Source organism: Bombina bombina, chromosome 6 (genome assembly GCF_027579735.1).
Source record: "Bombina bombina isolate aBomBom1 chromosome 6, aBomBom1.pri, whole genome shotgun sequence".
NCBI classification, from domain to species: Eukaryota; Metazoa; Chordata; class Amphibia; order Anura; family Bombinatoridae; genus Bombina; species Bombina bombina.
Genome location: NC_069504.1, coordinates 772,560,473 through 773,137,188, shown reverse-complemented (window position 1 = coordinate 773,137,188; position 576,716 = coordinate 772,560,473). Strand labels below are relative to the sequence as shown.

The following is a 576,716-nucleotide window of genomic DNA, read 5'->3' as shown; positions in this document are numbered from 1 at the left end:
TAATTAAAATATTAACCCCTAAACCGCCAACCCCCACATCGCAATAAACCTAATTAACGTTTTAACCCCTAAACCGCCAACCCCCCACATCGCAATAAACCTAATTAACCTTTTAACCCCTAAACCACCAACCTCCACATCTCAAAAAACCTAATTAACCTATTAACCCCTAAACCACCAACCCCCCACATAGCAAAAAACGAATTAACCTTTTAACCCCTAAACCACCGACCCCCTACATCGCAATAAACCTAATTAAACTTTTAACCCCCAAACCACCAACGCCCCACATGGCAATAAACCTAATTAACCTATTAACCCCTAAACTGTCAAACCCCAACATCGCAATAAACCTAATTAACCTATTAACTCCTAAACCGCCAACCCCCCACAACTCAATAAACCTAATTAACCTATTAACTCCTAAACCATCAACCACCATAACACAAATAAGTAATTTAATTACTAAGCCTCCTAACCTAACACCCCCTAAATTAACCCCAATACTAAGTTACAATTAAAATTAAAAAACCTAACATTAATTTAAAAATAAAACCTAACATTAAATTACAAAAAAATATCTAAAATTACAAAAAATAAACTCTAAAATTACAGAAAAAAATAAAATGATCAAAAATAAAAAAAATTAAACCTAATACCTACGAAAATAAAAAAGCCCCCCCAAAATAAAAACACCTCCTAATCTAAACTAAACTACCAATAGCCCTTAAAAGGGCCTTTTGTGGGCCATTGCTTTAAGTTAAATAGCTTGTGGGCCATTGCTTTAAGTCCCCCCAACAGTAAAAAAACCCCACTCACCAAACTCGCAAAATAAAAAACTAACACTAAAAAAAACTAAACTACCCATTGCCTCCAAAGCGGCATTTGTATGGGCATTGCCCTTAAAAGGGCATTCAGCTCTTTTACAGCCCAAATAAAACCTAATCTAAAAAAAAAGAACAGAGGGGCGCCTCATGTGCAGGGTCATCAAACACAAATATGAACTGGATATAATATAGGCCAAATGGGTACTCACATATTAATAGAGCACACCAGTGTGCTAGTAGGTGCAGGTTGTAGAATTATCAGGTGTAACAGCTCACCCACAGCTGGGATTTTCAGTGTGCTGCAATGGATATAAAGCATAGATAGAAGGCACTACATGTGCAGATCAATCAGAGTATATCCATATATTTTGCTAATGTCAAATGGGTACTCACATATTCACCAAGCACACCAATGTGCTGGTCGATGCAGACTGACAGATTTATAGCAGGTGTGTCAGCTCACCCCACTGTGGTTCTCCCAATGAGCAGGATCCAGGTGCAGGGAAGTGCCAATAATGATACTACAATAGGAACTCAATAATCACAGGCCGGTAAGGTCTTTCCACTCAATTTGGATGTTTGTAAAATATGGTATTTATTAAAAAGAATTAAAAACAAATACAAAAGTGGAATAAGGGTATCCAAATGTCCCCTTTTACATGCAACACATTTTTTGGCGCTATAAGTGGAAAGACCTTACCTGCCTGTGATTATTGAGTTCCTATTGAAGTATCATTATTGGCACTTCCCTGCACCTGGATCCTGCTCATTGGGAGAACCACAGTGGGGTGAGCTGACACACCTGCTATAAATCTGTCAGTCTGCATCGACCAGCACATTGGTGTGCTTGGTGAATATGTGAGTACCCATTTGACATTAGCAAAATATATGGATATACTCTGATTTATCTGCACATGCAGTGCCTTCTATCTATGGGTTCAGAACTCCGGACAGCACTTTTTTTATTGGTGGATGAATGTATCTACCAATCAGCAAGGACAACCCAGGTTATTCACCAAAAATGGGCCGGCATCTAAACTTACATTCTTGCATTTCAAATAAAGATACTAAGAGAATGAAGAAAATTTGATAATAGGAGTAAATTAGAAAGTTGCTTAAAATTTCATGCTCAATCTGAATCACGAAAGAAATTTTTTGGGTACAGTGTCCCTTTAATATTTGAGTACCCATTTGGCCTATATTGAGTTCATATTTGTGTTTGATGACCCTGCACATGAGGCGCCCCTCTGTTCTTCTTTATATTCTACAGCTTTAACCCGGATCAATCGGTGAGGAGGAGGCAGCCAACATACGTAAATTTAATTTAAGGAGGATTCTCCTATATCCAAGAAGTATATTTTGTTCACTTGGAACATTTCTTTGTAAAATCTGTATGTATACTTAATATGGTTATTTGTATATTATACATTGTATCAGACATACTTTATACTGCCAACTATTAAGCAGTTTTACTCTTTTACAAGCGCCCCCTTAGATTGTATTATATTATAATCTAAAAAAAAGCCACCTCAAAAAGTAAAAAATAAAAGCCTAAGACTAAGCCTCAAATAGGTACTCACCGTTCCTGAAGTCCGGTGGAAAAGGTTTTCTTCCAGGCAGCTCCATCATCTTCTATCTTCATCCGGAGTGAAGGCGGCACGGAGTGGGGATGCGATGCACGGATCCTCAGCGGTGGTCTTCAGCTGTGGCGGTCCTCAGCGGCGTGGGTCTCCTCTTCATGCGATCGTCCGTTGCACACAGAAGATTGAATGCAAGGTCATACAACAACTAGATAAACTAGTTGTAACTGAAAGTACAACACAGTTTAAAGAGAGAGTAGGTCCACAAGTTTGTGGTAAGAGTTAACTCTACAGAGACAAAAACAGTTTCAATATTAAAAACGTTCCTTATCACTCATACATTAAACTTTATTATTGATAACTAGGAACATACACACATACAGTAGCAAAGGCTGTTATTTAAAAACACTTAAACTCAGTGAATTGCATAATAGCAATCGATTGTAAATATGTAATATTGAACAGTCCTCAGTCCGTTAGTAAATTAAGGTTAACTAAGCCCTTACAATCCGAGGGCTGTATTTATAATTATTCTGATAACATTAAGGAATAGAGGCTGTTAATCATACCATTATATTGACTAATTTTCCACAAGAGTAAGCACAATTAAAAGGACGAACAGGAGAGACAAAGCTACCCCTGACGGACCCCTGACGCGCGTTTCACGAACGCTTCCTCAGAAGCCACCCCCTCTGAGGAAGCGTTCGTGAAGAGGAGTATTGTCCTTGCCAAGTGAACAAAGGGGTTTCATGAGCAGAGCTTTGCTATAACCTTAAAGGTATATTAAACCCTAAAATTGTCTTTGATTCAGAAAGAGCACATCTTTCTAATTTACTTCTATTCTAATTTTCTCTTGTTAAGTGTATCCAGTCCACGGATCATCCATTACTTGTGGGGATATTCTCCTTCCCAACAGGAAGTTGCAAGAGGATCACCCACAGCAGAGCTGCTATATAGCTCCTCCCCTCACTGCCATATCCAGTCATTCTCTTGCAACTCTCAACTAAGATGGAGGTCGTAAGAGGACTGTGGTGTTTTATACTTAGTTTATTTCTTCAATCAAAAGTTTGTTATTTTTAAATGGTACCGGAGTGTACTGTTTATCTCAGGCAGTATTTAGAAGAAGAATCTGCCTGCGTTTTCTATGATCTTAGCAGAAGTAACTAAGATCCTTTGCTGTTCTCACATATTCTGAGGAGTGAGGTAACTTCAGAGGGGGAATAGCGTGCAGGTTTTCCTGTAATAAGGTATGTGCAGTTAAATATTTTTCTAGGGATGGAATTTGCTAGAAAATGCTGCTGATACCGAAGTAATGTAAGTAAAGCCTTAAATGCAGTGATAGCGACTGGTATCAGGCTTATTAATAGAGATACATACTCTTATAAAAGTGTATTTTAAAACGTTTGCTGGCATGTTTAATAGTTTTTTACATATGTTTGGTGATAAAACTTATTGGGGCCTAGTTTTTTCCACATGGCTGGCTTGAATTTTGCCTAGAAACAGTTCCCTGAGGCTTCCCACTGTTGTAATATGAGTGGGAGGGGTCTATTTTGGCGTTTTTTTGCACAGCAAAAATTACAGACACAGACATCCAGCTTCTTCCTGCATGATCCAGGACATCTCTGAAGGGCTCAAAAGGCTTCAAAAGTCGTATTGAGGGAGGTAAAAAGCCACAGTAGAGCTGTGGCAGTTGTTGTGACTGTTTAAAAAATGTTTTTGTCATTTGTTATTCCGTTTTTGGTATTAAGGGGTTAATCATCCATTTGCAAGTGGGTGCAATGCTCTGCTAACTTATTACATACACTGTAAAAAGTTCGTTAGTGTAACTGCATTTTTTCACTGTTATTTAAAAATTGGGGAAAATTTGTGTTTCTTAAAGGCGCAGTAACGTTTTTTATATTGCTTGTAAACTTGTTTTAAAGTGTTTTCCAAGCTTGCTAGTCTCATTGCTAGTCTGTTTAAACATGTCTGACACAGAGGAACATACTTGTTCATTATGTTTGAAAGCCATGGTGGAGCCCCATAGGAGAATGTGTACTAAATGTATTGATTTCACCTTAAACAGTAAAGATCAGTCTTTATCTATAAAAGAATTATCACCTGAGGGTTCTGTCGAGGGGGAAGTTATGCCGACTAACTCTCCCCACGTGTCAGACCCTTCGCCTCCCGCTCAGGGGACGCACGCTAATATGGCGCCAATAACATCAGGGACGCCCATAGCGATTACCTTGCAGGACATGGCTGCAATCATGAATAATACCCTATCAGAGGTATTATCTAGATTGCCTGAATTAAGAGGCAAGCGCGATAGCTCTGGGGTTAGGAGAGATACAGAGCACGCAAATGCTGTTAGAGCCATGTCTGATACTGCGTCACAGTATGCAGAACATGAGGACGGAGAGCTTCAGTCTGTGGGTGACATCTCTGACTCGGGGAAACCTGATTCAGAGATTTCTAATTTTAAATTTAAGCTTGAGAACCTCCGTGTATTGCTTGGGGAGGTATTAGCTGCTCTGAAGGACTGTAACACAGTTACAATTCCAGAGAAATTGTGTAGGCTGGATAGATACTATGCGTTGCCGGTGTGTACTGACATTTTTCCTATACCTAAAAGGCTTACAGAAATTATTAGCAAGGAGTGGGATAGACCTGGTGTGCCCTTTTCCCCACCTCCTATATTTAGAAAAAATGTTTCCAATAGACGCCACTACACGGGACTTATGGCAGACGGTCCCTAAGGTGGAGGGAGCAGTTTCTACTTTAGCAAAGCGTACCACTATCCCGGTTGAGGACAGTTGTGCTTTTTCAGATCCAATAGATAAAAAATTGGAGGGTTACCTTAAGAAAATGTTTATTCAACAAGGTTTTATTTTACAGCCCCTTGCATGCATTGCGCCTGTCACTGCTGCGGCGGCATTCTGGTTTGAGGCACTGGAAGAGGCCATCCAGACAGCTCCATTGAATGAAATTATTGACAAGCTTAGAAAGCTTAAGCTAGCTAACTCATTTGTTTCTGATGCCATTGTTCATTTGACTAAACTAACGGCTAAGAATTCCGGATTCGCCATCCAGGCGCGTAGGGCGCTATAGCTTAAATCCTGGTCAGCTGACGTGACTTCAAAGTCTAAATTACTCAACATTCCTTTCAAGGGGCAGACCTTATTCAGGCCTGGCTTGAAGGAAATTATTGCTGACATTACTGGAGGCAAGGGTCATACCCTTCCTCAGGACAGGGCCAAATCAAAGGCCAAACAGTCTAATTTTCGTGCCTTTCGAAATTTCAAGGCAGGAGCAGCATCAACTTCCTCCGCTTCAAAACAAGAGGGAACTGTTGCTCATTCCAGACAGGCCTGGAAACCTAACCAGTCCTGGAACTAGGGCAAGCAGGCCAGGAAGCCTGCTGCTGCCCCCAAGACAGCATGAAGGAACGGCCCCCTATCCGGAAACGGATCTAGTGGGGGGCAGACTTTCTCTCTTCGCCCAGGCGTGGGTAAGAGATGTTCAGGATCCCTGGGCGTTGGAGATCATATCTCAGGGATATCTTCTGGACTTCAAAGCTTCTCCTCCACAAGGGAGATTTCATCTTTCAAGGTTATCAGCAAACCAGATAAAGAAAGAGGCATTCCTAAGCTGTGTGCAAGACCTCCTAGTAATGGGAGTGATCCATCCAGTTCCGCGGACGGAACAAGGACAGGGATTTTATTCAAATCTGTTTGTGGTTCCCAAGAAAGAGGGAACCTTCAGACCAATCTTGGATCTAAAGATCTTAAACAAATTCCTCAGAGTTCCATCATTCAAAATGGAAACTATTCGGACCATCCTATCCATGATCCAAGAGGGTCAGTACATGACCACAGTGGACTTAAAGGATGCCTACCTTCACATACCGATTCACAAAGATCATCATCGGTTCCTAAGGTTTGCCTTTCTAGACAGGCATTACCAATTTGTAGCTCTTCCCTTCGGGTTGGCTACTGCCCCGAGAATTTTTACAAAGGTTCTGGGCTCACTTCTGGCGGTTTTAAGACCGCGAGGCATAGCGGTGGCTCCGTATCTAGACGACATCCTGATACAGGCGTCAAGCTTTCAAATTGCCAAGTCTCATACAGAGATAGTTCTGGCATTTCTGAGGTCGCATGGGTGGAAAGTGAACGTGGAAAAGAGTTCTCTATCTCCTTCCTAGGGACTCTTATAGATTCTGTAGAGATGAAAATTTACCTGACGGAGTCCAGGTTATCAAAACTTCTAAATGCTTGCCGTGTCCTTCATTCCATTCCACGCCCGTCATTGGCTCAGTGCATGGAAGTAATCGGCTTAATGGTAGCGGCAATGGACATAGTGCCATTTGCGCGCCTGCATCTCAGACCGCTGCAATTATGCATGCTAAGTCAGTGGAATGGGGATTACTCAGATTTGTCCCCTCTACTAAATCTGGATCAAGAGACCAGAGATTCTCTTCTCTGGTGGCTTTCTCGGGTCCATCTGTCCAAGGGTATGACCTTTCGCAGGCCAGATTGGACGATTGTAACAACAGATGCCAGCCTTCTAGTTTGGGGCGCAGTCTGGAACTCCCTGAAGGCTCAGGGATCGTGGACTCAGGAGGAGAAACTCCTCCCAATAAATATTCTGGAGTTAAGAGCAATATTCAATGCTCTTCTAGCTTGGCCTCAGTTAGCAACACTGAGGTTCATCAGATTTCAGTCGGACAACATCACGACTGTGGCTTACATCAACCATCAAGGGGGAACCAGGAGTTCCCTAGCGATGTTAGAAGTCTCAAAGATAATTCGCTGGGCAGAGTCTCAATCTTGCCACCTGTCAGCGATCCACATCCCAGGCGTAGAGAACTGGGAGGCGGATTTTCTAAGTCGTCAGACTTTTCATCCGGGGAGTGGGAACTCCATCCGGAGGTGTTTGCTCAACTGGTCCATCGTTGGGGCAAACCAGAACTAGATCTCATGGCGTCTCGCCAGAACGCCAAGCTTCCTTGTTACGGATCCAGGTCCAGGGACCCGGGAGCAACGCTGATAGATGCTCTAGCAGCTCCTTGGTTCTTCAACCTGGCCTATGTGTTTCCACCGTTTCCTCTGCTCCCTCGACTGATTGCCAAAATCAAACAGGAGAGAGCATCGATGATTCTGATAGCGCCTGCGTGGCCACGCAGGACCTGGTATGCAGACCTAGTGGACATGTCATCTCTTCCACCATGGACTCTGCCTCTGAGGCAGGACCTTCTAATACAAGGTCCTTTCAATCATCCAAATCTAATTTCTCTGAGACTGACTGCATGGAGATTGAACGCTTGATTCTATCAAGGCGTGGCTTCTCCGAGTCAGTCATTGATACCTTAATACAGGCTCGGAAGCCTGTCACCAGGAAAATCTAACATAAGATATGGCGTAAATATCTTTATTGGTGTGAATCCAAGAGTTACTCATGGAGTAAAGTTAGGATTCCTAGGATATTGTCCTTTCTCCAAGAGGGTTTGGACAAAGGCTTATCAGCTAGTTCTTTAAAAGGACAGATCTCTGCTCTGTCTATTCTTTTGCACAAGCGTCTGGCAGAAGTTCCAGACGTCCAGGCATTTTGTCAGGCTTTGGTTAGGATTAAGCCTGTGTTTAAAACTATTGCTCCCCCGTGGAGCTTAAACTTGGTTCTTAAAGTTCTTCAGGGAGTTCCGTTTGAACCCCTTCATTCCATTGATATTAAACTTTTATCTTGGAAAGTTCTGTTTTTGATGGCTATTTCCTCAGCTCGAAGAGTCTCTGAGTTATCTGCCTTACATTGTGATTCTCCTTATCTGATTTTTCATTCACATAAGGTAGTTCTGCGTACCAAACCTGGGTTTTTACCTAAGGTGGTTTCTAACAGGAATATCAATCAAGAGATTGTTGTTCCATCATTGTGTCCTAATCCTTCTTCAAAGAAGGAACGTCTTTTGCATAATCTGGACGTAGTCCGTGCCTTGAAGTTTTACTTACAGGCTACTAAAGATTTTCGTCAAACATCTGCCCTGTTTGTCGTTTACTCTGGACAGAGGAGAGGTCAAAAAGCTTCGACAACCTCTCTCTCCTTTTGGCTTCGGAGCATAATATGCTTAGCCTATGAGAATGCTGGACAGCAGCCCCCTGAAAGGATTACAGCTCATTCTACTAGAGCTGTGGCTTCCACCTGGGCCTTTAAAAATGAGGCCTCTGTTGAACAGATTTGCAAGGCTGCGACTTGGTCTTCGCTTCACACCTTTTCAAAATTTTACAAATTTGACACTTTTGCTTCTTCGGAGGCTGTTTTTGGGAGAAAGGTTCTACGGGCAGTTGTTCCTTCCGTTTAAGTTCCTGCCTTGTCCCTCCCATCATCCGTGTACTTTAGCTTTGGTATTGGTATCCCACAAGTAATGGATGATCCGTGGACTGGATACACTTAACAAGAGAAAACATAATTTATGCTTACCTGATAAATTTATTTCTCTTGTAGTGTATCCAGTCCACGGCCCGCCCTGTCCTTTTAAGGCAGGTCTAAATTTTAATTAAACTACAGTCACCACTGCACCCTATGGTTTCTCCTTTCTCGTCTTGTTTCGGTCGAATGACTGGATATGGCAGTGAGGGGAGGAGCTATATAGCAGCTCTGCTGTGGGTGATCCTCTTGCAACTTCCTGTTGGGAAGGAGAATATCCCCACAAGTAATGGATGATCCGTGGACTGGATACACTACAAGAGAAATAAATTTATCAGGTAAGCATAAATTATGTTTTTTCTTCATTCTCTTGATATCTTTAGTTGAAAAACAGGGACGAATGCTTAAGAGCTGGCCCATTTCTGGAGCACTATATAGCAGCAGTTTTGCAAGAATGTTATCCATTTACAAGAGCACTAGATGGGAGCACTATTTCCTGCCATGTAGTGTTCCAGATGCCTACCTAGGTGTCTTTTCAACACAGAATATCATGGGAAGGAAGAAAATTGGAAATATTTTTTGAAAATGGTATGCTCTGTCTGAATAACAAAAGGACATTTTTAGGTTTCATATCCCTTTAAGAGGTGTGAATAGGCTATTGTATGTGTCAGAAATCAGGCAGTTAACACTCGAAAAGCCATTTTCGAGAGCTTTTGTGTTAAAAACGGAATCGCAGCGACAGGTGTTTAACTACCAATACAATAAAACATTGTGATCACCAAGAAATTCAGCTCCTAATTCAGCTGATTTGAAAAATTCATTTTTGGGGGCCAATAGGCGATAGATTGTGATCAACCCCAAAATGTTTGTACCATACAAAGGGGTAAAACGCATAATTAAAGTCAGTCTCAGAGCAGCACTGCACTACTGGGGGCTAACTGAACACATCTAAAGAGCCAATGACAGGAGGCATATGCGTGTATCCACCAATCACCAGCTAGCATCCAGTAGTGCTTTGCTGTTACTGATAATAGAAGTAAATGTATAATAGAATTGCATGTGCTATCTGAGTCATGAATCTTTAACTTTGTATTTCATATCCCTTTAACAAACTCTTAAACACATATTCAAGTCAGGTCTATTTTTTTCTCTCTTTTTTTCTCTGTATTCATTAATGTTTTTGTTTACTTCACACCTCACAGATTATGTGCTCGGTGATTGCCGGCGCCCTCCACTTCCTCCTTCTCAGCGCATTTAGCTGGATGTCTCTTGAAAGTCTTCTGCTCTTCCTTACAGTCAAGAATCTAAATGCAGTAAATTACATTACATCTCAAAGGACTCACTATTCTTGCATATGTCTTGTTGGTTTTGGGGTTCCTGTTGTCATTGTCACTATCACAGCAACAATTTGGCCAAGTGGATATGGAACTGAGGACAAGTGAGTTCCAAAAAAATAATAATATATTTTATTTATTTGATATTTTTAAGTATCTGCCAGTTAGTATCATAAGTTATATTGTGTATCTCTTTACTTTTACATATTTGTAATTAGAATGCCCCTTGCATCTAGTATTAGTGTATTTCCCATTCATTTAGAAAAATGTTTTTTATGACAAAATTTTCTATCAAAGCAAGCCAAGTCAAACCAAGGTTTTTTCTTTTTTTTTGTCTTTTTTTTTTGGTAATTCAGATAGAGCATGTAATTTTAAACAACTTTCCAATTTACATTATTACCTAATTTGATTTGTTCTTCTGGTATTCTTTGTTGAAAAGCATATCTATACTGGAAGATAGCTGCTGATTGGTGGCTGCACATAAATGCCTTTTCTCATTAGTTCACCATTGTATTCATCTAGCTCCCTCTAGTGCATTGTTGCTCCTTCAAAAAAGGATACCAAGACAGTGAAGCAAATTTGCTAACAAAAGTAAATGGGAAGGTTGTTAAAAATAGTATGTTCTATCTAAATCATGAAAAAAATAGGTTTTGTGTCCCTTTTAAGGTCTATGACATAGTTGTAGATAAACGAGTTGATAAGCTTTAGACACTATTCAAATTCTTTCATCAATGACGTATGAAAATTAGACACATACAAAGAAATTGTTTTGGACAAAATTTGTTATTTTGAAAGTAGCCTCTCTGGAGCAAACAAGAGGTGTCTCAGTAACCTTGCAAAGATAATAAGGGTCTGATGACCATGGAAATTCAGGGAGGGTATAATTATGGGTTATAGTCAAGTATATAAAATTCATAAATATTCTATTGTCTGTGTGAAGTATCTCAGCTGATGGTTAAGACTCACTACTTCAAAGCTGATGAGATTTTCTTGTTTTTATTTTCCTTTAATTTTTCTTTATCAAAGTTTTTCTTTTGTACATTTGTTAGAGTGGACCAGGGTCGGCTCCAAGGGGGGGCATTGGGGGGCAATGCCCACCCAAATGGAATGCTGTGCCCCCTCCAAAAATATTCATATGATCATACACTTTAAAAATAATAAATAAAATAATGAATTGTTATGTAATGCTGCATGCTGGGGGTGGAGTTAGCTGCCAAAGTGTGAGGTCACATCACGCATCTGCAAGGAGCTCCTTGTCTTAACCTCTTATTTGGTATTGGAAGTTAATTAGAGACTTTTTGGACTTGTCTTTAACCCTATTAATTTTGCCTATTTATCGTGAGTTACTCATTTTCTTAAACAATAGACCATGATAAGAATATGATTGTATCATATAAATATAAGTCTATAAATTGCTACCGGCTTCTATCGACGCCTCAAAAGTGCACTGTGATCTTAAGCCGGGCCTAAGATCACAGTGTGCTTTTGAGGCGTCAATAGAAGCCGGTGGCTATTTATAGACTTATATTTATATGATACAATCATATTCTTATAGGTTGACAGTACATAGGTTGTATTAAAGGGACAGTATACTGTAAAATAGTTTTTCCCTTAATGTGTTTACAATTGCTTTTTTTACCAACTGCAGAGTAAAAAATGTATGAAAATGAGCTTTTTAAGGTTTTTTTCTGTATATTAAAGCTCTGATTTTGTGTTTTGAAGCCACAACCTAATAAAATGGGTTGAGCTTGTAGGTATAATCAGATCTCATTACTGTATCACATTGTGCACAAATACCTGCTTCTTTATCTTATATCTGTCCTTAAAACAATCACCAATACTTTGAGAGAACAATGGAAAATCAACATTTTATTACCTTATCTCTGCTTTATCAAACTGGCAGTGTAATTTCTTCTGCTGGCTGTGTTTACAAAGCTTATCTATAGCTGGTACGCGCGGCCACAAACTTTCAGAATAGGTGGGGATACCACATGCTAAATCAACAATTTCAAATGCCAATATAAGGGTAAAGGAGCTACTTGTAAACAGTTTAATACACTCCAGCAGGTAAAGTGGATCATGGGAACAAATTAAAGGGGAGACATTTTTTGAGTAAACTATCCCTTTAAGTAGCCTGATAGCCGTTAGTTATTGCGAAACAGTTATAGCTAAATCTAATCTACAAAATTACCAGTACCTAAAAACCTAGTATCCTCACTGCTATTGCAAACAAAGGGGTTAATTGCATTGGGGTTTTTTTGGTGCATGGCTGTTTAGGGGACATGATTGAGATTTGAGAATGAGTTTAATGGTTTTGGATCATGGTGATTAAGGGGTGAATTGTTTTTAAGGAGCTATTGCACTGGGGGTCTCAAGTTTAATGGCTCTGTTTTAATGCACTGCATAGGATTTAGACTTCATTCTTTTACCTAGTGATTTAGCACATATTCTCCAAATGTTAATAGTGGTGGATAAGCCAGCCAGAAGCTACACTTTCCTGCAGAATATGTAGGTCTGCTCTTATTTTGACTCTCATACATGCTTTGTAAATGCGTGCCCCCTTGTGAAAAAAAAATGCCCCCCCCCATTTCATTCATTCTGGAGCCAACACTGGAGTGGACTGTTTTATAAAGGGTGCATTTGTTTCCCATTTGAAATAGTTTGTTTTGTAAGGTTTTGAAAGACAGAGAGAGAGAGAAACAGAGTCCCCTGGGAACTTCCCTGTCCCTCCCACTTTCTGAAACTGTCAGTTGTATTATGCATACAAAAAAATACAAAGATAGACATAAATATTTATAGTATGATGCTAATACTGTAATCAGGAGAGACTATATAAAATGATAATCTAGGACTGTGAAATCCCTTACAAGATTATAGAAAAACACATTTTGCTGTATCTCTTCAAGGGGCATTCCCTGCATTGTTGGATGTGAAGAAGAGACAAGATCAGTACAATATAGTACTGCATGACATAGCAGTCTTGTTTCATTTACTTCATGTATTTTAATTACTTTAGACTTAAAGGGGCATTAAACACGTTGAGATGATAATATAAAATGATAAAATGCATATACAAAAGAAAAACTCTGCAATATACTTTTATTATTTATTTTGACCCCTTTTTCTGTAATTCCATTTTGAAATTGTGAGTTTTTTAGGTTTGTTAGAAATGGAAGGGCAGAACACTTATATTCCACACAGCCATTGGCTGCACACTCTAGTGACCTATTTATAACTGCCCCTAATTGGCCACAGCAGAGAAGGTAAACCTAAGTTACAACATGGCAGCTCCCATTGTTTTATGGACACTTAAGTGCTGAGCGGATATCATTTGCTATAGCATACACTGTCCTCATTTATCATTGCACAAGCATTTCTGATGAAATGCTTGTGCAATGCTGCCCCCTGCTCACTGGCAGCCAATTGGCCTTTAGCAGGGGCTGTCAATCATCCTGTATCGGATCAGGATGATTTCAATCGGCCACCTAAAAGGTGGCAGACGGATTAAGGAGCAGTAATTTTTTTTTATATAATTTTTTTTATTGAGGAAAAAGGATGCATACATATTATATAGTAAATTCAATACAGCAAATAATCATGTCACATCTGACTATAGTTGTACAATAGTATTGAAAGTCCTCCTTTTTCAGTCCCCTAAAACAGTAATACAGGTCTCTCTTGGACCTGTTCCGGTGCTTAAATAAGATCAAGGGTGTTAATATTCAAAACATAACAAACAGCATCATGTGTAAAGAAAATAATATGAAACTATTCGTTTCTAGAAAGTTGAAATAGATGCATGTGTCAGAACTGGTTACTTTGCCAACACACATCTCACAGAAGCAAACAGTTATTATCTATGATCATGTAAAAAAAAATAAAAAATTGTATAACTAGGTAAAACAAAGGCATAATTATTTCCCTGGTCATATTAACTATGTTGGATGTCCTAAATGACTATAATCATACCCTGTTAACAAGTTGTTATACATCATACTCTGGTCAGGAATATATGGTACATACCCTGATGTACAAAATATGTAACACACTATTTGAAACCTTCTGTTAAGGCTTAGTTCTTGTTATCACCTTTATATGGTTGATACTTGGCTCCCCAGCCACGGCCCCAGCCATAGACCACGGAGGGGGAACCAACATTATTAACACTTTTCTTTCAAGAACTGAGGCTACGTGCTTAGTATAAATCCATTTTTCAAGTGTAAAATTATGTCACCCTAGGGGCCACCCACTAAACCCCACGGGAAACATGCAAAATGATAAAAGGGCATTAATTCAGTTACTGTGCCTCTTTTAAGCTATTAGTATGTATACAATTATAGAACCTATTTGTACTTTATATAATGTTACAACAGGAGTGCTTGAAGCCAAGTGGTACAAAACTTAGAAAAGTAGGGAGGTGCTGATATATAAAATTACACTAGTATCGTTTAAACACACAGGCTCTTTATAAGAAAAACGCGTAATAGAAAAACAAATAAGCTAAAACATTTTTTTTTTTTCAAAAAAATAATTCAAACACGAGCAGAGAGTCAAAAACATTCACAATGTTTCTCCTTTGATGTACATTAAAGTTCTTACAATTCAGCAGGACTAGCCCAGTGGAGAACACTTATATGAAGCCCTAGGGTCAGTAGTTATTATAAGGCCGGCTGAAAGGGCAGCACTACATTGGCTGTCCATGCTGACTCAAGGAGAGTTGCCAACATTGTACTTGCAAGTTTTTAATAGAGAAGAGAAAAGAACTAACTCTGTGGTCTTGATTCCCATAAAAAAAGGATCTCACAATAGAAATCCAATTGATTAATAGAGAGGTAATGGTATTTCTCCAGCCTTATATTTAGTGAAAATTGGGCTAACCACTCATCTACCGTGGGGGCAGCCTCCTGTTTCCATTTCCGGGGAATAACTTGCTTAGCACTGTTTAATGCCATATGTAGTAGTTTAGTATGGGCTTTGGATTGCATTTTGGGGATATCATGGAATAGTAGGACTACTGGATCTAGAGGGATATTACATAGTACGTAGTAGGTCTTGTTTATCTTTATGGGTGTTGGTGAAATGAACCAGCTGTGTATATCTCAGCCATGTAGTGAAGAAACCATTCCCTATAGTTTGCATTTGTAACATTGGGTTTACTTTTGTTGGATCTGTCAGCAGGTATATTGGTAGTAGTCGGTTAATGTCTAATTTTGGTTTATGTTGTAGATGGCAGCCAATCATGAAGTCAGGATTCGAGAGTAATGGTGTAAGAGGGGAAGGTATACTGGATAGCGAGGTGTTTCTTTTTATCAATTTAGACCACACAGTGAAGGTTTCCTTTATAATAGGGTAATTTTGGGCCAGGGGGGGTCGGTGCCTTGGGGGAAGCCAGCAATAGCTCCCTAATTGGGGTGTCAACATCAGATCATGTTCTAGGGAGACCCAAGCTTTAGACGAAGTGGCCGACTGGTAGCACCAGTCCACCACCCTTTGAAGAGTAGTAGTGTCCTTATATGCTTGAAAATGTTGTACTCCCAGACCTCCGCTCGCTGGAGGTAAGTATAATGTGTTTTTGGATACCCTTGGTGGTCTTTTACGCCAGATGTATGAGTTAGCGATAGATTGCAGTGTGGGGATAAAGTGGTTTGGAAGTGGCATAGGTACTGTTTGGAATACATATAGGAGATTAGGTAATAAGGTCATTTTTATCACTTTAATCCTCCCAAACCAGGTAATCAACTTGGGAAGCCAGGATTCAATTAAAGAGTTAAATTTGTGTATACATTTTTCATAGTTATATTTAAACAGATGCAGCAAATTCGGGGTTAGGTGTATCCCCAGGTATTTTAGAGTTTCAGATTGGATTAGATATGGGTGTTCGGCCTCCAGTAATTTACAATCTGCAAGTGACATTTCCATGGGAAATAGTTCCGATTTGGATGAATTTATTGCGTAGTTGGATGCTTTACCATATTAATCTAATAGCATGCGTACCTCAGGTAGGGATTTTATTGGGTTTGTCAGAGACAACAACAGGTCATCTGCAAACAATGTTGCTTTATATTGTGTTTGGTTTATTTGCACACCACTCACTTCCGGGCTACCCCTTAGTTTAATCACGGAATGAGCCAGAGAGGGCGCCATTAACTTTAATTTTGGCTGTCTGGTCAGCGTAAAGTGCAAATATTTTGGATATGAATTCCCCTGGGATACCAAATTTCTGAAGGGTGAGTTTCAAAAAGGCCCAGTCCAACCTGTCAAACGCCTTTTCAGCGTCTGTTGACAGGAGGACTGAGGGGATTTTATGTAAAGAGACAAATTGCATAATTTGTAGTATGCGTGGGGTGTTGTCCCTGGCCTCTCAGCCAGGCATACAGCCCACCTCATCCATATGGATTAAAAAGGGGAGGACCGCATTAAGCCTATTTGCCAATACTTTAGCATAATTTTTTAAATTGACGTTTAGGAGGGAAATAGGCCGAAAATGGGCCGGCTGGTCTGGAGTTTTACCCGGCTTGGGCAGGACCGTTATGTAAGCTTCCAACATTTCCGGGGGCATGGGCGCATTTTGATCTATGGATTGGAAAATGGTAAGAAGGTGAGGGATTAATATTTGTTTGTATGTTTTGAAATAAAAGCCCGTAAACCCGTCCGGACCCGGGATTTTCCCTAATTTTAGAGTTTTAATTGCCTTTTCTATTTCTAGAGCATCTATGGGTCTTTGAAGGAATTCTATCATCTCTTGATGTAAGACTGGTGTTGTAATCTGTTGTAGGTATGAGGTGCATGCAATCTCATGTTCCGAAGCTTTCCTGTTGGGAAACAAATCATAAAGCTTTGCATAATATAATTTAAACAGTTCAGCTATAGAAGTTGTATCCTCTATCTTTTGGTTTGCACCATTTAACAAGTGGTATATATATGAAGAGTTTTGTTTTTGTCTGAGCGTTCTCGCTAGCATCCTGCCTGACCTGTTCCCCTCAGTGAAGAACTTTTGTTTTAAATAGAATGCTTGTTTCTGTGATTTAATATGTAGTATATCTTTTATCTTCGATCTAAGTTAAGATAATTCTCTCAAGATATCCTGATTTAGAAGATCAAGTTTGTGTGCATGTTCCATGTCAGAGAGTTCTGAGGTGAGCTGTGTGTACTGTTCCCGGTGTTTGGTTTTTGTCGCCTTGATTTTAATGAGTTCCCCCCCCTGAGGACACATATGTGTGTTTTCCACACTACTCTAATGTCTGTGTCAGGTGTTAAGTTCTCCTGAATTTTTTTTTTTGAGTACCTCTTCTATATGCTGGGTAGTTAACGGGTAAGATAGGATAGTGTTGTTCAGACGCCATATGAATGGTCTAATGGGTTTAGAAGGCCACCTAAATTGCTTATAACTGCGGAGTGTTCAGACCAAGCGGTTGATGAGATTCTGGAGGACTCTAGGTAGCTTAGGAGCATATGCTCCACTAGAATGTAGTCTAATCAGGAGTATGACCTGTTCGGGTTTGAGAAAAAAGTATAGTCTCTAACGTTTGGGTGTGAAAGTCTCCAAGTATCATGGAGTGTAAGAAGGTGTAGATTGGACCACACCGATTTCAATAATTTTTGGGGAATAAAAATGTTTAGATTAGAGCTATCCACCAATGGGTTAAGGGGTACATTAAAGTCCCCGGCTACCAGTAAGGAGCCTGTCATGAAAGGGATTATCATGTTAGTGATAGATTGGAAGAATTGCCTTTGTTTTGTGTTAGTGGCATAGAGTTTAATTAATGTAATTGGTCTCCCAAATAGGAGGCCTTTCGGACCGAGGTACCTCCCCTCCTTGTCTGCATCTACTGCAAAGCTGGAATGGCACAGAATTGTGGAAAAGGATGCTGACCCCATTTATTTATTTTTCAGGATGGCTGTTATGATAGTGTTGGGTATAGTATGGTGTGAAATACTTTAGGTTCTGATTTTTTTTTAAATGTGTTTCCTGCAAGAATAGGATGTCACTTTTTTTAGTTTCATATCACGTAGGGACATGGAGCGTTTATGTGGTATATTAAACCCCTTCACGTTTGGGGGGCGGAGCAAGCCTGGCAACTGAGCGGTTGCATACAGAGAGAGCTCTGCTCATACCATAAACTTTACTACCCACTAGACTGCTCAGTTTTGCCAAATATTATACAAAAGGGTACCTAACGACCCGGAGACCAGTATCTATGAATTTGAAGAGACAGTGAGAACTGCGGTGGAAGATTGGAGCGTTTCTATTCTCTCTGCAACCTCAACCCGCTAGCTGAAGCGGCCATTTTATAGCCCATGTGAAACAGTCGGCAAATGCAGAGTTGATAATTATATCTTAGTGGCGGACTTGAACACAGTGCAGCTGATCCCATGCAGCTCCTTGGAGCCTAATAGAGCCAGACTGAGCTTGAGAGAGCTCCGGAGGAAGCCCTATCTAAGCCAACATCAGATTGGATCTTAAACCCTAGTGTGAGGTACTCTTAAGGTCGGCAGCCTATGAGCCTACATAGATCGATATGGGCGATCAGATTATTACTGCTCTACGCACCTTGATTCACAGAATGGCCGCTCAATATGATATTCTGGCTGGGGAAATCAGATCTCTATGTTGCCCTACGCAGGATACCCTAGGAGATGGCTCAAAGACCTTGGGTGATAGCTTGCATAACCCAGATACCACTCAGCGACCAGAAGACGAGACCAAATGCATTAAGAACGCAACTACAAGAGCTCCTGATGAAACGGAGGATCAGTACAGCGTCCCTATGCTTCAGAGCCCTCTTGAGATCACGGTAGTGCCGAGATGGGTCGGTTCTCCATTTTTAAGCATCTCACTGACCTGGAAGGTACTTTGGCCTTTTGATCTGATGCCTCATCATTTTGCAGAGGAAGCGGTGTTTCCTGTTCAAAACCTGGCCCGGGACACAACTCCACAACAACCAACGGACTTAGCTTGTCCACAATCTAAGGCTGACACCGACAGCATTACATATCTAAGAGGTCTGCAGGTACCGCTTACAGCAGTGGCCGAAATGAGAGATGGAGCAGCGGTATTCTTACCTACTCTGTTAACCCTAAAAGGCCTAAACTTTATATTGCTCATACATACTGGGGTCCCAGTAATGGGAGTGGGCTGAAAGACTCAACTGCCATCCCTTTCCTGCTACAGACGCAGCTTATACATATTAGATTTGTTGATATAGGAGTGTGCCGCCATTTGTTTATTCTGCTTGGAAGTTAGTTTAGTTTATGGCATGATGTTAATTACTGTTTAAATTTCAGATATTCTGCAATATGTATACTAAGGTCTTAAGTTAAATGGATAATGGATCAGGATGTAGGTTAAGGGCTCTGAGTTTGTAGTATGTTATATATCTTTAATCCAACAACCCCTTATTTTCTTTTATTTATTTTTTTCTCTTTCTTTTTCTCTGTGCATGATCCACCTTGCCCCCTCTCAGCATTAACATAGGCTGTTGCTTTATAGAGACATGTTACAGGATAACATTATTTTTATACTAGGTCATGTAGCTATGTTTATACATCTGGGCTGATATCGCATAATACTAGTGATCCTGGCCAGGTCACAGATATTTAGCTATCTACCAAGAGACCCCCCTCCTTATGATTATATAGCTATATGATTTAGAAGTCATACACTATAGGAGATGTTGAGCTATAGGTCTGAAATTAAACAAATAGCCCTAGTCATTATTACTTGCAGGTATGTCAAGTTTGTGAATATTTGATTTGTGTACCTGGGTTTTGTATTCACTCAGCACCTCCTACATTTCTGCCTTAAGCTTTTACTGGCTCTCTAAAGGAGCATATGGGGTAATTCATGCCAGAGTATGTATCAACATAATACCTATAATTATTCTATCTCATTCATTTGAGCCATAACTACCCTGTACTATCCAATATTGAATGTTAGACCCCTTATACAAGTTGGATAGACCTCCCATTTTATCTTGATATAAACATCTGTCTATAATATTATGATATATACTCCCATTAAGGGTTATTCCTAGATCCCATAACCGCATGTTTACAACATCTCATTTCCAATACTAATGTGCCCACCTCAGATTATCCGCTCCCCCTCCCCCTCCTTCCCCCTTTTCTAACAAGAGCGGTTCTTGCCCGCTGCACTCTTTTTCCCCTCTTTATACCTTAGCCTCAGAAGAACTAATTAATAAGCCCCCCACTTTATATTTTATCCTCATTAGTTTAATTAGGTCCAAGAGTGACCCCTCTGATATCGGGGGGGGGGGGGCATTTTCACAGGTTTATACTTGAATACATATGTTCTTTGACTTAATATAAAACAGAGGTCCCATTTTCTCTTTCCGTCCAGACCGGTTTCCCAAACGATAGAGGAACTAATCTGAGTACTTTATATATTCTTCATTTATCGTTTTTGTATATTTATTAGGAGACTCAGACACCATTTAGCAACTAGCTATAACTGTACATGCTGATTCCGGAAGTATTAATACAGACTAATGTTCACTCAACTCAATCACCTTATTATAGCTGTATGTTATATTATGTAATGCTTATCTCCTTTTACTGTATACTTTCATTGTACATTTTGCTGGTCCATAGACGGACCTTATTTGTTTGTAATTCTGACTGGTGACCTTAATAGAAAATAAAATGGAAAAAAAAAAAAAACCTTCACGTTTTGGGTCATGAAAGACAACAAGTGAACCTTTGTGTTATCCATAACAAATTATAAAAAAATGTTGATGTGGTGCGCACTTATACAATACCAGTTTAGGACATTTATAAGACCAACACTTGGAGAAAGGAAAGAAAGTAGGAAAAAGAGAGAGAGGACAGAAATAGACATTTTGTACACTATTCATGTTGGAGCAGTAATCTCTATTTGCAGGATTCGAAAGAAGAATCCCATAATTGTTAAGTAACATTTTGTTTACAGAAAAAAAAAAAAGACTGGGGAAGTGTCCCCATCTGAGATAATTCAACAATGCAGGTAGACATTATTAGAGCATATCAAATTTGCATAATATAAGTAAACTGCTATATGGTTATCTTACTGCCTGGCGCTCTCCACCCAGCGACCTACAAGAGGACCGGAGGAGAGAAAAACATCCACCATACGATAACATCAAATTAACTGTGGGTTAGCATTGAAAAACAATTAACTAGGACACTCATTTCAGCATGAGCGTAACTTAAACTTTTAGTTAGGGTAAATTGGAACGATAGACCATTCATCAGTGTCCATATATCTCCCCAGGGGAGAAAGATAAAAAGAACCTACTTATACCAGTTATTACTCATAATCGGGAATATTCATGGAGGGTCATTTGGTACCTGAGGTATTCCAGATTTTGTAGATTTATATCTCTTAGCTGGGACTGTTTGCCATTTTGATCTTTGAGGTCGTGGGACGTTGTCATCCTTGAAATGCTCCCGTGCATCTGGGGCCTTTTCAGCGATTAGTGCAGATCTGCACAAAAATTCTCTATCTCCAGAATGTCATTACAGACAAATTTCTGTCCCTGTCTGATCACTTGGACCGAACATGGAAAGCCCCAATGATACGCTATGTTTTGATTCCTCAGGTGTGCTGTAAGACTATTAAATTCCTGCCGCCTCAGCAGAGTTCTTGGTGCCAAATCTGCAAAAAGTTGGATGCTGTTGTCTTGAAAGTTGATAGATCTCTGTTTGCGAGCTATCTGCAAAACTTCTTTCTGGGAATAATCCTTAAATTTCAGAATAATGTCTCTAGGCATCTTTGGATCTAGTGATTTAGGGCGCAGGGCCATATGGGTTCTGTCAAATTGGATAGGCTCATCGTATGGAGCTCCTTTAAGATGTGTAAAGAGCTCTTGCAAATATGCTGGTATAGAAGAGGTGAGGACCGATTCCGGGACTCCCCGGATCCTGATATTCTGACGTATTTCTCTATTTTCCAAGTCCTCAAGTTTATCATGAAGCTGTAGAATAGAAATTTCTTGACCTTTTAGGAGTTGCTGCATAGCTATGTCTTCCTGGTTGCTCTCCTGTACCTCTTCAAGGTATTCAACTTTGTTGCCTGTCTCGTTAATGTCCTTTCTGAGGCCTGAGATACAGCTGCATACTTGTGACAATAAGGTTGTAAAGTCTTGCTTAGACGGTATAGATGCTAACAAGGTTTGGGATATGGAAACCATATTGTCTAATCCATCTTCCCCTTCCACTGAATCTGAGTTTTCTTTTGGATTATGGGATGCAGCTGGTGTTTCTGCTTGTGTCCCATTTTCTTGCAGTTTAAAAAATGTATTTACTGAGGGTGTTTATGAGCTGAAGGTTTCTGCACTTTTTCTGGCCTGTTATTTTTTTGGGGCAACATGATCTCAGCTCCCTAGTCTGCTTCTTAAATATGTATATCACAACAAATACCTGAGACCAGGGTTCAGGCCTTATTTGTGGTAGCCCTATATTTGCTATAGTTTCCAGGCTTTGTGGTGACCAAGCAAACGCTATTAATCGTGGTATAGTGTGAAGTCTCACCACTTCAAATGGTTTATATGACTGTCAGAAATAGGTGATATGATCCTGCTATTAATACCCTTGCTGAGCGCCACTAGGTATCAGTAATCTGGTGTGCAAAAGTGTCAGTCTCGAATGAGGTTATGAGGAGGGTTAATTAAGTACTTTACTCATCTCTATGCTATGTACTTCCGTTTGGGACCCACCAAACTCATAGTTATTTAGTTTTTAAAGCTGTAGCGAAGGCCCCTATCCTCTTTGTTTAAAAGAAAATGTGCAGTGCATTTAATAGGTCGTAAGAAACATGTGGCTTAATACTTGCGGTTCACTGCGTCATCTTTTTATTTTTTGGCTGCATGGAGTAACAGATGGGAAGCCTCAATCCTCACTCTCTGTAATTCTCCCGTATAGTTTTGCCAGTTTCTATGCTACTGTGGGAGCAAGGAATTTGCGCTGATGATGTGGCTCATCTGGGCTCCGATATAGGAGCTTCTGCGTGGTGTCCGGTAGGTCTCAAGCCGCTTCACATATATCCGTGTGAGATCCGCTGTACAAATCAGCTATGCAGATTCCGGATTGTTAGGGCAGACTTTCCATGAAGTTTGATGCAACGAGGATTGAAGCATTGAGCTTCATAGAATATTTTCGAGCTATTGCGTGGCTTGTTCTGTCGACTTGCTTGTGCTTAGACAGCATATCAACATGCTGAGTCAAGTTGGCATTTTGATGCATTTCGATCGTTGGTGGACTGATCTTCATCCGAGGCGACTTCATTCGAGGTGAGACCTGTGAAGGTGTTGCTATGCCAGTATTGATCTCTTTGCTGCCCAGCAGGGTGGGAACCGCAGGAACGCCCTTTGCCACGACTCCGTCCTCCATAGATATCGCCTTTGCATCTTCTGGTTTGCTTCCTGTGTTAGGCTGTTGCATTTGCAGCTTCATTAGAAAGTCCCATGGGGCCCTTTGCATTAGGTTCTTAAAGCGATGATCTATCTTTTCCAAGATGTCGTCCAAGCGGGATAGATAGCTAGATTCTTTCTCGGCAGCCATATTTGTTGAACAGTGGAAAATATCTTAGTATCCTTAGATTTTCTATATCAAAAAGAGCCTGCTTACTTTGTAGATCTGTGAGATTGTGAAAAAACAACAACTTTCTGTTCTGATGTGTCCAGTCCTGACAGGTAAACCTCGGGAGAGTGGGGATGCACTGCCTGTCTTGAGCCGCCGCTCCAGGCCTTTACTGCCCAATCTTATGTTCCGGCTTCACAAATACAGTGACTGGCTTAGATTGTATTATTCTATCTGTAAGTCCAGTAGTACTGGTCACTTTATATGCTCATTCACTGTGCTAGTTATCCTACACCGGCGGATTGCTGTATATTCAGCAGGAACACTAAGAAGATGCGACTGTCCACAGTCGCTGCTCTGATACGCCCCCCAAGGAGCAGTCATTTTACAACCGATGCTTCTTAGCTTCCATTTCAGGCAAGCTTGAAACGATGGGCCTCTGAAGCAGCATCCGCTGCTTAATAAATGAAGCCTTAAATATTGTCAAAATAAGTGCAAAGTTTTAAACGGCAAATTAAACATTAAAAAATACATTTACATGTTATTCTCAGACAAATATTTTCTTTAAATGCATCATTCTATCTAGCATGTGTTTAGTGTTTAATGTCCCTTTAAAGGGACAGTCTATGTGAAAATCAGTGCTGTCTCATAAATAACTCCCCGGGAGTAAGCATGTTATCTATATGACATACATGAACATGTTATCTATATGACATACATCTAACTGTGAAAAACTGTCAAAATGCACTGAGATAAGAGGCAGCCTTCAACTGTTTAGAAATCAGTTTGAGCCTACCTAGGTTTAGCTTTAAAAAAAAGAATACCAATCTGACTGATTTTAATATTTGTGTGTAAATTTAAGAAATAAGGATTATACTAGGTATATTTACAAATTACATTACACTATGTATTTTTTTCTATGTCAGTTTCAAAAAGTGGGACAAATATGTAAGTTCTCTGGTTATGTGTGAAGCTCTCTCACAACTCTCATAAAAATCTCTAATCATTTTACACCTCCAGTTCTTAGTGATTTATTTTGCCTGCTGTATGTATGTGAAGTTTGTTCAAAGTTTACAATACACTTGTTAACTGATAAAAAGGTAATGTATACTAAACATTTCAGTTGAATTTGTATTTGCTGCAAGCAGAGAATGTACATCTCTTCTATATCCCAAGAGCTTCATTACATTATATAACAAGCAGCTCTGATCTCTGCTTGTGTCCTTTTTTTTAAAGAGAATAAAAGGGACCTGATACCTAAATTGTGAATCACTTTAAAGTGATGCAGCATATCTCTAAAAAAGCTGACTAGAAAATATCACCTGTACATCCCTACATAAAAAGGAAGATATTTCACTTCAGAATTTCCTCAGTAGCCACATTACATTGTAAAGGGAATTTAGGCATCAAATCAGTATACTGGTAACAAGTCTTGCAAAGGAGCATACATCTGGCACAGTCTCTTTATTTCCCTCCTCAGCTTTTTAAGAAAGTTACTATGAAATCTTGTGAGATTTCAGTGAAATTTCATGAGATCACAGTAAAGCAAAGTGGGAATTAAGCACTGATGAAGCTGATTTTCCTTTTTTTTCTTTTTCACCATGCAGCTAGTAAAAATAGTAGCTCTGAATACCAGAGCATTTACTCTGGTGAGCTGAAGGTTATAGATTTCAATCTACCAAAGGTCATTAGATCAAGTCAGAATTTAATTTTCATTAAAATAAATTCAGCCACATCAGCTGTATTACCTTCTTAAAATCCCAGTTATGGGCTAAGTTACGAGTGGAGTGGTATTTTGTGCTTCTGCTCGTGCGTTAATTGCGCTTGAAGTAAACGTATCCCTTCATAGAAGTCAATGAAGAAAGCAAAGTGGAAAAAACCTGATCTCATTTTCCTAAGCACGCTAACCCTAGATTAAAATATTAATATTTCACATTCCAATGTTCTTCACATAACAGAATATGTTCTATTTATTCATAAATGCATACATATATATATTTATATATATATATATATATATATATATATATATATATATATATATATATATATATATAATATATATATATATGATTTTTGTTGGTACAATATGTATTTATAGATATATATAGATAATTATATATAGGTATAGATTTACATAGATATGTATAGGTATAGCTATTTTTAAATACATAGAACATATTCTTCTATGTGCAGAACATTGGAATGTGATATATTTACAGTAAATACACAGTATAACACTTGAATATTGCATAAATATTCTAAATATTCTGTAAAGATTTTTAATTTACTTGACTGCAAAGGGTTCCAATGCAAATGTATACATATGTATGTATATGTATTTATGTGTTTATATGTGTTTATATGTGTACATATGTGTATATATGTTTGTAAATACATATATACACATTTAAATACATATGTACACACATATAAACACACACATATATATATATATATATATATATATATATATATATATATATATATATATATATATATATATATAAAATAACTTATTGTGTAGTTCATTAACACATCTAGACAGGCCCAGAGGCTTGTTTTCCCATAGAAAACCTCTGAATTACATTGTTTCCAATGCAGCAAAGGATTCTGGGTAAGATATGCAAATTAAGTACACAATGACACACCTTTTTACTTCAGTCTGCTTTTCAGCAGGTTCCCTTTACGCCAATGTATCGCTGTTCACACAGCTTATAAACTTAGCTAGGGTTAATGCAGTGATTCATAACCATCCCAGGACAGACTGTTTCGTGGTTTTTGCCACTCATCAGCTGGGAGAAGGTTAGAATCACTGCCTGGTGAAGTTGATTCCGGGCAGAATACAACAACATTTTAAATTAGGGGGAGATAAAAGGCAAGTTTAAAATCCTCCACTACGCACAAAATATAGAAAAAATAACTCATTGTGTAGTTCATTAACAAATCTAGACAGGCCCAGAGGCTTGTTTTCCCACAGAAAACCTCTGAATTACATTGTTTCCAATGCAGCAAAGGATTCTGGGTAAGATATGCAAATTAAGTGCACAATGACACACCTTTTTACTTCAGTCTGCTTTTCAGCAGGTTCCCTTTATGCCAAAGTATCGCTGTTCACACAGCTTATAAACTTAGCTAGGGTTAGTGCAGTGATTCATAACCATCCCAGGACAGACTGTTTCGTGGTTTTTGCCACTCATCAGCTGGGAGAAGGTTAGAATCACTGCCTGGTGAAGTTGATTCCGGGCAGAATACAACAACATTTTAAATTAGGGGGAGATAAAAGGCGAGTTTAAAATCCTCCACTACGCACAAAATATAGAAAAAATAACTCATTGTGTAGTTCATTAACAAATCTAGACAGGCCCAGAGGCTTGTTTTCCCACAGAAAACCTCTGAATTACATTGTTTCCAATGCAGCAAAGGATTCAGGGTAAGATATGCAAATTAATTACACAATGACACACCTTTTTACTTCAGTCTTCAGTTTTGATTCCAGTTTGCTTTTTTTAATTTTGCATAGGTTGTAACCTGGACAACTAACCATTGGTGGCGTTTAGCTTGATAAAGAGGACAATCAATTTTAATAGCTGATTTTGCCTCTGGTAAATGCCATCTAGACAGATCTTGTCAATACTGTAGCATTTGCTATAGAAAAGCTATCTAATCAAGATGTAGTTGCAGTGGAGGTAGAAGAAAATGTGTCCCTGTGGTTACTTAAAAGGGACAGTCTAAACCAGAATTTGTATTGTTTAAAAAGATAGATAATCCCTTTATTGCCCATTTCCTAGTTTTGCACAACCAACACAGTTATATAAATACACATTTTACCTCTGTGATTACCTTGTATGTAAGCCTCTGCAAACTGCCCCCTTATTTCCGTTTTTTTGACAGACATCCATTTTAGCCAATCAGAGCTGGCTCCCCTGAACTCCACGTGCGTGAGCACAGTGTTATCTATATGACACACATGAACTAACATCCTCTAGTGTTGAAAAACTGTCAAAATGCCCTGAGAGAAGAGGCAGCCTTCAAGGGCTTAGAAATTAGCATATGAACCTCCTAGGTTTAGCTTTTAACTAAGAATACCAAGAGAACAAAGCAAAATTGGTGATAAAAGTAAATTGTTTAAAATTACTATTCTCTATCTATCTCTATTCTAGACTGTCCCTTTAAGTACAAAAAGGCTGTTTGCCTGAGCATATTATACCTTTTAAGGAAATTATGTGCTTAATATTAACTGCTCTATGGGTGCAGAGCATTTCTTATTTCCCCACAATATTACTTTAAATTAATGTTTTAAGCACATTCCCCTACTTTGTAACGTGACGAGGATATTTACTCGCCTCAGTCCAATTTGTACTTTCCAATAGCTAGTGGGCGAGTGAAATTTTTGAGCCCTGTATATATTATAATATATATATATATATATATATATATACACATACATATTTTTGACATGTATGTATCTAGACCTCATATCTTTGAGCCATAATAACTTTTTTGTGTTGCACGTTCACATTTACTTTCAACTTGTAATACTAGAGCTTGTTTCGATATTGCTTGCACAAAACCATGTTAACCCGCTCCTCTTCTTCACAGAGCCCCAGACACTTTTTTTTTTTTTTTTTAACTATTTAAAGGAAACATAAATACTGCAGAATTCTGCATTATTCCTTCATTTTCTTTAAATGTAATGCTGCAATTTGTTCGGATATTACCAAAATGCACATTTCTACTAGTAATAGCTACAAAACTGGCAAATTTTATTTTTTGTTACAACGTTATGCAACTTTAAAATTGTAAATTTAAATAGAATCTTTGTTTAATATCACACTAAAGTTGCAGCAGAACAAATGCATATGTAACATAGAAACATAGAAACATAGATATTGACGGCAGATAAAAGCCATAGGCCCAGCAAGTCTGCCCGACCTTACCTAACAGTATAAACTTATCTAGTTCGTAGGATAGCCTTATGCTTGTCCCATGCATTTTTAAAGTCCCCCACAGTGTTTGTTGCTACTACCTCTTGAGGAAGTTTATTCCATAAATCAATCACTCTTTCTGTAAAGAAGTGCTTCCTCAAATTACTCCTCAATCTATTACCCTTCAGCTTGAGCTCATGACCCCTTGTTCTTGAATTTTCCATTTTATGTAAAATACCCACAGCCTCAGTTTTACTAAACCCTTTAATGTACTTGAAAGTTGCTATCATATCACCTCTTTCCCTTCTCTCCTCTAAGCTATACATATTTAGGTCATTGAGCCTATCCTGGTAAGTTTTATTTTTTAGACCATGTACCATTTTGGTAGCCCTCCTTTGCACAGATTCAAGTTTGTTAATATCCTTCTGAAGATATGGCCTCCAGAACTGCACACAATACTCAAGATGAGGCCTAACTAATGATCTATAAAGTGGCATAAGAACCTTACTATTTCTGCTGCAAATACCTCTACCAATACATCCAAGCATTCTGCTAGCCTTACTCACTGCATTACTACATTGTTTACTAAGTTTTAAATCATCTGAAATAATAATTCCCAAGTCCTGTTCCTCATCTGTAACAGTCAGTAAAGTGTCATTGAGTCTGTAATTAACATTTGGATTTTTCTTCCCTAAATGCATTATTGTACACTTTGCTGTGTTAAACTTTAGATCCCAGTCATTTGTCCAATCCTCCAATTGTTGTATATCACTTCTCATTTTGTCTACCCCCCTGGAACATCCACTCTGTTGCAAATTTTTGTATCATCTGCAAAGAGACATACTTTCCCTTGTAACTATTCAGTTAGTAATAAAAATGGCGCAGACCCTTTATAAAATATGATGAACACTTTGAAAGGAAGAGACAGTGCTACAAATGGCACTGCCCAAAAGAAAGGGAAATACGGCACTCTTTTTGTAATTCAAGAATTAATATTCATGTTTCTGCCAATGAGTCATAAAGAATTCTGATTACAAATATAATATCATAAGTTACTCATCACGGGTCAAGAACAGTGCCCCCCAAAAAGAAACAATCATAAACCATATAGACAAATCAAATACAACATTGTGCAAAATAAAAATATAATTACAAATTCATATAAGTGATGTCCAAGTAAGTACCACCCAAGTCAGATAGCTGTACAACACCCTGCTGCACAAGACCGTGAGGAGCAGGAAATGCCTGGGCAGGTTATCAATGGGATCTATGTATCTTTATGAAGCATAAATGTCTTGATCCTTACCTATATTTGCAATACACGTGGACTCTACGATGCCGTTGCTGGATCCAGCTGCTAAACTGCTGCTAACCAACTCTGCTTAGCTGTCCATTGATACTGCTATCATCTTGCCTATAATAATAAAGCTTTTATATGCTTAGCTACTACACACATGCTTTGCTGAGCTGAATTTTTTCTCCTGTACAGGTGGCATCCAGCTTCTATCTAGTGTTACTGCCATTTCCGTGTGATAGCCAAACAAATAAGCCAAGCAAAATCCACATTGTGGTGAAAGCATTCCAACAAATGATGCATTTAACACTCCACTTCCTCAATTAGTAGTCAACACAACTATTGTACTGAGAAACAGTCACAGGGCAAAATCCATGTAAAATGCATATTCTGTCATCCATATAAGGAATTCCCAACTATTCTCTTGTACTGCGTTAAGTCGTTGCAAAAGTACATTACCAACTGATTTTTGAAGAGTATCAGACACTATTAGCAATAAGACTAGAATCTATGCCAATGATATACTTAATTTTTCTTCTTTTTTTCCCCCCTCTTTTTCTCAGTTGTTGGCTAAGTTCCAGCATTATATGGAGTTTCCTTGGACCGGTTGGTGTATTCATTTTTGTGAGTTTATTAAGTTATGTCATATTTATCTTTGTATCTTTATTTCTATACCTAATATCTATTTATTATGGACCAGATTACAAGTGGCGGGCTAATGATAGTGTGCACGATAACTAAGTTCGCTTGACCGCGCTACCATTAGCTTTCCCTTTACAAGTAAGTAGTAAAGGGTTTTAACCAGAAAAAGCTTAGTGCACCTGACTCGCTCTAGCGCAGCATATATGTTCACTAGATATTGTGACCACGCTAATTTAAAAGTTATAGTTTGTGATTGAGCAAAAGACGAAACTGCGCTACAATATTTAGCGTGACTTCAGACCTGAAGTAAACTGTAAGAGTTAAAAAAAAAAAGTTGCACAAAACACATGTAAATCACATTAAAATAAAGTAGTACACACACATATATACACTTTTTAATACAAAATATCATATTAATTTCTCCTACATAGGTGTGTCCGGTCCACGGCTTCATCCTTACTTGTGGGAATATTCTCTTCCCTAACAGGAAATGGCAAAGAGTCACACAGCAAAAGCTGTCCATATAGCCCCTCCTCCGGCCCCGCCCCCCAGTCATTCTCTTTGCCGCTCTGAACAAGTAGCATCTCCACGGGGATGGTGAAGAGTTTGTGGTGTTTAGTTGTAGTTTTTATTTCTTCTATCAAGAGTTTGTTATTTTAAAATAGTGCTGGCTTGTACTATTTACTCTACAACAGAAAAGTGATGAAGATTTCTGTTTAAGAGGGCTATGATTTTAGCACAAGTAACTAAAATCCATTGCTGTTACCACGCAGGACTGTTAAAACCAGAGAACTTCAGTTGGGGGTAACAGTTTGCAGACTCATCTGCTTCAGGTATGACTAGTCTCCTTCTAACAACACAGGCTAATGCTAGATGACAGTCATTTTTCCCCTCAGGGAAAACGGTAAGCCATTTTTCTTTGAACTCAGCAAAAAAGATAACAGGCTTCCCCTTTTTGGTTTTTATGCTGGTAGACACTATTATGGGCCAAATCGATTGATTTTTATTACAATATCATGGCATTTGAAATGTTTTATAAGCTTATATACACTTGGGGACGTTTTTTATTTGATCTGGCTTGTTTTAGACGCCTAAATCTAGTCAGGAAGGCCCCTTCACTCTAGTATACTGAGGGAGGAGGCCTCATTTTGGCGCTTCAGCTGCGCAGTTGATTTCAAGGCAGTACATGCAGATTCATGTGAGAGGGTCCTGTGGCTCAGAAAGTGACTCCAGAAGGCTTATTTCTGTGGTGGTTGACCCCTAAGGAAGGTAAAAGCTACAGCAAAAGCTGTAGCAGGGATTGTAGTGTATAAAAACGGTTAAATCCAACAATTAGCTCCGGTTTGCTTATTTTAAGGGCTAGAGTCTCCATTTTTGAAGTGCAATACTTTCAAAGCATTAAGACACTGGGGTCCAAATTTCATAAAAATCGGATATTGCCTTCATAGTTTTTTGAACATTCAGAAATAAAGTGTGTCATTTTATTATTTAAAGAGACAGTAACGGTTTTGTTTAAAATCGTTTTTATTGCATTGTTTGCCTGCCTAAATCTGTTTAACATGTCTGTGCCATCAGATAACCTATGTTCTGTGTGTATAGAGACCAATGTGTTCCCCCCTTCGAGTGTTTGTGATAATTGTGCCATAGCGTCCAAACAAAGTAAGGACAGCTCTGTTACATTTAATAATGTTGCCCAAGATGATTCATCTAATGAAGGTAGTGGGGATAGTTCTACATCCTCTCCTTCTGTGTCTACACCAGCTTTGCCCGCGCAGGCGACACCTAGCGCGCCAGTACTTATTTCTATGCAACAATTAACAGCAGTAGTGGATAATTCTATAGCAAATCTTTTATCCAAACTGCCAGCATTTCAGAGAAAGCGTGATTGTTCAGTTTTAAATACAGATAAAAAGGATGAACAATTAGACGCTGACGATGCCTTATCTATTTTACCCTCACATCAATCGGAATTGGCTGTGAGGGAGGGGCTGTCTGAGGGAGAAATTTCTGACTCAGGAAAAATTTCTCAACAGGCAGAACCTGATATAGTAGCATTTAAGTTTAAGCTAGAACATCTCCGCGCCTTGCTTAAGGAGGTATTAGCTACTCTGGATGACTGTGATTCTATGGTAGTACCAGAGAAGTTGTGCAAATTGGACAAATTCTTAGAGGTCCCAGTGCACGATGACGCCTTTCCAATACCCAAGAGGGTAGCGGACATAGTGGATAAGGAGTGGGAGAAGCCGGGTACAGGTATACCCCGCTCATACAGCGGGTTAGGGACCGGAGCCCCGCTGTAAAGTGAAAACCGCCTTAAAGTGAAACAAGGCAGTTTTAGCTTTCTTTTCACTTGCCAGTGTGTCTAAAAACTTGAAAACATGTTTGAACTAACATATATTAGGGGTGCAATAGTGCTACATTTAATTTAACACTAGCACAGCACAGTATTCAATAAATACTGTCCCTGTAAAATAGTGACAATTACTGTAGTAAAATTTGCCAGACTATGACACTGAGACACAGATTGCACTGTAAAGCAGTAAGAGAAGTGAACTGTGCATAACAAAATGGTGCCAGTCACTTTTCTCGCAATCTCACGATAATTACAGCACTATTTCAAAATCCTTGGAGGTTGAACTTCAGCTCCACAAAGCGCTGTATTAGCGAAGCGCTGTAAAGTGAAGCGCTGTAAAGTGAGGTATACCTGTATACCCTTTGCCCCACCTCCTATATTTAAGAAAATGTTTCCCATTGTAGACCCTAGAAGGGACGCATGGCAGACGGTCCCGAAGGTTGAGGGAGCAGTTTCAACATTAGCGAAGCGCACAACTATTCCTATAGAGGACAGCTGTGCTTTCAAAGATCCTATGGATAAAAAATTGGAAGGATTGCTTAAAAAGATTTTTGTTCAGCAAGGTTTCATCCTTCAACCAGCTACGTGTATTATTACTGTCACCTCAGCGGCGTCTTTTTGGTTCGAGGAATTAGAAAGGTCGCTCCAGAAAGAGACTTCCTATGAAGAAGTCATGGACAGAATTCACGCACTAAAGTTAGCTAATTCCTTTATATTGGATGCCGCTTTTCAAATAACGAAATTGGCGGTGAAAAACTCAGGTTTTGCTATAGTAGCGCGGAGGGCGCTTTGGCTAAAATCCTGGTCGGCAGATGTGTCGTCCAAGACTAAGTTACTTAATATTCCTTTCAAGGGTAAGACCCTTTTTGGGCCGGAATTGAAGGAAATTATTTTAGACATCACTGGGGGTAAGGGCCATGCCCTCCCACAGGGATAGGCCTTTTAAGGCTAAGAACAAGTCTAATTTTCGTTCCTTTCGCAATTTCAGGAACGGACCGGCTAATAACTCCACTGCCGCTAGACAAGACAGTAACGCGGTCCAGCCCAAACCTGCCTGGAAGCCCGTGCAAGGCTGGAACAAGGGTAAACAGACCAAGAAACCTACTGCTGCTACCAAGACAGCATGAAGGGGTAGCCCCCGATCCGGGACCGGATCTAGTAGGGGGCAGGTTATCTCTCTTTGCTCAGGCTTGGGCAAGAGATGTTCCGGATCCCTGGGCACTAGAAATAGTCTCCAAGGGATACCTGCTAGAGTTCAAGGGACTTCCTCCAAAGGGAAGGTTCCACCTGTCTCGCTTATCTTCAGACCAGATAAAGAAACAGGCATTCTTACATTGTGTAAGAGACCTATTAAAGATGGGAGTGATAAACCCAGTCCCCTCAGGGGAACAAGGTCTAGGGTTTTACTCGAACCTGTTCGTAGTTCCCAAAAAAGAGGGAACTTTCAGGCCAATTCTGAATTTAAAGATATTAAACAAATTCCTCAGCGTTCCATCTTTCAAAATGAAAACCATTCGGACAATCTTGCCGACAATCCAGCAGGGTCAATATTTGACTACCGTGGACCTAAAGGATGCGTATCTGCATATCCCAATCCACAAAACTCATCATCAGTTCCTGAGGTTCGCCTTTCTGGACAAACATTACCAGTTCGTGGCTCTTCCATTCGGTTTAGCCACCGCTCCCAGAATTTTCACAAAGGTGCTAGGGTCCCTTCTAGCGGTCCTAAGGCCGAGGGGCATTGCTGTAGCACCTTACCTAGACGACATCCTAATCCAAGCGTCGTCTCTTTCCAAAGCAAGGGCTCATACAGACATTGTGTTGGCCTTTCTCAGATCTCACAGGTGGAAGGTGAACATAGAAAAGAGTTCACTGTCACCGTCCACAAGGGTTCCTTTTCTGGGAACAATAATAGATTCTGTGGAAATGAAGATCTTCCTGACAGAAGTCAGAAAGATAAAGCTTCTAAACGCTTGTCGAGTTCTTCATTCTATTCCTCAGCCCTCCATAGCTCAGTGCATGGAAGTAATAGGACTAATGGTTGCAGCAATGGACGTGGTTCCTTTTGCTCGAATTCATTTAAGACCATTACAGCTGTGCATGCTCAAACAGTGGAATGGGGACTATACAGACTTGTCTCCCCAAATTCAAGTAGACCAGGTAACCAGGGACTCACTTCTCTGGTGGTTGACCCAGGATCACCTGTCTCAGGGAATGAGTTTCCGCAGACCGGAGTGGGTCATTGTCACGACCGACGCCAGCCTCTTGGGTTGGGGCGCGGTGTGGGACTCTCTGAAAGCTCAGGGTCTATGGTCTCGGGAAGAGTCTCTTCTCCCGATAAACATTTTGGAACTAAGAGCAATATTCAATGCGCTCCTGGCTTGGCCTCAACTAGCGGAAGCCAGGTTCATAAGGTTTCAGTCGGACAACATAACGACTGTTGCGTACATCAATCATCAGGGGGGAACAAAGAGTTCCTTGGCGATGAGCGAGGTGTCCAAGATCATCAAATGGGCGAATCCTGCCATCTATCTGCAATTCACATCCCAGGAGTAGACAACTGGGAGGCGGATTACCTGAGTCGTCAGACTTTCCATCCGGGGGAGTGGGAACTCCACCCGGAGGTCTTTGCCCAGTTAACTCAACTATGGGGCAACCCGGATATGGATCTGATGGCGTCTCGTCAGAACTCCAAGGTTCCTCGATACGGCTCCAGATCCAGGGATCCCAAGGCGGCACTGGTGGATGCATTAGTGGCGCCCTGGTCGTTCAATCTGGCTTATGTGTTTCCACTGTTCCCTCTCCTTCCCAGGCTTGTAGCCAGGATCAAACAGGAGAAGGCCTCGGTGATTCTAATAGCTCCTGCGTGGCCACGCAGGACTTGGTATGCGGATCTGGTGAATATGTCATTGGTTCCACCATGGAAGCTACCTTTGAGACAGGATCTTCTTGATTCTATCTAAGCGTGGGTTTTCTGATTCGGTTATAAATACTCTGATTCAAGCCAGAAAACCAGTGACTAGGAAAATTTACCATAAAATATGGCGAAAATATATCTGTTGGTGCAAGTCCAAAGGTTTTGCTTGGAGTAAAGTCAAAATCCCTAGAATACTTTCCTTTCTCCAAGAGGGATTGGATAAAGGTTTGTCAGCTAGTTCTTTAAAAGGACAGATATCTGCTCTGTCAGTTTTGTTACACAAACGACTGGCAGTCGTGCCAGATGTACAGGTGTTTGTACAGGCATGAGTTAGAATTAAGCCTGTCTACAGACCTATAACTCCTCCATGGAGTCTAAACTTGGTTCTTTCAGTTCTTCTTCTTTTTGGTTGCTATTTCTTCTGCTAGAAGAGTTTCTGAATTATCTGCTCTGCAGTGTTCTACTCCCTATCTGGTTTTCCATTCAGATAAGGTAGTTTTACGTACCAAACCTGGTTTCCTTCCAAAGGTGGTTTCCAACAGGAATATTAACCAGGAAATAGTTGTTCCTTCCCTGTGTCCGAATCCAGTTTCAAAGAAGGAACGTTTGTTACACAACCTAGATGTGGTCCGTGCTCTAAAATTCTACTTAGAGGCAACTAAGGATTTCAGACAAACTTCATCCTTGTTTGTTGTTTATTCTGGTAAGAGGAGAGGGCAAAAAGCTACTGCTACCTCTCTTTCTTTTTGGCTGAAAAGCATCATCCGATTGGCTTATGAGACTGCCGGACGGCAGCCTCCTGAACGAATTACAGCTCACTCTACTAGGGCTGTGGCTTCCACATGGGCTTTCAAGAACGAGGCCTCTGTTGATCAGATTTGTAAGGCAGCGACTTGGTCTTCACTGCATACTTTTACGAAATTTTACAAATTCGATACTTTTGCTTCCTCGGAGGCTGTTTTTGGGAGAAAGGTTTTGCAAGCCGTGGTGCCTTCTGTTTAGGGCGCCTGACTTGTTCCCTCCCTTCATCCGTGTCCTAAAGCTTTGGTATTGGTTCCCACAAGTAAGGATGAAGCCGTGGACCGGACACACCTATGTAGGAGAAAACAGAATTTATATCTTACCTGATAAATTCCTTTCTCCTACGGTGTGTCCGGTCCACGGCCCGCCCTGGCTTTTTGTCAGGCTTAAATATTTTTTCTCTACACTACAGTCACCACGGCACCCTATAGTTTCTCCTTTTTCTCCTAACCGTCGGTCGAATGACTGGGGGGCGGGGCCGGAGGAGGGGCTATATGGACAGCTTTTGCTGTGTGCCTCTTTGCCATTTCCTGTTAGGGAAGAGAATATTCCCACAAGTAAGGATGAAGCCGTGGACCGGACACACCGTAGGAGAAAGGAATTTATCAGGTAAGATATAAATTCTGTTTTTAATGAAAAGGTTTTAAAAAAAATTAAAGGGAATGTAGCAAAGCGTTTGACTGTAAATTACTGTAAAGTGCTCCAATCTGTGTGTGTGTATATATATATATATATATATATACACTGTTTATACTGTGTATATATATATATATATATATATATATATATATATATATATATATATATAAAATGTGTGTGCACATGTGTGTGTGTGTATATATATATATATATATATATCTGTAGAATATATGTACATGTGTATATACTGTATATATGTCTGTGTCCATGTGTACATATGTATTTATGTATTTATATATATAATGCACTTCTATATGTCTATATATGTGTACATATATATTTATGTGTTTATATCTGTATATAGGTATGTACAGACATATATACAGATATAAACACATAAATATATAATTACACATATATAGACATATAGAAGTGCATTGTAGCCCTTTGCAGTTAAAGGGACACTGAACCCAATTTTTTTCTTTCGTGATTCAGATAGAGCATGCAATTTTAAGCAACTTTCTAATTTACTCCTATTATCAAATTTTCTTCATTCTCTTGGTATCTTTATTTGAAAAGTAAGAATATAATTTAGATGCCGGACCATTTTTGGTGAACAACCTGGGTTGTTCTTGCTGATTAGTGGATAAATTCTCCCACCAATAAACAAGTGCTGTCCAGGGTCTGAACCAAAAATCGGCTGGCTCCTTAGCTTAGATGCCTTCTTTTTTAAATAAAGATAAGCAAGAGAACGAAGAAAAATAGATAATAGGAGTAAATTAGAAAGTTGCTTAAAATTGCATGCTCTATCTGAATCACAAAAGAAAAAATTTGGGTTCAGTGTCCCTTTAAGTAGATGAAAATTTTCAGTGCCGACAGCTTTAGTCTCCAAAAACTGCTTTTTTTAAATGCTACTTTTTTTTTTATTTTTAAAAAAGGAAGCTAATAATAAATTCTATAGAAAAGGGAAAGACATTTTAGAAATTAGACAATAACTTCAGCCCTTCAGTGAAGATGCTTACTACCAGCAATTAGATAAAGAAAATAGAACAATCAGACTAGAAATGGGAACTATAAAAAAGAAGAAATTAGAGAGGGATATAGATAGCGAAACAATTTAAATTATTTGAGATCTTCACAAACATTGAGAACAATGAATTTATTGATCTAACAGAAACAACTAACTTTGAAGTATTTCCTAACACTAGTACAATTGTTTCCAAATGATAAAGTTCATAATAGACTTGTGCGCGGCGAAAAAAATTGGTTTCGGATTGATTCGGATGTTTTCTAATTTCGTTTTCGGATCGATTCAAATTCGGATACATTCAAATGCATTCGTTTTGGATTCGTTCGGATTCATTCGGATTTGAATAAATTCAGATGTATTCGGTTCGGATTCGATTCGTAAATTCGGAAGTTCGGTATGTCTTAGGTGGGATGTGCTGTGTATTAGACTAGTATTATGTACTGTAATATTAGGTGTAACCCATAGCAGAGTGATATAACCTAATATACAGTACAATACTAGTGTAATTGTGATTAGTCCATGGCCATCCGAATGTTACAAATAAATCCGAACTAATTTGGATTTATTCGTTAGATTCGGTGCTACGGAAATTCGGAAATTCTAATCGATCCAAATCTCCGAATTTGACAAATTCGTCCGAATTTAAATTCAGAACGAAACGAAACGCACATGTCTAGTTCATAACTCAATAAACAAAGTAGGTTCAAATAAAAAACAATACCATGAAGTTAACAACAGGAAGAAAAGGAATAATATTCATACCAATGTAAACGCCAATTTCAATAGAAATAGAAATCAAGATTTCAGAAATATAGTAAACAGGGATGTTTCGACCCCTCAAGCAGTCATAAATAGGAAACCAAGAGATTATATTAGGGAATATAATTATCTAAAATACAGGACAAACTCAAATTATCAACAATATAAAACAAATCAAAATCATTTTTAGAATTAAGGGAAAAAATTGAATTGTTTCTAAAACTTTATATCCTCCCCAATAAGAGAGGGGAGGGGGAACCATTTCAAAATCCATACACTACTCCCACAATTAAACCTAATTAATTTAATTAATTTAATTTAATTTTAAAAAAAACTTTATTTAAAAGTAAAAACTTAAAACTGTAAAACTTGGACTATTGGTAGTTTAGTGTTAGATTAGGGGGTGTTTTTATTTTGGGGTGGCTTTTTTGTTTTTATAGGTGTATTAGATTAGGTTTTATTCTAATTAATTTAATTCAGACCATTTCAAAATCCAAAGACTACTCCCGCAATAAGACCACAAAAGAGAAGAAAAGAAAATGAAAAAAAGGATGCAGATCAACGAGACGGAAGCAAGATAAGAAGGCAAAGCTGGCAAAAAAGGCAGCAATCATTTTAAATTTTGAAGAAAATGCTAAAGTTAAAATGTTTAATCTCTCCAATAGGGGTTTTAAAAGTTACAGGGCAAGAGATTCTAAAGAAAGGTCTATCATTTGCCTCTTACAAAAAACCTGATACATTCACATTATTAGTAGATACAAGCAAAAATGTAAGGAAACTCATTCTTCAAAGATTTTTTTTTTTAAATTCTAAGAAAGGGAGTCAGAATAAAGACATACAAACTAAAACCATTCCCATAAAAATTGGGGAAAACAGTCTGGTCACTCAAGGGGAGCAGGACACTTTAAGAATCTTGGAAGATTTACTGTAAATAGCAAATTCAATACTCAAAATGAATGTACAGAGATAGACAGGTTCCTACAAAGCTCTTTTAAGCCCCAGTCAGTGTTGTATCTTCTACAACTGATATATTACTATTTAAATACTTAGGGGCCTATCTATCAAGCTCCGAAAGGAGCTTGACGGCCCGTGTTTCTGGTAAGTCTTCAGACTCGCCAGAAACAGCAGTTATGAAGCAGCGGTCACAAAGACCGCTGCTCCATAACCCTGTCCGCTTGCTCTGAGCAGATGGACAGGAATCGCAACAATTCAACCCAATCAAGTACGATCGGGTTGATTGACACCCCCTGCTGGTGGCCCATTGGCCGCAAGTCTGCAGGGGGCGGCGTTGCACCAGCAGCTCTTGTGAGCTGCTGGTTCAATGTTAAATGCGGAGAGCGTATTGCTCTCCGCATTCAGCAATGTCTTGCAGACCTGATCCACACTGTCGGATCAGGTCCGCAAGACATTTCTTAAGTATGCCTCTTAGTATTAAACTATTTAGAAAGGTATTGCAACCAAACAAGAGAAATGTAACTAAAAACCAAGAGAGCATATTAAAGAACTTTAGTGAGAATGACAATATAGTTTTTAGAGAAGCAGACAAGGGGGGCTCCATTGTTATACAAAACAGACTAGATTTCATGGGAGAAGCTCTGAGAATCTTCTCAGACCTAGAAACATATGAACCCCTAAAAAAAGATCCTACACTAGAATATTTTAGGTACCAGAACTGATAAATGTAGCACACCAAAGAACCAACCTAATGGAAGCTGAATACAATTTTTTGTCAATAGAACAACCAAAGACAGCGACTTTCTATCACTTGCCTAAAATCCATAAGAGCACCCTAAACCCACCAGGTAGACCTATTTCAGGTATTCACGTTTAACTAGCTAACTGTCCAGATACAGTGATTATTTTCTACAGCGGATAATTCCATCCCTTAATTCATACATTAGGGACACCTCTTATCTTCTTTCACTATTTAATTAAATTAATTTGGAATATTAATTATATTTTATCTTTTATGCATTTGCTACGTTAGATGTAGATTTTAACAATAAACTATTTAGAATTTGAAAAAACAACATACCTTCAGAAAGGAGTTACTACAATGGGTATACAAATTGCACCTAGTTTTTCTAACCTTTACATGGGAAGATTTGTGGACCAATTAATATGGAATAACAATCTATATCTCCTCAACATAGTAGGATAGAAAAGATTCATTGATGATATCATAATAATTTGGAAAGGAGAAAAGGCAGTATTTAATGAGTTTGTCAATAAAATAAATTAAAATAATTGGAATCTCACTTTCACATCAGAATGGAATAAAATGGAGATAAACATTTTAGATGTCACCCTATTTGTTGAGGTAAATAATAAAATTCATACTAAACATTACACTAAGGATAGGGACACAAATGGATATCTTCATGCCAAGTAGCAAACATCATAAAAGATGGATACATAATATTCCATATGGACAGTTCCAAAGACTAAGAAGGAACTGCTCGAAAATGGAGGATTTTGAAAACCCAGCTAAACTTCACAAACAAAAACTTTATTAAAAAGAATTTGATCCAAAACTGGTGGATGAGGCTTATGAAAAAAGTAAAAACAATAGATGGGAAAACTTTACTAACAACTAAATAGAAATTAACAATTAGGGGCCTTATTTATCAACGGTCTTGCGGACCTGATCCGACAGTGCGGATCAGGTCCGCAAGACCTCGCTGAATGCTGAGAGCAATACGCTCTCCGTATTCAGCATTGCACCAACAGCTCACAAGAGCTGCTGGTGCAACGCCGCCCCCTGCAAACTCGCGGCCAATCGGCCGCCAGCAGGGGGGTGTCAATCAACCCGATCGTACTCGATCGGGATAAATTCCGGCGATTCCTGTCCGCCTGCTCAGAGCAGACGGACAGGGTTATGGAGCAGCGGTCTTTAGACCGCTGCTTCATAACTGGTGTTTCTGGCGAGTCTGAAGACTCGACAGAAACACAGGCCCACAAGCTCCGTTCGGAGCTTGATAAATGGGTCCCTTAGAATTAAAGAAAGGAGGACAGGTACCAGTTTTTATAACAATGCATCTACAGATGGAAAAATATTTTAAAAACACTGGGATATATTTAACAAAATAATAATCCTATCTTAGGGAAAGACTTACCCAAAAAGCCAAATCTTATGTATAAGAAAAATATCAATTTGAAAAGTATCAATTTGAATAATATGCTTGCCCCTACAAAATTGAAAACAAATACAAACCAAGAAAACATCACATTAGTAAAAAGTTTTGTTTTTTTAATGTGACAGAATAAACAGTTTATGCTGTAGCCCCAAAGTAAATGCAAAGAAAAGGATACGTGGATAACAGACAGAAACAAAATTCCTATAGACACATTTCTGAATGGCAAATCACAGTACGTGATCAATTTAATAGAATGCAGCTGTAATAAATTCTATATAGGGCGTAAAAACAGATTCCTAGAACACATAAACAACATACAGCCAATCGGAATTTAGGTAGGAAAAATCCTATTGGCTGATGCAATCAGCCAATAGGATTGAAGTTCAATCCTATTGGCTGATCCTATCAGCCAATAGGATTGAGTTTGCATTCTATTGTCTGTTCCAATCAGCCAATAGAATGTGACCTCAATCCTATTGGCTGATTGGATCAGCCAATAGTATTTTTCCTACCTTAATTCCGATTGGCTGATAGAATCCTATCAACCAATCGGAATTCAAGGGACGCCATCTTGGATGACGTCGTTTAAAGGAACCTTCATTCTTCGCCTGGACTTCTTTTGAAGAGGATGCTCCGCGTCGGCTGGATTGAAGATGGACCCGCTCCGCTCCGGAAGGATGAAGATAGAAGATGCCGTTTGGATGAAGACTTCTGCCGCTTGGAGGACCTCTTCTGCCCGGATTGGATGAAGACTTCTGCCCCTCTGGAGGTCCACTTGTGCCCAACTGGGTGAAGACGTCTCAAGGTAGGGTGATCTTCAAGGGGGTAGTGTTAGTTTTTTTTAAGGGGGGATTGGATGGGTTTTAGAGTAGGGTTGGGTGTGTGGGTGGTGGGTTTTAATGTTGGGGGGGTATTGTATTTTTTTTTACAGGTAAAAGAGCTGATTACTTTGGGGCAATGCCCCGCAAAAGGCGCTTTTAAGGGCTATTTGTAATTTAGTATAGGGTAGGAAATTTTATTATTTTGGGGGGCTTTTTTATTTTATTAGGGGGATTAGAGTAGGTGTAATTAGTTTTAAAAAATTATATGTTTATACTTATAAGAGAGATTCCATAGTAACCGCAATAAGGTTGCTACCTATATAGACAGGGATTTCAGCACATCTTTTTAATAAGCTGCTGAAACAAATGTCCAGCTCCGCTTAATAGCGGTAGGTGGATACTGCCTTCATTTACCACTCACCTGTTAGCCATCTCAAGAGTGTCTCTGATAAACAAAATAAAATATGATTAGAACTCATGAACCAATAAAGCAGAGAAGCGTTGGTTGGGAAATGTCTAAGCACAGATTTAGCTGTACAATTTTATTTAAATGAAAATCACATGAAGCAGCGTATTAAATATTCCAACTGTGAGCTAGCTGAACTGACAACACCTCCACTAGTGGGTGGTTACGTACAAAGCGTAAAATCTGCCACCATAGTGAACCGTGAGGATCTATGTCAGTAAAGTAGCCTGTATAAATAAGTCAAGAGCATAGACAAAGTCACATAAGCAATAAATCCATATGTGTGGGAATATCTCCCAGTATTGTGCACAATACTTAAACAACCAGTAAGTAACAGGTTAAATCCAATCTTAATAATTAGAGACTTTTTAGACTGTAAAGGGTAATGCCACAACTCCAGTAACAGCGGACACCACCAATATAATTAAAGGTATCAGGCGTCTTGTTATAGTGGATCTGGATCTATGTGTGTATAACCCAATTTTACAGGCTAATTGGATATCCCATAAAATTACAGGTATGTTAACAATGGTTGTGTTTTATCAGGCTATCAAATAGCAAGTAGAGGCTATGGGGAAGAGGATTAACAACTCCAGTATTCAGCGGGCACCACCAATATAAAAAGGTAACAGGTGTCATGAATGTTAGTTCCCTGGATCTATGTTAACGCTCCCCCAAAGCCATTTAGTGTTATTTGTCACAGTAAGATAGCAAATACATAAGACGGTTTGATACAAGTAAAATAATAAAGCAGTGTATATGTAACACCCATAGACAGAATTTCAATTTTCAAAATTCAAGAATGTCCTGCAAAGTGAATCCGTGTTTATACACAGTACATCCAAAACCTTCCGGTATATTAAAGAGTTGCGGACTGATGTGTTTAAGAATTTGTACTTGTAATACAACCGTATGTTCTGCTTTAGGTGGTAAGATATCCCAGCGTTGTTTTAGTGTAAACTGGATCAGCTTGCTTCATTCTCCGTGATCCAAGATTTTAAACAGCGTGGACGCTAACAGCGATCTGTCCAAAAGACACGTCCACCTCCGCTCCTCACGTCACTGCCGACGCGCGTTTCACCCCCCACGTGACTGTCAGTAGTCACAGGGGTTTCCTCAGGGCAAAAGCGGATGCTGATTCTAAAGGCAACCGTATTATAAACAGCGTTCTCTCAGCTCATAGGTGGATACAAACAGTAGTAATGGCCAGTAGGAATCCTTAGGTAAGCCGCAGCCCTCTTTTTTATTTAGAGTAGAAGAAAAGGTGAAATATATATACAGTGAATCAATTTGTTAGTAAACTAAAATAGATCAATATTTACAAGAAATAACAGTGTTGAGATCCAATGTTCTAGTATTTTTACAAAAAGTACTTACGAAATGTACTGAACATTAATCAATCAAGGCCTTCAGACTAAGTATCAACAGAAAAAATCTGTATCAGCCAATCGGAATTAAGGTAGAAATATTCTGATTGGCTGATGGAATCAGCCAATCAGAATCAAGTTCAATCCGATTGGCTGATTCGATCGGCCAATCAGATTGAGCTTGCATTCTATTGGCTGTTCCGATCAGCCAATAGAATGCGAGCTCAATCTGATTGGCTGATTTGATCAGCCAATCGGATTGATCTTGATTCTGATTGGCTGATTCCATCAGCCAATCAGAATATTCCTACCTTAATTCCGATTGACTGATAGAATCCTATCAGCCAATCGGAATTCGAGGGACGCCATCTTGGATGACGTCCCTTAAAGGAACCGTCATTCGGCTAGTAGGCGTCGGGAGAAGAGGATGTTCCGCGTCGGAGGTCTGCAAGATGGATCCGGAAGAAAGAAGATTGAAGATGCCGTTGATAGAAGACTTCATCCGGATCATGGACCTCTTCAGCTCCCGCTTGGATGAAGACTTCAGCCGGATCATGGACCTCTTCAGCCCCCCGCTTGGGCTTGGATCAGGACATCGGAGGAGCTCTTCAGGACGGATCGGTGAACCTGGTAGGGTGAAAACAAGGTAGGAAGATCTTCAGGGGCTTAGTGTTAGGTTTATTTAAGGGGGGTTTGGGTTAGATTAGGGGTATGTGGGTGGTGGGTTGTAATGTTGGGGGGGGGTATTGTATGTTTTTTTTTACAGGCAAAAGAGCTGAATTTCTTGGGGCATGCCCCGCAAAGGGCCCTGTTCAGGGCTGGTAAGGTAAAAGAGCTTTGAAATGTAGTAATTTAGAATAGGGTAGGGCATTTTGTTATTTTGGGGGTCTTTGTTATTTTATTAGGGGGCTTAGAGTAGGTGTAATTAGTTTTAAATTGTTGTAATATTTTTCTTATGTTTGTAAATATTTTTTTATTTTTTGTAACTTAGTTCTTTTTTATTTTTTGTACTTTAGTTAGTTTATTTCATTGTAGTTATTTGTAGGAATTTTATTTAATTTATTTATTGATAGTGTAGTGTTAGGTTTAATTGTAGGTAATTGTAGGTATTTTATTTAATTAATTTAATGATAGTATAGTGTTAGGTTTAATTGTAACTTAGGTTAGGATTTATTTTACAGGTAATTTTGTTATTATTTTAACTAGGTAACTATTAAATAGTTCTTAACTATTTAATAGCTATTGTACCTGGTTAAAATAATTACAAAGTTGCCTGTAAAATAAATATTAATCCTAAAATAGCTACAATGTAATTATAATTTATATTGTAGCTATATTAGGATTTATTTTACAGGTAAGTATTTAGCTTTAAATAGGAATAATTTTTTTAATAAGAGTTAATTAATTTCGTTAGATAAAAATTATATTTAACTTAGGGGGGTGTTAGTGTTAGGGTTAGACTTAGCTTTAGGGGTTAATACATTTATTATAGTAGCGGTGAGCTCCGGTCGGCAGATTAGGGGTTAATATTTGAAGTTAGGTGTCGGCGATGTTAGGGAGGGCAGATTAGGGGTTAATACTATTTATTATAGGGTTAGTGAGGCGGATTAGGGGTTAATAACTTTATTATAGTAGCGCTCAGGTCCGCTCGGCAGATTAGGGGTTAATAAGTGTAGGTAGGTGGAGGCGACGTTGTGGGGGGCAGATTAGGGGTTAATAAATATAATATACGGGTCGGCGGTGTTAGGGGCAGCAGATTAGGGGTACATAGCTATAATGTAGGTGGCGGCGCTTTGCGGTCGGCAGATTAGGGGTTAATTATTGTAGGTAGCTGGCGGCGACGTTGTGGGGGGCAGGTTAGGGGTTAATAAATATAATACAGGGGTCGGCGGTGTTAGGGGCAGCAGATTAGGGGTACATAAGTATAACGTAGGTGGCGGTCGGCAGATTAGGGGTTAAAAAAATTTAATCGAGTGGCGGCGATGTGGGGGGGCCTCAGTTTAGGGGTACATAGGTAGTTTATGGGTGTTAGTGTACTTTAGAGTACAGTAGTTAAGAGCTTTATGAACCGGCGTTAGCCCAGAAAGCTCTTAACTACTGACTTTTTTCCTGCGGCTGGAGTTTTGTCGTTAGATGTCTAACGCTCACTTCAGACACGACTCTAAATACCGGAGTTAGGAAGATCCCATTGAAAAGATAGGATACGCAATTGACGTAAGGGGATCTGCGGTATGGAAAAGTCGCGGCTGAAAAGTGAGCGTTAGACCCTATTTTGAGTGACTCCAAATACCGGAGTTAGCCTAAAAACAGCGTTAGGAGCCTCTAACGCTGGTTTTCACGGCTAACGCCAAACTCCGAATCTAGGCCTATTGTAACTATTGTACCTAGTTAAAATAAATACAAAGTTGACTGTAAAATAAATATAAACCCTAAGCTAGCTACAATGTTAGTTATATTGTAGCTATCTTAGGGTTTATTTTATCGGTAAGTATTTAGTTTTAAATGGGATTCATTTATTTAATTTTAGTAATTGTATTTAAATTATATTTAAGTTAGGGGGGTTAGACTTAGGGTTAGACTTAATAAATTTAATATAGTAGCGGCGACGTTGGGGGCGGCAGATTAGGGGTTAATAAATGTAGATAGGTGTCGGCGATGTTAGGGACGGCAGATTAGGGGTTAATAAAATTTAACTAGTGTTTGCGAGGTGGGAGTGTGGCGGTTTAGGGGTTAATATATTTATTACAGTGGTGGCGATGTCCAGGTCGGCAGATTAGGGGTTAAAAAATTTATTTAAGTGTTTGTGATGTGGGGGGGGCTCGGTTTAGGGGTTAATAGGTAGTTTATGGGTGTTAGTGTACTTTGTAGCACTTTAGTTAAGAGTTTTATGTTACGGCGTTAGCCCATAAAACTCTTAACTACTGACTTTTAAATGCGGTAGGAGTCTTGACCGGAGAGGGTCTACCGCTCACTTCTTCCAAGACTCGTAATACCGGCATTAGGCAAATCCCATTAAAAAGGATACGCAATTGACGTAAGGGGATTTGCTGTAAGCTCAATTCGCGGAAAAAAAGTGAGCAGTACACCTGTACCTGCCTGACTCGTAATACCAGCGGGCATTAAAAAGCAGCGTTGGGACCTCTCAACGCTGCTTTTTAAGGCTAAAGCAAGACTCGTAATCTAGCCGATTTACTTTAACTTTACTAGTTTGTGGGTTGTTTAGGAGTTTGAGTATTGCGTCAAATTTGGTGTGAAGTGGAGAGTGGGACTTGTATTACATGCATTAAACAGGGTGCAAAAAGATTTATCCAAAAAAAGAAAGTTATCTATATTATGTAATGTTTATTTTTTATTTTTATCCCTATATCTACTAGTGCACCAAATTTAAAGCAATACTATAGTCCCCTTGCTTTGTAATGAGAGACAAAGATGTAACATAATCCTTAAGTAGGGTAACATCTCCCTACTTGATATTATTTAGTAAAATGGACAGGAAACCCATATTTTGTCTTATGATTTAGAAAGAGTATACAATTCAAATAAAGTTTCTAATTTACTTTTATTATCTAACTAGTCGATAAGCCTGCCCAGGGCAGTCTAATTATTTTTTAAACTACAGATGTAGAAACAACGTATTTTGTAATTTGTTAACCCTGAAACCGCAAAACCCCCACATCGCAATAAACCTATTTACCCTATTAACCCCTAAACCGCAAAACCCCTACATCGCAATAAACCTATTTACCCTATTAACCCCTAAACCGCAAAACCCCTACATCGCAATAAACCTATTTACCTTATTAACCCCTAAACTGCAAAACCCCTACATCGCAATAAACCTAATTAACATATTAACCCCTAAACCGCAAAACTCCAACATCACAATAAACCTATTTAACTTATTAACCCTTTAAACCGCCAAAACCCACAACGCAAATAACTATTTAAATAACTAACGGCTAGATTTAGAGTTTTGTCGGTAAGGACCCGCGTAGCTAACGCCGGCTTTTTTCTGGCCGCACCTTTAAAATAACTCTGGTATTGAGAGTCCACAGAATCGCTGCGTTAGGCTCCAAAAAAGGAGCGTAGAGCATTTTTAACGCATCTGCAACTCTCGATACCAGAGTTGCTTACGGACGCGGCCAGCCTCAAAAACGTGCTCGTGCACGATTCCCCCATAGGAAACAATGGGGCTGTTTGAGCTGAAAAAAAACCTAACACCTGCAAAAAAGCCGCGTTCAGCTCCTAAAGCAGCCCCATTGTTTGCTATGGGTAAACACTTCCTACGTCTGCACCTAACACCCTAACATGTACCCCGAGTCTAAACACCCCTAACCTTACACTTATTAACCCCTATTCTGCCGCCCCCGCTATCGCTGACCCCTGCATATTATTTTTAACCCCTAATCTGCCGCTCCGTAAACCGCCGCTACTTACATTATCCCTATGTACCCCTAATCTGCTGCCCCTAACACCGCCGACCCCTATATTATATTTATTAACCCCTAATCTGCTCCCCACAACGTCGCCTCCACCTGCCTACACTTATTAACCCCTAATCTGCCGAGCGGACCGCACCGCTATTATAATAAAGTTATTAACCCCTAATCCGCCTCACTAACCCTATAATAAATAGTATTAACCCCTAATCTGCCCTCCCTAACATCGCCGACACCTAACTTCAATTATTAACCCCTAATCTGCCGACCGGAGCTCACCGCTATTCTAATAAATGTATTAACCCCTAAAGCTAAGTCTAACCCTAACACTAACACCCCCCTAAGTTAAATATAATTTTAATCTAACGAAATTAATTAACTCTTATTAAATAAATTATTCCTATTTAAAGCTAAATACTTACCTGTAAAATAAATCCTAATATAGCTACAATATAAATAATAATTACATTGTAGCTATTTTAGGATTAATATTTATTTTACAGGCAACTTTGTAATTATTTTAACCAGGTACAATAGCTATTAAATAGTTAAGAACTATTTAATAGTTACCTAGTTAAAATAATAACAAAATTACTTGTAAAATAAATCCTAACCTAAGTTACAATTAAACCTAACACTATACTATCATTAAATTAATTAAATAAAATACCTACAATTACCTACAATTAAACCTAACACTACACTATCAATAAATTAATTAAATACAATATGTACAAATAACTACAATGAAATAAACTAACTAAAGTACAAAAAATAAAAAAGAACTAAGTTACAAAAAATAAAAAAATATTTACAAACATAAGAAAAATATTACAACAATTTTAAACTAAATACACCTACTCTAAGCCCCCTAATAAAATAACAAAGACCCCCAAAATAAAAAATGCCCTACCCTATTCTAAATTACTAAAGTTCAAAGCTCTTTTACCTTGCCAGCCCTGAACAGGGCCCTTTGCGGGGCATGCCCCAAGAAGTTCAGCTCTTTTTCCTGTAAAAAAAAACATACAATACCCCCCCCAACATTACAACCCACCACCCACATACCCCTAATCTAACCCAAACCCCCCTTAAATAAACCTAACACTAAGCCCCTGAAGATCATCCTACCTTGTCTTCACCTCACCAGGTATCACCGATCCGTCCTGGCTCCAAAATCTTCATCCAACCCAAGCGGGGGCTGGCGATCCATCATCCGGTGGCTGAAGAGGTCCAGAAGAGGCTCCATAGTCTTCATCCTATCGGGGAAGAAGAGTAGATCCGGACCGGCAACCATCATCTTCCAAGCGGCATCTTCTATCTTCATCTGATGAGGACCGGCTCCATCCTGAAGACCTCCGACGCGGACCCATCTTCATCCGGCGACGTCCAACTGAAGAATGACGGTTCCTTTAAGGGATGTCATCCAAGATGGCGTCCCTCGAATTCCGATTGGCTGATAGGATTCTATCAGCCAATCGGAATTAAGGTAGGAATATTCTGATTGGCTGATGGAATCAGCCAATCAGAATCAAGATCAATCCGATTGGCTGATCCAATCAGCCAATCAGATTGAGCTCGCATTCTATTGGCTGATCGGAACAGCCAATAGAATGCGAGCTCAATCTGATTGGCTGATTGGATCAGCCAATCGGATTGAACTTGATTCTGATTGGCTGATTCCATCAGCCAATCAGAATATTCCTACCTTAATTCCGATTGGCTGATAGAATCCTATCAGCCAATCGGAATTTGAATCCAAGATGGCGTCCCTTAAAGGAACCGTCATTCTTCAGTTGGACGTCGCCCGATGAAGATGGGTCCGCGTCGGAGGTCTTCAGGATGGAGCCGGTCCTCATCGGATGAAGATAGAAGATGCCGCTTGGAAGATGATGGTTGCCGGTCCGGATCTACTCTTCTTCCCGGATAGGATGAAGACTTTGGAGCCTCTTCTGGACCTCTTCAGCCACCGGATGATGGATCGCCAGCCCCCGCTTGGGTTGGATGAAGATTTTGGAGCCAGGACGGATCGGTGATACCTGGTGAGGTGAAGACAAGGTAGGATGATCTTCAGGGGCTTAGTGTTAGGTTTATTTAAGGGGGGTTTGGGTTAGATTAGGGGTATGTGGGTGGTGGGTTGTAATGTTGGGGGGGGGGTATTGTATGTTTTTTTTTACAGGAAAAAGAGCTGAACTTCTTGGGGCATGCCCCGCAAAGGGCCCTGTTCAGGGCTGGTAAGGTAAAAGAGCTTTGAACTTTAGTAATTTAGAATAGGGTAGGGCATTTTTTATTTTGGGGGTCTTTGTTATTTTATTAGGGGGCTTAGAGTAGGTGTAATTAGTTTAAAATTGTTGTAATATTTTTCTTATGTTTGTAAATATTTTTTTATTTTTTGTAACTTAGTTCTTTTTTATTTTTTGTACTTTAGTTAGTTTATTTCATTGTAGTTATTTGTACATATTGTATTTAATTAATTTATTGATAGTGTAGTGTTAGGTTTAATTGTAACTTAGGTTAGGATTTATTTTACAGGTAAATTTGTAATTATTTTAACTAGGTAGCTATTAAATAGTTATTAACTATTTAATAGCTATTGTACCTGGTTAAAATAATTACAAAGTTGCCTGTAAAATAAATATTAATCCTAAAATAGCTACAATGTAATGATAATTTATATTGTAGCTATATTAGGATTTATTTTACAGGTAAGTATTTAGCTTTAAATAGGAATAATTTATTTAATAAGAGTTAATTAATTTCGTTAGATTTAAATTATATTTAATTTAGGGGGGTGTTAGTGTTAGGGTTAGACTTAGCTTTAGGGGTTAATACATTTATTAGAATAGCGGTGAGCTCCGGTCGGCAGATTAGGGGTTAATAATTGAAGTTAGGTGTCGGCGATGTTAGGGAGGGCAGATTAGGGGTTAATACTATTTATTATAGGGTTAGTGAGGCGGATTAGGGGTTAATAACTTTATTATAATAGCGGTGCGGTCCGGTCGGCAGATTAGGGGTTAATAAGTGTAGGCAGGTGGAGGCGACGTTGAGGGCGGCAGATTAGGGGTTAATAAATATAATATAGGGGTTGGCGGTGTTAGGGGCAGCAGATTAGGGGTACATAGCTATAATGTAGGTGGCGGCGCTTTGCGGTCGGCAGATTAGGGGTTAATTATTGTAGGTAGCTGGCGGCGACGTTGTGGGGGGCAGGTTAGGGGTTAATAAATATAATACAGGGGTCGGCGGTGTTAGGGGCAGCAGATTAGGGGTACATAAGTATAACGTAGGTGGCGGTCGGCAGATTAGTGGTTAAAAAAATGTAATCGAGTGGCGGCGATGTGGGGGGACCTCGGTTTAGGGGTACATAGGTAGTTTATGGGTGTTAGTGTACTTTAGAGCACAGTAGTTAAGAGCTTTATAAACCGGCGTTAGCCCAGAAAGCTCTTAACTACTGACTTTTTTCTGCGGCTGGAGTTTTGTCGTTAGAATTCTAACGCTCACTTCAGACACGACTCTAAATACTGGAGTTAGGAAGATCCCATTGAAAAGATAGGATACGCAAATGACGTAAGGGGATCTGCGTTATGGAAAAGTCGCGGCTGAAAAGTGAGCGTTAGACCCTTTTTTGAGTGACTCCAAATACCGGAGGTAGCCTAAAACCAGCGTTAGGAGCCTCTAACGCTGGTTTTCACGGCTACCGCCAAACTCCAAATCTAGGCCTAAGTACACTAACCTAACACCCCCTAACCTAACAACCCATTAAATAAACCGATATTACCTAAACTAATAAATTCTAAAGTTACAAAAAATTAAAAAAGGCTAAGATTACAGAAAAGAAAAAACAAATTACCAAATTTAACAAAATTATACCTAATCCTTATGAAAATAAAAAAGACCCTCCCAAATAAAAGCACCCCCTACTCTAAGAATAAACTACCAGTAGCCCTTAAAAGGGCTTTTTGCAGGGCATTGCCCCAAGATATTTAACTTTTTTACAAAAAATAGACAAAGTCCCAACTAACATTAAAAACCCCAACCCCCCAAAATAAAAGAACTTAACACTAAAAAACCTAAACTACCCACTGCCCTGAAAAGGGCATTTGTTTGGGCATTGACCTTAAAAGGGCATTTAGCTATTTTCTACTAGTTATTTTACCTAGTTAAAATAAATACAAACTTGCCTGTAAAATAAAAATAAACCCTAAGCTAGATACAATGTAACTATTAGTTATATAGTAGCTATCTTAGGGTTTATTTTATAGGTAAGTATTTAGTTTTAAATAGGAATAATTTAGTTAATTATAGTAATTTTATTTAGATTTATTTAAATTATATTTAAGTTAGGGGGGTTAGGGTTAGACTTAGATTTAGGGGTTAATAACTTTAGTATAGTGGCGGCTACGTTGGGGGCGGCAGATTAGGGGTTAATAAATGTAGTTAGGTGGCGGCGATGTTAGGGACGGCAGTTTAGGTGTTAATAATATTTAACTAATGTTTGCGAGGCGGGAGTGCAGCGGTTTAGGGGTTAATATATTTATTATAGTGGTGGCGATGTCCGGTTCGGCAGATTAGGGGTTAAAAATTGTATTTTAGTGTTTGCGATGTGGGAGGGCCTCGGTTTAGGGGTTAATAGGTAGTTTATGGGTGTTAGTGTACTTTTTAGCACTTTAGTTAAGAGTTTTATGCCACGGCGTTGTAGTGTAAAACTCTTAACTACTGACTTTAAAATGCGGTGCCAGTCTTGACAGAAGAGGGTCTACCGCTCACTTTTTAGCAGACTCGTAATACCGGCGCTATGCAAGTCCCATTGAAAAAATAGGATACGCAATTTACGTAAGTGGATTTGCGGTATTTCCAAGTCTGGCCAAAAAAGTGAGTGGTACACCTGTACCTGCAAGACTCGTAACACCAGCGGGCGTTAAAAAGCAGCGTTGGGACCGGCCAACCAGGGCCGCCACTAGAAATTTTGGGGCCCCTGACTTAACCATTGAACAGCCCCCCCCCCCCCCACCCCCTTTGACATGTGCAATTTTTGACCAGGTGACTAAAACGTATATGCACTTTATTCTTAAGTGTCTATTTAAACTTGGAAATGTTGTAAAGGTAGTAACATACACACACACACAGGCACACTCATACACTGAAACACACTCACACATAAGAATTCACATATAGACACTCTAGCAGACACGCAGACACTCAGACACAGACACCCAAACAGAAACTCAGCACTTGATTACATTGACCTGACAAGTAATGAGGTAGACTACAGTTTTGTAAAAAAAAAAAAAAAGGAGATTTAGAAAACAAAATATGGAGTTCTGATTATCTTTTTGTAAAGGAAGATGCCAACTAAATGATGACAACAGCATGCAGTGGCTGAAAGGAAGGGCCCTGAACTGCCTAAACAATAATTTAAAGATTAAATGGTGGATTGGTGACTTCCGTAAAGGTCTCATTAGTCTCAAAGTCTGTGGAAAGATGTGAATAACCAGTAGTAAGGTCAAAATGTCCTAAAAAGGAACAGACAATAGACACACACACACACAAACTCAAACCAAGGAAACACTGACAGAGACAGCCTCAGAAAACACATAAAGACATACACACACACAGAGACACACACAGAAAACACACAAAGATGTACAAACAGAGAGACAACCACATAAAACACAGAAAGACATACATACACACACTCTCACTGAGACATTCACAGAAAACACACAAAGACATAGACACACCTTCACATATACCCACAGAAAACACAAACCCTCACAGAGACATCCACAGAAAACACAGACATACATACATACACACACACACACCCTAACAGAGACATCTACAAAAAACACAGACATACACACCCACCCTCACAGAGGCATCCAGAGAAAATACAAAGGCAAACATACACACACCCTCGCAGAGACACCCATAGAAATAGCTCAAAGGCATATGCACACACCCTTACAGACATCAATAGAAAATGCACAAAGACATACACACCCACCCTCACAGAGAGACCCACAGAAAAAAAATATATACACACTCATAGAGACACAAACCAAAGCACAAAGACATAAATTCAGACACCCACAGAAACACTCACAGGAGGAAAGATTTATGCACCTAAATCAACAGTGCGTGACATGCATGATAAAAAAATTGCAGAAATTAAGAGAACACTTTTTAGAGAATCATATTTGTAAATGTGTAAACAAAAATAAATCTGTGAATTCAAAATTGTACATTAATGATCTGGCTAGATGGCTAGATGAAGAAAAGTACTTTTAAAAGGTTGACATATATTTGTTTGATTTTTTCCCCATTTTCCCCAACCAAGAGCACCACTTCAAATATAGTGTACAAATGTTCTCATCTGTTAGCTGTACTTATGTATTTTGAAAATGCTGTACTCTATATGGTGTTGGTGGAACTATAAGCTGTGGTACTCATACCATTAGATCTGGTTAAATGCATAATTTAGGCTTGTTGGTATGTATTTCAAAATTAAGTCAGCTGTAGTGTAAACTGAGCAGTGTTAAGTTAACCTGTCTCATTTCAAACACTGAGCAATCTTAGTCTGAGAGTAACATTTTATGCAGATGTAAAAATCTTAGATAAAATGCCTCCTTGCATCTGGAAAGTCCTTGCATAAAGGGGCAGTAAACTGGAATGTAATGAAAATATATATATATAATAAAAAAAACTGATATCGGCCAAAAGGGCACCTACCATTTGTGTATTGAGGAGGAAACATTTCTACATGGCTTTAAATATAGAATTTATACAGCATTGTCAAATAATCATAAATACACTGCTACATATTGCTAAAAAATGTGTTTTTATGGACCCCTGGCCCCACCATACAACTACTACAACACTGAAGTTACAATCCGAAATTGCACAAAGAAATAAAAAACATTTGCTAAGTAAGTCCTACCTCCTCTGCAAATGAAAGTGATCTGCTGTCTGACTCAGGCACAAACAAAGTGCCTAGTCTGTCTCACACTGTGCATAGTGGTATAGTGCACACTCAAAAATCCTCTCAAATACTAATACTTTACTCCTTGTAATAACATTGCCCATGCTCAATTAGCACTCTGCTTTAGTACCCACTGGTGGCTGCCAAAATTTAAAAAAAAAAAAAAAAATTTTTTTTTTTTTTTTTTAGTTCTTGTCTCATGGGGCCCCCCTGGCCCATTGGGCCCCTGACAGGAGTCACCCCTGTCACCCCCTGATGGCGGCCCTGCGGCCAACACTGCTTTTTAAGCCTAACGCAAGACTCATAATCTAGCCATTATTTTTTTTATTTTTTTGTAACTTTAGAATTTATTAGTTTAGGTAATATGGGTTTATTTAATGGGTTGTTAGGTTAGGGGGTGTTAGGTTAGGGGGTGTTAGGTTTGGGGATGTTAGGTTAGTGTACTTAGTTATTTAAATAGTTATTTGCATTGTGGGTTTTGGCGGTTTAAAGGGTTAATAGGGTAAATAGGTTTATTGCGATGTGGGCGTTTTGTGGTTTAGGGGTTAATAGGGTAGAGAACAAAGATATATGGAGAAGCGCTAAAAGAAGCTAAAGGTGTAGTAGTAAACACAATTTAAGAAATATAACTTGCTATGCAAAAAGGTTTAATCAGACATTTAAATAGAGTACAAATCCTGTACAGATAGAATACATAAACGTAAAGACATTAAAAATTGGACGTCTCTGATATAATAAAAAGCACACAACCGGATAAAAACAATTGACTGCTGTTGCCAATAAGATAGATTAAATCTCTGCGTTAATCAAATAGATCATTAAGGCCCCCAAAGGAACACATAAGGGGATCAGTTCCAGGTAAGATTCATACCTATTACCTTCTAAAGTTCCGTTTGTTTGTCCAGTAACACCTCCATGAGGCGTATGCGTGTCCAGTGACGTCACTGGTCAGGGGTGTTGTCTCCAAGAAAAGATCCTATTGGTCAGGATCACTGACAGGCTGAATATAGCGGCCGCTATAGTGTAGATAGATGAAAAGAGGAATCCCCGCTCTTAATAGGGTAAAATTGCGATGTAGGGGTTTTGCGGTTTAGGGGTTAATAGGGTAAATAGGTTTATTGCGATGTAGGGGTTTTACGGTTTAGGGGTTAATAGGGTAAATTGGTTTATTGCAATGTAGGGGTTTGCGGTTTAGGGGTTAATAAGGTAATTAGGTTTATTGCGATGTAGGGGTTTTGCGGTTTAGGGGTTAATAGGGTAAATAGGTTTATTGCGATGTAGGGGTTTTACGGTTTAGGGGTTAATAGGGTAAATAGGTTTATTGCGATGTAGGGGTATTGCGGTTTAGGGGTTAATAGGGTAAATAGGTTTATTGCGATGTGGGGGTTTTGTGGTTTAGGGGTTAATAGGGTAAATAGTTTTATTGCGATGTAGGAGTTTTGCAGTTTAGGAGTTAATACTTTGTGTAGGGTTTTTTTTTGAACAAAACACTGGTTGTGATTTTATGCGCTCATGTACTGAAACAAAAAAAAATTTTTAAATAGTTGTTGCCAACTTAATGTTATTTGTTATATGTTGTCGCCACTGTGATGGTGTATGAGTTGCTCATCCAAAAGTTAAAAGCTTTGAAAATATTTAAAAACTGTCTAGATACCAGTTAAAATACAATTAATAAAACAGAGTAAAAAATCAATAACAGATAATATGTTAAAAATACTCAAAAACCCCTTATTCCTAGAATGGATATAGGTTAAAGTGCCTATGATTAAAAAGCCTATGATTAAAAAAAGTCCACAGAAAAATATAATAATAGCAGCCAATAGATCTGGAATTTGATACTTTAGGATAGTGCTAAGTTTTGAGAAAATTGGTTTTTTACAGATCTATGTAACAGTACCTTAGGTGTTAATCACAGAAGATATTTGTAAGTTCCGTGAATAGTCCTGATTTTGTAGGAGATAATGTTCAAATGAACCGTAGAAAAGCAAAAAATTGTTTTGATTGTAGTGCCACTGTAGTGCCGCCTGGTCGCAGCCAGCAATCCCACTGGTCCCGGCTCAGAAATGATTACATGAAATGAGAGAAAAAGACAGGCGCACAAGGCACGATTCAAGTGTAGGATTTTATTGTACTAGTAAAACACACGGTTAAAAACACTTACTAGATAAAGGTTAAAAGTCAGCATTGAGAGCATATGCTCATTAGGATTATCGCAGCTCCTGCAGCACCAGGGAGATAGTTGGTCCTTTTCCTCTCCGTTTACGAAAAGACTAAGTGGGCGACGGTGTTCCGGATCCTGTCACCCCAGTCTTGGTAACGCTAGTGCTGAACAGTATTCTTTAACTGCTTTCCTGATAAGTCTTTTTTGTTGTTCGGATGCCTGACGCGTTTCCCCCGACTCCGGTCGGGCTTTATCAAAGGCTGGATAAATTAAACTTGGCGCCTCTTTGTTTTAAAGGTATGTCCGCCAATCAGATGGGAGGTGTGCGCTTTCTAGCCAATCATTACTAGAAGGTGTGAGCGCATATGTAAACCCGGATTTAAGATTGTATATCCTTAAAATAGCATGCAGTAACAATATTTTTACACATAGTTTCATACAGCGAACACGTGAGGGAAAGACAAAAAACAAAATATGAGTACAAAGATACTTCTAAGAACAAATAAAAGCAGTGCAATACATAACGTTCTCTCTTATTGCAAACAAAGTATATGTAATTAATAGACAACAAATGTGCATTGTATGTTTCTAGTGAGACCCATATTAGAACGTTTTACCCTTATTTGTATGTTAATGGTTATAAAATAATAATTATAAGGATTTTGAACGTTTTATATTGTTGATAGACCTAAAATATAACCCTAATATAATTTTCTACGTTAAAACAGAACACTTATGAAAAACTTGTGAAATATTCTTTTTAGTGATAAAACTTTGCTATGTAATAGCCATACAGGATTCTGTCCATATTCACTTTAAGTTTATAAATTTAATTTATTTGGTTAGCTTTTATCAAAAAATGCGAAATTTACTAATTTGAATAAGTTAAATGAATGAATAATTGTTAACAAAAATTAGTAAAAAACGTTATTGTTAAAAAAAAAAAAACGTTATTATTAAGAAATTCCTAATTAGTTTTTGTTTAAAAGCATAGTGTAGATGTGTTAAAGTTGATGTTGTAATAACAAGCTGCGCTATATATATATATTCTAGAAGATAACAATTATGTTGGGGAGAGTATCCTTGTGATCTTGATGATTAACAAAAGATGCCCTGAAAACAAGGTTCTTTAGGGGACATCATTTTGCCTTTAAAATGCAATATTTAAAATTCAATATTTTTGAAAAAATTTTAGTTGAGTTGATTGGTATATCTGAAACATTAAGATATGTTTTCGAAGGGATATCATGTGTTAGGAAAGGGGATATTATACACACTAAAATTTATAGCTGTTTAAAATTGGGATGTTAAGACTATAGATGAAGATGAGGATTGGAAATGACCTAGCTAAAACATGTGCAAGTATTATGGAAGTTCTGACCGCACAAAGGGAAATTATTGCATAATTTTATAAGAAGGCCGCCACATCTATATCAATGTTTAATCCTAAGGGCTGCAATGTTTTTAGCTTGTAGATCCACTTTGTTTCTAGTTTTCTTAGTTCAAGTAATCTATTTGGTTTTGTATATGGTACTTGATCAATTACTTGGATCTTTAAAGAACTTGGATTGCTCCCATGGCAGTCTAAAAAGTGTTTTGGGACACTATGGTTCTCCATTTTTTCTTTAATGTTGTACAGATGCTCATTTGTCCTACGCCTTATCTTTCTTTTCGTGCGACCCACATATAATAGGCCGCATCCACATTCTAATAGATATACAACGTATATTGAGTCACAGTTGCTTCTAAAGTCTATGCTATAGGTTTCTGTAGATAGGCTGTTATGGAATGTGGGCGATTTGTTTATGTGTTTGCACATGTTGCATCTGGTTTTTCCACACTTCATAGTACCTTTCCAATTCATTAGCCAGTTGTCTGTGTTTGGGTTAGTCTTATTTTTATGAATGGGTTTGATTCTACTGGGGGCTAATATGTTTTTTAAACTCCTTCCTTTCTTGTATGTGAAAATGGGTTTTTCTTCAAGCTGTGGACCCAAAAAGGGATCTGATTCTCAAGAATCAGGAGAAATTGCACACATAATTTAGATTACAATATGGAAGCGGATATCTTAGAGAAGAAATTTTTGGATAAAGGATACAATCCAGAGGCATTAAATAAAGTAAAGGCAAATACAGCTGCCATGGATAGAGAGACTTTCTTTCGAGAGAAGAATCTCACTGATGTTTCAATGGCAATAGGGACCAATTTGCATAATAACTTAATTAAATCTCAATCCAAAAATCAAAATCCCATAAGATTTATAACTACATATAATCAAGGTTCTAAAAAACTAGAAGACATAATCACTAGACATTGGCCAATTTTAAAATCAGATCCCTTTTTGGGTCCACAGCTTGAAGAAAAACCCATTTTCACATACAAGAAAGGAAGGAGTTTAAAAAACATATTAGCCCCCAGTAGAATCAAACCCATTCATAAAAATAAGACTAACCCAAACACAGACAACTGGCTAATGAATTGGAAAGGTACTATGAAGTGTGGAAAAACCAGATGCAACATGTGCAAACACATAAACAAATCGCCCACATTCCATAACAGCCTATCTACAGAAACCTATAGCATAGACTTTAGAAGCAACTGTGACTCAATATACGTTGTATATCTATTAGAATGTGGATGCGGCCTATTATATGTGGGTCGCACGAAAAGAAAGATAAGGCGTAGGACAAATGAGCATCTGTACAACATTAAAGAAAAAATGGAGAACCATAGTGTCCCAAAACACTTTTTAGACTGCCATGGGAGCAATCCAAGTTCTTTAAAGATCCAAGTAATTGATCAAGTACCATATACAAAACCAAATAGATTACTTGAACTAAGAAAACTAGAAACAAAGTGGATCTACAAGCTAAAAACATTGCAGCCCTTAGGATTAAACATTGATATAGATGTGGCGGCCTTCTTATAAAATTATGCAATCATTTCCCTTTGTGCGGTCAGAACTTCCATAATACTTGCACATGTTTTAGCTAGGTCATTTCCAATCCTCATCTTCATCTATAGTCTTAACATCCCAATTTTAAACAGCTATAAATTTTAGTGTGTATAATATCCCCTTTCCTAACACATGATATCCCTTCGAAAACATATCTTAATGTTTCAGATATACCAATCAACTCAACTAAAATTTTTTCAAAAATATTGAATTTTAAATATTGCATTTTAAAGGCAAAATGATGTCCCCTAAAGAACCTTGTTTTCAGGGCATCTTTTGTTAATCATCAAGATCACAAGGATACTCTCCCCAACATAATTGTTATCTTCTAGAATATATATATATAGCGCAGCTTGTTATTACAACATCAACTTTAACACATCTACACTATGCTTTTAAACAAAAACTAATTAGGAATTTCTTAATAATAACGTTTTTTTTTTTTAACAATAACGTTTTTTACTAATTTTTGTTAACAATTATTCATTCATTTAACTTATTCAAATTAGTAAATTTCGCATTTTTTGATAAAAGCTAACCAAATAAATTAAATTTATAAACTTAAAGTGAATATGGACAGAATCCTGTATGGCTATTACATAGCAAAGTTTTATCACTAAAAAGAATATTTCACAAGTTTTTCATAAGTGTTCTGTTTTAACGTAGAAAATTATATTAGGGTTATATTTTAGGTCTATCAACAATATAAAACGTTCAAAATCCTTATAATTATTATTTTATAACCATTAACATACAAATAAGGGTAAAACGTTCTAATATGGGTCTCACTAGAAACATACAATGCACATTTGTTGTCTATTAATTACATATACTTTGTTTGCAATAAGAGAGAACGTTATGTATTGCACTGCTTTTATTTGTTCTTAGAAGTATCTTTGTACTCATATTTTGTTTTTTGTCTTTCCCTCACGTGTTCGCTGTATGAAACTATGTGTAAAAATATTGTTACTGCATGCTATTTTAGGGATATACAATCTTAAATCCGGGTTTACATATGCGCTCACACCTTCTAGTAATGATTGGCTAGAAAGCGCACACCTCCCATCTGATTGGCGGACATACCTTTAAAACAAAGAGGCGCCAAGTTTAATTTATCCAGCCTTTGATAAAGCCCGACCGGAGTCGGGGGAAACGCGTCAGGCATCCGAACAACAAAAAAGACTTATCAGGAAAGCAGTTAAAGAATACTGTTCAGCACTAGCGTTACCAAGACTGGGGTGACAGGATCCGGAACACCGTCGCCCACTTAGTCTTTTCGTAAACGGAGAGGAAAAGGACCAACTATCTCCCTGGTGCTGCAGGAGCTGCGATAATCCTAATGAGCATATGCTCTCAATGCTGACTTTTAACCTTTATCTAGTAAGTGTTTTTAACCGTGTGTTTTACTAGTACAATAAAATCCTACACTTGAATCGTGCCTTGTGCGCCTGTCTTTTTCTCTCATTTCATGTAATCATTTCTGAGCCGGGACCAGTGGGATTGCTGGCTGCGACCAGGCGGCACTACAGTGGCACTACAATCAAAACAATTTTTTGCTTTTCTACGGTTCATTTGAACATTATCTCCTACAAAATCAGGACTATTCACGGAACTTACAAATATCTTCTGTGATTAACACCTAAGGTACTGTTACATAGATCTGTAAAAAACCAATTTTCTCAAAACTTAGCACTATCCTAAAGTATCAAATTCCAGATCTATTGGCTGCTATTATTATATTTTTCTGTGGACTTTTTTTAATCATAGGCTTTTTAATCATAGGCACTTTAACCTATATCCATTCTAGGAATAAGGGGTTTTTGAGTATTTTTAACATATTATCTGTTATTGATTTTTTACTCTGTTTTATTAATTGTATTTTAACTGGTATCTAGACAGTTTTTAAATATTTTCAAAGCTTTTAACTTTTGGATGAGCAACTCATACACCATCGCAGTGGCGACAACATATAACAAATAACATTAAGTTGGCAACAACTATTTAAAAAAAATTTTTTGTTTCAGTACATGAGCGCATAAAATCACAACCAGTGTTTTGTTCAAATCAAGTATTTCCCCTTTTTTTGCTGCTAAAATGTCTGAACCATTAGCCACTACATCAATAGAAATGAGACCAGAAAAATTGTCTAATGTCACACTTAAAGATTTTGGTAATAATCCTCATAGGGCAAATAGAAATAGAGCCATTGATCTTTTAGAGACTGAGGAGGATGTTATACACGTAGAAAAAGACCCAGAGGAATTATTCCAAACATTAGAAAAATTATTATGTCAAGATGCAAAAGACTGGCAAGACCTAATACTCCTAGAAAATTATATAAAACATAAAGTAGTACCGAGGGGTCTAAGAGTTTTTAAACAGCCAGCATTTGACCTGGATGAAGTTGAATTTACCACGGAGTGGGAGACAGCAAGTTTTGAATGTTCTAACAAGTATATTAACATTTTAATTAAATATAGAGAATCAAGATTAAATAAACTAAAAGTAGAAATTGAGGAGGTAGTCAATCAAATTCAACCATTTAAAAATATAGAAAAGTGGATAACTCGCAATAAAAGCATTCAGTATAGAGTGAGCCAATTAGATAGGGAGCTACAAAATAACAAACAGAAAAAGCTTAGAAGAGATCTAGAAGATTTCAAAAACAATCAAATATACACATATAAGAAAGAAAACAAGGTTCAAAATACAATATCCACCCTTATTGATAATACTGCAAACAATTCTAAACCAAGGTCCTCTATATCATTGGCCCCACCAAGAGACGAATATAAAAATACAACATTTCATCCTAGGGAACATATCAATAGAAACCAATATAACAATAATAATTACAATAGGGAATACATACAAAGGAAAGTACCATTTGAGCCACGCCATTACAGACAATCGAATACTGAGGAAAGTTTCCATTACCAGAATAGGAATTATGATAGCCCAAATGAATCTTATAACTACCATCATAATCATAATAATAACCACTATAATCAGCCCTTACAATGGAGACGTAGAAATAGTCATAGAGACAATGCCAATACAGCAAATAATTACAATAGACAAGGTTCAAATTTCAATAGATTTGCCCCCCTTGCACATAGAGATGGCTATAGGACAACATCAAATTGGGAAAGGAATGATGTAAGACAAGGGATGAATCATAGCAAAACTGATTCACCCTTTTATAATGAGAAAAGTACAACTACGTTTAATTGGGAAAGAAATGGGGCCAAACCTAAAAATATATATATGAGGAAAAACATTTTTTAGGCCCAGATCAGGCAAAAAATCACAATCCACTACAACAAGACAGAACAAAACAAAGAAAAAGGTCTTTAGAAAAAGAAGACGAGGAAATAGAGCAGGAAAATTCATACAGGCTAGCAGGAAAAATAAGGAAAGAATAGGGGAAGCCAAAAAAGATATTTTTAACCTAGCCCAAATTGATTTAGATCATAATGATATATCTCTATTACAAAAAGGACTAAATTTTGCCCCAAAATCAAAACCAAATAAATTTGAAATGTTTGTTGATATTCATAAGTACGTCAGAAAATTAACCTTAAAAAGATATTTTTTGAAAAATCCAGAAAATAGAGATAGACCCAACAAGGAATATTTGGAGGCAGGGGATCTAGGGACTCTAAACATTTTAAAAAATCTAGAAAACATTGATCAAATTTTACCTAATGAAGATTTTAATGATGATTTTTTAAACACATTAAATTTATCCACCCATGAGAATGAACCGATTATTCAGCATTCGAATTTTAAAGCAAAATCCACTTTTAATCCAGTAGGAGCACAAGGAGAGTATATATCAGCTTTCAATAAATTAATATTCAAAGAAATAGAGGAACAATTTAAAGATGAAAATAAATTTATTAATAAACACAATGATAACCTAAGTATTTTGGAAAGGAAATCCCTGAAAAAATTAGGTGACAACAGAGAAATTATTATCCGCCCGGCCGACAAGGGCGGGGGGATAGTAATTCAAAAGAGAGAAGATTACCTAAAAGAGGCTATGAAATTATTAGAGGATGAAGATACTTATCAAATTTTATCAACAGACCCAACTGAAAATTTTAATAAAGAGCTAAACAAATTACTAAGTAAAGCAAAATTGGAAGGGATATTAAATGATGATGAATATAAATATATATATACTCCACAACCAAATACACCAATCATATACCATCTTCCGAAAATACATAAGGACCAAAAAAACCCGCCCGGTAGACCAATTATCTCCGGGATTGGGTCCATCACAGATAAGCTCTCAAAATACGTCGATTTTTTCTTGCAACCCCTGGTAAAATCTACCAGAGCTTATTTAAAAGACACTACCGAAGTAATTACTAAATTTGAAGGGATCAACTGGGAGGAAGATATGATCTGGTTAACATGCGATGTTTCATCGCTATACACGTGTATACCACACTGTAATGGCATCCAAAAAGTGGAGTTAGAATTATTAAATTGGTCCTTTCCTTCTAACCAAATTGAATTTCTAATAGAAAGCATAAAATTTATTCTAAATAAAAATTATTTTACTTTTGAAAACAAATTTTATGTACAGAAAAGAGGAACGGCAATGGGCACCACCTTTGCCCCTTCATACGCGAATTTGTATGTAAATGCCTTTGAAAATAATTATGTATGGGGAAATAACCCTTTTTTAAGCAATATTTTAATCTATGCAAGATATATAGATGACATTATTATTTTATGGAAGGGCAATGAAGAACGAGTAAATGATTTTATGGACCATCTGAACAGTAATGATTTTAATTTAAAATTCACTAAAAATATATCAAAAGAAAAAATAGAATTTTTGGATTTGATTCTTTTTAAAGATCCCCATGGGAAAATTGCTGTAAAAAACTATAGGAAGACTACTGATTGCAATAGCTTTATACAAGCTAAAAGCGCACACAAAAAGAGTTGGATAAATAATGTTCCCAAAAGTCAGTTCTCAAGAATCAGGAGAAATTGCACACATAATTTAGATTACAATATGGAAGCGGATATCTTAGAGAAGAAATTTTTGGATAAAGGATACAATCCAGAGGCATTAAATAAAGTAAAGGCAAATACAGCTGCCATGGATAGAGAGTCTTTCTTTCGAGAGAAGAATCTCACTGATGTTTCAATGGCAATAGGGACCAATTTGCATAATAACTTAATTAAATCTCAATCCAAAAATCAAAATCCCATAAGATTTATAACTACATATAATCAAGGTTCTAAAAAACTAGAAGACATAATCACTAGACATTGGCCAATTTTAAAATCAGATCCCTTTTTGGGTCCACAGCTTGAAGAAAAACCCATTTTCACATACAAGAAAGGAAGGAGTTTAAAAAACATATTAGCCCCCAGTAGAATCAAACCCATTCATAAAAATAAGACTAACCCAAACACAGACAACTGGCTAATGAATTGGAAAGGTACTATGAAGTGTGGAAAAACCAGATGCAACATGTGCAAACACATAAACAAATCGCCCACATTCCATAACAGCCTATCTACAGAAACCTATAGCATAGACTTTAGAAGCAACTGTGACTCAATATACGTTGTATATCTATTAGAATGTGGATGCGGCCTATTATATGTGGGTCGCACGAAAAGAAAGATAAGGCGTAGGACAAATGAGCATCTGTACAACATTAAAGAAAAAATGGAGAACCATAGTGTCCCAAAACACTTTTTAGACTGCCATGGGAGCAATCCAAGTTCTTTAAAGATCCAAGTAATTGATCAAGTACCATATACAAAACCAAATAGATTACTTGAACTAAGAAAACTAGAAACAAAGTGGATCTACAAGCTAAAAACATTGCAGCCCTTAGGATTAAACATTGATATAGATGTGGCGGCCTTCTTATAAAATTATGCAATAATTTCCCTTTGTGCGGTCAGAACTTCCATAATACTTGCACATGTTTTAGCTAGGTCATTTCCAATCCTCATCTTCATCTATAGTCTTAACATCCCAATTTTAAACAGCTATAAATTTTAGTGTGTATAATATCCCCTTTCCTAACACATGATATCCCTTCGAAAACATATCTTAATGTTTCAGATATACCAATCAACTCAACTAAAATTTTTTCAAAAATATTGAATTTTAAATATTGCATTTTAAAGGCAAAATGATGTCCCCTAAAGAACCTTGTTTTCAGGGCATCTTTTGTTAATCATCAAGATCACAAGGATACTCTCCCCAACATAATTGTTATCTTCTAGAATATATATATATAGCGCAGCTTGTTATTACAACATCAACTTTAACACATCTACACTATGCTTTTAAACAAAAACTAATTAGGAATTTCTTAATAATAACGTTTTTTTTTTTTAACAATAACGTTTTTTACTAATTTTTGTTAACAATTATTCATTCATTTAACTTATTCAAATTAGTAAATTTCGCATTTTTTGATAAAAGCTAACCAAATAAATTAAATTTATAAACTTAAAGTGAATATGGACAGAATCCTGTATGGCTATTACATAGCAAAGTTTTATCACTAAAAAGAATATTTCACAAGTTTTTCATAAGTGTTCTGTTTTAACGTAGAAAATTATATTAGGGTTATATTTTAGGTCTATCAACAATATAAAACGTTCAAAATCCTTATAATTATTATTTTATAACCATTAACATACAAATAAGGGTAAAACGTTCTAATATGGGTCTCACTAGAAACATACAATGCACATTTGTTGTCTATTAATTACATATACTTTGTTTGCAATAAGAGAGAACGTTATGTATTGCACTGCTTATATTTGTTCTTAGAAGTATCTTTGTACTCATATTTTGTTTTTTGTCTTTCCCTCACGTGTTCGCTGTATGAAACTATGTGTAAAAATATTGTTACTGCATGCTATTTTAGGGATATACAATCTTAAATCCGGGTTTACATATGCGCTCACACCTTCTAGTAATGATTGGCTAGAAAGCGCACACCTCCCATCTGATTGGCGGACATACCTTTAAAACAAAGAGGCGCCAAGTTTAATTTATCCAGCCTTTGATAAAGCCCGACCGGAGTCGGGGGAAACGCGTCAGGCATCCGAACAACAAAAAAGACTTATCAGGAAAGCAGTTAAAGAATACTGTTCAGCACTAGCGTTACCAAGACTGGGGTGACAGGATCCGGAACACCGTCGCCCACTTAGTCTTTTCGTAAACAGAGAGGAAAAGGACCAACTATCTCCCTGGTGCTGCAGGAGCTGCGATAATCCTAATGAGCATATGCTCTCAATGCTGACTTTTAACCTTTATCTAGTAAGTGTTTTTAACCGTGTGTTTTACTAGTACAATAAAATCCTACACTTGAATCGTGCCTTGTGCGCCTGTCTTTTTCTCTCATAGGGTTTTTTTTTGTTACATTTCGTGCGGGCGGTATTTTTTTTTAATACTTGATGCGGGCAGTTAGTTTTTTTTTTTTTTAAATACTTTAATGTGGGCGATTAGTTGTTGCTTTTGTAATGCTCCGTTTGCCTTCAGTGAATCCACTGGGATGCAGCTTACACTGCATCCCGGTGGATTCTGAAAATGGCAGGGTGGTGAAAGAATCCACCCTGCTTCGCTGCATCCAGGTGAATTATTTTGTATTTGCGCTGCCAACATTCCATTGAGGATGCGTGCGCAACTGCCGGCGGCGACGGACATTACAAACGTAATTATAGTATAGATATGCTTCATTGTCTTGCAGCATCGAACATAACCTTTCTGTGTTTTCAGACTCCCATTGATTTCTATGGCATTCGTGGCCTCAAGGGTGGCGGTTTGAACGATAGGTACGCTGCGTCGAAATAGACGCAAGCGTACCTATTGAATGTTTTATAAATTGGCAAGAGGGTCAAATAGAGTCGAATGTGACGACGGATGATCAGTATTCCGCTTGAATAATAAAAGCATCGATCTGCATTGGATTAATATCGCAGGAGCATATATTACGTCACACATTTCAACATTTGAGGATCTTGACGCTTTAACTACAGCGGATCAACTTTGCGTCTAATTTGACACGAAATTCCAACGGATTATCAGTTGAAGCATTAATAAATCGCCCCCAATGTCTTCTTTGTCCAGTTTATAATGTTTCTAAAGGTTTCAAAAAAATGTTTTTCTTACCCAACTAAAAACATCTATTTTAAATGGATATTTTCTTGTTTAACCAGGAAGATTCTTCTAATTAAAGGGACAATATACACCAATTTTCATATAACTGCATGTAATAGACACTATAAAGAATAATATGCACATATACTGATATAAAAATCCAGTATAAAATCTTACTTAGAAGCTTCCAGTTTAGCTCTGTTGTAAAGGTTAGCTGGAACCACCCCCTGAAAGTGGTTGTATAGCAAGAACAGCAAACACTCCCCCCTTCCTCTACTCTTTACTCAAACAGGAGCAAGCTGGAGTAGGTATATATATATATATACCTATCTTATATCTCTTATATCTCAGAATTTATTTTATTCTTTAAATAAGAATATTTTTTTCAGAGCTACACAAAAGATTGTCATATATTAATTCCTTTATCTTATAGTGATTCTATATCAAAACTAGCTGCTGCTTCAGAGTTTCTCTCTGCCACCAATGTGAGAAGAATTCTATTATCCGGATGAGTAGTTTGAATAGTGCTCTGTTTGCGAACGGACATGATACGATGTAGTGTATCATGTGCGCTGCACATCGATAAATGCCGACAGCATACAATGTCGGCATCTATGTAGTGTATCATGTGCGCGGCACATCGATAAATGCCGACAGCATACAATGTCGGCATTTATCATTGCACAAGCAGTTCACCAGAGCTGCTTGTGCAATACCTCCCCCTACAGATTTGCGGCCAATTGGCCGCTAGAAGGGGGTGTCAATCAACCCGATCGTATTTGATTGGATTGATTTATGGCCGCCGATTCAGAGCAGCCAGACAAGTTATGCAGCAGCAAAAAAAAATGTCATCAGGGCTTGCATTCACCCTGGACACACACACACACACATATATATATATATATAAAGACATTATTTTGCAAGTCAGATGATTAAAGTGTTTATATCAGAAAAAAATATCCTTCACTGTATGATAGTTTGTCAGTAGGTAGTTGTTTAACCTTAAACATCTTCTTTGGTGATTGACAGTTATTTAAGCAAAATATCTGCTTGGATAAATATGTAATGAATATACAAACTGGCCTTTAAAAGTACTTAAAAAATACAACAGTAGTTATGATAGGTTTAGGAATTGTATCCTAGGGGATAAAGTCACATGATACAATCATAATAAAGTATATACTTGTATTGTTTCTGAATGTATTTAATGCATACAACATATTTTCAGTTGTGTTTTAAGTCACATAGTTGTATAGATTCAGCAATAAATACTTATTCTTTGCATGTATGACAGATAGACAAACAGTAAATGTACAAGTATTTAGTGACTAATTCGTTTAAGTATTTTAATGCCTAATGAAGATGTATTGAAGGGAGAAAGGCATATGCTGTTTCACAGTGGTCACGGTGTAGTGCACACTGTACTGTGTAGTCTGTGTGAGTCTCAATCACGCGGTGGAGCCAGGAAGAATACTGCATTCCCTCTCAGTCCAGGCCAGGCTGCGCAAGTGACCTCCGCCTCCACTGTCACCACGACATGTGCATCCACATACATTCCCATAGGACAGCAATAGCTGGGCCAGCCATTTAAGTAATTTGTAATTGGTTGATTTAGCCACCCGGCCCTGAGTTCAGTAGAGTGGCCCTAGGGACTCAAAATTCTGCTGCCCCTTAAAAATCTGCCTCCCTAGGCACCGGCCTCGTTGGCCTATGCCATAATACGCCCCTGATCCTACTAGGATAAAAATTCTAATTCAGCAAACCAAATCATTAAGGAATTTTTATCATATGAAACATTGTCCCTTTGTTTTTACCGATTTTATTAAAATAGTAAAGTGGAAAAAATTCTTCACAAAACAAAAACAGTATAGTCCCTCCTCCCAGTGAATGAATAAATGGCTGGGGAGGATAGCAATGGATTCTTCCTCTTAAGAAGTGAGCACATGAACTAGCGAAACGCATCAGAAACCTTGTGGCATCAACATTGACGTCACTTCTGGCTACCACCAGATCACTTATTATTTTTGAAGAATCCTTTACATTAACAAACTATATTTATAAATACAAGTAAATCCGAAACTTTTTAGAATTATACAGCGTAAATGTCATTCATATAGCAACTTTGTGAAAACAACCCTTAGCAACATTTATATCCAAGACACGTCTATATGACAAGAGGCTTACCGCATTGGTGGTGTTCAAGAGTAGTAGAAGTCTACCTCAGAGTTATATCTTCCATGTTGCGACAGTAAGCGCTTACCTTAATGCACTGGTGTGTATCACCTAGTCCACTTACAGCGTTTAGCCTCTCTTACACACCAGGTTAATAGCACTGGTGAGGGCTTCTTCGACACTGGAACAGTTAGGACTCTCCTAAACCCTCTCTTTCAAATATAAGCATGCAAACAAATTTCATGGTCCCAGTGAAATAAAGGCAGGGAGAGATTCTTTTGGTTAAAAGTACTTTATATACTCCACAGCTGACGCGTTTCCTGCCTCACGGGCAGTTCATCAGAGCTCTGATGAACTGCCCGTGAGGCAGGAAACGCGTCAGCTGTGGAGTCTGTCTGTGTGCTGTGCCGGTTATGCTTTTAATGCAAGAGATGAATATAAAGTACAAGGAATCTCTCCCTGCCTTTATTTCACTGGGACTGTGAGATTTGTTTGCATATATTTATAAATACACTTACTTGACAACTATCATCCTGCAAACAAACAGCTCGGGCTGTGCAATTCAATATAAGGATCAAAAGCACAAAATAATGTTGAGTAAGCAGCACAATGTATCTATGTGTGCTAGCTAAAACAATGTATCGCTTTATCCAATTGTGAAACAATTATGGTAAACCTGTGTTGAACTGTGGCAATTGATTACAAGAACCGTTAACCCCTTACATTCGCAAGACTCATCTTTGTAAACAAAACATAAGCCAGATAATTCTAGCAAATATGAAAACGTGTAACAAACTCACTTGATTCTGAGAATGATATCCGATGTCAGATGAGATCCAGGAAAACGGAACTGTTATATCCACTTTCAGTAGTGCAATTTGTTGCAGCAGTCACAGATACTGCCTGTGTTCATAGCAGCATCCCGGCTTGTTCCACAGGTGTTGGGAAGGGCTCCCCTGCTAAACCCTCGTTTGTAGTAATGAGTAAACAGAAATTTTTTTCCAACACTTCTGAGTGAAAAAATAAATTTATAAATACACTTACTTGACAACTATCATCCTGTGCTAGACTTTTAAACCTTCGTTTTCAGTGCTTTTTATGTGGAACGATTGTTTTTAATCACTTTTAACATTCTGAGACCATCAATATTTATTTATTCTTGTAAGTTTTTATATCAGTCACTGAAAAAGAATATGTTTTAATCTAACTTCACTTTTAGGGGCCTATTTATCAAGCTCCGTATGGAGCTTGAAGGCCCGTGTTTCTGGCGAGCCTTCAAGTTATCAAGCAGCGGTCTAAATACCGCTGCTCAATAACCTGTCCGCCTGCTCTGAGGCGGCAGACAGAAATCAACCCAATCGAATACGATCGGGTTGATTGACACCCCCTGCTAGTGGCCGATTGGCCGCGAATCTGCAGGGGGCGGCATTGCACCAGCTGTTCACAAGAACTGCTGGTGCAATGATAAGTGCCAACAGCGTATGCTGTCGGCATTTATCGATGTGCAGCGGACATGATACGCTACATCGTATCATGTCCGCACTGTCATAAATAGACCCCTGTCTATTAATATCAAACATTGTGAAAGAACTATTATTAGCTCTTTCCTCATTATAAGAGATTGTAGTTAAAGGGACATGAAACCCAAAAATTGTATTTCATGATTCAGATAGATTATAGATTTTTAAATAACTTTTCAATTTACTTCTGTTGTAAATATGGCTTCATTCGCTTGGTATCTTTTAAGAAGCAGCAATGCACTCCTGAGAGCTAGGGTAACACATTTTTAAGCTAATGAAAATGGGCATACAAGTTCAGTCACCAATCAGCAGCTAGCTCCAAGTTTTTCAACACAGGATACCAAGATAATAAAGCAAATTAGATAATATAAGTGAATTAGAAAGTTGTTTAAAATTGTATTCTCTAACTGAATCATGAAAGAAAATTATTGGGTTTAATGTCCCTTTAAATTGGTTTCTACAAACATTTCTTTACTACAGCTTTCTCAACATTACCACAGACAGGGATAATTTGTTCCTTCCAGGCACAATATATACCTTAGAACGATGGGGTATAACAAGGTAAGCATGTTTGAATAACAAAAACTAGAATTGGATAAGACTATTGCATTTCCCTTTTTATGCTTTTCCTATATGTTATGCTATTCAAACAACACATCTGGATAAAATAATTCTACTCACATTGGTGGCAGTGAGAAACTATGAAGCTACTTTGGGTATAGAATCACTTGGTGTAGCGCTAAAACAACCACTCTTTTGAGATAAATATATAAATAAATATATATATATATATATATATAAAAACATTTTCTTCTATGTGAAGAACATTGGAATTTAAAGTATTCATAACTACCATTGGGTTTAGCACAGTTGGTCTAATGCGGTGTCTGGTTAGTTGCGCAAGCGGTATGTCAGTTGTTTTTGTTAACATTGCACCCTATGGAAGTCTATGCAGTCCTGAAGTTAGTGTGCATCAGACTTTTGCTTGTGCACCTTTAACACTTTGCAATACGCACGCAAACCCAGCTGCATTAAAATTTTAATTTTAGTTAGCATGTTACTTGTAATCTGGTCTTATATGTTTTGACAAATTTCATTTTAGTTGCAACTGTCCAGACTGTAGTAGATTTATAGGATAGTAAGACATTGTACCAAACACACACAATATTACAGCTTTTTTCAGTTCTCTCTCTCCTTACTTTGGCTACATTTTGTCTCTTTTTCTCCCTTCAGATAAACACTCTTCTTTTGATCGTTACATTTAGTCTCCTGCAAATAAAGTTTTCCTCTTTGAATGCAGCTGTTTCAACTATAAAAGATACTAGGTAAGTGTGCAACATTCATTTATGGATACAGTAGTGGACCTACGCAACAGAGAGCCCTGGAACAATTTTTTTTGGGCCCTCCCCAAAGGTAACTTAGTAATAAGCAATAGTAATAATATAGATGCTGCTTTGTATAATATTTTTGAGTATAGGGAGATAAATAAATATATGACCCTGCAACCTGCACTAATTAAAGGTCACCTGCATTAGGATTGTACACATTATGCACATGCCTATATATAGACTGGCTGCTATGGGACCCCCCTACCAGCAGCTGGGCCCTGGTTAAACTGCACCTGCTGCCCGTGTATGAATGGTAAAAAATAAGTAATGGCAAAAATATTCAAGCAATTCCGTAACTGACTATTTTGTTTTACTATTCATACATTTGCAATCCTATTTTTCTGTCTGTGCACAAAATGCCTAATGTGAAGCATATATCTACCCCCAGTAAATTAAATTGGAAAGACATTTTCAAAGTTCTTTGTAAGTTTATGTTACGCAACCAAAAAGGGACCTTTACAGTGTGAAATGCAGAACAAAATTGATTAATATTTCCCAGTAACAATTGTAAGAAATAGAACGACTTTAAAAAATTTGGTTATAAAGATTTCTTATTCTCCAGGTTCAGCTCCAAGGCCGGATATGTCTACCGGGATACCAGGAGATTTCCCGGTGGGCTGCAATAGCTGGGGCTGCAAAACTACAATTTAAAGGAGTGATTAATGGATGCAATTGTGTTAGAGGGTGCCTATATATCCACAATTTTCTATTGCTGCTTTTTATTCCCAGTCTGGCCCTGTTCAGCTCTACTCAACAGCTAAAAATGCTACGTCAGCCATATTTTCCTGGATAGTTATGAGTTACACAGGGTGCAAGGTGCTCAGGGAGAAACATGAATAGTGTTGTCCAGCAGTGCTATGTGTTATCCACACCTTTTCCTCCCCTCACATCCTGCAACATAGCCAGGAAAACATGGTGGAGGTGGCAACCCTAACAGCTGGTCATTAAATCACCCCAATCTTTTTTAATAAAACAGCAGACTCCAATGTTTTTAAAAATTACTGTGCCATCAGCAGGCAGTTCCATTTTATTTAAATTGGGGTGCCCATACTTTGGTAGCTGTTTTTCATATGACAAACAAAATAAAATTGCTTTTTATTGTAATTACAAGATATGTCTGCAGTCTTGCATTAAAGGGACAGAAGTGTACTCCAAAATTTTGATTGTTTAGAAAGATAGATAATCCCTTTATTACCCATTCCCCAGTTTTGTATAACTAACACTGTTATATTAATACATTTTTTACCTCTGGGATTACCTTGTATCTACGCCTCTGCAGACGGCCCCCTCATTTCAGTTCTTTTGAAAGACTTGTATTTTAGTCAATCAGTGCTGACTCATAAATACCTCCACGGGAGTGAGCACAATGCTATCTATATGGTATACTTTAACTAGCACTGTCTAGCTTTGAAAAACTGTCAAAATGCAAAGCGATAAGAGGCGGCCTTCAAGGGCTTAGAAATTAGCATATGAGCTTACCTAGGTTTTGCTATTTTTTTAATTCTTTATAAATTATTTTTTTACAATTCTTTTTCAATAGCCAAACTCCCCCCACCACTGACCTTACAGGAGTCAATCAGCACTTATTACTTGAGTAGACAAAGCTAGCTACAGTTCATTATTTTAGCAAACTTTCCATTATTTGGCAGTTATTTTTACTGAATCTAGTGCAGATATGGCGCAGGGTTAGGCTTGTGAAGTCTTCCATGTCTACTATCAGTTCTCAGAAATCAAAAATGTAATTTTCAGATTTAAAGGGGCAGTAAATATTTTTTACACAATTGTGCAGTTTATGAGCAATTAATATGTACAATGAGACCTTTTTTATATTTAGACTTAAAAAACTACTGCCTAGTGCAGTTGTTTTTTTATTTAAAAAATGCTACTTTTTTAATAAAAAAAACTATTATAATGCCCTCAATTTTGGGGCATTTGGGGCACTTTTTAGAAAATGAACCAGAGATCAGATCTCTGGTTAATTTTCTGAGCATTAATTGCTACCACGAACTTGAAGTAGCAATAACCATCCACTTGTAATGGCAGGTTAATTATTGCATGCCCACAAACGAGTGATAATTTAGCGCTCCACTTGTAATCTAGCCCTTCATTTTTAAAACCACATATGAGAAAAGACAGTGGCCAAAAAAAATGTCCAATAAGGATGCAATGTTGGACACAGCATTTAATTAATCAATCTGTGTCAGAACTGACCAAAGGGTGAAGACTGACTAACCCCATCAACTTTCATCTTTGGTACTAAGGGAGACAATAAACAGAACAGAACACAGTATAAACAAGGAACTTGTATGCAGAGAATGTGGTGTCCAATAGGAAATGGTTAGATGAAGAAGAGGGATGATGATTAACAAAGATGTATTCTTTTATAGGAATAAAACAGAAGTAAATCCTGAACAATCTTGAAATGAACAATTATTGATTGTTGGAGCTGAAACATATAAAATACAGTACAGTAGCAATAGTATAATAAACAATAGATAATACAGTATAGTAAGGCGTGCTATACTGTATTATCTATTACTAAGTAAGCAATAATATTATGGGAGGGGAAAACTAAGGGAGGGAAATATTTGTCTCTGTGTCTTTGATAAACTTAGATTTGATCCTTCACAAAGCTAATCATAATTTTATTACAAGACCAAAAACTAATATTTTGCTAGAGTAAAGAAAACATAGACAAAGCTAAAGGAAGCATGTTGGATAGATTCAAAATAAAACTGTAGAAAGGTAAAATAGAATCTTAAGTCCAGTTCACTGCATTAAGAATAAATAAAAACAAACAAGTTAAAGGGAGAGTGTACTGTAATATTATCTTTACTTTAATGTGATTCCAATGACTTATACCAGCTGCAGAATGTGGTGACATTTTATCACTGGAATATCAAAATATAGCTCACAGATTTTATACCTGGCAATTCACATAGCTGTTTTTAAAATTGAATATACAAGTAGTTTTTTGGCCTAGTGTCTTTCTAAGTAGGACACTCCCAATAGCCTTTGAGTGGCATTTGATAAACCACTCCCTATTGAATTGGGGTATAAAAACTGGAACACTCTCTATCTCTTGCTCTCTTTCTTACTTATCCTGTTCCTGAAAGGATGGCTGATTTTGGACACACTGGAGAATGTGGCTAAGTATATTCCTTGGATAAAATACTGTGATTATTTTAGCAGTGTTGCAGAAATTGTAGTATTGTAGTAAATATGCCCTGTCTTCAATATTTGGACTGTTTTGCTGTAAAATAGATGTGTATATATACCTGTAAATATTTATCTTATTAACATATATTGATTCCAAATAAACTGTTTGGAAACAATGGAGACCCTCTCATAGAGTTTATTTCACAACTTACGTATTGGTTTAGTGGTTTTACCATAGAGATTTAGTACTAAATTAGAATTATATTTAGTAGAAAGTAAAAATATTTTAAATTAATTAATAACCACACAGAGTATAAAATATATGATAAATTGATCCTTTATGTTAATACTTGTATTTGAAATACCTAGTTTTGTTCTTTGAAACCACAGTCCAACAAAAAAATTAAGCTTGCAGGGAAATCAGATTTTCTTAGTTTTTCATTTTCTATACACCCTGTAAACCAAAAACCAATACTTAGAGCAATTGAAAAAGATTGCTTCCGAGAAAGCGATATTTGTGCTCGACTGAGTAATACCAGCGCATGCACTGTGCTCACGAGAGTGCGCTTCCATAGACTCCAAAGGGAGCCTCGCTCTCATGCTGTCAGACATGGCATGAGAACTCGCTCAGCCCAGGGAGTAAGTCGTGCAGCAATAGCAGCAAATTGTAAATATATATGTATATGATTATATACATATATATTTATGTGTTAATATGGGTATATACACATATTAACACATACAAATATATGTACATAAGCATATACATATATATTTACAGGGAATATACCGTTCCAATAGACCGCAATGTAAAGGCACTTTTCAGGGATGGTTTTTTTTTTCTAACTCCCCACACCGCCACTTTTAACCCCTTAAAACCTCCTAGTACAGTAGTTTTTAATGGAAATAAATGCTACTTTTTTCATAAAAAACTAAAACACTCTTTATTTTGGGGGAATTTGGGGGATCTTAAGAAGATTATCCAGAGCTTGCGGTAGCAATAACCAACCACTTGTTATAGCTGGTTACTTATCGTGCGCCTATAAATGGGCAGATTTACCCGTTTACAGGCGCACAATAAATTAGTTCTCCACTTGTAATCTAGCCCAATATTTTTAAACCTGTCTATCAATAGTTTAAGAGGAGACAGGAGCATGAGGAGGAACAAAATAATTTAAAAGTTGAGAAGTAACTACACAAAGTTGAGGCTCATTAGGAACTACTTGAAAAGTCCTGGAGATCATAGCCAAGGGAGCGAAGGCTTACACTCTCCTAGGAGGCCAGATCTGGAGAAAGGCATTGATTGCTTTGACTTTGCAATATGATTGCCAGCTGAAGAAGTCTGGAATTTGAAAATTCAGACAAGGTACAAATAAATCTATAAGATGGGGACCCCCTGAGTTTCGCTAACTGAATGGAAATCTGTCTGTTGAGTTTCCAGTCACTGACGTTGGCAATGTTAGCGGAAAAACCCCTAGTCAACTGCAATATTAAAAAAAACTTTCTGCATGGACTAATATATTTGTCTAACAATTAGAGAATAAGAGATGGAAGAATAAAGAGATCTTTGGATCTCAAACCCCTGAGATATTGTCCATTCAGAGAACTATGGAAATAGGATTACTTCATTTCACAAAGCTTTTAATAGCAAAATAACCTGCTAGAAGCTCTAAACAAAATGATGTGAAATTGTTTTCAGAAATAGACCATTTTCCACCTGCAATGGAATAATCACATTTTGCTCCTTAAACAGATCTTCTTGCATCTAATTTGGTAATAAGATCTGGAGTAGAGCCAAAAATAGCTCTACCATACCAGGTACCATGGAAATTTCTTGCTTGACTTCTAATAATACTTTGATTATGTAAGAGTATGACCTTATAGACCTTTCTGAAGATGAGTAGTTTTTAACCTCTGAAGAGCTTCTTGTGAAGAAGGTTTGGGAAGAAAGCTTGGATTGAGGAAGATAGCAGTCATTTAGAAACTAAATTCTTCTTTTGAGGGAAAGCAATTTCTTTTTTTTCTTTTGCTTTGCTCTTAGGAAGGCTTCATTGGGTGGGAGAAGAATCGATTTTTCTTTCTTTATGCAATGACTAACTAGTATTGAACAACTTAACTTGCCTCTTATAACAATCATAGTATAAGTTCGGAGATAGATATGTAATTTTAAGTTGTGTTGCTGAAATGTATGACAGCAACAATACATGAATTATAGCTGTAATTAACATATATCAGTGTACTGTAGTTTTAAATTTGCAGGAAGGAATAACTGCAAATCTAAAGCAGAATTAAATGCAACAACACAGTACAATGTACTAATGTCCCAGTAATTGTTAGAACATTATATGCCAGCAGAAAATATAATTAAATTTACAAGTAACAGACAGAAAAGCCAAAGAGTATCTACATTGGTCAAATATCCGAAAAAGAGTTATGCTGAAACCCTAACACTATAAGGCAGTTTATATACAAAGTTAGGAATTAAACGTTAGGCTTACCGAGTATGAGAGATATGGAGGATACGTTAGGCTTACCGAGTATGAGTGATTTGGAGGATAGAAGGTAGAGAATCCGGAACAACTTGTGATCACTGTAGATAGCAGATAGCATATTAACTTCATAGCGGCTTTCTTTTGGCATCCTCCCAATTACTCGGACCAGTCAGAGGTAATTTTGACAGACCGTGAATTGCAGAGCGTGAAAGAGACTGATACACGCTGATAGACACAGCCAGAAGACCTTAACTGCTCCACACTGAAACAGAAGATCCGGATGTCAGATAGGGGTCAGAGTACTCTGAACAGGAACCAAAAATAGAGCATGCAATTGAGTTGCGGACCAATATATAAATAAATAGATAAGTAACAGGCTGGATTTAAATCAGCATGGATTTAAATCAGGATGGAAGTCCTTATAAAGTGACAAATTCACAATCATAAGTATAAGAGCTGGATTAGCAGACAAGGTAGAAGCAGCAACCTAGAGGCTTACTTGCTAATAATCAAGCAAAGGTTGTTGCTAAGAGACAACTAGAGGCTTACTTTCTAATAATCAAGCAAAGGTTGTTGCTGGGAGACAGGTGATATATCCAGGTAATCTGGGGGAGGAGTCGGCTTAAAGGGAAAGAGTGGAAGTATGAGAGAATCCCCGAGGATTCAATCATGTGGTTTATGGTAAAGCGTCTATGAAAAGGCTGTTGAAGTATTGGGGCATAAAGATCAGTGGAGGGGATCCAATAATCCTCTTCAGGATAATATCCACACCAGTGGATCAGATACTGCAGATGTCGGTGTCTTAATCTAGAATCCAGGATTTGCTCAACCTTGTATTCTACTTGATTGTTTACAAGGATAGGAGGTCCTGAAGGATAAGTTCTACGAGGATCTTGATCCTTAATGTAGGGTTTCAACAGAGATACGTAGAAGGTTGGATGGATTATATAGTGGTCCGGTAAACGTAGAGTAACAGTATTCGGATTAAGAAATTCCAAAAGAAGTTAGTGGAGGTGTATGCAGGCAGCACAACTTAGTTAAAAATTAGTGAAGTTTATTAAATCATTTAAAACTGATACAAGCACAGAAACAATTGTTACCCAAACACACAGGGGGAAAGACTGCCTTCCGACGCGTTTCCTGCTCAGACTGAGCACTTCATCAGGGATGGCAGGTGTCTCCCTTCTAGACTATTTATTGGAGTCGAAAAATTTAACCCTTAGTGTGCTACACTTTGAAAAAACATGTTCAGTTCAGCTTTTCAACAAATGTTATTACTGAACAAGGGTCATGAGTCCTCAGCTCCAATAAATCTCACCTTTTCATAACATAAATGATACATAAGTTTATACAATATTTACATTAAACAATTGTAACATTTTAATTTGTTTGCAATTTGAAGGATGGATGTGATTACATTGATAGTGGAAAGTGCTTGATTTTACGTTAGGCATTTTCTAGATAGTCAAGGCACTTTTATATCTTTTTATATCTTTTTTAGTCCACATAGGTAGCATATGGAGTCTATATGGTAAATTTACAAAGTATACATGTGTACTTAATTTGTTCATGTGTTGTAAAATATACTGTGTGCAGATACACGAACCAACTTGGTTTCATTTGTGTATTTCGCACAATGTGTCTATTTTTACACATTATAAATTCAAATGGATTATGTTAAATCTTCAATGACAACTTATTAGTAGCAGTGAAACAGGTAATTTGTGTAATTATTACCCTATGAACTAACTTTATAGTCGCTAATAATATATTATACAGTTTTTTGAATTTTGAGTTAAAAGTGGTAAAGTTGTCACCCTTGAGTGTTACACTAGGAGCTTTTTCTACATATTATAGTAGTAACTTTGGTCTATTTAATTGGCAAACAAGTTTGGACCCAGGAATATATATAGTGATTATTTTACTGGGAGCTAGCTCTAAGTTTCAAAAACAGAAAACACAAGATATCACATTTAGTTTATGGAGACTGTAATAAATTTATGATAAGATTAATCCCATAGATATATTCGGCACCAAATATCTACTGATTCGAAGTATTACAAACAAGTTTTTAGTTATAGTAAAATTAATTTGAGCTATCAATGTAAAAAACTTTCTATTTGAATATGATTTCTCATTGTGGTCAATTAGTTGCCAGTATATAGCTGTAAGTCCCATATTTTGTTCATCCCATTGGGAAATCCTGTTCTTAACTTATGTATCCAGAAGGCCTCTTTTTTATTTAGTTTTGCTAACCTGTCTCCTCCAGAAATTCTATTTGGCACCCTATCTATAATTTGAAATTGAAACATTCTAAGTATCTCTTCTTGCATATTTTTATTATAATTGGTTCCATGTCTATGTGTTGCAAAGTGTTTAGCTACAGGAGTTTTGGGTTCCTTTGCCTCAATAGACAAAAGATGTTCACGTATTCGTTCCTTTACAGCCCTTATTGTACGACCTGTATATTGCTTGCTACATTTTATGCATGAAACCAAATACACTGCATAGTCTGACTGGCAGTTGAAGTGAGATTCAATTGAGAATTCTTGTGCAGTGGTATGTGATGTAAATTTTTCCCCCATTTTTACGTAATGACAGCTTTTACAGGGTCTTACACCGCATTTAAATGTGCCTATTTTTGGGTTTAACCAGGTTACTCTGTCTTTACTATTTGCGATAGAATCAGAGAAATTTCTATTTACATATTGGCCTATTGTCTTTGCTCTCCTTGAGACAAATTTTACACCATCTACAGAAATATTGTCAAGTGCTGATTCTTTTTCTAATATTGGTAAGTATTTCTTTACTATATTACAAATTTTGGGGTATTGATTACTGTATTGTGTGGAAAATATTATTTTATTTTCTGAGTTAGGACACTTACTTTTGTCTTTCAATAAATCTTCTCTGTCCATTAGGCGCACCTCTCTGAGTGTGTGTTCAAGTTGGTTTTTATTGTACCCTCTATTTATGAGTCGCTTTTTGAGTTGTTCTGCATGTATGTTATAGTCTCCTATGCTACTACAGTTTCTGCGTAAGCGCATGAACTGACCTCTGGGTATTGCTCCTTTTAGGTGTCTAGGATGATTGGATTCTGCCCTAAGGATTGTGTTACCTGCTATTTCTTTTCTGTAAGTTTCCATAATAACTGTCTTATTGATTTTATCAATTTTAATTTTGAGATCTAGGAAATTGATACTTTCTTTAGCATAGCTCCAGGTGAACTTAAGGTTCATGCTATTATGATTTAAGGTTTTAACAAAACTTTCTATCTGCTGGACACTACCACTCCATATAATGAGCACATCGTCAATAAATCTTGTGTAGAATTTAATATACTGTTTATGCTCATTTAGCTCTCCAAAGATTTTGAAGAATTCAAAGTAACTCAGATAGATATTTGCATATGAGGGGGCAAATTTTGCCCCCATGGCTGTCCCTCGCTTTTGTAAGTACATTTTGCCTTCAAATACAAAATAATTATGTGTCAGCAAATAGGTCACAACTTCTGTAAGGTAGCTTATGAAGATAGTGTCATAATTGGTGTATAGTTTTAGAATGTCTTCTAAGGCTAAGATTCCTTGTTGGTGTGGTATACATGAGTATAAAGATACTACATCTATTGTTAGAAGGATATCAGTATCATTTAATGCAAAGCCTTCTAATTTTCTAAGAAGTTGCTTGGTATCTCTAAGATAGCCTGGCATGTTGACTACCACCGGTTGTAAGTGGCTGTCCACCCATTCTCCTAATCTCTCTCCCAGGGTGCCTATGGTAGAAATTATTGGTCTTCCCGGGGGTCTAGTGGGGTGTTTATGTATTTTTGGCAGATGTTTGAATGTCGATATAACTGGGGGTTTTATAAGCAGTGAGTCAACTGTTTTTTCATCAAATATACCTAGTTTCCTGCCTTCTTCCAGCAACCGATCTAATTCTTCAATAAACTTAGCTGTTGGATTAAACGTAAGTGCCCTATATGTCTCTGTGTCACTTAGCTGTGACATTGCTTCATTTACATAAGCAGTCCTATCAAGGATTACAATCGAACCTCCTTTGTCAGAATTAGTAATCACTATTTGTTCATTTTTTTGGATGTTTTTTAAAGCTAGTCTCTCTTTAGCAGACAGATTATCTTTCTTTCTACTTTTGCTAAGTTCTAAATGATGTAATTTTGTGAGTTCCTGTTCCACTATGGTATGAAAGATATCTATATTTTCTCCTCGTGACTGTGAGGGATAAAAGTGTTTATTAGCGAATTTTACATCACTTTTTGGTATTACTAGATTTGTTTCACAATTACGTATGCTATCTCTCTGGAGTGTTACTAGATCTGTTACATCACATAGGTCATTAAAGCTTAAAGATTCAATATCATTAGGGAGAGAATTAATTTGTGTACTGATGGATTGTGTACTCTCATTGTTAGTATTTGGTAAATGACAGAAATGCTTTTTTAGTGTCACCTTTCTCATAAACTTATTTAAGTCTATCAATGTATCAAATAGATTAAAGTCACTGGTAGGCGCATAGCCAAGTCCCTTGGATAGAACCTTGTATTGGTCAGCATTTAGCTCTATTCTTGATAAATTAATTATGCTTTGTTCTTCTGTGACTTCCCGTTTTTTGGCCCCTTGGTCGATCTACTTGGGTATCTAGGTGTTGACATTTTCTGGTCCGGGGCTTGTTCCTTTCTGGGACCAGTGAACTTATCTTCTTTGACCATATCAGAGAAAGATCTTCGAGCCGCTATCTCTTTGGGTTTCGCACCTAGCTGTGTGCCTTCTGGATTATCACTGTTGATCACTTCATCAGCTCCCATTATATTTGGATTTTCTAATTGTTCCTGTTCGGCTGTGGATGACCATTCTCCAGTATCATTTGTTGAAGTGTCAGTAGCTATACTACTTTCACTAAATGTTACTTTTCTGCCTTCAGAATTTTTTCTTTTGTTATTTTTCTTTTGCCATTTATGTTTTCCTTTTTTTCCTTGGTTATCCTTGCTGTTGGTATTCCAGGTGTATACTATATTGAGTTCATAGTCCTTGCAATCTCGCTTGTATTTTTTTATTTTTCTCTCCATTATTTCTTTATCCAATTTTCCTAGTGTGTCATTGAATTGTGCTTCAAATGCTACGAATCTTGAATCTTCTTTCATGCCATCTATTTTTGCCTGTAAATCAGTGAGTTCCACTAGTATTGCTTCTCTTTCTATTTTCTTTTTATTCAGCAACTTTCCCATAAGTATCAGAGAACAATTGGTTAGGGTTTCGTTCCATTCTTCCATGAAAAGGACATCTTCTTTATCGTTAGCTGGATATTTCTTCATCCTGAGTCCTCTTGGAACTTTCTTTTCCTTTGTATAAAGTTGAAGGAACTCTACCTCCCACCAAAGTCTCAATTCTTTTATACTTAGTTTTTCCTTCTTTGCAAACAAATTAATTAGATCCTCCTGTGTGTTTTCAAGGGTGTCTGTGCTTTTCATTAGTGATTCTAAGTTTGTGCGCCTTTGTGCTATATTTCCATAGGCCATTTTGTCACTTTTAGACCTTTATTTTCAAAAAAACTTTTTCAAAAAAACTTTTAATGTCTTTTATTTTGTGCACTTCAGGTTAGAGTCTTGCAGGAAAATATCATTTAAAACAGCCAACATTCATACATTAGACTCTAAACACCGACTGCAATAGGTCCCATGAAATGTTGAATGACAGTGTTTACGTTATATTCCAAAGCAATATGAATCAACAAGCTTGATAATGTTTTATGCACTCTGGTGGAGCACTAAATGGTATGTTTGTATATTCAATTTTAATAACGTGTTTATTATTAATAAGCCAGCATCCACTTGTATAATTTTATCTCAGGTGTGTATATATCCTTTTCAATGGCGTGTGTGTGTTCAGATGCATATCCTTATGTTCACTTCAAAGCTTATGATTAATACCACAATACACAGTACCCACACCGGTATCAAACGACTGACTTGGTAATCGCAGTAAATAATTTCATAGATTCCGGTCCTACTCACCGCAGGAAGGGCAAATTTCAGTTTTAGTAGTAGAAGCTCTGATCCGTGTTGATTCTTCTTAGTTGTCCTCACACGCTGTACACACCTGCAGGGTAGCTCAGTGATTGTCTGCTGTGCAGGCTTTGGTTGCTTTGAAAGGCACACTAATCATAGGTAGCATACACCCCTCCTCAGCGTTTTCCTTGCGCTGACATAATGCATGAGAGATTCCAAAAGAAGTTAGTGGAGGTGTATGCAGGCAGCACAACTTAGTTAAAAATTAGTGAAGTTTATTAAATCATTTAAAACTGATACAAGCACAGAAACAATTGTTACCCAAACACACAGGGGGAAAGACTGCCTTCCGACGCGTTTCCTGCTCAGACTGAGCACTTCATCAGGGATGGCAGGTGTCTCCCTTCTAGACTATTTATTGGAGTCGAAAAATTTAACCCTTAGTGTGCTACACTTTGAAAAAACATGTTCAGTTCAGCTTTTCAACAAATGTTATTACTGAACAAGGGTCATGAGTCCTCAGCTCCAATAAATCTCACCTTTTCATAACATAAATGATACATAAGTTTATACAATATTTACATTAAACAATTGTAACATTTTAATTTGTTTGCAATTTGAAGGATGGATGTGATTACATTGATAGTGGAAAGTGCTTGATTTTACGTTAGGCATTTTCTAGATAGTCAAGGTACTTTTATATCTTTTTATATCTTTTTTAGTCCACATAGGTAGCATATGGAGTCTATATGGTAAATTTACAAAGTATACATGTGTACTTAATTTGTTCATGTGTTGTAAAATATACTGTGTGCAGATACACAAACCAACTTGGTTTCATTTGTGTATTTCGCACAATGTGTCTATTTTTACACATTATAAATTCAAAAGGATTATGTTAAATCTTCAATGACAACTTATTAGTAGCAGTGAAACAGGTAATTTGTGTAATTATTACCCTATGAACTAACTTTATAGTCGCTAATAATATATTCCTGGGTCCATATATATATTCCTGGGTCCAAACTTGTTTGCCAATTAAATAGACCAAAGTTACTACTATAATATGTAGAAAAAGCTCCTAGTGTAACACTCAAGGGTGACAACTTTACCACTTTTAACTCAAAATTCAAAAAACTGTATAATATATTATTAGCGACTATAAAGTTAGTTCATAGGGTAATAATTACACAAATTACTTGTTTCACTGCTACTAATAAGTTGTCATTGAAGATTTAACATAATCCATTTGAATTTATAATGTGTAAAAATAGACACATTGTGCGAAATACACAAATGAAACCAAGTTGGTTCGTGTATCTGCACACAGTATATTTTACAACACATGAACAAATTAAGTACACATGTATACTTTGTAAATTTACCATATAGACTCCATATGCTACCTATGTGGACTAAAAAAGATATAAAAAGATATAAAAGTACCTTGACTATCTAGAAAATGCCTAACGTAAAATCAAGCACTTTCCACTATCAATGTAATCACATCCATCCTTCAAATTGCAAACAAATTAAAATGTTACAATTGTTTAATGTAAATATTGTATAAACTTATGTATCATTTATGTTATGAAAAGGTGAGATTTATTGGAGCTGAGGACTCATGACCCTTGTTCAGTAATAACATTTGTTGAAAAGCTGAACTGAACATGTTTTTTCAAAGTGTAGCACACTAAGGGTTAAATTTTTCGACTCCAATAAATAGTCTAGAAGGGAGACACCTGCCATCCCTGATGAAGTGCTCAGTCTGAGCAGGAAACGCGTCGGAAGGCAGTCTTTCCCCCCTGTGTGTTTGGGTAACAATTGTTTCTGTGCTTGTATCAGTTTTAAATGATTTAATAAACTTCACTAATTTTTAACTAAGTTGTGCTGCCTGCATACACCTCCACTAACTTCTTTTGGAATCTCTCATGCATTATGTCAGCGCAAGGAAAACGCTGAGGAGGGGTGTATGCTACCTATGATTAGTGTGCCTTTCAAAGCAACCAAAGCCTGCACAGCAGACAATCACTGAGCTACCCTGCAGGTGTGTACAGCGTGTGAGGACAACTAAGAAGAATCGACACGGATCAGAGCTTCTACTACTAACACTGAAATTTGCCCTTCCTGCGGTGAGTAGGACCGGAATCTATGAAATTATTTACTGTGATTACCAAGTCAGTCGTTTGATACCGGTGTGGGTACTGTGTATTGTGGTATTAATCATAAGCTTTGAAGTGAACATAAGGATATGCATCTGAACACACACACGCCATTGAAAAGGATATATACACACCTGAGATAAAATTATACAAGTGGATGCCGGCTTATTAATAATAAACACGTTATTAAAATTGAATATACAAACATACCATTTAGTGCTCCACCAGAGTGCATAAAACATTATCAAGCTTGTTGATTCATATTGCTTTGGAATATAACGTAAACACTGTCATTCAACATTTCATGGGACCTATTGCAGTCGGTGTTTAGAGTCTAATGTATGAATGTTGGCTGTTTCGGATTAAGAACACAGGTGATGGAAAAAGGTTCAAGAAACTGATTAGCTAGTTTTTTTTAGAAGAAACAGTTAAACGTAGATTCTTAGTAGGCAACCATACCAGATCGGATACTTGATAAACGGGTGAAGGTCGGTGACGTTTGTCGTAATAGTATTTTTGCTGGTTCTTGGCATGTGTCAAAAGCTTTTTCAATGTCCAGAGACTTGAGTGGATATTTGTAGCAAAATCTGATGCTGCCGGATAGTTTGTCTGAACTGATATGTTCGGTATGCTGTTAGGATGGTGTCCATATGAAGCGAAAAATGGTGACAATTTATTTAAGGTATTTAGTGAGTTATTGTGTGAAAACTCAGCCATTGGCAACAAATTATACCAATCATCCTGAAGATGATATATGTAACATCTGAGATATTGCTCCAAAGTCTGGTTCATCCGTTCAGTGAGGCTATTAGTCTGGGGATGGTATGCTGTGGAAAGTTGGGAATCAATTTTAAGTAAACGACATAACTGTCTCCAGAAGTTGGAGGTAAATTGTGTACCTCTATCGCTTATGATTGTGTTAGGTAACCCATGTAATCTCATAATATGGTTGATGAAGATCTCTGCAGTTTTTAAAACTGTGGGTAAACCTTTTAGAGGTATAAAGTGGGCTAATTTTGTTAAATGATCGACCACAACCAAGATAGTGTTACAAGATTTTGATTCTGGTAAATCAACAATGAAGTCTAATGAAACGGTAGACCAAGGGACATCTGGAATGGGTAAAGGTCTAAGAAGTCCAACTGGCTTCTTGTGTTCCAACTTGTTCCTAGCACAAACCTCACAAGTTCTAACATAATCGTACACTGTCTTTCCTAGATTTGGCTGCCAATAAGATCTTTTAATAAGATATATAGTCTTAGTGATGCTGGGGTGCCCTGCTAGGGGAGAGTCATGTACTTGTTTAAGAAAGATCAACTGGAGTGAAAATGGTACATACAATAATCCAGAATGGTAGTATAACCCGGAGGGTTCTTGATGAAGTTGAGAAAGAGGTAGTGAATCATCAGATTTTAATGCATTAAGGAACAAGTGTTCCATAGGTGTAGTTAAAGTAATGATCTTTTCCATAGCAATAATAGAACGTGAGAAAGTGAATCCACCTTGATATTTTTCTGAGCAGGTCTATTAGTGATAGTGAAGTTAAATCTATCAAAAAATAGAGACCACCTAACCTGTCTTGCAGAGAGGGTCTTATTCTTCTTCAAATACTCTAGATTTTTGTGGTCTGTATAGATGGTGAAGGGAATTGAAGTGCCTTCAGGTAAATGTTGCCATGTTTCAAGAGCAGATTTTATAGCCAATAATTCTTTGATCCCTACTGAGTAGTTAATTTCTGCAGAGGACAAGGTTCTCGATAAATAAGCGACTGGATGCAAAGAGTATTTTACATTGTCTCGTTGTGACAAGACAGCACCCAGTCCTGTATTAGAGGTGTTAACTTCCAAAACAAATTGTTTTGTATGGTCTGTTATGCGCAGAATTGGAGCAAAAGTGAATTTCAGTTTTAATAAAACAAAAGCGTTTTCAGCAGCAGATGTCCAAGAGAATTTTTTCTGGTTCCCAGTAAGACTAGTAAATGGCTTTACAATAGATGAATAATTAAAAATAAACTTCCTATAAAAATTTGCAAAGCCTAAAAAGTGTTGTAAAGCTTTTTATGTGGTAGGATGTGGCCAGTTTGAAATAGAGGATACTTTTTCTGAATCCATTTCAATACCCCTAGGAGAGAGTATGCAACCCAGAAATTTTATGGTAGTCATATGGAATTGACACTTCTCCAGTTTGGCGAAAAGCCTGTGATCCCTGAGACGTGACAAAACACAGCGTACTTGTTTAATGTGATCAGTAAGATTTGTGGAATAGATTAAGATATCATCGAGGTATACAATGACACATATATCCATTAAATTCCTGAAAATGACATTTATGAATGCTTGGAATGTGGCGGGGGGCATTACACAAGCCGAAAGGCATCACTGTATACTCATACAACCCATATCTCGATCTGAATGCTGTTTTCTACTAATCTCCCTCACATATTCTGACGAGATTATATTCGCCTTTCAGATCAAGTTTGGTAAATATCTTAGCGTTAGCTAAACGCTCAAGTAATTCAGTTATTGGTGGTAGAGGATATCTATTTTTAACCATGATGGTGTTCAAAGCTCAGCCTGATGAAACGACCCGCAGGTCGAGAAACGCGTTGCTGTTTGCCATTGTTTTAAACTTTTTTAACTCAATAAACTACGAGTTATTTTATCTATCACTTGCTCTACGTCTGTTCTATGATTGGTCCGTTGACCCGCCATTCCTACTACCGAGGTTGGTGACTGGCTACTCCGGGAACAGCTCCCACTTCTGACACCGATCGAAAGGTGGTCGCTGATTGGTCCGGTGATCCTACGCCCAAGCACCTGAGTGATTGTCTGTCGGGCGACAGAAAGTCCCGTCCTGCACTGCTAGGCATACTTTGATGCCGCCGCTCTTGTGAGTACCTCTGATTACCAGCCGCAATACTGAATGTGATTGATCTGTTTGCACGATACTGTCCCATGAGGCGCCTCTGTTTCTCTGTCCACACAGATTTTTTCCTAAAGCTCTAAAATCAATTATAGGTCTTAGGGTATTATCTTTGTTTTTTACGAAGAACATACCTGCTGCTGCTGGAGAAGTGGATGGTCTTATAAACCCTTTCCAAAGATTATCATCTAATTAACTGTAGTTCAGTTTGTGACAAGGGATAGATTTTCCCATAGGGAATAGGGGCTCCGGGAATGGTCTCAATGGGACAAATCTGTGAGGAGGGAGGTTCTCAACCTCCTTTAAATCAAACACTTCAGAAAAATCTTTATAAACATCAGAGTAAGAAACTTCAAAGTGTAGGATAGATAAATGAGAGAAACGAGTGTTGATACAGAAGGGTGAAGTGAAAGAGATCTTATTGAGAGTCCAATCTATGAGTGGATTGTGTTTCTGAAGCCATGGGAAACCTAGAATAATGGATTGAATGCAAGAAGGAATAATATTAAAAGTTAGGTACTCTTTGTGTCCTGTGAAGAAAAAACAAGGAGAGAGATAGTGTTGTGAGTGATGGAACCATTCAAATAATAACCATCTATGACTCTCACAGTCAACGGTATTTGCTTAATCACAGTGGGTATTTTATTTTGCTTTGCAAATTTTTTATCAATAAACAAGCCAAATGCACCAGAGTCAATCATTGCTTTTGATCTGATGAGGTATTGATCCCACTGTAAGGAAAGAGTAAAGGAACAGTGAGTATTTGGTATACTTGTATCAAGTACTTGTATAGGTGGACGTCTTACCCTTTCCTTGGCATGCCAGTGATGAACAGGTAGAAACAATAGAAACATAATTTAGAGAGTCTCCTTCTAGTTTTCTCTTCTTGAGTCAATGGTCCTTTTATGGTTCCAATGTCCATGGGGACAACTGAACTTGAAGTTTTGTTAAAGGTAGGAAAAGGATTTCTTCTTGGTATATAATTAGAGAGTGATTTTTCTGCTTTCCTTTCACGGTATCTATGGTCAATTGATATGCAAATCTTAATTAATGCTTCGAGGGTGTCTGGCATTTCAATACAGGAAAGTTTATCTTTGAGAACATCAGACAACCCTATACGGATCTGCTTTTTTAGACCTAATGAATTTCATTCCAAATCTGTAGCCCACATTTGAAATTCGGCAACATAGTCCTCCACCGGTCTTCTTCCTTGCTTTAAGGACCTGAGGTTATTTTCAGCTGTAAGCTGTTTGTTCGTGTCCTCATACAGAGTTGCCATGGTTGCAAAAAAATCTTCAACTGAATCGAGAATAACATCATTGTTTTCATAGAAACTATTTGCTCATACCCTGGACTCACCTTTCAAATAAGATATTATAGTGCAAACCTTGGTCCTATCAGATGCATATGTTTTTTGTTTCATAGCAAAAAACAACAAACATGAAGTCTTATACTCTCTAAATTTAGAGCGAGCCCCAGAAAAAAACATAGGAGGATTAACTAAGGGTTCAGGTGCTTCTGCATTTTTAGCCATCATTAAATCTTTTAGTAATCCTTTTAAAGTCTGATTTTCCTACTGGAGTTCGGTTGATCGGAACAGCCAATAGAATGCGAGCTCAATCTGATTGGCTGATTGGATCAGCCAATCGGATTGAACTTGAATCTGAGTGGCTGATTCAATCAGCCAATCAGATTTTTCCTACCTTAATTCCGATTGGCTGATAGAATCCTATCAGCCAATCGGAATTCGAGGGACGCCATCTTGGATGACGTCATTTAAAGGAACCGTCATGCGTTGTCTAGTCGTCGGTGAAGAAGGATGTTCCGCGCCGGAGGTCTTGAAGATGGAACCGCTCCTCGTCGGATGGATGAAGATAGAAGATGCCACTTGGATGAAGATGTCTGCCGGTCCGGATGTCCTCTTCTACCCGGATAGGATGAAGACTTCTGCTTGTCTGGATGTCCTCTTCTGCCCCATCGGATGAAGACTTCGGCCCGGCTGGGTGAAGACGACTCAAGGTAGGGAGATCTTCAGGGGGTAGTGTTAGGTTTATTTAAGGGGGGTTTGGGTTAGAGTAGGGGTATGTGGGTGGTGGGTTTTAATGTTGGGGGGTTGTATTTTTTTTACAGGCAAAAGAGCTGATTACTTTGGGGCATGCCCCGCAAAAAGCCCTTTTAAGGGTTGGTAAAAGAGCTGGTTACATTTTAATTTAGAATAGGGTAGGGACCTTTATTATTTTGGGGGGCTTTTTTATTTTATTAGGGGGCTTAGAGTAGGTGTAATTAGCCTAATATTCTTGTAATCTTTTTTTATTTTTTGTAATTTAGTGTTTTGTTTTTTTTGTAATTTAGTTTAGTTTATTTAATTGTAGGTAATTTATTTAATTAATTTATTGATAGTGTAGTGTTAGGTTTAATTGTAACTTAGGTTAGGATTTATTTTACAGGTAATTTTGTAATTATTTTAACTAGGTAGCTATTAAATAGTAAATAACTATTTAATAGCTATTGTACCTAGTTAAAATAAATACAAAGTTGCCTGTAAAATAAATATAAATCCTAAAATAGCTACAATATAATTATTCGTTATATTGTATCTATATTAGGGTTTATTTTACAGGTAAGTATTTAGTTTTAAATAGGAATACTTTAGTTAATAATATTTAATTTATTTCGTTAGATTAAAATTATATTTAATTTAGGGGGGTGTTAGGGTTAGGGTTAGACTTAGCTTTAGGGGTTAAAACATTTATTAGAGTAGCGGCGAGGTCCGGTCGGCAGATTAGGGTTAAATACTTGAATTTAGGTGGCTACGACGTTGGGTGAGGCAGATTAGGGGTTAATACTATTTATTATAGTGTTTGCGAGGTGGGAGTGCGGCGGTTTAGGGGTTAATAACTTTATTAGAGTAGCGGCAAGGTCCGGTCGGCAGATTAGGGGTTAATAAGTCTAGTTAGGTGGCGGCGATGTTAGGGAGGGCAGATTAGAGGTTAATAAATATAATGTAGGTGTCGGCGATGTTGGGGACAGCAGATTAGGGGTACATAGGTATAATGTAGCTTGCAGCGGTGTCCGGAGCGGCAGATTAGGGGTTAATAGTATAATGCAGGTGTCAGCGATAGCGGAGGCGGCAGACTAGGGGTTAATAAGTGTAAGGTTAGGGGTGTTTAGACTCGGGGATCATGTTAGGGTGTTAGGTGCAGACTTAGAAACTGTTTCCCCATAGGAAACAATGGGGCTGCGTTAGGAGCTGAACGCTGCTTTTTTGCAGGTGTTAGGTTTTTTTTCAGCCAAAACTGCCCCATTGTTTCCTATGGAGGAATCGTGCACGAGCACGTTTTGCCAGCTTACCGCTACCGTAAGCAACGCTGGTATTGAGAGTTGAAGTGGAGCTAAGTTAGGCTCAACGCACCCTTTTTTGAGCCTAACACAGCCCCTCAGACAACTCTAAATACCAGCGTTGTCTTAAGGGTGCGTTGGGAAAAAAAGCAGCGTTAGCTATGCGGGTCTTTACCAACAAAACTCTAAATCTAGCCGTTAGTATTCTTTGTTGAAGGAGCAACAATGCACTACTAGGAACTATCAGAACACATCTGGTGATCCAATAACTAGAGGCATATATGTGTTGCCACAAATCCGCAGCTGGCCCCCAGAAGTGCACTACTGCTCCTGAGCCTAGGTAGACATGTCTTCCCACAAAGAATACTAAAAGAACAAAGTACATTTGATAATAGAAGTAAACTGGAAAGTTGGTTAATATAGCATGCACTATATGAATGATGAAAGTTTAATTTTTACTTTACTCTCCCTTTAAGTTAAGAACCGGGATTGTTAAGTATAAATTGATCAATTTTAGGGGTAAAGGAAGTATTTAAGGGAAGAGAAGGGTTTAGCTGTAAGGCTTTAGCAGATCCTGTTGTGTATTGGTCATCAAGGTAATCAGCTAATTTTTGGGAGGAAAACGACTCTAAGGACTGATGGGAATAAATGTCATCTGGATTGAGAAGGAGATTTCCCATAGAGCAAAAAATAATTTGTGGCTGTGGGATTTTAACGGTAAAAATCAATTTTGGATTGTGATTACTCATTTACAAGTGTGATTTGATAATATTTTTAACTTTGATTCTTGAACAGCTTTCAATTTTTAAGTAAGTTTTTAATTCACTTCTGTTATCAAATGTATTATATTCTCTTTGGTATCTTTTCTTGAGACGCATACTTAGGTAGACTCAGGAACAGTAATGCACTACTGGGAGCTAGCTAGGGAATTCTCCGCCCTGTGAGGTTGTAATTGCTAATTCATGAGATGCTTTTAAACATGGACTAGGTGCTTTTTTGGCATATACAGGGATATAACAGCATCATGTATAGTATCTTGTTGATCCGAAGAGAAATATGAGAAATAAAAAATGTGTTTCCTTTGAAGCACAGTTAGAAATTATTTCAATTTGTTTAACCAACAGTAGTAACAGGAATGTGTGAAAAGTTGCACTTAATACACTTGAGTCTTTTTAGAAATGTTATAACTATGCAACTATGACAGTTACACAGTGCTAGTTAATGTGTGCCATATAGATAAACATAGTGCTCACTCCCATAGAGTTATTTAGGAATCAGCACTGATTGGCTATATTGCATATCTGTCAAAAGCACTGAGATAAGGGGGAAGTCTGCAGAGGCTTAGATACAAGGCAATCACAGAGGTAATAACTGTATTAATATAACTGTGCTGGTTATGTAAAACTGTTAATGGGTAATAAAGGGATTATTTATCTTTTTAAACAATACAAATTTTCAAGCAGACCGTCGCTTTAACTGTGGGTTTAACCCCTTTGCAGGGGTAGGGTTGCCACCATTTCTGGAAAAAAAATACCGGCCATGCTCATTAGCATAAACGTGCATAAATAATTATACAGCATAAATTAGAAACTAAAGCTGCTAGGACTGATTTTAAATGATCATTGGTTTATAATTAGATTTTAACACACTTAAAGGGACATGCCACCCACATTTTTTCTTTTATGATTTAGAAAGAGAATGCAATTTTAAACATCTTTCTAATTTACTTATATTATCTAATTTGTTTTATGCTCTTGATATTCTTTGATGAAAAGCATATCTAGATATGCTCACTAGCTGCTGATTGGTTGCTGCAAATAGAACCATTGTGTGATTGGCTCACCATGTGCATTGCTTTTTCTTCAACTAAGGATATTTAAAAATTGAAGCAAAATAAATAATGGAAGTAAATTGTAATGTTGTTTAAATTTCTATTCTCTATCTGAATCATGAAAGAAAGATTTTGGGTTTAGTGGCCCTTTAAGGCTAGATTACAGTTGGAGCATAAAATAGCGTCTACGCAAAGCCATGAATTGCTCTGGCGAGATTTTGCTATCGCTAACCTTGTGCATGGTGTTTTGACATAAGATTACAAGTTGAAAGTAGAAACATTACTTGCTCATGCCATTTATGGGTTAGCATATATTATCCCGAGGGGATTTTCTATGATATCGTGTTCACCTTATTTCTATATTTAATCTTTATTTTCAACCCTATGCACGGGTGACATACATTATATACTCTGGGCCGATTTATCAAGCTCCGTATGGAGCTTGATTCCCCTTGTTTCCAGCAAGCCTTCAGGTCTAAAGACCATAACTTGTCCGCCTGCTCTGAGGCCGCGGACAGAAATCAACCCGATCGAATACGATCGGGTTAATTGACACCCCTTTTAGCAAATCTGCAGGAGGCGGCATTGCACCAGCAGTTCACAAGAACTGTTGGTGCAATGATAAATGCTGACAGCTACATCGTATCATGTCCACTCGCACTCTGATAAATATACCCCAATATATAAACTATTAGAGCATATTCTCTTTATACTTTTATGCCCCATTAAACTATTATTCAGTTCTATTTATTAAAGTGTAAACTGAGAATAGGCAAAAAAAACATTTTGCCTTGTGAAGAAACAAAAGCAAAAATGGGGTTTTGAGTAGTCAACTGTTGAAAAACTCCAAAATTCATGTGAAGAATTGCTTGTATTTCATAGATTGAAACACCACCAGGGCCGGATTGACCTACCAGGGTACCAGATTTCCTGTTGGGCTGCAGCAGCTGGGGCTGGAAAGCTACAATTTTAAGGGGTAATAAATGGATGCAATTGGGTTGTAGGGTACCTAAATAACATCAATCTGGCATTTTCATTTAATGCAAAGTAATATAATTTAATTCTGAAAAAAATATTAGGGAAGGAGTATCCAAGTAATCCCCTTTGAGAAAAATGGGTCATACGCATTCTACCTACTCAACAGAAAATAGAGTTGGTCTTTATATTTCTCTTGTAAGGTGTATCCAGTCCACGGATCATCCATCACTTGTGGGATATTCTCATTCCCAACAGGAAGTTGCAAGAGGAAACCCACAGCAGAGCTGCAATATAGCTCCTCCCCTAACTGTCATAGCCAGTCATTCTCTTGCAACTCTCAACAAGCAAGGAGGTCGTAAGAGAGAGTGGTTAAATATAGCTAGTTTATTTTCTTCAATCAAAAGTTTGTTATTTTTAAATAGTACCAGAGTTGTGCTATTTTATCTCAGGCAGTAAAATAGAAGAAGAATCTGCCTGAGGTTTCTATGATCTTAGCAGGTTGTAACTAAGATCCATTGCTGTTCTCACATATGTCTGAGGGGATTACACAGATGAGGTAAAACTTCAGCGAGAGAATGGCGTGCAGTTTATTCTGCTATCAGGTATGTGCAGTTATAATTTTTTCTAGAGATGGAAAACACTAGAAAATGCTGCTGATACCGGATTAATGTAAGTTAATCCTGAATACAGTGATTTAATAGCGACTGGTATCATGCTTACTCCCAGGGGTAATACCCTTATGATATTGCAATATAAAACGTTTGCTGGCATGTTTAATCGTTTTTATATATGCTTTGGTGATAAAACTTTATTGGGGCCTAGTTTTTCCACATGGCTGGCTTAAATTTTGACTAGAAACAGTTTCCTGAGGCTTTCCACTGTTGTTGTATGAGTGGGAGGGGCCTATTTCTTCTGTTATGTGTGATCAGTCCACGGGTCATCATTACTTCTGGGATATAACTCCTCCCCAACAGGAAATGCAAGAGGATTCACCCAGCAGAGCTGCATATAGCTCCTCCCCTCTACGTCACTCCCAGTCATTCTCTTGCACCCAGCAACTAGATAGGATGTGTGAGAGGACTATGGTGATTATACTTAGTTTTTATAACTTCAATCAAAAGTTTGTTATTTTACAATAGCACCGGAGCGTGTTATTGCCTCTCTGGCAGAGTTTGAAGAAGAATCTACCAGAGTTTTTACTATGATTTTAACCGGAGTAGTTAAGATCATATTGCTGTTTCTCGGCCATCTGAGGGAGGTAAAAGCTTCAGATCAGGGGACAGCGGGCAGATGAATCTGCATTGAGGTATGTAGCAGTTTTTATTTTCTGAATGGAATTGATGAGAAAATCCTGCCATACCGTTATAATGACATGTATGTATACTCTACACTTCAGTATTCTGGGGATGGTATTTCACCGGAATTACTCTGTTAAAAGTACATTAAACCTTTTAATAGGTATTTATTATGTTAAACGTTTTTGCTGGAATGTAGAATCGTTTGCATTTTCTGAGGTACTGAGTGAATAAATATTTGGGCATTATTTTTCCACTTGGCAGTTGCTTGTTTTAATTGTGACAGTTTCGTTTCTCTCTCACTGCTGTGTGTGAGGGGGAGGGGCCGTTTTTGGCGCTCTTTGCTACGCATCAAAAAATTCCAGTCAGTTACTCTTGTATTTCCTGCATGATCCGGTTCATCTCTAACAGATCTCAGGGGTCTTCAAACTTCTTTGGAGGGAGGTAGATTCTCTCAGCAGAGCTGTGAGACTTATATATTGACTGTGATTAAAAACGTTGCTCTGTAATTTTTATGTTTCAAATTTAATTATTGTTACTTTACTAATGGGAACAAACCTTTGCTAAAAGTTGTGTTGTTTTTAAGGATTGATGCTATAACTGTCTTTCAGTTCATTATTTCAACTGTCATTTAATCGTTTAGTGCTCTTTGAGGCACAGTACGTTTTTGTTAAATAAGATTGTAACCAAGTTGCAAGTTTATTGCTAGTGTGTTAAACATGTCTGATTCAGAGGAAGATATCTGTGTCATTTGTTCCAATGCCAAGGTGGAGCCCAATAGAAATTTATGTACTAACTGTATTGATGCTACTTTAAATAAAAGCCAATCTGTACAAATTGAACAAATTTCACCAAACAGCGAGGGGAGAGTTATGCCGACTAACTCGCCTCACGTGTCAGTACCTGCATCTCCCGCCCGGGAGGTGCGTGATATTATGGCGCCTAGTACTTCTGGGCGGCCATTACAGATAACATTACAAGATATGGCTACTGTTATGACTGAAGTTTTGGCTAAATTACCAGAACTAAGAGGCAAGCGTGATCACTCTGGGGTGAGAACAGAGTGCGCTGATAATACTAGGGCCATGTCTGATACTGCGTCACAGCTTGCAGAACATGAGGACGGAGAGCTTCATTCTGTGGGTGATGGTTCTGATCCAAACAGATTGGATTCAGATATTTCAAATTTTAAATTTAAATTGGAGAACCTCCGTGTATTACTAGGGGAGGTTTTAGCGGCTCTTAATGATTGTAACACTGTTGCAATACCAGAAAAATTGTGTAGGTTGGATAAATACTTTGCGGTACCGGCGAGTACTGACGTTTTTCCTATACCTAAGAGACTAACTGAAATTGTTACTAAGGAGTGGGATAGACCCGGTGTGCCGTTCTCACCCCCTCCAATATTTAGAAAGATGTTTCCAATAGACGCCACCACACGGGACTTATGGCAAACGGTCCATAAGGTGGAGGGAGCAGTTTCTACTTTAGCTAAGCGTACCACTATCCCGGTGGAGGATAGCTGTGCTTTTTCAGATCCAATGGATAAAAAATTAGAGGGTTACCTTAAGAAAATGTTTGTTCAACAAGGTTTTATATTGCAACCCCTTGCATGCATCGCGCCGATTACGGCTGCGGCAGCATTTTGGATTGAGTCTCTGGAAGAGAACCTTAGTTCAGCTACGCTGGACGACATTACGGACAGGCTTAGAGTCCTTAAACTAGCTAATTCATTCATTTCGGAGGCCGTAGTACATTTAACCAAACTTACGGCTAAGAACTCAGGATTCGCCATTCAGGCACGTAGGGCGCTGTGGCTAAAATCCTGGTCAGCTGATGTAACTTCTAAGTCCAAATTACTTAATATACCTTTCAAGGGGCAAACTTTATTTGGGCCCGGTTTGAAAGAAATTATCGCTGACATTACAGGAGGTAAGGGCCACGCCCTGCCTCAAGACAAAGCCAAAGCTAAGGCTAGACAGTCTAATTTTCGTCCCTTTCGGAATTTCAAAGCAGGAGCAGCATCAACTTCCACTGCACCAAAACAGGAAGGAGCTGTTGCTCGTTACAGACAAGGCTGGAAACCTAACCAGTCCTGGAACAAGGGCAAGCAGGCCAGGAAACCTGCTGCTGCCCCAAAGACAGCATGAACCGAGGGCCCCCGATCCGGGACCGGATCTAGTGGGGGGCAGACTCTCTCTCTTCGCCCAGGCCTGGGCAAGAGATGTTCAGGATCCCTGGGCGCTAGAGATCATATCTCAGGGATACCTTCTAGACTTCAAATTCTCTCCCCCAAGAGGGAGATTTCATCTGTCAAGGTTGTCAACAAACCAGATAAAGAAAGAAGCGTTTCTACGCTGTGTACAAGATCTGTTATTAATGGGAGTGATCCATCCGGTTCCGCGGTCGGAACAAGGACAAGGGTTTTACTCAAACCTGTTTGTGGTTCCCAAAAAAGAGGGAACTTTCAGGCCAATCTTGGATTTAAAGATCCTAAACAAATTCCTAAGAGTTCCATCGTTCAAAATGGAAACTATTCGGACAATCTTACCCATGATCCAAAAGGGTCAGTACATGACCACAGTGGATTTAAAGGATGCTTACCTTCACATACCGATTCACAAAGATCATTACCGGTATCTAAGGTTTGCCTTCTTAGACAGGCATTACCAGTTTGTAGCTCTTCCATTCGGATTGGCTACGGCTCCAAGAATCTTCACAAAGGTTCTGGGTGCCCTTCTGGCGGTACTAAGACCGCGAGGAATTTCGGTAGCTCCGTACCTAGACGACATTCTGATACAAGCTTCAAGCTTTCAAACTGCCAAGTCTCATACAGAGTTAGTTCTGGCATTTCTAAGGTCGCATGGATGGAAAGTGAACGAAAAGAAGAGTTCTCTTTTTCCTCTCACAAGAGTTCCATTCTTGGGGACTCTTATAGATTCTGTAGAAATGAAGATTTATCTGACAGAAGACAGATTAACAAAGCTTCTAAATGCATGCCGTGTCCTTCATTCCATTCAACTCCCGTCAGTAGCTCAATGCATGGAGGTGATCGGCTTAATGGTAGCAGCAATGGACATAGTACCCTTTGCACGTCTACATCTCAGACCGCTGCATTTGTGCATGCTGAGTCAGTGGAATGGGGATTACTCAGACTTGTCCCCTACTCTGAATCTGGATCAAGAGACCAGAAACTCTCTTCTATGGTGGCTTTCTCGGCCACATCTGTCCAGGGGGATGCCATTCAGCAGGCCGGACTGGACAATTGTAACAACAGACGCCAGCCTACTAGGTTGGGGCGCTGTCTGGAATTCTCTGAAGGCTCAGGGACAATGGAATCAGGAGGAAAGTCTCCTGCCAATAAACATTCTGGAATTAAGAGCAGTTCTCCATGCCCTTCTGGCTTGGCCCCAGTTAAAAACTCGGGGGTTCATCAGGTTTCAGTCGGACAACATCACGACTGTAGCTTACATCAACCATCAAGGAGGGACAAGAAGCTCCCTAGCAATGATGGAAGTATCAAAGATAATTCGCTGGGCAGAGTCTCACTCTTGCCACCTGTCAGCAATCCACATCCCGGGAGTGGAGAACTGGGAGGCGGATTTCTTGAGTCACCAGACTTTTCATCCGGGGGAGTGGGAACTTCATCCGGAGGTCTTTGCCCAAATACTTCGACGTTGGGGCAAACCAGAGATAGATCTCATGGCGTCTCGCCAGAACGCCAAACTTCCTCGCTACGGGTCCAGATCCAGGGATCCGGGAGCGGTTCTGATAGATGCCTTGACAGCACCTTGGAACTTCGGGATGGCTTATGTGTTTCCACCCTTCCCGCTGCTTCCTCGATTGATTGCCAAAATCAAACAGGAGAGAGCATCAGTGATTCTAATAGCGCCTGCATGGCCACGCAGGACTTGGTATGCAGATCTAGTGGACATGTCATCCTGTCCGCCTTGGTCTCTACCTCTAAGACAGGACCTTCTGATACAGGGTCCATTCAAACATCAAAATCTAACTTCTCTGAAGCTGACTGCTTGGAAATTGAACGCTTGATTTTATCAAAACGTGGTTTTTCAGAGTCGGTTATTGATACCCTGATACAGGCTAGGAAGCCTGTTACCAGAAGGATTTACCATAAGATATGGCGTAAATACCTATACTGGTGCGAATCCAAAGGTTACTCCTGGAGTAAGGTTAGGATTCCTAGGATATTGTCCTTTCTACAAGAAGGTTTAGAAAAGGGTTTATCGGCTAGCTCATTAAAGGGACAGATCTCAGCTCTGTCCATCTTGTTACACAGGCGTCTGTCAGAAAATCCAGACGTCCAGGCCTTTTGTCAGGCTTTAGCTAGGATCAAGCCTGTGTTTAAAACTGTTGCTCCGCCATGGAGTTTAAACTTAGTTCTTAACGTTTTACAGGGTGTTCCGTTTGAACCCCTTCATTCCATTGATATAAAATTGTTATCTTGGAAAGTTCTGTTTTTAATGGCTATTTCCTCGGCTCGAAGAGTCTCTGAGTTATCAGCCTTACATTGTGATTCTCCTTATCTGATTTTTCACTCAGACAAGGTAGTTCTGCGTACTAAACCTGGGTTCTTACCTAAGGTAGTCACTAACAGGAATATCAATCAAGAGATTGTTGTTCCATCCTTGTGTCCAAATCCTTCTTCAAAGAAGGAACGTCTTCTACACAATCTGGATGTAGTTCGTGCCCTCAAGTTCTACTTGCAGGCAACTAAGGATTTTCGACAAACGTCTTCCCTGTTTGTCGTGTATTCTGGTCAGAGGAGAGGTCATAAGGCTTCGGCTACCTCTCTCTCCTTCTGGCTTCGTAGCATAATTCGTTTAGCCTATGAGACTGCTGGACAGCAGCCTCCTGAAAGAATTACAGCTCATTCTACTAGAGCTGTGGCTTCCACTTGGGCCTTTAAGAATGAGGCCTCTGTTGAACAGATTTGCAAGGCTGCAACTTGGTCTTCGCTTCATACTTTTTCCAAATTTTACAAATTTGACACTTTTGCTTCTTCGGAGGCTATTTTTGGGAGAAAGGTTCTTCAGGCAGTGGTTCCTTCTGTATAATGAGCCTGCCTATCCCTCCCGTCATCCGTGTACTTTTGCTTTGGTATTGGTATCCCAGAAGTAATGATGACCCGTGGACTGATCACACATAACAGAAGAAAACATAATTTATGCTTACCTGATAAATTCCTTTCTTCTGTTGTGTGATCAGTCCACGGCCCGCCCTGTTTTAAGGCAGGTAAATATCTTTTAAATTATACTCCAGTCACCACTTCACCCTTGGTTTCTCCTTTCTCGTTGATTCTTGGTCGAATGACTGGGAGTGACGTAGAGGGGAGGAGCTATATGCAGCTCTGCTGGGTGAATCCTCTTGCATTTCCTGTTGGGGAGGAGTTATATCCCAGAAGTAATGATGACCCGTGGACTGATCACACAACAGAAGAAAGGAATTTATCAGGTAAGCATAAATTATGTTTTTAGCGCTTTTTTGAGCAGTTAAAATTACAGACTAAGACATCCAGATTCCCTCTAAGGCCCTCTGAATGCTATAGGACATCTCTAAAGGGCCCAAAGGCTTTCCAAAGTCGTTTATTGGGGAAGGTAGGGCTACAGCTTGCTGTGGCAGTTGGTTGTGACTGTTAAAAAAAGTCTATTATTCGACCTATATCAAAGGTCATGGGAGGAGATATGTTACAAACTAAGGGAAAATGTGACCTGTAATTTTATATTTCATATTTTGTGTGACAATAAAAACCGTTTCAACTAAAAAACGTCTATTTCGTTTTTTTGATCCGTTTTTTGAACTAAGGGGTTAATCATCCATTTGCAAGTGGGTGCAATGCTCTGCTAGCCTATTACATACACTGTAAAATTTTCGTTTGATTTACTGCATTTTTTCACTGTTTTTCAAATTCTGACAAAATTTGTTTCTCTTAAAGGCACAGTACCGTTTTTTATATTTGCTTGTTAACTTGATTTAAAGTGTTTTCCAAGCTTGCTAGTCTCATTGCTAGTCTGTATAAACATGTCTGACATAGAAGAAACTCCTTGTTCATTATGTTTAAAAGCCATGGTGGAACCCCCTCTTAGAATGTGTACCAAATGTACTGATTTCAATTTAAAAAATGTTATCACCAGAGGAATCTGACGAGGGGGAAGTTATGCCGACTAACTTTCCCCACGTGTCAGACCCTTTGACTCCCGCTTAAGGGACTCACGCTCAAATGGAGCCAAGTACATCTAGGGCGCCCATAGCGTTTACTTTACAAGACATGGCGGCAGTCATGGATAATACACTGTCAGCGGTATTAGCCAGACTACCTGAACTTAGAGGTAAGGAAGATAGCTTTGGGGTGAGACAAAATGCAGAGCATACTGACGCTTTAAGAACCATGTCTGATACTGCCTCACAATATGCAGAAGCTGAGGAAAGAGAGCTTCAGTCAGTGGGTGATGTTAATGACTCAGGAAGATACCTGATTCTAATATTTCTACATTTAAATTTAAGCTTGAACACCTCCGCGTGTTGCTTAGGGAGGTTTTAGCTGCTCTGAATGACTGTGATTCCATTGCAGTGCCAGAGAAATTGTGTAGACTGGATAAATACTTGCAGTGCCGGTGTGTACTGATGTTTTTCCAATACCTAAAAGGTTTATAAAAATTATTAATATGGAATGGGATAGACCAGGTGTGTCGTTCTCTTCCCCTCCTATTTTTAGAAAAATGTTTCCAATAGACGCCACCACCCGGGACTTATGGCAGACAGTCCCTAAGGTGGAGGGAGCAGTTTCTACTCTAGCAAAGCGTACTACTATCCCTGTCGAGGACAGTTGTGCTTTTTTAGATCCAATGGATAAAAAATTAGAAGGTTACCTTAAGAAAATATTTATTCAACAAGGTTTTATCCTACAGCCCCTTGCATGCATTGCCCCTGTCACTGCTGCTGCGGCGTACTGGTTTGAGTCTCTGGAAGAGGCTTTACAGGTAGCGACTCCTTTGGATGACATACTTGGCAAACTTAGAGCACTTAAGCTAGCCAATTCTTTTATTTCTGATGCCATTGTTCATTTGACTAAACTAACGGCTAAGAATTCTGGTTTTGCTATACAGGCGCGCAGAGCGCTATGGCTTAAATCATGGTCAGCTGACGTGACTTCAAAATCTAAGCTACTTAACATTCCCTTCAAGGGGCAGACCCTATTCGGGCCTGGTTTGAAGGAGATTATTGCTGATATCACTGGAGGAAAAGGTCATGCCCTTCCTCAGGACAGGTCCAAATCTAGGGCCAAACAGTCTAATTTTCGTGCCTTTCAAAACTTCAAGGCAGGTGCGGCATCAACTTCCTCTAATAATAAGCAAGAGGGAAATTTTGCTCAATCCAAGATGGTCTGGAGACCAAACCAGACCTGGAAAAAAGGTAAGCAGGTCAAAAAAGCCTGCTGCTGCCTCTAAGACAGCATGAAGGAACGGCCCCCTATCCGGTAACGGATCTAGTAGGGGGCAGACTTTCACTCTTTGCCCAGGCATAGGCAAGAGATGTTCAGGATCCCTGGGCGTTGGAAATTATATCCCAGGGATATCTTCTGGACTTCAAAGCTTCCCCCCCAAAAGGGAGATTTCACCTTTCACAATTATCTGCACACCAGATAAAGAGAGAGGCATTCTTACACTGTTTACGAGACCTCCTAGTTATGGGAGTGAACAGGAACAGGGTTTTTACTCAAATCTGTTTGTGGTTCCCAAAAAAGAGGGAACCTTCAGACCAATTTTGGATCTAAAGATCTTAAACAAATTCCTCAAAGTTCCGTCGTTCAAGATGGAAACTATTCGTACCATCCTACCACTGATCCAGGAGGGTCAATATATGACTACAGTGGATCTAAAGGATGCTTATCTTCACATACACAAAGATCATCATCGGTTTCTCAGGTTTGCCTTTCAAGACAGGCATTACCAGTTGTAGCTCTTCCATTTGGATTAGCTACAGCCCCAAGAATCTTTACAAAGGTTCTAGGGTCGCTTATGGCGGTCCTAAGGCCGCGGGGCATAGCAGTAGCCCCTTATTTAGACGACATCCTGATACAGGCGTCAAACTTACAAATTGCCAAGTCTCATACGGACGTAGTACTGGCATTTCTGAGGTCGCATGGGTGGAAAGTGAACGAGGAAAAGAGTTCTCTATCCCCACTCACAAGAGTTTCCTTTCTAGGGACTCTGATAGATTCTGTAGAAATGAAAATTCACCTGACGGAGTCCAGGTTATCAAAGCTTCTAAATTCCTGCCGGGTTCTTCATTCCATTCCGCGCCCTTCGGTGGCTCAGTGTATGGAAGTAATCGGCTTAATGGTAGCGGCAATGGACATAGTGCCGTTTGCATGCTTACATCTCATACCGCTGCAACTATGCATGCTCAGTCAGTGGAGCGGGGATTACACAGATTTGTCCCCTCAACTGAATCTGTACCGAGAGACCAGGGATTCTTTTCCCTGGTAGCTATCTCGGGTCCATCTGTCCAAAGGTATGACCTTTCGCAGGCCAGATTGGACAATTGTAACAACAAATGCCAGCCTTCTAGGTTGGGGTGCAGTCTGGAACTTCCTGAAGGCTCAGGGATCGTGGACTCAGGAGGAGTCTCTCCTTCGAATAAATATTCTGGAACTAAGAGCGATATTCAAGGCTCTTCAGGCTTGGCCTCAGTTAGCAACTCTGAGGTACATCAGATTTCAGTCGGACAATATCACGACTGTAGCTTACATCAACCATCAAGGGGGAACAAGAAGTTCCCTAGAGATGTTAGAAGTTTCAAAAATAATTCGCTGGGCAGAGATTCACTCTTGCCACCTATCAGCTATCCATATCCCAGGTGTAGAGCACTGGGAGGCGGATTTTCTAAGTCGTCAGACTTTTCATCCGGGAGAGTGGGAACTCCATCCGGAGGTATTTGCACAACTGATCCATCGTTGGGGCACACCAGAACTGGATCTCATGGCGTCTCGCCAGAACGCCAAGCTTCCGTGTTACGGATCCAGGTCCAGGGATCCCAAGGCGACTCTGATAGATGCTCTAGCAGCGCCCTGGTCTTTCAACCTGGCTTATGTGTTTCCACCGTTTCCTCTGCTCCCTCGACTGATTGCCAAGATCAAGCAGGAGAGAGCATCGGTGATTCTGATAGCACCTGCGTGGCCATGCAGGACCTGGTATGCAGATCTAGTGGACATGTCATCCTTTCCACCATGGTCTCTGCCTCTGACACAGGACCTTCTACTTCAGGGTCCTTCCAACCATCCAAATCTAATTTCTCTGCGGCTGACTGCCTAGAGATTGAACGCTTGATTTTATCAAAGCGTGGCTTCTCCGAGTCAGTTATTGATACCTTAATACAGGCACGAAAGCCTGTCACCAGGAAAATTTACCATAAGGTATGGCGTAGATATCTTTATTGGTGTGAATCCAAGGGTTACTCATGGAGTAAGGTCAGGATTCCTAGGATATTATCTTTTCTCCAAGAAGGTTTGGAAAAAGGATTGTCAGCTAGTTAAGCGTCTGGCAGATGTTCCAGACGTTCAGGCATTTTGTCAGGCTTTAGTTAGAATCAAGCCTGTGTTTAAACCGGTTGCTCCACTATGGAGCTTAAACTTGGTTCTTAAGGTTCTTCAAGGAGTTCCGTTTGAACCTCTTCATTCCATAGATATCAAACTTTTATCTTGGAAAGTCCTTTTTTTGGTAGCTATTTCCTCGGCTCGTAGAGTCTCCGAGTTATCTGCCTTATAATGTGATTCTCCTTATCTGATTTTTCATACGGATAAGGTAGTCCTGCGTACCAAATCTGGGTTCTTACCTAAGGTGGTATCTAACAAGAATATCAATCAAGAGATTGTTGTTCCATCCTTGTGTTACACAATCTGGACGTGGTCCGTGCTTTAAAGTTTTACTTACAAGCTACTAAAGATTTTCGTCAAACATCTGCTTGGTTTGTTGTCTACTCTGGACAGAGGAGAGGTCAAAAGGCTTCGGCAACCTCTCCTTCTTTTTGGCTAAGAAGCTTAATCCGCTTAGCCTATGAGACTGCTGGACAGCAGCCTCCTGAACGGATTACAGCTCATTCCACTAGAGCTGTGGCTTCCACTTGGGCCTTTAAAAATGAGGCTTCTTTTGAACAGATTTTCAAGGCGGCGACTTGGTCTTCGCTTCATACTTTTTCAAAATTTTGCAAATTTGATACTTTTGCTTCTGCGGAGGCTATATTTGGGAGAAAGGTTTTACAGGCAGTGTTTCCTTCCATTTAAGTTCCTGCCTTGTCCCTCCCTTCATCCATGTACTTTAGCTTTGGTATTGGTATCCCACAAGTAATGGATGATCCGTGGACTGGATACACCTTACAAGAGAAAACACAATTTATGCTTACCTGATAAATTTATTTCTCTTGTGGTGTATCCAGTCCACGGCCCGCCCTGTCATTTTAAGGCAGGTAATTTTTAAATTTAAACTACAGTAACCACTGCACCCTATGGTTCCTCCTTTCTCGGCTTGTTTTCGGTCGAATGACTGGCTATGACAGTTAGGGGAGGAGCTATATTGCAGCTCTGCTGTGGGTTTCCTCTTGCAACTTCCTGTTGGGAATGAGAATATCCCACAAGTAATGGATGATCCGTGGATTGGATACACCACAAGATAAATAAATTTATCAGGTAAGCATAAATTGTGTTTTTTCCATGGCTGCTTTTTATTCCTAGTCCGGTCCTTAACACCACTGACAAAGATTGACAATACAAAATATTAGTGAAGTTGCCAGGAAAATATGCAAAAAATATATTTCCTTAGAGATTAGAATACAAACCACATTACCCAGCTCACATAACAGTGTAGAATAGACTGCATTGTTTAAATATACTAGAAAATGCACACTTATTAATCATTTCTAAATAAATATTACAGCAAGTGTGGTTAGAGGTTTGTTTTTGTTTTTTAAATAAACCCCAACTTCCTTAAATTGGAAATTCTGCTAAAATATGCTATATCATCCATATGCAAGAGCAGAATTTTAAGCACTAATAAAAAGTGAATGTTTTAATTTTAAGGGTCATGATCCTCTGTTCTCTGGTCTAAAAGAAAACATTTCAAAATGTGTTACAGAGCTTTTTTTCTTTTTCTTTAAAAAGCCCTAAAAACAAACGATGTTTCTGTGCTAAATAAAGCAACTTTTTTTAGTAGGGATTGTTTGTGTCAGCCACTGAGCTGTGGAGTCTATGGAAATATTCATACACTTCCTGTTGGTTTACCATACATTTTAATACAGCATTTACTTAAAAAGGAACAGTAAAATTAAATTTAAATTGATTGGATAGAACATGCCATTTTAACCCTTTGAGTGCTAAGCACTTTCCCACCTGGGTGCTAAGCTGATTTGAGGGTTTTTTAATTTTTTTTTTTTTTTTTGTAATTTTTTGTAATTTTTTTTTTTTTTTTCTTCCAGATCCCCAAGACTTATACCATTGGAAAGGTTAGGCGATTACCTGTATCTGTAGCTGCTTAGATGCCTGAGATACAGGCTTCTAAGCAGCATGCACCCTTTCCTATACTTATTGTATTTTGTTAATAAAGTTGCGCGGTGAGCATGCAATTTTAAACAACTTTCTACTTTACTTCCAATATCTAATTTGTTTTATTATCTTGATATTCTTTGCTGAAATGCATATCTAGATAGGCTCAGTAGCTGCTGATTGGTTGCTGCACATAGAAGCCTCATGTGATTGGCTCACCCATGTGCATGTCTTTTGTCTTCAACTATAGATATCTAAAAAATGAAAAATAAAAATAAATAATAGAAGTTAATTGTAATGTTGTTTAAATTTGTTTTCTCTATCTGAATCAAGAAAGAAAATTGTTGGGTTTAGTTTCCCTTTAAGCTCCTAGATTCAATCTTCAACAACCAACACCAAGAGATCAAAGCAAATTTGATAATCAAAGTAAATTGGAAAGTTGTTTAAAAATGCATGCGCTATCTGAATCACGAAAGTTTAATTTTGACTTTACTGCCCCTTTAAACCTTTTTTTAATGTAAAATAAGTACATAAATTAATTAATGTGATTTACTGCTGCTAATTCATATGCATGATAGGAAAACATAGTAACATCTCTCTTTAAATATAAAGAACAAACCAGTATTAGTGCACGTTCTAATAATTCTTTCTAATGACCATTAGTAGGCACTACCTATCAACCAATGACCATTAGCAGGAAATACATATCAACCAATGGGCATCAGCAGGGAATATATATCAACCAATACATCTATCAGTCAATGAGCATTAGTAGAAAATACACAACTAAGGGTTTCTTTTCATTGAGCCGGTAAAAATGGAACCATAAGCTACTGAAGCGGCTGACAGCCAAAAAAGGTTATGTCACAATTTTAGTAACAGGTTCCATTAAAAAATATTGCTTAATGCGTGCAGTCGGTTGTGTAGGTGTAAGTTAATATTGTGTTAACGCTTCCATCTAACATCGGATTTCTTGAAAATCAAGCCATAACAAGTTTGTTGAAGTGGTAAACCGACCTTACACTATAACATTTACATTTAAGGTCTGTGCTCCTTATCTTTGATCACCTCTAGGGAGAAACAAAAATAAATTTAATTAATTAAAAATTAAATGAAATGAAAAATGTTATATGTAATGAAAAACACTTTTTTTGCTTTATTACATTTTTTAACTTATTGGTATATGTAATATTTAGTGCTGCCCTAGGCCTAGATGGAATTATGGAGATATGTGCTTGATTATATTTTTAAATATAAATACATATTAATATTTAAATAGGAACATAACTCCAAGTCCTATACCTGGGCCAGCAATAAATATTGCAAATAACAATAAATGTATAAAGTGAAACACTTGCATTGTTTGAAAACTTTAATATCTCAATGGAAAAGAGGCCTCAAAAAGCTTATTTTACCTCTTTTACACCAAGCTGAGCATGCCACAATGTGTGAGATCTTTTTGACAGCTTGCAACACTGTTTTGACTGTTTGCGCTTTTAATGGAAACCTGATGCAAATTTGATCTTTTTGGCTTCTATTATTTTCTATGGCCTGTGTAATTCTTTTTCAGCAGCTGGGCTTCGGCTGACGGTTGTGATGGAAAACGCAACATTGTAAACTATCGCTAAGCGTAATGGCTTCCAATAGCAGTTTTTTTGGTTTTATGACCTTTGTGAAAACTCAATTGCAGCTTAATGGAGACAAGCCCTGCCCTAATACAGCTATTTTAGTGTCATTTTAAAACTAAATTTCAAAAGGTTTTGCTGCACATTTTTGTTTTATGTAAAATAAAAAGATACCAAACATGCTACTATTTCATATTGATAACAAAAATGAGTATAATGTCAATTTAAGTTCATTTATATTTCGGGGTCAGTGACATCAGCTTCCGAACCTTACAAAATGAAATTCAGTTAATCATTGAGATTCATGTAATCTGTTACAAGTTTCACGTAGAAAATAATTTGCATCCTGGAAACCATCATGTTGCAGAGACGGTATTATTTTATAGGGTCAGCGTTAGGGATGGGTGAATGTGCTGAAAATGTAACTCGTTTGGAAAAAACGAATAGTCATGTGTTTAGAAAAATCCAATAAAATTCGGTAATCAAATGGTAACGTTTTTTAAATGTTACTTTTGTTTTTTTGAATGTTACTTTTGTTTTTTTAAGAATGTTCTTAATTAGATCCAATATCCACATTCGAAATTTCGAATGTAACATTTGATTTAACAAATACTATTCAGAAGTTCAATAGTTCATGTGGTAGAGAATATAGTAAATGTATACATAATACATACAAATATATCAATTTGCATATTTCTATTTTGAATATTGCATAATTTGGATATTACAATTAAAGAGAACATTATAAATATTATTACAATTTGAATTTGAATATTGCATAATTTTAATTGAATTATTATAAAAATTTAAAATCAAATATTACATTTAAAGAAAGCATTAGAAAACTATAAAATTAAACAAAATGTTAGAATGTTGTACAAACATTTGAAATTCGAAACGAACAAACGAATGTTTTAAAGTTAATTTCATTTTTCGAATCTTGCAAAGCATTTGCCCATTCCTAGTGATCCTGTAAAAGCATAAAAGCCTCTGAAACCGATTCCAGTCAAACATTTTTATGGTATAAATCAGAAGTTTAAAGAGAGAGAAATGTGCATGGGTGCTTTTCAGTCCTAAAAAGAAGCAACATGCTGGGAGGACCCCTTCACCAGTAATTAAAGACTACACCTTCTCAGAGAGTCAACAGTGACTTGTATGACACAAATTACGCCTTCACTGGCGCAATACACACCACTGCCAGCTTTCTAAACTTGAGTATGTATGGAGACCTCACAGTATATGTACGTATGCCAATGAAAAACAGGAAGAAGTATTTTTGTTAATGGAAGTCTGTTCATTTATTTATTGCAACACCACACAAAAATCTTGGAATTTCATGGTGTTTTATGCCCCTTAACTAAAATATCTGTTCAGGTGCCTATACCCTTAAAGGGACAGTCTAGTCAAAATTAAACTTTCATGATTCAGATAGGGCATGCAATTTTAAACAACTTTTCAGTTGACTTTTATCATCAACTTTGCTTTGTTCCCTTGGTGGTATTTTTGAAAAGCTAAACCTAGGTAGGCTCAAACTGATTTCTAAACCGTTGAAACCCGCTCCTTAGCTCAGAGCATTTTGAACATTTTTCACAGACAGTACTAGTTCATGTGTGTCATATAGATAACATTGTGCTCACTCCCATGGAGTTATTTATGATTCTGCACTGATTGGCTAAACTTCATGTCTGTGCAAAGCACTGAGATAAGGGGACAGTCTGCAGAGGCTTAGATACAAGGTAATCACAGAGGTAAAACATAATATTATTATAACTGTGTTGGTTATGCAAAGCTGGGGAATGGGTAATAAAGGGATTATCTACCTTTATAAACAATACAAATTCTGGTGTAGACTGTCCCTATAAATCCTATCCTGATTAATTAAAGATATGTTTGGGAATCAGTGTTAGTTTATGACTGTAACAAACACGTAAACCTACAGATTTTAAGTTATACTTTTTTTTATTTTCCACAGGTTATTAACATTTAAGGCACTGTCCCAGCTCATCATATTGGGTTGTACTTGGATTTTCGGGTATTTCCAATTTGGACAGACATCCTGGATTTTCTCTTATATCTTCACTGGTCTCAACAGTCTTCAGGGAGTCTTTATTTTTCTTGTGCACTGCTTGCTTGATCGGCAGGTGATATTATGCTTGACCTTATTTACATCTATATGCTAAGTGTTACACAGCAACCAAATGTATTCATTCAGATGGTTATTTCAGATGATGATTTGATTAGCTACTATTATTAGTACACTAGGCCACATGTAGAGCACTTTTAAAAAAACAAAAAACTTGTAGGATACAGTATTTGAAATGGTTATCATCACTAATGCCAATCTTGAAAACCAGGAAATTTCTTTATCCAAGTGATATTCTCTATGTAAGTGAAGAGTTTAAACAATAAGGGCAAGATTACAAGTCACAGGGCAAATCCATTGCGAAAACCCTGAACGAGTTATGGCTTTTTCGCAATTTTTTTTGCAGCTATTACGAATTTCAAAATAACTTACTTTACATGCTTGTTAAGCAGCGTAATCACAACAGCCAAATTGCATGCACGTTCACATATTCCCCATAGAAGTTAATGGAGAAGACAAATAGAAGGGAACAAAAACTAAAACCCTAATCTGTTGCACAAAGCTCATGACGTTTTTTTTTATTTTTAAAAGTGTACATTAATATGCAAATATGCGAAAAATGTTTTCTTAACGGAATATGTTCTATTTATTTATAAATAAATATTTCTCTATATATGTAATAATTGTTGGATTGATATATCGATTTATGGTGAGATATGTATATGAATATATATATGTCTAGATATCTCGAGATCTATATGCAATTATCTCTTATAAAATCCCTCTGAGATATTCTTTAATGTGCATAAGATTGTAATGTAAAATATTTTCATTATCTCCCTAGTTACACACATCTGTATACAACTTTATATTTAACTGTTTTATTTACACTTTTTTTTTTATATTTATAAGATTAAACCTGTATTAGTATGTGTGAGAATCTCATTTGGTGCACAACTTGCCAGATGCTTGCATCACTGGAGCAGTCACTTTATGGATCATATTTTGTGGCAAGTGCAAGCATATTGTCTTTCTAGAAGCTCATATTAGAGTTCTGGGGGAACAAATTGCAACATTGCATTATATTAAAACACTTGAAAGGGAAATGGATATAACTGAACAGGTTGTTCATTTTTCTAGCAGTGGGTATGGAGTTGACTCAGGGAAGTAACTGGGTTCCAGTTAGAGGTGACGGTAGGCGTAAGCAGAATAGACAGTCAAGCTCTGAGCTGGTACACCCCAATAGATTTGCAAGACTGAGGATATTGGTTCAGGGATGGCAAAGAGGGCTGTTCTGCCTAACAACCCCGTGAACAGTCTTCCAGTCACGGAAGAGGGGCATACAAGTCTGGGCCCAAGACAGATGTTGGGCCCAGACTTCCATTGGCTCATGTTAGGCAAACTTTGGAGTGTTTTGATACTTGGATTAGATCAAGACCCTCTAACAAACAGTCCTGGTGCATATTGGTATTAATGACAGAGGCCTAGATTACGAGTTTTGCGTTACAGTGCGGTACGACTAAACCACTGAAAAATTGGCCATTGCGCGTGGAATGGTCGGTAATGCATATTACGAGTCGCGGAGGTATAGCTATACCTCAAGCATTTTAGCCTGTAACGCAACGTCCATTCCGCACTCAAAAAAAAGTTTAAGTGCAGGATTTTCCATAGCGCCGTATTAGAAGTTGTGTGGTCCAGGTATAATGCTTGCGTTACAGCCTATACCGACACTATCCATTCTACCATCTAGTTATGGATTTTGCGAAACACAAATGTTTCACAAAACTCATAACTAAAATGTTACAAAGTACACTAACACCCATAAACTACCTATTAACCCCTAAACGGCCACCCTCCCACATCACAAACAATATATTAAACCTATTAACCCCTAATCCGCTGCCCACCCACATCACCAACACTAAATACATCTAGTAAGTCCTAATCCGCCTCTTCCCGACATCACCGACACTAAATAAAATGATTAACCCCTAATCTGCCGCCCCCCAACATCGTGACACTAAATAAACCTATTAACCCCTAACTCCCCCACATCGCAACTAATAAATAAACCTATTAATTCCTAAACTGCTGGACCCCCACATCACAAAACACTAAATTAAAGGCTGCCTGGATGGAGATGGATGTCAAGACTTCAGGAACCGTGAGTAGATATTTTGGGGTTAGTGTTAGGTTGTTTTTTTAAGATTAGGGCTTTGGGCTTGTAAAAGAGCAGAATGCCCTTTTAAGGACAATGCCCATACAAATGCCCCTTTAGGGGCAATGGTTAGCTTAGGGTTTTTTTTAGACATAAGTTTTTTATTTTGGGGGGTTGGTTGGGTAGTGGGTTTTACTGTTGGGGGGACTTTGTATTTTTTTTTAGGTAAAAGAGCTGTTTAACTTAGGGGAATGCCCTACATAAGGCCCTTTTAAGGGCTTTTGGTGGTTTATTGTAGCTTAGGGGGTGTTTTTATTTTGGGAGACTTTTTTATTTTTATAGGGCTATTAGATTAGGTGTAATTGTGTTATTTTTGATAATTTTGTTTTTTATTTTTCATAATTAAGTGTTTATTATTTTTTTGTAATGTTAGTGTTAGGTTTTTTTAAATTTGTAATTTAGGGGGGCGGAGCTAACTACCGAGGCGAATGGTCGCAGAAGTGAAGAGCTCTGCAAGCATTTAGTGAAAAATAGTAGTTTCTAATAAATTATCAAGGGTCCTTCCTCTCCAGACTTTCCTAACGGATTGTCACTGACCATCTGGCGACAATTGTGTAAACGTCCATCTATATTCTGCGCCGGTTAGCAGCATCCTACCAACGCAAGGCAGAGTCTTCACAAAATAAACCGGAGGGTCGGGGTTCCGCTCCGGTGTCTCTGCACCACAGGATCGGGTCTCGTTGGCCTATTTTGGAGGAAGATCCTGGCAGACATTTAGCGGCTGATAACGGCCCATGCCGCCGCAACTAATCTACAAGCCGGCCCTCTCCGCTTCCGGCCTAAAGCCGTGTGCCAACCATTCCTGTTCACCAGGTTTTGGTGGGGCTCCCCCGTGTTTGTCCCTACTTACCTGCAGCACCCAAGGAGATAGTGCCGGTGCAACATCTGAGCCGCCGCCGGAGTGGCGCGAAAGGTCGTCATCAATAGGGTGCGCATGATCCTCCATAACACCACTGCCAACGAGAGGGCTTCCTGAGGGCCACCCCTGGAGCGGACATCTGGGGCTGGGTTCCTGGATCCTATCCGGATAGCGGAGAGTTGTTGGAGGTAAGCCATGAGGAGCGGATTAAGGTGTGAGGGAAGCCCATAACGACCGCCGTCTTTTTTCTATGGCTTCACACTTCTCCCCTTCCCGAGCCCGGAAGCCTACCTGAAGGTGGTTCACATGAAGCAATCTACTTATCCAAGCTTCCACCTTACACCCAAGGAGGCCTTCCATTTGATTGTCACTTAGGCCGGCCTGGGCCCACATCTCACTTTACAGGCCGCATCACTCGGTGGTGTACTTAGGAGGCCACGTGGGTAATTCCCCGGCTAGGCCGTAACTGTTCAGCTCTCTAGCCCATAATAAAGGCCTGCTCCTCCGCAAGATCATCTGAGGTCTCGTCACACAGGGGTTAGACTTTATCTTCTACTTGATCTAGACGTGTCCCCATTCTCCCAAAGTTTGTGGCAACACCTTGGGCCTTTATACGTTTCAATTTTAGGCCTACTCACTAGTCTACAGCTCACCAACCTAGCCTCTTATTCTGGATGTCTCTTTGTCATCTTAAGACCACAAGTAATACTGGGGACTTGCTTAATAGATGAATGGTCTTTCTGGTCCCACTTCTCAATCACGACCCCTAAGACAGGGTGGACACTTAACTAAACCCCACTTTAAGCCTCCCAAATAAACCCCTGGGGGAAGAGGAAATTATATCTTATTTGGGATACAGTAATAGAATTACCCAGTGGCGTAGGAAGATTAACCATAAATATACGCCTTATATTTGCAGGACAGCTCCTTACATCTAGCCAAGCTCTCATATCAGCTATCCTGGACTTGGAAGTTTTGACCATATAAATTATTTTTGTATTGTAGGAGCTGCTGCGTCAGCTAAATTGTTCTTGGGCCATCTTACCCAAGTGTAGTGCCATTATTTTACCTAACTTAACATTTTCCTTTACAGGTTGCTAAGATTAGGATGTGTGTTACCAACTTCTATACTATGTGCTATGTCTGCCTTATGTAAAGTTACCCTACTGTCACTAAACCACATGCACGCTTAGGTAACTGATTACACCGCTTAGTTAAGATTTAGGCCCCTAGCATCTACAGGTGCCTCCTTGCACCTATATCCTTAACCCAGGACTTTGAAATTATAACTATTCCTCTAATATCTTACGCTTAGGGTTCTGCCCCTCCCTAGGAGTTTTAAGCTGTTTTCTGATCTATAGCTTCTTACCGATCTGCCCCTTTCTCACAGCCTATTATCCTACATTTGTACTACACTATTCCATACACAGCATATCTGAGTAGGCTTATTTTCTAGGTGGTACTATTTGTGTGTCCAGTGGAAGGGGTTTGGTTCCCCTGGGTCCCCCCTGCGCCTCCTCCTTTCCGGCCCAGCTTGTCTGGGTTAGTCACTTCCTCTGTCCTTTTACCCTTCCTATTGGTCGTATCCCCCTCCCTGAGGTGTGTGGGGGTCCTTGGGGTCCCATTCAAACGTGTTGGCTGACCTGCACGTTGAATCTCTCTGAGCTGATAGCTCAGCAATAAGCCAATATGTTCTAGGTGTAGCCAGTATAGGTGGGTTGTGTCTGGCCCCACGCTCTCACATTATTCTACTTAATTAACCTGTCTTAGATGCTGAAATAATTTTGATGTCAGGTTTGCTAGTCTAACAGTTTTTTACAGGTTCCAGAGTGGTCAGGGTGGGTCACACTATAAGTCTACCAGAGCTTACTAAAGGTAATAATCATGCCGCACTCCTCTAGAAGTAACCCCAGAACTCCTGCAGCAATCAAGAAGATGGTACTTGATCATTTCTCTCAACCTCACAAGGAACCTCATCCTTTGAGAAAGGAAGCAAGCGACCCTGAGTCGCAGGATGAGGGTTCTCAATCGAGTTCTCAGTCAGGGGCCCATCTAAATCACTACATTACGGAGAGCACACTACAAAAGATGCTTGCGGCTCAGACTAAATCTATCACAGCTGAGATCCAGCGTAGTTCAGCAGAACTCAGGAAAGATATAGCCGAAATTGGTGACAGAGTAGACACCCTCGAGAGACAACATGACAACCTAGCTACAGATCACTCAAATCTTCTATCATACGCCAAAAATTTGGCAGAACAGATCTCCCAGCTTGAACTAAAACTGGCCGATGTGGAGGATAGGGCCAGGAGAACTTCAAGAATTCCTCATATCTCTTTTCACTGCTCTCCTAGGCCCCCTGGAGGGCGACAAACATGCCATGGAATGGGCCCACAAGGCTCTCAGGCCAAGGTCGATGCCATCCAACAAGCCAAGAGATGCGGTGGTCTGCTTCCACAACTTCACCTTCAAAGATCACTTGATGCAGGCGTCATTCAGCAAACTTCCCTTGTCTGACAACTTTAAAGACATTCAGCTCCTCCCGGATCTCTCATCTCACACACTCCAGCAACGTAGACTCTACGCTCCTATCACCACTCAACTTAGGAATGCTAACATCAAATATAGATGGGGATTCCCCACTAAACTAATTGTGACAAAAGACAATCAGACTTATGTAGTTTCTTCCCCCTCCTTGGGTAGCACTCTTCTGGCTAATTGGGGCCTTTAAGCTGCAGCGGAACCCCAGACAGTTGCCCGTTCTAGGTTACGGGTCACGGCCCCATCATGGTCACTAAAGGAGCAGAGGCCCAAGCGCCAAAAACCCAACCCCCCTGATCACACCTTGAGACCTCAAGCCTTACCTACCTGATATCTTAATGTTGTATCTAATCTTTAGATAATTGGTTCATGTTGGTATATTGTACCCGTTTGAAAATGTTTCTGTTCAATTGTTGTGCATAATATGGTTTAATCAGAAGTCTAGCCGGACTGCTGTATTTAGAAAATGTGTGTATATATATATATATATTTAGTGTGCTTAATATGGTGTGTGCAGCGGTCTAGCTAGGTTGTTATTTACCTTATGTACCTCTAGAGAGCGGGGCTCTACACCCACTAGTCCTGTCTTGCTAGTTTGGTTTAGCTCCCCCCCCCAGACTTTGGAACCCACGTTTGGGTCCTACACAGGTGGACTATTTCCACCAGACCCCACCCTTGACCCCTTCCCTTTTACCCAACTCCCCCTTTGTTGATTCTTCCCTCTCCTTAGCTCATAATTGACTTTAGAGACACAAATGACCTCCCTTAAGTTCCTGACTCACAATGTCAGGGGCCTAAACACCTTTGGTAAAAGGAGCCTACTCTCCAGAACCCTACGCTTCCATAAAGCGGATGTGGCTTACCTCCAGGAAACACATTTGTTGGCGGTATCCTCCCCTGGGCTAATATGCCGGGACTTTCCCGTTGTAGAGGCTGCCTCCTACTCCAAGAAGGCTAGAGGTGTAGCCATTCTAGTTCATAAAAGAGTGGCCTATGAGCCTCTCCAGGTGATTAGAGATCCGCAGGCGAGATACCTTATCCTTGTATGTAACCTTGACCACGTCACTTACACTTTAGTATCTATCTACTTGCCCAATACCCTCCAGCCTAGATATTTAAAGAAAAATGTACACAAAGTAGATCAGACTAGACAAGGTAGGGTGATTCTAGCAGGTGATTTGAACATGGTGTGGGATAGTGGGCTCGATAGAAAGACGAGATCGCCTGGGAAGAGACCCACTGGACATGACCTAACAAGCAGTAGATTCCGAGAACTTATGTCCCAGTTTAATTTCTTTGACCTTTGGAGATCCCTACACCCCCTAGATAGGGATTTCACCCATTTCTCTAATCCCCATTCTACATTCTCCAGACTAAATTACTTTTTTTGTCATCCAGAGACTCCTTAGACCTTATACACTCCACAAAGATATGTACTTGCCCATGGTCAGACCACGATTTGGTCATAATGGATCTCGATTCAAAGCATACCTCCAGATCCAGACCTAACTGGAGGCTGCCACATAATCTCCTATCAGACATTCCTTTCAGAGAGGAAATTTTTAGTATAATTTTTATTGAGGTCAAAAGATGATAAAGACAGTAACTGAAACATAGGAAAATCACAGTACAATATGCGTAGAGAATATCAAACTTAACATACAAATACTCGCCCAGTTATGCAGGTAGTGGTTAACCTCAATTTTTAAATTAAGCTTACTTAATGTAGCTTTGATATAGAATGAGAACAGTTGATTAAACACAAAATAACATATCATAAGTGATCTACAATGCCTATAAGTTATGATGAGTGTTTGGTAAAACTAAGCATAGACAACAAACAGGACAACCACTTGGAGCTATAAAACCATTAGGCACGAGATTCTAGTTTGTCAGGCTGTCAACCCCATAAGCATAAAGGCGGTTAAGCTGTTAACCACTAAGTGAGAAGTTATGGGCTGTAATTATAGCGCCTATTAGGGAATAATTAAATGCATTAAAAATATGAGAACTGACCTGGGTCTCTAGACTAAGTAGCATGAAGGGAGTGCGCTTGTCAGTAACAATTTAGCCTCGCAGGACATTGAATAAGAGGTGGGATAGATGTTAACTTGGAGCTGGACACATACCTACATTGAGACAAGGTATGCATACCCAAAGAGCACATTTGTAGTGAAACTATCTGCGATGTACTATATGTTGGGCATTAAATATAAACGGCTAAATAATATGCTCAGAGACACAAAGGGACCTATCGTACTGACTTAGGGTATACCTAGACATAGCTCTCAGAGTTAATGCTATCTGGAGTATCTGGGTGTGTAATACACTGTGCTCCTGATGCCACATTGGTTCTATCAAACTTATATGTTATCTAAGGGTGAGCGGCATGAACTCAGTGTCCATAAAGGCAAACAAGCAAACAGTTACACACGTCCTACACTAAAAACAATAGACAGTCATGTATAAAGAGACAAGAAAAGGTAACATGCATGCGATGCTGTAATCAGTCCCCAACTTAGGCAATGTCTTGTTCAAGTCTTTCTCAAAAGTCTTGTACACACAAAAAAAAAGAAAAAAAACATTTAATCTCCTCCTAGACTATGAAATAGCCCCTTAGGCAACAAAAGTCTCACCGGCTCAACAGTGCTGTATAGGGTTGTCAGCCGAATCCAGCTGGGACCATAGGGTTGGATAGTAGGGACTGGATATTCAGAGGGATAAACGCTACAGGCAACCGATGAAACATGCCTTTCGGTTTGTTCATTGCTTGAGCTCTGCCACTTGTCCCAAGTCTGACCCAAATGGGAACATAGTGCAGGATTGTGAAGAGGAGCTGCTCAGAAATGATCCGTGGTATCGTCTCACCAAGCCGCACAGGACAGACTTTCTCACTGCCGCTTGCCCTGGCCACTACGTCGCTATTCAGAGAGCTCTGCTGTGTTGGTCTGCTAGACGGCATTATATGTAGGTAGGTGCCTCCCTGATATGTCCAGGCTAGTGTCGTTAGGGTACTCATCGCCTCAGGAGCGATCCGATCCCCATTCAGATCATATCCAGCCACGGAAACAGCCTCACTGAGATTCAGGGATGGTGGGGCACTTGTGACGTCCGGAAAGACTAAATCCTCCGCCGCTGCATCCCTTATAATCCCGCTGTGACCTTTAGCGAAGTTCACTTTTTCTAGCTTTGAAGCAAGTGGGATCTCCGTCTGCATAGGTGACTTCACTTGTTCCCGTGACTGCCCAACGGGCGCCAACGTATTCAGGTTAGCGGTGCCACCAAAACCCCTTTTGAGTAATAGGTGGAGATTATGAGAGTGTTCTTCAAACATACATAACAGGGTTTCTTCAGATATCTGCCTCTCCATTGTAGAGGGGGGTATCTCAGCTCATAGTGGTTGCGGGAGTGAGAATCGCTCACTCTGTACCCGTGTGAACGGGGTGGGTGTTGAGGCCATCCCTATTCGGCCACCATAACCTCAGCGGTCTGGACTAGACTGCAGACAATACAGAAATAGAGGCATCCAACGAAGCAGTGATCCTGGCAGAATCTTAGTAAAGTAATGTAGGTACAGCTTGTCAGATAATCCTGTTAATACACGGCGGATTGTATTATTCTAATGCTCAGCTGCTAGTATTGCGACCGATCATGGCCGCTGCCCGGACACACCCCTCAAGGAAATAAACTTTACTCTCCATATTAATGATACCCCTGAGATTCGTGAAGATGTGTTGTGGGGTGCCTTTAAGGCCACCACTAGAGGTCTCTTTATACGAAAACAGGCACACTTAAGAAAACAAGCGGGTCTCTACCTCTCCCAGGCCCATTGTAGGCTAAGGGGGCTTGAGTTTCAAAGACGCACCTCGGATAACTCAGAGGCTGTGGCGGAAGTCAGGGACCTTAGAAAGCACATATGTCATTTAGAATATATAAAGACTCAAACTAACCTACTTAGGTTGAAGCAACTCATGTACTCTAAGGGTAACAAAGCAGATATGCTTCTCACCAACAAGCTTAGACACCGTACCAGTGCATCCCGTATTCATGAGATTAGGCAAGGTTCCCAGTCTTTTAGACTCCCATCCCTTATAGGCCAGCAGTTCAAAGAGTATTACTCTGCTCTTTACAACATCCAAGCAGATGCAGCGTTTCAGTCGGCCCCGTCAGAAGCTATAGGCCCATTTTTACGCTCCCTGAAATTACCTACCTTAGACGAGGCGAATATAGAAAGCATAGACGTCCCGATTACCTACCAAGAGGTCAATCATGTTATTAAAAACCTTAAATCCCTCAAGGCCCCAGGACCTGACGGCTTCACCGCAATCTTCTATAAGACATATCTACGGGAGATCGCACCCATCTTAACCAGATTTTACAATTTGGCTATGAATGAGGGCAAATTTTGGGGCGAGTTCCTTGAGACCTCCGTCATCACAATTCTCAAACCCAACAAGGATCCAACCCTTTGCACTAGCTACAGACCCATCTCACTCATTAATACTGATGTTAAAATATACTCAAAGATTTTGGCCAATAGACTTGGGAAACTTCTCCCCACCCTCATTAATCCTGATCAAGTGGGTTTTATCCCTGGGAGAGAAGGCCCCAATAACACTAGGAGGCTTCTCAATATTCTCTTTGAGGCTAAGAGACTCAATAGACCAATGACTGTGCTCTCTCTCGACGCTGAGAAAGTGTTTGACCGGGTTCGGTGGGAATACCTGTGGGGGGTACTGGAGACTTTCCACTTTCCGACACAGATCATACAAGCCGTGCGTGCCCTATATTCGGCCCCCACGGCCTCGGTCAGAGGATTGGGATTTAATTCCACCCCTTTTGTTATCTCAAACGGCACCCGACAAGGTTGCCCTCTCTCACCCATCCTCTTCACGTTCGCCATAGAACCTTTAGCTGCTGCCATCAGAGCAGATAGAGACATTTCAGGAGTCACTCTCCATGGTACTGTACATAAGGTGGCTTTGTTTGCAGATGACACCACTATATTCTCTTCCAACCCCTTGCAAGAGATCCCTAGGCTTTTATCCCTATTAGAAACTTTCAGCGCCCTCTACTATTACAAATTAAATCAAAACAAATCGGAAATTTACATGTATGGTGTCTCCGAGAACATTTCTGCGACCCTACAAGATAAATATGATTTTGTTATTAAAAATGCATATATTTCCCATTTAGTAGTTAAATTGTCCAACTCAATTCCCCAATTAATGGCTGATAATTATAAGCCCCTCTTAGTTGAACTACATGCTTTGAGTAAGAAGTGGAAATACAAATGTATCTCTTGGCTAGGCGGTATAGCAGCCCTTAAAATGAGCTATCTCCCCAAACTAACGTACGTTATGAGGTGCTTACCCATCAGAGTGCCTAGATCCCTCCTCATCCAGTTTCAAAGTACATGCACCAAATACATCTGGCAGAATAAACCTCCCCGGGTCACCCATAAGCTTCTTCAGTACCCCAGAATGCATGGCGGAGTAGCCTCTCCATCTATTTCCAGGTACTACGAGGCTGCCATGCTCACGCACATCTCCCAGTGGGGAGTAAAAGAATCTGATAGTAAATGGAGGTTGATTGAACAAGCCTCCCTGCCTTTCGACTTAACCCTAAGGGATTTGAAATGGACTCCTCCGCATTGCAGGAGATCTCTTGCAATAGAGAACCAGTTGGTTTGGGAATGCTTAGCAATTTGGGAGCAACTGAGACACTACCCTCAGGTGGCCCCTCATCCGTCCCCTATCATTGCCATGACTGGCATCCTCTCTGGCCTTCCCGACTCACATCCAACCGTCTGGATGAGACTGGGCGTCTCGAGGGTGGCAGACCTCTGGTCGTCTTCCTCTCGAGATACATTTGTCCCTTTCAATCAATTAGAGAGCTCCTTGCCCACTCCACCGTACATGAATTTCGAATATACCAGGGTCATCAGCTTCTTGACTAGTTGGGGATTTAAGCCGTCATACTCTCGCCAATTAACCATCTGGGAGTCTAGATGGCATCAGGGGCTTAGGCTGGGAAAACTCTTATCTCTTCATTACTTTATAATGGAAGGCGCAGCTCCAGTAGATAAAGCAATGCATATCCTCTAATGGGAACATAAGCTTGAGTTTATTGCACCCACCAAAGAATGGCAGCGTACATTACTTCTCACGAAAAAAGCCCTTCACTGCGTTACCATGTACGAAACATATATTATATTGCTTAAACACCGGTACTATGTTCCAGCTCGGCTCACTACCATCTTCCCTAGGGCATCCCCGATTTGCTGGAGAGAATGCGCAGGAGTAGGTGACATGACCCATATCTGATGGAGCTGCCCTAAACTGAGGCCCATCTGGGGTAAGTGCTTCACTACACTCGCGAACATGGGTATTTCTCTCCCCAGAACCCCAGAGACAGCCCTATTCCATTTAGGTACTTGCAAATTACCAAGATACTACGCCTCACTCTGTATATACCTTTTTTCAGGTGTTAAACTTAACATTGCCAGAGCTTGGAAGAGAGTTAGTCCCCCCGCTTGGTCCGACATTATTTTAACTATGGCTTACATTTACTCTATGGAGAAAAACATTTATTACACTATGGGTAGAGCTGACTTCTTTGAATTAGTTTGGTCAGAATGGAAGAATAGATTTGACACATTGTGGCTCCCTAGTTTTGAGACCTAGGTTAACCTCTCTCTTTCCTATGGGAATTGCCTGCTGTCCCGCACCAAATCCGCTAATCCTGGAGACCCTTTTAGGTTCCTGACTTCCACTCTTGGTTCTGTTCCCCTTCCTCCTTTCCAGGTGGCCCCCTCCCCTCCTTCCCCTCCCTCTCCTATCCACATCAAATTAATGTGAATGACTCTGAAAGCCCCTCCTATAGGAGACAGTGGGAGAGCAGGATTATTAGACTTCTACATTGCATTTACTTTGATACCATTGTTTATGTTATGAAGTATTTGTACCTTCTCATTTATTTGAGTCTCTGAAGAAATGGTACGCTTAGGTCGTAGAGCTGTTGTACTTGTTTACTTATCTTGAAAACCAAATAAAATATTTTCTCCAAAAAAAAAAAATTGTAATTTAGGTTTTTTAATTGGTCATTTTTTTATTTTATTAGAATAGTAATGTTAGGCTATTCTATAGTTTAATGTTAGTTTTTTTTATTTCACAGGTAAGTTTTTATTTATTTTAAGATAGTTATATTGTAACTTTAATTTAAAGTTAGGGGGTGTTAAGTTTAGGGGTTAATAGTTTAATTTATTTTTTTGCGATGTGGGGGTCCAGCGGTTTAGGGGTTAATAGGTTTATTTATTAGTTCCGATGTGGGGTGCGGTGGTTTAAGGATTAATAGGTTTATTTAGTGTCGGCGATCGGCGGATTAGGGGTTATTCACTTTATTTAGGTGTCGGAGATGTCGGGGTGGCGAATAATGGGTTAATAATTTTATTTAGTGTTGGCAATATCGGGGAGCGGCAGATTAGGGGTTAATCACTTTATTTAGCATTGGCGATGTCGGGGCGCGTCGGATTGGGGATTAATATCTTTATTTAGTGTCGGCAATGTCGGGGAGCGGCGGATTAGGGGTTAATAACTTTATTTAGTGTCGGTGATGTCGGGGGCGGCAAACTATGGGTGTTTAGACTAGGGGGTTATGTTAGGGTGTTAGGTTTAAATTTAAATTTATTTTCCCCATAGATATCAATGGGGTTGCGTAACGGCGATTTGCCATTCCACAATTGCAGGTGTTAGATTTTTTTCTAACACTCTCTCCCCATTGATGTCTATGGGGGAAAGCGTGCATGAGCACGTAAACTCAGCCCTTGGCTTTTGTGCGGTATGGAGCATATCGCACCATATCACACAGCACAAGCAGGTTTTTCAGTAACTTGTAATGGCAGCACTATGGAAAGTGCAATACCGCTAATTTTATTGCGTTCTTTACGCACCAAGGTAGTAATTTTTTTCCATTATTATTACCAGTGCCATGTGCTAACCCAGTAAGTAGATTCTTGGTTATAAAGATTGAGTTAATATGAGGGCTTGACTTAAGAGAATTGGGCTGACTTTTCACTTGGGTACAATTTGTACAGTAAGGATGGATTGCACCATTATTTTATGTTTGCAGTTGTGTTGGGGGAGAGGATGTTAGCACATTTAGAGAATCTTTTAAACTGGGGAAGGGGAGGAGGGTCAGTCCAAACATAGTAGAACTGACAAATTATCTGTAAATATGATGCATCTGGAAGATCTGGAAGCATGGATGACAGATGGGTACACTTAGCAAATGCCACATTACAAACTTACAAAGGAAGAGCACCAAGTAACAACACACAAAGCTCATACAAAGCTCATGCAAATTAAATATTTGACAGCAAATGCAAGAAGCATGACTGGTAAAATTTAAATATTTATATAGCATATTGTGGGACAAAGTATTCTTAAATAAAAAGACAGAGGATAAATTGAGAACTTTAAAACTTTGCTAAATAAATATACACATTAACACACACTACATGGTTATAAAAGTCAAATAAATAAATTCAAGACAGGGTGCAACTAGTTTTAGTATATGGCTCATACTTTTGGTCAAAAGTAATTAGTGGAATACCCAAAAGATCCGTACTGGGCCCTGTTCTTTTTAATGTGTTTATTTATAGGATGTAATTACTTTGTAAGGGGATTTACATAAATTTGAAGAATGGGCTTGTAACATAGTAACATAGTAACATAGTAGATAAGGTTGAAAAAAGACTGAAGTTCATCGAGTTCAACCTATACAAATTTAAAATACTTTCAAAAAGCTCCAGTTAAGCTTAAATAACCCCATTAAAATGTGACCCATTTAATACTAGCAATCATATCCATGAATTTTGTTTATATACAGAAATTTATCCAGACTATTTTTAAATGTATCTATGGTATTGGCATTCACTACCTCCTTTGGTAATGAGTTCCACAATTTTATTGCTCTTACAGTGAAAAAACGTTTCCATTGCAGGAGATTAAATCTCCTTTCCTCCAACCTTAAATTATGACCTCTTGTCAGAAACAATTTTCTTGGAATAAACAGAGCTTCTGCCATCTCTGTATATGGGCCTTGAATATATTTATATAAAGTAATCATGTCACCTCTCAAGCGCCTTTTTTCTAAAGAAAACAGACCCAGTTTGGCTAGCCTCTCCTCATAGATTAATTTCTCGAATCCCCTTATTAGCTTTGTAGCCCTTCTCTGAACTTTTTGTAGTTCTGCAATATCTTTTTTAGCAATCGGTCCCCAGAGGTTTGATACTGGTAAATGTAAGGTTCTACATTTTGGAAGATAAGATATGCAGGCTACCTAATATTTAAATGAGAACAAACTTAGCAAAATAGAGGAGGAAAAATATTAAGGCGTACTTATATTTTCCAAGCTAAGAATAAATGTTCAATGCAAGGCAGTGGCTTCTAAGGCTATTAAGATATTAGCATGTACTAAAAGAGGCATGAATGCAGGGGAGGAAATCATAATTATGTCACTATATAAATCCCTGGTAAGACATCCCTTGAGCATGGAGTGCAGTTCTGGGGACCAGTTTAAAAAAAAGACATTGCATAGTTAGACAAACTTCAGAGAATGGCCTCAAAACTAATAAGGGGAATAGAGGATTTAGACTATGAGGAGAGGATAATCAAACTGTTCCTGCTTACTCTAGAAAAAGGTACTTGGTTGGGGGGGGTGATATTATTACTTTATAGATATATATATACAAGGCCCATATACAAAGTTTATTCTGAGGCAATTGTTTTTGACAAGAGGTCACAATTTAGAGGTCAAATTGTGGATAAATTTAAAAATAGATTAGATACATTTCTGGGTAAAAACAGAATTCAGGATTGTTTGTGTTTAACTGGCTGGCTTTCTTATTTTATTAATGTAAGTTCAATTTACAACTTGTTTATTATAAATTCATTAGGATCTGTATAGGTTTAATGTGATGGACTTCTGTCTCAAGTTATTGTTGAGCTAAATGTAAACTGTGCAAATTGGTTTTTTTTGGCCATATAGCTTTGAATGGGAGCATAGTTTGGGGAGTGCAAAATGAAAATCTGGCAGCTGTATAACCTGTTAGATGGTGTTACTTTTTTTACCAAAAGGTGTTTTAATGCCAGATGGTCAAAAACATCACCAATGGAAACCAAACCACTAAGCATTTTATTTATTGAAAAGGTATATACAGTACTTTCATGCATGTAAAAAAAAATTGAAATTAAATATATATTTCAAGTTCATAATTACTGCAGCCCAAAAAGCAGGGCCAGAGCTACAAATAGAGGCAGACTAGTATCATCTAATGGCGCCCCTTTAGGGGGTGGATGCAAATTTGTTACATGACATCATTTTTGTTTTTATTTAATGTGTATATTTATTTTTTCCGCCTAATTTGGGCTTCATATTGCGACCCATAGGTGGTAGCAAAATGGCTAAAATGGGAGGGAACGTCCCTGAATCATATGGAGGCAGAGAGTGCAGGTCAGCTGGAACAGCTGGAAGCATCTGGCTAAAATATCTCATTGCACAGCCCCTGCACTCTCTGCTAAACTTTAGCATCTTTAATAAAAGCTGCTGGAGCTGGTGACAGCAGTGAAACTCTATCCACAGCCTAATGAGTATTACTGGGGTTGATGGGCACTTGTAGGAGCACTAAAAAATCCTACAACTTTTAATATTCTACAAGACAAGTCCTATTTCAGTGTAATTGGCATAACAATTATATAGTGCAGTGTGTTCATTTTCAGTGTATAAATGTTCAACATCATTATGCTCACCATCAGTGTATAGGCACTGTTCTGTTTTGTAGTGTATAAACCCTCAACATCATTAAACAATGCAGCATATATGTTATCAGTGTATAGGTATACAGTGGAGCATGTGTATAGATTATCATATAGTACAGAGTGTTGTGTTTATTAGTGCTTAAATGGTCATTATCATCCACTCTCTTGAATCACAGGATTTCCCAGTATTGTACCAGGTCTCTGGACCCTCAGGTAGGTGCCATAGTGGTTGTTCAAAATGATTACGTTTCCTTCATTCAGTTGCGGACCTAATGAACAGAGGGCCCTGATGCAAGACATTTTCTTGCCCGCCCCTAAAGGTACCATGTTGTGCCTGCATTATGTGTTTATAAAAAGCCATTTCTTGCATTTAGTTTTTACAAATGCAAAACCATGAATATTTTTTATAAACATTGCAGGCAAATGGTTTACTTTTTTTATTAAATGATGCAGGCATTATTAACAGTATTTTGATAGTAAATGAAGAGTGATGTTACCTTAGTGCTGCTGTCAATACATAACCCACTAAATATGCACTCCAAAACGTCAAAAATGACAGCTCCTGCTCCAACTGCTCAACAAAACCTTTTTGTTGTTTTTGTCTTATGAATGCTACTGATTGGATGTGTTTTGTTAAAATAAAATGTGAATGTGTATGTGTTTTCTCTGGATATGATTGTTAAAACCACTTTTAGATTGTTAAACAAACACAACTGGTAATACCTGATAAGCGGTGGAATGCCAAATTGATCAGTTGAACCGCATATAAAGTGAGGCTTCTGGAAAGGTAAAGTCCTAGGGGAGATTCTAGAACTCTGTATGAAAATAGAGCAAGGGAAGTACAGCAGTTAACCCCCTGCAGGTGCTCCTGATCCCTGCATGTGCTGGCCCTGAATTAACAGCTTGGGCCGCTTTGGAGGTTAAAGCTCCTCTCCTGGTAACAAAAATAATAAAAAAAAAAAACGCTACAAATCAAACAGCATATAGCCTACTGCTATATGTGCCCCACTTGTACTCAAGGCCCCGGTGCCACAGCACCGACTGCTCCTGCAGTAAGTCTGCCACTGCTTTCATTTGTGTTGTTATCCAGAGTGATAGCCAAAATCTATCAAGAACAAGCCTCAGCAATTCTAATTGCACCAACCTGGACTTGCTTGAGAAACCACTTAGTCTTCCAGTTTCTCCTCTTTGAAATCTTAATCTGTTTTTGCAAGTTCTTCCAACTCCTACCTTCAAACATATGCATAGTTTAGCCCTTTAGCTTTTATCCTAGAAGTTTCCTTTTCTTTTTACTATTTATATTGCCAGAAGGATTGCTGATCTTTTAGCTTTGTCTTGCAAATCTCCTTTTCTGACTTTTCATCAGGATAAGGCTGTTCTTTGTATCAGTTATTTATATCTTCATAAGGTTGTATCTATGGATACTGTTAATCAGGAAATTGTGCTTGATTCTTTTTGACTAGCTTCTAAGAAGTCTAAGGAGTGACTTCTTCCCAATCTGGATGTTGAGAGCTTTTAAATATAATGTGGAAGCCTAAAACAATTTCAAACTATATTTGTTATTTTTTCTGGGCCTTGCAAAGGACAGAAAGCTACGTCTGTTACTTTAGCTGCTTGGTATTTCATTCATATGGCATATTTGGTTGGGGATAAGACTCCTCTTGAGCACATTACTGCTCATTCTACTACAGCAGTTGCTACTAATTGGGCCTATTGTAATAAGGCTTCTTTTGACCAGATTTTTAAAGCAGCTAATTTGTCTTCTTTGCACACTTTTCGAAGTTGTATAATTTTTACATAAATGCTTCTTTTGAGGCAGTCTTTGGCAAGAATGTTCTGTGGGCCAGAGTGCCTGATCAGTACCTGTGTTCACTGTCTGTCTCTCTATATTTTATGGTGATCCCATGCACTTCACTGCATGGATAGAGATTCCCACATGTGATGATTTATGGACTCTCACCATCTGATAAAAGAAAAAAAAAAAGCATGCTTACCTGATAAACAAGGGTAGAGTACAGCACCCCTAACTTGTATTCCTTGTTTTCAAGTCATTCAGGAGTATCTGCAAATTTAAAAACTGCATGTACTCCCATAAGAGTATGTGACAGCAATGAAAATGACAAAATCTTTATTGGAGAAAAAACAACATCCCGAGACAGTAAGAATAGCAATGTTTTCGAGTCTACATGGTCCTTAGTCATGCCCAATTACACAAGTATACATTAAATAGTAAAATAATATCCTTTGTCCAATCAAATTACTAACATTTACTCAAGGCTTTTAACCTTTACATGTCACAGCATTATTTACAAATGATGCAATATCAACATCTAGTGGTTCAAATAAATTACTGCAATTTAAAATAATTATAAAAACAAATGCAAATCATAACCTATATTTAGACCATGAGGATAAAGAGTATTCAGGAATTGTATCCACCATACCTCCCCCTGTTTCAACTTAAGTTCACTGTTCCCCCCTCTGTTGGGTTTAGGTATATTGTCTATAACCTGAAAGTGAAGTTGACTAATTTGCACAAAATGAGTAGGGTTATACCTCTTGAGCTAATTGGTGTTTTATGTTCACTAAAACTATTTTTCATGACTCTTTAGTCTCACTATTGCATGCAATGTAAACATGGATAACATCCTTTATTAAATAATTGATCAGGGGCAATGTGGAAAAAAAGAAAAGAACCTAAGGATGATAGGATAATTTTGAGGACTGAATATAGTGATGTAAAATTCAAACAGATTTCCATCCTCCAAAATAGTAGTTAAAAGACCTTTATTAACCTATACAGGGTCCATAATGTAGCAACAACAACGTTTAAAACCAGCAATTGGTTCTTAGTCATGTTAAAGTACCTATGTACAGGTGTGCCATTTATACCTATTAAACAATTATCAGGTTAAGCAACACTGCCATCTTGTGGATTTTTTTCAATACACGTGCTAAAACACAAAAATTGCAAAATTCAAAACAAATCAATTGCAAATCTTTCCTCACAATTTGTGTATATCACATGTGTATACTTTAGTATACATATGTTAAAACCATGTTAAAATCAAACAGACCTATACATAAAATTAAATTTCAGAATCATGATACATTAATATCTCACAGGTTTATCTTAAAGAAACAGTGACCAGTCAAAGTCTTTATTAAGCCCTTTGGGTTGTAGGGCATCCAATTTCCTTATCCAAAACATTTCCCTTTTTTTCAACATTAATTCCCTATCTCCTCCCCTCCTGGGCTTAGCCACATGTTCTATAACTTGAAACATTAATTGGCTTATATTATGGCCTATGGAGAGGAAGTGATAGGAAAGGGGAGCATCTTTGTTATTAGTCCTAATATTAGATTTGTGTTCAGTCATTCTTTCTCTGACCTCCCTACTCGTTTCACCAACATAAATCCTAGCACAAGGACATTTAATAATATATAGTGCATATGTACTTCTACAAGTCAGATAATGCCTTATTTTATATTTAGTTCCATTTATAGGGTGAAAAAAAATTTCTCCCTTAATAACAGAACTGCAATGGCTGCAGTGTAAACAGGGATAGCACCCAGTTCTATAAGATCCTATTCGAGTTTGTACATTTGTCTTCTTGCTACCTATATCAGTATGTACTAGAACATCTTTCAGACTTTTGCTTTTTTTTTATATGCTGTCATTGGTTTTTCTTGAAAAACATAATTTATGTAAGAACTTACCTGATAAATTCATTTCTTTCATATTAACAAGAGTCCATGAGCTAGTGACGTATGGGATATACATTCCTACCAGGAGGGGCAAAGTTTCCCAAACCTTAAAATGCCTATAAATACACCCCTCACCACACCCACAAATCAGTTTAACGAATAGCCAAGAAGTGGGGTGATAAGAAAAAAAGTGCGAAGCATATAAAATAAGGAATTGGAATAATTGTGCTTTATACAAAAAAATCATAACCACCACAAAAAAGGGTGGGCCTCATGGACTCTTGTTAATATGAAAGAAATGAATTTATCAGGTAAGTTCTTACATAAATTATGTTTTCTTTCATGTAATTAACAAGAGTCCATGAGCTAGTGACGTATGGGATAATGACTACCCAAGATGTGGATCTTTCCACACAAGAGTCACTAGAGAGGGAGGGATAAAATAAAGACAGCCAATTCCTGCTGAAAATAATCCACACCCAAAATAAAGTTTAACAAAAAACATAAGCAGAAGATTCAAACTGAAACCGCTGCCTGAAGAACTTTTCTACCAAAAACTGCTTCAGAAGAAGAAAATACATCAAAATGGTAGAATTTAGTAAAAGTATGCAAAGAGGACCAAGTTGCTGCTTTGCAGATCTGGTCAACCGAAGCTTCATTCCTAAACGCCCAGGAAGTAGATACTGACCTAGTAGAATGAGCTGTAATTCTCTGAGGCGGAATTTTACCCGACTCAACATAGGCAAGATGAATTAAAGATTTCAACCAAGATGCCAAAGAAATGGCAGAAGCTTTCTGGCCTTTCCTAGAACCGGAAAAGATAACAAATAGACTAGAAGTCTTACGGAAAGATTTCGTAGCTTCAACATAATATTTCAAAGCTCTAACAACATCCAAAGAATGCAACGATTTCTCCTTAGAATTCTTAGGATTAGGACATAATGAAGGAACCACAATTTCTCTACTAATGTTGTTGGAATTCACAACTTTAGGTAAAAATTCAAAAGAAGTTCGCAACACCGCCTTATCCTGATGAAAAATCAGAAAAGGAGACTCACAAGAAAGAGCAGATAATTCAGAAACTCTTCTAGCAGAAGAGATGGCCAAAAGGAACAAAACTTTCCAAGAAAGTAATTTAATGTCCAATGAATGCATAGGTTCAAACGGAGGAGCTTGAAGAGCTCCCAGAACCAAATTCAAACTCCAAGGAGGAGAAATTGACTTAATGACAGGTTTTATACGAACCAAAGCTTGTACAAAACAATGAATATCAGGAAGAATAGCAATCTTTCTGTGAAAAAGAACAGAAAGAGCGGAGATTTGTCCTTTCAAAGAACTTGCGGACAAACCCTTATCTAAACCATCCTGAAGAAACTGTAAAATTCTCGGTATTCTAAAAGAATGCCAAGAAAAATGATGAGAAAGACACCAAGAAATATGTCTTCCAGACTCTATAATATATCTCTCGAGATACAGATTTACGAGCCTGTAACATAGTATTAATCACGGAGTCAGAGAAACCTCTTTGACCAAGAATCAAGCGTTCAATCTCCATACCTTTAAATTTAAGGATTTCAGATCCGGATGGAAAAAAGGACCTTGTGACAGAAGGTCTGGTCTTAACGGAAGAGTCCATGGTTGGCAAGATGCCATCCGGACAAGATCCGCATACCAAAACCTGTGAGGCCATGCCGGAGCTATTAGCAGAACAAACGAGCATTCCCTCAGAATCTTGGAGATTACTCTTGGAAGAAGAACTAGAGGCGGAAAGATATAGGCAGGATGATACTTCCAAGGAAGTGATAATGCATCCACTGCCTCCGCCTGAGGATCCCGGGATCTGGACAGATACCTGGGAAGTTTCTTGTTTAGATGAGAGGCCATCAGATCTATCTCTGGGAGCCCCCACATTTGAACAATCTGAAGAAATACCTCTGGGTGAAGAGACCATTCGCCCGGATGCAACGTTTGGCGACTGAGATAATCCGCTTCCCAATTGTCTACACCTGGGATATGAACCGCAGAGATTAGACAGGAGCTGGATTCCGCCCAAACCAAAATTCGAGATACTTCTTTCATAGCCAGAGGACTGTGAGTCCCTCCTTGATGATTGATGTATGCCACAGTTGTGACATTGTCTGTCTGAAAACAAATGAACGATTCTCTCTTCAGAAGAGGCCAAAACTGAAGAGCTCTGAAAACTGCACGGAGTTCCAAGATATTGATCGGTAATCTCACCTCCTGAGATTCCCAAACTCCTTGTGCCGTCAGAGATCCCCACACAGCTCCCCAACCTGTGAGACTTGCATCTGTTGAAATTACAGTCCAGGTCGGAAGAACAAAAGAAGCCCCCTGAATTAAACGAAGGTGATCTGTCCACCACGTTAGAGAGTGTCGAACAATCGGTTTTAAAGATATTAATTGATATATCTTCGTGTAATCCCTGCACCATTGGTTCAGCATACAGAGCTGAAGAGGTCGCATGTGAAAACGAGCAAAGGGGATCGCGTCCGATGCAGCAGTCATAAGACCTAGAATTTCCATGCATAAGGCTACCGAAGGGAATGATTGAGACTGAAGGTTTCGACAAGCTGTAATCAATTTTAGACGTCTCTTGTCTGTTAAAGACAGAGTCATGGACACTGAATCTATCTGGAAACCCAGAAAGGTTACCCTTGTTTGAGGAATCAAAGAACTTTTTGGTAAATTGATCCTCCAACCATGATCTTGAAGAAACAACACAAGTCGATTCGTATGAGACTCTGCTAAATGTAAAGACTGAGCAAGTACCAAGATATCGTCCAAATAAGGAAATACCACAATACCCTGTTCTCTGATTACAGACAGAAGGGCACCGAGAATCTTTGTGAAAATTCTTGGAGCTGTAGCAAGGCCAAACGGTAGAGCCACAAATTGGTAATGCTTGTCTAGAAAAGAGAATCTCAGGAACTGATAATGATCTGGATGAATCGGAATATGCAGATATGCATCCTGTAAATCTATTGTGGACATATAATTCCCTTGCTGAACAAAAGGCAATATAGTCCTTACAGTTACCATCTTGAACGTTGGTATCCTTACATAACGATTCAATAATTTTAGATCCAGAACTGGTCTGAAGGAATTCTCCTTCTTTGGTACAATGAAGAGATTTGAATAAAACCCCATCCCCTGTTCCGGAACTGGAACTGGCATAATTACTCCAGCCAACTCTAGATCTGAAACACAATTCAGAAATGCTTGAGCTTTCACTGGATTTACTGGGACATGGGAAAGAAAAAATCTCTTTGCAGGAGGTCTCATCTTGAAACCAATTCTGTACCCTTCTGAAACAATGTTCTGAATCCAAAGATTGTGAACAGAATTGATCCAAATTTCTTTGAAAAAACGTAACCTGCCCCCTACCAGCTGAACTGGAATGAGGGCCGTACCTTCATGTGAACTTAGAAGCAGGCTTTGCCTTTCTAGCAGGCTTGGATTTATTCCAGACTGGAGATGGTTTCCAAACTGAAACTGCTCCTGAGGACGAAGGATCAGGCTTTTGTTCTTTGTTGAAATGAAAGGAACGAAAACGATTGTTAGCCCTGTTTTTACCTTTAGACTTTTTATCCTGTGGTAAAAAAGTTCCTTTCCCACCAGTAACAGTTGAAATAATAGAATCCAACTGAGAACCAAATAATTTGTTTCCCTGGAAAGAAATGGAAAGTAGAGTTGATTTAGAAGCCATATCAGCATTCCAGGTCTTAAGCCATAAAGCTCTTCTGGCTAAGATAGCCAGAGACATAAACCTAACATCAACTCTAATAAAAAAATGGCATCACAGATGAAATTATTAGCATGCTGGAGAAGAATAATAATATCATGAGAATCACGATTTGTTACTTGTTGCGCTAGAGTTTCCAACCAAAAAGTTGAAGCTGCAGCAACATCAGCCAATGATATAGCAGGTCTAAGAAGATTACCTGAACATAGATAAGCTTTTCTTAGAAAAGATTCAATTTTTCTATCTAAAGGATCCTTAAACGAGGTACCATCTGACGTAGGAATGGTAGTACGTTTAGCAAGGGTAGAAATAGCCCCATCAACTTTAGGGATTTTGTCCCAAAATTCTAACCTGTCAGGCGGAACAGGATATAATTGCTTAAAACGTTTAGAAGGAGTAAATGAATTACCCAATTTATCCCATTCCTTGGAAATTACAGCAGAAATAGCATTAGGAACAGGAAAGACTTCTGGAATAACCGCAGGAGCTTTAAAAACCTTATCCAAACGTATAGAATTAGTATCAAGAGGACTAGAATCCTCTATTTCTAAAGCAATTAGTACTTCTTTAAGTAAAGAGCGAATAAATTCCATCTTAAACAAATATGAAGATTTATCAGCATCAATCTCTGAGATAGAATCCTCTGAACCAGAAGAGTCCAAAGAATCAGAATGATGGTGTTCATTTAAAAATTCATCTGTAGAGAGAGAAGATTTAAAAGACTTTTTACGTTTACTAGAAGGAGAAATAACAGACAAAGCCTTCTTTATGGATTCAGAAACAAAATCTCTTATGTTATCAGGAACATTCTGCACCTTAGATGTTGAGAGAACTGCAACAGGCAATGGTACATCACTAAAGGAAATATTATCTGCTTTAACAAGTTTGTCATGACAATTATTACAAACAACAGCTGGAGGAATAGCTACCAAAAGTTTACAGCAGATACACTTAGCTTTGGTAGATCCAGCAGGCAGTGGTTTTCCTGTAGTATCTTCTGGCTCAGATGCAACGTGAGACATCTTGCAATATGTAAGAGAAAAAACAACATATAAAGCAAAATAGATCAAATTCCTTATAAGACAGTTTCAGGAATGGGAAAAAATGCCAAACATCAAGCTTCTAGCAACCAGAAGCAAATGAAAAATGAGACTGAAATAATGTGGAGACAAAAGCGACGCCCATATTTTTTAGCGCCAAATAAGACGCCCACATTATTTGGCGCCTAAATGCTTTTGGCGCCAAAAATGACGCAACATCCGGAACGCCGACATTTTTGGCGCAAAATAACGTCAAAAAATGACGCAACTTCCGGCGACACGTATGACGCCGGAAACGGAAAAGAATTTTTGCGCCAAAAAAGTCCGCGCCAAGAATGACGCAATAAAATGAAGCATTTTCAGCCCCCGCGAGCCTAACAGCCCACAGGGAAAAAAGTCAAATTTTTGAGGTAAGAAAAAATATGATAATTCAATGCATAATCCCAAATATGAAACTGACTGTCTGGAAATAAGGAAAGTTGAACATTCTGAGTCAAGGCAAATAAATGTTTGAATACATATATTTAGAACTTTATAAATAAAGTGCCCAACCATAGCTTAGAGTGTCACAGAAAATAAGACTTACTTACCCCAGGACACTCATCTACATGTTTGTAGAAAGCCAAACCAGTACTGAAACGAGAATCAGTAGAGGAAATGGTAAATATAAGAGTATATCGTCGATCTGAAAAGGGAGGTAAGAGATGAATCTCTACGACCGATAACAGAGAACCTTATGAAATAGACCCCGTAGAAGGAGATCACTGCATTCAATAGGCAATACTCTCTTCACATCCCTCTGACATTCACTGCACGCTGAGAGGAAAACCGGGCTCCAACTTGCTGCGGAGCGCATATCAACGTAGAATCTAGCACAAACTTACTTCACCACCTCCCTTGGAGGCAAAGTTTGTAAAACTGATTTGTGGGTGTGGTGAGGGGTGTATTTATAGGCATTTTAAGGTTTGGGAAACTTTGCCCCTCCTGGTAGGAATGTATATCCCATACGTCACTAGCTCATGGACTCTTGTTAATTACATGAAAGAAATTTACAATATGAGGATTGCAATCTTTTAAGATATACCAATATTTGTTCAAGATATGTAAAATCTTTGGACATAAGTTGTTATATTGAGTAACAAATATCATTCTGTCCCCTTTTCTACTTTTGTTCTTTCCAACTTGCTGATTATCGCTTTTATTTACAAATTCAAGTTGATCATTAATCAGTTTTTCAGGGTAACCTCTTCTTTAAATTTTCTTGCCATTTCATTTAGCCTTAAATTACATCACCATTTATCAGTAACTATTCTTTGAACCCGCATAAATTGACTCTTTGGTATAGCTTCTAATGTATTCACTGGATGGAAACTATTAAATTGTAGTACTTTGTTTTTGTCTGTTGGCTTAGTGTATAAGTCTGTTTTTGGGAATCCCTTATCAATATATACAAAGGTATCTAGGAAATGAACACCAATTTTGCTCATGTTCAATGTAAATTTTAAGCCAGACACTGATAAATTCAACTGTTCAACAAACTCCAATAGGCTCCCAACGTCGCCCAACCATATGCCAAAGATGTCATCAATGAATCTCCACCAGGCGGCGCCGTGTTGCAAGAACAACCTGTGTGGGTATACAAATTTCTCCTCAACATGAGACATATAAATATTGGCATATGTTGGGGCGACGTTGGATCCCATTGTCGTTCCCTCTTTTTGCAAAAAAAAACTGATCCTGAAATAAAAAATAATTTTAGTAAAGGATAAGTGATAATAAATCAACCAAGAATTGTATTTCCTCATTATCATATCTGTTATCCGTTTTTAATGTACTTGTTACTGCAGAAATACCACTAGTGTGTTTAATTGAGGTGTAAAGACTTGTTACGTCTAATGTATATAAAATACATTTGTTACCAATATAACCTATGTCCTTCAGCTTATTTAAGAAATCATTGGTATCCCTTAAGTATGAAGATGATTTAGGGAGGTAAGGCTGTAACACCTTATCTAAAAACACTGATATTTTGGAAAATATTGATTTAACCCCTGCTACTATGGGACAACCAGATGGATGCAATTCATCCTTGTGGATTTTAGGTAATACATATAAAACAGGCCTTATTGGAATTTTCTCTATTAATGACTTTTGAACTTTTCTGATATAATGCCTATCTTTACTGCCTGACTTGTTATATGTTCTATTTCTTTATTAATTTGAATAGTGGGGTCTCCCATAAGGGGTTTATATACCTGGGTATCATTCAGTTGTCTTTCTATTTCTTGAATGTAATCAGTCTTATTTAGCAGAACAACCGCTCCGCCCTTATCCGCTTCCTTTATTATTAATTCTTTGTTGTTTCTCAATGTATTAACTGCATCTTTTTCTTTCTTACTAGCTTGTATTAGCCTCCTATTTTTACTCCTTCTCAACAGACTGTCTACTTCTTTTTTAACCAATTTAGCATAAGTGGCAACAATATGTGGAGTGGATGGTGTAAATTTACTTTTCCCTTGAATCCCAAATTCCTTGGGCTCATTAAATCTAACATTTTTGTGCGTTATCTGTATCCTTTGTGAACCAATAGGATTTGACATACTAGCCAGCATAGCAAAATGGATTTTAAGTTTTAGTTTCCTATAAAATCTCTGTAGATCCTGTTGGATAACAAACTCATCATAATTACTAGGTAAACAAAATGATAAACCTTTGTTTAAAATAGTGTGTTCAGTCTGGTGAGAGGTGCTGGCTTCCCTTGTGAATATTTATTGTGATGTAAGCCAGGAAATCTATAGGATTGTGAAGAAACATTGGTATCTATTACTAATTGCCACAAATACCCTCTTGTCATAGGGTGAGATATCTTAGGGATACTTTGGTTAGAGCAGATGATAGCACAGGTCATTTGTCTCTGATCAATTATCCATGTTTGCATTGTGTGCAATGTAATTGAATAATTAAGGGGAAATTTGTAGCACAGAACGACAAAATGAAACAAATAAGAATTAAAGTTTTTTTCACATGCTAACCAGAGTATGTTACTTACCTTCTCAAGTGCCTATGTGGACTGCGTTATATAGGTGAGATGGCACGAAGGATGGTTTTAGTGAAGATAAAACATTAGTTCAAGAAGTATGACCCTGCCTGTCTCTACTCATTTTGTAAAAATGGGGCTTTCAATTAGTCAGCTTCGCTTTCAGGTTATAGACCATATACGTAAACCCAGGAGGATGAGGAAACAGGGAACTTAAGTTGAAAAAGAGGGAAGTATAGTGGATTTAATTCCTGAATACTCTTTATCCTCATGGTCTGAATAGAGATTATGATTTGCATTGGTTTCTATAATTAAGATTAATTGCAGTAATTTCTCCTCAATGGAGTTCTAAAAGTGGGGGAAAACCTAAGACCCTACTCACCAGCAAACCCGATCCTATTTTCTCAAGTGCGCTAACCCGACATGAAAATATGAATATTTCACATTCCAATGTACTTCAGATAGCAGAATATGTTCTATTTAGTCATATATATATATATATATATATATATATATATATATATATATATATATACACACATACATATACATATTTAGGCATGTATGTATCTCTATGTTAAAGCCCTTTGCCTGCCTTTTATTTCCTAACACCTGAGACCTCCTATCTTTGAGCCCTTATAACTTTTTTTGCAATATTTTTTTAAAATAATTTGTATTAGTGTTATTATGAGTGTAACTGTAATGTTAAATCTATTTTTGATGTGTTTTGTGAAACTTTTTTGTTTTGCGTAAAACAATTAACCAGAGCTCTAAGGTTGTGGCAATCATTGTAGCGTAAATTGCAATTGCGTTCACAATTACTTTCAACCTGTAATGCGAGCATTTCTTCCGACGCATGCAAACAGCCGTTATAAACCCAATATCATTTGCACAAAACAGCTCGCCACTCTCAATCTGGCCCAATGATGGCTAAAGTGTACATTTCAGTCAACAAAGAAGAATTTTCCTAATGTTTAGGAGGTATGAAGATTTAAGCATTTTAATTCTTTCAATTCAGTTTTGGAGAGTGAATGAAAACTGAAGTAATAGCTGAATAGAATAGTAGTAAATATAGTGGGAGACATTGGTTTCCTTCTTGCAAAGGATGTCCAGGTGCCCACAGAACACTTGAGCAGTGGCCTTGAATTCTAGTCCTCAGTATCCACTAACAGAGCAGATTTTCAGTTTTTATTTACTTTAGCATAAGGGGGGTAACTGATAAAGAAGTAGCATGATATGGTTATAGCTATCTTTTAATATTGTATAAATATTAAATATTAAAGTATAAATCGATTTGTAGTATATAATTTCTTACAGTTGTTAATTAAATATCTTAACATATCCACCACTCCTAGATTCTTTAGCTTAGCAGTGTTTTTTTTAACCTCACTAGCTTTATAGCACCATACAACTGCTGCCTTATGCAGATGAAGTGCCCTGCTCCTTCTCTGTGCATGGCCACGGCAGCCAGGATTAAGTGCTTGGCTCCTCCTCTGTACCCTGCTGGGCTGGTAGTGTTTCCTGCTATCTCAGCATTCCCCCTACCTGCACAATGTCAGTGCCAAATCTACAATGTGCTCCAACCTGTAACCACAACCCCCATGTTGCTAGCCAATTGTAGTATAGGAGCCCTGTAATATTTCTTCAACAGTTCACAAATGATAGACAGTACACACCTGGTGCACGTGGTAGAGGGCCACTGCAAACACCTCTCTGTAATATGTAGATACCTGGAGTCCACAGCACCAATAAATCAGGAAAAAGTTTTACAAAATTTGTAGTATTTATTCATCCATATTCAGCTTTTACAAAGCATTGGCACACAGCAACAAATGCGACGTTTCGGGCTGTTAACCCTTACTCATGCTCATACAGAACACCTGTTGGCTGCTGCTTAAATACCATATGATATTAACCATTAACATACCTTATTACAAAAACACACCTTAACAACTACAGTATACCACCACCTAGTGGTCAACAAGTTATACATATATATATAAATAACAATAATATCATTAAAAACAAACTGCTGTTTAACTGTAACTTCTTATATAAATTTATATTCTATATGTACTCATCATATGATTGATAAATTATTCATGCTGAATGTAACTTACAAACAGAAGGATGGATATTACCCTCAATTTAAACTAGTTTACAAAAATACTGTCATGTCTATTTCTCTATTGATCCCTTTAGGGGCTAGAGTTTCCAATTTATGTATCCAAAAGGATTCTTTTCTCTTTAGTTGTAATTCCCTATTACCACCCCTTCTAGGGGGTTCCACACTGTCTATGACTTGCCACCTAAATTGTGAAATATTGTGACCAGCTTCCAGAAAGTGACAGGCTGAGGACAAATTTGTCTATGAAAATGCTTTATTCTTACAATATGGAGCAGCCTGGTGGCACTTTATAGATGACGTGTTTGGGGTTTGGTGGGGTTGAATGGTGCAGTGCAGGGTCTTAAGTTTAAACTCAATTTCAGTGAAAACAACATTGTATTCCTGGATACTGAAGTACACAAGGATGTATTGACAGGCAATTTAAATATTGACATGTATAGGAAGAGTATTGATAGAAATTCTCTGCTTAAATATGATAGTTTCCATCATGAGTCCTTAAAAAATTCCCTACCAAAGAGTTAGATGCTTAGAGTCCACAAAATAGTCAGTGACAGTTCCAAAAAGGAGATAAGACTCAGAGAAATGACTGAGAGATTTGTTCAAAGGGGTTATCCACCTAAACTAGTAGAAGTAGAGAAACGAAAGGCTAACAATATTTGTGAGAAAATAGACAAAACACATAAATCCAAGGATAAACAAGGTAGACTAGTGTGTGTTACACAGTACAACCCATATAGCGCTGAAATAGCACAGTGTCTCAAAAAGCACTGGCATGTGTTAAAGAAATGCAATGAAGACATTGTTGAATTTCAAAAATATACTCTCATGGCATACAGGAGAGTACCTAATATCAAAGATTTAGTGGTTAAAAATGATATTGGAACTAAAATAAAATCACAAACATATATATCATCTAAATCATATGGTACATACCCATGCCTAAATTGTGCCAGTTGCCATTCAGTTATAAAGGGTAAAGAATTTTTACATCCTCATACAGGAAAGAAGTTTAAGATCAATAGATTTTACACGTGTGAATCCACACATGTCATATATTTGATAAAATGTCCATGCTCCAAAATCTATCTAGGCGAGACGGTTAGGAAAATACGTGATCGTCTCAGTCAGCACAGATCAAATATAAGATGTGGGGACATGAAGGCCCCGGTAGCCTGTCACTTTCTGGAAGCTGGTCACAATATTTCACAACTTAAGTGGCAAGTCATAGACAGTGTGGAACCCCCTAGAAGGGGTGGTAATAGGGAATTACAACTAAAGAGAAAAGAATCCTTTTGGATACATAAATTGGAAACTCTAGCCCCTAAGGGATCAATAGAGAAATAGACATGACAGTATTTTTGTAAACTAGTTTAAATTGAGGGTAATATCCATCCTTCTGTTTGTAAGTTACATTCAGCATGAATAAATTTATCATATGATGAGTACATATAGAATATAAATTGATATAAGAAGTTACAGTTAAACAGCAGTTTGTTTTTAATTATATTATTGTTATTTATATATATGTATAACTTGTTGACCACTAGGTGGTGGTATACTGTAGTTGTTAAGGTGTGTTTTTGTAATAAGGTATGTTAATGGTTAATATCATATGGTATTTAAGGAGCAGCCAACAGGTGTTCTGTATGAGCATGAGTAAGGGTTAACAGCCCGAAAAGTCGCATTTGCAGCTGTGTGCCAATGCTTTGTAAAAGCTGAATATGGATGAATAAATACTACAAATTTTGTAAAACTTTTTCCTGATTTATTGGTGCTGTGGACTCCAGGTATCGTAATATTTCTTCAAGGTCATCTAAGCCTAAATTACCAAATGAGGAGTGAATGGGGTGACATTAAAAATGTCTTAAAGAGGCAAACCAAGCTTGTTTAAAATGCTCTCAGACATGGCAGATTTTAAAAAATGCCCTTATATCTTGACTGTATTGTTGTCTAAGATTGTTATCTATTTATTTGTATTTTAAATTTAAAACCTCAAGCCCTCTCCTGAACAAAAAGGAGCTAATAATTCAATACAGTCAAATGGCAATTTATTATTAATGACAACATTAATTAATGATGGTGATGGTGATGACAATTTATTAATGACAGTTTAATTGCATTTTATTTTATTTTTTTGCCCACAAAACTTGGTGTGCTGCCCCTACTGCCCCTATGGAGGAGCCTCCACAGTGTAAGGAGTAAAAAAAAAAGTTGAACAAAACACAACATAAATACATTAAAATAAACTATGACACACATATATACACTTTCTGATAAAAAAATATTTCATTTAAAAATATTTACCTCCCTATAGAAAGTCTTTTCCTGTTATTGTTCACATGTTAACCTGATACTGTGCTAAAGCCAAAGGTGCGTAAGGAATACTTGAAATTCCTATGTTCTTCACATAGAAGAAAATGTTATTTTTAATTTAAATATGTATGTTTATATATATATATATATATATATATATATATACACACACATATCTATATTTCTGTGTATGTTTTTGTAAACTATATATCTATACCTACAGAGCTATATGAATATATATATTCATCTGCTTTTACACCCTGCAGTCAGACGGCTCCGATAGTGAGAGACTGTGGTGATGTGGGCTTAATCTCTATATTCGCCGATCTTAAAATATAGACATGCTTGGATGACAACTGAACTATTGTGGGTGTTATCAGCACTTTTGACGTATGATTGATGATCGTGCAGTAAACAATAGGTGTTTTTTGCTCCATCAATAAAACATGGGGAAGGCGTCCATGAAGCGGAGGTTTATGATAAATCTTTGATGATTGGCTAATAACAGGGGTGTGAGGTCCCCATCCTCGATTGTGATTGGTCCTTTGTTACAATATTGGAGTTTGTAAGAATATAGGTGTTTATTTTATTATGTTTTATGAGAATAGGATTCCCTGCAGGCCTAGCGATATTGATATACACATTTACACTTGTTCATCTTTTGAAATTGGGTACACCAATACATAGTATTACTCTAGATTTGTTAACCTATCAGAATTATTGGTTCTTCTGTCTTTGCACACGGACAGCCTTGATTGGCTGAGATGAAGGGGAGGGTTTTCACTTGCCTTTAAAGGTTTGTCATTTTCCACAGTTGTTTATCAGAGGAAGGGACTGTTTTTTTGTCCCGAAACGTCACACTAATAAATACTTATTTAACCACAGACGGCTGAAGACCAGTGAGTGCTTAATATCTGAATTTATTGAAACTTTTATAGCACCCTGGCTGCTATGGTGTGATGGTGAGAGTGCATACACCTAACAACTATTATTGAATATATACAGATATATATTTGACTGGGAAGGGCCCTAAAGTGTGTGTGTGTGTATATATGTATATATATATATATCGCTTGAAAGAGTGGTTACAGGCGCAGGACAGGGAACACCTACAGTCTAAAACTGAAGGGCAATCAGTACATGTAAGTACAGTATCACAAGCAACATAGGATGTGTATATATATATATATATATATACATATATATATATACAGGTAGCCCTCAGTTTACGCCGGGGTTAGGTTCCAGAAGGAATGGTTGTAAATCGAAACCGTTGTAAATTGAAACCCAGTTTATAATGTAAGTCAATGGGAAGTGTGGGAGATAGGTTCCAGGCCTCTCTCAAAATTGTCATAATAACACCTAATACATTATTTTTAAAGCTTTGAAATGAGGAATTTAAATGCTAAACAGCATTATAAACCTAATAAAATAATCACACAACACAGAATATATAATTAAACTAAGTTAAATGAACAAAAACATTTGCTAAACAGCATTATAAACCTAATAAAATAATCACACAACACAGACTTCACTTGCATTTTTCTGCAAACAGTTCTTTCTATGCATTCCAATCTGGACTGATTTATAGACAGGAATATCTTGTTCCTTTGAAATCTGCTCGATAGCTCAGGTCTGGTTAAACTGATTAATTTCAGCTTGCTTGGCTTTGCTGCAACACAAGCGGACAGCTCCACCTACAGGCTATTTTAATAAATGCACTGCTTCTCAATGCTTTTCAATAGCAGTCACATGACTGGAAAAAAAGGTTGTTATTCTGAAATGGTGTAAATTGAACCGTTGTAAAACGAGGGCCACCTGTATATATAAAACAACTTAGGTGAAATAAAATATATAGGAATGTAGATAAAACTTTGCATAAAACAGTCCATATACGGGATCAAAATAACAGCCCCAGAAGCCTAAACCTCACCAAATGTCTTCCTAAGAAGTTCACCTATTACTACTGGTCTTTTGAGCACACCAACTTACCTGATCTTTGGATTCAAGTTTTCACCACTTGGGAACTCTGAGACTGTCCTTATATAGATCTTTCTTTTGGGACTTTTGAGGGTCCTTTCATCAGTGGGTCCAATCCCTTTGTGGACTTATCGTAAATGACACCTTTAACTGTATCATTGTATATGAATTTAATACTTTGAACTTTTGAGAATCCTTTACTAGAGGTTTATTCTAGAATTTGGAAATCTTATCCTGCCACCACAGTTGTCTGAGAGGGTAACCATTAGTGCAGAATATAGATCCATTGTGGCACTATCCCCATTTTGATTCCTATATATTTTATTTCACCTAAGTTGTTTTTTATATATATAGACATCCTATGTTGCTTGTGATACTGTACTTGCATGTACTGATTGCCCTTCAGTTTTAGACTGTAGATGGGCCCTGTCCTGCGCCTGTAACCACTCTTTCAAGCCATTTGTCTCTTACCTATTGACAGTATACCTTTAGTGGCGGGGACCCCTATTGATATTTTGTCAGGTTTTGTCAGGGTGCCAGGAATCAGACTGAGAAGAGAAGTGCAAAAATAATCACACCTTTATTAATAGCAAAAAATAATAAAAAGGGGGGGCGGAGCTGAACACTGAAGGGATAGGACGCATGGAAGGAGAGCTCCTGCAATTGTTTTATAATTTCAAGACTTTTCATATACAAAAAGTATATTGCCTTCAGATTATGCCTACTATATGAGGAGCCATAGGCTTACAGTATACTTTGACGAGTCCTTAAACTCCAATTAAGTTCATAGCAACTATTATTGTGCCTTTCTGACACCACGAGGAAGATCCGGTGGCTATTAACTATCATGGAACCTGCCGCGCTACTAAGGGAGATAGGCCTCCTGTTGAAGCAATACCGGGAGACCTTCGCCCTACCATCTGCTGCGATGGATTATCTGCCTGTCCCTACCCTCGCACCTAAGACCGCCGGAGGTGGTGACGTCGTTGATACCCTAGAGAGCGGTGTTTTGAGACCCCAGCGGTTGCCATCTTTCCTTTTACCGGAACTTTTATCTACCAGTCCCTCTTTGATGGAACCCGGCTGTCTGACTACTACCATCCTATTGAGAGAGGGTGTCACTGCGCTTGAACCTACTGCCTTTCATAGCGCCGATGTGAGCCTTCGAGCGAAGAGGCTTCTTGACCCTGGCGGAAGCATGATGTAGAAGGGATAAGCACTCTGGAAAAGATTCCCCTGCAGTTGCATGTTGGAGGACAAGGTTACATCAATAGGGGAGCAACAGAATTGCGGCATGTGTCGAAGGCCTGCTTGTTTCTGTGTGTACCTAACTGTGATGGGGAGAATTGTGGAGAGCCCTTATGCTTTGTTCAGGGCTTTTGGCTAACCCATTACTATTCAACCGTTGAGCCCTACAGATCCGGAATTGGATAAGCACATGAACTTTACAATACGGCTGCAGCTTCATATAAGCCATTCACCTTAGTTTTAATGTTTATTGAGTCCCTTGGTTACCATTTGCTTGAATTGTTTTTGCTGTGTTTTCCTCTTTTTTTTTTCTTTCTGTGTGGAAGGGAAAGTATGCTTACTCATGTATTGCTAGTATAGGATTTTTCTGTTGCTATGAATATTTAATTGTCTTATCTGTTAGTGAACTAGGTCACAGCTATATTATACCTATGTAAGCTCTCACTACTGAACGTTCGCTGAACATACTTTTACACCGCCTATACTGCTAGTTCTAGTTAATCCATTCTATCAACAGCTTTACTATATTAATACTACTCTTAGTCTAACGCATTATTAAGGTTTAATGTAGGGGCTTTGGAGTACTAATCCCATGCAGAATTTCCAACCTTGGTCATTAAGTTAGCTATCTCACAGAGCGTACATATCTATATTATATTCTCCTATACTTTAGTTATTTATGTATACTTCAGACTTTTCACTATTAACCTACCGCTATAAACACAACTATAGGAGTTATGGCTAAATGTTTTGAGTGCTGCTCCTCGAAATACCACTCTCTTGTTGTGGGGTGTAGGGCCCATACCCTGACAGCAGGTCCAATAAATTCACATAGAGACTATACTATCCTGTTTTGAGGGAGCTCTAGCCCTATATTGCACCCCGAAACCACACACATTTTGATTCTATAAACCTGTACGTAGATATGGCATAACTACGCCACCAGTATCTCTGGTTTTAAAATAGAAAATAAAAATTGGCTGTAGTGGGGTTAAATACCACAATTTTTTCATAACTGAAGCAACACTACCCTGTTTTAAGGAAACTCTAGCCCTATATTATTATCTCTCGAGTCTATGCACATTATGATCTTATTAATTTGTACACAGATATAGCACAACAAATCCAACAGTACCTTATGTCTGAGTGGGACCTGCAGGAGCTGTTCTTTTTTTTTCTTTTCCTCTCAGCCCTGTAAAACTAGCTCAATATTTCTTCCTCTCCAAGTGTATGTCACACTGATAAGTTCAACTTCAAGTAAGTCTTACTTTACCCTAGTTGCAAAATTAGTCTATGCTTTTTCCTATCTCTACAAATTACCACGATTACCTTATGCCCTTCCTCCCCCCCCCCATGTAATGAGCCCCCTAGTAATAGGGGAACTAAATACGCGGTTTCTCTTGCCCATACCGCAACTTGCACTACTCCCTTAGTACCCACTCTCTTTTGCACAATGCCACAGCCTGGGATCCATCCTTACTACTCGGATAAGCAGGTCTGATCATCAGTACCTACCATCTAAGCTCCCACTTCTAAGCCATTTTTCAGAGGCCTCCTTTAAGACCATAGAGAGTAGAGTACAGCCTGCCAGTGCCTCCACTTGTTAGATTGAAGGCTATCCTATGGATCACATATATTACTAAGGGAGGGTATATCTTATCCTACTATATTATACAGAATTCATCACATCCTACACCGCATATTATATCTTGTATTCTTTTCTTTAGCTTTATGGATGGTTAAACGTATTTGTTAAAGTTAAGAAAAATTGAGGCTGCTATAGCAATATCTTGTTATATGTGCACTGCGTTGATTTGAACATCCTACACTGCTGTAACTCTAATGACCATTTATATTTTTACTATTTGTTTTATAATGGCTGTTTATGCAGCAACATTGCAGTGCTCTCATCTTCTTCTTCCTCAATAAAAAAAATAATAAAAAAAAATAATAAAAAGTCCACAAGTCAAACAACAAGCCAGGAGTCAAAACCAGAGCTGGTAGTCAGACGAGCCGAGTCAGGAGCCAAAGCGAATAGTCAGACGAGCCGGAATCAGGAATAAGGAAAACAGCAGAGTCAGGAACAAGCCAGGGATCAGGAACCAGGAAGGACGTCAGGCAGCCAGGTAATACACAGGAACTCTCACAAACAGGTCTGAGACAACGCAAAGGCAAAGCATACTGAACAGAGGCCCTTTAAATAATAAGTGATGACATCACAATTCTGAGACTGCATCCTGTCTGGCCATAAAAGGAAGTGCAAGAAATGAGCAGCATCCCCCACAATGCACATCAGCAAGAGAGGTGAGTAAAATGGCTGCCAGCAGCACATGGCAAACAAAACAGGGAAAAAACCCTGACAGTACCCTCCCCTCAACGACCCCTCCCCCGTGGAAGGACAAAAGGCTTATTGGGGAAATGGGCATGGAAGGCACGGAGTAGGGCGGGAGCATGAACATCAGAGGACGGAACCCAAGAATGCTCCTCCGGACCGTAGCCCCTCCAGTGAACCAAATACTTTACACGGCCCCTGGACATACGAGAGTCAATAATGCTGCTGACCTCATACTCCTCATGGTTGTCAACAAAGGGGACGAGGCAACACAGTGGTAAACCAATTACAAACCAATGATTTCAAGAGGGAGACATGAAAAACATTGGAGATGCGCATAGCAGGAGGAAGGTCAAGAGCGTAGACCACAGGATTAACCCGACGGAGTATTCGAAAAGGACCAACATAACGGGGAGCCAATTTATTGGAAGGCACACGAAGGTTCAAGTTGCGGGAGGACAGCCAAACTCTCTCACCAACCTGGTAGGAAGGTACGGGCAGACGCCTACGATCAGCCTGGAACTTTTGGCGCTGCATAGAATGATGAAGGCAATCCTGAATCTGCACCCCCGTGGAACGGAGTTGCCGGAGATGCTCCTCCAAAGCCGGAATGCCCTGAGACATGAATGAATCGGGCAACAAGGATGGTTGAAACCCATAATTCGCCATGAACGGGGATAACTTGGAGGAAGCATTAATAGCACTAATACGAGCAAACTCTGCCCAAGGTAACAGTTCAGACCAATTATTGTGGTGATCTGAGACATAGCAACGGAGGAACTGTTCCAGAGCTTGATTAGACCGTTCTGCAGCCCCATTGGATTGAGGGTGATATGCCGAGGAGAAGGAAAGCTGGATCCCCATTTGAGCACAAAAGGAACGCCAAAATCTGGAGACAAACTGGCTACCCGGTCCGACACTCCGTGGGTAACCCATGTAAACGGAAGACCTCCCGGGCAAAAATTAAAGCAAGCTCCTGAGTGGTAGGCAGCTTCATCAAGGGAATGCAATGTGACATTTTAGAAAAACGGTCAACCACCATAAGAATAACAGTATTGCCATTGGAAACACGGAGCTCGACAATGAAGTCCATGGAAAGATGTGTCCAAGGATGCTCACCATTAGCAATAGGTTGAAAAAGACCCACAGGAAGATGTCGAGGAGTCTTATTCTGTGCACAAACTGAGCAGGAGGCAACATACGCAGCAACATCAGAACGAAGACCTGGTCACCAGAATTGTCGAGTGACAGACCAAATCATTTTGTTCTTGCCTGGGTGACCTGCGGCTTTAGGATAGTGGTAAGTGTGCAAAAGTTTAGTTCGATAAATCTCAGGAACAAAACACTTACCACTAGGTTTCTCAGGAGGTGCATTGGTTTGTGCAGCCAGGATCTCCTCCCCCAAAGGAGAAGTCAAATTAGTACGTATGGTAGCCAAAATATGGTCAGGAGGTATAACAGGAGTAGGTACAGACTCCTCCTTGGACAGAGGCAAAAATTGTCGAGAGAGGGCATCAGCCCTAACATTCTTACAACCAGGCAGGTAGGAGACCACATAATTAAACCGAGACAAAAATAGCGCCTATCTGGCTTGTCGGGGCGACAAACGTTTTGCTTCAGATAGATAAGTTAAATTCTTGTGGTCAGTAAGAATGAGCACTGGCACGCTAGTACCCTCGAGAAGATGCCTCCATTCCTTGAGTGCCAAAATTATGACCAGTAATTCCCTGTCGCCAATTTCAAAATTGCATTCCACTGGAGACAATTTCTTAGAGAAGAAACCACACAGATGCAAGGAACAATCAGGCGTAGGACGTTGAGACAAGAGGGCACCTACTCCAGTCTCAGATGCATCGACCTCAAGAACGAAAGGCAGGACAGGGTTTGGATAAGCCAGAACTGGAGCGGCAGCAAAGGCAGTCTTAAGACTATCACAGGCCTTAATGGCAGTAGGTGACCAATGGAGTGGATCATTCTCTTTACGGGTCATGTCTGTGAAAGGTTTGACAAAGGAAGAAAAGTTTTTAATAAACTTTCTATAGTAATTGGCGAACCCCAAAAAATGTTGAATAGACCGAAGACCAACTGGGCGAGGCCACTGCAGAACTGCAGATAACTTGTCAGGATCCAAGGAGAACCCTGCAACGAAGATAACATAACCTAGGAAGGTTACTTGAGTCTGATGGAACTCACATTTCTCGAGTTTACAAAACAGGCCGTTCTCACGTAGTCTCTGAAGAACCCATGTAACATCAGAACGATGAGCCTCAAGGGTGGGTGAGTGTATGAGGATGTCGTCTAAGTACACCACAACACACTGTTGCAACATATCTCGTAGAACATCATTAATAAATTCCTGAAAAACAGCAGGAGCATTACATAGGCCAAAGGGCATTACAAGATACTCATAATGCCCGCTCCTGGTGTAAAATGCTGTTTTCCATTCGTGGCCCTCCTTAATCCTAACGAGATTGGACGCTCCTCTCAAATCAAGTTTAGTAAAGACCGTAGCTCCCTTGAGGCGGTCAAAGAGTTCCGTAATGAGCGGAATAGGGTAAGCATTCTTAATGGTAAGACGATTAAGACCCCTATAATCGATGCATGGTCTTAACTCACCACCCTTTTTCTTCACAAAGAAGAAGCCAGCCCCTGCAGGAGAGCAGAATTTGCGGATGATCTCCCGCGACAGAGCATCAGCAACATACTCCTCCATAGCACAATTCTCTGCAACAGAGGGTACACCCGGCCCCGAGGAGGAATGGCTCCAGGTTGCAGGTCTATGGCACAATCGTAAGATCAACGTACCGGCACGCACCTTGTCAAAAACGTCTAGGAACTCTCGGTACTCCTCTGGCAATTCAGATACCCAAGAAGTGCACAAGACTTTAACTGATTTCCGAAGACAAGTGGAAATACATTGCGGGGACCACGACAAAATTTCGGACTTGCGCCAGTCGAGACTGGGATTGTGCTTTTGAAGCCAGGGATAACCCAGAACAACCAGAAAATGTGGAGAGTTTATCACCTGGAACTGGAGGGTTTTAAAATCGAGAGCCCCAACCGCCATGGACAACGGAGCAGTTTCGTGAGTAACGAGTGCGGGCTGAAGGGGCCTGCCATCAATGGCCTCAATAGCAAGCGGAACGGACCGAGACAAAACAGGAATGGAGTGCTTTGATACAAAAGCACTGTCAATGAAATAGCCCACAGCACCGGAGTCAACAAGAGCCTGAGTGACTATTGAGGAGTCCACCCAGGAAAGGACAACCGTGACCAAAGGTTTCTCCTTAAGCGGTTCCGGGGACGAGGATAAACCACACAAGGTCTGCCCCCGATAGGACCTTAGGTGTGAGCATTTCCCGGCCGTGTAGGACAAGACTTCAAAAGGTGGCCCTGTAACCCACAATAGAGGCAGAGCGCCTCCCTCCTCCTAAAGGCCCTCTCCGCCGCGGAGAGACGCGTGAATCCCAGGAGGCATGGGAGGAGAGGGAGGCATGGGTGGGAATGAACACGTAGGATACAACGGAACAGGAGGCTTCCGCAAGCGCTCCTTGAAAGAGGGCCTCTCTCTGAGTCTAATGTCAATTAGGATAAAAAAAGACACCAATGCCTCAAGATCCTCTGGTAAATCTCTGGCAGCAACTTCGTCTTTAATCGCATCAGAGAGCCTGTGAAAGAAGGCGGCAACAAAGGCTTCATTGTTCCAACCTACCTCTGCGGCAAGCGTACAGAACTCAATAGCATACTGAGCAACAGATCTTTGTCCCGCTCGGCCGCTGGGAAGCTCCGGTGGTCCTCTCTGTGTGCTTGATTGGCAGGTAGTCTGAGCCGCCCCTTCCTGATGATGTCACTACCAGGCTTTTTATTCCGGGCTTCCTGTTTCTTCAGTGGCTGTTTGTTTGTTACTCTTTGTTGCTCCTGTGAGGACTTCGCTGTGGAAACTCTCTAACTGCTGATTTTCTGTTGCCAAACTCTGCAAAGACTGACTATGCTGGGTTAACCCTCAAACTTCCTGATAACCTGTTGCCAAACACTGCAAGTACTGTTTATTCTGTGAATCTCTCAAACTGCATGTTAACCTGTTGCCAAACTCTGCAAGTACTGTTTATTCAGTGTAAACCTTCAAACTGCTTGATATCCTGTTGCCAGACTCTGCAAGTACTGTTTATTCAGTGTAAACTCTCAAACTGCATGATAACCTGTTGCCAATCTCTGCAAGTACTGATTAATCTGTGTTAACCTTCAAACTACCTGATATCCTGTTGTCTAACTCTGCAAGTACTGACTATTCAGTATTAACCTTCAAACTGCCTGATAACCTGTTGCCAAACTCTGCAAGGACTGACTACACAGTGTTAACCCTCAAACTGCCTGATAACAAGTTACCTACTCCTGCATTATTAACTGTTTCTTGTTTTACCCTTCCTCAGTCTGAGTATAAGTGGACTATCCCAACTCTCCTGATTCTGTGGAAGACATTTCCTGAAACCAGTTCCTTACTCAGAAGTCTATTTGGCTGATATCTTGAATTACTTTGGACTCAGGCTAACTCTGCTCCATATCGTGAGTACATTGTTTTTTAGAGGTTGTCGTGGGGTTACGTCCTGGATTAAATTCAGAGTGCAAGGGTGTTGTTTAAGTTCGCCCTAGCATTTGGGTCTTCTTCCGGACATTTCCTAACCTGACAGTACAAATGGGCGATAATATGGACCCTGATGAGTTATCCAGGGCTGTGGCTCTACAAGGGCAACTTCTGGGAAATCGTTCTGCTCATTTGCAATCTTTGGATTCCAAGCTTGACCAGATTACTGCTCTGCTACATAACCTCTCCACTCCTTCTCAAGCTACGGCGACTCCAGCTGCAGCTGCTACTAGCTCCAATGCTGTCTTTAACCCACCTCAACCTGTTGGACAGTATATACCACGAATCCCACTTCCAGATAAATATGACGGTAATCCTGAAGAATGCCAAGGATTCCTTAATCAATGTCATTTACACTTTAGAAACAATCCTCAAGTTTTTTCCAATTCTACTTCCAAAATCACCTTCATTATATCCCTCATGAAGGGTAAGGCTCTAGCCTGGGTGTCTCCTCTTTTAGAGAAGAATGATCCTTTACTACAGGATGTGGAATAATTTGTGTCCATTTTTTCTTCTGTTTTTGACAAGCCTGGGAGGTCTGCAGCTGCAGAGGCAGGATTGATGGATCTGAGACAGGGATCCCTTTCGGTAGCTCAATATTCTATTGAATTTAGGACTTTAGCCGCAGAAACTGATTGGAACCATGGAGCCTTACGGGCAGCCTTTCGCAAGGGACTTTGCAAACGCCTTAAGAATGAACTTGTATTTCGGGAACTCCCCGATTCATTGGAGGGTCTTATCAATTTGTGTATTACTCTTGACGCCCGGCATTCTGAACGTCTTCAGGAGAGAGATAGGAATCGGAGATCCTTTGTTAAATCTTCTTTTCGTCCTCCTATTCGAACCTCAAGTCTGTCTAATAATAATTCCCAATCTCCTGAGTCTGTGGAACCCATGGAAGTAGGAGCTATTAAATTGTCAGAAGCTAAACGCCATAGAAGGCGTACTCTTGGATTATGTCTGTATTGTGGTACCAAAGGACATTTCCTGAAGGACTGTCCTATCCGGAAGATGGCATTTAACACTAGATTTGGTCACTACGAGTATCTAGTAATGCCATTTGGATTGTGCAATGAACCAGCAGTATTTCAGCACTTTGTTAACGAAATCTTCAGAGATTATCTAAATCAATTTGTTATCATTTATCTTGATGATATTCTGATCTATTCCAAAACATTACAGGAACATGTACATCATGTAAGACTGGTACTTCAGAGGTTACGAGACAATTCCCTGTTCGCTAAATCTGAGAAATGCTCTTTTCATCAGAGTTCCATTACCTTTTTGGGTTATATCATTTCAGAATCAGATTTTGAGATGGATCCTGCTAAACTTTCGGCTATCAAGGACTGGCCCAGACCAACTACTCTCAAATCCCTGCAGAGGTTTCTTGGCTTTGCCAATTACTATAGAAAGTTTATTAAGAACTTTGCTGACATCACGTCTCCGCTCACTTCTCTTACTAAGAAAGGGCAAAATTGTAAGAACTGGTCCACTTCAGCAGTACAGGCTTTTGAAACGCTAAAATCAGCATTTTCTTCTGCACCTCTTCTCAGTCACCCAATTCCTGATCTCCAGTTTATTTTGGATGTTGACACTTCTTCTATAGCAGCTGGAGCTGTTCTCTCCCAACGTGATCCGACTACCAGCAAGATACATCCTGTGGCGTTCTTTTTGAAAAAATTCAATCCTGCCGAGTTAAATTATGATGTGGGCAATAAGGAGATTTTGGCTATAAAACTAGCTTTGGATGAATGGAGGCATTGGTTAGAGGGTACCAGTCAACCTTTTTTCATTCTGACAGATCATAATAATATTTTATACCTCCATACAGCTACTCGTCTCAATCATTGTCAGGCTCGGTGGGCCTTGTTCTTCTCCAGGTTTAATTTTGTACTTTCCTATGTTCCTGGTTCAAAAAATTCCAAGGCAGATGCTTTATCTAGGCAGTTCCAATCTTCTGAGCCTTCTCCTTTGGATTCTGAACCTATGCTACGTCCAGTCAAAGTTTTGGTTCAAGTATCCTCTTTTCCAGTACAGGCTTTACATGCTGCTCAAGTCCGGGTACCATCTTCTTGCAAACTACCTTCTGGTATCCTGTATGTACCCAAAGTATTACGTCTTAAGCTTCTACGTTGGGCTCACGACAACATTTCAGCAGGTCATCCTGGAGTAACCAATACTTTGTGGAAACTGAAGCAGCATGTTTGGTGGTCCACTATGAGGAGGGATGTTAAGGATTATATTGCTGCTTGTAGTTCTTGTGCTTCAAACAAACAATCTTCTCATCGACCGTTTGGTCTATTACACCCTCTTCCTATTCCTCATTACCCTTGGTCTCACTTATCCATGGACTTCGTTACAGATCTTCCTGTTTCTGCTGGAAATACGACCATTTGGGTAGTGGTGCATCGGTTCTCCAACTCTGCTCACTTCATACCTCTTCCAGGCTTGCCTTCAGCTCAAAGACTTTCTGAACTCTTTGTTCTACATATATCTCGTTTACATGGTTTTCCCACTGACATAGTCTCAGGTCGCGGAGTTCAATTTGTTTCCAAGTTTTGGAGGTCTTTTTGTAAGCACTTCGGAATAAACATATCTCTTTCTACTGCACATCATCCTCAATCCAACGGACAGACTGAGCATGTAAATCAAGCCTTGGAATCTTTTCTTAGACATTATGTAGACCATCACCCCTCCAACTGGTCTCAGTTATTGCCTTTGGCGGAATTAGCTCACAACTCATTACAGACCTCTCCCTTTAAGGCAGCTTATGGTTTTGAACCTAGAACCTTTCCTATGATTACCAGTTCTACTGAAGTCCCTGGAGCAGATCGTATTGTGAAAAATCTCAGTAACCACTGGCAACTCATTCGTCAAAATCTACTTTCCTCTTCCTTAAGATACAAGAGATATGCTGATCACAGAAGGTGTAAGGCTCCTTTACTTCGTACTGGAGACAGAGTATTTTTATCCACCAGATTCATACGTCTAAAACAACCTTGTATTAAGTTGTGTCCTAAGTACATTGGACCTTTTCGAATTGTTTCCAAAGTTTGTTCTTCTGCATACCGCCTGGCTTTACCCAAGACTCTCAAGATCCATCCAGTGTTTCATGTCTCCTTACTCAAGCCAATCATCTGCAACCGGTACTCTATCAAGAGTAAACCACCTCCTCCACTTTCCGTAGAGGGAACTTCTGAGTTTGAAGTCAGCCATATTTTGGATTCCAAGCTACGGGCAATCGGCTGTACTACCTGGTCCATTGGAAGGGTTATCCTATCTCTGAACGATCTTGTGAACCAGCCTCTCATGTTCATGCTCCAGCTCTTGTCAAGTCTTTTCACAAGAAATACCCTGCCAGGCCCGGTCGGGTCCCCTGGAGGGGTCCTTGAGGAGGGGGCACTGTCATGCTCGGCCGCTGGGAAGCTCCGGCGGTCCTCTCTGTGTGCTTGATTGGCAGGTAGTCTGAGCCACCTCTTCCTGATGATGTCTCTACCAGGCTTTTTATTCCGGGCTTCCTGTTTCTTCAGTGCCCGTTTGATTGTTACTCTTTGTGGCTCCTGTGAGGACTTCGCTGTGGAAACTCTCTAACTGCTGATTTTCTGTTGCCAAACTCTGCAAAGACTGACTATGCTGGGTAAAACCCTCAAACTTCCTGATAACCTGTTGCCAAACACTGCAAGTACTGTTTATTCTGTGAATCTCTCAAACTGCATGTTAACCTGTTGCCAAACTCTGCAAGTACAAACTGCTTGATGTCCTGTTGCCAGACTCTGCAAGTACTGTTTATTCAGTGTAAACTCTCAAACTGCATGATAACCTGTTGCCAATCTCTGCAAGTACTGATTAATCTGTGTTAATCTTCAAACTACCTGATATCCTGTTGTCTAACTCTGTAAGGACTGACTACACAGTGTTAACCCTCAAACTACCTGATATCCTGTTGTCTAACTCTGCAAGTACTGACTATTCAGTATTAACCTTCAGACTGCCTGATAACCTGTTGCCAAACTCTGCAAGGACTGACTACACAGTGTTAACCCTCAAACTGCCTGATAACAAGTTACCTACTCCTGCATTATTAACTGTTTCTTGTTTTACCCTTCCTCAGTCTGAGTATAAGTGGACTATCCCAGCTCTCCTGATTCTGTGGAAGTCATTTCCTGAAACCAGTTCCTTACTCAGAAGTCTATTTGGCTGATATCTTGAATTACTTTGGACTCAGGCTAACTCTGCTCCACATCGTGAGTACATTGTTTTTTAGAGGTTGTCGTGGGGTCACGTCCTGGATTAAACTCAGAGTGCAAGGGTGTTGTTTAAGTTCGTCCTAGCATTTGAGTCTTCTTCCGGACATTTCCTAACCTGACAATCTTGTACCTTGCTGAATGGACATGAGTCGTTTAGCAGCAGAGGAGGAGCGAGCCGGAACATCAAATACCCTTCGAAAGGAGCCACAAATTCAGGGTAATTTGAAATCACAGGTTTATTAGTCTCCCACAAGGGATTAGCCCAGGCAAGAGCTGTGTCAGAGAGTAACGAGATGAGAAATCCCACCTTAGCTCTGTCAGAGGGAAATGCCTGAGGTAACATCTCAAAGTAAATGCCCACCTGGTTCAAAAACCCTCTGCACTGAATAGGATCGCCTCCATATCGCTGAGGTAGAGGTGCAGAACCGGACATGCTCCTGGTAAGCATAGGTGCAGCAGCGGAAACAGGAGCAACCATAACTTGCGGGACACTTTGGTCCAAATGTGCAGTGCGAGTCAGCAGGGTTTTCAGGGCTAGTGCAAATTGATCCAAGCGGTGATCCTGTACATCCATCCTGGAAATGATGGCAGGTAAAGGTGGATTATTAGCACCATCAGGATTCATGGCCTTTGCGTAATGTCAGGGTGCCAGGAATCAGACTGAGACGAGAAGTGCAAAAATAATCACACCTTTATTAATAGCAAAAAAATAATAAAAAGTCCACAAGTCAAATAACAAGCCAGGAGTAAAAACCAGAGCTGGTAGTCAGACAAGCCGAGTCAGGAGCCAAAGCGAATAGTCAGACGAGCCAGAATCAGGAACAAGGAAAACAGCAGAGTCAGGAACAAGCCAGGGATCAGGAACCAGGAAGGACGTCAGGCAGCCAGGTAATACACAGGAACTCTCACAAACAGGTCTGAGACAACGCAAAGGCAGAGCATACTGAACAGAGGCCCTTTAAATAATAAGTGATGACATCACAATTCTGAGACTGCATCCTGTCTCACATGGATGATGCATACCAATCTGGCCATAAAAGGAAGTGCAGGAAATGAGCAGCATCCCCCACAATGCACCATAGTCAGCAAGAGAGGTGAGTAAAATGGCTGCCAGCAGCACATGGCAAACAAAACAGGGAAAAAACCCTGACAGGTTTTTGGGCAGCATCACAAGACCTCCTTGAGTCTCATTGATTTATACGGATACTTTGAAAACCACTAAGCACTGTAATTGTTTTTCCTTTTTACATATATATATATATATATATATATATATATATATATATATATATATATATACCATTAATAACTTTGTCCATTCTTGTTTACATTACCCGGAAATTTTTCAACCAGTTTTATTTAAAATGTAATTTTCATTAATCACCTGCTGATACTATTTTTATTGTTACTTATATCTTCAATGTGCACACAGAGAGAAGCACACTCACCGGAATAAACAACCGTTTCAATACCATTGTTAGCCTGTTCTTTGACGATTTACCACCTGGGTGCAGCTTCTTTTAGCCCAGTAATGCTTTTCACAGAGTAGAACTTTCCTGTAGCATATCAGTCTGATCCCACCTATAACGATCAGTCAATTGCCCAAATACCAGGCAATTCCTCTCTGAACAAGGAACACAGCAACCCCAGACAATCGTTTCGGCCTTCATTGGGCCTCGTCAGTGTGGTGTAGCCATATTCCTCTAAGCACACTAAGCAGGGAGTCTACTTTTTTTTTACACACAGAAAAAAAGCACACTCACAGGAACGAACAACCAGCTCAATACCATTGTTAGCCTGTTCTATGGCGATTTACCACCTGGGTGCAGCTTCTTTTAGCCCAGTAATGCTTTTCACAGAGTAGAACTTTCCTGTAGTATATAAGTCTGATCCCGACTATAACGGTCAGTCCAGCTCCGAAATACCAGGCAATTCCTCTTCTGAACAAGGAACACAGCAACCCCAGACAATCTTTTCGGACTATATATTCAATATGGGTATTATTTCCATAGTCCACATCTTAGTTAAAAGGACAGGAAGACCATTTTTTTTCATGATTCAGATAGCGCATACAATTATAAACAAATTTCCAATTTACTTCTATTATCTAATTTGCTTCATTATTTAGGTATCCTTTGTTGAAAAACATAGCTAGGTATGCTCAGCACCTCAGTGCTATTTACTGATTGGTGGCTGTACATTTTATTTGTGCAGCCACCAATCAACAAATAGCACCCAGGACCTGAGCATATGCTTTTCAACAAAGGATACCTAAATAATGAAGCAAATGAGATAACGTAAATTGGAAAGGTTTGAATAATGAAAGAAAAAAATCCTGTCCCTTTAACCTCAAATGATGTTTGTAATGCATTTTTAGTAGATTAATTAATACATTTTATAGGCCTCAAATAATAGAATGTTCAGGACCAGGAGCAATTATTTTTTCTATTGCAAAATTAGCTCATCTGTACTTTTAGCAGAAATTATGTGATCATAAACATTTTCAAGCAAATTTTTAGAAATTGAAACATAAGCAATAATTTATTAATCATATGTAATTTATGCATTATATTATGTCCTGCCACTGTCATACATTTCCTAAAGTTGAACTGGGATGAGAGGTGAGATTATTTTGCTGAGATTGCATTGTCAGGGTATTTGGTTCCTATAAAATGTAAATAATGTGGAAAGGTATAATTATCATAGCACTCATAGTAACACTCTTGATAATCATAAAACAGCACTGCACCTTCAAAATAGGATTAATATACCATGGAGACAGTCATAAAAAGTGAAAATGTAATCTAGTAACCATAGGGAACCAATCATAAAAAAAATATGGACAAGCAATTAGCAATAATAAAACAATTGTGGTGATACAGAATGTTAGCAAATATCTTTTCTATTAAAATATATCACAACTGTTATTCTTATATACTTAGATTATCTAAAAGAAAGTATATATAAAACACATACAAATACCAAAGAAAACAATAAATGTATAGGTGTTTATATGAAGCACTTTGGAAAGCAAAAACATAATTTATGTAAGAACTTACCTGATAAATTCATTTCTTTCATATTAACAAGAGTCCATGAGCTAGTGACGTATGGGATATACATTCCTACCAGGAGGGGCAAAGTTTCCCAAACCTTAAAATGCCTATAAATACACCCCTCACCACACCCACAAATCAGTTTAACGAATAGCCAAGAAGTGGGGTGACAAGAAAAAAAGTGCGAAGCATATAAAATAAGGAATTGGAATAATTGTGCTTTATACAAAAAAATCATAACCACCACAAAAAAGGGTGGGCCTCATGGACTCTTGTTAATATGAAAGAAATGAATTTATCAGGTAAGTTCTTACATAAATTATGTTTTCTTTCATGTAATTAACAAGAGTCCATGAGCTAGTGACGTATGGGATAATGACTACCCAAGATGTGGATCTTTCCACACAAGAGTCACTAGAGAGGGAGGGATAAAATAAAGACAGCCAATTCCTGCTGAAAATAATCCACACCCAAAATAAAGTTTAACAAAAAACATAAGCAGAAGATTCAAACTGAAACCGCTGCCTGAAGAACTTTTCTACCAAAAACTGCTTCAGAAGAAGAAAATACAACAAAATGGTAGAATTTAGTAAAAGTATGCAAAGAGGACCAAGTTGCTGCTTTGCAGATCTGGTCAACCGAAGCTTCATTCCTAAACGCCCAGGAAGTAGAAACTGACCTAGTAGAATGAGCTGTAATTCTTTGAGGCGGAATTTTACCCGACTCAACATAGGCAAGATGAATTAAAGATTTCAACCAAGATGCCAAAGAAATGGCAGAAGCTTTCCGGCCTTTCCTAGAACCGGAAAAGATAACAAATAGACTAGAAGTCTTACGGAAAGATTTCGTAGCTTCAACATAATATTTCAAAGCTCTAACAACATCCAAAGAATGCAATGATTTCTCCTTAGAATTCTTAGGATTAGGACATAATGAAGGAACCACAATTTCTCTACTAATGTTGTTGGAATTCACAACCTTAGGTAAAAATTGAAAAGAAGTTCGCAACACCGCCTTATCCTGATGAAAAATCAGAAAAGGAGACTCACACGAAAGAGCAGATAATTCAGAAACTCTTCTAGCAGAAGAGATGGCCAAAAGGAACAAAACTTTCCAAGAAAGTAATTTAATGTCCAAAGAATGCATAGGTTCAAACGGAGGAGCTTGAAGAGCACCCAGAACCAAATTCAAACTCCATGGAGGAGAAATTGACTTAATGACAGGTTTTATACGAACCAAAGCTTGTACAAAACAATGAATATCAGGAAGAATAGCAATCTGTCTGTGGAAAAGAACAGAAAGAGCGGAGATTTGTCCTTTCAAAGAACTCGCGGACAAACCCTTATCTAAACCATCCTGAAGAAACTGTAAAATTCTCGGTATTCTAAAAGAATGCCAAGAAAAATGATGAGAAAGACACCAAGAAATATAAGTCTTCCAGACTCTATAATATATCTCTCGAGATACAGATTTACGAGCCTGTAACATAGTATTAATCACGGAGTCAGAGAAACCTCTATGACCAAGAATCAAGCGTTCAATCTCCATACCTTTAAATTTAAGGATTTCAGATCCGGATGGAAAAAAGGACCTTGTGACAGAAGGTCTGGTCTTAACGGAAGAGTCCATGGTTGGCAAGATGCCATCCGGACAAGATCCGCATACCAAAACCTGTGAGGCCATGCCGGAGCTATTAGCAGAACAAACGAGCATTCCCTTAGAATCTTGGAGATAACTCTTGGAAGAAGAACTAGAGGCGGAAAGATATAGGCAGGATGATACTTCCAAGGAAGTGATAATGCATCCACTGCCTCCGCCTGAGGATCCCGGGATCTGGACAGATACCTGGGAAGTTTCTTGTTTAGATGAGAGGCCATCAGATCTATCTCTGGGAGCCCCCACATTTGAACAATCTGAAGAAATACCTCTGGGTGAAGAGACCATTCGCCCGGATGCAACGTTTGGCGACTGAGATAATCCGCTTCCCAATTGTCTACACCTGGGATATGAACCGCAGAGATTAGACAGGAGCTGGATTCCGCCCAAACCAGAATTCGAGATACTTCTTTCATAGCCAGAGGACTGTGAGTCCCTCCTTGATGATTGATGTATGCCACAGTTGTGACATTGTCTGTCTGAAAACAAATGAACGATTCTCTCTTCAGAAGAGGCCAAAACTGAAGAGCTCTGAAAATTGCACGGAGTTCCAAGATATTGATCGGTAATCTCACCTCCTGAGATTCCCAAACTCCTTGTGCTGTCAGAGATCCCCACACAGCTCCCCAACCTGTGAGACTTGCATCTGTTGAAATTACAGTCCAGGTCGGAAGAACAAAAGAAGCCCCCTGAATTAAACGATGGTGATCTGTCCACCACGTTAGAGAGTGCCGAACAATCGGTTTTAAAGATATTAATTGATATATCTTCGTGTAATCCCTGCACCATTGGTTCAGCATACAGAGCTGAAGAGGTCGCATGTGAAAACGAGCAAAGGGGATCGCGTCCGATGCAGCAGTCATAAGACCTAGAATTTCCATGCATAAGGCTACCGAAGGGAATGATTGAGACTGAAGGTTTCGACAGGCTGTAATCAATTTTAGACGTCTCTTGTCTGTTAAAGACAAAGTCATGGACACTGAATCTATCTGGAAACCCAGAAAAGTTACCCTTGTTTGAGGAATCAAAGAACTTTTTGGTAAATTGATCCTCCAACCATGATCTTGAAGAAACAACACAAGTCGATTCGTATGAGACTCTGCTAAATGTAAAGACGGAGCAAGTACCAAGATATCGTCCAAATAAGGAAATACCACAATACCCTGTTCTCTGATTACAGACAGAAGGGCACCGAGAATCTTTGTGAAAATTCTTGGAGCTGTAGCAAGGCCAAACGGTAGAGCCACAAATTGGTAATGCTTGTCTAGAAAAGAGAATCTCAGGAACTGATAATGATCTGGATGAATCGGAATATGCAGATATGCATCCTGTAAATCTATTGTGGACATATAATTCCCTTGCTGAACAAAAGGCAATATAGTCCTTACAGTTACCATCTTGAACGTTGGTATCCTTACATAACGATTCAATAATTTTAGATCCAGAACTGGTCTGAAGGAATTCTCCTTCTTTGGTACAATGAAGAGATTTGAATAAAACCCCATCCCCTGTTCCGGAACTGGAACTGGCATAATTACTCCAGCCAACTCTAGATCTGAAACACAATTCAGAAATGCTTGAGCTTTCACTGGATTTACTGGGACATGGGAAAGAAAAAATCTCTTTGCAGGAGGTCTCATCTTGAAACCAATTCTGTACCCTTCTGAAACAATGTTCTGAATCCAAAGATTGTGAACAGAACTGATCCAAATTTCTTTGAAAAAACGTAACCTGCCCCCTACCAGCTGAACTGGAATGAGGGCCGTACCTTCATGTGAACTTAGAAGCAGGCTTTGCCTTTCTAGCAGGCTTGGATTTATTCCAGACTGGAGATGGTTTCCAAACTGAAACTGCTCCTGAGGACGAAGGATCAGGCTTTTGTTCTTTGTTGAAACGAAAGGAACGAAAACGATTGTTAGCCCTGTTTTTACCTTTAGACTTTTTATCCTGTGGTAAAAAAGTTCCTTTCCCACCAGTAACAGTTGAAATAATAGAATCCAACTGAGAACCAAATAATTTGTTTCCCTGGAAAGAAATGGAAAGTAGAGTTGATTTAGAAGCCATATCAGCATTCCAAGTCTTAAGCCATAAAGCTCTTCTGGCTAAGATAGCCAGAGACATAAATCTAACATCAACTCTAATAATATCAAAAATGGCATCACAGATGAAATTATTAGCATGCTGGAGAAGAATAATAATATCATGAGAATCACGATTTGTTACTTGTTGCGCTAGAGTTTCCAACCAAAAAGTTGAAGCTGCAGCAACATCAGCCAATGATATAGCAGGTCTAAGAAGATTACCTGAACATAGATAAGCTTTTCTTAGAAAAGATTCAATTTTTCTATCTAAAGGATCCTTAAACGAGGTACCATCTGACGTAGGAATAGTAGTACGTTTAGCAAGGGTAGAAATAGCCCCATCAACTTTAGGGATTTTGTCCCAAAATTCTAACCTGTCAGTCGGAACAGGATATAATTGCTTAAAACGTTTAGAAGGAGTAAATGAATTACCCAATTTATCCCATTCCTTAGCAATTACTGCAGAAATAGCATTAGGAACAGGAAAGACTTCTGGAATAACCGCAGGAGCTTTAAAAACCTTATCCAAACGTATAGAATTAGTATCAAGAGGACTAGAATCCTCTATTTCTAACGCAATTAGTACTTCTTTAAGTAAAGAGCGAATAAATTCCATCTTAAATAAATATGAAGATTTATCAGCATCAATCTCTGAGACAGAATCCTCTGAACCAGAAGAGTCCAAAGAATCAGAATGATGGTGTTCATTTAAAAATTCATCTGTAGAGAGAGAAGATTTAAAAGACTTTTTACGTTTACTAGAAGGAGAAATAACAGACAAAGCCTTCTTTATGGATTCAGAAACAAAATCTCTTATGTTATCAGGAACATTCTGCACCTTAGATGTTGAGGGAACTGCAACAGGCAATGGTACATCACTAAAGGAAATATTATCTGCTTTAACAAGTTTGTCATGACAATTATTACAAACAACAGCTGGAGGAATAGCTACCAAAAATTTACAGCAGATACACTTAGCTTTGGTAGATCCAGCAGGCAGAGGTTTTCCTGTAGTATCTTCTGGCTCAGATGCAACGTGAGACATCTTGCAATATGTAAGAGAAAAAACAACATATAAAGCAAAATAGATCAAATTCCTTATAAGACAGTTTCAGGAATGGGAAAAAAATGCCAAACATCAAGCTTCTAGCAACCAGAAGCAAATGAAAAATGAGACTGAAATAATGTGGAGACAAAAGCGACGCCCATATTTTTTGGCGCCAAATAAGACGCCCACATTATTTGGCGCCTAAATGCTTTTGGCGCCAAAAATGACGCCACATCCGGAACGCCGAAATTTTTGGCGCAAAATAACGTCAAAAATGACGCAACTTCCGGCGACACGTATGACGCCGGAAACGGAAAATAATTTTTTTTTTGCGCCAAAAAAGTCCGCGCCAAGAATGACGCAATAAAATGAAGCATTTTCAGCCCCCGCGAGCCTAACAGCCCACAGAGAAAAAAGTCAAATTTTTGAGGTAAGAAAAAATATGATAATTTAAAGCATAATCCCAAATATGAAACTGACTGTCTGGAAATAAGGAAAGTTGAACATTCTGAGTCAAGGCAAATAAATGTTTGAATACATATATTTAGAACTTTATAAATAAAGTGCCCAACCATAGCTTAGAGTGTCACAGAAAATAAGACTTACTTACCCCAGGACACTCATCTACATGTTTGTAGAAAGCCAAACCAGTACTGAAACGAGAATCAGTAGAGGAAATGGTAAATATAAGAGTATATCGTCGATCTGAAAAGGGAGGTAAGAGATGAATCTCTACGACCGATAACAGAGAACCTATGAAATAGACCCCGTAGAAGGAGATCACTGCATTCAAATAGGCAATACTCTCCTCACATCCCTCTGACATTCACTGCACGCTGAGAGGAAAACCGGGCTCCAACTTGCTGCGGAGCGCATATCAACGTAGAATCTAGCACAAACTTACTTCACCACCTCCCTTGGAGGCAAAGTTTGTAAAAACTGATTTGTGGGTGTGGTGAGGGGTGTATTTATAGGCATTTTAAGGTTTGGGAAACTTTGCCCCTCCTGGTAGGAATGTATATCCCATACGTCACTAGCTCATGGACTCTTGTTAATTACATGAAAGAAAGATTTATTTAGAAATTAACCCTTGGTTATGTTTAATTGTTTCTTTACATTATTGTAAGGCATGTACAAATATACAAGGAAACATTACTGGAGTAAAAAACAATTATATCAGATCAGATCTTTGGTTCATTTTATAAATGTTCCCCAAATCCCCCCCAAACTTAAGTGTTAGTTTTCTTTTTCTTTCTTTTTTTTTTAATGTAGCATTTTAAAGAAGAAAACTGCACTCAGGAGGGTGTGGGGTGTTAGAAAAAAACAGCACTGAAAAGTGTCTTTACATTGCAGTCTATGGGAACTGTTTGTTCCCTGTAAATATATATGTATATGCTTATATACATATATATTTATGTGTTAATATGTGTATATACCTATATTAACACATAAATATATATGTATATAGTCATATACATATATATTTAAAAGTTGCTGCCATCGCTGAGTGACTAAACCCCTTTGCTGCGCTAGTTCTCATGCTGTGTCTCGCAAGAGACACGGCATGAGAACAAGGCTCCAATTAGAGCTTATGGAAGCCAGCTCTCGTGAGTGCAATGCTTCTCAGCAATGCGAACGCAAGCTCACATTCACAATGCTCTCAACTTGTAATACCTTGCATTAGCGTGCGCTGGTATTACTCAGTAAAGAACGAATATCGCTTTCACGAAAGTGATATTTAGCGATCCACTTGTAATTTGGACTTTAGTCTGTGAGAGGTTGCAGGTTATGTTAACCACTTCAGGGCTGTGCATAATTTTTGCACTTATCCTCTTTTGCCCTGTTCCTGGTTGTCCTTAGTGTATTGTGTATATTCTTTTTTTGGAGAAATCTGTTTGTAAAAGTTAACCCAACAGTTTGACATATATTCAAAATATTGATTCCTTGTAACCACTAATTATAAAATAATTTAAAAAACAAATGCTGTTCTTAAAACTAATACATATTCTATAACTCAAAATGGCACTATTTTTCCATTACAAAAATATATACCAAACTATCATAAAACCCAAAGCAAAATAGGGGGCTATTATCCTGAGTATTTGGATAGAAGAAGAAAATGTATTGTTCTAAACCACAAATAGACTCCCTATCTCATTATCCCATATGGAAAACAACTGGGGCGCGATCCGATATAGATCGCAGTTTGCGGCGCAAGCGAGGGAACCGGCGTCGCCCGCAGTTTCAGCTCGCAACTCGAGCTATCCCATATATGTCGCCGTCAGATGCTAACGTGCCGTAAGTCTGACAAACCAGCGATGTCCAGAAATCTGCGCAAGTACAAATTTCTGGCGTCGCCAGTGACTTGCGGCACGTTAGAATCTGCCGGCGCCTATAAAACCTGACTAAAGTCTAAAACACCCGCACTGTCTAACACGCCTCCCTAACATAGCCCGCACTGTCTAACACGCCTCCCTAACATAGCCCGACACGTCTAACCCTCTATCCGCTATCCCCCCTCACTAGCCTAACAATAAAAAAGCTATTAACCCCTAAACCGCCGCTCCCGTACCCCGCCGCCAGCTATATTATATCTATAACCTCCTAAAGTGAGCCCCTAACACCGCCGCCATCTATATTAAAATTATTAACCCCTAATGTAAGCCCCTTACACCGCCGCCATCTCTATTAAAATGATTAACCCCTAATTTAATCTACCTACCCCGCCGCCAGCTATATTATCTATATTAACCCTAAGTATATTATAGTTAATATAGGTATTACATTATATATATTAACTATATTAACCCTAATTATATTAGGGTTAATATAGTTACTATAGTATTTATATTAACTATATTAACTCTATCTAACCCTAACTAAATTTATATTAAATTAATCTAATTCATTTATAAACTAAAATATTCCTATTTAAATCTAAATACTTACCTATAAAATAAACCCTAAGATAGCTACAATATAATTAATAATTACATTGTAGCTATGTTAGGGTTAATATTTATTTTACAGGTAAATTGTTAATTATTTTAACTAGGTATAATAGATATTAAATAGTTATTAACTATTTAATATCTACCTAGTTAAAATAATTACCCAATTACCTGTAAAATAAATCCTAACCTAAGTTACAAATACACCTACACTATCAATAAATTTAATAAACTACAAACATCTATCTAAAAATACAATTAAAGTAACTAAACTAAATTACAAAAAAAACCAAACACTAAATTACAAAAAATAAAAAAAAGATTACAAGATTTTTAAGCTAATTACACCTATTCTAAGCCCCCTAATAAAATAATAAACCCCCAAAATAAAAAAAATTCCCTGCCCTATTCTAAATTAAACAAATTTCAAAGCTCTTTACCTTACCAGCCCTTAAAAGGGCCTTTTGTGGGGCATGCCCCAAAGAATTCAGCTCTTTTGCATACAACAAATACAATCCCCCCCCCCCCATTACAACCCACCACCCACATACCCCTATTCTAAAACCACCCAAACCCCCCTTAAAAAAGCCTAACACTACCCCCCTGAAGATCTCCCTACCTTGTCTTCACCACACCGGGCCGAACTCCTGATCCGATCCGGGCGATGTCTTCCTCCAAGCGGCAAAGAAGAATTCTTCCTCCGGCGATGTCTTCCTCCAAGCGGCAAAGAAGAATTCTTCCTCCGGCGACGTCTTCCTCCAAGCGGCAGCAAAGTCTTCATTCTTCCGGCGGCATCTTCAATCTTCTTTCTTCGCTCCGCCGCCGCGGAGCATCCATCCAGGCCGACGACTGAACGACGAATGAGGTACCTTTAAATGACGTCATCCAAGATGGCGTCCGCCGAATTCCGATTGGCTGATAGGATTCTATCAGCCAATCGGAATTAAGTTAAAAAAATCTGATTGGCTGATTGAATCAGCCAATCAGATTCAAGTTCAATCCGATTGGCTGATCCAATCAGCCAATCAGATTGAGCTCGCATTCTATTGGCTGATCGGAACAGCCAATCGGAATTCGGCGGACGCCATCTTGGATGACGTCATTTAAAGGTACCTCATTCGTCGTTCAGTCGTCGGCCTGGATGGATGCTCCGCGGCGGCGGAGCGAAGAAAGAAGATTGAAGATGCCGCCGGAAGAATGAAGACTTTGCTGCCGCTTGGAGGAAGACGTCGCCGGAGGAAGAATTCTTCTTTGCCGCTTGGAGGAAGACATCGCCGGAGGAAGAATTCTTCTTTGCCGCTTGGAGGAAGACATCGCCCGGATCGGATCAGGAGTTCGGCCCGGTGTGGTGAAGACAAGGTAGGGAGATCTTCAGGGGGGTAGTGTTAGGCTTTTTTAAGGGGGGTTTGGGTGGTTTTAGAATAGGGGTATGTGGGTGGTGGGTTGTAATGGGGGGGGGGATTGTATTTGTTGTATGCAAAAGAGCTGAATTCTTTGGGGCATGCCCCACAAAAGGCCCTTTTAAGGGCTGGTAAGGTAAAGAGCTTTGAAATTTGTTTAATTTAGAATAGGGCAGGGATTTTTTTTTATTTTGGGGGTTTATTATTTTATTAGGGGGCTTAGAATAGGTGTAATTAGCTTAAAAATCTTGTAATCTTTTTTTTATTTTTTGTAATTTAGTGTTTGTTTTTTTTTGTAATTTAGTTTAGTTAATTTAATTGTATTTTTAGATAGATGTTTGTAGTTTATTAAATTTATTGATAGTGTAGGTGTATTTGTAACTTAGGTTAGGATTTATTTTACAGGTAATTGGGTAATTATTTTAACTAGGTAGATATTAAATAGTTAATAACTATTTAATATCTATTATACCTAGTTAAAATAATTAACAATTTACCTGTAAAATAAATATTAACCCTAACATAGCTACAATGTAATTATTAATTATATTGTAGCTATCTTAGGGTTTATTTTATAGGTAAGTATTTAGATTTAAATAGGAATATTTTAGTTTATAAATGAATTAGATTAATTTAATATAAATTTAGTTAGGGGTGTTAGGGTTAGATAGAGTTAATATAGTTAATATAAATACTATAGTAACTATATTAACCCTAATATAATTAGGGTTAATATAGTTAATATATATAATGTAATACCTATATTAACTATAATATACTTAGGGTTAATATAGATAATATAGCTGGCGGCGGGGTAGGTAGATTAAATAAGGGATTAATCATTTTAATAGAGATGGCGGCGGTGTAAGTGGCTTACATTAGGGGTTAATAATATTAATATAGCTGGCGGCGGTATAGGGGGATTAGATTAGGGGTTAATAATTTTTATATAGGTGGCGGCGGTGTAAGGGGTCAGATTAGGGGATAGATAAGGTAGATGGCGGCGGTTTTAGGGGTTAATAACTTTATTAGGGATTTCGGGGGGGGATCGCGGTTGACAGGTAGATAGACATTGCGCATGCGTTAGGTGTTAGGTTTATTTTAGAAGATCGCGGTTGACAGGGAGATAGACATTGCGCATGCGTTAGGTGTTAGGTTTATTTTAGCAGCCAGTTTAGGAAGTTACGGGGCTCCAATAGTCAGCGTAAGGCTTCTTACGGCTGCTTTTTGTGGCGAGGTGAAAATGGAGTAAGTTTTCTCCATTTTCGCCACGTAAGTCCTTACGCTGCATATTGGATACCAAACTGCGCGGGTTTGGTATACCTGCCTATGGCCCAAAAAACTACGGGCGACGGCAGAAATATACGGGCGTAACTTCTAGGTTACGCCGTATATGTGATACCAAACCCGCGCAAATATTGGCGTCGCCGGCTTTTGCGGGCGACGATTTATATCGGATCGACCCCCTGATCTACAAGGTTTTGTATGTGATAAAACATACTACCACTAGTTAAAATAGAAAAACTCCACTGGTTTTCTGCCCAGTTTCATCCACATTTTACCCCTAATATAATGCAACTCCACCCATAAATCCCCCAGAATAAGCCTCCATCATCATCCAAGGAAATTAACAGGACAGTAAACACCAGATTTTTATATAAAGTTTTTAGTAATGTGTAATGAAACAACTTTGCAATATACTTTCATTATTTATTTTGTCCCCCTCTTCATTTAATTTAGCTCTGAAAATTGAGTAGTCTTTTAATTCTCAGAATTTCAAGTGATTGTAAATCCTACCATTTCTAAAATGCTAGTATTTACCAGTGCTATAAATAAAAGGGACCTTCTGTCATGAAGTTTTAAAAAAAAGTATTAAAAAAAAGTGCCTTAATTTTGCTACAACCTTATTCCTAAATTAAAAGGACACTCAAGTCAAAATTAAACTTTCATGATCCAGATAGAGCAGCAATTTCAAATAACTTTCCAATTTACTTCCATTACCAAAATGTGCACAGTCTTTTTATATTTACATTGTTTGAGTCACCAGCTCCTACTGAGCATGTGCAAGAATTCACAGAATAAATGTATATGCATTTGTGATTGGCTGATGGCTGTCACATGATACAGGGGGTGTGGAAATAGAAATAACTTTGAAATTTGTCAGCAAAAAATCTACTACTCATTTGAAGTTCAGATTTAGGGGCCTATTTACTATGGTGCGAGCGGACATGATTCGATATACATGATTCCATATAGCGATCATGTCTGCTGCACATCGCTGTCGGCATTTATCATTGCACCAGCAGTTCTTGTGAACTGCTGGTGCAATGCCACCCCCTGCAGATTCGCGACCGCTAGCAGGGGGTGTCAATCAACCCGATCATATTTGATCGGGTTGATTTCTGTCCTCCGCCTCACAGCAGGTGGACAGGTTATGGAGCAGCGGTCTTTAGACTGCTGCTTCATAATTACTGTTTCCGGCGATGCCTGATGGCTTGATAAATACGTACGGAGCTTGATAAATATGCCCCTATGTGCTATTGCATTGTCTTTTTATAATGTATTTGTTGATTACAAATCTACTGTATTTACTGGTCCTTTAAGCGCCTCCGGCCACCCACTGCAAAACTATTTTTTTTCCATATGGCTGGCACAGCTATTAGCCAAGAGGTGGAATACATCACCTCAATTCTGAAACGCTCGACTTTACCATCACTTTAAAATGCAACCCTGCTACATATATCCCTAATGGGGTTTACCTGATAACAAATGCAAAGCAATGTACTTTATATCAACATTATGATCAAGGCTAGCCTTGGTGTCTGCAGTCTAAAGCACAGATTGGCTCCTTTAAATAAGGCAAATAATGGGTGGAGTTTTTCTATTGATAAACAATTGCGGTAAAAAAAGCATTTATTTAGGGCCAGATTACGAGTGGAGCGCTAACCGTTACACGCAAGCGATAAGGGGTTTATTGTAGGTGTTTGCACACGTCGGGTGTTTATGCTCGTATTACAAGTTGAAAGTAAATGTGATCACTTGAACGCAATTGAAGTTAACGTGCATCGGTTTACTGTTAACTCAGAGCTCTGGTTAACTGTTTTGCAAAACAAAAAAGTGTCACAAAACACATAAAAAAATGACATTATAAAGTACACTTACACTCATAATAACACATTCTTATACAAAATGACATTATAAAGTACACTTACACTCATAATAACACATTCTTATACAAAATGACATTATAAAGTACACTTACCCTCATAACAACACATTCTTATACAAAATGACATTATAAAGTACACTTACCCTCATAATAACACATTCTTATACAAAATGACATTATAAAGTACACTTACACTCATAATAACACATTTTTATACAAAATGACATTATAAAGTACACTTACACTCATAATAACACATTCTTATACAAAATGACATTATAAAGTACACTTACACTCATAATAACACATTCTTATACAAAATGACATTATAAAGTACACTTACCCTCATAACAACACATTCTTATACAAAATGACATTATAAAGTACACTTACCCTCATAATAACACATTCTTATACAAAATGACATTATAAAGTACACTTACACTCATAATAACACATTTTTATACAAAATGACATTATAAAGTACACTTACACTCATAATAACACATACAAAATGAACACATTCTAATTCAAAAATATTGCACAAAAAAGTTATAGGGGCTCAAATATATGAGGTCTCATGTGTTAGAGGAAAAAAGGCAGGCTAAGGGCTTTAACTTTGAGATACATACATATACATGTCCAAAGATGGATATATATATATATATATATATATATGTTTACATGTTTATACTTTATATGTCTGTAAATACATAAAAACACATATAAACACATATATATGAATGTCTTTATATGTATACATATGTATTTAATTGCATTGGAGCCCTTTGCAGTTAAGTAGATTAAAACATGAAAAAAACATTTATGCAATATTCATATATAATAAAGTGTTATAGAGTATATTTACTGTAAATATTTTACATTCCAATGTTCTGCACATAACAGAATATGTTCTATGTATTTATAAATAGATATTCCTATATCTATCTGTATATATCTATACCTATATATAATCATGTGTATATATATAGGTATAGGTATACATATATATTTGTGTAAAAAAAAATCAGATATATGTAGAAATATTTATTTCTAAATATATAAAGCATATTATTCTATGTGAAGAACATTGGAATGTAAAATATTCATATTTTCATGTCGGGTTAGCACACCGAAGAATATGCAATTGGGTTTGTGAGCGAGTATGGTGGGGGGGTTTTGTTACTTTTTTTGCTCCATTGACTTCTATGGGGGAATAGATTATCGTGTGTGCAATATTCTACGTTTGATTATTTGCGTCTGTCGGGTTAGCGTGTGAAAACAGTTTACTTTCAATTTATAATACGAGCGCAACCCGACATGTGCAGAAAGCTTACTTCTAGCACAGTTAAAGCTAGAGTGGGAGCTGTAATTGCGCTCCACTTGTAATGTGGACCGTAGGGGTATATTTATTATAGTGCGGACGGACATGATACAATGTAGCGTATCATGTCCGCCGCACATCGATAAATGCCGACAGCATACGCTGTCAGCATTTATCATTGCACCAGCAGTTCTTGTGAACTGCTGGTGCAATACCGCCCCCTGCAGATTCGCGGCCAATCGGCCGCTAGCAGGGGGTGTCAATCAACACGATCGTATTCGATCGGGTTGATTTCTGTCCACCACCTCAGAGCAGGCGGACAAGTTATGGAGCAGCAGTCTTTAGACCGCTGCTTCATAACCTCTGTTTCCAGCGAGCCTGAAGGCTTTGCCGGAAACAAGGGGCATCAAGCTCCATACAGAGCTTGATAAATTGACCCCATAGTTTTTAATGTCTTTTTATTTAATTATATTGTAATACTCAAACCTTCTGTGACAAATAGTATACATATATATGTTTGTGTAAAAAAACATCAGATATATGTAGAAATAATTATTTATGAATATATAAAGCATATTATTCTATGTGAAGAACATTGGAATGTGATATATTCATATTTTCATGTCGGGTTAGCGCACCGGAGAATATGCAATCGGGTTTGTGAGCGAGTAGGGTGGGTTTTTTTGTTACTTTTTTTGCTCCATTGTAATAATCTGAGTATTTAGGCTTCCTAAGCATTAATAAGTATAGTTTTGAAAAGCTTGGAATGTAGCTACTTATAGCCTCTGCCCAATTATTGGTTAAAGAGAGCAGATTACTATGGAAATAGCAGATAGTAAGGGTTTAGTGTTAAACCAACTCAGCTGGAAACACAAATAAGCAGAGAGGTGTTCACAGCAAACAGTATAGCAACTTGTTAAAACGTGAGCTTTCTTCTGATTAAGGTGAGAATGGATTAAGTGACAGTTCAGTATTGACATCACATGAACAAGCTGGTAAGAAATATCCAAATATATCAGGTGCAGCAGGAGTAAGTACAAATTAGTAATGAAACAGTCTGTCAGGTAAGTCGATGGCAACAAACAATGCACAAGTTTAGCAGAAGAGTAGATACAGATTTGGTTACTAGCACTTGCGTTAGGTTTATGCATATGTCTCAAGAAGAAGGTAAATGTCTGCAGAACTCAGTGTAAGCAGCGTAACATACAACAGGTGAGTATGGAAACAAACATCTAGCGATACTTGCGGTTTACACAGCATGAAGTCAGTCAGTATTGCAGTAGCTGACAGTGTGGGAGAAGCAAATACAAACTTCAAGGGACTGTAGTATCCGAAGGCAAACTGGAACGGGTCAGAGAGACACAGCTTGTAGGGGTAGAAGCTGAGAGTGCAGCGTGAGCTGAAGCGGGTGGCGTCCTTGCAATTATGACGTACTGGACACGTCACAACAAAGTGGTTTACACAGCATGAAGTTAATCAGAATATGTGTAGAGGAGCTTAGGATATCAGCTACAATTACCAATATTCAAGCATTGTGTTATGGTAGGAGTAAGCTTAAGTAGGCATCATAGGATGGGAGGAGTATAATGTTAAAGGCACAGATACAGGGTATTGCATCCATTGACTTCTATGGGGGAATAGGTTATCGTGTGTGCAATATTCTAAGTTAGATTTGTTGCGGCTGTCGGGTTAGCGTGCAAGTGAAAACAGTTTACTTTCAACTTATAATACGAGCACATAAAACCTGTGCAAAAAGCTTACTTCTAGCGCAGTTAACGCTCGAGTGGGAGCCGTAACTGCGCTCCACTTGTAATCTGGCCCTTAGTGTTTAATGTCTTTTTATTTAATTATATTGTAATACTCAAACCTTCTGTGACAAATAGGTGAGACAGGAGTACTACAAAGCTTTCAGGAAGATCCATACCGGCAAAAACAAACTAGATGGGATGTCCAGTAACACTGCACCGATTACCCTAAGAATTGTGAGTACTTTTCATGGAGTCTATTCTCTTCATTCTTCTCTCTGCCTGATTATACCACAGTTTTTACAGAATATCTGTATTTATTTGCAGATTGACACATCAGAAGGATCAAAAAATCTCACAGAATCTCACAAAATCTCACAGAATCTCACAGAAGAAGGGACATTTTCCAGAAAAGAACAGTAATGATCTGAATAAGCGCCTGTATTAAATCTACAAGTGTGCTCATTGCTTGCTGGGAATAAGCCACTTTTTATCAATATGGTACCAGAAACAGAACAAGAGAATGTCTCTTTACACTTTGGTTTTAAATATCTAAGTCATGTTTAGTTATGTATAATAAAACGACTTTTCAAAATATTTTTATTCTTTACTTTCCACCTTTTCATTCATTTTAAATATAGAAATTGAGCAATTTCTAATTCTCAGAACGTGAAATGCACCCTACTGACTTCTCAAAGCTGACTCTGCTAAATCTAAATCTGTCTCTAATTGTTTGCAGCAGATAAATGCAAAACAGTGTACTTTGTACTAGGACTATGAACTTGAACCCTGTCCGTCCAGCTTCATGGCGAGCAGGCAGCAGTATGGAAATAGTGCATATATTACGAGTTAAAAGTAAATGCGTTCGCTCAAGCATAATCGAGATTTAAGTTCATCGGGTTAGCACTACTTCAGAGCTCACATAAAGGGTAGGGGAAGAAAAAAGTTGAATTAAACACAACATAAATACACTTAAAAGTGCAGTCACACTCATACAAACACTGTCTGATAAAAAATAGTTTAAAAAAAATATTAAAAAGTTATAAGGGCTCAAATATATATATGGTATAAGGTGTTTGGCAAAAAAAGGGCTGCAAAAGACTTTAACATATAAATATAGTATGTATATACAGTGTATATATATATATATATATATAAGTATCAACAAGTAGGGACTGCACTCGCTGGATTCAATGGTGACGTTTCCGGGTACGCAGACCCCTTCCTCAGACCAGAAGGGGTCTGCGTACCCCGAAACGTCACCATTGAATAAATAAGTTATTATTTTAACTGAATCCAGCGAGTGCAGTCCCTACTTGTTGATACTTATTGAAATTTTGACTGAGCACCCTGGTTGCTGACTATCTATGAATTGTGAGTGCAGATACACAGTGGAAATATACAGGGAGTGCAGAATTATTAGGCAAGTTGTATTTTTGAGGATTAATTTTATTATTGAACAACAACCATGTTCTCAATGAACCCAAAAAACTCATTAATATCAAAGCTGAATATTTTTGAAAGTAGTTTTTAGTTTGTTTTTAGTTTTAGCTATTTTAGGGGGATATCTGTGTGTGCAGGTGACTATTACTGTGCATAATTATTAGGCAACTTAACAAAAAACAAATATATACCCATTTCAATTATTTATTTTTACCAGTGAAACCAATATAACATCTCAACATTCACAAATATACATTTCTGACATTCAAAAACAAAACAAAAACAAATCAGTGACCAATATAGCCACCTTTCTTTGCAAGGACACTCAAAAGCCTGCCATCCATGGATTCTGTCAGTGTTTTGATCTGTTCACCATCAACATTGCGTGCAGCAGCAACCACAGCCTCCCAGACACTGTTCAGAGAGGTGTACTGTTTTCCCTCCTTGTAAATCTCACATTTGATGATGGACCACAGGTTCTCAATGGGGTTCAGATCAGGTGAACAAGGAGGACATGTCATTAGATTTTCTTCTTTTATACCCTTTCTTGCCAGCCACGCTGTGGAGTACTTGGACGCGTGTGATGGAGCATTGTCCTGCATGAAAATCATGTTTTTCTTGAAGGATGCAGACTTCTTCCTGTACCACTGCTTGAAGAAGGTGTCTTCCAGAAACTGGCAGTAGGACTGGGAGTTGAGCTTGACTCCATCCTCAACCCGAAAAGGCCCCACAAGCTCATCTTTGATGATACCAGCCCAAACCAGTACTCCACCTCCACCTTGCTGGCGTCTGAGTCGGACTGGAGCTCTCTGCCCTTTACCAATCCAGCCACGGGCCCATCCATCTGGCCCATCAAGACTCACTCTCATTTCATCAGTCCATAAAACCTTAGAAAAATCAGTCTTGAGATATTTCTTGGCCCAGTCTTGACGTTTCAGCTTGTGTGTCTTGTTCAGTGGTGGTCGTCTTTCAGCCTTTCTTACCTTGGCCATGTCTCTGAGTATTGCACACCTTGTGCTTTTGGGCACTCCAGTGATGTTGCAGCTCTGAAATATGGCCAAACTGGTGGCAAGTGGCATCTTGGCAGCTGCACGCTTGACTTTTCTCAGTTCATGGGCAGTTATTTTGCGCCTTGGTTTTTCCTGCACGCTTGACTTTTCTCAGTGCATGGGCAGTTATTTTGCGCCTTGGTTTTTCCACACGCTTCTTGCGACCCTGTTGACTATTTTGAATGAAACGCTTGATTGTTCGATGATCACGCTTCAGAAGCTTTGCAATTTTAAGAGTGCTGCATCCCTCTGCAAGATATCTCACTATTTTTGACTTTTCTGAGCCTGTCAAGTCCTTCTTTTGACCCATTTTGCCAAAGGAAAGGAAGTTGCCTAATAATTATGCACACCTGATATAGGGTGTTGATGTCATTAGACCACACCCCTTCTCATTACAGAGATGCACATCACCTAATATGCTTAATTGGTAGTAGGCTTTCGAGCCTATACAGCTTGGAGTAAGACAACATGCATAAAGAGGATGATGTGGTCAAAATACTCATTTGCCTAATAATTCTGCACTCCCTGTATATATATATATATATATATATATATATATATATATATATATATACAGTAGATATATATATATATATATATATATATATATATAGACATATCTAATTATGTTTATGTATACATGTGTGTGTGTATATATATATATATATATATATATGTAATATGTTTTACTCTATATTTGCTGTACATATTTCACATTCCAATGTTCTTCACATAGAGGATAATATAATTTTTATTGTAAATACATATTTATAAAATGCTGGACAGATAGCTCAGCATGCTAATGCACTGTGGCTGAGCTCTGTAGCAACCCAAGGGTTGCAGGTTTGATCCCGGATTAGGTCCACTTACTTAGCCTTTCATCCTTCCAAGGTCGATAAAATGAGCAGCGCCTTGAGACCCTTACAAATGATTAGCTGCGCTTTACAAGTACCCTATACATACATACCTATATTTATTCCTATAGGTATAGATATCTATTTTAGATTACCATTATCAGATATGCATAGAAATATATATTTAATAATAAAAATGTGTTTTTTTCTATGGGAAGAACATAGGAATGTAAAATATAAGTAACACGTGCCCATGAAAACTTAGTAGTCTTAAAGCGTGTTGTTAAAATAATAAAAAATAAAATAAAAAATTATAAAAAATTATACATACTATAAAAAATGCTAAATAATCCATAGAATATATATATATTTTTTATAGAAATAGATATACAGGTATATGTATATACATGTAGCCCTCAGTTTACACCGGGGTTAGGTTCCAGAAGGAATGGTTGTAAATTGAAACCATTGTAAATTGAAACCCAGTTTATAATGTAAGTCAGTGGGAAGTGAGGGAGTTAGGTTCCAGGCTCCTCTCAAAATTGACATAAGTAACACCTAATACATTATTTTTAAAGCTTTGCTGGACAGGAAGATAATAGGGAAGTGCCTGCTAGATCTTGTTTGCTTGATAGCTCTGGTCTGCTCTGTGTACACAGATTCATTTAAGGTTGTAAAGCTTGCTTAACTTTGCTGCAACACAAGCAGACAGCTCCACCTACTGGCTATTTTAATTAGTGCACTGCTTTTCAATGCATTTCAATAGCAGTCACATGACTGGAAAAAAAAAGGTTGTTATTCTGAAACGGCGCAAATTGAACCGGCGTAAACCGAGGGCCACCTGTATATGTATACGTATATATAAAAATATGTATTTACAATAAAAAATTACATTATCCTGTATGTGAAGGACATTGGATTGTGAACTATTCATAAATCCTGTCAGGTTACCGCAGGAGCGATAGGTGTTTTTTTTTTCTGCACTCTGCATTGACTTTTATGGGGAGAATACATTAACATGGTCACGGTATTTGGTTAGCGCACTTCGGGTTTTGCTTGCATGCAGACTTTTTACTTTCAACTTGTAATACATGCGCTACCCAACGCTCGTAAAAAGCCTCTGTCTACTGAATTTTTTCTGCTCGAGTGGGAGCACTAAAAAGCGCTCCACTCGTAATCTAGCAATAATGTTTAAATATGCATACTAAAACAATGTTAGAGTATATATTATTATTATTTTTAACCAATTTTAATTTAAAAATGCAAATTTTAACAAGAAAATCCACTGATACAGTAAGAATACAAACTAGAAAATAAAACTAACTAAAAGCTAAGGTGCAACCAGCTTAAAAGCAAGGGGCTACTGCATAATGAAGAAATAGCTAACTCCTGATAAAACCTATGAAGTATAAAAAACTTCCTACAAAAAACCATGAGCATTAAACAACATAACAAATACTAGGAATTACTATATAACTATATAACTTTATCTGGGATTTTGGGAACATTTTGGGAACATTTTTTGAGAAAATATATATGTGCTGGACTCCGCCATAGTGAGTTGTCACATTTCTATGTGGCTACGCTTCATAGATGACGTGTTTCTCCTGTGGCTGGTATAGCACAACAATTATTATCCTTTATAGAGTCCTTGAATAATGAGACATTTAATCTCAAATTTACTGTAACCTTTGACTCGAAAGAAATACATTTTCTGGATGTAACTGTCATAGCACAAGAAGGAAATTTGATGACGAGAGTCTATCGTAAATCAACCTCTACTAATAGTATATTAAGAGCTGACAGTTTCCATCCCAAGCATCAAATTAGAGGTATCCCTGTGTCACAATTTTTTCGGGCTCGAAGAAATTGTACAACACATGAAGATTTTATTAGAGAATCCAAAGAATTAACAACGGTTCACTGAAAGATGCTACCCAAGGAAATTGATCAGCTATGCATACCAACGTCAACAGGCTCAAACCCAACAGGATAGCATCTTTATTGTTACTAGAAATAAAAAAACTAACTTGGCGGGACAACAAGGGAAGATAAGGTTTATAACAGGCTATAATGAGAATTGGGAGGATATTAGGAAGATAATGAAACGCTATTGGCATATTCTTCAAACAGACACCAAACTAAATCAGATTTTAACATCCCAGCCTCTCATGACAGCACGGAGGGCACCAAACCTACGTGACAGTCTAGTACATAGCCATTTCATTAGACCTCAAAATAGTCCCAACTGGTTAAATAAAGCAAATATAGAACCATGTTGCTACCCTTGCAAACAATGTAAAGCTTGTAATTATATAGATAAAATACGCTTTTTTTTCTTATAGAAATGGCAAGGTTTACAGGATTAGGAGTAAAATTACTTGTAGGACTGAAGGACTGGTTTATTTGGCAAAATGCAGCTGCCCTCTTTATTACGTGGGTAAGACCACTAGAGCCTTCCGAGACCGTACCTTAGAACACCTACGAGACATTGAACATGAGGTAGTAACGTCAAGTATAGCGAGACATTTCTCAGAATATCACAATTCTTCCCCACGTGACTTCAGGATTATTGGAATTGATACGGTTAATTTGGGAATCAGAGGGGGCAATGTGGATAGAATATTGCTCCAACGTGAAAGCAAGTGAATCTTTCATTTAGGGACGCTTGCACCCAATGGCCTCAATGAAGAAAATAGTTTGGGTCATTTCCTATAAACTCATAAGACAATACATATATTGTAAAATGATCAGAGCTAAGAGAATATTATCACTGTCCCTTTAAGGAAGCCATATGGCTACATAGGATTATGCACCAAATATGAATGTAAATAGCAATATGTAAGCATAGACTGTTACATTGTAGTGAGGTTGGTAACAATTATTTTCTCTTTGCTACAAACATGTTACATATTGTCAGATAGGAACCTATATTCACAGGCAAAAATTCTGGAGGCGGTTACGCATCGATCAACCTTAAAAAAGGGAAATGATGAACTCTCAATATACTAGCCCGGATGAAGCCAAATCTTTGGTGAAACGTAGGTTGGCTAACAACTCAGTTTGATTCTGAGTACAAAGAGGAGAATCACAACGGAATATTGCAGCTTGCAGTACATGATCAATCACGTACCGGACAGCCAAAGCAGAGTGTAAGTGTAGAAGGAAAAGGTATCGGGATAATAACACTCGATTTCTCCACGCCCAGTTCTTACTAGGGCGACCTGGTTTCCGGCCGTGTTTGAGATTTATACACTCCTTCCAGGATCACCTACACTGAAAACTGCAGGATTGTGGCTATTAGGACTGTTTGGTGAGACTTTACAACGGAAGATTTACAATTACGTGAGGGGAGGATACAAAGACCTGCCTGTATTTGTTACCTTACAGAGTACGGGACTTACAAATTAATCCTGTGGACGATATTGTGGATCAGCTCTCTCTACAGTTCCATGGCTAATGCTATTGATTATGTGGACATTTCACGATAAGTATTAATCTTATTGTTGTTATCATTGTTTACTGACAATTTATGGATATTGGCTGTGAGTTACTATAATCAGTTGTGTTTATCCACCTCATTGTATATTATTTGGTGCGTATTTGGTAGGATATGTTTTATCCACCTGTTTATTACGACGACAATATTAGTTTTATGTAAACTGTGCACAGTAGGATGGTTATAGTGTATGTGAACTATAATATCATAGTAAAAAAGTTAAACTGACTAAGAGTGCTGTTATAAGGTTTCTTTTATTTTCTTATTATCATAACTTTAACATTTGCAGTGGAATAACTTTAAAGTTACCTTTGGAATGTGATCAAGAGGTAGATGGATGGTCACAAGCTATCAAACAAACCCGAGCTGCTTGAATTTTTGTTCCAGGAGTGGCATAAAGTCACTCAACAGCAATGTGAAAGACTGGCGGAGAGCATGCCAAGATGCATGAAAGCTGTGATTGAAAATCAGGATTATTTCACCAAATATTGATTTCTGAACTCTTGCTAAGTTCAAACATTAGTATTGTGTTGTTTCATTGGGGTAGATTTACCAAGCAGCAGATGCTGCTATCAACCCCCGTACTTTTTGGCTCGCCGGAAATGTTAGTGAAGAAGCAGCAGTCTTAAGACCGCTGCTCCTTAACTCGCCTGCCACCTCTGAGGCGGCGGACAGTAATCAGCCCGATTGGATACAATCGGGTTGATTTACACTCCCTGCTAGTGGCCGATTGGCTGAGAATGTGCAGGGGGTGGCATTGCACAAGAATTTCAGTAGCTCTCATCCTATTGGCTGATTTGAACAGCCAATAGGATTTCAGTACCTCTCATTATATTGGCTGATTTGAATTTCATAACTCAAATCAGCCAATAGGAATGCAAGGAACGCCATTTTGATAAGGCTTTTGTAAAGGCTCCCTTGTATTGAAGATTCAGTGTACGGCAGCGACCGTATGAAGAGGACGCTCCGTGCCGGATGTCTGGAAGGATGGATTTCCTTTTTTCATTTTCATTTATCGATGTGCGGCAGAAATGATCTGTTACACCGGATCATATCTGCCCGCACATTGGTAAATCTACCCCTTTGTCTTATCATGTCCGCCTCACATCGATAAATGCCAACAGCATATTATCATTGCACAAGCATTTCTCGTGAAATGCTTGTGCAGTGCCACCCCCCTGCACATTCGCAGCCAATCGGGCGCTAGCAGGGGGGTGTCAATCAACCAGATCGTATCCGATCGAGATGATTGCTGTCCGCTTACTCAGAGGTGGCGGACGAGTTAAGGAGCAGCAGTCTTAACCGGCAAGCCTGAAGCAGGGCCGGATTGGCCCACCGGGAAAAATCCCGGTGGGCCGGGCCGGCAGCAGTATAGTGTGGAGAGTAGCAGTCAGAGCAGGTAAATAGACAGTGACACTCAGAACCACACACACCGTACCTGCCTGGCCCCCCTGCCCCTGAATCAATCAATCATGATCATGAATGCAAATAATGTGTGCAGTATATACACGCGCGGTAGTGCACTGAGACAGACTACCGTAGTGTGTGTGTGCACTGCAGTGACTGCAACATAATTGCCATGCAGCCAGCAGCTACAGCGTGCAGAGGGCTGTTACAACAATCTGTTCTGCTGCAGGAAGCTGTCAGCAGCTAATAGGTTGTAATGCAGTTCAGCTGCTGTTTACAGTCCTCATGGCTAGCTAAAAACATGGAAGGGAAGGAGCAGTAAATCTAAGCTGACAGCAGTACTAGCAGTTCTGCGTGTCATCTCCCTCCCTCCTATTTTCACTACACGGAGCACACTTTACTTGCCTGTCAAAAGGTAAAAGTACATTTGTGTGGGGAGAGGATCTACAGAGTTCCCCTCTGAGACTTTTATTTCAATAGAAGGTATAAGTGTTAAGGAGGGAACAAGAATACCAGTGCCTTTACTGCATCATTCTATTAAAAATTACTTTCTACTATTACTATCCTTGCTTTGTTTTCCACTTTAATATATGCTTTATGGAAACTCAACCTGACAGTCTTACGTTTGTTTTACTATGGATTTCTGTGCCTATTTCATTTAGGATGCAAAAGGATCCTCTATGGTATGCTTTATGTGAGCAAGTGACCTAGTGTTTCATAGCATTGTTTTAGAAGGGTAGTCACAGTTTTATACACTCTGATATACTATAAATTGATAAACTGATGTTCTAATTTTTGATATTTAATTTCTGTAGCTCTTCATTAAATGGTCAGAATGATATTGTAAATCCAGGTAATCCTGAGGATATTACTGTTATCTTATTTTTATATACCTTCTTTTATGATGAGACCACATAGATAAATTTTGATCTTGCTCCCTGTGGTCTGCAAAGTTTTCTCATATATATTTTTGTATATATATATATATATATATATATATATATATATATATATATATATATATATCACATGGCTCCTTCCATATGACTTTAATATAGACATCTTTATAGAGGTGTGTGTATAAATATATATATATATATATATATTTATATATATATATTGTGTATATATTTATATATATATATATATTCATTGTAGTGATATGGAAGAAGCCATATATGGGCGGGGCTTAATTTCAAGGGGTGGGGTCTAGCGCCCCACCAACTTAAAAATTCACCATATTCTATGGTCGCAGCAACATTTAGGGCTGGTCTACACATTTTCCAGGGCTGCTTTTGATTCCCAGTCCGTCCCTGGCCTGAAGGCTCGCACGAAAACAGAGGCATAGTGATGCATACGGGGCTTGATAAATCGTCCCCTTAATCTCCAGCAATGTAAATGTTTTTTTCACACTAAGAGCAATCAAATTGTGAAACATTTTGTCTAATTATGTAGTGACTGCCAATACTTCAGATACATTTAAACATCAATTGGATATATTTATATCTAAAAACAGAATTCTGGGATATAATTGCTTGTGTTAAATGGGTCAGCTTCTGATTGTGTATTGTAAGTTCAATTGTCAGATTCTTTATTGTAAATCAGGTATTCTCTGTATAGTTTGAACTTTTCTTTCAACCTCATCTACTATGTAAGTGCATCTCTATGAATTTCTTATATGATCTCACTTTAATAATGAGGAAGCAGCCTTACGATTGTCAATTAATCTACAGTAGCCCATTTTCTTTATAATGCTATATTAAGTCTCAATTTTCTCTTAAATCAGAGCCTTTGCTTGATCACAGTAAAGAAGACCATTAATTTCAAAAATGAATTCCCCATACATTAACCCCTTCATGACCAGACCACTTTTCCATTTGTTGACCGTCTGGGACTAGGGCTATTTTTGCATTTCTGCTGTGTTTGTGTTTAGATGTAATTTTCCTCTTATTCATTTACTGTACCCACACATATTATATACCGTTTTTCTAGACATTAAATGGACTTTCTAAAGATACCATTATTTTCATCATATCTTATAATTAACTATAAAAAATATATAAAATATGATGACAAAATTGAAAAAAACATACTTTTTCACAAACTTTAGGTTTCTCACTGAAATTATTTACAAACATCTTGTGCAATTATGGCACAAATGGTTGTAAATGCTTCTCTGGGATCCCCTTTGTTCAAAAATAACAGACATATATGGCTTTGGCGTTGCTTTTTGGTAATTAGAAGGCCACTTAATGCCGCTGCGTACCACGTGTATTGTGCCCAGCAGTGAAGGGGTTAATTAGGAAACTTGTAGAAAGCGTGTAGGGTTAATTTTAGCTGTAGTGTAGTACACAACCCCAAGTATTGATCTAGGCCCATTTTGGTATATTTCATGCCACCATTTCACCGCCAAATGCGATCAAATTAAAAAAAATTGTTCACTTTTTCACAAACTTTAAGTTTCTCGCTGTGATTATTTACAAACAGCTCCCGGCACCTGGCGTGCACATTGTACATACAGGAACCGGATGCCGGGTAGCAATGGGCCGCCCACCCACCTCCCTGCTAAGGCTCCCACCCACCAACGATTGGCACCATCGCTACCGGTGCAGAGAGGGCCACGGAGTGGCTCTCTCTGCATCGGTGTGTAAAAAAAATGGTATTGCAGGATGCCTCAATATCGAGGCATCACTGCAATACAATAAAAGCATCTGGAAGCGATCAGGATTGCTTCCACCGCTTGAAACCCCAGAGGACATGCCAGGAACGTCCTTGGTCACGAAGGGTATTTTTTTGTAGGACGTTCCTGGCACGTCCTCGGTCATGAAGGGGTTAAATAATTAAAGTGAAGGTAAACTTTCACGAATGACTGCCCGATTTTTTTAAATACTATTAAAAATAAAAACAGGGGCACTTTCATTCATGAAAGTTTACATTTCAGTGGTTTTGTTAAAATATTTATCTTTTCTTCTTGCAAGCGGGAGCAGCGATTCCCCCGCCCACAGCTTATCTCTTCTTACATCAGCAATGATGATTCCGGCTTCCTCCAATCACAGCGTGGCCTCAGGCAATGTTTGCTCTGTGGGGGAAGCCATGATTGGAGGAAGCCGAATTCGTCATTGCTGATGCAAGAAGAGATGAGCGGCAGGCGAGGGATTTTTATCCTAAAAATAATGACTGTTATTCAGAGAATAGGGCTTGCTTAAAGTAGTGAACACACTGATTTACAGTTAGTCATAATTGTTGATAATTGAGAAAGATGATATAAACATTAACACAATGTGTAGTGTTTTGCAACTCATTAAGGTGACCATTTTGATTGCTTTTAAAACATGTGTTTTGTATGTAGGTCTTTTGGAAATCAGTGCTTCATTGTTGATATATACTTTGCATATATACCTGTAAAATAATGAACTTAAGGTCCCTTTAAGGTCTTAAAGTAATTTCTTTTTTGCCACGTTTTGCAATTTTATAGTTTGTCATTGCTGTCTTTTTTTAATATCATTGATATATTTATATCCTCCTGGGGATGTGGTCTTCAGAATTATATCAGATCTCCTTTTTTTTTTTTTTTAAAGATGACCATACTATGGTTTAGGCATTACTGTAATATGTTTTTATCTATAAAAGTTTTTGTTTTGTTTATTCACAAAAAGTTAGCTTTCTATTAGAATGTTTTTATTTAGTTTATATGTCACTATAAAATGTAATACAATCATTAAAAAGTTTGCCTTTTGTAGCATGCATTTTTAAATGTCATCATAAAAATAAAATAATAAAGAAATCCTGATGCCTATGTGCATTTTGCTACTAAACAGCTAAAGTTTCTTATGTATTAACATATAGCAGAAATTGCTGAACATTCTAATGCTCTAAAAATACACACAATTATCATTATTGGATGAAACAGATAAATAACAAATTATTGTTTGACCAAATCGATTTGTTTTTTTTGTTTGTGCCATTTGGTGCCCACAAAGGTACTAGAAAGGGGGGCTATATTATTTGGCTAATCATCTCCTTTGTTTGTAATGATGTACAGGGGGTCTGACCACTTATGTCTTCATTGTTGATCCTATGACTAAGAGCCGCATGGCACGAAACGCATAAGGACTCCTCCCCCTCCGTCCATGTTTTGTACTTTTTGTGTTGGTTTTAATTTGTTCCATTAAAGACTGTTTTTAAGTATCCTGATTCATGGAGTGCTGCCCTTTTCTTCTTCTGGTGTACGTTATGACTGGCTCGGCCTGTATCCTCTGATTGGTGGGCACCTTGCTACAGTGTCACGGCGCACGTTAGCGTCACGTTGCCTTAGTGAGAGCCCTTGCTGTGATTGTATTGCGTTTGCAGTTTTTCGTCCATGAACTTAGAGCGACGCTGTTTTTCCTCTTACCTTCCATGTGTCCATCAATCCCTGTCCAATCTTACCATAGCATTACATTTTTAAAGTTTTATATGTATTAACGTATACCAGAAATTGCTGAACATTCTTACGGGCTAAAAATACACTCAATAATCATTAGAGATCTGCATTCGGCTTCAGAAAATACAAAATTAGTCGGAATGTACAGTATGCCGATTTGGCGATTTGCCCAGTACAATAACAGCCGAAAAGATTATTGGTTAGGGACAACCAGTTAAGTACTAAATGTTGGATTTTAGTCATATAGCCTTGTCCATTCAAGCCTTAACCAAGCATAGGGAGGTGGGAGACAAGGGGAAGCTCAGACATTTTCAATCACTTTAACTACAGCTATTGGAATGTGCAGTCATTTGACTTCTTTACCTCTGTGAGCTAGTTATTGACTTAAATTCAATCAGTGAGTTGTATGTTCTGTTAGCATTGAAAGATATGTTCTTTTAATTGTTTAAATTCTACAATGCAATATTTTTGTTAATTTCATGTTCCCATTAGAAATAACAGTAATAAATCTGAATCTAAAATTTGGCCAAACGAACGCCCTCAAGAACAAAATTCGGCCAAACCAAAGGTTTTGAAAAATCTGCAGTTAATGTATCATATGAAGCAAATTTTTTCACCTGTGCTCATCTCTACTAATTATTGTTAAAATAAATATTTTGTTTCTATATTTTACATCACACAAAATCATTCTAGGAAAACTATGCAAAGTAAGGTTTTGTTAGTGTCTTTTTGGAGGGGGGTGGGTGTTTGGGGATTGTTTTGATGGGTACATATTTGGGAGGGGTATATTGCAATAGGGAGAATTTGTAGAGCGCTGTTATTTGCGGAGGTTGTCTAGTGGGTTAAAGATGTGGTTGGGGATAATGTAGGCTAGTTGGTCTGGGGTCGGATTGGGTAGGGTTAAAAATGTTTTTGGAGCTCTTGGTAAGGTTATTTGTGCAGAAATTAATGATTTGGAATCTTTCATTGGGGGTCCATGGTTAAAGCAAAAGGTGCCTTTCGAAAGGAAAAGGTACCAAACAAACGACATGCCAACAAAGATATGCACTGGCAAGATGTTGTTTTAGAAGAATCATTTGTTCAGATTTAAAAAAATTTTTTTTTTTTAAAAAAAACAGTTTTGGGTAAATTTAATTACTTATTTGATTTGGTTCAGAAGAAGGGCCAGATTACAAGTGGATCAGTATTTAACGCTCCCGCTCGCGAGCTAACTCCCCTAGAAGTAAGGTCTTTGTACACGTTGGGTAGCGCTCATGTTACAATTTGAAAGTAAAAAGTTTTTCCTTGTGTGCTAACCCAACATGAAAATATGAATATTTCACATTCCAATGTTCTTCACATAGCAGAATATGTTCTATTTATTCTTAAATACGTATTTCTATATATATATCTGAAGGTATTTTGGTACAATACGTATCTATACCTTTATATGTATAGATATATACAGAAATATATAGGAATATCTATTTTAAAATACATAGAATATATTCTGCTATGAGCAGAACATTGAAATGTGAAATATTTACAGTAAATAATATTTTATTAAATATGAATATTGCATAAAAAAGATTTTACATGTTTTCATCTACTTAACTGCCAAGAAAGGGCTCCAATGTACTTCTATGTCTGTCTATATATGTACACATATGTATTTATGTGTTTATATGTGTATGTCTGTAAATACGTACATACACATAAAATACATAAATACAAATGTACACACATATAAACACAAAAATATATATATATATATATGTACATACATATCCATCTTTAGATTGTATATGTATGTATGTCTATGTTAAAGCCTGACAATCTTTCTAACACTTAAGCCCTTAGAACTTTTTTGTGCAATATTTTTTTTAATAATGTTAATTATATAGTGTTATTATAAGTGTCACTGTACTTTGTAATGTATTTTTGATGTGTTTTGTGACCCTTTTTATTTCGGGAAACAGTTAACCAGAGAGCCGGGGACACTGTAATTATTGAAGCTTAAATCACGATTGCGCTCATGCATGCAAACACCTGAGATAAACCACTTTTCACTCAAGCATAACTGCTAGTGCGCCACTGGTAACCTGGTCCAAAATTGCTTATTAAAATTTGTTTGTTACAGAAATTGTTGAGTCGCAGAATTTAGAAAAAAATATGGATTTTTGTGTTACTATTAACCCAATCCTTCTCCGATTTAAATTTTTTCGTCCATGATTCAGATAGAACATATCATTTTAAGCAACTTTCTACTTTACTCTTATTACCAAATTTTCTTCATTTAGCCACCAATTAGCAAGGTGCTAAACCAAAAAATATACCAGCTCCTAAGTTACATTCATGCTTTTTAAATAAAGATACCAAGAAAACGAAGAAAAATTGATTATAGGAGTAAATAGAAAGTTGCTTAAAAATTGCCTGCTCTATCTGAATCATAAAATATTTTTTTTTGTTTCATATCCCTTTAAGTTATATATTACTGGCCTTAGCTAGCTGCTAACTAAATTTTGAATGTACCTCTCACATGAGCACCTAAGCCCCATCAAAGCTTTAGCCATATTATTTGGATGGGTGGTTGAGGACCAAAACAAAAAAGGGTATGAAAGGAGGATTAGTAAGAAAAAGGATAGGATTAAAAAGGATATGGGTGGGGTAAGGGAGGATAAGTAAGGAAGGGGTAGATGCTAAGTAGAAGCAATAAGAATGAAGAAAGACGGTTAGTACGTTACTGTATTAATAGTAAGAAGAGTTAAAAAAAATTAAACTCAATACATGTCACGCCGCACTGCTCTAGCTGTTGCTATGGACCCGGTGCCTGCTGTTCTGCTCGTTGCCTAGGGTAAAGTCGGCTCCTGTGTGCGTGCAGCGGTGACGTCATCGCCATACGCTCCTTTTATTCTGAAGCTGGTCAAGATCTCCCGTGGCACGAATCCTGCGCCTATGTAAGTTGCTCACTTTCTACCTATCACTGCCCAAGTATAGGTGTTACTTAGTGTGCTCCTGGGTGTGATTGTTACTGTATTCTGGATTTCCATAACGTTATTGAACTCTGCCTGTCTGACTACTCTGCTTGCTTGACCCCTAAAGTACTGGATTGCCATACTGTTATTGAACTCTGCCTTTCTGACTACTCTGCTTGCTTAACCCTAAAATACTGGATTGCCATACAGTTGCTGAACTCTGCCTGTCTGACCACTCTGCCTGTTTAACCCTTGAACCATTGGATTGCTATACTCTTACTGCAACTTCTTCCCCTGTTTCTGGAAGTATACCCCGGATACCATTACCTGACAAATATGATGGTATTACTGATTGTAGGGGTTTTCTTAACCAGAGCATGCTGTACTTTCGCAATGATCCTCACACCTTACGGTCTCATCAGTCAAGGGTCACCTTTCTCATTTCCTTACTGAAAGACATGGCCCTAGCCTGGGTCTCCCCCTTTTGAAACAAAACGCTCCACTCCTGAACGATGCTGATGCTTTCATTTCTGCATTATATTCTGTGTTTGGGACTTCTGGACGTATTTCTGCTGCAGAGTGCTCTCTCTTGGATCTCTGCTAGAGCAATAGAACTGTGGCACAATATGCCATTTAGTTTCACACCTTGGCACTTGAGACCAGTTGGGATGGTAGTGCTCTCAAGTCAGCCTTTAGGAGAGGTCTACATGAACGCATCAAAGATGAACTTACTTATCGTAATGTTCCTTCTTCCTTGGATGACTTTATAACACTTTGTATTAGTCTAGACTCTCGCTTCAAGGAGAGATAAGCTGAGAGAGACAGAACTCGGAGAATCCTTCCCTCCCATCCTGCTATTTGTCTGTTCTCTGCACTATCCTCTACCCCTTCAACACCTCCAGTTACCCCAGTAGAGGAACCCATGGATCTCTCCTCTTTCAAACCCACAGAGTCTGAAAGACAGAGAAGAAGGATATAGAGTCTATGCTTTTATTGTGGTTCTAACTCCCACTAACAAAAGAATTGTGACATTCGGCCAGGAAAAGCCAATGCTTAGAGGATAACACTGGGATACCTCTAAGCATGATCACTATTAAATCCCCTCACTCCTCTCAGATCCTGGTACCTGTTACCCTTACCAGCTGGACACTTTCTGGATCACTGTTTTATGATTTAGGCTGGGTTGCCTCTTCTGCAGAAAAGACATTGTCTCAAAATAACTACTCTGGATGGCACTCCCCTTGGTTCAGGGTTAATCCATTTCTAGTCAGCGCCCCTGACCTTGACTGTGGGAGTCCTTCATACCGAACAGATGCAGTTTGAGGTCATTCATTCCCCAGCACAGCCTGTCATCCTTGGTCTTCCTTGGCTTCATATACACAATCCACAGTTCGACTGGGCTGAGGGACAATTGGCCTCCAGGGGTACCTTCTGCTTCCACTCCTGCCTTGCTACGGTTACTCCTCTGCTCCACATCCCCATAGCCAGTCTACAGACCCCTTCAAGCCTTCCCTCAGTATATGCAGATTTCACAGATGTGTTTGAAAAGAAAGCAGCCGATGTGCTGCCACCCCACCTTCCTTACGATTGCAAAATTGACCTCTTTCCCAGAGCCTCACTTCCTAAAGGGAGGACTTATCATCTCTCCAAAGCTGAAACCAAGTCCATGGAGGAGTATATCCAAGAGAAACTAGCTAAAAGTTTCATTCGCCCTTCCTCCTCTTCTGCTGGGATGGACATTTGGCCGACGGACATTTGGCCGACGGACATTTGGCCGAAACACAAGTGGCTGTCACAAAACAGTCCGGCTCGAGATAGATAGATTTGATAGATAGATAGATAGATAGATACATAGATTAGATAGATAGATCAATAGATGCAATATACATTTGATAGATACGATAGATAGATAGATAGATAGATAGATAGATTTGATAGATAAATAGATAGATTTGATAGATAGATAATTTCCCAGACAGAGAATTACAAGACGTATGGTCTGGGACCCATGGTAAGGTTCCCAGAGGCAGTTGCGGCGCCAGGGGATGTGTATATGGCATGGATTTTAGGAACCGGGAGATGGAAAAAGATGCTTGGTCGGTCCTCCTACTTCAAATTTGGGACACTGCACGTGCAATCTACTGTGCCACCAGATATGAGTGGTGTGTTCAGTAATACTATTCTGATCAGTTTAATACCTGTTACGCCCCCTATCAGGGAACGTGTATATGGCATGGATTTTAGGAACCGGGAGATGGAAAAAGATGCTTGGTCGGTCCTCCTACTTCAAATTTGGGGCACTGCGCGTGCAATCGTGGCCGGACTTTTAGCCGATGGACATTTGGCCGACGGACATTTGGCCGAAACACAAGTGGCTGTCACAAAACAGTCCGGCCACGAGATAGATAGATTTGATAGATAGATACATAGATTAGATAGATAGATCAATAGATGCAATAGATACAATAGATACATTTGATAAATATGATAGATAGATAGATAGATAGATAGATTTGATAGATAAATAGATAGATTTGATAGATAGATAATTTTCCAGACAGAGAATTACAAGCCGTGCGGTCTGGAACCATGGTAAGTTGCGGCGCCAGGGGACGTGTATATGGCATGGATTTTAGGAACCGGGAGATGGAAAAAGATGCTTGGTCGGTCCTCCTACTTCAAATTTGGGGCACTGCGCGTGCAATCGTGGCCGGACTTTTAGCCGACGGACATTTGGCCGATGGACATTTGGCCGAAACACAAGTGGCTGTCACAAAACAGTCCGGCCACGAGATAGATAGTTTTGATAGATAGATACATAGATTAGATAGATAGATCAATAGATGCAATATACATTTGATAGATATGATAGATAGATAGATTTGATAGATAAATAGATAGATTTGATAGATAGATAATTTCCCAGACAGAGAATTTCAAGACGTGCGGTCTGGGACCCATGGTAAGGTTCCCAGAGGCAGTTGCGGCGCCAGGGGACGTGTATATGGCATGGATTTTAGGAACCGGGAGATGGAAAAAGATGCTTGGTCGGTCCTCCTACTTCAAATTTGGGGCACTGCGCGTGCAATCTACTTTGCCACCAGATATGAGTGGTGTGTTTATTAGTACTATTCTGATCAGTTTAATACCTGTTACGCCCCCTATCAGGGGACGTGTATATGGCATGGATTTTAGGAACCGGGAGATGGAAAAAGATGCTTGGTTGGTCCTCCTACTTCAAATTTGGGGCACTGCGCGTGCAATCGTGGCCGGACTTTTAGCCGACGGACATTTGTCCGACAGACATTTGTCCGACGGACATTTGGCCGAAACACAAGTGGCTGTCACAAAACACGAGATAGATAGATTTGATAGATAGATACATAGATTAGATAGATAGATCAATAGATGCAATATACATTTGATAGATACGATAGATAGATAGATAGATAGATAGATAGATTTGATAGATAGATAAATAGATAGATTTGATAGATAGATAGATCATTTCCCAGACAGAGAATTACAAGACGTGCGGCCTGGGACCCATGGTAAGGTTCCCAGAGGCAGTTGCGGCGCCAGGGGACGTGTATATGGCATGGATTTTAGGAACCGGGAGATGGAAAAAGATGCTTGGTCGGTCCTCCTACTTCAAATTTGGGGCACTGCGCATGCAATCTACTGTGCCACCAGATATGAGTGGTGTGTTAAGTAGTACTATTTTGATCAGTTTAATACCTGTTACGCCCCCTATCAGGGGACCTGTATATGGCATGGATTTAAGGAACCGGGAGATGGAAAAAGATGCTTGGTCGGTCCTCCTACTTCAAATTTGGGGCACTGCGCGTGCAATCTACTGTGCCACCAGATATGAGTGGTGTGATTTTTGAAGCCACAGTGCAGCACCAGAGGCGAGAAAAATTTGGCATGTACACATGCCTGAAAAATTAGGTATTGTTGCAGCCGCTGCTATAGCAGCGGCCAGAAAAATTGATGTTTGTTTCCCAGGCAGAAAGTGCCCTAAAACATTGCGGCTTGAACCGTAGTTGGTGGCGGATAAGTCACGCAAGTCATCCGGCATTCGAAGATAAAATACAGCAACGTGTGGACCATTTTTAGCACCCCGGTCATACAAATACTCGTTAACGGCTTTTTCTTGTTGGAGCAGGCGGTCGAACATTAGGATTGTTGAATTCCAACGTGTCGGGCTGTCGCAAATCAAGCGCCTCACTGGTATGTTGTTTCGCCGCTGGATATCAGAAAAGTGCGCCATGGCCGTGTAGGAACGCCTGAAATGGCCACACACCTTCCTGGCCTGCTTCAGGACGTCCTGTAAGCCTGAGTACTTATGCACAAAGCGTTTTACGATCAGATTACACACATGTGCCATGCACGGCACATGTGTCAACTTGCCCAATCTTAATGCCGCCACCAAATTACTTCCGTTGTCAGAAACCACTTTGCCGATCTCCAGTTGTTGCAGAGTCAGCCACTGATCCACCTGTGCGTTCAGGGCGGACAGGAGTGCTGGTCCGGTGTGACTCTCAGCTTTCAGGCAAGTCAACCCCAAGACGGCGTGACACTGCCGTATCCGGGATGTGGAATAGTACCTGGGGAGCTGGGGGGGTGCCGTTGATGTGGAGCAAGACGCAGCAGCAGAAGAGGACTCATCCGAGGAGGTTATGGAAGAGGATGGAGTAGGAGGAGTAGAAGAGGTGGCAGCAGGCCTGCCTGCAAGTCGTGGCGGTGTCACCAACTCTGCAGAGCCACGCATTCCATGGTTGTCAGCCGTCAGCAGGTTTACCCAATGCGCAGTGTAGGTGATATACCTGCCCTGACCATGCTTTGCAGACCAGCTATCAGTGGTCAGATGGACCCTTGCCCCAACACTGTGTGCCAGACATGCCATTACTTCCTTTCGCACAATCGAGTACAGGTTGGGAATTTCCTTTTGTGAAAAGAAATTTCGGCCGGGTACCTTCCACTGCCGTGTCCCAATAGCAACAAATTTTTGGAACGCCTCAGACTCCCCCAGCTTGTATGGTAAAAGCTGGCGGGCTAAGAGTTCCGACAAGCCAGCTGTCAGACGCCGGGCAAGGGGGTGACTTTGTGACATTGGCTTCTTACGCTCAAACATGTCCTTAACAGACACCTGACTGTGGGCAGATGAGCAGGAAATGCTCTGGAAGAGAGACGGAGTGGCGGATGGTTGAGAGGGGGCAAGGAGGACAGCAGTGGTTGACGTGACTGAAGATGCTGGACCAGGAGAAGGATGGCGGCTTTGAGTTTGTGTGCTGCTTCTACTCATGTGTTGATCCCATAGGCATTTGTGATGTGCGATCATGTGCCTTCGCAAAGCAGTTGTACCTAGGTGGGTGTTGGACTTCCCACGACTCAGTTTCTTTTGGCACAGGTTGCAAATGGCATCACTGTTGTCAGAGGCAGACACACAAAAAAAATGCCACACTGCTGAGCTCTGCGATGACGGCATTCTGGTGGTGGCAACAGCATGCGTTGATTGGCACGCTGTCTGGCTGACCCTAGGTGCCGATGCATGCTGTCTGACTGTGCCACTAGCTCCTTGCGACGACCTCCCCCTGCTTCCAACTTGTCTCCTCCTCCTCCTCCTCTCTGTCTCCCCATCTGAACTTTCCCCCTGTTCTTCTCTTCTAGCGGGCACCCACGGGACATCCACGGACGCATTGTCATCATCAACCGCTTCACTTGTATCTGACAAATCAACAAAGGAAGCAGCAGCGGGTACAACATCATCATCATCACACCGTACGTCCATGTCTGTAATGCTGCCTGACTGAGACATATCACTATTATCTACATCCTCTGTCAATGATGGTTGCGCATCACTCATTTCTTCCAAATGATGTGTAAATAACTCCTCTGACAGATCAAGTGAAGCGGCTGTGGTGCTAGTGTTGGTGGTGGCGGCAGGCGGGCGAGTGGTAACTTGAGAGGTGCCCGTAGATAACCTGGAGGAGGATGGTGCGTCAAGGTTCGGAGCGGAAGCTATAGAAGATTGGGTGTCCGGTGTTAAAAAGTCAACTATGTCTTCAAAACTGGGCATTATTCTAGGGCCAAAGGGAATCACAGAACCACGACCACGACGGCACCTGCGGGGTTGCCTGCCTCTACTTGTCATTTTGTTTTTTAAGTGTTCACTTACAATACTATTAAACAAGATATGAGTGGTGCCACTGGGCAAGTGGGCACAGTATACGCTGTGAGCCTGACACAAAAAAGCAGACTGATGTTTCACAGTCCAAAAAGTTTAATTTTTTTTAAATGTACACTTACACTACTATTAAACAAGATAAGAGTGGTGGCACTGGGCAAGTGGGCATAGTATACGCTGTGAGCCTGGCACACACGCTGGCAGGCAGGCAACTGCAATTAGATTACACAAGCAGACTGATGTTTCACAGTCAAAAAAGTTGTTGTTTTTTTAAATTTACACTACTTTTACACCAGATATGAGTGGTGGCACTGGGCAAGTGGGCACAGTACACGCTGTGAGCCTGACACACACGCTGGCAGGCAACTGCAATTAGATTACACTAGCAGACTGATGTTTCACAGTCAAAAATGTTTATTTTTTTTACACTACTGTTACAACAGATATGAGGGGTGGCACTGGGCAAGTGGGCACAGTATACGCTGTCAGCCTGGCACACACGCTGGCAGGCAGGCAACTGCAATTAGATTACACAAGCAGACATGTTTCACAGTCAAAAGTTTTTTTTTTTTTAAATTTACACTACTGTTACACCAGATATGAGTGGTGGCACTGGGCAAGTGAGCACAGTATACGCTGTGAGCCTGGCACACACGCTGGCAGGCAGGCAACTGCAATTAGATTACACAAGCAGACTGATGTTTCACAGTCAAAAAAGTTTTTTTTTTTTTAAATTTACACTACTGTTACACCAGATATGAGTGGTGGCACTAGGCAAGTGGGCCTGCACACACGCTGGCAGGCAGGCAACTGCAATTAGATTACACTAGCAGACTGATGTTTCACAGTCAAAAAAGTTATTTTTTTTAAATTTACTCTACTGTTACAACAGATATGAGTGGTGGCACTGGGCAAGTGGGCCTGGCACACACGCTGGCAGGCAGGCAGGCAACTGCAATTAGATTACACAAGCAGACTGATGTTTCACAGTCAAAAAAGTTTTTTTTTTTAATTTACACTACTGTTACACCAGATATGAGTGGTGGCACTGGGCAAGTGGGCCTGGCACACACGCTGGCAGGCAGGCAGGCAACTGCAATTAGATTACACTAGCAGACTGATGTTTCACAGTCAAAAAAGTTTTTTTTTTTTTTTAATATACACTACTGTTACACCAGATATGAGTGGTGGCACTGGGCAAGTGGGCCTGGCACACACGCTGGCAGGCAGGCAACTGCAATTAGATTACACTAGCAGACTGATGTTTCACAGTCAAAAAAGTTTTTTTTTTTTTATTTACACTACTGTTACAACAGATATGAGTGGTGGCACTGGGCAAGTGGGCCTGGCATACACGCTGGCAGGCAGGCAACTGCAATTAGATTACACTAGCAGACTGATGTTTCACAGTCAAAAAAGTTTATTTTTTTAAATTTACACTACTGTTACAACAGATATGAGTGGTGGCACTGGGCAAGTGGGCACAGTATACGCTGTGAGCCTGGCACACACGCTGGCAGGCAGGCAACTGCAATTAGATTACACAAGCAGACTGATGTTTCACAGTCAAAAAAGTTTTATTTTTTTAAATTTACACTACTGTTACACCAGATATGAGTGGTGGCACTGGGCAAGTGAGCACAGTATACGCTGTGAGCCTGGCACACACGCTGGCAGGCAGGCAACTGCAATTAGATTACACTAGCAGACTGATGTTTCACAGTCAAAAAAGTTTTTTTTTTTTTAAATTTACACTACTGTTACACCAGATATGAGTGGTGGCACTGGGCAAGTGAGCACAGTATACGCTGTGAGCCTGGCACACACGCTGGCAGGCAGGCAACTGCAATTAGATTACACAAGCAGACTGATGTTTCACAGTCAAAAAAGTTTTTTTTTTTAAATTTACACTACTGTTACACCAGATATGAGTGGTGGCACTGGGCAAGTGGGCCTGGCACACACGCTGGCAGGCAGGCAACTGCAATTAGATTACACTAGCAGACTGATGTTTCACAGTCAAAAAAGTTATTTTTTTTTAAATTTACTCTACTGTTACAACAGATATGAGTGGTGGCACTGGGCAAGTGGGCCTGGCACACACGCTGGCAGGCAGGCAGGCAACTGCAATTAGATTACACAAGCAGACTGATGTTTCACAGTCAAAAAAGTTTTTTTTTTTAATTTCCACTACTGTTACACCAGATATGAGTGGTGGCACTGGGCAAGTGGGCCTGGCACACACGCTGGCAGGCAGGCAGGCAACTGCAATTAGATTACACTAGCAGACTGATGTTTCACGGTCAAAAAAGTTTTTGTTTTTTTTAATATACACTACTGTTACACCAGATATGAGTGGTGGCACTGGGCAAGTGGGCCTGGCACACACGCTGGCAGGCAGGCAACTGCAATTAGATTACACTAGCAGACTGATGTTTCACAGTCAAAAAAGTTTTTTTTTTTTTATTTACACTACTGTTACAACAGATATGAGTGGTGGCACTGGGCAAGTGGGCCTGGCTAGTGCAATTAGATTACACTAGCAGACTGATGTTTCACAGTGAAAAAAGTTTTTTTTTTTTAAATTTACACTACTGTTACAACAGATATGAGTGGTGGCACTGGGCAAGTGGGCCTGGCACACACGCTGGCAGGCAGGCAGGCAACTGCAATTAGATTACACTAGCAGACTGAGGTTTCACAGTCAAAAAAGTTTGTTTTTTTTAAATTTACACTACTGTTACAACAGATATGAGTGGTGGCACTGGGCAAGTGGGCCTGGCTAGTGCAATTAGATTACACTAGCAGACTGATGTTTCACAGTGAAAAAAGTTTTTTTTTTTAAATTTACACTACTGTTACAACAGATATGAGTGGTGGCACTGGGCAAGTGGGCACAGTATACGCTGTGAGCCTGGCACACACGCTGGCAGGCAGGCAACTGCAATTAGATTACACAAGCAGACTGATGTTTCACAGTCAAAAAAGTTTTTTTTTTTTTTAAATTTACACTACTGTTACACCAGATATGAGTGGTGGCACTGGGCAAGTGGGCCTGGCACACACGCTGGCAGGCAGGCAACTGCAATTAGATTACACTAGCAGACTGATGTTTCACAGTCAAAAAAGTTTTTTTTTTTTAAATTTACTCTACTGTTGCAACAGATATGAGTGGTGGCACTGGGCAAGTGGGCCTGGCACACACGCTGGCAGGCAGGCAGGCAACTACAATTAGATAACACAAGCAGACTGATGTTTCACAGTCAAAAAAGTTTTTTTTTTTTAAATTTACACTACTGTTGCAACAGATATGAGTGGTGGCACTGGGCAAGTGGGCCTGGCATACACGCTGGCAGGCAGGCAACTGCAATTAGATTACACTAGCAGACTGATGTTTCACAGTCAAAAAAGTTTTTTTTTTTAAATTTACACTACTGTTACAACAGATATGAGTGGTGGCACTGGGCAAGTCGGCACAGTATACGCTGTGAGCCTGGCACACACGCTGGCAGGCAGGCAACTGCAATTAGATTACACTAACAGACTGATGTTTCACAGTCAAAAAAGTATTGGTTTTTTTTTATTTACACTATTGTTACACCAGATATGAGTGGTGGCACTGGGCCTGGCACACACGCTGGCAGGCAGGCAACTGCAATTAGATTACACAAGCAGACTGATGTTTCACAGTCAAAAAAGTATTGTTTTTTTATAATTTACACTATTGTTACACCAGATATGAGTGGTGGCACTGGGCAAGTGGGCCTGGCACACACGCTGGCAGGCAGGCAACTGCAATTAGATTACACTAGCAGACTGATGTTTCACAGTCAAAAAAGTATTGTTTTTTTATAATTTACACTATTGTTACACCAGATATGAGTGGTGGCACTGTGCCTGGCACACACGCTGGCAGGCAGGCAACTGCAATTAGATTACACTAGCAGACTGATGTTTCACAGTCAAAAAAGTTTGTTTTTTTTAAATTTACACTACTGTTACAACAGATATGAGTGGTGGCACTGGGCAAGTGGGCCTGGCTAGTGCAATTAGATTACACTAGCAGACTGATGTTTCACAGTGAAAAATGTTTGTTTTTTTTAAATTTACACTACTGTTACAACAGATATGAGTGGTGGCACTGGGCAAGTGGGCACAGTATACGCTGTGAGCCTGGCACACACGCTGGCAGGCAGGCAACTGCAATTAGATTACACTAGCAGACTGATGTTACAGTTAAACCAGATATGAGTGGTGGCACTGGGCAAGTGGGCCTGGCACACACGCTGGCAGGCAGGCAGGCAACTGCAATTAGATTACACTAGCAGACTGATGTTTCACAGTCAAAAAAGTTTTTGTTTTTTTTAATATACACTACTGTTACACCAGATATGAGTGGTGGCACTGGGCAAGTGGGCCTGGCATACACGCTGGCAGGCAGGCAACTGCAATTAGATTACACTAGCAGACTGATGTTTCACAGTCAAAAAAGTATTGTTTTTTTTTTAATTTACACTATTGTTACACCAGATATGAGTGGTGGCACTGGGCAAGTGGGCCTGGCACACACGCTGGCAGGCAGGCAACTGCAATTAGATTACACTAGCAGACTGAGGTTTCACAGTCAAAAAAGTTTGTTTTTTTAAAATTTACACTACTGTTACAACAGATATGAGTGGTGGCACTGGGCAAGTGGGCCTGGCTAGTGCAATTAGATTACACTAGCAGACTGATGTTTCACAGTGAAAAAAGTTTTTTTTTTTTTAAATTTACACTACTGTTACAACAGATATGAGTGGTGGCACTGGGCAAGTGGGCACAGTATACGCTGTGAGCCTGGCACACACGCTGGCAGGCAGGCAACTGCAATTAGATTACACTAGCAGACTGATGTTTCACAGTCAAAAAAGTTTTTTTTTTTTAATTTACACTAATGTTACAACAGATATGAGTGGTGGCACTGGGCAAGTGGGCCTGGCATACACGCTGGCAGGCAGGCAACTGCAATTAGATTACACTAGCAGACTGATGTTTCACAGTCAAAAAAGTATTGTTTTTTTTTTAATTTACACTATTGTTACACCAGATATGAGTGGTGGCACTGGGCAAGTGGGCCTGGCACACACGCTGGCAGGCAGGCAACTGCAATTAGATTACACTAGCAGACTGAGGTTTCACAGTCAAAAAAGTTTGTTTTTTTAAAATTTACACTACTGTTACAACAGATATGAGTGGTGGCACTGGGCAAGTGGGCCTGGCTACTGCAATTAGATTACACTAGCAGACTGATGTTTCACAGTGAAAAAAGTTTTTTTTTTTTTAAATTTACACTACTGTTACAACAGATATGAGTGGTGGCACTGGGCAAGTGGGCACAGTATACGCTGTGAGCCTGGCACACACGCTGGCAGGCAGGCAACTGCAATTAGATTACACAAGCAGACTGATGTTTCACAGTCAAAAAGTTTTTTGTTTTTTTAAATTTACACTACTGTTACACCAGATATGAGTGGTGGCACTGGGCAAGTGGGCACAGTATACGCTGTGAGCCTGGCACACACGCTGGCAGGCAGGCAACTGCAATTAGATTACACTAGCAGACTGATGTTACAGTTACACCAGATATGAGTGGTGGCACTGGGCAAGTGGGCCTGGCACACACGCTGGCAGGCAGGTAACTGCAATTAGATTACACAAGCAGACTGATGTTTCACAGTCAAAAAAGTTTTTTTTTTTTAATTTACACTACTGTTACAACAGATATGAGTGGTGGCACTGGGCAAGTGGGCCTGGCATACACGCTGGCAGGCAGGCAACTGCAATTAGATTACACTAGCAGACTGATGTTTCACAGTCAAAAAAGTATTGTTTTTTTTTTAATTTACACTATTGTTACACCAGATATGAGTGGTGGCACTGGGCCTGGCACACACGCTGGCAGGCAGGCAACTGCAATTAGATTACACTAGCAGACTGATGTTTCACAGTCAAAAAAAGTTGTTTTTTTTTAAATTGACACTACTGTTACAACAGATATGAGTGGTGGCACTGGGCAAGTGGGCCTGGCATACACGCTGGCAGGCAGGCAACTGCAATTAGATTACACTAGCAGACTGATGTTTCACAGTCAAAAAAGTTGTTTTTTTTTAAATTTACACTACTGTTACAACAGATATGAGTGGTGGCACTGGGCAAGTGGGCCTGGCATACACGCTGGCAGGCAGGCAACTGCAATTAGATTACACTAGCAGACTGATGTTTCACAGTCAAAAAAGTTTTGTTTTTTTTAATTTACACTACTGTTACAACAGATATGAGTGGTGGCACTGGGCAAGTGGGCACAGTATACGCTGTGAGCCTGGCACACACGCTGGCAGGCAGGCAACTGCAATTAGATTACACTAACAGACTGATGTTTCACAGTCAAAAAAGTATTGGTTTTTTTTTATTTACACTATTGTTACACCAGATATGAGTGGTGGCACTGGGCCTGGCACACACGCTGGCAGGCAGGCAACTGCAATTAGATTACACAAGCAGACTGATGTTTCACAGTCAAAAAAGTTTTGTTTTTTTTTATTTACACTACTGTTACACCAGATATGAGTGGTGGCACTGGGCAAGTGGGCCTGGCACACACGCTGGCAGGCAGGCAACTGCAATTAGATTACACTAGCAGACTGAGGTTTCACAGTCAAAAAAGTTTTTTTTTTTTTAAATTTACACTACTGTTACAACAGATATGAGTGGTGGCACTGGGCAAGTGGGCACAGTATATGCTGTGAGCCTGGCACACACGCTGGCAGGCAGGCAACTGCAATTAGATTATACAAGCAGACTGATGTTTCACAGTCAAAAAAGTTTTTTTTTTTTTTAAATTTACACTACTGTTACACCAGATATGAGTGGTGGCACTGGGCAAGTGGGCCTGGCACACACGCTGGCAGGCAGGCAACTGCAATTAGATTACACTAGCAGACTGATGTTTCACCGTCAAAAAAGTTTTTTTTTTTTAAATTTACTCTACTGTTGCAACAGATATGAGTGGTGGCACTGGGCAAGTGGGCCTGGCACACACGCTGGCAGGCAGGCAGGCAACTACAATTAGATAACACAAGCAGACTGATGTTTCACAGTCAAAAAAGTTGTTTTTTTTTAAATTTACACTACTGTTACAACAGATATGAGTGGTGGCACTGGGCAAGTGGGCCTGGCATACACGCTGGCAGGCAGGCAACTGCAATTAGATTACACTAGCAGACTGATGTTTCACAGTCAAAAAAGTTTTTTTTTTTTAAATTTACACTACTGTTACAACAGATATGAGTGGTGGCACTGGGCAAGTCGGCACAGTATACGCTGTGAGCCTGGCACACACGCTGGCAGGCAGGCAACTGCAATTAGATTACACTAACAGACTGATGTTTCACAGTCAAAAAAGTATTGTTTTTTTTTTTTTTTACACTATTGTTACACCAGATATGAGTGGTGGCACTGGGCCTGGCACACACGCTGGCAGGCAGGCAACTGCAATTAGATTACACAAGCAGACTGATGTTTCACAGTCAAAAAAGTATTGTTTTTTTATAATTTACACTATTTTTACACCAGATATGAGTGGTGGCACTGGGCAAGTGGGCCTGGCACACACGCTGGCAGGCAGGCAACTGCAATTAGATTACACTAGCAGACTGATGTTTCACAGTCAAAAAAGTATTGTTTTTTTATAATTTACACTATTGTTACACCAGATATGAGTGGTGGCACTGTGCCTGGCACACACGCTGGCAGGCAGGCAGGCAACTGCAATTAGATTACACTAGCAGACTGATGTTTCACAGTCAAAAAAGTTTGTTTTTTTTAAATTTACACTACTGTTACAACAGATATGAGTGGTGGCACTGGGCAAGTGGGCCTGGCTAGTGCAATTAGATTACACTAGCAGACTGATGTTTCACAGTGAAAAATGTTTTTTTTTTTAAATTTACACTACTGTTACAACAGATATGAGTGGTGGCACTGGGCAAGTGGGCACAGTATACGCTGTGAGCCTGGCACACACGCTGGCAGGCAGGCAACTGCAATTAGATTACACTAGCAGACTGATGTTACAGTTACACCAGATATGAGTGGTGGCACTGGGCAAGTGGGCCTGGCACACACGCTGGCAGGCAGGCAACTGCAATTAGATTACACTAGCAGACTGATGTTTCACAGTCAAAAAAGTTTTTGTTTTTTTTAATATACACTACTGTTACACCAGATATGAGTGGTGGCACTGGGCAAGTGGGCCTGGCACACACGCTGGCAGGCAGGCAACTGCAATTAGATTACACTAGCAGACTGATGTTTCACAGTCAAAAAAGTTATTATTTTTTTTAATTTACACTACTGTTACAACAGATATGAGTGGTGGCACTGGGCAAGTGAGCACAGTATACGCTGTGAGCCTGGCACACACGCTGGCAGGCAGGCAACTGCAATTAGATTACACAAGCAGACTGATGTTTCACAGTCAAAAAAGTTTTTTTTTTTTTTAAATTTACACTACTGTTACACCAGATATGAGTGGTGGCACTGGGCAAGTGGGACTGGCACACACGCTGGCAGGCAGGCAACTGCAATTACATTACACTAGCAGACTGATGTTTCACAGTCAAAAAAGTTATTTTTTTTTAAATTTACTCTACTGTTACAACAGATATGAGTGGTGGCACTGGGCAAGTGGGCCTGGCACACACGCTGGCAGGCAGGCAGGCAACTGCAATTAGATTACACAAGCAGACTGATGTTTCACAGTCAAAAAAGTTTTTGTTTTTTTTTAAATTTACACTACTGTTACACCAGATATGAGTGGTGGCACTGGGCAAGTGGGACTGGCACACACGCTGGCAGGCAGGCAACTGCAATTACATTACACTAGCAGACTGATGTTTCACAGTCAAAAAAGTTATTATTTTTTTTATTTACACTACTGTTACAACAGATATGAGTGGTGGCACTGGGCAAGTGGGCCTGGCATACACGCTGGCAGGCAGGCAACTGCAATTAGATTACACTAGCAGACTGATGTTTCACAGTCAAAAAATTTTGTTTTTTTTAAATTTACACTACTGTTACAACAGATATGAATGGTGGCACTGGGCAAGTGGGCACAGTATACGCTGTGAGCCTGGCACACACGCTGGCAGGCAGGCAACTGCAATTAGATTACATAAGCAGACTGATGTTTCACAGTCAAAAAAGTTTTATTTTTTTTAAATTTACACTACTGTTACACCAGATATGAGTGGTGGCACTGGGCAAGTGTGCACAGTATACGCTGTGAGCCTGGCACACACGCTGGCAGGCATGCAACTGCAATTAGATTACACAAGCAGACTGATGTTTCACAGTCAAAAAAGTTTTGTTTTTTTTTTAAATTTACACTACTGTTACACCAGATATGAGTGGTGGCACTGGGCAAGTGAGCACAGTATACGCTGTGAGCCTGGCACACACGCTGGCAGGCAGGCAACTGCAATTAGATTACACAAGCAGACTGATGTTTCACAGTCAAAAAAGTTTTTTTTTTTTTTTAAATTTACACTACTGTTACACCAGATATGAGTGGTGGCACTGGGCAAGTGGGACTGGCACACACGCTGGCAGGCAGGCAACTGCAATTACATTACACTAGCAGACTGATGTTTCACAGTCAAAAAAGTTATTTTTTTTTAAATTTACTCTACTGTTACAACAGATATGAGTGGTGGCACTGGGCAAGTGGGCCTGGCACACACGCTGGCAGGCAGGCAGGCAACTGCAATTAGATTACACAAGCAGACTCATGTTTCACAGTCAAAAAAGTTTTTTTTTTTAATTTACACTACTGTTACACCAGATATGAGTGGTGGCACTGGGCAAGTGGGCCTGGCACACACGCTGGCAGGCAGGCAGGCAACTGCAATTAGATTACACTAGCAGACTGATGTTTCACAGTCAAAAAAGTTTTTGTTTTTTTTAATATACACTACTGTTACACCAGATATGAGTGGTGACACTGGGCAAGTGGGCCTGGCACACACGCTGGCAGGCAGGCAACTGCAATTAGATTACACTAGCAGACTGATGTTTCACAGTCAAAAAAGTATTGTTTTTTTATAATTTACACTATTGTTACACCAGATATGAGTGGTGGCACTGTGCCTGGCACACACGCTGGCAGGCAGGCAACTGCAATTAGATTACACTAGCAGACTGATGTTTCACAGTCAAAAAAGTTTGTTTTTTTTAAATTTACACTACTGTTACAACAGATATGAGTGGTGGCACTGGGCAAGTGGGCCTGGCTAGTGCAATTAGATTACACTAGCAGACTGATGTTTCACAGTGAAAAATGTTTTTTTTTTTAAATTTACACTACTGTTACAACAGATATGAGTGGTGGCACTGGGCAAGTGGGCACAGTATACGCTGTGAGCCTGGCACACACGCTGGCAGGCAGGCAACTGCAATTAGATTACACTAGCAGACTGATGTTACAGTTACACCAGATATGAGTGGTGGCACTGGGCAAGTGGGCCTGGCACACACGCTGGCAGGCAGGCAACTGCAATTAGATTACACTAGCAGACTGATGTTTCACAGTCAAAAAAGTTTTTGTTTTTTTTAATATACACTACTGTTACACCAGATATGAGTGGTGGCACTGGGCAAGTGGGCCTGGCACACACGCTGGCAGGCAGGCAACTGCAATTAGATTACACTAGCAGACTGATGTTTCACAGTCAAAAAAGTTATTATTTTTTTTAATTTACACTACTGTTACAACAGATATGAGTGGTGGCACTGGGCAAGTGAGCACAGTATACGCTGTGAGCCTGGCACACACGCTGGCAGGCAGGCAACTGCAATTAGATTACACAAGCAGACTGATGTTTCACAGTCAAAAAAGTTTTGTTTTTTTTTAAATTTACACTACTGTTACACCAGATATGAGTGGTGGCACTGGGCAAGTGGGACTGGCACACACGCTGGCAGGCAGGCAACTGCAATTACATTACACTAGCAGACTGATGTTTCACAGTCAAAAAAGTTATTTTTTTTTAAATTTACTCTACTGTTACAACAGATATGAGTGGTGGCACTGGGCAAGTGGGCCTGGCACACACGCTGGCAGGCAGGCAGGCAACTGCAATTAGATTACACAAGCAGACTGATGTTTCACAGTCAAAAAAGTTTTTTTTTTTTTTTAAATTTACACTACTGTTACACCAGATATGAGTGGTGGCACTGGGCAAGTGGGACTGGCACACACGCTGGCAGGCAGGCAACTGCAATTACATTACACTAGCAGACTGATGTTTCACAGTCAAAAAAGTTATTATTTTTTTTATTTACACTACTGTTACAACAGATATGAGTGGTGGCACTGGGCAAGTGGGCCTGGCATACACGCTGGCAGGCAGGCAACTGCAATTAGATTACACTAGCAGACTGATGTTTCACAGTCAAAAAAGTTTGTTTTTTTTAAATTTACACTACTGTTACAACAGATATGAATGGTGGCACTGGGCAAGTGGGCACACTATACGCTGTGAGCCTGGCACACACGCTGGCAGGCAGGCAACTGCAATTAGATTACATAAGCAGACTGATGTTTCACAGTCAAAAAAGTTTTATTTTTTTTAAATTTACACTACTGTTACACCAGATATGAGTGGTGGCACTGGGCAAGTGAGCACAGTATACGCTGTGAGCCTGGCACACACGCTGGCAGGCATGCAACTGCAATTAGATTACACAAGCAGACTGATGTTTCACAGTCAAAAAAGTTTTGTTTTTTTTTTAAATTTACACTACTGTTACACCAGATATGAGTGGTGGCACTGGGCAAGTGAGCACAGTATACGCTGTGAGCCTGGCACACACGCTGGCAGGCAGGCAACTGCAATTAGATTACACAAGCAGACTGATGTTTCACAGTCAAAAAAGTTTTTTTTTTTTTTTAAATTTACACTACTGTTACACCAGATATGAGTGGTGGCACTGGGCAAGTGGGACTGGCACACACGCTGGCAGGCAGGCAACTGCAATTACATTACACTAGCAGACTGATGTTTCACAGTCAAAAAAGTTATTTTTTTTTTAAATTTACTCTACTGTTACAACAGATATGAGTGGTGGCACTGGGCAAGTGGGCCTGGCACACACGCTGGCAGGCAGGCAGGCAACTGCAATTAGATTACACAAGCAGACTCATGTTTCACAGTCAAAAAAGTTTTTTTTTTTAATTTACACTACTGTTACACCAGATATGAGTGGTGGCACTGGGCAAGTGGGCCTGGCACACACGCTGGCAGGCAGGCAGGCAACTGCAATTAGATTACACTAGCAGACTGATGTTTCACAGTCAAAAAAGTTTTTGTTTTTTTTAATATACACTACTGTTACACCAGATATGAGTGGTGACACTGGGCAAGTGGGCCTGGCACACACGCTGGCAGGCAGGCAACTGCAATTAGATTACACTAGCAGACTGATGTTTCACAGTCAAAAAAGTTTATTTTTTTAAAATTTACACTACTGTTACAACAGATATGAGTGGTGGCACTGGGCAAGTGGGCACACTATACACTGTGAGCCTGGTACACACGCTGGAAGGCAGGCAACTGCAATTAGATTACACAAGCAGACTGATGTTTTACAGTCAAAAAAGTTTGTTTTTTTAAAATTTACACTACTGTTACACCAGATATGAGTGGTGGCACTGGGCAAGTGGGCCTGGCACACACGCTGGCAGACAGGCAACTGCAATTAGATTACACTAGCAGACTGATGTTTCACAGTAAAAAAAGTGTTTTTTTTTTAAATTTACACTACTGTTACAACAGATATGAGTGGTGGCACTGGGCAAGTGGGCCTGGCACACACGCTGGCAGGCAGGCAACTGCAATTAGATTACACTAGCAGACTGATGTTTCACAGTAAAAAAAGTTATTTTTTTTTAAATTTACACTACTGTTACACCAGATATGAGTGGTGGCACTGGGCAAGTGGGCCTGGCACACACGCTGGCAGGCAGGCAACTGCAATTAGATTACACAAGCAGACTGATGTTTCACAGTCAAAAAAGTTTTTTTTTTTTTAATTTACACTACTGTTACACCAGATATGAGTGGTGGCACTGGGCAAGTGGGCCTGGCACACACGCTGGCAGGCAGGCAACTGCAATTAGATTACACTAGCAGACTGATGTTTCACAGTCAAAAAAGTATTGTTTTTTTTTTAATTTACACTATTGTTACACCAGATATGAGTGGTAGCACTGGGCCTGGCACACACGCTGGCAGGCAGGCAACTGCAATTAGATTACACAAGCAGACTGATGTTTTACAGTCAAAAAAGTTTTTTTTTTTTTTTAAATTTACACTACTGTTACACCAGATATGAGTGGTGGCACTGGGCAAGTGGGCCTGGCACACACGCTGGCAGGCAGGCAACTGCAATTAGATTACACTAGCAGACTGATGTTTCACAGTCAAAAAAGTTTTTGTTTTTTTTAATATACACTACTGTTACACCAGATATGAGTGGTGACACTGGGCAAGTGGGCCTGGCACACACGCTGGCAGGCAGGCAACTGCAATTAGATTACACTAGCAGACTGATGTTTCACAGTCAAAAAAGTTTATTTTTTTAAAATTTACACTACTGTTACAACAGATATGAGTGGTGGCACTGGGCAAGTGGGCACACTATACACTGTGAGCCTGGTACACACGCTGGAAGGCAGGCAACTGCAATTAGATTACACAAGCAGACTGATGTTTTACAGTCAAAAAAGTTTGTTTTTTTAAAATTTACACTACTGTTACACCAGATATGAGTGGTGGCACTGGGCAAGTGGGCCTGGCACACACGCTGGCAGACAGGCAACTGCAATTAGATTACACTAGCAGACTGATGTTTCACAGTAAAAAAAGTGTTTTTTTTTTAAATTTACACTACTGTTACAACAGATATGAGTGGTGGCACTGGGCAAGTGGGCCTGGCACACACGCTGGCAGGCAGGCAACTGCAATTAGATTACACTAGCAGACTGATGTTTCACAGTAAAAAAAGTTATTTTTTTTTAAATTTACACTACTGTTACACCAGATATGAGTGGTGGCACTGGGCAAGTGGGCCTGGCACACACGCTGGCAGGCAGGCAACTGCAATTAGATTACACAAGCAGACTGATGTTTCACAGTCAAAAAAGTTTTTTTTTTTTTTAATTTACACTACTGTTACACCAGATATGAGTGGTGGCACTGGGCAAGTGGGCCTGGCACACACGCTGGCAGGCAGGCAACTGCAATTAGATTACACTAGCAGACTGATGTTTCACAGTCAAAAAAGTATTGTTTTTTTTTTAATTTACACTATTGTTACACCAGATATGAGTGGTAGCACTGGGCCTGGCACACACGCTGGCAGGCAGGCAACTGCAATTAGATTACACAAGCAGACTGATGTTTTACAGTCAAAAAAGTTTTTTTTTTTTTTTAAATTTACACTACTGTTACACCAGATATGAGTGGTGGCACTGGGCAAGTGGGCCTGGCACACACGCTGGCAGGCAGGCAACTGCAATTAGATTACACTAGCAGACTGATGTTTCACAGTCAAAAAAGTTTTTTTTTTTAATTTACACTACTGTTACAACAGATATGAGTGGTGGCACTGGGCAAGTGGGCACAGTATACGCTGTGAGCCTGGCACACACGCTGGCAGGCAGGCAACTGCAATTAGATTACACTAACGGACTGATGTTTCACAGTCAAAACAGTTTTTTTTTTAAATTTACACTACTGTTACACCAGATATGAGTGGTGGGACTGGGCAAGTGGGCACAGTATACGCTGTGAGCCTGGCACACACGCTGGCAGGCAGGCAACTGCAATTAGAATACACTAGCAGACTGATGTTTCACAGTCAAAAAAGTTGGGTTTTTTTAAATTTACACTACTGTTACAACAGATATGAGTGATGGCACTGGGCAAGTGGGCCTGGCACACACGCTGGCAGGCAGGCAACTGCAATTAGATTACACAAGCAGACTAATGTTTCACAGTCAAAAAAGTTTTTTTTTTTTAAATTTACACTACTGTTTGTTACAACAGATATGAGTGGTGGCACTGGGCAAGTGGGCCTGGCACACACGCTGGCAGGCAGGCAACTGCAATTAGATTACACTAGCAGACTGATGTTTCACAGTCAAAAAAGTTTTTTTTTTAAAAATTTACACAAGTGGGCACAAGTGGCACTGGGCAAGTGGGCCTGGCACACACGCTGGCAGGCAGGCAACTGCAATTAGATTACACTAGCAGACTGATGTTTCACAGTCAAAAAAGTTATTTTTTTTTAAATTTACACTACTGTTACAACAGATATGAGTGGTGGCACTGGGCAAGTGGGCACAGTATACGCTGTGAGCCTGACACACAAGCTGGCAGGCAGGCACCTGCAATTAGATTACACAGGGAAAAAAATTATATTCTAGCCCTAAAAAGGACTTTTTGGGGTGCTGTCCTTACAGCAGAGATCAGATGAGTCCTTCAGGACTGCAGTGGACACTGAATACACTAGCCTAGCTATCAATTTCCCCATTAAATCAGCAGCAGCTACACTGTCCCTCCTCTCACTAAGAAAGCAGCTTCCGAATGAATCTAAAATGGCTGCTGTCCAGGAGCTGGGAGGGTCTGGGAGGAAGGGTCTGCTGCTGATTGCCTGGAATGTGTCTGCAGACTGTGAGATACAGGGTCAAAGTTTACTCAATGATGATGAATAGGGGGCGGATCGAACATCGCATGTGTTCACCCGCCGTTGCTAACGCGAACAAGCTATGTTCGCCGGGAACTATTCGCCGGCGAACAATTCGAGACATCACTATCTAGAAATAGAATGGAATCTTGAGGACAATGAAATAGGGTTAACGAATATAATAAATGATCTTGAAAAAGGAGGCGAGGAATATACCTATGAATCACAGCTTTCTAAAAAGAAACTCAGCATTTTATCCTGTTCACTCTAAAAGGAATTTTATCCCAGTTTTTGAAAAATGTATAGAGAAAGAACTGAGAGAGATTTGCTCAAGAGATAGAAAGAGAAAGACAAATAGATGTAATCTCAGCCTAAATGAACGAAAGGCACTCAAGAAACTAAGTAATGATATGGACATAGTGGTCTGCAGTGCCGATAAGGGTGGGGGAGTGGTAATCCAGGGAAGGGACGACTACATCAAGGAAGCCCAACGCTTATTAGGTGATTCTGAGACTTACAAGATCTTAGATAAAAATCCAGCAAAAGGTTTTTTAAAAGAATATGAAGACCTTATTAGAACAGGTAAAACTGATTTGGTTTTAAACAATGCTGAGTTCCAATATTTGGTGATGGAGAATCCTGTCCTACCGATATTCTATCATCTCCCCAAAATTCACAAGGGTATGAAAAACCCTCCAAGGGGGACCGATAGTTTTGGGGATAGGAGGCCTCACCACCAAATTATCAGAGTATGTTGACCAAATTTTGAAACCCATGGTGCCATGTTTGCGATCATATGTGAGAGATACTATACATGTTTTAGAACTCACAAAAGATATACAGTGGCAGCAAGATTACATTTGGGTCACAATGGATGTCTGTTCTTTGTACACTTCAATTCCCCATTTGTTGGGAATTGCTGCTGTAAAATATTTCGCTAACAAAAGCGGCTATATCAATGAGACACAAATGGGTTTTTTGGAAAAAGCCATGGAGTTTATTTTAACCAAGAACTATTTTATGTTTGAGAACAAATATATCCTCCAAATAAGAGGTACCGCAATGGGTACAAAATTCGCACCTAATTTTGCGAATCTCTATATGGGGTGGTGGAGGATCTATTTGTTTTCAGCATAAATAATCCATTTAAATGTAACATAATACAGTGGTATCGTTACATAGATGATGTTCTCATGGTTTGGCATGGTCCTATTGATGAATTGAAAAAATTTGTGGAATATACTAATAAAAATCTCTTGAATCTGAAGTTGACAATGGAATGGAATAGAGAAAAAGTGAGCTTTTTAGATCTTGAAATTATACAGGAACAAGGTAGAGTTTACACAAACCTGTACAGGAAACCCACTGACACAAATGGGTATCTCCATGCCAACAGTGGTCACCATGAAAAATGGATAAAAAACATCCCCCTAGGCCAATTTCAAAGAGCGAGACGTAACTGCACGAAAGATAGTGACTATCAAGCAGCTGCAGGGGTAATTACAAACAGGTTTTTTGCGAAAGGATATCAGAATAACCATTTGAAGAAAGTTCAGGAAACCGTAGGTAATATGGATAGGGATAAACTTATTGGGGGTAAAAATCAAAAGAAAAAAAGTAAAGACAATAGTAGAAAAAGAAAGATACAATTAGTAACAAAAGTTAATAGAGCCTCAAGGGAAATTGAAAAGGCCATGAAGAAGCATTGGCCAATCATAATGCAAGATCCCATTTTAAAGGACATTTTGAAAGACAAGGGGCAAGTAATTTTTAAGAGAAATTCGAATGTTAAGAATAGGATTAGCCCAAGCATGTTGAAATCTGTAAATTCCACAAATTGGTTGGAGAAAAATACACAGGGATTTTTCAAGTGTGGTAGAAAAAACTGTAGTTGCTGCACACATATGGAAAGGTGTAACTACACCTTTGGAAACAAAAAAGGTGAAACAACATACAGGGTCAAAGGTTTAATGAATTGTAGAACATGCTATGTTGTCTATCTTCTAAGGTGTACGTGTGATAAAATTTACGTAGGTCGCACGAAACGTCCCGTGAAGACAAGATTTAACGAACACCTTAGGAATATAGACAATGGCCTGGACAACCATGGTGTGTCAGCACATTTTCTTGAAGTACATAGCAAAGATAGCACAGGCCTCAGTATTTTAGCCATAGAACACGTTAAGAACCCCATTAGGGGAGGAGATAGGTTACTCCTTTTAAGACAACGTGAGACCTACTGGATCCATAAGCTGGGAGCTATGGGTCCAGAGGGTCTAAATCGTGATATAGATCTAGCGGCCTTTCTAGATGTATGACACGATACCAGACTGTATATACAGATCTGTATTGTGTATCTATATATTAGTGTGTCACATCCCTCTAAGATTCAGTAAGGAAGGATTTACATTAAGTAATGCATAGGATATAGGCACTATCTAAGAGTTTCTTAATGTTTTTATATATGTGGTCATCAACAGTGAGTAGTTTTTTATATCCTTTTAAACATATAAATTGTTTTTATGATTAACTTTGTGAAGGTTAATATGTGTTTTATAGATGAGATATGCATGTGTATTTATTAATTTCTTTTTGACAGTTTTTTATAATGTTTTTTACTATGAAGTATGAAATAATGTGTTTTTTATTGATAGAATGTAAATGTTTTTAAATGATTCATTTTACAATAATGTTGTTATGTATATGTGTAATGAATTACCATGGGAGAATTTTTTATGTATGTATATATATAGGAAACTTCTTTTCACAGCTAATGAGCGCTTATGCCTATCTAAAAGAAACAAAACACACACTGTTCACAAGCAATAGATACGGCTATAGCTAATGCTGTGGAATATACAAAGTTCCATACACTTCAATAACAAAGAAAGATGTGCAGAGGTGTGGTAGATGGAACGGACATAAAAAGGTGCAGACGAGCAATATGGGCATTGCCTCTGACGAAGCGAGGAGGAGCCTCGCGAAACGCATTAGGCCACGCCCATTGACCGCACGTAGGACGTACTCTGACGACAGGGACAGAGTTACACTGGAGCCGACTTTTTACAGTGCAACCCTTACCGGATCGATACAGAGAGGGTCCTGAGACTGTTGGGAGGACTTACCCGCTGGCTACTTATAATCACAGGAGGGTGAGAGGAAAGGACCGGCGGAGGGATGTTTTCCCCAACAACTATTGATCACACAGATGCGAGCACATACCTCATATGTTTGAGGGCTTCTATGTGAGTGGATATCTATATGTTTTGTACTTGTTTTTAACTATTAAAAAACTTTATATCTACACTTAGATCATCCGTGTACTGTTTGGTGCACGGAGTTGCGCTCCTATTTTCTTGTGTCTCTACAGGGAGTTTTTACATATTCTTTGTAGCCACGGAGCATACACCAGTGGGTTTAAAGGAGCAGCGGACGGTGTGGAAAGAGACTGTGGAGATATCAATTACGCATGGACTGTAGCACTTTATCCCACTATTTTTTAGAATAAAGTATTGGTAAGAGCACATATATTTACCTTATACTGTCTAAGCATATGTTTAGTGCCTAGGTGTGTACGCTATATATATTTTTAGGAACGAATACCGTTTTATGGACACACAAATATATATATTTGTTTAGCTTGATTTAATATTTCTATACACTTATTGGGTCTATTATCTACTTATGGTAGGGCTTTGGAAAGTTTTTCTATATCCTGCTAAGCTCACTGCATTTCTGGAATGGCCTCAACCCACTTGATTAAAGGAACTACAGAGATTCTTGCGGTTCTCCAATTATTACTGCCAGTTTATAAAGAACTTTTCCCAAACAGTCGCTCCACTCACTGAATTTAAAGACTGTAAACATTGGCCTCCTGAAGCCATAAATGCCTTCTCTCGTCTGAAAAAAAACCTTTTGTTCTGTTCCTGTGCTCCGCCATCCTGATCCTGACCTACAGTTCACTTTAGAGGTTGATGCCTCCAAGATAGGGGCTGGAGCAGTTCTAACCCAAAGGGGTCCTTTAACCTCCAAGTTGCACCCTGTAGCCTTTTTCTAAATGCTTTACTCCTGCAGAGAGGAATTACGACGCGGGTAATCGTTAACTCTTAGCCATTACGATGGCCTTGACTGAATGGCATCCTTGGCTAGAGGGCTTCGCAAATCCCATTCAGATTCTCACTGACCACAACAATCTGACTTACCTAGAGACTGCTCATCGACTCAATCCTTGACAGGCCAGGTGGGCCTTGTTCTTCTCCTGTTTTAACTTTGTGGTCTCTTATCTTCCTGGGACTAAAAACAAGAATGCTGGTGCCCTTTCCCATCAGTTTCCTCACTCTAGTGATTCCTCTGAATCTCCTATTGAACACATCATACCCCCCTCTTGTGTGGTTGCTCAACTAAACACCACCCTTCTTCAAAGACTGCAACGTGCCTAGTCTAGAAAGCCTCCTGAAGCCCCCGTGGCTCCTGATACCCTTTTTGTACCCCTGAACCTACGCACTCCTGTGCTTTCCTTGGCTCATGATAGTAAACTTTGATAAGGACTTTTAAGCTTCTTTCCCGAAATGTATGGTGGCCTACTATGAAGTCTGACGCTCAGGATTATGTGAAAGCCTGCACGACTTGTGCTGCCAACAAAACTCCCCAATCCTTGACTCCTGGCTTGATCCAACCATTGTCCATTCCCAAACAACCATGGCCACACGTAACAATAGACTTCATTGTGGACCTCCCTCCTTCTGACCATCATACGGTTATCTGGGTTGTGATTGATCGATTTTCCAGACTGGCTAATTTTCTACCCCTAAAGAAACTGCCTTCTGCCCAAGAATTATCATCTCCTCTTCTCTTGCATGTGGTATGACTTCATGGCATTCCCGTGAATATTGTTTCCAACAGAGATCCACAATTCATCTCTACCTTTTGGAGAGCCTTTTGCAAGTTGATTGTAACCACTGTTTCTCCAACATAGGTGTGTCCGGTCCACGGCGTCATCCTTACTTGTGGGATATTCTCTTCCCCAACAGGAAATGGCAAAGAGCCCAGCAAAGCTGGTCACATGATCCCTCCTAGGCTCCGCCTACCCCAGTCATTCTCTTTGCCGTTGTACAGGCAACATCTCCACGGAGATGGCTTAGAGTTTTTTAGTGTTTAACTGTAGTTTTTATTATTCAATCAAGAGTTTGTTATTTTGAAATAGTGCTGGTATGTACTATTTACTCAGAAACAGAAAAGAGATGAAGATTTCTGTTTGTATGAGGAAAATGATTTTAGCAACCGTCACTAAAATCCATGGCTGTTCCACACAGGACTGTTGAGAGCAATTAACTTCAGTTGGGGGAACAGTGAGCAGTCTCTTGCTGCTTGAGGTATGACACATTCTAACAAGACGATGTAATGCTGGAAGCTGTCATTTTCCCTCTGGGATCCGGTAAGCCATGTTTATTACGATTGTAAATAAGGGCTTCAAAAAGGGCTTATTAAGACTGTAGACTTTTTTTGGGCTAAATCGATTGATTATTAACACATATTTAGCCTTGAGGAATCATTTTATCTGGGTATTTTGATATAATAATATCGGCAGGCACTGTTTTAGACACCTTATTCTTTAGGGGCTTTCCCAAAGCATAGGCAGAGCCTCATTTTCGCGCCGGTGTTGCGCACTTGTTTTTGAGAGGCATGGCATGCAGTCGCATGTGAGAGGAGCTCTGGTACTTAGAAAAGACTTTCTGAAGGCGTCATTTGGTATCGTATTCCCCTTGGGGCTTGGTTGGGTCTCAGCAAAGCAGATACCAGGGACTGTAAGGGGTTAAAGTTCAAAACGGCTCCGGTTCCGTTATTTTAAGGGTTAAAGCTTCCAAATTTGGTGTGCAATACTTTTAAGGCTTTAAGACACTGTGGTGAAAATTTGGTGAATTTTGAACAATTCCTTCATGTTTTTTCGCATTTGCAGTAATAAAGTGTGTTCAGTTTAAAATTTAAAGTGACAGTAACGGTTTTATTTTAAAACGTTTTTTGTACTTGTTATCAAGTTTATGCCTGTTTAACATGTCTGAACTACCAGATAGACTGTGTTCTGAATGTGGGGAAGCCAGAATTCCTATTCATTTTAATAAATGTGATTTATGTGACAATGACAATGATGCCCAAGATGATTCCTCAAGTGAGGGGAGTAAGCATGGTACTGCATCATTCCCTCCTTCGTCTACACGAGTCTTGCCCACTCAGGAGGCCCCTAGTATATCTAGCGCGCCAATACTCCTTACTATGCAACAATTAACGGCTGTAATGGATAATTCTGTCAAAAACATTTTAGCCAAAATGAACACTTATCAGCGTAAGCGCGACTGCTCTGTTTTAGATACTGAAGAGCATGACGACGCTGATATTAATATTTCTGAAGGGCCCCTAACTCAGTCTGATGGGGCCAGGGAGGTTTTGTCTGAGGGAGAAATTACTGATTCAGGGAACATTTCTCAACAAGCTGAACCTGATGTGATTGCATTTAAATTTAAGTTGGAACATCTCCGCATTCTGCTTAAGGAGGTATTATCCACTCTGGATGATTGTGACAAGTTGGTCATCCCAGAGAAACTATGTAAAATGGACAAGTTCCTAGAGGTGCCGGGGCTCCCAGAAGCTTTTCCTATACCCAAGCGGGTGGCGGACATTGTTAATAAAGAATGGGAAAGGCCCGGTATTCCTTTCGTCCCTCCCCCCATATTTAAAAAATTGTTTCCTATGGTCGACCCCAGAAAGGACTTATGGCAGACAGTCCCCAAGGTCGAGGGAGCGGTTTCCACTTTAAACAAACGCACCACTATACCCATAGAGGATAGTTGTGCTTTCAAAGATCCTATGGATAAAAAATTAGAAGGTTTGCTTAAAAAGATGTTTGTTCAGCAGGGTTACCTTCTACAACCAATTTCATGCATTGTCCCTGTCGCTACAGCCGCATGTTTCTGGTTCGATGAGCTGATAAAGGCGGTCGACAGTGATTCTCCTCCTTATGAGGAGATTATGGACAGAATCAATGCTCTCAAATTGGCTAATTCTTTCACCCTAGACGCCACTTTGCAATTGGCTAGGTTAGCGGCTAAGAATTCTGGGTTTGCTATTGTGGCGCGCAGAGCGCTTTGGTTGAAATCTTGGTCGGCTGATGCGTCTTCCAAGAACAAGTTACTTAACATTCCTTTCAAGGGGAAAACGCTGTTTGGCCCTGACTTGAAAGAGATTATCTCGGATATCACTGGGGGTAAGGGCCACGCCCTTCCTCAGGATCGGCCTTTCAAGGCAAAGAATAAACCTAATTTTCGTCCCTTTCGTAGAAACGGACCAGCCCAAAGTGCTACGTCCTCTAAGCAAGAGGGTAATACTTCTCAAGCCAAGCCAGCTTGGAGACCAATGCAAGGCTGGAACAAGGGAAAGCAGGCCAAGAAACCTGCCACTGCTACCAAGACAGCATGAAATGTTGGCCCCCGATCCGGGACCGGATCTGGTGGGGGGCAGACTCTCTCTCTTCGCTCAGGCTTGGGCAAGAGATGTTCTGGATCCTTGGGCGCTAGAAATAGTCTCCCAAGGTTATCTTCTGGAATTCAAGGGACTTCCCCCAAGGGGGAGGTTCCACAGGTCTCAGTTGTCTTCAGACCACATAAAAAGACAGGCATTCTTACATTGTGTAGAAGACCTGTTAAAAATGGGAGTGATTCATCCCGTTCCATTAAGAGAACAAGGGATGGGGTTCTACTCCAATCTGTTTATAGTTCCCAAAAAAGAGGGAACGTTCAGACCAATCTTAGATCTCAAGATCTTAAACAAGTTTCTCAAGGTTCCATCGTTCAAGATGGAAACCATTCGAACTATTCTTCCTTCCATCCAGGAAGGTCAATTCATGACCACGGTGGATTTAAAGGATGCGTATCTACATATTCCTATCCACAAGGAACATCATCGGTTCCTGAGGTTCGCATTCCTGGACAAACATTACCAGTTCGTGGCGCTTCCTTTCGGATTAGCCACTGCTCCAAGGATTTTCACAAAGGTACTAGGGTCCCTTCTAGCTGTGCTAAGACCAAGGGGCATTGCTGTAGTACCTTACTTGGACGACATTCTGATTCAAGCGTCGTCCCTTCCTCAAGCGGACATTGTCCTGGCCTTTCTCAGATCGCACGGATGGAAAGTGAACGTGGAAAAGAGTTCTCTATCTCCGTCAACAAGGGTTCCCTTCTTGGGAACAATAATAGACTCCTTAGAAATGAGGATTTTTCTGACAGAGGCCAGAAAAACGAAACTTCTAGACTCTTGTCGGATACTTCATTCCGTTCCTCTTCCTTCCATAGCTCAGTGCATGGAAGTGATCGGGTTGATGGTAGCGGCAATGGACGTAGTTCCTTTTGCACGCATTCATCTAAGACCATTACAATTGTGCATGCTCAGTCAGTGGAATGGGGACTATACAGACTTGTCTCCGAAGATACAAGTAAATCAGAGGACCAGAGACTCACTCCGTTGGTGGCTGTCCCTGGACAACCTGTCACGAGGGATGACATTCCGCAGACCAGAGTGGGTCATTGTCACGACCGACGCCAGTCTGATGGGCTGGGGCGCGGTCTGGGGATCCCTGAAAGCTCAGGGTCTTTGGTCTCGGGAAGAATCTCTTCTACCGATAAATATTCTGGAACTGAGAGCGATATTCAATGCTCTCAAGGCTTGGCCTCAGCTAGCGAGGGCCAAGTTCATACGGTTTCAATCAGACAACATGACAACTGTTGCGTACATCAACCATCAGGGGGGAACAAGGAGTTCCCTGGCGATGGAAGAAGTGACCAAAATCATTCTATGGGCGGAGTCTCACTCCTGCCACCTGTCTGCTATCCACATCCCAGGAGTGGAAAATTGGGAAGCGGATTTTCTGAGTCGTCAGACATTGCATCCGGGGGAGTGGGAACTCCATCCGGAAATCTTTGCCCAAGTCACTCAGCTGTGGGGCATTCCAGACATGGATCTGATGGCCTCTTGTCAGAACTTCAAAGTTCCTTGCTACGGGTCCAGATCCAGGGATCCCAAGGCGGCTCTAGTGGATGCACTAGTAGCACCTTGGACCTTCAAACTAGCTTATGTGTTCCCGCCGTTTCCTCTCATCCCCAGGCTGGTAGCCAGGATCAATCAGGAGAGGGCGTCGGTGATCTTGATAGCTCCTGCGTGGCCACGCAGGACTTGGTACGCAGATCTGGTGAATATGTCATCGGCTCCTCCTTGGAAGCTACCTTTGAGACGAGACCTTCTTGTTCAGGGTCCGTTCGAACATCCGAATCTGGTTTCACTCCAGCTGACTGCTTGGAGATTGAACGCTTGATCTTATCGAAGCGAGGATTCTCAGATTCTGTTATCGATACTCTTGTTCAGGCCAGAAAGCCTGTAACTAGAAAGATTTACCACAAAATTTGGAAAAAATATATCTGTTGGTGTGAATCTAAAGGATTCCCTTGGGACAAGGTTAAGATTCCTAGGATTCTATCCTTCCTTCAAGAAGGATTGGAAAAAGGATTATCTGCAAGTTCCCTGAAGGGACAGATTTCTGCCTTGTCTGTGTTACTTCACAAAAAGCTGGCCGCTGTGCCAGATGTTCAAGCCTTTGTTCAGGCTCTGGTTAGAATTAAGCCTGTTTACAAACCTTTGACTCCTCCTTGGAGTCTCAATTTAGTTCTTTCAGTTCTTCAGGGGGTTCCGTTTGAACCCTTGCATTCCGTTGATATTAAGTTATTATCTTGGAAAGTTTTGTTTTTAGTTGCAATTTCTTCTGCTAGAAGAGTTTCAGAATTATCTGCTCTGCAGTGTTCTCCTCCTTATCTGGTGTTCCATGCAGATAAGGTGGTTTTACGTATTAAACCTGGTTTTCTTCCAAAAGTTGTTTCTAACAAAAACATTAACCAGGAGATTATCGTACCTTCTCTGTGTCCGAAACCAGTTTCAAAGAAGGAACGTTTGTTGCACAATTTGGATGTTGTTCGCGCTCTAAAATTCTATTTAGATGCTACAAAGGATTTTAGACAAACATCTTCCTTGTTTGTTGTTTATTCCGGTAAAAGGAGAGGTCAAAAAGCAACTTCTACCTCTCTCTCTTTTTGGATTAAAAGCATCATCAGATTGGCTTACGAGACTGCCGGACGGCAGCCTCCCGAAAGAATCACAGCTCATTCCACTAGGGCTGTGGCTTCCACATGGGCCTTCAAGAACGAGGCTTCTGTTGATCAGATATGTAGGGCAGCGACTTGGTCTTCACTGCACACTTTTACCAAATTTTACAAGTTTGATACTTTTGCTTCTTCTGAGGCTATTTTTGGGAGAAAGGTTTTGCAAGCCGTGGTGCCTTCCATTTAGGTGACCTGATTTGCTCCCTCCCTTCATCCGTGTCCTAAAGCTTTGGTATTGGTTCCCACAAGTAAGGATGACGCCGTGGACCGGACACACCTATGTTGGAGAAAACAGAATTTATGTTTACCTGATAAATTACTTTCTCCAACGGTGTGTCCGGTCCACGGCCCGCCCTGGTTTTTTTAATCAGGTCTGATAATTTATTTTCTTTAACTACAGTCACCACGGTACCATATGGTTTCTCCTATGCAAATATTCCTCCTTAACGTCGGTCGAATGACTGGGGTAGGCGGAGCCTAGGAGGGATCATGTGACCAGCTTTGCTGGGCTCTTTGCCATTTCCTGTTGGGGAAGAGAATATCCCACAAGTAAGGATGACGCCGTGGACCGGACACACCGTTGGAGAAAGTAATTTATCAGGTAAACATAAATTCTGTTTTCCTTGTCTTCTGTGTACCATCCTCAGACTAATGGGCTAACTGAGAGAGTAAATCAGGATCTCGAGGCCTATCTTTGTTAATTCTCTCCATACCAACTGGTCTGAGTTGTTACCCCTAGCTGAGCTGACAAGGAACACTCATTGGCACCTTCTCTACAATGTTCTCCATTTCAAGCCACAGCAGGTTATCATTCAACCTTGTGCCTTCCCTCTTTCTGCTCAGTTCATCTAATAGATAAATAGCTAATTTGAAAGATATATAATTTCCCAGACAGAGAATTACAAAGACGTGCGGTCTGGGACCCATGGTAAGGTTACTTCCTTTTGCACAATCGAGTATACCAGTTGCAGAGGTTCTGACCCTGCATTCTGGCTGCACCTCTCCCTGCAAGAGACTACTAACTTGGCAAGTGGGCCTGGCACACACGCTGGCAGACAGGCAACTTCAATTAGATTACAATAGCAGACTGATGTTTCACAGTCAAAAAAGTTTTTTTATTAAATATTTACACTACTGTTGTAACAAATATGAGTGGTGGCACTAGTTGGCAAGTGGGACTGGCACACTCGCTGGCAGGCAGGCAACTGCAATTAGATTGCACTAGCTGACTGATGTTTCAAAGTCAAAAAAGTTGTTTTTTGAAATATTTACACTACTGTTACAACAAATATGAGTGGTGCCACTAACTTGGCAAGTGGGCCTGGCACACACGCTGGCAGGCAGGCAACTTCAATTAGATTACACTAGCAGACTGATGTTTCACAGTCAAATTTTTTTTTTTTACAATATTTACACTACTGTTATAACAAATATGATTGGTGGCACTAGTTGGCAAGTGGGCCTGGCACACACGCTTGCAGGCAGGCAACTGCAATTCAATTGCACTAGCAGACTGATGTTTCACAGTCAAAAAAGTTTATCATACCAACACGCGAAACCAGAGACAATACTTCCAAAATCTTAACTATAATGGAATATGCACATAGACAACAGGTCCCCTCCGCATTCATATCAATGGATGCGGAGAAAGCCTTTGATAGGCTGGATTGGCTCTTTCTGAAACAAACCTTGTATGGATTTGGCTTGGACTGTGACATAGTGGAAAAGATATTCACACTTTATAATAAACCACAAGCTAGGATTAAATTAAATGACACCATCTCAGAAACATTCCAAATCTCAAATGGGACCAGGCAAGGTTGCCCACTCTCACCGCTACTTTTTGTTCTCTCAATGGAGATATTCGCCTCATATGTGAGAAATAGTGTAGATATTACTGGCCACACTATTGGGAAAACCGAATACAAAATAACACTTTACGCGGATGATATATTCGTTACCCTGACAAACCCTGACTTATCTATTCCTACCTTCATGCAGCTATTACAAACATACGGTCATTACTCTAACCTGCGAATAAATGTTTCAAAGTCGGAATTATTAACTGTCCATTTAAAGCCTGTAGTTGTAAAAGATATACAACGGCGGTTTAATTTTAGAATTCAAGAGAAAGCAATCAAATATCTAGGAGTCTATATGTCCCCAGCCATGCTAGAAACATTAACATTGAACTATAAAGCCCTTACAGCACATATCACTTTGTTATTAAGACATTGGATTGATACATTTTTATCTTGGCTCGGTAAACTCAATGCAATTAAAATGATAATTTTGCCTAAAATATTGTACCTCCTTCAGACCTTGCTGATACCTCTTTAAGATCGAATGATATTTCATCTTCAGAAAATGTTAAACTCCTTTATATGGTCGCATAAATTTCCACGCATTGCCACAGCCACATTATATCGTCCTAAAGAACTAGGGGGAATGGAGGCCCCAAATATACTACAATATAGAATTGCGTCTTTTCTAGCTAGGATAGTGGACTGGTGCAAACACGCGGCCAGTAAAGAATGGGTTCAGTTGGAACACCATTTAACCAGCAACACTACCTTAAGTGGACAATGCTGGCTCCCACCTAATAATAGAACACTTTTACATACGACCCCAACAATCACAATAGAAACCTAGTAGATTTGGGATACGATTATAAAGAGATATAGACATATTTCATCTACATACTCACCCTTAACCCCAATGCTAGGGAACCCCATATGTCCAATACAACTTAAGATACGTGGTCAAAATGATGAAGGGATCAATGAGGCCTTACCAGTTTACAACTTTTTTCAGGATGGGAAAGTCAAAACGCAGCCCGAGATTGTCTCCAGTTGTGGAGACATATTTCGAAATTGGTTAACATATTCACAAGTCCACCATTTTCTATCTACGCACCTATTTAAAACACAATTGAAGCGTGCTCTTACTCCCTTTGAAAACTTGTGTACAGCACCACTGCCTAGTAGAGGCACTCTCTCTCTCGCACATAAACAAATAGTTGCATCTTACTCTAATGTCATGCCTACTTATGTAGCAAGATGGGAAAAGGAGATGGAAGACACTATACCTACACAAACATGGCTAGCCATATTCTCCCATATGAGTAAGTCTTCCTCTTCCATAACCACATTAGAAATTAACCTGAGGTTAATGTGCAGGTGGTATTATAACCCGGCGCGCTTGCACCAACTCTTTCCTAACACCCCAGCATTGTGCTGGAGAGGCTGCCAAGAAATAGGAACTCAATTCCATATATGGTGGCAGTGCCCAATAGCGAAGAAATACTGGGAAACTATAAAGATGGAAATTGAACAAGTGTTACAAATCCCCTTAACCTATAATATAAGGATTTTCCTCTTTAATTATTTCCCGAAAATTAAATGTAAGCTCAGACTTGCACTATTGACATTGATGGTTAACTTGGCTAAAAAATTGATACCCCTAAATTGGAAAAAAGGAGTACTTCCAACAATCACAACATGGAAAGATACAGTAACACATAAAACCTACAACTAGAAAAATACCACTATGGACAAACTAACCGGTTAGACAACTACTCTTCCATCTATTTCCTATGGGAGGAATATTTGACTGCTAGTCTGACAGAACCTCAGGTGACGTAAGACCGTGGGCAAAAGGAAGCGGTACTGTTGGTAGCTCTAATCTAGGTCACAAGGTCTACCTGACTTTCCTATTCCATAGGTTTTCCAGACGTAAGTAAGGAATGATAGAAATCATGGTAACCATTCTTTTATAACGGCTGGTGCTTTGGTACTTCGATACAATGATACTTTATCTATCTATTTACCTAATAATCTACTTATCTAATTTTTTAGTTACTTAATTTTTGATTCTCATTAATGCTTATTTTCATGGTTATTTCAATCTCCTTGTCTTTCTTTTTTTTACCCTGAAGATAAGGGCACTATAACTTGTTTATTTGATTTCGCAGAAATGCCATAACTACTGATCTAGAGATGAACACTTTATTTGACTGAAAATGAGGAAGGGACTTTGGAAAGGGTCCTTTGCTTACAGAGATAAATGTCTTCTACCTCTAATTAATTGTGTTCTCTATGTAAAGTGATACTATGTTTTTGTATCTGAGTTTTGCAAGGATTGTGGTGATTTGCAATCACGCCTATGCTCTGTATCTTTTATTTCCTTCAATAAAGTTTGTTTAAAATAAAAAAATTAAAAAAAAGCTTTTGATTCATCAGGCTTATTTTGAGTCGGGTCTGCTCCGCCTCAGAGAATTACAGCTCATTCTACTAGATCAGTCTCCACTTCGTGGGCTTTTAAGAATGAAGCTTCAGTTGATCAGATTTGCAAAGCAGCAACTTGGTCTTCTTTGCATACACTTACTAAATTCTACCGTTTTGATGTATTTGCTTCTTCGGAAGCAGTTTTTGGTAGAAAAGTTTTTCAGGCAGCTGTTTCAGTTTGATTCCTCTGCTTATGTTTGAGTTTTTTTCTTTTCATTATGAGAATAAACTTATATTTTGGGTTGTGGGTTTTTGTTTTTTTTAGCGGGAAATGGCTGTTTATTATGTTATCCCTCCCTCTCTAGTGACTCTTCTGTGGAGTTTCACATCTTGGGTATTACTATTCCATACGTCACTAGCTCATGGACTCTTGCCAATTACATGAAAGAAAACATAATTTATGTAAGAACTTACCTGATAAATTAATTTCTTTCATATTGGCAAGAGTCCATGAGACCCACCTTTTTATGGTGGTTATGATTTTTTGTATAAAGCACAATTATTTCTAAATTCCTTGATGCTTTTTACTCCTTTCTTTATCACCCCACTACTTGGCTATTCGTTAAACGGAATTGTGGGTGTGGTGAGGGGTGTATTTTTATAGGCATTTTAAGGTTTGGGAAGCTTTGCCCCTCCTGGTAGGATTGTATATCCCATACGTCACTAGCTCATGGACTCTTGCCAATATGAAAGAAATGAAGTTCTTACATAAATTATGTTTTCTCACAATTATACTCTTTACCTGTTGGAGTGTATCAAATTTCTATAAGTATTTCTGTTACCCTTGTTTTGTCATTAAGGCAAAGCTGTATAAATGCAGCCATTGTAAGATATTTCACTCACAGTGGGGCATACAATACATAAGGTAATACAAATTACAAATGTTTTATGTTGATTGTTTGGCAGATATAATAAGTATGTATATGTCTAAAAATGTGATAGGAGATCAGACTATCTATCCAAGCTAATACACACATTTGTGGTTTTCGCTTCCAAATAATAATTCATAGACCAACATGAACGATTTTAATTTCATGCATTATATACTCTGCTGATAATAAAATAAGGAATTGTAAGACATTATTTTCTCAAAATATTATAGTATACTGTCCCTTTAAGAGTCTGCACTGAATCATTTAAAAGCTCCATCAAAGGATGGAGATAAGTGGACATTTTACAAACAAGGTTCTCACACAGGTCAAATGTATATTCATATAACAGGATCGAATATGCAATAATTAGTGTATTAAAGTAAATATCTTTTTGGTTTACTGTCCCTTTTTATATGTATATAAAATCATATATTTAAATATATTTTTCATATTCACACATGACTGCATATTTAAAAAATAAACTTAGTTTTAGTTTAGAGCTTGTGATGGCTTATTTAATTTTTATTGAAAGGGAAATTACAAAATAATCTAATCTTCCATGATTCAGACAGAGCAGATTTGAATCTAAAATAAAAATGGACTTTAATAATCACATATGGTGTCTTGTGTAGTGATGTCCCGAACTGTTCGCCCGCGAACGGTTCACAGCGAACATAGCTTGTTCGCGTTCGCGTTTGTGGGCGAACACATGGCGATGTTCGATCCGCCCCTATGTGTCATCATTGTGGAAACTTTGACCCTTTATGTCACAGCCGCCTGACACATTAGAGCCAATCAACATCAGACACTCCCTCACAGACACTCCCAGCTACTCGGAATCCGCCATTTTAGACTCATAACGACCTTGCTTTTTTAATGATAGGACGTGTTATGTTTTTGCTCCTGACATTCATAGGAAAAACATAGCTAGGCTAGTGTATTTACAGTCCAGAAGGACTCCACTCATCTCTGCTGCAAGCACAGCACCCCAAAAAGCCCTTTTTAGGGCTATATTTCGTGCCGGTTTTTTTTTTTATTTCTTTTTTTTTTTATTAGCATTTGCCTGGCTTTCAGCTGTGTGTTTAAGGCTCACAGCATATGCTGTGACTACTGTCACCACTGATATCTCCCTAACAACATTAGTTTAAATTTAACTAACCCAAAAATATAATTATTTTTCTAGTGTAATTTTTTTTCATTTTCTATCAGGCCAGTGTCACACAGCATATACTCGGGTTCATTGCTCTGTGCCAGCCAGAAGCCAGCAGTGTTAATATCCGTTTATAACATTATTTTTAATTTTAAAAAAAAACACAAAAAAATATTTTTCTAGTGTAATCTAATTACATTTACTATCATGCCTGTGTCTGTCAGGCTCACTCAGCATTAATATACCTCTTTTTTTTCAGTCTTTTGGTTAATTGGTCTTTTTAATATAAAAAAAAAAAAAGTTTAAATTTGTTTGCTAGTGTAATCAAATCTAATTTTCTATCCGGCCTGTGTGTTTTGCTGACATAGAGAGCCTACTGTGTTTACTTGCTGCCCTCCCTAGTCTATGAGCCACGACTCATATGTGTTTAACCTTTTTTTAATCCCCCCCCAAAAAAAATAATTTCAATCATTTTTCTAGTGTAATCTAATAGTATTTTCTATCACGCGTGTGTGTATCCGACATACATAGCCTACTGTTTTTAATAGCTGCCCTTCCAAGGCTATCAGCCACGACTCATATGTATGTGCTTAACCTTTTTCTTAAAATTTCCAAAAAAAAGTCTTTAAATCATTATGCTAGTGTAATCTAATTGTATTTTCTATCAGGCCTGTGTCTAACTGTCTATCTGACTTACACAGCATACTGTTGTTATAATTGCTGCCCTACGTAGCAGCCAGCCAGTGCGACCACTCATAGAGTCATATGTGCATTGCACTTCTTAACATAATTTTAATATTAAAATCTAAAATTTTAAAATATTTTGCTAGTGTAATGTAACTTAATTTTCTATCAGTCCTGTGTTTTTGTCACTTACACAGCATACTGTGTTAAATTACTGCCCTACCTACCATCCACGACTCATATCTGCTAGCCTGTCTGCCAGGCCCAAGTAGCCAATTAGTGGCACCAATCACAATTCTTGTAACAGTAATAAAAAAAAAAAACAAACATAATTTTTTGGACTGCAAATATTCAGTCTCCTAGGGCCATTGAATTTCATTTACCTCCTGCCTGCCACTGCCAGCCTTTTGTGCCAGGCCGTCTAGCCAACTATTTACACCAATCATAATTGTTGTCACAGTCAGACAGTATAGTTATTAATTTAAATAAAAAAAATTTTAGTGTTGATCTTAACCCTCAGTTTGCTCGTGCCTTTGAATTGCACTTTTCTACAGCCTTCCAAGCCTGTGTGCCAGGCCTACTTAAAAAATATTTACACCAATCATATTTGTTGTGACAGTATTCTAATAATTAAAAATTTAAATTTTTGGTAATAGTTGCTGTGATTTGAATCCTCAGTTTGCTGGTGCCATTGAATAGCACTTTCCTCCTGCCTTGCAGCCTGCTGTGAGCCAGGCCCACCTAGCCAATTGTTGTCACCAATCATATTTCTGTTAACAGTATTGCAAAAATTGTCAATCATCACTGTTTAGACTGTCAGTAATCAGTCTCCTAGTGTCCTTGAATTGCATCTCCCTCCTGCCTGCCATCCTTTTGTGCCAGGCCGTCTTGCCAACTATTTACACCAATCCAAATTTTTTGTCACAGTATAGTTACTAATTAAAATTTAAAAAATCTTTATTGTTGATGATCTTAATACTCAGTTTGCTCGTGCTTTTGAATTGCACTTTTCTACAGCCTTCCAAGCCTGTGTGCCAGGCCTACTTAAAAAATATTTACACCAATCATATTTGTTGTGACAGTATTCTAATAATTAAAAATTTAAATTTTTGGTAATAGTTGCTGTGATTTGAATCGTCAGTTTGCTGGTGCCATTGAATAGCACTTTCCTCCTGCCTTGCAGCCTGCTGTGAGCCAGGCCTACCTAGCCAATTGTTGTCAGCAATCATATTTCTGTTAACAGTATTTCAAAAATTGTCAATCATCACTGTTTAGACTGTCAGTAATCAGTCTCCTAGTTTCCTTGAATTGTATCTCCCTCCTGCCTGCCATCCTTTTGTGCCAGGCCGTCTTGCCAACTATTTACACCAATCCAAATTTTTTGTCACAGTATAGTTACTAATTACAATTAAAAAAATCTTTATCGTTGATGATCTTAACCCTCAGTTTGCTCGTGCCTTTGAATTGCACTTTTCTACAGCCTTCCAAGCCTGTGTGCCAGGCCTACTTAAAAAATATTTACACCAATCATATTTGTTGTGACAGTATTCTAATAATTAAAAATTAAAATTTTTGGTAATAGTTGATGTGATTTGAATCGTCAGTTTGCTGGTGCCATTGAATAGCACTTTCCTCCTGCCTTGCAGCCTGCTGTGAGCCAGGCCCACCTAGCCAATTGTTGTCAGCAATCATATTTCTGTTAACAGTATTGCAAAAATTGTCAATCATCACTGTTTAGACTGTCAGTAATCAGTCTCCTAGTTTCCTTGAATTGCATCTCCCTCCTGCCTGCCATCCTTTTGTGCCAGGCCGTCTTGCCAACTATTTACACCAATCCAAATTTTTTGTCACAGTATAGTTACTAATTAAAATTAAAAAAATCTTTATTGTTGATGATCTTAATACTCAGTTTGCTCGTGCTTTTGAATTTCACTTTTCTACAGCCTTCCAAGCCTGTGTGCCAGGCCTACTTTAAAAATATTTACACCAATCATATTTGTTGGGACAGTATTCTAATAATTAAAAATTAAAATTTTTGGTAATAGTTGCTGTGATTTGAATCCTCAGTTTGCTGGTGCCATTAAATAGCACTTTCCTCCTGCCTTGCAGCCTGCTGTGAGCCAGGCCCACCTAGCCAATTGTTGTCAGCAATCATATTTCTGTTAACAGTATTTCAAAAATTGTCAATCATCACTGTTTAGACTGTCAGTAATCAGTCTCCTAGTGTCCTTGAATTGCATCTCCCTCCTGCCTGCCATCCTTTTGTGCCAGGCCGTCTTGCCAACTATTTACACCAATCCAATTTTTTTGTCACAGTATAGTTACTAATTACAATTAAAAAAATCTTTATTGTTGATGATCTTAACCCTCAGTTTGCTCGTGCCTTTGAATTGCACTTTTCTACAGCCTTCCAAGCCTGTGTGCCAGGCCTACTTAAAAAATATTTACACCAATCATATTTGTTGTGACAGTATTCTAATAATTAAAAATTAAAATTTTTGGTAATAGTTGCTGTGATTTTAATCGTCAGTTTGCTGGTGCCATTGAATAGCACTTTCCTCCTGCCTTGCAGCCTGCTGTGAGCCAGGCCCACCTAGCCAATTGTTGTCAGCAATCATATTTCTGTTAACAGTATTGCAAAAATTGTCAATCATCACTGTTTAGACTGTCAGTAATCAGTCTCCTAGTTTCCTTGAATTGCATCTCCCTCCTGCCTGCCATCCTTTTGTGCCAGGCCGTCTTGCCAACTATTTACCCCAATCCAAATTTTTTGTCACAGTATAGTTACTAATTACAATTAAAAAAATCTTTATCGTTGATGATCTTAACCCTCAGTTTGCTCGTGCCTTTGAATTGCACTTTTCTACAGCCTTCCAAGCCTGTGTGCCAGGCCTACTTAAAAAATATTTACACCAATCATATTTGTTGTGACAGTATTCTAATAATTAAAAATTAAAATTTTTGGTAATAGTTGATGTGATTTGAATCGTCAGTTTGCTGGTGCCATTGAATAGCACTTTCCTCCTGCCTTGCAGCCTGCTGTGAGCCAGGCCCACCTAGCCAATTGTTGTCAGCAATCATATTTCTGTTAACAGTATTGCAAAAATTGTCAATCATCACTGTTTAGACTGTCAGTAATCAGTCTCCTAGTTTCCTTGAATTGCATCTCCCTCCTGCCTGCCATCCTTTTGTGCCAGGCCGTCTTGCCAACTATTTACACCAATCCAAATTTTTTGTCACAGTATAGTTACTAATTAAAATTAAAAAAATCTTTATTGTTGATGATCTTAATACTCAGTTTGCTCGTGCTTTTGAATTTCACTTTTCTACAGCCTTCCAAGCCTGTGTGCCAGGCCTACTTAAAAAATATTTACACCAATCATATTTGTTGGGACAGTATTCTAATAATTAAAAATTAAAATTTTTGGTAATAGTTGCTGTGATTTGAATCCTCAGTTTGCTGGTGCCATTAAATAGCACTTTCCTCCTGCCTTGCAGCCTGCTGTGAGCCAGGCCCACCTAGCCAATTGTTGTCAGCAATCATATTTCTGTTAACAGTATTTCAAAAATTTCAATCATCACTGTTTAGACTGTCAGTAATCAGTCTCCTAGTGTCCTTGAATTGCATCTCCCTCCTGCCTGCCATCCTTTTGTGCCAGGCCGTCTTGCCAACTATTTACACCAATCCAATTTTTTTGTCACAGTATAGTTACTAATTACAATTAAAAAAATCTTTATTGTTGATGATCTTAACCCTCAGTTTGCTCGTGCCTTTGAATTTCACTTTTCTACAGCCTTCCAAGCCTGTGTGCCAGGCCTACTTAAAAAATATTTACACCAATCATATTTGTTGTGACAGTATTCTAATAATTAAAAATTAAAATTTTTGGTAATAGTTGCTGTGATTTTAATCGTCAGTTTGCTGGTGCCATTGAATAGCACTTTCCTCCTGCCTTGCAGCCTGCTGTGAGCCAGGCCCACCTAGCCAATTGTTGTCACCAATCATATTTCTGTTAACAGTATTGCAAAAATTGTCAATCATCACTGTTTAGACTGTCAGTAATCAGTCTCCTAGTTTCCTTGAATTGCATCTCCCTCCTGCCTGCCATCCTTTTGTGCCAGGCCGTCTTGCCAACTATTTACACCAATCCAAATTTTTTGTCACAGTATAGTTACTAATTACAATTAAAAAAATATTTATTGTTGATGATCTTAATCCTCAGTTTGCTCGTGCCTTTGAATTTCACTTTTCTACAGCCTTCCAAGCCTGTGTGCCAGGCCTACTTAAAAAATATTTACACCAATCATATTTGTTGTGACAGTATTCTAATAATTAAAAATTAAAATTTTTGGTAATAGTTGATGTGATTTGAATCGTCAGTTTGCTGGTGCCATTGAATAGCACTTTCCTCCTGCCTTGCAGCCTGCTGTGAGCCAGGCCCACCTAGCCAATTGTTGTCAGCAATCATATTTCTGTTAACATTATTGCAAAAATTGTCAATCATCACTATTTAGACTGTCAGTAATCAGTCTCCTAGTGTCCTTGAATTGCATCTCCCTCCTGCCTGCCATCCTTTTGTGCCAGGCCGTCTTGCAAACTATTTACACCAATCCAAATATTTTGTCACAGTATAGTTACTAATTACAATAAAAAAAATCTTTATTGTTGATGATCTTAACCCTCAGTTTGCTCGTGCCTTTGAATTGCACTTTTCTACAGCCTTCCAAGCCTGTGTGCCAGGCCTACTTAAAAAATATTTACACCAATCATATTTGTTGTGACAGTATTCTAATAATTAAATATTAAAATTTTTGGTAATAGTTGCTGTGATTTGAATCGTCAGTTTGCTGGTGCCATTGAATAACACTTTCCTCCTGCCTTGCAGCCTGCTGTGAGCCAGGCCCACCTAGCCAATTGTTGTCAGCAATCATATTTCTGTTAACAGTATTGCAAAAATTGTCAATCATCACTGTTTAGACTGTCAGTAATCAGTCTCCTAGTGTCCTTGAATTGCATCTCCCTCCTGCCTGCCATCCTTTTGTGCCAGGCCGTCTTGCCAACTATTTACACCAATCCTAATTTTTTGTCACAGTATAGTTACTAATTACAATTAAAAAAATCTTTATTGTTGATGATCTTAATCCTTAGTTTGCTCGTGCCCTAGAATAGCACTTTTCTACAGCCTTCCAAGCCTGTGTGCCAGGCCTACTTAAAAAATATTTACACCAATCATATTTGTTGTGACAGTATTCTAATAATTAAAAATTAAAATTTTTGGTAATAGTTGCTGTGATTTGAAACCTCAGTTTGCTGGTGCCATTGAATAGCACTTTCCTCCTGCCTTGCAGCCTGCTGTGAGCCAGGCCCACCTAGCCAATTGTTGTCAGCAATCATATTTCTTTTAACAGTATTGCAAAAATTGTCAATCATCACTGTTTTGACTGTCAGTAATCAGTCTCCTAGTGTCCTTGAATTGCATCTCCCTCCTGCCTGCCATCCTTTTGTGCCAGGCCGTCTTGCCAACTATTTACACCAATCCTATTTGTTGTCACAGTATAGTTACTAATTAAAATAAAAAAAAATCTTGATGGTTGATCTTAATCCTCATTTTGCTTGTGCCATTGAATTGCACTTTTCTACTGCCTGCCAGCCTGTGTGCCAGGCCCAACTATCCAATTAGTGCTAGCAATCATATTTCTTTTAACAGTATTGCAAAATTTGTCAATCAACACTGTTTTGACTGTCAATCTGCAGTCTACTAGTGCCCTTGAATTGCATTTTCCTCCTGCCTGCCTGCCTGTGTGCCAGTCCCAACTAGCCAATTAGTGCCACCACTCATATTTATTGTAATAGGATTGGAATTTTTGTTAATCATAACTGTTTTGACTGTGATTCTTCAGTCTCCTAGTGCCATTGAATTGCAGTTTCCTTTCTCCCAGCATGTGTGCCAGACAGGCTCATTTGCCAAATAGTGCCAAACAATCATATTTGTTGCCACAGTACTAGTAATATTTAAAAAAATTAACAATTTGTGATTTTTAAAACATCTGTCTTTTTTGTTGTTGTCAGTCTCACAGCGTATACTGTGTCCACTTTCACAGTGCCACCACTCAATTGGTGTAATAGTATTGTTAGTGTCCATTTAAAAAAAAATGACAGGCAGAGGCAGGCCACCCCGCAGGTTCCGTGGTCGTGGTCGTGGTGCTGTGATTCCTTTAGACCCTACAAATATGCACATTGTTCAGACGCCGGGTGCCAGGGGAGATGCAAAAACTTCTGAGGAGGACCTAGTTGAATGGCTAACACAGGAAACCCAATCTTCTTCAGCTTCCGCTGCTAGTCCTCCTAACCTTGACGCACCATCTAAGTCCAGCTGTGCTTTGGGCAGGTCTCAAGTGACCAGTGACACTCCGCCGCCTGTCGCCACCACCAACACTAGCACCACAGCCGCTTCACTTGATCTGTCACAGGAGTTATTGACACATCATTTTGAAGAAATGAGTGATGCGCAACCATCATTGACAGAGGATGTAGATAATAGTGATCAGTCTCAGTCAGGCAGCATTACCGACATGGAGGTACGGTGTGATGATGATGGTGATGTTGTACCCGCTGCTGCTTCCTTTCTTGATGTTTCAGATACAAGTGAAGCGGTTGATGATGGTGTCATGGCTGTGTAATCAATTTTTTTTCTAAATTCACGGTTGCAAATAATGATCTGTGGGTTTCTAAAATCAATGCCTTTACTGTAATCTTTTATTCAAAAGGATGACATATCTCCTCTTTCATGCTGTTGTTTCGGTTGAGCCTCCGGGACCCTCGTATTAAAAAGGCCTGAGCATAAATAAGTGTCACGGCTGTCTAATCAATGTTTTTGTCTAATTTCACGGTTGCAAATAATGATCTGTGGGTTTCTAAAATCAATGCCTTTCCTGTAATCTTTTATTCAAAAGGATGACATATCTCCTCTTTCATGCTGTTGTTTCGGTTGAGGCTCCGGGACCCTCGTATTAAAAAGGCCTGAGCATAAATAAGTGTCACGGCTGTCTAATCAATGTTTATGTCTAATTTCACGGTTGCAAATAATGATCTGTGGGTTTCTAAAATCAATGCCTTTCCTGTAATCTTTTATTCAAAAGGATGACATATCTCCTCTTTCATGCTGTTGTTTCGGTTGAGGCTCCGGGACCCTCGTATTAAAAAGGCCTGAGCATAAATAAGTGTCACGGCTGTGTAATCAATTTTTTTTTCTAAATTCACGTTGCAAATAATGATCTGTGGGTTTCTAAAATCAATGCCTTTACTGTAATCTTTTATTCAAAAGGATGACATATCTCCTCTTTCATGCTGTTGTTTCGGTTGAGCCTCCGGGACCCTCGTATTAAAAAGGCCTGAGCATAAATAAGTGTCACGGCTGTCTAATCAATGTTTATGTCTAATTTCACGGTTGCAAATAATGATCTGTGGGTTTCTAAAATCAATGCCTTTCCTGTAATCTTTTATTCAAAAGGATGACATATCTCCTCTTTCATGCTGTTGTTTCGGTTGAGGCTCCGGGACCCTCGTATTAAAAAGGCCTGAGCATAAATAAGTGTCACGGCTGTGTAATCAATTTTTTTTTCTAAATTCACGTTGCAAATAATGATCTGTGGGTTTCTAAAATCAATGCCTTTACTGTAATCTTTTATTCAAAAGGATGACATATCTCCTCTTTCATGCTGTTGTTTCGGTTGAGCCTCCGGGACCCTCGTATTAAAAAGGCCTGAGCATAAATAAGTGTCACGGCTGTCTAATCAATGTTTTTGTCTAATTTCACGGTTGCAAATAATGATCTGTGGGTTTCTAAAATCAATGCCTTTCCTGTAATCTTTTATTCAAAAGGATGACATATCTCCTCTTTCATGCTGTTGTTTCGGTTGAGGCTCCGGGACCCTCGTATTAAAAAGGCCTGAGCATAAATAAGTGTGACGGGTGTGTAATCAATTTTTTTTGCTAAATTCACGGTTGCAAATAATGATCTGTGGGTTTCTAAAATCAATGCCTTTACTGTAATCTTTTATTCAAAAGGATGACAGTACTACCAAAATACAGCCAATGAAGGGCCTTAGGAAGACTGAGCCAAGGTTGGATTGTAGTATTTGGTTAGGCTAATCATGATGGCCATGTAGACCACCACCACCGAGAGTCCTGGAAGTAACAGGGATGATGAGATGAAAGAGCTAAGAATAGTAGAACTTGAAACAACAGAGTTAGCCATGGGTGTTAGTGCAAAACCGCTTGGCTTTTTTTTGGCTTTGGGTGCGGCTATTCATGCAGGCCATATAGAGCTGACAACATTCGGTGTCGTATCAGCTATTAAACTAATAAGAACAGTACTACCAAAATACAGCCAATGAAGGGCCTTAGGAAGACTGAGCCAAGGTTGGATTGTAGTATTTGGTTAGGCTAATCATGATGGCCATGTAGACCACCATGTAGTAATAAGAACAGTACTACCAAAATACAGCCAATGAAGGGCCTTAGGAAGACTGAGCCAAGGTTGGATTGTAGTATTTGGTTAGGCTAATCATGATGGCCATGTAGACCACCACCACCGAGAGTCCTGGAAGTAACAGGGATGATGAGATGAAAGTGCTAAGAATAGTACTACTTGAAACAACAGAGTTAGCCATGGGTGTTAATCCAAGACCGCTTGGATTTATTTTTGTATTGGGTGCTAATCATGCAGGCCATATAGAGCTGACAACATTCGGTGTTGTATCAGCTATAAAAATAATAAGAACTGTACTATCAAAATACAGACAATGAAGGGCCTATGAAGACTGAGCAAAGGTTGGATTGTAGTATTTTGTTCGGCTAATCATGATGGCCATGTAGACCGCCCGTAACAGGGATGAAAGTGCTAAGAATAGTACTAATTGAAACAACAGAGTTAGCCATGGGTGTTAGTCTAAGACCACTCGGCTTTTTTTTGGGTTTGGGTGCAGCTAATCATGAAGGACAGATAGACCTGCCACCATTTGGTGTTGTAACAGGTATGAAAATGCAAAGAACAGTACTACATAACACAACCTACTTACCATGGGTCCCAGAACATATGTTTGGTTGTTATATTTTGTAAGGGTAATCATGCAGGCCATATAGACCTCCACCGATAGGGTGAGTATGAGTAACAGCTATTAAAATGCGAAGGACATTACTAATTAACACAACATAGTTACCATGGGTCGCAGACCAAGAGCAGATGTCTTATTATTATATTTTGTATGGGTAATCATCCAGGCCGTATAGACCTCACCAAATAGGGGGAGTTACAGAGATTAAAGTGCTAAGAATGGTAGTACTTAAAACACAACCTCGTTAAAATAGGTAGCAGACCACATGTCTTATTATTCTAATTTTTCAGGGTAATCTGGCAGGCCATATAGAACTCCCCCGATAGGGGGGGGGAACAGGGATTAAAGTGCTAAGAAAAGTACTAATTGACACAAGCTAGTTGGGTCCAAGAACGCATGTTTGATTATTAGAATTTATTAGGGTAATTATATATCTAACAAATCTATCTATTTCTCTTCTATCGATTCTATCTAACTATCAATCTATGTATATCTATCTATCCTATCTATCACTATCAATCTATCTTCTGTCCGGGATGTTTTGAGACAGCCACTTTGGGAATGTTAGTTGATTTAGACCCATTATGGCTTAAAAGCAGACTCTGCATCAACTATGTAATTTTCCATGGGAGTTTTGCCAGGGATCCCCCTCCAGCATGCAACAGTCCAGGTGTTAGTACCCTTGAAACAACTTTTCCATCACTATTGTGGCCAGAAAGAGTCCTTGTAGGTTTTAAAGTTCGCCTGCCTATTGAATTCAATGGTGGTTCGCGCGGTTCGCGCGTTCGCGAACAATACCGGAAGTTCGAGTCCGCGGTTCGCAAACCGAAAATTTTAGGTTCGCGACATCACTAGTCTTGTGTTCTCATGTTATCCTAAGTTGCACAAACGAGATGCATAGGCTTATGATCAGCAAAGCATTACTGGGAAATATCTACTTATTTGTGGGTGGGCAACAATGCATATTTACAATGTTTAGACAGATGTCTATCTAAATTTAAATATTGCATATCAGCTCATTAAAGGGACATTAATACAAAAAAGTTTCTTTCCTGATTCCTATTGAAAATATAATTTTAAACATTCAAATGTACTTCTATTATCTAATGACCTTCATTCTTTTGATATACTTATCTTGAAAAACATATCTAGATATGCTATAAAGAAATGTACAAAAAGAAGGCGCCCATAGCGTAATATGTTCAAACAAATGGCACAGTTAATGCAGAGAGATGAAAATGCACTCACATTTCGGAAAGCACTATCAAGTGCTATACAGGCAGGCCAGGAATTTTAGAGTATGCTGGCTAACTCTCTCTCTTTCAAGGACAGCAAGCGTGATGTAGTTGTATCTTCCTTAAAATGAATTAAAAACAAACTACCATAGCGTAATATGTAAAACCATGTAGTAGTATAAAAATGGAAATATTCAACTCACATTTGGTGATGCACTGTCAAGTGCTATAAGCGCAGACCAGATATTCAGGAGTAGTCTGGCTAACTCATTCACAATGTCGGAAGCATCAGTGCATTTCCTTTTTACCTAATGTGCACAAACATGCATGTTTGTGCACATTAGGTAAAAAGGAAATGCATGTTTCTTAAGGATCAATTTTTCACTTGCTGAGGGGATATCTTTGATAAAGGCTGACGTAGCCGAAACGCGTAGAGGTGGACCCTGATTTCTCAATCGCACAAATCACCCACAGCTCAGCTGGAGGAACGAACAGGCTTCCAGGACAAATACGTTGTATCGGAAGAAGCAGTTTCAACAACCCCTTGAGAGAAGACCCATCCGGATAAGGGAAGGTAACTGTTCACAGGTAAACGTGTATACCGCAAAGGATTTCCATAAACCTCCAAAGGATACAGAATAACCGGTACCTGGTGTTGGAATACCTACTATCACTCGAAAGCAGCAAGCTTTAAATATTCTGATCATGATTCTGATGATGCATTCCATTTGAATAAAACTTATAATGTACTCCTCTAATGAGTGTATGTATGTGCTAGGAATCAAACTGAGACGAGAAGTGCAGAAATAATCACACCTTTATTAATAGCAAAAAATAAAAAGTCCACAAGTCAAATAAGCCAGGAATCAAAACCAGAGCTCGTAGTCGGACGAGCCAAGTCAGGAGCCAAAGCGAGTAGTCAGGCGAGCCGGAATCAGGAACAAGGAGAAAAGCAGAGTCAGGAACAAGCCAGGGATCAGGAACCAGGAGTGACGTCAGACAGCCAGGTAATACACAGGAGCTCTCACAAACAGGTCTGAGACAACGCAAGGGCAAAGCATACTGAACAGAGGCCCTTTAAATAATAAGTGATGACATCACAATTCTGACTGCATCCTGTCTCACACGGATGATGTACACCAGTCTTGCCATAAAAGGAAGTGCAGGAAATGAGCAGCATCACACAGTATGCACCAGTCAGCAAGAGGTGAGTAAAATGGCTGCCAGCAGGACATGGCAAACAAAACAGGGAAAAAACCCTGACAGTACCCTCCCCTCAACGACCCCTCCCTGCGGGAGGACAAAAGGCTTATTGGGGAAATGGGCATGGAAGGCACGGAGGAGGGCGGGAGCATGAACATCAGAGGAGGGAACCCATGAACGCTCCTCCGGACCGTAGCCCCTCCAGTGAACCAAATACTGTACGCGGCCCCTGGACATACGAGAGTCAATGCTGCGGACCTCATACTCCTCATGGTTGTCAACAAAGATAGGACGGGGACGAGGCAACACAGTGGTAAACAGATTACAAACTAATGGTTTCAAGAAAGAGACATGAAAAACATTGGAGATGCGCATTGCAGGAGGAAGGTCAAGAGAGTAGGCCACAGGATTGACCCATCGGAGTATTCGAAAAGGACCAACATAACGGGGAGACAGTTTATTGGAAGGCACACGAAGATTCAAGTTGCAGGAGGACAGCCAAATTCTCTCACCAACCTGGTAGGAAGGCATGGGCAGATGCCTACGATCAGCCTGGAACTTTTGGCGCTGCATAGAATGATGAAGACAATACTGTATCTGCAATCACGTGGAACAGAGTTGCCGGAGATGCTCCTCCAAAGCCGGAATACCCTGAGACATGAATGAATCGGGCAAAAAGGATGGTTGAAACCCTTTAATTTGCCATGAACGGGGATAACTTGGAGGAAGCATTAATAGCACTATTACGAGCAAACTCTGCCCAAGGTAACAGTTCAGACCAATTATTGTGGTGATCTGAGAGATAGCAATGGAGGAACTGTTCCAGAGATTAGACTGTTCCGCAGCCCCATTGGATTGAAGGTGATATGCCGAGGAGGAAAGCTGGATCCCCATTTGAGCACAAAAGGAATGCCAAAATCTGGAGACAAACTGGCTACCCTGGTCCGACATTATCTCCTTGGGTAACTCATGTAAACTGAAGACCTCCTGGGCAAAAATTGAAGCAAGCTCCTGAGTGGTAGGCAACTTCTTCAAGGGAATGCAATGTGACATTTTAGAAAAATGGTCAACCACCATAAGGATAACAGTATTGCCATTGGAAACAGGGAGCTCGACAATGAAGTCCATGGAAAGATGTGTCCAAGGACGCTCACCATTAGCAATAGGTTGAAGAAGACCCACAGGAAGATGTTGAGGAGTCCTGAGCAGGAGGCAACATACGCAGCAACATCAGAACAAAGACCAGGCCACCAGAATTGTCGAGTGACAGACCAAATCATTTGGTTTTTGCCTGGGTGACCTGCGGCTTTAGGATAGTGGTAAGTGTGCAAAAGTTTAGTTCGAAGATTCTCAGGAAAAAAATACTTACCACTAGGTTTCTCAGGAGGTGCATTGGTTTGTGCAGCCAGGATCTCCTCCCCCAAGGGAGAAGTCAAATTAGTACGTATGGTAGCCAAAATATGGTCAGGAGGTATAACTGGAGTAGGTACAGACTCCTCCTTGGACAGAGGGGAAAATTGTTGAGAGAGGGTATCAGCCCTAACATTCTTACTACCAGGTAGGTAGGAGACCACATAATCAAACCGAGACAAAAATAGCACCCATCTGGCCTGTCGGGGTGACAAACGTTTTGCTTCAGATAGATAAGTTAAATTCTTGTGGTCAGTAAGAATGAGCACTGGCACGCTAGTACCCTCGAGAAGATGCCTCCATTCCTTGAGTGCCAAAATTATGGCCAGTAATTCCCTGTTGTCAATTTCATAATTGCACTCTACTGGATACAATTTCATAGAGCAGAAACCACACGGATGCAAGGAACCATCAGGCGTAGGACGTTGAGACAAGAGGGCACCTACTTCAGTCTGACGCATCAACCTCAAGAATGAAAGGCAGGACAGGGTTAGGATGAGCCAGAACTGGAGCGGCAGCAAAGGCAGTCTTAAGACTATCAAAGGCCTTAATGGCAGTAGGTGACCAATGGAGTGGATCATTCTCTTTACGGGTCATGTCTGTGATAGGTTTGACCAAGGAAGAAAAGTTTTTAATAAACTTTCCATAGTAATTGGCGAACCCCAAAAAACGTTGAATAGACCGAAGACCAACTGGGGGAGGCCACTGCAGATTTGCAGATAATTTGTCAGGATCCATGGAGAACCCTGCAACGGAGATAACATAACCTAGGAAGGTTACTTGAGTCTGATGGAACTCACATTTCTCGAGTTTACAAAACAGGCCGTACTCACGTAGTCTCTGAAGAACCCGTGTAACATCAGAACGATGAGCCTCAAGTGTGGGTGAGTGTATGAGGATGTCGTCTAAGTACACCACAACACACTGTTGCATCATATCTCATAGGACATCATTAAATAAATTCCTGGAAAACAGCAGGAGCATTACATAGGCCAAAGGGCATTACAAGATACTCATAATGCCCGCTCCTGGTGTTAAATGCTGTTTTCCATTCATGGCCCTCCTTGATCCTAACGAGATTGTGCGCTCCTCTCAAATCAAGTTTAGTAAAGACCGTAGCTCCCTTGAGGCGGTCAAAGAGTTCTGTAATGAGCGGAATAGGTTAAGCATTCTTAATGGTAAGACGATTAAGACCCCTATAATTGATGCATGGTCTTAATTTGCCACCCTTTTTCTTCACAAAGAAGCCAACCCCTGCATGAGAGCAGGATTTGCGGATGATCCACCGCGACAGAGCATCGGCAACATACTCCTCCATAGCACAATTCTCCACAACAGACAGAGGGTAAACCCGGCCCCGAGAAGGAATGGCTCCGGGTTGCAGGTCTATGGCACAATCGTAAGACCGGTGAGGAGGCAACGTACCGGCATGCACCTTGTCAAAAACGTCTAGGAACTCTCGGTACTCCTCTGGCAATTGAGATACCGAAGAAGTGCACAAGACTTTAACTTGTTTCCGAAGACAAGTGGAAATACATTGCAGAGACCACGACAAAATTTCTGACCTGTGCCAGTCGAGACTGGGATTGTGCTTTTGGAGCCAGGGATAACCCAGAACAACCGGAAAATACGGAGAGTTTATCACCTGGAACTGGAGGGTTTCAAAATGGAGAGCCCCAACAGCCATGGATAACGGAGCAGTTTTGTGAGTAACGAGTGCGGGCTGAAGGGGCCTGCCATCAATGGCCTCAATAGCAAGCGGAACGGACCGAGGCAAAATGGGAATGGAGTGCTTTGATACAAAAGCACTGTCAATGAAATAGCCCGCAGCACCGGAGTCAACAAGAGCCTGGGTGACTATGGAGGAGTCCACCCAGGAAAGGACAACCGTGACCAAAGGTTTCTCCTTTAGCAGTTCCGGGGACGAGGATAAACCACCCAAGGTCTGCCCCCGACAGGACCTTAGGTGTGAGCGTTTCCCAGCCGTGTAGGACAAGACTTCAAAAGGTGGCCCTGTAACCCACAATAGAGGCAGAGCCCCTCCCTCCTCCTAAAGGCCCTCTCCGCCGCGGAGAGACTCGTGAATCCCAACTGCATCGGCTCAGCAGTACCTGGTGTCGAGGGACCAGGAGGCATGGGAGGAGAGGGAGGCATGGGTGGGAACGAACATGTAGGAGACAACGGAACAGGAGGCTTCCGCAAGTGCTCCTTGAAAGAGGGCCTCTCACTTAGTCTGATGTCAATTAGGATCCAAAAAGACACCAATGCCTCGAGATCTTCTGGTAAATCTCTGGCAGGAACTTCGTCTTTAATCACATCAGAGAGCCCATGAAAGAAGGCGGCAACAAGGGCTTCATTGTTCCAACCTACCTCTGCGGCAAGCGTAAGGAACTTAATGGCATACTGAGCAACAGATCTTGTACCTTGCTGAATGGACATGAGTCGTTTAGCAGCAGAGGAGGAGTGAGCCGGAACATCAAATACCCTTCGAAAGGAGGCCACAAATTCAGGGTAATTTGAAATCACAGGTTTATTAGTCTCCCACAAGGGATTAGCCCAGGCAAGAGCTGTGTCAGAGTAACGAGATGAGAAATCCCACCTTAGCTCTGTCAGAGGGAAACGCCTGAGGTAAAATCTCAAAGTAAATGCCTACCTGGTTCAAAAACCCTCTGCATTGATTAGGATCACCTCCATATCGCTGAGGTAGAGGTACAGAACCAGCCATGTTCCTGGTAGGACTAGCAGAAACAGGAGCAGCCATAACTTGCCGGACACTTTGGTCTAAATGTGCAGTGCGAGTCAGCAGGGTTTGCAGGGCTAGTGCTAATTGATTTGATCATATTAGATTTGATCATATTACACGCTCCCATATTATTCAATTGTTGGATTTAAAAAAATCAATCCACGGGCATGTGTCTAAAAGAACTCTATTGCATTACAATCTCAAATGCATACATGCGTACCAAAATATTATCCAAAAGATAAATATATTCTAAAATCATAAAGATTAGCACATAATGTTGACTTTGAAAAATGGTTGACGCTAGAGGCTCTAGCAAGGATAGAGCAAACCATGCTGAGCTACTATCGGTTGCTGGGAAGGATGCATGACACCATGCTTAGCCAGCAGCAGCTGTGGCTAGAGGCAATGCATGAAGCCACAGCTTGAGGGGCTCAGGATGATGAAGGTGATTCTGATGCCCCCAGTAAGTGGAGGATCCGGAGCTGGCCTGAGGGAGCAGATATGAATCTTCCATCCACATGTTATGGTTTTTATTGTTTTTCTGGTTGATTATATTTGTTGCCATTTGGCCAATTTTCTAGTTTTTGTTGTGCCTGTTGCACTATTTCAACTTGTCAGATTTATCCGAAGGGCTATGTTGGCCTTTGTTTTGCCTTGTCAACTCCCTGAAAGGACTGTGATGCACTATGTCACCTTGTCAGATGGCTCCAAAGGGGCTGATTTCTCAATCTGACTTGTTTTAAAGTTAATTTTTTATTTCTTTATGTTTTATGACATTCCTATATCATATTTATCATAATAAAAAGAATGTAATTAATGTTATTTTTCTTCTTTCTTTATTCATGTCATTTATTAAAAAATATATTTTATGTTGTTAATCCTTAAAGGGACATGAAACAAAAAAATGGTCTTTCATGATTCAGATATATAATACAATTTTTATAAACTTTCATATTTACATCTATTTAATTTGCTTCATTTTCTTGATATACTTTGCTGAAAGGTTTATCTTTGCAAGATCATGAGTAGCAGAGAACCTAGTTTCGAGATGTTGATTGTTGGTTGCATATCATTTGTTGTTATTGGCTAATCCATGTGATCATTTAGAAACCATTAGTGAATTGATGCACCTTTAACAAATGATACCAAGATTATTAAACTAATGAGATAATCGATGTAAATTATGAAGTCGATGGAAATAGTATCCTCTCTGTGAATCCTGAACTTACTTATTTGTATTTCATGTCCCTTTAAGTGATGCTGACCACAATTCTTAATTTATGTATATGCATTTCTAATGTATGTATTTTCTTTTGACAACATATGTTTAAAACAGACTATTAGTTGAATGTTGAAACAAAGTAGCACAAACACGGCACTCACTCACTGCACAGCACGGAGCAGGCTTACCAAGCCCATTGTAAACATAGAAAAAGCAGAGATACTCCAGCTGGTGCAAAGTCCAAGACCTTTATTGTGCAAAGTGGGATACAAAACAGCAACGTTTCAGGCACACAATCAGCCCTTTTTCAAGCTTGACCAAATGTGAATCTATTGACATTTAAATAGCCCTAATGGCGCCAAACAATTGTGGTAAAAAAAGTGAATATATTGCCATCTAGTGGAAAATTATTATATTACATATATTTTATAAAAAAATGTATTTAAACCAATTCAGTGAATATAGTAGTGAATATACTGCCATCTAGTGAAAAATTGTTATATTTCTATAGAACAAATCATTTATATTTAAAACAGTGAATACAATAATAGCAATTAATAAACTCTATATTAAATATAAATTCAATAATAAAATCATTTTTATCTCATTATATTAAAAAAATATATGCCATCTTCATTCAATAAGTATAATTCCATAATGAAACCACGATTCATTCTTAATTATAAAATATATATTATATGGGTAATATAATTTTTTTTAGTAAATACACATATGTATAGGTCAATGTAGATACTCAATGTATATACTAGATGCATGTATATATGGACAATAAATCAGATAGAATATTATAAATTATGAACTTGCAAATAATATAGGAGATCATCTCTCAAATTACTCAAATTACCAGAATGCTGTCCAATTGCATTCTCTATTCAAGCCATTTGGCCATAAAGTACTCAATTCATTAATCCAAAATGTTTCACGTTTACTAAGTATATTTTCCTTATCTCCACCTCTCCTTGGTGTATGTACTTGTTCAATTATTTGGAAACGGAGTTGACTAATTCTGTGGCCAGCTTCTAAAAAATGGGAAGCAACAGGAGCATCCTTTTTGTTACATCTGATATTTGACTTGTGTTCTGAAATCCTTTCACGTGCCTCCCTGGTTGACTGACCAATGTAAATTAAAGAGCACGGACACTTAATTGCATGAATGATATATTCAGATCTACAAGTCAAATATTCTTTTATTTTATACTTTTTCCCTGTATAAGGATGACAAAAACTGTCACCCTTAATCATTGAATTACAATTAATGCAGGATAAGCATGGATAACATCCCTTATGTTCTCGTCCTGTTAAAGTGCTTCGTGTGCTTTTATTTGTACCAATGTCTGCCCTCACTAGCTTATCTTTAATGTTAGGGCTTCGTTTGTAAGCTGGCATTGGAAGTTGTTTAAAAGCATCTATTTCTGGATGGCATTTGTGTAAAATGTGCCAATATTTACGAATTATTTTATTGACTTGATTACTCCTAGTGTTATATTGCGATATAAACATTAATCTATCTGAAGTTTTGGATCTATCTTTAATCCTTTTTACTGATCTAGACTCCCTATTATCAAAAATCACATTTTGTTTTACATTGTCAATAAGTGCTTTTGGGTACCCTCTGGAAATAAATTTATCTGACATCTCTTCCAAACAAACTTTCTTCACTATAGGGTCAGAAACAATGCGATCCACCCTTAATAGTTGACTTTTCGGTATAGCTTTAAAGGTGGAAGGTGGATGAAAGCTCTCAAACAATAGTGTATTATTCTTATCAGTTGGTTTTGAGTAAATATCTGCCTTCAATCCACTTTCCCCTTTATAGATACATGTATCCAAAAATTTAATTGAATATTCGTCATATGTCAAAGTGAATTGTATTCATTGATCATCTTACTTGTTCAGTCAATGGAATCAAAGTAGGAATCCAATGTCGCCATACCATATGCCAAACACATCGTCAATAAAACGCCACCATGTGGCACCATATTGTTTAAATAATGGATGTTCATATACAAACAATTCTTCAAAATTGATCATGAATATGTTGGCATATGTAGGGGCAACATTGGATCCCATAGCTATCCCTTTTCTCTGGAAATAAAAGGTGTCTTTAAAAAGAAAATAATTGGCATAAAGAATTAATTCCAATAATCTTAAAAAAAATTGAATTTGGGCCATATTATATTTTGTATCATTTGCCAACATTTTAGTTACTGAGGCTATTCCGCTTGTATGCTTAATTGACGTATATAAACTTGATACGTCAAGAGTAAATAAAATAACCTTCTGGTTTGACAAATTAAGTTCTTCCAATTTGTTCAAGAAATCATAAGTGTCTTTAATGTAAATGCCTCCTGATTCATTACTACCAAGGCTCCGCCCTTATCTGCACCTTTTACTGTCAACCCCTTTTTTGTTTTGATTGTTTTCAGTGACATTAGATCAGCATTAAATTCCAATTTTGTCTGTTGAAACACATAGTCTGGTTTCAGAAATAACTGTTCCACTTCACTGAGAACTAAATCAAAAAATGTGTTTGCACTATTGTCAGTAATCTTTGGGTTAAATTTACTAGCATTCTTTAAACCTACAGATTTACTTGTTAACATATCATTTTCTTTAGTGTATCCTTTTGTACCAACCACATTGGTGTCCTTATCAAAAAACAATTTTAATTTGATAGATCTAAAAAATCTATGTAATTCTTGTTTAATCTGAAATAAGTTACCTCTGTTGATAGGGCAATATGATAAGCCTTTATTCAAAAAAGAAACCTCTGTGTCAGAAAAATCAATCCCCGAAATATTATGTACAATGTTAACACCATCCATAACGTCCATAACATTATTTATATCATTCTTGTTAGGATGAGGACTTTTATAACCTGTTGGAATAATATCAACCCTCATTTCTACCTTTGCTCGTTCTTCTTTGGAGTACAGCGTATCACTCACCCCATTCTGTGTGGATATCAATTGATTTGTCGGCCTCTCCCACGGCTGTTCCAGCGAGTCTGCCTGGCTTTCTTTGCACCCTGTGTCGGGGGATGTATGCTTGCGGTGTATCCTACCGCCCCTCCGGTGTCGCCATCCGACTCCTCTGTTAAAAAACAAGCCGAGGATTCCGACTCACTCTGCGTGTCTCCTGGTGTGCGAATGAACATTTATTAAGAATATTTTCAAAACGAGTACAATACTCTGGTTTATCCGCAAACAGGGTAGGTCTAGTGGACATACGTAAGCCCCTTGGAATACGTTGTAGTTTGAAATATTCTGTTAAAGTTACAGCATGTAGTTGCAGCACCATCTGTTTGACACTATCCTTTTCAAGCTTTTTACTTGATCTTTCTTTAGGGGCTATATTAAGAAAGTCACTCAATCCCAACACTGAAGAGAATACAACTTGTGCATCCTAGGTTGAGTATCCAAATGTATTTGTTCCCTTTGTAGAATTTGCCATTTCATGGACAGTTTGCTGAGAGACTTCCTATTATCCCCTGCACAAATGGTGCAGTTGTTGATGGTGTTAACATTGTACATAATATTTCGGGGATTGATTTTTCTGACACAGAGGTTTCTTTTTTGAATAAAGGCTTATCATATTGCCCTATCAACAGAGGTAACTTATTTCAGATTAAACAAGAATTACATAGATTTTTTAGATCTATCAAATTAAAATTGTTTTTTGATAAGGACACCAATGTGGTTGGTACAAAAGGATACACTAAAGAAAATGATATGTTAACAAGTAAATCTGTAGGTTTAAAGAATGCTAGTAAATTTAACCCAAAGATTACTGACAATAGTGCAAACACATTTTTTGATTTAGTTCTCAGTGAAGTGGAACAGTTATTTCTGAAACCAGACTATGTGTTTCAACAGACAAAATTGGAATTTAATGCTGATCTAATGTCACTGAAAACAATCAAAACAAAAAAGGGGTTGACAGTAAAAGGTGCAGATAAGGGCGGAGCCTTGGTACTAATGAATCAGGAGGCATATGTGGCAGAAATAACACAGCAATTAAATGATACATCAGTGTACACAGAAATTAGTTTTGATCCAACACATAAGATACAATGTGAAATAACTGATATTCTATCTAATGCTGTTTTAAGGGGATTAATCTCAAGTGATCTTAGGGATTATTTACAGATAAAACATCCTATTAGACCTGTCATATATTGCTTGCCAAAAATTCATAAAAATAAATCTGTGCCACCGGACAGACCCATTATCGCCGGCTCAGGTTGCGGCTCAGGTTCTATTTTTTCAAACATCTGTTTTTCTTGATAAAATTCTGCAACCTTATGTCACCAAATCATCCTCTTACATTACAGACACTTATGATTTCTTGAACAAATTGGAAGAACTTAATTTGACAAATCAGAAGGTTATTTTATTTACTCTTGACGTATCAAGTTTATATACGTCAATTAAGCATACAAGCGGAATAGCCTCAGTAACTAAAATGTTGGCAAATGATACAAAATATAATCTGGCCCAAATTCAATTTTTTGTAAGATTATTGGAATTAATTCTTTAGGCCAATTATTTTCTTTTTAAAGACACCTTTTATTTCCAGAGAAAAGGGACAGCTATGGGATCCAATGTCGCCCCTACATATGCCAACATATTCATGATCAATTTTGAAGAATTGTTTGTTTATACACATCCATTATTTAAACAATATGGTGCCACATGGTGGCGTTTCATTGATGATGTGTTTGGCATATGGTATGGCGACATTGGATCCCTTCTTGTATTCATTGATCATCTTAACTGTTCAGTCAATGGAATCAAATTCACTTTGACATATGACGAATATTCAATTCAATTTTTGGATACATTTATCTATAAAGGGGAATGTGGATTGAAGGCAGATATTTACTCAAAACCAACTGATAAGAATAATACACTATTGTTTGAGAGCTTTCATCCACCATTGTTTGAGAGCTTTCATCCACCTTCCACCTTTAAAGCTATACCGAAAAGTCAATCTGTTAGGGGAACACAAATAGGTGCAGATCAATGATGCCTCGCATCAGAGAGCCCATGAAAGAAGGCGGCAACAAGGGCTTCATTGTTCCAACCTACCTCTGCGGCAAGCGTACGGAATTCAATAGCATACTGAGCAACATATCTTGTACCTTGCTGAATGGACATGAGTAGTTTAGCAGCAGAGGAGGAGCGAGCCGGAACATCAAATACCCTTCTAAAGGAGGCCACAAATTCAGGGTAATTTGAAATCACAGGTTTATTAGTCTCCCACAAGGGATTAGCCCAGGCAAGAGCTGTGTCAGAGAGTAACGAGATGAGAAATCCCACCTTAGCTCTGTCAGAGGGAAACGTCTGAGTTAACATCTCAAAGTAAATGCCCACCTGGTTCAAAAACCCTCTGCACTGAATAGGATCGCTGAGGTAGAGGTGCAGAACCAGACATGCTCCTGGTAGGCATAGGTGCAGCAGCGGAAACAGGAGCAGCCATAACTTGCGGGACACTTTGGTCCAAATGTGCAGTGCGAGTCAGCATTGTTTGCAGGGCTAGTGCAAATTGATCCAAGCGGTGATCCTGTACATCCATCCTGGAAATGATGGCAGGTAAAGGTGGATTATTAGCTCCATCAGGATTCATGGCCTTTGCGTAATGTCAGGGTGCCAGGAATCAGACTGAGACGAGAAGTGCAAAAATAATCACACCTTTATTAATAGCAAAAAATAATAAAAAGTCCACAAGTCAAATAACAAGCCAGGAATCAAAACCAGAGCTGGTAGTCAGACGAGCCGAGTCAGGAGCCAAAGCGAATAGTCAGACGAGCCGGAATCAGGAACAAGGAAAACAGCAGAGTCAGGAACAAGCCAGGGATCAGGAACCAGGAAGGACGTCAGGCAGCCAGGTAATACACAGGAACTCTCACAAACAGGTTTGAGACAACGCAAAGGCAAAGCATACTGAACAGAGGCCCTTTAAATAATAAGTGATGACATCACAATTCTGAGACTGCATCCCGTCTCTCATGGATGATGCACACCAGTCTGGCCATAAAAGGAAGTGCAGGAATTGAGCAGCATCCCCCACAATGCACCATAGTCAGAGAGGTGAGTAAAATGGCTGCCAGCAGCACGCAAACACAACCGGGAAAAAAAAACCCCGACAATCTGAGATTTCACCCTCAGAGGCTACCAACGTATCTTCCTCTTCAGACTTATGAGAAAGAGCAACTTGGTTATTCGGGACTGGATAAGAAACCTTACTATCTGATTCTCGAAATTTCCTCTTGCGTCTTCCCTGTAGCATGGTAATAGCAGCTAATGCCTCAGATACCGCAGAGGATACCTGGGCAGCAATTTCTGCTTGCAAATAGACTCCTCCAGGAGATTGCGAGGAACCACATGTGACATCGTTAAGACTTGGGACATTTAAGGAAAGAGCTGCGGCATTGCCTGAACAGCATCAACCTGAGAGAGTGGTGGCTCAGAAACAAAAAGTCTATCTTTATACATTAATGTCCTTTCAATACAAGAAAAACAAAAGGGCAAAGGAGGTACAACTTGGTTATCTAGACAAAGCTTGCATTCAATAGAAGGCACAAACTCTTGGTCCATATTGCAATTAAAATTATCCTTTAAGAATATGAGTTCCCAGAGTAACTAAAGTCTGTCAACAGGAATAGACAAAGGTTGCAAAAAACAACGACTGAACTTTTAATTGCCCAATTTAATTTGAATGCTAATTAAATGACTTGTCACAATAGTCCAGACCTCCTTTTAAACGGAGGATATAGATTTAGACCAAAACACCTCTAGACCTCAGCACTATCACTGAGGTGCCTACCTGCCGCCTCTGCACTCCGGAATATAATTGCGACTCTGTCTTCTGAGCGCAGCAGCTCTGGATGATCTAATGCAGAGAAAACTATGTGATCCGCTTCAAGCTGCGCCACAACAGTGAAATCGCACGCTTTTAGTAGGAAATACCACCTCAGAAAAAAGAAATGTATTCTTACCTGATAAATTTGTTTCTTTTATGATACGATGAGTCCACGGATTTTATCCTTACTTGTGGGATATAGCCTCCTGGTCAGCAGGAGGAGGCAAAGAGCACCACAGCAGAGCTGTATATATAGCTCCTCCCTTCCCTCCCACTCCAGTCATTCGACCGAAGTTAGGAAGAGAAAGGAAAAGCCAAAGTGCAGAGGTGACTGAAGTTTAACAAAATTAAAGACCTTTCATATAAAAACAGGGTGGGCCGTGGACTCATCGTATCGTAAAAGAAACAAATTTATCAGGTACAAATAAATTTCCTTTTCTTTTACAAGATACGATGAGTCCACGGATTTCATCCTTACTTGTGGGATACAATACCAAAGCTATAGTACACGGATGAAAAGGGGGGGACAAGACAGGGAACCTAAACGGAAGGCACCACTGCTTGAAGAACTTTTCTCCCAAATACAGCCTCAGACGAGGCAAAAGTATAAAATTTGGAAAATTTGGAAAAAGTGTGAAGAGAAGACCAAGTTGCAGCTTTGCAAATCTGTTCAACAGAAGCATAATTTTTGAATGCACATGAGGAAGCCAAAGCCCAAGTGGAATGAGCCGTAATTCGTTCAGAAGGCTGCTGTCCAGCAGTCTCATATGCAAAACGGATGATACTCTTCAGCCAAAAAGAAAGAGAGGTAGCCATAGCTTTCTGGCCCCTACGTTTCCCAGAAAAAACAACGAACAAGGAAGACGATTGACGAAAATTCTTAGTCACCTGTAATTAAAACTTCAAAGCACGATGACTTCCGGTGGGCGGAGCAACGAGCTGGCAGCGGTGAGAAGAGCTCCGCAAACTCAGCTCCTAAAAATAATTAAATACCCTGCTGTGAGACCGATTCCCACACATACTAGACTTGTTGGGACCTTTTTATCACCATACCAAACTGGCGACGAAGTGTGAAGGGCCAATACACCGCCCTTGCCCCAGACAGTCAGAAGTGCACAACGAAGCGCAGAGTGCAAGCGCCATCTTGGATCACGGTCTCCTCCTCCAGCACTATCATCGGCCTGCTTGAGGACATCAGGGGGAAAAACCCTGCACCGCTACGGAGTGAAGGGCGGTAAGAGCACTCAAAGCCCAGAAGGCATTCCCTGATAACTCCAGAAAAACAAATAAAGAAGCTGTCCTGTACCTGAAGTGGGGGTAAGCGAGGTGGGCCCACATAACTAGACACAGAGCGGGGCACTATTACCGCTCCCATTACAGCCGCAGACACCATAGCCCACTCGGGGAAATGTTTAAAATGCATGCTTGGATCTTTATTTACTGGGAAGCAAGAACCGCTTAGGGAGCTTGTCGCAAACTCAGAAAGCTGCAGGTAGCAACTGCCACGTGGGGAGCCCATCATTATCACACTCCCCTTTCCAACAACATACAGGCATTGTTATAGAGACTTTCCAGCTATTCTCAGTATATAGGCCTCTAAACAGACTTGGGGGGACATATTTGTCTGTGAACCCACCTAGACACAGAAATCTGATACCTCTACTGCTTTGCTTGAATTGTGGGCCTGCTGTGGGACTTTCAAGAGGCAGGGAAGGGAAAGCAGGTGCAGAGAATAAGTATATTGCCTTTGTTCATCCCACTGATGTCTATGCTCAATTGATGGTCTGCACTGTTCAATCTTTATGCTGTTTACATTTTTTGGATTGGTATTTACCGTTCACAACACAAGCATGTGGACTATCTCTATCTATACGATATAATTGTGAAGAAAGCTTAATGTCTATCTCCCCCATTCTACATGCTCTCTGCTTTCATGAGCCTGCCATTCTCCCTGTAACCTGTGATTTACTGTCCTGCACTGCCACCTAGGGGATACTTATACTCATAACAGGCAAACATCAACAAAACTGCAATTAGGCCAGAGCAGAGTTTTGCATGAAGCTTGACTACTATTTTGCACCTACTACCAGCAGGGCGGCGGAGACTATGGCTTCCAGGGGCAAACACTCAGAGAAGAAGCGACCAGCAACAGACCAATATGCAGACTCTCCACCCTCCCCTAGACCCTCACAAATTATCACAACAGACTCATCTACTTTACTCCAGGAACTAAAATCCTTTTTTCTACCCAAGATGGAGACCCTTCAAGCAGGAGTGGACACACTCACTAGCGAAGTGCGCCAATTTTCCACTAGGCTCACTCAGGCCGAACAACGCATATCTGACCTGGAGGATATGCAAACGTCTAGTAAGACAACTTCAGCGACAGAATAAAGCCTTGCAAGAGAAGGTAGAAGACCTCGAAAAACGAAGTCGAAGGAATAACCTCCGGGTAGTAGGGGTCCCGGAAACAATAAAGAGTAAAGACCTGCTGGAATTTACTGCCCTGACTCTGCCTAAGCTACTAGAGATGAAAGCAGACCACCTGCCTTTAGATATAGAAAGGGCACATCGCCTGGGTCCGGACAAAGGCCTCGAAACCTTGAAATCTCGCCCAAGACAGGTAATCTTCAAGTGCCTTAAGTATCAGGAAAAGCTTGCCTTGTTGAGAGCATACCGGGCCCATGCTGGAAACCTACAGTTTGAAGGAAAGCAATTGCTAATTTTTCAAGACTTCTCTGCTGAGGTGTCAAAAATGCGGAGAGACTTTGCCCCACTGTGCTCTAGGCTACATAAAGAGGGGAAACAGGCCACACTCCTATATCCGGCCAAGCTAAGACTGCAAACATCTACTGGACCAAAGTACTTTAGTACTCCTAAAGATTTACAGGCATATCTGGACAAAGATACGCAGGATGAAGTGCACTGACTTTAGGCGTCCAACTCTCTTGCCCCTTTTTGCCTTCTTCTTCTGCTTCCTTATGGAGAGACAGAGGAGTAGGATGTCTGTCGCTCTAGGTAGAACCCTAGAGGCGAATTTGATGGGAAAAGATCTGCCCAGATGGACGCTGGTATCCTGGCTACTATGCTTGGTAGAGGCACTGCAGCAGACTGTTCCTGCCTCGGCTCCCCTAAGCTGGGCTGCTGGAGCTGCGGCCTCTGGAGAGACTCTACACTCATTGGTTACTGTTGAAGTTTCTTGTTTTAAATGTTGTACTATGTTTCTGAAAGTCATAATAGTTATCGTTTTAAATGTTCTTATGCCTCCACATTCTAACCCCAATTTTATAGTCCGAGGTTTTGAGCATGGCACTTACCCGCCCCCCTATACATATACATCTTTAGCTAACCCAAAAAAGGGTTCATTATACCCTACCCTAGCCGAAGGCCTTTCAATAAATCCACCTAGGCTATATACCTCGCCCAAGCGGGCCCCTGTGGAATGTATCTTATCGCAGAGACGTATATGTCATATGTTGCTACCCTTGATCCTCCTTGACCTTCTCCCTACCTGTAAACCCTGTCCATATACATGCTTATGCTTGGGAGAACTACCCATCTATTTCCTAATACAGTCTTGCCCTTTTTGGCTGTGTCTGAAAAACCTTATTCCCCAATTGCTTTCCACGGATATGCCATCTCTCAGTGCTCGTTATCCCTGGTCACGCCTGAAGGACCCTATGCGTTATCTTTTACTTAATTTACAATTATTTGATGGTACAAGGGCTTACAATACATTCGCTACATGTGCTTTGAAACTTAAGGGTTTGAAACCACCTTCCTTGCTACCTTTGTTGTTCAATGCAATTGTACTGATGCTTATACATCACTCCCCCGGTGCTCTACCCATTTGCAGTCATGAAGGGCTGGTTCCGATTTCTCCTCCCCAAGTTAGCAGTATGACTAGTAGCGCCGGTGGAGTAGAGTGTGAGACTGGGGTGTTCTTAATTGTATTGCCATGTGTTCTGCTGATGCCCTCCCTTCTTTATCCTCTCCAGAAACTCTACCTTCACTCCGGGGAGCCCCAACCCAAAGACCAACCGGCGCTCTGGAAGCTGTGTAGGCTGTCGTCCAGGTCCTTTCCCTCTTTCCATTTCTGTAAGTACCACACCCTGGCACACAACATTGAACATACTAGTGACTTGTCTCGCTGCCTAGCTGTATGGAGAGTATGCAGCGTCTTATGGCTCCCCATCCTCTTACTATACACAATGGGCCCAGGCCATAATATCCCCCCTTACTCTGCCTTATGACATTACGGTGTAACATAGTTTCATGGAATGTTGGGGGCATTACATCTCCCGCTAAACAGAGTAAAATATTGCATTTCCTGAATTCAATTCATGCTGACATAGCACTCCTACAGGAGACTCACTTGACTCAAGAGGAACATGATAAGCTTAAAACTAGATGGGTGGGGCAGGTTGTCAACACACCCACGGAGGGAAGGAAGAGAGGCGTGGCTATCTTAATAAGGAAGGGACTCTCTGTCACCCTCAAGGACACACATTTAGACACTAAAGGACGCTACATAATCACTACCTTGTGCATGGCTTCCAAATCGTACTTACTTTGTAATGTATACGGCCCAAACAATCTCTCGCCCCACTTTTGGCACCACCTGCAACTTTGTCTAACAAAAAGGAGTGAGCTTCCTATAATCATGGGGGGAGACTTTAACATGACGCAACTTTTACCGCTTGACAGATTTGTAGAACCCTCAGCTAGACCTTCCTTACGTACTACATCTCGCAGACAAAAAGCTGAGGTGAAACTTGCTGAAGGGTTTAAGGTAGGCTTGGGACTGGTTGATCTCTGGAGACTACGTAATACAACAGACAAAGACTATACTTGTGTTTCCAAATCACACCATACTATGTCTAGGATCGACTTTTTCTTGACAACCCCTGCCCTTACACCGCATATCCCTCTCACTAAAATCTACCCTGTAACCATCTCAGACCATGCGCCCATTCAGCTTCTCCTAGATCTTACTCCCCCAAATAGCTCTTCAAAAACATGGAGATTCCCCTCTTTCCTATATAGTAATGCTGATTTTCGGCAGCAGATGCACTCCTTTTGGATAGATTATACTGCAGATAATGCGCAACACCGAGATAATGTAGACCTCTTCTGGCATGCCTCCAAGGCTGTCTTGAGAGGGAGAATCACAGCATACACCTCACACCACAATCTTAAGAGCAAAAAGATAACGGATCAGATGTTGGCAAACCTCGCAACAGCCTATAATAATAATAATTTGTCCCATCCCACACCCCAAGCTAGACAGCGTTACTACGACCTCAAGCAGGAAAGGGATATACACATCCAAATGGTAGACAATGCATACGCGATTCATAGACAGGGGAAGTTCTATAGATATGGGAATAAGGCTGGTAGAGCCATGGCTTCCGTGGTCAAGGCGGTCATGCCTAAGTCATATATCCCAGCGCTAACTGTTAAAGGCGAGCTTCGTACAGACACCCCCACAATTATGCGGGAGTTCGTCTCCTTCTACACCAACTTATACTCTAAGCAAGAGATCTCAGAACCCAACAAATATTCTTTCTGGAATGATGTGGCCGTCCCAACCTTAACGCAGGATCAACTGTCCTCGTTAAATGCACCCATTCAACCGCGTGAAGTAATAGACACTATTAAGCATGTTAAACTTGGCAAAGCGGCGGGCCCTGACGGTCTCCCCGCGAAATACTATAAGATTCTGTCCTCCGACATAGCCCCCACATTGGCGACTCTTTTCTCTGAGTATCTCTCCGGGGCCTCCGTCCCTGATTCTAGATTCTCAGATGCGAATATCTGTGTTATACTTTAGCCTGATAAGGATCCCAATATACCTTCCTCTTATAGGCCGATCTCCTTATTGAACGGAGACTATAAGCTACTAACAAAAATTCTGGCTAACCGGTTGGCCGAGGTCCTTGGTTCTCTGGTCCACCCGGATCAAACAGGATTTGTTAAACATCGATCCTCAGTACTTAATTTAAGAAAAACCCTCACAGTTATCGAACGTTATCACCGAGCCCAAAAATCTCCCGCAGATACTCCATTGCCCGACGCTTGCCTTCTTGCTGTAGACGTGGAAAAAGCGTTTGATAGAGTGGAGTGGGACCATCTTTACACAGCGCTGGCGAAATTTGGGATAAAGGGTCATTTTTTCGAAGTCATATAAAGATTGTATAACTCTCCGTCAGCATCCATAATCATAAATAACAACTTATCCCCTTCATTTGAGCTTGGCAGGGGAACTAGGCAGGGCTGTCCGTTGTCCCCACTTCTCTTCGATCTAGCCATTGAACCCTTAGCGTGTTATATACGTCAACATTGTGCTGGCCTTCGGATCCATACACAGCTCCTACATTTATCTCTATTTGCAGATGACTTGCTTCTATATATAAGCGACCCTGCCTTAAATATTCCTAAAATGCTTGAGATTCTCTCAAAGTTTGGTAGATTCACCGGTTATAAAATAAACGTCGACAAGTCGGAAGTGACATGGCTCCAAAACATCAAAAATACCTTAGTGATACAAATCTGCATATTACAGCTGGCTCATTTAAGTACTTGGGCATTCAGTTACATGTCGACCCTATGCTCCTCTACCACCTTAATATTCCCAAGGTCATAGCTAATGCACAAGACCTTATCAGAGGTTGGCGGGGACTCCCTTTATCCTTGCATGGCAGGATCCATCTGCTCAAAATGATCATCCTGCCAAAAATACTATATCCCTTGCAGATGCTCCCCCTACTACTCCATAACAACGACATACAAACCATTTCTACCACATTTGCTTCATTTATCTGGAACCAGAAGAAGCATAGGATCAGTAAAACAAAACTGTCTATGCCATTGAGTGTGGGAGGTCTTAAGTTCCCAAACATCCAATGGTATAATTGGGCAACGCTGGCTAAACTGACCATAGGGTGGCTTGCACGATCTGACTACTTCAGCCCTGCCGTAGAATTGGACATGGTTGCACCTCTAAACGTGGCCTACTTGCCACATGCCAGACTGTCGTCCCTCCCCTCCCATATTTCTCAAAGCATATTGTTTCGTGACCCAATTAGAGCGTGGCGAAAGATGTGCAGATTCTGGAAAATTGATCATGAAGTTACCAAACACTTGCCTATCCAAGGGAACCCTAAGTTCATCCCAGGGTACACTACACGGGCCTTCCAAATTTGGGGAGCCCTCGGGCTGACTTCCATTGCGTAGCTACCTGTCCCTACTACACTTCAAATTCTTCCATTCCAGACTCTCAAGGAAACCTATAATATCCCTTCCAATACCAGGTTTGCTTACTTCCAATGCAGACACTATGTTCAGGCCCTCATTAACACTACTCAACTTACAAATGCCAACTCCAATAGATAGGTTGTTCCGCATTGCGCAACGAGGCTCGCACTCCATTACCAACATATACAATGAAATAGCAGCACACCTAGAACAACCGGTTCTACAGACATTACACAGCAAATGGCAGGAAACAAGAGATATATCCATCACCATACCAGACCTAATAGACAGTTTCTCTAAAGTTCACATGGCCACCCTCTCTGCATACTCTAGAGAAGCCCATACAAAACTGCTTCACCAGGCATACATCCTTCCAAAGCTCAGGGCTAAGATGATACCGCAAGCAGTCGACAGCTGCATTAAATGTTCCCTACCATCCCCTGACATTATCCATCTCATCTGGGACTGCCCTAAACTTGTCGGTCTATGGGGAAGGCTTGGGTTTTGGCTACGCAAAGTCCTGGGGGTAGGGGTAGACTTGACGCCAACTAACATTATCTTCCTCCATGACTTTGAGGTTACGCCAGGGCATAAAAAATTCCTCTACTCTGTTATACTTCTTGCCAGGAGACTAATTTTGCAATTCTGGGCGACTGATAGAGCTCCTCCCTTTGGGAAGCTGTTACATGCAATACACAATCAGATACTAGTGGAACAGGCAGATGTACAGGGAGACTTGGAAAAGAGAATTAAGACCTTTATCCATAAGTGGGAACCTTATCTCCACAAGTGCGGAACAGGATACTCTATCCCTTTCGCAACTCCTTGTTTATGTTGGAAGAAAACCTCCATGGTAGATGGTGCCCCCCCCCCCCTTTGCTTCCTGCGACTTGAGATTTGTGATGGGGATATATATCCCACCACCCTCCCAAATTCAGACCTTACCCGAGGCCTCCTTTCTTTCCCTCTTGTGTGCCGCCCCCCCCCCCTATGGAATGCATAGGTTCAAACGGAACCCCTTGAAGAACTTTAAGAACTAAATTCAAACTCCAAGGAGGAGCAATTGGTCTAAATACAGACCTGATTCTAGTCAGGGCCTGACAAAAAGATTGGACATCTGGAACATCAGCCAGGCGCTTGTGTAACAAAATAGACAAAGCAGAACTCTGTCCTTTTAAGGAACTTGCTGACAACCCTTTCTCCAATCCTTCTTGGAGAAAAGACAAAATCCTGGGAATCCTAACCTACTCCATGAGTAGCCCCTGGAATCGCACCAATAAAGATATTTACGCCATATCTTATGGTAAATGTTCCTAGTCACAGGCTTACGTGCCTGAATCAAAGTATCTATGACCGAATCAGAAAGCCCTCCCCCAATCTCCAAGCAGTTAGCCGCAGAGAAACTAGATTCGGATGATGGAAGGGTCCCTGAATGAGAAGGTCTTTCCTCAATGGAAGCTTCCACGGTGGCTGAGATGACATGTCCACCAGATCGGCATACCAAGTCCTGCGAGGCCACGCAGGAGCGATGAGGATCACTGATGCCCTCTCCTGTTTGACTCGAGCAATCACCCGGGGAAGGAGAGCAAATGGAGGGAACACATAAGCTAGGCTGAAAGGCCAAGGCATCTATAAGCTCGGCCTGGGGATCCCTGGACCTGGACCCGTACCTCGGAAGCTTGGCATTCTGGTGAGATGCCATGAGATCCAACTCCGGCCTGCCCCATCTGAGAAACAAGCTGGAAAGTACCTCCGGATGGAGTTTCCACTCTCCTGGATGAAATGTCTGTCTGCTCAGAAAATATGCTTCCCAGTTGTCCACCCCTGGGATGTGGATCGCAGACAGATGGCAAGAGTGAGACTCCGCCCACTGTATTATCTTGGCTACTTCTGTTATTGCTAAGGAACTTCTTGTTCCTCCCTGATGATTGATGTAAGCTACCGCCGTTATGTTGTCCGACTGGAATCTGATGAATTGGGCAGAAGCCAACTGAGGCCAAGCCCGAAGCGCATTGAATATTGCTCTCAACTCTAGGATATTGATGGGAAGGAGAGACTCCATACACCCTGAGCCCTTAGGGAGTTCCAAACTGCTCCCCATCCTAACAAGCTGGCATCCGTTGTCACTATCACCCATGAGGGTCTGCGGAAGCATGTCCCCTGGGATAGATGATCCAGCGACAACCACCATAGAAGGGAGTCCCTTGTCTCCTGATCTAGATTTATTTGAGGAGATACATTTGTATAATCTCCATTCCACTGTCTGAGCATGCTCAGTTGCAGAGGTCTGAGATGAAAACGAGCAAACGGAATGATGTCCATTGCTGCTACTATCAATCCAATCACCTCCATGCACTGAGCCACTGACGGCCGAGGATTGGTCTGAAGAGCTTGGCATGTATTCAGAATCTTTAACTTTCTGACTTCCGTCAAAAAGATTTTCATGGATAGAGTCGATTTAGAGTTCCCAAGAAGGGAACCCTTGTCTCTGGAACTAGTGAAATCTTTTCCAGATTCACCTTCCACCCGTGAGTCCTCAGGAAGGATAGAACAATGTCGGTATGAGACTTTGCTAGCTGATAAGACGACGCCTGGATCAGAATATCGTCCAGATAAGGCACCACTGCAATGCCCCGCTGTCTTAGAACCGCCAGCAGAGACCCCAGAACTTTCGTGAAAATCCTGGGTGCCGTGGCCAGACCGAAAGGAAGAGCCACGAACTGAAAATGTTTGTCCAGAAAGGCAAACCTCAGGAACTTGTGATGATCTCTGTGGATAGGAACAAGAAGATATGCATCCTTTAGATCCACGGTAGTTATAAATTGACCCTCCTGAATCAATGGAAGAATGGTACGAATAGTTTCCATCTTGAAGGATGGAACTCTGAGAAACTTGTTCAGACTTTTGAGGTCTAAAATAGGTCGGAACGTTCCCTCCTTTTTTGGAACTACAAACAGATTTGAATAAAATCCCTGTCCCTGTTCCAGTACCGGAACGGGACATATTACTCCCATGGAGGAGAGGTCTCCTACACAACGTAAGAACCCCTCTCTTTTTATCTGGTCTGTAGATAATCGAGAAAGAAGGAACCTTCCTCTGGGGGAGGAAATTCTAAACTCCAACTGATACCCCTGAGACACAATTTCTAGTGTCCAGGGATCCTGAACATCTCTTATCCAAGCCTGGACAAAGAGAGAGAGTCTGCCCCCTACTAGATCCAGTCCCGGATCGGGGGCCGACCCTTCATGCTGACTTGGTAGTAGCAGCAGGCTTCTTGGATTGTTTACCCTTGTTCCAAGACTGGTTGGGTCTCCAAGTGGACTTGGTTTGGGAATAGTTCCCTTCCTGTTTAGCGGAAGAGGGAACTCCCTTGAAATTTCGAAAGGAACGAAAATTACTCTGTCGACCTCTCTGTTTGGACTTTTTATCCTGAGGGAGGAGATGACCCTTGCCTCCCGTGATATCAGAAATAATTTCCTTCAAGTCAGGCCCGAACAGGGTCTTCCCCTTGTAAGGAATAGCCAAAACCTTAGACTTGGATGACACATCAGCAGACCAAGACTTCAACCATAAGGCCCTGCGTGCTAAGATGGCAAAGCCCGAACTCTTAGCCGACAATATAATCTGCAGAGAAGCATCCGTAATAAACAAATTAGCTAACTTAAGAGCTTTAATCCGATCCTGTATCTCTTCCAAAGGAGTCTCTGTCTTAAGAGACTCTTCCAGAGCATCAAACCAATAAGCGCCGCACTGGTAACTGTAACAATGCAAGCCGCCGGTTGCAACAGGAATCCCTGGTGAACGTAAATCTTCTTAAGGAGACCCTCCAACTTCTTATTCATAGGGTCCTTAAAAGCACAACTATCCTCAATAGGAATAGTAGTACGCTTGGCCATAGAAGAAACAGCACCCTCAACTTTAGGAACCGTCTGCCAAGAATCTCTAATAGCGTCGGCTATAGGGTACATTTTTTTTAAAAACTGGAGGAGAGAAGGGAATACCTGGTCTCTCCCATTCTTTTGCAATAATCTCTGAAGTCCTCTTCGGGACTGGAAAGGCATCCGAATAAGATGGAACCTCCAAGTATCTGTCCAACTTACTCAATTTCTCCGGAGGGACCACTATTGAGTCACAATCATCCAGAGTAACCAACACCTCCCTCAGCAATAAACGGAGGTGCTCAAGCTTAAACCTGAAAGAAACTACATCCGAATCAGTCAGATGTAAAGCACTGCCTGATTCAGAAAGTTCACCTTCGGAGAGTACCTCAGTGCCCTCCAACTCAGAACCCCGGGAGGGTACGTCAGTAATTGCCATCATAGTATCAGAGGCTGAATTTACTAAATAGTTGTCCTGTCTTGAACGCTTGCCGTGTGATATGGGAAAATTAGCTAACGCATCAGAAAGTGTAGAGGACATCAATGCAGCTATGTCTTTTAATGTAAAAGCTGCAGAAACTGGCGTTAAGAGCTGTGACGCTTGGGGAGAAAGCTGCTGCATACTCTGCACCTCATCTGTAGACTCTTGAGAAGCATTCGCCTTAGGCAAAGATTTGTCAAAAACAATTTTGTCTCTAAAATGTAAGGCCCTCTCAATGCATGAGGGACAAAAAGGAGCAGGAGGTTCCACAGTTGCATCCAAACACATAGAACACACTACAGTCTGGATATAATCTGAATCCATGACAATAGAAAGCAAGAAGCAATTTGGTCTTTAAAGTATAAGCTTTTAATTTATAGCCCACCAGTATAGAAATAGCAGCACAGACTAAAAATCTGTCAGAATATTTTAAACCTGACCAGATACGGTGCCCTTAAAAATAAACAAGTATTAACATATGTCAGTTACACTGAAAAAGTTAACGCTATAAGTACTCTTTAAAGTATAGGCTTTTATTTAGGATGAAATATAACCTAGCACCTCGCCTCAACAGCTCTGCTGAGGCTCCTACCTGCCCCCACGGTCCTCCGACCACACTGAGAAATTGAACCGGAATGTAGTTCACAAACGCCCAAAACCACTTGTTTCACTTTAACCATGCGGTCGTGGCGTTATACATAGAGTGATCCTTAGCAGCCGGGACTTCCGCAATGTTAATCTACGAGGCAACGAGTGTCAAGCGCGCCAAAGAGAGTCCCGCCCATCATGGGTGTCGCATCGGCCATCGAAAAGCCGCGTCTCTAACAAACAGCCACTCTTCTCTCAGAAAGACCGGATCACAAAAAACAAAACACACCCGTAAACCGGAGTCTTATAGCAAGACTCCGGTAACACACTCCCAGCGTCAAACGTATAAGCACACTATAGCAGTGACCTATACAAGCCCCATCCTTTACAATACATTAGGCAAAATAAATATATTAGCTCCATAATGTAAGCACCTTGTGTCGGTTGACATTCCCATGAAAACACACACACTGTTACAGAAAACAGCCCTACTTCCAGAGAGCTCTTGTTCCTCAACAGATCAGAAGTACATAGTCCATTCTGAGGTAGCCAGTGTCCCAGAAAGTAAAAGACTGCACTTACCTCTGTGCTGAGCGACAGCATGAGAAGTCCCACAGGATCAGGAGGTATTCTCCCTCCTGCAGCTCTGTGGACACAGAAGGGCCTTAGTTAATATCTGCTAAGACCATCATCACACAAAGGGCAGCACTAATATGGGAGGCGCAGTGAGAGTTTAGTCCCACCAGTTCCCATTGCTCTAAAGCTACCTGTAGCTCTACTCTAGAGGCTGACAAGGAATACGGCTGCACCCTATAGTAAAATAGCACTCACTGGTACTATTTTAAAAATAATAAACTCTTGATTGAAGAATCTAAACTAACACCTCACTTTGCCTCTTCCTATCACTAACACAGGCAAAGAGAATGACTGGAGTGGGAGGGAAGGGAGGAGCTATATATACAGCTCTGCTGTGGTGTTCTTTGCCTCCTCCTGCTGACCAGGAGGCGATATCCCACAAGGATGAAATCCGTGGACTAATCGTATCTTGTAAAAGAAAAGGATCAGCCTCTCCTCCTATGTCAGGGGCGGTCCCGGCGGCCATTAGAGAAAAATATCAATCAGAAATTTGTTCCGATCCTATGATAAGTCACATAAATCACCCATCCGTTTCCCAACCGGATTCACAGGGAATAAATAAAAAACTACTGAGCCACCAGTGATTCTAACACTCTTATGCTGAATCACTATCTCCAATGTCATAACCTACAGTGTCTGCTCCCAGCCTACTCTGGCTTTCAAAATAATAAAATCTTGATTGAAGAAAATATTCTTCAGACACCTAAACTTTACCTCCTCCTTGCCCCAAAGGCAAAGAGAATGACTGGGGTTTGTGGGAAGGGGAGTGATACTTAACAGTTTGCTGTGGTGCTTTTTCCCTCCTCCTGCTGGCCAGGAGTGATATTCCCAACAGTAATTGAGGATGCCGTGGACTCACCATATCTTAGGAAATAAATTATTTTATCAGGTAAGCATTTATTTTGTTTTTGATAATTTGTGTTAGTCAATTATGTACTTAACTTAATTTCCAGTGAACCAACTTAGGTATCTAATTAGCTGGGAAAACCAACGGACATACTTAACAGTCAGAGTTAGACTTTTATTTGTAAACTACTATGGTTTCCTTAATTCTAATCCATTTTAATTTTCAAGGATAGATGGTTGGGACTTGTGGCCCAATTATCAAGCTCCATATGGAGCTTGAAGGGCCGTGTTTCTGGCGAGTCTTCAGACTCGCCAGAAACACCAGTTATGAAGCAGCAGTCTAAAGACCGCTGCTCCATAACCTGTCCGCCTGCTCTGAGGTGGACAGAGATTGCGTGAAATCAACCCGATCGAATGCTTGGGTTGATTGACACCCCCTGCTAGGGACCGATTGGCCGTGAATCTGCATGGGGCGGCATTGCACCAGCAGTTCACAAGAGCTGCTGGTGCAATGCTGAATGCGGAAAGCGTATTGCTCTCCGCATTCAGCGATGTCTGTCGGAAATGATCCACTGATCGGATCATGTCAGACAGACATTTCATAAATAGACCCCTTTGGCCTTTCTCCGTTGTATCAACTTTTTGGAGCTTTACTATAAAACTGTTCAGAGATGTTTCCAGGTGTGCACTGCACTTCATAACTTAGCATCAAGCATCTGTTTTGAGAAATTGTAGATTAGATGCAAATTTTAAACTTTTGGTAGTACTGCCCTACAATTCCAACATTTTGGAACCAATTCTTCTATAATCTTTAGAACCATAGGTATATAGGTCTTAAAGTGAAGGTCAATATTCATGTGAAAATGCCCGTTTTTTTTAAAAAAAACTATTAAAAACAGGAGCACTTTCATTCATGAAAATTGACATTGCACCGTATTTTAAAAATAAATACTTACCTTTTTCTTCTGAAACGCCGGATCGCCGTTCTGAAACGATGCCCCCCCCCCTGCTTCTTCCTGGTTTATTTACCAAGCGATGATGAAACCGGCTTCCTCCAATCACTGCGTTGCCTCAGGCAATAATTCCCCTGTGATTGGAGGATGCCGGAATCGTCATTGCTGACGTATGAAGAGGCTTGCAACGGGCTGGTGAAGCACTTGGAGCGGCTTCAAGAAGAAAAGGTAAGTATATTTTAAGAAAACGGGTGAAATGTCAATTCAAGTGCCCCTGTTTTTAATAGTGTTTTTTTTTAAATTGACCTTCACTTTAAATATTGCTGAATGTGTCTTGTTTATTATATCCCCCAATAACTAAGCATTTATATTCTGTATATAACTATATATTTGTATATAAATATATAATTATAACTGTTGTGTTTAGCTTGTGGAAGGTGAGAGAATCAACTACCACAATGGACAGAGATTTTCACTGACTAGAAGAAATGTGTGTCATAGAACGTAATGCCCTCCTGAAATAATTATTTTGTTTTACTCAATATGGAAGAATTGACTGACTTGTAAATAATGTGCGTTACATACGTGGGGGTTATAGGATAATTTCTAGTACATTCCCTTAGAAAGTTACCCAAAAAAATGAAAAAACACAATTTATGCTTACCTGATAAATTTATTTCTCTTGTGGTGTATCCAGTCCACGGATCATCCATTACTTGTGGGATATTCTCATTCCCAACAGGAAGTTGCAAGAGGACACCCACAGCAGAGCTGTCATATAGCTCCTCCCCTAACTGCCATATCCAGTCATTCGACCGAAAACACGCAAAGAAAGGAGAAACCATAGGGTGCAGTGGTGACTGTAGTTTAAATTAAAAAATTACCTGCCTTAAAATGACAGGGCGGGCCGTGGACTGGATACACCACAAGAGAAATAAATTTATCAGGTAAGCATAAATTGTGTTTTCTCTTGTAAGGTGTATCAAGTCCACGGATCATCCATTACTTGTGGGATACCAATACCAAAGCTAAAGTACACGGATGAAGGGAGGGACAAGGCAGGTACTTAAATGGAAGGTACCACTGCCTGTAAAACCTTTCTCCCAAAAATAGCCTCCGAAGAAGCAAAAGTATCAAATTTGTAGAATTTTGAAAAAGTATGAAGCGGAGACCAAGTCGCCGCCTTGCAAATCTGTTCAACAGAAGCCTCATTTTTAAAGGCCCAAGTGGAAGCCACAGCTCTAGTATAATGAGCTGTAATCCTTTCAGGAGGCTGCTGTCCAGCAGTCTCATAGGCTAAGCGGATTATACTTCTTAGCCAAAAAGAAAGAGGTTGTCGAAGCCTTTTGACCTCTCCTCTGTCCAGAGTAGACAACAAAAAAGCAGATGTTTGCCGAAAGTCTTTAGTAGCTTGTAAGTAAAACTTCAAAGCACGAACCACGTCCAGATTGTGTAATAGACGTTCCTTCTTTGAAGAAGGATTAGGACACAAGGATGGAACAACAATCTCTTGATTGATATTCTTGTTAGATACCACCTTAGGTAAAAACCCAGGTTTGGTAGGCAGGACTACCTTATCTGAATGGAAAATCAGATAAGGAGAATCACATTGTAAGGCAGATAACTCGGAGACTCTATGAGCCGAGGAAATAGCTACCAAAAAAAGAACTTTCCAAGATAAAAGTTTGATATCTATGGAATGAAGAGGTTCAAAAGGAACTCCTTGAAGAACCTTAAGAACCAAGTTTAAGCTCCATGGCGGAGCAACCGGTTTAAACACAGGCTTGATTCTAACTAAAGCCTGACAAAAAGCCTGAATGTCTGGAACATCTGCCAAACGCTTGTGCAAAAGAATAGACAGAGCAGAAATCTGTCCCTTTAAGGAACTAGCTGACAATACTTTTTCCAAACCTTCTTGGAGAAAAGATAATATCCTGGGAATCCTGACTTTACTCCATGAGTAACCCTTGGATTCACACCAATAAAGATATTTACGCCATATCTTATGATAAATTTTCCTGGTGACAGGCTTTCGTGCCTGTATTAAGGTATCAATGACTGACTCGGAGAAGCCACGCTTTGATAAAATCAAGCGTTCAATCTCCATGCAGTCAGCCTCAGAGAAATTAGATTTGGATGGTGAAAAGGACCCTGAAGAAGAAGGTCCTGTCTCAGAGGCAGAGTCCATGGTGGAAAGGATGACATGCCCACTAGATCTGCATACCAGGTCCTGCGTGGCCACGCAGGCGCTATTAAAATCACCGATGCTCTCTCCTGCTTGATCTTGGCAATCAGTCGAGGGAGCAGAGGAAACGGTGGAAACACATAAGCCAGGTTGAAAGACCAGGGCGTTGCTAGAGCATCTATCAGCGTCGCCTTGGGATCCCTGGACCTGGATCCGTAACAAGGAAGCTTGGCGTTCTGTCGAGACGCCATGAGATCCAGTTCTGGTTTGCCCCAACGATGAATCAATTGTGCAAACACCTCCGGATGGAGTTCCCACTCCCCCGGATGAAAAGTCTGTCGACTTAGAAAATCCGCCTCCCAGTTCTCTACACCTGGGATATGGATAGCTGATAGGTGGCAAGAGTGAATCTCTGCACAATGAATTATTCTTGAGACTTCTAACATCGCTAAGGAACTTCTTGTTCCCCCTTGATGATTGATGTAAGCCACAGTCGTGATGTTGTCCGACTGAAATCTGATGTACCTCAGAGTTGCTAACTGAGGCCAAGCCTGAAGAGCATTGAATATCGCTCTCAGTTCCAGAATATTTATTGGAAGAAGTGTCTCCTCCTGAGTCCACGATCCCTGAGCCTTCAGGGAGTTCCAGACTGCACCCCAACCTAGAAGGCTGGCATCTGTTGTTACAATTGTCCAATCTGGCCTGCGAAAGGTCATACCTTTGGACAGATGGACCCGAGATAGCCACCAGAGAAGAGAATCCCTGGTCTCTTGATCCAGATTTAGTTGAGGGGACAAATCTGTGTAATCCCCGTTCCACTGACTGAGCATGCATAGTTGCAGCGGTCTGAGATGTAAGCGTGCAAACGGCACTATGTCCATTGCCGCTACCATTAAGCCGATTACTTCCATGCACTGAGCCACCGAAGGGCGCGGAATGGAATGAAGAACACGGCAGGAATTTAGAAGCTTTGATAACCTGGACTCCGTCAGGTAAATTTTCATTTCTACAGAATCTATCAGAGTCCCTAGGAAGGAAACTCTCGTGAGTGGGGATAGAGAACTCTTTTCCACGTTCACTTTCCACCCATGCGACCTCAGAAATGCCAGTACTATGTCCGTATGAGACTTGGCAATTTGGAAGTTTGACGCCTGTATCAGGATGTCGTCTAAATAAGGGGCCACTGATATACCCTGCGGCCTTAGGACCGCCAGAAGCGACCCTAGAACCTTCGTGAAGATTCTTGGGGCTGTAGCTAATCCAAAAGGCATTACGAACTGGTAATGCCTGTCCAGAAAGGCAAACCTGAGAAACCGATGATGATCTTTGTGTATCGGAATGTGAAGATAAGCATCCTTTAGATCCACTGTAGTCATATATTGACCCTCCTGGATCATAGGTAGGATGGTACGAATAGTTTCCATCTTGAATGATGGAACTCTGAGGAATTTGTTTAAGATCTTTAGATCCAAAATTGGTCTGAATGTTCCCTCTTTTTTGGGAACCACAAACAGATTTGAGTAAAAACCCAGTCCCTGTTCCTCCTTTGGAACTGGATGGATCGCTCCCATAACTAGGAGGTCTTGTACACAGTGTAAGAATGCCTCTCTCTTTATCTGGTTTGCAGATAATTGTGAAAGGTGAAATCTCCCTTTTGGGGGGGAAGCTTTGAAGTCCAGAAGATATCCCTGGGATATAATTTCCAACGCCCAGGGATCCTGAACATCTCTTGCCCACGCCTGAGCGAAGAGTGAGAGTCTGCCCCCTACTAGATCCGTTACCGGATAGGGGGCCGTTCCTTCATGCTGTCTTAGAGGCAGCAGCAGGCTTTTTGGCCTGCTTACCTTTGTTCCAGGTCTGGTTTGGCCTCCAGACCGTCTTGGACTGAGCAAAAGTTCCCTCTTGTTTTGCATTAGAGGAAGTTCATACCGTACTTGCCTTGAAGTTTCGAAATGTACGAAAATTAGACTGTTTGGCCCTTGATTTGGACCTGTCCTGAGGAAGGGCATGACCTTTTCCTCCAGTGATATCAGCAATAATCTCCTTCAAACCAGGCCCAAATAGGGTCTGCCCCTTGAAGGGAATGTTAAGCAGCTTAGATCTTGAAGTCACGTCAGCTGACCATGATTTAAGCCACAGCGCCCTACGCGCCTGTATAGCAAAACCAGAATTCTTAGCCGTTAGTTTAGTCAAATGAACAATGGCATCAGAAACAAAAGAATTGGCTAGCTTAAGTGCTCTTAGTTTGCCAAGTATGTCATCCAATGGAGTCGCTACCTGTAAAGCCTCTTCCAGAGACTCAAACCAGAATGCCGCAGCAGCAGTGACAGGAGCAATGCATGCAAGGGGCTGTAGGATAAAACCTTGTTGAATAAACATTTTCTTAAGGTAACCTAATTTTTTATCCATTGGATCTGAAAAAGCACAACTGTCCTCGACAGGGATAGTAGTACGCTTTGCAAGAGTAGAAACTGCTCCCTCCACCTTAGGGACTGTCTGCCATAAGTCCCGTGTGGTGGCGTCTATAGGAAACATTTTTCTAAAAAACAGAATTTATATTTACCTGATAAATTCCTTTCTCCTACGGTGTGTCCGGTCCACGGCTTCATCCTTACTTGTGGGATATTCTCTTCCCCTACAGGAAGTGGCAAAGAGAAACACCCAGCAGAGCTGTGCATATAGCTCCCCTTAGGCTCCGACCCCCCAGTCATTCGACCGACGGTTAGGAGAAAAAGGAGAACCATAGGGTGCAGTGGTGACTGTAGTTTGGAAAAATAAATTTAAACCTGACTAAATGCCAGGGTGGGCCGTGGACCGGACACACCGTAGGAGAAAGGAATTTATCAGGTAAATATAAATTCTGTTTTCTCCTACATTGGTGTGTCCGGTCCACGGCTTTATCCTTACTTGTGGGAACCAATACCAAAGCTTTAGGACACGGATGAAGGGAGGGAACAAGTCAGGTAACCTAAACGGAAGGCACCACTGCTTGTAAAACCTTTCTCCCAAAAATAGCCTCCGAAGAAGCAAAAGTATCGAATTTGTAAAATTTGGTGAATGTATGCAGTGAGGACCAAGTCGCTGCCTTACAAATCTGTTCAACAGAAGCCTCATTCTTGAAAGCCCATGTGGAAGCCACAGCTCTGGTGGAATGAGCTGTAATCCGTTCAGGAGGCTGCTGTCCAGCAGTCTCATAAGCCAATCTGATGATGCTCTTTAGCCAGAAGGAAAGAGAGGTATGCGGTCGCTTTTTGACCTCTCCTCTTACCAGAATAGACAACAAACAAGGATGATGTTTGTCTGAAATCTTTAGTTGCTTGTAAATAGAACTTTAAAGCACGAACCACATCCAAATTGTGTAACAGACGTTCCTTCTTAGAAACTGGATTAGGACACAGAGAAGGAACAATAATTTCCTGGTTAATATTCTTATTAGAAACAACTTTTGGAAGGAAACCAGGTTTAGTACGCAAAACAACCTTATCTGCATGGAACACCAGATAGGGTGAATTACACTGCAAAGCAGACAATTCGGACACTCTTCTAGCAGAAGAAATAGCAACCAAAAACAAAACTTTCCAAGATAGTAACTTAATATCTATGGAATGTAAAGGTTCAAACGGAACCCCCTGAAGAACTGAAAGAACTAAGTTTAGGCTCCATGGAGGGGTCACAGGTCTGTAGACAGGCTTGATTCTGACTAAAGCCTGTACAAACGCCTGAACGTCTGGCACGGCTGCCAAACGCTTGTGTAACAAAACAGACAGAGCAGATATCTGTCCTTTTAAAGAACTAGCTGATAGACCTCTTGGAGAAAGGATAGTATCCTTGGAATCTTAATCTTGCTCCATGAGTAATCCTTGGATTCACACCAGCAAAGATATTTCCGCCATATCTTATGGTAAATCTTCCTGGTGACAGGCTTTCTAGCCTGGATCAGAGTATCTATGACCGAATCCGAAAAACCACGCTTCGCAAGAATCAAGCGTTCAATCTCCAAGCAGTCAGTTGCAGAGAAACTAGGTTTGGATGTTCGAATGGACCTTGAGTTAGAAGGTCCTGCCTCAAAGGTAGCTTCCATGGTGGAACCGATAACATATTCACCAGGTCTGCATACCAAGTCCTGCGTGGCCACACAGGAGCTATCAGAATTACCGAAGCCTTCTCCTGTTTGATCCTGGCTACTAGCCGGGGGAGAAGAGGAAACGGTGGAAAGACATAAGCTAGATTGAACGACCAAGGCGCCACTAAGGCATCTACTAATGTCGCTTTGGGATCCCTGGACCTGGACCCGTAACGTGGAACTTTGGAGTTCTGACGTGACGCCATCAGATCCAGATCTGGAATGCCCCACAGTTGAGTTAACTGGGCAAAAACCTCCGGGTGAAGTTCCCACTCCCCCGGATGGAAAGTCTGACGACTCAGATAATCCACTTCCCAGTTGTCCACTCCTGGGATGTGAATTGCTGATAGATGGCAGGAGTGATCCTCCGCCCATTTGATGATCTTGGATACCTCCATCATCGCCAGGGAACTCTTTGTTCCCCCCTGATGATTGATGTACGCTACAGTCGTCATGTTGTCCGACTGAAATCTTATGAATTTGGCCTCCGCTAGTTGAGGCCACGCCAGGAGCGCATTGAATATCGCTCTTAGTTCCAAAATGTTTATCGGGAGAAGAGATTCTTCCCGAGACCATAGACCCTGAGTTTTCAGAGAGTCCCAGACCGCGCCCCAGCCTAAGAGACTGGCGTCGGTCGTGACAATGATCCACTCCGGTCTGTGGAAACTCATTCCCTGAGACAGGTGATCCTGAGACAACCACCAGAGGAGCGAGTCTCTGGTTTCCTGGTCCATTTGTATCTGGGGAGACAAATCTGCATAATCCCCATTCCACTGCTTGAGCATGCACAGTTGCAGTGGTCTGAGATGAATTCTGGCAAAAGGGACTATGTCCATTGCCGCAACCATTAGACCGATTACCTCCATGCACTGAGCCACAGAAGGCTGAGGAATGGCATGAAGAACTCGACAAGCATTTGAAAGTTTTGACTTCCTGACCTCCGTCAGAAAGATTTTCATCTCTACCGAGTCTATTATTGTTCCCAGGAAGGGAACCCTTGTGACCGGGGACAGAGAACTTTTTTCTACGTTCACCTTCCACCCGTGAGACCTTAGAAAGGCTAGAACAATATCCGTATGAGCCTTTGCTTTGTGGAAGGACGACACCTGAATTAGGATGTCGTCGAGGTAAGGTGCTACCGCAATGCCCCTTGGCCTTAGCACCGCAAGAAGGGACCCTAACACCTTTGTGAAAATTCTTGGAGCAGTGGCCAATCCGAAGGGAAGAGCCACAAACTGATAATGTTTGTCCAGGAAGGCGAACCTTAGGAACTGATGGTGAACCTTGTGGATCGGAATATGCAGGTATGCATCCTTTAGGTCCACTGTAGTCATGTATTGACCCTTCTGGATCATTGGTAAAATTGTTCGAATAGTTTCCATTTTGAATGATGGAACTCTGAGGAATTTGTTTAGGATTTTCAAATCCAGAATTGGCCTGAACGTTCCCTCCTTTTTGGGAACCACAAACAGGTTTGAGTAAAAACCCAGTCCTTGTTCTGCTTTTGGAACTGGGTGTATCACTCCCATCTTTAAAAGGTCTTCTACGCAATGTAAGAATGCCCGTCTCTTTGTCTGGTCTAAAGATAAAAGATATATCGATGACATCATCCTTATATGGAAGGGGACATCTAAAGAATTGGAAAAATTCATAGCAGACATGAACCAAAATGACATAGGAATTCAATTTACATATCATATCAGTAAAGAAAAAATCACATTCCTTGATCTGGATATAGAAATTGTAGAAAAAGAAATAATAACTAAGACACACTTCAAAAAAGTAGATGCCAACAATCTAATACATTTTAATAGCTGCCATTTAAATAAATGGAAGGAGAATATTCCTAAAGGCCAATGCCTCAGGATTAAACGAAATTGTACAAGAACCTCCGACTATTTAGAACAAATAGAAATATTAGAGAAAAAATTCCATGATAGAGGGTATGACCCTAATATAATAAAGAAAGCTAAGGAACAAGTAGATCAAAAAGAAAGGAAAAATCTACTTACTTATAAAAATAAAGATTCAAATCCAAAAAATTATAGAGAAGAGAAAGAAGATAAAATTAATGTTGCATTAATCACAGACTATAACAGTGACCATCATATTTTGCAAAGAATTGTCAAAAAACACTGGCATCTGGTCCAAACAGATCCTCTGATAGGAGAAAAAATGAAAGATAATCCAACAATCATATACAGGAAAGCCAAAAATTTTAAACAGATACTCGCCCCTAGCGAATTTAAACAGATACAAAAAACACACATGACACAAAAAGATCTAACTGGAAACAAATTAGAAGGTTTTTTTCCCTGTTTTGGGTGTAGATCCTGCAAGTTTAGCAGTAAATGTAAGAAAGTTATATCCAACACTAACGGATTAATACATCACATAAAAGAAACAATAAGATGTCAGGACAAAGGGGTCATCTACATTATACAGTGCACTTGCCAGTTACAGTACATAGGAGAAACTACAAGGACCCTACGAGAACGAATACGAGAACATCTGTCCTGTATAGCTAAGGGAAATCTAGAAACTCATCTATACACTCATTTCAGAGAAATACATAAGAATAACTTAAAAGACTTTAAATTCTGGGGTATAAAGAAATTGAAACAAGAGTGGAGAGGGGGAAACTTTGAAGAAAAACTATTAAGAAAAGAGGCAGAATTAATTTACAACATGCAGACTTTATATCCATCAGGACTAAATTCTGAACTGGACCTTTCCCCATTTCTTACCTCATAATGATGAAAACAAATAGAACTAGTAAGATTCAATATTTCAACAAGACCATAAAAACCATCTAAAAAACATGGGAATTAAATTACTCTTTATAAAAAACTTGATTCAAAATTTATTACCTATCTTACTATCTCAAATTCTATAATGAAATCGTTAGTCTCTAAATAATAAAAAATTCAGAAATAAGTCACTAAAAATTATTTATAATTTAACAACACTACACCAAATATATAAGGACAAATCTAGTAAAAGAACTATGTAAAGAATAAAAGCTAGAATTATATAAAATAATGAAAACTATATATACAACACACTAATTAATACGATGACAAAAAATTGATGGCTATACATTCTAACAAAAGAATGGGAAAAATATATCATAAAAATGTGATAATTATATGAAATAACAAACATCCATTTTGAAATAATCTGCGTTTAGGCTTGGATATATAGAAAATCCATTAGAAATTGATAAACAATATATTAATATATTATATAAGTCGACTAGAAACATTGATGTATATAATAGAAGATTTTAATAATCCACCTTATAAATCGAATAAAATAACAAAAAATTGATATACCATCTGAAAAAGATAGATACAAATGAAAAATCCACCTTATAAATTGAACAAATGTATCTATACTATTTGCAAAGATAGATACAATTCGATAGTCCACCTTAAATCCTCAGTATAAGCCATTTAAACAGATCACCAATAGAAAAAGGAAGAAACATCAACCAATCAGAAAGAGAAGAGGGCTCTTTAAAAATACCGGGCTTCAGAACACAAACCATCCGTCTTGATAAAGCCAACCGGCGAAACGCGTAGACGCAACCATTACAGCTCATATATACCCTGCAGGATCTCAATCACAATTTGAGTACAGGGGAAGAAGAAAAAGAAACAAACGGCCGTTTGTACACTGAGTATCGGAGGAACCGCCAAACACGCCGGAGCGTGTAGCGGAAGTATTCATCTGACTCGAAAGCCTGCTGCCAAATACTGACAGCCAGAGATATTTTGAACAGAAGGTGCTGAACCATCAGAGCCACACAGACTGAAATAGGCTCCGAGGAACCAAGCTTACAGGCTAGTCTTGTATCGTACAAGATTGGAGAGAGAAAAGGCATAAACATCTTCCTGGTAAGATAAACAAACAAACCGCCAGACACAGCAGGTGTCAGAAGACCCGGTAAGCTCATTAGAAACACTCGTTACAAATTGCATAAAAAAGACTGAAGTGTTACAAGGTTACCCCTCTAAGAAATAGCGGAAATTTATTGGACTACAAATATATTTTTATACTGGAAAAAGACTTTTAAACATCAAAGCAATTTTTATGAACATTTTATTTCTGACAATTAGTCAAGAAAATATCTTTTTAAAGACACTACATTTTCAGATGCAAATATAAGGTGGATTAAGGTGGTTACATAGCCATTGTTTAACTAGAGTGTTGTAATAATCTAGACGTAAAGGTTAAGATACAGAGAAACCCAAAAATATAAAGTTTAAAAGGGAGACGTCCCATACTTTAATATATTAGCACTACTTCATCCAACCCTAGACTGATTATACTGTTGATATTATTGTTTTTTAGAATTTTTGATTTATATATGTTTTTAGATTGTCCACCAGCAATAAATATTGTACAAATTCTCCCACTCCTTAGTCACTATATCCGCCACCCTCTTGGGTATCGGAAACGCATCAGAGTGCACTGGAACCTCTAAAAATTTGTCAATTTTGCACAATTTTTCTGGAATCACCAGATGATCACAATCATCAAGTGTAGCTAGCACCTCCTTAAGTAGGGCGCGGAGGTGTTCTAGTTTAAATTTAAATGCAATGGTATCAGTCTCTGCCTGCTGAGAAACTTTCCCTGTGTCAGAAATTTCTCCCTCAGACAGGCCCTCCCTCACCGCCAACTCAGATTGATGTGAGGGTACCACAGATGAATTATCCCCTGCGTCTGCTTGCTCATCCTCTGTATTTAAAACTGAGCAATCACGCTTTCTAGGGAAAACTGGCATTTTGGCTAAAAAGGCTGCTAGAGAATTATTCATTACTGCTGCTAACTGCTGCATAGTAACAGCCATAGGCGCGTCAGATGTACTAGGTATCGATTGCGCGGGCAAAGCTGGCGTTGACACAGGAGAGGATGATGAACTAACCCCACTACCTTCATTTAAAGTCTCATCTTGGGCAACATCTTTAAAAGTGACAGTACTGTCCTTTATCTGTTTGGACGCTATTGCGCACTTTACACATACATTTAATGGGGGAACCACCTTGGCATCCATGCACACAGAACATAGGCTATCTGAAGGCACAGACATGTTAGACAGACTTAGGCAGAGTTTTAATGCAATAAAAATTATTTTATACAAAACCGTTACTGTGTCTTTAAATAATAAGAGTGTACACTTTATTATAGAAATGTCAGAAAACCATCAAAGAAATATCCGATCTTTATGAAATTTTCATCACAGTGTCTTAATGCTTAGAAAGTATTGCACACCAATTTTCAGACAATTTAACCCTTAAATGCCCAAACCGGAGCTATAACAGTAATTAACCGGTTAAAGACACTACAGTCCCACACCACAGTCTCTACTGCGGCGTTTTACCTTCCTTAGTGGTTATTCAAGTAAGTAATAAGCCTCTCTGAAGTCCTTTTCCAATCTAGATACTCCACGTGAAGCTGCATGAACTGCCTAGTGAAAAGCAACTGCGCAACTGATGCGCGAAAATGAGGCCTCCTCCCTCTGCATTTCCAGAGTGAAGGGGCCTTTCTAACAAGATTAGACATCTAAACAACTGCCAGGCGAAAATAAAAGTTCCCCAAAAGTGTTTAAGTTTGAAAAACACTTAAAATGTCACATAAACATAATAAAAAGTAATCGACTTAGCCCACAATAGTGTCAACCAGCATTGAGCCCTAGTTATAAGCCTTAATTCTGTTACTGAGTCTAAGAAAATGGCTTACCTATCCCAGAATGGATAACTGACAGTCTTCTAGCATTACTTGGTCTTGTTAGAAAAATGACTGATCATACCTGAAGCAGATAAGCCTGCAAACTGTTCCCCCCAACTGAAGTTCTCTGGTTTCAACAGTCCTGTGTGGGAACAGCAATGGATTTTAGTTACTGGTGCTAAAATCATACTCCTCTTTTAACAGAAATCTTTCCATCATTTTCTGTTGTAGAGTAAATAGTACAAACCGGCACTATTTTAAAATAACAAACTCTTGATAGAAGAAATAAAACTACAACTAACACCACATACTCTTTACCACCCCCGTGGAGATGCTACTTGTTCAGAGCGGCAAAGAGAATGACTGGGGGGGCGGAGCCTAAGGGGAGCTATATGCACAGCTCTGCTGGGTGTTTCTCTTTGCCACTTCCTGTAGGGGAAGAGAATATCCCACAAGTAAGGATGAAGCCGTGGACCGGACACACCAATGTAGGAGAAATAGGAGGTGGAGAGAACGGCACACCTGGCCTATCCCATTCCTTAGTAATAATTTCTGTAAACCTTTTAGGTATTGGAAAAACATCAGTACACACCGGCACTGCAAAGTATTTATCCAGTCTACACAATTTCTCTGGCACTACAATTGTGTCACAGTCATTCAGAGCAGCTAAAACCTCCCTTAGCAATACGCGGAGGTGTTCAAGCTTAAATTTAAATGTAGAAATATCAGAATCAGGTATCTTTCCTGAGTCAGAAATATCGCCAACAGACTGAAGCTCTCCTTCCTCAGCTTCTGCATATTGTGAGGCAGTATCAGACATGGTTCTTAAGCGTCAGTATGCTCTGTATTTCGTCTAACCCCAGAGCTATCTCGCTTACCTCTAAATTCAGGTAGTCTGGCTAATACCGCTGACAGTGTATTATCCATGACTGCCGCCATGTCTTGTAAAGTAAACGCTATGGGCGCCCTAGATGTACTTGGCGCCATTTGAGCGTGAGTCCCTTGAGCGGGAGTCAAAGGATCTGACACGTGGGGAAAGTTAGTCGGCATAACTTCCCCCTCGTCAGATTCCTCTGGTGATAAATTTTTTAAAGACAGAATATGATCTTTATTGCTTAAAGTGAAATCAGTACATTTGGTACACATTCTAAGAGGGGGTTCCACCATGGCTTTTAAACATAATGAACAAGGAGTTTCCTCTATGTCAGACATGTTTGTACAGACTAGCAATGAGACTAGCAAGCTTGGAAAACACTTTAAATCAAGTTAACAAGCAAATATAAAAAACGGTACTGTGCCTTTAAGAGAATTTTTTTTGTCAGAATTTGAAAAACAGTGAAAAAAGGCAGTTACACAAACGAAATTTTTACAGTGTGTATAATAAGCTAACAGAGCATTGCACCCACTTGCAAATGGATGATTAACCCCTTAGTTCAAAAAACGGATCAAAAAAACGACATAAACATTTTTAAACAGTCACAATCAACTGCCACAGCTCTGCTGTGGCTCCTACCTTCCCCAATAAACGACTTTAGGCCCTTTTGTAGATGTCCTGCAGCATTCAGGGGACTTCTGAGGAAAACTGGATGTCTCAGTCTGTAATTTTAACTGCGCAAAAAAGCGCTAAAATAGGCCCCTCCCACTCATACTACAACAGTGGAAAGCCTCAGGAAACTGTTACTAGGCAAAAATAAAGCCAGCCATGTGGAAAAAATTAGGCCCCAATAATTTTTATCACCAGACACACATATAAAAACGATTAAACATGCCAGCAAACGTTTTATATTGTATTTATATAAGGGTAATAACCCTGAGAGTAAGCATGATACCAGTCGTTATTAAATCACTGTATTCAGGCTTAACTTACATTAATTCGGTATCAGCAGCATTTTCTAGCATTTCCAATCCTAGAAAAAATTATAACTGCACATACCTCATTAGCAGAATAAACTGCACGCCATTCTCCCGCTGAAGTTACCTCACTCCTCAGACATATGTGAGAACAGCAATGGATCTTAGTTACAACCTGCTAAGATCATAGAAAACTCAGGCAGATTCTTCTTCTACTTCTGCCTGAGATAAAACAGTACAACTCCGGTACCATTTAAAATAACAAACTTTTGATTGAAGAAAATAAACTAACTATTTTTTACCACTCTCTCTTACTATGCCTACATTAAGGGATGCTACGAAAAATAGAAACAAGCTTAACAGTAATCTTTTTACAGAGGATGAGGTTTTGTTAGCATTATCAAAAATAAATGTTAAAAAGGCAGTGGGTCCTGATAATATTCATCCAAGGGTTTTAAAAGAACTTCGATCAGTGCTAACTGTCCCATTAACTGATCTGTTTAATCAGTCACTATTAACAGGAGCTGTCCCAGATGATTGGAGAATAGCAAATGTAATACCGCTTCATAAAAAGGGCAGTAGAGAAGAATCTGGCAACTACAGGCCAGTTAGTTTAACTTCAGTAGTAGGGAAATTAATGGAAAGCCTCTTAAAAGAAAGAATTATGACTTACATAAAGACAAACAATTTAGAGGACCAAAATCAGCATGGTTTTACTTCAGGGAGATCATGTCAGACTAATCTAATTGACTTCTTTGATTATGTAACAAAAGTATTAGACAAGGGTGGAGCAGTTGATGTAGCATATCTAGATTTCAGCAAAGCATTTGACACCGTCCCACACAATAAACTAATTCACAAACTATATCTCCTTGGTCTAGATTCAAAAATTGTGAACTGGGTGGAATGCTGGCTTAAGGACAGAAAACGAAGTGTCTTAGTAAATGGAGTTCATTCAGCAGAGGGGGCTGTTACTAGTGGGGTTCCTCAGGGGTCAGTTCTGGGGCCTGTTTTGTTTAACATATTTATCTGCGATATCAGCAAAGGGCTAGAGGGGAAAGTATGTCTCTTTGCAGATGATACAAAAATTTGCAACAGAGTGGATGTTCCAGGGGGGGTAGACAAAATGAGAAGTGATATACAACAATTGGAGGATTGGACAAACGACTGGGATCTAAAGTTTAACACAGCAAAGTGTAAAATAATGCATTTAGGGAAGAAAAATCCAAATGTTAATTACAGACTCAATGACACTTTACTGACTGTTACAGATGAGGAACAGGACTTGGGAATTATTATTTCAGATGATTTAAAACTTAGTAAACAATGTAGTAATGCAGCGAGTAAGGCTAGCAGAATGCTTGGATGTATTGGTAGAGGTATTTGCAGCAGAAATAGTAAGGTTCTTATGCCACTTTATAGATCATTAGTTAGGCCTCATCTTGAGTATTGTGTGCAGTTCTGGAGGCCATATCTTCAGAAGGATATTAACAAACTTGAATCTGTGCAAAGGAGGGCTACCAAAATGGTACATGGTCTAAAAAATAAAACTTACCAGGATAGGCTCAATGACCTAAATATGTATAGCTTAGAGGAGAGAAGGGAAAGAGGTGATATGATAGCAACTTTCAAGTACATTAAAGGGTTTAGTAAAACTGAGACTGTGGGTATTTTACATAAAATGGAAAATTCAAGAACAAGGGGTCATGAGCTCAAGCTAAAGGGTAGTAGATTCAGGAGTAATTTGAGGAAGCACTTCTTTACAGAAAGAGTGATTGATTTATGGAATAAACTTCCTCAAGAGGTAGTAGCAACAAACACTGTGGGGGACTTTAAAAATGCATGGGACAAGCATAAGGCTATCCTACGAACTAGATAAGTTTATACTGTTAGGTAAGGTTGGGCAGACTTGCTGGGCCTATGGCTCTTATCTGCCGTCAATATCTATGTTTCTATGTTACTACCTCAATGCGTGTTGAGAGTTGCAAGAGAATGACTGGATATGGCAGTTAGGGGAGGAGCTATATGACAGCTCTGCTGTGGGTGTCCTCTTGCAACTTCCTGTTGGGAATGAGAATATCCCACAAGTAATGGGTGATCCGTGGACTGGATACACCTTACAAAAGAAATAAAAACACAAACACTTTACCATCAAACTGTCCATTGTTTTTTGTATGTGCTACATATAAAGACATTTGCTATTCCTACTTTAGTATCATGAAATTTGATTAAATATAATTAAAAAAATACATATAATCCTCTTTTCCTCTCCTCTCTTTTCTTTTTTCTCTTTTTCTATTACCTTCATAATACTTAAAGTTGTGTTGATGTGCACTATGTTATAGGCAGTATTAAAGACTTTATAATCAGTGGGTAATATTAGACACTCAGTTAACTGTATATGTGAATAGCTCTCTCCCAATGGATACTGTAAGCGGGGAGCATGTACAGATACAATCATAGACCATGAGTGAAAAATATATTGTAATATGTCTGCAATTGTCTTATATGTATTGCATGTTCTTGACCATTTTATGTGAATTGATGCTTTGAAAATGTAATAAAAACGATTTATAAAAAAATACATATACTACAGACAACCAGAGACGTGCATGAACTGATTCTGATAGTTTTGCTCAGTATAATCCCTATTTGCTTCCCAGGTCGTGTAAGTGATACACAAAGGATACAGTTTTATGGGACAAATTTATTCCATATAGAGACTAACAAAAGACATTGCTAGGGTCAGTGCAGGATTTCAGTGCAAACATGGAACTTAGAAATAAATGGTCAATGGAAGTTGAAGATTAAGAAATTTAGAGCATAGCTCTGAGAACAAAACAATGGGATGAAAAATGGATAAAAGTAATAATTAGAAAACAGAAGGGCAATTTACAAGTTACAGTAGAAAGGGTACTATTGGGGAGCGAAGTGGAGGGTAGTCCCTGAACTCTTTCAAGTAGCTGCGATGTTTGCCTTTTGCCCAAATCGTCATCTGAATGAATCCAACCAGGCTGAAGAGAGCCACTAGAGAAAAAAAGAGAATGTTACAACACAAATAGGAGTTTTGCATCAAGACAATGAGACAGTACTGAGTTGATGTTTTTTTGTTTGTTTTTTTACAGAGAATTGTGACAATAATATACAGTATCTCACAAAAGTGAGTGCACCCCTCACATTTTTGTAAATATTTTATTATATCTTTTCATGTGACAACACTAAAGAAATGACACTTTGCTACAATGTAAAGTAGTGAGTGTACAGCCTGTATAATAGTGTAAATTTGCTGTCCCCTCAAAATAACTAAACACACAGCCATTAATGTCTAAACCGTTGGCAACAAAAGTGAGTACACCCCTAAGTGGAAATGTCCAAATTGGGCCCAAAGTGTCAATATTTTGTGTGGCCACCATTATTTTCCAGCAATGCCTTAACCCTCTTGGGCATGGAGTTCACCAGAGCTTCACAGGTTGACACTGGAGTCCTCTTCCACTCCTCCATGACGACATCACAGAGCTGGTGGATGTTAGAGACCTTGCGCTCCCCCACCTTCTGTTTGAGGATGCCCCACAGATGCTCAATAGGGTTAGGTCTGGAGAAATGCTTGGCCAGTCCATCACCTTTACCCTCAGCTTCTTTAGCAAGGCAGTGGTCATCTTGGAGATGTGTTTGGGGTCGTTATGTTGGCATACTGTCCTGCGGCCCAGTCTCCGAAGGAAGGGTATCATGCTCTGCTTCAGTATGTCACAGTACATGTTGACATTCATGGTTCCCTCAATGAACTGTAGCTCCCCAGTACCGGCAGCACTCATGCAGGCCCAGGCCATAAAACTCCCACCACCATGCTTGACTGTAGGCAAGACACACTTGTCTTTGTACTCCTCATCTGGTTTCCGCCACACACGCTTGACACCACCTGAACCAAATAAGTTTATCTTAGCTTAATGGGACCACAGGACACGGTTCCAGTAATCCATGTCCTTAGTCTGCTTGTCTTCAGCAAACTGTTTGCGGGCTTTCTTGTGCATCATCTTTAGAAGAGGCTTCCTTCTGGGACGACAGCCATGCAGACCAATTTGATGCAGTGTGTGGCGTATGGTCTGAGCACTGACAGGCTGACCCCCCCCACCCCTTCAACCTCTGGGAAATAGACGTATGAGTCTATTGCTGCAAAGACAAACTCTGGATATGACGCTGAGCATGTGCACTCAACTCCTTTGGTTGACCATTGCCAGGCCTGTTCTGAGTGGAACCTGTCCCGTGAAACCGATGTATGGTTTTGTCCGCCGTGCTGCAGCTCAGTTTCAGGGACTTGGCAATCTTCTTATAACCTAGGCCATCTTTATGTAGAGCAACAATTCTTTTTTCAGATCCTTAGAGAGTTCTTTGCCATGAGGTGCCATGTTGAACTTCCAGTAACCAGTATGAGAGAGTGTAAGAGCGATAACACCAAATTTAACACACCTGCTCCCCATTCACACCTGAGACCTTGTAACAGTAATGAGTCACATGACACCAGGGAGGGAAAATTACTAATTGGGCCCAATTTGGACATTTCCACTTAGGGGTATATTTACTTTTGTTGCCAAAGGTTTAGACATTAATGGCTGTGTGTTGAGTTATTTTGAGGGGGCAGCTAATTTACACTGTTATACAGCCTGTACACTCACTACTTTATATTGTAGCAAAGTGTCATTTCTTCAGTGTTGTCACATGAAAAGATATAATTAAATATTTACAAAAATGTGAAAAATGTACTCACTTTTGTGAGATACTGTATATATAAGGATTTAAGCTATGAGGAAAAAAGGCGCTTGAGAGGTGACATGATTACTTTATATAAATATTTTCAAGGCCAATATACAGAGATGGCAGAAGCTCTGTTTATTCCAAGAAAATTGTTTGTGACAAGAGGTCACAATTTAAAGGGTCAGTAAACCTTAAAATTAATGTTATATAATTCTGCACATAGTGCATAATTATATAACATTATATTAGCCAACCATTATTTAACATAATATTGCCTTTTTATTTTTAGCAAAAAACGCTGTTTTACAGACCCGCTCTCTGGGCTCTGCTGAGTGTGTCTTTTTTTTTTTCCTCAGCGCATCGGGCCAGCTGTATAGTCACAGCCCGGCCCGACCGCGCCATAAGACTAAGTGCAGCTCGCTCCTGCTGTCAGACAGAGCGGGAGCGAGCTGCACTTAGTCTTATGGCGCGGTCGGGCCGGGCTGTGACTATACAGCTGGCCCGATGCGCTGAGGAAAAAAAACAGACCCGCTCAGCAGAGCCCAGAGAGCGGGTCTGTAAAACAGCGTTTTTTGCTAAAAATAAAAAGGCAATATTATGTTAAATAATGGTTGGCTAATATAATGTGCAGAATTATATAACATTAATTTTAAGGTTTACTGTCCCTTTAAGGAGATTTAATCTCCTGTAACGGAAACGTTTTTTCACTGTAAAAGCAATCAAATGCCAATACCTTAGATACATTTAAAAATGGTTTGGATACACTTCTGGCTAGAAACAGAATTCAGGGATATAATTACTTGTGTTAAATGGGTCACCTTTTTAATGGGATTAATTTTACGCTAAACTTGAGGTTTTTTTGGTAAGTATATTAGATTTCTATAGTTTGAACTCGATGGACCAGTCTTTTTTTCAACCTCATCTACTACGTAAATATCCATTAATAAAACAAAAATAATAATAATCAGGAAGGTATTATACATAATAATACAAAAATGAATGTAAAAACATGAGTCTCAGCCTACAATATTTACAAAGTTAAATAAAAAGATTTTTTAGAAGTCTTTTCAAAATGGAAAAAACAGAAACATCAGTTATGTATCTAAGAGGATAAGAAGAAAAAAAAAGTGAAAAAAACTGTGGTCCTCTGTGAAAAAGTGATGAGGAATGATGTTATTTTAACCAGATTTGAAGTACATTACAGCAGCAATACAAGCATATTCAAATAGGATTAACTCATGTAAACTGATAAACATGAGCATGAAAAATATGGCTAACATAAAGGTAATGGAGAGTACAGTTGCGAAAATGTAGAGGACTAGCCAAACGCATGTAAGGACAGAGCAAAAGTGTTACAGGTCTAGAGCAAAGTAGAGAATATTCAATGGATTTTATGAAAGGACAACAGTTAGGAGACTTACCTGGGAGGCACTGAGTCATAATTGCAAATCCAATCCATGAGCCAACCTGAGAAAAAAACAGAAAGAGAAGGTCAAACACTGTAGCTTTAAAAAGACATATAGTTATGTATGTATGTATGTATGTATGTATGTATGTATGTACGTACATATGTACGTACGTATGTACGTACGTACGTGTGTTTATGTGTATGTATGTAGGTGTATGTATGTATGTACGTACGTACGTGTGTATGTATGTACGTATGTATGTAGGTGTATGTATGTATGTACGTACGTACGTGTGTATGTATGTACATGTGTGTTTATGTGTATGTATGTAGGTGTATGTATGACAACTAGCTAAACTAATTGTAAAAGAGAAGCACAATTGGTATAGAAGGATTAGTTCCACGATACAAAGTATCTATTAACTCAGCAAAGAATTAATTAAATATAGTAAAGAAATATTATTCCATCATAATTTAATTACATTCACACATTAATAACTTTATTAAAAATTTCTATGTCACAGCCAGGAATAATCAGTCATACAATAGCTTAAGCTAAATTAAAAACACTTAAACCAGTTTGGTAGAGAATATAAGATTACGGCAAGAGGACACTCCTAAATAATAATAGTCAGCCAACAGTTAAATATGCCATTAACTATACTAAGCCCTTACAATCCAAGGGCTAAATTAAGCTTATCGTTATAGTAAAGATATAACTGTAAGGCTGAAATAAATATTATTGATATGCCAGTAAACTGAAATTAAACCATGGTAAGTAAATTTAAAAAAGGACAACAAGGAGAGACGAGGCTACTCCTGTCGGACCCCTGACGCGCGTTTCACAAAGAACGCTTCCTCAGAGGGGGTGTATGTATGTATGTACGTACGTACGTGTGTGTATGTATGTATGTATGTATGTACGTACGTGTGTGTGTATGTATGTACGCGTGTGTGTGTATGTATGTACGTGTGTTTGTGTATGTATGTACGTACATGTGTGTGTATGTACGTGTGTGTATGTATGTACGCACGTGTGCGTGCGTATGTATGTGTGTGTATGTATGTACGTACGTACGTGTGTGTATGTACGCACGTGTGTGTATGTATGTACGTGTGTGTGTATGTATGTATGTACGTACGTACGTGTGTATGTATTTACGTACGTACGTGTGTGTATGTACGTGTGTGTGTATGTATGTGCGTACGTACATGTGTGTATGTATGTACGTGTGTGTACGTACGTGTGTGTGTGTGTGTGTGTATGTATGTACGTACGTACATGTGTGTATGTATATACATGTGTGTGTACGTATGTATATATGTACGTACGTACATGTTTGTATGTATGTATGTGTGTGCGTGTGTATGTATGTACGTGTGTGTATGTATGTACGTACGTATGTACGTGTGTGTATGTATGTACATGTGTGTGTACGTATGTATGTATATATGTACGTAGGTACATGTTTGTATGTATGTATGTGTGTTTGTATGTACGTGTGTATGTATGTATTTACGTACGTGTGTGTATGTATGTACGTACGTACGTACGTGTATGTATGTACGTGCGTGTGTACATATAAAATTGTTCCCCACAGGTAGCATTAGCTGGGTGGGGGCAGTATAATACGTCTAATACTACTAATATTATAACACTTTCTGCTAACCAAAGCACAAAATAACTGCATAATTTATCATAAATCTATTTAATTGTAGTTTGTGAATTAATGCTGTAAAAAATGTAGACAAGTGGTCAATAAAATCAGCAGGGTGGTCCCGGGAAGAACATTCTATAAAGGCAATTAAAAAGCAATATGCGAGCAAAAGGCCAAACAACTCTTATACAATAATCAAAATTTCTCAAAATTAATGGGGGTTACATTCAATGCCCCTTTGATGTATCTTTCCTTATTATGTTATACATGATCTCTAATTATTCCCCCCTTGGTCCCCCTGTCTATCTGTCTTTCCCAGCTAAGATGCCATGGAGAAGATAATTCTTCTAATGCATAAACTCTGTACTTCAAAATGAAACACACAGACTGTCTCACCTCATATGTGTAGTTAGGACAGGATACCAGCAAAAACAGCCATGTAAATGGATTACGTGTTGGGAAAGGAATCTTACGGGTTTTAGAACCTATACAAATACAGTTGTTAATAAAAATATATAACAGAAAATGGGTTATTTTAAACATTCTATGAACATTTAAAAATTGAGGGTAAATTTTTTAGAGTAGATTATAAATCCCTGTGTGGATGTATTGGACATACGCACTTCTGACCCTACAACAATATGAACAGTTTAAAATGTACAATTATTTTTTATTATTATTATATAGCCATACAGACTTACCGGCAGGTCGCAGGTTTCTAAGAGCAATATGTATGGAGAAGTTACCCAGCTGACAGAACTGAAGAACAGAAGAGAGAGAATATATCAAAACACATCTTAAAAAGCAAATGTACAGTATAGCAGAAAGCCTGACTGTGATTAATACAGATAAATGGTAACTATAAGTGATCACACATATGGTCTATTGCTCTCACCAGAAATATAATGACGGCAAACTTCACTTGATCATCTCCAAAGACTAAAAAACAAAAACAAACTAGGGTTAGTGTTGAAATCTTTTATGCATGAAGCTAAGCCCTCTAAATACGTCCCACAACACAATTCAGAATCTTTAACGTGTCATTTAAATATTTAATATATATATATATATATATATATATATATTAAATGTCCTTTATCCATGTCACATATCTCCCCTCTCGTTTCCACAACCTTTCACTTTAATTCAACCAGCTCAATGTTTCTCTGCTTAATTCTCCCCCCTAGTGCCATTGTTTGGCATAGTTTAAAACAGACCATGCTGTCTGTGATATGTAATAATTGTATATAGGGTACAAAATTATGCATTTACTTAATTGGGTCATTACAGTGATAGCATTATATGCTCTTATGCGCTAGAGCATGTGATTTTATCACTAGCGATGCTGCAACACTAGGGGCTATCTAGTACTTTACAATTTACAAGTGGTGCACTATGTTTAGCATGACCGCACTAACTTGCGTGCATATTACAAGTTGAAAGTAAAACGTGTTCACCAGAGCGCAAACTAAATTTGCACTCGTCTGGTTAGCACGACAGAAGACCTTGAGTAAAGGGTTAAAAGAAAATGTGTACCAAACACAACATAAATACATCAAAATACAATTTGACACTCATATATAAACTATCTGATAAAAATTCATAGAAATATTGATAACATTTTTTAATAAGGGTTTAAATGTATATGATATATGACAAGGTATTTGAATGGGAAGGGCTATATATATATATATATATATATATATATATATATATACACTGTATATATATATATACATGTCAATGCGAATGCAAGGTCATGAAAGCATTGCGCTCATGAGAGCACGCTTCCATCGGCTCCAGACACGGCATGAGAACCTAGCGCAGCAAAGGGGGCAAGTAGTACAGCGATAAGCAGCAAATGTTAAATGTTTATGGTACATATATATTTATGTGTTGATATGATTAACACATACATATACTGTATATAAGCAAATACATATATATGTACAGGGAACACACAGTTCCCCATAGACCACAATGTAAAGGCACTTTTCAGTGCAGTTTTTTTTTTACCCCTAAAAACTGCTTTGTGCAGTTTTTTTGTTTTTTTTTAAATGCTACTTTTTTTTTATTAAAAAACTAAAAGACTTTTTTTTGGCCAATTGGTGGATATTTAGAAAATTAACCAGAGATCTGGTTAATTTTCTGAGCCCATATTGCTACCGCAAGCTCTTGGTAGCAATAACCAGCCACTTGTAATAAATTAGCTCTCCACTTGTAATCTCGCCCTTAAAGGGACATTATACACTCATTTTTTTTTTGCATAAATGTTTTGTAGATGATCTATTTATATAGCCCATAAAGTTTGTTTGTTTGTTTTTTAAATGGATAGTTTTGCTTATTTTTAAATAACATTGCTCTGATTTTCAGACTCCTAACCAAGTCCCAAAGTTTTAGGAGAATACCAACTTATACCGACTCCAGCTTGCTTCTGTTTGTGTAAAGGGTCTTTTCATATGCAAAGGAAGGGGGAGGCGGGGGAGTGTCTGATATTTCCCACTTGCAATAGGTTTTCCAGTAACGTTTTAAACAGAGCTAAACTGGAAGCTTCAAAGTAGGTTTTTAAACGGTTTTATTCTGGATTTTTATATCTGTGCATATTATTCTTTATAGTAGTGTCTATTACATGCAGTTATATGAAAATTGGTGTATACTGTCTCTTTAATAAATACACTATATAGCTATGTGCCTACACATTAAAAATAAAAAATGGGTGTACTATATAGATATACTCACTTGGGGGCGTGTATAATGGGTGATTGATATAATAAGCCATCCATGCAGCAAATCCCCAGTAGTACATACAATTCTAAAAAAGATAAAGAATGTTATTAACAAAAAAATAATAATTCTTCATGTTAAAAAGGAAAACGGTAGAAAAGACAATAACAAAATACATATTTGTGTAGCCACCAATCACCAGATAGCTTTCAGCAGTGCAGTGCTGCTTGTGAGCTTATGTATGCTTTTCAACAAATTGTAGAAAAAGAACAAAATAAAGTTGATAACAGAAGCAATGTCAAAAGTCTCTTAAAAACAAATTGTATTCTTACCTGATAAATTCATTTCATTCAAGGTGGTGAGAGTCTACGAGTTTATTACTTCTGAGATTCAACTCCCTGCCACTAGGAGGAGGCAAAGATTTCCCCAAACTCCAAGAGTATTGTCTCCCACTTCACTGATTATCCAGTCTTACGTATAGCCAAGAAGGAGAGAAATAGGAAAGGACAGAACAGGGAAATGAGGTGCAACCAGAACTGCTGCCAGAAAAAATAAAGGATATAAAAAAGTAAGGGTCTCATGGACTCTTACCACCACAAAATAACGGTAGAATTTAGTAAACGTATGTAGGGATGATTATGTTGCTGCCTTGCAAATTTGTTCTACTGAAGCCTCTTTTTCAAATGCCCACAGGAAGTCGAAACTGATCTGGAAAAATGACCATTAATACGCTATAGAGGAGCTTTCCCGCCACCAAGTAACCCATGCGTATTAGAAACTTCAAACACAAAGCCAAAGTAACAGCTGAATCTTTCTGACCCTTATGTGGACCTGAGAAATTAATGAACTGACTAGAAGGCTGCCTAAATTCTTTGGTTGCCTTAAGAAAAAACTTTAGTGCATGAACTACATCCAAATGATATAAAAATCTTTCCTTAGAATTTTGAACATTGGGACAAAAGGAAATAACTACAATTTCCCTATTAAAGTGAAAGTCAATCCTAGCGTTGTACAAACGCTAGGATTGACTATTGAAACAAATAAAGGGGATTTTCATTCATGAAGTATAAGATACTTCATGTAGCAAGCTCCTTTATTTGTTTCAACCGATCGCCGTTCTTAGCTGCTACAGCAGCCCACGGCTAAAAAAATGTTTTGCTAAGAGTTGACATTTTCACCTCTTAGCCAATAGCCGTGTGGAAAATCCGTCTCCCATGGGCGCCAAGCCGGATTTACCGCATGGCTATTAGCTAAGAGGTGAAAACGTCACCTCTTAGCAAAACAATTTTTTAGCCGTGGGCTGCTGTAGCAGCTAAGAACGCCGACCGATTGAAACAAATAAAGGAGCTTTCCACATGAAGTATCTTATACTTCATGAATGAAAGTCCCCTTTATTTGTTTCAATAGTCAATCCTAGCGTTTGTACAATGCTAGGATTGACTTTCACTTTAATGGTGTCCGAAGAAACAGCTTTTGGTCAAAAATCAAATATAGTTCTTAAAACCATATTATCCTGATGGAAAACTAGGAAGATCACAATAAAGCACAGATAGCTCAGGAAATGCATAGGTTGGAATGGTGAAGATTGTAACACTCAACACTCTTAACACCAAGTTAAGGTTCCAAGGAGGAGAAGTTGGCTTTATAACAGGTTTTAATCGGTTTAAGGCTTAAATAAAACTGTGTACATCAAGAAGTTTAGCAAACCTTTTATGGAACAAAACAAAGAAAGATGAAATTTGACCCTTTAAAGAACTAGCAAACATGCCATTGTCTAAACCCACTTGAAAAAATTGTAGAATTCTCTGAAGGATTTCTGAAAGAATGCCAAATAAAATTGTGCTTTTCACACCAGAAAAGAAAAACTTTTGAGATCTTATAATAGATGCTAATTGTAATCGGTTTCCTAGCCTCAATTAAAGTACTTATCATGGAATCTAAGACACCTTGCTATCTCAAAATTATGCATTCACTCTCCAGGCCGTCAATTTAAAAAGACTCAAAATCTTGATAGTAAAATAGACCTTGAGACAGAAGGTCATGATGAAGAGGAATAAACCATAAAGTAAAACTGGACATTTATACTAAGTCCATAAACCAAGTTCTGCTAGGGCAAACTGGCGCTATAAAAATTACGGATGAGATCTCCTGCTTTATCGGAGCTATCACTCTTGGAAGAAGAACAGTAGGAGGAAATATATGTGCAAGACAAACAGACCAATGAGCTACAAGAGCATCTACAAGCTCCGTCTGAGGGTCACTTGACCTCTCAAAATATCTCAGAAGCTTGTTGTTTAATCGAGAGGACATCGGGTCTATCTCGGGAAGGCCCCTTCTCCAGACTATCTGATTGGAGACAACTGAATGAAGAGACCATTAAAATAATCCCCTTCCTAGTTGTTCACACCTAGAATGTGAATTACAGAAATGATACAGAAATTATTCTCTGACCATTGGAGTATTCAAAATACCTCCTTCGTTGCTAGAGAACTTTGTGTTCCTCCCTGATGATTAATGATTGCCACAGTCGTGACATTGACCATTTGAAATTGAAGATGAGATTTATGCTTTAAAAGAAGCCAGCTCTGGAGAGCCCTGAAGATCACAAACAGTTCCAACACATTTATAGGTAACCTTGCCAACGGAAGTAACCAAACTCCATCAGCTCTCCTGGATCACCACACTGTGCCCCAACCTGAAAGGTTTGCATCTGTCATTATTGTCCAGGATGGATGAAGAAAAGACGCTCCTAGAGAGATTGACTGGTGATTTATCCACCACCAAAGAGAAAGTCTTGTTATAGTATCCATCAGAATCTTTTGAGAAATTTGATTGTAATACTTGCACCATTGATTCAACATGCAAAGTTGAAGTCTCATGTGAAACCGAGCAAATGGAATGGCATCTGGTGCTGCAGTTATTAGACCCAGCATGTCCATACAGAGAGCTTCCGTAGGATTGCGAGGAAACTGATACTTGTAACTAATGGACTGCAACTTTAATTTTCTCTGATCTTTTAGGGATAGTCATTGAAACTGAATCACTCCTGCTCTGAGGAATTAGAGAAGTCTTTAGAACATTTACTCTCCAACCATGCTGTTGAAGAAACAACATAAGCTTGTTGGTATGAGAAATTGCAGATAGTAAAGATGGAGCCTGAACCAAGATATCATCCAGGTATGGAGCTACTGATATGCCCTAAGCCCTGACGACAGATAGCAGGATTCCCAGATCCTTCGTGAAAATTCTGGGAGCAGTAGCCAGGCCAAACAGAAGACCAACAAACTGAAAAATTTTGCCCAGATAAGGAAATCTGGAATTGGAATATGAAGGTAGGCATCTTTCAAATCTATTGTAGACATATACTGTCCTTGTTGAACAAGAGGAAAAATAGTTATGATCATTTCCATTTTGAAGGTTGGGACAGATCCAGAATAGATATCTGAAAGAGGTGTAATCTGCCTACTACCATCTCCATGCTGACTGTGACTGCTTAGACTTGTTCCAACTGGAAGAGGACTTCCAGGAGGTTTTGGAAGAATCATTCTTTTGTGAAGGAGGATTTTTGGTTCCTGGATTGATAAAGGGAACAAAAAATGAATTATTCAGTTCCCCTTGGACTTTTGACATTGATTCTAATAATGGGGTATATTTATTAATGTGCGAGCGGACATGATACAATATAGCGTATCATGTCCGCCGCACATCGATAAATGCCGACAGCATACGCTGTCAGCATTTATCATTGCACCAGCAGTTCTTGTGAACTGCTGGTGCAATGCCGCCCCCTGTAGATTCGAGGCTAATAGGGGGTATCAATCAACCTGATCGTACTTGATCGGGTTGATTTCTGTCCGCCACCTCAGAGCAGGCGGACAAGCTATAGAGCGGTCTTTAGAAACAAGGGGCATCAAGCTCCATACAGAGTTTGATAAATCGGCCCAAATGCACGCAATTGAATCACTGATAAATGCGTTAGCCAGATTACAACAATGTTGAGAATTTTAATCTAAAGAATTGTCAGAAATCACAACACAGTGTAGCTGCTGCTGAAACAGAGACAATACTAATAGCCAGTCTGAATAAAAGACTGGTTTGCTGAAATGCCTTTCTATGGCAAGACTCTAATTTACGATCCATGGGATCTTTGAAATAAGTACTGTCTTCCAAGATCCACTTTGTTAAGGTAGAAATAGCTCCATCTACCATAGAAATAGACTCCCAAAGTTCCAAATTAGAGGAAGGTAAAGGAAACATCTTCTTAAACGTTGAAGCATGATTATAAGGAATACCAGGTCTAGCCTATTCTTTGCTAATTACTTCAGTAATGGCCTCTGGAACAGGAAGACTTTGAGAGTCTTAGGAGTAGGTTTAAAAATTAGATCCAATTGCTTAACCAACTTATCCTAAGCTGGTTTAGAATCTTGAATGCCTAATGTACTGTCACACTTGGTGTTGGGTCTGGGGAGTGAAGCTCATTTGCAGAGGCATATTCAGTTACAGGCTCTAGTTTATTAAATAAGGCTAATGTAGCCTTAATTTTAGGCATAATGACAGATTAGAAATACAGGAGCTGGTATCAGAGGCAGAATACTTGCAAGGCCAAGTATAAGGATAGCTTGAAAACAGAATACAGCAGAGGCTGAGCGATGGCAGGTCACAGCAGTTCAGGGAAGAAGGGGTTAAACACTTGTCTTGGTATTTCAGGCAGGCAAATATTAAACACAGGCATTGGCAGTCCAGACAGGCAAAGGTTAATCACAGGCCTTGGCGGCAGTCCAGACAAGCAAGAGGTTAACACAGGCCCTGGCAGTCCAGTCACGCAAGACGTTAACACAGGTCCTGGCAGTTCAGGCAAGCAAGAGGTTAACACAGGTCCTGGCAGTTCAGGCAAGCAAGAGGTTAACACAGGTCCTGACAGTACAGGCAAGCAAGAGGTTAACACAGGTCCTGGCAGCTCAGGCAAGCAAGAGGTTAACACAGGTCTCAGGAGCTGCAGCTTAAAGCAGAAAACAAGACCAGACTAGCAGGGTCGGTATTTCTCTGGCAAATACAGTACAAGGCAAATCCGGAGGCTTGGTCATAAAACAGGCAAGGTAGAAAATCCAGCAGGTCAGTCCAAAGTCAGGCTTCAAGGCTAAATGATTCTTCTTCCACAAACAAAGGCACAGACAGAGTAGACTCAATGTCAGGACAAAGACTGATTAGCCAGGAGGTTTAAATAGTTTGTTGGTAATTGCACATTACCAACAGCTGACAAGAGGTGGAGCCAGAGAGCCTGAAAGAGAAAGCAGAAAACAAAAAGGAAAGCATCCAACAACTAAAGCCCTCTGGTGCCTCCGTGGAAAGTCACTGGGATACAACCTGAGTTCAAGACCTCATGCGGGCAAGACATGTACATAATACTTCTTTAAGTAATGTACAAAGATGTTCCAAAAATCCTTAAAACCTGGAGCTAGATCTGATGAGCTCCCCAGTAACGAACAGAGAGAGGACAGACACATTTAGAGACAGAAGTAGTACTGGTGATCCATACAAGAAGCACAAAGTTGTGCTGGGGGAACAACAACCACTATCTTGCACATTACACACTTGAATGGACTGCAGAGTTAGAGGATCTAGCGTCTAAAGGTGTTAAACTTGTAGGACTGGGGACTGTTCCAGATTGCTCCATTTTTATTGCAAGAGGTTTAGACAGATATAAGAAATTATACAGTAGTAGAATACGCTACAAATAAAAGGAAATAAGGTAAGGTGTATACAGCAGGAATGAAGGCAAGAAACACTACAGAACCTTTTAAAGGGATAGGAAAGTCAAAATGAAACTTGCATGATTCAGATAGAGCAGGTCATTTTAAGACACTTTTAAATTCACTTCTATTTTCAAATGTGCTTTGTTCTCTTAGTATCCCTTGTTAAAAAATGAATACGCACATATCCTACACTAGTGGGAGTTGCTGCTAATTGGTGCCTGCACACATTTGTCTCTTGTGATTGGATAACTAGATGTATTCAGCTAGCTGTAAGTAGTGCAATGCTGTCCCTTCAGCAATGGATAACAAGAGAATGAAGCAAATTTGATAATAGAAGTAAATTGCAAATTTGTTTAAAATTGAATGTTCTATCTGAATCATAAAAGAAAATGTTGTGGTTTACTATCCCTTTAAGGTAAACCTAATGGCAGTAAAACAGGATAAATAAGAACAACATCAAAACCCCCAATCTTGGTAAACTTACTCCGCTCATCAGAGAAATGTGGTGGTGTAACTGTAACTCTAAACCTTGTCCCCTGGCTATGATGTACAGTGTCAGAGTGTACCTGCTAATTAATATCCTGTGGGCTATGATGAGTGCAAATGGTGAAATAGTACTTACCTGTATTGCACCCATCCTACTGTGTTTATCTCTGTAGCATGACTGCTTCCAGTAGAAAGCACATCCAGTGCTGTGTAGCAGAGGATCACTGTAAGGAGCCAAAAGCAAAAGGCTTAGGGGGTCAGTCCCTGTGACACCTGTGGTAGGCTTGTAAAGTAATTGTGTCACTAACCTATACTCCATTTTCCCCTCTTTCTTTCTTTCTGTATCAGCTCTCAGAGGGGAAAAATGCATTTCTAATTGGTCTAAGGACGCCTCTCTACAAAGAATCTTAAGAGTACCTCAACTCTTCACCTGCCTACTGGGAGGCAAAGATAAGACGGGATTATCAGTGAGGTGGGTGGGAGAGAAGTAATGAACTTGTGGACTATCACCACCTTACAAAAGAAATTGCATTCGCTATCTGATCAATAAAAGTTTAATTTTGACTTCCATGGTGTAACCTTATATAGCACGTTTCACTAAATAATCTCTTCGGGGTTTTCAAAATACATTTGTGGCACTGTCAACATCCAACACTAATCATAAATGTAACTTTTTTGCCCTTCCTCTAAACATGAAACTAAATTACCTAAACCAAATTTGTTCAACACTCTGCACTGTTCATTAACTATATATCGGCTAGAGTTTTGCGTTATGAGTGGCTCGGTAATAACTTGCAAGTTATTGTCACCGCTCACCTTTAATAGCGCTGCTATTACAGGTTTGCAAAAACCCGGCGATATGGCTGCATTGAGCTCCATACCGCACACAAATACCAGCGCTGCTTTGAGCTGGTTTGACGTGCTCGTGCACGATTTCCCCATAGACATCAATGGGGAGAGCCGGCTAAAAAAAAGCCTAACACCTGCAATAACGGAGAGTAAAGCTCTGTAACGCAGCCTCATTGATGTCTATGGGGAAACAAAATGTATGCTTACACCTAACACCCTAACATAAACCCCGAGTCTAAACACCCCTAATCTGCCGCCCGACATTGCCGACACCTACATTACACTTATTAACCCCTAATCTGCCGCCCTCAATGTCGCCGACACCTACCTACACTTATTAACCCCTAATCTGCCGCCCCCAATGTCCCCGCCGCCGCCGCCTACATAAATTTATTAACCCCTAATCTGCCGCCCCCAACGTCGCCACTATACTAAAGTTATTAACCCCTAAACCTCTGGCCTCCCACATCACTAACACTAAATAAATATATTAACCCCTAAACCTAACCCTAAGTCTAACCCTAACACCCCTAACTTTAATATAATTAAAATAAATCTAAATAAAACTTACTATCATTACCTAAATAATTCCTATTTAAAACTAAATACCTGTAAAATAAACCATAAGCTAGCTACAATATAACAAATAGTTACATTGTAACTATCTAAGGTTTTATTTTTATTTTACAGCTAAGTTTGTATTTATTTTAAATAGGTAGACTAGTTATCAAATAGTTATTAACTATTTACTAATATCTAGTTAAAATAAATACAAATTTACCTGTAAAATAAAATGCCTAACCTGAGTTACACGAACACCTAACATTACAATAAAATTAAATAAATTAAAAAAATACATTTATCTAAATTACAAAAAAATAAACACTAAATTACACAAAATAAAAAAGAAATTATCAAAAATAAAAACGAATTACTCCTAATCTAATAGCCCTATCAAAATAAAAAAAGCCCCCCCCAAATAAAGAAAAACCCTAGCCTACACTACACTGCCAAATAGCCCTTAAAAGGGCCTTTTGCGGGGCGTTGCCCCAAAGAAATCAGTTCTTTTACCTGTAAAAAAAGTACAAACAACCCCCCAACAGTAAAACCCACCACAAACACAACCAAACCCCCCAAATAAAATCCTATGTAAATAAACCTAAGATCCCCATTGCCCTGAAAAGGGCATTTGGATGAGCATTGCCCTTAAAAGGGCATTTAGCTCTTTTACGGTGCCCAAAGTCCCTAATCTAAAAATAAAACCCACCCAATAAACCCTTAATAAAACCTAACACTAACCCCCGAAGATCCACTTACAGTTTTTGAAGACCGGACATCCATCCTCATCCAGCTGGGAGAAGTCTTCATCCAAGCGGGCAGAAGTCCTCAACGAAGCCGGGAGAAGTCTTTATCCAAGCGACAAGAAGTCGTCCTCCAGGCGGGCAGAAGTCTTCTTCTAGACGGCATCTTCTATCTTCATCCTTCCGACGCGGAGCGGCTCCATCTTCAAGACATCCGGCGCGGAGCATCCTCTTCATACGGTCCCAGCCGTACACTGAAGGTTCCCGTTAAGGGACGTCATCCAAGATGGCGTCCCTTTAATTCCGATTGGCTGATAGAATTCTATCAGCCAATCGGAATTAAAGGGTAAAAAATCCTATTGGCTGATGCAATCAGCCAATAGGATTGAGCTTTAATCCTATTGGCTGATCCAATCAGCCAATAGGATTTTTTACCCTTTAATTTCGATTGGCTGATAGAAATCTATCAGCCAATCAGAATTGAAGGGACGCCATCTTGGATGACGTCCCTTAAAGGGAACCTTCAGTGTACGGCTCTCGGCCTCTCGGTCGATGTACAACAGATGGTGTATTCTGAGAGATATCGCAGATTTCACTTACTGGTGTGTGCTTCTGCAGTCGATGAGTTTTAAGGGAGAACACTCCAGCCTCCAACTACCTAGTATTATGTAATTGTTTAGATCAGAGAACATATTCATTTACATCAGTCCCTATTTTTTCAAAGGAACGAGGAACCTAAACCCCACAAGCAGGGGCGTGTTAACGGAGAGGCCAACAAGGCCGGTGCCTAGGGCGGCAGATTTTGGGGGGCGGCACTTGTCCACACCACAATGACACACACGCGCCTGCTTTGAAAAAAAAATTTTTTTAAGTTTGAGCGGGAGTTCACGGCGGCAATGGAGGTAAGACTGAGTAGTCACAGAATATCACGCCGGCGGCAGTGCAACACCAGAGAGATGGGGAACGGGAAAGTAAGGTATGCCAAGGCTGGAGTGGAGGCACTTTTTACTAGTTACACTTGGGGGGGGGGGGGCGGGCGGCACATGTCCACACCACAGTGACACGCTGCTTTGGGGGAAAAAAAAATTTTTACTTTGAGCGGGCGTTCACGGCGGCAGTGCAACACCAGAGAGATGGGGAACGGGAGGCCCTTTTTACTAGTGATCATGATTCATGCGAGGAAAGGCTCCATCAGGGGAGGAGTGTGTTTAACTGTGTTACACTACTAGTGTCACAGCACTGTCAGGATGTCAGCGCATTCTCAGACACTTGATAGCGCGGCTCACTGCAGACTCTCAGTTATTTTCCTCTCTGTTCTTCTGCTCACAGCCCTTTCTGATGTTTTTACCGCAGGGCTGTGAGCAGAAGAACAGAGAGGAAAATGACAGAGTCTGCAGTGAGCCGCGCTATCAAGTGTCTGAGAATGCGCTGACAGCCTGACAGTGACAGGTCTTAAACACCTTGCTCATTGCTGGTAGCAGTCATTGATGTAAATGGGCCGGGTACTGAAGCCGGCTGGATGCGTGACTGTGACAGATTCCAATGTGCAGTGGCAGTGCGGACCTCCGACCGGTACTTAACAAACTGTTGACTGACTCAGCTGGCCTCCTTACTGGGTCTTTAAACTTTTATAAAATCTTTCAGAGTGTGCAGCGCCGAGCGGTGCCGAAGCAGCTGTTACAGATGATGACATCAACACTGTTTGGCCCTGCACACTCTGAAAGATTTAATAAAAGTTTAGAGATCCATCCAGTAATGAGGAACGTACCATGGAGAGAGCTGGCAGGGAAAGAGTCCAGTCCCCGCCCTTACTGAAACCACTGTTGAATTGAATTTGAATATCATTGAATGTTATTCATGTGCAGAATAGTATGGTTTGCTATATAAACATAGCATGAAACTGTTTTAAAACATTACAGCTGAAAATGTAATTCCATTAGGGTGGCCAGTTAGTGGGGGTGAGTGGGAGATGAAGAGCGGTTTGCAGGCAGAGTTTTGGGGGAGGTGTGGGATTTTTGCAAATAAGGATCAAAAGACTAAAATAAGCCAAATATATTATAGGGAAGAAGATTTGAAAAGCAATGTCATATAGAATAGAAGGCCTCTCAAAAGTGCTATGTTAGAGATCAGTTGACTAATCACTAATGCTTTATACAGCATGGAAAAAGATGCAATAAAACTACATGCTTTGGATATTGATATGGACTGTCATAAAATAGTAAAAAAAAAAAACATTGTTATTGTATTTTAGCTATAAAGATTTCATTTGAAATTATAGAAATCAATTCAGTACCAGAACAGAAATCTAATGCATATCTTGCTATAAACTTTATTCATAAGCTCAAACTTTATTTAAAAATCTGTCTGTGTGTGTGTGTGGGAAAGGGGCTGTGTGTGTGTGTGAGGGAGAGAGGTTGTGTGTTTTTATATATATATATATATATATATATATATATATTCAAATTACACCATGACCAAAAAATATTATGGCCGAAAAACAGCCTAAAACTTAGGGGGGTGTGTGTGTGTGTGTGGGGGGGGGGCAGCAGAATTTTAAGTGCCTAGGGCAGCACAAAACCTAAATACGCCACTGCCCACAAGGCTTTTCAATGGGTATATCCTGAATGCAAAATGGCAGTAAGCTAAAACCTTTATGTATCATTAGGAAGGGCACTGAATACAGAGATGTAGTAGGAGTATGATTTTAAATACTCTCTGCTTGTGGATTAAAGAAGAAAAACATAACATACCTGATAAATTAATTTCTTTCATATTGGCAAGAGTCCATGAGCTAGTGACGTATGGGATATACAATCCTACCAGGAGGGGCAAAGTTTCCCAAACCTCAAAATGCCTACAAATACAACCCTCACCACACCCACAATTCAGTTTAACGAATAGCCAAGAAGTGGGGTGATAAAGAAATGAGCAAAAAAGCATAAACAAAGGAATTGGAATAATTGTGCTTTATACAAAAAAATCATAATCACCATAAAAAGGGTGGGCCTCATGGACTCTTGCCAATATGAAAGAAATGAATTTATCAGGTAAATTCTTACATAAATTATGTTTTCTTTCATGTAATTGGCAAGAGTCCATGAGCTAGTGACGTATGGGATAGCAATACCCAAGTTGTGGAACTCAACGCAAGAGTCACAAGAGAGGGAGGGATAAAAAATAAAGACAGCCAATTCCGCTGAAAAAATTAATCCACAACCCAAATCATAAGTTTTAATCTTATAATGGAAAGGAAAAAAACTGAAATTATAAGCAGAAGAATCAAACTGAAACAGCTGCCTGAAGAACATTTCTACCAAAAACTGCTTCTGAAGAAGAAAAAACATCAAAATGGTAGAATTTAGTAAATGTATGTTGCTGCTTTGCAAATCTGATCAACTGAAGCTTCATTCTTAAAAGCCCAGGAAGTGGAAACTGACCTAGTAGAATGAGCTGTAATCCTCTAAGGCGGGGATTTACCCGACTCCAAATAAGCGTGATGAATCAAAAGCTTTAACCAAGATGCCAAAGAAATGGCAGAAGCCTTCTGACCTTTCCTAGAACCAGAAAAGATAACAAATAGACTAGAAGTCTTCCTGAAAACTTTAATAGCTTCAACATAATATTTCAAAGCTCTCACCACATCCAAAGAATGTAAAGATCTTTCCAAAGAATTCTTAGGATGGGGACACAAAGAAGGGACAACAATTTCCCTACTAATGTTATTGGAATTCACAACTTTAGGTAAGAATTTAAATGAAGTCCGCAAAACTGCCTTATCCTGATGAAAAATCAGAAAAGGAGACTCACAAGAAAGAGCAGATAATTCAGAAACTCTTCTAGCAGAAGAGATGGCCAAAAGAAACAACACTTTCCAAGAAAGCAATTTAATGTCCAAAGAATGCATAGGCTCAAACGGAGGAGCCTGTAAAGCCTTCAAAACCAAATTAAGACTCCAAGGAAGAGAGATTGATTTAATGACAGGCTTGATACGAACCAAAGCCTGTACAAAAGAATGAATATCAGGGAGTTAAGCAATTTTTCTGTGGAATAAAACAGAAAGAGCAGAGATTTGTCCTTTCAAGGAACTTGCAGACAAACCCTTATCCAAACCATCCTGAAGAAACTGTAAAATTCTAGGAATTCTAAAAGAATGCCAAGAGAATTTATGAGAACACCATGAAATGTAAGTCTTCCAAACTCGATAATAAATCTTTCTAGAAACAGATTTACGAGCCTGCAACATAGTATTAATCACTGAGTCAGAGAAACCTCTATGCATAAGCACTAAGCGTTCAATTTCCATACCTTCAAATTTAATGATTTGAGATCCTGATGGAAAAACGGGCCTTGAGATAGATGGTCTGGCCTTAGTGGAAGTGGCCATGGTTGGCAACTGGACATCCGAACAAGATCCGCATACCAAAACCTGTGAGCCCATGCTTGAGCCACCAGCAGGACAAACGATTGCTCCATGATGATCTTGGAAATCACTCTTGGAAGAAGAACTAGAGGCAGAAAACTATAGGCAGGTTGATAACTCCAAGGAAGTGTCAATGCATCCACTGCTTCCGCCTGAGGATCCCTGGACCTGGACAGGTACCTGGGAAGTTTCTTGTTTAGATGAGATGCCATCAGATCTATTTCTGGAAGCCCCACATCTGAACAATTTGAAAAAACACATCTGGGTGAAGAGACCACTCTCCCGTATGTAAAGCTTGATGACTGAGATAATCCGCTTCCCAATTGTCTATACCTGGGATATGGACCGCAGAAATTAGACAGGAGCTGGATTCTGCCCAAACAAGTATCCGGGATACTTCTTTCATAGCCTGAGGACTGTAAGTCCCACCCTAATGATTGACATATGCCACAGTTGTGACATTGTCTTTCTGAAAACAAATAAACGGCTCTCTCTTCAATAGAGGCCAAAACTGAAGAGCTCTGAGAATCGCACGGAGTTCCAAAATATTGATTGGTAATCTCGCCTCTTGAGATTTCCAAACCCCTTGTGCTGTCAGAGATCCCCAGACAGCTCCCCAACCTGAAAGACTTGCATATGTTGTGATCACAGTCCAGGTTGGATGAACAAAAATGGCCCCTTGAACTAAACGATGGTGATCTAACCACCAAGTCAGAGATAGTCGAACATTGGGATTTAAGGATATTAATTGTGATATCCTTGTATAATCCCTGCACCATTGGTTCAGCATACAAAGCTGAAGAGGTCTCATGTGAAAACGAGCAAAGGGGATCGCGTCCGATGCTGCAGTCATGAGACCTAAAACCTCCATGCACATAGCTACTGAATGGAATGACTGAGACTGAAGGTTCTGACAGGCTGCAACCAATTTCAGACGTCTCTTGTCTGTTAGAGACAAAGTTATGAATACTGAATCTATCTGGAAACCTAAAAACGTTACCCTTGTCTGATGAATCAAAGAACTTTTTGGTAAATTGATCCTCCAACCATGTCTTTGAAGAAACAACACTAGTTGATTCATGTGAGATTCTGCAGAACGTAAAGACTGAGCAAGTACCAAGATATCGTCCAAATAAGGAAACACCGCAATACCCCGCTCTCTGATTACAGAGAGTAGGGCACCGAGAACCTTTGAAAAGATCCTTGGAGCTGTCGCTAGGCCAAAAGGAAGAGCAACAAATTGGTAATGCTTGTCTAGAAAAGAGAATCTCAGGAACTGATAGTGATCTGGATGAATCGGAATATGAAGCTATGCATCCTGTAAGTCTATTGTGGACATATAATACCCTTGCTGAACAAAAGGCAGAATAGTCCTTATAGTCACCATTTTGGATGTTGGTACTCTTACATAACGATTAAAGACTTTTAGATCCAGAACTGGTCTGAATGAATTTTCTTTCTTTGGGACAATGAACAGATTTGAATAAAACCCCAGACCCTGTTCCTGAAAAGGAACTGGCACAATTACCCCAGATAACTCCAGGTCTGAAACACACTTCAGGAAAGCCTGCGCTTTCTCTGGGTTCACTGGAATGCGTGAGAGAAAGAAACTTCTCACAGGCGGTCTTACTCTGAATCCTATTCTGTACCCCTGAGAGACAATGCTCTGAATCCAATGATTTTGGACTGAATTTATCCAAACATCCTTGAAACATTTTAACCTGCCCCCTACCAGCTGAGCTGGAATGAGGGCCGCACCTTCATGCGGACTTGGGGGCTGGTTTAGATCTCTTAAATGGCTTGGATTTATTCCAGATTGAGGAAGGCTTCCAATTGGAGACAGATTCCTTAGGGGAAGGACTAGGTTTCTGTTCCTTATTTTGTCGAAAGGAACGAAAACGGTTAGAAGCTTTAAATTTACCCTTAGATTTTTTATCCTGAGGCAAAATAAAACTCCCTTCCCCCCAGTGACAGTTGAAATTATAGAATCCAACTGAGAACCAAGTAATGTATTACCTTGGAAAGAAAGAGATAGCAATGTCGATTTAGAAGTCATATCAGCATTCCAAGATTTAAGCCATAAAGCTCTTCTAGCTAAAATAGCTAAAGACATATATCTAACATCAATTCTGATGATATCAAAAATGGCATCACAAATGAAATTATTAGCATGTTGAATTAATTTAACAATGCTATACATATTATGATCTGATACTTGTTACGCTAAAGTTTCCAACCAAAAAGTTGAGGCAGCTGCAACATCAGCCAAAGAAATAGCAGGCCTAAGAAAATGGCCTGAACATAAATAAGCTTTCCTTAGATAAGATTCAAGCTTCCTATCTAAAGGATCTTTAAAAGAAGTACTATCTTCCGTAGGAATAGTAGTACGTTTAGCAAGAGTAGAGATGGCCCCTTCAACTTTGGGGATCTTTTCCCAAAACTCCAATCTATCAGTAGGCAAAGGATACAATTTTTTAAACCTTGAAGAATGAGTAAAATAAGTACCCAGTCTATTCCATTCCTTAGAAATCATATCTGAAATAGCATCAGGAACTGGAAAAACCTCTGGAATAACTACATGAGGTTTATAAACCGAATTTAAACGTTTACTAGTTTTAGTATAAAGAGGACTAGTCTCCTCCATATCTAATGCAATCAACACTTCTTTTAATAAAGAACGAATATACTCCATTAAATAAATAAGAGGATTTGTCAGTGTCAATATCTGAGGCAGGATCCTCTGAATCAGACAGATCCTCATCAGAGATAGATAAATCAGTATGTTGTCGGTCATTAGAAAATTCATCAACTCTATGAGAAGTTTTTAAAGACTTTTTACGTTTATTAGAAGGCAGAATGGCAGACAAAGCCTTCTGAATGGAATCAGAAATAAATTCTCTTAAATTTACAGGAATATCCTGAGCATTAGATGTTGATGGACCAGCAACATGTAATGAACTACTACTGATGAAAACATTCTCTGCATGTAAAAGTTTATCATGACAACTATTACAAACCACAGCTGGAGGAACAGTTACCACAAGTTTACAACAAATGCACTTAGCTTTGGTAGAACCGATATCAGGCAGCAGGATTCCAGTAGTAGATTCTGAGACAGGATCAGATTGAGACATCTTGCAGTATGTAAAAGAAAAAACAACATATAAAGCAAAATTATCAATTTCTTTATATGACAGTTTCAGGAATGGGAAAAAATGCAAACAGAATAGGCCTCTGACAGAAAAAAAGACCAGAGGCAAAAGGAATGAGGTCTTAAATAATGAAAAAATGTTTGGCGGCAAGTATGACGCACCACAAACTGAAAAACATTTTTTGGCGCCAAAAACGTCCGTAACGAAACTTGAGCATCATAGATGGCGCAACCTCGTGAAAAGACTCGGCACCAACTAAGACGCCGGAAATGCCGAATTTGCGACAACAAACGTAATTTTCGCGCCAAAAAAGTCTTGCGCTAAGAATGACGCAATAAATAATAGCATTGTGCGCTCTCGCGAGCCTAATACAGTCCGCAATTTAGAAAGAGTCAATTTAAAAACCTCAGGTAAGAAAAAAAAAAAAATTTAAAAATTTTTTTAAAAAAAAAGCATTTCCCGGATATGAAACTGACAGTCTGCAAAAAGGAAATATACTGATAAACCTGAATCATGGCAAATATAAGTACAAACATATATTTAGAACTTTATATATAAAGTGCCAAACCATAGCTGAGAGTGTCTTAAGTAAATGAGACATACTTACCCATCCACATATAGCAGATAGCCAAACCAGTACTGAAACGGTTATCAGTAGAGGTAATGGTATATAAGAGTATATTGTTGATCTGAAAAGGGAGGTAGGAGATGAATCTCTACGACCGATAACAGAGAACCTATGAAATAGATCTCCCGTGAGGAAAACCATTGCATTCAAATAAGTGATACTCCCTTCACATCCCTCTGTCATTCACTGCACTCTGAGAGGAATCGGGCTTCAAAATGCTGAGAAGCGCATATCAACGTAGAAATCTAGCACAAACTTACTTCACCACCTCCATAGGAGGCAAAGTTTGTAAAACTGAATTGTGGGTGTGGTGAGGGGTGTATTTATAGGCATTTTGAGGTTTGGGAAACTTTGCCCCTCCTGGTAGGATTGTTGTTCCCATACATCACTAGCTCATGGACTCTTGCCAATTACATGAAAGAAACAAAGATGTTTGCAATTTAGTTTATTATAAATAATAACTGAGAAGACTAACATTGGCTACTTTGCTTCACTTTCAACGTGTGTTTAATGTCTAACGACTATTTTCACAGCTTTGCTGAACTAGTGGCAGAAGGCTATTTTGCTGGGTTGGGGAATTAAAAAGTGTTGTTTTACTCAACTGCCCATCACGTCTGAGGTGCTAGAAATCTGATAGGTGCAGCAGGAGAGAATCTAGTTGGGTTGTTGTGGTTCTTGTCATGCACGCCTACTCTGCAATGTGGATGACAAACACAGGTTTGACATCCTGTGGGGTTCACCTTCTAATCTGGATCCTGAGAACCCCCACACTACATTGCTGCTTCTGTACTGCAGGCCCGTTTATTCCCCTCTTTCAAATGAGGGGTCACACCCCTCTATAATCGTAATGATCACCTGCCCCAAGTAGACCCCCCCATAAAACAAAAAGCATAAGACCCCAGTTTAAAAGAGACAAACGCACTCTTCCCAGTGTGGGGTTTTGGTATGCTGTGTGATTTTGGACAAGGGTAGGAAAATACACACATTGTCAAAATGGGTTAAGCCATCCCTCTGGGAAAACATAATTTATGCTTACCTGATAAATTCCTTTCTTCTGTTGTGTGATCAGTCCACGGGTCATCATTACTTCTGGGATATAACTCCTCCCCAACAGGAAATGCAAGAGGATTCACCCAGCAGAGCTGCATATAGCTCCTCCCCTCTACGTCAGTCCCAGTCATTCGACCAAGAATCAACGAGAAAGGAGTGACCAAGGGTGAAGTGGTGACTGGAGTATAATTTAAAAAATATTTACCTGCCTTAAAACAGGGCGGGCCGTGGACTGATCACACAACAGAAGAAAGGAATTTATCAGGTAAGCATAAATTATGTTTTCTTCTGTTATGTGTGATCAGTCCACGGGTCATCATTACTTCTGGGATACCAATACCAAAGCAAAAGTACACGGATGACGGGAGGGATAGGCAGGCTCATTATACAGAAGGAACCACTGCCTGAAGAACCTTTCTCCCAAAAATAGCCTCCGAAGAAGCAAAAGTGTCAAATTTGTAAAATTTGGAAAAAGTATGAAGCGAAGACCAAGTTGCAGCCTTGCAAATCTGTTCAACAGAGGCCTCATTCTTAAAGGCCCAAGTGGAAGCCACAGCTCTAGTGGAGTGGGCTGTAATTCTTTCAGGAGGCTGCTGTCCAGCAGTCTCATAGGCTAAACGTATTATGCTACGAAGCCAAAAAGAGAGAGAGGTAGCAGAAGCTTTTTGACCTCTCCTCTGTCCAGAATAAACGACAAACAGGGAAGAAGTTTGGCGAAAATCTTTAGTTGCCTGCAAGTAGAACTTGAGGGCACGAACTACATCCAGATTGTGTAGAAGACGTTCCTTCTTTGAAGAAGGATTTGGACACAGGGATGGAACAACAATCTCTTGATTGATGTTCCTGTTAGTGACTACCTTAGGTAAGAACCCAGGTTTAGTACGCAGAACTACCTTGTCTGAGTGAAAAATCAGATAAGGGGAATCACAATGTAAGGCTGATAACTCAGAAACTCTTCGAGCCGAGGAAATAGCCATTAAAAACAGAACTTTCCAAGATAACAATTTTATATCAATGGAATGAAGGGGTTCAAACGGAACACCCTGTAAAACGTTAAGAACTAAGTTTAAACTCCATGGCGGAGCAACAGCCTTAAACACAGGCTTGATCCTAGCTAGAGCCTGACAAAAGGCCTGGACGTCTGGATCTTCTGATAGACGCCTGTGTAACAAGATGGACAGAGCTGAAATCTGTCCCTTTAATGAGCTAGCTGATAAACCCTTTTCTAAGCCTTCTTGTAGAAAAGACAATATCCTAGCGATCCTAACTTTACTCCAGGAGTAACCTTTGGATTCGCACCAGTATAGGTATTTCCGCCATATTTTATGGTAAATCCTTCTGGTAACAGGCTTCCTAGCCTGAATCAGGGTATCAATAACCGACTCAGAAAAACCACGTTTTGATAAAATCAAGCGTTCAATTTCCAAGCAGTCAGCTTCAGAGAAGTTAGATTTTGATGTTTGAATGGACCCTGTATCAGAAGGTCCTGTCTTAGAGGTAGAGACCAAGGCGGACAGGATGACATGTCCACTAGATCTGCATACCAAGTCCTGCGTGGCCATGCAGGTGCTATTAGAATTACTGATGCTCTCTCCTGTTTGATTTTGGCAATCAATCGAGGAAGCAGCGGGAAGGGTGGAACACATAAGCCATCCCGAAGTTCCAAGGTGCTGTCAAAGCATCTATCAGAACTGCTTCCGGATCCCTGGATCTGGACCCGTAGCGAGGAAGTTTGGCGTTCTGGCGAGACACCATGAGATCTATCTCTGGTTTGCCCCAACGTCGAAGTATTTGGGCAAAGACCTCCGGATGAAGTTCCCACTCCCCCGGATGAAAAGTCTGGCGACTCAAGAAATCCGCCTCCCAGTTCTCCACTCCCGGGATGTGGATTGCTGACAGGTGGCAAGAGTGAGACTCTGCCCAGCGAATTATCTTTGATACTTCCATCATTGCTAGGGAGCTTCTTGTCCCTCCCTGATGGTTGATGTAAGCTACAGTCGTGATGTTGTCCGACTGAAACCTGATGAACCCCCGAGTTGTTAACTGGGGCCAAGCCAGAAGGGCATTGAGAACCGCTCTCAATTCCAGAATGTTTATTGGCAGGAGACTCTCCTCCTGATTCCATAGTCCCTGAGCCTTCAGAGAATTCCAGACAGCGCCCCAACCTAGTAGGCTGGCGTCTGTTGTTACAATTGTCCAGTCTGGCCTGCTGAATGGCATCCCCCTGGACAGGTGTGGCCGATAAAGCCACCATAGAAGAGAATTTCTGGTCTCTTGATTTAGATTCAGAGTAGGGGACAAATCTGAGTAATCCCCATTCCACTGACTTAGCATGCATAATTGCAGCGGTCTGAGATGTAGGCGTGCAAAAGGTACTATGTCCATTGCCGCTACCATCAAGCCGATCACCTCCATGCATTGAGCTACTGACGGGTGTTGAATGGAATGAAGGACACGGCATGCGTTTTGAAGCTTTGTTAACCTGTCTTCTGTCAGGTAAATCTTCATTTCTACAGAATCTATAAGAGTCCCCAAGAATGGAACTCTTGTGAGAGGAAAGAGAGAACTCTTCTTTTCGTTCACTTTCCATCCATGCGACCTTAGAAATGCCAGAACTAACTCTGTATGAGACTTGGCAGTTTGAAAGCTTGAAGCTTGTATTAGAATGTCGTCTAGGTACGGAGCTACCGAAATCCCTCGCGGTCTTAGTACCGCCAGAAGGGCACCCAGAACCTTTGTGAAGATTCTTGGAGCCGTAGCCAATCCGAATGGAAGAGCTACAAACTGGTAGTGCCTGTCTAAGAAGGCAAACCTTAGATACCGGTGATGATCTTTGTGGATCGGAATGTGAAGGTAAGCATCCTTTAAATCCACAGTGGTCATGTACTGACCCTCTTGGATCATGGGTAAAATTGTCCGAATAGTTTCCATTTTGAACGATGGAACTCTTAGGAATTTGTTTAGAATCTTTAAATCTAAGATTGGCCTGAAAGTTCCCTCTTTTTTGGGAACCACAAACAGGTTTGAGTAGAACCCTTGTCCTTGTTCCGACCGCGGAACCGGATGGATCACTCCCATTAATAACAGATCTTGTACGCAGCGTAGAAACGCTTCTTTCTTTATCTGGTTTGTTGACAACCTTGACAGATGAAATCTCCCTCTTGGGGGAGATAATTTGAAGTCTAGAAGGTATCCCTGAGATATGATCTCTAGTGCCCAGGGATCCTGAACATCTCTTGCCCAGGCCTGGGCGAAGAGAGAGAGTCTGCCCCCCACTAGATCCGGTCCCGGATCGGGGGCTCTCGATTCATGCTGTCTTTGGGGCAGCAGCAGGTTTCCTGGCCTGCTTGCTCTTGTTCCAGGCCTGGTTAGGCTTCCAGCCTTGCCTGTAACGAGCAACAGCTCCTTCCTGTTTTGGTGCAGTGGAGGTTGATGCTGCTCCTGTTTTGAAATTCCGAAAGGGACGAAAATTAGACTGTCTAGCCTTAGCTTTGGCTTTGTCTTGGGGTAGGGCGTGGCCCTTACCTCCTGTAATGTCAGCGATAATTTCTTTCAAACCGGGCCCAAATAAAGACTGCCCCTTGAAAGGTATATTAAGTAATTTGGACTTAGAAGTAACATCTGCTGACCAGGATTTTAGCCACAGCGCCCTACGTGCCTGTATGGCGAATCCTGAGTTCTTAGCCGTAAGTTTGGTTAAATGTACTACGGCCTCCGAAATGAAAGAATTAGCTAGTTTAAGGACTCTAAGCTTGTCCGTAATGTCGTCTAGCGTAGATGAACTAAGGTTCTCTTCCAGCGACTCAATCCAAAATGCTGCCGCAGCCGTAATCGGCGCGATACATGCAAGGGGTTGCAATATAAAACCTTGTTGAACAAACATTTTCTTAAGGTAACCCTCTAATTTTTTATCCATTGGATCTGAGAAAGCACAGCTATCCTCCACCGGGATAGTGGTACGCTTAGCTAAAGTAGAAACTGCTCCCTCCACCTTGGGGACCGTTTGCCATAAGTCCCGAGTGGTGGCGTCTATTGGAAACATCTTTCTAAATATTGGAGGGGGTGAGAACGGCACACCGGGTCTATCCCACTCCTTAGTAACAATTTCAGTTAGTCTCTTAGGTATAGGAAAAACTTCAGTACTCGCCGGTACCGCAAAGTATTTATCCAACCTGCACAGTTTCTCTGGTATTGCAACAGTGTTACAATCGTTGAGAGCTGCTAAGACCTCCCCTAGTAATACACGGAGGTTCTCCAATTTAAATTTAAAATTTGAAATATCTGAGTCCAATCTGTTTGGATCAGAACCGTCACCCACAGAATGAAGCTCTCCGTCCTCATGCTCTGCGAGCTGTGACGCAGTATCAGACATGGCCCTAGCATTGTCAGCGCACTCTGTTCTCACCCCAGAGTGATCACGCTTGCCTCTTAGTTCTGGTAATTTAGACAAAACTTCAGTCATAACAGTAGCCATATCTTGTAATGTTATCTGTAATGGCCGCCCAGATGTACTAGGCGCCATAATATCACGCACCTCCCGGGCGGGAGATGCAGGTACTGCCGCGTGAGGCGAGTTAGTCGGCATAACTCTCCCCTCGCTGTTTGGTGAAATTTGTTCACATTGTACAGATTGACTTTTATTTAAAGTAGCATCAATACAGTTAGTACATAAATTTCTATTGGGCTCCACCTTGGCATTGGAACAAATGACACAGATATCTTCCTCTGAGTCAGACATGTTTAACACACTAGCAAAAAAACTTACAACTTGGTTATAATCTTTTTTAGCAAAAACGTACTGTGCCTCAAAGAGGTACTAAACGATTAAATGACAGTTGAAATAATGAACTGAAAAACAGTTATAGCATCAAACTTTAAAACAACACAACTTTTAGCAAAGGTTTGTTCCCATTAGTAAAATAACAATAATTAAATTTGACATAAAAAATACAAAGCAACGTTTTTATTCACAGTCACTATAAGAATTCTCACAGCTCTGCTGAGAGAATTTACCTCCCTTAAAAGAAGTTTGAAGACCCCTGAGATCTGTCAGAGATGAACCGGATCATGCAGGAAATATAAAAGTAACTGACTGGAATTTTTTGATGCGTAGCAAAGAGCGCCAAAAACGGCCCCTCCCTCTCCCACACAGCAGTGAAGAGAAACGAAACTGTCACAAATAAAAGCAAAAAAGGCTGCCAAGTGGAAAATAATGCCCAAATATTTAATCACACAGTACCTCAGCAATGTAAACGATTCTACATTCCAGCAAAAACGTTTAACATGATAATTAGTTATTAAAAGGATTAGTGACCTTTAACAGAGTAGTTCCGGTGAAATACCATCCCCAGAATACTGAAGTGTATACATACATGTCATTTTAACGGTATGGCAGGATTTTCTCATCAATTCCATTCAGAAAATAAAAACTGCTACATACCTCAATGCAGATTCATCTGCCCGCTGTCCCCTGATCTGAAGCCTTTACCTCCCTCAGATGGCCGAGAACAGCAATATGATCTTAACAACTCCGGTTAAAATCATAGTAAAAAACTCTGGCAGATTCTTCCTCAAACTCTGCCAGAGAAGTAATAACACGCTCCGGTGCTATTGTAAAATAACAAACTTTTGATTGAAGTCATAAAAACTAAGTATAATCACCATAGTCCTCTCACACATCCTATCTAGTCGTTGGGTGCAAGAGAATGACTGGGACTGACGTAGAGGGGAGGAGCTATATGCAGCTCTGCTGGGTGAATCCTCTTGCATTTCCTGTTGGGGAGGAGTTATATCCCAGAAGTAATGATGACCCGTGGACTGATCACACATAACAGAAGAAATGAGAATTTTATGTCATTCTTAAATTTATGAAATATTTGTATGGTTAGATATTTTATAAAAACTCTTTTACTACATAAATTGCAAGATGATAAATAGTGACAAAAATTATTATTTTCTTTTCTGATCATGCATTATGCAGTTTTAAAAAGGTGAACGGAGGCTAAATGGGGAAAAATAAAATTTAGAATAATAAATATTTAGGAAATAATGACTTCTGTGCTGCTATTTACTTTGTACACCCTAGAAAATGACACAAAAATGTAATTTCTATGCATTTCCTATGGTGTTTTTTTCATATTATGATATTTCTGAAAACTAAAGTTATTTTCTAAAAATGCTTGATCTGTTGAAACAAATGAGGTAAAATTGGTGATGGTAATTAGCAGAAAAAAATGTAAAGCAGAGGTGTGAAAATGGCTCAGCAAAAAGGTTAAAAGGAAAAACTCCGAATTTAATTCCCCACAAACAAATTAGCTGAATGAATGAAAATAAAAGAACATTACAAAATACATTATTTAGCTTTTTATTTCCTGTATGCTGTAGATTGCCTGGAACTAGCTACATAATACGCAGTGATTGTTTGTAACAGTACACAAACTCATTTACAGCAAGACTTAATTGGTCACAATCATGGGGAAGGTTTTTTAAGTCAGTTGTTAGCACGGTATGTTTTCAATTATTTGTCACTTACATTTTGAAGATCTTTTTATTATTTAGCATTAACCGTTTCCCTCCGTCCCTTTTTGTCCTACAGTCTAGTGATGTATAAAGAGGTCCCACCTGCTCTATATGTAGTAGACAATGCACGCTCCAAAGCAGTAGACAATCTGCGCATGCACAGATAATCTACACAGCGTCATCCAAGCCAATCAGACACAACCGCACATTGCAAACAACCGTGTAGCACGGTCAAGAGAGGTTGGCAGGCGGGGAAAAAGAAACCAGAAAAAATACAAATTGAACACTTAAAAATACCAAAGATCCATTAAGAAAATGTGCTCAATCTAAGTTTACTATCACTTTAGTCTTATAAACAGAGATATAACATGTGCGTGTAATAGAGATCTCTCACACAAAACCGTATGGTTTTTTTTAGTTACTCCAATTGGAAAAAATAGAAGAAAAAAAGATTCTTGATGTTATTTGTTTTAAAAGGGATATAAAACAGTCTGTTTCATTGTTGTAACAAAAAAGCACTAAGAATTGGGTTATGTATTATTCATGATTTTAAAAGGAGTTTACCTTTTATTTATTTTCTTTTTTTTTTTACTACATTTGTGCAGGGTCCATTACTTCCTGTCACAGCTCTACACGGGGGCTGGAGTCTCTACAGGAAGGCAAAGGAATAGTTTTTCCTGTTGCTAGGAGACACCATAAAATAGCTGCAGTCAGTTTACTACCTATGATTAGTAGAGGACTGCAGCACAATTCATGTTACAGTAGAACTTAAGTTCTGTAATGTCTGCTTGTTTATCTAGCTGCAGTAGCTACACTGATAATTCCTAAGTGCTCATTTTGCAAGAAAACAATTAAGTTGTTTTTTTTTTTATCACAATCTGTTTCTTTTTATGTTTACTTTGATTTAACATGTACATATACTACAGGTTGAGAAACAAGGCTCTAGCATATTAGAGTATTTTCTTTTTGCACCTTTATGCCCCTTTAACTAATTTCAATGTAAAATTTGCTTAACATGATTACATTTAAAGGAAGGAGCAAAAGCCTGTGCGATATTAAATGGACATTAAACTGCTGTGTACAACTACAGTAGCATGTTACTACTTATCATGCTATTGTTATTCCTCCTGTACGAGCAGCTCTCTTTAAAGCCGTTCTCTTATTTAAACTCATAACAGAATCCTGTATTTTATACTGAGCGCCGCCATCTTGTAGCACGGGTATTGCTGCACCCTGTGACAGAAGCAGTGCACTTTCACAGATCTGTGACGTTACAGGTTTTTTGACAGATGAACCATACACTTCAGTGTAGCTCCTATAATAGGCAGCAGAAGAGTTACATTTTTGCAGTTGTTTGCACAGTTTAAAAGTAACATAACAAATATAAGCTCTAAAATGGCAGCACCCAGTGTGAAGATACAGAGCTTCACTAACTTGGTCATTGCAAAGGATTAAAAAAAAGACATCTGCGAACACCAATAGCATAGTGAGTAATAACCATGCTATTGTAGTTGTACTCAGCTGTTTATTGCCCCTTTAAAAGAGACAGTATACAGCAATGTTCATATAACTGCACAGATACTGATCTAAAAATCCAGTATAAAACCTTTTAAAAACTTAGAAGCTCCCAGTTTATCACTGTTGATGAGGTTAGGCTGGGACACCCACTAAAAGGGGCTGAGAAATCAGGAAGAGCAGTCCCTCCCCTCCCCTGCATATGAAAAGACAGATTACACAAGCAAGAGCAGCAGTAATCTGTAGGCCTTGGTCTACATTTGATACTTTGGGACTTGGTTAGGAGTCTGAAAATCAAAACAATGTTATTAAAAAATAAGCAAAACTATACGTTGTTACAAAAACAACGTCTCAATACGTTTATCCTAAGTAGCTGCTTCAGATGCAGTTTCAAATTGTGGTTTAATTTTGACAGCCTTTCATGTCGCTAGTGAGAAAAAAAATATATACTGACTTGTGAGAGTTACCTTAAAAATGTTCCGGAGTGGCATTGTACCGTGTGAAAACCGATGGACAAACAGGGTCTCCAGAAGACGTTTTATGTAATGAAACGAGTGACAAATACAGGCGAGACTGCAAAACAATTATACAAAGTGAGTACACAGACTAATAGAGAACATCAAATTAATCCAAAATGAAAAAAAAAACACATTGTATATAAGGACGGAGATGTGGGAATATAAGATATGGAGAAGGTTAATTTGAATTGAATTGAGACTGAAAAAGAGTATATAAAATAGGATGGGAAGGGAAGAAAGGAGGGTAAACAGAGAATCAAGGTGGATACAAATCAATGTTTAAAAAAAAAAGATTTTATATAAATCAGATTTATTTAATTTGAATATGATTTCTTTTAAATAAAATGCTTTTTGAAGAAAAAAACTATTTAAAGATAGTTTTCTATTTAAGATACATTATAATCCAAAGGTTATTCATACTGAAATAATGATTAGTTGTTTAATTATGTAGCATGAAGCTGTATAGTCATGGCTGTAACTATTATTTTATTTGACAAATTAATTCTGTTAATCTATTCACGTCATCTCTCCCAGAGGTTTCAGTAAGATTCTTTTGGGCATTTTTACTATCTAGCAGATATCATCATCACATATTCTTGGTTTTGTAGTTCTCAAAACTGAATTTGTTAATGCAGAAATAACATGACTCTTCTTCATAGCAAAATGTTATAAAATAAACATACAATGTTAAGAAATAGAACTTAAAGGGACACTAAACCCCAAATTTTTCTTTAATGATTCATTTAGAGAATAAAATTTTAAACAACATTCGAATTTACTTCTATAATCTAATTTGCTTCATTTTTTAGATATCCTTTGTTGAAGAAATAGCAATGCACATGGGTGAGCCAATCACACGAGGCATCTATGTGCAGTCACCAATCAGCAGCTACTGAGCCTATCTAGATATGCCTTTCAGCAAAGAATATCAAGAGAATGAAGCAAATTAGATAGTAGAAGTAAATTAGAAAGTTGTTTAAAATTACATGCTCTTTCTAAATGAATGAAAGAAAAAAAAAATGGGTTTCATGTGCCTTTAAAGGGACATATAACCAAAAATGTTCTTTCATGATTCAGATATGTTCATACTTTCTGGTTTATTTCTATTTTTTAGTATCCTTTGTTGAAGGAGCAACAATGCACTATTGGGAGCTAGCTGAGTACACTGGGAAAGCCATTGACAAGAGGCATATATATATGAAGCCACCAATCAGCAGCTAGCTTTTACACACATAAAAAAAAAACAGGAGTACACAAATTCTTCAAGTGCGCTAACCCGACATAAGTTATATTGAGGTGCATTATGTATTGATTAAATATAATTAATGTAAATAATTATTATAGATGTACTTAAAAATTCTAAAAAATTATCTGAATGTTTATGTATTTTTACAGTATCTTAAGATAACTTATACTTATAGTATGTGACACAGCGTTAGAACGCCAGCACGAAACCCGAAGAGCGTTACATATATTTAATATTCCAATGTTCTTCACATAAATAAATAAATATTTCTATATATAGATATATAAAATATATATCTATACCTATATATATATATATATATATATATATCATAATTTATGTAAGAACTTACCTGATAAATTCATTTCTTTAATATTAGCAAGAGTCCATGAGCTAGTGACGTATGGGATATACATTCCTACCAGGAGGGGCAAAGTTTCCCAAACCTCAAAATGCCTATAAATACACCCCTCACCACACCCACAAATCAGTTTAACGAATAGCCAAGAAGTGGGGTGATAAGAAAAAAAGTGCGAAAGCATATAAAATAAGGAATTGGAATAATTGTGCTTTATACAAAAAAATCATAACCACCACAAAAAAGGGTGGGCCTCATGGACTCTTGCTAATATGAAAGAAATGAATTTATCAGGTAAGTTCTTACATAAATTATGTTTTCTTTCATGTAATTAGCAAGAGTCCATGAGCTAGTGACGTATGGGATAATGACTACCCAAGATGTGGATCTTTCCACGCAAGAGTCACTAGAGAGGGAGGGATAAAATAAAGACAGCCAATTCCTGCTGAAAATAATCCACACCCAAAATAAAGTTTAATGAAAACATAAGCAGAAGATTCAAACTGAAACCGCTGCCTGAAGTACTTTTCTACCAAAAACTGCTTCAGAAGAGGAAAACACATCAAAATGGTAGAATTTAGTAAAAGTATGCAAAGAGGACCAAGTTGCTGCTTTGCAAATCTGATCAACCGAAGCTTCATTCCTAAACGCCCAGGAAGTAGAAACTGACCTAGTAGAATGAGCTGTAATCCTTTGAGGCAGAGTTTTACCCGACTCGACATAGGCAAGATGAATTAAAGATTTCAACCAAGATGCCAAAGAAATGGCAGAAGCTTTCTGGCCTTTTCTAGAACCGGAAAAGATAACAAATAGACTAGAAGTCTTTCGGAAAGACTTAGTAGCTTCAACATAATATTTCAAAGCTCTAACAACATCCAAAGAATGCAACGATTTCTCCTTAGAATTCTTAGGATTAGGACATAATGAAGGAACCACAATTTCTCTACTAATGTTGTTGGAATTCACAACCTTAGGTAAAAATTCAAAAGAAGTTCGCAACACCGCCTTATCCTGATGAAAAATCAGAAAAGGAGACTCACAAGAAAGAGCAGATAATTCAGAGACTCTTCTGGCAGAAGAGATCGCCAAAAGGAACAAAACTTTCCAAGAAAGTAATTTAATGTCCAATGAATGCATGGGTTCAAAAGGAGGAGCTTGAAGAGCCCCCAGAACCAAATTCAAACTCCAAGGAGGAGAAATTGACTTAATGACAGGTTTTATACGAACCAAAGCTTGTACAAAACAATGAATATCAGGAAGATTAGCAATCTTTCTGTGAAAAAGAACAGAAAGAGCAGAGATTTGTCCTTTCAAGGAACTTGCGGACAAACCTTTATCTAAACCATCCTGAAGAAACTGTAAAATTCTCGGAATTCTAAAAGAATGCCAGGAAAAATGATGAGAAAGACACCAAGAAATATAAGTCTTCCAGACTCTATAATATATCTCTCTAGATACAGATTTACGAGCCTGTAACATCGTATTAATCACAGAGTCAGAGAAACCTCTTTGACCAAGAATCAAGCGTTCAATCTCCATACCTTTAAATTTAAGGATTTGAGATCCTGATGGAAAAAAGGACCTTGCGACAGAAGGTCTGGTCTTAACGGAAGAGTCCACGGTTGGCAAGAGGCCATCCGGACAAGATCCGCATACCAAAACCTGTGAGGCCATGCTGGAGCTACCAGCAGAACAAACGAGCATTCCTTCAGAATCTTGGAGATTACTCTTGGAAGAAGAACTAGAGGCGGAAAGATATAGGCAGGATGATACTTCCAAGGAAGTGATAATGCATCCACTGCCTCCGCCTGAGGATCCCGGGATCTGGACAGATACCTGGGAAGTTTCTTGTTTAGATGAGAAGCCATTAGATCTATTTCTGGAAGTTCCCACATTTGAACAATCTGAAGAAATACCTCTGGGTGAAGAGACCATTCGCCCGGGATGCAACGTTTGGCGACAGATAATCCGCTTCCCAATTGTCTATACCTGGGATATGAACCGCAGAGATTAGGCAGGAGCTGGATTCCGCCCAAACCAGAATTCGAGATACTTCTTTCATAGCCAGAGGACTGTGAGTCCCCCCCTGATGATTGATGTATGCCACAGTTGTGACATTGTCTGTCTGAAAACAAATGAACGATTCTCTCTTCAGAAGAGGCCAAAACTGAAGAGCTCTGAAAATTGCACGGAGTTCCAAAATATTGATCGGTAATCTCACCTCCTGAGATTCCCAAACCCCTTGTGCCGTCAGAGACCCCCACACAGCTCCCCAACCTGTAAGACTTGCATCTGTTGAAATTACAGTCCAGGTCGGAAGAACAAAAGAAGCCCCCTGAACTAAACGATGGTGATCTGTCCACCACGTTAGAGAGTGTCGTACAATCGGTTTTAAAGATATTAATTGAGATATCTTTGTGTAATCCCTGCACCATTGGTTCAGCATACAGAGCTGAAGAGGTCACATGTGAAAACGAGCAAAGGGGATCGCGTCCGATGCAGCAGTCATAAGACCTAAAATTTCCATGCAAAAGGCTACCGAAGGGAATGATTGTGACTGAAGGTTTCGACAAGCTGAAATCAATTTTAGACGTCTCTTGTCTGTCAAAGACAGAGTCATGGACACTGAATCTATCTGGAAACCCAAAAAGGTTACCCTTGTCTGAGGAATCAATGAACTTTTTAGTGAATTGATCCTCCAACCATGATCTTGAAGAAACAACACAAGTCGATTCGTATGAGATTCTGCTAAATGTGAAGACTGAGCAAGTACCAAGATATCGTCCAAATAAGGAAATACCACAATACCCTGTTCTCTGATTACAGATCGAAGGGCACCGAGAACCTTTGTAAAAATTCTTGGAGCTGTTGCTAGGCCAAACGGCAGAGCCACAAACTGGTAATGCCTGTCCAGGAAAGAGAATCTCAGAAACTGATAGTGAGCTGGATGAATCGGAATATGCAGATATGCATCCTGTAAATCTATTGTAGACATATAATGCCCTTGCTGAACAAAAGGCAGGATAGTCCTTATAGTTACCATTTTGAATGTTGGTATCCTTACATAACGATTCAATATTTTTAGATCCAGAACTGGTCTGAAGGAATTCTCCTTCTTTGGTACAATGAAGAGATTCGAATAAAACCCCAGCCCCTGTTCCAGAACTGGAACTGGCATAATTACTCCAGCCAACTCTAGATCTGAAACACATTTCAGAAATGCTTGAGCTTTCGCTGGGTTTACTGGGACACGGGAAAGAAAAAATCTCTTTGCAGGAGGTCTTATCTTGAAACCAATTCTGTACCCTTCTGAAACAATGTTCTGAATCCAAAGATTGTGAACAGAATCGATCCAAATTTCTTTGAAAAAACGTAATCTGCCCCCTACCAGCTGAGCTGGAATGAGGGCCGCACCTTCATGTGGACTTAGAAGCTGGCTTTGCTTTTCTAGAAGGCTTGGATTTATTCCAGACTGGAGATGGTTTCCAAACTGAAACTGCTCCTGAGGATGAAGGATCAGGCTTTTGTTCTTTGTTGAAACGAAAGGAACGAAAACGATTATTAGCCCTGTTTTTACCCTTAGATTTTTTATCCTGCGGTAAAAAAGTTCCTTTCCCACCAGTAACAGTTGAGATAATAGAATCCAACTGAGAACCAAATAATTTATTACCCTGGAAAGAAAGGGAAAGTAGAGTCGATTTAGAAGACATATCAGCATTCCAAGTTTTAAGCCATAAAGCTCTTCTAGCTAAAATAGCTAGAGACATAAACCTGATATCAACTCTGATAATATCAAAAATGGCATCACAGATAAAATTATTAGCATGTTGAAGCAGAATAATAATGTTATGAGAATCATGATCTGTTACTTGTTGCGCTAAAGTTTCCAACCAAAAAGTTGAAGCTGCAGCAACATCCGCCAAAGATATAGCAGGTCTAACAAGATTACCTGAACACAAATAAGCTTTTCTTAGAAAGGATTCAATTTTCCCTATCTAGAGGATCCTTAAAGGAAGTACCATCTGCCGTAGGAATAGTAGTACGTTTAGCAAGGGTAGAAATAGCCCCATCAACTTTAGGGATTTTGTCCCAAAACTCTAATCTGTCGGACGGCACAGGATATAATTGCTTAAAACGTTTAGAAGGAGAAAATGAATTACCCAAATTATTCCATTCTCTGGAAATTACTTCAGAAATAGCACCTGGAACAGGAAAAACTTCTGGAATAACTACAGGAGATTTAAAGACCTTATCTAAACGTTTAGATTTAGTATCAAGAGGACCAGAATCCTCAATTTCTAATGCAATTAGGACTTCTTTAAGTAAAGAACGAATAAATTCCATTTGAAATAAATATGAAGATTTATCAGCATCAACTTCTGAGACAGAGTCCTCTGAACCAGAAGAATCATTAGAATCAGAATGATGATGTTCATTTAAAAATTCATCTGGATAAAGAGAAGTTTTAAAAGATTTTTTATGTTTACTAGAAGGAGGAATAACAGACATAGCCTTCTTAATGGATTCAGAAACAAAATCTCTTATGTTATCAGGAACACTCTGAACATTAGATGTTGAGGGAACTACAACAGGTAATGGTACTTTACTAAAGGAAATATTTTCTGCATTAACAAGTTTGTCATGACATTTAATACAAACAACAGCTGGAGGAACAACTACCAAAAGTTTACAGCAGATACACTTAGCTTTGGAAGTTCCAGCACCAGGCAGCGATTTTCCTGAAGTTTCTTCTGACTCAGATGCAACGTGAGACATCTTGCAATATGTAAGAGAAAAAACAACATATAAAGCAAAATTGATCAAATTCCTTAAATGACAGTTTCAGGAATGGGAAAAAATGCCAAAGAACAAGCTTCTAGCAACCAGAAGCAATAAATAATGAGACTTAAATAATGTGGAGACAAAAATGACGCCCATATTTTTTAAGCGCCAAAGAAGACGCCCACATTATTTGGCGCCTAAATGTTTTTTGGCGCCAAAAATGACGCCACATCCGGAACGCCGACATTTTTTACGCAAAAGAACGTCAAAAAATGACGCAACTTCCGGCGACACGTATGACGCCGGAAACGGAAAAGATTTTTTGCGCCAAAAAAGTCCGTGCCAAGAATGACGCAATAAAAACATAATTTATGCTTACCTGATAAATTCCTTTCTCCTGTAGTGTAGTCAGTCCACGGGTCATCATTACTTCTGGGATATTAACTCCTCCCCAACAGGAAGTGCAAGAGGATCACCCAAGCAGAGCTGCTACATAGCTCCTCCCCTCTACGTCACACCCAGTCATTCGACCGAGAACCAAACGAGAAAGGAGAAACTATAGGGTGCAGTGGTGACTGGAGTATAATTTAAAAATTTAGACCTGCCATAAAAAACAGGGCGGGCCGTGGACTGACTACACTACAGGAGAAAGGAATTTATCAGGTAAGCATAAATTATGTTTTCTCCTGTTAAGTGTAGTCAGTCCACGGGTCATCATTACTTCTGGGATACCAATACCAAAGCTAAAGTACACGGATGACGGGAGGGACAGGCAGGATCTTTATACGGAAGGAACCACTGCCTGAAGAACCTTTCTCCCAAAAACAGCCTCCGAAGAAGCAAAAGTGTCAAATTTGTAAAATTTGGAAAAAGTATGAAGAGAAGACCAAGTTGCAGCCTTGCAAAATCTGTTCAACAGAGGCCTCATTCTTAAAGGCCCAAGTGGAAGCCACAGCTCTAGTAGAATGAGCTGTAATTCTTTCAGGAGGCTGCTGTCCAGCAGTCTCATAGGCTTAACGTATTATGCTACAAAGCCAAAAGGAGAGAGAGGTAGCAGAAGCTTTTTGACCTCTCCTCTGTCCAGAATAAACGACAAACAGCGAAGAAGTTTGGCGAAAATCTTTAGTTGCCTGTAAATAAAATTTCAGGGCACGGACTACATCTAGATTGTGTAGAAGTCGTTCCTTCTTTGAAGAAGGATTAGGATACAATGATGGAACAACAATCTCTTGATTGATATTCCTATTAGTGACTACCTTAGGTAAGAACCCAGGTTTAGTACGCAGAACTACCTTGTCTGAATGAAAAATCAGATAAGGAGAATCACAATGTAAGGCCGATAACTCAGAGACTCTTCGAGCTGAGGAAATAGCCATCAAAAACAGAACTTTCCAAGATAACAATTTGATATCAATGGAATGAAGGGGTTCAAACGGAACACCCTGTAAAACGTTAAGAACTAAATTTAAGCTCCATGGTGGAGCAACAGTTTTAAAACACAGGCTTAATCATGGCCAAAGCCTGACAAAAAGCCTGAACGTCTGGAACTTCTGACAGACGTTTGTGTAAAAGAATGGACAGAGCTGAGATCTGTCCCTTTAAGGAACTAGCAGATAAACCCTTTTCTAAACCTTCTTGTAGAAAAGACAATATCCTAGGAATCCTAACCTTACTCCATGAGTAACTCTTGGATTCGCACCAATGTAAGTATTTATGCCATATTTTATGGTAAATCTTTCTGGTAACAGGTTTCCTAGCCTGTATTAAGGTATCAATTACTGACTCAGAAAATCCACGCTTTGATAAAATCAAGCGTTCAATTTCCAAGCAGTCAGCTTCAGAGAAATTAGATTTTGATGTTTGAAAGGACCCTGAATTAGAAGGTCCTGTCTCAGAGGCAGAGACCAAGGTGGACAGGATGACATGTCCACTAGATCTGCATACCAGGTCCTGCGTGGCCACGCAGGCGCTATTAGAATCACCGATGCTCTCTCCTGTTTGATCCTGGCAATCAATCGAGGAAGCATCGGGAAGGGTGGAAAACACATAAGCCATCCCGAAGGTCCAAGGTGCTGTCAAAGCATCTACCAGGACCGCTCCCGGGTCCCTGGACCTGGACCCGTAACAAGGAAGCTTGGCGTTCTGGCGAGACGCCATGAGATCTATCTCTGGTTTGCCCCAACGTCGAAGTATTTGGGCAAAGACCTCCGGATGAAGTTCCCACTCCCCCGGATGAAAAGTCTGACGACTTAGTAAATCCGCCTCCCAGTTCTCCACTCCTGGAATGTGGATCGCTGACAGGTGGCAAGAGTGAGACTCTGCCCAGCGAATTATCTTTGATACTTCCATCATCGCTAGGGAGCTTCTTGTCCCTCCTTGATGGTTGATGTAAGCTACAGTCGTGATGTTGTCCGACTAAAACCTGATGAACCCCCGAGTTGTTAACTGAGGCCAAGCCAGAAGGGCATTGAGAACTGCTCTCAATTCCAGAATGTTTATTGGAAGGAGACTCTCCTCCTGAGTCCATGATCCCTGAGCCTTCAGGGAATTCCAGACAGCGCCCCAACCTAATAGGCTGGCGTCTGTTGTTACAATTGTCCAATCTGGCCTGCTGAATGGCATCCCCCTGGACAGATGTGGCCGAGAAAGCCACCATAGAAGAGAATTTCTGGTCTCTTGATCCAGATTCAGAGTAGGGGACAAATCTGAGTAATCCCCATTCCACTGACTTAGCATGCACAATTGCAGCGGTCTGAGATGTAGGCTTGCAAATGGTACTATGTCCATTGCCGCTACCATTAAGCCGATTACCTCCATGCATTGAGCCACTGACGGGTGTTGAATGGAATGAAGGACACGGCAAGCATTTTGAAGCTTTGTTAACCTGTTTTCTGTCAGGTAGATCTTCATTTCTACAGAATCTATAAGAGTCCCCAAGAAGGGAACTCTTGTGAGTGGAAAGAGAGAACTCTTCTCTTCGTTCACTTTCCACCCATGCGACCTTAGAAATGCCAGTACTAACTCTGTATGAGACTTGGCAGTTTGAAAGCTTGACGCTTGTATCAGAATGTCGTCTAGGTACGGAGCCACCGAAATTCCCCGTGGTCTTAGTACCGCCAGAAGAGCGCCCAGAACCTTTGTGAAGATTCTTGGAGCCGTAGCCAATCCGAATGGAAGAGCTACAAACTGGTAATGCCTGTCTAGGAAGGCAAACCTTAGATACCGGTAATGATCTTTGTGAATCGGTATGTGAAGGTAAGCGTCCTTTAAATCCACTGTGGTCATGTACTGACCCTTTTGGATCATGGGTAAGATTGTCCGAATAGTTTCCATTTTGAACGATGGAACTCTTAGGAATTTGTTTAGGATCTTTAAATCCAAGATTGGTCTGAAGGTTCCTTCTTTCTTGGGAACCACAAACAGATTTGAGTAAAACCCCTGTCCGTGCTCTGACCGCGGAACCGGGGTGGTTCACTCGCATTAGTAAAAGATCTTGTACACAGCGTAGAAACGCCTCTTTCTTTATTTGGTTTGTTGACAACCTTGAAAGATGAAATCTCCCTTTTGGGGGAGAGATTTTGAAGTCCAGAAGATATCCCTGAGATATGATCTCTAACGCCCAGGGATCCTGGACATCTCTTGCCCAAGCCTGGGCGAAGAGAGAAAGTCTGCCCCCCACTAGATCCGTTCCCGGATTGGGGGGCCCTCAGTTCATGCTGTCTTAGGGGCAGCAGCAGGTTTTCTGGCCTGCTTGCCCTTGTTCCAGGACTGGTTAGGTTTCCAGCCTTGTCTGTAGCGAGCAACAGCTCCTTCCTGTTTTGGTGCAGAGGAAGTTGATGCTGCTCCTGCCTTGAAGTTACGAAAGGCACGAAAATTAGACTGTCTAGCCCTAGGTTTGGCTCTGTCTTGAGGCAGGGCATGGCCTTTTACCTCCTGTAATGTCAGCGATAATTTCTTTCAAACCGGGCCCGAATAAGGTCTGCCCTTTGAAAGGTATGTTAAGTAATTTAGATTTAGAAGTAACATCAGCTGACCAGGATTTTAGCCACAGTGCTCTACGTGCCTGAATGGCGAATCCGGAATTCTTAGCCGTAAGTTTAGTTAAATGTACTACGGCATCTGAAATAAATGAATTAGCTAGCTTAAGGGTTTTAAGCTTATTTGAAAATCTCATCTATAGTTATTGAGTCAGAGTCTCTTCCAGAGACTCGGACCAAAATGCGGGCCGCAGCCGTGACAGACGCAATACATGCAAGGGGTTGCAATATAAAACCTTGTTGAACAAACATTTTCTTAAGGTAACCCTCTAATTTTTTATCCATTGGATCTGAAAAGGCACAGCTATCCTCCACCGGGATAGTGGTACGCTTAGCCAGAGTAGAAACCGCTCCCTCCACCTTAGGGACCATCTGCCATAAGTCCAGTGTGGTGGCGTCTATTGGAAACATTTTTCTAAATACAGGAGGGGGGGAAAAGGGTACACCGGGCCTATCCCACTCCTTAGTAATTATCTCTGTAAGCCTCTTAGGTATAGGAAATACGTCAGTACTCGCTGGTACCGCATAGTATCTATCCAGCCTACATAATTTCTCTGGAATTGCAACGGTGTTACAATCATTCAGAGCCGCTAATACCTCCCCTAGCAGTACACGGAGGTTTTCTAGTTTAAACTTAAAATTTGAAATGTCTGAATCCACTCTATTTGGATCAGATCCGTCACCTGCAGATTGAAGCTCTCCGTCCTCATGTTCTGCAAATTGTGACGCAGTATCTGACATGGCCCTATTATTATCAGCGCACTCTGTTCTCACCCCAGAGTGATCTCGCTTACCTCTAAGTTCTGGTAATTTAGACAAAACTTCAGTCATAACATTAGCCATGTCCTGTAGTGTGATTTGTAATGGCCGCCCTGAAGTACTCGGCGTTACAATATCACACACCTCCCGAGCGGGAGATGCAGGTACTGACACGTGAGGCAAGTTAGTCGGCATAACTTCCCCCTCGTTGTTTGGTGAATGATGTTCAATTTGTACAGATTGACTTTTATTTAAAGTAGCATCAACGCAATTAGTACATAAATTTCTATTGGGGCTCCACTTTGGCTTTTGCACATATAGCACAGAGATATTCCTCTGAGTCAGACATGTTTAACAAACTAGCAATTAAACTAGCAAGCTTGGAAATACTTTTCAACTCAATTTACAAGTAATATGAAAAACGTACTGTGCCTTTAAGAAGCACAGAAAAGAACTATGACAGTTGAATAACAATGAACCGGAGAAATTATAAAAACCAAATTTTTCCCGGGTAAAGGCATAAATTTAGCAAAGGATTGCCCCCATTAGCAATGGATAACTAACCCTTAATAGCAGAAAAATTTACAAAATATAAACGTTTTTTATCACAGTCAAAGCACAATCTCACAGGTCTGCTGTGAGTGATTACCTCCCTCAAAATAATTTTTGAAAACCCTTGAGCTCTGTAGAGGACGATCCGGATCATGCAGGGAGAGAAACAGACTTGTGACTGAATTTCTGATGCGTAGCAAAAGCGCCAAAATAGGCCCCTCCCCCTCACACACAACAGTGAGGGAAGTTCAGTAAACTGTCTTAAATTAAAATAAACGACAGCCAAGTGGAAAAACAGTGCCCAAAACAATTTTTCACCCAGTACCTCAGATAATTAAACGATTTAACATGCCAGCAAAACGTTTAAAATCAAATAATATAATGTCATTAAAAAGCCTGCTGCTAGTCGTTCCCACTGCAAGTTAGGCTAAAAGTTATATGCATATAGTATTATCCCAGTGAAGTGCCATTCCCCAGAATACTGAAGTGTAAACATACATACATGACAGCCTGATACCAGTTGCTACTACTGCATTTAAGGCTGAACTTACATTATATCGGTATTGGCAGTATTTTCTCAGTCAATTCCATTCCTCAGAAAATAATATACTGCAACATACCTCTTTGCAGGTGAACCTGCCCGCTGTCCCCTGATCTGAAGTTTACCTCACTCCTCAGAATGGCCGAGAACAGCAAAATGAATCTTAGCTACGCCGGCTAAGATCATACAAAAAACTCAGGTAGATTCTTCTTCAAATTCTACCTGAGAAGGAACAACACACTCCGGTGCTGTTTTAAAATAACAAACTTTTGATTGAAGATATAAAAACTAAGTATAATCACCACAGTCCTCTCACACATCCTATCTATTAGTTGGGTGCAAGAGAATGACTGGGTGTGACGTAGAGGGGAGGAGCTATGTAGCAGCTCTGCTTGGGTGATCCTCTTGCACTTCCTGTTGGGGAGGAGTTAATATCCCAGAAGTAATGATGACCCGTGGACTGACTACACTTAACAGGAGAAATGAAGCATTTTCAGCCCCCGCGAGCCTAACAGCCCACAGGAAAAAAGTCAAATTTTTAAGGTAAGAAAAAAAATGATTGATTCAAATGCATTATCCCAAATATGAAACTGACTGTCTGAAAATAAGGAATGTTGAACATCCTGAGTCAAGGCAAATAAATGTTTGAATACATATATTTAGAACTTTATAAAAAAGTGCCCAACCATAGCTTAGAGTGTCACAGAAAATAAGACTTACTTACCCCAGGACACTCATCTACATGTTGTAGAAAGCCAAACCAGTGCTGAAACGAAAATCAGCAGAGGTAATGGTATATATATAAGAGTATATTGTCGATCTGAAAAGGGAGGTAAGAGATGAATCTCTATGACCGATAACAGAGACCTATGAAATAGACCCCGTAGAAGGAGATCATTGCATTCAAATAGGTAATACTCTCCTCACATCCCTCTGACATTCACTGCACGCTGAGAGGAAAACCGGGCTCCAACCTGCTGCGGAGCGCATATCAACGTAGAATCTAGCACAAACTTACTTCACCACCTCCATAGGAGGCAAAGTTTGTAAAACTGATTTGTGGGTGTGGTGAGGGGTGTATTTATAGGCATTTTGAGGTTTGGGAAACTTTGCCCCTCCTGGTAGGAATGTATATCCCATACGTCACTAGCTCATGGACTCTTGCTAATTACATGAAAGAAATATATATATATATATTTATTTTTTATTATTTTTGTAAAAACAAAGAACATTTTCCCCTATATAAAGAACATTGGAATGTAAAATATTTACAGTAAATACACATTAACCCTTTTAAAATATTTTAATTCATATTTATATAAATATTTTTATCAGATAGTGTATATTTGAGTGTAACAGTTTATTTCAATGTATTTATTTATGTTGTGTTTGGTGCAACTTTTATTTTAGCCCTAACCCTTTACACAAGGTCTTCAGTCGTGCTTAACTGACACGCGTTAAATTCGGTTGTGCTTGAGCTAATGCATTTACTTTCAACTTCTAACAGTGTGCAAATTAGTACGCATTAAAGTTAGCGCGCAAACGTTAGCACACCACTGTGTTTTATTACCTGCAAATGTTGCTTGCATATAACTAACACATCTGATTTTACATCAGCCTTTCACTGATAAGCAACAATTTGTTTTTTTTAATCAAACACTTAGCAAGGAAAATTAAGGGGAATACTCACTGTACCACAGAGTGTCGACTGGTAATAAAATCATACTTTGGGACCATAGATAAAAGGAACTCGGAAATAGAATAGCAAATAAATGACAAGTGGGCCAGCATATTCTGTGAGGAAAACCTAAATGTAGAAACAAAATGCGACGTGTTAGTTGACAATTTTGTTGGAAGAGCTTAAACGGTACAAGAAACCCCCCAAAAAATATTTTGTGATTCAGACAGAGCATGCAATTTAAAAAGTTTTATTTTTTCAGTTTGCTACTATTATCAAATTCACTTAACGTGAAAGTCAATCCTAGCGTTGTACAAACGCTAGGACTGACTATTGAAACAAATAATGGGGACTTTCATTCATGAAATATAAGATACTTCATGTAGAAAGCTCCTTTATTTGTTTCAATCGATCGCCGTTCTTAGCTGCTACTGCAGCCCACGGCTAAAAAATATTTTGCTAAGAGCTGACGTTTTCACCTCTTAGCCAATAGCCGTGCGGTAAATCCGGCTCCCATGAGCGCCAAGCCGGATTTACCGCACTGCTATTGGCTAAGAGGTGAAAACGTCACCTCTTAGCAAAAAATTTTTTAGCCGTGGGCTGCCGTAGCAGCTAAGAACGGTGATCGGTTGAAACAAATAAAGGAGCTTTCTTCATGAAATATCTTATACTTCATGAACGAAAGTCCCCTATATTTGTTTCAATAGTCAATACTAGCGTTTGTACAACGCTAGGATTGACTTTCACTTTCATTTTCATGCTATTCTTTGTTAAAGATTTATCTAGCTATGCACAGTACACATTTCTGGAGCAGTACAAAACAAGAAATACTGCTGCCTCCTACTATTCTTGTAAATTTATAGCACCAATCAGAAAGCGCTACCTAAGGTGCTGAACCAAAAATGGGCCGGCTTCTAAGCTTACATTCCTGCTATTTCAAATAAATATACCAAGAGAACAAAGAAAAATTGATAATAGGCGTAAATTAGAAAGTTGCTTAAAATTGCATCCTCTATCTGAATCATGAAAGAAAAAAATTGGGTTTCATATGCCTTTAATTACACTCCGGCAGGTAAAAATTATCATTGGAAACAAATTACAGGCAGAAAATAAATGAGTCTACACTGTCCCTTTTAGTCAAAGCTCTTAAAATGGATGTGCTCAGAATACTTCTTATCTGTCCTCCCATTCCTTTTCACCCACAGCTCAGTGAATCACTGTCACCAGATACAAGCGTGGGAGGCATGTCCTTCAGATATTAGAACCCCTCCACCATAAGGTGGGAGTCTCTCTTCTCCTTCATTAAATCAAGGATCTCGCCTACTAATCTCCTAAGTGTTGGTTTGGCTTCTGGCCCAGTCTCTCTTTCTATGTGACCATGATGAGTAGTCTCTTCCTTAAAAAACACACAGGCATCTTAAAATGTGGGGTTGGAAAATTCTATTTAAAGGGACACTCAAGTCAAAATTTTACTTTTATTATTCAGGTAGAGCATGCAATTTTAAACAACTTTCCAATTTACTTTCTATAAAAAAAGTGGTCTTTTTATATTTAAACTTTTTGAGCCACCAGCTCCTACCGAGCATGTGCAAGAATTCACAGAATAAACGTATATGCATTTGTGATTGGTTGATGGCTGTCACATGGTACGTGTATGCATTTGTGATTGGCTGATGGCTGTCACATGGTACAGGGGGAGTGGAAAAAGACATAACTTTTCAAATTGTCAGAAAAAAAAATCTACTATTCATTTGAAGTTCAGACTAAGTGCTATTGCATTGTCTTGCTATCTTGCATTTGTTGATTATTCAAATCTACTGTGTTGACTAGTCCTTTAAAGGGAAATGAAACCGAAAATTTTCCTTTCATGATTTTGGATAGAACATAAAAATTTAAACAACTTTCCAGTTTGTTTCATTCTGTTGGTATCATTTGTTGAAGGAGCAGCAATGCACTACTGGTTTCTTACTTAACATATGGGTGAGCCAATGACAATCGGTATATATATATATATATATATATATATATATATATATATATATAGCCACCAATCAGCAGCTAGAACCTAGGTTCTTTGCTGTTCCTGAGCTTACCTAGATAAACCTTTCAGGAAAGGATAACAAGAGAAGGAAGCAAATTAAATAATAGAAGTAAATTAGAAAGTTGTTTACAATTGTATGTTCTACCTAAATCATGAATGTCTAATTATGACTTTACTTTCCCTTTAACAATTTGGTTTCTTTCATGATCTGAGAATATACTTGAATAGTACTGAATTACTGATGCAAGAAAAAGCATATCATTCATCTATAAAACCTTTTAAACAACTTTGCAATTGACTTATATAATTAATTTTGCTTTGTTCTCTTGGTATCCTTTGTTACTGAACCTAGATGAGCTTAGTAGCGTGCATGTGTATTTAGCCATATAGCAGCAGTGTTTGCAAACAATGTTTATAGAACAGTCAGTTATACCTTGTTACAAACACTGCTGCCATATAATGTTACAGAAACTCTAATGCAGCAAAAGTTTGCAACTATTTATAACAGTTCTATAAACATTGTTGCAAAAACTGCTGTCAGGTGGCTAAGGACACGTGCACACTCCTGAGCTCACCTAGGATAACTCTTTAACAAAGGATACCAAGGGAATTAAGTAAAATTGATAATAGAAGTAAATTGGAAAATTGTTTAAAATTGCATGCTCTATCTGAATCGTGAAAGTTTAATTTTGACTTGTTTCTGCACAACTCCAGCTTATAAGCACAATTCTTACAGCTCCACAAGCATGAAAAAACAGTAATATGTTTCAATTCAGGAGCATCCAATAAAGGAAGAGTCTAGTCCAAATTAAACTTGCATGATTCACATAGGGCATGTCATTTCAAACAACTTTCCAATTTACTTCTATCATCAAATTTGCTTTGTTCTCTTTGTATTCTTTGTTGAAAGCTAAACCTAGGTAGGCTCATATGCTAATTTCTAAGCCCTTGAAGGCCGCCTCTTATCTGAATGCATTTTACAGTTTTTCACAGCTAGGGGGCGTTAATTCATGTGTGTCATATAGATAACATTGGAGTCACGCCCTTGGAGTCACACCCTTGGAGTTATTTATGAGAGGGCACTGATTGGCTACAATGGCTAAAATGTAAGTCTGTCAAAAGAACTGAAATAAGGGGGCAGTCTGCAGAGGCTTAGATACAAGGTATTCACAGAGGTAAAAAGTATATTAATATAACTGTGTTGGTTATGCAAAACTGGGGAATGAGTAATAAAGGGATTATCTATCTTTTTAAGCAATACATTTTTGGTGTAGGCTGTCCCTTTAAAGCAAAACCTTTATTGCATCCTACAATGCCTTTAATTAGATACAACAATAATAAGAAGGGCAGTCTATAGTTTGCCGAAAAAGTAATAAAGCTTCTTGTGTATGAAAAAAAATCATTTTCAAAATGAGATTGATGTTAACGCACCCTAGTTTATGTATAGTGTACATAGCCTATAATGACATACATTTGCTACAAGATGATGTCATATTTAGATACTCACAGTCACCCAACTAATCTGGGCCCCCAGGTCTCTGAAGTACAGAGTAGCTGTTGTCCCCACTGGAAGATTCTGCAAAATGTCTTCATCCTTGAGTGAACGTCCCTCTATGATACATAAAATCAGAGTTCATAACAAGATATAGATATTTATGGATATGACATTTATACACACACAGGTTTTGTATATACAAAGGGACATGAAACACAAATTTCTTCTTTCATGATTCAGAGAGAGAATGCGATTTTAAACAACTTTCTAATTTACTTAAGCTTATCTAATTTGTTCCGTTCACTTGGTATAACTTTGTTGAAAAGCATACCTAGGTAGGCTCAGGAGCTGCCAATTGCTGAATGCACATATATGCCTCGTCACTGGCAAATGTGTTCAATTAGTACCTAGTAGTGCACTGCTGCTCCTTCAACAAAAGATACCAAGGCAATTAAAGGGACACTGAACCTAAATTTTTCTTTCATGATTCAAATAGAGCATGACATTTTAAGCAACTTTCTAATTTACTCCTATTATCAAATTGTCTTTGTTCTCTTGCTATCTTTGTTTTAAAAGCAGGAATGTAAATCTTAACAGACAGCCCATTTTAGATTCAGCACCATGGATAGCGCTTGCTTATTGGAGGGTGACATTTACCCACCAATAAGCAAGCATAACCCAGGTTCTCAACCAAAAATGGGCCGCTCCTATGCATCACATTCCTGCTTTTTAAATAAAGATAGCAAGAGAATGAAGAAAAATTGATAATAGGAGTAAATTAGAAAGTTGCTTAAAATTGCATGCTCTAGGCTCTGGTCTTGGTTTCCGGTGGAGGTGGAGCTACACAGGTGTGCTGCACAGGTGTGGCCCAAGCAACAGCTCCAGTCCCATACCTGCTGGCGGTAAATTTTATGCGCCCAGCCCTCAGCCTCTTGTCTCTGGGCTGTTGCATTTGCATGGACAGTCAAGCAAAAACTGATCCGGAACCCATGCCAGTGGCCCACCATTCCACTGGCCTCTGCTATCCCCATCTACCTGGATTTCTGCTACAAAACATAAGCACCTACCATCTCTGCTCTCTTGTCGGGTTTGAATCTCTCTGCTACATTCAAACTCACGCAAGCCTTTGGGACCCTGTCTGTTTGCTAAGGGACACCTCTGTTCTCACTACAGGTAAAACTCCCCCTGTGCGCCAGTCGCCCCATGATAATCAATATTAGACTTTTTCATAGTCTATTATCCAAACGTGCCGCACTGCTGTGACCCTGTCGGCGTTTTCTGCTGTTACAGTGTGCCTGCCGCACTGCTGCGGCTCTACTGAGTTAAAAGTGTACTTAATCTTATATAAACCTCTAGGCTTACTGAAGCTATTTCTCTAGAAGAGGGGTGAAGGAGATATAACATCCAGAATATAGCCGCAATTAATAGCATTTAGGACTACCACACCTCAGGCTAGATAGCCACAAGTAGCCTAAAATAACTGACTTGAATCGACTCATCAATTCTATTTATTAGACATTGTTTCAGTATAGTCTAACATAAGCCAAACTACCCAGGAAGTTATTATAATACACATAAGTATACAAAATCTTGAGCGGCCTTTTGGTTGCTCCTATTGCTGAGGGGTTTTTTTTTTCTCTTTTTTGGTACCCCTGTTCTGAAACGTAAGAATGCAGGTTTAATGTTTAATGCTGAAAGTCAAAACACTTTTCTTTTTTTTCCGCATTTAAAGATGGTTTACATTGTAAATTTTGCTACATAAAGACCTGCCTAGTTCTCAAGCCCTCTGACTATTCAGTCGAATAGGGAATTTTCCTTTTCTTTTTTTTTTTTCTTTTTTTTCTTCTCTATCTCTATTAAGCCATTTGGGCTTCCCCCAAAAAAGGGTCTCTGGTGTCATCTACTAGGACCACCTGGTCACTCTTGGTGAATTTTTAAATTAACTGACTCAAAATCAGCGTCTATCTAGCCATAATCTGCTCACTTTAAACAAGTCTAGATACAGAAACACATAGATTCTGATACTCTTCAGTAAGATTATTTAAGGTCCAGGGTTACTAGCGCAGCCAATAGACCAAAAATAACAGGCAACATTTAAGAGGAGTGATTCCGCCTAGAACTAGTGGTTCTCTCTACTAGCATCTCTCACTTGTACATATAAGCTCTGACGAGCGAGTCTCAAAATCACATCCTGGTCCCTGGATTATATTCTTTTCTCTGTTTGCTCTCACTCGTGTTTTCTAACTAAACTGGGAAACCAGGCTTCAAAGAAGAGCACGTACCCTTCTCACATTCCTACACAGTTTTCCTCACTCCCTTTCCTCACTTTCTTCCCTATTCTAGCACTTGGATAACTCCTTCTAACACGACTCCCCCCTTTTTTCGTTGAAGTGTCACATGGATAAATCTCTTCACTCTCACGCCAAGACTCCCTCGCCAGCCATGGCTGCAAGGCATAGAGATAGGAGAGTAAAGAACACTATAGAAACCTCAGCTGAACCACAGGAACCACTTGCCACTGTACCTTCCCTAACTGATATATCTGACATGCAAATTTTGGTCACTAAAATAGCGGAAGCATTAGCTCCTAATTTTGACGCATTAAAATTAGAGATCAGGCAAGACATTACCCTTTTATCTCAGGAAATCAGACAGTTTGCAGGCAGAATCAATGAAATTGAGCAGAGAGTGTCAGATCTTGAAGATCTTACCACGCTACATAACACTAATCTAGATTCTACCAAACACTCTTTAATCGCAATTCAGGCTAAACTTGAAGATATTGAGAATCGCGCCCGTAGAAATAATATTCGCCTTATAGGGATCCCAGAGGACAAAAGCTATGAGGACTTAAACTCCTTTATTTCTGAGCGTTTACCTCAGCTTCTTAAGATTCCATCTAACTATCCCCCGATAGTAGTAGAGAGGGCACATAGGCTTGGTAGACCCTGGTTGGACAACAAAGGTAATTACAGACCCAGACCAGTAATTGCAAAACTCTTAAATTTTCAAGATAAGGTTACTCTGATGCAATTCTATCGTAAGAACCAGCCTATTACCATTGGAGAATCGAAAATTCTCCTTTTTCAAGATTTTTCAGTTGAGACATCATCCAAAAGGAGGGTGCTAGCTCCTATGTGTACAAAATTAATCCAACAGGGCTACCAAGCCACTATTATCTATCCTGCAAAACTTAAAATTAAAGAAGCTGAGAATATTTACATCTTTAATACTCTCCAAGAAGTAGAACAACATCTGAAAGATTCTAACACTTCAGGCACATATCCACCAAGCTAAAAATAGGCTTTATCTTCTGATGTTCTTTGGTTCTTCTCCCCTTTTTCTATTTTCTTCTCTTTATTATGAGCAGGATTATGTTGCTCCAGGAAAATACGATAGATGGGGTCTTAAGCCCCCCAGGTTTTTTTTTGTTTTTTTTTTTTTGTTTTTTTCTTTTTCATTTAAAAGTTTGCTGTGGTTGTTGTTGCTGTGTGTTCATTTGTCTGTTTGTATATGTGGGTTTCTTTTTTTTTTTTTTTCTTTTTTTTTTCCTTTCCTCTTGCTTTTCCTCTTTTCCCCCCCTTCTCTCTTCTTTCCCATCCCCTCCCCCCCACCTGCGCCAGTTACACTCGGATACCCAGCTAAATATCTATGGCAAATTTTAAACTAATCTCATGGAATGTGGGTGGGATCTCCACCCCGATTAAAAGAAAGGCCATTCTAACATATCTGAGGAAATCGGGGGCCGATATAGCATTCTTGCAGGAAACACACCTAACAGCAGAGGAATCCCAGAAACTCTAATCAACCTGGGTGAAAGAAATTTTCTTTTCCCCGGGAGAGGGGAGGAAGAGAGGGGTGGCGATCCTGATTGGGAAAAAAATTGGCCAAGCGGTTATCCATAGTGATATAGACCCCGATGGGAGATTTGTAATAATTAAAGCTAAAATCCATAAAACAATCTACACCTTGTGCAATGTTTACGCCCCTAATAAATTAGACCCCAGCTTCTGGCACGGGATTCAGGCTAAAATTCTTTCTGTTCAGGAGGGACACTTAATACTAGGCGGCGATTTCAATATGTCTCCACAGTGTCCATTAGATAGACTTAGAATTTCTAGTAAGTCGCTTAAACAAAAACGGGATAACTTAGAAGCCAAACTAATAAAATCAATTATGCATAACCTAGCAATAAGAGACATCTGGAGGCTTCAAAACCCCAATGTCAGAGATTTCACCTGTCTGTCTAAAGCGCACAAAACGATGTCCAGAATCGACCTTTTTCTTATCAGCAATAGAATAAGCTTGTCAGAAGTAAAAGCAGGCCTATCTCCTATCTTTCTATCGGACCACGGTCCCATCTCGCTCGAGGTTCAGACTAGCTGCTACAAAAAGGACCAACACGTTTCATATTTCCCTCCTTTCTTGCGAACGATTTGAAGTTTAAGAATTGGCTTAAACTTAAATTCTTGGATTATCTTGATCACAATCAGGGTCACATAGGCTCGCTCCTGGTTTTTTGGGAGGCTGCAAAGGCAGTCCTCAGGGGCGAAATCATAGCTTATAGTGTGGAAAGAGTTAGGAAAATACGACAAAGGGAGAAAGAAATCACCAGCTCAGTAATCAACTCATATAACTCTTATCTACTTGAAAAATCACCCAGAAACTGGGCAAAATACATCCGGGCCAAAAACACTAAAGACACATTTGCAATCTTCCAGGAAACTCATAGGGACCTTAGACTCCAAGCCAGAATCTATAGATTCGGTAACAAATCTGGTAAATTACTGGCAAACCTGGTGAAAAGGGAAAGAAAAACATCCCTTATTGAAAGTATCCAAAAGGATGGTAATCTCATTGACAATCCAGAAGCGATAGCAAAAGTTTTTGTTAGCTACTATCAGGACCTCTATGCAAGCAGGAGCTCAGACACCGCACAGGCATCCCAATTCTGGAGTCGAATATCCTGTCCAAAAATTTCAGCGGAAATGGCCACTTCTTTAAATGCCCCAATCACTGAAACAGAGATAAACAAAACAATTACAGATCTTGCTAATAATAAATCACCGGGACCAGACGGTCTTCCAAACGAGTTTTACAAAATTCTGAATTCTGAGATTACCCCCTACCTTAACAATCTATACAACAGTATGTATATCAAAGGCGACCCGGTAGCCACCTCTTTTTCTGCTTCTAACACTATTTTAATTTTAAAGGGAGGGAAAGACCCCTCCCTTAAAGAATCATATAGGCCCATAGCCCTCCTGAACGGAGACTATAACATTTTCTGTTCTAGTCTTGCTGAACGTCTCCAGGCACCACTTGCCACTGTAATACACCCAGACCAGGGGGGTTTCTCAGGGGCCGAAATTCCTCAGCTAAAATCAGAGAGGCCGTACTTGTTACGGAGTACTTCAGGAAAATTGAGGTGTCGGAGGGAGGGGGCGGCACCTGATTTGGCTATTGTTTCGATCGACGCAGAGAAAGTGTTCGATTCGATACATTTTGACCATCTCTTTACATCTCTGGCAAACTTTGGCTTCAAAGGTAAATTTCTTGAATTCATTAGGAATCTTTACAAAGAACCACACACTACTCTGATCATCAACTCTATAGCCTCTTCACAGATAACTCTCGGAAGGGGAACGCGTCAGGGGTGCCCCCTGTCCCCCCTGCTCTTCGACATCTCAATTGAACCACTAGCAAACATGGTCAGGCAACAACTTGCAGGCATTAAGGTGGAGAAACAAGTTATAAAAATAGCTTTATACGCGGACGACCTTTTGCTATACCTTTCAGATACCAAAACCAGCATCCCCAAATTATTAAACATTACTACCAAATTCGGGTCTTTCTCGGGCTATAAGATTAATAAAGCAAAATCGGAACTGCTATGGCTGAGACAAAACAAAGACTCTCTTTGCGATATTCCCTTTACCGTGTCTAAAATATCTCTTAAATATCTCGGAATCTTAATCCCTTCATCTCCGGGGGATATGTATAACCTCAATTTCTCTCTAATCTTTGTGATGATTAGGGAGAAACTTAAAAACTGGCAATCTCTCCCACTATCTTTATCTGGACGGATCGCTTTATTTAAAATGATCCTGCTCCCGAAACTCCTTTATGTTCTACAGAACATTCCATTAATTCTCCTGGAGAAAGATATTCGTTGTCTAAACGGTTCACTTAGTAAATTTCTCTGGCAGGAAAAAAGACCGAGGATATCCTTAAACAAACTTTCTTTACCAAAAGAGAGCGGTGGCCTGGCACTACCGGACATTCGATCTTACAACTATGCCTTTCTAGCCCGCGTGGTGGCCGACTGGATATCCCAGAGTAATTATGTTACAAATCAATCTTTAGAGGAGAAAATGTGTAGCCCGTATCAGTTGCTAGCGCTGGCTCACTGCCCACCAAAAGATCTACCAGGCAGAATCAAAAGATTCAAATCTTTTTCCAACCCATTAAGGGCCTGGTGGAGAACAGGTAATCTACTATCCCTAAACTGTAAAATCTCTCAATATCTCCCAATACAGGGAAATCCGAAATTTCCCGCAGGAGTTAGTTCAGGAATATTCAAGAAGTGGCAGGATTTAGGGCTGAGTAGGGTGATTCAACTCTGGGACTCAGAGAGGAATATTGTTAAATCCTTTGATGAGTTAAAAGTAGAGTTCCACATCAACAACAAGGAATTATTTGCATTCCTACAAGTCAGACACCTCCTACTTGAACTAGTGAATGTGACAGGTTGGAGCTGGAGTTTGGGCAAATTGGAAGGCTGGATTACCCTGTTTAAAAATGGCATCAGGTCTATTTCCCCATGTTATCAGCTAATTAAATCAGGCAAAGGTGAAGTAGAGTTAGAGAAAATTACTGCTTTATGGAATCAGCTATTACCACAATCGAGTATTGATACAAAAAACATCCAAAATTCAATTTGCAAAGTGGCACAGGTCTCTCTCTCAGCTACATGGCGTGAGATGCACATCAAACTTCTTCACAACGCATACTTTACCCCCAAAAAAGGCGAAAAAATCCACTATGCTAGTTTTAACAAATGTCCAAAATGTTCACTCCCTGCAGCGGATACAATACATATGATTTGGAGCTGCCCTAGAATAAGGCACCTCTGGTGTAAACTCGAGTTCTGGATTAACAAAACCCTTAGGATCTCCCATCTGGGTCTTACACAGTCACTAATTGTTTTTGGTCTCAGGGACCATAACCCAAAGGATAAATTAATATTTCTATCTATTCTGGCAACTAGATACCTTATCTTTAAAAAATGGAAGACGAGTGCAATACCATCTATCCCAGAGATAAAGAATTGTCTGAAAAAACAATGCCTCTTAGAACAAAGGGACACTAATTTAGACAATGACTTAGACATCAGACGATTCTTTAGTAAATGGTCAGCCTTCATTAAGTCACTACCAGACACAGAAATGCATGACCTTATATTCCCTTTCAGGAACTCGGAATTGGTGCTCCTGGGCGCCTGGTAGAGATTTGAGTGTAGTCTGACATGGGGGGTTCCCCTCTCTATCCCTTTTCCTCTTTTCTCACCCCTCCCTCTACTCCCCTCCCCCCCCCCCCCTTTTTTTATTTTTTTATTTTATTAATGTAAATAAAACAGAAAGACCCCAGTTAAGTGTACAAACTTTATATTGAGGGGACCATTAATTTGTCAAAAAGAAAATGAAATTGTTGTTTTAAATTGTTTTCTGAGGTTCTCTGTAATACGGTTACCTGGCCCTGCGTGGCATAAAGAGGTTGAATCTATTTTGATTGTACACTCTGCTGGATATAAATAAATATCTGAAAAATTGCATGCTCTATCTGAATCATGAAAGAAAAAAAAATTGGGTTTAGTGTCCCTTTAAGCTTATTAGATAACAGTAAATTGTAAATTAAAATTGTATTCTCAATCTGAATCTTGAAAGGAACATTTTGGTTTCATGTTCCTTTAAGAAGCACATTCACCAAAAAACCAGGCAAAATATTTGAACTACAAGTTAAAGGGACAGTCTAGTCAAAAATCAAAAATAAACTTTCATGATTCAGATAGGGCATGTCATTTTAAACAAATTTACAATTTACTTTTATCATCAATCTTTGTTCTCTTGTTATTTAGTTGAAAGCTAAACCTAGGTAGGCTCATATGCTAATTTCTTAGCCCTTGAAGGCCGACTTTTAGCTGAATACATTTTGACATTCTTTTCACAAATAAAGGGCATTAGTTCATGTGTGCCATATAGATAACACTGTGCTAGGAGTCAGCACTGATTGGCTAAAATAAAAGTCAGTCAAAAGAACTGAAATAAGGGGGCAGTCTGCAGAGGCTTAGCTATAAGGTAATCAGAGGTAAAAAGTTTATTAATATAACAGTGCTGGTTATGCAAAACAGGGTAACGGGTAATAAAGGGATTATCTATCATTTTAAACAATAAAATTTTGGTGTAGAATGTCCCTTTAATCTAAATTAACCATTTGTATGCCAGATCCATGATATACACTAAAGCCATCTAGCTCTATTTACATAGATTTACCTACAGCTCTGTAATTGTCACCATATACAAATACAAATCCCCAAATCCGGAACTCACAATCTAGAATTATTACGAAATCCTGACTTTCTCTTTCTATATATATATATATTTTTTTTAAATTATTAAAAATTGCCATTTTCCCCACCAGTAAGTCGCAATCTTCTTTTCCAGCATCTTTGGTGGGGTTTTTTTTGTGTTCTAAAATGCTAAGGCTAGTCTATATTTATTTAAAACAACAACTGTTACCATTTGGGTTAAAGTATTGTGCTTTCTGGTGGTATTATGTTTACAAATGTATTGTCTTTGAGAAAGCGGAAGTTTGAAGCGTGCAACGCGTCAGTGGACATAGCATATGTATTTCAAAGTTTCTGCTAGTGGTTTTTAGTTGAAATAAATCTTTATTAAAGGCAACAATCATCTAAAGACAGTACATCAAGGTATTAATCAAATTTGACATCTATAAGGCACAAAAACATAATTTATGCTTACCTGATAAATTTATTTCTCTTGTGGTGTATCCAGTCCACGGATCACCCATTACTTGTGGGATATTCTCATTCCCAACAGGAAGTTGCAAGAGGACACCCACAGCAGAGCTGTCTATATAGCTCCCCCCTTCACTGCCATATCCAGTCATTCGACCGAAAACAAGCAGAGAAAGGAGAAACCACAGGGTGCAGTGGTGACTGTAGTTTAAAATTAAAAAATACCTGCCTTAAAATGACAGGGCGGGCCGTGGACTGGATACACCACAAGAGAAATAAATTTATCAGGTAAGCATAAATTATGTTTTCTCTTGTAAGGTGTATCCAGTCCACGGATCATCCATTACTTGTGGGATACCAATACCAAAGCTAAAGTACACGGATGAAGGGAGGGACAAGGCAGGAACTTAAACGAAGGTACCACAGCCTGTAAAACCTTTCTCCCAAAAATAGCCTCCGAAGAAGCAAAAGTATCAAATTTGTAGAATTTTGAAAAAGTATGAAGCAAAGACCAAGTCGCCGCCTTGCAAATCTGTTCAACAGAAGCCTCATTTTTAAAGGCCCATGTGGAAGCCACAGCTCTAGTAGAAGGAGCTGTAATCCTTTCTGGAGGCTGCTGGCCAGCAGTCTCATAGGCTAAGCGGATTATGCTTCTTAGCCAAAAAGAAAGAGAGGTTGCTGAAGCCTTTTGACCTCTCCTCTGTCCAAAGAAGACAACAAAGCAGATGTTTGACGAAAATCTTTAGTAGCTTGTAAGTAAAACTTTAAAGCACGAACCACATCCAGATTGTGTAATAGACGCTCCTTCTTTGAAGAAGGATTAGGACACAAAGACGGAACAACAACCTCTTGATTGATATTCTTATTAGATACCACCTTAGGTAAAAACCCAGGTTTGGTACGCAGAACTACCTTATCTGCATGGAAGATCAGATAAGGAGAATCACATTGTAAGGCAGATAAAATCGTAAACTCTACGAGCCGAGGAAATAGCTACCAAAAAAATAACTTTCCAAGATAAAAGTTTGATATCTATGGAATGAAGAGTTTCAAACGGAACCCCCTGAAGAACTTTAAGAACCAAATTTAAGCTCCAAGGTGGAGCAACAGGTTTAAACACAGGCTTGATTCTAACTAAAGCCTGACAAAATGCCTGAACGTCTGGGACATCCGCCAGACGCTTGTGCAAAAGAATAGATAGCGCAGAAATCTGTCCCTTTAAGGAACTAGCTGACAATCCTTTCTCAAATCCTTCTTGGAGAAAAGATAATATCCTGGGAATCCTGACCTTACTCCATGAGTAGCCCTTAGATTCACACCAATAAAGATATTTACGCCATATTGTATGATAGATTTTCCTGGTGACAGGCTTCCGTGCCTGAATTAAGGTATCAATGACTGACTCGGAGAAACCACGCTTTGATAAAATCAAGCGTTCAATCTCCAGGCAGTCAGCCTCAGAGAAATTAGATTTGGATGGTTGAAAGGACCTTGAAGTAGAAGGTCCTGTCTCAGCGGCAGAGTCCATGGTGGAAAGGATAACATGTCCACCAGATCTGCATACCAAGTCCTGCGTGGCCACGCAGGCGCTATCAAGATCACTGATGCTCTCTCCTGCTTGATTTTGGCAATCAGACAAGGGAGAAGAAGAAACGGTGGAAACACATAAGCCAGGTTGAAGGACCAAGGCGCTGCTAGAGCATCTATCAGCATAGCCTTGGGGTCCCTGGACCTGGATCCGTAACAAGGAAGCTTGGCGTTCTGGCGAGACGCCATGAGATCCAGTTCTGGTTCGCCCCAACGGAGAACCAATTGTGCAAACACCTCCGGATGGAGTTCCCACTCCCCCGGATGAAAAGTCTGTCGACTTAGAAAATCCGCCTCCCAGTTCTCTACACCTGGGATATGGATAGCTGATAGGTGGCAAGAGTGAATCTTTGCCCAGCTAATTATCTTTGAGACTTCTAACATCGCTAGGGAACGCCTTGTTCCCCCTTGATGGTTGATGTAAGCCACAGTCGTGATGTTGTCCGACTGAAATCTGATGAACCTCATTGTCGCTAGATGAGGCCAAGCCTGAAGAGCATTGAATATCGCTCTTAGTTCCAGAATGTTTATTGGAAGGAGTGACTCATCCTGAGTCCACGATCCCTGAGCCTTCAGGGAGTTCCAGACTGCACCCCAACCTAGAAGGCTGGCATCTGTCGTTACAATTGTCCAATCTGGCCTGCGAAAGGTCATACCTTTGGACAGATGGACCCAAGATAGCCACCAGAGAAGAGAATCCCTGGTCTCTTGGTCCAGATTCAGTAAAGGGGACAAATCTGTGTAATCCCCATTCCACTGACTGAGCATGCATAGTTGCAGCGGTCTGAGATGTAGGCGTGCAAACGGTACTATGTCCATTGCCGCTACCATTAAGCCGATTACTTCCATGCACTGAGCCACCGAAGGGCGAGGAATGGAATAAAGAACACGGCAGGAATTTAGAAGTTTTGATAACCTGGACTCCGTCAGGTAAATTTTCATTTCTACAGAATCTATCAGAGTCCCTAGGAAGGAAACTCTTGTGAGGGGGGATAGATAACTCTTTTTCTCGTTCGCCTTCCACCCATGCGACCTCAGAAATGCCAACACTATGTCCGTATGAGACTTGGCAATTTGGAAGTTTGACGCCTGAATCAGGATGTAGTCTAAATAAGGGGCCACTGCTATGCCCCGTGGCCTTAGGACCGCCAGAAGCGACCCCAGAACCTTCGTAAAAATTCTTGGGGCTGTAGCTAACCCAAAGGGAAGAGCTACAAACTGGTCGTGCCTGTCTAGGAAGGCAAACCTGAGAAACCGATGATGATCTTTGTGTATCGGAATGTGCAGATAAGCATCCTTTAAATCCACTGTAGTCATATATTGACCCTCCTGGATCATAGGTAGGATGGTACGAATAGTCTCCATCTTGAATGATGGAACTCTGAGGAATTTGTTTAAGATCTTGCGAGGGGAAGCTTTGAAGTCCAGAAGATATCCCTGGGATATAATTTCCAACGCCCAGGGATCCTGGACATCTCTTGCCCAAGCCTGGGCGAAGAGCGAAAGTCTGCCCCCTACTAGATCCGTTACCGGATAGAGGGCCGCTCCTTCATGCTGTCTTAGAGGCAGCAGCAGGTTTCTTGGCCTGCTTGCCTTTGTTCCAGGTCTGGTTAGGTTTCCAGACCGACTTGGACTGAGCAAAAGTTCCCTCTTGTTTTGTATTAGAGGAAGTTGATGCCGCACTCGCCTTGAAGTTTCGAAAGGCACGAAAATTAGTCTGTTTGGCCCTTGACTTGGACCTATCCTGAGGAAGGGCATGACCTTTTCCTCCAGTGATATCAGAAATGATCTCCTTCAAACCAGGCCCGAATAGGGTTTGCCCCTTGAAGGGAATGTTAAGCAGCTTAGACTTTGAGGTAACGTCAGCTGACCATGATTTAAGCCATAGCGCCCTGCGCGCCTGAATAGCAAAACCAGAATTCTTAGCCGTTAGTTTAGTCAAATGAACAATGGCATCAGAAACAAAAGAATTGGCTAGCTTAAGTGCTCTAAGCTTGTCAAGTATGTCATCCAATGGGGTCTCTACCTGTAAAGCCTCTTCCAGAGACTCAAACCAGAAAGCCGCAGCAGCAGTGACAGGGGCAATGCATGCAAGGGGCTGTAGAATAAAACCTTGTTGAATAAACATTTTCTTAAGGTAACCCTGTAACTTTTTATCCATTGGATCTGAGAAAGCACAACTGTCCTCTACAGGGATAGTAGTACGCTTAGCTAGGGTAGAAACTGCTCCCTCCACCTTAGGGACTGTCTGCCATAAGTCCCGTGTGGTGGCATCTATTGGAAACATTTTCTTAAAAATAGGAGGGGGAGAGAACAGTACACCTGGTCTATCCCATTCCTTAGAAATAATTTCTGTAAACCTTTTAGGTATTGGAAAAACATCAGTGCACACCGGCACCGCATAGTATTTATCCAGTCTACACAATTTCTCTGGCACTGCAATTGTATCACAGTCATTCAGAGAAGCTAAAACCTCCCTGAGCAATACGCGGAGGTGTTCAAGCTTAAATTTAAATGTAGACATATCAGAATCAGGTTGAATCCTCTTCCCTGAGTCAGAAACATCACCCACAGAAAGAAGCTCTCCTTCCTCAGCTTCTGCGTATTGTGAGGGAGTATCAGACATAGCTCTTAAAGCGTCAGTATGCTCTGTATTTCTTCTAACTCCAGAGCTATCTCGCTTTCCTCTAAATCCAGGTAGTCTGGATAATACAGCTGACAGTGTATTATCCATGACCGCTGCCATGTCTTGTAAAGTAAACGCTATGGGCGCACTGGATGTACTTGGTGCCATTAGAGCGTGAGTCCCATGAGCGGGAGTCAAAGGGTCTGACACGTGCGGCGAGTTAGTCGACATAACTTCCCCCTCGTCAGATTCCTCTGGTGATAAATTTTTTAAAGACAGAATATGATCTTTATTACTTAAAGTGAAATCAGTACATTTGGTACACATTCTAAGAGGGGGTTCCACCATGGCTTCTAAACATAATGAACAAGGAGTTTCCTCTGTGTCAGACATTTTTAAACAGACTAGCAATGAGACCAGCAAGCTTGGAAAACACTTTAAATCAAGTTAACAAGCAAAAAATAAAAACCGTACTGTACCTTTAAGAGAAACAAATTTTGTCAGAATTTGAAAAACAGTGAAAAAAAGCAGTAAATCAAACAAAATTTTTACAGTGTGTATAATAAGCTAACAGAGCATTGCACCCACTTGCAAATGGATGATTAACCCCTTAGTTCAAAAAACGGATCAAAAAAACGATATAGACGTTATTTAACAGTCACAACAAACTGCCCCCGCTCTGCTGGGGCCCTACCTTCCCCAACAAACGATTTTGGAAAGCCTAAGAGCCCTTCAGAGAGGTCCTACAGCATTCAGGGGACTCCTGGAGGAAGCTGGATGTCTCAGTCTGTGAAAGTAACTGCGCAATAAAGCGCTAAAATAGGCCCCTCCCACTCATGTTAAAACAGTGGAAGGCCTCAGGAAACTGTTTCTAGGCAAATTTAAGCCAGCCATGTGGAAAAAACTAGGCCCCAATAAAGTTTTATCACCAAAGCATATATAAAAACGTTAAAACATGCCAGCCAACGTTTTATATTGCAAATTAATAAGAGTATTACCTCTAAAAGTAAGCATGATACCAGTCGCTATTAAATCACTGTATTCAGGCTTACCTTACATAAATCTGGTATCAGCAGCATTTTCTAGCATTTACATCTCTAGAAAAAATTTTAACTGCACATACCTCATAGCAGGATAACCTGCACGCCATTCCCCAGCTGAAGTTACCTCTCTCTTCAGTTATGTGTGAGAACAGCAATCTTAGTTACAACCTGCTAAGATCATAGAAATCACAGGCAGATTCTTCTTCTATTTTCTGCCTGGGACAAAATAGTACAACTCCGGTACCATTTAAAAATAACAAACTTTTGATTGAAGAAAAAAACAACTACATTTCACTACTTCTCTCTTACTACCTCCATGCTTGTTGAGAGTTGCAAGAGAATGACTAGATATGGCAGTTAGGGGAGGAGCTATATAGCAGCTCTGCTGTGGGTGATCCTCTTGCAACTTCCTGTTGGGAAGGAGAATATCCCACAAGTAATGGATGATCCGTGGACTGGATACACCTTACAAGAGAAAGGATATTTATATAACTGTGTTGGTTATGCAAACCTGGGGAATTGGTAATAAAGGGATTATCTTTCTTTTTAAACAACAACAATTCTGGTGTTGACTGTCCCTTTAATATATTTTTAACCTGCACATTACTATACTTAATTACACTATGTTACTTTGTATGTTCATGATAATTTTTTAAACACATTCACAATTGGGCAGGTTATATTCCAGTTAGGAATAAAACTATAGGCAGTAATTACAAAAAAATAAATTAAAAATACAACAGATATGTTTGTATTTAAAAAAAAAAAAAAAGAAAAACAGACATAAAAACCCAATTCTTTTTTCTCTTATGACTCAAATACTTTATACATTTTTAAACAACTTTCCAATTTACACCTGCTATCAATTTTGCTTTATTCTCTTGGTAACCTTTATTGAAGGAACAGCAATGCACTAGGAGGTAGCTGAACACATCACTAAGCCAATAATAATAGTCATATGTTCAGCCACCAACCAGCAGCTAGCTCCCAGCTCCTGAGCCTACCTTGGTAATATTTTTCAACAAAGAATGCCAAGAGAATTAAGTAAATTAGATTATATAAGTAAATTGAAAAGTTGTTTAAAATTATGTGCTCTATCTGAATCATGAAAGAAAAAATTTGGGTTGCATGTCCCTATAAGCTAAAATTAGATCATATTCAAAATGTATTGCTCAGATTATCATTAAATACATTTATGTTAAATTATACAACTAATTTGTGCTTTGGATAGGAGAAAATGTTATAATATTAGAAAGTTTTACACTGCCCCCACCCGGCTGACAACATTTTCTGTGCAGAACACTGTACAGCGTCAGACACACTGCAGTGGTATTACTTACTGGGATCCAGGCGCAGAGACTGACGAGCCGCATACCATTGAGGATCTGTAAAAGTAAGAGACATGAAATACAAATACTGGAAACGTGCAAGGTAAACAGAATGAGAGACGTGCAGAACATATAACCTGGGAATGACAGACAAGAAAAGAAAAGCAGTGCATGGGCTTTTTTATTACGACATGCCTTTCTCTTGGCAATACTACACCAATACATAGAAAAACAACTAAAAAAACTAACCCCTTTCTCTCTGTCATTTTAATTTAAAAGTATAATCTTATTTGACATCATAGAACAGTAAAGGAACATTATACAGAAAAAATAAACTGCTCTATTTTGTTATAGCTGTATTAATATGTGCACTGTCCAATCAAAGGTTGCACAAGATCCAAATGTGGCTGTTGACTGAAAGATATGCAAGTATGCTTTTCATATGCACAAGAGCACAATTTTGCGGGAGATTTTGATACACGATAAACTGCTGTAGCAATAAAAACCTGTTTATGGATTTAGATTCAAAAGTGCTAGGATTTGCTATCACTGAAAATAAACAAGACTTTCAGTCATCACTTTGTAAGAAAGGGTGCTAAACTTACCCTTTCTTTGCCGCGGCCTCCTCGCTAAACTCAGTCGCTCCAGCCACCCACGGCACAGCGCTCTTTTCTCAATGAGGTGACGTTTCCACCTCTAAAACAATAGCCATGCTAGCATACAGAACACTGTTATATGACTAGCATGGCTATTGTTTTTTGGGAACGTCACCTCATTGAGAATAGAGAGTTGTGCAGTGGGCGTCCGGAGTAGTTGAGTTTAGCTTGGAGGCCGCGGCACAGAAAGAGTACGCTTAGCACCCTTTTTAACAAAGTGGTGACTGAAAGTCCTGTTTATTTTTAGTGATGGTAATTCCTAGCGTTTTTGAAACACTCGGATTTGCCATCACTTTAAAGGGCCACTAAACCAAAAATCTTTCTTTCATGATTCAGATAGAGAATAGAAATTTAAACAACATTACAATTTACTGCCATTATTTATTTTGCTTCATTTTTTAAATAGCCTTATTTGAAGAAAAAGCAATGCACATGGTAAAGCCAATCACATGATGCTTCTATGTGCAGCAACCAATCAGCAGCTAGTGAGCATATCTAGATATGCTTTTCATCAAAGAATATCAAGAGAATAAAACAAATTAGATAATATAAGTAAATTAGAAAGATGTTTAACATTGCATTCTCTTTCTAAATCATAAAAGAAAAAATGTGGGTGGCATGTCCCTTTAAGTGTAAGAGCATTTAATTATTGTACTATTGCTTGAATATAACTGTTTTTAACCCCTGCAATTTTTTTTTTAAGAAAAGAAGGGAGATTATGGAATCAACATATTTTGCATAGGAAATTATACACCAGTTTATTTTACAATTTGATACAGTTTAGTACAACAAAATTCTTCATACAAATCATCTTTATTTACACAATTTAGCTTAATACATTCAACAACTTTCTGCAAATCTGCAAATTTTACTTCTCGATTAAAGGGAAAGTAAATGTAAAAAATGTTACATAATTTTGCACAGAGCAACAGCAACAGCTTTAAAAATCTAAAGATTTGACTCTGGTCTGGTAGCGCGTTACATTCAGTTCAATAGCGCAATGTCTGATTACAGCGCGCCCACAAAGCACTTTTGAAGCAGAAGACATGATCAGAAGATCCTGGAGAAGAGACCAGGTAAGTGCAACTTTGACGGCTAAAATCGATCAAATCTTTAGATTTTTAAAGTTGTTGCTAAGATAATGTTACATAATTCTGCACTATGTGCAGAATTATGTAACATTATTTTTTACATTTGCTGTCCCTTTAACTCACAGTGGGAGAAAAGACAAACTGTCATACATCAAAATGATTCATTAAAGGGACATTAAACCCAAAAAATATCTTTCATGATTCAGAAAGAGAATACAATTTTAAACAACTTTCCAATTTACTTCTATTATCTAACTTGCTTCATTTTTCAGATATCCTTTGTTGAAGGAATAGCAATGCACATGGGTGAGCCAATCACACAAGGCATCTATGTGGAGCCACCAATCAGCAGCTACTGAGCCTATCTAGATATACATTTAATCAAAGGATATCAAGAGAATTAAGCATATTAGATAATAGAAGTAAATTAGAAAGTTGTTTCAGATTGCATGTTCTTTCTAAATCTTGAAAGAAAAAAATATGGGTTTAATGTCCCTTTAAATATGAGTATTAAATATTTGAAATTAAGATTGTATATGTTATAAACAAATAAGGGAGAAAAGTGATCTAAGAGCAGAAAATTAAAGAAACCTGGGAGACTGTAAAAACGTTTGGGCAGATAAGGGAGATTCCTACAGGTCTACAGAGATCTGTCTCTTATCATCGGCTCATGTGCTATGTTCAGCTATAAACCAGTAGTGCATTGCTGCACTGGCGCTGACCTTAGCAGTGTAATAATAAAATGCTAACCCATTTTCTTTTTACACTTATATATGTTACAGGATATACTGTATTCATATGTTGTAATGAATAATGAATTACAAAAGTGATTGCATGAAATTCAAAAATGGTACCACTTTTGGGGACAGACCCTCTTTTAGGGCAAAACTCTATCCCTTCTTAGTCCATATTTCGGGGAAAATCTTCCAATTTTTAAAATAAATCAAATGTAAAAAAAATACCCAGAGGTTTAAAATATTAGGGGCTGGTATTAGAAGTTGAAAGTAAAAAGGTAGCATGAGCGAAAACCCGGCGGGTGCACAAAGTTGAACTATTTAAACTAGTGCTTGACAAATATGTTTAAAAATTAGGAGCCAGTAAGAATATTTGGGAGCCAGGCATATTTTTAGGAGCCAGACAGTTGGATTTGTATAGATATATAGAGAATAACCCCAAAAGTTAGGAGCCAGGGGTAAAATGATAGGAGCCAGTGGCTCCCAGGCTCCTGGGTTTGTCGAGCCCTGATTTAAACTATGAGTTCTCCCAGAAAAGTCAATGGAGTATGCAAACTGCAAAAAAACAACACTAACACCCATACTCGCGCACTAACCTGACCACGTTATTCAAGTGAGATAAACCCAATATGAATCACCAATATTTCGCCTTCCAATGTTCTTCACATTTTTGGTTGTTTGTGAATAAAATATAGTGCACCAAGCATAATAATCTTATAACCCCTGCCAAAATGTGTTCACCCAGCTTAACCAGAGCCTGCACTACTGAACCACATCATGCACTAAGCTATTGCCGGTTCTCTTAAAGGATACTCCTCAGGGACCCTGGGTCTCACATAGGTCTGAGTTCCCAATTGGTAATCCATAAGCAATTAGCTGGAAACATCTCTATTCTCAACCTACTCCTACAAGGCCAAGAACAAAACTAAGAGAGAGATGGGAGGTGGGAGGGTTTTAAAGCTCTTGTATGGGTCCTTGACCTCCCCCTAATGGCGGGAAATATATCCCATATGCTATGGGTTGCAGACCATTATTCTTACTTACTATATAATGTAGCAATGAAATTCAAATACCCCATGCTGTGGCCGCCCACTTCAAAAGTAATTTTTTTTGGTGAGCTGTTTGAACCGTTCTCCAATCGGCACTCTAGCCATACGGCACTCATGAAATTTGATTTGTAGCGAGAGAGCTGATTTGAGAACCATTTAAACCATTAGCTCACAAAAAAAAAATACTTTTGAAGTGGGCGGCTGGAGCGCAGGGTAGAATTTCAGTGCTACATTTAAAAAGTAATACCCTGCACTCTGGCTACCCCCTTTAAAAGTAGTTGTTTTTTTTGTGAGCTAAGAGTTCATTGTTATCACAGACTTTTCATCCCTCTGATACCAAGTGAGTAAGGGAAGACTTATAATTCCATGTTGTTCTCTATTATCTGGAAAAGTATTAAAAAAAAAAAAAGACTTAAAAAGTGTGGAAGCACTTATTTACAGAAAATGTGATTGATTCATGCAATAAACTTCCACAAGAGGTAGTAATGACAAACACTGTGGGGGACTTTAAAGGGACAAAAATTCTCTTTCATGATTCAGATAGAGAATACAATCTTAAACATTCCAATTTACTTCTTTTATCTAATTTTCTGAGACAATCACGCGAGGCATCTATGTGCAGCCACCAATCAGCAGCTACTGAGCCTATTTAGATATGCTTTTCAACAAAGGATATCAAAAGAGTGAAGCAAATTAGATAATAGAAGTAAATTTGAAAGTTGTTTAAAATTGTATGTTGTTTCTAAATCATGAGAGAAAAAGATTGGGTTTAATATCCCTATAAGAATGTCTTGGATGCATAAGGCTATCCTTCGAACTAGATAAGTTTATACTTTTAGAAAACATTGAGAAGACTTGTTGGGGCTATGGTTCTTATCTATGTTTCTATATATTTCCTACTAAATAAAAACAAGTGGATGTAAAATGCACGTTATAGCACATTGATGAATTAGTTTAAACATTTCAGTAGCATAAAAATGAAAAACATTTTTAAAAGAAAAATACTAAATACCTACGTATTTTGGTGAACATATTTTTTATCTCGCCAATGGTTGCATTGGGCTCCACCTTGTAAAAATAGAAGACAATAAATATATAAAGTAACAACAAACTGTATATAATTACATTAATACTAAATTTGTTTTACTCTATATCACAAATTAGCAATTGTATTATTTTAACCCCAATTCCCTGGTTTATGTGTTCTTTCAATAACCTCACCTCCAAAATACCACACGTATATGCTGATATATTCTGGTTATTAAAGGGACAGTCTAGTCAAAATTAAACTAACGTGATTCAGATAGGGCATGCAATTTCAAATAACTTTCCAATTTACTTTAATCATCAAATGAGCTTTGTTCTTTTGGTATTCTTTTCTGAAAGCTAAACCTAGGTAGGCTCAAACTGATTTCTAAACTGTTAAAAAAACCACCTCCTATCTCAGTACATTTTGACAGTTTTGCCACAGTTAGACAGTGCTAGTTTGTGTGTGTCATATAGAAAACATTGTGCTCACTTACGTGTAGTTATTTATCAGCACTGATTGGCTAAAATGCAAGTCTGTCAAAAGAACTGAAATAAGGGGGCAGTCTGCAGAGGCTTAGATACAAGGTAATCACAGAGGTAAAAGGTGTATTTCTATAACAGTGTTGGTTATGCAAAACTGGGGAATGGATAATAAAGGGATTATCTATTTTTTAAACAATAAAAATTCTGGAGTAGACTGTCCCTTTAATTAAGTTAAAGTACTCAAACATTTTCTATTATGCACATGAAATAGAAGCATTTTACGCCAATTGTTTTTATGTAGAAGCTGTGCAAATTTAAAGGTGCATGAAACCCCCCCAAAAAATGTAATTACTCAGATACAGCATATATAAACAACATTCTAATTTACTTCTATTATCTGCATTCTCTTGGTATCCTTTGTGGAAGCAGCAACAATGCACCACTGGGAGCTAGCTGAACACATCAGGTGAGCCATTGACAAGAGGCATATATGTGCAGCCCACAGCCAATCAGCAAGTAGCTCCCAGTAGTGCATTGCTGCTCCTGTCTAGGTATGCTTTTCAACAAAGGATACAAAAAGAGCAAAGCAAATTAGATAACAATTGTTGACTTTACTGTCCCTTTAAAGACAATGTTAAAGGGGCACTAAAATCAAATTAAACTTCCATTATTCTGATAGATCATTTTCCAATTCCATTATCAAATCTTACAGGATTTTTTTATGTACACAATTTCTGAGGCACCTGCTTTCTACTGAGCATGTGCAAGACTTGATAGTACATATACTGAAATATATGTACTGTTCGTTTAAAATTCAGTGTACGTGCTATTGCATTGTATTTTTATAATGCATTTGTTGATTATGCAGTTCTACTATATTTACTTGTCCATTTAAAGTCCCACCCAGGAGTTGAATTCATAGCAGCTCCAGAGCGAGACTTGAACCATGTGTTTAACCTCTTTATGGGGGTTAATCATGTAGTTACAAATGGATATTAGCATAATAATAAAATGATATGATTTAGAACATTGATGGGCAACTTCCTATCACAAGCCTTAAAAGGATACTAAACCCAATTTTTTTATTTACTGATTCAGATAGAGGATGCACTTTTAAGCAACTTTCTAATTTATTCCTATCATCAATTTTTCTTTGTTCTCTTGCTATCTTTATTTAAAAAGCAGGAATGTAAAGCTTAGGAGCCGGCCCATTCATGGCTCAGAACCTGGGTTATGCTTGCTTACTGGTGGCTAAATGTGCCCACCAATAAGCAAGCGATATCCAGGGTGCTTTACATTTCTGCCTTTTAAATAAAAATACTAAGAGAACAAAGAAAAATTGATAATAGGAGTAAATTAGAAAGTTGCTTAAAATTGCATGCTCTATCTGAATCAGTAAAGAAAAAAATTGGGTTTAGTTTCTCTTTCCAGGCCACAAAAACTATAGTATATATTCTTATTTCTGCTTTTTCTCAGGGGCCACAAAGGCTAGTGCAGAGGGCCGCCAGTTGGTCATTCCCTGATTTTGAACATTTTATTATTGCACTGGCGTGTACTTTTAATAATGCCTCTTTATTCTGATACAAAACACATTTTTGTCTTTTCTACTATTGTACTTTAAAGGGACACTGTACCCAAAATTATTCTTTTGTGAGTCAGATTGAGCATGAAATTTTAAGCAACTTTCTAATTTACTCCTATTATCAAATTTTCTTCATTCTCTTGGTATCTTTATTTGAAATGCAAGAATGTAAGTTTAGATGCCGGCCCATTTTTGGTGAACAACCTGGGTTGTCCATGCTGATTGGTGGATAAATTCATCCACCAATAAAAAAGTGCTGTCCAGAGTACTGAAACCAAAAAAAAGCTTAGATGCCTTCTTTTTCAAATAATGATAGCAAGAGAACGAAGAAAAATTGATAATAGGAGTAAATTAGAAAGTTGCTTAAAATTGCATGCTCTTTCTGAATTACAAAAGAAAAACTTTGGGCACAGTGTCCCTTTAAACTTATAAAACAGAACTTTTATCAGAATCCCCACTTCACTAAAGTATTTTTTTTATTTTAGTACCTCTCTCCTTTTGTGGTTTACTCACCTTGTCTAGGAAACAAAGCTTCTCCCGTGTCTTGGCATCCAGGATCTCCACCTCAAAATAAACCGTAGCACGTTTAGCTTTTTTGGCAGGTTTAGGAGGCGGGCGCTTGCTTACTGGGGCATCCCCTGCGGGCTTTGCCGGCTGTCTTATTTCCGACATCACAGAGTTCATCATATCCATGATTACTGAGCAATGCAACTAGGCGCTCTCGCTGAAAAGTGAATGCTCTCTCTTGCACCGTTTCTCAAACCTCTTCAGTGTACACTGTCACACAGACTCTGTCAAGCACTCTTTCTGGCAATATGGCTGACTTTCACCACTACACTAAACTGTGCCTATCTCACCGTGCAATCTGTTACTGCACTCTGTCTTTATGCATTCTCAGCACTCTTTTAACATGCTTATATTTAACACATTGATTTACCGTCTTGTGGGTCTTTATGTCTTCTAAAGCTGTATAATGTTCCCGTCACTACGTTGTATATCTTTATCTCTCCAAATTAAGCACCTTCCTCAATGTATAAGATAACTGTACATTTAGTGTAACCTATCAGACTGTTTATAGTCGATTTCTTTGTACAGTCTACTTTATAAAACTATTGAAACCGCCAGTCTCATGTGAGATCTCTCTCACTTACCAGGTCTCATTGACTTTATCCCTCACTCTTTTTCTCTTCATTGCTCTCACACACTTGTCCTTCCAGTGCTCTGTATGCCCCCCGCACACACTAGTACAGTAGCACGCTGTCTGTCTGCTCCCAAAAACCTCTATCTTGCTCTCCCTTCCTTGTGTCACTTCATCAGTTACTTTAGTCCCCAAGTTCCTTCTGCTTTGCTCTCCAGATGTAATATGAAGCAGCCCTCTATATTTATCACTCACAAGCCTATTTCACATCTGTTAGTTACTAAACCCTCCAAGACCCCCACCAACACAGAAACGAAACCCCATGTACAGCAACAACCCAAAACGGTGATATCCTACACACAGCCAGGTCAATAAACACTACAGAGAAGTCCATTTAACCCAACCAATCACAACAATCCAAAACTATTAGTAATGTGTACCATTCAGAGAGGGTACATTCATACACGGAATTACAAATGAAGAAATCAGAAGAAAGAAAAAAGATAACCCACTACAAATATGGTTGTTCACTGGTTTTCGTTCACGTATGTCTCTATTTGGCTGCTTACCCAATATACCCATTTGATTCATCATCATCAACTTAATTTAACAAGTTTATTTCTCCCTTTGCCCTCCCTCTTTCTCAGGATGTCTCTCTGCACCTCGGTAGCTGTCTCTTGGTATTCATTGATCTCAGCAAATATCTGGGCTCAGTCCCAGAACTCTAAATATAGGCCGCTCCCCCACACCACCTCCCTCGGCATACGACAGATTAGACCCCCAGAGACAGAGGAAGAAAAAAAAAAAAAAAGTGTGTGGCTACTGCACTGAAAACATGAGACTGTCCAAAGCAGAGACGCGCAGATGAAAAAGAAAATGAAATTGCTAATGAAAAGGAGTTTTGCGCCAGTTAAGTACACCTGGTGAATATTCTCCCGTTAACCCTTCACCTGCTATGCTAAAAGCGCTCCACTTTTAATCTGGATTTGACAAGTGTCTTGCAGATCATCACTACATTAACCCGTAGTAAAGCATTGCTCTGTACATTGCTTGGCACAAAATTAAATATCAGAGCAATTCCCAAAGCGGATTATCACTCCACAGAAGGCTGCACCCTTACCTCACTGCAGGACATTGCTCTTTTATGACAGCTGCAGGAACTCCGGCAACAAATATCAGGCCAGCCTCAGGCGACATAAAGTAATAGAGCAATGCTCTGCGGATCTGACAGGTAAGGGGTTAAGAGAGATGCTTGGTGCAGGTATGGAGAAGAAGGATATAGTTACTAAAGAGAAACAGAAGAAGATTTGTAGGCAAGGGATAAGCAGCCGTATCCAAAATGAGCTGAACACTGCCAACAGGATGAAATGCTTCATACACCAGTAATGCAAAACTATGAAGTTATGGAGTTATTGAATCATACAGCAATGAACGGCAGCTTTCAATAACCAATGTGAGGGGAGAACAGTTCAATGAGCTATAGCTGAGATGGAGGAAACTGGATTACAGCAAAGAAAATATTCAATTGTAAGTAGATGTTAATAATTTTTTTTTTCCTTAAAGGGATATGAAACCCAAAAATTTTCTTTTGGGATTCAGACAGAACACAACATTTAAAAAAAAAAAAAAAAAAATCCAATTTACTTATCAAATTTGTTTAGCTCCCATGATATATGATATTCTATGTTGAAAGAGATACCTAGGTAGGCACCTGGAGCAATACATGGGAGGAAATAGTGCTGCTATTTAGTGCTCTGGCAAATGGATAACATTCTTGCAAAACTGCTGCCAATAGGCCGACTCATAAGCATGCGTCTCTGCTTTTCAGCAAAAGATACCAAGAGAACAAAGAACATTTGATGATAGAAGTAAATTAGAAGCAATTGCCAAAGATCTGCATACAAAATACATGCTAAATAATATTAAATAATAATGTTAGCAAAAGTTTGCATTTACAGTCCAGCGACATATCCTTTGAAAAGTCTTTTGAACTACATTATTTTGTTCCCACTGTTGTGGTCAGGTATCTACGGCACTGATCAAACAACAGCTATGTAGCATGTAGCTGGGTCAGTGTTCCAGATGCACTAACAGTTCTCTGGGAGAAGTTTAAAACATTTTTTTTTAGAGTTTCAATACAGAAATGCAGGCAAAATTAATCATAAAGTAGAGTGCAAACTTTGTTTTTGTATAATTAAAGACTTTCTGAAGAAATGTTATTTGAAATTCAATCTCGAGGTTAATGTCCATTTAAATTGACTTTACTACTTCCACAGAAAGCCAAAGTGGCATTGGGTGTCTAGAAGTTCTAGTTTGCAGAATACGGTTTTGAAAAGATACAGTCTGCCTTCTCCTCCTTTTAAAAGGACAGTAAGCACATTGGGACTTTTTTGTATAAAATATTTAGTTATGCGCAATGAAAAAACTTTGTGATATTTTTATTTATTTTGCCCCCTTCTCATGTAATTTAGTTCTTTAAAAAAAAAAAACTCTCGGAACTTAAATGGCCATTATAGTGTTAAAATGACATACTAAGGTGTAATCCATCAGAGCATGTAACTAACACTAGCAATGCTGTAATGCTATGTGTTTAACTCCAAGTAGGACTTTAACCCCTTAATGACCACAGCACTTTTCCATTTTCTGTCCGTTTGGGACCAAGGCTATTTTTACATTTTTGCGGTGTTTGTGTTTAGCTGTAATTTTCCTCTTACTTATTTACTGTACCCACACATATTATATATCGTTTTTCTCGCCATTAAATGGACTTTCTAAAGATACCATTATTTTCATCATATCTTATAATTTACTATAAAAAAATTATAAAATATGAGGAAAAAAATGGAAAAAACACACTTTTTCTAACATTGATCCCCAAAATCTGTTACACATCTACAACCACCAAAAAACTTCCATGCTAAATAGTTTCTAAATTTTGTCCAGAGTTTAGAAATACCCAATGCTTACATGTTCTTTGTTTTTTTTGCAAGTTATAGGGCAATAAATACAAGTAGCACTTTGCTATTTCCAAACCACTTTTTTTCAAAATTAGCGCTAGTTACATTGGGACACTGATATCTTTCAGGAATCCCTGAATATCCCTTGACATGTATATATTTTTTTTTAGAAGACATCCCAAAGTATTGATCTAGGCCCATTTTGGTATATTTGATGCCACCATTTCACCGCCAAATGCCATCAAATAAAAAAAATCGTTCACTTTTTCACAAATTTTTTCACAAACTTTAGGTTTCTCACTGAAATTATTTACAAACAACTTGTGCAATTATGGCATAAATGGTTGTAAATGCTTCTCTGGGATACCCTTTGTTCAGAAATAGCAGACATATATGGCTTTGGCGTTGCTTTTTGGTAATTAGAAGGCCGCTGAATGCCACTGTGCACCACACGTGTATTATGCCCAGCAGTGAAGGGGTTAGTTAGGGAGCATGTAGGGAGCTTGTAGGGTTAACTTTAGCTTTAGTGTAGTGCAGTAGACAACCCCAAGTATTGATCTAGGCACATTTTGGTATATTTCATGCCACCATTTCACCGCCAAATGCGATCAAATTGAAAAAAACGCTACATTTTTCACAATTTTATGTTTCTCACTGAAATTATTTACTAACAGCTTGTGCAATTATGGCACACATGGTTGTAAATGCTTCTCTAGGATCCCCTTTGTTCAGAAATAGCAGACATATATGACTTTGGCGTTGCTTTTTGGTAATTAGAAGGCCGCTAAATGCTGCTGCGCATCACACGTGTATTATGGCTAGCAGTGAAGGGGTTAATTAGGTAGCTTATAAGGAGCTTGCAGGGTTAATTTTAGCTTTAGTGTAGAGATCAGCCTCCCACCTGACACATCACACCCCCTGATCCCTCCCAAACAGCTGTCTTCCCTCCCCCACCCCACAATTGTCCCCGCCATCTTAAGTACTGGCAGAAAGTCTGCCAGTACTAAAATAAAAGTTTTGTGTTTTTTTTTGTTTAAAAAAAATAAAATAATTCTGCTGTGTAGGACCCCCCCCCCCCTTAGCCCCAACCTCCCTGATCCCCCCCAAACAGCTCTCTACCCCCCTCCTCTGCCTTATTGTGCACCATTGTGGGTACTGGCAGCTGTCTGCCAGTACCCAGTTTGAAATGAAAAGTTTATTTTAAGATTTTCTGTAGTGTAGCTTACCCCCCTTAACACCCAACCCCCCACCCTCTCCCAGATCATTAATATTTTTTATTCCCACCCTCTCTCCCACTGAGTCCCACCTTGTGCCTCTTCCACTTCAATTGATTTTTTTGGCAGTTTCACACGTGCACGCGCGCACACGCGATCCCGCCCCCCTCCTCTACTGATGGCCTCCCTGGACACGCTCCCACCCACCAACGATCATAGCCGATGCAGAGAGGGCCACAGAGTGGCTCTCTCTGCATCGGACTGCTTAAAAAAGTTATTGCAGGATGCCTCTATATCGAGGCATCACTGCAATAACATGAAAGCAGCTGGAAGTGATCAGGATCGCTTCCACTGCTTTCAAAGACCAACGACGTGCAGGGTACGTCCTTGGTCGTTAAGGACATTTTTTTGGAGGACGTACCCTGCACGTTGTTGGTCATTAAGGGGTTAAAGGGACACTGAACCCCAATTTTTTCTTTCGTGATTGAGATAGAGCATGAAATTTTAAGCAACTTTCTAATTTAGACCTATTATCAAATTTTCTTCATTCTCTTGGTATCTTTATTTGAAATACAAGAATGTAAGCTTAGATGCCGGCCCATTTTTTGTGAACAACCTGGGTTGTTCTTGCTGATTGGTGGATAAATTCATCCACCAATAAAAAAGTGCTGTCCAGAGGTCTGAACCAATAAAAAAGCTTAGATGCCTTCTTTTCAAATAAAGATAGCAAGAGAACGAAGAAAAATTGATAATAGAAGTAAATTAGAAAGTTGCTTAAAATTGCATGCGCTATCTGAATCACAAAAGAAAAAATTTGGGTTCAGTGTCCCTTTAAATATGTGTTTAACCCCTTAACGACTGAGGACGTGCAGGGTACGTCCTCAGAAAAAAGGCAGTTAATGCCTGAGAACGTACCCTGCACGTCCTCAGTGTGGAAAGCAGCTGGAAGCGATCCTGCTCGCTTCCAGCTGCTTTCCGGTTATTGCAGTGATGCCTCGATATGGAGGCATCCTGCAATAACCTTTTTAAGTAATCCGGTGCAGAGAGAGCCACTCTGTGGCCCTCTCTGCACCGGAGATCGGTGGCTACCTGAGTTGGTGGGTGGGAGCCGGACCGGGAGGCGGGTGGCGGCCATCGATGGCCCTGTGGAAGTGAAGGGGGGCGGGATCGTGGGCGGGGGTGGCTGGGGGCGCGCACGGGCGCGCGCGCGTGCACGGGAGGGTGGGGGCGGGCGCGTGCACGGGGAGGGAGCGGGTGGGAACCGCTACACTGCAGAAAATGTGCAAATAAAAAAGATTAAGTAAATCGAAAAATAAAATAATCAGCAAAGTGGTGGGGGTTTGTCTGTGGGTGGGGGGGGGGGGGGGAAGCTACACTACAGAAAAAAAAAAACAAAGAGAAAAAAAAACACTTTTTATTGTAAACTGGGTACTGGCAGACAGCTGCCAGTACCCAAGATGGCCCCCAATAAGGCAGAGGGGAGGGTTAGAGAGCAGTTTTGGGGGGGATCAGGGAGGTTGGGGGCTAAGGGGGGGATCCTACACAGTAGCATATGTAAATATGCTAAAAAAAAATTCATTTTTTTTTTAAAACCCTTTTATTTTAGTACTGGCAGACTTTCTGCCAGTACTTAAGATGGCGGGGACAATTGTGGGGTGGGGGAGGGAAGGGAGCTGTTTGGGAGGGATCAGGGGGTGGGATGTGTCAGATGGGAGGCTGATCTCTACACTAAAGCTAAAATTAACCCTGCAAGCTCACTACAAACTCCCTAATTAACCCTTTCACTGCTAGCCATAATACACGTGTGAGGCGCAACAGGATTTAGTGGCCTTCTAATTACCAGAAAGCAACGCCAAAGTCATATATGTCTGCTATTTCTGAACAAAGGGGATCCCAGACAAGCATTTACAACCATTTGTGCCATAATTGTACAAGCTGTTTGTAAATGATTTCAGTGAGAAACCTAAAATTGTGAAAAATTTTACGTTTTTTTTAATTTGATCGCATTTGGCGGTGAAATGGTGGCATGAAATATACCAAAATGTGCCTAGATCAATACTTGGGGTTGTCTACTACACTACACTAAAGCTAAAATTAACCCTACAAGCTCCCTAAAAGCTCCCTAATTAACCCCTTAACTGCTGGGCATGATACACTTGTGGTGCGCAGTGGCATTTAGCGGCCTTCTAATTACCAAAAAGCAACGCCAAAGCCATATATGTGTGCTATTTCTGAACAAAGGGGATCCCAGAGAAGAATTTACAACCATTTATGCCATAATTGCACAAGTTGTTTGTAAATAATTTCAGTGAGAAACCTAAAGTTTGTGAAAAAATTTGTGAAAAAGTGAACAATTTTTTGTATTTGATCGCATTTGGCGGTGAAATGGTGGCATGAAATATACCAAAATTGGCCTAGATCAATACTTTGGGATGTCTACTAAAAAAAAATATATAAATGTCAAGGGATATTCAGGTATTCCTGAAAGATATCAGTGTTCTAATGTGACTAGCGCTAATTTTGGAAAAAAATGGTTTGGAAATAGCAAAGTGCTACTTGTATTTATGGCCCTATAACTTGCAAAAAAAGCAAAGAACATGTAAACATTGGGTATTTCTAAACTCAGGACAAAATTTAGAAACTATTTAGCATGGGTGTTTTTTGGTGGTTTTAGATGTGTAACAGATTTTGGGGGTCAAAGTTAGAAAAAGTGTGTTTTTTTCCATTTTTCCTCATATTTTATCATTTTTTTTATAGTAAATTATAAGATATGATGAAAATAATGGTATCTTTAGAAAGTCCATTTAATGGCGAGAAAAACGGTATATAATATGTGTGGGTACAGTAAATGAGTAAGAAGAAAATTACAGCTAAACACAAACACCGCAAAAATGTAAAAATAGCCTTGGTCCCAAACGGACAGAAAATGGAAAAGTGCTCTGGTCACTAAGGGGTTAAAGGGACACTAAACCCAAAAAATTTCTTTCATGATTGAAGTAGAGAATGCAATTATAAACAACATTCCAATTTACTTCTATTATCTAATTTGCTTCATTCTTTAGATATCATTTATTGAAGAAATTGCAAAGCACATGGGTGAGCCAATCACACGAGGCATCTATGTGTAGCAACCAATCAGCAGCTACTGAGCCTATCTAGATATGCTTTTCAGCAAAGTATATCAAGAGAACAAAGCAAGTTCGATAATAGAAGTAAATTAGAAAGTTGTTTAAAACTGCATGCTCCTTCTAAATCATGAAAGAAAAAAATTAAGTTTCATGTCCCTTTAACCCCTTTGCAAACACATAGCAAATAGATTAGAGCATGTCATTTTAGCACAATAATGTCCTTTGAATGCACCCTGCAGAGTTTTTAAAGCTAACCCTGCTACATATACTTCCCTAATAAGCCTTAAATAATAACAACTGTAAAGCAATGTATTTTATACTAACATAATGACCGTAACTAACGTTGTTGTCTGCAGACTAGAGCCCAGATTGACTCCTCAAATATGGCAAATTATGAGTGGAGTTTGGCTATTAAAGGGCTATGAAACCCCAAAAATTTCTTTTGTGATTCAGATAGAGCATACCATATTAAAATAAGTTTCCATTTTACTTCTATTATCAAATTTGCTTTGTTCCCATGTTATTCTTTGTTGAAGAGATACCTAGGTAGGCATCTGGAGAACTATTTGGCAGGAAATAGTGCTGCCATCTAGTGTTCTTACAAATGGATAACATTCTTGCAAAACTGCTGCCATATATTGCTCCAGAAACAGTCCATCTCCAAAGCTAAATATTTTGGGTTTCATATCCCTTTAATAAACAATTGCAGTGAAAAGGATGTTAATTTGTTTTAAAATGTTTAGATTTGACTAATAAATTATTCTGCAGCAATGCAGCTGTTTAGTATCCGTTTAAAGGGACATGAAACCCAGAATTTTTCTTTCATGAATCAGATACAGCATACATTTTTCAACAAAATTCCATTTTACTTATGTTATTTATTTTGCTTCATTCTCTTGGTATCCTTTATTGAAGAATCAGCAGTGCACTACTGGCAGCTAGCTAAATTCAACATTAAAGGGACACTGTACCCAAAATTTTTCTTTCGTGATTCAGATTGAGCATGAAATTTTAAGCAACTTTCTAATTTACTCCTATTATTAAATTGTCTTCATTCTCTTGGTATCTTTATTTGAAATGCAAGAATGTAAGTTTAAATGCCGGCCCATTTTTGGTGAACAACCTGGGTTGTCCTTGCTGATTGGTGGATAAATTCATCCACTAATAAAAAAGTGCTGTCCAGAGTACTGAAACCAAAAAAAAGCTTAGATGCCTTCTTTTGCAAATAATGATAGCAAGAGAACGAAGAAAATTTGATAATAGGAGTAAATTAGAAAGTTGCTTAAAATTTCATGCTCAATCTGAATCACGAAAGAAATATTTTGGGTACAGTGTCCCTTTAAGCCAATAAAAAGTGCAGCCACCAATCAGCATCTAGCTCTAAGCTCCTGAGCCTACCTATGTAAGCTTTATAACAAATAATTTCATAAGAATGAAGCAAATTAGATAATAGAAGTATATTGGAAAGTTGTTTTAAAATGGTATGCTCTAACTGAATCATCACTGTCCAATTGTAATCAGTCATCTGATAAAGCGTGATAAAGGTCACTAGTATAAAACCTTGTTTGAATAGTGAATGACCACAACTTACATAGATCATTCTGGTATCTTAACAAATTAAAGGGACACTCAAGTCAAATTAAATGTTAAAGGGACACTCAATCAAAATTAAACTTTCATTATTCAGATAGAGCATGCAATTTTAAACAACTTTCCAATTTACATCCATTAACAAAATGTGCACAGTCTTTTTATATTTAAACTTTTTGAGTCACCAGCTCCTACTGAGCATGTGCAAGAATAAGTGTGTATGCATTTGTGAATGGCTGATTGCTGTCACATGGTACGTGTATGCATTTGTGCTTGGCTGATGGCTGTCACATGGTACAGGGGGAGTGGAAAAAGACATAACTTTTAAAATTGTCAGAAAAAAAATCCACTACTCATTTGAAGTTCAGACTAAGTACTATTGCATTGTCTTGTTATCTTGCATTTGTTGATTATGCATATCTACAGTGTTGACTGATAGATCAGGCAATTTTAAACAAGTTTCCATTTTACTTTCATTAACAAAATGTGCAAAGTCTTTTTGACTTTTTGAGTCAACAGCTCCTACTGAGCATGTGCAAGAATTCACAGAATATACGTATATGTAATTGTGATTGGCTAATGGCTGTCACATGAAACAGTAGTAGTGAAAATAGACATAACTTTAAAATTTGTCAGAAAAAATCTAATACTCATTTGAAGTTCAGACTTAGGGGCCGATTTATCAAGTTTCGGGAGGACACGATCCGCTGTAGCGATCATGTCAGCCAGACATCGATAAATGCCAACAGCTTACGCTGACGCCAATTATCATTGCACAAGCAGTTCTGGTGAACTGCTTGTGCAATGCCTCCCCCTGCAGATTCGCTGCCAATTGGCCGCTAGCAGGGGGTGTCAATCAACCGATCGCATGTGATCGCACAAATTGATGCCCGCGCCTTAGAGGAGGCGTACGAGTTAAGGAGCAGTGGTCTTAAGACCGCTGCTTCTTAACTACTGTTTCTGGTGAGTCTGAAGGCTGGCGCGGAAACAGGGGTATACAGCCCCATTCGGGCCGTTATAAATCGGCCCCTAAGTGCTATTGCATTGTCTTTTTATAATGCATTTAGTGATTATGCATTTCTACTGGTCCTTTAATAGTTACAGTGAAGTTTTTGACAAAAGATGAGGAGAGCCCTGTCTTTGAGCACAATCGGTAAATCTAGATTTATGCTGTAGATATAATTTCTTTAGCAAAATCAGTAGGTTTCACCTATATACAGACCCAAACAGACAAACACATAGGACAAAGAATATGTAGCAGCAGAGGAGAGGGCTTTATTGTGCAAATAGCTAAAAGTAAAGTATTGTGGATTCATGAAGAGGCCAAATAAAAGCACTAGAGGGCAGTATTATGTTTTCCAAAGCTTTTGGCTTGAAAATCCTGAAATAACCTAATATCATATATCCTGTCTGCATGCACTTAAATGTAAGCACCCATCTCAAGTTTACCTTACTATAAGCCATACTATGTAATAAAATGTGTATGTATATGCAACACTCACAAGCTGGACTAGGCGCAGATTTAATTTCAAAGATTTATTAACCTATTCCTGCACGTATATGGATCTCCATTTATAAATGACAGAGACATAATTTGGTTATTTAATATAAAGATATATGATAGATAGATAGATAGATAGATAGATAGATAGATAGATAGATAGATAGAGAGTGTAATTTATTCTAATCATTCCCGTTTACATAGCTTTTCTATAACCAGTACCTAAGTATTGAAATATACAGTATAGGTGAGGATGCAACAAGCAAAGGCAGCTAATTCAAATGTCACAATAAAGGTAAAGGAGCTATTTGTAAACAACTTTATACGATCTAGCAATTAAAATGGATCCCAATCCTAAAATGCTTTGGCTCTTAATACCCTATTCCTCAACATTTTTCCTTCCAAAAACAACACAAACTTCTTATCTTTGATGAAAATCTTCCGATTTTGTAATCCAACAACCAAATATTTGGGATATAGGTTAAATAAAATAGTAATTTGATAGGTTTAGTGTTTACGTCACAGATTGAAGGGCCTGTATGCTGATCGATATCTTTTAACATTGTGTAATTATAATAAGTGATGTGTGTTTGTTCGGTTATTGGTTTGGCTAATTATTATTAGTGTAAAAGTGCTTATTATTATTTTTTTATTTTTTGCGATTTAGCAGGTAGTGTTTGTATCCTTTTGTTGATGTTGCTTCTCAATGTAATCCAATATGGTGGGGATAATTTTTAGCTTGTGTTGTCAATTTACTAACTTTTTGGGGTACTTGGTAATAAGAGTGTTGTCTGCGGGTTTATAAAGACATTTTAGCTGTGGAATTTGAAACAAACTGTTTTAGGGCTAGATTACGAGTGGATTAACGCATTAACTTCAATAGATGAAGGCTAGCATCGGGTTGCACTCGTATTACAAGTTGAAAGTAAAAAGATTGCGCACAAGCGCTACCCTGAAGCACGCATAAAGTGGAACTTAGAATATCGCGACCACATTAACGTATTTTCCCATAGACTTCGAAAGAGCGTGAAAACTGGAAAAAACGAACACCCTTACTCGCACGCAAACCTGAACGCATTTAACCACCTGTGTTAACCCAACGTGAAATATTAATAATTTCAAATTCCAATGTTCTTCACATAGCAGAATATGTTCTAATTATTCTTAAATAAATATTTCTATACAGTATATCTGATATATTTTTTGAGAGAGAGAGAGAGAGAGAGAGAGAGAGAGAGAGAGAAAGAAAGAAAGAGAAAGAGAGTGAAAGAAAGAAAGAAAAAGAAAGAAAGAAAAAGAAAGAAAGCGAAAGAGAGTGAAAGAAAGAGAAAGAGAGAGAGAGAGAGAGAGAGAGAAATATTTCTATACAGTATATCTGATATATTTTTTTGAAGAAAGAGAGCGAAAGAGAGAGAAGGAGAGAGAGAGAGAGAAGGAGAGAAGGAGAGAGAGAAGGAGAGAGAGAGAGAGAAGGAGAGAAGGAGAGAGAAAGAGAAAGAGAAGGAGAGAGAAAGAGAAAGAGAAAGAGAGAGAGAGAGAGAGAGAGAGAAAGAGAAAGAGAAAGAGAGAGAGAGAAAGAGAAAGAGAAAGAGAAAGAGAGAGAGAGAGAGAGAGAGAGAGAGAGAGAGAGAGAGAGAGAGAGAGAGAGAGAGAGAGAGAGAGAGAGAGAGAGAGAGAGAGAAAGAGGAAGAGGAAGAGGAAGAAGAGAGAGAGATACTTAAAAATACTTATAACATATTCCTCTGTGTTAAGAGCATTGGAATGTAAACATATTTACAGTACATACACAGTTTATCACTTTATTAAATATGAATATTGCATAAACATGAATTTTCATGTTTTCAGCTACTTGACTGCAAAGGGGTCCAATTTACTTATATATACACTGTATATATATATATATATATATATATATATATATATATATATATATATATATATATATATATATATGCACAGTGGATATAAAAACTCTACACACCCCTGTTAAAATGTCAGGTTTCTGTGATGTAAAAAATGAGACAAAGATAAATCATTCCAGAACTTTTTCCACCTTTAATGTGACCTATAAACTGTACAACTCAATTGAAAAACAAACAAATGTTTTAGGTAGAGGGAAGAAAAAATATAAAAATAAAATAATATGGTTGCATAAGTGTGCACACCCTTAAACTAATACTTTGTTGAAGCACCTTTTGATTTTATTACAGCACTCAGTCTTTTTGGGTATGAGTCTATTAGCATGGCACATTTTGACTTGGCAAGATTTGCCCACTCTTATTTGCAAAAACACTCCAAATCTGTCAGATTGCGAGGGCATCTCCTGTGCACAGCCCTCTTCAGATAACCCCACAGATTTTCAATTGGATTCAGGTCTGGGCTCTGGCTGGGCCATTCCAAAACTTTAATCTTCTTCTAGTGAAGCCGTTCCTTTGTCGATTTGGATTTATGCTTTGGGTTGTTGTCATGCTGAAAGATGAAGTTCCTCTTCATGTTCAGCTTTCTAGCAGAAGCCTGAAGGTTTTGTGCCAATATTGACTGGTATTTGGAACTGTTCATAATTCCCTCTAGCTTAACTAAGGCCCCAGTTCCAGCTGAAGAAAAACAGCCCCAAAGCATGATGCTGCCACCACCATGCTTCACTGTGGGTATGGTGTTCTTTTGGTGATGTGCAGTGTTGTTTTTGCGCCAAACATATCTTTTGGAATTATGGCCAAAAAGTTCAACCTTGGTTTCATAAGACCATAACACCTTTTCCCACATGCTTTTGGGAGACTTCAGATGTGTTTTTGCAAAATGTAGCCTGGCTTGGGTGTTTTTCTTTGTAAGAAAAGGCTTTTGTCTTGCCACTCTACCCCATAGCCCAGACATATGAAGAATACGGGATATTGTTGTCACATGTACCACACAACCAGTACTTGCCAGATATTCCTGCAGCTCATTTAATGTTGCTGTAGGCCTCTTGGTAGCCTCCCAGACCAGTTTTCTTCTCGTCTTTTCATCAATTTTGGAGGGACGTCCAGTTCTTGGTAATGTCACTGTTGTGCCATATTTTCTCCACTTGATGTTCCATGGTATATCTCATGCCTTGGAAATTCTATTTTACCCTTCTCCTGACTGATACCTTTTAACAATGAGATCCCTCTGATGCTTTGGAAGCTCTCTGCGGACCATGGCTTTTGCTGTGGGATGCGACTAACAAAATTTCAGGAAAGACCAACTAGAGCAGCTGAACTTTATTTGGGGTTAATCAGAGGCACTTTAAATGATGGCAGGTGTATGCTGACTCCTATTTAACATGATTTTGAATGTGATTGCTTAATTCTGAACACAGCTACATCCCCAGTTATATGAGGGTGTGCACACTTATGCAACCACATTATTTTAGGGGTTTTTTTGTTTTCTTCCCTCCACCTAAAAGATTTCAGTTTGTTTTTCATTTGAGTTGTGTAGTTTATAGGTCACATTAAAGGTGAAAAAAGTTCTGAAATGATTTATCTTGGCCTCATTTTTTACATCACAGAAACCTGACATTTTAACAGGGGTGTGTAGACTTTTTATATCCATTGTGTGTGTATATATGTCTGTAAATACAACTTTTTTATGCTTTTTTTTTTTTTTCTTAGACAACACGTTTACTTTACGATGCGCTAGCTACTTCCAATGCGCACAATGAGCTGTGATATACCCCTTACTGCTTGTGCACCACTCTTAAGTAAACTTTTATTTTGTATGTACTCTATTGCTATAATATTTTAATACTACTATATTAAAGGACAAGATCCATATGATTAAAATTAGCCAATAATAAAAATCAATTTTTATTCCACAAATTATCATTAAATACATTTATGTTAAATAATGCAATTAATTTCAGATTTGGGTTTTTAGAAAATTATATAATATTAGAAAATATTACACTACCCCTAACTACCTTATTGTGCCACCTGGCTGGCAATGTACTTTTATTATCAAATTTTGCTTAATTCTCTTGTTATCATTGCAGAAGGAAGAGCATTGCACTACTGGTAGTTAGCTGAACACATCTAGTTAGCCAATCACAAGAGACAAATGTGTGCAGGCACCAATCAGCAGCTAGCTCTCACTAGAGTAGGATATGTGTGTATTATTTTTCAGCAATAGATACCAAGAGAGCAAAGCACATTTGAAAATAAAAGTGTCTTAAAATTACATAGTATTCTTGCAAGTTTAATTTTGATTCTCCTATCCCTTTAAAGTGAATGTTAACTTTCACGAATGAAAGCCCTGTTTTTAAAAATACTATTAAAAACAGGGGCACTTTCATTCATAAAAGTTTACATTGAAGCTGTTCTTTTAAAATACTTACCTTTTATTCCTAGCAAGCGTGGAAAACCGGAGCAGCGATTCCACTGCCCCAGGACGTCTCTTCTTACTTCAGAAATAACAAATCCAGCTTCCTCCAATCACGGCGTGGCCTCAGGCAATGTTTGCTCTGGGGGGGAAGCCGTTATCGGAGAAAGTCGTTTGTGTCATTTCTGATGCAAGAAGAGAAGACCTGGACGCGGGGGAATCGCTACTCTGGTGTTCCACGTTTGCTAGGAATAAAAGGTAAGTATTTTAAAAGAATGGCTGCAATGTAAACTTTCATGAATGAAAGTGCCCCTGTGTTTAATAGTATTTTTAAAAACAGGGCTTTTATTCGTGAAAGTTGACATTCACTTTAAATGAAAAGTCCTTACTTACATATCTTCATACTTTTGCTGAGTGAGATCAAGCTAGCCTCGTCCAAATCAGAGTGTGGCATAATATGACTTAAAGGGCCACTGTAAGTAAATATTTTCTATGCCTGTTACTAACTAACTACCCCAAATACGCGTTTTATCAATAGCATTTCATTAACATATTTCTACCGTATATCAGAAATCTTATCTGCAAATTTAATTGTTTTCCAAACCCACTCCGTGGGTATCCTTTGCTCTGTACCAATCCGTTTACAATACCTAGGTTTCAAAATGGCGCTTTAAACACAATTTCTTTGGTTTAAGTATTTTGAACACACAGTGCTGAAAATAGTGGGCAGGATAACGTGACATCATCGGAAAATAAAAGATATAACTTTTATAACGTTATGAAACTTCGTTTTGGAGAAAATATAGGTCAGTAGGTTTTAATTAATGTTTATTAACTTTAATATGTTAGTTGTTTGGCTTAAAAATTATAACAGAAAGTAATCCTTTAAGCCAATAGCCACACTTTAATTAATGATCCCTTTCCATAATTATGATTATGCAGGCTCGCTCCCGATTGCCAGCGCAGCCTTATCTGCAGTAGTCGCATGCGCATTATACATTGAGGTGCTTCAATGTAGTCAAAGAGCGCAGGTCTATTAACCTCTATTACTCAGTCCCGTGCTCTTGAGAAATGACACAAGCACTCCCGATGTACACGTTAGTTTGCCCGCGACATGTGGGGTAATGAACTGTGCCTGCGCACGCTTCCATGCACATTCACAAGCCTGGCACCCAGGTAGCCCTCTGTGATAGGACATGAATAATGAGTATCACGTAGGGCTTGGAAATAATAATTCTGTGTCAATTTAAATATAAAACATTAAAAAATATTTAAAGCATGTATATTGATGTTTTTGTATTCAAATAATAAACTATCAATTTCTACAATATCATTTTTTGGGTTTATTATATTAAGAATTTTGATTGTGATCAGTCAAACAAAACTGGCACATGTTAAAGGGACATTGTACTTTAAAATTGGTGTATCCCTTAAAGGGACAGTAAACACCTTGAAATTATAAGACATTTATTTTATCTTGTTCTAGAATAACATATAAGCCTAAACATTTTTAAAACAATTTAACATTGTGTTTGCTGCAATTACTTTTCTATTGCCAAACTCCCACTACTTGCCAGGGTTCAGTCTCTATCTGACAAGGATAGACGCGGTCATTATGTTAACGACTGCAAAACAAAGCAATATATACTATCAGTTGAAACCGATTAGGGGCATATATGTTGCAGAGTTAGCCTTGAGAAGTCTCGAAATTACAAAACAACACAATTTTCAGAGCCAAATAACATGAAAGGGGGAAATAAATAATGAAAGTATACTGCAGAGTTAATTACTATGCATAACTAAAAAATGTAAATACAAATCTCTAATTGTCTACTGTCCCTTTAATGTGTTCCAAAATACTAGTTGTATTGACCTATAGGGAGAGCGCCACCTGGTGTTTAAATGTAATTAACAAATCCAAATAAAAATAAGAAAAAAAATATTGTTATGAAATGTACCCCTTCCTGGCGGTACAATAGTGTTCACATCAGAATGAAGTTCCTATATAAACACTATGGCCTCTATTTAACAAAGTCTGGCGGACCTGATCTGACAGTGCGGATCAGGTCCGCCAGACCTCGCTGAATGCGGAGAGCAATACGCTCTCTGTATTCAGCATTGCAGCAGCAGCTCACAAGAGCTGCTGGTGCAACGCCGCCCCCTGCTGACAGCAGGGGGGTGTCAATCAACCCGATCGTACTCGATCGGGTTGATTTCCGGCGATGTCTGTCCGCCTTCTCAGAGCAGTCGGACAGGTTATGGAGCATCGGTTTTGTGACCGCTGCTTCATAACTGCTGTTCAGTTTTACTAATAGGGCCATCATAGGACCCTATTAGTAAAACTGAAATTACACAATTGTCGTCAGATCCTTGCCTTTGTCAAAGCTGCAGGATGCTGTATATGGTAGGACGTTACATGCCGTCCTAACGACGTTAAAGCCCAGTGCTGTTAAGACAGCATGGAACATTCTAACGGAGTGAAGGGGTTAAAAAACAGAATTTATGTTTACCTGATAAATTTCTTTCTCCAACGGTGTGTCCGGTCCACGGCGTCATCCTTACTTGTGGGATATTCTCTTCCCCAACAGGAAATGGCAAAGAGCCCAGCAAAGCTGGTCACATGATCCCTCCTAGGCTCCGCCTACCCCAGTCATTCGACCGACGTTAAGGAGGAATATTTGCATAGGAGAAACCATATGGTACCGTGGTGACTGTAGTTAAAGAAAATAAAATATCAGACCTGATTAAAAAAACCAGGGCGGGCCGTGGACCGGACACACCGTTGGAGAAAGAAATTTATCAGGTAAACATAAATTCTGTTTTCTCCAACATAGGTGTGTCCGGTCCACGGCGTCATCCTTACTTGTGGGAACCAATACCAAAGCTTTAGGACACGGATGAAGGGAGGGAGCAAATCAGGTCACCTAAATGGAAGGCACCACGGCTTGCAAAACCTTTCTCCCAAAAATAGCCTCAGAAGAAGCAAAAGTATCAAACTTGTAAAATTTGGTAAAAGTGTGCAGTGAAGACCAAGTCGCTGCCCTACATATCTGATCAACAGAAGCCTCGTTCTTGAAAGCCCATGTGGAAGCCACAGCCCTAGTGGAATGAGCTGTGATTCTTTCGGGAGGCTGCCGTCCGGCAGTCTCGTAAGCCAATCTGATGATGCTTTTAATCCAAAAAGAGAGAGAGGTAGAAGTTGCTTTTTGACCTCTCCTTTTACCTGAATAAACAACAAACAAGGAAGATGTTTGTCTAAAATCCTTTGTAGCATCTAAATAGAATTTTAGAGCGCGAACAACATCCAAATTGTGCAACAAACGTTCCTTCTTTGAAACTGGTTTTGGACACAGAGAAGGTACGATAATCTCCTGGTTAATGTTTTTGTTAGAAACAACTTTTGGAAGAAAACCAGGTTTAGTACGTAAAACCACCTTATCTGCATGGAACACCAGATAAGGAGGAGAACACTGCAGAGCAGATAATTCTGAGACTCTTCTAGCAGAAGAAATCGCAACTAAAAACAAAACTTTCCAAGATAATAACTTAATATCAACGGAATGTAAGGGTTCAAACGGAACCCCCTGAAGAACTGAAAGAACTAAATTGAGACTCCAAGGAGGAGTCAAAGGTTTGTAAACAGGCTTGATTCTAACCAGAGCCTGAACAAAGGCTTGAACATCTGGCACAGCTGCCAGCTTTTTGTGAAGTAATACCGACAAGGCAGAAATCTGTCCCTTCAGGGAACTTGCAGATAATCCTTTTTCCAATCCTTCTTGAAGGAAGGATAGAATCCTAGGAATCTTAACCTTGTCCCAAGGGAATCCTTTAGATTCACACCAACAGATATATTTTTTCCAAATTTTGTGGTAAATCTTTCTAGTCACAGGCTTTCTGGCCTGAACAAGAGTATCGATCACAGAATCTGAGAATCCTCGCTTCGATAAAATCAAGCGTTCAATCTCCAAGCAGTCAGCTGGAGTGAAACCAGATTCGGATGTTCGAACGGACCCTGAACAAGAAGGTCTCGTCTCAAAGGTAGCTTCCAAGGTGGAGCCGATGACATATTCACCAGATCTGCATACCAAGTCCTGCGTGGCCACGCAGGAGCTATCAAGATCACCGACGCCCTCTCCTGCTTGATCCTGGCTATCAGCCTGGGGATGAGAGGAAATGGCGGGAACACATAAGCTAGTTTGAAGGTCCAAGGTGCTACTAGTGCATCCACTAGAGCCGCCTTGGGATCCCTGGATCTGGCCCCGTAGCAAGGAACTTTGAAGTTCTGACGAGAGGCCATCAGATCCATGTCTGGAATGCCCCACAGGTGAGTGACTTGGGCAAAGATTTCCGGATGGAGTTCCCACTCCCCCGGATGCAATGTCTGACGACTCAGAAAATCCGCTTCCCAATTTTCCACTCCTGGGATGTGGATAGCAGACAGGTGGCAGGAGTGAGACTCCGCCCAAAGAATAATTTTGGTTACTTCTTCCATCGCTAGGGAACTCCTTGTTCCCCCCTGATGGTTGATGTACGCAACAGTCGTCATGTTGTCTGATTGAAACCGTATGAACCTGGTCCTCGCAAGCTGGGGCCAGGCCTGGAGCGCATTGAATATCGCTCTCAGTTCCAGAATATTTATCGGTAGAAGAGATTCTTCCCGAGACCAAAGACCCTGAGCTTTCAGGGATCCCCAGACCGCGCCCCAGCCTATCAGACTGGCGTCGGTCGTGACAATGACCCACTCTGGTCTGTGGAACATCATCCCTTGAGACAGATTGTCCAGGGACAGCCACCAACGGAGTGAGTCTCTGGTCCTCTGATTTACTTGTATCTTCGGAGACAAGTCTGTATAGTCCCCATTCCACTGACTGAGCATGCACAGTTGTAATGGTCTTAGATGAATGCGCGCAAAAGGAACTATGTCCATCGCCGCCACCATCAACCCGATCACTTCCATGCACTGAGCTATGGAAGGAAGAGGAACGGAATGAAGTATCCGACAAGAGTCCAGAAGCTTTGTTTTTCTGGCCTCTGTTAGAAAGATCCTCATTTCTAAGGAGTCTATAATTGTTCCCAAGAAGGGAACCCTTGTTGACGGGGATAGAGAACTCTTTTCCACGTTCACTTTCCAGCCGTGAGATCTGAGAAAGGCCAGGACAATGTCCGTGTGAGCCTTTGCTTGAGGAAGGGACGACGCTTGAATCAGAATGTCGTCCAGGTAAGGTACTACTGCAATGCCCCTTGGTCTTAGCACCGCTAGAAGGGACCCTAGTACCTTTGTGAAAATCCTTGGAGCAGTGGCTAATCCGAAAGGAAGCGCCACGAACTGGTAATGTTTGTCCAGGAATGCAAACCTTAGGAACCGATGATGTTCCTTGTGGATAGGAATATGTAGATACGCATCCTTTAAATCCACCGTGGTCATAAATTGACCTTCCTGGATGGAAGGAAGGATAGTTCGAATGGTTTCCATCTTGAACGATGGGACCTTGAGAAATTTGTTTAAGATCTTGAGATCTAGGATTGGTCTGAACGTTCCCTCTTTTTTGGGAACTATGAACAGATTGGAGTAGAACCCCATCCCTTGTTCTCTTAATGGAACAGGATGAATCACTCCCATTTTTAACAGGTCTTCTACACAATGTAAGAACGCCTGTCTTTTTATGTGGTCTGAAGACAACTGCGACTTGTGGAACCTCCCCCTTGGGGGAAGTCCCTTGAATTCCAGAAGATAACCCTGGGAGACTATTTCTAGCGCCCAAGGATCCAGAACATCTCTTGCCCAAGCCTGAGCGAAGAGAGAGAGTCTGCCCCCCACCAGATCCGGTCCCGGATCGGGGGCCAATATTTCATGCTGTCTTGGTAACAGTGGCAGGTTTCTTGGCCTGCTTTCCCTTGTTCCAGCCTTGCATTGGTCTCCAAGCTGGCTTGGCCTGAGAAGTATTACCCTCTTGCTTAGAGGACGTAACACCTTGGGCTGGTCCGTTTTTACGAAAGGGACGAAAATTAGGTCTATTTTTTGCCTTGAAGGGCCGATCCTGAGGAAGGGCGTGGCCCTTACCCCCAGTGATATCAGAGATAATCTCTTTCAAGTCAGGACCAAACAGCGTTTTCCCCTTGAAAGGAATGTTTAGTAGCTTGTTCTTGGAAGACGCATCAGCCGACCAAGATTTCAACCAAAGCGCTCTGCGCGCCACAATAGCAAACCCAGAGTTCTTAGCCGCTAACTTAGCCAATTGCAAAGAGGCGTCTAGAGTGAAAGAATTAGCCAATTTGAGAGCATTGATTCTGTCCATAATCTCCTCATAAGGAGGAGAGTCACTATCGAGCACCTTAAGCAGTTCATCAAACCAGAAATATGCGGCTGTAGTGACAGGGACAATGCATGAAATGGGTTGTAGAAGGTAACCCTGCTGAACAAACATCTTTTTAAGCAAACCTTCTAATTTTTTATCCATAGGATCTTTGAAAGCACAACTATCCTCTATGGGAATAGTGGTGCGTTTGTTTAAAGTAGAAACCGCTCCCTCGACCTTGGGGACTGACTGCCATAAGTCCTTTCTGGGGTCGACCATAGGAAACAATTTTTTAAATATGGGGGGAGGGACGAAAGGAATACCGGGCCTTTCCCATTCTTTATTAACAATGTCCGCCACCCGCTTGGGTATAGGAAAAGCTTCTGGGAGCCCCGGCACCTCTAGGAACTTGTCCATTTTACATAGTTTCTCTGGGATGACTAAATTTTCACAATCATCCAGAGTGGATAATACCTCCTTAAGCAAAATGCGGAGATGTTCCAATTTAAATTTAAATGTAATCACATCAGATTCAGCCTGCTGAGAAATGTTCCCTAAATCAGTAATTTCTCCCTCAGACAAAACCTCCCTGGCCCCCTCAGATTGGGTTAGGGGCCCTTCAGAGATATTAATATCAGCGTCGTCATGCTCTTCAGTAACTAAAACAGAGCAGCCACGCTTACGCTGACAAGGGTTCATTTTGGCTAAAATGTCTTTGACAGAATTATCCATTACAGCCGTTAATTGTTGCATAGTAAGGAGAATTGGCGCGCTAGATGTACTAGGGGCCTCCTGAGTGGGCAAGACTCGTGTAGACGAAGGAGGGAATGATGCAGTACCATGCTTACTCCCCTCACTTGAGGAATCATCTTGGGCATCATTGTCATTATCACCTAAATCACATTTATTTAAATGAATAGGAATTCTGGCTTCCCCACATTCAGAACACAGTCTATCTGGTAGTTCAGACATGTTAAACAGGCATAAACTTCCTCAAGGCTAAATAAGTGTTAATATCAATCGATTTAGCCCAAAAAAAGTCTACAGTTTAAATAAGCCCTTGTGAAGCCCTTATTTACAATCGTAATAAACATGGCTTACCGGATCCCATAGGGAAAATGACAGCTTCCAGCATTACATCGTCTTGTTAGAATGTGTCATACCTCAAGCAGCAAGAGACTGCAAACTGTTCCCCCAACTGAAGTTAATTGCTCTCAACAGTCCTGTGTGGAACAGCCATGGATTTTAGTTACGGTTGCTAAAATCATTTTCCTCATACAAACAGAATTCTTCATCTCTTTTCTGTTTCTGAGTAAATAGTACGTACCAGCACTATTTGAAAATAACAAACTCTTGATTGAATAATGAAAAACTACAGTTAAACACTAAAAAACTCTAAGCCATCTCCGTGGAGATGTTGCCTGTACAACGGCAAAGAGAATGACTGGGGTAGGCGGAGCCTAGGAGGGATCATGTGACCAGCTTTGCTGGGCTCTTTGCCATTTCCTGTTGGGGAAGAGAATATCCCACAAGTAAGGATGACGCCGTGGACCGGACACACCTATGTTGGAGAAAAGCATAGTATCAGCTGCTATCTTAAAGGGATTGTAACGTCCAAATTAAACTTGATTCAGATAGGGCATGTAATTTTAAACAACTTTCTTTTTTACTTTTATCATCAAATTTGCTTTGTTCTCTTAGTATTCTTAGTTGAAAGCTAAATCTAGGTAGGCTCATATGCTAATTTCTAAGCCCTTGAAGTCTTCCTCTTATATGAATGCATTTGACAGTTTCTCACAGCTAGAGGGCGTTAGTTTGTGTGTTTCATATAGATAACATTGTGTTCAAGCACGAGAAGTTATTTAGGAGTCAGCACTAATTGCCTGAAATGCAAGTCTGTCAAAAGATCTGAGATAAGGAGGCAGTCAGCAGAAGCTTTGATGCAAGGTAATTAGAGGTAAAATGTACATTTCTATAACAGTGTTGGTGATGCAAAACTGGGGAATGGTAAATAAAGGGATTATCTATCTTTTTAAACAATAACATTTTTGGTGTTTACTATCCCTTTAAAACAAGAAGAAAATGTACTATGAGACAGCTCTAAAATAAAAATATTAGACACCAAACATATATGATTCAAGCATTTTTTTAAAAGTGTTTAAAAATATAAATAAAGGAAATAGCTGTTTACAATCACGAACAGATATACACAATAACATTTTAAGATAACGTATAAAATAATACAATGTGATCTGCATACACACTCGAAGGTAATAGTAGAGACTCACAGTAACAAAACAACAACACTTGACTGGACAAACTTGTATCACACTTGTATTGTATTGAGTGATACAAGTCTGGCCAGGCAAGTGTTGTTGTTTGTTATTGTGCTCCTCAATCCATTGTTCTCATTACAAGCCCATTTATATGGACTCATATTTTGTTTTCAGCCTATATTTCTATAATTATGGAATTTAACAGAAGACATAGACAATTTTTTCCGTTAGCATCTTGGTTTTTTTAGTACAATCGAATAAAACACACAAAAAAGAAAGAAAAAGGGGGAGAGAGTAAAAAGAAGAGAAGAGAAAAAAAAGGGGGGGGGGGGATTATAGTTCGGGATATCCGCAGTCTTTTAGAGAAAAAAAATGTATTTTGGTTCTATGGTAAATCCATCATGGAAATTTTTATTGAGCCAATAGTTAACTTTCTGCCAAAACTGCATGATTTTCGGACACAACCAAAAACAAAGCAGAAGATCAGCTGCCGGGAAATTACATCTATGACAGCAGACATGACTGGCATGTGACCATTTAGCTAGTCTGGACGGCTTAATATACGCGTTATTGATTCATTTTATATGTGATTCTTTCCAGGAGGAAGAGAGAGGCGCCTCACGGACCCATTTAATACCGGCTTTAATCATTTCAATATCAATATCTTCAAAAAATCTTATCCAGTATAGAAAGATCTTATTCAAACATAATTGCCCTTGTTTTGCCAAAAGTATTTCATATAATAATGCAATTGAGTGATTCCCTTGGCTATAGAGATTAATATAATCACCAATTTTCCCAAAGCGTTCCTTTATCTGACCCAATTGCATTTTCTTACTGATGAGATGACGCAACTGAAGGTACGCATAGAAGTTGTTATTAAGTAAATTATACTCTGTGGTAGGGTTGCACCGATACCATGTTTTTATGACCGAGTACAAGTACCGATACTTGTTTTCAAATACTCGCCGATACCAATTACCGATACCTTTTTTTTTTAATGTCATGTGACAGTTTACCAAGCACAATACAGACTAATTATTTAAGATTCCTTCTTTATAAATTATAAAGGACTGTAATTCAAAAGACATTATGAAATAATAAAACAGTTTTATTTGTCACAAAGTTCACTGAACATGTTTATAAATAAAAAATATTACAATCAAATATTAAATTTAAAGGGGTGATGCAATTGGGTTGTAGGGCTGTTATATAACATTAATCTGACATTTGTATGGAGGTTCGGCTCTAAGTTGAACAGTCTTTCACTTTCCACACTACTGCATGGGGCAGAAAGATATTTTTGGGCCATTTTAGCCAGAGCTGGAAATCTGTTTATTAACTGTCCAGTATTTCAGGGGTTTGTCTGAACGAGGTACAGTAATCTCTCCTACAATAATACAAATAACAGCAATTTGTATTGGCAGAACAGTAGCAAACAATTTTTTTTAGTTTAGTCTCCACTCCAGTTTATAATGAAATGGGAACATGCAGTCTGAAAAAACGCCACAAGATAGCATATGGGTAGGAAGTGGAGGTATCGGTTTAAGTATCGGTGCATTTGCATGAGTACAAGTACTCATGCAAATACTTGGTATCGGTACCGATACTAGTATCGGTATCGGTGCAACCCTACTCTGTGGAAATACTATCAAAGGTTGTCATTCTACAGGTCCCCTCCATGGCTTGTGTTATAGTAATCAAACCTTTCTGAGCCCACTTATTGAATATCTCTGACTCTATCCCAGGAAGAAACATTTATGTTTAGGGTCGCACAAAGTCTCTGCCAAGCTTTAGCCACATTGAATATGCTAGATAGTATCTTAATATTCCCTGATAGCTGTGTGTGTGGACAATGCAATATGGCCTTAAGAAAATAAGGAGAGATTGGCTTTTCTTCCATGCTATTATTAGTCAGATAATCATGTGACATAAGCCAATCTACTGCATATCTTGCAAGTTTTTAGATATGGTATGACCTAACATCAGGAAAGGCGAGACCACCGAGATCTGTTAGCTGCATAAGTTTGGGTATAGATAGAACGTGTCTTTTCCCTTTCCAGATAAATTTAGCTCATTCCCTGTTACAATTCTTGACATCCTTGTTTAAAATAAACAACAGTAGATTATTCATGATATAATATAACTGTAGAAACAGAATAGACTTGATAACAGGGGCGTATTAAGGCCTAGGTCAACAAGGCCTGTGCCTAGGGCGGCAAATTGTAGGGGGCGGCACTTTTACAGGCTGTGTTTAGTCTTAACTCTTTAGTATCATCATGGGCTCCATGGTCTGGGACTGTGCAAACACTCACAATCTCACTGTGACAATAGTCATCACTGTTAACATCATCATCACTGATAACATCACCGCTGTTCTGTGCTGCTCACTCAAGGTAGGACTGCAGCTACAGTTCCTACCCGGGGCCAGAACCAGCATGGAGCAGCTGTTAGAGTCTAGGGTTGGGCCTTGTTGATCCTTGCACTGCGATTCTGCTGCCCGCCTTGTGACATCACTGTCACATCAAGAAGTGGCCCTGCTGCTCCCTCAAGGTAGGACCGCAGCTACAGTTCCTATGTAGCTGCAGTTCCTACCCGGTGCCGACACCAGTACGGAGCAGCTGTTTAGAGCCTGGGGTCGGGTAAAACCAGCTCTAGGTCTTACCCGGGCACAGTGCACCAGTAGACTAGACTGTAGTATGAGTCTGGAGTCACTGGACCGGAGTGCATCGTTTATGGCTACTATGGTAGCTTTTTTACTGGGAGAGGTTATACCACCTACATTCCACAAGAGACATTTAATCAAATCCTTCATTTCCTAGTTAAAAAAGAATAAATAAAAACTGATACAACAATCTTAGAGAGGATGATGTAGTATGGAAGGGAGGGGAGTGAAAGGGTGAAATCAACGAAGAATACACAGAGATGGACAAACCAACAGAAAATAAAAACAAAGTAACCCAAATCTTTGTCAAAAACTAAACATATTGCATACATTGTCTTTTTTCAGCATGCTTACATCAAAGAACATTTTTCTTTTAACAAAATTCCTTTGCTTCTTCACTATTGTGCAATGTAGTAACAGCATCTTCCTCTTCTATTAAGAGTTTAGCAGGGTAGAGGAGGCTGGCCTAATCCATTTTGTACAAAATGGGGATAGCTCTTTTCTTTTTGCTGACGTTTCTCTAGAGTAGTCCTGAAATATTAATATTTTAGACTGTCCTAAAGATAGGTTACTCATTTTTCTGTAAAGCCTGAGAATATTCATTTTATCTTGATATTTTTAAATTTTGATTATGATAGGTCTATTATATTTCGGATCTTTGGTGCTGGTCCTAATAGGCCCTAATCTATGTGCCCTTTTAATTGCTAGTGGCAGATCGTTTTGTGTCATACCTAAGGCGAGAGGGAGTGTTGTATCTGCCAAATGTAATAAGTCAGAGTAGTCTCCGGAAGACCTATAAATTTTAAGGTTATTCCGCCGAGAGCGGTCTTCTAACTCATACAGTTTATCTTGCATTGTTTTTATCTAAGGTCTGACCCTGTTTAAATAGTGTATCTTCAATTTCTGATACCCTATTTTCAGCTTCTGTAAGTCGACTGGAAAATTGTCTTACCTCTGTAGTTAAGTTAGTCATTTGCGATTTTAGTAATTCAAATTATGGTAAAAAGATGTCGGACAACTGACTTTTGGTTGTATATCAATTTTGTGTATCATAGTCTCATTGGGATTATTTAAATGCGTATCAGAAGTGCGTGACTTTTTGTCTCTCTGATTGACAGGCATGACCGGGGAATTGTGTTTAAAATTAGTGATATACTTTTCCATGTGCATGAATCTATAGCAGAGAGAGAAATAAATACAAAATGAAGGGGAATATGCGTGAGATGGACAAGCCCACACAAAAAAAAGAGGGCAAAAAATACAAAAGATGAAAACAAATCAAGTGGGAAGTGTATATCAGAAGGTATACTATACCAATATAGTTAGTGTAAAATGTTACAAGAGAAAAGTTGTTGGGGTTTTATTTATTTTTTTATAAAGTGAGTGAATTCTAGCTGGCCATGCTGCACATTGTAACTTAGTTACAGTTTATATAGCTATAAGTCAAAATAAATACCTTTTCAGAAGAAACACTAATATAAAAAAACAATATGACCAGTTGTTTGGCATTAGAGCAACAGTAGTATACACGCTCAGCTTACATGCATACCGTATTTTTCGCACCATAAGACGCACTTTTTTCCCTTTCAAAAGTAAGGGGAAATGTCTGTGCGTCTTATGGAGCGAATGTGACTGATAAAAAAAATATTCTCTCATATGCACCCGGCCACGCATTGATTTTAATGACCCCGCGCACTTGTTAATTATTCCCCCGCACCAAATGGGGGTTGTTTAGCCTGAAGCCCTCAGGAACACTAGGATATTTTGACAGTTTACAAGCTGAGAGTGTATGCGTTGCGCCTCACCTCGGACATCGCGCCTACAAAGCAGGAGAGCCTGTACAGTCACACTATAATAATATGGAATAATGGAAACTTTAGGACAAATACCCATTATTATATATTATTATTGTGTGACTGTACAGACTTGTCCTGCTTTGTAAGTGCGATATTCGAGGTGAGGTGCCACACATGCACTGTCAGCTTGTGCAAAACCCTGAAACCGTTTCTCCGCTGACTAAACTTGCAACCAGAACCAGATGATTGCGCTCGCTGCGCCACCGTATTCATGAGGAATGCATATATTTCTGTGGTGACATCATTTTGCGCATGCGCAAATCACAGTCAATAGGGTAGGAAATCTCAACAGAACACCGGGGGCACTGAGAGCGGGAAATCTGGAGGTGGAGGATGGTGCTGCATGAGCGAAAATATTTTCAATGCGGCTGCACAGTGCATAAACCGTTAGGTTCGATATCTGTGCCACATGATGTCCGGTACTTCAGAAAGGTAGGAGAGCAGGGATCTGGGGGCGGGCAGAGGCCATAAGAACCGGTACGCCCAGGGTTGCACACAGGGGCCAACAACAGCACTGAGCCAATCATGTGAAAATTACCCCTCCAGGGCAAGCTACTGAAGTGTTGAGAGGAGGTGGGTGCACAGGCATTGGTAAACAGTATATGCTGTATAGTTGTGACATGATGTGCCACTGCCTAGGTATGATCATGTTGGTCGCTGTATCAAACTGCATAACGCTGTTTATCAGTATTTATCAGTAGGTTGTATACTGCTTATTGCTTAATGACCAGTAGGTTGTATGCTGCTTAATGACCAGTAGGCTGTATGTTACTTAATGACCAGTAGGTTGTATGCTGCTTAATGATCAGTAGGTTGTATGCTGCTTAATGACCAAGGAAAATATCCTATATACTCCCACAGCTTTAGTCACTGATAACATTGCTAACTGTTTGCCTTTCGGGTCTGTCTGCTGAATCTGATTACACTAAAGCAGTGATGGGCAATGAAATCCAACATCTTCTTAAATAATTCATACAATTTTAAGAAATTTTATAATTTACTTGTACTCTAAAATTTACTCCATTCTCTTCTTGGTATCCTTTGTTGAAAGTAGGTAGACTCAGTAGTGTGGGCATTTTTTTCTTGTTTTCCTCCTCTAAAAACTAGGTGCGTCTTATGGAGCGAAAAATACGGTAATTATCAGGATACCTTAGGAACCAAGGCACAACTATCAAATTTGAAAGTGAAGTTAAAGTTTGATGAATGAAAGCCTGTTTTTTAAAAATACAGGTAGCCCTCAGTTTACGCCGGGGTTAGGTTCCAGAAGGAATGGTTGTAAATCGAAACCGTTGTAAATTAAAACCCAGTTTATAATGTAAGTCAATGGGAAGTGAGGGAGAGAGGTTCCAGGCCCCTCTCAAAATTGTCATAAGTAACACCTAATACATTATTTTTAAAGCTTTGAAATGAAGACTTTAAATGCTAAACAGCATTATAAACCTAATAAAAGAATCACACAACACAGAATATATAATTAAACTAAGTTAAATGAACAAAAACATTTGCTTAACAGCATTATAAACCTAATAAAATAGTCACACAACACAGACTTCACTTGCATTTTTCTGCAAACAGTTCTTTCTATGCATTCCAATCTGGACTGATTTATAGACAGGAAGATCTTGTTCCTTTGAAACCTGCTCAATAGCTCAGGTCTAGTAAAACTGATTAATTTCAGATTGCTTGGCTTTGCTGCAACACAAGCGGACAGCTCCACTTACTGGCTATTTTAATAAATGCACTGCTTCTCAATGCTTTTCAATAGCAGTCACATGACTGGAAAAAAAGGTTGTTATTCTGAAACGGTGTAAATTGAACCGTTGCATAAAATTTGTGCTTTACATTGTAAGGCCCTCTCAGTACACGAGGGACAAAAACTCAGAGGGGGTTCCACAGTGGCACCTAAACACATAGAGCAAGGAGTTTCCTCCTCAGTGTCAGACATGTTAAACAGACTAGCAATATTAACAATAGTCATACTTTGCTTAAAATTATATGAAAAAATGTTAATGTGAAAAAAACTGTACTGCGCCTTTAAATTTTAAAAGCGCAACTATTTTTCTGATATCTGCAAAAACGTGTTTGGGACAGAAAAAGTTATTTTAAAGTGCCCAACATAGTCTATTAGTATTGTATCCACTTTCTGAGATATGTAAGAACAACAATATATATCGATATAACAGTACTTTATTTAATATCTTAATTTGGCCTCTGCACCACGCCACAGCTCTGCTGTGGTGCCTACCTGCCCCCGGAATACACTTGCTATAGCCTAATAAGCCTGAAAAACCCTTTGAAGGCCGAGACAACTTTGGCCCCACCGGAACTCCAGCCTCTGCTTGCTATACGATCCGGGTGTAACTGCGCGTCTGAGCGCGCCAAAATAGGCCCCAGCGTAACTCTGAGCTTGACTAAGACCTGCATGGGTCGCAAAGTAAAAACAAATAACCAACATGTCGACTTATATAAATAAATAAAGCCATGTGCCCTCTTGTATCCTCCCTCAGGCCAGTGATAAAGTTAACAGCCCTTAAGTAAACCGCAGCTCCCAGCGTCCAGCCCTTGATAAGCCTCAAAGATATATTTACATACTTTTGCAAATAGTATAAAGGGATTGCAGGTACACCATTTCCTTTCCTATAGTGTATACTGCTTACTCCTCCCTATATAGGGAAAAATGTCAGCCTGTTCTGATGCATCAAGTCTCCCCAGAAAACAAAAGACTGCACATACCTCAATGCTGCTTGTAGCAAGACACCATTCTCGACACTGAAGATTTCTCTTACACTACCTTAAGCTGCGCTGTGGGAACCATCATGGATCTTAGATAAGATGTCTCCACTACTTTTAGGAGCAATGGACTGACGATTTCCCCCTGAGAAAAATAGTACTCACTGGCACCATTTTAAAATAAAAAAACTTCTTGATTGAAGAATCTAAACTAACACCTCACTTTACCTCTTTCTATCACTAACACAGGCAAAGAGAATGACTGGGGGTGGAGGGAAGGGATGAACTATATATACAGCTCTGCTGTGGTGCTCTTTGCCACTTCCTGTTAGCAGGAGGATAAATCCTACAAGTAAGGATGAAATCCGTGGACTCGTCATATCTTGTAGAAGAAATTGTTTTTATATGAATGTATTTTCAATGAGTTGTTATACCAGCTGCAGAGTATAACATTTATGAGAAATTGCATTTTTCGGCTTATTTGTGTATATGAAGTAGCTGGTTTTGTGCTTTTACAATGGGTTGAGCTTCAGGTAATATCAGATCTCTTTATGTACACAGACTCCCTTCCTTATCTTATATTTGTCTAGAAAACCAAAGCTCCATACTTAGAGAGAACAATATAAAATGATCATTTTATTATTATTATATATATATATATATATATATATATCCATCCATACTTCAACAAAGCAGGAACAAGCCAGGATTTTTTCAAAAACAGGGGTCAAATTTATTGACGTTTCGGGGGAGTAAACCTCCCCTTCCTCAGAACCTGAGGAAGGGGAGGTTTACTCCCCGAAACGTCAGTAAATTTGACCCCTGTTTTTTAAAAAATCCTGGCTGGTTCCTGCTTTGTTGAAGATTGTTTATTACACAGAACCTTCAGGTGGTTGGCTCATGGAGGGCGGATTCACATCGTGTGGCATGTATATATATATATATATATATATATATATATATATATATATATCCTGCCCCCCCCCCCCCCCACTGAGAGTGTAATCTCTTCTACTGGCTGTGTTTACTTAAGCTATTCAATAGAACATACTCCAGTATAGAAACTTTCAGTATAGGTTGGGATACCACAGGCTAAATCAGCTATTTCACATACCAAAATAGGGGTAAATGAGCTACTTGTAAACAATTTAAAAACACTCCAGCAGGTAAAATGAATCATTGAGAACAATTTAAAGGGGAGAACATTTTGGGGTGAACTGTCCCTTTAACCATGTCTCTTCTGAGTGTGAATTCAGATATTAGAGCCCAAAGACAGAAATAGATTATTATATATGTGTAATAACAAAAGACAAATAAAGGTTACACAGTGCCAAATTACAAAAACATACAAAATAGCAGTCCTTTAAAATAAAATGGGACATACACTAAACAAATACCTAAACTTTATACAGATTACCCAAGTTCCTTTAGGTATGTGGAGAACTCACTTCCCTGATGCTACTGCTTCTTGTCCCAGGCAAGTTCTGAATACTTATTCTGTAACATTTAGTTATATCTCAGTCTCCCTTTGTCTTGTCAAGACCAACGCTCCTGTGTTAATTTACGATTAAACATTCCATGCAAGTCTACCAAGGTACCAAGAGAATGGGGGGGCTATTTAGACCACTACATTCTTTAACACACACAGATTTGACAAAAAAGAAAGGACAGTTCAGATTAACCCTGGCAATGCTGAGACATACCACCTCTGCTGGGTAGCTAATCCAGGTATGAACTACTCCTCATGAGTGTATCATGACACAGAGTAAGTGTTATTGCTTTGTTTTTTTGCTGATTATTTAATTCTACTCTATCAAACGGTCCTTTAGAGCTTTCTGCAGACAAGATGACCTGTAAAAGGCGTCCAAGTAATTTTGACTTGAATGTCCCTAAGCAATTTCTACCCCTGTGCTGGACAGTTCTGTAGTTATTATATGCTGCTTACATTTTCGGCTCCATGTACTAAGTAGCGTAAGCTTCTTTGGAGCCCTTGCGGGGCAGGTTCACATTCAAGCCTGCTTCCCGCAATGTAAGAAGCAGCCGTCATTACACCACTGCTCCTTACACTATTCGCCACGTCTGAGTTGGGGGACAGAAATCACCTCAAACTTTCTCCCTCGGGTGAATTACATGCCCTGCTCTCGCATGAGGGAAGGGGGCAGCATTACACACGCACTTGAGTGTGTAATGGCACATACGAGCAGCGAACAACGCAAAGCCGTACAGACATGTTCTCAAGTTGCCAACCTTGTCCGCACACACTTTAATACATGGGACCCTTCTTTCATTCTAAGATGACTAAGGAAAGATTTGAGATACGGCCTCATTTAAAGGGACATGAAACCCCACTTTTTTAATTATTCAGACAGAGCATGTGCAAGAGTTAATATTGTATATAAGTATATGAGTCTGTGATTAGCTGATGGCTGTCATAATACTGGGGTTCGGCGAACTGTAGAAAATTTTGATATTTAAAAAGGGACATAAAACGGGTTAGGATCTTTGCATATCCTAAAAGGGCTAATTCATTAAAAATAGTTTGCATAAAGAAAATGTTTACAAATTGCCGGCAAGTATTTTAAAATAATTTTCAAAAATAAGCAAAATGAATTGCATAGCTAAGCTTCCTGGAGCAGCCATCTCCACCCCACCCCCCCTTCTCAGTGTTTAGACACAGGCATTGTATTTCAACTGATTTCACAGCTTCTAGGCATGCTCCAGCAGATAATCCCTATGCATTTTTTATGCATTCTACCAAAACAACAATAGATATAGGTACAGCCATAGAAGGAAATGTGTGGGGGGAGTTAGAGCTTTACAATTCGGAAACTAAAAAGAAAGGGTTAATGGCGAGGCACTAAAGTATAAATTTGCAGGTAAAATAATTAAAGTGAAGGTAAAGTCAAAGTCCTTATTACAAATAATTAGAGAGATGATGTAAAATAAATATAAGTTTAATTCATCAATTTTTTATAAAACATAAATTAGCTGTGATATCTAATGTTTTTCTATTCTAATCGGCTTTCCGATAAACAACCCGTACATTTTTTTTTTTTCTAAATTACTATCACGTGCCTCTTAGATCCAATTGATTTTCTGGCCGTTAGGCGGCCGTCAAATTTCGTCATAAACATCCTGGTTTACATGCGCATGCGTGACAATTTATCTTCTGCAATTTGCAAGCGCGCACATCCTCGTTTCGCGCATGCGCATTATACATTTTTGGTTTTAGTCATTGAAGGAGCTGCCGGTCCATAAATGATGCGCATGCGCGGTTAATCCATGCTCGATGTGCACGAGTATGCTAAACACGTATAGAGCGGGTGGGACCGCTCTATACGTCACTGTGTCATAAACCAGGAAATGGAGCGTGGGAGGAGATTATTCAAGGAACGGTAGGAGAAATAAAGTTATAAATTGAACAAAATAGATAATTTTTTATTCATAAAAAACCTAGCGACTACATTTGGGTTAATAAAAGCAACATAAAAACGATTGCTGGTTACAATAACTTTACCTTCACTTTAAAGTACATATTATTATATTGTCTCTATCCTAACTTGTTTTATGTCCCTTTAACAAAACAAAATATTTTACTCATTTAAAATTCAGAGTAAGCTGTGTTCTCCACAGAAGTAGCCAGGTGGCAGCAGTGTTATACTTTGCAATTTTATAACATTTTCTGTTATTTATAAATGTTACTTAATCCCTTAATGACCGACAACGTGCAGGGGACGTCCTCTAAAAAAAATACAGTTAACGACCAAGGACGTACCCTGTACGTCGTCGGTCTGGGAAAGTGGTGGAAGCGATCCCGATCGCTTCCAGCCACTTTCAGGTTATTGCAGTGATGCCTCGATATAGAGGCATCCTGCAATAACACCAATTGGCCATCCGATACACATGTGGCCCCCTCTGCACCGGACACCGATGGCCGGTATCGTTGGTGGGTGGGATCCAACGTGGGAGGCGGGTGAGCGGCCATCGATGGGCGCGTTCACGGGGAGGGAGCGGGTGGGAACCGCTACACTACGGCAAATTTCTTGTGAACAGTGGGAAAAAGGGGGGGAAGGTAAGCTGTATTTTTTTTTCTAAACGATCAGGCAGGGGGTGGGGGGAAGCTACACTACAGAAAAAAAAAAAAATTTTGCAGACAGCTGCCAGTACCCAAGATGGCTCCCAATAAGGCAGAGGGGGAGGGTTAGAGAGCTGTTTGGGGGGGGGGGCAGGGAGGTTGGGGGCTAAGGGGGATCCTACACAGCAGCATATGTAAATATGCTACAAAAAAAATCAAAGATACCTTTTATTTTAGTACTGGCAGACTTTCTGCCAGTACTTAAGATGGCGGGGACAATTGTGGGGTGGGGGAGGGAAGGGAGCTGTTTGGGAGGGATCAGGGGGTGTGATGTGTCAGGTGGGAGGCTGATCTCTACACTAAAGCTAAAATTAACCCTGCAAGCTCCCTACAAGCTACCTGATTAACCCCTTCACTACTAGACATAATACATGTGTGATGCGCAGCGGCATTTAGCGGCCTTCTAATTACCAAAAAGCAATGCAAAGACATATATGTCTGCTATTTCTGAACAAAGGGGATCCCAGAGAAGCATTTACAACCATTGGTGCCATAATTGCACAAGCTGTTTGTAAATAATTTCAGTGAGAAACCTAAAGTTTGTGAAAAAGTTTGTGAAAAAGTGAACATTTTTTTTTTATTTGATCGCATTTGGCGGTGAAATGGTGGCATGAAATATACCAAAATGGGCCTAGAGCAATACTTTGGGATGTCTTCTAAAAAAAAATATATACATGTCAAGGGATATGTAGGGATTCTTGACAGATATCAGTGTCCAAATGTAACTAGCGCTAATTTTGATAAAAAGTGGTTTGGAAATAGCAAAGTGCTACTTGTATTTATTGCAAAAAAAGCAAAGAACATGTAAACATTGGGTATTTCTAAACTCAGAACAAAATTTAGAAACTATACATTTTTAAAAAAAACAAAAAACTTTATGGGCTATATAAATAGATCATCTGCAAAACATTATTTATGCAAAGAACAAAATGAGTGTATAATCATATCCCTTTAACGGTAAGAAATTTGAAAAGTGCTGTGGTCACTAAGGGGTTAAAGGGATATAAAACCCAATTTTTTTCTTTCATGGTTCAGACAGAACATGCAATTTTAAGCAACGTTTGAAGTTACTCCTATTATCCTTTTTTCTTCCTTCTCTTTGTATCTTTATTTGAAAAAGCAGGAATGTAAGCATTGGAGCAAACCCATTTTTAGTTTAGCACTCTGGCTAGCACTTGCTGATTGGTGGCTAGATTTAGCCAAAAATCAGCAAGTGCAACCCATGTTATGAACCAAAAATAGGCCAACTCATAAGCTTTACATTCCTGCTTTTCAAATAAAGCTACCAAGAGAAGGAAGAAAATTCGATAATAGGAGTAAATTAGAAAGTTGCTTAAAATTGCATGCTCTGTCTGAACCATGAAAGTTTAATTTTGACTTTAATGACCCTTTAAATGGGGCCTTAATAGTTTAACAATACTTTTTTGTATCAAAATTTTGACTATCAAAATTTCATCTTATATTGTTTCGGAGCTTTTCTAAAAAAATTGAATATACTTAAAGGGACAGTCTACACCAGAATTGTTATTGTTTTAAAAGATAAATATTCCCTTGTTTACCCATTCCCTAGTTTTGCATAACTAACACAGTTATATTTATATATTTTTTACCTCTGTGATTATCTTGTATCTAAGCCTCTGCAGACTGCCCCTTTATTTGTTCTTTTGACAGACTTGCAGTTTAGCCAATCAGTGATGGCTCCCAGGTAACTTCACGTGCACGAGCACAGTGTTATCTATATGAAAAACATGAACTAACACCCTCTAGTGGTGAAAAACCTGTTAAAATGCCTTAAGAGGCGGCCTTCAAGGTCTAAGAAATTAGCATATGAACCTCCTAAATTAAGCTTTCAACTAAGAATACCAAGAGAACAAAGAAAAATTGGTGATAAAAGTAAATTGGAAAATTGTTTAAAATTACATGCCCTATCTGAATCATGAAAGTTTTTATTGGACTAGACTGTCCCTTTAAATACAAGAAATGTTGTAATTGTCTGTTGCAGTGTTTTAGACAAAGCTGAAAACAAACTGAAGCTTGAACGTGAAACCTTACATTTTTAGATAGCTCAGCACAAAGACATTTTTTGACAACAACAAAGATTAATGCTCACAGCATGGGAGAGTTTAAAACTGAATGCCCTTCAGCTTCAATTTTCTCATTTCACGTAAATTAGAATTCATAGAGAACACAGGCTTTAATTTCATTTTGTTAGAAAAGCCACGCAAAAATATTGTATAGCCATTCCAATAAAAAAAATATATAAAATCATAAAACAATATGCACGGCAAAATCTAGTAAAACAATAAGAAAAAAACATTTAAGGGTTAGTAAGCCATATTTTTCATAAGATTAAAGGGATAGGAAAGTTAACATTAAATTTGCATGAATCAGATAGAGCAGGTCATTTTAAGACACTTTTAAATTTACTTCTATTTTCAAATGTGCTTTGTTCTCATGGTATCCCTTGTGGGAAAAAAAAAAAAAAGAGTATGCACATATTTTACACTAGTGGGAGCTAGCTGCTGATTGGTGCCTGCACACATTTGTCTCTTGTGATTGGCTAACTAGTGTTCACCTAGCTGTCAGTAGTGCAATGCTGTTCCATCAGCAAAGGATAACAAGAGAATGAAGCAAATTTGATAATAGAGGTAAATTGGAAAGTTGTTTAACCCCTTAATGACCGAGGACGTGCAGGGTACGTCCTCAAAAAAAAGGCAGTTAACGCCTGAGGACGTACCCTGCACGTCCTCGGTGTGGAAAGCAGCTGGAAGCGATCCTGCTCGCTTCCAGCTGCTTTCCGGTTATTGCAGTGATGCCTCGATATGGAGGCATCCTGCAATAACCTTTTACGGCCATCCGATGCAGAGAGAGCCACTCTGTGGCCCTCTCTGCACCGGACATCGATGGCCGGTTTCGTTGGTGGGTGGGAGCCGACTTGGGAGGCGGGTGGGCGGCCATCGGTGTGCCGCATGACGTCAAGGGGGGCGGGATCGGGGGCGCGATCGTCGGGGGCGCGCGCGCGTGCACGGAGGGTGGCGGGCGGGCGCGTGCACGGGGCGGGAGCGGGTGGGAACCGCTACACTACGGAAAATGTATTAATAAATAAGACCTAATCTAAGCACAAAAAGTGATCATGGAGGGGATCATGGAGGGGTGGGGGGTTGGTTTTGTGTGGGGGGGAAGCTACACTACAGAAACTTTTAATAAATGTAAAAAAAAAACATTTTTTTCTTCTAAACTGGGTACTGGCAGACAGCTGCCAGTACCCAAGATGGCGCCCATTAAGTTAGAGTGGGAGGGTTATAGAGCTTTTTAGGGGGGATCAGTGAGGTTGGGGTCTAAGGGGGGATCGTACACATCAGCATATGTAAATATGCTTCTTTTTTTTTTTTTAAAAAAAGGGCCAAATACCTTTTATTTTAGTACTGGCAGAGTTTCTGCCAGTACTTAAGATGGCGGGGACAATTGTGGGGTGGGGGAGGGAAGAGAGCTGTTTGGGAGGGATCAGGGGGTCTGATGTTTCAGGTGGGAGGCTGAGCTCTACACTAAATCTAATATTAACCCTGCAAGCTCCCTACAAGCTACCTAATTAACCCCTTCACTGCTAGCCATAATACACGTGTGATGCGCAGCGGCATTTAGCGGCCTTCTAAATACCAAAAAGCAATGCCAAAGCCATATATGTCTGCTATTTCTGAACAAAGGGGATCCCAGAGAAGCATTTACAACCATTTGTGCCATAACTGCACAAGCTGTTTGTAAATTATTTCAGTGAGAAACCTAAAATTGTGAAAAATGTAACTTTTTTTTTTATTTGATCGCATTTGGCGGTGAAATGGTGGCATGAAATATACCAAAATGGGCCTAGATCAATACTTGGGGTTGTCTACTACACTACACTAAAGCTAAAATTACCCCAAAAAGCTCCCTACATGCTCCCTAATTAACCCCTACACTGCTGGGCATAATACACGTGTGGTGCGCAGTGGCATTTAGTGGCATTCTAATTACCAAAAAGCAACACCAAAGCCATATAAGTCTGCTATTTATGAACAAAGGGGATCCCAGAGAAGAATTTACAACCATTTGTGCCATATTTGCACAAGCTGTTTGTAAATAATTTCAGTGAGAAACCTAAAGTTTGTGAAAAAATTTGTGAAAAAGTGAACGATTTTTTTTATTTGATCGCATTTGGCGGTGAAATGGTGGCATGAAATATACCAAAATGGGCCTAAATCAATACTTTGGGTTGTCTTCTAAAAAAAAATATATACATGTCAAGGGATATTCAGGGATTCCTGAAAGATATTAGTGTTCCAATGTAACTAGCGCTAATTTTGAAAAAAAGTGGTTTGGAAATAGCAAAGTGCTACTTGTATTTATGGCCCTATAACTTGCAAAAAAAGCAAAGAACATGTAAACATTGGGTATTTCTAAACTCAGGACAAAATTTAGAAACTATTTAGCATGGGTGTTTTTTGGTGGTCGTAGATGTGTAACAGATTTTTGGGGTCAAAGTTAGAAAAAGTGTGTTTTTTTCCATTTTTTCCTCATATTTTATAATTTTTTTTATAGTAAATTATAAGATATGATGAAAATAATGGTATCTTTAGAAAGTCCATTTAATGGCGAGAAAAACGGTATATAATATGTGTGGGTACAGTAAATGAGCAAGAGGAAAATTACAGCTAAACACAAACACCGCAAAAATGTAAAAATAGCCTTGGTCCCAAACGGACAGAAAATGGAAAAGTGCTCTGGTCACTAAGGGGTTAAAATTGTATGTTCTATCCAAATCATAAAAGAAAATGCTGGTGTTTCCTGTCCCTTTTATTATCCTGTGTGCCCCATACGGTTTTTTTTTTGTTTGTTTGTTTTTAAATGTATGGCACAACTGTGGCTGCAAAATAATGAATTTTCTTTGACAAACATACAGTCAGTAATAAGTCTTTAGGCTGCCCCATAGCCAGTTTTCTTTTTCTTCTGTTGGGAGCTATGGTCCCTCATGTATTTATTTTCTAGTGTAAAAACTATATTAGCAAGGGTGTAAAGTCCTAAGATAACAGACCTGCAGAACATTTTACCATATCCTCCTATCTGGACATGGGTTTTGTTAACCCCTTATAATGACTACAGATTTTAACATAGAAACATAGAAACATAGATATTGACGGCAGATAAGAGCCATAGGCCCAGCAAGTCTGCCCGACCTTACTTAACAGTATAAACTTATCTAGTTCGTAGGATAGCCCTATGCTTGTCCCATGCATTTTTAAAGTCCCCCACAGTGTTTGTTGCTACTACCTCTTGAGGAAGTTTATTCCATAAATCAATCACTCTTTCTGTAAAGAAGTGCTTCCTCAAATTACTCCTGAATCTACTACTCTTTAGCTTGAGCTCATGACCCCTTGTTCTTGAATTTTCCATTTTATGTAAAATACCCACAGCCTCAGTTTTACTAAACCCTTTAATGTACTTGAAAGTTGCTATCATATCACCTCTTTCCCTTCTCTCCTCTAAGCTATACATATTTAGGTCATTGAGCCTATCCTGGTAAGTTTTATTTTTTAGACCATGTACCATTTTGGTAGCCCTCCTTAGTTGAATCTTATCCTGGTAAGTTTTATTTTTTAGACCATGTACCATTTTGGTAGCCCTCCTTAGTTGAATCTTAAAAAATTAAAGGGATATGAAACCCAAAAATATATTTTGTGATTCAGACAGAGCATACCATTTTTTTTTAAGTTAAAGGGACAGTCTACTCCAAAATTGTTATTGTTTAAAAAGATGGATAATCCCTTTATAAACCATTCCTCAGTTGTTGCATAACGAACACTGTTATATTAATATACTTTTTACCTATGTGATTACCTTGTATCTATGCCTTTTATGACAGCACCCTGATCAGATGACTTTTTATTTATTATCTATTGACTTTCATTTTATCCAATTAGTGCAGTGTCTGCCACAAATTGCGGGTGTTAGCACACTGTTATCTATCTGGCTCACATGAACTAGCACTCCCCTGTTGTGAAAAGCAAATACAAATGCATGTGATAAGAGGCTGTCTGTAGTGGCTTAGAAACAGGCAGAAATGTAGAGGTTTAAAGGTCATAAAGTATATTAATAAATCAATGTTGGTTGTGCAAAGCTAGGGAATGGGTAGTAAAGGCATTACCTTTCTTTTCATACAATAAAGATTCTGGTGTAGACTGTCCCTTTAACATTTTACTTCTATTACCAAATGTTCTTCGTTTCCATGATATTCTATATTGAGGAGATATCTAGGTAGGCATTTGGAGCTCTGCATGGCAGTAAATAGTGCTGCTCCTGCAAATGGATAACATTCTTCCAAAACTGCCACCTTATAGTGCTCCAGAAATGAGCTGGCTCCTAAGCTTATATCCCTGCTTTTCAACAAAAGATACAAAGAGAATAAACAAAATTTGATAATAGGGTGTTAACACAATGTTATCTATACGGCCAACATGAACTAGCAGTCTCCTGTTGTGAAAAGCAAATAAAATAACATGTGAAAAGAGACTATCTATAGTGTTTTAGAAACAGGCAGAAATTTAGAGGTTATTAATATATCAATGTTGGTTGTGCAAAGCTGGGGATTGGGTAGGAAAGGCATTATCTATCTTTATAAACAATAACAATTTTAGTGTAGACTGTCCCTTTAAATAAAACATTTGAAGGGCACAGCAAGTTGGATGTCATCAAAACTACCATTTACATAGGTAGCTAGGGTCAGTCCTGTCAAAAGTACATGCCCTAAAATTGGATTGTGTATTTTTTTTTAATTAGAATATCCCCTTAAAAGGACACTAAAACATTTTATATATCAGCACAAGATAATGTTCATCTTAAAAATATTGTCCATGGTGGTAAAATACTGTCTTGGAGGCAACCCAGGTGCCATTTGGTTTTACAAATGTGACTTGGGGTGTCACAAAAAAAAAAAACATTTATTGAGATAGCAAACAAGAACTATGGGTCCAAAAATACATTCTTTCACTATGACCTGTTATTAGATTATTTATACAGAAGGCAGAGTATTATAATCTCATATTAAAAAGCTAAAAACAATACAATTTTGCTCCACTAGATAAAAATGTAAGATAAATCTATAACCCACTAATGCTGAGTTCACAACTCCTAGGCATTTGTAGCTTAATTCTATATCACCTGCCATTCTGTCACATTCTGTTGTATTTTGCTCTATAAATGTCAGTTTCTGTCTGCCTGAGCAACATGTCACTCATATCAGTGTGAATTAGTGCCATTCATTGAATCTGTCAGCATGTAGCAGCGCTTCCCACACAAAAATCAGACAGGCACCTTTTTTGCACGTGTTACTGTCACTCTCATACATCTGCATTATCAACATTCCCCCCTCTTTCGTTTCTTTGCGACCCTTCCATTCAATATAGAAGCCCCAACTTCGCTTTTTAATGCAAATTGTCCCTCTGCGCTTCCCGTAGCTACAGGCCTCCTAGAGCAAGGAATTCCATTAGCTATCTATACCTATTCGCTTAAAGACTCAGCATGCGTATAATTAGGGGGACACTTTCTTATTACGCCTGCGCATCTTTTGAGGGCAACTACTTACCTCGTAATGCTTCATGATTGTACCGGGCTGTATAAAAGCGCACACGCTTCTTGCCGGTACCTGCCAGAGATTGTTAGGGGCGGGCAAAAGCGTGTTTTAGGGGGTGGGACCTTGAGCGTCAAATCAGATGGTTCACTAGTAATTGAATATCCAATCATAAAGCACTACCTTAAAGGCAGTTTAGCCTTAGGGTAGGGGCAAGGGTCGGTGGTTGGTCGGGTGACCCGAGTGATTGACATTGTACCAGCCAATGAAAAGTTTTGAGGCTTACAGCTATTTCTTAGGATAACAAGTAGTAAGCAATGAGTGGTGGTTTGCTATTTTGCACCTGTCATGCTATTTGGAGAGTGGGATAGTTTACGGGGGAAGGGGGAGTATAAAAATAAAATTGTAAAAATGCAAAAAGACTGATCCATAACAAAAATAATCTAAATATTTTGTATCACCTTTATTTCCTATAAACTGAAAATATATTTTTTTTAACAAACAATTACTATTTTGCAATGAGACATATTCCAGGCACTTAGAAGAGGATAAGTTTTTGTCCATTAGACATTTTCACATTAAAAGCCTTTCCAGTAATGCAGAAAAATAACTTCTATTGATTTCAAAATGACTTGCATTGTGAAAACCTGTACGACTGTAAGTTGAATAGCGGTCACCAAGTCTAAATCCGCTAAACAAAGGTATATATTTGTAGAAACTAGACACCCCAGGGTATTTACATAGAGCCATTTACACACTTTGGGCAAGATTGCAAGGGGCAAGCTAAAAAAAAGTTTGTTTGCGCTCAAAACTTATAATGGGTGGGTTACAAGTTGAAAATAAAATTTTGCGCATGAGTAACTTCGGATGTCGTAAAAGGGACAGTCAAGTCCAAAAAAAACTTTCATGATTTAAATAGGGCATGCAATTTTAAACAACTTCCCAATTTACTTTTATCACCAATTTTGCTTTGTTCTCTTGGTATTCTTAGTTGAAAGCTAAACCTAGGAGGTTCATATGCTAATTTCTTAGACCTTGAAGACTGCCTCTAATCTGAATACATTTTGACCACTAGAGGGCATTAGTTCACATGTTTCATATAGATAACATTGAGCTCATGCACGTAAAGTGACCTAGGAGTGAGCACAGATTGGCTAAACTGCATGTCTGTCAAAAGAACTGAAATAAGGGGGCAGTCAGCAGAGGCTTAGATAAGTTAGATACAAGATCATTACAGAGGTAAAACGTGTATTATTATAACTGTGTTGGATATGCAAAACTGGGGAATGGGTAATAAAGGGATTAACTTTCTTTTTAAACAACAAAAATTCTATTGTTGACTGTCCCTTTAACTTCTTCTTATAGACTTCAATGGAGAGCGCACTGAAGAAAAAAAATAACCCTTATCGCTCATCGCTTACTGCATTAGACCTACAGTGTTAAACCTGAAGGTAGTTATGCACATTTTACATTCCAATGTTCTTCACATAGGTTATTTTTGTTTTTAAATATTTTTTTATATATATATATATATAATAATTTTTTGAAAGATATATATCTATATGAATATATACAGGTATAGAAATAAATATTTTAAAACACAAAGAACATTTTCTTTTAAATGAAGCACATTGAAATATAAAATATTTACAGTAAAAACACAGATACACATATTATTAAATATTGAAATTGATTAAATATTTGAGTTGATAGGGCTCCAAATAGGGATGAGCGAATGTTCTGAAAGTGTAGTATGTTTGGTAGAACGAATAGTCCTGTGGACATTCGTTTTGGACAATCAAATTTTGATAAGATTGAAAATCCATTAACATTCGATAACCAAATGTTATTTACGGTTTTCGAATGTTACTTTAATTTTCGAATGTTCATAATTATATAAGAATATCCACATTCGAAATTTCGAATGTAACATTCCATTTAACAAATTCTATTCAGAAGTTCAATAGTTCATGTGGTAGGGAATTTAGTAAATTTATACACAATAGATACAACTATATAAATTTGAATGTTTCTATTTCAAATATTACATTTAAAGATAGGATTAGAGATACTATTACAAATATATAAAATCCAATTTTTTGAATACAAATATTGCATAATTCAAATTGATTTATTAGAAAAATTCAAATTGAATATTGCATTAGAAATACTATTACATTATACAAATGTTAGAATGTACAAACATTCGAAATTCGAAACAAACGAACAAATGTGTTAAAATTGGTTTAATTTTTCGAATGTTGCAAAACATTCGCCCATCCCGAGCTCCAAAGTGTATATATGTGTATTTATGTATGTATACATATATAAACAAATAAATGTATATATACATATATATATATATATATATATATATATATATATATGTATATATATACAGTATATATATATATATATATATATATATATATATATATATATATACAGGGAGTGCAGAATTATTAGGCAAGTTGTATTTTTGAGGATTAATTTTATTATTGAACAACAACCATGTTCTCAATGAACCCAAAAAACTCATTAATATCAAAGCTGAATAGTTTTGGAAGTAGTTTTTAGTTTGTTTTTAGTTATAGCTATTTTAGGGGGATATCTGTGTGTGCAGGTGACTATTACTGTGCATAATTATTAGGCAACTTAACAAAAAACAAATATATACCCATTTCAATTATTTATTTTTACCAGTGAAACCAATATAACATCTCAACATTCACAAATATACATTTCTGACATTCAAAAACAAAACAAAAACAAATCAGTGACCAATATAGCAACCTTTCTTTGCAAGGACACTCAAAAGCCTGCCATCCATGGATTCTGTCAGTGTTTTGATCTGTTCACCATCAACATTGCGTGCAGCAGCAACCACAGCCTCCCAGACACTGTTAAGAGAGGTGTACTGTTTTCCCTCCTTGTAAATCTCACATTTGATGATGGACCACAGGTTCTCAATGGGGTTCAGATCAGGTGAACAAGGAGGCCATGTCATTAGATTTTCTTCTTTTATACCCTTTCTTGCCAGCCACGCTGTGGAGTACTTGGACGCGTGTGATGGAGCATTGTCCTGCATGAAAATCATGTTTTTGTTGAAGGATGCAGACTTCTTCCTGTACCACTGCTTGAAGAAGGTGTCTTCCAGAAACTGGCAGTAGGACTGGGAGTTGAGCTTGACTCCATCCTCAACCCGAAAAGGCCCCACAAGCTCATCTTTGATGATACCAGCCCAAACCAGTACTCCACCTCCACCTTGCTGGCGTCTGAGTCGGACTGGAGCTCTCTGCCCTTTACCAATCCAGCCACGGGCCCATCCATCTGGCCCATCAAGACTCACTCTCATTTCATCAGTCCATAAAACCTTAGAAAAATCAGTCTTGAGATATTTCTTGGCCCAGTCTTGACGTTTCAGCTTGTGTGTCTTGTTCAGTGGTGGTCGTCTTTCAGCCTTTCTTACCTTGGCCATGTCTCTGAGTATTGCACACCTTGTGCTTTTGGGCACTCCAGTGATGTTGCAGCTCTGAAATATGGCCAAACTGGTGGCAAGTGGCATCTTGGCAGCTGCACGCTTGACTTTTCTCAGTTCATGGGCAGTTATTTTGCGCTTTGGTTTTTCCACACGCTTCTTGCGACCCTGTTGACTATTTTGAATGAAACGCTTGATTGTTCGATGATCACGCTTCAGAAGCTTTGCAATTTTAAGAGTGCTGCATCCCTCTGCGAGATATCTCACTATTTTTGACTTTTCTGAGCCTGTCAAGTCCTTCTTTTGACCCATTTTGCCAAAGGAAAGGAAGTTGCCTAATAATTATGCACACCTGATATAGGGTGTTGATGTCATTAGACCACACCCCTTCTCATTACAGAGATGCACATCACCTAATATGCTTAATTGGTAGTAGGCTTTCGAGCCTATACAGCTTGGAGTAAGACAACATGCATAAAGAGGATGATGTGGTCAAAATACTCATTTGCCTAATAATTCTGCACTCCCTGTATATATATATATATATATGTGTGTGTGTATAAAGATTATGATCTTCATTTGTTTTTTGTTTTTTTAATATACTGATTTAATTGTTATCTTACTGGCATCTGCTTATAAAGTGCTTATAAAAAGAATTAAGAAACATAAAGAAAAAAAAAGTTTGTTTAAAAATAAGTAATACAATAGTTTGTCCACTAGATGGCAAATTTGTATAAGAAAATTCTATCTCATAATATGTAAGACTAGAAATAATTCATTATTGACACACATGATATTTAAGGAGGTGGATCACAGTATTCCAAAGCATGATTAAGGGTCAGGTAGACCCAAAACATTGCTGTTTTATCTTCATGTCACTTCAATAAAGGAATAATTTTTATGAAGAAACGGTGCTGACGCTACCTTTGTTCCTGTTTAAATTGTATATGAGAGGAGTTGCAGGTCCCTCAAGTGTACGTGCACCTGGGCTTGAAGTTTGATTGAAAGTTTGTTGCACCTGTTCTGTACACACTGCTGTTTATTATATATATATATATATATATATATATATATATATATATATATATAAAATATAGAGAAAATAACTCATTGTGTAAACCATTTACAAATCTAAACAAGTCAGAAGACTTCAAGTCTTCTGACTTGTTTAGATTTGTAAATGGTTTACACAATGAGTTATTTTCTCTATATTTTGTATTTAGTGGAGGATTTTAAACTCACATTTCACCTCCCCATAATTTTAATTGTTGTTATATATATATATATATATATACATGCTCTCATAGAAGGCAGGTGAGGCAGTTCCGCACCTGCACGTCAGAGAAAAAAGTTTTTTAATTATTTCAAATTAAATAAGTCATATTTTCTTATTTACACACCCCATGTTGTGCAATGAAGGAGAGGCTGTGAGTCGTTCAGCTGCCCTCCATTGCACAACATGGGGTGTGTGAGCTCTTTGCCGTGGCCCATATGCTCCCAGAGGCTTTTCTCCAAGCAGCCTCGGGAGCCAATCAGGTGGAGTGTCCATCAGTGTCATCACGTCTGATTGGTAAACTGTGGACTGGGAGGCGTGTTCCTAGTACTGCGGCTGCCGGAGCCTCAGCCTGGCGGGAAGGTCTTAGCCAAGTCACGTGTGACAGGGTGACTGTATTTCAGTGTGTCTTCTTTAGACTTACTGAGACTCTCTGTGGCGGAGACCAAGACTCAGACCTGCTACTGCTAGGTGTGGACTGGAGGAAAAGGGGCAGCGTAAGCGGTAAGTAAGCTGGCAGTGGAGTGGCAGTTGCGACCGGACTCACATAATTATTATTGTTACTTATTTTAATAGCGGGGCTGCTGTGGTAGTGAAGGTTAAGGGGCTGGCCTGGAAGGGAGGATGCTGCCATTTCATTGCTATTTATGTGTGCATGTTGTTCTGTAGAGAGGGTTAGGGGTATTTGGCAGAGCTGAGCGGCCCGTATGAGCCATAATGAATATTGTAAAGAAAAGTAAGTCCAGAAAAAACACAATTTATGCTTACCTGATAAATTTATTTCTCTTGTGGTGTATCCAGTCCACGGATCATCCATTACTTGTGGGATATTCTCCTTCCCAACAGGAAGTTGCAAGAGGACACCCACAGCAGAGCTGCTATATAGCTCCTCCCCTAACTGCCATATCCAGTCATTCGACTGAAACAAGCCGAGAAAGGAGAAACCATAGGGTGCAGTGGTGACTGTAGTTTAAATCTAAATTTTGACCTGCCTTAAACTGACAGGGTGGGCCGTGGACTGGATACACCACAAGAGAAATAAATTTATCAGGTAAGCATAAATTGTGTTTTCTCTTGTAAGGTGTATCCAGTCCACGGATCATCCATTACTTGTGGGATACCAATACCAAAGCTAAAGTACACGGATGAAGGGAGGGACAAGGTAGGTACTTAAACGGAAGGTACCACTGCCTGTAGAACCTTTCTCCCAAAAATAGCCTCCAAAGAAGCAAAAGTATCAAATTTGTAGAATTTTGAAAAAGTATGAAGCGAAGACCAAGTCGCCGCCTTGCAAATCTGTTCAAGAGAAGCCTCATTTTTAAAGGCCCAAGTGGAAGCCACAGCTCTAGTAGAATGAGCTGTAATCCTTTCAGGGGGCTGCTGTCCAGCAGTCTCATAGGCTAAGCGTATTATACTTCTTAGCCAAAAAGAAAGAGAGGTTGCCGAAGCCTTTTGACCTCTCCTCTGTCCAGAGTAAACAACAAACAAAGCAGCTGTTTGACAAACATCTTTACTAGCTTGTAAGTAAAACTTTAAAGCACGGACTACGTCCAGATTATGTAAAAGACGTTTCTTCTTTGAAGAAGGATTAGGGCACAACGATGGAACAACAATCTCTTGATTGATATTCTTAGTAGATACCACCTTAGGCAAAAACCCAGGTTTTGTACGCAGAACTACCTTATCTGCATGGAAGATCAGATAAGGAGAATCACATTGTAAAGCAGATAACTCGGAGACTCTACGAGCCGAGGAAATAGCCATCAAAAAAAGAACTTTCCAAGATAAAAGTTTAATATCTATGGATTGAAGAGGTTCAAACGGAACCCCTTGAAGAACTTTAAGAACCAAGTTTAAGCTCCATGGAGGAGCAATAGGTTTAAACACAGGCTTGATTCTAACCAAAGCCTGACAAAATGCCTGAACGTCTGGAATATCTGCCAGACGCTTGTGCAAAAGAATAGACAGGGCAGAAATCTGTCCCTTTAAAGAACTAGCTGATAATCCTTTTTCCAAACCCTCTTGGAGAAAAGACAATATCCTGGGAATCCTAACCTTACTCCATGAGTAATTCTTGGATTCACACCAATAAAGATATTTACGCCATATCTTATGGTAGATTTTCCTGGTGACAGGCTTTCTTGCCTGTATTAGGGTATCAATGACTGACTCGGAGAAGCCACGCTTTGATAAAATCAAGCGTTCAATCTCCAGGCAGTCAGTCTCAGAGAAATTAGATTTGGATGATTGAAAGGACCTTGAAGTAGAAGGTCTTGTCTCAAAGGCAGAGTCAAAGGTGGAAAGGATGACATGTCCACTAGGTCTGCATACCAGGTCCTGCGTGGCCAAGCAGGTGCTATCAAGATCACCGATGCTCTCTCCTGTTTGATTTTGGCAATCAGTCGAGGGAGCAGAGGAAACAGTGGAAACACATAAGCCAGGTTGAAAGACCAAGGCGCTGCTAGAGCACCTATCAGCGTCGCTTCTGGGTCCCTGGACCTGAAACCGTAACAAGGAAGTTTGGCGTTCTGGCGAGACGCCATGAGATCTAGTTCTGGTTTGCCCCAACGACGAATCAATTGAGCAAACACCTCCGGATGGAGTTCCCACTCCCCCGGATGAAAAGTCTGATGACTTAGAAAATCCGCCTCCCAGTTCTCTACACCTGGGATATGGATCGCTGAGAGGTGGCAAGAGTGTCTCTCTGCCCAGCGAATTATCTTGGAGACTTCTAACATCGCTAGGGAACTCCTTGTTCCCCTTGATGGTTGATGTAAGCCACAGTCGTGATGCTGTCCGACTGAAATCTGATGAACCTCAGAGTTGATAACTGAGGCCAAGCTTGAAGAGCATTGAATATTGCTCTCAATTCCAGAATATTTATTGGAAGGAGTTTCTTCTCCTGAGTCCACGATCCCTGAGCCTTCAGGGAGTTCCAGACTGTACCCCAACCTAGAAGGCTGGCATCTGTCGTTACAATTGTCCAATCTAGCCTGTGAAAGGTCATACCTTTGGACAGGTGGACCCGAGATAGCCACCAGAGAAGAGAATCTCTGGTCTCTTGATCCAGATTTAGTAGAGGGGACAAATCTGTGTAATCCCCATTCCACTGACTGGTCATGCATAGTTGCAGCGGTCTGAGATGTAGGCGCGCAAACGGAACTATGTCCATTGCCTCTACCATTAAGCCGATTACCTCCATGCACTGAGCCACAGAAGGGCGCGGAATAGAATGGAGAACACGGCAGGAATTTAGAAGCTTTGATAACCTGGACTCCGTCAGGTAAATTTTCATTTCTACAGAATCTATCAGAGTCCCTAGGAAGGAGACTTTTGTGAGTGGGGATAGAGAACTCTTTTCCTCGTTCACTTTCCACCCGTGCGACCTCAGAAATCCCAGAACTATGTCCGTATGGGACTTGGCAATTTGGAAATTTGACGCCTGTATCAGGATGTCGTCTAGATAAGGGGCCACTGCTATGCCCCGCGGCCTTAGGACCGCCAGAAGCGCCCCCAGAACCTTTGCAAAAATTCTTGGGGCTGTAGCTAACCCGAAGGGAAGAGCCACAAACTGGTAATGCCTGTCCAGAAAGGCAAACCTTAGGAACCGATGATGACCTTTGTGTATCGGAATGTGAAGGTAAGCATCCTTTAGATCCACCGTAGTCATATATTGACCCTCCTGGATCATAGGTAGGATGGTCCGAATAGTTTCCATTTTGAATGATGGAACTCTGAGGAATTTGTTTAAGATCTTTAGATCCAAGATTGGTCTGAAGGTTCCCTCTTTTTTGGGAACCACAAACAGATTTGAGTAAAATCCCTGTCCCTGATCCTCCTTTGGAACTGGATGGATCACTCCCATAACTAGGAGGTCTTGCACACAGTGTAAGAATGCCTCTTTCTTTATCTGGTTGACAGATAATCGTGAAAGGTGAAATCTCCCTTGTGGAGGAGAAGCCTTGAAGTCCAGAAGATACCCCTGAGATATAATCTCCAACGCCCAGGGATCCTGAACATCTCTTGCCCACGCCTGGGCAAAGAGAGAAAGTCTGCCCCCTACTAGATCCGTTACCGGATAGGGGGACATTCCTTCATGTTGTCTTAGAGGCAGCAGCAGGCTTTTTGGCCTGCTTGCTTTTGTTCCAGGACTGGTTAGGTTTCCAGGCCGTCTTGGACTGAGCAAAAGTTCCCTCTTGTTTTTTAGCAGAGGAAGTTGATGCTGCACTTGCCTTGAAGTTTCGAAAGGCACGAAAATTAGACTGTTTGGCCCTTGATTTGGACCTGTCCTGAGGAAGGGCATGACCTTTACCTCCAGTAATGTCAGCAATAATTTCCTTCAAACCAGGCCCGAATAGGGTCTGCCCCTTCAAGGGAATGTTAAGTAGTTTAGACTTTGAAGTCAAGTCAGCTGACCAAGATTTGAGCCATAGCGCCCTACGCGCCTGGATGGCAAATCCAGAATTCTTAGCCGTTAGTTTAGTCAAATGAACAATGGCATCAGAAACAAAAGAATTAGCTAGCTTTAGTGCTCGAAGCTTGTTAAGTATGTCCTCCAAAGGAGTCGTTGTCTGTAAAGCCTCTTCCAGAGACTCAAACCAGAACTCCGCAGCAGCAGTGACAGGAGCAATGCATGCAAGGGGCTGCAGGATAAAACCTTGTTGAATAAACATTTTCTTAAGGTAACCCTCTAATTTTTTTATCCATAGGATCTGAAAAAGCACAACTGTCCTCGACAGGGATAGTAGTACGCTTTGCTAAAGTAGAAACTGCTCCCTCCACCTTAGGGACCGTTTGCCATAAGTCCCGTGTGGTGGCGTCTATGGGAAACATTTTTCTAAAAATAGGAGGGGGGAAACGGCACACCGGGTCTATCCCACTCTTTATTAATAATTTCTGTAAACCTTTTAGGTATTGGAAAAACCTCAGTACACACCGGCACTGCAAAGTATTTATCCAGTCTACACAATTTCTCTGGCACTGCAATTGTGTCACAGTCATTCAGAGCAGCTAAAACCTCCCTAAGCAAAACACAGAGGTTCTCAAGCTTAAATTTGAAAGTAGAAATATCAGAATCAGGTTTCCCTGAGTCAGAGATATCACCCACAGACTGAAGCTCTCCTTCCTCAGCTTCTGCATATTGTGAGGCAGTATCAGACATGGCTCTTAAAGCGTCTGTATGCTCTGTATTACGCCTAACACCAGAGCTATCACGCTTTCCTCTAAATTCAGGTAGTCTGGCTAATACAGCTGACAGTGTATTATCCATGACTGCCGCCATGTCTTGTAAAGTGATTGCTATGGGCGTCCTTGATGTACTTGGCGCCATTTGAGCGTGAGTCCCTTCAGCGGGAGTCAAAGGGTCTCACACGTGGAAAGAGTTAGTCTACATAACTTCCCCCTCGTCAGAATCCTCTGGTGATAAATTTTTTAAAGATAAAAGCTGATCTTTATTGTTTAAAGTGAAATCAATACATTTAGTACACATTCTCATATGGGGTTCCACCATGGCTTTTAAACATAATGAAAGTCCAGAAAGTATGGCAGCAATAAGTAGTTTATAAATGGTCTTTATTGGAGCACAACAAACAAGATAGCAACGTTTCGGGAGCTTCCTCCCTTTGTCAAGCATGAAAATCTGTGGTAACAAACTTCATAATATGCCCACACCCACCAGGGGGCAGCAGAGAGCAATTTCCTCCTGTACTAGGTATAATTTAACCCATTCACTTCTTTAGGATATTACAAGAGTCTTTACCACATCAATATACTACAAAGATACAAGTTAAAAATATATTAAAAATATATTAAGTTGTTTCTATATACATTCAATATATGCAATCAAAATTAATACAATATTCAGCTATATATACACACAGCAAGAATCAATCCTTATAAGAACCAAAACTAATCATTATTGGAGATGAAGACATTGATTCATAAGGAAAGAACATCTGCACAGAAAATCTCAACCCAATTGTATTCTATAGGAACACTGACAAGTCCCAATCTTTATTAAGACCCACAGGTTGGAGGGTATTCAGTTCAAATATCCAGAATCTCTCCCTTTGATGAAGCATTAGCTCCCTATTACCTCCTCTCCTAGGAATGGGATCAAAATCAATTACTTGAAAGCGGAGTTGATTGATGGCATGTCCTACTGAATTAAAATGGCAGGCAATAGGGGACTTTTCATTCTTTGTTCTAATAGAGCTCTTATGCTCTACTATTCTATCCCTAACTATCCCTTTATCTAATTAAGTGTCCTTGTGGGCGGAGCTATGTGGGTGAGACCACTAGGTCCATTAGGAATAGAATAGTAGAGCATAAGAGCTCTATTAGAACAAAGAATGAAAAGTCCCCTATTGCCTGCCATTTTAATTCAGTAGGACATGCCATGAATCAACTCCGCTTTCAAGTAATTGATTTTGTTCCCATTCCTAGGAGAGGAGGTAATAGGGAGCTAATGCTTCATCAAAGGGAGAGATTCTGGATATTTGAACTGAATACCCTCCAACCTGTGGGTCTTAATAAAGATTGGGACTTGTCAGTGTTCCTATAGAATACAATTGGGTTGAGATTTTCTGTGCAGATGTTCTTTCCTTATGAATCATCTCCAATAATGATTAGTTTTGGTTCTTATAAGGATTGATTCTTGCTGTGTGTGTATATATAGCTGAATATTGTATTAATTTTGATTGCATTTATTGAATGTATATAGAAACAACTTAATATATTTTTAATATACTTTTAACTTGTATCTTTGTAGTATATTGATGTAGTAAAGACTCTTGTAATATCCTAAAGAAGTGAATGGGTTAAATTATACCTAGTACAGGAGGAAATTGCTCTCTGCTGCCCCCTGGTGGGTGTGGGTATATTAAGAAGTTTGTTACCACAGATTTTCATGCTTGACAAAGGGAGGAAGCTCCCGAAACGTCGCTATCTTGTTTGTTGTGCTCCAATAAAGACCATTTATAAACTACTTATTGCTGCCATACTTTCTGGACTTTCACTACATTTGGTAGGGTTTGGTGGTACCCCTATGTGGCGTGCAAGTAGTTCAGGTGCTGACTGATACCTTTTGGGATTCCATTGATTTTTTGGTACCACTGTCTTTTCGTGCACCTGTTGGGAAATTTGTCTTGCTAAAATGGAAGAAGCACAACAAAGTTGGAAAACTTTTTCATACTCTGATAAAGAGGCGGCAAGGATCACTACCTTAACCAAAGGTTCTAGAGAATTTTTGAAGATGGCACCATCAGAATCTGTTTCTAAAGATTATGAGAAACTGGCAAAAAAGAAATTGGCTTATGACCTACACGCTACTACCCTGAGTGAGTACCATAGGGTTAAACGGATCCCTCGTGGTTTGAGAATGACAGCTCGCCCTACACTAATGAGGGATAACAAAGTCTATTGTGATGTATTCAAATGTTCAATGGACTTGTTGGTTTTCACTGTGGATTGCTTAAACAAGGAAACGGCAGAGCAACAAACGAAACTTAAAGAAATGGAGTCTGAAATCGTTAACAGCTTACCGACTGAGGAATCATCTAAATTGCTCAACCAGGTTGAGGCCACTGTGGGGGAGTTGAAGAAATCCATAGAGATCCGTAAGCGTACCAAATTTGCCAGGGATGAGCAGGATTACTCCCTGGGAAGGGTGTACAGGTGGCACTACGATCCGGAGGGCACTTCCAGACGAGGGACTTCCCGTAGAGGCAGACGTCACTTCCGGGCGCCAGTGCGTAGCAACAGTGGGTCCGGTTCTTTAGACATTTCGGCGGGGGACTCCGATGTCGATTCCATCATGGAGGGCGGAAACACCGCAGGAGGAAAAGAGAAACTCCAACGCCAACTGCGCTCAGGCAAAAACAAGCAGAAATGAGGCCGGTAAGATCGGGGCCGATAATGGAGGAGAGTGTAAATATGACTTTACATAATAGTGATGAACTCACATTGTATGAAGGATCTGTCTGCTTACCATCTGGGACTACCTCCTCTTATTGTGTACCCCAACCGGTTGTTAAACATAATGACATGGTGTTGAATATTTCTAAAGCAGAAATTACTGATGTTGAGTTAGCTGTACTTAATAAAGGTTTGTCGTACTGCCCTAAGAATAACTGTAACTTTTTTCAATTGTCCAAAGATTTATTCAGATTTTTCAGGAATGTCAGGTTAAAGATGTTAGCCTTTGATAATGAATGTATACTCAAAAATGTGAATGTGGATAATAGATTAAATCTGAAAAAGGTGGGTTTGAGAAAAAAAAGCACTTTTTTACCAGCCCAAAACCATCATGGGGTTGAAACCTTTGTAAAACTGGTTATGCAGGATATAGATTGCTTAAAAGACAAGGTCATGAAAGAAAAAAATCCAAAGGGTGTTAAGAATAAAGGTAAATATATACCTACTGCTGAGATTGTTGGTAACAATGAGGCTAAATTAAAATACAAACACCTTTTGAATAATTTTTCCAAACAAGACCGATTAGCCTTAAAATCTTTATCATCTAAGGATAATGTCATTTTGAAAAAAGCGGAAAAAGGTGGGGCCACTGTAATCATTGACAAAGAGTTTTATATTGGAGAAATTAAAGGTCAATTAAATAATGAACATGTGTACAGAAAACTTTCTAACAACCCTGTTTTTCTAATACAAAATGAATTGAGGAACACTTTGACAATTGCTCAAAAAAATGGAATTATTGGCAAGGATTTGCTTAAATTTTTTGATGTACCATATCCACGTACACCTGTACTTTACACGTTACCTAAGGTACATAAAAATCTTAAAGCACCTCCTGGACGTCCAATTGTGTCTTCGATTGGAGCTATTACATCTAACATTTCTATATATTTAGATAAAATCTTGAGACCCTATGTAGAGAAGACCAGCTCCTTTTTAAGAGACACAAGTGATTTCTTACTTAAATTAGAAGCTTTGAATTTGGAGACCAGTAAGTTTATCATATATAGTTTGGATGTAGAAAGCCTTTACACCTCTATCACACATGTGAGTGGTATGGCAGCTGTTGAGTCGATTCTGTGTGCCTATGGTGATTTTTCTGACAACCAGATTGAATTTTTTCTTAAATTGTTGGAATTCGTTTTGTATAATAATTATTTTCTTTTTGAGGATGATTATTACTTACAGATTCAGGGGACAGCCATGGGTTCCAGCGTCGCCCCCAATTATGCTAATTTGCTGATGGATGCTTTTGAAGAAAGATTTGTATATTCCAATAAGGACTCGGTATGGCGCCTGTTGGTGGCGCTATATTGATGATGTCTTTAGAATTTGGTTGGGCGACGCTGGAACCCTTAAGGCTTTTGTTAACGATTTGAACAGTTCAACGGTACATTTAAAATTTAAGTTATCTTTTAGTGAAGAGGAAATTGTATTTTTGGACACCAGGGTTATTAATACAGGAGGTTCATTGACTATTGATCTATTTCGAAAACCCACTGACCGTAACAGTATTTTGAACTTTGATAGTGCCCATTATTTGATTTGAGGCTAGGGGAAATTACAAATCGCTTTTTAGAGCGTGGCTACCCCAACAAATGTTGGAGAAAGAGGCACAATCAGTCTCTCTTATCCCTAGGGCCACACTGTTGTCTACTGAACCAAAAAACCACCACCCCCCCAAAAAAAAGCAAGGAGGGAAGAAGGGGTGAGTCTAAAAGAATGGTTTTTGTGTCAGAATACAATTGTGAGAGCTATAGGATTAATAACATTATTAGGAAGCACTGGCCCTTATTGTCCAAATGCTATCCTAATATTTCTGAGTTTGTTGAGAATCCAATGCCTGCCTTTAAAAGGGGCTATAATTTGCAACAAAAACTGATTAGGGCTGATATTGGTAGTTCTAAGATTGGGGATGGCCAAAGATTTTTGACTGACAGGAATAGGGGTTGTTTTCCATGTCTGGGATGTTCATGTTGTGGTAACATGATTAAAGGATCTGTTTTTTACCATCCCAGCTCAGGCAAAAAATACCCGATTAAGAACTTCTATACTTGTCACTCAAAATTTGTAATTTATCTAATTAAGTGTCCTTGTGGGCGGAGCTATGTGGGTGAGACCACTAGGTCCATTAGGGATAGAATAGTAGAGCATAAGAGCTCTATTAGAACAAAGAATGAAAAGTCCCCTATTGCCTGCCATTTTAATTCAGTAGGACATGCCATCAATCAACTCCGCTTTCAAGTAATTGATTTTGTTCCCATTCCTAGGAGAGGAGGTAATAGGGAGCTAATGCTTCATCAAAGGGAGAGATTCTGTTGAACTGAATACCCTCCAACCTGTGGGTCTTAATAAAGATTGGGACTTGTCAGTGTTCCTATAGAATACAATTGGGTTGAGATTTTCTGTGCAGATGTTCTTTCCTTATGAATCAATGTCTTCATCTCCAATAATGATTAGTTTTGGTTCTTATAAGGATTGATTCTTGCTGTGTGTATATATAGCTGAATATTGTATTAATTTTGATTGCATATATTGAATGTATATAGAAACAACTTAATATATTTTTAATATATTTTTAACTTGTATCTTTGTAGTATATTGATGTGGTAAAGACTCTTGTAATATCCTAAAGAAGTGAATGGGTTAAATTATACCTAGTACAGGAGGAAATTGCTCTCTGCTGCCCCCTAGTGGGTGTGGGTATATTAAGAAGTTTGTTACCACAGATTTTCATGCTTGACAAAGGGAGGAAGCTCCCGAAACGTCGCTATCTTGTTTGTTGTGCTCCAATAAAGACCATTTATAAACTACTTATTGCTGCCATACTTTCTGGACTTTCACTACATTTGGTAGGGTTTGGTGGTACCCCTATGTGGCGTGCAAATAGTTCAGGTGCTGACTGATACCTTTTGGGATTCCTTTTAAACATAATGAACAAGGAGCTTCCTCTATGTCAGACATGTTTATACAGACTAGCAATGAGACTAGCAAGCTTGGAAAACACTTTAAATCAAGTTAACAAGCAAATATAAAAAACGGTACTGTGCCTTTAAGAGAAACAAATTTTGTCAAAATTTGAAAAACAGTGAAAAAAGGCAGTAAATCAAACAAAATTTTTACAGTGTATGTAATAGGTTAGCAGAGCATTGCACCCACTTGCAAATGGATGATTAACCCCTTAATGCAAAAAACGGATAAAAAAAACAAATTAAACGTTTTTTAAACAGTCACAACAACTGCCACAGCTTAGCTGTGGCCCTACCTTCCTCAATAAACTACTTTTGAAGCCTTTAGAGCCCTTCAGAGATGTCCTATAGCATGCAGGGGACTGCTGAGGGAAGCTGAATGTCTCTGTCTGCAATTTTAACTGCGCAAAAAAGCGCTAAAATAGGCCCCTCCCACTCATACTACAACAGTGGAAAGCCTCAGGAAACTGTTTCTAGGCAAAAATCAAGCCAGCCATGTGGAAAAAACTAGGCCCCAATAAGTTTTATCACCAAAGCATATATAAAAACGATTAAACATGCCAGCAAACGTTTTATATTGCACATTTATAAGAGTATATATCTCTGATAGTAAGCCTGATACTAGTCGCTATTAAATCACTGTATTTAGGCTTAACTTACATTAATCCGGTATCAACAGCATTTTCTAGCAATTCCATCCCTAGAAAAACTTAAAACTGCGCATACCTCATTGCAGGATAACCTGCACGCCATTCTCCCTCTGAAGTTACCTCACTCCTCAGACATATGTGAGAACAGCAGTGGATCTTAGTTACTTCTGCTAAGATCATAGAAAACGCAGGCAGATTCTTCTTCTAAATGCTGCCTGAGATAAAATAGTACAACTCCGGTACCATTTAAAAATAATAAACTTTTGATTGAAGACAAAACTAACTATATTTCACCACTTTCCTCTTACTACCTCCATCTTTGTTGAGAGTTGCAAGAGAATGACTGGATATGGCAGTTAGGGGAGGAGCTATATAGCAGCTCTGCTGTGGGTGTCCTCTTGTTGGGAAGGAGAATATCCCACAAGTAATGGATGATCCGTGGACTGGATACACCTTACAAGAGAAAAGCCTCTTAGAGCGGAATTAAAAGTCACAAATTTATTAGAAATCCAAATCCATTAAAAACACACACACGGGTACCATCATAGGTATGGGGGAACAGAAAGAGATGAAAAAGTCTTACATATTTCGGCAAGGTATAGCCAATGGCAGCACTTCTTTATTTGTTATTGTTTTGTTTTGTTTTTGTGGCTGGTGGGTGAACTCTCCTTGTGTGAAATGTAACCCAATATACAGCTGTGTGTGAGGCACCGCATGTGTGGGCTGCGGAAAATTAAATCCCATTCATTCTGTGCTACTGCTGAGGGACAACAAGTGGTGGGGCAGCAAGTTGTGTCAGTGGGGGAGCAAGTGTTGGGGTGAGGGGCAGTGTGCGGGAGGAGGTGAGGGGGTAACCAGTAAGGCATGTGGGGGTAAGGGGGCAGAATGCAGGGCAGTTGAGGTAAGAAGAAAACATGATGTACAAGATCTGGTGACCGGCAGGATGATTATGTTTGCAGGACCAGTTGGTGGTGGCTGACCTGCAGGATAGGGGGTGTAACAAGTGCAGGACAGGGGGTAACAAGTGCAGGACAGAGGGAGTAGGGCCGGAGAGATAACAAGTGCAGGATGGGGAGGGGTAGGGGAGATAAACAAGTGCAGGAAGGGGGTAGGGGGATAACAATTGTAGGACGGGGGGTAGGGGAGTAACAAGTGCAGCAAGAGGGGTAGGGGAGTAACAAGTGCAGAAAGAGGGGTAGAGGGATAACAATTATAGGATGGGGGGGTAGGGGAGTAACGAGTGCAGGAAGAGGGGTAGGGGAGTAACAAGTGTAGGAAGAGGGGTAGGGGAGTAACAAGTGCAGGAAGAGGGGTAGGGGAATAACAAGTGAAAGATAAGGGGTAGGGGAGTAACAAGTGCAGGAAGAGGGGTAGGCGAGTAACAAGTGTAGGACGGGGGGGTAGATTAGTAACAAGTGAAGGGGTAGGGGGAGTAACAAGTGCAGGATGGGAGGTAACAAGATAATGTTTGCCATGGGTCCAATCAATATTAAAGATGACCCTCGCTCCGCTGACATGTACAAAGCATTGGCTGTGTCTGGGGGGGACCCTACGTAGAGCTAAGAGGGTAAAAGCATACTTATACTGTGTGTAAGCCTTGTGGTAGTACTGAAGCTGAGCAATTTTATTTCATAAAAAGTGTGTTTTAACCAAAAACACAGTAGTATTTGTGTGTTTTAACCAGTTACAAAGTAGAGAGTTCTTTTTGCTGAATTTAACAAGTTTATTAAATGCATAGTGAACGCGATGAGTGGCCGACCCCTGCAGATTTGCAGCCAATCGGCTGCTGGCTGGGGGTGTCAATCAGCCCGATCGTATAGAATCCAGCGGATTGCAGACCACAGCCTCAGAGGTGGCAGACCAGTTATGGAGCAGCGGTCTTAAGAACGCTGCTTCATAATTGCTGTTTCCGGTGAGCCTGAAGGCTCGTGCGGAAACAGGGGCATCAGGGGCCGTTCGGCCCTTGATAAATCGGCCTCAAAGTCCTCAATGGTTTACTTTGTTAAATGCTGGCAGCTCTTTGACCTAGAGCTGCATCCTTTTCCCTGTACCTGTGATTTCATTTGTTTATAAAACTCAATGTGTTCCACATGCTGGGAAGGATCTGAAAGCTTATTGGTTCCTGTACCAGGGCTTTGACTTCTGACATACTGTTTTTTGTACGCTGTTCCATTTCATTTCCCCCTTATTAATTGCAAATATTTAAAGAGAGCTCAGTGCTCTGGTACTGATATCTATAAAGAAAATTAAATCAAAGCAGTGCATTGTATGCTTACATAAGCTTAAATGTAATATATTTATGAAACTGGAAAAAACACATTGAACTGTTTTCAAAATTATTCAAACAATATTCCTATTACTTTTTGTATTATAAAAGGCATAAAAGTCAACGAAGCACTGTCACCCATTCACAAACAAACCCTATTGGAAGTAAAGGGTTAAAAATCCAAAATTGGTTTAAAAAAAGTTTTTAACAAGTCACCTGTCTTACTAGGAAGTAACTATTTGCTGATCTAAACACAATAGCCGAAAGGTGTGATTGCACTGGGAGATAGAACGTTGTAAACATTCTGAAACCCCTTAGAATAAGTTCAGCTTTTTTTTTTGTTTAGTGAAGAGTTAGAATAAACTGCTTTGATATATGTGTGTGCATATATCTGTATGTGTGTGTATATATATATATATATATATATATATATATATATATATATATATATATATATATATATATCTGTATATGTGTAGCACCCAGTAGCTCATTGCGGCATATCCTTCAGCAAGGGATACAAAGAGAATGAAGCAAATGTAATATTAGCAGTTAATTCAACCAGCAACATGCCAATTTAATCGTACATTTAAGCTGCCTGTGTCAGGTTCATATATGTGTTTCTCAGGCGTATCATAGCCATTGGCTAACCAGCCTCTGAGCTCACCACACGTAACTGATATATATATATATATATATATATATATATATATACACACACTTACATTATAGCCCTTTCTAGTAAAACAACTTGCCATATACAATATACTTTTTAACCCTTACCAAAAAAAAAAGTAAATTTATGTTTACCTGATAAATTAATTTCTTCTATGGTACGATGAGTCCACGGATTCATCCATTACTTGTGGGATATTATCCTCCTGCTAACAGGAAGTGGCAAAGAGCACCACAGCAGAGCTGTCTATATAGTTCCTCCCTTAGCTCCACCCCACAGTCCTTCGACCGAAGGTACAGGAAGAAAAAGGAGAAACTACAAGATGCAGAGGTGACTGAAGTTTAAAATCAAAAAATATAATCTGTCTTAAAATGACAGGGCGGGCCGTGGACTCGTCGTACCATAGAAGAAATTAATTTATCAGGTAAGCATAAATTTACTTTTCTTCTATAAGGTACGACAAGTCCACAGATTCATCCATTACTTGTGGGATACAATACCAAAGCTACAGGACACGGATGAACAGGAGGGACAAGACAGATGGTTAAACAGAAGGCACCACTGCTTGAAGAACCTTTCTCCCAAAAATAGCCTCCGAAGAAGCAAAAGTATCAAATTTGTAAAATTTGGAAAAGGTATGAAGCGAAGACCAAGTCGCAGCCTTACAAATCTGTTCAACAGAAGCATCATTTTTAAAAGCCCATGTGGAAGACACCACCGCTCTAGTAGAGTGAGCTGTAATCCTTTCAGGAGGCTGCTGTCCAAATGGATGATGCTTTTCAGCCAAAAAGGAAGGGAGGTAGCCGTAGCTTTTTGACCTCTATGTTTTCCAGAATAGATAACAAACAAAGAAGACGTTCAACGGAAATCTTTGGTTGCTTGCAAGTAAAACTTCAAAGCACGAACCACGTCCAAGTTGTGCAACAGACGCTCCTTCATAGAGGAAGGATTAGGACACAGAGAAGGAACAACAATTTCCTGACTGATATTCCTATTAGTAACAACCTCAGGAAGGAATCCAGGTTTGGTACGCAAAACCACCTTATCAGCATGGAAAACAAGATAAGGCGAGTCGCATTGCAATGCAGATAATTCAGAAACTCTTCAAGCCGAAGAGATAGCAACTAAAAACAGAACTTTCCAAGATAGAAGCTTAATATCTATGGAATGCATAGGTTCAAACGGAACCCCTTGAAGAACTTTAAGAACTAAATTCAAACTCCATGGCGGAGCAACAGGTTTAAACACAGGCTTGATTCTAACTAAAGCCTGACAGAACGACTGAACGTCTGGAACATCTGCCAGACGCTTGTGCAGTAGAATTGATAAGGCAGATATCTATCCCTTTAAGGAACTAGCTGATAGCCCCTTCTCCAATCCTTCTTGGAGAAAGGACAAAATCCTAGGAATCCTGATCTTACTCCATGAGTAGCCTTTGGATTCGCACCAATAAAGATATTTACGCCATATCTTATGATAAATCTTCCTAGTGACAGGCTTTCGAGCCTTAATCAAGGTATCTATGACCGACTCAGAGAAACCCCGCTTGGATATAATCAAGCATTTAATCTCCAAGCAGTCAGCTGCAGAGAAACTAGATTTGGATGCTGGAACGGACCTTGAATCAGAAGGTCCTGTCTCAGTGGCAGAGTCCATGGTGGAAGAGATGACATGTACACCAGGTCTGCATACCAAGTCCTGCGTGGCCACGCAGGTGCTATCAAAATCACTGAAGCTCTCTCCTGTTTGATTCTGGCAATCAAACGAGGAAGGAGAGGAAAAGGTGGAACACATAAGCCAGGTTGAACGACCAGGGTACTGCTAGAGCATCTATCAGTACTGCCTGAGGATCCCTTGACCTGGACCCGTAACAAGGAAGTTTGGCGTTCTGACGAGACTCCATCAGATCCAATTCTGGTGTGCCCCATTGCTGAATCAATTGTGCAAACACCTCCGAATGGAGTTCCCACTCCCCGGATGAAAAGTCTGACGACTTAGAAAATCCGCTTCCCAGTTCTCCACTCCTGGGATATAGATTGCTAATAGATGGCAAGAGTGAGTCTCTGCCCATCAAATTATTTTGGTAACCTCTATCATCGCTAGAGAACTCTTTGTTCCCCCCTGATCCTATGACAACCACCAAAGAAGAGAGTCTCTGGTCTCTTGATCCAGATTTATCTGAGGAGATAAATCTGCATAATCCCCATTCCACTGTTTGAGCATGCATAGTTGCAGTGGTCTGAGATGGAAGCGAGCAAACGGAACTACAGTATGTCCATTGCCGCTACCATTAATCCGATTACCTCCATATACTGAGCCACTGACGGCCGAGGAATGGAATGAAGAGTTCGGCAGATGGTTAAAATCTTTGATTTCCTGACCTCCGTCAGAAAAATTTTCATGTCCACCGAATCTATCAGAGTTCCCAGGAATGGAACTCTTGTGAGAGGGATAAGTGAACTCTTTTTTACGTTCACCTTCCACCCGTGAGATCTTAGAAAAGGCAACACGATGTCCGTGTGAGACTTGACTAGTTGGTAAGTCAACGCCTGAATTAAGATATCGTCCAGATAAGGCGCCACAGCTATGCCCCGCGGCCTTAGAACCACCAGAAGGGACCCTAGCACCTTTGTGAAAATTCTGGGAGTTGTGGCCAACCCAAAGGGAAGAGCCACAAACTGGTAATGCTTGCCCAGAAAGGCGAGCCTGAGGAACTGGTGATGATGTTTGTGGATAGGGATGTGTAGATACGCATCCTTTAAGTCCACGGTGGTCATATATTGACCCTCCTGGATCATTGGTAAAATAGTCAGAATGGTCTCCATCTTGAAGGATGGGACTCTGAGGAATTTGTTTAGGATCTTGAGATCTAAAATTGGTCTGAAGGTTCCCTCTTTTTTGGGAACCACAAACAGATTGGAGTAGAACCCCTGCCCCTGTTCTGTTTTCGGAACTGGGCAGATCACTCCCATGGTATATAGGTCTTCAGACTGACTTGGATTGAGCAAAATTCCCCTCTTGCTTTGCAGCAGGGGAAGAGGTAGAGGGACCACCTTTGAAGTTTCGAAAGGAACGAAAATTATTTTGCTTGGTCCTCATCTTATTTGTCTTATCCTGAGGAAGGGCATGGCCTTTCCCTCCAGTGATGTCTGAAATGATCTCTTTCAGTTCAGGCCCGAATAGGGTCTTACCCTTGAAAGGGATGGCTAAAAGCTTAGATTTTGATGACACATCAGCAGACCAGGACTTAAGCCATAACGCTCTACGTGCTAAAATGGCAAAACCTGAATTCTTTGCCGCTAATTTAGCCAGTTGAAAAGCGGCATCTGTAATGAAAGAATTAGCTAGCTTGAGAGCCCTAATTCTATCCAGAATATCATCTAATGGGTCTTAACCTGAAGAGCCTCCTCCAGAGCCTCGAATCATAAAGAAGCTGCAGTAGTTACAGGAACAATGCACGCTATAGGTTGGAGAAGAAAACCCTGATGAACAAATATTTTCTTTAGGAGAACCTCTAATTTTTTATCCATAGGATCTTTGAAAGCACAACTGTCCTCAATAGGTATAGTTGTACGCTTAGCCAGGGTAGAAATAGCTCCCTCCACCTTAGGGACCGTCTGCCACGAGTCCCGCATGGTGTCTGATATGGGAAACATTTTCTTAAAAGTAGGAGAGGGAGCGAACGGAATACCTGGTCTATCCCACTCCTTAGTAACAATGTCCGAAATCCTCTTAGGGACCGGAAAAACATCAGTGTAGGCAGGAACCTCTAGAAATCTTTCCATTTTACACAATTTCTCTGGAACTACAATAGGGTCACAATCATCCAGAGTCGCTAAAAACTCCCTGAGAAATAAGCGGATGTGTTCTAGTTTAAATTTAAAAGCCGTCATATCTAAGTCTGTCTGAGGGAACATCTTTCCTGAATCAGAAATCTCTCCCTCAGCCATCAAATCCCTCACCCCCAACTCAGAACATTGTGAGGGTACATCGGATATGGCTAATAAAGCGTCAGAGGGCTCAGCATTTGTTCTCACACCAGACCTACTGCGCTTCTCCTGCAACCCAGGCAACTTAGATAAAACCTCTGTGAGGGTAGTATTCATAACTGCGGCCATATCTTGCAGGGTGAAAGAATTAGATGCACTAGAAGTACTTGGCGTCGCTTGTGCGGGCGTTAATGGCTGACACTTGGATGGCATAACCTGATTCCCTTCTGACTGAGAATCATCCTGCGACATACTTTTAGTAGCTAAAATATGTTCTTTGCAATTTATTGACCTTTCAGTGCATGAGGGACACATTCCAAGTGGGGGTTCCACAATGGCTTCTAAACATATTGAACAATGACTTTCTTCAATGTCAGACATGTTGAACAGGCTAGTAATGACTACAAACAAGCATGAAAACACTTTATTTAGTGAAAAAAATAACAATCTTAAAAAACGGTACTCCGCCTTTAAGAGAAAAAAAGCATACACGTTCTGCAAAACTGCTTTAAAATGCACCAAACTTTTCAAATTTTTGCAAGCAGACTCAATATGTGTACTTAAGTTTGCCCCACAAGGAAATTTAATATTTAACCCTTTAATGTGCAAACCGGATTGAAATTAGGCCTAAATCCGGAAAAAACACCCCCAGCACCTTGCCACAGCCTTGCTGTGGCGCCTACCTGCCCTAAGGGATAGTAAATATGGGGATAAAGCTTAAATTTGGCCCAAAACATCCACAAGGGCCCTCAGGAGTTGGAGCTTGCTGCTTGCTGAGTGAAAATAACTGCGCATCTGAGGCGTGAAAATAGGCCCCGCCCATCTCACTCGATGTCTCTACAGCCTCAAAGAACCGCACCAGAGCGGTTTTAAACTAGCCATGTGGGTTCTGAGACCCAAAAAATAAGCCAAGTGTACCCTCAATAAAGTTGCCCAAAAAACGTTATTGTCCACAAAACGTTAACAGCACTCCCAGTTCATAAAACGTTTGCCCACAAACATTCAAAACTCAGTGTCAACCATTTTTGCAATTAGCCCCTTATGCAAGCTTAGTAATGCCTTGCTATAACTTTTAGGATTACTGCTTACCCTTACCCTCATGGGGATACTGTCAGCCTTTCTGAAATACACAGTCTCTCCAGAAAAAATGACTGAACATACCTCACTGCTATATAGCATGAAAACGTTCCTCACACTGAAGCTTCTTGTACCCCTCAGCCTCTGTGGGAACAGCACTGGATCTTAGTTACAAATGCTAAGATCATCATCCTCCAGGAAGAAGTCTTCATCCATCTGCTGCCTGAGAGTAAATAGTACACACCTGTACCATTTAAAACAAAAAACTCTTGCTTGAAGAAATTAAAAACTAACGGCTAGATTTCTGCGGCCAAAGGGGTGCGTTAGCTACGCGTGTATTTTTTCCCCCGCACCTTTTAAATACAGCTGGTATTTAGAGTTCACAGAAGGGCTGCGTTAGTCTCCAAAAAGGGAGCGTAGAGCATAATTTACCGCCACTGCAACTCTCAATACCAGCGGAATCCTATCAGCCAATAGGAATTCGAGGGACGCCATCTTGGATGACGTCCCTTAAAGGAACCTTCATTCGTTGGGAGTTCGTCGTGGAGGAAGGATGTTCCGCGTCGGCGGGATGAAGATGGAGCCGGAAGAAAGAAGATTGAAGATGCCGCTTGATAGAAGACTTCAGCCGGATGATGGACCTCTTCAGCCCCCGCTTGGATGAAGACTTCAGCCGGATGATGGACCTCTTCAGCCCCCGCTTGGATGAAGATATCGCCCGGATTGGATGAAGAATTCGGCTTGGCTGAGTGAAGACGACTCAAGGTAGGAAGATCTTCAGGGGGGTAGTGTTAGGTTTATTTAAGGGGGTTTGGATTAGAGTAGGGGTGTGTGGATGGTGGGTTTTAATGTTGGGGGGGTTGTATTTTTATTTTACAGGCAAAAGAGCTGTTTTCTTTGGGGCATGCCCCGCAAAAGGCCCTTTTAAGGGCTGGTAAGGTAATAGAGCTGGTATCTTAAATGTAGAATAGGGTAGGGAATTTTTTTATTTTGGGGGGCTTTGTTATTTTATTAGGGGGCTTAGAATAGGTGTAATTAGCTTAAAATTGTTGTAATATTTTTATAATGTTTGTAAATTATTTTTTTATTTTTTGTAACTTAGTTCTTTTTTTATTTTTTGTACTTTAGTTAGTGTATTTATTTGTATTTATTTGTAGGTATTTGTATTTAATTTATTTAATGATAGTGTAGTGTTAGGTTTAATTGTAACTTAGGTTAGGATTTATTTTACTGGTAATTTTGTATTTCTTTTAGCTAGGTAGTAATTAAATAGTTAATAACTATTTAATAGCTATTGTACCTAGTTAAAATAAATACAAAGTTGCCTGTAAAATAAATATTAATCCTAAAATAGCTACAATATAATTATTATTTATATTGTAGCTATATTAGGGTTTATTTTACAGGTAAGTATTTAGCTTTAAATAGGATTAATTTATTTAATAAGATTTATTTTATTTCGTTAGATAAAAATTATATTTAACTTAGGGGGGTGTTAGGGTTAGGGTTAGACTTAGCTTTAGGGGTTAATACATTTATTAGAGTAGCGGCGAGGTCCGGTCGGCAGATTAGGGGTTAATAATTGTAGGTAGGTAGCGGCGACGTTGGGGGGGGGGGGCAGATTAGGGGTTAATAAATATTATGTAGGTGTCGGCGGTGTTAGGGGCAGCAGATTAGGGGTACATAGGCATAATGTAGGTGGCGGCGGTGTGTGGTCGGCAGATTAGGGGTTAAAAAAATTTAATAGAGTGGCGGCGATGTGGGGGGGACTCGGTTTAGGGGTACATAGGTAGTTTATGGGTGTTACTGTACTTTAGAGCACAGTAGTTAAGAGCTTCATGAACCGGCGTTAGCCCAGAAAGCTCTTAACTCCTGACTTTTTTCTGCGACTGGAGTTTTGTCGTTAGAGTTCTAACGCTCACTTCAGCCAAGACTCTAAATACCGGCGTTAGAAAGATCCCATTGAAAAGATAGGATACGCAATTGACGTAGGGAGATCAGCGGTATGGAAAAGTCGCGGCTGGAAAGTGAGCGTTAGACCCTTTCATGACTGACTCTAAATACCAGCGGGCGGTAAAAACCAGCGTTAGGACCCTCTAACGCTGGTTTTGACGGCTAACGCAGAACTCTAAATCTAGGCGTAATATTTTATCACTTCTTTCACTTTACCCTTCCTAGTAGTAGTACTTAGAGTAGGCAAAGGGAATGACTGGGGGGTGGAGCTAAGGGAGGAGCTATATAGACAGCTCTGCTGTGGTGCTCTTGGCCACTTCCTGTTAGCAGGAGGATAATATCCCACAAGTAATGGATAAATCCATGGACTCGTCGTACCTTATAGAAGAAATAATATTTATGTGAATATTTTTTATAAGAAAGTGTATATATGAGTGTAACACTTTATTTTAATGTATTTATGTTATTTTTGGTGCACTTTTTTCTTTTTACCCCTTACACTTTACGCTAGGTCTTCAGTCCCACTTCTCTGACAAACGCAAACTCTGTTTCCGCTTGAGTGCACCCGTTTACTTTCAACTTGTACTGTACTGTATTGTGCTTTGTCTAAGTCTCTCTTTTGGTATGGGAATTGGGTCCTGCATAATCTCCTGACAAATTCACTTTTTTTCTGTGGCTATTGTTCTTTGTCTTAGTCTCTCTTTTGGTATGTGTCTATAGTCTGTGAAATAAGTTATGTATTTACTTTGTTGATATCTTGTCTTTTAGCTATGTGATGTTCAAACCTTATCAATCCTTGTGATTTCATAAGTTCACTAATGGTATAATCTCAGCCACCTCCAAATTATATTTTCTGTTTATTTTAATTTATCTCACCCTGAATCAAACTTTCTCAATTGGCCTTTGACTGTCTTTGATCATGTCATTAACTAATTTATTTGAATTAGATGAACTTCTATGGGGTAGCATTGCTGGGGTTAGCATTGCAGGTTTAGATAGCAGTGAACATTTATAAGTGAGGCACTAAAAATTGGGCAAAATAATTATACAAGAATTGGACAAGGCAAGTGCTGTTGTAATACTCTGTTTTATCCACATTTTGCTCAATATCTTCAATTTTTTTTGTTACCTCTTGTCTCTATAACAAACTACTTTATTCAGTTACTCCTACCCCCTCACCACCTGCACTGCCAATTATCCCATCTCTCTTAACCTCACCTTACTTATGTATTCATGAACTTCACACATTCCTAAAGACTCTCTCTCCCCCTTGCAACTCATCCCAAAAACAGTCTCATCTCATGTCACTCTCCCTCTTGCTCATACTAGCTGCTGGTGACATCTCCCCTAATCCTGGTCCCCCACAACTTCCTAGCCTTGCACATCCATGTGTGCCTTTCAATAGACCTCAAAACAAAAATCCGATAACCTTAATCTTATTCCTCTTTCATCTAAAGCCAACACCCCCTTCACTTGTGCACTCTGGAACTCTCGCTCTGTTTGCAACAAATTCACTTCTATCCATGACCTCTTTATCTCCCACTCTCTCATCCTTCTGGCTCTCACAGAAACCTGGCTCTCTACTTCAGACACAGCATCCTCTGCTGCACTGTCACATGGGGGTTATTACTTCAGCCACACACCTAGGTCTGATAATAGACAAGGAGGTGGTGTTGGTATCTTACTTTCCTCTCGTTGCACCTTTCAACAATTACAGCCCTTCTCTTTCCTCACATTATCTTCATTTGAAACACACATATTCCGCTTATTCTCTCCCTTCTCAATACGCGTTGCAGTCATATATAACCCCCTGGATCCTTAACTCAATTTCTAGATCACTTTACTGCCTGGCTACCTTATTTCCTTTTCTCAGATACCCCTGCCCTCATCCATGGTGACTTCAACCCCCTTGTTGACAATCCCACTGCCTCCTCCTCTGCAAAACAAGTTCTGCAACTTCCTCATTCCGCCTGTCACAATGGACTGACTCTCCCACTCACAAATATGGTCACTCCCTTGATCTGATTTTCAGCTATCGATGCACTATCTCAAATTTCACAAACTCCTCTTTTCCTCTTTCTGACCATCATCTCCTTACTTGTAACATCACATCCCTCCCTACAACTCTCCCTCCTTCTACCCCTCACACCAAACTTCACAGAAGTATTAAATCATTAGATCAGCAACAGCTCGCTAGCTCTCTTGAACCTCTCCTCTCTTCCATCCCCTCCCTTTCCTGTCCTGACCAATCTATCTGCCACTATAATTCCACCCTTACATTGGTCCTTGACAATCTGGCCCCACCTACCATAGCTCACAATCATCCAAAACCCACATAGCCATAAATTTAGCTCATTTGCCCGTTACAGAGGAAGAAGTTTCTGCCCTTATACTGTCCTCTCACCTCACTACCTGTCCCCTCGACCCCATCATCTCACATCATCTCACAGCTACTCCCCTCCCTTCTACCCTTACCCCTATACTCACACACATCTTCAACCTCTCTCTCAGCACTGGTATTTTCCCCTCATCTCTAAAACACGCACTTTTCACATCTATCCTCAAAAAACCTTCTCTCGATCCAAGCTCCCCATCCAACTACCGCCCTATTTCCCTACTCCCTCTTGACTCAAAGCTTCTTGAAAAGCTAGTATATGCACGTCTATCCCATTTTCTTACATTAGACTCCCTCCTTGACCCACTACAATTTGGACTTCGCCCCATCACTCCACAGAGACAGTAATTGTTAAGGTTACCAACAACCTATTTACAGCAAAATCCAAAGGCCACTTCTCTCTGCTTATCCTTCTTGATTTGTCTGCAGCCTTTGATACTGTTGGCCACCTTCTTTTGCTCCAACCCCTTCAATCCTTCTGCATTTGTGACACAGCTCTCTCGTGGTTCTCTTCCTATCTGTCTAACCGTACCTTTAGTGTAGCCTTCTCTGGGGCATCCTCTGCCCCGTTACCACTTTATGTTGGGGTACCACAAGGCTCTGTCCTCGGTGCCCTTCTCTTCTCAATCTACACATCATCATTAGGTTCCTTAATAAGTCCCATGGGTTTCAATATCATTTGTATGCTGATGACACCCAAATCTACCTCTATGCACCAGACCTATCTCTTTCCTTGCTAACCCATGTCACTAACTGTCTTTCTCATATGTCATCTTGGATGTCCTCTCACTACCTTAAGCTAAATCTCTCCAAATCTGAGCTCCTTATTTCCCCCCCTTCTTCCAAAATCTCCACCCCCCATTTCTCTATAACTGTCGATAACGCAATCATTACCCCTACCCCACATGCCCAATGTCTTGGGGTCACACTTGACTCAGATCTTTCTTTCACTCACATTCAGTTCTTGGCTAAAGCCTGCCGCTTCCACCTTTAAAACATCTCTATAATTATACACTTCATTACACAAGACACAACTAAGATTTTAATCCACTCTCTCATCCTTTCCTGCCTCGACTACTGTAACTCCATCCTCTCTGGTCTCCTTAGCTGCTGCCTAGCTCTTTTACAATCCATAATAAATGCCTCTGCCAGACTCATCTTCCTTACACGTCGCTCTTCATCTGCTGCACCTCTCTGCCAATCCCTTAATTGGCTTCCTCTTGCCTCCAGGATTAAACACAAAATTCTTACTCTGACATACAAAGCCCCAACTGCACTGTTCCCCTCTACATCTCAGACCTTGTCTCCAGATACTCTCCCTCCCGTCCCCTTCGCTCTACTCACGATCTCTAAAGATCCCAGCTTATGGAACTCTCTGCCTCGCTCCACAAGATTCTCCCCTAGTTTTGAAAGCTTCAAGCGCTCCCTAAAGACTCTACTATTCAGGGATGCATACAACCTACACTAACATTTCCTAACTCCATTGCTATCCCCTTGAACCCCTTAGCATGTAAGCCTAAGAGCCCAGCTGTTTGTAGATCACCTTCATAAGAGCCGACTACAACAGTGCAACTCTCGGCAGGGCCCTTTACCCATTTGATCCCTATACATGTTATCTTGAATACTGCCTATGTTTATAGCGCTGCGGAATCTGTTGGCACTCTACAAATACCTGATAATAATACTAACTTGTAATACGCACGCAAGTTAGAGCAGTCGCAATATTGCTTATCGTGACCCATGCTAACTTTAGCTCACTACTTTTAATCTAGCCCTTTATAGTTAATCATTATGGCCAATCATAACATTTGGTTATATTTTGATATTTCGGGGGGGGGATTACACACACTTGTATTTTAGTCTAATCTTTTTTTCCCCAGTGTGTCATTTACAGACAAATCACATTTTCTTTATGAATGTTACAAACATTATTGCAGAATTATAGGGTGGAAATTATATGGTGGTTTTCTATATGCATTGTTGCTTTAATCCTTTTTTTGTTTGTTTTTTGGCTTGTCGTTTTCCATTCTCTTTTTTAGCCTCTTTCACACTTTCTAGTAACTGTTTATCCATAGTTAATTTGTATTACTTTATTTACTGTCCCTTTTATCTAAGGCCATTCTACTTTGTACTGTGTTCCTTTTTGCGCCCCGCTCTCCTGTTTTGTAACACTGCTAACTTACCAAAAATAATTATCACTAAAATACAGTGTATAGACACAAAGTATTAAAAAATATAACATATATGTGAAGGGGCGTGTCCAGGCAGGCACCAAAACTTGTGAGCTGTGCAACTTACACTGATCATCCGCCGCGGATAAGACTCGTCTGTAGCTAAATCGCCTTTCTACTCATAGCGACAAGCTCAGGACACGTTTCTATTTGCTTTATAATGACACTTGCGACCTACATCAGCTTTAATTTTATCCAGACTGTTAAAGGCCTAGGCAGACACCTGTTTAAAGGGACAGTGTAGTATAAATTAAACTTTCATTATTCAGATAGGACTTTTAATTTGAATCAACTTTCCAATTTACTTTTATCATCAAATTTGCTTTTTTCTCTTGGTATTCTTAGTTTAAACTAAACATAGGTAGGCTCATATGCTAATTTCTAAGCCTTTGAGGGCTGCCTCTGATCACATGCTTTTTAAATCTCTTTTCAAGACAAAGAGACAGAAAGTACACGTGGGCCATATAGATAACACTGTGTTCAGGCACAGGGGGTTATTTAAGATTTAGCACAAAACAATGCTAAATTTAAGACAATAGATAATAAACAGTCACAGTCATGTGATCAGGGGGCTGGAAGAAGGTTCCTAGATACAAGGTAATCACAGGGGTAAAAAGTATATTAATATAACTGTGTTGGTTATGCAAAACTGGGGAATGGGTAATAAAGGGATTATCTATCTTTTAAAACAATAACAATTCTATGGTAGACTGTCCCTTTAAGGCCTTCAACTCCCCCCAGTAAACAGGTTTGCAACTCTGATGATAATAATCTGCCCCAATTATACAAAGATACAGTAATCTACAGAGATCCACACTAGATTAAGCGACTCAAGATGACTTCCCTGGAATTTTTAGATTAAATGAGGAATCTACTACAGAAATACAGAGCCACTTTTACAAGAGACCTAGATGCTGCACTTCACCCTCATGTTGGTGTTTTGTCTGCTGAAAGCCTTCCATTTGGATTCTGCTTCTCCGCCCCTTGAGGGAGGTGGTGCCGTGGGGCCACGACAGTCATTGTTTCTCCAAGATGCGCTTTTTTGAGACGAGGAAGTATTTACACAAACGAACCCTATGTTATTGATTCTTCTCAGCCTAGACCGATAATGACTCCATAGGGAAGCTGGTGCTCTATGCAATTCTGTTACACCAGATGGACACGCTAATAGCTCACTACTTTGGGACCACACTGGTGGGCAGTAATCTTGGGTCCCCAGGGAAGGTTTTACTAACTCAGAGCGAATGGCTCTTACGAACCCACTATCATACTGGAGAGAACCCTCAGAGTTCACTGTTAACAAGTTACATAGGTACAGAAGTGACCTCCTTTCTGTTTGGGAGATAATGCACAGATAACTTATATTGTAATTGACTATTTTTTTTTTTTTAAATCCATGCTTTAATTATATGTATACTACAAGTTACTTTTGTAATGTCACTTATATATCCCCTGATAATTCTTACTGTGAGCAATGTGCAATTTATTTCTTTGTATGTAAGTACTTGTTTTTGACCTCAATAAAAATAAATAATACAAAAAAAAAACATTTATATGAAATATAACACTGTGCACTGTTTTAACAGTGTAACTATGATACAATGAATCACTTAATCTTCTTACATCAATTTCCAGATGACCTAAAAAAAAAAGGTTTAATGAAATAGTGAAGTTCCATGGTTAAAGTTAACAACTTAGTAACAGGACCATACTCACACAATAGAACAGGGGTCGCCAACCTTTCGGACCTCAGGGACCACTAAACTCACAATTTTGATGTACAGGGAGTAAATGAAAGAGAAAAACCTCTTAAACCACTCACTCCTATAGGAGGCGCTAAACAAAATATAACAAAATTTAAATAATACAAAAATTAAAATAATATTATATATATATAACCTCAATGATAAAAAATAAAAATTAAAAACTCACAATTTTGAATCCCCTGGACCACTAACATAATTTAAAAAAAAAAAAAAAAACAGAATTTATGTTTACCTGATAAATTACTTTCTCCAACGGTGTGTCCGGTCCACGGCGTCATCCTTACTTGTGGGATATTCTCTTCCCCAACAGGAAATGGCAAAGAGCCCAGCAAAGCTGGTCACATGATCCCTCCTAGGCTCCGCCTACCCCAGTCATTCGACCGACGTTAAGGAGGAATATTTGCATAGGAGAAACCATATGGTACCGTGGTGACTGTAGTTAAAGAAAATAAATTATCAGACCTGATTAAAAAAACCAGGGCGGGCCGTGGACCGGACACACCGTTGGAGAAAGTAATTTATCAGGTAAACATAAATTCTGTTTTCTCCAACATAGGTGTGTCCGGTCCACGGCGTCATCCTTACTTGTGGGAACCAATACCAAAGCTTTAGGACACGGATGAAGGGAGGGAGCAAATCAGGTCACCTAAATGGAAGGCACCACGGCTTGCAAAACCTTTCTCCCAAAAATAGCCTCAGAAGAAGCAAAAGTATCAAACTTGTAAAATTTGGTAAAAGTGTGCAGTGAAGACCAAGTCGCTGCCCTACATATCTGATCAACAGAAGCCTCGTTCTTGAAGGCCCATGTGGAAGCCACAGCCCTAGTGGAATGAGCTGTGATTCTTTCGGGAGGCTGCCGTCCGGCAGTCTCGTAAGCCAATCTGATGATGCTTTTAATCCAAAAAGAGAGAGAGGTAGAAGTTGCTTTTTGACCTCTCCTTTTACCGGAATAAACAACAAACAAGGAAGATGTTTGTCTAAAATCCTTTGTAGCATCTAAATAGAATTTTAGAGCGCGAACAACATCCAAATTGTGCAACAAACGTTCCTTCTTTGAAACTGGTTTCGGACACAGAGAAGGTACGATAATCTCCTGGTTAATGTTTTTGTTAGAAACAACTTTTGGAAGAAAACCAGGTTTAGTACGTAAAACCACCTTATCTGCATGGAACACCAGATAAGGAGGAGAACACTGCAGAGCAGATAATTCTGAAACTCTTCTAGCAGAAGAAATTGCAACTAGAAACAAAACTTTCCAAGATAATAACTTAATATCAACGGAATGCAAGGGTTCAAACGGAACCCCCTGAAGAACTGAAAGAACTAAATTGAGACTCCAAGGAGGAGTCAAAGGTTTGTAAACAGGCTTAATTCTAACCAGAGCCTGAACAAAGGCTTGAACATCTAGCACAGCGGCCAGCTTTTTGTGAAGTAACACAGACAAGGCAGAAATCTGTCCCTTCAGGGAACTTGCAGATAATCCTTTTTCCAATCCTTCTTGAAGGAAGGATAGAATCCTAGGAATCTTAACCTTGTCCCAAGGGAATCCTTTAGATTCACACCAACAGATATATTTTTTCCAAATTTTGTGGTAAATCTTTCTAGTTACAGGCTTTCTGGCCTGAACAAGAGTATCGATAACAGAATCTGAGAATCCTCGCTTTGATAAGATCAAGCGTTCAATCTCCAAGCAGTCAGCTGGAGTGAAACCAGATTCGGATGTTCGAACGGACCCTGAACAAGAAGGTCTCGTCTCAAAGGTAGCTTCCAAGGAGGAGCCGATGACATATTCACCAGATCTGCATACCAAGTCCTGCGTGGCCACGCAGGAGCTATCAAGATCACCGACGCCCTCTCCTGATTGATCCTGGCTACCAGCCTGGGGATGAGAGGAAACGGCGGGAACACATAAGCTAGTTTGAAGGTCCAAGGTGCTACTAGTGCATCCACTAGAGCCGCCTTGGGATCCCTGGATCTGGACCCGTAGCAAGGAACTTTGAAGTTCTGACGAGAGGCCATCAGATCCATGTCTGGAATGCCCCACAGCTGAGTGACTTGGGCAAAGATTTCCGGATGGAGTTCCCACTCCCCCGGATGCAATGTCTGACGACTCAGAAAATCCGCTTCCCAATTTTCCACTCCTGGGATGTGGATAGCAGACAGGTGGCAGGAGTGAGACTCCGCCCATAGAATGATTTTGGTCACTTCTTCCATCGCCAGGGAACTCCTTGTTCCCCCCTGATGGTTGATGTACGCAACAGTTGTCATGTTGTCTGATTGAAACCGTATGAACTTGGCCCTCGCTAGCTGAGGCCAAGCCTTGAGAGCATTGAATATCGCTCTCAGTTCCAGAATATTTATCGGTAGAAGAGATTCTTCCCGAGACCAAAGACCCTGAGCTTTCAGGGATCCCCAGACCGCGCCCCAGCCCATCAGACTGGCGTCGGTCGTGACAATGACCCACTCTGGTCTGCGGAATGTCATCCCTCGTGACAGGTTGTCCAGGGACAGCCACCAACGGAGTGAGTCTCTGGTCCTCTGATTTACTTGTATCTTCGGAGACAAGTCTGTATAGTCCCCATTCCACTGACTGAGCATGCACAGTTGTAATGGTCTTAGATGAATGCGTGCAAAAGGAACTATGTCCATTGCCGCTACCATCAACCCGATCACTTCCATGCACTGAGCTATGGAAGGAAGAGGAACGGAATGAAGTATCCGACAAGAGTCTAGAAGTTTTGTTTTTCTGGCCTCTGTCAGAAAAATCCTCATTTCTAAGGAGTCTATTATTGTTCCCAAGAAGGGAACCCTTGTTGACGGAGATAGAGAACTCTTTTCCACGTTCACTTTCCATCCGTGAGATCTGAGAAAGGCCAGGACAATGTCCGTGTGAGCCTTTGCTTGAGGAAGGGACGACGCTTGAATCAGAATGTCGTCCAAGTAAGGTACTACAGCAATGCCCCTTGGTCTTAGCACAGCTAGAAGGGACCCTAGTACCTTTGTGAAAATCCTTGGAGCAGTGGCTAATCCGAAAGGAAGCGCCACGAACTGGTAATGTTTGTCCAGGAATGCGAACCTCAGGAACCGATGATGTTCCTTGTGGATAGGAATATGTAGATACGCATCCTTTAAATCCACCGTGGTCATGAATTGACCTTCCTGGATGGAAGGAAGAATAGTTCGAATGGTTTCCATCTTGAACGATGGAACCTTGAGAAACTTGTTTAAGATCTTGAGATCTAAGATTGGTCTGAACGTTCCCTCCTTTTTGGGAACTATAAACAGATTGGAGTAGAACCCCATCCCTTGTTCTCTTAATGGAACGGGATGAATCACTCCCATTTTTAACAGGTCTTCTACACAATGTAAGAATGCCTGTCTTTTTATGTGGTCTGAAGACAACTGAGACCTGTGGAACCTCCCCCTTGGGGGAAGTCCCTTGAATTCCAGAAGATAACCTTGGGAGACTATTTCTAGCGCCCAAGGATCCAGAACATCTCTTGCCCAAGCCTGAGCGAAGAGAGAGAGTCTGCCCCCCACCAGATCCGGTCCCGGATCGGGGGCCAACATTTCATGCTGTCTTGGTAGCAGTGGCAGGCTTCTTGGCCTGCTTTCCCTTGTTCCAGCCTTGCATTGGTCTCCAAGCTGGCTTGGCTTGAGAAGTATTACCCTCTTGCTTAGAGGACGTAGCACTTTGGGCTGGTCCGTTTCTACGAAAGGGACGAAAATTAGGTTTATTTTTTGCCTTGAAAGGCCGATCCTGAGGAAGGGCGTGGCCCTTACCCCCAGTGATATCCGAGATAATCTCTTTCAAGTCAGGGCCAAACAGCGTTTTCCCCTTGAAAGGAATGTTAAGTAGCTTGTTCTTGGAAGACGCATCAGCCGACCAAGATTTCAACCAAAGCGCTCTGCGCGCCACAATAGCAAACCCAGAATTCTTAGCCGCTAACCTAGCCAATTGCAAAGTGGCGTCTAGGGTGAAAGAATTAGCCAATTTGAGAGCATTGATTCTGTCCATAATCTCCTCATAAGGAGGAGAATCACTGTCGACCGCCTTTATCAGCTCATCGACCCAGAAACATGCGGCTGTAGCGACAGGGACAATGCATGAAATTGGTTGTAGAAGGTAACCCTGTTGAACAAACATCTTTTTAAGCAAACCTTCTAATTTTTTATCCATAGGATCTTTGAAAGCACAACTATCCTCTATGGGTATAGTGGTGCGTTTGTTTAAAGTGGAAACCGCTCCCTCGACCTTGGGGACTGTCTGCCATAAGTCCTTTCTGGGGTCGACCATAGGAAACAATTTTTTAAATATGGGGGGAGGGACGAAAGGAATACCGGGCCTTTCCCATTCTTTATTAACAATGTCCGCCACCCGCTTGGGTATAGGAAAAGCTTCTGGGAGCCCCGGCACCTCTAGGAACTTGTCCATTTTACATAGTTTCTCTGGGATGACCAACTTGTCACAATCATCCAGAGTGGATAATACCTCCTTAAGCAGAATGCGGAGATGTTCCAACTTAAATTTAAATGCAATCACATCAGGTTCAGCTTGTTGAGAAATGTTCCCTGAATCAGTAATTTCTCCCTCAGACAAAACCTCCCTGGCCCCATCAGACTGAGTTAGGGGCCCTTCAGAAATATTAATATCAGCGTCGTCATGCTCTTCAGTATCTAAAACAGAGCAGTCGCGCTTACGCTGATAAGTGTTCATTTTGGCTAAAATGTTTTTGACAGAATTATCCATTACAGCCGTTAATTGTTGCATAGTAAGGAGTATTGGCGCGCTAGATGTACTAGGGGCCTCCTGAGTGGGCAAGACTCGTGTAGACGAAGGAGGGAATGATGCAGTACCATGCTTACTCCCCTCACTTGAGGAATCATCTTGGGCATCATTGTCATTGTCACATAAATCACATTTATTTAAATGAATAGGAATTCTGGCTTCCCCACATTCAGAACACAGTCTATCTGGTAGTTCAGACATGTTAAACAGGCATAAACTTGATAACAAGTACAAAAAACGTTTTAAAATAAAACCGTTACTGTCACTTTAAATTTTAAACTGAACACACTTTATTACTGCAAATGCGAAAAAACATGAAGGAATTGTTCAAAATTCACCAAATTTTCACCACAGTGTCTTAAAGCCTTAAAAGTATTGCACACCAAATTTGGAAGCTTTAACCCTTAAAATAACGGAACCGGAGCCGTTTTGAACTTTAACCCCTTTACAGTCCCTGGTATCAGCTTTGCTGAGACCCAACCAAGCCCCAAGGGGAATACGATACCAAATGACGCCTTCAGAAAGTCTTTTCTAAGTATCAGAGCTCCTCTCACATGCGACTGCATGCCATGCCTCTCAAAAACAAGTGCGCCACACCGGCGCGAAAATGAGGCTCTGCCTATGCTTTGGGAAAGCCCCTAAAGAATAAGGTGTCTAAAACAGTGCCTGCCGATATTATTATATCAAAATACCCAGATAAAATGATTCCTCAAGGCTAAATATGTGTTAATAATCAATCGATTTAGCCCAAAAAAAGTCTACAGTCTTAATAAGCCCTTTTTGAAGCCCTTATTTACAATCGTAATAAACATGGCTTACCGGATCCCAGAGGGAAAATGACAGCTTCCAGCATTACATCGTCTTGTTAGAATGTGTCATACCTCAAGCAGCAAGAGACTGCTCACTGTTCCCCCAACTGAAGTTAATTGCTCTCAACAGTCCTGTGTGGAACAGCCATGGATTTTAGTGACGGTTGCTAAAATCATTTTCCTCATACAAACAGAAATCTTCATCTCTTTTCTGTTTCTGAGTAAATAGTACATACCAGCACTATTTCAAAATAACAAACTCTTGATTGAATAATAAAAACTACAGTTAAACACTAAAAAACTCTAAGCCATCTCCGTGGAGATGTTGCCTGTACAACGGCAAAGAGAATGACTGGGGTAGGCGGAGCCTAGGAGGGATCATGTGACCAGCTTTGCTGGGCTCTTTGCCATTTCCTGTTGGGGAAGAGAATATCCCACAAGTAAGGATGACGCCGTGGACCGGACACACCTATGTTGGAGAAATAATAATAATAAAAAAAAAATATATATATATATATATATATATATATATAATATATATGTGTGTGTGTGTATATATATCTATATATATCTATATCTACTAATGTCCAATAATATGCACTCCCTGGATTTAAGCACAGCACACTTTTATTAAACCGTGACGTTTCGGGGCATTCACCCCTTCTTCAGACGGGTGAATGCCCCGAAACATCACGGTTTAATAAAAGTGTGCTGTGCTTAAATCCAGGGAGTGCATATTATTGGACATTAGTGTGTATTTCCTTATGCACCCTGGTCTGGAGTTATTGTTGGCAAGTGAGACTGCGCTATCTGGGTTTATTATATCTATATCTATATATATATATATATATATATATATATATATATACACACACATACTGTACATAACTGGTATAACCATAGCTAATTTTACATTATGTATATATTTACACATGTTTAAGAATTATTTTTTGGAATTAACCAACTGAATGACAGAACTGAGAGAATACTTCCTAATGATGTCCAGCCAGGCACTGTAGGGAGTTGCGGCACGACAGGGTGACACCATCAGAGGAGATTAATTCCTGCTTGATGGTGTCAAGGACCACCAACATCTTCTCATGGACCACCGGTTGGCGACCGCTGCAATAGAGAGCTCAATGATAGTGATATGCATATAAAGGAATCCCAGTCCACCAACAGCAAAGTATCAGGAGACAACAGGATCCAAGAAGTTTACATTTATTAAAATACCATTAAAAACTACAATAATATTAAATAGGCATTTCATAGGACCAGCAACAATACAAACTAGATCTACAGCAATGAAAGTAACATTAATCACTCAGCGTTCACAGACAATTACGGATCAGTTCAGTTCAGTCACTCAAATAAGTCCCGCCTTTTGTGACGTGTCCAGACAGCTAAGGAAACCCCTCCGACACATGTTTCCCCACAAGGGTTTTCCTCAACCTCACTATCTCATTTGTGGGATGTGAACTTATTTCTCTTCCCTCGGGAGTTGGTATGGGATGTAAAGTAGAGATGTAAAATTTCCGGAAATTTTGAAGCCATGGAAAAAACTGTTAGATTGGGAATATAAAATGCAGTTGTATAAAAGCATTATGCTTGGAATAAAATTACAGCTTATTCTGTAAATGATAAACTAAATTTGCTTTGTTAAAGTTTTAAAAAAAAACTAAGAATATTATTTAGTCTCGATTAATCCTCCTACTGATTCATAGGGGCCCATTTCTCAAGCTCCGTAAGGGCCGTGTTTCTGGAGAGCCTTCAGACTCGCCAGAAACACCAGTTATAAAGCAGCGGTCTAAAGACCGCTGCTCCATAACCTGTCCGCCTGCTCTGAGGAAGCGGACAGAGATCGCGTGAAATCAACCCGATCGAATACGATCGGGTTGATTGACACCCCCTGCTAGCGGCCAATCTGCAGGGGGCGGCGTTGCACCAGCAGTTCACAAGAGCTACTGGCGCAATGCTGAATGCGGAGAGCGTACTGCTCTCCGCATTCAGCGATGTCTGTCGGACATGATCCGCTTTCATAAATAGGCCCCATAGTACCAAACAGAGAGAAAGCACTTATTTCCATTAAACAAGCACCCTAGACCCCTAAAGCACTTCAGCTTCCTGAGGTCCCCATAGTCCTGTTTTATTTAAAGGGACACTGTACACAAAATGTTTCTTTCGTGATTCAGATTGAGCATGAAATTTTAAGCAACTTTCTAATTTACTCCTATTATCAAATGTTCTTCATTCTCTTGGTATCTTTATTTGAAATGCAAGAATGTAAGTTTAGATGCCGGCCCATTTTTGGTGAACAACCTGCGTTGTCCTTGCTGATTGGTGGATAAATTCATCTACCAAAAAAAAGTGCTGTCCAGAGTACTGAAACCAAAAAAAGCTTAGATGCCTTCTTTTTCAAATAATGATAGCAAGAAAACGAAGAAAAATTGATAATATGAGTAAATTAGAAAGTTGCTTAAAATTGCATTCTCTTTCTGAATTACAAAAGAAAAAATTTGGGTTAAGTGTCCCTTTAAGTGCCTATTTGCACTTTAATAAAACAGGATTGGAATGCACCCCTAGCTGCCAATGCTTTCTCTATGAGAAGAATTATATTAGACGACCGATTACAGAAGAATATATTGCTCATAAAAAAGCTTGATCAACTTTTTTCTGATTTTTAGGTGTGTATATATATTGTTTGCTAACTTCTCCCCCAGACTTATATGAGGCACGCTATTAAAAAAAAACATTGGAGGGAAAAACTAATTGCACTTTTATTATAATGGCGCTTCTCATTTAATTCTGTTGTCTTTATTACACCTCTGGCATGCAAGGAGGATTTTTGTCATCCTGGTAGCATTTGGAAAAGAAGATTTCTTTTGACAGTATTTGCAAATTGCACTGTGGAAATATTTCCAAATGCTGGATGTTTGGCCTCTCCCTTTTACTGAGAGGGTGAAAACAAACGTAGTGGCCATTTCACAGGTAAACACTATGGGCCAGATTACAAGTGGTGCGCAAAATATCGCTTTAGCTAAAACAATATTTGTGCTCCACTTTGTAATACCAGTGCACGATAATGTGCACTGGTATTACAAGTTTACAGCAATGCAAATGCAGACTTGCGTTCGCATTGCTGGGAGGCATTGAGCTCATGAGTGTGCGCTTCCATAGGCTCCTATGGGAGCCTCCTTCTGATGCCATCACAGACAGCATCAGAACCTCGCGCAGCGAAGAGTTAAGTAAATATATATGTATATGACTATATACATATATGTTTATGTGTTAATATGACTATATACATATATATTTATGTGTTAATATGACTATATACATATATGTTTATGTGTTAATATGACTATATACATATATATTTATGTGTTAATATGACTATATACATATATATTTATGTGTTAATATGACTATATACATATATGTTTATGTGTTAATATGACTATATACATATATATTTATGTGTTAATATGACTATATACATATATATTTATGTGTTAATATGTGTATATACACATATTGACACATAAATATGTATATAAGCATATACATATATATATATATATATATATATATATATATATATATATATTTACATTGCGGTCTATGGGAACACACAGTTCCCATAGACGGCAATGTAAAGGCACTTTTCAGTGCTGTTTTTTTTCTAACACCCCACTCCCACCAACTTTAAAACCCCAAAACTAACTACAAGGCCCTCTATTTTGAGGTCACTTTTAGAAAATGAACCAGAGATCTAATCTCAGGTTAATTTTCAGAGCGCTAATTGCTACTGTGAGCTTGCGGTAGCAATAATCACTTCGATATCCAAAGTACTGAAGTTAGCACGCCTACGTTTTATGATTCAGATAGAGGATGCAATATTAAACAACTTTCCAATTTACTTCTGTTATCAAATTTGCTTTGTTCTCTTGGTACCTTTTATTGAAGAGTAAAACTAGGTAGGCTCATAAGAGCTCAGGAGTGTGCACGTGTCTTCAGTACTCTAAGGCAGCAGTGTTTGCAACATTATTTGTAGCTTTTTTATACAATGTTGCAAAACACTGCTGCCATATATATATATATAAAAATTTGTAAAATATATATAGTATGTACACATATAAACACATAAATACACATGTATATACACACACACACATATATATATATATATATATATATACGCACATACACATATTTAAACATATATATATATATTCATAATAGCCCTTTCCAATCAAACACCTTATCATACACAATATCCCTTTTAACTTTATTGAAACATTGGTATTAATATTTCATTGATAACAATTTTTATTAAATAGTATAAATATGGAAGTAATCGTTTATTTAACTTTTTTATTGAGGTTTAGTTCAAGCATATATACAATATGAAACAATGTAAAGAAAATATGTTTCAAGATACATAACCAGTATGAGACGCTATACATTTCCTATGTGACATATGACAAAAATATTAATAAACGTTGCGCTTGCCAAGCACCGTTATACCTTCCAATTGATAGTTAAGGCCACTCTTGGACCTCTCAGTACTATGGGATAAGGAAATCCACAGAAGGTTAGCTTAATCTAAAGGAGACCACTTTTGGTTCTCAAGTAATGAACCTCATTTTATTTATTTTTTTGTTTTATCTGATTTGTTGTATTATAATGAAAAGACATCAACATAAAACCATTGTAAACTCAGACTATGGACTAGTTACCCAATCACAAACAATGCTCATTATAAACACATAAGAGCAGCATATAAGAAAATAATAGGTAGTTAAAAATATATAGGATTGTTCTCTGCCTTCTGTGACACTGGTGGAAAAAAATATATAAGTTAATCTTGACTCCTAGTAAATATTTTCAGAGTACCCATTAGGTATATACTGTATAATTATTGACTACCGGGTACACAATGTTATGCTCTTGAATGCTCTAGCAAAGAGTATATAAAAGACATGTATAAGCCATTTTAATGTTTGTATAAATTCCAGACAAATTATATATGGTTGAAATAGTAGTCTACGCAAAACCTGTTATGTAAAGTAGAAGCACAAAACTATAACACTGAAAATGTTAAGAGATACTAAACCCCAACATCTTCCAAAACAGGATTATAAATGCATTACATATGGCGGTTTTAATAAACAGGGAATATATCAGAGGAGTATAGCTACAGTATCCCACAAAAGTGAGTACACCCCTCACATTTTTGTAAATATTTTATTATATCTTTTCATGTGACAACACTGAAGAAATTACACTTTACTACAGTGTAAAGTAGTGAGTGTACAGCCTGTATAACAGTGTAAATTTGCTGTCCCCTCAAAATAACTAAACACACAGCCATTAATGTCTAAACTGTTTGCAACAAAAGTGAGTACACCCCTAAGTGGAAATGTCCAAATTAGGCCCAATTAGCCATTTTCCCTCCCCGGTGTCATGTGGCTCCTTAGTGTTACAGGGTCTCAGGTGTGAATGGGGAGCAGGTGTGTTAAATTTGGTTTTATCGCTCTCACACTCTCTTAAACTGGTCACTGGAAGTTCAACATGGCACCTCATGGCAATGAACTCTGAGTATCTGAGAAAAATAATTGTTGCTCTACATAAAGATGGCCTAGGCTATAAGAAGATTGCCAAGACCCTGAAACTGAGCTACAGCACGGTGGGCAAGCCCATACAGTGGTTTCACAGGACAGGTTCCACTCAGGTCGACCAAAGAAGTTGAGTGTTCAGCATCATCTCCAGAGGTTGTCTTTGGGAAATATACGTATGAGTTCTGCCAGCATTGCTGCAGAAGTTGAAGGGGTGGGGGTCAGCCTATCAGTGCTCAGACCATACGCTGCGCACTGCATCAAATTGGTCAGCATGGCTGTCGTCCCAGAAGGAAGCCTCTTCTAAAGATGATGCACAAGAAAGCTGAAGACAAGCAAACTAAGGACATGAATTACTGGAACCATGTCCTGTGGTCCGATGAGACCAAGATAAACTTATTTGGTTCAGATGGTGTCAAGCGTGTGTCGCGGCAACCAGGTGAGGAGTACAAAGACAAGTGTGCCTTGCATACAGTCAAGCATGGTGGTGGGAGTGTCATGGTCTGGGCCTGCATGAGTGCTGCCGGAACTGGGGAACTACAGTTCATTGAGGGAACCATGAATGCCAACATGTACTGTGATATACTGAAGCAGAGCATGATCCCCTCCCATCTGAGACTGGGCAACAAGGCAGTATTCCAGCATGATAATGACCCCAAAGACACCTCCAAGACAATCACTGCCTTGCGAAAGAAGCTAAGGGTAAAGATGATGGACTGGCCAAGCATGTCTCCAGACCTAAACTCTATTGAGAATCTGTGGGGCATCCTCAAACGGAAGGTGGGGGAGTGCAAGGTCTTTAACATCCACCAGCTCTGTGATGTCATCATGGAGGAGTGGAAGAGGACTCCAGTGGCAACCTGTGAAGCTCTGGTGAACTCCATGCCCAAGATGGTTAAGGCAGTGCTAGAAAATAATGGTGGCCACACAAGATATTGACACTTTGGGCCCAATTTGGACATTTACACTTAGGGGTGTACTCACTTTTGTTGCCAACGGTTTAGACATTAATGGCTGTGTGTTGAAATATTTTGAGGGGACAGCAAATTTACACTGTTATAAAGGCTGTACACTCACTAATTTACACTGTTACAGTTTATGTTTAAGGTTGCCAGCTGTTCTCCACAAGTACTCGACAGTCTGCCACTGACTAGGCATGATGGGAGGTGGGGGTCACACAATGTCTGGAACTGTTTGACTGCAGTACTGAAGCTTTGGCACTTTGACGTAATCGCTGTTCATTTTGGGCTCCCAGGACGAGGGAACGTTTTTTTTATCTACTTTTATGCTACCTCGCAAGTTTGCTTCACCTCTCCTACTAGTGATGCCCGGAAGTGTTTGATTGCTAAACTTATTAGATATTCATTCCTCTTTTTGTATCTGTGTTGTCTGCTTTCTTTCAATTAAAACAGAGACTTGTTGTCTATAACTCATTTCAATTGTATTTGAATTTAAAAGCTGCAAGTGTAAAGCACATCATTATCTAGTCTTGGAGCAACATTTCATATATACAAATATAGTACTTTACATAAAGTAATAAAGATTGTTCTACATTTCTTTACTCAACAACCAAGAGTATCTTCAAATCGTGTGAATTGGATGTATTAAAAAACTGCCATGGAATATAAAACAAATAATAATATTCTTGGACAGCTTAAAACTGCAATATTTCTGTATATGCAAATAAATATATTGTAAAATACCTTCATTTTTTTTGGAGGGGGTGCATTTGAATAAATAGTATAATTTCTATGTATTTAAGGGACAGTATACACCAGAATTTGTATTGTTTAAAAAGATATATAATCCCTTTATTACCCATTCCCCAGTTTTGCATGACCAACACTGTTTACCTGATTTTCCATGTAGCACTGAAGTTTGTAAAAAGAACAACTCTAGGGGTTTATATTACAATATATATTTTCTACCTGTATTTTTCTCTTATCCTTTTTTATTTGTTTAACCTCTATGGGGCCATTTTATCAAGTAGTCAATCGGCCCCAATGCATCTGTTTCCGTGCGAGCCTTCAGGCTCGCCGGAAACAGGAGTTAAGAAGCAGCAGTCTAAAGGCCGCTGCTACTTAACTCGTCCGCTACCTCTGAGGCAGCGGACAGCAATTAGCCTGATCGAATACGATTGGGTTGATTGACACCCCCTGTTAGCGGCCGATTGGACACGGTACTGCAGGGAGCGGCATTGCACCACAAGCATTTCTAGTGAAATGCTTGTGCAATGATAAATGCCGACAGCGTATGCTGTGAGCATTTATCGATGTGCGGCGGACATGAACGCTACATCGTATCATGTCCATTCGCACATTGATAATTCGGCCCCTATATCTCATCTTTAACTTTCTCCCTGAAATCTGCTTGAAAAAAATTATTGTTTAAAAACACAATATTACATTTAAAAAAAAAAATTAAAAATCAAGTTTTAAGATATTTGAGTGGAAAGTACTCCAAGGTGTGTGTGTGTATGTATATATATATATATATATATATATATATATATATATATATATCTGTATACAGGAAACCAACAGATAGATGCAGCTACCACCACAGCTCCAGCTCCCACTGCAATCACATTAAAAAATCCATAATCTACAGTCAGGCTACAAGATACCACAGAATTTGCTCAGATACCAAGGACCGTGACAAACACCTCATCACACTGTCCCAATCATTCAGAGAAAAAGGTTACAAAACAAGGATTATAAATAAAAAAAATTAACTCTGCCCTCAATACTCCACGTGAACACTTACTACAATACAGGGAAAAGAAAAACATATCACGTATCCCACTAGTAGTCAAATACAACCCTGCTGTGGAAGGGATACGAAAAATCATAAAAGACTTACAGCCACTACTCTTAGGAGGATTCCACACTCAAAAAAATCTTTCCAAAACCCCCAATCCTGGCATACAGACAACCACCTAACCTAAAGCAGAAACTGGTACATAGGAAGCTGCCCCTTGAGAAAAAGAACACTCAGAATGGAACCAAGTGCTGCTATAAAGCTCTCTGCAAACTGTGTCAACACGTTTGTGAAAGCAGCACAGCAAATCACAATAATACATCTTATAACATTAAAGGGGCATATTCATGTATATCTGCAAATGTGGTATACATGATACATTGCACTGCATGTGAAATGGGCTGCTATATTGGAGAAACAAGCCAAAAACTGCACCTTTGGATGAACATACACAGACACTCAATCAAAAACCACTGTGAAACAAAATACTGCACCCCTGTTGGTCACCATTTCACCCAACCTGACCACTCCATCCAAAACCTCAAAATCAAAATTCTCAGAGGCAACTTCAAACTATAAAGTCTGAGAAATAAAAAGACTGCATTTGTTGTGCCACTTCTAGAGAATAAATTTGCACTATATTAGTCAGTGTGTAGAAATTTATAAAATAAAATTGCTCCATAATATCATGTGACTGTGAGAGTATCACCAAACACAATAAATAGTTCACCTTGTTGGATCACTAAGCATATTTATTTTACAGCAATAAAAAATAAAAAAAAGTTGCAGAGAAAGAAAATAAATTCAGGCTCATAGGAAAAAATATGTGCACATTGTTGGATTATACTGGCCAGTATTATAAAGTCTCAATATTAGTTATTTTCCTTGATAATCAAGCCAAACATACAGTTAAAGGCAGGCATATATTAGCCTCATAGCCGTATTGCGTTGTGTGATGTAGTTACAAACTAAGTACCTCTTCGCAGTATATGTGTTTGCCATCTATAGCACTTATTGGCACTCAAATAGGAGAGATGAAGTTCATACAACCTGATTATGTTGCTGTCTCTATGGGATAACAGCCCCGTGTAATGGCTTCCACCCTAGCAGACTCCCCAGACAGCTTTTATGTTCGTCTTAGCGAAGGCTGCTCTTACTCTTCAGCCGGTATGTGCAATAGCTCTGTGCAGTCTGAAGCCTTGTCTCCTTGGAAAACACAGCCTGTTTTTTCAGCTTCCACACTTGTGGATGTTCCCAAAAGCGGCTCTAGATATTTTTTACCCTTCACATCGATCAATATCTCCTTACTGAGATGTATAATAGAGGATATTGTGGCTTTGCAGGACTTTGAAATGTCTAAACTGTATGCTGAATGCTGATACTAAGTTTATCCTCTGCAACAAACTTTTAGTGTTGGTTCCTTTATTATTATTATCAGTTATTTGTAGAGCGCCAACATATTACACAGCGCTAACAGAGGTATAGTATGCAAGGGGACAGTTATTGAGAACAAGTGGGTAGAGGGCTCCGCCAAGAGTTGCACTATTGTAAATCAGCTCTCCTGAAGGTGATCTACTAACAGCTGGGCTCGTAAGCTTACATGCTAAGGGATTTACAGGGATAACAAAGGAGGGGAGGACTGAGGTTAGAAAAGGTTAGCGTATATTGTCTGCATTCCTAAACAGTAGAGTATTTAAAGAGCACTTGAAAGTTTCAAAACTAGGGAAGAGTCTTGTGGAGTAAGGCAGAAAGGTCCACAAAATTGGGGCCAATCTGGTGGAGTCTTGATGATGGGAATGTGAGGAGATAACAAGAGGGCATAAGGTCATGAGTAGAGCGAAGGAGAAGGGAGGGAGAGTATCTGGAGACAAGGGGGCCTATCTATCAAGCTCCAAATGGAGCTTGATGGCCCGTGTTTCTGGCGAGTCTTCAGACTCGCCAGGAACACAAGTTATGGAGCAGGCGGACAGGAATCGCCAGAATTCAACCCCATCGAGTACGATCGGGTTGATTGACACCCCCTGCTGGGGGCCCATTGGCCGCGAGTCTGCAGGGGGTGGTGTTGCACCAGCAGCTCTTGTGAGCTGCTGGTGCAATGCTGAAAATGGAGAGCGTATTGCTCTCCGCATTCAGCGATGCCTTGCAGACCTGATCCGCACTGTCGGATCAGGTCCGCAAGACATTTGATAAATAGGCCCCAAGGTCTTAGATATAGGAGGTAGCAGTGCCACTGAGGGCCTTGAATGTCAGAGTCCTAATTTTGTGTTTAATTATGAAGAATATAGGAATCCAGTGAAGGGATTGGCAGAGAGGTACAGCAGAAGAAGAGCAATGTGTAAGGAAAATCAGGTTGGCAGAGGCATTCGTTATGGATTGTAAAGGAGATTAACGGCAACTAGGGAGACCAGAGAGGATGGGGTTGCAATAGTCAAGGAGGGAAATGATGAGAGAGTGGATTAATATCTTAGATGCGTCTTGTGTAAGGAAGTGGCACATTTTGGAGAAGTTTTTAAGGTAGAAACAGCAGGAGTTGGCCAAAGACTGGATGTGACGAGCGAATGAGAGATCTGAGTCAAGTGTGACCCCAAGAAATAAGGTATGCGGGGTTAGGGTAATGATGCTATTATCAACAGTTATAGAAAGATGGAGGGTGGGAATTTTGGAAGAAGGGGGGAGAAATAAGCTAGGTTTTGGAAAGATTTATCTTAAAGTAATTAAATATGAGAGAGACAGTTAGTGACATGAGTTAGCAAGGAAGAGGATAGGTCTGGTGCAGAAAGATAGATTTGTCATCAGCATACAAATGATATTGGAACCCATGGGAGTTTATTAAGGAACCTAATGAGAACTTATAGATTGAGAAGAGAAGTGGACCAAGGACAGAGCCTTGTGGTTCCCCAACAGAAAATAGTAGAGGGGCAGAGGGTGCTCCAGAAAAGGCTATATATTTTTACAAAAACACTCCCAGATGGGCTATATAAATGGATCATCGACAAAACATTTATGCAAAGAAAAATCTAGTGTACAATGTCCCTTTAAAAGAAATAGATGATCACTTTATTTAAAGTGGTTATCCACGAGTTGATAGATAAACAAATTGAGTCAACATTAGATAATTCTTCTCTCTGAAGTTAAACAAGTACAGAGGGAGAAGAAAATAATCAGGCTACTATTAATATTTAAATTTAAGTGATAAGATTTTTGAGGATCATTCAAAAACATTGGGATAACATAAAATCTTGTAATCCTCATATTCAATATTTTCAGGAGTTTTCCATGCCAGCCTACAAAAGAGCATATAAGTTTAGTAGTTAGTTAATAAGGGCAGATATAGGAAGTGCTAAACCATCCAGAAAGAGCTCCTTAAAGGGACAGTCTAGACTCAATACATCATTTAGATTACTTATTGTTACATACCATAGAAACATCCTGCAAATGGTCCCACATCTATAACCTTTAAGAAGTACATAAAACATTTAAATATTCATTGTTTGTTACAAGTCGAAAATGGCTGCCAAGCTCCACCCAACTATTGGGTGTTAAGTTTGGTATGTTAAGTTTCTCCAATCACTAGTAAATAAGTTTTCCTACTCATGCATGCTGATTTGTGCATGTGCAATTTGAAATAGCTAATTGAAAAATATTAAATGTGCAATGCTAAACAGTCCTAAAAAAACACCTAACTGGACAAGAAGAAAGCTGTCCAGCTGTGGTTCAAGAAAGATGTGTTTCACATACTTCTTACAAGCTTATAGATGTGGAATCCATTGATAGGATTAACGAAAATAAAAGTAGTACTAGAAGAAAGGACATAGAGGCCCTGGTAGCGCACCATTTTGTAAAAGCTGGACATAATATCAGTCAAATTTAATTTCAGATAATTGAGCAGGTTAGGGCTCCAAAGAGGGGTTTATTTGCCCTGTTTGTGGTTTAGGATATGATCTTATTAATAGGAAATCCAAATTGTTACAGTATTTGTTCATTTGTAATTTATGGGAGTTACCAGTAAGGATCTCTGGATCAGTGATAGGTTTTACATATAGGTATGGTATGATTAAGGGTTGACACCCAAAACATTTTCCGCTTGGGGCCAGAAGTGCCCTGTGAGTCCTGAGCAGTATTTCTACTTTGTGTTTAACCCCTTTGCAGAGGTTAAACACAAAGTAGTTTAGGGTCAATAGTCTTCAAATTACTTTCTCTTATGCAGGGGGCTTTTTAAAGTGCTAGATATGCAGTCTTCTTACAGAGGGCTAGATTACAAGAGGAGTGCAAAACTATCGCTTTTGCAAAAGCGATATTTGCACTCCACTTAGTAATACCAGCGCATGCAAATGTGTGCTGGTATTACAAACTAGGCCGCGTTCCATTACACAGAAGCTTTGCACTCACGAGAGCACGCTTCCATAGGCTCCAATGGGAGCCTCGTTCTCATGCTGTCAAACACGGCATAAGAACCTAGCACAGCGAAGGAGGTAAGTCGTGCAGCAATGGGCAGCAAAATTAAATATATATGTATATGAATTTATACATATATATTTATGTGTTTATATGTGTATATACAGCAATGTAAAGGCACTTTTCAGGCATTTTGTTTTTCCTAACACCCCACACCTGGCACTTTTAACCCCTAAAAACTGCTTTGTTATGCTACATTTTTCTTTTAATAAAAGAACTACACTAGACTTAAATTTGGGGACAATTTGGGGACAACCAGAGAACTGAGAGAGCTAATTGCTACCGTGAGCATTACAAGTGGCTGGTTATTTATTGCATGCCCATAAACGGCTGAATTTGCCAATTTACGGGCGCATGATAAATTAGCGCTCCACTTGTAATTTAGCCCTATATAAGTAGAATATAGATTCTCAAGCATTGGAGTTCCATTCCAATTCCATTCCAAACAACCATCATAAATATTGCAATTATGGAAGCTAAACTATAATGTTACCATTACTAATTTGCATAGGAACGTTACCCGGTGATGTAACCAAACTTTCAGTAATGTTCCTGTTGTACCAGTTGGGGAATCTGATTGCTCTAACTCTCTAATGAACATTGCATGTGCTACTGATGCAGATATTTACACGTCTACTAGTTTTGTAAACTGAAATTGTATAGAGAATACAGGCAATTGTTCTCTTACAAACCTTTTCAATAATTTATTGTCTAGAAATAACTAAAACTGTTTACACCCCTTATGGTATTTTGGTGATCTGGATTTTGGGTCTGCATGTGTTTACCAGCATGGCTAGATGTTATCTTAGAATAGTTATACCAGCACCTTACCCACAAGGGTGTATCAGAAATCTGCATTATTTTACAGGAGTAACAAGAAAAAGTATTAAAGGGATACTAAACCCACATTTTTTCTTTCATGATTCAGATAGAGCGTGCTATTTTAAGCAACTTTCTACTTTACTCCTATTATCAATTTTTCTTTGTTCTTTTGTTATCTTTATTTGAAAAAGCAGAAATCTAAGCTTAGGAGTTGGCCCATTTTTGGTTCTGCACCTAGGTAGCACATGCTGATTGGTGGCTAAATGTAGCCATTCTGTTCATTTTTAAATTATACAAGCACAAATTGATGTACTAAGCAAGTATTTTAGACTGTGCTTTACTGGCAATTGTGCGGTTAGCCATTGTGTGCATTAAAGGGACATTCCAGTCAAAATATAAATGTACATAGATTTATTAAAATTCTTTGAATAGAAACCTATTTACAATATAAATGTATTGGCAAAAATGCTTCTAGTAAAAGATATCACTGTTTTGGTGTTAGCATTTTTCTCTACACGTGCATAGCTAGATATTGTCACTGCACCCACAATTTAAACAATGCAGCTGCGCAGAGCATCAGTGGGGACTTGTATCATGTCAGCAATTAACCGAGTCATTATCAGATGGGACAAGCACCTTAGGCTCTCTGAGCAACTGCTGTGTTTAAAATGCTGGTGCAAGGTGCATACTTAAATACACTTTTAAAACAGCTATAGCTTTTATTTGCTAATGCATGTTTATTACAAAAATTGCTTCTGTTCAGTACCGAAATGCACCCATGTGGTTTCCAATTTTGGCTGAAATATCCCTTTAATAAGTTTCGGCTTTTCATCTACGTTGATTACGAATACATGTACACAACGTTATTATCATGTTTATTATCAGCTTTATTATTTACTACTTATCCTCTTCACCATCATTCTCTGTTTAACATATGTGGCATGTTAATATGGTTATATATCTATTCACAAGCCTTTGTGAATGATTGGAATTGATTGTTTATTAATATGTTGAATATATATTCTTGAAAACCACATTAACATTACTATACTTGGGACCTTTGTTCACACATCCCAATATGAGGCATTCAAGCATTAATACACTAACCGTATCAAATGCATAATATTACACACCACATAATTGTGTCGTTCTGTACCTACAGTATTGGATATTGGGACATAAGGATACATTAATAGCAATATATGTGTTAGTATCCTAACATGTGTGTATATATATCCCCTTGAACCCCCTTAGCATGTAAGCCTAAGAGCCATGCTATTTGTACATCACCTTAAGAGCTGACTACAACAGTGCGACTCTTGGCAGGGCCCTCTTCCCATCTGATCCCTATAAATGTTTCCTTGTATTCCGCCTATGTTTATAACTCTGCGGAATCTGTTGGCGCTCTACAAATAACCGATAATAATTATATATATATATATATATATACAGTATATATATATGTGTACACATTGATGTATAACATGCTTTATGTTTCATTTTTAATCCACAGAATCCGACTATTGAAGAAAAAAAAAAAAAAAAATATATATATATATATATATATATATAATAGGAATAAAGATGTATTACCAGCGCTAAACTGTGGGTCTACACAAGTTTAATTGTAAATGTGTATTGTGTGAATGTATCGTGCTGCGTGATAAAAGATTCAGTGTACCCTTAACACTGTTAGAGATATAAATAAACAAGAGAGCAAATCAATATAATTCAGCGCACAGATATACAGCTAAATGGTTCTTCTAATTGATATTACAATTCCATATAATTTGGATAAGTGTGTAGTAAATAATAATATACAGTCACATAATTAATATGGCTTAGAAATTGATGGTAAATGGTTGTCTTCTTACCTGAGATTACCCCAATCATATGAGGTAATGTATGTACACGGGAGGGCCAATACCGGTCTGATCCCTGGTCTGTTGTTATTCTCCTCGGTTGATTCTTTTTAGAGAAGGAGGGTGTAGAAAAAACTTCTGAAAGCTGTTTGCTTGGTGTGTCTCTTTAGGTTTTTTAGAACCTCTTTTCTGGTAGAAACTTCCAACTCCTCTTGCGATGGTATCTCTTGGTATCTCCCAGGAGTATGGTATAATTGGTATTTGTTCCTTATTCCCCAATTTCTGGTGTTTCTCCCTCTGTGTCTCTGTGCACAAAGACACAGAGGGAGAAACAGCAGAAATGTGCGAGCGGACATGATACAAAATAGCATATCATGTCTGCCGCACATTGATAAATGCCAACAGCATACACTGTTGGCATTTATCATTGCACCAGCAGTTCTTGGCAATTGGCCGCTAGCAGGGGGTGTCAATCAACACGATCGTATTCAATCGGGTTGATTTCTGTCCGCGGCCTCAGAGCAGGTGGACAAGTTATGGAGCAGCGGTCTTTAAACCGCTGCTTCATAACTTCTGTTTCCAGCAAGCCAAACAAGGGGCATCAAGCTCCATACGGAGCTTGATAAATATGACTCTTTGTTTGTTTGTTTTTTCATGCTGGTGAGATTTTGATCATCAGGCTCTTGGTTTTTGTGGGGAGACACTTTGGAGTTTTGTGGAGAGAAGTATTCTGAACCTGTTCCCATGGAGATGAGATCTTCTACAGAGTATCAGTCAACTGATAATGAGGCTCCTTCTGTGTGTAGCTGTTTTTGCTGTGATCTGCCTACCTTGGTATGCTACTGACCAAAGCTACATTTTGCTGAATGTTTAATAATTGCTTTGTTTAGTATAAGTTTACAATAACCAATGATATTATTTCACATCATTTCAGTGTTGTCCTCCCTTTTTTCAGTGCTAATAAGTATAATTGGCCCTGGTGCAACACACCTCCTCTGGTCAAGTGCATTCTGTCACACATTCGATCACCTGTTTTATGTACTAAATACTGCACTGAAAAGACAGGTAATACAAATGTATAATTCAATGAAGAACATTAAGTGTGAAGAACAAACAGAATTTATACTTACCGATAAAGTTCTTTCTTTCAGGATGATGAGAGTCCATATGATGCCATGTGGGATATATTTCCCGCCACCAGGAGGCGATCAAGAAACCTTAGTTTACGTATAGCTGAGCAGAGGAGAGAGACAGAAAAGGTAGGAAAGACAGAAAGAAGGATTAATAGGTCCTGTCGCGCATCTAGTAAAAATCCGGACGGGTCCTATGGACTCATCATTCCAAAAGAAAGAAATATATCGATAAGTATAAATTCTGTTTTCTTTCATAACATGATGAGAGTCTATAGGAGTCTGTAACATGTGGGAAACATGTTAAGGACAGGTGGAACAAAATAATGGCAGTTCCGATTTGACTGAGGGACTTTAATGCCAAAAGCAACTTCAGAAAAAGCATAAATATCAAAATGATAACATTTAGAAAAGGTATGGAGGGAAGACCAAGTTGCTGCCTTGCAAATCTGGTCCAAGGAGGCATCATTTTTGAAGGTCCAAGAAGTAGATAAAAATCTAGTAGAATAAGCAGTTGTTCTTTTTGGAGGCAGTTTTCCCGCAACCAAGTAAGCCTTATGAATAGTCTACTTCAGCCATGATGCCAAGGCCACCGCTGTAGTCTTTTGGCCCTTTCTGGAACCTGAAAAATTTACAAATAGGCTAGAAGTCTGTCTAAAATCTTTAGTAGAATTGTGAATAAAAGAACCTGAGTTAGATAAATACCACAGTCCTAAGCAGCACATTATCAAAAGGGAAAACCTCACACACCTATACAAAATCATACAATACTGTGTATCACTCAATTTACATAAATAAAAACCAAAATATAAATATAATTATGTATTTTTAAATACATATATTCTATTTATTATGCAAAAAAGAGTTCCATAAAACGAAGCCAATTAAATATGAAATTTTGATCCAATTTATTCCAGTTTAAAACAAGCATAATTTGACCGGTTTCGGTCGTATTGACCGTAATCATAGACTGACACCTGTTAGGTGGTGCACCCTTTTATGCAAAATACTCCATTTCCTGATTGGTTAAAAACAAAGGCTAAGAAGCTTAACCCTGTACATACTCTATGCAAGTTTTATACACATATACAAGTGAATAATTAGATGTATAAGAGGAGAAGTGGACAAAAATCATAGATATAATCTAAATATCAATTGCTGTCTACAATAAACTTAATTGTCAGTTTTGTACAATAGCATTTCAGCTGTTACAAATAACAGCAATAGTATACAGCCAAAATTTTAGAGGATATTGTTGAAATTTACAGTATGTCAATCAAAATGACAATAAGAATATCATACAAAAACAGAAATAAAAATAAAAATTGGTTAGAGGGAATTCATCATTTTTTAACAACATATTTTCTCTTTGAAATATTTTCAGAATAAGGGGATTCATCTCAAAATGTATTACAATCTCCTAATTATATCAAAGTTATATAAAGGTGCCATCATTAACCAAAAAATTAAGCTTATTGGTTTCTATTACTTAAATATGGTACTAGGAACTTTTATAGCAGAATGTGTAACATATGTATATAGTATGATAGGCTATGTTTCTACCCTTATGTATTTATTGACCACTAGAGACCAAGGTCTAAACCCAAAGCACAATCAAAACATACATTAAGATAATATGCATAGGGAATTGGCTCATTGGATCTTTTATCTGTTAATCATATATAATGTACAAAATGTAATACCAGGTCCTAGACTTCAAAAATTACATACACATCAACTAGAAGTCATGGCAGATTGGCTGTAGAATATTGACTATTTCTTACTTCTGCCAATAGTTGATTATGTCATATTCCGAGTTGAAACCCAATAGAATGCGAGCTCAATCCTATTGGCTGATTGGATCAGCCAATAGGATTGAAGTTCAATCCTATTGACTGATTGCATCAGCCAATAGGATTTTTTCTACCTTAATTCCGATTGGCTGATAGAATTCTATCAGCCAATCGGAATCTAAGGGACGCCATCTTGGATGACATCACTTAAAGGAACCTTCATTCGTCAGGTAGTCATCGGATGAAGAAGATGCTCCGTGTCGGATATCTTGAAGATGGACCCGCTCCGCGTCAGATGGATGAAGATAGAAGATGCCATCTGGATGAAGACTTCTGCCCGTCTGGAGGACCACTTCGCCCGGCTTGGATGAAGACTTCTCCCGGCTTCGTTGTGGACTTCGGCCCGGTTGGATGAAGACTTCTGCAGCTTCCTTGAGGATGGATGTCCGGTCCTCAGAACTGTAAGTCGATCTTCAGGGTGTAAGTGTTAGGTTTTTTAAGGGTGTATTGGGTGGGTTTTATTTTTAGGTTAGGGTTTGGGCCTGCAAAAGAGCTAACTGTGCTTTTAAGGGCAATGCCCATCCAAATGCCCTTTTCAGGGCAATAGGGAGCGTAGGTTTTTTTAGATTGTATTTTATTTGGGGGGTTTGTTTGTGTGGATGGTGGGTTTTTCTGTTTTTGTATTTTTTTTTAAGGTAAAAGAGCTGATTACTTTGGGGCAATGCCCCGCAAAAGGCCCTTTTAAGGGCTATTGGTAGTTTAGTTTAGGCTAGGTTTTTTTTTATTTTGGTGGGTTTTTTTTATTTTGATAGGGCTATTAGATTAGGTGTAATTAGTTTAAATATCTGTAATTTGTTTATTATTTTCTGTAATTTAGTGTTGTTTTTTTTGTACTTTAGCTAATTTAATTTAATTTAGGTAATTGTATTTAATTTAGTTAATTTAATTATAGTGTAGTGTTAGGTGTTATTGTAACTTAGGTTATTTAGATTTATTGTAATTATATTTAAGTTAGGGGGTGTTAGGGTTAGGGTTAGACTTATGTTTAGGGGTTAATACATTTAGTATAGTGGCGGCGACGTTGGGGCGGCAGATTAGGGGTTAATAAGTGTAGGTAGGTGGCGGCGACATTGGGGGCGGCAGATTAGGGGTTAATAATTATAATGTAGGTGTCGGCGATGTTGGGGGCAGCAGATTAGGGGTTCATAAGTATAATGTAGGTGGCGGCGGTGTCTGGAGCAGCAGATTAGGGGTTAATAAATATAATGTAGGTGTCAGCGATGTCGGGGCAGCAGATTAGGGGTTAATAAGTGTAAGATTAGGGGTGTTTAGACTCTGGGTTCATGTTAGGGTGTTAAGTGTAAACATACATTTTATTCCCCCATAGGAATCAATGGGGCTGCGTTAGTGAGTTTTACGCTGCTTTTTTGCAGGTGTTAGGCTTTTTTTCAGCCGGCTCTCCCCGTTGATCCCTATGGGGAAATCGGGCATGAGCACGTACGACCAGCTCACCGCTGACTTAAGCAGCGCTGGTATTGGATTGCGGTAATGAGCAAAATTTTGCTCAGCGCTCACTTCTTGTCTTTTAGTGACGGGTTTGTAAAAACTGGTTATACCAGCGCTGCATGTAAGTGAGCAGTGAGACAAAACTGCTCGTTAACACCGCACAGCCTCTAACGCAAAACTCGTAATCTAGCCGCATGGCTTTATACTATTGCTGTTATTTGTAACAGCTGAAATGCTATTGTACAAAACTGACAATTAAGTTTATTGTGGACAGCAATTGATATTTAGGTTATATCTATGATTTTTGTCCACTTCTCCTTTTATACATCTAATTATTCACTTGTATATGTGTATAAAACTTGCATAGAGTGTGTACAGGGTTAAGCTTCTTAGCCTTTGTTTTTAGCCAATCAGGAAATTGAGTATTTTGCATAAAAGGGTGCACCACCTAACAGGTGTCAGTCTATGATTACGGTCAATACGACCAAAACCGGTCAGATTATGCTTGCTTAAGAGCTTTACTCCATGTTTCTGTATGTTTGTTTTTAACTGGAATAAATTGGAACAAGATTTTATATTTATTTGGCTTCGTTTTATGGAACTCTTTTTTTGCATTTACATAGTGGATGGTGGGGCATCCACTCCGCTCATTACGTAGCCTATAGCCTGTTTGGGTATTTTTTCTATTTTATTTCCATAACTGGCCACACAGTCATCAATGGATTTATAACAGCTCCACTCCGTTCTCGATTGGAGAGAAACAGAAGCAAAAGACAAGCGGCGATTTCGTAGTGGTAATACACACAGCACGCCTGAAAACAGCTGATTCTGACGCTCAGAGGGGCTGGAGCCGGTTCGTCATCCGATTGGCTGGTAGGAGCCACGTGGTACGCCACAGCGTTGCAGAGGCAAAAGGGAAGTTGTTTCTCCCACTGACACTGTACTCAGGACGGATGAAGGAGAATTTCGGCTACACGCTACAGCTCCGTTTGATTCTCCAGGGACTTGGTGAGTGTAGAGCTATTTGCTCCCATATTCTACTTTGAAAGTTGTTAAATTATCTTGGGACCTTATACAGATATACCCATGCTAAAGTGCAGACACAGACAGAGAATTGATTGCACTGTGCACTGGATCACTGATATGGTAGAAGAGGATATCTGGTCACGAGGATAGTGCTTTGTTATGCCCGGTCTCTATAAAAATGCCTGTTGATTGATATCATAATACAAACATATGAGTTTGCAGTGCATTTATATAAGTAACACAGCTGTATGGGAGCAGACTTGGCCACAAACCTTTTACTTTTTGATTCTATATATTAAACAACACTAAGCTATTAAAACAAGGATATTTGTGACTTTAAATAATTTCCTAAATGAAAAAAAATAAATACAATATAGGGGGCGCCCTTGGTCAAAGGAAACAAATGAGTAATAAAAATAAAATATGACTGTGTAAAAATAGACAGTGATAATACAATCTATCTAATGCAGTGATTTTTAACCTTTTTTTTGCCGTGGCACACTTTTTTACATTAAAAAATCCTGTGGCACACCACCATCCCAAAATTTGAAAAAAATCACACATTGTAGCCTAATACAGCATATATATATACACATACACGCAAACACACACATACTGTATGTATTGTACTGTTATGCCATGCCTCCTACAAACAACCCCTGGACTGGGAGTAAAAAACAAGCAAAGTTTAAAAAATATGTCACACTGTTGTCAGTCTGCCGTGGCACACCTGAGGATCTCTCACGGCACACTAGTGTGCCACGGCACACTGGTTGAAAAACACTGATCTAATGAAGGGTCAAACAATGTGACAGAATGCAATTAACAGGACAGTGAATATAACAAGAATAACAAAGTCCCATATATCAAAAAGCAGGGTATTGGATAAGGAACCCAGGTGTATGTGGTAAATCCAGGTCCAGGCAGCTGTCTGTGGATGGATCAAGGCCAAGATTAAGGATCAGCAATCTGTTGAGAGTATAGAGAAACAGAAGCGCCACATGGCCTAGTATTGTATAAATTCGTGAGATAATGTTTACACTCACATTTAGTAGAGCACCCCCTCTTGGTGCAAATAGAGCAGGATGGAATCAAACAGTCACCCAGCAAACTGACCTCTGGTATGGCTCAAACTCCAAAGAGCCAGGATACGATATTCCAAAATGTGGTACACCAAATGATAGGGTGTAAATCGGAATAAATGGTATAGCGGCAAGTAGTAAGTGCAAAACTTACTTTATTTAAAACAAGTAAAAACAAGCAACGCATGTCTCAGTCAACCAGTGACTGTTTCATCAGGCTCACTCCTGGCTCATTGGAATGTCCTAAATGAGCTTAATGTATTAGTAAAAAGTTCCAAACAGCAGAGATAATAAAATGGTAACTGGGAATCCAAATTAAAATCACGTTGTATTTGTCCACTAGAAGGTAGCGTACCCGTTATATAATGATCTTAAACAGATTACTTCAATGTTGGTATAATAAGCCAATATTCCATAATTCTTCTCAAAGGATTTAAAAAACTGATCAATATTTCACATAAGCCGTACCTCGCAGCTGTTTATTTCTTCCTATCTTATGCTGATCCAGTAGCGTGTCCGCAGCACAGCCTTCTGAACTTTACATTAGACTCACACTCTCGTCTAGCTTCTTAGACAGTAGTATCATGCAGCGTGGGCTATGAGTACGGCATCCGCTGTGGGACAAAGATTTTCAGAGTTCTGTAAATGGCAACTGGTTTCGGCTCTTCCCTGAGCCATTCTCAAGCCATGTTTGTTTGTACTTCTTGTTAGACTTCTTTTCCTGAGGTTGGAAAAACCCCTTTTCTCTCAGTGACAGTTTTGATAATAGAATCCAATTCTGATCCAAAAAGCAACTTCCCTTTAAAAGGGACTGATAATAGCTTATTGTTAGAGATATAAACTGACCAAGATTTAAGCCATAAGGCTCTCCTTAATAAAACAGCGATGGACATATTTTTGACATAAATTTTAATGATGTCAAAAACCGCATCACAAATCAAATCATTGGCCATCTTAAGGTCTTTAATGCAGTTACTAATATCCTCAGAAGATTCATCAGAAACCATCTGAGAAAGAGAATCACACAAGAAGGATGTTGCAGGAGCCACACAGGTGATCACAACTGCAGTTCTAAGCCGAAGAGCTGATTGGGAAAATAATTTCCTAAGCAAGGACTCAGATTTGCGGTCCATTGGATCCCTAAACAAATAACTATCCTCCGTAGGAATACAAGTGCGTCTTGCTAAGGTGGAAAAAGCTCCATCAACTTTAGGGACTACTTCCCAGGCTGTCAAATTATTTTCTGAAAGTGGATACATTCTTTTGAACCTGTTAGAAGGTGCATAAGGATTTTCTGGTTTCTTCCATTCTTTGGCTATATATTCTGTAACCAAGTCTGGTCCTTCATAGGCTTGGAATCCTCTGGATTAGGTTCTGATAGTTCTAAAGTATTCAATACCTCCTGAAGCAGAAAAGGAATATGGTCCACCTTAAATCTAAACGTAGAATCAATTTCTGACACAGTTGCTGGTTCAGATTCCTCAGAGGAGATTTAACCCTCAGAACCCCCAGAAAGAGACTCAGCCGAGTCAGAGCTTTGTAAGCTAGGTGGTAACTGAGCATGGGGAATAGGACCCTGCATATTACAGGTGGTGTGAGGTAAATCTCCAGATTAACTCTTACACTTACTTGGTTTGGGAATGGCTGCTAAAAAATTAGTGGAATCCCCTTGAGCTACATAAATAGTCTGTCAGGTGCCATACAGACAGGATTATGGGTTGCGAACTGGAGATGTGGGACACCATTAGCACACAACTGGTTAATTTGGTCCACTTGAACAGTTTTGCATAATAAACAGGGATAAATGGACTGCAGTATGTTCCTGTGCTGCAGTATGTTCCCCAGGGATCTCTTCCAATGAGTCAGTTATATTAGATGGGGGTACAGACATAACTCCAAAATGATAAGCAAGACTGAGGGCAGATGAAAATAGAGATATAATCCAGAAATTTTAAATAGCAAGTGTTTTTACCCAAAATACAACAAACAGCCTTTATGTACACTTCAAACCCCCCCCCCCCCAAATGTTTCAAGCTCCTATGAGGGTACTCACCCACCTCCTGGGCTAAAAAGTAAGAGAACTGGGCCCAGATAACTTTTTGCAGACTATGAGGCCCATTTATCAAGCTTCGTATGGAGCTTGAAGGGCCATGTTTCTGATGAGGCGGACAGGAATTGCTGCAATTGAACCCTATCAAGAGGGAGTAAAGAAAAGGTGCCGAGGGGGGGGGGGGTAGAGTTTACCTATACAATGATATGCAGGCAAAAGCCTGTGAGTAAAATACAAAATACACTGCTTACTGTAAAAAAATGTACTAAATGCTCCTCTTTGATTTCAGCCAGACCTCCCATCCTACCAGCATCCATAGTGAGCTGAACCACTAAGTGCACAGAGACAGTGATGCATTTCACTTTTCAAAGGAAAATAAAGGATCCCAGGCTAATAAAGTAGTGAGAACTGCCAAGGGGTATAAGGGGAATGAAATAGGAGGGATTTTGAGTCTGAGTTCTGGAAATTCTGAGGTTAAACACATAGGTAAAGCACTATGTGTAAAGGCTGTGAACCCCCAACTATGGGCTAGTTTCCATTGAGCCGTTAAAAATAGAGCCGTAAACTACCAAAGCAGCCGACAGCTAAAAGTAATTTACGGCTCCATTTTAGTACCAGGTTTCCATTGAAATAATATCCGCTTGGCGCGCTGTCGCTCTTTTCGTGTAGATGTAAGTTAGTGTTGTGTTAACGTTAACCGCTAAACCACCATCCCCCACAACGTAATCTAGCTATTTAAATGATTAACCCCTAATCCGCCATTCACCCACATTACAATTAACCTAATTAAACTATTAACCCCTAATCCGCCATTCACCCACATGGCAATTAACCAAATTAAACTATTAACCCCTAATCCACCATGCCCCACAACACAAACTAGCTATTAAAACTATTAACCCCTACCCTAATCCGCCATGCCCCACAACGCAAGCTAGCTATTAAAACTATTAACCCCTAATCCGCCATGCCCCATAACGCAAATAACTAATCATTAAGCCCCCTAACCTAACATCCCCTAAATTAAATCCTAAATTACAATTAAAATAAACATTTTAACATTAATTTAAAAATTAAACCTAAGATTAAATTTCAAAAATTAAATCTAAAAATAAAAAAAATAAAAAAGGCTAAAATTATAGAAAAAAATAAACCAAATTATCCAAAATAAAATTTTTTAACTTAATTACTATGAAAATACCCCCCTAATAAAAACACCCCCTTATTAGAACAGCCAATATTCTCTCATCCTATTGGCTGATTTGAATTTGAAAATCCAAATCAGCCAATAGGAATGCAAGTGACGCCATTTTTAAACACGTACCTTGCATTCAATCATCAGTGTGCGGCGGTGATCGTACGAAGAGGATCCTTCATGCTCCGTGGTCAAAGGTCTTGGTCCTGGATGAAGATAGATGAAGATAAAAGATGTCACCAGCTCCAAGAAGACTTCACTGCCGCCTGGAAGAGGACCTTCTCCGCCGGACTTCAGGAACAATGAGTACCTATTTGGGGCTTAGAGTTAGTTTTATTTTTTTTTATTTTTTATTTTTTCGATTAGGAATTTTGGGCACTGAAAAAGAGCTGAATGTCCTTTTAAGGGCAATGCCCATAAAAATGCCCCTTTAGGGGCAATGGGTAGTTTAGGATTTTTTAGTGTTAGTTTTTTTTTATTTTGGGGGGTTTGGTGGGTGGGGGTTTTTAGGGGGGGCTTAGTATTTTTAAGGTAAAAGAGCTGTTTAACTTAGGGCAGTGCCCTACAAAAGGCCCTTTGAATGGCTATTGGTAGTTTAGTTTAGATTAGGGGGTGTTTTTATTTTGGGGGGGCTTTTTTATTTTCAAAGGGATTAGGTTTTAATTTTTTTATTTTGGTTTATTTTTTTCTGTAATTTTAGCCTCATTTTATTTTTTTGTAATTTTAGATTTAATTATTGTAATTTAATCTTAGGTTTCATTTTTATATGAATGTTAGGATTTTTCTTTTAATTGTAATTTAGGATTTTTCAAATTAATGTAATGGGGGTTAATTTAGGGGATGTTAGGTTAGGGGGCATAGTGATTAGTTATTTGCATTGTGGGGCATGGCGGATTAGGGTTTAATAGTTTTAATAGCTAGCTTGCGTTGTGGAGCATGGCGGTTTAAAAGGTTAATATATTTATTATAAGTTGCGATGTGAGGGGAGGGTGGCGGATTGAGGGGTTTCTATGGGAAAAAGGTTTCAAAGAGCACCTTTTTCCTATTTTACACCTAGTTGAGCTAGGTGTACTTTTTGTTACTGTATCGGCAGCCTCCGACAGTGTATTAACGGTTTGTGCAGGCATTGGAAACCAAGTATAATTTAAAGATTAGTGAGTTCTGATATTTTGTATGGGACACGATAATGTTTTCGGCAGCCGGAATCCGGTTGCCGAAACTGAGTTATAACGGGCCGTTGGAAGCAGTCGGTGAACAATATTGCTTCCAACAACTTATTTAACAGTTTGCGAGGGCACACAAACCAAATTACAGCTCAATAGAAATGAGCCCTATGTAGTATCTATAAAAGGAGAGCACTAGGGATAGTTCCTGGGCTGTGTAGTGTCTGTCACTTACCTGCACTGCAGCACCCCTCCACTGTGTCCTAACAGCTTGCTGAGGCCTTCCTTCCTTGCAGAATGCTGATCCAGTAGAGAGCCCATCCAGTGCAAGTAAATATACTGCATACGATACTAGTGGATATACTGGCAACCTGTCAGGGATTCTATGTAATTAAAGTACTTCTCCTTTAAATCTCCTGTTTGTCTTTGGGATCTGCCCACTTTACCTTTATAGGTAACTTCCTCTCTAGGCATTGTGCTTAGTGTTTTGTTGCTGTGCAACCTGTCAGCTGCATTAACTTGAGCCTTGCTCTGGATTACACTTGTGTGAAAACTTATCCTGTGATTAACCTTCTTAATTCTGCTTGATACAAGTTCTAGGGTGAAAAACACTTTATTCATTTTTTCCTGCAGTGCTACCGGAACCTACACTTAAAAACAACTTGTAGTTTCCCAAAGTCCAGACCTCAGCTGTTCTGAACAGCACGAAAGCTTATTGGGACTTTCCATTCACTCTGATCAGGAGGAATCAGGTACTCACTTTGATATGTATAATCTGCAAGTTTGTCAGTAAGGATATCTTTGTTTCCTCTGCTATATTGAAATCACAACAGCACATCACCTGCTCTGACATCACTAGCTCAGCCGGAATCAAGGAAGCTGTTCACTGAACAGTAAAACTCCTCCTTGCTTTTACTCTGTGCTGCTTGCAGCTCCTGAACTCAGTAAGTTTCCTTTTGATTGCAAACTCCAATCTGTTTAACTAACTGTGATTCTCCTTCCCAAGAAGGTTACCTTGTTCAGAACCTGTGAATATCAACTAGTATCTTGGAAATTATTACTATAGTCTGTGTGGACTTACTTGTATTACAAAAGACCTCCCAGGGGAATCAATCCTACCTGTCTTAAAGGCACACCACCTAGTGTTACTTATAAACTTCATTCATTCTGATATATATTTGGGACACTTTCACCTACCATAGTGTTCTCAAACATCAGAGGAGTGACACATACAAAATTCACCATACATAATCTGCAGTTGTGTTCCACTAAACTCTCCAATTGTTTGCGTATCATTACATAACACTAAGCCTCACAATGGAACCAGCAGATCTCCCACAGGTGGTGTATAATTTATCCCAGAAGGTAGATCAACTTGGACAAGCAGTCAGAGAACTGCAAATAGAAAATCAAACCTTAAAATATATTATTAAAGATTCAATTGCACTAAAACCATCCCAGGACACCGTTCCTGAACCACAGGTCTCATTGCCAGAAACTTTCGCTGGAAATAGGAAAACTTTCAGGCAATTTAAAAATGCCTGTCATTTATTGTTTAACTTGAGACCCCGCACCTATCCCACTGAGAGGGTTAAAGTATTAACGGTTGTCTCTTTCCTCAGAGCAGAACCCAGAGTATGGGTGGATAACCTTTGTGAACAGGATGACCCCGTACTGGCCTCCCTTGCCGATTTCTTCTCAGCACTAGATGAATTGTATTTAGACAAGGACATACAACTTACAGCAGAAGCAAGCATGAGGAATCTGAAACAAGGTAAGAGGCCAGTGGAGGAGTATATATCAGAATTTAAAATGTATGCAACTGATTCCATGTGGAACCCTATTGCGCTACGCAATCAGTTCCGCTTAGGTCTCACAGAAAATCTAAAGGATGAGCTAGCTCGTATTGACCTCACAAAATCCATTGAGGCGTTGATGAGAGTAACAACCCAAATTGATAGAAGGCTACGTGAATGAAGAACTGAATGCTATTCCTCTGAACCCTCTGCTAGAGTTTATTCCACCATGGCCTCATCTCAGGCCCATAAAGCCACTACACAAGTTGTTCCAATGAAGATCGGTGTTGTAAGAGGGCCACTTACTCCTGAAGAGAGAAACAGAAGGAGGAACAAAAACCTCTGTATGCATTGTGCTAACCCATCTCACTCAGTTAGTGAATGCCCAATTCTACAAAAGACCAAAAGAAGTAAGTCTGTTTATATACATTCTTCTCACATGGCAAATACAGTAATTCCTTATTGTAAGTTGTCTCTCTCTTTGCAGTGGGACCACCAACGGCTGAATACTGAAGCTATAATCGACTCAGAAGCCTTCGGCAATTTCATAGATTCTGTTACCGTCAACAAAAATAAAATTCCACTTGTATTAAAAGCAACTCCACTTGTCATCCGTGTTATTGATGGCTCAACTATTACTAATGGTCCTATCACTCACCACACTGTACCTCTACTTGTTACTACACCGCAAGGTCACACTGAGTAGATCTCCTTTAATGTATTACCTTCTCCACACATTTCTGTTATTTTAGGTATTACTTGGCTTCAACAACACAAGCCCTCCATAACTTGGACTTCTTCTCAGGTATGCTTCAATTCTGAATACTGTATCAAAACTTGTTTCCCTCAACATTTCCTTCTACAATCTCTTCCAGAGAGTGGCACTTTACCCGCACCATACCTGGATTTCACAGATGTCTTCAGTAAGACCGAGGCAGAAAGTCTTCCACCACACCATCCATACGATTGCCCGATTCAACTTATACCTGGGGCCACTATTCCATTTGGTCATCTCTACCCCTTAAGCCAGCCAGAACTCAAACATTTAAAGAATTACCTAGATGACAACTTAAGGAAGGGTTTCATAAGGCCATCCACTTCTCCTGCAGGAGCTGGAATGTTTTTTGTAACTAATAAGGACGGCTCGCTTCGCCCAATAAACGACTACCACAAATTGAATAAGCGAACATTGAAGAATAGATACCCTCTACCCCTCATACCCGAGCTGATAGAAAGGCTATCAGAGGCGAGTATTTTCACAAAACTCGACCTCCGTGGGGCATACAACCTTATTCGCATAAAGGAGGGGGATGAGTGGCTCACAGCATTCAGAACCAGATATGGCTTATTCAAGTACCTTGTAATGCCGTTTGGACTATGTAACGCCCCAGCCACTTTTCAACATTTCATTAATGACATTTTCCGTGATCTGCTCGATGTATGTATGATAGTATATTTGGATGACATTCGGCCACCTGTACTCACTTTGATATGTATAATCTGCAAGTTTGTCAGTAAGGATATCTTTGTTTCCTCTGCTATATTGAAATCACAACAGCACATCACCTGCTCTGACATCACTAGCTCAGCCGGAATCAAGGAAGCTGTTCACTGAACAGTAAAACTCCTCCTCCTCCTTGCTTTAACTCTGTGCTGCTTGCAGCTTCTGAACTCAGTAAGTTTCCTTTTGATTGCAAACTCCAATCTGTTTAACTAACTGTGATTCTCCTTCCCAAGAAGGTTACCTTGTTCAGCACCTGTGAATAACAACTAGTATCTTGGAAATTGTTACTATAGTCTGTGTGGACTTACTTGTATTACAAAAGACCTCCCAGGGGGAATCAATCCTACCTGTCTTAAAGGCACACCACCTAGTGTTACTTATAAACCTCATTCATTCTGATATATATTTGGGACACTTTCACCTACCATAGTGTTCTCAAACATCAGAAGAGTGACACATACAAAATTCACCATACATACTCTGCAGTTGTGTTCCACTAAACTCTTCAATTGTTGCGTATCATTACACAACCCCTCAGGTGGAAGCTAAGGGACGGGGTCCCTGCGACACCTGAGGGCAAATATGGCAGAGAGATTTACCTGTGAGGGCACTGACATGCCATAACTGAGGTATTCCTTTACCCTTGCTTCACTCAGAATCTTAGAAAAAAAATTATCTGGAAGTCTTCCCTGAGAAAGATGGAAAAGGGGTTTGAGGTCTCAAGCAAGGTCTGAGTTTCTAATAAATCGTAAAATAATAAATAAATAATACAATTTTGCTTGCAGAGAACCTCTCTCAGCCTCTCTCATCAGAGGTCAAGAACAAACTGAGTAGGAGAGGAGGTGGGAGGAATTAAGAGCTCTTGTGAGGGATCTTGACCTCCTCTTGGTGGCAGGAAATATATCCCACATGTTATGGACTCCTATGGACTCTCATCAGCTCATGAAATAAATTTGTATTGCAGAATGCTGCTTCTCTTGCACACAAGCTGTTAAAATGGAAGTAATAGAAACAAAAATAATGCACATTCAATATTTGTTTTTTTTTTACTATTTTTTGTTTATTAGTTCATTAAAACTTAAAGGGACAATAAAGTCATGCACAAGATCCTATGGCCTAGATTTAGAGTTTGGCGGTAGCCGTGAAAACCAGCGTTAGAGGCTCCTAACGCTGGTTTTAGGCTACCGCCGGTATTTGGAGTCAGTCAGGAAAGGGTCTAACGCTCACTTTTCAGCCGCGACTTTTCCATACCGCAGATCCCCTTACGTCAATTGCGTATCCTATCTTTTCAATGGGATCTTTCTAACTCCGGTATTTAGAATCGTGTCTGAAGTGAGCGTTAGAAATCTAACGACAAAACTCCAGCTGCAGAAAAAACTGAATTTATGCTTACCTGATAAATTTCTTTCTACAACGGTGTGTCCGGTCCACGGCGTCATCCATTACTTGTGGGAAATATTCTCCCCCACAGGGAAAGGCAAGGAGAGCACACAGCAAGAGCTGTCCATATAGCTCCCCCTCTGGCTCCGCCCCCCCAGTCATTCGACCGACGGTTAGGAGAAAAAGCAGAAACTATAGGGTGCCGTGGTGACTGTAGTGTATAAAGAAATTTTTTTTTAACCTGATTAGGAAACCAGGGTGGGCCGTGGACCGGACACACCGTTGGAGAAAGTAATTTATCAGGTAAGCATAAATTCTGTTTTCTCCAACATTGGTGTGTCCGGTCCATGGCGTCATGCATTACTTGTGGGAACCAATACCAAAGCTTTAGGACACGGATGAAGGGAGGGAGCAAATCAGGTTACCTAAATGGAAGGCACCACGGCTTGCAAAACCTTTCTCCCAAAAATAGCCTCCGAAGAAGCATAAGTATCTAATTTGTAGAATTTGGCAAAAGTGTGCAGAGAGGACCAAGTCGCTGCCTTACATATCTGATTATTCACTCACTTTGATATGTATAATCTGCAAGTTTGTCAGTAAGGATATCTTTGTTTCCTCTGCTATATTGAAATCACAACAGCACATCACCTGCTCTGACATCACTAGCTCAGCCGGAATCAAGTAAGCTGTTCACTGAACAGTACAACTCCTCCTCCTCCTTGCTTTTACTCTGTGCTGCTTGCAGCTCCTGAACTCAGTAAGTTTCCTTTTGATTGCAAACTCCAATCTGTTTAACTAACTGTGATTCTCCTTCCCAAGAAGGTTACCTTGTTCAGAACCTGTGAATATCAACTAGTATCTTGGAAATTATTACTATAGTCTGTGTGGACTTACTTGTATTACAAAAGACCTCCCAGGGGGAATCAATCCTACCTGTCTTAAAGGCACACCACCTAGTGTTACTTATAAACCTCATTCATTCTGATATATATTTGGGACACTTTCACCTACCATAGTGTTCTCAAACATCAGAGGAGTGACACATACAAAATTCACCATACATAATCTGCAGTTGTGTTCCACTAAACTCTCCAATTGTTTGCGTATCATTACATAACACTAAGCCTCACAATGGAACCAGCAGATCTCCCACAGGTGGTGTATAATTTATCCCAGAAGGTAGATCAACTTGGACAAGCAGTCAGAGAACTGCAAATAGAAAATCAAACCTTAAAAGATATTATTAAAGATTCAATTGCACTAAAACCATCCCAGGACACCGTTCCTGAACCACAGGTCTCATTGCCAGAAACTTTCGCTGGAAATAGGAAAACTTTCAGGCAATTTAAAAATGCCTGTCATTTATTGTTTAACTTGAGACCCCGCACCTATCCCACTGAGAGGGTTAAAGTATTAACGGTTGTCTCTTTCCTCAGAGCAGAACCCAGAGTATGGGTGGATAACCTTTGTGAACAGGATGACCCCGTACTGGCCTCCCTTGCCGATTTCTTCTCAGCACTAGATGAATTGTATTTAGACAAGGACATACAACTTACAGCAGAAGCAAGCATGAGGAATCTGAAACAAGGTAAGAGGCCAGTGGAGGAGTATATATCAGAATTTAAAATGTATGCAACTGATTCCATGTGGAACCCTATTGCGCTACGCAATCAGTTCCGCTTAGGTCTCACAGAAAATCTAAAGGATGAGCTAGCTCGTATTGACCTCACAAAATCCATTGAGGCGTTGATGAGAGTAACAACCCAAATTGATAGAAGGCTACGTGAACGAAGAACTGAATGCTATTCCTCTGAACCCTCTGCTAGAGTTTATTCCACCATGGCCTCATCTCAGGCCCATAAAGCCACTACACAAGTTGTTCCAATGGAGATCGGTGTTGTAAGAGGGCCACTTACTCCTGAAGAGAGAAACAGAAGGAGGAACAAAAACCTCTGTATGCATTGTGCTAACCCATCTCACTCAGTTAGTGAATGCCTAATTCTACAAAAGACCAAAAGAAGTAAGTCTGTTTATATACATTTTTCTCACATGGCAAATACAGTAATTCCTTATTGTAAGTTGTCTCTCTCTTTGCAGTGGGACCACCAACGGCTGAATACTGAAGCTATAATCGACTCAGAAGCCTTCGGCAATTTCATAGATTCTGTTACCATCAACAAAAATAAAATTCCACTTGTATTAAAAGCAACTCCACTTGTCATCCGTGTTATTGATGGCTCAACTATTACTAATGGTCCTATCACTCACCACACTGTACCTCTACTTGTTACTACACCGCAAGGTCACACTGAGTAGATCTCCTTTAATGTATTACCTTCTCCACACATCTCTGTTATTTTAGGTATTACTTGGCTTCAACAACACAAGCCCTCCATAACTTGGACTTCTTCTCAGGTATGCTTCAATTCTGAATACTGTATCAAAACTTGTTTCCCTCAACATTTCCTTCTACAATCTCTTCCAGAGAGTGGCACTTTACCCGCACCATACCTGGATTTCACAGATGTCTTCAGTAAGACCGAGGCAGAAAGTCTTCCACCACACCATCCATACGATTGCCCGATTCAACTTATACCTGGGGCCACTATTCCATTTGGTCATCTCTACCCCTTAAGCCAGCCAGAACTCAAACATTTAAAGAATTACCTAGATGACAACTTAAGGAAGGGTTTCATAAGGCCATCCACTTCTCCTGCAGGAGCTGGAATGTTTTTTGTAACTAATAAGGACGGCTCGCTTCGCCCAATAAACGACTACCACAAATTGAATAAGCGAACATTGAAGAATAGATACCCTCTACCCCTCATACCCGAGCTGATAGAAAGGCTATCAGAGGCGAGTATTTTCACAAAACTCGACCTCCGTGGGGCATACAACCTTATTCGCATAAAGGAGGGGGATGAGTGGCTCACAGCATTCAGAACCAGATATGGCTTATTCAAGTACCTTGTAATGCCGTTTGGACTATGTAATGCCCCAGCCACTTTTCAACATTTCATTAATGACATTTTCCGTGATCTGCTCGATGTATGTATGATAGTATATTTGGATGACATTCTGATCTATTCTAAAACTACAGAAGAACACATCAAACATGTACGCTGGGTTCTCTCCAGACTTAGGGTCCACAAACTATATGCTAAGCTCGAAAAATGCATCTTTCACAGTAATAACATTTCCTTCCTTGGATACAAGATCTCACCATCAGGAATAGAGATGCAAAATGAGAAGGTGGAGACAGTAAAAGATTGGCCAACTCCCAAGAACAAGAAAGATCTACAAAGATTTCTTGGCTCCTCAAACTACTATCGAAAATTCATTAAAGATTTCTCAAAGATCGCTAGACCACTTACACAACTTACTAGCAATTCCATCACAACTGGTCTACCGAAGCTGTTGCTGCTTTCGAATACTTGAAGAACAGTTTCACTACAGCTCCCATCTTAAGTTACCCTGACGTCAATCTCCAATACATCTTAGAGGTTGACTCTTCAGATTTTGCCATAGGCGCAGTCTTATCCCAACAAAAGTCTATAACCGATCCTCTACATCCTGTATCTTATTACTCAAGGGTAATGAACGCCGCAGAAATGAATTACGCTATCGGTGACAAAGAACTCTTGGCCATACGAAGATCTTTAGAATACTGGAGACACCTCCTAGAAGGTGCAAAACACTCCATAATCATTTTCACCGATCATAAAAATCTGCAGTACCTTCAAAGCAATAAGACCTTGTCTGCAAGACAGGTGCGATGGAGTTTATATTTTTCAAGATTCGATTTCCATATAATATACAGACCCTCTAGCAAAAATGGAAAAGCAGACGCCCTATCACGTCTACCCCAAAAGCCTCCGATAATAACCACTAAAACATCAATATTACCTAGTGAACGCTTCCTTGGACTTACAACAAAGTTAATAACAGACATAAAGAATTCCTATCAAAGTGAGACTGACATTCCTTATTCCACCTTAACAAAGGAGTCTGGTATTTATTACCATCAAAGGCAAATATTCGTTCCAACACAACTTAAACCTACAATATTACGTTATCACCATGATACTCCCATGTCATCCAGAAATAAAACGCACTTATGACTTAATATCACAAACTTTTTGGTGGCCAGACATGAAAACCTCCGTTGAGGAGTACATACGGTCATGTATCACATGTGTCACATCAAAAACTCAAAGCTTACTTATGCCATTGCCTATTCCTGAAAAACCATGGCAACAAATTTCCATGGACTTCATCGTAGATTTACCACTCTCTCAAAACCAGAACACCATTTTAGTTGTAATAGACATGTTCACCAAGATGGCTCACTTTATTCCTTTCCGAAAATTACCAACCTCATCTGAGACTGCCAAACTGTTTCTTGATAATATCATTAAACTACACGGGATGCCTGCAATTATTGTTACTGATCGAGGTACGCAGTTCACCTCACGATTCTGGTCCAAACTTTGTCTTATGATGCAACTGGACCACCACTTCAGTACATCTTTTCACCCCCAAACTAACGGGCAAACCGAACGACTTAACCAATGGTTAGAAGAATATCTCAGATGTTACTGTTCCTATCAACAACATGACTGGCTTAACTTTCTCTCCATGGCAGAATATGCTTACAATAGTACTACCAATTCCTCAATAAAGATGTCACCATTTTTCGCACATTACGGCTATCATCCTGCTTTCAATTTAACACCTTCTACAGCTACAGACTCCCCAAAGGTTGAGGAATTATGTAATGGCCTTCTAAATAATTTCAAGGTCATCAGAGAAAACATCCAACTTGCCCAAGCGTCTCAAAAGCACTTTTACGATTTAAGACGAACACCACCAAAGTATGCCATCGGAGATAAGGTCTAGCTCTCTACTAAGAAATTACGCTTACAAGTCCCTAGTAAGAAGTTTGGCCAACGTTTTTTAGGACCATTTACCATTAGCAAACTAGTCAACGACAATGCTGTCACTCTGAACTTACCACCCTCGCTCAGAGTTCACCCTACTTTCCATGTTTCTCTAGTGAAGCCTTACCACCCAACCAGGGTCACAGATTCAGTATTACCTCCTGTTGCTACATCATCCGATTCCGATATTTACGAAGTTCAGTCCATTCTTGATTCTAGTTACCGAGGTCAGGAATTACAATATTTAGTCCACTGGAAGGGCTTCCCATCGGAAGAAGACTCATGGGAGCCAGCCTCTAACCTTGCCGCACCCAGGCTTGTCGCCTTATTCCATCGGAGGAATTGTGACCGGCCTAGACCACAAGCTGAGGATCAGCTTGTTCGGGGAGGGGGTCATGTCAGGGATTCTATGTAATTGAAGTACTTCTCCTTTAAATCTCCTGTTTGTCTTTGGGACCTGCCCACTTTACCTTTATAGGTAACTTCCTCTCTAGGCATTGTGCTTAGTGTTTTGTTGCTGTGCAACCTGTCAGCTGCATTAACTTGAGCCTTGCTCTGGATTACACTTGTGTGAAAACTTATCCTCTGATTAACCTTCTTAATTGATACAAGTTCTAGGGTGAAAAACACTTTATTCATTTTTTCCTGCAGTGCTACCAGGACCTACACTTAAAAACAACTTGCAGTTTCCCAAAGACCAGACCTCAGCTGTTCTGAACAGCACGAAAGCTTTTTGGGACTTTCCATTCGCTCTGATCAGGAGGAATCAGGTACAGGTAGCCCTCAGTTTACGCCGGGGTTAGGTTCCAGAAGGAATGGTTGTAAATCGAAACCGTTGTAAATTGAAACCCAGTTTATAATGTAAGTCAATGGGAAGTGAGGGAGTTAGGTTCCAGGCCCCTCTCAAAATTGTCATAAGTAACACCTAAAACATTATTTTTAAAGCTTTGAAATTAAGACTTTAAATGCTAAACAGCATTATAAACCTAATAAAATAATTACACAACACAGAATATATAATTAAACTAAGTTAAATGAACAAAAACATTTGCTAAACAGCATTATACATCTAATAAAATAATCACACAACCGACATTCCAATCTGGACTGATTTATAGACAGGAAGATCTTGTTCCTCTGAAATCTGCTTGTTAGCTCAGGTCTGGTTAAACTGATTAATTTCAGCTTGCTTGGCTTTGCTGCAACACAAGCGGACAGCTCGGTCTATTGGCTATTTTAATCAATGCACTGCTTTTCAATAGCAGTCACATGACTGGAAAAAAAGGTTGTTATTCTGAAACGGTGTAAATTGAACCATTGTAAAACGAGGGCCACCTGTACTCACTTTGATATGTATAATCTGCAAGTTTGTCAGTAAGGATATCTTTGTTTCCTCTGCTATATTGAAATCACAACAGCACATCACCTGCTCTGACATCACTAGCTCAGCCGGAATCAAGGAAGCTGTTCACTGAACAGTAAAACTCCTCCTCCTCCTTGCTTTAACTCTGTGCTGCTTGCAGCTTCTGAACTCAGTAAGTTTCCTTTTGATTGCAAACTCCAATCTGTTTAACTAACTGTGATTCTCCTTCCCAAGAAGGTTACCTTGTTCAGCACCTGTGAATAACAACTAGTATCTTGGAAATTGTTACTATAGTCTGTGTGGACTTACTTGTATTACAAAAGACCTCCCAGGGGGAATCAATCCTACCTGTCTTAAAGGCACACCACCTAGTGTTACTTATAAACCTCATTCATTCTGATATATATTTGGGACACTTTCACCTACCATAGTGTTCTCAAACATCAGAGGAGTGACACATACAAAATTCACCATACATACTCTGCAGTTGTGTTCCACTAAACTCTTCAATTGTTGCGTATCATTACACAACCCCTCAGGTGGAAGCTAAGGGACGGGGTCCCTGCGACACCTGAGGGCAAATATGGCAGAGAGATTTACCTATGAGGGCACTGACATGCCATAACTGAGGTATTCCTTTACCCTTGCTTCACTCAGAATCTTAGAAAAAAAATGTATCTGGAAGTCTTCCCTGAGAAAGATGGAAAAGGGGTTTGAGGTCTCAAGTAAGGTCTGAGTTTCTAATAAATCGTAAAATAATAAATAAATAATACAATTTTGCTTGCAGAGAACCTCTCTCAGCCTCTCTCATCAGAGGTCAAGAAAAAACTGAGTAGGAGAGGAGGTGGGAGGAATTAAGAGCTCTTGTGAGGGATCTTGACCTCCTCTTGGTGGCAGGAAATATATCCCACATGTTATGGACTCCTATGGACTCTCATCAGCTCATGAAATAAATTTGTATTGCAGAATGCTGTTTCTCTTGCACACAAGCTGTTAAAATGGAAGTAATAGAAACAAAAATAATGCACAATCAATATTTGTTTTTTTTACTATTTTTTGTTTATTAGTTCATTAAAACTTAAAGGGACAATAAAGTCATGCACAAGATCCTATGGCCTAGATTTAGAGTTTGGCGGTAGCCGTGAAAACCAGCGTTAGAGGCTCCTAACGCTGGTTTTAGGCTACCGCCGGTATTTGGAGTCAGTCAGGAAAGGGTCTAACGCTCACTTTTCAGCCGCGACTTTTCCATACCGCAGATCCCCTTACGTCAATTGCGTATCCTATCTTTTCAATGGGATCTTTCTAACTCCGGTATTTAGAATCGTGTCTGAAGTGAGCGTTAGAAATCTAACGACAAAACTCCAGCTGCAGAAAAAACTGAATTTATGCTTACCTGATAAATTTCTTTCTACAACGGTGTGTCCGGTCCACGGCGTCATCCATTACTTGTGGGAAATATTCTCCCCCACAGGGAAAGGCAAGGAGAGCAGACAGCAAGAGCTGTCCATATAGCTCCCCCTCTGGCTCCGCCCCCCCAGTCATTCGACCGACGGTTAGGAGAAAAAGCAGAAACTATAGGGTGCCGTGGTGACTGTAGTGTATAAAGAAATTTTTTTTTAACCTGATTAGGAAACCAGGGTGGGCCGTGGACCGGACACACCGTTGGAGAAAGTAATTTATCAGGTAAGCATAAATTCTGTTTTCTCCAACATTGGTGTGTCCGGTCCACGGCGTCATCCATTACTTGTGGGAACCAATACCAAAGCTTTAGGACACGGATGAAGGGAGGGAGCAAATCAGGTTACCTAAATGGAAGGCACCACGGCTTGCAAAACCTTTCTCCCAAAAATAGCCTCCGAAGAAGCATAAGTATCTAATTTGTAGAATTTGGCAAAAGTGTGCAGAGAGGACCAAGTCGCTGCCTTACATATCTGATTATTCACTCACTTTGATATGTATAATCTGCAAGTTTGTCAGTAAGGATATCTTTGTTTCCTCTGCTATATTGAAATCACAACAGCACATCACCTGCTCTGACATCACTAGCTCAGCCGGAATCAAGTAAGCTGTTCACTGAACAGTACAACTCCTCCTCCTCCTTGCTTTTACTCTGTGCTGCTTGCAGCTCCTGAACTCAGTAAGTTTCCTTTTGATTGCAAACTCCAATCTGTTTAACTAACTGTGATTCTCCTTCCCAAGAAGGTTACCTTGTTCAGAACCTGTGAATATCAACTAGTATCTTGGAAATTATTACTATAGTCTGTGTGGACTTACTTGTATTACAAAAGACCTCCCAGGGGGAATCAATCCTACCTGTCTTAAAGGCACACCACCTAGTGTTACTTATAAACCTCATTCATTCTGATATATATTTGGGACACTTTCACCTACCATAGTGTTCTCAAACATCAGAGGAGTGACACATACAAAATTCACCATACATAATCTGCAGTTGTGTTCCACTAAACTCTCCAATTGTTTGCGTATCATTACATAACACTAAGCCTCACAATGGAACCAGCAGATCTCCCACAGGTGGTGTATAATTTATCCCAGAAGGTAGATCAACTTGGACAAGCAGTCAGAGAACTGCAAATAGAAAATCAAACCTTAAAAGATATTATTAAAGATTCAATTGCACTAAAACCATCCCAGGACACCGTTCCTGAACCACAGGTCTCATTGCCAGAAACTTTCGCTGGAAATAGGAAAACTTTCAGGCAATTTAAAAATGCCTGTCATTTATTGTTTAACTTGAGACCCCGCACCTATCCCACTGAGAGGGTTAAAGTATTAACGGTTGTCTCTTTCCTCAGAGCAGAACCCAGAGTATGGGTGGATAACCTTTGTGAACAGGATGACCCCGTACTGGCCTCCCTTGCCGATTTCTTCTCAGCACTAGATGAATTGTATTTAGACAAGGACATACAACTTACAGCAGAAGCAAGCATGAGGAATCTGAAACAAGGTAAGAGGCCAGTGGAGGAGTATATATCAGAATTTAAAATGTATGCAACTGATTCCATGTGGAACCCTATTGCGCTACGCAATCAGTTCCGCTTAGGTCTCACAGAAAATCTAAAGGATGAGCTAGCTCGTATTGACCTCACAAAATCCATTGAGGCATTGATGAGAGTAACAACCCAAATTGATAGAAGGCTACGTGAACGAAGAACTGAATGCTATTCCTCTGAACCCTCTGCTAGAGTTTATTCCACCATGGCCTCATCTCAGGCCCATAAAGCCACTACACAAGTTGTTCCAATGGAGATCGGTGTTGTAAGAGGGCCACTTACTCCTGAAGAGAGAAACAGAAGGAGGAACAAAAACCTCTGTATGCATTGTGCTAACCCATCTCACTCAGTTAGTGAATGCCCAATTCTACAAAAGACCAAAAGAAGTAAGTCTGTTTATATACATTTTTCTCACATGGCAAATACAGTAATTCCTTATTGTAAGTTGTCTCTCTCTTTGCAGTGGGACCACCAACGGCTGAATACTGAAGCTATAATCGACTCAGAAGCCTTCGGCAATTTCATAGATTCTGTTACCATCAACAAAAATAAAATTCCACTTGTATTAAAAGCAACTCCACTTGTCATCCATGTTATTGATGGCTCAACTATTACTAATGGTCCTATCACTCACCACACTGTACCTCTACTTGTTACTACACCGCAAGGTCACACTGAGTAGATCTCCTTTAATGTATTACCTTCTCCACACATTTCTGTTATTTTAGGTATTACTTGGCTTCAACAACACAAGCCCTCCATAACTTGGACTTCTTCTCAGGTATGCTTCAATTCTGAATACTGTATCAAAACTTGTTTCCCTCAACATTTCCTTCTACAATCTCTTCCAGAGAGTGGCACTTTACCCGCACCATACCTGGATTTCACAGATGTCTTCAGTAAGACCGAGGCAGAAAGTCTTCCACCACACCATCCATACGATTGCCCGATTCAACTTATACCTGGGGCCACTATTCCATTTGGTCATCTCTACCCCTTAAGCCAGCCAGAACTCAAACATTTAAAGAATTACCTAGATGACAACTTAAGGAAGGGTTTCATAAGGCCATCCACTTCTCCTGCAGGAGCTGGAATGTTTTTTGTAACTAATAAGGACGGCTCGCTTCGCCCAATAAACGACTACCACAAATTGAATAAGCGAACATTGAAGAATAGATACCCTCTACCCCTCATACCCGAGCTGATAGAAAGGCTATCAGAGGCGAGTATTTTCACAAAACTCGACCTCCGTGGGGCATACAACCTTATTCGCATAAAGGAGGGGGATGAGTGGCTCACAGCATTCAGAACCAGATATGGCTTATTCAAGTACCTTGTAATGCCGTTTGGACTATGTAATGCCCCAGCCACTTTTCAACATTTCATTAATGACATTTTCCGTGATCTGCTCGATGTATGTATGATAGTATATTTGGATGACATTCTGATCTATTCTAAAACTACAGAAGAACACATCAAACATGTACGCTGGGTTCTCTCCAGACTTAGGGTCCACAAACTATATGCTAAGCCCGAAAAATGCATCTTTCACAGTAATAACATTTCCTTCCTTGGATACAAGATCTCACCATCAGGAATAGAGATGCAAAATGAGAAGGTGGAGACAGTAAAAGATTGGCCAACTCCCAAGAACAAGAAAGATCTACAAAGATTTCTTGGCTTCTCAAACTACTATCGAAAATTCATTAAAGATTTCTCAAAGATCGCTAGACCACTTACACAACTTACTAGCAATTCCATCACAACTGGTCTACCGAAGCTGTTGCTGCTTTCGAATACTTGAAGAACAGTTTCACTACAGCTCCCATCTTAAGTTACCCTGACGTCAATCTCCAATACATCTTAGAGGTTGACTCTTCAGATTTTGCCATAGGCGCAGTCTTATCCCAACAAAAGTCTATAACCGATCCTCTACATCCTGTATCTTATTACTCAAGGGTAATGAACGCCGCAGAAATGAATTACGCTATCGGTGACAAAGAACTCTTGGCCATACGAAGATCTTTAGAATACTGGAGACACCTCCTAGAAGGTGCAAAACACTCCATAATCATTTTCACCGATCATAAAAATCTGCAGTACCTTCAAAGCAATAAGACCTTGTCTGCAAGACAGGTGCGATGGAGTTTATATTTTTCAAGATTCGATTTCCATATAATATACAGACCCTCTAGCAAAAATGGAAAAGCAGACGCCCTATCACGTCTACCCCAAAAGCCTCCGATAATAACCACTAAAACATCAATATTACCTAGTGAACGCTTCCTTGGACTTACAACAAAGTTAATAACAGACATAAAGAATTCCTATCAAAGTGAGACTGACATTCCTTATTCCACCTTAACAAAGGAGTCTGGTATTTATTACCATCAAAGGCAAATATTCGTTCCAACACAACTTAAACCTACAATATTACGTTATCACCATGATACTCCCATGTCATCCAGAAATAAAACGCACTTATGACTTAATATCACAAACTTTTTGGTGGCCAGACATGAAAACCTCCGTTGAGGAGTACATACGGTCATGTATCACATGTGTCACATCAAAAACTCAAAGCTTACTTATGCCATTGCCTATTCCTGAAAAACCATGGCAACAAATTTCCATGGACTTCATCGTAGATTTACCACTCTCTCAAAACCAGAACACCATTTTAGTTGTAATAGACATGTTCACCAAGATGGCTCACTTTATTCCTTTCCGAAAATTACCAACCTCATCTGAGACTGCCAAACTGTTTCTTGATAATATCATTAAACTACACGGGATGCCTGCAATTATTGTTACTGATCGAGGTACGCAGTTCACCTCACGATTCTGGTCCAAACTTTGTCTTATGATGCAACTGGACCACCACTTCAGTACATCTTTTCACCCCCAAACTAACGGGCAAACCGAACGACTTAACCAATGGTTAGAAGAATATCTCAGATGTTACTGTTCCTATCAACAACATGACTGGCTTAACTTTCTCTCCATGGCAGAATATGCTTACAATAGTACTACCAATTCCTCAATAAAGATGTCACCATTTTTCGCACATTACGGCTATCATCCTGCTTTCAATTTAACACCTTCTACAGCTACAGACTCCCCAAAGGTTGAGGAATTATGTAATGGCCTTCTAAATAATTTCAAGGTCATCAGAGAAAACATCCAACTTGCCCAAGCGTCTCAAAAGCACTTTTACGATTTAAGACGAACACCACCAAAGTATGCCATCGGAGATAAGGTCTAGCTCTCTACTAAGAAATTACGCTTACAAGTCCCTAGTAAGAAGTTTGGCCAACGTTTTTTAGGACCATTTACCATTAGCAAACTAGTCAACGACAATGCTGTCACTCTGAACTTACCACCCTCGCTCAGAGTTCACCCTACTTTCCATGTTTCTCTAGTGAAGCCTTACCACCCAACCAGGGTCACAGATTCAGTATTACCTCCTGTTGCTACATCATCCGATTCCGATATTTACGAAGTTCAGTCCATTCTTGATTCTAGTTACCGAGGTCAGGAATTACAATATTTAGTCCACTGGAAGGGCTTCCCATCGGAAGAAGACTCATGGGAGCCAGCCTCTAACCTTGCCGCACCCAGGCTTGTCGCCTTATTCCATCGGAGGAATTGTGACCGGCCTAGACCACAAGCTGAGGATCAGCTTGTTCGGGGAGGGGGTCATGTCAGGGATTCTATGTAATTGAAGTACTTCTCCTTTAAATCTCCTGTTTGTCTTTGGGACCTGCCCACTTTACCTTTATAGGTAACTTCCTCTCTAGGCATTGTGCTTAGTGTTTTGTTGCTGTGCAACCTGTCAGCTGCATTAACTTGAGCCTTGCTCTGGATTACACTTGTGTGAAAACTTATCCTCTGATTAACCTTCTTAATTGATACAAGTTCTAGGGTGAAAAACACTTTATTCATTTTTTCCTGCAGTGCTACCAGGACCTACACTTAAAAACAACTTGCAGTTTCCCAAAGACCAGACCTCAGCTGTTCTGAACAGCATGAAAGCTTTTTGGGACTTTCCATTCGCTCTGATCAGGAGGAATCAGGTACAGGTAGCCCTCAGTTTACGCCGGGGTTAGGTTCCAGAAGGAATGGTTGTAAATCAAAACCGTTGTAAATTGAAACCCAGTTTATAATGTAAGTCAATGGGAAGTGAGGGAGTTAGGTTCCAGGCCCCTCTCAAAATTGTCATAAGTAACACCTAAAACATTATTTTTAAAGCTTTGAAATTAAGACTTTAAATGCTAAACAGCATTATAAACCTAATAAAATAATTACACAACACAGAATATATAATTAAACTAAGTTAAATGAACAAAAACATTTGCTAAACAGCATTATACATCTAATAAAATAATCACACAACCGACATTCCAATCTGGACTGATTTATAGACAGGAAGATCTTGTTCCTCTGAAATCTGCTTGTTAGCTCAGGTCTGGTTAAACTGATTAATTTCAGCTTGCTTGGCTTTGCTGCAACACAAGCGGACAGCTCGGTCTATTGGCTATTTTAATCAATGCACTGCTTTTCAATAGCAGTCACATGACTGGAAAAAAAGGTTGTTATTCTGAATTTTTTTTTAACCTGATTAGGAAACCAGGGTGGGCCGTGGACCGGACACACCGTTGGAGAAAGTAATTTATCAGGTAAGCATAAATTCTGTTTTCTCCAACATTGGTGTGTCCGGTCCACGGCGTCATCCATTACTAGTGGGAACCAATACCAAAGCTTTAGGACACGGATGAAGGGAGGGAGCAAATCAGGTTACCTAAATGGAAGGCACCACGGCTTGCAAAACCTTTCTCCCAAAAATAGCCTCCGAAGAAGCATAAGTATCTAATTTGTAGAATTTGGCAAAAGTGTGCAGAGAGGACCAAGTCGCTGCCTTACATATCTGATTATTCACTCACTTTGATATGTATAATCTGCAAGTTTGTCAGTAAGGATATCTTTGTTTCCTCTGCTATATTGAAATCACAACAGCACATCACCTGCTCTGACATCACTAGCTCAGCCGGAATCAAGTAAGCTGTTCACTGAACAGTAAAACTCCTCCTCCTCCTTGCTTTTACTCTGTGCTGCTTGCAGCTCCTGAACTCAGTAAGTTTCCTTTTGATTGCAAACTCCAATCTGTTTAACTAACTGTGATTCTCCTTCCCAAGAAGGTTACCTTGTTCAGAACCTGTGAATATCAACTAGTATCTTGGAAATTATTACTATAGTCTGTGTGGACTTACTTGTATTACAAAAGACCTCCCAGGGGGAATCAATCCTACCTGTCTTAAAGGCACACCACCTAGTGTTACTTATAAACCTCATTCATTCTGATATATATTTGGGACACTTTCACCTACCATAGTGTTCTCAAACATCAGAGGAGTGACACATACAAAATTCACCATACATAATCTGCAGTTGTGTTCCACTAAACTCTCCAATTGTTTGCGTATCATTACATAACACTAAGCCTCACAATGGAACCAGCAGATCTCCCACAGGTGGTGTATAATTTATCCCAGAAGGTAGATCAACTTGGACAAGCAGTCAGAGAACTGCAAATAGAAAATCAAACCTTAAAAGATATTATTAAAGATTCAATTGCACTAAAACCATCCCAGGACACCGTTCCTGAACCACAGGTCTCATTGCCAGAAACTTTCGCTGGAAATAGGAAAACTTTCAGGCAATTTAAAAATGCCTGTCATTTATTGTTTAACTTGAGACCCCGCACCTATCCCACTGAGAGGGTTAAAGTATTAACGGTTGTCTCTTTCCTCAGAGCAGAACCCAGAGTATGGGTGGATAACCTTTGTGAACAGGATGACCCCGTACTGGCCTCCCTTGCCGATTTCTTCTCAGCACTAGATGAATTGTATTTAGACAAGGACATACAACTTACAGCAGAAGCAAGCATGAGGAATCTGAAACTTTTCAGCCGCGACTTTTCCATACCGCAGATCCCCTTACGTCAATTGCGTATCCTATCTTTTCAATGGGATCTTTCTAACTCCGGTATTTAGAATCGTGTCTGAAGTGAGCGTTAGAAATCTAACGACAAAACTCCAGCTGCAGAAAAAACTGAATTTATGCTTACCTGATAAATTTCTTTCTACAACGGTGTGTCCGGTCCACGGCGTCATCCATTACTTGTGGGAAATATTCTCCCCCACAGGGAAAGGCAAGGAGAGCACACAGCAAGAGCTGTCCATATAGCTCCCCCTCTGGCTCCGCCCCCCCAGTCATTCGACCGACGGTTAGGAGAAAAAGCAGAAACTATAGGGTGCCGTGGTGACTGTAGTGTATAAAGAATTTTTTTTTTAACCTGATTAGGAAACCAGGGTGGGCCGTGGACCGGACACACCGTTGGAGAAAGTAATTTATCAGGTAAGCATAAATTCTGTTTTCTCCAACATTGGTGTGTCCGGTCCACGGCGTCATCCATTACTTGTGGGAACCAATACCAAAGCTTTAGGACACGGATGAAGGGAGGGAGCAAATCAGGTTACCTAAATGGAAGGCACCACGGCTTGCAAAACCTTTCTCCCAAAAATAGCCTCCGAAGAAGCATAAGTATCAAATTTGTAGAATTTGGCAAAAGTGTGCAGAGAGGACCAAGTCGCTGCCTTACATATCTGATCAACAGAAGCCTCGTTCTTGTAGGCCCAAGTGGAAGCCACAGCCCTAGTAGAGTGAGCTGTGATTCGGTCAGGAGGTTGCCGTCCGGCAGTCTCATAAGCCAATCGGATAATGCTTTTCAGCCAGAAAGAGAGAGAGGTAGCAGTAGCTTTTTGACCTCTTCTCTTACCAGAGTAAACGACAAACAAAGATGAGGTTTGTCTAAAATCTTTTGTTGCTTCTAAGTAGAACTTTAAAGCACGAACAACATCTAAATTGTGTAACAAACGTTCCTTCTTTGAAACTGGATTCGGACACAGAGAAGGAACAACTATTTCCTGGTTAATATTCTTGTTGGAAACAACTTTTGGAAGAAAACCAGGCTTAGTACGCAAAACAACCTTATCTGAATGGAAAAACAGATAGGGTGGATTACATTGCAAAGCAGATAATTCAGAAACTCTTCTAGCAGAAGAAATAGCAACCAAAAATAGAACTTTCCAAGATAATAACTTAATATCTATGGAATGTAAAGGTTCAAACGGAACCCCTTGAAGAACTGAAAGAACTAAATTTAGACTCCAAGGAGGAGTCATGGGTCTGTAAACAGGCTTGATTCTAACCAAAGCCTGAACAAAAGCTTGTACATCTGGCACAGCTGCCAGTCGTTTGTGTAACAAGACAGATAAAGCAGAAATCTGTCCTTTTAGAGAACTAGCTGACAACCCTTTATCCAAACCTTCTTGGAGAAAGGAGAGAATCTTTGGAATTTTAATCTCACTCCAGGAGAATCCCTTGGATTCAGACCAGCAGATATATTTTTTCCATATTTTATGGTAAATCTTTCTAGTCACAGGTTTTCTGGCTTGGACCAGAGTATCTATCACAGAATTCGAAAACCCACGCTTGGATAAAATTAAGCGTTCAATTTCCAAGCAGTCAGCTGCAGAGAAACTAGATTTGGATGTTCGAATGGACCTTGTACTAGAAGATCCTGTCTCAAAGGTAGCTTCCATGGTGGAGCCGATGACATATTCACCAGGTCTGCATACCAAGTCCTGCGTGGCCACGCAGGAGCTATCAGAATCACCGAGGCCTTCTCCTGTTTGATCCTGGCTATGAGCCTGGGAAGGAGAGGAAACAGTGGAAACACATACGCTAGGTTGAACGACCAAGGCGCCACTAATGCATCCACTAGAGTCGCCTTGGGATCTCTGGATCTAGACCCGTAGCAAGGAATCTTGAAGTTCTGACGGGACGCCCCATAATTGAGTTAACTGAGCAAAGACCTCCGGGTGGAGTTCCCACTCCCCCGGATGGAAAGTCTGACGACTCAAATAGTCCGCCTCCCAGTTGTCTACTCCTGGGATGTGAATAGCGGATAGATGGCAGGAGTGATTCTCTGCCCATTGGATAATCTTGGTTACTTCCTTCATCGCTAGGGAACTCTTTGTTCCCCCCTGATGATTGATGTACGCAACAGTCGTTATGTTGTCCGACTGAAATCTTATGAACCTGGCTTCCGCTAGCTGAGGCCAAGCCAGGAGCGCATTGAATATTGCTCTTAGTTCCAAAATGTTTATCGGGAGAAGTGACTCTTCCCGAGACCATAGGCCCTGAGCTTTCAGGGAGTCCCAGACCGCACCCCACCCCAAGAGGCTGGCGTCGGTCATGACGATGACCCACTCCGGTCTGCGGAAACTCATTCCCTGAGACAGGTGATCCTGGGTCAACCACCAGAGAAGTCCCTGGGTACCTGGTCTACTTGAATTTGGGGAGACAAGTCTGTATAGTCCCCATTCCACTGATTGAGCATGCACAGCTGTAATGGTCTTAGATGAATTCGAGCAAAAGGAACCACATCCATTGCTGCGAACATTAGTCCTATTACTTCCATGCACTGAGCTATGGAGGGTTGAGGAATAGAATGAAGAACTCGACAAGCGTTTAGAAGCTTTAGCTTTCTGACTTCTGTCAGGAAGATCTTCATTTCCACAGAATCTATTATTGTTCCCAGAAAAGGAACCCTTGTGGACGGTGACAGTGAACTCTTTTCTATGTTCATCTTCCACCCGTGAGATCTGAGAAAAGCCAACACAATGTCTGTGTGGGCCCTTGCTTTGGAAAGAGACGACGCTTGGATTAGAATGTCGTCTAGATAAGGTGCTACAGCGATACCCCTCGGCCTTAGGACCACTAGAAGGGACCCTAGCACCTTTGTGAAAATTCTGGGAGCGGTGGCTAAACCGAATGGAAGAGCCACGAACTGGTAATGTTTGTCCAGAAAGGCGAACCTCAGGAACTGATGATGAGTTTTGTGGATTGGAATATGCAGATACGCATCCTTTAGATCCACGGTAGTCAAATATTGACCCTGCTGGATTGTCGGCAAGATTGTCCGAATGGTTTCCATTTTGAAGGATGGAACTCTGAGGAACTTGTTTAATATCTTTAAATCCAGAATTGGCCTGAAAGTTCCCTCTTTTTTGGGAACCACAAACAGGTTTGAGTAAAAACCTAGACCTTGTTCCCCGGAGGGGACTGGGTTTATCACTCCCATCTTTGATAAGTCTCTTACACAATGCAAGAATGCCTGTTTCTTTATCTGGTCTGAAGATAAGCGAGACAGGTGGAACCTTCCCCTTGGAGGAAGTCCCTTGAACTCTAGCAGGTATCCCTTGGAGACTATCTCTAGTGCCCAGGGATCCGGAACATCTCTTGCCCAAGCCTGAGCGAAGAGAGATAGTCTGCCCCCTACCAGATCCGGTCCCGGATCGGGGGCTACCCCTTCATGCTGTCTTGGTAGCAGCAGCAGGTTTCTTGGTCTGTTTACCCTTGTTCCAGCCTTGCATGGGCTTCCAAGCGGGTTTGGGCTGGGCCGCGTTACCTTCTTGTCTAGCGGCAGAGGAGTTATTAGCCGGTCCGTTCCTGAAATTGCGAAAGGAACGAAAATTAGACTTGTTCTTAGCCTTAAACGGCCTATCCTGTGGGAGGGCATGGCCCTTACCCCCAGTGATGTCTGAAATAATTTCCTTCAATTCCGGCCCAAAAAGGGTCTTACCCTTGAAAGGAATATTAAGTAACTTAGTCTTGGACGACACATCTGCAGACCAGGATTTTAGCCAAAGCGCCCTCCGCGCTACTATAGCAAAACCTGAGTTTTTCGCCACCAATTTCGTTATTTGAAAGGCGGCATCCAATATAAAGGAATTAGCTCATTTCAATGCGTGAATTCTGTCCATGACTTCTTCATAGGAAGTCTCTTTCTGGAGCGACCTTTCTAGTTCCTCGAACCAAAAGGACGCCGCTGAAGTGACAGTAATAACACACGTAGCTGGTTGAAGGATGAACCCTTGCTGAACAAAAATCTTTTTAAGCAATCCTTCCAGTTTTTTATCCATAAGATCTTTGAAAGCGCAGCTGTCCTCTATAGGAATAGTGGTGCGCTTCGCTAGTGTTGAAACAGCTCCCTCAACCTTCGGGACCGTCTGCCATGCGTCCCTTCTAGGGTCTACTATGGGAAACATTTTCTTAAATATAGGAGGTGGGGCAAAGGGTACACCTGGCTTCTCCCACTCCTTTTCCACTATGTTCGCTACCCTTTTGGGTATTGGAAAAGCGTCGTTGTGCACTGGGACCTCTAAAAATTTGTCCAATTTGCACAACTTCTCTGGTACTACCATAGAATCACAGTCATCCAGAGTAGCTAATACCTCCTTTAGCAAAGCGCGGAGATGTTCTAGCTTAAACTTAAATGCTACTATATCAGGTTCTGCCTGTTGAGAAATTTTTCCTGAGTCTGAAATTTCACCCTCAGACAGCCCTTCCCTCACAGCCAATTCCGATTGATGTGAGGGTAAAATAGATAAAGCATCATCAGCATCTGATTGTTCATCCCTTTTATCTGTATTTAAAGCTGAACAATCACGCTTTCTCTGAAATGCTGGCAGTTTGGATAAAAGATTTGCTATAGAATTATCCACTACTGCTGTTAATTGTTGCATAGAAATAAGCACTGGCGCGCTAGGTGTCGCCTGCGCGGGCAAAGCTGGTGTAGACACAGAAGGAGAGGATGTAGAACTATCCCCACTACCTTCATTAGATAAATCATCTTGGGCAACATTATGAAATGTAACAGAGCTGTCCTCATTTTGTTTGGACGCTATGGCACAATTATCACAAACACTCAAAGGGGGAACCACATTTGTCTCTACACATACAGAACATAGGTTATCTGATGGCACAGACATGTTAAACAGATTTAGGAAGGCAAACAATGCAATAAAAACGATTTTAAACAAAAACGTTACTGTCTCTTTAAATAATAAAATGACACACTTTATTTCTGAATGTTCAAAAAACTATGAAGGCAATATCCGATTTTTCTGAAATTTGGACCCCAGTGTCTTAATGGTTAGAAAGTATTGCACAGCAAATATGGAGACTCTAGCTCTTAAAACAAGCAAACCGGAGCTAATTGTTGGATTTAACCGTTTTTTCTGAGCCACAGGACCCTCTCACATGGAACTGCATGCACTGCCTTGGAATCAACTACGCAGCTGAAGTGCCAAAATGAGGCCTCCTCCCTCAGTACACTAGAGTGAAGGGGCCTTCCTGACTAGATTTAGGTGTCTAAAGCAAGCCAGATCAATAAAAAATGTCCCCAAGTGTATATGAGCTTATAAAACATTTCAATTGCCATCATATTGTAATAAAAAACAATCGATTTGGCCCCTAACAGTGTCTACCAGCATAAAAATCAAAAGGGGGAAGCCTGTTATCTTTTTTGCTGAGGTGAAAGAAAAATGGCTTACCGTTTTCCCTGAGGGGAAAAATGACTGTCATCTAGCATTAGCCTGTGTTGTTAGAAGGAGACTAGTCATACCTGAAGCAGATGAGTCTGCAAACTGTTACCCCCCAACTGAAGTTCTCTGGTTTCAACAGTCCTGCGTGGTAACAGAAATGGATTTTAGTTACTTGTGCTAAAATCATAGCCCTCTTAAACAGAAATCTTCATCACTGTTCTGTTGTAGAGTAAATAGTACAAGCCAGCACTATTTTAAAATAACAAACTCTTGATAGAAGAATAAAAAACTACAACTAACACCACAAACTCCTCACCATCCCCGTGGAGATGCTACTTGTTCAGAGCGGCAAGGAGAATGACTGGGGGGGCGGAGCCAGAGGGGGAGCTATATGGACAGCTCTTGCTGTGTGCTCTCCTTGCCTTTCCCTGTGGGGGAGAATATTTCCCACAAGTAATGGATGACGCCGTGGACCGGACACACCAATGTTGGAGAAAAGTCAGTAGTTAAGAGCTTTCTGGGCTAACGCCGGTTTATAAAGCTCTTAACTACTGTGCTCTAAAGTACACTAACACCCATAAACTACCTATGTACCCCTAAACCGAGGTCCCCCACATCGCCGCCACTCGATTATTTTTTTTTAACCCCTAATCTGCCGGCCGCCACCTACGTTATACTTATGTACCCCTAATCTGCTGCCCCTAACACCGCCGACCCCTATATTATATTTATTAACCCCTAACCTGCCCCCCACAACGTCGCCGCCAGCTACCTACAATAATTAACCCCTAATCTGCCGACCGCAAAGAGCCGCCACCTACGTTATCCTTATGTACCCCTAATCTGCTGCCTCTAACACCGCCGACCCCTATATTATATTTATTAACCCCTAATCTGCCCCCCTCAACGTCGCCTCCACCTGCCTACACTTATTAACCCCTAATCTGCCGAGCGGACTGCACCGCTACTATAATAAAGTTATTAACCCCTAATCCGCCTCACTCCCGCCTCAATAACCCTATAATAAATAGTATTAACCCCTAATCTGCCCTCCCTAACATCGCTGACACCTAACTTCAAGTATTAACCCCTAATCTGCCGACTGGAGCTCACCGCTATTCTAATAAATGTATTAACCCCTAAAGCTAAGTCTAACCCTAACACTAACACCCCCCTAAGTTAAATATAATTTAAATCTAACAAAATAAATTAACTCTTATTAAATAAATTATTCCTATTTAAAGCTAAATACTTACCTGTAAAATAAACCCTAATATAGCTACAATATAAATTATAATTATATTATAGCTATTTTAGGATTTATATTTATTTTACAGGTAACTTTGTATTTATTTTAACCAGGTACAATAGCTATTAAATAGTTAAGAACTATTTAATAGCTAAAATAGTTAAAATAATTACAAAATTACCTGTAAAATAAATCCTAACCTAAGTTACAATTAAACTTAACACTACACTATCAATAAATTAATTAAATAAAATACCTACAATTACCTACAATTAAACCTAACACTACACTATCAATAAATTAATTAAATACAATACCTACAAATAACTGCAATTAAATAAACTAACTAAAGTACAAAAAATAAAAAAGAACTAAGTTACAAAAAATAAAAAAATATTTACAAACATTAGAAAAAAATTACAACAATTTTAAACTAATAACACCTACTCTAAGCCCCCTAATAAAATAACAAAGACCCCCAAAATAAAAAAATGCCCTACCCTATTCTAAATTACAAAAGTTCAAAGCTCTTTTACCTTACCAGCCCTGAACAGGGCCCTTTGCGGGGCATGCCCCAAAGAATTCAGCTCTTTTGCCTGTAAAAAAACACATACAATACCCCCCCCCAACATTACAACCCACCACCCACATACCCCTAATCTAACCCAAACCCCCCTTAAATAAACCTAACACTAAGCCCCTGAAGATCTCCCTACCTTGTCTTCACCTCACCGGGTACAACACCGATCGGTCCTGGCTCCAAAATCTTCATCCAACCCAAGCGGGGGCTAGACATCCATCATCCGGTCGCTGAAGAGGTCCAGAAGAGGCTCCAAAATCTTCATCCTATCCGGGAAGAAGAGGCGATCCAGACCGGCAACCATCTTGATCCAAGTGGCATCTTCTATCTTCATCCGATGAGGACCGGCTCCATCGTGAAGACCTCCAGCGCGGATCAATCTTCTTCCGACGACGTCCAACTGAAGAATGACGGTTCCTTTAAGGGACGTCATCCAAGATGGCATCCCTCGAATTCCGATTGGCTGATAGGATTCTATCAGCCAATCGGAATTAAGGTAGGAAAATTCTGATTGGCTGATGGAATCAGCCAATCAGAATCAAGTTCAATCCGATTGGCTGATAGGATCAGCCAATCAGATTGAGCTTGCATTCTATTGGCTGATCGGAACAGCCAATAGAATGCGAGCTCAATCTGATTGGCTGATCGGATCAGCCAATCGGATTGAACTTGAATCTGATTGGCTGATTCCATCAGCCAATCAGAATTTTCCTACCTTAATTCCGATTGGCTGATAGAATCCTATCAGCCAATCGGAATTCGAGGGACGCCATCTTGGATGACGTCCCTTAAAGGAACCGTCATTCTTCAGTTGGACGTCGTCGGAAGAAGATTGATCCGCGCTGGAGGTCTTCACGATGGAGCCGGTCCTCATCGGATGAAGATAGAAGATGCCACTTGGATCAAGATGGTTGCCGGTCTGGATCGCCTCTTCTTCCCGGATAGGATGAAGATTTTGGAGCCTCTTCTGGACCTCTTCAGTGACCGGATGATGGATGTCTAGCCCCCGCTTGGGTTGGATGAAGATTTTGGAGCCAGGACCGATTGGTGTGATACCCGGTGAGGTGAAGACAAGGTAGGGAGATCTTCAGGGGCTTAGTGTTAGGTTTATTTAAGGGGGGTTTGGGTTAGATTAGGGGTATATGGGTGGTGGGTTGTAATGTTGGGGGGGTATTGTATGTGTTTTTTTACAGGCAAAAGAGCTGAATTCTTTGGGGCATGCCCCGCAAAGGGCCCTGTTCAGGGCTGGTAAGGTAAAAGAGCTTTAAACTTTTGTAATTTAGAATAGGGTAGGGCATTTTTTTATTTTGGGGGTCTTTGTTATTTTATTAGGGGGCTTAGAGTAGGTGTAATTAGTTTAAAATTGTTGTAATTTTTTTCTAATGTTTGTAAATATTTTTTTATTTTTTGTAACTTAGTTCTTTTTTATTTTTTGTACTTTAGTTAGTTTATTTAATTGTATTTATTTGTAGGAATTGTATTTAATTTATTTATTGATAGTGTAGTGTTAGGTTTAATTGTAGATAATTGTAGGTATTTTATTTAATTAATTTATTGATAGTGTAGTGTTAGGTTTAATTGTAACTTAGGTTAGGATTTATTTTACAGGTAATTTTGTAATTATTTTAACTATTTTAGCTATTAAATAGTTCTTAACTATTTAATAGCTATTGTACCTGGTTAAAATAAATACAAAGTTACCTGTAAAATAAATATAAATCCTAAAATAGCTATAATATAATTATAATTTATAATGTAGCTATATTAGGGTTTATTTTACAGGTAAGTATTTAGCTTTAAATAGGAATAATTTATTTAATAAGAGTTAACTTATTTCGTTAGATTTAAATTATATTTAATTTAGGGGGGTGTTAGGGTTAAAGTTAGACTTAGCTTTAGGGGTTAATAAATTTATTAGAGTAGCCGTGAGCTCCTGTCGGCAGATTAGGGGTTAATACTTGAAGTTAGGTGTCGGCAATGTTAGGGAGGGCAGATTAGGGGTTAATACTATTTATTATAGGGTTATTGAGGCGGGAGTGAGGCGGATTAGGGGTTAATACATTTATTATAGTAGCGCTCAGGTCCGGTCGGTAGATTAGGGGTTAATAAGTGTAGTTAGGTGGAGGCGACGTTGGGGGCGGCAGATTAGGGGTTAATAAATATAATATAGGGGTCGGCGATGTTAGGGCAGCAGATTAGGGGTACATAGGGATAATGTAGGTGGCGGGGGTGTACGGAGCGGCAGATTAGGGGTTAAAAATAATATGCAGGGGTCAGCGATAGCGGGGGCGGCAGATTAGGGGTTAATAAGTGTAAGGCTAGGGGTGTTTAGACTCGGGGTACATGTTAGAGTGTTAGGTGCAGACGTAGGAAGTGTTTCCCCATAGGAAACAATGGGGCTGCGTTAGGAGCTGAACGCGGCTTTTTTGCAGGTGTTAGGTTTTTTTTCAGCTCAAACAGCCCCATTGTTTTCTATGGGGGAATCGTGCACGAGCACGTTTTTGAAGCTGGCCGCGTAAGTAAGCAACTCTGGTATCGAGAGTTGCAGTGTCGGTAAATATGCCTGTACGCTCCCTTTTTGGAGCCTAACGCAGCCATTCTGTGAACTCTCAATACCAGAGTTATTTAAAAGGTGCGGCCAGAAAAAAGCCAGCGTTAGCTACGCGGGTCGTTACCGACAAAACTCTAAATCTAGCCGTATGTGTATTATATATTAACTAGTAATCTCTGCATAATATTTTTTAATAAATATATTTTTTTATTCTTGATTTCTAAACTATAAATACAACATACGGCACTACAAATGTACAGCTGTTGTATTTCCATATTTTTTTCTTATAACTTGGGTAAGTTTTCTGTGCAATTTTTTTTTTAGAATTTTTCTTTAATATTACGTATATATACACGTAAAGTTCATACCTCCCAACATTTGTGGCTGAGAATGAGGCACACAGGAGGTTGATAGGAGCCACCATTTTGTGGGTGAAACCATGTTGGGAGGGGAGGGATCATGGGTGTTTAGTGGGTGGGATTGTGGGTGTGTCTGGGTGGTCTGTGGATGTGTAAGGACAGTTTGTCAGTGTTTCTGGGTGTTCTGTGGGCTGGGCTAAGGGAGATTTGGTAAAGAGGGACATATTCTTTCTCTGAGGGACTGAGCTCAGAATCAGGGACTGTCTATCTTAAATAGGGACAGTTGGGAGGTCTGAAAGTAGTTTTAAGTATTTTTATTTTCAGATAACAACTCTAGAAGCCACTTACCATATATTTAAAAAATTAAAAAAAAAAATGAAATCAAACTATAAGATACATATATGCAAAAACCTTGAAGGGATCGAAAGGTCAAACATGAAATGAGCATGGATGCATTTTAATTTGAAATATAAGCATTTTTTCAATATATTTTCATTATCAAAAATGCTTCTAGTAAACGTTATTACTGTTTTTCTGCGACATACGCACATATCCTGTGAGGACCCCATGCACCAGTATTCAAACAACATGGGGCCAATTTATCATTGTCTGTCCGACATGATACGCTGTAGGGTATCATGTCCAACAGACATCGCTGAATGCCGCTAGCAGGGGGTGTCAATCAACCCGATCGTTTAGGATCGGGCGGATTGCAGACCGCAGCCTCAGAGGATGTATGTGTATACATGTGTATTTATGTGTTTAAATGGATATATATGTATATACATACATATATACACATATAAACACATGTATACACATATATACATATGTATACAGTGGGATATAGGGGTTTTGACATGTCGGTTTAATTATTTTTAGACGGGATCGATTTTATGTGGGAAATCAACTTTTATTTTTATTTTTAAATTACGCGCCGGCAAAAATACTAGCTCACAGAATAAACGAGTTTCTGCCCAAATTAATAAACACAGACCAAGCAGGTTTTATCCCAGGGAGAGAAGCAAAAGACAATACCCTAAAGGCTTTACAACTCATATCTTATGTTAAGCACAATAAAATACCTGCAGTCCTGATATCCACGGACGCAGAGAAAGCCTTTGATAGGGTTAATTGGCAATTCTTAAAAGCAGTAATGCATAAAATGAAATTTGGCGACAAATTTATCCAGCATGCTTTCTCCTTATACACTTGCCCTGTGGCCAGGGTTAAGGTGAACGGTATCCTATCAGATAAACTTTACATTAAAAATGGCACTAGGCAGGGATGTCCACTCTCTCCAATCCTATTTGCGATTTCTATAGAGGCACTGGCACAAAAAATAAGAAACAATAAGCAAATCAAAGGCATACAAATAGGGGACACAGAACATAAACTTGCTCTATACGCTGACGATGTCCTACTCACACTGACGGATTTGGAGAATTCACTACCAGAGACGCTAAAGACGCTTCATAACTACGGGAAAGTGTCCCATTTCTTAATAAACACAAATAAATCTGAGTTGTTAAACCTAACATACGAGGACAAGGGGTTTCATCAGGCAACGCAACAATGCCCACTTAAAATACAAAGGGAAAAGCTTAAATATTTAGGTATCTTTCTAGCACCTGACCCCAAAGTATTATTCCAAGCTAATTATAAAGAATTGGAGACTACTCTGATAGCAGACGTGTCCAGCTGGAAGAGCAAATCCATTTCGTGGATAGGCAGGATAAACGTAATTAAAATGAATGTCCTACCAAGGCTTTTATACTTACTGCAAACTGCCCCTATACACCTCCCATACCATTACCTTTCTAAAATCCATTCATTAGTGGAACAGTTCATTTGGCAGGGTATCAGACCAAGAATAGCCAAACAAGGACTTCCGGTGGGCGGTATTACTGGATGGCAGCAAGTAACAGGAGCTCCACACCTGAAAGCTTCAAAAGTGACTTTTATCTGCTATACAGCAGCCATCCAGTTACCCACGTTGTGTGTCTTGCTGGGAGACTCTGCTCAGGTCATCGTCAGCCGACTCTTTGTTTGTGAAGGGAATACCATCTGCCCTAGCCCCCGGTCGTAGTACCCGCAACTCGGGATTCCATGTGGATCGCCATTTTGGCGCAGTAAATCAATTACTGGACATACCTTTGAAGCCTGTCACGAAACTATAGACGGCTCTTCAGAATGGCCTCAGTGTTTGACGATCTGAAGGCTGTGTTTATGCCTCGCCTGGATCACCTCATAAAGTCCTGCTTGTCTCTGCATGAACTGCTTCGGTCCGGCCAGAGACATCCTGAGACGCCGGAACTTGCCTCTAACTCTGATCCCGGCGATCATCTGTTGTCACTGCGGGATACTAAGCCATTAGATCCTGTGCAGCCTGACTTGTGCTGTGATGCTGCACCACCTCGCAACCCCACTACATTTCTCATGCTAGATCACAGAACCCCCCATGAACTACAACCATCGCAATCATACAACATGGCGGTGCAGCTTGGTGTGTCTGCTCAGTGTCTTCCGCTCTTTATACGGTCAGGGCTGTGGCACAATACACAGCATGCTTACAGGGAAAAAGCGGACTTTGTTTTGACTCCTACAAGTCTAGATCAGGCTGACACGTGGCTTAACGCCAGGAAGCCACGACCTGGGCGATGTACATTATCCTCTATGCAGCAGCTTGGGGGGGACACCCCTCGCCTGATGGTTCAGATTTCATTTTTATTAACCCCTGCACAATATGATGAGCGTAAGGGAATTGGCTAGCCTGTGGGTGAACCTTCATGTGCAGCGGATGGCCTGCAGGGATAAGAAGCCACAGATATAAAAGGTTCACACTTTATTACGGATGCTTCTATGCACAAGGTTGCCTTCGTATAGAAGAGACTGTCAGTGTAAATAATATACATCAGTATAACGCTCTGAATAGTATTGGCTAAAGTTATACTTCAATGACCTGAATGATGTTGTTCTTATAGTTTTGTTATCTCTTTTCTGTTTTTTTGTTGAGAAGTTTGTATTTGTTTGTCACCTATGCATCACAGTATTTTAATCTTGCTCTTGTAAGCTCTGCATATACCTCACTACCTTCCCTCATTGCCATATGGGAATTATAATCTAGACTAACACTTTATAATTTATATGAGAATTGTATTTGTCATAGTGGGCACTGGCTAGGTTAATTTTGCAGCACTAACTTCGTTGTACATCTCTAGCCTTGAATGTTTCCCTTTGGGTAGTGTTTGGCTGACTCGCACTATTGGCTTAGGTCTCCCAGTCGTCTTAGATGACTGGGTGGCTTTAGGAAAAATGCCCATCACCTTATTTATCCATCATATACATGGTTGACTGCCTATCCTAACACCTTTATCAACATAGACCTGGATAGTGGGCACCCCCCTGTGGGTTTGTTACAAGTAATGCTCTGGTATGATCTGCTTCACATATCACGTTGTAATACTTCGTTCTCCTTAGCCTGCTATATCTATTGGTCCACCTCAATGATAACAATTATCTGGGACTTGCAAAAATAGACTGCAACATTTCATGTGACGTGATGCCCGGGCTCTCGAGAAGACCTCACGTGCACCAATCATAGGAAAAACCTAGAGTTAATCTTTAATAATTACTTTGTTTTGTTTCTTGTTTAGTTTGTAGGTTTAGGTTAATAATGTTTTAAAAAAAGGGGAGAGAGTTCGGGTAATAACTAACGAGGAAACCTTGGGGCATTTATGTAGTAAATATATATGTCTATGTATCACATACCCCTCTCTTATGATTCAAATTATCACTTGCACTGAAAAAGTACCTTTCCCCATACATAATGGTATTATAAGTCAGCAAATAGTGTCTCCTAATTTCATAAATTGTGTATCAAATGTTTTTCTCTTATATTGTTTATCTCAGATTTATGGAAGATATCTATACACATTATTAAAATTCCTGTATGTATGTGTATTTTATATGCCTGAACTCTCTAATAAAAAGAATTTAAAAAAAAAAAAGAATAGCCAAACAAACTATGTATCTACCCAAAGAGAGCGACGGACTGGGTGTCCCAAATATACACACGTACAAGACGGCAATAGCCTTACAAAACCTAGTAGAGTGGTGCACAAACAACATATACAAGCAATGGGTCCAAATTGATAGACATATATTGGGAGTATGCAATGCTGGTATAGCAGCGTGGCTTCCGGCTAAACAGAGACCGGCAATTGTCAAACACTACCAGGTGCTGGAAGAATTTTTCCAGACATGGGATAGATTGATCAACACCACCACATACATGTCCACCACTATCTCCCCCATGCTACCCATATGCAATAACTCAACTCTTCCTTGGTCCCACAAGGACACTCAAAGACCCTCAGGAGCTCACATTAAGAACAGAACCATCTCAATATTCCTCCAAGATGGGACAACCAGATCCTTAGACTCTATACAAGATTCAAACCCAGACATTAATGTAAACTGGTACTCATACACACAGATATGCCATTTTATCCATACACACCCTAAGAAACAAGGTCTGACTAGAAAGCCGACTCCCTTTGAAACCCTCTGTTTATCCAATAACACCCCCAAACATTTAATTTCTATAGTGTATAAACAACTACTGAGGGGAGATTCTCAGAGTTTACCCACTTACACCAGAACATGGGAAAAGGAACTAGGACTAGATATTTCAGAAAGAGATTGGCAGAGAGCTTTCCTCGAAACTAAGAGATCATCCATATCGGTCAGGGTATTAGAAACCAATTATAAACTTCTTATGAGATGGTATCTCACCCCTAGCAGATTGCGCAAAATATATAAAACAGCGAGTAATAAATGCTGGAGGGGGTGTGGAGAAGAGGGCAATCAGACGCACATTTGGTGGAGTTGTAGTAAACTTGACAACTTCTGGACGGAGACTCTAGGTCACATGTCAGACGTGACGGGAAAGCAAATACCTAATGACCCTTTAATACTTCTATACCTGTCCCTCCCCAAATTTAATAATCACATAGCCAAACAGCTTCTCACTATCATGATTAACAGTGCCAAATCGCTAATTCCCAAGCATTGGAAATCAAGTAGAACACCCACAGTAGAAGAGTGGAGAGCGCAAGTGGACAAAATCACTTACAGGCAGGTACCACGGAAACACGTGAATTAATGTCACTCATGTGGAAACAATACTTCACTAACACTTAGCATCTAAAAGTCGCCCACAAATACAAGTTCAGGAATGCATAATAGGGGTCTCAGCTTTATTTAAAGGACCAGTCAATACAGTAGATTTGCATAATCAACAAATGCATGATAAGAAGACAATGTAATAGCACTTAGTCTGAACTTCAAATGAGTAGTAGATTTTTGTTAAATAAATTGCAAAGTTATGTCTATTTCCACTCCCCCTATATCATGTGACAGTCATCAGCCAATCACAAATGCATATACGTATATGCTGAGAATTCTTGCACATGCTCAGTAGGAGTTGGGGACTCAAAAAGTGTAAATATAAAAAGACTGTGCACATTTTGTTAATGGAAGTGAATTGGAAAGTTGTTTAAATTTGCATGCTCTATCTGAATAATGAAGTTTAATTTTGACTTGAGTGTCCCTTTAACTACTTGACGTGGTCATTATTGTTGGGAAAATAATGTTGTGAAACTTTATGGCTGTATACCTGTTAGTTAACTACGTATTTACTTAATCTGCTTAATTCATAAATTAAGTGTGCCTATGGACTTAACAAACCATCCGGGACTGTATCAACACTTGGCCCTGAGGCAGACACTATGAACATTTACTTCCCATTGTCTCAACATTGTTTTTCTCAAAAATCTCTTGTATCTACAATGTGAGACATCATGACTCTGTTCTTTAATAGAAACTGTGCACTGTCAGTACTATTTATTCTGACAGGAAAATTTCACTACATGACAAATCATTATCTTGTTTGTTTAGAACCTTGTTGTGTTTTTGATATTTAATACCTTGTATGTCTATACGGTTTAAATAAAGCTTTTTGGAAAAAAAAAAAAAAAAAATACGCGCCGGCAGATTATATACTGCTGTAAGTCGCTGGCGACTGCAGAAATGTGTATTTGCGCACGTTTCTGAACCTGGCCAGTTTGTTTGACTTATGGCAGTATATCATCTGCCGGCGCCGTTTATATGATTTACCCGATGTGCGAGGTGAACTTACAGGCAAGCTTTGCTGAAACTTACGCTGCATATGTAATCTCGCTCATGATCTCTGACCCTGTCACAATATATATATATGTGTGTGTGTGTGTGTATATATATATATATATATATATATATATATATATAGCCAAAAAACAAGAAAGGGTATACGCACTCTCACCAGCTACCATCAACTGCCAGGGTGCTCTGTGGGGAAATTCATCAGCAAAATTGAAAAAAGCACTCACTGGTCTTCAGATAACATATCCAAATAAAATTTATTAGTGACGTTTCGGGACAAATAGCGTCCCTTCCCGTTGGTCAGAGGAAGGGACGCTATTTGTCCCGAAATGTCACTAACAAATTTTATTTGGATATGTTATCTGAAGACCAGTGAGTGCTTTTTTCAATTTTGCTGATATATATATATATATATATATATATATATATATATATATATATATATATATATATATATATATATATATATATATATGAACAGCTATTTAAAAATACAGATAATATTTTCCCCTATGTAAAGAATGTGAAATATTTACACTACATACACAGCAAAAAAACATTGTTATATATTAAAATTTAATAAAAATGTTTTTTCTTATTTTCAGGCATTTGAGTGTAAGGGGCTCCAAAGTATATACAGTGGGTATTGAAAAGAATCACCCCCCCCTTAAAAATAATCATATTTTGTTGCTTTGCAGTCTGAAATAAAGACAGAAACAGTTTTTGTTTATCTAGTTGTAATTACTCAGTGCAACTTATAACATCTAAGTGAAAGATATAACACCAACATGTCAGGCAAAAATAAAGAAAATTCAAAAACAGAATCACTGAGTTGCAAAAAGGATCAACCCCTTGTGTCAGTATTTTGTTCAACCACCTTTTGCTTTAAAGTAAATGTAAATTTTGATGCTAAAGTGCCCGGTTTTAAAAATTAGATTAAAAACAGGGGCACTTTAATTCATCAAAATTTACATTTCACTTGTGTTGTGAAAAAATACTTACCTTTTAATCTTGACAGCTTCCTCCGGTTGTCGCAAGCCATTTCTGATGTCAAATATGATGGATGGGTCATCCTCCAATCACGGCCTCCCCGGGGGAATCAGTGTCTGATTCCTCATTTTAGACCCAGGAAGAGGCTTTGCGACGGGTGGAGGAAGCTGGAGCTGCTATCAAGAGTAAAAGGTAAGTTTTTTTTTCACAACAGCAGTGAAATGTAAATTTTGATGAATTATAGTGCCCCTGTTTTTAATCAAATTTTTAAAAAACGGGCACTTTAGCATCAAAATTTACATTCACTTTAATTACAGCCTTTAGTCTATTGGGATATGTCTCTACTAACTTTGCACATCTACACAAAACAGATTGACTAGTAATGCGCTGAACTTATAAAGTATCAAACCACTCCTAATGAACACAACTTCCTCTATGTTGTGTTATAATGTATTTGGAGGGCGCTAAAAGAAGCCTAAGATACTAAAATATATGTCAAAAGTATTGAGAAAACCACTATGTTTAAAATGTAAAAGATTTATTTAGACAATAAAAAAGTATATATTCATATCAGTGAATATAAATTAAAACCGGGGCGTCTCCCTTAAAACTTGAACTCACCAATGTGTATAAGAATATTTCATAAAAGTCTAAACTATCTATATTCTATCGACAATCAAGTGATAAATATTTCTATCTGTGCAAAATAAGCAACACAGTACATGAGACCAGCTTGGTCTAATTTGGAAACCACGTATACCACCTCGACTAGGATAAATCAAGTCTATACTTATGGTTAGTGTTTGTAAACATACATGTTATAGAGTAAACAGTCTTAGTGTGTTATTGGACTCAATCGGATATTATCAGTTATTACACGTGTAAAAGTTCAGTTTTTGCTTCTGAGTACCTTACTTAAATGTAGGCAGGTTATACCCCAGGGACCTTAATTCAGAACTTGACCTGTCGCTTTTCCTATTCGAATAGAACACCCTTGTTAAGAGCATTTTAAACATATGTGGTTCTCTCAATAATTTGATATATATTTTGGTATCTTAGGCTTCTTTTAGCGCCCTCCTAATACATTCTTACATTTTGTAATTTTTCACATCAAGACTGTGCAATATTTGCCCATTCTTCTTTGCAGAACTGCTCCAGTTCCGTTACATTTGATGGTGACCATTTATGGACTGCAGTCTTCAAGTCATGCAACAGGTATTCAATGGGGTTTAAGTCTGGGCTCTGACTAGGCCATGCAAGGACATTCACCTTTTTCTCCTTCAACCACTGTGTGGTCATTTTTGCTGTGTGATTTGGGTCACTGTCATGTTGGAAGGTAAACCTTCCCATTGACAACTTCCTTGCAGAGGGCAGAAGATTTTCCTCAAAATTTGATGATATTTTGCCCCATCCATTATTCCGTCTATGCTGATAAGAGCTCCAGTGCCTGCTGCAGAGAAATACCCCCATAACAGGATATTACCACCTCCATGCTTTACTGTATGTATGATGTTATTTGGATGGTGAGCTGTATTAGATTTCCTCCAGACATATCATTTGGTGTTGAGGCCAAATAATTAAATGTTAGTCTCATCTGACCATAACACTTTTTTCCATGTGGCCTCAGAATCTCCTAGGTGTGTTATGGCAAAGCTCAGTCATGACTGCATGTGGCCTTTCTTGAGTGGCTTTTTTCTTGCAACCCTCCCATACAAGCCATGTTTGTGGAGAATTTGTGATATTGTTGTCACATGCACACAATGACCACTCATTGTCATAAATTCCTGCAACTGCTTCAGAGTTGCTGTGGGCCTCTTGGTAGCCTCTCTGACCAGTTTCCTCCTTGAGTCTTTCATCCAGTTTGGAGCGACGTCCTGATCCAGAGAGGGTCTGTGATGTACCAAATACCTTCCACTTCTTAATAATAGACTTCACTGTGCTTGTAGGCATTGATAAAGCCTTTGATATGTGTGCCTGTCCACAACATTATCCCGGAGATCTTTTGGCAGATTGTTTGCTTCAGTTGCACTACCAGGGACTGCGATGCTCCAGGAAAACTCTTTTCATGCTGAGCTAATCAATATGCCCACAGCTGATCACAGTTGAAGATCAAAATGGCTTTGTGTGTGCCATTGATAAGGTGATTAGCTACACCTGATTGAGTTTACAAGTAATTTTAGGAGGGGGTGATCCTTTTTGCAACTCAGTGATTCTGTTTTTGAATTTTCTTTATTTTTGCCTGCCATGTTGGTGTTATATCTTTCGAGTGGATGTTATAAGTTGCACTGAGTAATTACAACTGGATAAACAAAAACTGTGTCTGTCTTTATTTCAGGCTGCAAAGCAACACAATGTGATTATTTTCAAGGGGGGTGTGATTTTTTTCAATACCCACTGTATATACTTTGGAGCCCTTTACACTCAAATGCCTGAAAATAAGAAAAATCATTTTTATTAAAATTTAATATATAATAATGTTTTTTTACTGTGTATGCACTGTACATATTTCACATTCCAATGTTCTTCACATAGGGAAAATATTCTCTGTATTTTTAAATAGCTGTTCCTATATATATATATATATATATATATATATATATATATATATATATATACAGGGAGTGCAGAATTATTAGGCAAATTAGTATTTTGACCACATCATCCTCTTTATGCATGTTGTCTTACTCCAAGCTGTATAGGATCGAAAGCCTACTACCAATTAAGCATATTAGGTGATGTGCATCTCTATAATGAGAAGGGGTGTGGTCTAATGACATCAACACCCTATATCAGGTGTGCATAATTATTAGGCAACTTCCTTTCCTTTGGCAAAATGGGTCAAAAGAAGGACTTGACAGGCTCAGAAAAGTAAAAAATAGTGAGATATCTTGCAGAGGGATGCAGCACTCTTAAAATTGCAAAGCTTCTGAAGCGTGATCATCGAACAATCAAGCGTTTCATTCAAAATAGTCAACAGGGTCGCAAGAAGCGTGTGGAAAAACCAAGGCGCAAAATAACTGCCCATGAACTGAGAAAAGTCAAGCGTGCAGCTGCCAAGATGCCACTTGCCACCAGTCTGGCCATATTTCAGAGCTGCAACATCACTGGAGTGCCCAAAAGCACAAGGTGTGCAATACTCAGAGACATGGCCAAGGTAAGAAAGGCTGAAAGACGACCACAACTGAACAAGACACGCAAGCTGAAATGTCAAGACTGGGCCAAGAAATATCTCAAGACTGATTTTTCTAAGGTTTTATGGACTGATGAAATGAGAGTGAGTCTTGATGGGCCAGATGGATGGGCCCGTGGCTGGATTGGTAAAGGGCAGAGAGCTCCAGTCCGACTCAGACGCCAGCAAGGTGGAGGTGGAGTACTGGTTTGGGCTGGTATCATCAAAGATGAGCTTGTGGGGCCTTTTCGGGTTGAGGATGGAGTCAAGCTCAACTCCCAGTCCTACTGCCAGTTTCTGGAAGACACCTTCTTCAAGCAGTGGTACAGGAAGAAGTCTGCATCCTTCAAGAAAAACATGATTTTCATGCAGGACAATGCTCCATCACACACGTCCAAGTACTCCACAGCGTGGCTGGCAAGAAAGGGTATAAAAGAAGAAAATCTAATGACATGGCCTCCTTGTTCACCTGATCTGAACCCCATTGAGAACCTGTGGTCCATCATCAAATGTGAGATTTACAAGGAGGGAAAACTGTACACCTCTCTGAACAGTGTCTGGGAGGCTGTGGTTGCTGCTGCACGCAATGTTGATGGTGAACAGATCAAAACACTGACAGAATCCATGGATGGCAGGCTTTTGAGTGTCCTTGCAAAGAAAGGTGGCTATATTGGTCACTGATTTGTTTTTGTTTTGTTTTTGAATGTCAGAAATGTATATTTGTGAATGTTGAGATGTTATATTGGTTTCACTGGTAAAAATAAATAATTGAAATGGGTATATATTTGTTTTTTGTTAAGTTGCCTAATAATTATGCACAGTAATAGTCACCTGCACACACAGATATCCCCCTAAAATAGCTATAACTAAAAACAAACTAAAAACTACTTCCAAAACTATTCAGCTTTGATATTAATGAGTTTTTTGGGTTCATTGAGAACATGGTTGTTGTTCAATAATAAAATTAATCCTCAAAAATACAACTTGCCTAATAATTCTGCACTCCCTGTATATCTGTATATATGTATGTATGTATATATATATATACTGTATATATATATATATATTTTTATATATATTTGTATATATATATATATATGTGTGTATATATATACAATATATTTATATATATATTTGTATATACCTACATAAATATATATATATATATATATATATATATTGTGACAGGGTCAGAGATCATGGGCGAGATTACATATGCAGTGTAAATTTCAGCAAAACTCACCTGTAAGTTCACCTCGCACATCGGGTGAATCACATAAACTAGCCGGCAGATGATAAACTGCCATAAGTCAAACAAACTGGCCAGGTTCAGAAACGTGCGCAAATACCCATTTCATAGTCGCCAGCGACTTACGGCAGTATATGATCTGCCGGTGCGTAATCTAAAAAAAAATAAAAGTTGATTTCCCACGTAAAATTTATCCCGTCTAAAATAATTAAACCGACACGTATAATTAAACCCCTATATCCGCCATCCCCCCCCATCGTAACTACTAATAATTAAAATGTAATTATTAAATTTTTATATATAATAATGTTTTTTACTGTGTATGTACTGTAAATATTTCACATTCCAATGTTTTTCACATAGGGGAAAATATTCTCTGTATTTTTAAATAGCTGTTCCTATATATCTATATCTATATATATATATATATATATATATATATCTGTATATACAGTATGTGTGTATATATATATACAGTATATATATATATATATATATATATATATGTATATATATATATTCAAAACCAAACAGAAAGAATGTATTTCACAACATATAATAATGCTCTGAAAAAAGCAAGGGAAAAAATGAGGCACACAGATAATGGTAAATTATCAAAATATTTATTAATATCCTTATAAATCCCAAACCACGTTGTAGTGGATCACAGATATGACTAGGCCAAACATTATCTAAAAGTGAACACTATACATATATATTAAAATGCAAAAATTAAAGAACTAAGGTACAGGAAAGGCCAGGAAAACTCTAAGCATACGTATGCTGCATATGACCTAAAGCTATAACTCAGCCTAAACTACCAACAATCAAAATAGCAGGGTATATTGCTGTTGACGAATTTACAAAATTGGTAACATAACCAAAAACATGAAATTGTCTGCAATTCACAAATTGTCTTTCAACATAACATAAGTGGTATAGTAGGTAGACGCCTCTGTAAAACGTCTGCAAATCACATAGGCAGATATTCGCCTCTTATAGCAAGAGAGTTCACAAGTTAGTGTAACACTTCAATTATCTGCTGCATCTTGATCTAAACTTCTCCGATTCAATGCTGTGTAACGCTCAGAGCGTGTGACGTCACTTCAACATGAGCGGTGTGGCCATCAGCCTGTTTATGATAGGTTAAGCTGTGAGAGGTGCGTCCCAGGTTTCGAGAATGAATCCGCTGGATTGGCAGATAGCCACAGTGAAAGATCCAGGCTTCCACTGATCTATTTGGCCAAGCACATACCAGGATGTACCGTATACTCAGCACTTAGTAGAAAAATGCCTGAAACAGCCAAAACAAGCGAGTCCTCAGCGGGTCAAAAGATCCTTTATCACACACATTCAGAGTGACGCTTACGCTCTTTCCAGCGTTAAATTACAATACACAGTCTCTTAAGATAAGCTACTTATGGCAGAGTAGCACAGGCGCTCTTTTCCCAGCGCTCAGCGTATATTAGGATCAAGCAGTTCATATGTGATCAGTTCAAAGTAGGACTTCAACTGTTACCTTGAATTCTTTGAAATTTGCAAAAGACAGGAGTCAGTCGACTTCACTCCTGAATAAAGTAGCACAATAATGCCATATTCACACAAAGTGCCAACGCAGGTTTCACCCCTGCAGCAAGTTTGTGTCTAAGGGGTTCATCAGGGCATACTATTCCTCACCGGACATCCTCTTTTTATAGATCCACCTGCAACTACTACACAGGTGATCCACCCACTTGTAGCAGCTAATCTCTTAAAGCTATACACAACAAGTTTGCACTGTCCAAGTATACATATATATGTAAAGTGAAAGCTTCTATATTTCAAATTATATCTGGAAGTTACTTAATTCCTGAGCCTTCCAAAACAAAGCAAACACTGCCTTATAAAGTGATCACCTCAAGATCATAGGATACACTCTGTCAGAGAAACATTTAATGACAGCCAGAAAAGCAATGAGTCTGAGGGATATTCTGGTAAAAAGCCAGTTTTCCAGGGGTCCCTCAGATTCAGACTGGCTTAGAAAGGATAGAGGGATAAAAGGTAGCTATCCATGTGGACACTGTGTTTACTGTGTTCACATGGATAGCGCCAAACAATTTACAGTTCAGGATGGAAAGACCTACAATATTAAGTTTTTCTTCAACTGTAGGTCCGAAGGAGCAATCTACCTCCTTATATGCTCGTGCCCGATCTTTTACGTAGGAAAAACGAAAAGGCTTGTACAAGAGCATCGTGATGACATCATTCACTCAAATGACACTAGTGTGGCGAGACACTTCAAGATTTTTCATAAAGGAAGTGTTGAATCGTTAAAGTTTATCATTATTGACAAAGGAATTACTAATGGTAGAGGTGGCAACAATGAAAAAATCCTTTTGCAAAAAGAGGCAAAATGGATATATAAATTAGGAACTAGATACCCAGCAGGGCTAAATGAAAAGCTGGAGTTTGCTAGCTTTCTATAAATGTTTCTCTCACAGAGTGTATGCTATGATCTTGAGGTGATCACTTTATAAGGCAGTGTTTGCTTTGCTTTGGAAGGCTCAGGAATTAAGTAACTTCCAGATATAATTTGAAATATAGAAGCTTTCACTTTCCCTTTTTTTACATATATATGTTTACTTAACTTGGACAGGGCAAACTTGTTGTGTATAGCTTTAAGAGATTAGCTGCTACAAGTGGGTGGATCACCTGTGTAGTAGTTGCAGATGGATCTATAAAAAGAGGATGTCCGGTGAGGAATAGTATGCCCTGATGAACCCCTTAGACACAAACTTGCTGCAGGGGTGAAACCTGCGTTGGCACTTTGTGTGAATATGGCATTATTGTGCTACTTTATTCAGGAGTGAAGTCGACTGACTCCTGTCTTTTGCAAATTTCAAAGAATTCAAGGTAACAGTTGAAGTCCTACTTTGAACTGATCACATATGAACTGCTTGATCCTAATATACGCTGAGCGCTGGGAAAAGAGCGCCTGTGCTACTCTGCCATAAGTAGCTTATCTTAAGAGACTGTGTATTGTAATTTAACGCTGGAAAGAGCGTAAGCGTCACTCTGAATGTGTGTGATAAAGGATCTTTTGACCCGCTGAGGACTCGCTTGTTTTGGCTGTTTCAGGCATTTTTCTACTAAGTGCTGAGTATATGGTACATCCTGGTATGTGCTTGGCCAAATAGATCAGTGGAAGCCTGGATCTTTCACTGTGGCTATCTGCCAATCCAGCGGATTCATTCTCGAAACTTGGGACGCACCTCTCACAGCTTAACCTATCATAAACAGGCTGATGGCCACACCGCTCATGTTGAAGTGACGTCACACGCTCTGAGCGTTACACAGCATTGAATCGGAGAAGTTTAGATCAAGATGCAGCAGATAATTGAAGTGTTACACTAACTTGTGAACTCTCTTGCTATAAGAGGCGAATATCTGCTTATGTGATTTGCAGACGTTTTACAGAGGCGTCTACCTACTATACCACTTATGTTATGTTGAAAGACAATTTGTGAATTGCAGACAATTTCATGTTTTTGGTTATGTTACCAATTTTGTAAATTCGTCAACAGCAATATACCCTGCTATTTTGATTGTTGGTAGTTTAGGCTGAGTTATAGCTTTAGGTCATATGCAGCATACGTATGCTTAGAGTTTTCCTGGCCTTTCCTGTACCTTAGTTCTTTAATTTTTGCATTTTAATATATATGTATAGTGTTCACTTTTAGATAATGTTTGGCCTAGTCATATCTGTGATCCACTACAACGTGGTTTGGGATTTATAAGGATATTAATAAATATTTTGATAATTTACCATTATCTGTGTACCTCATTTTTTTCCTTGCTTTTTTCAGAGCATTATTATATGTTGTGAAATACATTCTTTCAGTTTGGTTTTGAATATTTTACCAAGGGTGGCACCAGAATATTATTGGTTCAGCAATATATCCTACTCTCTCATATCAAATTTTGTATTTATATATATATATATATATTTGTATATACCTATATAAATATATATATATATTGTGACAGGGTCAGAGATCATGGGCGAGATTACATATGCAGCGTAAGTTTCAGCAAAACTTGCCTGTAAGTTCACCTCGCACATCGGGTAAATCATATAAACGGCGCCGGAAGATGAAAAACTGCCATAAGTCAAACAAACTGGCCAGGTTCAGAAACGTGCGCAAATACACATTTCTGCAGTCGCCAGCGACTTACCGCAGTATATTATCAGCCGGGGCATAATTTAAAAATAAAAATAAAAGTTGATTTCCCACATAAAATCTATCCCATCTAAACATAATTAAACCGACATGTCAAAACCCCTATATACGCCATCCCCCCACATCGCAACCACTAATAAAATTTATTAACCCCTAATCCGCCATCCACCAACAACGCAAACTAAAAAAATAAACCTATTAACCTCTTAACCGCCAACCTCCCACATTGCAATCTACATAATTACACTATTAACCCCTAATCCGCCAACTCCCCACAACATAAACAACTAATTAACCTATTAACGCCTAAACCGCCAACCCCCCACAACGTAAACAACTAATTAACCTATTAACACCTAAACCGCCAAGCCCCCATATTGCAAAGTATTAATCTAATAACTAAGCCCCCTAACCTAACACCCCCTAAGTTAAACCCAATTAAAATACACTAACATTAAATAACAAAATACTATCTACTCTAAAAATTAATTAAAAATTGCCAAAAATAAAAAACATAAATTAATTTTTTTTAAAACTAACATTACCCAAAATAAAAAATCCTAACTTTACATTAAAATAAAAAATCCTAACATTACATTAAAATAAAAAAACAAAGATTACATTAAAATAAAAAAGCTAAGTTAACAAAAATAAAAAAGCTAAAATTACAGAAAATAACAAACTAACGGCTAGATTACGAGTTTTGCGTTATGGCTCATAACGCTGCTTTTTCACTACCGCTGCTATTACGAGTCTTATAGGTATAGCTGTACCGCACACCTTTTTGGCCGTAACGCAACGTAACTACCGCACCTTTTTCAATGTGACTTCCATAGCTCCGGTATTACGAGTTTGCCTGTCCGGCCAAAAAAGTGAGCGGTACAGCCCATAACTACAAGATCTGTACCGCCACCTGAAAGTCAGTAGTTATGGGTTTTACGTTACAAAGCTGTAGCATAAAACTCATAACTAAAGTGTTACAAAGTACACTAACACCCATAAACTACCTATTAACCCCTAAACCGAGGCCCTCTCACATCGCAAATACTAAAATAAAATTATTAACCCCTAATCTGCCGCTCTGGACATCGCAGCCACTATAATAAACATATTAACCCCTAAACTGCCGTACTCCTGCATCGCAAACACTAGTTAAATATTATTAACCCCTAATCTGCTGCCCCCAATGTTGTCACCACCTACATACACTTATTAACCCCTAATAAGCTGTCCCTAACATCGCCACAACCTACATTACTATTATTAATTGTTGCCCCCTGATTGGAACAGCCAATAGAATGCAAGCTCAATTGGCTCATTGCATCAGCCAATAGGATTTTTTACGCTTTAATTCCGATTGGCTGATAGAATTCTATCAGCCAATCGGAATTCAAAGGACGCCATCCAAAATGGCTCCGTGTCGGAAGGATGAAGATAGAAGATGCTGTCTGGATGAAGACTTCTGCCTGCCTGGAGGACAACTTCTTGCTGCTTGGATGAAGACTTTTCCCGGCTTTGTTGAGGACTTCTTGCCGCTTGGTGAAGACTTCTACCGGCTTGATGAGGATGGATGTCCGGTCTTCAAAAACTGTAAGTGGATCTTCAGGGGTTAGTGTTAGGTTTTTTTAAGGGTTTATTGGGTGGGTTTTATTTTTAGATTAGGGTTTTGGCAATGTAAAAGAGCTAAATGCCCTTTTAAGGGCAATGCCCATCCAAATGCCCTTTTCAGGGCAATGGTTAGCTTAGGTTTATTTAGATTTTTTATTTGGGGGGGTTGGTTGTGTGGGTGGTGGGTTTTACTGTTGGAGGGCTGTTTGTATTTTATTTTACAGGTAAAAGAGCTGATTTCTTTGGGGCAATGCCCCACAAAAGGCCCTTTTAAGGGCTATTGGCAGTTTAGCGTAGGCTAGGGTTTTTTTATTTGGGGGGGCTTTTGTATTTTGATAGGGCTATTAGATTAGGAGTAATTCGTTTTTATTTTTGAAAATTAATTTTTTATTTTGTGCAATTTAGTGTTTATTATTTTTTGTAATTTAGATAAATGTATTTTTTTAATCTAATTTATTTAATTTTATTGTAATGTTAGGTGTTAGTGTGAGGTAGGTTAGGTTTTATTTTACAGGTAAATTTGTATTTATTTTAACTAGGTAGTTAGTAAATAGTTAATAACTATTTACTAACTAGTCTACTTAGTTAAAATAAATACAAACTTAACTGTGAAATAAAAATAAAACCTAGCGGCTAGATTACGAGTTTGGCGTTAGGCTTAAAAAGCAGCGTTGGCCGGTCCCAACGCTGCTTTTTAACGCCCGCTGGTATTACGAGTCTTGAAGGTACAGGTGTACTGCTCACTTTTTTGGCCAGACTTGGAAATACCGCAAATCAACTTACGTCAATTGCGTATCCTATATTTTCAATGGGACTTGCATAGCACCGGTATTACGAGTCTGCCAAAAAGTGAGCAGTACAACCTCTCCTGTCAAGACTGGTACCGCATTTTAAAGTCAGTAGTTTTACACTACAACGCCGTAGCATAAAACTCTTAACTAAAGTGCTAAAAAGTACACTAACACCCATAAACTACCTATTAACCCCTAAACCGAGGCCCTCCCGCATCACAAACACTAAAATACATTTTTTAACCCCTAATCTGCCGAACCAGACATCGCTGCCACTATAATAAATATATTAACCCCTAAACCGCCACACTCCCGCCTCGCAAACATTAGTTAAATATTATTAACCCCTAATCTGTTGGCCCTAACATCAACGCCACCTACCTACATTTATTAACCCCTAATCTGCTGCCCCAACGTCGCCGCCACTATATTAAAGTTATTAACCCCTAAACCTAAGTCTAACCCTAAACCTAACACCCCCTAACTTAAATATAATTAAAATAAATTGAAATAAAATTACTATAATTAACTAAATTATTCCTATTTAAAACTAAATACTTACCTGTAAAATAAACCCTAAGCTAGCTACTATATAACTAATAGTTACATTGTAGCTATCTTAGGGTTTATTTTTATTTTACAGGCAAGTTTGTATTAATTTTAACTAGGTACAATAGTTACTAAATAGTTATTAACTATTTAATAACTACCTATCTAAAATAAATACAAAGTTACCTGTAAAATAAAACCTAACCTAAGTTACAATTACACCTAACACTACACTATAATTAAATTAATTCCCTAAATTAAATACAATTAAATAAAATTATCTAAAGTACAAACCCCCCCCACTAAATTACAGAAAATAGTAAACAAATTACAATATTTTTAAACTATACCTAATATAATCCCCCTAACAAAATAAAAAAGCCCCCCCAAATAAAAAAAGCCCTACCCTACACTAAATTACAAATAGCCCTTAAAATGGCCTTTTGCGGGGCATTGCGCCAAAGTAATCAGCTCTTTTACCTGTAAATAAAATTACAAATCCCCCCCCAACATTAAAACCCACCACCCACACAACCAACCCTACTATAAAATCCACCCAATACCCCCTTAAAAAACCTAACACTAACCCCTTGAAGATCACCTTACCGGGAGAAGTCTTCACCCAACCGGGCCGAAGTCCTCAACGAAGCCGGGAGAAGTCTTCATCCAAGCCGGGCGAAGTGGTCCTCCAGACGGGCAGAAGTCTTCATCCAGACGGCATCTTCTATCTTCATCCATCCGGCGCGGAGCGGGTCCATCTTCAAGACATCTGACTCGGAGCATCCTCTTCAATCGACGGCTAACACAGAATGAAGGTACCTTTAAGTGACGTCATCCAAGATGGCGTCCCTTAAATTCCAATTGGCTGATAGAATTATATCAGCCAATCAGAATTAAGGTGGAAAAAATCCTATTGGCTGATGCAATCAGCCAATAGGATTGAAGTTCAATCCTATTGGCTGATCCAATCAGCCAATAGGATTGAGCTCGCATTCTATTGGCTGTTTGGATCAGCCAATAGGATTGAAGTTCAATCCTATTGGCTGATTGCATCAGCCAATAGGATTTTTTCAACCTTAATTCCGATTGGCTGATAGAATTCTATCAGCCAATCGGAAATAAAGGGACGCCATCTTGGATGACGTCACTTAAAGGTACCTTCATTCTTCAGTCGCCGTGGAAAGAAGAAGATGCTCCGCGTCGGATGTCTTGAAGATGGACCCGCTCCACGCCGGATGGATGAAGATAGAAGATGCCGTCTGGATGAAGACTTCTGCCTGTCTGGAGGACCACTTCTGCCATCTGGAGGACCACTTCTGCCGGATTCGTTGAGGACTTCGGCCCGGTTGGGTGAAGACTTCTCCCGGTACTTCTCACTTTTCTGAGGCTAACGCCGGTTTGCAGACAACTCGTAAAACCAGCGTTGTCTTAAGTGAGCGGTGAGAAAAAAAGGCTTGTTAGCACCGCACACCATTACCGACAAAAACTCGTAATCTAGCCGTAAATTAACCATTGCCCTGTAAAAGGGCATTTAGCTCTTTTGCTGCCCAAACCCTAATCTGAAATAAAAACCCACCCAAAAAAAAATTAAAAAAAGCCTAACACTAACCCCCGATGATCCACTTACAGGTTTTGAAGTCCCACTTGAACGATCTTCATCCAGGCGGCGAAGTCCTCATCCAAGCGGTGAGAAGTCTTCATCCAGGCGGCCTCTTCAATCTTCATCCAGGCGGCATCTTCTATCTTGATCTCGGCGGGGCGGAGCGTGTTCATCCTGAAGACATCCGGCGCGGAGCATCCTCTTCATACGGTCGCTGCCATACACTGAATCTTCAATCCAAGATGGCGTCCCTTGCATTCCTGATTCAGTCAATAGGAATTAGAGCTGCTAAAATCCTATTGGCTGTTCAAATCAGCCAATAGGATTTAAGCAGCTGTCATTCTATTGGATGATTAATCATCCAATAGAATGAGAGCTGCTTAAATCCAATTTTATTTAATTTTTTACAGGTAAAAGAGCTGTTTAACTTAGGGCAATGCCCTACAAAAGGCCATTTTAAGGTAGGTAGTTTATTGTAGGCTAGGTTTTTTTTTTTTTTTTTGGGTGGGCTTTTTTATTTTGGATAATTTCGTTTGTTATTTTTGTAATTTAGTGTTTGTTATTTTTTGTAATTTAGTCTTTTTTATTTTTTGTAATTAGATACTTTGTAATTTTTAGAGTAGTGTTATGATTTTTTTAATGTGTAGTTTAGTTTAATTGATAGGTAGTTTAATTTTAGTTTAATAATTATATTAGTTTAATTGTTAGTTTAAACTTAGTTTTTTTTATTTGACAGGTAAGTTTTAATTTAATTTAAGATAGGGAAATTGTAATTTTAATCTAAAGTTAGGGGGGTGTTAGGTTTAGGGGTTATTAGTTTAATTTAGTTTATTGTGATGTGGGGGGCTTTCGGTTTAGGGGTTAATTGTTTATTTTAATATATTTCATTGTGGGGGGCTTGCGGTTTAGGGGTCAATAGGTTTATTATAGTGGCAGCGGTGTAGGGCTTAATAACTTAAGTATAGTGGGGGCGGACGGCAGATTAGGGGTTAATAATATTTAAATGGTGCTTGCGATGTGGGAGGGCGGCGGTTTAGGGGTTAATAACTTTATGATAGTGGTGATGATGTCGGGGAGCAGCGGAATAGGGGTTAATTATTTTTAGTGGTAGCGATGTCGGGAGCGGTAGATTAAGGGTTAATAAATTTAATATAGTGTTTGCGATGCGGGAGGGCATCGGTTTAGGGGTTAAAAGGTAGTTTATGGCTGCTTAGTGTACTTTGTAGCAGTTTAGTTATGAATTTTTTTTACAGCTGCGTAGATTGCACGTACACAATGCTGTTAACAAATAAACATACAGTAAAAAAGAAAAGAACAATAAATCATATAATAACACATGAAACAAACACACTGTGCCTCCCATTATCTCTCATGTATTCCCCCTCCAATACTTCTATACCAGCTTCCACTTCCAATACCAATATCTCATGTCATACGTTTTGGCGTTTTATGTCTTACGGATGTTATGATGTGTGGGAGTCAAACTTATTCGTCAAGTATTGTTTAGTTATGAATTTTATGTTACAGTTTTGTAGCGTAAAACTCAAAATTACTGCTTTTAGATGGCGTTACGGATCTTGTCCTTTTAGGCTGTAACGCTGTTTTTTTAGCCAGAATGCAAAACTCGTAATACCAGCGCTATGGGAATCCCATTAAAAAAACGTAACTTTTAAGAGTGCGGTACTGACGTTGCGTTACAGGCTAAAAGGCTTGCAGTACAGCTATACCGACAAGACTCGTAATGGCTGTGTTGCTGTTTTAACGCTGAAAATGCCATATTTTCAGCGTTAAAAGACGAACGCACAGACTTGTAATCTAGCTGTTAGTTTATTTTCTTTAATGTTAGCTTTATTATTTTTTGTAATCTTAGCTTTTTTTATTTTAATGTAATCTTAGTTTTTTTTTATTTTAAAGGGACACTGAACCCAAATTTTTTCTTTCATGATTCAGATAGAGCATGCAATTTTCAGCAACATTCTAATTTACTCCTATTATCAATTTTTCTTCGTTCTCTTGCTATCTTTAGTTGAAAATAATGAATGTAAATCTTAGCAGCCAGCCCATTTTCGGTTCAGCACCATGGATGGCACTGGCTCATTGGAGGCTGACATTTACCCACCAATAAGCAAGCATAACCCAGGTTCTCAACTAAAAATGGTCCGGCTCCTATGCATCATATTCCTGCTTTTTAAATAAAGATAGCAAGATAACAAAGAAAAATTGATAATAGGAGTAAATTAGAAAGTTGTTTAAAATTGCATGCTCTATCTGAATCATTAAAGAAAAAAAATTGCGTTTAGTGTCCTTTTCATTTAATGTTAGTTTTTTTTTTAATTTTAATGTAATGTTAGGATTTTTTATTTAATGTAATTTTAGGATTTTTTATTTAATGTAAAGTTATACCATTTTTTATTTTAATGTTAAGTTAGGATTTTTTATTTTGGGTAATGTTAGTTTTTTTAAATTAATTTATGTTTTTTTTATTTTTGGCCATTTTTTTAATAAATTTTTAAGGTAGATAGTATTTTGTTATTTTATGTTAGTGTATTTTAATTGGGGTTAATTTATGGAAGCGTATTAGGTTGGGGGGCTTAGTTATTAGATTAATACTTTGCAATGTGGGGGTTGGCGGTTTAGGTGTTAATAGGTTAATTTGTTTTTTGCTGTGAGGGGTTGAGGGTTTAGGGGTTAATAGTTTTATTAGGTAGTTTGCGATGTGTGGGGTTGGTGGATTAGGGGTTAATAGTGTAATTAGGTACTTTGCGTTGTGGGGGGTTGGCAGATTAGGGGCTAATACTTTTATTAGGTAGTTTGCGATGTGGGGGTTGACAAATTAGGGGTTATTTGGTTTTATTAGTTATTCTGATGTGGGGTTAGAGGTTGATATTGTGCATGCGTTTGGTGTTTGTTAAGGCTTCCAGGGAGTTACAGTACTTTAGTCAGCGCAAGGCTTGCTGAGCTTGCCTATGTGTGGTGAGGTGGAATTGGAGTAAAATGTCTACATTCTGCGCACGTAAGTCCTTGTGCTGAATATGTGATACCGAATTGCGATGCCGGTTCTATGTTAGTTTATGGGAGTAAAAACGGCAGGCGACGTGGGGTTTTGCGCCCGATGCCGCATATGTAATTTCGCCCCATATGTATATTAGCAGGAGAATGGAGCTCTCAGCTGGTGCAATTAGCTAGCTAGTAAAAGGCTTCTCTGAGAGCAAAAGTTTGTCTCTCTCCTCCTCCTGTGAGGAGGAAATCACCTGACAGACTGCCAGTAAACACAGAAACACAGAGAAAAAGCGGGTACTTTGAAACTATTGTTTTTTCTATAAAGCAGTTGTTTACTGGGGACAGTTTTGATGCTCCAGTAAAATAGTTAGGAATCCTTCAAAGTTTAGTTTGGAGTTAGAAGTAGGTGTTTGTTTTGATTTGTTTTGTGAATTAAAAGCTAATTATGTGAAACCTGCTGTGCAACAAATAAATTGTTTTATTTTGAATCAAATTATATAAACTATTCCTTCTTGCTAAAGCGAAAAAATCTTCCACCTTGCCACAATATATAATAAATAAATAGAACATTTCTTCTATGTAAAGAAAATTGGAATGTGAAATTATCATAGCTACCGTCAGGTTAGTGATGTAGGTTTAACTTCTATCGGGTTAGCGCACGAGTGAAAAGTAAGTTTGTGCTCTCCATTGAAATCTATGGGGAGATGTCAGTACGGTCGCGATATACCCAAAATCCTGAAGTTAGTGAGCGTAAACATTTTACTTTCAACTTGTAATACGCATGCTAGCCCATATGTATTGAAAGTTTACTTCTGGCCGGTATTTGCACTTGTGCAAAAGCTCTATATAGCGTGCCACTTGTAATCCGGCCCATAATTTGTATCATACAAGCCACTTCACAGGATATGTAACTTTTACTAGAAGCATTTTTGCAAATGAAAGTATATTGCAAATATGCTTCTATTTAAAACTGAAATGCACCTATGCACATTACTTTTTGACCTTTCCTAATATATAATCCAAATTCTCTCCCAACTTTATCCTCACACATAAATGTGCCCTTTTCACCCTTATCCACACACTCATCGGTATTTTAACAAGCTGAGAAATATATTTTATTTATATTTTGTGACAATAAATAAGCTCTTTAAAGTCTTATGATGTATTATAACAATTGGAAAGCATTTTGTTTATACAAGTGGAAGATCACGGGAGCTGACATACCAGAGTGACAGTCAGCTGTAAAACATCTCAGCCAGTCCCTGTAGTGGTGTATTTTGGGTGGTGGCTTTCTGACTGTGAGGCTTTTATCCTTACAAAATTAAATGTTTGAACTGAAAGGGACAGTTCATTGTGTTGCTATAGAATAACTTATAGACCATGGGGTCAATTTCTATAGTCTATAGTCTATAGACCGCAGCTTCTTAACTCATATGCCACCTCTGAGGTTGTGTACAGCAATCCGCTTGATCCTATAAGATTGGGCTGGCGACCCCTGCTAGCGGCCGATTGGCCGCGAATCTGCAGGGGGCGGTATTGCACAAGCAGTTCACTAGAACTGATTGTGCAATGCTGAATACGGACAGCGTATGCTGTCCGCATTCAGCAATGTCTGGCGGACATAATTACGCTACAGCGTATCATGTCCGCCAGACTTTAATAAATTGACCCCCATGTCTAAATGTTTTTGTTTGTTTTTTAAATTAACATCCTTTTTACTGCAATTGTTTTTATTGGCAAAACTCTACCCATCGCTTGCCTTATTTGGGGGCGCCAATCTGGGCTTGATACTGCAGACAACAAGGCAAGCCATTATTATCATACTTTATTTATAAAGCACCACCAAATTTTTCATTGTTGTCCATGGTTACAAATGATAAAAGTACTATGAAGATACAATATTTGTAAGAGAAGACACAATTTATCAAGGTATTGAAGGCCCTATTCCCATGGGAACTCACAATTTAGAAGGGTAGGAGGGTAAGAAACAGGAGGTGAGTATTGCAAGGGTAAGAATGATGTTAGTACAGAGTTGGATGAGGGCAATTGTTAGGTAAGTGGAATTCATTTGTTACGGAGTTGGGTGGTAGGTTTCCTTTAACAAAAATGTATTTAGGGTGTGTTTAAAGGAGGACAGATTAGGGGAATGTCTGACAGCACTGTGTTCCAGTGGGTTGGAGCCGCATGAGAGAAGTCCAGAAGTCTAGCATGGGAAGAGGTGATGACAGAAGATGCAAGGAACAAGTTATTGTTGCACCTCAGGGGGCGGGCAGGAGTATATTTTGTTGATTAGTAAGGACAGGTAGTGGTGGAGCGGCGTTGGTAAGGGCTTTGTAGGTCAGGGTTAGAAATTTGAATTTAATTCTGCTGTGAATGGAGAGCCAGTAAAGGGACTCACAGAGAGGTGCAGTAGATATAGAGTGGTCAGCAAAGGTGGATTAGCCTGGCAGGGGCATTTAGGATGTATTGAAGGGGGGAGAGGCGGGAGAGAGAAAAGCCAGTTAGTAAGTTATTGCAGTAGTCAAGTCGGGAAATTACTTGGGAGTAGATTAGTTTCTTAGTGGTGGCAGCGCTCAGAAACTGACAAATTTTGGAGATATTGGGCAAGTGGTTTTGGCAGGATGAAGAGAGTAATTGGATGTGGAGTATGAAGGAAATATTGGAGTCAAGTGTTACTCAGAAGTGGTGATGGGGAGATAGTGATGCCGCAGACAGTGTTAAATAAGTAAGAAATGGAAGTAGAATTAGGGGGGATATATGCTCTATCTGATTCATGTCCAGTAGTGCATACATTGTCAAAATTACCTACCTGTCTAAAATCAGACATATAAGTAGTCTTAAAAAAATTTATATTGCTAGAATTTTTATTACAACTTAATTTGTGAAACAGGTTGCAAATAGTTAAAAATAATGTACATGTTCTGTTATTTTAATACATTTTTTTTAAAGAATGTTTTCCTGTTATTACCCTCCATCCCCATGCTGCAGGGAGAGGTGTTCAGCTAAAACATAAAGGTTCTTACCCAATCTCTCCCACCCTTATGCACTTACCTCCAGGTGCTTTTCTATCTTTATGTACAGAGGCCCTTTCCACCAATATGCATATTCCTAGGTATTCTCCTGCTCTTAAACACACCCCACCCACCTGGTGCTCTACAACTTTTATCCACACAAAAAGTGTGAAAGGAAAGCATTTTAAATAAAAAAAGGTTGTAAACAATAATGTTTTCTTTCTAAACTCTATAGCCAAAAGAAGAAGGGGTTATCCTCATATTAAAGGGGCATGAAACCCAAAATCTTTCTTTCATGATTCAGATAGAGCATTTTTTAAACAACTTTCCAATGTACTTGAATTATCAAATTTGCTCCATTCTCTTGGTATCTTTTGTTAAAGAAGCATCAATTCACTACAGGGACCTAACTAAACACATTGGATAAGCCAATGGCAAGAGGCATATATGTGCAGCCACCAATGAGCAGTTAGCTCCCAGTAGTGCACTGCTGCTCTGTGCCTACCTAGGTATGCTTTTCAACTAAGAATACCAAGAAAACAAGGCAAATTAGATACATGGAGTGCAGAATTATTAGGCAAATGAGTATTTTGACCACATCATCCTCTTTATGCATGTTGTCTTACTCCAAGCTGTATAGGCTTGAAAGCCTACTACCAATTAAGCATATTAGGTGATGTGCATCTCTGTAATGAGAAGGGGTGTGGTCTAATGACATCAACACCCTATATCAGGTGTGCATAATTATTAGGCAACTTCCTTTCCTTTGGCAAAATGGGTCAAAAGAAGGACTTGACAGGCTCAGAAAAGTCAAAAATAGTGAGATATCTTGCAGAGGGATGCAGCACTCTTAAAATTGCAAATCTTCTGAAGCGTGATCATCGAACAATCAAGCGGTTCATTCAAAATAGTCAACAGGGTCGCAAGAAGCGTGTGGAAAAGGCGCAAAATAACTGCCCATGAACTGAGAAAAGTCAAGCGTGCAGCTGCCAAGATGCCACTTGCCACCAGTTTGGCCATATTTCAGAGCTGCAACATCACTGGAGTGCCCAAAAGCACAAGGTGTGCAATACTCAGAGACATGGCCAAGGTAAGAAAGACTGAAAGACGACCACCACTGAACAAGACACACAAGCTGAAACGTCAAGACTGGGCCAAGAAATATCTCAAGACTGATTTTTCTAAGGTTTTATGGACTGATGAAATGAGAGTGAGTCTTGATGGGCCAGATGGATGGGCCCGTGGCTGGATTGGTAAAGGGCAGAGAGCTCCAGTCTGACTCAGACGCCAGCAAGGTGGAGATGGAGTACTGGTTTGGGCTGGTATCATCAAAGATGAGCTTGTGGGGCCTTTTCGGGTTGAGGATGGAGTCAAGCTCAACTCCCAGTCCTACTGCCAGTTTCTGGAAGACACCTTCTTCAAGCAGTGGTACAGGAAGAAGTCTGCATCCTTCAAGAAAAACATGATTTTCATGCAGGACAATGCTCCATCACACGCGTCCAAGTACTCCACAGCGTGGCTGGCAAGAAAGGGTATAAAAGAAGAAAATCTAATGACATGGCCTCCTTGTTCACCTGATCTGAACCCCATTGAGAACCTGTGGTCCATCATCAAATGTGAGATTTACAAGGAGGGAAAACAGTACACCTCTCTGAACAGTGTCTGGGAGGCTGTGGTTGCTGCTGCACGCAATGTTGATGGTGAACAGATCAAAACACTGACAGAATCCATGGATGGCAGGCTTTTGAGTGTCCTTGCAAAGAAAGGTGGCTATATTGGTCACTGATTTGTTTTGTTTTTGAATGTCAGAAATGTATATTTGTGAATGTTGAGATGTTATATTGGTTTCACTGGTAAAAAATAAATAATTGAAATGTGTATATATTTGTTTTTTGTTAAGTTGCCTAATAATTATGCACAGTAATAGTCACCTGCACACACAGATATCCCCTAAAATAGCTATAACTAAAAACAAACTAAAAACTACTTCCAAAACTATTCAGCTTTGATATTAATGAGTTTTTTGGGTTCATTGAGAACATGGCTGTTGTTCAATAATAAAATTAATCCTCAAAAATACAACTTGCCTAATAATTCTGCACTCCCTGTAATAGAAGCAAATTGGAAAGTTGTTTAAAATTGCACTTTCTATCTGAAAATTGGGTTTCATGTCTCTTTAATATGGGACTTTTGGTATAGTTATTTAACTTTGATCTACACATAGGGAATCTCTTGAGCCTCTGCTCAAATTATTTACACCAGGTGATTACTATTACCACAGTGGTAACCTGTGCTTAAACTGTATACCCATAAGACACCTTGCCATTGAAACTTGGGGGTTGCTACAGGAGGTAAAATTGAGAGGGTTAGCTCTCTCCAGCAGCCCAGCCCTTTGGGGTTTTTGGAGCCTGGTGACCTACCTGCCAGTAAGTTCAGGGTGGTCCTGATTAACTCTGAAAGCCCTCATTCTCCATGATGACAACACATGGTCATCATCCGCACCCTGTATTCAGTATTTTAAGTTATGGTTAGAAATGAGATTCAGAGGTCATGTTATCCAAACACACTAGGGTTTTTTGGCCTTGTTATATATATGTAGAAGAAACCAGCACTCACTGTACCAAGTGGTCGATCCGGGGTGCTTCCCAAGCAATATATACAAGAAAAAACGTCCACAGGGAGCACTTGCCGTGTTGTGATAAAGCCGTGTTTTACTCTATGAAAATAAACACAGATTTATCACAAGACGGCGAGTGCTCCCTGTGAACAGTTTTTCTTGTATGTATGTATATATATATATATATATATATACAGTATATATATATATATATATATATACTGTATATGTATACATATACACTCACAGGCCACTTTATTAGGTACACCTTGCTAGTACCGGGTTGGACTCCTTTTGCCTTCAGAACTGCCTTACTTCTTTGTGGCATAGATTCGACAAGGTGTTCAAAACATTCCTCAGACATTTTCGTCCATATTGACATGATAGCATCACGCAGTTGCTGCAGATTTGTCGGCTGCACATCCATGATGCGAATCTCCTGTTCCACCACATCCCAAAGGTGCTTTATTGGATTGAGATCTGTGGAGGGGCCATTGGAATACAGTAAACTCATTGTCATGTTCAAGAAACCGGTTTGAGATGATTTGAGCTTTGTGACATGGTGCATTATCTTGCTGGTAGTAGTCATCAGAAGATGGGTACACTGTAGTCATAAAGGGATGGACATGGTCAGCAACAATACTCAGGTAGGCCAAAGTGTGCCAAGAAAATATCCCCCACACCATTACACCACCACCACCAGTCTGAACCGTTGATACAAGTCAGGATTAATCCATGATTTTATGTTGTTTATGCCAAATTCTGACCCTACCATCTGAATGTTGCAGCTGAAATCGAGACTCATCAGACCAGGAAACGTTTTTCCAATCTTCTATTGTCCAATTTTGGTGAGCCTGTGCGAATTGTAGCCTCAGTTTCCTGTTCTTAGCTGACAGGAGTGGCACCCTGTGTGGCCATCTGCTGCCATAACTCATCTGCTTCAAGGTTCGAAGTGTTGTGCTTTCAGAGATGGTATTCTGTATACCGAGTGTTTTTTTTTAGATACTGTTGCCTTTCTATCATCTCCAACTAGTCTGCCCATTCTCCTCTGACCTCTGACATCAACAAGGCATTTTTGTCCACACAGCTGCTGCTCACTGGATATTTTCTCTTTTGCGGACCATTCTCTGTAAACCCTAGAGATGAATGTGTGTGAAAATCCCAATAGATCAGCAGTTTTTGAAATACTCAGACCAGCCTGTCAGGCACCAACAACCATGCCACGTTCAAAGTCACTTAAATCCCTTTTCTTCCCCATTCTGATGCTCGGTTTGAACTTTGGCAAGTCGTCTTCACCACGTCTAGATGCCTAAATGCATTGAGTTGCTGCCAAGTGATTGGCTGATTAGCAATCTGTGTTACCAAGCAATTGAACAGGTGTACCTAATAAAGTGGCCGGTGTGTGTGTGTATATATATATATATATATATATATATATATAGGCTTACCATACGTCCCGTTTTTACCGGGATTGTCCCTGTTTTGAGCCCCTGTCCCAGTGTCCCACCCGTTTTTACATTTTGTCCCGGCCGCCGGTGTTCTACTGTCATCCAGCGTTTTGCGCATGCGCTGCCTTTTACAGGTGTCTCACTCTGCTCTCTGCTGCCTGTCGGAATGTGCGACCGTGACGTCACCACAACAGACGGGTCGCAGAATCCGACAGATAGCTTGTGTTCCACTGCTCCGCCTCTTCTTCATCCTATGTTTTAGGCGCCAGTTCTGAAAAAGCATCGTGCGGCTGCACACTGTCTGTGACTAGACTGTCAGACTGTCTGTGTGTGCAGCGGTAGAAAAAAAAAACATTTTTGAATCTGATTCTTGCAGCAGCTTGCCGATCTTCTTGAGCCTGGTAAGGTAACTTGAGGATAATTTTTAAATAAGTTAAATAAAATAACATAAGTATATCTGTGTCGTTTTTTACTACTTACTAAGTCTATACCAGTGGCAGTTACTAAGTTAGAAACTGCCACTGGTATAGACTTAGTTACTAACAGCTAGGCTATGTGTTGATTGTAATATGTACAATCAAGTCAAGTTATATTATTTTATTTATATTTATTTATAATATTTATATTATGATATGATATTTGCTGTGTAATTTATATAATTATTGCTTCTGGGGTCACTGATCAATCATCATTAATTATAATTTATGGTAATATTGTGCTGCTGGTCATTAATTATGTTAATATAAAATTGTGCTGCTGGGGTCATCATCATTAAATTAATGATGATGATGACCCCAGCAGCACAATTATATTAACATAATTAATGATGATGATCCCAGCAGCACAATTAAATTAACATAATGATGATGATGACCCCAGCAGCACAATTAAATTAACATAATTAATGATGATGACCTCAGCAACACAATTATATTACCATAATTAATGTAATTAATTATGTTAATATAATTGTGCTGCTGGGGTCATTAATCATCATTAATTGTGTTAATTTAATTGTGCTGTTGGGATCATCATCATTAATTGTGTTAATATAATTGTGCTGCTGGGGTCATCATCATTAATTATGTTAATTTAATTGTGCTGCTGGGGTCATTAATTATGTTAATATAATTGTGCTGCTGGGGTCATCATCATTAATTGTGTTTATATAATTGTGCTGCTGGGGTCATCATCATTAATTATGTTGAAGGGCCAAAATAAACTTTCATGATTCAGATAGGGCATGTAATTTTAAACAATTTTCCAATTTACTTTTATCACCAATTTTGCTTTGTTCTCTTGGTATTCTTAGTTGAAAGTTTAACCTAGGAGGTTCATATGCTAATTTCTTAGACCTTGAAGGCCACCTCTTTTCAGAATGCATTTTAACAGTTTTTCACCACTAGAGGGTGTTAGTTCATGTGTTTCATATAGATAACACTGTGCTTGTGCACGTGAAGTTATCTGGGAGCAGGCACTGATTGGCTAAACTGCAAGTCTATCAAAATAACTGAAATAAAGGGGCAGTTTGCAGAGGCTTAGATACAAGATAATCACAGAGGTAAAAAGTACATTAATATAACTGTGTTGGTTATGCAAAACTGGGGAATGGGTAATAAAGGGATTATCTATCTTTTAAAACAATAAAAAGTCTGGTGTAGACTGTCCCTTTAATATAATTGTGCTGCTGGGGTCATCATTAATTGTTAATATAATTGTGCTGCTGGGGTCATCATTAATTGTGTTAATATAATTGTGCTGCTGGGGTCATCATCATTAATAATGGCAATATAATTATGCTGCTGGGGTCATCATGAATTGTGTTAATTGTGCTGCTGGGGTCATCATGAATTGTGTTAATTGTGCTGCTGGGGTCATCATTAATTGTGTTAATTGTGCTGCTGGGGTCATCATCCATTAATTGTGTCAATTGTGTTGCTGGGGTCTTCATAATTTATTATGGTTATATTGTGCTGCTAGGGTCATCATCATTAATTATTTATAAATAAATAATTAAATAACAAAATCATTTTGTTTGAGTAACTCAGCAATGTCAAACAATGGAACAATACTTTTGTGTGGGCTACTGTGCAAGAAGCTATGTATTTTTCAACTGGGGAGTGTAATGTTGCTCAAAGCAGGCTTGTTGAAATAATACTAATAAATAAATAATACTTATCTTATTAACTATTATAATAACAGTAACAGCACACACTTACTATTTAATGACCCCAGCAGCATACAATTATTTAATTTAAATAATAATGGTTTGCTGCGGGGGTCATTAAATAATAATGGTTTGCTGCGGGGGTCATTAAATAATAATGGTTTGCTGCGGGAGTCATTAAAGGGACACTGTACCCAAATTTTTTCTTTCTTGATTCAGATAGAGCATGAAATTTTAAGCAACTTTCTAATTTACTCCTATTATCAAATTTTCTTTATTCTCTTGGTATCTTTATTTGAAATGCAAGAATCTAAGTTTAGATGCCGGCACATTTTTGGTGAACAACCTGGGTTGTCCTTGCTGATTGGTGGAAAAAATTCATCCACCAATCAAAAAGTGCTGTCCAGAGTTCTTAACCCAAAAAAGCTTAGATGGCTTTTATTTCAAATACAGATAGCAAGAGAATGAAGAAAAATTGATAATAGGAGTAAATTAGAAAGTTGCTTAAAATTGCATGCTCTATCTAAATCACAAAAGAAAAAAATTGGGTTCAGTGTCCCTTTAAATAATAATGGTTTGCTGCGGGGGTCATTAAATAATAATGGTTTGCTGTCATGTTCATTAAATAAGGGTGTGCTGCTGGGGTAATTAAATAATAAGGGTGTGCTGCTATTTTCATTAAATAATAAGGGTGTGCTGCTATTTTCATTAAATAATAAGGGTGTGCTGCTATGTTCATTAAATAATAAGGGTGTGCTGCTGGGGTAATTAAATAAGAGTGTGCTGCTTGGGTCATGAAATAATTAATAAGGGTGTGCTTATAAGGTAACCTTGATTTTGGACATGAATTTAAAGAGGTATGAAATATTTTTTTTCTTTCATGATTCAGATAGAGCATATAATTTTTACCAACTTTCCAATTTACATCTATAATTAAATTTCCTTAATTTTCTTTGTATCCTTTGTGAAGGAGCAGCTATCTGGTAAGTCAATGACAAGAGGCATATTGTGCAGCCACCAATCAGATAGCTCCTTGTTGTGTATTGCTACCTCTGAGCCTATCTAGGTATACAAGTAAAATGGAAAGGCATTGATTCCAAAGGCCAGGAAAGCAAAGATCTGATTTAGTTGAGATGTTCACTAAATTTTTGTGTATTAATTCCTGTTTATTCTTGTTATTATTTCATTATTCTATATTTTCAAAGTGACCCCCTCAGCCACATATATTGGTATAGGAGGGAAGCACCTGGTGCTTTCCCATTTATACTTAACACCTCCCCTTCTGCTCAGCAGGTGAAGGGTTTTTTTACCGAATCCTTCCACCCAGCTATTGGTGACTAGAAGGGTTTTTGAGAGGTCAGCACTCAGACTCGCCATGTATTTGTACTGAGAGAACCTTGGTAGTAATGATTTAATGAATATATTTATATTTTCTTTTCAGAATAATTTTGACACTTTGGAGTGTAGTGTAGTGTAGTGTTTGCCAGGAGCCACAATCTTGGAGATTTACAGGTAAGACTTTAATGAAGTGGTTGCAAATGATCTTTCATTTGAACTTTGCTCACCACTTATATTTATATATATATTTATATTTTCTTTTCAGAATAATTTTGACACTTTGGAGTGTAGTGTAGTGTAGTGTTCGCAGGAGCCACGATCTTGGAGATTTACAGGTAAGACTTTAATGAAGTGGTTGCAAAGGATCTTTCATTTGAACTTTGCTCACCACTTATATTTATATATATATATTTATATTTTCTTTTCAGAATAATTTTGACACTTTGGAGTGTAGTTTAGTGTAGTGTTTGCAGGAGCCACGATCTTGGAGATTTACAGGTAAGACTTTAATGAAGTGGTTGCAAAGGATCTTTCATTTGAACTTTGCTCACCACTTATATTTATATATATATATTTATATTTTCTTTTCAGAATAATTTTGACACTTTGGAGTGTAGTTTAGTGTAGTGTTTGCAGGAGCCACGATCTTGGAGATTTACAGGTAAGACTTTAATGAAGTGGTTGCAAAGGATCTTTCATTTGAACTTTGCTCACCACTTATATTTATATATATATATTTATATTTTCTTTTCAGAATAATTTTGACACTTTGGAGTGTAGTTTAGTGTAGTGTTTGCAGGAGCCACGATCTTGGAGATTTACAGGTAAGACTTTAATGAAGTGGTTGCAAAGGATCTTTTATTTGAACTTTGCTCACCACTTATATTTATATATATATTTATATTTTCTTTTCAGAATAATTTTGACACTATGGCGTGTAGTTTAGTGTAGTGTTCGCAGGAGCCACGATCTTGGAGATTTACAGGTAAGACTTTAATGAAGTGGTTGCAAAGGATCTTTCATTTGAACTTTGCTCACCACTTATATTTATATATATATATTTATATTTTCTTTTCAGAATAATTTTGACACTTTGGAGTGTAGTTTAGTGTAGTGTTCGTAGGAGCCACGATCTTGGAGATATACAGGTAAGACTTTAATGAAGTGGTTGCAAAGGATCTTTCATTTGAACTTTGCTCACCACTTATATTTATATATATATATTTATATTTTCTTTTCAGAATAATTTTGACACTTTGGAGTGTAGTTTAGTGTAGTGTTTGCAGGAGCCACGATCTTGGAGATTTACAGGTAAGACTTTAATGAAGTGGTTGCAAAGGATCTTTCATTTGAACTTTGCTCACCACTTATATTTATATATATATATTTATATTTTCTTTTCAGAATAATTTTGACACTTTGGAGTGTAGTTTAGTGTAGTGTTTGCAGGAGCCACGATCTTGGAGATTTACAGGTAAGACTTTAATGAAGTGGTTGCAAAGGATCTTTCATTTGAACTTTGCTCACCACTTATATTTATATATATATTTATATTTTCTTTTCAGAATAATTTTGACACTTTGGAGTGTAGTTTAGTGTAGTGTTTGCAGGAGCCACGATCTTGGAGATTTACAGGTAAGACTTTAATGAAGTGGTTGCAAAGGATCTTTCATTTGAACTTTGCTCACCACTTATATTTATATATATATTTATATTTTCTTTTCAGAATAATTTTGACACTTTGGAGTGTAGTTTAGTGTAGTGTTTGCAGGAGCCACGATCTTGGAGATTTACAGGTAAGACTTTAATGAAGTGGTTGCAAAGGATCTTTCATTTGAACTTTGCTCACCACTTATATTTATATATATATTTATATTTTCTTTTCAGAATAATTTTGACACTTTGGCGTGTAGTTTAGTGTAGTGTTCGCAGGAGCCACGATCTTGGAGATTTACAGGTAAGACTTTAATGAAGTGGTTGCAAAGGATCTTTCATTTGAACTTTGCTCACCACTAATATTTATATATATATATTTATATTTACTATTCAGAATAATTTTGACACTTTGGAGTGTAGTTTAGTGTAGTGTTTGCAGGAGCCACGATCTTGGAGATTTACAGGTAAGACTTTAATGAAGTGGTTGCAAAGGATCTTTCATTTGAACTTTGCTCACCACTTATATTTATATATATATATTTATATTTTCTTTTCAGAATAATTTTGACACTTTGGAGTGTAGTTTAGTGTAGTGTTTGCAGGAGCCACGATCTTGGAGATTTACAGGTAAGACTTTAATGAAGTGGTTGCAAAGGATCTTTCATTTGAACTTTGCTCACCACTCACTAACCCTTCTTTTCTACAGGAGTGCACCAGATAGTGAGCTGCTGGTCGTAGCCTCAGGCATCCCACAGCTCTACTTAATCTAATGTGAAGCCTACCATAGAGACAAAGAAGCTGAGGTGCTGAGGGGGAACACTTAGGACTTTGCACAGTGGTCACAGCTCATGTGCAAGAGACTGTTGACATTCACAAAATTTTGAACTTTACTTTGGCAAAGATTTTGTAGTTTTATTTGTAGTTTTAAATTTCTAATTTAATATGCCGAAAAGAGCATGCACATTTACCAAAGAACTAGAACAGGAATACCCTTTTTTAAAAAAGCTTTCTTTGGACAGGGTAAAATGTGATCATTGTCTTGCAGTGTTCTCGGTGTCGCACGGAGGGAGGTCTGATATTAAAAACCATTTGCAAACTCAAAAACACAAGGTGAGTGTTGCCTCAGTTGCTACATCATCACGAGTAGATAGTTTTTTTAAAAGCTCAGAAACAACCGAATTGGAACTTCTCGTTGCCGCTAAAGAAGCTACCTTTGCTTTTCACACAGTTTCCCATGACTTGAGTTTCAAGACATCTGACTGTTCGTCAAAGTTGGTCTCAAAATTCTTTGAGCCAAAATTTCATCTGGCACGAACAAAATGTGAAGCAGTGATTTTGAATGTTATTGCACCAATGGCCAAATCTGAACTTACTGAAGACCTAGCAGTGGCAAATTTTGTCACAATTTCTATGGATGCTTCAAATAGAAAAGATGTAAAAATGATACCTTTCATGATTCGATACTATATACCTGGTCAAGGGGTACAAGTCAAATTTTTAGATATGCAAACTGTTCCTGGTGAGACGGCTGAGATCTTGACTGATGCCTTATTCTCGGTTATTGACAAATACGGGTTAAACGAAAAAGTTGTTGGATTTTGTGGAGACAATTGTAACACAAATTTTGGCGGTGTAAAACGAAAAGGCAAGAACAATGTTTTTAGCCGATTAAAAGCTAAACTAGCAAGGGACCTTGTTGGCATTGGCTGTGGTGCACACATTGTGCACAACTGTCTCCAAACAGCTGTTGACGTATTACCAATTGACATTGAAGCACTTGTTGTCAAAATTTTTAAATATTTTCACATATACACAGTTCGTGTAACTCATTTAAAGGAATTTTGTGACTTTGTCGGAGTGGAATACAAAAAACTATTACAACATGGTAATACCAGATTTTTGTCAATGCTGCCAGCAGTTGAAAGAATTCTTTACATTTTTGAGGGCTTGAAATCCTACTTTTGTTCTGAAGAACACTGCCCAGAATTGATAAAACAATTCTTTGACAATGAGTGTGGTGAAATATATTTATGGTTTGTACACGGGCAACTTAGCCTTTTCAACAAAGTGATTTTGGTCATGGAAAAGAACAATGCCAGTGCAGCAGATGTCACACTAGAAATGCAAACATTGATTACAAATATCAATGAACGGAAACAGTGTGAATTTATACCTCAAGGAGCAAAGGCTTTGCTGAGAAAACTTGAAGAAAATGGTGGTAACATTGAAAAAGTGAAGGGAGAATTTGAAAGATTTTATGAAAGATGTCTTTCATACCTAGACCTATGGAAGGAAAGCTTTGGACAGGCAGAAGACTTTGTCTGGTTAAATTCTGGAGACATATCTTGGCCAACTGTTGAAGAGTCTGCAGTTACGATAAATAAAAAGATAGGCAAGCAAGCAATAAACATTGATCAATTATTTGATGAGGTGGTTATTGCTAAGAGCTTTTGGGCTTCTAGGGAAGAAATTTGGCCAATACAAAATTTTAATTATGAAGAAAAGTGGAAAGATTTTTTTGTCCATTGCAAAGAAAAAAACATATTGGTACAAAATCTTAATGCTTTAGTAGAATACATTCTTTGTCTTCCTGGTACTTCTGCACCAGTTGAACGAGTGTTTTCTATAATTAATAATGTATGGTCAGAAGACAGGGGTCAAATGTTGGAAGCTACAGTCAGGGGTCTTTTGATGGTTAAAATAAATTTGCCTTTAAGCTGTTTAGAGTTTTATGAAAAAATTAAAAGAAACAAACAATTTCTCAGAAAAGTTGTTTCAAGTGAAAAATATGGAAGTACTAGTGATTGAATAAAATATTACCTGTCAAGAAAAATATGTTGAATCACCACATCTGGGCCTCAAATTCACCAAACAGATATATTTCACTTTGATTTTATTGTTATGGTTTTATTTTTCTGTTAACAAAAGGGAGAGTGTATTGCATTGCATTTTCGATTATTAAGTCATTTTATCTATGGGGTGCAGCAGCATAGAGACACATCCTAAGGAGGATTTTGCAAGTTCTTAATGTTGCACTAAGTGTTTTTTTGTTTTACATTACCTCCTGACTAATAAAATGTTTTTTTGAAAAAAAGAGTTTAGTTTCTTATTTTTAACTGTCAAATTTATCTTTAACTTAAAAATTAGTTCCGGTCGGCAAATGCCCCGCCCTTGGCCGCGCCCCTGACCACACCCCTGACCACACCCCCGCTGGCACTGCGCCAGGTGGTCCCAGTTTCACCTCTAAAAATTATGGTAAGCCTATATATATATATACAATTTAACAAATCAAATCCAAACCCATTTGCATTTTTACAACAGGGACAGACACAAGGTACAATTTTACTATATAGACAGTTCAAGAACTGTGGAAAGACCCAATAGTCAGCAAGAACGAATTTACAAAACCTGTTTCTGTCATACTGTATGATTATACTCATTTCACACCCAATTTAAATGGAAATAAGTTAAATCTTTTTCCAAAGAGTTGCATTTTATGTGAAAAAAACTAAGGTCTGGTTGTTGCTTGTTCAGGTCGGTGAAGCAAGACAGGTATGTATTTGTATTTGAGATGTGCTTTACACACCCTTTCGAAAAGCTGCACCTGAATAAAACTTTAACTGAACTTGAAAAATTGCCAATAGTTTCAGCAAACTGTTGTCGTGTCAAGATTTATCTGGACATAGATACACATTTTATTTTAATATAAATTAGAATTCATACTGACAAAAACCCACTGTGTGTAGTGCGGTGCCTGGTGTACACTATTATAGTTATACAGATAAATATAGGGGATTGACTTTATGGCGTTCAGAAGTTTTGCCCATAACAACAATGACATTTGCTAGTGCGCCCTTACAAGTTTACTGGCACACGCCTAAAGTAGATGTTGTCAATTTGACATTTACAAAGCTACTGTGTGTCAGTTTGTGGTGGGCAGGACTTTATCTGACATTAGAGGACGGATTTGCTTGTCACAACCATCCAGCGGTTGGTAGGCGGTAACTTTAGCTACACTTGACTTTTTGATTGGACAAATGATTCTAAACGCCTATAGGTTGTTTCTTACAGTCTTGTAAATGATTCGTTGCGATAGCTTTCTGTTAAGGCTGTATTAGCATTTTGATTGGTCAAGCTATCTGAAACGTTCATGAAGTTTCCGGAGGGCGGAAGAAAGATCTGGAAGGTTCTGGATTCGTAGTTACGTGTGTACAAGAGGTGATTGTAGTTATTGGAGTAGATCACTTAGCGGAGCGTTTCAGAGGTTTGTACCGACGTTGTTTTCATATTGCATTTGTTTAGATTTGCGTTTAGCTGTAAATTATAATTGCATTGGATGTGTTTTGGTTGATCTTTGTCTCTGTATGAGTTGGATGTGCGTTATTGCAGCTGTTAACATTTATTTATTATGAGCATAATTCTCTACTATACATCTGAGCAAGGGAGCTGGTAATAGGCGTTTATTAATGTTTGTTTATGCGCATGATAATATTCTATCATCACTAAATCGAGTCCTTGTTTGAGGGGGCAATAACTTATTGTTTTTTTATGATAAAACTGCATATTTATTTTGTTTATTACAGTTATACATAAATATAGTCAACCATTTATCAGTTTTGAGTTTTGTTTTACATCTTTACGTGTTTGTAAAACGGGAAAGAATAGCATTTATTTGTAGTTAAATGTAACAGGGGGCTTGACAAAGCTTGTAAATCAGAAAATGTTTAACTTTTTTAATTACATTTTTTTTTTTTATTTGACATATTTGTATCCATCCTGATATATATTTGTCAATCTTAGAGGTGTCTTGATTTGAAACTATAGAGTGTTTGCCTGCATAGGTATTATAGCTCACGAGTAGGTGAACTCCCATATTTGCAAGTAGAAACAAGACTGTACATGCATGGGAAGATAAACGTTGAAAATAATTTATATTCAAAATGTTCCTTTAATTTGCATATTTTCTTTAACCCCCCCCCCCCTCCAAGATTATCTGAAAGTATTGAGTCAGTACTTTCGGTTCTGTGGGTGCAGGGTTTACATAGAGATGCATTATGTTTAAAGGGGCACTAAAGTCACAAATCTAAAACCAGTTTTACTCCCATTATCTAATTTGCTTTGTTTTCATTGGAATCTATTGTTGATTTGAATTACCTGGGTAGCAAATCACTATTGGGAGCTAGAGGCTGCACATATATGCCTTTTGTCATTGGCTCACTTGATGTGCTCAGCTAGCTCCCAGTAGTGTATCACTGCTGCTGAACCTACATAGATATGCTTTTCAACAAATGATGTAGTGATGATAGAAAAATAAATGTAAATTTTTTTTACAATTGTATGCTTTATCTGAACCTTTTTAATTTTGACTCCCATGTCCCTTTTTATTTTGTAATTTGGTGCTCTACAAACTTGATCAAACTTGGAGCAGATTTGGAGCAAACCCAAATTTAGGAGCAAGAAACTATAATTAAATAGTAAAAAGTTAGACATTTAGGGTGTCCCTAACACATTTTATTGGAATAGTATGTTAGGGCTTTATAGCTCTAGCACATTCTTGGCTGGTATGTTGCAATGCAATGCAAAGCATGCTTTAAAAAAACTTTTATCAGCACCACATGTGCACGAATATATTTAGCAATCAGAAGCCATGCGTTATTTTACCTGGTAGTGCTTCTTATGCATTGACTAGGCTGGGAACGCACCTTGGGTGAGTAAGGGCTGCAGCATAACCCTTTTCCATCTCATGCATTAATTTAAGGGACATTCTTGTCTAATAATAACATTCTAATTTGCTAGAATGTTTTATTAAACAAATGCTCATTGGAAATTGATTGGCCAGGGGAAACGTACAAATGTGATTTCCAATAATGAGAGCAGACTTGGGGGGCATATGCATCAATGTGCGAGCGGATATGATACGAAGTAGTGTATCATGTCCGCTACACATCGATAAATGCAGACAGCATTCTTGTGAACTGCTGGTGCAATGCCGCCCCCTGCAGATTTGCGGCCAATCGGCTGCTAGCAGGGAGTGTCAATCAATTCAATCGGGTTGATTCCTGTCTGCTGCCTCAGAGCAGGCGGAAAAGTTATGGAGCAGCGGTCTTTAGACTGCTGCTTCATAACTTCTGTTTCCGGCAAGCCTCCATACGGAGCTTGATAAATATGCCCTAAAGTAAGTCTTTCTGCTTGTATTAGGCATTTTAAAGGGACACAAGTTATAGTTAAACTGCCATCATTCAGATGGAGCATGCAGTTTGATAAACTTTCCAATTTACTGCTATTGTCATAATGTGCACAATCTTTTTATACGCACGCTTTCTAAGGCACCAGTGCCTACTAAGCATGTGCATTGTGATTGGATGATGGCTGCTACGTGATAGATGGGCCAGTGAAAATATAACATACTTTGACGTTTGTCAGAAAATTAAAAATGATACTAATTTGCAGGGTGGATTTAATTTAAATCATGGTTTTCATTTTTAGAATACTTTTTCAGATTATTTTTCCAGTTATATCAGACCATTACTGATTTGGTTATATCATTAGATAGGCATAGACAGATAATTGAAATTAATTAAATTATTGGAAGATGAACTATCTCCAGTTTAATAGGAGAAAAATAATTACCTCAATAATAGTTTTATTTAACGCCGTTAGGACGTTTCATGCTGTCCTACCTGCGCTGGGATTTAGCGCCGTTAGGATCGATTGGAACGTCCTAGCCGTTCTGCTGTACTGAAGCAGCTACGGCTTCCTAACTGGAATTGCAGACTGGAGGGAGTGCCTAGCGTCCTAGGCACTCCCCCCTTGTTTACATTTGAACTTTGTTCCGATTTAACAAATTACTGGCAGAAAGGGGTTAACTAAGGAAAAGTAATCATTACCTTAAAGGGACACTGTACCCAAATTTTTTCTTTTGTGATTCAGACAGAGCATGCCATTTTAAGCAACTTTCTAATTTACTCCTATTTTCAAATGCTCTTTATTCTCTTGGTATCTTTATTTGAAATGCAAGAATGTAAGTTTAGATGCCGGCCCATTTTTGGTGAACAACCTAGGTTGTCCTTGCTGATTGGTGGATAAATGCATCCACCAATCAAAAACTGCTGTCCAGAGTTCTGAACTTAGAAAAAAGCTTAGATGCCTTCTTTTTCATATAAAGATAGCAAGAGAATGAAGAAAAATTGATAATAGGAGTAAATTAGAAAGTTGCTTAAAATTGCATGCTCTATCTGAATCACAAAAGAAAATTTTTGGGTACAGTGTCCCTTTAATAATACAAATGTAATTAGTTATTTAAAGGGACATAAAATAAAAAATATTTTGTGATGCAGATAGAGCATGTGATTAAACAACTTTGTAATTTACTTCTATTATCTAATTTGTTTTGTTCTCTTCATTTCTTTAATTGAAAGGGATACCTAGGTAGACTCAGGAGCTGCTGATTGCTGGCTGCACATATATGTCTCATGTTATTGGCTCTCCCAATACTCCCAGTAATGCATTGCATCTTCAACAAAAGATACCAAGAGAATGAAGCAAATTAAATTATAGACGTAACTTGGACAGTTGTTTAAAATTGTATTCTCTATCTGAATCATGAAATAAAATTTTGGGGTTTCATGTCCCTTTAACAATAACATTATATTTAATCTTTAATGCTTGCCTTTCCCTCCTCACACTTAGGTCCTTGTTAAGATCTATTCCTCTCCAAGCAATCTTCTATTCATTGAGCTTCTTGAAACTTAGTATGGGTTAATTCGGGTTACATAGATTTGCAGGGAAGCAATGGCATTAAAGGGACAGTAAAGTCAAAATTAAACTTTCACAATTCAGAAAGAACATGCCATTTTAAAATTTTTGAAAACTTGCTGGGTTTTTTTTTTTTTTTTTTTTTTAGGGACGTCCCAGTGAGGAGACAACTTAGATAATTTTACCAGAGCATAGTGCTTTAGATCGTCTGGCCCCAAGGGGACGATTTATCAAGTTGGGGCGCACATACGCGCCCCTGTCAGCCGCAGCTCGCCTCTGGCGGGCTGAATTTCCCTGGCGGAATTCAGCATTGCACACGAGCGCTATTTTGCACTTGCGTGCAATCCCGTCCGCACACAGCCAATTATGCGCGGGCAGGAGCTGTCAATCTTCCCGGTCGGACTAGACCACAGAGATTGAATTTCGCTACTTTAGAAGTGGCGAAAGATTAGGGAAGCAGTGGTCTGATGACCGCTGCTTGTTAAATACGGTGTGCAGGTTCTTTTGTGAGAACCTGCAGCCGTAGTGGGTCGAAAAAGGCTTGCGAAGCCTTTGATAAATCAATCCCTAAGTTTCATTGCATTGTCTTTGTAATCTGAATTTGCAGGTTATGCAATTTTACTGTATTTAATGATCCTTTTATAAATTGCTCATTTCAACCCATAACTCACTGTTTATTATCGCAACATAATTTTAATCCATTAATTTCCCAGTGCATACAAATCATTAATTCAGCTTTATTTATTTATTTTTTCTCTCTCATGGATTGTCTAGTTTGTCATCATCAGACAGGTGCTGTGAGTTACTTGTGTAATCTTTTTGTGTTTTATTCACAGAAGATCTATAAATCTGCAGACAGTCATGGGGAAAGATTACTACAAAATATTAGGACTATCAAAGGGGGCATCAGAGGAGGATATTAAGAAGGCTTATAGAAAACAAGCTCTGAAATATCATCCTGATAAGAACAAGGATCCAGGAGCTGAAGATCGATTTAAAGAAATTGCTGAGGCCTATGATGTGCTGAGTGACCCCAAGAGGAGAGACATTTTTGATAAATATGGAGAGGAAGGTAAACATATAAACCTACTGTATAAAAAGTAGCTATATAATACAATAACCACATTTTTTATAAAGATCATAAATACTGTACAGATACGTCTATTTTATCTATTAATAAAGTATAAAAAAAGGAATAAAATGAAAATTAAAATCTTCACATAACTTGGAAATAGTATAGACATATTGCATTTTTATGGAGCATGAAGGCAAAACCCAGGTCTGTAAAAATTATATTTGCAAATATTTGGCGTTTGTTGATAAAACAAAAGCCAACAATGGCCTTGATCTGCTACATTCAGCACCGGATTTATTAGAGTAAAAGAGCAACTAAAAAATGTATTTTATTTGCACATATATGTGTGTGTCGCACTTCTACTCTAAAATATATGGTGCCAAAATGAGCCAAACGCAGCAGACCATGGCAATGTTCACCATTTTCTTCAATAATGAATGCCGAATATATTTGTACATATCTAGTAAAAATGAGAATAGACTAAAGAGTGCAAAAGAAATCCCTGCCTGAGTACTGAGGAATTGGTGAACCCATTTCTTAAACCCATAGAAGAAATAAACCTACTTATCGTTATTGTTTAAATATAGTAGTACTATATAGAATATACTTCCCTTAGATCTTAAAAATATTACCAAAAATATTATCGCCTCTCTTGAAACATATTTGAGTTTATAAAGTTTTACTTTGTTGACAATGCTCTTATATTCTGCAGGGTGTGCATAGGAATTACTCTGTATTTTGAAAGGGTGACTTTTGGCTGAGCATTACGAGTTAATACTCAGAATTATTCTTCAGAGCATGCAAGTCCTATCCTGTCTAAGCTCTTGGAATTCACAAATCGGGATATTTTACCAGTACTACACATTTTGTTAATTCACCATCATATTTTCCTAAGTTTTTAATTTTAGCTTTTTCTAAGTTTTCTATTTTGATTGTCAACCTCTGATCACAACCTTTCACCCTATTTTATCCTTGTCTTTGATAGTCACTTCTTTGAAGATTATATTTAAAAAATAAAGAAAAGCCCTTTCCCAGGGTTTGAAAATTAGCTAGTTATGTTACATCAGTAACCCTATTGAATAACTTAAAAATAAGCTGCAGCCAAGTGGTAAATCACCATCTAACACGTTATTGAGTTGGTTGTTTGTTCCTGAGAGTGCACTTATAAAGTGCACTTCTCTGTTCGGGCTAGATTACAAGTGGTGTGCTAGTTTATTGTGTGCCTGTAAACTGGGAAATTTGCCCATTTACGGGCACACGATAAATAACCAGCCATTACAATTGTAATGGCTGGTTATTGCTACTGCCAGTTCGTGGTAGCAATTAGTGCTCTAAAAAACGATCACATCTTTGGTTAATTTTCAAAGTGTCCCCAATTGCCCTCAAAATACAGTGTGGTGTAGCTGTTTAAAATAAAAAATAATTTACTAATTTTTAAAAAATAACGACAAGAAGCAGTTATGAGGGCTTAAAGGGACAGTCTAGTCAAAATTAAACTTTCATTATTCAGATAGGACATGTCATTTTAATAAACTTTCCAATTTACTTTTATCATCAAATTTGCTTTTTCCTCTTAGTATTCTTAGTTGAAACTAAACCTAGGCAGATTCATATGCTAATTTCTAAACTCTTGGGGGCTGCCTCTTATCACAGGCTTTTTAAATTCCTTTTCAACACCAAGAGACTAAAAGTACACGTGGGCCATATAAATAACACTGTGTACAGGCACAGGAAGTGATTTAGGATCTAGCCTAACACAATGATAACTGCAAGACAATAGATAATAAACAGTCACAGTCATGTGATCAGGGGGCTGGAAGAAGGTTCTTAGATACAAGGTAATCACAGAGGTAAAAAGTGTATTAATATAACAGTGTTGGTTGTGCAAAACTGGGGAATGGGTAATAAAGGGATTATCTATCTTTTTTAAAACGATAACAATTCAATGGTAGACTGTCCCTTTAAATTGAGCAGTTGTGGGTTGTTAGAAAAAAAGTCATTGAAAAGTGCCTTTTATTGCGGTCTATGGGGACTGTGTGTTCCATATGAATATATACATATATATTTATTCATTTACACTTTGCTGTGTGTCTGACGGCATGAGGACAAAGCTCCTATTGGGACCTATGGAAGAAAACTCATGAGCGCAAAGCTTCCATGCAATGTTAGCATTGTGCTCAACTGTAATACTAGCGCACATTTGCATGAGCTAGTATTACTTAGTGGAGGGCAAATATCGTGCTTGCATAAGCTATAATTTGCCCTCCACTCGTAATCTGGCCCTTTTGTGTATTATGTCTCCCTAAATGGGGAAGAAAAGGGGCAACCAGAGGTGGACTCCTTGTTCAGTGTGGGAAGAGGAACATGGCTGCACCTCATTGACGAAGCCCAATGAAGGCTGAAACAATCATCTGGGGTTGCCATGTTCCTTTTTCAGAGAGAAATTGTCTAGCATTTCAGAGCTGACTGACCTTAAAAGACGGTATCAGACTGTTATACTATAGCAATGTTCTGTTCTGTGAAAGGCACTACTGGGCTAAAAAGAAGTTGCACCCAGGTAGTAAATCGCCATAGAACAAGCTAACAAGTTATTGAGCTGGTTGTTCATTCCTCAGAGTGCGCTTCTCTCCAACAACCTATTTTTTATCCTTTATCTCCATTCTAAGGCTACATTGCAGTTGCAACCAGTTTATAAAGTTTGCACACATCTGTCCATTATAGCTAATGGAGAATTTTTAAAGTTATCACCAGTTCACAAAGTTTACAAATGGAATTAAATGTTTAATAAATCTTTCTATGAGGGGATAGGTAAACTTCTAGCAATAATACTTTTGTATTAAAGGGACAGTACACTGTAAAATTGTTTTTATATTAATGTATTTTCAATGACTTGTTATATCAGCTGCAGAGTATAAAATGTATGAGAAATTGCATTTTCGGTTTATTTGTGTATATGAAGTAGCTGGTTTTGTCCTTTTTAAACCACAGCCTATTACAATGGGTTGAGTTTCAGGTAATATCATATCTCGTTATGTTATCACTTTGTGTACACACACTTGCTTCCTTATCTTATATTTGTCTGGAAAACTAAAGCTCAATACATAAAGAGAACAATGGAACATTATCATGTTATTAACGATTCTGCACCCCAATCGGAGTGTCATTTCTTCTGCTGGCTGTGTTTACTTAGGTTATTCAATAGCTGAGACTCCAGTATCAAACTTTCAGTATAGGTTGGGATATCACAAACTAAATCTGCTATTTCAAAGGCCAAAATAGGGGTAAAGGAGCTACTTGTAAACAATTTAATATTCTTCAGCAGGTAAAATGGATTGTTTGGAACAATTTAAATGGGAGAACATTTTTGGGTGATCTGTCCTTTTTTTTTTTAATGTAGAAAAGGTACCCTTTTTATGGTTCACTTCTAACCCTTCTTATTCTCCTCTCTTCCTAGGTCTCAAGGGAACTCCTGGTGGAGCTGGAGGCTGTAATTCCAATGGCCCATCATTTAGTTACTCATTTCATGGAGACCCTCATGCAATGTTTACAGAATTTTTTGGGGGGCGAAACCCCTTTGACAACTTCTTTGGCCGTAGTGAGGAAGATATGGAGACAGATGATCCATTTGCAGGCTTTGGCATGGGTGGTATGGGTGGCATGGGGGGTTTTGGGAACATGGGTGGCTTTCCTCGAGCTGGACCAGGCAGAAGAGAACCTGGCCCTAAGAAACCGGATCCACCAATTGTTAGGGAATTGCCAGTGACTCTTGAGGACGTGTTTAATGGTTGCACAAAGAAGATGAAAATCTCGCACAAAAGGCTTGGTCCAGATGGAAGGAGTGTGCGCACTGAGGACAAGATTCTAACTATCCAAGTTAAAAAAGGCTGGAAAGAAGGCACCAAAATCACCTTTCCAAGGGAAGGTGATGAGACTCCTACCAACATTCCTGCAGATATTGTGTTTGTGTTAAAGGACAAACCCCATTCTGTGTATAAGAGAGAATCATCTGATTTGGTGTACCAAGCCAAGATTAGCTTGCGTGAGGTAAGATATTTGTGCCAAAAGGGTTCTATGTACAATATTATAAACCACTATACAATTTCAAAACTTATATTCAGTATTCTGTGTATATAACTTGGTTTGTAGATAGGTATTTGTATGTCAGTGTCACTTTTAAATGTACGGTATAACTGGGGGAGATAAATATGAAGAGGGTCCACATTACTAGTGTGTGGTCCCCCCCCAAACAAAAAATATTAGCAGTGATTGTGACTGCTAGAATATTGCAGCCACATTGTTGCCAATTTTTATTGGCTCACAAATTTTGAGGGAAACCTGCTTGTTAACACTTGATTCTATACTGTTACAATACGTAGTAAATAATGTTCCATTCCTCCATAGCATAGAGGACATCAACTGTAACCAGTGGTGTGATTCAGCTGGTTCGCAACGGTTTGTGTGATCCGGTTGCTAAAATTTCCCAAGATTGCACAAACTGGTTAATGAGCTCTGTTTGTGTTGCCATATTCTTATACCCAGGGCACCACAGGGACTTTTTTTTTTTTATATTGTGGTTAATTTTATTCATTTTTTTTCAATCGTTGTTGAGATCAAGATTTTATTGGGTTTTAGGCCCAATGAGTCCGTCATTAATGTCGGATTATTTATCTTTTTATGTCTATATGGAGTCGCCAGTTCCTACTGAGCATGTGCAAGACTTTGCAGAATATATGTATATGGTTTTGTGATTGTCTGTCACATGTCAGAAAAGATCTACTCATTTGAAGTGCTATTGCATTGTCTTTTTATCATGCATTTGTTGATTATGCCAATATACTATATTTACTGGCCCTTTAAACCTGTTTGTACTATTCTGGTATTTGCCAACACCTGGGAATGCTGAAAGACCAAAATATAGTTGTTGTTTTTTTGTTTTTTTTGTTCCTTATGTGTGTTTGTGAAATACAGTGATTTAGCAGAAGCAATTTAATTTTAACTTTTTAAAGTTATTGTGGTTGATGCATGGTTATTGTCTTAACTGTGCTAATTTATTTTACACACTTTCTTTACAGGCACTTTGTGGCTGCACAGTTAACGTCCCCACCTTAGATGCTAGGACAATCCCCCTAACGCTGAAAGATATTGTTCGCCCTGGTACAAAACGCCGGATTTCGAATGAGGGCCTTCCTTTTCCCAAATCCCCAGAGCAACGTGGGGATCTCATTGTGGAGTTTGATATTCGTTTCCCTGAACGCCTTCCAGCTGCCTCCAAAGAGACGCTGGAGAGGGTTCTACCTGCATAAGGACCCTATGGACTTCGCACAAGGTGACAAAGACCAAAGCAGAACTAGATTGACTGGCTGAATCCTGGTTGTTGGTACCATATGGCATCAAGAGGGTTGGAGGTGCAGTGACCCTAAAAAATGACCTATTGTGAGCTCAATTTGTATGTTGTACAGCTTTTGTTCTCATTATATGAAATTAAAAATTCAACAGCGCTTTCACGTAAAGATAAAAAAAAATGCTTTATGTAATGGTTCTCAAAGCCTACACACACACCTATCTATATCATTTATTACTAAAATTCAGTCTAACAAATACCTGTATTCCTTAAAGCTGGAACTAAACCCATACAGTTCAAACCAGCTAGGATGTATGTCCAGAAATGTATTGGGTATAGTACTGCAGGATTTATTTTGTTTATCTTTCCAGTTAGAAGGAACACTCCACCCCACCCCCGCTTTTTTTCTTGTTGCTTGATTTGTCTTAAACTGAAGCACAAAACCCGAAGTATTGACTGCATAATCATGTTACCTTAAAACAAAAATACACTTTTTTTAATGTAGAGTTATCTGAAAAGCATTTTTTTTTGTTTTTACTTTTTCCAAACTCTGTTATGTTACTTTTAGTTTTGTGCTTCTCCACATCCATAATTTTAACTTTTCTAAATTTAAAGTGAAACTGGAAGTTACTTAGTTTACCTGAGGTAAACAAGAAAAAAATGTGGAGTTCCAATATGGCCACACTTAACTACTTTAATCAGAAAAGCATCTCATATCATTTTTCCGTTCATTCCTTTGTTAAAATGCTGGGGAAAGCAGTTTCAACAGTAGTAAAGCCTTTGTTACTTGATTTTGAGAAATATTGTCTGTGATAAAAGTTGCAGGTTTTATTTTTGTTGTTGTGTTGTAAAATGTATGAGAACTGTGTATATATGTACTTGTTTTGTATGTTTATATTTTTCTATGTTCAATTGTTTCATATAAAGCACGTATCTCGTAGTTACTGGAATTCAAAGTCCTAATTTTAGTGTGTATTCAAACATTTTTATAACGCAAATACTTTTAATTTTGTATATAGTCTTGGATGCTCCTGTGCAGCTGATAACCCCCCCCCCCCCCAAAAAAAAAATGTATAATATTCTGGTCAAACTTAAACTAATCACTTTTACTTTGTATTACTTAGATTATTTTATTCAGCTGAATTTCTGGACATTGCAAGACTTGTGCATTTCATACTCCTAAACAGGCAGAGAGTGGATGTTAAAGCTGTTGAAATATGAAAAACACTCTAAAGCATCTCCTTATTAATTTGCATATTATAAATGTGTATTTTTTTATTTTATTATTTTAACTGTTTTTCCATGTTTGGAAAGATTTTGCTGTAAATATATTGCAGGCACTTAAAAATGCCAAAGGTTTAATAGTAGGTCTGGGGCACTAAATGTCTTGTGAATCTTGTAGTGATTATGGAGTACTAAGATGTGCGGCTGGCTTGAAGGACCATAACTGAGAAAGTTGTGGAGCCGAAAACCTTGCATATCTGTGTACCCTTAGTGGCATGGTTGTAATCCTTGTTGAATCTCCAAGAAGGTTGAAGACTGATGTTTGAACTGGACCCTAAATAAAAATGTATTTTGAATTCTCTGTCTCTTAGTTACAATATGCCTTTCTACATTTCTTTTTCACTAAATAAAATGAGATCACTTTCTACACGTCAGGATTTTCCAGGCTGTTCAATCATTAAAATCACCTGTCCTGTTTCCATTTTTTTTATTATTAAATAAATCTAGATTAAATTCTTATTTTACGTCATTAATATGTATTTATAAATTCAATTTGCCCTATGATTATTACATCCTAATATCGCACAAAATCTAAATGTAGCATTAGTAAAAATGTCTTATGTTTCAACTAATAGAATGCAAATTAAAGGGACAGTCTATATCCAATACTTATTATTATTTTTATTTATAAAGCACCAACAGATTCCGCAGCGCTGCCCATGGGTACAAGGATAACAGTACAATGGAGAAACAATACGATAAAAGACAAAATTTTACAGACAAATACAGGGGGAATTGAGGGCCCTATTCCCATGGGAACTTACTTAATCTTTATTACTTAATGTTACATACCCGACAAGCATCTTGCAACATATTCCACTATAAGCATGAAAAAAAATACATTAAACTTTTAAATATCATTTGTTAGCAGCTAAAAATGGCTGCCAAGCTCCACTCACATCTTTCTTCTTGTCCAGTCAGCTATTTTCTTGTATGACAGTTTAGCATTGCATATTTAATATTTTTCGTTTAACTATTTCAAATTGTACATGCACAAATCAGCATGTGCAAGTAGGAAAACTTATTAAAGAGTCGATTGTCATTGGAGAAACCTGGAATACCAAAATGTATACGTAATAGGTCGGTGGAGCTAGTGGCCATTTTAGGCTCCTAACAATGAATATTTTAAATGTTTTATGTACTTTTCAAAAGCTGAATGTGGGACGAGTTGCAGGACACTTCTCTGGTATGTAACAATAAGTAATCAAAATTATGTACTGGGTCTAGATTGTTCCTTTAAGTTAAATATCAACCTGACCATGCAGCACATTTCAGGATAGAGTCCTATTGTATAGAACCAATGCTAATTATAGGCAGAAGTTCAGATTAACATGCTGAGACTGATCAAAAACTTGCCAGTAGAGAGAAAAGAAAATTTATGCTTACCTGATAAATTTATTTCTTTTTTGGCACGATGAATCGACGTATCATCTTAATTACTACTATTGGGAATACCACTCCTGCCCTGCAGGAGGCGGCAAAGAGCACCACAGCAAAGCTGTTAAATATCACCTCCCTTCCCTCCCAACCCAGTAATTCGACCAAAGTAAAGGAGAGAAAAGAAGTAGCAAGGTGCAGAGGTGTCTGAAGTTTATTAAAAAAAACCTGTCTATAAAACAGGATGGGCCGTGGACTCAGGTCAAAAAAGAAATAAATTTATCAGGTAAGCATACATTTTCTTTTTAATGACACGATGAGTCCACGGATCATCTTAATTACTATTGGGAATCAATACCCAAGCTAGATGATACGGGAGGGACAAGACCGGTAACCTAAACGGAAGGCACCACTGCTTGAAGAACCTTTCTCCCAAAAGCGGCCTCAGCCAAGGCAAAAGTGACAAATTTGTAGAATTTTGAAAAAGTGTGAAGAGAGGACCAAGTTGTAGCCTTGCAAATCTGTTCCACAGAAGCTTCATTTTACAGCCCTTGTGGAATGAGCCGTAACACTCTGGAGGCTGCTGTCCAGCAGTCTCATATGCAAAACGTATGATACTCATCAGCCAAAAAGAGAAGTAGCCGTAGCCTTCTGTCCCTTACGTTTTCCTGAGAAAACCCACAAACAAAGCAGAAGACTGACTAAAATCCTTAGTTGCCTGCAGGTAAAATTTTAAGGCACGAGCCACGTCCAAATTGTGTAGAAATCGTTCCTTCTGAGAAGGATTAGGACACAAGGAAGGAACAGCAATCTCCTGATTAATGTTCCGTTCAGAAACAACTTTAGGAAGAAATCCTAATTTAGTATGTAAAACTACCTTATCTGAATGAAAAATAAGGTAAGGAGACTTGTACTGCAAACCCGAGAGCTCTGACACTCTGCGAGCAGAAGAAATAGCAACAAGAAATAAAACTTTCCAAGATAACTTAATATCTAAGGAATGCATGGGCTCAAACGGAGCCCCTTGATGAACTTTAAGAACCAAATGAAGACTCCATGGAGGAATAACTGGTTTGAACACAGGCCTGATCCTGACAAAGGCCTGACAAAAAGATTGAACATCTGCCAGATGTTTGTGTAACAAAATAGATAAGGCAGAAATCTGACCCTTTAGGTAACTTGTCAATAATCCTTTCTCCAAACCCTCTTGGAGAAAAGACAAAATTCTAGGAATCCTAACTACTCCAGGAGTAGCCCTTGGATTCACAGCAATAGAGATATTTACACCACATCTTATGGTAAATCCTTCTAGTAACAGGTTTACGAGCCTGAATCATGGTCTCTATGACCGATTCTGAAAAGCCCTGCTTGGATAAAATTAAGCGTTCAAACCAATATGCCGCAGCACTAGTGATGGTAGCAATGCACACAGCTGGCTGGCATTGTAAGCCCTGGTGTACATACATCTTTCTGAGTAACCCCTCTAATTTGTTGTCCATAGGATCTTTGAAAGCACAACTATCCTCTATGGGTATAGTAGTTCTCTTAGCTAAGGTGGAAACAGCTCCTTCCACCTTGGGGACTGTGTGCTATGCCTCCTTAACCAAGTCTGCTATGGGAAATATCTTTTTAAATATAGGAGATGGAGAAAAAGGTATACCCGGTCTCTCCCACTCCTTAGCAATGATCTCAGAAGCTCAGCCTGGTACCCGGAAAAACCTCTATGGAGGAAGGTACCTCAAAATATTTGTTCAACTTACTGGATTTTTTGGGATTAACGACGACAGTGGAGTCGCTGTCGTCCAGAGTAGCTAAGTAACAGACGAAGGTGTTCTAGCTTAAACCTGAAGGATACAACTTCAGTATCAGCAAGAGGAATTACACTGTCAGAATCTGAAATTTCACCTTCAGATGCTACTACGGTATCCTCAGGTTTCCGTAAGGGGACATCTGAAATAGCAACAACTGCGTCAGAAACCTTGCTTACTGAATGTCTGATTTTCCTCTTGCACTTTCCCTGCAACATTGGGAAAGCAGACAACGCATCTGAAACTGCAGAAGACATGAGAGAAGCGATGTCTTTTAAAGTAACTCCAGCGGGAGCTAGAGGAAGCGCAGGGCACTGCATGTGAGGGCGGTAAAATTTGGACGCTTGAGGAGAAAGCTGCGGCATATATTGAACATTGTCATTAGATTCCTGAATAGCATCCTCTTTGGAAAATGTTGGCTCAGAAAAAAGTCTATCCCTGTAGCTTAAAGTTCTCTCAATACATGAGGAACAGAAAGCGATTGGTGGTTCCACATTGGCATCAAAACATAAAGAACAAGTGACCGGTTGTAAGGCCTCTTGGTCCATCTTTTAACTCAAAATTAACAAATTGACATAAAAGGATTATTTTTTTTAATAAAATGCAAAAACCTGAAAAACTTTACTGTCTCTTTAAATAATAAACTAACTTTTTTTTTCAAGTAAATGTAGTATAAAGAAGCTTAAAATGCTAAAATAAACTTGTAAACACCTCTACACCTCTGCAATACTTTGTTGAGGCGCTTACCTCCTCTGAGCAGGGCCGAATGTCCCTGCAACTTGGATTTCAGTCGCACAGTCGGTCTCAGGTGTTAACACGCAATTATGTTAATCTCCGGTGTTAACACGTAGCTATAATATAGAGATGCGTAGTATGTCCTACAATGGAGTGGAGTGACCGGAAAAGGGCTCACAATCTCTTGCCACTTCCTTGAGTACCTCCCATCGTGGGCGTGTCAACAAGAAAACTCCAGGTCGGTTACTTAAGTTATAAAACCGCCGGGAGATGTGGATCCACCGCTAATAATTTAACCAGCTCCAGTGCCTGCATCGATGCTGCCCAAGGTGTCCCATTCAATAAATCAATAAAGTGCCCAACCTTTTTCTGAGTGTTATCTTATATCCCCCAGAAAGCAAGCCAGCACTTACCTCATCTTCTGCCTGACAGCAAGGAAGTTCCCAGGTTTGTGAGGTCCTCTCCCTCACATGGACCTGTGAAATAAAGAAAAATCCTGAGTAAAAATCCCTCAGGTTTTCAGGGTTAGGGTAGCATCAATATATGGGAGGCACAGTGAGAATTATGTCCCACAAGTTCCCATTGCTCTAAAGCCACCACTGCTCTACTGAAGAGACTGATATGGACTACGGCTACACCCTAGAACAAAGCAGCACAATCTTGCACTACTTTAAAAATAATAAACTCTTGATAGAATAATCTTTTCTAACACCTAATTTACCATCTCCTTGCTCTTAACGTAGGCAAAGAAAATGACTGGGTTGGGAGGGAAGGGTGGTGATATTTAACAGCTTTGCTGTGGTGCTCTTTGCCGCTTCCTGCAGGGCAGGAGTGGTATTCCCAATAGTAGTAATTAAGATGATCCGTGGACTCATTGTGTCATTAAAAAGAAATCACGCATAATCTTTGGGCTCTTTTTCTGAAAATAATTTTGCAATGCAAGTGTCTCTCCACATCTAGAACCCTACATCGCTAAGTAAACCACTTTTTTATTTGCCTTTGTAAAAAAAAAATTGAGGGACCTCACCTTACTGACAAAACATTTTAGATAATATTGCCAGACCGGTTTACTTTAGATACTAAACATTAAGATATGATAAAATGAAGGGTACAGGGTCTGACAGAGACAATATAATTGCCAGCCACCTCACTCTTGACTAGAGAGAAAGTGGCTCTACCTGTGAACACTTCATTGTGTGTGATGTCATCACACCAAAACCACTGGAGGGATACTAAGGAGTAAATGTAACATCCCTGCAGGCAGACAGGTTCACACTTGCGATGTTTCATTGCATGGCAAAACTTATATTGCTGCCCCCCTGCTGTGATGCAACCAATTGCGCTAGAGCAGGGAATATCAATCCCCCAGAACAAGTGGAGGTGGGGTGGTTGATCTTGCCACTTCTGAGGTGGAGAGGAGGAAAAATGAAGCAGGTTATGCTTCTTAAATATGTGGTAGCAGGCTCGCTAATGTGAACCAGCTCCATGTAGCTGGAAAAGCTGCAAACGCAGCTTAAAGGGACACTGAACCCAAATGTTTTCTTTTGTGATTCAGATAGAGCATGCAATTTTAAGCAACTTTCTAATTTACTCCTATTATCAATTTTTCTTCATTCTCTTGGTATGTTTATTTGAAAAGCAAGAATATAAGTTTAGATGCCGGCCTATTTTTGGTGAACAACCTGGGTTGTACTTGCTGATTGGACAGCACCAATAAACAAGTGCTGTCCATTGTCCTGAACCAAAAATTTGCTGGCTCCTTAGCTTAGATGCCTTCTTTTACAAATAAAGATAGCAAGAGAACGAATAAAAATTGATAATAGGAGTAAATTAGAAAGTTGCTTAAAATTGCATGCTCTATCTGAATCATGAAAGAAAAAAAATTGGGTTCAGTGTCCCTTTAATACATTTATACCCCCTAAAACTCAGGAGGGATCTCTAGTCCATTCTTGATTTGCCTTTAGAGAGGAAAGAAGTAAATATGGAGGATAGCAGGAATTTATGCTACACATTTAGGATTTCAACTTTTTATGTTTCTTTTGTGAGGCACCTAGAATGATACTGTACCTCATTTTTACAGCAGAGGAATCATTTTTAGAAAATAACTTTAGCTTGCCAAAAAAACGTGGGAAAATGCCACCATATGAAATTAAATTTTTAGTTCCTTTTCTTGTGGCATACATGGTAAATAGCAGCACGGGAATCATTAACTACATTACACATTTTATTGTCCTACATTTAGCATCAATTCACCTTTCCAAAACCCCCAAAATTTTGTATTTCATACTTGTATTGTTCCTTAAAATTTGGAAAATAAATGTATTATATCTGTCACCATTATTGAATTTATACAGAAAATAAGCATACAAATATTATACATTTTAAATTTACTCAAAATTCTCATTTCACAGAAGGTGGGTGAACTCATTTTTACAATGTATGCATGTTTCTATACCTGCCCAATCTCAGCATAGCAAAAACATAAAAAAAAAATGCCCCAAAATCATTTTATATAGAAATCCCCAAAATATCATCTATTTTTACTTTCACTAAGATCTCCCATTCATTTTGAGTTCAGAGAAACATGGCTCTATGAACCTGAGCAGCAGCAACAAATGCTGCCGGTTTATCCGTATTACAATGTCAATCACTTCATTGCTATAAGGGCATGAAACACCTTATTGTAAACCTTGTGAGCTCACGTTTTCAAATAAGGAATAATATATTTCTCTTGTATGATGAGGAGAATCCATGGGTGTCTATAACATGGGATATACTTCCTACCAGCAGGTGGAGGTCAAGAACCCTCAGAAGAGTTTTCAATCCCTCCCAACTCTACTTCTCTCCAGTTACTTCTTGGCCTCCGAGGTGAGAGGTTGAATGAAGTGTTCTACAGTCAAGAATTTATTATTTTCTAATTTATTTATTGGGAGCATAGACTTGACTTGAGACACTATCCCACTCTTTCAGTTTCACTAAAGAAGATTGAACATGGATGTCTGAAACAAGTTGAGGATTACCTTTCATGGTATTGTCCGTACCCTCACAGGCAAATCAGCCATAACTGCCCTTTGGCGTCATGGGGACCCCGTCCTTAAGGTATATCCGATCATATACTCTGCAGTATATTTACTTGCACTGCATGGGCTTGCTACTGCATGAGTGTTTGAATGAGGGAGAAAGGCTTCAACCAGCTGGCAAGATCAGTGGAAGGGTTCTACAGTCAAGGTAAGTGACTCAGACACCACACATAGCCCATTCACTATCACTGCTATCCTATTTTATAGATACCATATAATTTGGGTGTTTTCAGCCCTTGCACTTGGTACTTTACCTATGTGCTTATCACCATGTTGAAATGTTGGCTCAAAATTAATTTGCAGTATCATTCTCTACACTCCCTTTAGCAGCTCTCAAATGTTTTTTTCCCACAAAAATGTATTTATTCTAAATATTACTTCTTTCCTATGACATGGAGAGTCCACAACGTCATTCCAATTACTAGTGGGAAATTCAACTCCTGGCCAGCAGGAGGAGGCAAAGAGCACCCCAGCAAAGCTGTTAAGTGTAACTTCTCTTACCCATAATCCCCAGTCATCCCTTTGCCTCTGTCAATGGAAGTTGTGCGAAGTTGGTGTCTGAAGATATTTAATCCTTATATGGGTACTTTTCCCTGCAAGCAAGGATTGGGGTTATGCTGTGTCCATGTGAATCTCTTTAGTAAGAGTAATGGTGGCTATTAGCAGTTAGAAAGCGGCGAGGTTGTCTTTTTGCTTTATTTCTAACATTATCGCTACCCATTGTCAGAAAGCCAGAGTTGATTACTCTGTTCTTTATTTCTCTACAGGTCCCTGGCAGAGAACTGCTGATTCTGTCAAACCTAAGTTGGTGAGAAGCTTGAAGACTTCAAACAGTGAGTCCCTGTATCTCTGTCCCCATGACTAGTGGTCTAGGCATAATAGGGGTGAGAGACTTTTTTTATATATATATGCTGGGTACCCTCCAGTGAGGGTGGGCAATCAGGGAGGTGGATTTTGGCCTCAGACTATAAGACTTCTAGTGAAGTTTTTTATCCAGACTTGGATTCCCTTTCCCTGGGACGGTGGTTTTTATCTCTACATTTTTCAATTCTTTTAGACACAACCGCACGTTTCATTTAAGTGTAACAGTTTCTACGCAGTCCTTTTTGGACTACTTATGAGGCAATACTTCTGGTATGGGTTTAATTTTTATTATCCCCTTTTTTCTGTAAGAGCTTTATTCGGCATGAACTGAGTGGCCGATGCTCTTTTATTTGACTTCTCGAATGGCAGTTTAGTTGGCGCCATCCACCTCAGAGGAATTCCGCTCAGTGCATCTGAGTATCTTCCTTCTTTTCTGCAGTGCAGCGATGACAGTTTTGTATTCTATTTAATTCTGATGTACCTTTACTCTGCTTACATATAGCGGCAGTGATGTTTTAAATATATTTTATTTTTAGAAGAAGTCTCTCGCTTATGCGCAATTATATTTATGACGGCGCCATCTTTTCCCATCAGTTAGAACTTGCAATTCAGTGGAATGGTGGTACTGCAGCATAGCCACAGCCCGTGCGCTATCAATACCGTCTAGATCCATAACTCAAGAGTTAATTTGGGAGTTTATTGTAGCGTTTTATCATATGTGAGATGTCTATATATCACTCACTTATGCATGTGAGTATCTTCAGATGACTGTTCCTTAGTACATAGAATATGTAGGCACCATCTTTTTCTTCCTGACAGTCGGCTGGTCAGCTGTGTGTGCCTGTTTAAACGCTTTTAGCGCCATATCTGTTTTCTTCTGTGTGAGGATCCAGAAGCGTTTTCCCAAATTCTTATACCAGGTCTCTTAGTGTGGAGACTTTATTTAAGGCAATTTATCTTTTCCCCTGTGGGTAATACTTTGTTAAACTAGGATCGCTTTATAATGGTGGTCTTTTAAGCTGATTTGTTCACAGAGACTTAACAGTCTTTTATGTGTATATAAGTTATTTGTCTATTAGAACAGGGAAACCTTTTTTGTCAGTATGTTTACATGACATTTCAAGCCAGCTACTGCCATCTTGTGGCAGTTTTTATGTATATGATCTGTCATCATTTTATTGTGTATTTTATGTGTATTCATATGCATAGGAGTCTCTTCATATTAGGAGACTGCCTCGCTGTTGGTAGCATGAAGTATTCTGACTACCTAGTGCTCTATAATTATACATTTATTTCATATTGAGTTTTCCCTGTCTGATACAGAGATTCCATGTATTAATCTCTCTAATATGTAGTTGTTTTTTCATATGTATGTATCATATCTATTATTTTTATGTATGGGGACTTTTACCAACATGTTTTATTTTTTATTTCTATATTTTTTAGTATAGCCATTTAATATGATATTTTTTCTCATATTGAGGCGACACTTTTATATAGATGACATGTATGGTTTTCAACTCTCTACTCTCAAAGTCAAAGTATCTAGCTGAGATAGAATCAGCAACAGAGGTCTCAGGATTGTTCCTAGACATTGCAGAGTCCTCAAGAAGGTCCTTTGAGTGAGAGAAGACAGAATCATACCCTTCTTCTAAATCGGAGCAGACATAGTCCTCATGGAGCCACCCTAGAACTAGGGCAAGCAATCCAAGAAGCCTTCCACTGAGTCTAATTCAGTACAAGGAATTCACCCCTAGTCCAGTTTTCTTAAAATGAGGTAGGGGGCAGACTTTCCTTTTTTCATCAGGCTTGGATTCGAGTTGTCCAAGACCTATGAGTAATGGAAGTTGTCTCCCATGTTTTAAGTATAGGATCCAAATTTTGCCCTCCCAGAGACAGATTTTTCCTGTCCAGATTTTTACTTTCCAGGTGAAGAGTGAAGCCTTCTTAAACTTTGTAAAGGTTTTTTCTTCTCTGGGGGTGATTGTTCTAGTTCCCGAGATGGAACAGAGTCAAGATTGTTTCTTTTTGTGGGCTGTGGACATAGGGTTGCAAATAGGATTCAAATCTTACCCTCCATGGGGCAGATTTTTCCTGTCAAGACTAACCTCTATCCAGATAAGAGGGAGGTCTTCTTATACTGTGTATTGAACCTTTCCTCCCTGGGAGATATTGTACCAGTCCCTCTAAAGGAACAAGGTCTAGGATTCTATTAAAATCTATTTGTGGTTCCCAAAAAGGAGGAAACTTTTCCTCCCATCCTAGATCTGAAGTATCTCAACAAATTCCTCAGGGTTCCTTCCTTCAAGATGGAAACTATTTGTTTCATTCTTCCATTGGTCCAAGAAGGTCAGTTCATGATGACCATAGACCTGAAGGACACGTATTTCCATGTTCCCATTCTCTGGGATCATCACCAGTTTCTGAGATTTGCTTTTCTGGACAAGCATTTCTAGTTTGTTGCACTTCCATTTGGTCTGGCTATGGCTCCCAGAATATTCATAAGATTCTGGGGGCGCAATTGGCAGTGGACAGATCCCAGGGATTTGCTGTGGTACCTTATTTAGACGATATCTTGGTTCAGGCGTCATCTTTTCAACTATCAAAATCTCGTACAGAGATGTTGTCTTTTCTACGTTCCCATGGGTGGAAGGTGAATCTGGAAAAGAGTTCTCTAGTTTCAACTACAAAGGTGTATTTTCTAGGGACAATAATAGTTTCCCTGTCCATGAAGATTTTCCTGATGGAGGTAAGAAAATCTAAACTTCTTGCTTCCTGCCTGTTAGGATTGTACAAGAGATGTAATATCCTTATTGTCTAATCTTTATTGTTAGAAACAGATCGCAGCTGCAAACCTGAAATATTTGTTTTGTTCCACTTGTTAGATGATCCACCTTAATCGATAATAAATGATGTTTAGTATTCAGCTGACACAGATATTGAATAACAAAGTCTCTAACCTGTTCAGACACTCTGTATCGCTTCACGCGATCAAACAAACAGTTGCAGAGGCGTGTTCAGCACTGGAAGTGATGCGGCGGGTGACGTCACGTAACTCAGCTGTTAATCGGCTCCGGTGTATCTTAGCGTAAATAGCGTTTCCACATATAAACAAAGTGCCAGATGATAACTCGGTAAGTGGTGAAACCAAATTATTATGCAAACTTGTTGGAGATTGTTACTTTGATGAAAAAATAACAGTTGAGGAGAAATTAAAGCGGTGAGGTTTAGCAGAGAGGATAAGTTATTTGCATTGAAACAGCACACGTTGAAATTGAGAAATCTTGCAGACAGGAATATTCCTCCTTTGGTGAAATGTAGAAGCACTGGAGAAAGGGTAATCCAATAAGTGATTTAGGATGGAAAAGTCTTCTGAAGTCAGGAGCTTAGCAAGCAGGATGCTATGAGTAACAACTTACAAAATTACTAAGCACTAGGAACAGGGTGTGAACAGGATATAAAGGGTAAGTGGGAGGAGATTGAAAGAATGCTGCAGGTAAGTAAGGTGAAACCTGACACTGCCTTTCCCTCCAGTCTGACCTTAGTCCATCAGTGGCTCAATGCATGGAGGTGATTGGTCTGATGGTGGCTTCCATGGACATCATTCCTTTTGCTCGGTTCCATCTGCATGCTCTCTCAATGGAACGGAGACCATTCAGATTTATCGCAGAGGATACATCTAGATCCCCTAACAAGAGACTCTCTCTCGTGGTGGATTTCACAGGATTATCTGTCTCGGGGTTCTTGCTTCCTGAGACCTTCCTGGGTGATGTGACGGACGCCAGCCTGTCAGGCTGGGAAGCTGTTTTGGTTTTCTTTGAAGGCTTAGGGCCTGTGGTCTCGGGAAGAGTCTTCTCTTCCCTTAAACATCTTGGAGTTGAGAGCAATCTTCTATGCCTTGACAGCGTGGCCTCTACTACCTTTAGTCCGGTTTATCAGATTCCAGTCAGACAACATCACCTCAGTGGCTTACATCAAACACCAGGGAGGAACTCAGAGTTCCTTGGCCATGAAGGAGGTGATTCACATTCTGCAGTGGGTGGAAGCTCAAGATTGTCTCCTATCTGCCTACACATTCCAGAAGTGGACAATTGGGAGGCATATTTTCTGAGCAGACAGACAGTCCTTCCTACTAATTGGGGTTTTCTCCCTGAGGTGGTGTCAGATCGAAACATTAATCAGGAAACGTGTTCCTTCTTTTTGTCCTAATCCTTCTTCTCATAAGGAACGTCTTTTGCATAACTTGGATGTTGTGTGCGCTCTAAAATGTTACTTACAGGCTACTAAGGATTTTCAGCTTTCTTCTGCACTGTTTGTTGTTTTCTGTGGAAAACGTAAGGGTCAGAAGGCCACTTCTACTTCTCGGTCTCTCTGGTTGAGAAGTTTGATTTATTTGTCTTATGAGACAGGCTCGCCAGAAACACCAGTTATGAAGCAGCGGTCTAAAGACCGCTGCTTCATAACCTGTCTGCCTGCTCTGAGGAGGCAGACAGACATCGCCGCAATTCAACCAGATCGAATACGATCGTGTTGATTGCCACCCCCCTGCTAGCAGCCGATTGGCCGCAAATCTGCAAGGGGTGGCGTTTTAATGCAGCTCAGGAAACAAATGCTGTTCATTTTCTCTGTTTGTTTTGCAAAAGGTTCCAGTGGACCTGATTAATCAGCTATGTGCACTGTTAACTGTGTCCCACGTTTCAAAGCTATACTTCTGTCAGTTTGCCTGGCAGACATCTAGCGCCCATGCCTGTCTATATGACTCAAGGGAATAATACTGATTTTTCACCTGTGTTTAAAAATACTTTACAAAAGACTATCTTGCAATGCCCAGACATAGGAAGCACAAATGTAAATCGAAATTTGTCTCATACAAAATCACTGTACATTTAGCTCTGTTACCACCTAGTTTTCAGTCCCCTGACTGAGTCCTTTTCTGATACCTCTGAGGGTGAAATCTCAACGGTAACCGGTAACTGAAACAGAGCCTGATTCCACTTTCAGATTTAGAGTGGATCATATCCGTTTCCTTCTACAGAAAGTTCTCAACACCCTTGAAATGTCAGAATAGAATCCAGAAATGTCAAAACCTTTAAATATGTTAAACCAGGTTTTCAAAGCACCGCCAAAGGCTCCTTAGGCATTTGAAGCTCGAGACTTGGAAAAAACTACAGTGACCTGGCATTTCTTTTACTCCTTTTAACAGATTCAAGAAGATGTATCCTCTGTCAGAAAATAATTTGTCTGGGAGGTGGTTCCTAAAGTGGATGGAGCTATTTCCACTCTAACAAAACGCACAACTATTCCTATGGAGGATAGTTCCTCGTTTAAGGATCCAATGGACCGAAAATCTGAGTCTTTACTAAGAAAATTATTTTATCAATCAGCTCTGCAGCTTAGACCAGCTATTGCAGTCACTTGTGTGGCTGCTGCAGCATCCTTTTGGTGTGACTCTCTCAGATGCTTCCTGAACAGTCATCTGAAGATACCCATAACTGCATTAACGTTATTAAGATGTCTAATGATTTTATATGTGATGCAGTTTGTGACATAATCATAACTGATGCTAAAAATGATGTCCATTGCTGTCCTGTTAAGCAGAGTCTTATGGGTTTAATCCTGGTCAGCTGATATGGTCTCTAAAAATAGACTTTTATCAATTCCCTTTGAGGGTATATTGCTTTTTGGATCAGAGTTAGGGGCCGATTTATTATGGTGCGGGTGGATCATGTCCGTCCAACATTGATTAAATACCGTCAGCATACGCTGTCGGCATTTAACATTGCACAAGCATTTCTTGTGCAATGCCACCCCCAGCAGATTCACGGCCACTAGCAGGGGGTGTCAATCATCCTGATCGGGCCGATTGCTGTCCGCCGCCTCAGAGGTGACGGGTAAGTTAAGGAGAACCGGTCTTAAGACCGCTGCTTCTTAACTTATGTTTTCGGCGAGCCTCATGGCTCGTGTGGAAACTGCTGCTTTCGCAGCATGTTAAATCGGCCGCTTAGACTCTATTATTAAGACTGGAGGTAAAGGAGTTTTCCTTACTCAGAACAAGAAGTCTAAAGGAAGATATAAACAAACTAATTGTTTTCATTCATTTTGCTCTGTCAGAGATCAGAAGTCCTCTTCCAATCAAAGGTCTGACTCCAACACTTCCTATAAGCCAGGATCCTCCTGGTCCAAGAGTAAACAGTCCGAAATACCCCAACTCTATTCAGAAGTCGGTTATAAAGGGATGGCCCCCTTTCCAGAGGATTCTCTGGTAGGGGGCAGATTGATTTGATTTCAAGAAGCCTGGAGCAGATCAGTTCAGGATCCCTTGGCTCTCAACATTATTTCCCAGTATTACCGCATAGGATTTCGCACCAGGCCTCCCTGGGAACAGTTTCATCAGTCTCATGTTTCGTAGGAGCCTCAAAAGGCAGCTACATTTATTTAATATGTTCAGGATTTAGATAATTTGGGAGTAATACAACCAGTCTCTGAGCAGGGAAGAGGGTTTTATTCCAACCTCTTTTTTGTTCCAAAAAAGGAGTACTCATATTGTCCAATTATGGATCTAAAGTCAGAGTTCCTTCTTTCAAGATGGAGACAATCCACACCATTTTACCCCTGGTACAAAAGGGTCAATTTATGACAACCATAGACTTAAAGGATGCCTATCTACACATCCCAATTCACAAAGACCATTTCCAGTTTCAAAGATTTGCTTTTCACAACAAGCATTACAAGTTTGTGGTTCTACCGTTTGGTTTAGCCACTGCCCCTCACATCTTTGCAAAGGTTTTAGGGGCTCTTTTGGTGGTGATCAGAACACAGGTAATCTATTGTTTCTTATTTGGACAACATCATGATCCAAGCCCGTCTTTTTCCCTAGCATCCTCTCATACCCAGACGGTAATTTCTTTCCTTCAGGATCATGGATGGAACATCAATGTTCCAAAGAATTCTTTATTCCCAGCTACAAGTGTAGTCTCTCTGGGATTAATAATAGACTTTGTTCCAATGTATTTGTTTCTCATGGAAACTCACAAACAAAAACTACAAAAAGCCTGTTCTCTACAGATGCCACATTCCCCACTAGTATTACAGTGCATTGAAGTAGTGGGTCTTATAGGAGCAGCGTCAGACGTAGTGCCTTTTGCTCATTTTTATCTTCATCCCCTTCAGCTATCCATGCTTCATCAGTTGCCAAATGATTATTTTCATCTAGAGCAGAAAATAGAGCTCAGTTCATCAGTCAAACAATCTCTCTCATGGTGGAGGGACAGTCCTTTTTTGACCCTTGGAGCCTCTTTTCTTCAGCCTACTTGGATCATGATTACTACAGACACAAGTCTAAAATGTTGGGGTGCTGTTTGGGAGTCCCGGAGGGCGCAGGGAGTGTGGTCTCCTCAGGAGACAAGATTACGCATCAACGTTCTAAAACTTTGTGTGATCCTTTGGACTCTTCTCTCTTGGTCCCTCAGTCAGGAAAAATTAATCCGTTTTAAATCAGACATGGCTGTAGTATAAATGAATCATCAGGGAGGGACTCTGGGTCCCCTTGCCATGAAAGAGCTTTCTCACATTCTGTCTTGGGCAGAGAAAAACCACTGGGAAGCAGATTACTTATGTCAGTCAGTACATTTAGGAAAATGGTCTCTTCCTCAGGAAGTGTTCAATCAACTAATCCTAACATCTGGTCTTCCAGAAATAGACCTTATGGCCTCCAAGCTAAATTACAAACTTCCAGTTTATTGTGCAAGGTCAAGAGATCCAAGAGATCAAATTATTAATACTCTAGTTTGTCCTTGGAACGTTCAACTGGCCTATCTCCCCTATTTGTTCTTCTTCCAAGAATCATTGCAAGAATCAAACAGGAACTAGTGTCAGTAATCCTCATAGCTCCAGCATGGCCACGCAGAACTTGGTATGCAGATGTCATTCTCCACTCCTTGGACTCTACCTCTGCTGTCTCAAGGTCCTGTTTATCATCAGGACCTCCGATCTCTGAATTTGACAGCGTGGTGATTGAACGCCTAGTCCTCAAGAGTAGAGGCTTCTCAGATTTGGTAATCTCTACTCTTCTGCAAGCCAGAAGATTTACTATAAAATATGGAAATCTTGTTTTCTTTGGTGTTCTTCTAAATGTTTTTCTTGGAAATCATTTAGAATTCCTAGAATTCTTCAGTTTCTCCAAGATGGCCTGGAGAAAGGTTTGTCTGCTAGCTCTTTAAAATGTAAAATTGGCTAAGTTTCCTGAAGTTCAAATTTTTTTTTTTATATATATTATTTTTTTATTGAATTTTGCATTAATACATTAACAATATGGCAAAGGCAAGTCTATTTTCCTAAAGAAGGAAAATAAATTTTACATTAACATACTACAAAACATAAGGATCTTGAGTCCTTTTCTGTGATGTCTCAGGCTTAAAGTCTCTTCACAGTATCGCTATAATTCTGGGAAGTTCAAAGTCTCTAGACTAGAATGTACAGCATAAGAACATAAGAGGACACCAATAGTCTATTTCTCATACAGTTTGTGGTGTATATTGGATATGGTTTTGTAAATCAGTAGTACCTTGTCATTTGCCTTATAAGAAGAGGGATGTTTGAGAGTAAGGAAGGAAAAGGAAAAGGAAAAAGAAAGACAAAAAGAAACATATAGACAATTTCTGTATCACTTTGGTTACGTGTGTTACCTCACAAGTAAATTATATGCCTGAAGTTCAAAATTTTGTTCAGGCCTTGGTAAAAATTCCCCGTTATTAGACCTATTTCTTCTTCTTGGGACCTTTGCAAGGTCCTCCCTTGAACTTATGCATAATTTGAACCTAGAATTGTTGTCTTAGATGCTTTTTTTTCTTCTAACCATCTCTTCAGCTAGACGAGTTTCTGAACTCTCAGCTCTTTCTCTTCTGATCCTTACTTTTTGTGTTTTCATCAGGATAAAGCGGTTCTTACAACTTTAGGAAGAAAATCATATTTGGTTCTATCTTCTGAAAACATTAACCAGGAATATGTTGTTCCTTCTCTATGCCCAAATCCTTCAAATTCTTAGGAACATCTTCTACACAAATTGGATGTAGTTAGAGCCTCAGAATATTATTTTAAGGCTACTAAAGATTTTAGACAGGCCTCTTGCTTATTTGCCCATTTATCAGATAAAATTAGTCAAAAGGCAGTGACTTTAACTTCATGGCTGAAATTGACAATTTATAAAGCTTACTTGGTTGTGGGAAAACCGCCTCCAAAAAGAGTTACTGCACATTCCAATAGATCTGTATCTATTTCTTGGGTCTTCAAAAATTAGGCTTTCTTGGAACAGATTTGCAAAGTGGCAACTTGGTCTTCTATTCATACTGTTTCCAAATTTTACCATTTTGAAGTTTTCGCCTTATCAGAAGCTACCTTTGGCAAGAAACTCCTTCAGGCTACAGTGTCCGGCAAATAGGAATTGCTCTTTGACTCTCAGCTTTGGTATTGTATCCCACATGTTATGGACACGAAAGAAAACAGAATTCATACTTACCGATAAATTACTTCAGGATGAGGAAAGTCCATGGGACCGCCCTATTTTTTGTAGAATCTTAGGGTGATTGTTCTTATTTGCACTTCTTAACCCTACTTTCAGTCTTTCCTTGAAATTTTTCTACCTCTCCCGTCTGCTCGGGTATAGATTAACTGGAGAGGAGTAGAGTTGGGAGGGATTGAAAACTCCACCTGCTGGCAGGAAGTATATCCCACATGTTATGAACACCTATGTAAATGTATCGGTAAGTATAAATTCTGTTTCTCTTGTAAGGTGTATCCAGTCCACAGATCATCCATTACTTGTGGGATATTCTCATTCCCAACAGGAAGTTGCAAGAGGACACCCACAGCAGAGCTGTAATATAGCTCCTCCCCTAACTGTCATAGCCAGTCATTCTCTTGCAACTCTCAACAAGCTAGGATGTTGTAGGAGAGAGTGGTTAAATATAGTTAGTTTATTTTCTTCAATCAAAAGTTTGTTATTTTTAAATAGTACCGGAGTTGTGCTATTTTATCTCAGGCAGTAAATAGAAGAAGAATCTGCCTGAGGTTTCTATGATCTTAGCAGGTTGTAACTAAGATCCATTGCTATTCTCACATATGTCTGAGGGGATTACACAGATGAGGTAACTTCAGCGAGAGAATGGCGTGCAGTTTATTCTGCTATTTGGTATGTGCAGTTATAATTTTTTTCTAGAGATGGAAAACACTAGAAAATGCTGCTGATACCGGATTAATGTAAGTTAAGCCTGAATACAGTGATTTAATAACGACTGGTATCATGCTTACTCCCAAGGGTAATACCCTTATGATATTTACAATATAAAACGTTTGCTGGCATGTTTAATCGTTTTTATATATATGCTTTGGTGATAAAACTTTATTGGGGCCTAGTTTTTTCCACATGGCTGGCTTAAATTTTGACTAGAAACAATTTCCACTGTTGTAGTATAAAAGTTACAGTTGGTGCAGTTAAAATTACAAACGGTGACATCCAGCTTCCCTCAAAGGCCCTCTGAATGCTATAGGACATCTCTAAAGGGCCCAAAGGCTTTCCAAAGTCGTTTATTGGGGAAGGTAGGGCCACAGCTTGCTGTGGCAGTTGTTTGTGACTGTTAAAAAACGTCTATTTCGTTTTTTTGATCCGTTTTTTGAACTAAGGGGTTAATCATCCATTTGCAAGTGGGTGCAATGCTCTGTTAGCCTATTATACACACTGTAAAAAATTTGTTTGATTTACTGCATTTTTTCACTGTTTTTCAAATTCTGACAAAATTCGTTTCTCTTAAAGGCACAGTACCGTTTTTTATATTTGATTGTTAACTTGATTTAAAGTGTTTTCCAAGCTTGCTAGTCTCATTGCTATTCTGTATAAACATGTCTGACATAGAAGAAACTCCTTGTTTATTATGTTTAAAAGCCATGGTGGAACCCCCTCTTAGAATGTGTACCAAATGTACTGATTTCATTTTATGCAATAAAGATCATTTTCTGTCTTTAAAAAATGTATCACCAGAGGAATCTGACGAGGGGGAAGTTATGCCGACTAACTTTCCCCACGTGTCAGACCCTTTGACTCCCGCTTAAGGGACTCACGCTCAAATGGCGCCAAGTACATCTAGGGCGCCCATAGCGTTTACTTTACAAGACATGGCGGCAGTCATGGATAATACACTGTCAGCGGTATTAGCCAGACTACCTGAACTTAGAGGTAAGCGAGATAGCTCTGGGGTGAGACAAAATGCAGAGCATACTGACGCTTTAAGAACCATGTCTGATACTGCCTCACAATATGCAGAAGCTGAGGAAAGAGAGCTTCAGTCAGTGGGTGATGTTAATGACTCAGGAAAGATACCTGATTCTAATATTTCTACATTTAAATTTTAAGCTTGAACACCTCCGCGTGTTGCTTAGGGAGGTTTTAGCTGCTCTGAATGACTGTGATACCATTGCAGTGCCAGAGAAATTGTGTAGACTGGATAAATACTTTGCAGTGCCGGTGTGTACTGATGTTTTTCCAAATACCTAAAAGGTTTACAGAAATTATTAATAAGGAATGGGATAGACCAGGTGTGCCGTTCTCTTCCCCTCCTATTTTTAGAAAAATGTTTCCAATAGACGCCACCACATGGGACTTATGGCAGACAGTCCCTAAGGTGGAGGGAGCAGTTTCTACTCTAGTAAAGCGTACTACTATCCCTGTCGAGGACAGTTGTGTTTTTTTTTTAGATCCAATGGATAAAAAATTAGAGGTTACCTTAAGAAAATATTTATTCAACAAGGTTTTATCCTACAGCCCCTTGCATGCATTGCCCCTGTCACTGCTGCTGCGGCGTACTGGTTTGAGTCTCTGGAAGAGGCTTTACAGGTAGCGACTCCATTGGATGACATACTTGGCAAACGTAGAGCACTTAAGCTAGCCAATTATTTTATTCTGATGCCATTGTTCATTTGAATAAACTAACGGCTAAGAATTCTGGTTTTGCTATACAGGCGCGCAGAGCGCTATGGCTTAGATCATGGTCAGCTGACGTGACTTCAAAATCTAAGCTACTTAACATTCCCTTCAAGGGGCAGACCCTATTCGGGCCTGGTTGAAGGAGATTATTGCTGATATCACTGGAGGAAAAGGTCATGCCCTTCCTCAGGACAGGTCCAAATCTAGGGCCAAACAGTCTAATTTTCGTGCCTTTCAAAACTTCAAGGCAGGTGCGGCATCAACTTCCTCTAATAATAAACAAGAGGGAACTTTTGCTCAATCCAAGACGGTCTGAAGACCAAACCAGACATGGAAAAAAGGTAAGCAGGTAAAAAAGCCTGCTGCTGCCTCTAAGACAGCATGAAGGAACGGCCCCCTATCCGGGAACGGATCTAGTAGGGGGCAGACTTTCACTCTTTGCCCAGGCGTGGGCAAGAGATGTTCAGGATCCCTGGGCGTTGGAAATTATATCCCAGGGATATCTTCTGGACTTCAAAGCTTCCCCCCCAAAAGGGAGATTTCACCTTTCACAATTATCTGCACACCAGATAAAGAGAGAGGCATTCTTACACTGTGTACGAGTCCTCCTAGTTATGGGAGTGATCCATCCAGTTCCAAAGGAGGAACCGGGACAGGGTTTTTACTCAAATCTGTTTGTGGTTCCCAAAAAAGAGGGAACCTTCAGACCAATTTTGGATCTAAAGATCTTAAACAAATTCCTCAAAGTTCGGTCGTTCAAGATGCAAACTATTCGTACCATCCTACCACTGATCCAGGAGGGTCAATATATGACTACAGTGGATCTAAAGGATGCTTATCTTCACATTCCGATACACAAAGATCATCATCGGTTTGCAGGTTTGCCTTTTAAGACAGGCATTACCAGTTGTAGCTCTTCCCTTGGTATTAGCTACAGCCCCAAGAGTCTTTACAAAGGTTCTAGGGTCACTTATGGCGGTCCTAAGGCCGCGGGGCATAGCAGTAGCCCCTTATTTAGACGACATCCTGATACAGGCGTCAAACTTCCAAATTGCCAAGTCTCATACGGACGTAGTACTGGCATTTCTGTGGTCGCATGGGTGGAAAGTGAACGAGGAAAAGAGTTCTCTATCCCCACTCACAAGAGTTTCCTTTCTAGGGACTCTGATAGATTCTGTAGAAATGAAAATTCACCTGACGGAGTCCAGGTTATCAAAGCTTCTAAATTCCTGCCGGGTTCTTCATTCCATTCCGCGCCCTTCGGTGGTTCAGTGTATGGAAGTAATCGGCTTAATGGTAGCGGCAATGGACATAGTGCCGTTTGCATGCTTACATCTCAGACCGCTGCAACTATGCATGCTCAGTCAGTGGAGCGGGGATTACACAGATTTGTCCCCTCAACTGAATCTGGACCAAGAGACCAGGGATTCTCTTTTCTGGTGGCTATCTCGGGTCCATCTGTCCAAAGGTATGACCTTTCGCAGGCCAGATTGGACAATTGTTACGACAGATGCCAGCCTTCTAGGTTGGGGTGCAGTCTGGAACTCCCTGAAGGCTCAGGGATCGTGGACTCAGGAGGAGTCTCTCCTTCCATTAAATATTCTGGAACTAAGAGCGATATTCAAGGCTCTTCAGGCTTGGCCTCAGTTAGCAACTCTGAGGTACATCAGATTTCAGTCGGACAACATCACGACTGTAGCTTACATCAACCATCAAGGGGGAACGAGAAGTTCCCTAGAGATGTTAGAAGTTTGAAAAATTATTAGCTGGGCAGAGATTCACTCTTGTCACCTATCAGCTATCCATATCCCAGGTGTAGAGCACTGGGAGGCAGATTTTCTAAGTCGTCAGACTTTTCATCCGGGAGAGTGGGAACTCCATCCGGAGGCATTTGCACAACTGATTCATCGTTGGGGCAAACCAGAACTGGATCTCATGGCGTCTCGCCAGAACGCCAAGCTTCCGTGTTACGGATCCAGGTCCAGGGATCCCAAAGCGACACTGATAGATGCTCTAGCAGCGCCCTGGTCTTTCAACCTGGCTTATGTGTTTCCACCATTTCCTCTGCTCCCTCGACTGATTGCCAAGATCAAGCAGGAGAGAGCATCGGTGATTCTGATAGCACCTGCGTGGCCACGCAGGACCTGGTATGCAGATCTAGTGGACATGTCATCCTTTCCACCATGGTCTCTGCCTCTGAAACAGGACCTTCTACTTCAGGGTCCTTTCAACCATCCAAATCTAATTTCTCTGAGGCTGACTGCCTGTAGATTGAACGCTTGATTTTATCAAAGTGTGGCTTCTCCGAGTCAGTTATTGATACCTTAAGACAGGCACGAAAGCCTGTCACCAGGAAAATTTACCATAAGGTATGGCGTAGATATCTTTATTGGTGTGAATCCAAGGGTTACTCATGGAGTAAGGTCAGGATTGCTAGGATATTATCTTTTCTCCAAGAAGGTTTGGAAAAAGGATTGTCAGCTTGTTAAGCGTCTGGCAGATGTTCCAGACGTTCAGGCATTTTGTCAGGCTTTAGTTAGAATCAAGCCTGTGTTTAAACCTGTTGCTCCACCATGGAGCTTAAACTTGGTTCTTAAGGTTCTTCAAGGAGTTCCGTTTGAACCTCTTCATTCCATAGATATCAAGCTTTTATCTTGGAAAGTTCTTTTTTTTGGTAGCTATTTCCTCGGCTCGTAGAGTCTCTGAGCTATCTGCCTTACAATGTGATTCTCCTTATCTGATTTTTCATACGGATAAGGTAGTCCTGCGTACCAAACCTGGGTTCTTACCTAAGGTGGTATCTAACAAGAATATCAATCAAGAGATTGTTGTTCCATCCTTGTGTTACACAATTTGGACATGGTCCGTGCTTTATAGTTTTACTTACAAGCTACTAAAGATTTTCGTCAAACATCTGCTTTGTTTGTTGTCTACTCTGGACAGAGGAGAGGTCAAAAGGCTTCGGCAACCTCTTTTTCTTTTTGACTAAGAAGCTTAATCCGCTTAGCCTATGAGACTGCTGGACAGCAACCTCCTGAAAGGATTACAGCTCATTCCACTAGAGCTGTGGCTTCCACTTGGGCCTTTAAAAATGAGGCTTCTTTTGATCAGATTTGCAAGGCAACGACTTGGTCTTCGCTTCATATTTTTTAAAAATTTTACAAATTTGATACTTTTGCTTCTTCGGAGGCTATATTTGGGAGAAAGGTTTTACGGGCAGTGGTTCCTTCCATTTAAGTTCCTGCCTTGTCCCTCCCTTCATCCGTGTACTTTAGCTTTGGTATTGGTATCCCACAAGTAATGGATGATCCGTGGACTGGATACACCTTACAAGAGAAAACACAATTTATGCTTACCTGATAAATTTATTTCTCTTGTGGTGTATCCAGTCCACAGCCCGCCCTGTCATTTTAAGGCAGGTAATTTTTAAATTTAAACTACAGTAACCACTACACCCTATGGTTCCTCCTTTCTCGGGTTGTTTTCGGTCGAATGACTGGCTATGACAGTTAGGGGAGGATCTATATTACAGCTCTGCTGTGGGTGTCCTCTTGCAACTTCCTGTTGGGAATGAGAATATCCCACAAGTAATGGATGATCTGTGGACTGGATACACCACAAGAGAAATAAATTTATCAGGTAAGCATAAATTGTGTTTTTCAATGATGGGGGTAGTAACCATTTAAATATCGGCAGAAACCGCAAAATATAATTTGAAAGGGACACTGTACACTAGATTTTTTTTCTTTGCATAAATGTTTTGTAGATGATCCATTTATATAGCCTATCTGTGAGTGTTTTTATAACAATGTATAATTTTGCTTGCTTTTTAATAACATTATGCAGATTTTCAGACTCCTAACCAAGCTCTAAAGTATCAGATGTAGACTGAACTCTACAGATTCCTGCTTCCTCCTGTTTCTGTTATCTGTCTTTTCATATGCAGGGGAGGGGGGGGGGGTTGCTTTTCCTGCTTTCCCAGCCCCTTTAACTGGTTGTCTCAGTCTAACCTCAACAGTGCCAAACTGGGAGTTACAAAGTAAGTTTTTTAAAGGTTTTATACTGGATTTTTAGATCAGTATCTGTGCATATTCTTCTTTATAGCAGTGTCTATAACATGCAGTTATATGCAAATTGGCGTACACTGTCCCTTTAAGTGCAATTTTTATCAATCACCTGCATCTTACTGAGGTATGAGTCCCCTCATTTGAAAGGTGTCTCTTGTCTCTGTAAGTGGGCTTGGGACTGAAATATGAGGCTTCAAAGCACTTCTCCCAGCCCTAGACCCAATCAGGAAATTCACTGACACACCAGGGAGTCCTCATGGTGTCCCGTTCTCAGGTGGAAATCAGTTTTTATTCCCCTTCTGCAATTTATGGGGTCCCAAGGATCAGGAGCAGAAGACGGACCCCAGGAGGAAGAG

At 39.5% G+C, this 576,716-nt stretch overlaps 2 protein-coding genes across 3 annotated transcripts; one reads left to right on the top strand and one right to left on the bottom strand.

Annotated features, from left to right (window-relative positions):
- Positions 1-289,242: 289,242 nt before the first annotated feature.
- Positions 289,243-364,561, bottom strand: TECR (trans-2,3-enoyl-CoA reductase). Its single transcript, XM_053718075.1, is given in 13 exon segments — positions 289,243-289,582; positions 292,726-292,771; positions 294,767-294,855; positions 295,072-295,129; positions 295,266-295,309; positions 297,110-297,182; positions 323,235-323,340; positions 337,251-337,291; positions 337,293-337,367; positions 340,787-340,890; positions 356,408-356,452; positions 360,942-360,993; positions 363,533-364,561. Coding segments are annotated over 13 exon segments (1,041 nt in total). The 5' UTR covers positions 363,713-364,561; the 3' UTR covers positions 289,243-289,454.
- Positions 364,562-365,415: 854 nt separating this feature from the next.
- On the top strand, positions 365,416-552,751 carry DNAJB1 (DnaJ heat shock protein family (Hsp40) member B1). 2 transcript variants are annotated; one of them, XM_053718076.1, is made up of 4 exons: positions 365,416-365,684; positions 545,592-545,827; positions 549,285-549,874; positions 550,903-552,751. In XM_053718076.1, the coding sequence occupies exons 2-4, from the start codon at positions 545,617-545,619 to the stop codon at positions 551,131-551,133; spliced, it is 1,032 nt and encodes a 343-aa protein (XP_053574051.1). In that variant the 5' UTR covers positions 365,416-365,684; positions 545,592-545,616; the 3' UTR covers positions 551,134-552,751. The 2 variants fall into 2 exon arrangements, with proteins under 2 accessions (XP_053574051.1, XP_053574052.1); XM_053718077.1 differs by lacking the exon at positions 365,416-365,684 and adding an exon at positions 541,140-541,264.
- The last annotated feature ends 23,965 nt before the right edge of the window (positions 552,752-576,716 follow it).

What these genes read in the sequence shown, in the direction of transcription:
- DNAJB1 (XM_053718076.1), top strand. Translation starts at nt 545,617, where the DNA reads ATGGGGAAAGATTACTACAAAATATTAGGACTATCAAAGGGGGCATCA. An exon ending in TGATAAATATGGAGAGGAAG is followed by an intron (nt 545,828 to 549,284) that starts GTAAACATATAA and finishes CTCTCTTCCTAG; the next exon opens with GTCTCAAGGGAACTCCTGGT. An exon ending in CCAAGATTAGCTTGCGTGAG is followed by an intron (nt 549,875 to 550,902) that starts GTAAGATATTTG and finishes CTTTCTTTACAG; the next exon opens with GCACTTTGTGGCTGCACAGT.